Genomic DNA, 550,190 nt, shown 5'->3' with positions numbered 1-550,190 from the left:
GAAAAAGGAAAACCAAATACTCACAAAGAGAATCAGAAATTCAGTTTTGCACTTCGAAGAGGCTAACCTCACATTTCTTTTAAACATCAGATCTCAGGACTGTAAGAGCTGACTTTAACTTGTAGATAGTAGTGAATTTCGTAAGCTTGATTAACAATTTTTCAGACAATTTAAAGGTTACAAGTGTTAAAAACAAAAACAAAAACCACACTCTTCTTTCTCTGGCTTTGACAGCTGTTTTATTTCAGAATTGAACATTTATCTGTAATATTCCAAACTCTAAGATAATGACACTTAATTAACCTGGCAATAACTGTCGTCTGTTTTTCAGAGAATTAAGCATACACCATGAACCACGCACCAGACAAAACCTGGTCTTCGAACAGCAGTGTACCTAATGCTTCAAATCAAAATTAGATACAGGTTTTCTTTTTCAGGGAATGAATGAGAATTGGGCTATTTGAAATAAATTTTTCATTTATCTGATTGCTTTTTATTTATTTATTTATTTATTTATTTATTTATTTATTTATTTATTTTTAAAGATTTTATTTATTTATTTGAGACAGAGAGAATGAGATACAGAGAGCGTGAGAGGGAGGAGCGTCAGAGGGAGAAGCAGACTCCCCGCCGAGCAGGGAACCCGATGCGGGACTCGATCCCGGGACTCCAGGATCATGACCTGAGCCGAAGGCAGTCGCTTAACCAACTGAGCCACCCAGGCGCCCTATCTGATTGCTTTTTAAATTAAAATAACCTTTTTCTTTTAACCTCAACGTAATGTATGCTTACTACCGAAAATACAAAGAAGCGGAAAGAAAGAAATAAAGAATATTTCTCAGGTCCATCCACCCAGGGATAAACATGTTGACACAGTAGGAAGCCCTATGCTACAGGGTTGAAGAGCTCAGTACACTCTGCTAGGCTGTGTGTGTTCACGCCTAGCTCCACCACTCACCACCTCTGTGCTGAGCTAGTAATCTCATTTCTCCATCTCATCTTCCTCATTTGTAAAATAGAGGAGCAAGGATGTTGTGAAGATTAAATGAAATATATCCTGCAGTGTGTCTTGTATACAGCAAGGCTTCAATGAATGTTAATTATCAGTTCAACTTTCTAGATTCTTTTTGTCTTAGTGTTTTCAAATAAGGACAGCACTGTTGTTTTTTTTAAGATTTTATTTATTTATTTATTTATTTGAGAGAGTGCACACAGGAACGGGGTGGGGTAGGGGCAGGGGGAGAGGGAGAAGCAGACTCCACTGAGCAAGGAGCCCAGTGTGGGGCTCAATCCCAGGACCCTGGGATCATGATCTGAGCCAAAGGCAGACGCTTAACCAACTGAGCCACCGAGGTGCCTGGGTTTGCTTTACATTCAAAAAGGGCACTGAGAGTCTCAGAAGCTAGTCTCTTATAATCACAATTATCTTTTTCTTCATACTTTTTTTCAAAATTGTATAAGGGGAAAATTGCATATAAAATGATACTATTTTTAAAATCAAGGCTGGTGTTTTTAAAGCAAAAGCAATCTTTTATTTCAAAAGTCAAAACTAATTTATCATTTAGCAATTTTCCATGCAATAATGTTTCAAGCTCTTGCACACATATTGTCTTATTTAATGCTCACACAAAACTCTTTCGAAAGAACAAGACATTAGAATTATCTCCATTTTTTGAGCTAACTCTTCCCTTATACTAATAATAGACCATTGTCATTTGCATTTGCCCTTGAAGACTATATTTAGATTTGGGGAGAAATAAAATTACATGTCTATCTGCTCAATGCTTAAAGCTAAAAATTCCACCTGCTTCTTCTCCTATGTTCTCTATCTTATTTAGAGATACCACCATACAGAGAGTCAGCCAGATGACTCAGCTAAACCTGAGTCATGCTATGCCTCTTCACCCTCACATTCCATGAGTCCTGTTGGTTATATTTCTTTCTTTTTTTTTTTAAGATTTTATTTATTTAGGGGCGCCTGGGTGGCTCCGTCGGTTAAGCATCTGCCTTTAGCTCAGGTCATGATCCCAGGGTCCTGGGATGGAGCCCCACATCGGGCTCCCTGCTCATTGATGAGTCTGCTTCTCCCTCTCCCTCTCCCCCTGCTTGTGCTCCCTCTCTCTCTTTCTCTCTGTCAAATAAATAAAAACTTAAAAAGATTTTATTTACTTATTTATTTGAAAGAGAGAGCACTTGCGTGCAGGGGCGGTGGTGGAGGTGGGTGGGTTGGAGGGGCCAAGGGAGAGGGAGAGGGACAATCAGGCTCCATGCTGAGCAAGGAGTCCAATGTGGGGCTCGATCCCATGACCTTGAGATCATGACCTGAGTTGAAACCAAGAGTCAGATGCTCAACTGACTGAGCCATCCAGGTGCCCTGTTTATATTTCTTAAATACCTCTGGAAACAACCCCTTATTTCCATCCATCTTCATTGACACTGCCTTATTCCAGGTCTGTAGTGTTGCAATCGCCTTGGAGCTCACCTCCCTGCCTCCAGTCTTACTCCCTGATGTCTGCCAAAGAGAAGACTCTGGCCACCCATTACTTCCAGACCAATGGCATAAGGCTTTTCATGATCCGGCTCCTTCCAAATGAACAAGATACCTATTTATAAACCATATACCCAAGTATTAAAGTGATGTTGTGGAATATTCCTCTCCAGTGACTAAAATACAAAAGTCCACTCTTTAGAGCACTTTTGTTCCTGTTATCAAGGAAACCGGAAAGTTGAAGTGGCAATCATAAGGTAGTACCTAGTATTCAGAAGCACTGTATAATCACTAGGGAAATTTCATACTGGCTATAATTGATCCCAATAAACTTTCCCTTGTCCACAATAGAGTGTGCTTTTCTAGTGTTTGGAATACAGCATTTGCATCCACTGGATTATCTCTGCCTCTCAGACTTCATTAGGGAAACACTGACAAAAATTTATTTTCCAAGCTAATTCCCACCTCTTCATGAAGACTTCTCATATCTCCACCCAGTTAAAATTATTTACTGCCCTACCTGTCCTATCATAGTACTGTATTCTGTGTTGAATATTTCTACTATAGGACTTGTTAGTATTTTCAGCACTAAAATGATTTATGAAGGTTGCTTTCTGCTAGAAAGCTGCAAGTTTTAGTGACTAAAAGGACCAGCACTTGGGTCAACCAGATCTGGGTTTGAATTCTGATTCCTTCACTTACTCATTGAGTGGCCTTATTGAGAGTCCCTTATTGAGAGTCCCTTATTTCTCTGGACTATACAGTTGCCTTATCCATAAAATGTAGGCAAGATGATCCTAGCTTCATAGAGTTATTGAGAGGATTCAATGTCAAGCTACATAGAAAGTACTTTGCACAGTACTGGACACGTGGAAAACAATAAAGTAGATCTTACTGATCATCTGTGCATTCAGTGTGGCAGTGAGGAATCCTATGTCTAGGATAGGATCCATTATAAAGCCTTCTTAGTGGTTTATCCACTTTGGAAACCAAGAATATTTTACCTTTTAAAATACTTTGTCCAGGGCACTGGGTGGCTTAGTTGGTTAGATGTCTGCCTTCGGCTCGGGTCATGCTCCCAGGGCTCTGGGATCAATCTCCTCCCTCTGCCCCTCCCCACCCCCGCGCGTGCTCTCTCTCACTCTCTCAATTAAATAAATAAAATCTAAAAAAAAAAACCAAAATATAATATTTTGTCCATTATTTAGTGAGCAGACTTTCTCAGACAGCTAGAAATACGCATTTGGCTTACCTTGGTCCCCTCAAGGCGTGAGGTTTTAATTATTTTTGAATCCCCAGAACCTAGAAGATGCCTGGCAAACAGCAGGCACTTAAAGGAAATGCTTACTGAATGAATAAACTTCTAGAAATTATTTATGAGGCATTTCTGATTTTATCATCTAGACCAGTGGTTCTCAAAGTGTGATCCCTGGATCAGCAGCATGGACATCACATTGAGTTTGTTAGAAATGCACATGGAGTTCTATCTCTTGATTGGATATAAATTACAGGAGTGTATGCCTATGTCAAACTCATAAACCTGGGAGTGCCTGGGTGGTTCAGTGGGCTAAGCATCCGACTCTTGATCTCAGCTCAGGTCTTGATCTCAGGGTCGTGAGTTCAAACCTCATGTTGGAGCCTACTTAAAAAAACAAAACAAAACCTCATGAAACTGTATACTTAAGACTGGTGCATTTCACTCTATATAAATGAAATACCAACAAAAAAATTAAAATAAAGTATTGCCATTTTAATTCCTTCTGTATAAGTCTTATCAGCAGATTTTTTTGCATATCAATCTTTTATTTTTTTTTAAGATTTTATTTATTTATTTGAGAGAGAGAGAATGAGAGAGAGCGAGTACATGAGACGGGGGAGGGTCAGAGGGAGAAGCAGACTCCTTGCCGAGCAGGGAGCCCGATGCGGGACTCGATGTGGGACTCGATCCAGGGACTCCAGGATCATGACCTGAGCCGAAGGCAGTTGCTTAACCAACTGAGCCACCCAGGCGTCCTTGCATATCAATCTTAAGATGTCTACAAGGTCCTGTGTGATCTAATCTCCCACCTACTTTTCTAGACTTAACTGTTAACACTGCTCCTGTCACTTTTTCAGTCCTTCACCAACAATGACCTTTCAGTTCCCCAAAGGCATATATTCCTATCCTGCCCCAGGGCCTTTGCACATGCTGTTACCATTTCCCTAGGAATGTTTCTTTCTTCCCTTTCACCTGTTTAACTCCCATTCTTCTCTCAGCTCTCATTCTTCTGTCTGTTCCTCCAAGAAACCCTCATTTATTATTAAAATCTCATTTTATTATATGTGTCTGTGGAACCTTTTCTAGGGCTGCTGGGTACACTCCTGCAGGTTGTTCATATAAATAAGGGTTCCCAGCTGAAATGATAGTAGATGAAATCCAATTTGTGCTCCACTCACAAAGCCTTGCATATGGAGCAGGGCTGTGTCAGTCTGGAAGGCTGCTTTTTTCTAATTCATCAGAGGCATAGTCTGCTTGCTAAATTATGCCTGCTCTGGATTGTTTCTGTCTATGTGGACACCTTTTAAAAAATATCACACAAATACTATATGGGCTAGCAGCAGCCCTGACCTTATACTTCCCCTTTATAGTACTTACCACAGCTGTAATTTTACAATTATCTGTGTGGTTATTTGGTTAATGTCTGTTTCCCCCGCCTAGACAGTAAACTCTATGACAGTAGGAAAGTGTCTGGTTTTGCTTATTATCAGATATTCCCAACACTGAGAATAGTGACTGACACATAGCGGGTAATCTGTAAATGTCTATTAAATGCATGAGACATTTGGCAGGGAGGTTAGATAATGTTTATTTTTCATTTTTAATTATATACTTAAATTACAAAGTAATACAGGCTTATTATAAGGAATTAAAACAACAGAGAACCATATAAAGACAAAAATGAAACTCTCTTTCCCCATCAGTCCTATTTTTCAGGTATAACTGCGGTTAATGTTTGACATGCATTCTTTAAGATTTTCTTCTGAGCATATATAATCAAATTCATTCTTTTTTCTTATTTTTTTAAACTGAAAATGCAACCCCACTCTATTTATTGTTCTGTGACTTGCTTTTCTCACATTTTCATAAATAGTTGAATTTTTTAACATCATTTTAAAATTTATTTCATTATTATTTTTTAAAGTAGGCTCCACACCCAGCATGGAGCCCAATGTGGGGCTTGAACTCACAACCCTGAAATCAAGACCAGAGCTGAGATCAAGAGTCAGATGCTTAACCAACTGAGCCACCCAGGTGTCCCAGTAGCATCATTTTTTTTTTTTAACTAGAAAAACAATAAAGTTATTTTGTTTGGGGGAATAAAAATGATCAGCCAGGAGAGAACAAAATGCATGTATGATCTGAGTGGCCCAGTGAAGACAGGCACAGGGCAGAGACTTCCTATGTGTAGGTCACCATAGTGGCGATTACAGGTGGGAACCCAGACATGCCCAGTCACCTTAGGAAGGTGCAAGTTTTCAAACCCAAAGAGGGACTGCTAGAGCTCAGCCTGGGGCTAGGAAGGCCCAGACAGTGGGCTCTTGGCTGCCCCCAGAGATGCCTTCCCTGTGCCAATACAGTGGGTCAAGCAGGACAAGGCCATGAAAGGCTGCTGTTTGGGAGGCCACCTAGCTACATGCCCACAACTACCCTTCCCCTGGGCTTGCTGCAATCCTTCATGAAAAGCACCCAAGTTCCTTTTTCTTTCCCTCCCCTGCTTCTTTTAATTGTCATATTCCTGGAGCAGGGGCTCTGTGAGGCATCAGAAATGCTTCTGGAGCCTCATGAGAACCCTCAAGAAGGGCCAGCTGGTTCTCCTGCCCCTGAGTCCTGGAGAGAAGCCAAACAACAAACCTGTCATCGTGTCTGCCCAGCAAGGCAAGAAGATAGGTCTGGCTGCAGAGACCCATGCCCCAGGGAGCCAGAGCAGAGTCGTGCCTGCCTTGAGAAAGCCATGTATTTCCTACGGAGAGAACTATGAAGAAACAGCAAGAAAGTAGAGCCCCTTGCTCTGGCAGATCCCCACACAGTATTCCAAGCTGTCCCAGTCCCTGCACTGCAGAGTACACCCCGAGGTGGTGACTTGTCAGGTGGTTCTGGCCTGGGGCTGCTTCCACAGGCTCATTGCCCTGTCCTCTAGGAAGTTCTTTGAAAAATTTGGTCATGGTTAGCCTTTTGGTTTTTTCTTTTCTGATAATAAAACCCACGCTCTGTGCAGAAAATTGTAAAATGGCAGGAAGGTACAAAAAAAATCAATGACTCATAACCCCATTACCTTGAGATGGCTTCTCAGTATCTTCATGTATCTCTTCCATTGTCTATGTGTACATATATTTTTTAAATTTTTTATTGTTATGTTAATCATCATACATTACATCATTAGTTTTAGATGTAGTGTTCCATGATTCATTGTTTGTGCATAACACCCAGTGCTCCATGCAGAACGTGCCCTCTTTAATACCCATCACCAGGATAACCCATCCTCCCACCCCCTCGCCTCTAGAACTCTCAGTTTGTTTTTCAGAGTCCATCGTCTCTCATGTTTCATCTACCCTTCCGATTTCCCCCCCTTCATTCTTCCCCTCCTGCTATCTTCTTCTTCTTCTTTTTTTTTCTTAACATATATTGCATTATTTGTTTCAGAGGTACAGATCTGAGATTCAACAGTCTTGCACAATTCACAGCGCTTACCAGAGCACATACCCTCCCCAGTGTCTATCACCCAGTCACCCCATCCCTCCCACCCCACCCCCCACTCCAGCAACCCTCAGTTTATTTCCTGAGATTAAGAATTCCTCATATCAGTGAGGTCATATGATACATGTCTTTCTCTGTTTGACTTATTTCACTCAGCATAATACCCTCCAGTTCCAACCACGTCATTGCAAATGGCAAGATCTCATTCCTTTTGATGGCTGCATAATATTCCATTGTATATATATACCACTTCTTCTTTATCCATTCATCTGTCGATGGACATCTTGGCTCTTTCCACAGTTTGGCTATTGTGGACATTGCTGCTATAAACATCGGGGTGCACGTACCCCTTCGGATCCCTACATTTGTATCTTTGGGGTAAATACCCAGTAGTGCAATTGCTGGATCATATGGTAGCTTCATTTTAAACTTTTTGAGGAACCTCCATACTGTTTTCCAGAGTGGCTGCACCAGCTTGCATTTCCACCAACAGTGTAGGAGGGTTCCCCTTTCTCCGCATACCCGCCAACATCTGTCGTTTCCTGACTTGTTAATTTTAGCCATTCTGACTGGTGTGAGGTGGTATCTCATTGAGGTTTTGATTTGGATTTCCCTGATGCCAAGAGATGTTGAGCACTTTTTCATGTGTCTGTTGGCCATTTGGATGTCTTCTTTGGAAAAATGTCTGTTCATGTCTTCTGCCCATTTCTTGATTGGATTCTTTGTTCTTTGGGTGTTGAGTTTGATAAGTTCTTTTTTTTTTTTTTAATTTATTATTTTTTTTTAAGATTTTATTTATTTATTTGACAGACAGAGACACAGCGAGAGAGGGAACACAAGCAGGGGGAGTGGGAGAGGGAGAAGCAGGCTTCCCGCCGAGCAGGGAGCCCGATGCGGGGCTCGATCCCAGGAACCTGGGATCATGACCTGAGCCGAAGGCAGACGCTTAACGACTGAGCCACCCAGGCGCCCCGAGTTTGATAAGTTCTTTATAGATTTTGGATACTAGCCCTTTATCTGGTATGTCATTTGCAAATATCTTCTCCCATTCTGTCGGTTGTCTTTTGGTTTTGTTGACTGTTTCCTTTGCTTTGCAAAAGCTTTTTATCTTGATGAAGTCCCAATAGTTCATTTTTGCCCTTGCTTCCCTTGCCTTTGACGATGTTTCTAGGAAGAAGTTGCTGAGGCTGAGGTCGAAGAGGTTGCTGCCTGTGTTCTCCTTTAGGATTTTGATGGACTCCTGCCTCACATTTAGGTTTTTGGATGTGTACATATTTTTAACAGGACTTTAAAATCCTTCCCTCCCTCTCCTTTCTCTTTGCCACCCTTCAGCAGTCTAACCATGCTTATGGGTCAAATGTTTGATGGCCACCTGTTTTTGTAAATAATTTTATTTACAAAATAAATAAACTTTTGTAAGTTTATTTACAAAGGGCCAAAGTCTATACAGTGTTATACTATGCTTTTTTTTTTTTTTAAAGTCAGTTTCCTGTGGGGTATTTTTTTCAATATGCCTTTTAAATGACAACATAAATAATATTAAAAGATCCCATGTATTATGCCAGGTTTGTACTAGGGGCATTGAATATATTATGAAGTAGATATTACCATTATCTTATTTCAGAGATGAAGCAACCAAGTCTTGGAAATGTTCAGTTTCCATCCCAGGCCCCACGGGTCCCACAGGTGGGGGGCTGAGCTGGCAACTTGCCTCTTGGGCTACTGCTCCCATCTGCCCTCCCCTCCAGCCCTCTTCAGAGAACTCTCCTAGCTCTCCAGCAGCTCTGCTTTGCTTACTAGAGGCCTTTACTGCTCCCTTTAGGGAGCATCCCTGAAATGCAGGTGTTGGAGACAAAGGAGCCACATTCTGCTGGAAGAGCCAACGCGTGAAGACTGCGCAAGGGGCCAGAGATCAGAGAAATAGTCTGAGGGTGAATTATCCTAATCTGATGCCTGTATCGAATGATCCTTTCTACTCAAAGCATTTCATGCCTTTCTCCAAGACACAGACCCATGGAAGCTAGAAAAAATTGCCTCAAATCATGCAGCAGCTCAGCAGGAGATGCATTCACCCCTGCCCCAGCAAACCTCTAAGTACTGTGATCCCTCTGTCATGGGCTGGAGTGCAGGCCCCAGCTAAGGCAGTTCATTCATTTCACAGGGCCTCTGGAGATGTCACAGAGATTTAAAGATGGCCACCTCTCCACTTGGGTAGTATTCAGAAGTGCAAAACTCTGATGTCTGTGTAAGTCAGACGTCAGCAGACTTTCTCAGTGAAAGAGCAGGTATCAAATATTTCAGGCTTTGAGGACCATATAGCTTCTGTCAGCTCTGTTGTGGCACAAAAGAAGCCATAAATAATATGTAACAGGCATGGCTGTGTTCCGTCAAAATTTTATTTACAAAAACAGGTGGCCATCAAACATTTGACCCATAAGCATGGTAGACTGCTGAAGGGCGGCAAAAAGAAAGGAGAGGGAGGGAAGGATCCCTCCAAAGGGCAAGAGGGGAAATCCCTCACCCTTTTGGGCAACAGCAGTCCAGCTGGTTCCCCCTGGGGCTTCAGATCCTCAGATCCTTCAGATCCTCAGATCCTTCAGATCCTTCAGATCCTGAGGAGTAACCTCAGCCAGAGGTTGTCAATTCCCCAAGGAGTACTAGAATTGGTCCACAAAGGGAAAGTCCTGAGAAATTTCTGGAGACTCTGGAGCATGCCGGCTGGCAAAGGCTCCCCACCAAATGCAGGGTCCACCAAATGTGTGGTGACCCCAATAGTTGGAGGCCAGCGGCTCAGGTGGTGAAAGAATTCACCTGAACAAAGGACACAGAAGTTTATTGAATTCACTGCAAGGGGACAGCGGGCAGAACAGCAAAGGAGAGACTATCTGCCAGGTGGTGGGGGGCTGTAGTGAAGGGGGAAAGGTAAGAAGGTATGGGAACCTATGAATTTTCCTTTTTTGGTACCTGTGCCCAGGTGTAAGTAACCCATTGGTCAGCTAGGGTTTATGGTTATTTTGAGGTGATTTGGCTAATGGGCCTGTTTGTATTCAGCCTGGTGGTCAGTGTGGGCCCTTTTACCATACTCAGGTTTCCATTGCCCGAGTTGGTTGCCTAAAAGCAGCCTCTACAAGCTGTAATTTGTCAACCTCTTATTTTATGGCTTAAGTCTTCCCTAAAAGCATCTAGATATTGGATAGATTATAATTTACATGCAAATCACTTAAATTTTAGAGCAAAGTTCATTTCTGAGGGGTTGACCTGTTTTTCTTCAGTGGTATAGGCACACAATCTTTCAACTATTAATCTAAAGTCTTGGGGAAGTACAGGGAAATCAGAGAATGTTTTGCCTTATGTTGTAGTTGGTCAGTATTACTAACAGATGAAAGGGGAAATATTTTACAGATCCATAGCAACCAGAAAAGAGGATGAATCAGGCTGAAGGAAAGAAAACATTAGGAAAATCAAAAAGAGAGTGTGAAGAATCAAAAATGATATTAATATAACCAGGCAGCTCCATTTGGCTTCATTTAGCCAACTGAGGCAATGGGCAGCTTATCCAAATCAGAAAACAAGGGGACTTGACAGCTCTCATTGGTAATGATAGGACATCTCCTTTCAGAGGCTTTAACTGAGGCAAAGATATTAAGATCACATACATTTGGGCCATTTGGAGAGAAGAATGCCAGGTAAGCTATTGATGAGAAGTTGAATTACAGTCTAGGAATATCTCACACCTGGGGACATGCTCTACACTCCTCACTCAATCTTCCTGACTTCTTCATTCACCTGCAAAGCTGGGATGAGGTAGCAAAACCCTATCTACTCCTGGATCCGGAAAGAGCCGTGCAGTGTGCTGTTGGGCATGGGTATGCTGAGGCTGTTAACACCCCCAAGAGAGAAGAGGGGTCCCCTCCCTCAGCTGGAGAGCTTTAGAAGAAGCAGGTTGGGAACAGGATTACACTGAGTCAGGCAAGCTCCCAAGGATTAGAATGGCAGGACTAACACGAATCCATGACTATGATGGTTATACTCCAGCACCAGCACCTTCTTGGGAAGAGCTAGTCTGAAAAGGCAGGCACAAAGTCTACATGAGACATTTTTTAATGCTAGAAGAATATTAGGCTTTTTGAAGGCAGGGACTGTGTCCTATTTTTCCCTTTTTAATCCCCACACCCCCACGCAATTAGCATAATGCTTTGCACAGAAATGGCATTCAGTAAATTCCTCCTGATTGATTTTAAAGTGTTCAAAGAAGCCATATGATGTTCTGTTCATAGAAAACTGGATCTGCAAGCATATGATTACACAGTGCCTGAGTGATGATGAACAGCTGCTATTTATGAAGAGAAGAGACAAAAAAAATGTTGAATGAATGAGAAATAGACTTCAACTGAAATGGGAAGAATTTAATTTAGCTTTTGAAACTCATTTCCTGATTTGAAGCTTACATGATACTAGAAGACAATATGAAGGGAGGCTGTGAAGTTTCTTTTCTTTATAAATAAATGATCTTTGAAAGTTTTTCAAAATAAATGAACCCTTTATTTGAAGGCTAAGGGCTATTTCTACCTAGTGTCTTCCATAGTCTAATGAGATAGTTGTTTTTTTTTTTTAAATAGGGTTTTTGAAAAAAGAGAGGGAAGCAAACCATAAGAGACTCTTAATGATAGAGAACAAACTGAGGGTTGATGGAGGGAATTGGGTGGGGGATGAATAAACAGGTGATGGGCATTAGGAGGCATTTGTGATGAGCACTGGGTATTATTTTTAAGTGATGAATCACTAAATTCTGCTCCAGAAACCAGTATTACCCTATATGTTAACTAATTAGAATTTAAATAAAAATTTGAAAAAAAAATAGGATTTTTGGCATGTGGGGGATCATTTTACAGAAAGTTGCAAAGATAGTATAGAGACTTCCTGTATGCCCCTCACTCAGCTTCCCTCATTGTTAACATTTTTTATTACCATGGCACATTTGTCAAAAATTAAAAAACTAAAATATGCCCATAACTATTAACTGAACTCCAGGCTTCATTTGGATTCCCTTGTTTCTCTAGTTGTTTTCTTTCTGTCCCAAGTTAGGTAGCTTTTTAATGTTCTTTGATAGTATTACAGGATTTTTTCTCCATAGGTGCCCATGAGTCTTGGTCACCAGCTTCGAAGAAAGAGGTAGACCAGAGTGGTGGGCAGCAAAGCAAGGTTTATTGAGCCACAGCAAAGTGATAATACAAAGCTCCAGGAGGGGGAAGGGAGCCAAGAGGGTTGCTGCTGGCATTTCTAAGTCCTTGGGGTTTTTATGGGCTTGTTGGCAGGCTGTTTTAATCTGATTAACCCTCCCTGTGCCTATCATCCAATCAGGTTTTTCTCGTCTATCTATCATATGGGAAAGGGTGGAGGGCTCCTTCCAGGGTGGTGTAAAATCCTTTTAAGGGTGGTTTCCTCTTAGGGCTGGGGGGGGTAAGATGGGGGATTGTCCCCGCCTGCCTGCCTTCCAACTATCCTTCATCAATAGTGTATAAAAGATTATGTGGTCTGAAGACCAAGATCTGTAAATAGAATTACATAAATCTAGAGCTGCCTAGGTTTTTCATCCTGAGGCAAAAGCGCTTTGGCTTTCCAACCAATCAGATCTGAATATGATCCCCAGCTTTGCCACTTTGAAGAGCTGTGTGTCTTTGGGCAAATTGTTTAATTACGCTAAGTCATAATTTCCACATTTGTAAAAATGTGGGTGGTAAGACTTCTCCAACTGTAATGGTTCCTGAAATCCCTCACAGTAATTCAGTGTTGAGAAACTTATGATTTTTAGTTAACTAGTCTTTTGTATTTATGAAATTAATACCATGACGATAGCACTCCAAATAAGACACATGATATTTTATATATGTTAGATTAGTGACAAAGACTCTCCTCTTGACCAAACTGTAGTTAGGCTCCTTTGAGCCCTCTTCTCAAGTAGGCCTTGTCCTTCTGTCCTGTCTTTGGTCTCCCTAGTCCAGTTGTAGAAAGAATCCTAAAGAGAATCCCCACCCTTGATAGCTGATCAAATTCTTTTTTTTTTTTTAGATTTTATTTATTTATTTGACAGAGAGAGACACAGCGAGAGAGGGAACACAAGCAGGGGGAGTGGGAGAGGGAGAAGCAGGCTTCCTGTGGAGCAGGGAGCCTGATGTGGGACTCAATCCCAGGACCCTGGGATTATGACCTGAGCCGAAGGCAGACGCTTAACGACTGAGCCACCCAGGTGCCCCCCCCAAATGATTTTTTTGAAAAATGAATGGGCCCTTAAAATAGATGGGAAATCTGTTTGTGACAAAGTCTCTCTGGGTGTGGTGTGACTTCTAGTCTCCTCTTTTGTGGTTAATAGTCAATCTTCTCTGGTTGATGAGACTCCTGGGGAGGGGATTTATGACAGTTGAGCTCCTTTTGGAGGATCTGTCTTTAGGCAGATAAGAGGAGTTTAGAGAAAGCCTTTTGTTTAAGTGACTTCAGCTCAAAATAACCAATATACTAAAGAAGCATATTGTGGGTGGTATGTCTTAAACTCCTCCATCCTCAACTCTGCTCCTTGATTATAAATCCCCACTTGTCCTTGCTGCATTTCAGAGTTGAGCCCTATCTCTTTCCTATTGGCAATAGTGTTTTTTTGTTTTTTGGGGTTTTTTTGGCAATAGTCTTGATATCTATTACAATAGTCCTAAATAAAGCTCCTTACTATTTTAACAAGTGTCAGAATAATTTTTTAACATTGGTAATAATGAGCATTAACTAATTTCCATTATTATCCCTGTCTCATTAGAAAAAAAATTTTAAAATATGCCTCCAAGTTTTAATAATGCTCTTTGGGGCGCCTGGGTGGCTCAGTTGGTTAAGCGACTGCCTTCGGCTCAAGTCATGATCCTGGAGTCCCGGGATCGAGTCCCGCATCGGGCTCCCTGCTCGGCGGGGAGTCTGCTTCTCCCTCTGACCCTCCCCCCTCTCATGTGCTCTCTCTCATTCTCTCTCTCTCAAATAAATAAATAAAATCTTTAAAAAAAAAAAAAAGCTCTTTAAAAACATTTTTGCTTTGTTACAGACAACATGCATGCTTGGAGGCATTTTCCTTCTGTGTGTGTCCTTTATTCAAATGTTCAACAACTTTCCTAATTTTATGACCAGAATTTGGCTCCCACTTTCTAGCTCCCACTGATCCCAGACACACAGAGTAATTTGGGTTGGAAATGTTCTAGTTGACTATCCTTTCATTGTAGAGCAAAATTTCACAATCTTCTCAACAGACAGGGGTAGTTTGTCTCTGTGCATAAATATACCGTACTAAGCACATCTTAATTTCTCAGTGGCTGACTCCATACCAGTCTCATCTCTTTCTCACCAAATGAGGAATGCCTGGCACATTAGAAGAGTTCAATAAATAACAGCAATTATTAAGACCTGAACTTTAATTTTTTTAAGCTTCATTTTTCCTGAGTCTGCACTGCAAAGACCTCTTATTTTGCCCTGCCTTTGATTTACCTTCCTTTTTTTCATCCTCAACTGAGTTTTCTCCTGGTTTCCAAAGGAAAAGTGACTCGCAATCTGCAGATAATGAAACGGATATTCTCCCTCTTAAGGCATCATGCAGAAGTAACTCAAGTACACAAGAATTTTATGGATGGGACACTCTATACAGGTAATCCATTGGGTGATGAGGTCTAACAGAGAAAAAATTTATATTATCAAGTAGGTGCTCAAGAAATGTCAGGTCCCGGGCGCCTGGGTGGCTCAGTTGGTTAAGCGACTGCCTTCGGCTCAGGTCATGATCCTGGAATCCCTGGATCGAGTCCCACATCGGGCTCCCTGCTCGGCAGGGAGTCTGCTTCTCCCTCTGACCCTCCCCCCTTTCATGTGCTCTCTCTTTCTCTCTCTCAAATAAATAAATAAAATCTTAAAAAAAAAAAAAAAAAGAAAGAAATGTCAGGTCCCTTCCAATTTCCTCATTTTCACAGATGAGGACAATGAAGCCTAGGAAGATAAATAGTCACAACTAAGATCTACCAAAAAGGGGGTGAGGGTCTGGTTGTTATTTGTCATGGTTCTCCTTTTCCTGCTGCTTATTTGATTACGTGACTCAATGAACCATCTAACAAATCCACAAGGTTTGCGACTATTACTGGACACCTGTCAAGCCCACAGATATATTTAACACTTAACAGAAACAAACATTTTGGTGAAGTGTAACAGTTTTGTTGCCCTTCCCTAAAATTTTATTGTATCTGGTATGTCCCCAAATTCTGTCCCTTGTTTTAAGTCTCAGTCTTACACATAGTTGGAGATAACCACTGATTTTTAGGCCTTGGCATTGTTCAAGGCCTTGACAATTTTTTAAGTTACAAAGAGCACTTTAGGGGCGCCTGGATGCCTCAGTCGCTAAGCCTTCGGCTCAGGTCATGATTCCACGGTCCTGGGATCGAACCCGCATCGGGTTCTCTGCTCCACGGGAAGCCTGCTTCTCCCTCTCCCACTCTCCCTGCTTGTGTTCCCTCTCACCTTCTGTCAAATAAATAAATAAAATCTTTAAAAAAAAAAAAAAAGGCACTTTAGGCCGCAACTCATTGGGAGTCTAGAATAACTGCAGGATATTCCTAAGTTAAATGATACTCAATATTGGCACAATTGGGTGAGAATAATCATTGATTGAAATAAATATTCATCAGATTAAATATTCATCACGAATTTAAAACGCGTCCAGACACTATGACTAGGTCGTGCTTTGAAATCGATTCCCAGCTACGGAAACCGGTGGAAGACTACCTGGTTCAACAAACAAGATTTCAAGGAGGAGGGGCCCGGGGAAGGCGGGTCTGGACAACCCAGCGCGAGAATACGCCCCAGCGCATGCGCACGTTTTAGCTGGTAACTTCCATATCCTAGATGGGGGAGGCCAGTGAGAGGCACCGTACGGTTTTCAAACTCCTGTTCACAACGAAACACTAGGTCTTCAACAGTTCCATGATTAATGTGAGAGTGTTGGCCTCCGAGTTCAAGATTAAGGACACTTGGCATACGCCGCTAAAGCAAGAGGTGACTTCTCGTATCTTCCCCCATCCCCTGGAACATCGGTGGTCTAGTCCATTTCACAGACTTTCGAGTCCTGCAGCGGGTCGGGGATCGAAGGATTGGGCCGATTGCGGCTGAAACGTCTTTGGAAGGAGGAAGGGGGTGAGGGGACATCCCTTTGAGTTCCGCCTTTTTATCGAGACGGCAGTGGGGGAAGGGGACGTACGAAATACTGCTCTTGATAGCTAACGGATCTCACCTCTCCGTGCAAACTGCCGGGAGGGCGGCGGGAAAAGGGCAAGACGGGAGCAAGGAAAAGGAAAGAGCCAGGAAGCTGCGCGGGAGGGCGCGCACGCGCGCCCCTTTTTCAGCAGTGTGGCGGGGTCGCACGCACGCCCGCCTCGGCGGCTGGGCGCGGTTTGCGACAGTGGGGGGAGCGGTGGAGGTGGCGGCGGCAGCGGCAGCTTTGCGGCAGGCTCCGGCCGGGCTTGCTTGACGGCGGTGTGGCGGAGGCCCCGCCCTAGGCGGCAGGAACCTGGAGGGAGGCGGAGGAATATGTCCGAGAGGGAAGTGTCGACAGCGCCGGCGGGAACAGACATGCCTGCGGCCAAGAAGCAGAAGCTAAGCAGCGACGAGAACAGCAACCCAGACCTCTCTGGAGACGAAAATGTGAGTGCAGCCCAGAGCAGTGCGGACGGGACTCTGGAATGAAAGTTTTAAATTCTTTTTAAACTCGGCGTGGGGGTGGACGGGCTGCTGTGGGGGGAGGGAGAGGTGTCACCCTCAGGAAAACGCGGGCGTGGAAGAGAAAATCGAACTTGTCTCTATGGGGATTTTGAGCAGGGGCCGAGAGCAAGCAGAAACTTGGCGAAGGAGAGTGGTTTAAGAGAGAGCGTGGTGGGCGGAGGGTCTGAAGGGGTCTGCTCTGAGATCCTTTTGCGTGGTTGGGGAGTGTTTGGGCCTTTGGGAGATTTTGGGAGAGTGCGGATATGAGATTCCAGTAGTTTAAAAGGCAAGTTAGAGGTTTTTTTGAGAAAGTTGGAAGGAGGAGCACGCGTGAGTTAGCGACTCTTAAGGAATTTAGGGATTGTGTCACTTTTCGACCCTTACAGACCGTCCAGGATGGGAAGAGTAGTTAGATCTTCGACTTAAGGGGTTTGGTGACTCTTCTAAAGGTGGGATTTTATGTCTGCTCCTGTCCTGTGGGTGGAGATGGTTTGTGCCTGACAGTCGGCTTTTCTTCCGGAGGAGAATTGAAGAGGGTCGTCTTACGAATCGGAGGGGGAAACCACCTTTGATGTAATAAGAAGAGTCGGTAATTATTTATAAAGTTTTTACTCAAAGGGGATGACCTGAAAGATTTTAGGCAACAGTGGTAAAGACAGATGTCTTTAGGTGTGGACTCGTGGTTTCGCAAATGTAAGGTATTTTGGAATCAGATTAAAAAAAAAAAAACTCTGAAATGGATCTCGGTAATCATCTAGTGTTTAGGTAAGTCGCCAGTAATAACTGAAGTGACATTAATTTTCAGTTTTAAGTTTACATCGAATAAGGTTAAGCAGTGTCTTGACAATTCATTCAAAGTTACCCAAATGTGAACCTCCTAGGATATCTGAATATATTTTTTAAAAATCTTTATAAAGTGTTGTAGGAGGGTGATGTAAGTTGTTCATTTTCTCAGTTTGGCTAGTTTTAGGAATAAATGCCATCTTCACCCAGTTTCTAAATTCTACATCATTACTTCACTAACAAGCATATATATAGCATGGTGTCATGACCAAAATTTTCATTGAAGAGATGGGGAAGGATTTTTGTGGATAGAAGAAAGATATTTGGGGAATTATCAGTTTGTGGGATTTGGACTTGGAAGTTTCTGGGAAGTTTAGGTGTTGAATGTTACTTTAATCTTTTTCCGGTTTGTGCTTCTCAATCTCATATATTGCTTTCTAATAACATTTTTTTTTTTTTCTAAAATATTTATTTGTCAGAGAGAGCACAAGCAGGGGGAGCGGCAGGCAGAGGGAGAAGCAGACTCCCCGCTGAGCAGGGAGCCCGATGCGGGACTCCATCCCAGGACCCTGGGATCATGACCCGAGCCGAAGGCAGTCGCTTAACCGACTGAGCCACCCAGGCGTCCCTCTAATAACATTTTTGACCCACTTCATTTCAGTCCTTGGAGGCTGTTTTATTTCCGCTTTTTGAAAAATTTTTTCTGGGCAGATTAGGTTAGCGATTAGGAATACAGATTGGATCCACATGTTAGGTTAAAATTCCTAATCTTTTACTTACTTGAGCAAGGTACTTGATCTAGTTTCCTTAATTTCTTAGAAATGGGAATAATGGTCTTTATCTCAAAGAGTATTTGTGAGGACTATATGAGATAATACAGATAAAGTTCTTAAAAGGGTCTCTGCCCCAGAAGTACTATACAAGTGTTAATTACTGTGAAGACTTTTGCTTCTGGCCCTAGCACATACTAAATAATCAAGCAGAAATGTAATGAAAATATCAATAATCTCTTTAGACTGAGGAAAATTTCAGGGGACCAAATAAATTGAAAGCCTTTTCGGTGGACCCTTAAGAGGATATATTCTTTGCATTCTAAAGCAGTTCAGAACCAAACAGTGGATTATGCCTTTGAGTTTACTCATTTGTATAGGGACTTTAAACATTTTAGTTCCTTGGACACCTCAGTGAATCTCAGGTAGCCTTCTCAGAATGTTTTAAAACGTATAAAATACAGTATATAAGGTTACAAACAAAATAATAAAATTATGAAATATGTTATAAAAATGCTTTTTAGAACAAATTTAAGATTTGTTTTAATAAAGTGCTTTAATATAAAGTGTTTAAGTGGCTAATTTGTACACGCAGCATGGGGCTCCACCTCACAACCTGGAGATTGAGAGTTCCATGCTCCTTGGACTGAGCCAGCCAGATGCCCCAAGTGCTTCTGTATTAGCACATTAAGTAACTAGATCTAGCAGGGGGTCTGGTAGTAATGATGGGCATAAGACAGTTTTTTTTGAGATCTGCAACTACTAGAATATGATATGAAAATACTTGATTTCCCTGATGAGAAAGTCACAGCTACAGTAATATTCTCACGTATGTTACCTTCATTTAATGGAAGTGCTAAATTTCATTTAAAGATGGTGAAAATTAAGTGGGTTTGTTTGGCCATTTAAGTTCACAGGCCCTCTGAATTCCACCCAAGGACCCCAGATCTAGGACATAGGTTAGAGGGAAGCAGTGAGGAAAGACAGTAGAGAACTCTAGAAGAATGGGTTCAGAGAAAGGTAATGGGCAGTGGTCATACTCTTGAGGGAACTGAGTAGTGATGAGAAGGCCAAAAGCAAGTGAGGAAAGAATGTGGTGTTTGAGTTGGGAGTTAAGGTAATCTAAGCAATTACTACTATGAATGTGAATCAAAAAATTGAAAGGACATATGTTAAGTTCTTTGTATATGTATATGCCATTTTATTGAATTTTTAAAGGTCTAATGATTTGCAGGATATTTAGCTTCTTGAAGAGTATTAATGGTTGCCTAGTAGAGGGCTGAATCTGAAGACATACTTTGCTTAAGTAACCTATGGCAAAATTAAGGGACAAATTACTCTCCCTGTTTCCTTGTTGGGCAAATGAAGATGGTAGTGGGATATCATCATTGTATACCTTGAGAAGGGGCCAAGGTGGAAGTCAGCCTATACACAGATACTCAGCAAAGGTTTGATTTTAATTTAGAGGTAAAATTAAAGCATTGTGACTGTTGCATTTCCATTTGATTCTTTGGTGATTTTCCTTGGGAGGAGATGGGTAAGTAAGTGGTCAGAGTTAAAAAACAAAACAGTGTTTTGTGTGTTTTCTTGATTAGCAGTTGAATTTTGGGCCAGAATGTAAAGAAGCTGGTGAATAAATAACAGTTTTATTATTTTACTTCTCTAGTGTTAAAGGACAGTTTTCAGAAAAAGGTAAGTGAAACATGTTAAGTGTTTACTTTACACTCAATGAGGGAACGGGGCAAGTGTGAGTCAAACAATATACATTTATACGCTAAAGGAATGTAGAGGTGAAATTGCAGATGGAGACCACAAAGTTTTTTCCAGAGTGGGAGGGAAGACATTTTGAGCTTCTACCCTTGGAGACAGAATTTACACAACTATCAGTCATTCACAGTGTAAACTGAGTTGTAAGGTTGTTCAAAGGCAATGAAGAGGGTTGGAATCTGGTTATGTGGGAAGGTGTGCTATAGATAATGCATAGTTTTTCACTGAAATATAGTTATTTTCTACACTAGGTGTTAACTGTGTGAGACTGTGAATGAAGAGGGGGAGAAATAGAGATATAAACCACGATTTCAGCCCAGGAACTGAACTTTTAGAATTTCACATTACATTAAGTTACAGTTCAGATATTGAACACCTACTGTGTATTATCTATCCAGTTTTTTCATCCTAATTGATACATTCCAGAATAATTAGTGTATTTTTTTTTTAAAGGTAGGAACCATTTGAAACTTTGAAAACCACCCTCCAACAACAGCTATATAATACCATACTGTTTTTAGGTGAATTTATATGAATTTTTTATATGCTTTTTGACACTCCAGTTAACTTTTAATCTTCTGTAAATATAAAACTAGGAAGCAATCATTTAGAAATAGGCCCTAAGGTGGTGTTTCCTAGACTTGTTCTAATAGATATTAACAGGCATTCCATGAAAAAAGGCTTCCTCTGGAATGAATTTAGGAACTATTGCCCTAAGGCGTTAGGTTTAAATAAATCTCTTTATTCCAAAGAAGCACTGGAATATGTAATCAAAGGAGGTAGTTAAATCTTAGATTAGAGGGCCATGAATGTATCTTGTGGACTGGAGATAGCGTATAAACTAAGTGAATTTTCATGGTTTCCTGCCGTCATTTCTACATTTGGAAGGATTTTACTTTAATTTATAGACAGTTTCTGGAATTCTATATGAGTATCATTATTACATAAGAGCTGTGAGGCAAATGTCATTTGTAAATAGCACAGAATATGTAGGATTTTTAAAAAATTCTAAATGGTTTGTGTTCTAATTAAGTGGAATTTGAATAACAGGATTTTCAGAAACTACATCTAAAGAGGCACCAACATTCCGTCATCCTCAGAGGCCCATTAACCGCTGTACTCCAGACTGAGCAGCAGTCAAGTGAATTATGAAGACATGTAGTTCAGTCAGATTTAGGAGTCACAGCTTTGGTTTGAATCCCAGCAACCATAAGTAGCAAGAGACCACTTAAGCTCTCTAAACAACACTTCCTTATCTAACAGCACCTTCTGTGAGGAGCTGTAAAGATGAAATAAGCCAGTGTATTAAGGCGGCTGGCATAGGCCAGTGCTTTGTTATTAAAGGCAGTATTATTCTTACTATTATTCTGATTAGCTTTTCTGATTATATTATTGCTGAAATGTCAAAAATCTATAAATCCTAATGTGTAGTTGGTTTGCTTTTTATCCTTATTTGGAGACAGGAATATATTTTTCCATTTCTTGCAGAATTTATTAATTACTACTTTAAGGTCAATCAGCAGCTACCCAGCACAAAGTCATTTGCTGCTACATACAGTATTGTTGTTTCATGTAATTTTTCCTAATTTACTACTTACAGGATGATGCTGTCAGTATAGAAAGTGGTACAAACACTGAACGCCCTGATACACCTACAAATACACCAAATGCTCCTGGAAGGAAAAGTTGGGGGAAGGGAAAATGGAAGTCAAAGAAATGCAAATATTCTTTCAAGTGTGTAAATAGTCTCAAGGTATGTGCAGAAAGACAGATCCTATGGGCTGAATGCCAGGCTTCAGAATTAGTTCTCAGTGGTAAACATTTTTTGCTCAGATACTTTGTCAAGTTTAAAATATTTTAAAATTAGAGTACTTCGAAGGTTGTTTTGTTTTGTAGCATAGACTGCATAGTTACTACACTCCATTTGTTTTAGATTTTATTGTTTTGTTTTAATTTAAATGGGTAATACCTAGTAGTACATACTGGGTTTTCTTCCTTGTATTCAGAAAAAAAGATTTGGGATATGTTATTCTTCATATTTTGATAAAACTTTAAAAACAAAGCCACTTCCCGATACCTCTTAATAAAAAGAACTGAATGTGACCCATTAACTTTCAGTCAGCATAAATTGAAACCGATGTCTTTGTGCAGCTTTTAAATATTTAATTCTTATCATTTGTGTTACTTGAAATTGTTTTCAAAGGAAAAGGTGTACATTAACATTTTCTTAATATTCAGTATTTGGGGAAAACAAGGTTTTGGAGTTATTTAAATTACTGCTTCCTCAATAGCATTTTTATTTTAAAAAGGATTAGTGATATTTATTTAAAATGTTTTCCTTTACATATTATTCATTTTTTTTTAATTTGGGAGTATTTTTCTTATACTGAGTAAAAATATACATTGTATTATCTTACAGATATGTAAGTTAGAATCTTCTAAGTATCTGAATATACTTTTAGGTAAAGTATTCAGAAAGCATTAGAAGCTCTGGCTATATGGAAATTATTTTCCTGTCTGTAGCAAAATACATTGCTCAGTGTGTCAAATTTATATTCTCTTAAAAAGAGGGGAATTAATCTTAGTATATTAAAAAAAAAAAAGGCAAAGTGTCCATTATAGTTTTGTGTTAATATTTAGTTATGTTCACCTATTTTTAGATAGTATATTTGGGAGGTATTGGTTTTAACTGTTTAAATAATTCAATTAAATATTTCAAAAGCCTAAAGCTATGGCTTTTCAAAGGATAAAAAATGGAAGTTGTTACACTTTAAAAGTGAATATGAAAGTTAATGTTCAGTGCCAGGAGATTGCCAGTAAAATTTTAAGGCTAAAAAATAACTTTGAATAAAAAGTGAATACTGTTGACCCTTGAACAACTTGAGGGTGCTTCCGGCCCCACTCCTGTGCAGCTGAAAATCCAAGTTTAACTTTTGACTCCCCCAGAACTTAACTACTAATAACCTTCTGCTGATCAGAAGTCAGTACCATACCTTACCAGTAACATAAAGTAGATTAACACGTTTTGTGTGTCGTATGTATTATATACTGCATTCTTACAGGAAAAGTAAGGTAGAGCAAAGAAAACGTGAAGAAAATACATTTGCAGGGTCGCCTGGGTGGCTCAGGCGGTTAAGCATGTGCCCTCGCCTGAGGTTGTGATCCCAGGGTATGCTCAGCAGGGAGCCTGCTTCTCCCTCTCGCTCTGCCTACTCTGTCAAATAAATAAATAAATAAATTTTTTTTAAAAGGAAGAAAAGAAAAAAATATGTTTACAGTACTGTATCCAAAAAATCCGTGTTTAATTGGATCTGTGCAGTTCCAACCTGTTGTTCAAGGGTCACGTGTACTTGTTTTTTACGCACCTCCTTATAGCGGTCCTGGTAACTGAAGTAACTGAAGTTACAGTCCTTTACTTTCCCTGGTCCCCACTGCTCAGGTATTCTTATTCATTATAAAACTTACTGGGATTTTTTTTTTTTTTAAGGACCCAAATTCAAGATTATTTGAAATTGTTTCCATAGGAATAATAGAAAGTGGTGATTTGAATGGAGTCTGATATGCTTCACTTTACAAGGGAGAAATTAAACTGAATAAAGTTTGGTGTTAGAGGCGCTATATTAACTCTTGGTGTATTTGTTCATTTCCTGTTTGAGAAACATAAGTTATGTCCTTATGTCCTTATGTCCCAAGAGATTAAATGCATCTATAACAATTATCCAGTTTAATTTTGATCAGAAGAATATGATTGGGTTTAAGAAAACAGAAGGCAAATATCAGAGTGTTTTCTTAGATGAGTGCTTGTTACCTGATCTTGATTTAAATAGTGGCCTACATTTTGAAAAAAAATTTGTGAGGGGGAAATGGTCAGTTCATCATTCTTTTGTCTCTAAAGTATAGTAACTGTTCTATTTTATGATTATTTTACAGGAAGATCATAATCAACCATTGTTTGGAGTACAATTTAACTGGCACAGTAAAGAAGGAGATCCATTAGTGTTTGCAACTGTAGGAAGCAACAGAGTGAGTGTTCAGGGGTCTGTTTGGCATTTGGCTTGATTATTAGACTCGGGTGTTATACTATTGCAGTGTAATGATTTTGAAGTAAATTTGGCATAGCTGATTTAACAGTACTCCTTATGTAATATTCTAGAAATTGTCATTGTTAGAACCTGGTATTCACTACTGAAAGTACATCTTTAATTCATATAATACTTTCAGTTGTTTCTGTTTATATTTTGTCCTTACTTGTTTTGTGTGACTGAAAGAATTGACTCCTATTTTTGGAAGAGTTTTAATAGTTGTCTATCATTCAAATTAGGATATAAAGTCTGTAGTTTCTTAAAAATAATAAACTTGCTTAGTGGCTCTCTGTAAATGCAAAGCATAAATCCAGTGGCTTTATATATTAGTTATTGAAAATATTTTAACTATTTGTGATAAACATCTGTTAGATTTGTTTTTATTTAAGGAAGCCAAAAGTATCTTGAACTGAGAGAAGTGTAGGGAAGAAACATGCTGGCACATTTTAACATAAACCATTATTTAAGTTTTTAGTTAAGCCAGTGGCTGAACTGGTGGACTGCAAAGACTTATTATTCTATTCACTTCTAAATAAATGGAGAACAGGAAGAGTCCTTAGTGCTTTCCTGGGAGTCTTTGGAGTTAGTTATTAAATTGAAATCACCTCAGGGAAAAATTGTCCTCTTAATTTTGCATTAGCTAACATTTCTGGTTATCCATTAATACTGTACTAGGAGTTATGAGGAATAACGTAGAAATTTATTGTTGTATTTGGAAAAAGAAAAACAGAGGAGATAGACTAATTAGATACAGGTTGGCAACAAATAACAAGTCATTTCCTCTGCCTTTAGCCTCAGAGGTGAAGAGGAGTAAATCTGAGAGATGGTACATACGTTGTTACTTTGAGTAAAATAAAATTTTATGCTTCTTTATTAGTTGTACTAAGTTTCTTAGGCAATAAAAGAATGTGGTTTTTTGGGGTTTTTTGTTTGTTTTAAAGATTTTATTTATTTATTTGACAGAGAGAGACAGAGAGGGAACACAAGCAGGGGGGGTGGAGGAGGGAGAAGCAGGCCTCCCGCCGAGCAGGGAGCCCGATGTGGGCTTGATCACAGGACCCTGGGACCATGACCTGAGCTGAAGGCAGCCGCCTAATGACTGAGCCACCCAGGCGCCCACGAATGTGGTTTTAATGCACAGTGTTCTGTATTTTTGTTTCTCAGTGTTGGTATTCTGTTCTCAAAGTTAACTCCTAACAAGGGAGTTGTCAACTCAGTATTTTCAAGTCATAACAAGCACACATGCATCCATTCTGGGCTAGATCCTTTCTATTCCTGTTTTCTAAAAAAAGTAAAATTTGGCTTTAGGTAATTTCCTGTAAGGAAGGTTAAGGCTCTGGTGCCTTTACTAGGTCGTTGAAATCCTGAAAATTTGAAACTTGGGTACTGCAGTTGGTAACATGGGATAACAGCTTTTCTTGGTGTTTAGCCAAATGTGGCTTGTGACATGTAGTCTGGTTCTTAAATTCTTTGGGGAAAAAAATTCATGGGGAAAGTGATACAGGTTCAAGAAAATATTAGGTTATTTTTTCCTAGTTGGGAACAAAGTGCATTAATTAATTTGAATCTACTTTTAAGACATCACTGTAAACCCTAGATTATACTTCACTAACTTGGCCATGATAATATCAGAATTAGTTATAATTTGTGCTTCAGTGTCCTTATTTAAATTAAATGTTCAGTCATTGTAACAAAAAGTATCTGTAATTTCATTTAAAATGTCCTGGAAGGCCATTACATAGTTTATTGAATTATAAAAAGTTCTGTTTGGACTTTTTTTTTTAAGAAAAAATTATCTTCTAGGACATAACCTATTTTAGCAGTCATAAGGAATATTTTTTATTTATTTTTATTTAAGATTTTATGTATTTATTTGACAGATACACAGGGAAAGAAGGAACACAAGCAGGGGGAGTGTGAGAGGGAGAAGAAGGCTTCCTGCCAAGCAGGGAGCCTGATGCAGGGCTCAATCCCAGGACTCTGGGACCATGACCTGAGCTGAAGGCAGACGCTTAATGACTGAGCCACCCAGGCTCCCCGATAAGGAAAATTTTTTAACTATTAATGTAGCGATTTTATTAATTTAATAGGCAGTGATAATTTATAGGATCTTTATGGAGTTCTTATATACTTCAATTAAAATTAATAAGTTATTGCTAACATGACTATAAGCTATAAGAAAAATGGAAAGAAATTATTAAAGTTTAATTTACATAGTGTATATATTAACTTTAGAATATATGGCAAATAAAAAGGACCACCATACATCAGAAAGTTAATATTTGGGGCACCTGGGTGGCTCAATCATTAAGTGTCTGCCTTCGGCTCAGGTCATACCTGGGATCAAGCCCCGCGTTGGGCTCCCTGCTTGGTGGGAAGCCTGCTTCTCCCTCTCCCACTCTCCCTGCTTGTGTTCCTGCTCTCACTATCTCTCTGTGTCAAATAAATAAAATCTTAAAAAAAAAAAAAAAATGAGCTGTGTCCATGAGAAAAACATTATTTAGGCAAATTATAGGCTTTCTTATATGTAAATTAATATGTAAATATTCTTAAACTACCCAAAGACTTTAAGAACTTAATTAAAAAATGATAAACTGCAACTTTACCTTGAGGTATTCAGCTGTATTCACTTTGAACGGTTTGGTGCAATTACATGAATGAGATCTAAATTTAAAACATGGGAAATAGAAACCATTATTATTACTACAATATTTAATATACTCAGGAAATTATGTAATACATTAGGCTTTATAATGCTTCCTTAAGTTTAAAGAAGCTATTTAAAAGAATTTCTGTAGTATCTTTTTTTTTTTTTTTTTAAGATTTTATTTATTTATTTGAGAGAGAGAGAGAGCGCATGAGAGGGGGGAGGGTCAGAGGGAGAAGCAGACTCCCCGCTGAGCAGGGAGCCTGATGCGGGACTCAATCCTGGGACTCCAGGATCATGACCTGAGCCGAAGGCAGCTGCCCAACCAACTGAGCCACCCAGGCGCCCGAGTTTCTGTAGTATCTTTAAGACACATTTGTGACTAAAATATGTTGCAGAGGTGAAGAGAATGTGGTTTCTGTGTTTGAGATAAAACTTACTATATTTTTGTTTTCATTAGGTTACCTTATATGAATGTCACTCACAGGGAGAGATCCGGTTGTTGCAATCTTATGTGGATGCGGATGTATCCTTTCTTGAGTTTTTAATACCTTTGGCTGAAGAAATTGACTTTCAATAAGTACACCAAAACTTTTCTAAATTAATTAGTTCCCTTAAGTTATACTGTCCTTTAACCAGTGCTGTTCCTTTACTGTCCCCCAAGAGATTCCTCGTATCTAGTTTATCTAATTTTCCTGATCCCTAGAAATGCATTGTAAGGTGGATATGAGAGAGTGGGGAGAAGTGGCTAGAGATGAGCATTGGAAATCCAGTTATGGAAATGATAGCAAAGAGTAGCTAAAACCTCCTGTTTCTTTGACCTTGCTTAGAATTTTATCACTTCAGGGTAGCTAATAGTGAATTGGGGTTGATCAGAAGCTGTGACTGGCAGTCATACCGAGTATTTGAACAACAAAGCCTATAGGGAAAAAGTAAACACAGTTTGTGTAGGAAATAAAGTATTGCAAAACATAAGTACATAAAAAAAAGAAAGGTCTAAAAAGCCAAAAGGTTAGACAAAGGTTGGTGATAGTGCTTCTTTCAGATCATTTGAGAAACCTAGCGAACAAGGATATTCAGTCTTCAATAGTTTATATGGAAAGAAGTGACCTATAGCCATATTGGGCAAGTCTCATAGGAAAAGGTGGAAAACTAATAGTTAACTCTATCAAACTGAATAGAGATGCATAGTCAGACATACTGGGATAAAACAAGGGTCAGCAATTTATAGCCTGTGGGGCTAGCTACCTGTTGTTGTAAATAAAGTTTTACTGGGACACAACTATACCCATTCATTTACATATTGTCTGTGGTTGCTTTCAAATGACCGAGTTGAGTATTTATGCAAGCATCTAAATAGTAATCAAAATTGAATGGAAGGACTGGTTCTGTTTGACCATTTGGTGTAGATTGTAGACCTAAAATGTCCATTGTTTAAATATGGTAATATAAGGAGAAATGAGAACTTCTGTGTCAAAAACTTGAGCATTTCTTTATAGAGGTTTCCGTGTAGTATATACTATAATCATTGACATGTTTACTTTTCAAAAACAAATTATATTTCTTAACTGGCATTTCTTAGGCTGATGAAAACTTTTACACTTGTGCATGGACGTATGATAGCAATACAAGCCATCCTTTGCTGGCTGTGGCTGGATCTAGAGGCATAATTAGGATAATTAATCCCATAACAATGCAGTGCATAAAGGTGGGTTTTTGGTTAAATTGCAACTGCCCTATTTTGAATACACATTTGTGAAAACTTGTCATTTTTAATTTAAAACTAGTGGAATCTCAATATCTGTACAATTTCTAATTTGATTTGTACTTTGCTTTTTGCTTCCTTTAGACAAATCTTTTGAGACCTTTTTTACATTTGATAATACAAACTAAGGAATAAGCGGGAGGTTTTTATTATTTGCAATTTTTAAAAAAAGAATAATTTCCCTCCTGCTTTGCCTTATTCTGAGATGCTCTAATGAACTATAGGGGAAGAGTGAGTACTTTTTCCAAACATCCTAATTAGAGATAGAGAGTCAAGGACTTGTAAAGAACTGAAAGGTGAAGCCTGGGAATTTGATACTAAGATGTTTTGCAGATCACTTAATCAGAAGTTTTTAACCCTGGGGCACATTAGAATCACTTGAGGATCTTTTAAATCCTTGTCTGGGTCTCCGCTAATCCAGTCAAATCAAAATACCTGCATATAGGACTTGAGCTTTTTTTTTTTTCCTTTGACTTCGTTGGGTGATTTTAATATGCAGCCAGGGTTGGGAACTACTACTTTAAGTGAAACTGTATTTCCATTCTTTTAAGATTAATGAAAGAATTTACTGATTTTAAAATGAAAGTTGAATGTTATAAATTTATTGTAGCATTATGTTGGCCATGGAAATGCTATCAATGAGCTGAAATTCCACCCAAGAGATCCAAATCTTCTCCTGTCAGTAAGTAAAGGTAAGAAAAGCAAATGTTTCTTTAGTCCTATTTATTTGGGAATGATTTTTTTTTAAGGGACAAAGAGTTCTAAGGTATTAAAAAAAAAAAGCCAGACTTAGAATTTATAAAGTACGTTTTTAGTAGAAAAATCTCAGGCTACAGTAGCATCCCTAGACCAAGAATTAGGTAAAAGGACTGTGAAATGGACTGTTAATATCAGACATAAATAAAATAATTGGTACTGAAAATTAAGTATGTGTCACCCTTATTCACAATAGTGTATTATGATTGTTCATCCTCAATTGAATTACATTATTAAGCTTTATTAATTTTAAGTGGCAGATCCACCAAAGTTAGACATTTTTAAGAATTTTAAAAATAGTTTTGTAAATCTCCTTATCACTGACCAGTCATGTAATGAGAAATAATGCATCTGAAAATCTGTATTGCTTTTTCATATATAGTTTTTATTTTATTTTATAAAGTTTATATTTTATTCTATTTTTATAATAGAATTCCTTAAAATGCTAAGTTCTCCAGCATAAGGTCTCTGAAATACTTCCTGTATATATAAAGAAAGCCTTGCTTTCCTCTGTACGCTTATATTGGCATTATAAATTTATTCAGGGTTCAGACAAGCCTCTTAATTTCTGAGCTCTCTGAAATCATCTGTGTTGTTATTTCTACATTCTGTTCTTGATTGTTCTCTTTTTACTCTACATTATTATTCTAGTCAAGTTTATTCTTAAAGGCTTGTCAAACGTATAACCTTCCCTCCACAATCTGCTCATACTAAAAGATGTCCTCAAATCAAAACTTTTCCATGAAAATGCTTCAGTGTGATTTTTCTTTACCTACCAAGGCTTAAGTTTGGAAGTCAACACCTAAGAGCTGATAACTTTTTCTCTTTTCTTGATAATAGTAGCTGGGCCCAGGTATTTCTTTACAAGTGCTACAGGTCATAATGCCTTACTCTTTCTAAATACCACAACTCTAACCCTGCTCTTCCCACTTTGTGTCAGTTAAGTGCAGAGATAACCTATAGGATATAAGAAAATATTTGCAAATTATGTATCTAATAAGGGATTTGTATCAAGAGCTTTTACAATTCAACAATAAAGACAACCCTTTAAAAAATGGGCAAAGGTTTTGAATAGACTTTCTAAAGAATATACACTGATGTCCAGTGAACACATGAAAAGGTGCTCAGTATCATTTATCATTAGGGAAATACAAATCAAAAACACAATGAGACCACTTAATACCTACTAGAATGACTGTAATAAAAAAAAGACAGTAACCTGTGTTGCTGTGTAAAGTTGATTAGGATGTAGAGAAGTTTGAACCCCCACATACATTGCTGGTGGGAAAGTAAAATGTACACATTAAAAAACAGTCTAGCAGTTTCTCAAAAAGTTAAACATAGAAATACAGCTCCTGTGTGTGTATATGTAGTCAAGAGAAATGAAAACAGATGTCCACGTAAAAACTTGTACACAATTAGAATCAAGAAATAATTTTTATAACAATGTTAATTTCCACTAGTAAACCATTTATTACTGCCTCTTCTAGTGTATGGAATATGTTAATATTCATGTACAATATGGGCATTGTTGTATTTCAAGCTGTACCTTTTTATATTAATGTTGCTGTATATTTTTGTTGCTAATGTTTAGTGGAAAATGAGATTGTTCAAATTGTTATATTTCTAAGAGGTCTATAATACTATAGAAGTAAGTTGTACTGTATGTTTTTTATCCCTATTTTGGGGTTACTTTAGAAACCTTGTAGTCCCCTCAATTTGTAAATGAGCATAACTCCCATCAAATTAGGATGTTATTTAAAGGAAATTATTTGAGGCAAATAAGCTAAACATATTTTAAGACCACATAAATGCTTCTTTTTGATCTGGAAAGTTTGAGCTCATACTTAGTTAAGTCTACATGTTGATGTAAATATTTTCAGTTGTTATATAATGTAGATTCCATTCTTAATTCTCACTGTGCATTACTTAAGTCCAAACTTTTGTAGTTTTTACTTCTTTAAAGAGGTTTTGAGAGTCCAGAGTAAGTGAATGATAAAAGTCCATTTAAAAAAATTTTTTTTCATGTCTTTACTAGATCATGCATTACGATTGTGGAATATCCAAACAGACACTCTGGTGGCGATATTTGGAGGCGTAGAAGGGCACAGAGATGAAGTTCTAAGTGCTGTAAGTTGAAAGCTGCAGGGCAGTGACCTTCAGGTGTAGAGCTCTGAACAATCCCCATGGAACTCTTATAAGAAAGCATATGGTTTGTTTCATATAGCCTGCCAGGCACTCATTTACTTGTGACATAACAAGGTTTTTACTTTACAGATGAAGGAATAAAGCAAGTTAGGCTTTTTGTGCTTTATCTATACTCTTGCACTTTATACCAGCACCTTGATTCTCATGAAAGAATACCATGAACTTGTTAGTCAGAAATCACCAAGCCAACTTTCATTTTGCTGTTTCTCAGTTATTAAAGAAAAAGGTTAAGCTAGTTAGCAATTGAGATCAACTTTCATCTTTTATTTGAAGTTGAAATGTAAGATCCATTTTTAGGAAGTGTTTAATTGTGCTTAAACTAAGTTTTAGAGAACTCTTTGATGTCATGGTGTTATCTTTATATTTATGTATTATAATCTCTTGATCCATTTTAATGATATGATGTTGGTATTTTTAGTCAGCTAGTATTTTCACATTTTTACATTATTTTAGCTTTACTTATGTTCCATTTATAGCTTATCTAGTGGTTTTACAGTTCTTCAATATTTTATTAAACTGTGTAAAGGGGCACGTTGTTTTGAAGTCAGTAGCTTTTTATTTGGAAGTACTAAATATTTCTGTAGTTGGAGTTTGTATGCTTTTGTGAGAATCATACCTACCTACAGCTACCTTGTTGCCTTGGATTTTCTAAAAGTTGCAGAAGCATTCTTCCATCTGGTTTTATGTGTCCTAAGAGCCATGACTACCATCGTTTAAGAATTATAAATTAGAGCTACTGACTCTAAGGGTGTCTTGTTGCTATTGACAGTGAGATAATTAGAAGTAACAGCAACCAGACTTCTGAATTCAGTGAACACCAAACCTAAAGCCCTTAGGCTCTTGTAAAAACAGTGTTATTGATCAATTCAAAGGTTGGATTAACACAGAATAGCTAGATTAATAAGGAAAATCTCCTCCTCCTTAAATAGAACTCTACTGTTTTCTTCCCTTTTTTTTTTAAGATTTTATTTATTTATTTATTTATTTTAAAGATTTTATTTATTTGACAGAGCACAAGCCTGAAGGCTGAAGGCAGATGCTTAACTGACTGAGCCCCCCAGGTGCCTCTAAGATTTTATTTTTAAGTAATCTCTACACCCAGTGTGGAGCTTGAACTCACAACCCTGAGATCAAGAGTTGCATGCCCTATTGACTGAGCCAGCCAGGCCCCCTTCTACTGTTCTTTCTTTTAAAAGTGAACTTAAAACCAATATAATAAGCATTTGGACTACAGATAAAGTAAAATTTCAGTTCAAGGACCAACTGTATAGTTTACAGCTGTCGATTTCATTGTTTAATCAGGGTTGGACAAAGAATACTGACAAACTCAGGTCTTTGCGTCATAGAATAATTGTTTTACTTCATTCAGTTTACCTTCAAAATCAAGCAAAGGAAATATTTAAAGATAATTGAATAGATAAAACTAAATTCAAACAGTTTACTTTCTTGACTTACATATTGTATAAGCTCATATAGTGTGGTTATGACTAATCAGTTAAAACTAAATCTTGGGAAAAAAAAGTCTTGGAAGCAGTAACAACTGATTTATGGGCTACATGGATAAACTCAAAATGTGTGTGACTTGAAATAGAATTTTCATTATGCTGTACATCAGATGAAATTTGGATAGTCTAATTTGGGCAGTTTTGTATATTTTAAGCTTTTCTCTTTTACATACAGGATTATGATCTTTTGGGTGAAAAAATAATGTCCTGTGGTATGGATCACTCTCTTAAACTTTGGAGGATCAATTCAAAGAGAATGATGAATGCAATTAAGGAATCTTATGATTATAATCCAAATAAAACTAACAGGTAACAACTGTGCTATTGAAAACAGTTTGTTTTTTCATGCTATTGGATAGGTGCATTTTACTTTTTCCAAAATTTTTACATAATCCCCCAACATTGAGTTTAGAAGCCCTTCTTTGAATAAGTTTTAGGTACCCATTTATATGCCATAAGATTTTTTAAATCAAAGCCCTTTATTTTTAGTCTGTTTGTGGCTCATTTTTCAAAATCCCCTTTAAATTTTGTCTTCATCTTAATTTAGTAGCATGTTTCACTTATTTTTATTTAGGTATGCATGTGCTTGACTATTTACATTTTAACAATTTTAAGCTGCTTAAACCTGCTCCGTGGGATAGGATAAAGGACCCTTCAGAATAGTATTACTTGTATTATTTGTCAACACTTTAAATTCAAAGTCAAGACAGTAAATCATGATTTTTTTAAATGGGTTTCTTGGCTTTATTTCATGATAATGTAATGCTTTCCTTTAAATGATCCCTTTTTTAGATGGAGAAAGTTCAAAACCAGGAGCCTTGCTTTATGGGACTGACTATGAGTGGGAACTGTGCAGTTTTCCTAAAACATAAATATATATATAATTTCAATATTTTTAATATATATATATAAAGATTTTTATTTTCTAAGTAATCTCTACACCCAACGTGGGGCTCAGATTTTAAACCCCAAGATCAAGAGTTGCACATTCCACCGACTAAGCCATCTAGATACCCCCTTAATATATTTTTGAAATGCTTTGATTTTTAATTCAATAACTGTCTTTTCAGAATCTCATCAGGCTATTAACACTTTCACTGTCACTATGGTATGTCTGTGTATATTAACTTCGTTTGCACTTCTGTTTTAACAAAAAGCATTTATTTTCTGGTTATCAAACCAGATTATTAATAGGTTATCAGTTAAATTTATAACCATCAACAAATACTTCAATGCACTAACATATTTGGCTAAAAAGCAATTAATATAATTATAGCAGAATTAAGAATTTGTATTAGATCATTAATAACATTTTAATGTTTTAATAAAGAAAAGCTCCCAGAATCTGAACTGGAAAGAATGTTTGAGATGATTCAGCCCAACATCCTTTTTACATATGAGAGAAAAGTAAAGAGAGGACATGTGAGTTGCCCAAGACACAACTAATTCATGGCATCATGTCATTCTTCTACAGTTATTTCAGTATAAATCTGAATCACTAGATTAGAAATGTTAGGTATACTTTTAAGTAACTATAGAATTGGTAGTGACTTCTCTGCTTGGTGGTCTTCTCAAAAACATCTTTAAAGAAAAAATAGCACTATGTTTCACTTTCCTAAGTACAGGAAAATTCTTAATAAATGCCAAATTCCTTTTAGATACCATTTTTAGAAATTGTTGCTCAAGGGAGGACTCTCATCTAACCTTGTCTTTAGCAGCCTTTGGAATGATGTGTCATTGTTCCTAGAAAGGTGACCATCTTTTGAAATAATGTAGATATGTTGACTTTGATAGACTGTTAATGCTTAAATTTAAAGGTTTGAATAGTTTAATGTTTTCTATGAGAAACTTTTAGTGCTGTAATCAGATGATACTGCTTATCATTGGTTAGGATAGCCAGAATTTGAAGTGATTTATTTTGGTCTCCATAGTAAGATAAGAAGCTATAATTTTTGTAAATGAAATTTCATAAGAAAATTGAAATGAGAGCCGATAATGGAAAAAATACAGAAATATATGAAATGAGACTTTAGGTCTCAATAAACACATAAGAAGGTATGCAGTTTTCTAGGAACACAGAATTAATAGTCATATAAATATGAAAGTGAAAATTAGTGTGATTCTACTATTCTTTTTTCTTTTTAACTTTTGACATTTCCATTGCAGGCCATTTATTTCTCAGAAAATTCACTTTCCTGACTTTTCCACCAGAGACATACATAGGAATTATGTCGATTGTGTGCGATGGTTAGGTGATTTGATACTTTCCAAGGTATGCTAACTGCTGTTAAGCTGTACTTCTGTTGTTTGTTTGTGTGAGTTGGAACCTTGCAGGGAGCACAATTTTTTTATACAGTTTGGTAAATTGGATGGCAGATGGGAAATTCCTTTTTTTTCCCTTAAAGCCTCATAGATTTGGAAACTTGTTTTAGGCATATAACATCCTGATGATTATTATAACTTGTGCTGCAATAACAGGAAAAATGTTAACTTGTAAGATGATATTCTTCTCTGATACCCGATGTTACCTTAAAACAACCAATACCTAAAGCCAGTAATGGGTTTTTTGTTATGTTTGTGTCCATTTCAGTCAATTTGTATTTACCAAAACAGACAGCTGGAATTGGCTATGGCTGTAGTTTGCCAACCCCTTCTCTCTCATGTGTTGATGTGTATTTACATATTTTTTGCTGATAATTTAGAGTAGTTGTTGGTGATGTTATCTGAACATTTAGGATTGTCATATTTGGAAAAATTGCTATCCAATTTCTTTTCTTGATGTGGATTTCAGGGCATTTCATATTTTCTTGGACAGAGCCTGACTTATTTTTTTCTTGGCTTTACGGGTATAGTTTTACCTTTTTTTTTAAACTTTTGATCTTGAAATAATTAGATTCTCAGTAAGTTTCATAGAAAGTACAGAGAGGTCCCATATTGCCCTTCACCCAATCTCTCCCACATACATCTCACATAACTGTAATACAATATCAAATTTAGGAAATTGACATTGTACAATGTGTGTGTATAGTTCTATGTTGTCATTTTATCACATGTGAATTTTGTCATTTCAAGAATGTTACAGTATGGGACCTTTTAAGATTGGTTTTTCCACTCAGTATAATGCCATCCAAGTTGTTGTGTGTATCAATAGTTTTCCTTTTTTTTATTGCTGAGTAGTATTCCATGGTATGGATATACCACAGTTTATTTAACTATTCATCTGTTGTAGGACATTTTGGTCCTTTTGCAGTTTGGGGTATTACAAATAAAGCTGCTAATAAACAATCGTGTACAGGTTTTTGTGTGGACTTAAGTTTTCATTTCTCTGGGATAAATGCCTAGAATGGCAATTGCTGGGTCATGGTTAAGTTTGTTTAGTTTTTTAAGAAACTGCCAAACTATTTTCCAGAGTGGCCGTGCCATTTTACATTCCCACCAGCAATGTATGAAAGATCCAGTGTCTCCGAATCTTCACCGGCATTTGGTATTGTCACTATTTTTTATTTTAGCTGTTCTGATAGGTGTGTAGTGATATCTCATCATGGTCTTAATTTGCATTTCCCTGATGGCTAGTGATGAACATCTTTTTCATATGCTTATTTACCATCCATATATCCTTTTTGATGATGTCTCTTCATATCTTTTGCTCATTTTCTAATTGGATTGGTTTTGTGTTTTTTTTATTGAGTTTTGAGAGTTCTTAATATATTCTAAATATGAATCCTATGTCAGATATGTAGTTTGCAAATATTTTCTTCCAGTCTGTAGCTTGTCTTTTCATCCTCTTAACAGGGTCTTTTGCAGAGCAAATGTTTTAATTTTGATGAATTTCAATTTATTGATTTTTGAAAAAATTTTATGGATTGCACTTTTGATGTTATGTTTAAGAGCTCTTCACGCTCTGGATCCTAAAGATGTTTTCCTATGTTTTCTTCTAAAAGTTTTATAGTGTTATGTTTTATTAAATGTATGATCTATTTTGAGTTAATTTTTATATGAGGTTTAGGTAGTAGTTCATTTTTTGCCTATGGATATCCAGTTATTCAGCACCATTTGTTGAAAGACTTCTTTCTCCTTTGAATTGCTTTTGCACCTTGGTCAAAAATTGTTTGGCCTACTTGTGTGAGGCTCTTCTGGTTTTTCTGTTCTGTTCCCTATACCACTACTATATATACACAGTCTTGATTACTGTAGTTCTGTAATAAGTCTTGGAATTGGTTAAGTGTTTTCTTCCACTTTATTATTCTTTTTTGAAATTGTTTTTTAGCTATTTTGATTCCTTTGCCTTTCTGTTTAAATTTTAGAATAATCTTGTCTACATTTTATAAAAAAATCTTGCTGGGGGTTTTTTGGGCAGTGAAGAGTTTGGTATTTTGTTAAATTTGTGTATCAGTTTGATGGGGAATTAATATCTGCTCCGCTCTCCAGTTCATGAACATAGTATGTCTCTCCATTTAGATCTTGGATTTTTATTATCAGCATTTTGTAGCTTTTGTCATACAAGTCCTGTACATGCTTTGTTAGATTTATACCTAAGTACTGCCCTTTTTTGAATGATTATAAATGGTGTTCCTTACTTCTATGTGTTTATTGCTAGTATACAGGAATGCTGTATATTGACCTTGAATCCCGTGGTTTTTTGTCTAGTACTTGGGAATGTTTTCATAGACCATCATGTCATCTGCCTATAGAGACAGTTTTATATCTTCATTTCTGACCTTGCCTTATTTCACTGGCAAACTTTCCGGTTCTGTGTTGAATAGCGGTGTTAAGATCAGACATTCCTGACTTGTTTCTGATATTAAAAGGGAAAGAATTCTGTCTTTAACAATTACGTATATTAGCTGTATGTTTTTTATAGTTCTCTATCAGGTTGAGAACTATCCCCCTTACTAATTTTTTTGAGAATTTTATCATGAATAGGTGTTGAATTTTGTCAAATGCTTTTTCTATATCAGTTGATATGATCATGTGGCTTTTTCTTAGCCTGTTAATGGAGTGTATTTAATTGGTTTTTTTTGTTTTTTTTTTTTTGATCTGGTCCTGTATCCCTAGAATCAGTTTATTTGTTCATAGTGTAATTTTTTATAAGTGTTGTTAATAGCTGGTATTTTGTCAAAGATTTGTTTGTATTCATGAGGTTATGATACTAGTCTGAAGTTTTTTGTAATGTCTTTGTCTGGTTTTGGTATTGATAATTCTGGCTTCATAAAATGAATTGGCGAGTTTTCCCTCTTATTTTCTGGAAGAAATGATAAGAAATTCTTCATAAATGGTTATTAGAATTCTCTGGTTAAATCATCTGGGCCTAGAAATTTTTGAGAGTTTTAAAGATACAGATTCCATTTCCTTAATAGTTAAAAAAGCTGTTCAGGGGCGCCTGGGTGGCTCAGTCGTTGGCTCAGGTCATGATCCCAGGGTCCTGGAATCGAGCCCCTGCTCCGCGGGGAGCCTGCTTCTCCCTCTGCCACTCCCCCTGTTGTGTTCCCTCTCTCGCTGTGTCTCTCTGTCAAATAAATAAATAAAATCTTTAAAAAAAAAAAAAGGCTGTTCAAATTAACTATTTCATATTATGTGAGTTGTGGTAGTTTGTGTTGTATGAGGAATTGATCCATTACATCTAAGGTAAAATTTATGTGTAGAGTTGTTTGTTATATTCTCTTATTTTCCTTTTGACAACTGCAAGGTCTCTACTGATAGCCCTGCTTCATTCCTGAAATGGTAATTTGTCTTCTTTTTTTTTGTTGTTAAGTCTTGGTAGGGGCTACTCAATTTTTTCTCTCTTCTTCCTTTTGTTTGCCATGGGTGTATTTTGCTCTTTTAGTAGTTTCTTAAGGTGTGGGAGCTCAGATTATTGAGTTGAGACTTCTCTAAGATAAGTATTAGATGCTATAAATTTTCCTCTCTGCCTTTATTTAGCTGCATCTCACTAATTTTGGTAAGAAATGTGTTGTTCAGTTTCTAGGTATTGGAGATTTCTTGTTACCTTTCTTTTAATGATTTCTAATTTGATTTCATTGTGGTCAGAGCATACTCTTTGTAATTTGGGTTCTTTTAAACTTTTTTGAGATTTATTTTATGGCACTATCTTGGGTATGTTCTGTGGGAGCTTGAAAGGAATGTGTAATTCTATTTGTGGGGAGTGTTCCATAAGTGTCCGTTAGGTGCTATTGGTCGATGGTGTGGTTGAATTCTTTTATAGCTTCATTGACTTTTCTGTCTACTTATTTTATCGAATATTGAGAGATGGGGAAGTCTCCAGCTGTAATTGTGGATTTTTTTCCCTTTTTGCTTTCAGTTTTATGATGTTTTGCAGCTCTGTGTGTTGTTTGTTATTGCCGTGTCTTGGTGACTGGACCTTTTTAGTTTTTTTTTCTTTCTTCCTTTTTTTCTTCTATCTGGGCTTTTTCCCTGATTTCCTGTAGGTTATGTAAACATTTTTTTCAGCAGGCTCTATGCCCAATGTAGGGCTTGAACTCACAAGCCCTAGATCAAGGGTCCCATGTTCTACTGACTGAGCCAGCCAGGCACCCCTATGTGAATATTTTTTAGAATTACACTTTTTTTTTTTTTTTTTTTTAAGATTTTTTATTTGTTAGAGTGCACACCAGAGCATAAGTGAGAGCAGAGAGCCAGACTCGGGGCTCGATTCCAGGACCCCAAGATCATGACCTATGCAGAAGGCAGATGCTTAACCAACTGAACCACCCAGGTGCCCCTAGAATTCCATTTTGATTTATCTGTAATATTAAGTACATTTTTTTTTTAAGATTTTATTTTTTTGAGAGAGAGCATGAGCAGGGAGGAGAGGGAGAGGCAGGCTCCCCGCGAGCAGGGAGCCTGATGCGGGGGCTCAATCCCAGGATCCTGCACCTGAGCCGAAGGCAGGCGCTTAACTGACTGAGCCACCCAGGCGCCCCTAAGTACATTTCTTTATGCAGCTTTTTGGTGTTTCCTCTAGATACTATATATGTATATTTATTAACTGTTTTGTTACCTTTTGTTATAATTTATTTTTGTTAATGCTATCTATAAGAAAGTCACTTTAGGTATAAAATAGGTGTAGATTAAAAGTAAAAAATTGCCTAAAGATATGCCTACCAGGCAATAATAAATATAAAAACATATTTATGTAACCTGTCTATTGTGTATCAACATTTTACCACTTGACATGAAGTGTAGAAACCTTATTTTCCTTTGTTACTTTATCCACCGCTTATAGTTTGTCTTAAATATTCCCTTTATAATTGAGAAAAACATCAAAAAATGTTACCATTTTTGCTTCAACCATCAAACATAATTTAAAAACTCAAGAGGAAAAGGAGAGTACTTACTCATTTTGCTTTTTCCATTGTTCCTTCCTGATGTTCCAAGATTCCTTCTCATATTATTTCCTTTGTGTTTATAAAACTGCCTGTAACCATTCTTTTAGGGTAGTTCTTTTGGTGACAAATTCTTCGTTTTTCTTCATCTGAGAATGTCTTCATTTCTCCTTCATTCCTGAAAGGCATATTCACTTGATATAGGATTTTACCTAGACAGTTATTTTCTTTACACATTTGAAAAATGTTGTGTTCCCTCTTTCCAGGGTCTGTGGTTTCTGCTCAGACACCTGCCATCATTGGAATTGTTTTTCTTCTAAATATAAGGTGTTCTGTCTTACTTGCTTTTTTGTCTTTTTAGTTTTCAGAAGTTTGAATATGATGTACCTTGATTTCTTTGGATTTTATCTTTTAGAGTTCACTCACCTTCTTAAATTGTAGTAAATTTGTCTTTTGGAGATACAGTTGTGCCAGATCTGGAAACTTTTCAGCCACTATTCAGATTCTTTTTTTAGACCTGCTCTCTTCTTCCACTCCTTTTGAACTCTAATGATATGAATGTTAGATCTTTTATTTGACCCCTGGGACTATCTTTTTTCGTTTGTTTCCTTTTGTTTGGATTGGGTACTTTCTGTTTTTCTAACTTTAAATTTACTGACTCTTGTTGAACGTTTAGGTTGATTTTCTTATTTTGGTTATAGTATTTTTCAGTTCTAAATTTTCCATTTGATTCTTATTTCTTTGCTGAGACTTTTTGTCCTTGTTTTTAAGTGTGTTTATAATTGCTCATTGAAGCATTTTTTTCAGAGAAGCATTTTTATGATGGCTGCTTTAAAATCCTTGTCAGATAGTTCCAACACCTATGCTTCTCATTGTTGGCATTTAGTCTGTTAGCATTAAAGTTGAGATTTTTCTGATTCTTGGTATGACAAGTGAATTTTTGAGATCTAGATATTTTGAGTGTTATACTACAAGACTGTGTGTCTTATTTAGATGTTTTTTACATTCTTCCTCTGATAAATTTTCAGCTGGGGAAGGGGAGTACTACTTCATGATTGGTAGGTGGTGGGGAAGTCGAGATGGTGGTGTCTCATTACTGTTCCCCAAAGTGGTCTCCACTGACACGGGGGGGTCATGGATGATTGTAAACATGCTAACTTTGCTAGGCCTCCTCTGATACCACCCCAGGCAAAGAGGAGAAGGAGGAGAAAGTTACCTCCTTACGGGTGAGGGGTAGGGAGGGTCAGGTACGCATTTGAGGTGCAGAGTTACACCTGAGAAGTGCTCCCCACTGGGCCTTTGCTGGTTCATGCGAGCATGGGCCCACAGTTTTTTTCTGTGGTGTTTGGCAGGAGTAGAGTGTTAGAAAATTTTCTCTCCTGCTAGGTTGTCACTTTCCTGGTTCTTTGGTTATTAGAGAGAGCAGGCTTTTATTGGGGGTATTTTGGACTTAACCCATGGGTACTGCTGAGCTGCTGCCTTGTCTAGTATCCAGTCGGGTACATAAATGAGGCAGAAGAAAACCAAGGAACTCGGGCGCCTGGGTGGCTCAGATGGTTAAGCGTCTGCCTTCGGCTCAGGTCATGATCCCAGGGTCCTGGGATCGAGTCCCACATCGGGCTCCCGGCTCGGCGGAGAGCCTGCTTCTCCCTCTGACCCTCTCCCCTCTCATGCTGTTTCTCTCTCGCTCACTGTCTAAAAAATAAATAAAATCTTTAAAAAAAAAAAAAAAAAAGAAAAGAAAACCAAGGAACTCAACGTCCTGAAGTCCCAAGGTTCCAAACCAACCTGCCTTCTCTCTACCTTTCAAAATCTTATGTTTGCTTTATATTTGATACTCAGTCTTTTAAGCTATAGTGAGGATAAATAGGGGAAAGTACATCTACTTCATCGTTTTGGAAGTAGAAGTAAAAAGCCACTAGCTCTAAAATTTCTTTTCTTAGAACTTAATCAGATGAAAGGATTTCTGCATTTTAGGTTTCAGGAAGCTGACATGAATGAACTATATTGGTGGTCTCAAATCTTTCTGCATCAGAATCACTAGGAGAACATTGTAAAAATAGATTCCTAGGCCTCAGTCACAGAGTTTTCTAAATCTGGCACAAGGACCTGGGAATTCGTAATTTTAAAAAGCTCTCTAGATGATTTTTCAAGTGCAGTCATCAATTACAGCGAACAAATTCTCCTTACCTCCTTAAGTTTTAGTTCATGAGGGGACTCTACTAATTAAGGATCCTTTACCAGTGTAATCGGTGACAGGCACTTGAAGAACTATGTCATAATTGTTCTGCTTCAGCCTTACCTTGTAGAGAATTCTGATTCAGTGGGGTTGGGACCAAGATGAGTCTTTTGAGGGAAGTCTACAGGCTGTCAATCCAATTGTGCATTTAGTTAGGTCATCAAAGTAGGTGATCTCTAATCTAAGGTACTTTACAGTAAAGAACTTGTGTATCAGATATATAGCCCTGGGATTTTATATAATCTAAAAAGACAAGAGAAGAAAAACGGGGGGAGGGGTGTTTTCCCCTCCCTAATCTTCCTGTGGCCCTGCTGTTAAACTGTTCGTATGTCAGTGAACCGGATAGAGCTGCCCCACGGGACTATGTAGGCTGTGTCATGTAAACTCCAGAAGGCACTCTTCCCTACACAGGCGTTTCTCAGTCCAGGTTCTGTTGAGATACTGGGCTAGATCATTCTTTTTTTTTTTTTTTTTTAATTGGGAGGGGCCATCCAGCAGCATCTCTCGCCTCTAATCTACTAAAGGGCAGGGACATTGCAAAATGTCCCTCAGTTGGCACACCACTGACATATAATACGAATAGTGCCCACTGTGTTGCAGTTTTTCTTCCATTGTGTTCCTTATCACTTGCTGCTTAACTAGAATGTGTGCAAAGACAATGATACTAGAATAGGAAGGTGTAGTGTAACTTAGTCTAGTTCAGTCCTATCCCCATATCAATGTCTTGATGTTAAAACCCCTGAGTTTATTGCCTTCTATATAATCTGATCTCTTAAGGCCTCTAAGCAGGGGCCATATTGAAGAGCCATGCATTTGTATAGGGTTTTTGTAATTTACCTTTGTTATAAAACACTCCGGTTTCTGGGTGCCACAGTATCTAGAGATGGATTTGGTTTAGAAGAGAAATTGTGACTTCAAAATGAGATTCCAGATAATATAACGCTTTTGAATATTGTTAAATTCTGTTGTAATACGACTTCTTGTCCTCAAGTGTGGACATTGACTCTATAAATATAAATGATCTGTAATATAAATGAATGTATATCACTGTATTTAGTAGATGGATAACCAGGTTTTAAGACCGTTGATTCTAAAAATAATAAAAAAGAGCTTTGTTTTTAATATTTAAAATTCAGTTCTATATGTAACATTTCTTTTTTTCTCATTTCTCTCTCTTAAAGTCTTGTGAAAATGCCATTGTGTGCTGGAAACCTGGCAAAATGGAAGATGATATAGATAAAATTAAACCCAGTGAGTCTAATGTGACTATTCTTGGGCGATTCGATTACAGCCAGTGTGACATTTGGTACATGAGGTTTTCTATGGATTTCTGGCAAAAGGTAGCAACATATTTTTACATTTTAAACTTAAGACCATTGTAATTTCACTTTTCTCTGTTGTGCATCCATGTTCAGTTTCCTCTAAGAATCTGCCTTGATATTTTATATTGATTAATTTGGCCTGTGATGTTATTTATTCTACCTTTGTGGTTCTGCATACCATCTGCAATGCTTAGTATAAATGCAGTTGACAGGTGTCAATGGTGGCAGTGAGATGCTTGCTTTCCATAACATCTGTTATTAAGGTAGCTTTTTTTGTAGAAAAGCTTGGAGAAAAATCAACATGGAAGATGGGGCAAACTACTAGTTATCTAAAATTTGAAAGAGATTGGTGTTAGGAATTTGTAGTAACAAATTACCTGGGTATTTATTTCTATCAGAAAACTGTGGAGGAGCTGTCTGTAGCTTTTGCTATAATTCTTTAAGGCAGAATAGAATAAAGAGTACATGCTAACAATGTAAATTGTAAAGTCCTTTGTAAGTTTGCAGAATGCCTTCTAATTTACTCAGGATACCTCTGAAGTATTAGTTGCTGTTACCCCATTAAAAATCAGAAATATAAGATGCAAAGAACCAACCATGAGCATAGCCAAAGGCTGGAGCTGAGGTTTTTCTGAAATACGAATATGTCTTAGGAATGCTTGAAGGCTCTGTACCTATTTTAATAATTCGGTGTTTTTAAAAATATGTTTATACAGATGCTTGCATTGGGCAATCAGGTTGGCAAACTTTATGTTTGGGATTTAGAAGTAGAGGATCCTCATAAAGCCAAGTAAGTATTTAGAAATATTTATTGATTAGGGATGCCTGGGTGGTTCAGTCGGTTAAGCAGCTACCTTCGGCTCAGATCATAATCCCAGAGTCCTGGGATCAAGTCCTGCATCAGGCCCCCTGCTCTGTGGGGAGTCTTTGCTTCTCCTACGTGCCCCCCTCCCCTGCTTGTGTGCCTTCTCTCTCGTAAAAATAAATAAAATCTTTTTAAAGAAATTTTTATTGATAATTTCTGCCTTTTTCTCAAATGTTATGCCAATAGATAGAAGTAATTGATACTTGAACTACCATTCTTAAATCATTTTTAACATTTACATGGCTCAGTTATTTTAAAATACTTTTTATTCTCATAATGACTGTTTATCGTGAGTACTTTGACAGGTTGCTTCTTTTTTTAAAATATAAAATATACCCAAATTTTATGAAATTAGAAATTGAGCTCTCAGTGATGTTTTAAATGCTTTCCATATGACTTGGAACATCTGTTTGTTTTCTAATTCACTGGTTTAATTTGATACATTTTTTATGAATGGCATTTAACCTCTTGTCTTGTTTTTTCCTAGATGTACAACACTGACTCATCATAAATGTGGTGCTGCTATTCGACAAACCAGTTTTAGCAGAGATAGCAGTATTCTTATAGCTGTTTGTGATGATGCCAGTATTTGGCGCTGGGATCGACTTCGATAAAATACTTTTTCTTAATCAAAATTAGTGTGTGTTTTCTGTGTATAATAGAATTACTGTATCTTGCTAGTAAGGGCACATAGAGCATTTAGAGTTGTCTTTCAGCATTCAATCAGGCTGAGCTGAATGTAGTGTTTACATTGTTTACATTCTTTGTACTGTCTCCTGCTCAGACTCTACTGCTTTTAATAAAAATTTATTTTTGTAAAGCTGTGTGTTTATTTTCATTGTGATAAAAAGAAATGTTGAAAGTAATAAAAGTACGCCCTTTTTGTTAATGACCATTTTTGTAGTTCTTTTAACTGAAGAAAGCTATATAATGTAGTGATTAAGTGTAAGCTCTAGAACTAAGCTGAATTTAAGTCTTGGCTCTGCAACTATGAGCTGAGCTAAATAACTGAACATCTACCTCAGTTTCTTTGTATGTGAAACATGGATAAGAATACCTACCTCATAGGGTTATTAAGGATCAAATGATTAAACAAGTGAAGCAGCTGGAACAGTACTTGACATACACTAAACCCTAAATACATTGTTACTTTTTTTTATTGGAAATTGTATTAACTATGTCTTTGTATTTCTTCTGTAATAACTTGATAGTAATTATATTTAAAATTCTATAGTTGGCACATACAATGATTTAAGCTTTCCACACAGTTGAAAAAAAATGCTGCTATTTGGTTTGCAGCTAGACCATTAGCAATCTTTTTTTAAGATTTTATTTATTTGAGAGAGAGCATGAGAGGGGGGAGGGTTAGAGGGAGAAGCAGACTCACTGCTGAGCAGGGAGCCTGATGTGGGACTCGATCCTGGGATTCCAGGATCATGACCTGAGCTGAAGGCAGTCACTTAACCCACTGAGCCACCCAGGCACCCGACCATTAGAAATCTTAATGGAAATAATTACCATTAGAGCAAGTGAGAAGAGGACAGAGAAGCTTGAATGCAGGCAATTGAAAAATGAAAGAAATGGGGAGTATGTACAGTGTTATGTCTGCTTTTCTAGAAATGTATTGGTTAAGAGAAATAAGTAGATTGAGGGAATCAGACTTGAGAGTAGTTGGGTCTTTTTGTTCCAAACATAAGGTGCTTTGTATATATTTATGAACAAGAAACAGCAAGAATGAGACCGATAAAAAAGTCCAGAAAATTGGGGTACCTGGGTGGCTCAGATGGTTAAGCATCTGCCTTTGGTTCAGGTCATGATCCCAGGGTCCTGGGATCAAGTTCCATGTTGGGCTCCTGGCTCAGCGGGGAGTCTGCTTCTCCTCTCCCTCTCCCTCTGCTCATGCTCTCTCTCTCTGTCTCGAATAAATAAAATCTTTATTAAAAAAAAAAAGACCAGAAAATCCCCAAAGAGAACCAACATGACATGTGGAGGAGTTGACCTAAAGAAGAGGGAATAAGGAAAACACGAGTAAATCAGAAGGTAGGAAGTAAAATAAGGGGTGCTGGGTAGAATCTAAGACTGAATTTTATCAGATTGTGAGATTCATGAGCCTTGTGTTTATAAATCTTACGCATTTCCATGAACACACCAGTATTTAATACCTTTCTGGATGTGTTCATTGCTTCTGGTTTTTGCTATTATAAACAATATTTAGACTTCTAGCACAGGATACAAGTCTTTGTGTACCCCTCTGATTATTTCCACACTCATCTTTCAGAATTAGTCAATGAAACGGTATTTCTATTAAGGTTGTACCAGATTCACTTGCTCCAACAGTGTATGTTGGTACCCATTTTACTTTTGTTACTAATTCCTGTGTATATCTGTAGATAAGCAGTTGGCAAACTTTTTTGGTAAACAGCTAGGTAGTAAATATTTTAGGCTTTGGAGGCCATACATTCTCTGTCACATTCACTCTACTACTATAGTGTGAAAGCAACTATAGACGTTACGTAGATGAATGGGCCTGGCTGTGTTCAATAAAATTAACAAAAACACAGAGTGGGCCATATTTGCTTCATAAACTAGTTTTGCCCACTCTTGCTATGGATACTAGATATTGAAACTAAACACTTAAGGAGGCCCCTAAGGTGGTTGAAAATTTAGGTCAGCCAAATAGCTCACAAAGATCACCAGATAGGCAATGACACATGCTATGACTGATAGGTGAAACGGTACATAATAGACCACCAAGGACTTCAGATACTGGAGTTATCAGAAAATGTAAAAGAGCCACATTTAAAATTGCTGCTTTTTACCTATATTCCACCCTTTCCTGGCTTTCTTACTGAACATTTCAATGATCATCTAATATACTACATAATTTACTTTGGTTAGTTGTATTTCTACTCCCACTGGGGTGTAGTCTTTTATAAGAGTGGATTGTGGTTTGTTTATTTTGCTGGTATAACCACTTAGAACAGTGCCTTGCACATAGGTACTCAATAAATACTTGAATGAATGAAAATAAAAGTTGCAGTCACAAAAATAAGCAATTAGAGAATACTAAGACTAACCAGGAGGATTTATAAAAGAAACAACTAGAACTTTCAGAAGTGAAAAATGATTGAAGTAAAAGTGAATGTAAGATTAGACATAATAGAGATAAGTGAACTGGAAGAGAGCCTAAGAAATTACTTGGAATGTGTTAAAGAGAAGGAAATTGAGAATATGAGGAGTTACAAACTATAAAGCATAAAATGAAAAGGTCCAGTGGTAATTGCTTAATCAAAAAAAAGGAAGGCAAGGCAATACTTGAAGTAAATAAACCATGATACCTGAGTGTCAAGTGGGCAGGAAGAGAGATGGTGGTTCTGGCATGTTCTTTACCATTATGTCTACCACTTCCATTGCAGTCCTAGCCACTAATGTGCCAGTCTGTTTAGTCACCCCCCAGGCCAGAACTTTGCCCCAAACTATTAAGTCCTGAGAAAAATCCCCACCCCAGTTGATCTCAAGCTTGACAAGGGGCCTCAGCTGATGCCATATCCCTCTTGCAGCCTTTTGTGGTGACGTAGGGTGCTCACCAGGACAGCAAGTTCTTCCAAGCCCTTCTACAGAACAATTTGAATTATAATAGACTTGGAAGGCCTTGGGTAGGAACCAAAGACTGGCATCCCTATGGGTCTACCCAGAGCCTGGTGCTTGATCTAAACTCCCATCATTCACTACAAGTATTCATTCCAGTGCTAGGATGAGCCACAAATTCTCTATGTAACTCCACATCATGTAACCTATTTTCTTTCTGGATTAGAAAGTGCACTTTGAATAGTGAGGACACTTTAGAAAGTGCATACTTAGCTCACCTGGATCTCCAACCGAAAAGTGGGAAACAAATGTATGTGTTAACGTGGAGGTATTAAGCACTGTGACATTGTCCATGTAGGTCAAGATAATGCTCATTCCCTCCAAGAGAGCCAAAGTCATGATAGGCTCCAGAGCTTGGGTGAGTGTCACAGAATTCTTGTCTATGGATTTCAGAATGAAGTCTTCCTCGAGCCCCCTGTACTTCGATGGACCCCACACCCAGCTCTTTGGGAAAGAAATGTAGAATAATTCCAGAGGAACAGGGTGCTAGTGGTCGTTTGCAGGGCCCATTGAAAAATGAAATTGCAAGTCTCTTGTTTATTTATTTTATTATTATTAACATATAATGTATTATTTGTTTCAGGGGTACAGGTCTGTGATTCATCAGTCTTAAATACAATACACAACGCTCACCACAACACATACCCTCCCCACAGTCCATCACCCAATTACCCCATGCCCCTACCCACCTCCGCTCCAGCAACCCTGTTTGTTTCCTGAGATTAATAGTCTCTTATGGTTTGTCTCCCTCTCTGGTTTCTTCTTGTTTCATTTTTTTCCCTCTCTTCCCCTGTGATCCTCTGCCTTGTTTCTCAAATTCCACGTATCAGTGAGATCCTATGATAATTATCTTGCTCTGATTGACTTATTTCACTTAGCATAATAACCTCTAGTTCCATCCACGTTGTTGCAAATGGTAAGATTTCATTTTTTTTATGGCTGCATAATAGTATTCCATTGTATATATATACACCACCTCTTCTTTATCCATCTGTCAATGGACATCTGGGCTCTTTTCATAGTTTGGCTATTGTGGATATTGCTGCTGTGAACATTGGGGTGCAGATGCCCCTTCAGATCACTACATTTGTATCTTTGGGGTAAATACCTAGTAGTGCAATTGCTGGGTTGTAGGGTAGCTCTATTCTTAACTTTTTGAGGAACCTCCATGCTGTTTTCCAGAGTGGCTGCACCAGCTTGCATTCCGACCAACAGTGTAGGAGGGTTCCCCTTTCTCTGCATCCTTGCCAACATCTGTTGTTTCCTGACTTGTTAATTTTCACCATTCTGACTGGTGTGAGGTGGTATCTCATTGTGGGTTTGATTTGGATTTCCCTGATGCCAAGTGATGTTGAGCACTTTTTCATGTGTCTGCCATTTGGATGTCTTCTTTGCGGGAATGTCCGTTCATGTCTTCTGCCCATTTCTTGATTGGATTCTTTGTTCTTTGGGTGTTGAGTTTGATAAGTTCTTTATAGATTTTGGATACTAGCCCTTTATCTGATACCTCATTTGCAAATATCTTCTCCCATTCTGTTGGTTTTGTTGACTGTTCCCTTTGCTGTGCAAAAGCTTTTTATCTTGAAGTCCCAATAGTTCATTTTTGCCCTTGTTTCCCTTGCCTTTGGCGATGTGTCCTGGAAGAAGTTGCTGCCTGTGTTCTCCTCAAAGATTTTGATGGATTCCTTTCTCACATTTAGGTCTTTCATCCATTTTGAGTCTATTTTTGTGTGTGGTGTAAGGAAATGGTACAGTTTCATTCTTCTGCATGTGGCTGTCCAATTTTCCCAACACCATTTGTTGAAGAGACTGTCCTTTTTCCATTGTATATTTTTTCCTACTTTGTCGAAGATTAGTTGACCATAGAGTTGAGAATCCATTTCTGAGTTCTCTATTCTGTTCCATTGATATGTGCCTGTTTTTGTGCCAGTACCATACTGTCTTGATGATTACAGCTTTGTAATCACCAACTTTGCTTTTCTTTTTCAACATTCCTCTGGCTATTCAAGGTCTTTTCTGCTTCCATAAAAATTTTAGGATTATTTGTTCCATTTCTGTGAAAAAAGTTGATGGCATTTTGATGGGGATTGCATTGAATGTGTAGTTTGCTCTAGGTAGCATTGACATCTTCACAATATTTGTTCTTCCAATCCATGAGCATGGAACGTTTCTCCATTTCTTTGTGTCTTCCTCAATTTCTTTCATGAGTATTTTATAGTTTTCTGAGTACAGGTTCTTTGCCTCTTTGGTTAGATTTATTCCTAGGTATCTTATGGTTTTGGGTGCAACTGTAAAGGGGATCGACTCCTTAATTTCTCTTCTGTCTCGTTGCTGGTTTCTGTGCATTGATTTTTATATCCTGCCACTTTACTGAATTCCTGTATGAGTTCAAGCAGTTTTGGGGTGGAGTCTTTGGGGTTTTTCACATAAAGTATCATATCACCTGCAAAGAGTCAGAGTTTGACTACTTCTTTGCCGATTTGGATGCCTTTTATTTCTTTTTGTTGTCTGATTGCTGTGGCTAGGACTTCTAATACTATGTTGAATAGCAGTGGTGAGAGTGGATATCACTGCCGTGCTCCTGACCTTAGGGGGAAAGCTCTCAGTTTTTCCCCATTGAGAATGATATTTGCTGTGGGTTTTTCGTAGATGCAAGCCTCTTGTTTAAAAAGCAGGAGAAATGTGCCCTTAAAGGTACTGAAAAATACAAAAGCTTTTTTCTTTTTGTGATTTCTCAACTTATAATATTTTTATATTTGCTTTTAATGCTATTCTAACTAAAAACGCCATCCTAAGTTAAGATTGCATATTAGCATGAATTTTACCATTCATCTTCATATTGTATGATGACAGTTTCCAATGCAAACATAAAAGCATTTAACTCCTATTGAAATTTTGCAACTGGTATTTTGTAACTCATACTTTCATGTGTATTTAGTTCTTGCCAGCACAGTGAAAATGCAGGACAAAACTTTTATTTCACTTCTTGATATCACACATTCTACCAACATTCTCTGCATTTGACCTACTAATTTTAGGATAAAGGTAAACAACCATCCATTGCCTTATCTTTCCCTTTTCTTCTGTGTCATCGTCTGTATAAATGGTTGACTAACACAAGGAAGTAAAGAAGTAACATAATCAAGAATAGCGTTCCTTAGTTGTTTGAGTTTCTTAAAATGCTTTGTCTTCTTTGTTTAAATCAAGTTCTGGTTCAAACTGAAAGCATAGCCTCTTGGGGTTGTCAGACCCCTGCCCACTCAATTATAGATGAAACACACTTGCACTCATTTTGAATCTTATAATGGAATTCTTTGCTCGTGGAGAATCGAAAATGCTACATATGAATAGAGAGGCAAGGAACAGTAGACAGATACGCATATTGCACAAGTCCCCTCTTCACATACATGCTGCCTTGTCCCACTGGACTTACAAAATGCAAGTTCAAAAAAAAATTACCAAGAGGGTGCCTGGGTGGCTCAGTTGGTTAAGCGACTGCCTTCGGCTCAGGTCATGATCCTGGAGTCCCGGGATCGAGTACCACGTCGGGCTCCCTGCTCAGCAGGGAGTCTGCTTCTCTCTCTGACCCTCCCCCCTCTCATGCTCTCTCTCTATATCATTCTCTCTCAAATAAATAAATAAAATCTTTAAAAAAAAAAAAATTACCAAGAATGTCAAGATGGGAGTAGAGGAGGCTTTGAACTAAGCATGGGTTCTTTCTGAGCCCAGGGCCCCGTACTACTTAATGCATTGGTCACACACCTGTGAAGCTGATCCTGCCTGGGGCTGACCTGAGGTCCTGTGCCTCCCTTTTCTTAGAAGCTCCTTCTGGCACTGACAACTCTGTTGATAGGTTCTCATTTCTTTTCTAAACTATTTAGTCTTGTTATCAGTCTCTTTCTGGCTCTATCTTGGTCTTCTTTGGTCCTTTAAAATAAAATGAATAGAATGATTCTCCACCTTCTCCCCTTCTCTCCACATTTGCCCCCAAAAGAAAAATAACAATTTCAGCAATAGGAAATAAGGCAGAGGCTGGGAGCCATATTGTGCTCTGTGAGCAGGAACCTGAGTCTGAAGAAATCTATGAAGCAGAGTAGATGGTTTCTGTTGTAGAGATGACAAGTACAATGAAGCCTTGGGAAAACAAAATTGGCTAAGAAAAGATTGGGATGTGACTTTAATCCTACAGAATATTGGAAAGGGGCTGGATAGAAATTAAATGATTTTAAAGTTTTGTTTTTGTTTTTGTTTTTGTTTTAAGAAATGCCTGAGAAGGGCAGAGGTCTAAAGAACTGATGGTCAGATTGTCCAGAAGTGCTTTAAGAATTAAAACTCTCACCTGAGGCAAAGGAGATAGTCATTCTGCTTAATTGCATCATCTAGGACAGTAGTTTAAAAAAAATTTTTTTTAAAGATTTATTTATTTATTTGAAAGAGCGAGAATGAGAGAGAGAGAGTACATGAGGGGGGGAGGGTTAGAGGGAGAAGCAGGCTCCTCGCCGAGCAGGGAGCCCGATGCCGGACTCGATCCAGGGACTCCAGGATCATGACCTGAGCCGAAGGCAGTCGCTCAACCAATTGAGCCACCCAGGCGCCCTTAAAAAAAATTTTTTTTTAATGCCACCCATGGTAAGAAATAGACTATAATATCCCAATCACACGAACATATATATATATATAACCAAAACAAGAAGTTCCATGAAACAATATATTTACCATGTATAAAGTATTCTGACATTTTCTATTTCTTTTCTTTTTTTTTTTTTGGAATGCGGTTGTGACTCACTAAGTTGATTGCACAACCTAATAATCATCTCAACCTACAGTCTGAAACACACTGATCTAGGGGAAATTAGTCTAGAGGGTTTTTACCAAGGAGATTGAGAGCAAAACCCACATTAGGGGTTCCTGGCTGGCTCAGTCGGTAAAGCATGAACTCTTGATCTCAGGATCATGAGTTCAAGCCCCATGTTGGATGTAGAGCTTACTTTAAAAAAAAAGGGGGGGTGCCTGGGTGGCTCAGTTGTTAGGTGTCCAGGGTCCTGGGATCTAGCCCCACATTGGGTCTCTGCTCAGCGGGAAGCCTGCTTCTCCCTCTCCCTCTCCCCCTGCTTCTGTTCCTCTCTCGCTGTCTCTCTCTGTCAAAATAAATAAATAAAATCTTTTTAAAAAAAGTGCTAGGTGGTCTCTTTAACCATAAAATATAGCTCTAGGGGCGCCTGGGTGGCTCTGTCGTTGGGCTTCTGCCTTCGGCTCAGGTTATGATTCCAGGTCCTGGGATCGAGCCCCGCATCGGGCTCCCTGCTCGGCAGGAAGCCTGCTTCTCCCTCTCCCACTCCCCCTGCTTGTATTCCTTCTCTCGCTGTGTCTCTCTCTGTCAAATAAATAAATAAAATCTTAAAAAAAAAATATAGCTCTAACACTATAAAATTTGTAACTTCCCCTACTTTCATTTATTTCCTGGGGGTTTCCCCTGTTAGGTAGAAAATGACTATCATTTTGGTATTGAACTGATGGATTTCTAAAAAGATTCTTGGTATTTTGTGGTTCTTTTCTGATACAGAACAAAACTTTAGATGAATGAAAGCAGACTCATTTCACTTTCCCTGCTTCAGTTACCCCAGGCTCATGTGAAATTTAACAAGGTGGGTGATTTCTGTTATACTGTGTGCAACAAGTTGAGGGAGTGTGTATGTGTTTAATTCCAAAACCATTACATTGTAGGTTGTCAGAAAGTCATTGATTTTGAGTATTGGCCATTATTTGTTTTTTTTTATTTGAGGCAAAATTTAAAACTGCTAAAATTTTTAAAATTTAAAGTGCTAAAATTTTGTATAAAATTTTTTTGCCGGGTTGTTTTTGAAGTTCCAGGATGGTTGGTTGCTACAACTTCAGGTGTCACTTTCAGTTATGTCTATGTGCAGAAGGAAATCATCTCTTCATGTGATTTTCTTTCTTTTTTTTTTTTAAAGATTTTATTTATTTATTTATTTGAGAGAGAGAGAAAAACAGCATGAGAGGGGATAGGGTCAGAGGGAGAAGCAGGCTCTCCGCCGAGCCGGGAGCCCGATGTGGGACTCGATCCCAGAACTCCGGGATCATGACCTGAGCCCAAGGCAGTTGCTTAACCAACTGAGCCACCCAGGCGCCCCTCTTCATGTGATTTTCTTAAGACCGAGAAACCTATCCCAGCACCCCAGCAGATTTCCTTTCAGGTTTCACTGACCAGAATTGTGTTATGGGATCAATCCTAAACCAGTCACTGCAAAGGGACAGGAAAATTGTTAGTTAGATTAAGCAGGGCCTTCCTCTGGGGCTGGCTCTGAGCCTCCTGGAGGAGGGATGCATTCCTGAACAAAAATGGGGTTCTGTTAACAAAGAAGAAGGGGGGAATGGATGTTAAACAGAAAACTACCAGTAATTGTTACAGGGAAGGAAAATTAATGAATAAAATGCAATCACAAATTGTGGAGGAACTACATAGAAGTTAGCTTTTGCTGCATAACAAAACATTTCAAATTTTATTTAACTCATGGTTCTATTTTGGCTGAGCTTGGCTGAGAGGTTCTTCTGGTCTTGACTGGATTCACTCATGTCTGGTCAACTGCAAATCAGCTTGGTAGCTCTGTTCCTAAGGTTTGACTGGTTGTTGGCTGAGGCACAGGGGCCAGGTGTCTGTCATTATCCAGCAAGCAATCCTTGGCTTGTTCCTGTGGTAGACTGGCAAAGTTCCAAGAACTAGAACAGATGCTTGCAAATATTTTTGAGGCCTAGGCTTGGAACTGGCACATCACTTCTGCATTCTTTCCATCAAATCAGGTAAGAAGGCCAGGAGGGTGAAGAAATAGATTCCATCTCTTGATGTGAGAAGCTGCAAAGTCACACTGCAAAGTCATGGGCACAGGGAGAAGAAGAATTTGTGCTATTTTTGCAATCTGCTATAGGTGATAAGATAGGCAACGGGAAAGCCACTCAGATCTCCCTTCAAGAAAGAACTATCACTTGGAAAGTTTGAAATCACCAGTATGTCTCTTTCTGAGCTGACATTCTTATACCAGTGTGATTGTTACTGATGATTTCCTGATTGTGTCTGTTCTAGGCATCAAAGGTTCAGAGGCTGTGGTGCTGGTGTTTTAAAACAATAATGTTAAAGAGACATAAAATCATGGCATATTCAATGCAAGAAATTTTAGAGATTAGTCCAAGTCCTTCATTTTTTTTCACTTTTATAAAATTAGATTTTTTATTAAAATAATATAGGCACATAGTTTAAAAAGTGAAACAGGGTAAAAAGGCTTTAAAAGGAAAAAAACAAAAAACAAAAAACACAGTAGTTTTCTGCTCAATGTTCTATTCCACAGACGCAAGCACTATGTTTTTAGTTGTTTCTTCTTGTGTTTACCTTATCATTCTAATATGCAATTGCTGTTCTCTTTTGATTCGTTCATTCATTTTAATATATATTGAATATGAGGAAGATTTTAGCTGTCCATACCTCTTCTTCCTCTTCTCTCATCTTCTTAGTGTAGTTAAATAATAATTTTTATTTAATCCACATTTGGAGTTTTTATTAAGATAGTATAGTAGGCTGAATAATGCCCTCCCGAAATAGTCAGGTCCTCATCCCTGGGACCTGTGAATGTTACTTTATATGGAAAAAGAGGCTTTACAGGTATGATTGTTGAGGCTATTGAGATGGGGAGATTTTTCTGGATTATCCTGGTGGATCTTAAATGCAATCACAAATATCCATATAAGAGGAAGGCAGAGTGATATTTGACAGAGAAGAAGGCAATGTGAGGACTGGAGCAGGGTGCTACATTGTTGACTTTGAAGGTGGAAGAAGGGGGCTCTAAGCTAAGGAATGGAGCTCTAATATCTGAAAAAGACAAGGAAATGGAATTTATTCTAGAGCCTCTGGAAAAATTGTGGCCCTGTTGACATTTTGTTTATGGCCAGTTGAAACTGATGTCTGACTTCTGACCTCTACAACAGTAAAAGAATGTGTGTTCTTTTAAGCCACTAAATTTGTGGCAATTTCTTACAGCAGCCATAGGGAACAATACATTCATGTATATATTATTTTGTGCTATGTCACTTTATTGTACAATTTTATTTCTATTGGCCTAAATAATGGCCTCTGTTTCCATTTTAGTTTGACTATCTGACTGAGGCTGTCTTCATCCATCCACCACACCAGCTCTGTAAAACACCTCTCTGTATAATTTTTCATGTCAAAAGTATCAAATAGTAATCTATTCCATTTTTCCCCCTGGAAAAACAAATCCCTCTACAGGCTCACTGGATTATAGCTCTCTGCATATGTCCTGGGACTTCTTTTTGCCATCACCTTTGAAATTCTCTTTATCACTCCCCTTAGTTGACTATCCGGTACTCTGAATCTCATTTCATGTCTTCTTCTTTATTGTCTTTTTTTTAAAATTAAGTAGGCTCTATGCCCAGCATGGAGCCCAACATGGGGCTTGAACTCATGACCCTGAGATCAAGACCTGAGCTGAGATCAAGAGTCAGATGTCTAACCAACTGAGCCACCAGGTGCCCTCTTTATTGGTTTTTATTGGGAGGAGCACATCCAGTAATTTCCTGAGAATAAGGAGGTTTTTTGGTTTTTTTTTGAAACTTTGCAGGTCTGAAAATATCTATTCTCTCCTTTACTTCAGTGGAATTTTGACTGGATATTGAATTTGAGACAGGAAATAATTTATGCTCAGAAAATTTTGAAGGCATTTTTCCTTTGTCTTCTGGCTTTCACTGTTGCTGTACTGAGGTCAATTCACTTTGGCTCCCAATCCTTGTATGTAACTTTCTCTTTTAGCTTTATGGAATCTATTTAGTTTCAGTATTCTGAAAATTCATAAGGATGAGCCTTGGTGGGTATTGATTTGTATTGCTGGGCATTCAATGAGCCGCTTCTTTCTGGAGACCCATGTCCTTCAGTTCAGGAATTTTTTTTTTAAGTTTCTTTTTTTATTTATGTTTTTAGTAATTGTGATACCCAAGGTGGGGCTCGAACTCAGGATCCTGAGATCAAGAGTTGCATGTTCTTTCAACTGAGCCAGCCAGGCGCCCCAGGAAATTTTTAAAAATAGTATTTTTTTGACAATTTATTGTCCAGTGTTTTCTTTATTCTCCCAGGAATTCCCATATTGAACCTCCTGAATTGATCTTCTAATTGTATTCTCTCCTGATTTCCATTTCTTTCTTTTTGCTTTCTTCTCTGAGATAGTTCCTTAACATTATCTTACAACAAAACTAAAAATTGTCTCTTCAGTTCTCATATTTTTAAATTTCATGGGTTCTTTCTTGTTCTTTGATTTTCTACTTTTATAGTATTCTATTTTTATTTTAATGGTACAATCTCTCTATTTCTCTCTCTCTCTCTCTGTCTTTGGATAACACCATAGGGGTTTATTAATTTTTTTTCTGCATCTTGTATTGTTTTTGTATTTACTGAATTCCTCCCCTGATTCTTTACTTTGGTCACTCTCTTTTTTTTTTTTTTAAATTTAAATTAAATTAATTAACATATAATGTATTATTTGTTTCAGGGGTACAGGTCTGTGATTCATCAGTCTTATAATAATACCCAGTGCTCATTACAATACATACACTCCAGTGTCCATCACCCAGTTACCCCATCCCCCCACTCTTGTCCCCAGTCACTCTCTTTCTTGATAGTGGTTTTCCTCAAATGTCTGGTGATCCTTAGTGGCATGTTCTATTTATAAGCAAAAAATATGGGGAAAGCTCTTAAATGGAATGTTTCACTACAGTAGGATTAGGCAGCCTATCAGTTTTGTCAACAAAGATTTCAAGATAACGGTATCTCTGGAGTGTTCAGTTTTTCCTGAGAAGGATCTCCCAGTCTTCTACCTGGGGGATATGAGCCTTGAAGGCAGTATTGTGGAGCTAGGAGCGGGAAGGCTTTCATGTAATTCCTCTATCCCATTCCAGGATGGCCCACTTGCTCATAGGCACTTTTACATAAATTTTTTTGATGCTATTATAAACTGTACTGATTTTATTTTTTTATTTTTTCTATATATATATATATATATATATTTTTTTTTTTTTTTTTGGACAGAGAGTCACAGCAAGAGAGGGAACACAAGCAGGGGGAGTGGGAGAGGGAGAAGCAGACTTCCCGTGGAGCAGGGAGCCCGATGCGGGGCTCGATCCCAGGACCCTGGGACCATGACCTGAGCTGAAGGCAGACGCTTAACGACTGAGCCACCCAGGCGCCCCAAATGGTACTGATTTTAAAAACGGTTTTATTGAAATATAATTCACATACCATACAATTTACCTACTTAAGATATAATTCAATGGTTTTTAGTATATTCAATATACAAGCAACTATCACTACAGTCAATTTTAGATCACCTCCATCACCTCAAGAAGTCTGGGGGAGGGGAATACGGAAATTGTTTAACAGGCATAGAGTTTCAGTTTTGCAAGATAAAAAAATTCTAGAGATCTGTTCCAACAAGGTGCATATAGATAACACTACTGTCCTGTATACTTAAAAAATGGCTAAGTTGGTAAAAAAGAGAGAGAAACTGTATTCTTTAGTTATCTATCATCCCTATCTCCACATCCCCACCCACCCCAGTCCCAAGCAAACACTAATCTACTTTGAGTCTCTATAGATTTCTCTATCCTGAATATTTCATACAGATGGGTCATATAATATATGACCTTTGTGGCTTTTTTCACTTAATATAATGTTTTCAAGGTACATCCATATTGTAGCATATATCAGTACTTCACTTTTTCATGGCTGAATAATGTTCTGTTGTATGCATATACCACATTTGTTTATCCATTCATCCATTATTGGACATTCCACTGTTTCCACCTTTTGGCTATAATGAATAATGCTGCTATAAACATTTATGTACAAGTTTTTATATGAACATTTCTGCTGCTTTAAGCCACTTAGTTGTTGGTAATTTGTTTTGACAGCTCTAGGAAACTAATATAAGATCCTTTGTCCATTTTAAAATTGCTTTTTAAAAAAAATTTTTTAAAAATTTTTTGAGCTGAAAGAATTCCTTATGTATTTTAGATATGACTCCTTTATCAGATATATAATTTGCAAATATTTTCTCCCATTCTGTGAGTTGTCTTTTTTTTTTTTAAGATTTTATTTATTTATTTGAGAGAGAGAGAGAGCATAAGCTAGGGGAGGAGCCCCAGGAGAGGAACAAGCAGACTCCCCACTGAGTGGGGAGCCCAAAGCCGGCCTCCATCCCAGGACCCCAAGATCATGACCTGAGCCAAAGTCCGATGCTTAACCGACTGAGCCACCCAGGGGCCCTTAGTTCTGTCCTCTTTAGTTACAAAGAACTATTGTATGTAGAAATAATGGAGTTTGGTGAATAGAAGGCTGGCTTTTATAGTCTGGAGAAAAGATATTAAACCCACTGCTTCTAATTCTTTGTCCAATGTTAGAACTAGACTATTCACCAGCAAAATGGAGAAAAGTCTGAAATCCCACATAACAAAGACTGAGATAATTAATAAACAGCAACTTTAGTTCATAAAAAATAATTTCTAAGCTAGCCAGCTCTCAAACCATTAAATAAAATTGTTGTGTAAGATAATGTGTAACTAATTATCAGGTAGATCATGGAAAGATTCCTGAAGAAAATATTTTGGGGTGCCTGGGTGGCTTAGTTGGTTAAGCATCTGCCTTTGGCTCAGGTCATGATCCCAGGATTGAGCCCCGCATCAAGCTCCCTGCTCAGCATGGAGTCTGCTTCTCCCTCTCCCTCTGCACCTCCCTCCACTGATGCTCTCTCTCTCTCTCTCACTTGCTCACTTTCTCTCCCTCAAATAAATAAATAAAATCTTAAAAAAATATTTTGAGACAACTGGGAGGTTGTATAAGTTGCCAAGTGAATATTATAGGTAGGTAAAACAAGTTGTGTAAGCACAAAAAGATTGAAAAGTATGAGTTGTTCAGACAATCAAATGCATAGTAAGGGTATGTAAAAAAAACCAAACTTGGTGTTTCTTCTATGTTTCTCCTTCATTCTCACACTACTACCATACTCACAACACTTCTGACACCAAATGTGTGGGGCTTCCCCCCCCCACACACCAAACAATTCTGTGACACGAGCTGGGTGTCCTACAATTTAACTCAATCCTAATACTACCTGGAGATAGCATCAGATCCCACAGGTTAAGTCCCATGAGACTCAGTTCCATGAGATTGCCCCCCACTTCAGATGCCAATTGCAAGTAATACGTCCAGGTTACCCACAACTTCTGTCTGACATGGCTAAAACTGGAGGTTCCCATGACCTCCTCCCCCTTGGATTCAATTATTTGCTCACAGAAGTCTGGGAAACACTTACTTACGTTTACCAGTTTGTTAAAGGATATGATAAAGGATACAGATTAACAGCCAGATGGAGAGATACAAAGGACAAAGTCTGGGAGGGTCCCAGGTGCAGGAGCTTCTGTCCTTATGGAGTTGGGGTGCATCACCCTCCTTACTATTGGCGTTTTATGGAGGTTTCCTCACATAGGCATGATCCAGTATTAACTCCATTTCCAGTCCTTCTTCCTTCTCTGGAGAATGGGGGGTGGGGCTGAAAATTCCAAGCCTCTAATCATGGCTCGGTCTTTCTGGTGATCAGCCCCCAACTAGGAGTCTACCCAGAGCCACCTCATTAGAATAAAAGATGCTCCTAGTGCTCTTATCACTTGGTAATTTACAAGGGTTTCAGTGTCCTGTGTCAGGAACTAGGGGCAGAGACCAATATATTTATTTTTATTTCTATGAAGACAGAGGTAATAATGCTAAATGCCAACATTTTATTAAGCTATATTCTGGCTACTATTTAGTACTTTTCATGCAAGAGCCTTCATAACAACCATATGATGCAGATACTATTATTATCCCATTTTACAGATGGGCAAAATGAAAAATGGGAGTGTTAGGTTAACTAGCCTAAGATTATATAGTTAATAACTGACAGAGATGGGCTCTGAACCCAGGCAGTGTATCTGCCCCTCATGAAGTGATATTATCATAAATAGTCTTTCTATTTTGAAGGTTCTAGGACTCTTTAGGTAGAAAGTTGGAGACATCGATAGAAACATCTTCTATCTCTTCACCTTTGGCTTGGCTATCTAAAAGGAATATCTGAAATAATATAAATGGTCACAGTTTATGGAACCAGAGTGGAGGCCAGAGGATTGTTACAAACTTTTTGATCCTCCTTTGGAAGGACAGACCTGCTGATGACTGGTGCCCTAAACTCATATATTTCAATCAGGGCAGAGACTGTTGGGGAGGGGATATCCTACCTTTCTATCTAAGAAGATAATTAAAGCTGTGAAAGGAGAATGAGTATTGGTGTCAATCAGTAGTTGATGCCAGTTCTTTTGGCTATTGTTTTTTATTTCCTATTAACCTCTACTGCAAATGCATATAGAAAAAAAAAAAGACATTTAAAACCCCTATAATTAACTGCTGCCACTCTATTCTGTTTTATATACACTAATTCATTTTATCCTCTCAGCAACCCTATAAGATAGGTACAATTAATTATTATTCTTATTTTGCAAATGGAGACATTAAAGCACAAAGTTATAAAGTGATTATAATATCTTGCTTACAGTTTTACAGAAAATAAATGGGGGAGTTAAGTGAAGCCGAAAAGAACTACAATAAAGTTGTCAGTAAGTACTAAACGGCTGGTTAAAAATTAGTACTTTTGAGATACCACGTAGGAGAAAGAAGCCTGGATTTGGATCAGGACTTGGATTCGGGCTCCAACATTTTGTGCTGTGTAAAGATTGGGAGCTGGTCACTCTGGGCAATTTCCTCGCATACCTCCTAAGGGTTTTGCCAAGACCTAGTGAAGTGATTATTGTAAAGCGCACTGTAATCTCTAAAATGTTACACAAATGCGAGAAACAACTACTGGCACCGAATTTGAAAATCTGGGATCTGGACAGTCAATCCCGAAAGGTAAGTCCTCTTGACTCTCCTCCCGGAAGCCGGCGCAGGGCAGTCTGGGACTTGTAGTCTTGTACTGGCTCTGGCTTGACTTTCTCCCTTAGTTGGGGAGGCTGGTGTAAGCCCCGGAAGTACTCGCTACCTGAGAAGCGTGCTGGTTAGGAAGTGGGGTCAGAGGGCGCGGGGGCAGAAGGCGTTTCTGCCGCTGGCCTAGTCGCTATGTAGTGGAGGGGCTGGCGTCCTCCTGCATGTTCTGGAAGGTTCTTGTGCTCAACTAGGGCAGTAGCCGCAGGACTTTTAGTCGCCGGCTTCGGGTCCCTGCCGGCTGAGCGGAGTCGCCGCCATGTTTGGCTGCTTGGTGGCAGGGAGGCTGGTGAGGATGGGGCCGGGTGGTATCAGGAAGGGGGCAGGACACCCGAGGGCGAGGCCTCGGGAAGGGGAGGGTGCTCGGGTGCAGGAGATGTGGGGAACACCTCCCCAAGTGTACTTTCCAGCTAAATGTGAGGGTGGAGATTGGGTGCTGGGGTGTTCGTTCTCTGCCCTCGGCTCTTTCCAGTCATTTGAATAGTAGCCACGTTAGCTACTATTTATCGAGTGTGCATTATTTGTATGCCTGGCAGTGCACGCCTTTTGTCTATTTCAGATAATTTTCAGCCTTCTAGGTAGCTTTTATTTAGCACCTCAAATTTAACCCTCCTAACTCGTGAGGTGGTTATTTTAATTTTTATTTTGTAGTTGATGAACTTAAGCTCAGTCGTCAGTTTAAATACTTGCCTGAGCTCATATAGTAACTTAGAGGTAAACCTGGCATTTGAATCGAGTCTGTAACACACTATTTCTGAAAGGTTAAGGTGCTGGGGCAGTGTGTACCTTTGGGGTCCTTTTGGAAGGACCCCGGTAAAAAATATGCTTAAAGTAATTGGAAGTTGGCTGATAGAAACGCCTAAACTTAAGTGTGAGTCATGGCCGAGATACCCCAGAAGGGTATGAGCTGCGAAAATCTTTATTGGTCAAAAGAGATAATAACCTGGGCGCCTGGGTGGCTCAGTCGTTAAGCGTCTGCCTTCGGCTCAGGTCATGATCTCAGGGTCCTGGGATCGAGTCCCGCATCGGGCTCCCTCCTCCTTGGGAGCCTGCTTCTCCCTCTGCCTCTCTCTCTCTCTGTCTCTAATGAATAAATAAATAAAATCTTAAAAAAAAAAAAAAAAGAGATAATAACCTGCCTTGCCAGATATTAGAGTTAAATGAGATCAGCACCTGGAATTGTTCAGGAATAATTTAGAGGATGAATCTTGCTTGCCTCTTTAGAAACCACCCAGAAGTCCTTTTTAGACTTAACTCCTTTCACCCAGAGTTCTTTTTCTTTTATCTACTTGCTTTGTTAAATTTTGCAGCCCATTTGTTGAATTAAATTGTTAATCAACTTTTGGTAATGTATTCTGTACACAGTTGTAAGAAACCACAAAGACTGGGAGGCCACTTTGGTGATGGTGGTAATTGGTAATATTGGTGAGATAACTTTGAATTGCCCCTGCTGTTCGCAGGGAAAATGAAAGGACCAGCCTGGGCTAAAGTGTGGGACTCGGATGAGTGAGTGTCATTAATGAATGACATTTAAAATGTGTGTGTGTTTTATTTTATTTTTAGTTATTTATTTTTAAGTAATCTCTATGCCCAACGTGGGGATCGAACTCACCACCCCGAGATCAAGAGTCATACTTTACGACTGGGCCAGCCAGGTGCCCCTGTGTGTTTTTTAAAGAAAAGGCCACATGGATTCCATGTATCTCATGTTGTCAGCTAGCATGGAAATTTAATTATAACAATACCTGTGTCTACTTACCTAACATCTAACCTCTGTGATAGATATCTAGTAGAGTTTCTTAAAGATAAGACTTTTAGGAGGTGTCTGACTCTGTTAACCAGAGAACATGTTCATCAAAATGAAGGGCAAGTAGACCTGGAGACATCCAAAACTTCATTATTCTCTAACTAGAAAAGTCCACTTACCTAAAGTTATGAACTCAGTTTCACTCCTTGAAGGTTTTTTCTTAGTTATCTTTTTCCCTAAGGTTAAGGATTAGTGTGTCATAATACAGATTTATAAGATGTCTGGTGCTTGGTAGAGTTGATGTTTAACAGATATTTATTTGCCTTATGGTTGTTTCATGGCTTGTGAATACCATCATTTTAATATGTTTTTTAAGATTGGGCATGCCCAAAACTGGTGAAATTGAATTTAATACTAATACAGGCAGTTTGGTTTTATATTTATGTTTTTCTTTTGTTTTATTCTCTTTAAACTGGACAGTTTTTAATGAGGTTGGAAAACTTCAGAAGAGAGAATTAGAACTTGATTTTAAGAACATTCATTCTTGGTCTCTTGGGAATAAATTTAGGACAATTCATATACATAGCTATGAATTTTTTAAGTTTCTTTGTAGTAGTAGCTAGGATATTATAAAAGGAAAAAGTAAGCATTTTAGTAACAACAGCAACTATTAGCAAAGGAAAAGAAGTTGCATTCTAGGTAATAAGATTTGACCATTTAAAGTCTTAAAATACTGGTAGTAATTCAGATTTGGTGTTTTGGTGAATAGAGGGGCAATAGCAATTAAAAAGAAAACCAAAAAACAGTGCATCATGTAAACTCTTGACAGCCTTTTGACCTGAGTGCCCTCAGAATTAATACTTCTTTTTGCTAATGGATGTGATGTAGCAATTATCATTAATTTTCTGAAAGTGGATAAAAGGAATTTTCTCTTTGGAAGTCGATTTCTCAAACTTCTCAAACTTCAAAATAAGATAAGATCTCATTCTAGAAACTGACATTCAATTCTAGAACAGAAAATTAGATTATGAAATGAGTCAAGAGGAGACTTTTACAGGTTCCCACTTTGCACATTCAAGGTAGGATTTTTGCTTTTTATATACAGTTGATTCTCGTTATTCACAGTAGTTCGGATCTATGAAGTCAGTGTGAACACTCAATTCCTCAGTTGGTAAATACTGAATCATTGCCCTTAGGGGAAATACAGAGTTAGGTTTTTTCAAGCCTCTGATGACAGTTTTTATCAGTCTATCATTACATAACTGTGTTGTCTGTATGTTTCTGTTTAAAGACTCTTATTTAATTATGTGTTGTTGATTCATAAACATTGAACTTAACAGCCAGTAACACCGTAACTCATTTCTGAATGAAACTTATATTTTCTCAGTAAGGCACATAACAACCGTTTCAGACTTAGGAATATGAGCCAGCATTTCAGCTTGGCCATTTTAAACATCAGAATCACCAACAAAAAGCACAAAATACAAACAAACACGGCAATGAATTGACTGGGAAAAACACATTTGTGTACAGCATGACAGCTGAAAGAAAGAAGGCATAGCTAACTTTTCTCCACCTCAGCTGGGAACCTGTGCATTAGGCAACTCAAAATTTTTGCTGCTCTGCGCATGAACATGTCCATGAATGACCACCAGAGTGCAATGAATATTGATTTTGTGCTTACAAATAAATTTTAGTGACTAAGCAAATTAATAAATATGGAATCTGCAAACAATGAAGATTAATTCTTTCTGGACTGCTTACCCATTTTAATTTCCTCTACTTTGCATACTGAGGATAAGGCTTTAGTGGTGTGGTAGTTTGCACAACCTTTCATTTTTTTTAACATTCTGAAGCTGTAGTGATTTACTTATATAAGTAAATTCCTTTCAGGGCACTTCTGAAATAATTTAGTTCTATTTTTTTAAAGGTTGCATTCATTAAATGATCATTTTAAGGCTGAATATATATATATTTGGATTTTCTTTTTAAATTTAACACTGGTATATTTGGAAATTCCATATAGACTATCAGATTAACCCAAGGTTATACTGGGTATAATGAGTATAATTGACTATACTTGATAACAGCTTACAGGAATACGTAAGGGTTATAGAAACTCATCAAACTATTGAACTAAGTCGAGTTTCTTATTTTCTAGGTGCAAACAGCTGCACAGCAAGTGGCAGAGGATAAATTTGTTTTTGACTTGCCTGATTATGAAAGTATCAACCATGTTGTGGTTTTTATGCTGGGAACAGTCCCATTTCCTGAGGGAATGGGAGGATCTGTCTACTTTTCCTATCCTGATTCAAATGGAATGCCTGTATGGCAACTCCTAGGATTTGTCACAAATGGGAAACCAAGTGCCATCTTCAAAATTTCAGGTCTTAAATCTGGTAAGAAATAATATTAAAATGATTACATAATTAAGCTGTTTTCTTAATAGCATGACATAGGATATGGCTCTTTTTTTTTTTTTTTTTAACTTTCCATTATGTTTTGCTGGTTTCTAAAGTGATATATTATTAAAAAAATTCAGATGATAAACTGATACATTTGAAAAGTAATAAGCGAAAGATCTCCTCAGCTTCTCACATTTCCACCTTCTGTCCCTGGAAAGAGCCATTTACTTTTGTGTACAGATTTTGTATACTTTTATAAAGGGATTTTATTGGGTGTTCTAACAAATAGTGACAAGGAATCTTCTCAGAATTTGTAATATGCACTTCTGTGTATTAAATAAACAGATAAAGCAAGTAGATTTGTATAGGAATTAAAATGAGAGTCCTTTTTTTTTTTTAAATGAAGGTTTTTGAACTCTCAGATTTGATTACCCCTCCAGTGTTTTTGAACTCTTAGATTTGATTATCCCTCCGATGTTTTTTTCTTAGTTGTATTGACAGTGCAGGCATCAGACCTTACAGGGGCATAATCATTGCATTGATGGTTTCAAGTATTCTGTGGAGAAATGTGAGAATAAAACTAGATTAGGTGCCGTTTACTCCCATTGAATCTCTGGTTCCCTTGAAAATCTACATGAAAACAGACATAATAATGTATCTACTATGAGGATTTAAAAATAATGATTAAGTTCTTACTTAACTGGAGATAACTCATATTCTTATAAAGGATGATAGTTTGTAGACCACTGATTTGAAGGGTGAAATGTAATCGTGGATGTTTGTACAAGATGCTGAGAGAGAATAGAAAGGGGAGCAACTAACTCTCAAGTGGGTTGAGAAGGTTTCCTGAAGGAGGTGATATTGGACCTCTTGGGGAGTAGTTAATTAGGCCTGTGAGAGGCCTGTTGGGCATTCTATTCTGGGTGGAGGTAGTATGTGTACAATGAAGAAATTTTGAAAGCATGGTGTGCATAGGATGGTACAAGGGTAGGTTAGGCAGGCATGGATCAGGAAAAGCTTTATGTGCCATACTGACTCATTTGAATTTAAGTCAGCAATTTTTAATGTACTTATCTAAGTGATCTCACAGACCTCTTGGTGGTATTATAAAAAATAAGTGTAACATAATGTAAATACTCAAAAGTTTGCATGTACTTTAAAGCCCGTCCGTGTATCCCTCCCCATAAAGAACTGCTCTTATAGGTGTAGAAGAGCCAGTAAACAGTTTTGGGTAGGGGAGGTGATATGAACAAGCTTTGTTTTTAGCCTGAGGGCTGTGTGAAGAATGAACTGGAGCAGTTCTGGCTGGATGATGGACTGTTAGGCGCAGTTAATTGGAATTCTAGAAGAAGAAACGGGAGAGAATTTAAAGCTAAATTCTGTTTAGAATTGATGAGAAATACTAATCTCTAGATTTAAGAAGCAGGACAAATCCCTGTGGTCCTTATCAACTGGGGTTCCATGAGATAAATTATCCCAATCCCTAAGACAGTGACTCTTTTTTTTTTTCAAGATTTAATTTATTTATTTGAGAGAGAGAAAGTGAGCAAGAGAGAGTGAGCACAAGCCGGGGGAGTGTCGGGGAGAGGGAGAAGACTCCCCATTGAGCAGGGAGCCTGATATGGGGCTCCTAGGACTACGGGATCGTGACTTGAGCTGGATCATGACCTGAGCCGAGGACAGACACTCAACCAGCTGAGCCACCCAGGTGCCCCAAGACAGTGATTCTTTTTTTTTTAAAGATTTTATTTATTTATTAGAGAGCACAAGCAGGGAGAGTGGCAGGCACAGGGGGAAACAAGCTCCCTGCTGAGCAGGGAGCCCGATGCGGGACTTGATCCCAGGACCCTGGATTCATGACCTGTGCCGAAAGCAGACGCTTAACCATCTGAGCCACCCTGGCGCCCCCCAAGACAGTGATTCTTAAACCATGGGTAGAGTCCAGTTCCCTAGGTGTTTTGCATGCTCAAGTTTGAGAACCACTACCCTAGGTCATCCACTAAATGTAGTGAATTAATGTCTCATACCTTTAGCATGGAGTTAGTTTTGAATAATCTTTGGGAGAATTAAGAAAATAGTCCTTCTCAAATCACTTTTTTATGTGACCGTGCCTAAAAATAAATAATCTATAAGTAGAAGGAATATAAATGGACAATTCCGTACTAGTTAAATTTCTGGGCATTTAATGTAAAGAGAAAGTAGTAAAGGAACCAGAGAGAAAGACAAGTCAGTTATAACTGGATGGCAGTTAGTTTAGCATACTTACTATCATGAGGATGAATAGAGGCCAAAACCAATAGATTAATATCTAGTGCCAAGGAAAAATAAAATAACTCTCAAAACTGTTATTCTAAAGTGATGGAGAAATAAATATATTTTGCAGATGGAGATGGAAAGTTTACTACTACTCATAGACCATTACTGAAAGAACTACTGAAGGTAGCTGTACTTTATAAGAGGAAATTGAACCCAGGTTGTAGAAGAGCACACAAGATGCAAAGTTAAAGAATTGGTAAACATGGGACACCTGGATGGCTCAGTTGATTAAGCATCTTCCTTCAGCTCAGGTCATGATCCCAGGGTTCTGGGAGTGAGCCCCGCATCGGGCTCCCTGCTCCCCGGGGAGCCTGCTTTTCCCTCTCCCCCTTCTTGTGCTGTCTCTTGTCAAGTCAATCAATCAATCAATCAATCTTAAAAAAAAGAAAAGAATTGGTAAACATGTAGCCTAATCTGGCAACCTGATTGTATAAAACAATACAATAAATAACTTAAATGCACAAGAATTAAAGATTGTCCTAGAAAGTAATGCATAAGACAGGAGGGGTACTGATTAAAGCTTTCTGAGGTCTTATTCTTTAGAAAGAGAATAATAATACTAATTCTACTTTCAGGTAATCTTGTTAAAAGTTTAAGGAAAAGTTAAAGAGAGGAAAAGTAAAGTCATAGTATATAGGCATAGTATATTAAAAATAAAATAAGATGGTGAAAATAATTTCAACTCTATCAGTTATCAGGAGAAATGTAAACAGAGTACACTTGCCAGAGAAAACATGGAGACTCCAGGATAGGATTTCTTTTAAAGAGAGCAAATAAATAATTACATTGCTGCTAATGATTAATGGGTCTAAAACATTTTAACACAAGCAACCAAAACATAGCTGTCATACTTACTGGCAGGGGAGATACCAGGATCACGAAGGTGGTTTTCCCAGGGTGAGGCTTATCCATTGTACTCTGGATGTTCTGACCCCTGCGATTTCCCCAAATGTGGGAAACTCGACTGCATAATTTGTGGTAGGGGGGGACTGCATTTGCGCTTTCCCCTACCAAAAAAAAAAAAAAAAAAAAAGCTGTCATAGGTATATTAATTTTATGAAAATTTAGACTAAGACAAAAACATTATTAGGGATTAAGAAATTCATTCAGTAGGAATGAAATAATCCATTAGGAAAACTAAAATATTTCTAGGAAAAGATAAGTCATGAATTTGTGTGTATGTATAACTTCAATATATATTTAAAAATTGACATTTAGAATGATAAATGCTGTTAATATTTTAGTTACCTCTTGATAATATACTAAGTAAATATTAGTAAAATGGAAGATTCGAATAAAAGAGTTAACAAGTTTGAGCCAATGGACAGTTATAGAACCCTGCACCTAATTGTTAGATCATATACATTTTTAAAATTATTTTTTAAGATTTTTGTTTGTTTGACAGCGCACACAAGCAGGGGAAGCAGCAGGCAGAGGGAGAGGGAGAAGCAGGCTCCCCTGCTGAGCAGGGAACCCAGCACGGGACCCAGTCCAGGACCCTGGGATCATGACCTGAGCTGAACGTAGACGCTCAACCAACCGAGCCACCCAGGCGCCCTAGATCATATACATTTTTAAGTACATAGAACATTTATGAAATTTGACCACATATCAAGTGGTCATACCAAGGCTATGCAGCCTACAGTGCTATGTAATTACACATCAAAAGATAAAACACTGTTATGTGTAGGAATCCTCCCTTCAACATGTAGCTGTCAGGCCCAGAGGGTTTTACAAAATTCAACTAAACCTTTATGAAACAGACTGTTCATATCTTATATAAACTTTTAGAGAATAAAAGAAGATGGTTACCCAGTTTATATTTCTAACCAAAAAGGACAAGGACAACATAAGAAATGTGACCTATTTATTTAGGATTTTTATATCAATGTGCATAAAATAGTTACAAAGTAAATTCAACAAGGTATCTTATTTTTTATTTTCATTATACATAAAGTCCAAGTATACAAAGCAGACCAAATGGAATATTGGACTGCTCTCTACTCATCACCCAAAACGACCAACTCATGGATAATGTTATTTTTTAAGATTTTATTTATTCATTTTTAAAGATTTTATTTATTTGAGAGTGAGAGAGAAAGAGCAGAGGGTGGGGGTAAGGGCAGAGGGAGTGGGAGAAGGAGGGAGCCTGATGTGGGGCTCCATCCCAGGACCTTGAGATTATGACCTGAGCTGAAGGCAGAGGCTTAACTGACTGAGCCACCCAGGCACCTCTATTTATTTATTTTAGAGAGAGCGAGCGTATGCACAAGTGGGGGAAGGGGCAGAGGGAGAGAGAGAATCCCAAGGAGACTTTGAGCTATTGTGAGCCCAAGGCAGGGCTCGCGACCCTGAGATCATGACCTGAGCTGAAATCAAGAGTCAGGTGCTTAACCGACTGAGCCACCCAGGCGCCCCAGTGTTACTTCCTTTTTTTTTTTTTTTAAAGATTTTATTTTATTTATTTGACAGAGAGAGAGAGAGAGAGACAGCTAGAGAGGGAACACAAGCAGGGGGAGTGGGAGAGGGAGAAGCAGGCTCCCGGCCGAGCAGAGAGCCTGATGTGGGGCTCGATCCCAGGACTCTGGGATCATGACCTGAGCCGAAGGCAGACGCTTAACGGCTGAACCACCCAGGCGCCCCCCAGTGTTACTTTTTTTGTATTCCCACTCACTTCTCCGTTCTTGTATTATTTGGAAATAGATTCCAGAATCATAACATGTAATTTATAAATACATTAGTATGTGTTTTTAAAAGACGTCTTTTTTTTCTCTCTGCTTTTTTAAATGTAACTATAATGTTGTTATCACATCTAAAAACAAACAATAATTCCTTAGTAGGGAATTGAATGTCTAATTAGCGTTCAGATTTCCAGTGATCTGAGAAGTTTTTTGTTTATATATTTTATTTTATTTTTTTTATTTATTTTTTTGTTTATATATTTTAAAGTTATAAGTATTTTCAGTCAACATTGTACATTGCACCTGGTTGATGTCCCAAGTATCTTTCATAAAAATTAAAGGTAAAAATGTATTCTCTGTCCTCTAGTTCCAGTAAATTAGTTGGACTTAGAGATATGATCAGACTTCGTTTGAGTTTATTTTGAAAAAAAATTTGGTGGGATTATTATAGACAATGGTATGTTCTTTGATCAGGAAGTATATATATGGTTATCTCTTTTTGTGAAATTAGCAGCCGTATATATGCCATACCTACATTTGTTGATTCAGTAGGGGTTCAAATGATCACATTCTAATTGTTGTTTCATTTATTAGCTATAAAGAGACCCTCGAATACACTATTTGGTTACCCAGAGGTAGGGTCATAGGAAAGGCATAACAGTGCTTAATTGTTCCTCTTCATATACCAATGTTCAAAAAATGAGTTGATTCCCTAACATTCTCCTAAAGTCATAAATTTCTTTTAAAGGATTATAAAATCATGGTGGTGTGTGTGTATATATTTGTTTTATGTTTGATGTGTTCTAACCATTGGTATACCCTCAGAATCCATTGGACCTAATTAAAAAAATTTTTTTTAAGATTTTAATTTTTTTAAATTTTTAAAAGAATTGTATTTATTTGAGAGAGAGAAGGGGAGAACACAGAGGGAGAATGAGAGGGAGAAGCAGACTCCCTGCTAATCAGAGAGACCCACACGGAGCTCCATCCCAGGACTCTGAGATTGTGACCTGAGCCGAAGGCAGATGCTTAACTCATTGAGCCACCCAGGCGTCCCTGAGATTTTTTTTTTTTTTTTTAAGATTTTATTTATTTATTTGACAGAGCGAGAACACGAGAAGGGGGAGTGGCAGACAGAGGGAGAGGGAGAAGCAGGCTCTCTGCTGAGCAGGGAGCCCGATGCGGGACTCGATCCCGGGACTCCAGGATCATGACCTGAGCCGAAGGCAGTCGCTTAACCAACTGAGCCACCCAGGCGCCCCCTGAGATTTTTTTTTAAAGTAATCTCTGCATCCAACATGGGGCTTGAACTTACAACCCCAACATCAAGAGTCGCATGCTCCACCTACTGAGCCACCCAGGTGCCCCCTAATTTTAATTTTTCATTTTCTTTTTTAGGCAAGTGCTAATATTTCGTAGTTTTTATCCTTTCTTAAGAAATATTCTAAAGAACAGAGAAAATTTACTTTTTGTTAACAATTTTAATAATTTATTGAGATATAATTGACATACAATAAATTGCACATATTTAAAGGGTGCAGTTTGATGAATTTTGATACATGCATACACAGCTGTGAAATACCACACTGAACATTTTACCCCTGAAGTTTCCTAGTGCTCCTTTGTAATCCTTCCTCTTGTCTCCTAGTTTGTTTCACTAAAAAATAGTTTGCATTTCTAGAGTTTTATATAAATTAAAGCATGCAGTATGCTTTTTTGCCTAGCTTCTTTTATTCAGCTGAGTTATTTTTAGAGTCATCCATGTTGTAGTATATATCAGTAGTTTGTTCCTTTTTATTTCTGGGTAGTATTCCATTGTATGAATGTGCCACTATTTGTTCATCCATTCACCTGTTGATGGATATTTGGATTGTTTAAGGGTTTTCATTCATAAAAATAAAACTGATATATAAACATTTGTATATAAGTCTTTGTGTGGACACATGCCCTCCTTTCTCTTGGGTAAATGTCTAGGAGTGGAATGGCTGGATTATATGGTAGTTGTATGTTTAACTTTTTAAAAAATTGCCAATCTATTTTCCAACACGGTTGTTCCATTTTACATTCAGCCAGCCGTGTATGAATGTTCTAGTTTCTCCACATCCTTGCCAGCGCCTGGTTTGGTCAGTTTTAGGCAGTCTAATAGGTGTGTAGAGGTATACACTGTGTTTTAAATTTGCATTTCCCTAGTGACTATGGATGTTGAGCACTTTTTCATGTACTTATTTGCATATCTATATATGTTTCTTGTTGAAATGTCTGTTTAAGTCTTTTGTCTGTTTTTTTTACTGGGTGGTTTTATTACTGAGTTTCGAGAGTTCTGTATATCTATATTCTTTTTTTTTTTTTTTTTTAAGATTTTGTTTATTTGACAGAGAGACAGCCAGAGAGGGAACACAAGCAGGGGGAGCAGGAGAGGGAGAGGGAGAAGCAGGCTTCCCCGCAGAGCAGGGAGCCTGATGTGGGGCTCGATCAAGGACCCTGGGATCATGACCTGAGCTGAAGGCAGATGCTTAACGACTGAGCCACCTAGGTGCCCCGAGAGTTCTGTATATATTCTCGATACAAGTTCTTTATTAGATATGTGATTTGAAAATGTTTTTTCCCCAGTCTTTGACTTGTCTTTTCTCTTAACAGTGTCTTTGATAGAGCAGAAGGTTTTAATTTTGATAAAGTCCAGTTTTTCAATTTGTTCTTTTATGGATTGTGCTTTTGGTACTGAGCCTAAGAATAAGAAATCTTTGCCTAATCCAAGGTCAACAAGGTTTTCTCTTCGTATTTTAGTTTTAGATTTTATACTTCTATCTGGGATCCAGTTTGAATTAATTTTGTATTTTGTGCAAGGTATAGATTGAAGTTCAATTTTTTTTTCAAATGGATAGCCAACTGTTCTAGCACCATTTATTGAAAAGACAAAAATAATGGCACATTTTTCTGCATCCATTATCAAGCATGTTCACTTTGATATTCATTGGGGGCTCCCAAAGTGCTCCATTTTAAAATACGAACATACATAAATGAATATTTATATATTGATTTAAAAAGACAAAGAAATGGAAATAGATACTATTATTTTTTTTTAAACAATAAATTACTAGTTTGAAGACATGCTAGAAGATTAGATGGATACTGGTAAATATTTAACAATATAGGAAGAGGAGCAGCTAATTGAGGGGGAAGAGAGGTGATGTTTTTGGTTTGGGTTTGAGGAGCCTCTGGGACATGATAGCAGTGCCTCAAATATAAAGTGGTAGGTTTTGTTTGTATAGCAATAGGCTAGTAGCCAGCTAACTGTTAACCGTTTGCATAGTTGGAAAGTGCAGGTCTATTTTGTACGCAGACTCATATGCATTGATTAAGGTAAATATTAGCCAGCAGCCAGCAGGACCCATTGTTTGTTTTGGAGACATACCAATTATATTGTCAATTTAATGCCCACCTTTTCCTCTCTTCTCTTTGCCCCAACTTTGCCAACATTTTGTATTTCTTTTTATTTGTGATCATCACTGTATTCCTTGCAGGATATGGCTTTGGGAATAGTGAGGTGTGTTTTCTTTTATCCTTTTTGCATTGCCTTTGGCTGTCTTCCCTTTTCTCTTGTGTTAACCAACACGTTGGAGCTTGGGGTGAGGGTGGCATTTGGGGTCATAAGAACCCAGACATTTCCTTATTGTGTTATTTCATCGAATTTGGAGAATATTCAACAGTCAAAAATGGGTTAATCCAATTGCTATAACTGGGACAGTAATAACTCAGTGAGATATATTTTCTGTTTTGGAGTTAGGTAAAATAGTCTAAAACTCAATCCCAGAGTAATACCTGATTCAATACAAGAAAATGGATCCATTATGATAATAAGATTAGTCCTTTATTCTCCTGCCTTTTTAAAAATAAATGATCTGTCATCATTTCCATTATAACATGGCTATTGATAATTTTATCCATTAAAACATTTTCAGGGCAGTATTTATGATGGGTAAAGCACAACGTTTTACTAAAGAAAAATAAAGCAGCTTAAATGTTTAGAGATTTAGTGCATATCAACATTAAGCAAAAGATAAAATGCTGTTAAATATTTTTGTTTTTTTACTAGTAAGTTTGGAAAAGCACTTTTTGGATGTCTAAAGTATCAGGATTATTATTTTTTATTATTATTTTTTATATTAACATATAATGTATTTGTTTAACGGGTACAGGTCTGTGATTCATCAGTCTTACACAACACCCATTGCTCACCATAGCACATACCTTCCCCAGTGTCCATCACCCAGCCACCCCCATCCCCCCCACCCCCCACCACTCCAGCAACCCTCAGTTTGTTTCCTGAGATTGAGTCTCTTATGGTTCGTCTCCCTCTCTGGTTTCTTCTTGTTTCATTGTTTCCTCCCCTATGATCCTCTGTCTTGTTTCTTAAATTCCACATTATCATTATATATATACACACACACACACATATATATACCCCACATCTTCTTTATCCATTCATCTGTCGATGGACATCTGGGCTCTTTTCCATATTTTGAAAAGCCATGAATTCTATGTGCTGTATTCCCCTAGTGCTGGGGTTTTGCCATTCTCATTGATGGGTAAACATGGTCTTGGCTGGATGTTCTTGCTGATCTTCTGGGGGAGGGGCCTGTTGGGTTGATTCTCAAATGTCTTTGCCCCTGGTGGAATTACATCGCCCTTGCCAGGGGCCAGGCTAAGTAATCTGCTTGGGTTTGCTGTATGTGGCTTTTGTTCCCTGCAGGCTTTCCGAGCAGCTTTAAAGGATGAGAATGAAATTGGCAGCCTCCCAATCTCTGACCCTGGAGCCAAAAGCTTGGGGCCCCACTGCTCAGTGCTCCCTCAGAGAAAAGCAGTCAATCACTCCTGTCTCCCCGGTCTCTGGCCGCACTCCGTGTTCACCCGGCCTGTGACCGAGTGTTTCTATCTCAGGCACACGACCCCATTTGGAGTCTCAAACCCAGCAGATTCCTGTGGTGTGCTGCCATGCCTCCCGGGGGAGGAAGGGGAGTCTCCCTGGATCTGCTGCTTGTTGGGTCCCTGCTGGAAGAACAGTGGTCCGACTGTGCCACGGAATACGGGGTTTATGGCAACCCTCAGCTGAGAGCCCACTCCTCGGCTCCGTCTCTGCAGCCGGCTTCCCTGCTTCGATACGTGGGAGCTCTGCCGCACTGAGGCACCCCAGGTCTTTCTGTGACCCCGAGGGTCCTGAGACCACACTGTCCCAGTGAGGGTTCCACCCCCCACTTAGCCACTGGAGCGACGTCTCTCAGCAGAGCAGACTTCTGAAGTTCGGATTTTGTGCTCCGCCGCTCTATCAGTTGCTGGTAGCCGGCTGACTTCTTTGTAGATGTCTAGGTTTAAGATAGCTGCTGCTCCTTTTGTTGCCCGTTTCACACTGTGGCTCTCAGTTCCTTTTTCAGGGACTATCTTGTATTCTTCTTTTTATTGAATACTAGTTTTAGGTGTAAAACATAATTGATTTGACAATTCTACACACTACTCAGTACTCACCATGATAAGTGCAGTCACCATCTGTCACCATACAGTGTTACTACATTACTGACTATATTCCTTATGCTGTGCTTTTCATCTAGAAGCTTCTTATGGAAGCAACCCAAGTGTCCATCAATAGGTAAAGATGTGTGTGTATACACACACAATGGAATAATGCTCAGCTATAAAAAAATGATATCTTGCCATTTGCAAAACATGGATGAACCTAGAGGGTATTCTGCTAAGTGAAGTAAGACTGAGACAAATACCATATGATTTCACTAATATGTGGAATCTTAAAGCACACAACTGAACAAACAAAATGGATTCTTAAATATAGAGAACAAACTGGTGGTTACCAGAGAAGAAGTAGGTGAAGGGATGTGCAAAATGGATAAAAGGGATTAAGAGGTACAGAATTCCAGTTATAATAGGTCGCAGAGATGAAAAGGACAGGATGGGGAATATATAGTCAATAATTCTGTACCAGGATTTTCAAGTTGTCTATTTACATTGTGAAAGTTTGGGAAATACACCAGCAATTACTTTAGGCATTTCTGTTAAATAAATTACAGAAAAGTACCTGCTTGTGTAGTTTAGACTTTGTTGTATATCCTGTTCCTCAATTAATTATTAAAAATCTACTTCACTCTTAGCAGAGTGTCAAGTTGACGACTGTTCTGTTAGGTTGTGTGTGTGTGTGAATGTGTGAATATTCAAATCACTTCAAGTCAGTGTTCAAAGGAAACAGATTAGTAAACTGAGATACTTGAAATGGCTTTGTGGAAGATTAATCTGCAGTAGGTATTTGAAGTATGAATAGATTTGGATGGGATGGCAGTGGAAGGATGAGAATTGCATTTGGAAATGATCAGTCATAGGGCGCCTGGGTGGCTCAGTTGGTTAAGCGACTGCCTTCGGCTCAGGTCATGATCCTGGAGTCCCGGGATCGAGTCCCGCTTCGGGCTCCCCGCTCAGCGGGAGGTCTGCTTCTCCCTCTGACCGTCTTCCCTCTCATACTCTCTGTCTCTCATTCTCTCTCTCAAATAAATAAATAAAATCTTTAAAAAAAAAAAAAGAAATGATGAGAGTCATAAAGGTAATATGCACTGCATCTCCAAATGGCAGTGAGGAGGCAGACTTTTAAGGGTGGCATGATAAGCTCCTATTTGAGAGGTATGGAGGGGCTAAGGTTTTAAAAGTAAAGTAGAGCTGTTGTGTGGTGGTTAAGCTATATGGGGTTTAAATTTTTTCTGGTAGGCAAGTGTTTGAGCAAGAGAGTGATACTATTTAAAATGATATTTTAGGAAAATTATTGTCCAGAATGGCTTGGAGAATCTGTTGAGATTAGAGCCAGAGAATTCAGTTAGGAAGATTTTATAATGATTGAAGGATAAAGGAAAGAGTTACATATACTGAATATCTGCTTGTGCAGGGCATTGTACTAGGCTTTGATGTGTTTAAATAGTTAATACACATGAAAGCCTAGAAGGGGGTATTGTTAGTGTCCGGTTCTTAAGAGGCCGGATTTCAGAGAAGTTACAATATTTTGCTCAGAGAAGAGAGTCTGTTAACTTTTAGGTATTATGTGTAGATCAGCCTCTTGAAACAGTTGAATGTTGTATGGCAATACCATCATTTGTTTAATTCTCAATTGATAGAAATGTGGGTTGTTTCCATTGTTTTAAATTGTTTTATTACCAATGCTACAATAAATATTCTTACAGATATCTTTGTACATATTTTCTAGCACTGTATTTCTGTAGGAGAAACTCCTAGAAGTGGAACTGAATGCCTGGATTAAAATGGCCTTTAAAACAAATGGTATAGGAGGCCTGGAGAAAGGGTACTGAATGTGGATAATGGATCATGATTTTCATGGCAGTTTTTAGAGAGTCGTAATAAAGGTACAGTGTACTTGGTACTACATAAAGGAACTAATAGAACATATTCTTTCCAAGTATAGTAACAGAGTAAGCCATGGGGTATTAGAATGGAAGGCCCTAAAAATAATTTAATCTGGGACATTTAGGTGGCTCAGTCAGTTAAGCATCCGACTCTTGATCTCAGCTCAGGTCTTAATCTCAGGGTCATGAGTTCAAGCCCCTCATTGTGATCCACGCTGGGCATGGAGTCTGCTTAAAAAAAATTAATCTACTCCTTAGTTTTACTGTTGAGAATCTTGAGATTTAGAAATTTTATTGCGTTTCTAAAATAGAGGAGGAATTAGGATCTAGATACTCAGATTTTTAGTTCACTGTTCTAAGCATAGTAAGTCTTTTCTCCTCCCAAAGTAAATTTAAGGAGAAAAATAGATTCAAATTTCCATTGTCTTACATGTATATATATAGTTCCTATGCCTGTAACTACTGTTTTCTGCCATTTTTATTTAGTAGTATTTCATAATGGGTTATGAAATTTTGATGTGTTCCAAAAGTATGAAGTCTTTAGTTTTTCCTTCTTTTCCATCCTTTTTTCCCTAGTAACCAAATAAAGTGAGAAACAGACACATTCTGATCTTCAGATGGGCTGGACTGGTAATAGAAGATGAGCTTTTTATATTTCTTTAAAGGGATAAGGTGACATGAGTTAAAAGGCTCTCAGAAACACTGATGTAGAGGATATGGTTCTTTTTTTTTACTTGTTTTAAATGATAGTATAGTACTACATTTTGTTGATAAGTTATGGTTTGATTACTTATTCCTTGTTGGACATTTTGGCTTTTTTTTAAGATTTTATTTATTTGACAGGGAGAGATAGCAAGAGCAGGAACACAAGCAGGGGGGAGTGGGAGAGGGAGAAGCAGGCCTCCCACTGAGCAGGGAGCCCGATGCGGGGTTCGATCCCAGGACCCTGGGATCATGACCTGAGCTGAAGGAGACACTTAACGATTGAGCCACCCAGGCGCCCCTTGGCTTTTTTTTTTTTCATAAGTCTCTGAACATCCTGTAAATTTTCACTTGTTTTATTGCTAGTATATGGAAGTACAACTGATTTTTTTAAAAGACTTTATTTTTTTTTAGAGCAGTTTTAGGTTTACACAAAATTGAGAAAAGGTACACCGATTTCCCATATACCCCGTCCCCACCCAGGCATAGCCTCCCCCATTTTAACATCATTCACCAGAATGGTTTTTTGTTTTTTGTTTTACCAAGGATGAACTTAGACACATCATAATCACTCAAGGTCCAGTTTACTTTAGGGTTCGCTCTTGGTGTTGTACATTCTTTGGGTTTGGATAAATGTTTAGTGACCGATATCTATAGTTACACTTTCACACAGAATATTTCATTGCCTTAAAAATCTGCTTATTCATCTCCCCCATCTCACCATTCCCCCTAACCCCCGATCCTGGGCAGCCACTTAACTTATATTGTCTTTCTGATTTTGCCTTTCCTCAGTGTCATGTAGTTGGCATCATACAGTATGTAGCCTTTTCAGATTGGCTTCTTTCACTTGATAGCTCATTTCTTTGTAGTGCTGAATGATATTCCATTGTCTGGATATACCACAGTTTTATCCATTTACCTACTGAGGGACATCTTGGTTGCTTTCAATTTTTGGCAGTTATGAATAAAGCTGCTTTAAACATCCATGTGTAGGTTTTTGTGTGCACTGAAGTTTCCATGTCTTTTGCGTAAATACCAAGGAGCGTGATTGCTGGATCTTATGGTAAGAGTATGTTTAGTTTTGTAAGAAGCTGCTAAACTCTCTTCCAAAGTGGCTGTGTGTGTTTACAGTCCCACCAACAAGGAATGAGTTTCTGTTGCTCCTCATACTCAACAGCATTTCACGTTGTCACACAACTGATTTTTGTATATTGACTTTGTATCCTGAAGGATGAAGGAAAGGGTAACATATACTGACTATCTTGCTAAACTCCCTTATTCTAGTGCTGCCCAGGATTTTCTATATAGATGATGCCTTTGAAAAAGACTTTTTACTTCTTTCCTTCCAATTTTGATGCCTTTTATTGCTTTAATGCATTGCCCTTATTTCAAGCACCATGTTGAATACAGGTAGTAAAGAGTGCAGTGAGACAAGAAAAAGAAATAAAAGACATAACAGTTGTTCTCTCTTCCTGTTTTATGAGTGTATAAAATTGGTGAATTGGCCCTTTCATCTATATAAAATGCCCTTTATCTCTGGTAATGCTACTCTCTTGAAGTCTACTTTGTCTAAAATTTATATAACTTTTCTGGCTTTCTCACGGTTAGTGTTCACATGCTATATTTTTTTCTACATTTTTTACTTTCTGACATAAATCTGTGCGTCCCTTATAAAGAGTATATAGTTAGGTGCTGCTTTTTAAAAACTTGTTCTTACATTCTATGCCTTTAAAATGAGATGCGTAGTCCATTAATATTTAACGTTATAGATAATGCTAGGTTTAAATTTTTACCTTGCTCTTTGGAGTTTTTTTTTTTTTTTAATATTTCTTCTGTTAGTTTTTTGCAAAGGTGTATTGTTTTTCTTTTTTTTTTTTTTTTAAGATTTTATTTATTGGGGCACCTGGGTGGCTCAGTCGTTAAGCATCTGCCTTCGGCTCAGGTCATGATCCCAGGGTCCTGGGATCGAGCCCCACATTGGGCTTCTGGCTCGCCGGGAAGCCTGCTTCTCCCTCTCTCACTCCCCCTGCTTGTGTTCCTGCTCTTGCTGTCTCTCTCTCTGTCAAATAAATAAATAAAATCTTTAAAAAAAAAAAGATTTTATTTATTTATTGGTGGGGGAGAGAGCATGAGTGGTGGGGAGGGGCAAAGGAAGGGGGAGAAGCAGACTCCCCACTGAGCAAGGAGCCCGTTGTGGGGCTTGATCCTAGGACCCCAAGATCATGACCTGAGCCGAAGGCAGATGCTTAACCAACTGAGCCACCCAGGTGCCCCTAGGTGTATTAGTTTCTTAGTGCTTCCTCTAGGGATTATGATATGGATTGTTAACTTTTCATAGTGTACTGTAAATTAATATTAACAAAGTAAACATCTATAATTTGACAGCTATGAAACTGCCATTTTTATAGGGCTTCATCTCCAGTTTTCCTTGCTATATTGGTCTGATTAGTGAAATTCTGCATATAATGATAAAAACCGTATGGCAAAAATCACATTTTGGTGATTTTTTTTTTTAAAGGTTTTATTTACTTGGGGGGGGGGCAGGAAAGGGCAGAGGAAGAGAATATCCAAGAAGACTCCCGCTGAGCGGGGCTTGATCCCTCGACCCATGAGATCAGGACCTGAACCCAAGTCAGTTGTTTAACTGACTAAGCCACTCAGGTGCCCCTTGGTGATTTATTGTGAATTAAAGATATTTATCTCCCATTTTTATCATCTTCATACCACAGTTCAACATTGCAACTCTTTTTTTTTTTTTTTTAAGATTTGTTTATTTGTCAGAGAGAGAGAGAGCACGAACAGGGGAGAGCGGCAGGCAGAGGGAGAAGCAGGCTCCCCACTGAGCAAGGAGCCTGATATGGGACTCAGTCCTGGGACCCTGGGATCATGACCTGAGCCGAAGGCAGACGCTTAACCAACTGAGCCACCCAGGCGTCCCCAACATTGCAACTCTTAATAGCATGTGAGTCAGATCTGGATAATTGGAAGCCCAAAGGTCTGTTGTCAATACTCTGTATATTTTCCCCAGAGTTCAGAATTTTCACATTTTTCAGAGTTGAATAGAAGAGGCAAACAGGATTATTTACACACCTTTGCTTTGAATTAATCTGGTTGAGAAAAGTATTCCATGATCAAGTCCAGGTTGCAGTGGAATTTTTTCTTTTTTTGTTTTCCCTCCAAATTTTTTAAAAATTCTAGTTAGTTAACATATAGTGGAATATTGGAAATTTTTTCAGTAGACTGCATCTTTAATTTTCTCAATGAAGTCTTTTGTGAGATAGGCTATTTTTATGTTTTTGATGTGTGTCCATTTCATTGGAAATCCCATTTTCCACATATACTAAAGTATTTCTTTCTAGTTCTATATTGTCAGATTTTACAGTGCTTTTTGAATTTTTTTCTTAAATTGTCTTACTTGAATTCTGAAAGTGTTATCTAGTCTTAGTAGGATCATTAAACTGTAAGAATACTAAGAAAACTCAGCATTCATATAGTATGTGCTCGTGTCCATTTATAATGACTTAAACATCTGTTAAAACCTGTAATAAGTGTGAATAATGAGATGCCATGTAATGTTAACTTTAAGAAGTTTTGGTTCACAATATATAAGGAACATGAGTACACTATCTTTTAAATAAAGGTTTAAAATTTTAATTCTGCATTTGGAAGGTGGAAGCAGTTTTTCTTACCAAAAATATGTAACTGAAAGAATTTATATTATGCACATTTATGCATACTTATATACATGTCTGTCAAAGGTAAATATTTGCGGAGATCATATATTATTTGAAGAGTTTGTTTAAGCCACATCCACATACTCTCATACACACAGAGTTCAACTTAAAACCTTCCTTTTCTCTGTAGGTTAACTATTTGTAAAGTGTTTCACGAGACAATGAGGAGGTGGTTCAATGCCTCAGTCAGGGAGAATTCCAGTGACATCTGCAGTGGAGAATTATATGGAGAATGGGAAACAGAAGAGGCCAAAATTGGAATAGCAGGTGGGGGAGTAGGACGTTAGGTCAGATATAATAAAAACTTACGTGGAACTTGACAAGTATTTTTTATTGTGTCTGTAGCACTTCTAACGTGATTGTACTTAATAGAAGAATAAGAAATAGTTGTTCAAATCACCTGTGGTATAAAGAAGAGAGATCGTATATTTATATGAATAAAATAGAGTATTGACTGTAGTAGAGTTTTGTGGAATACTCTTGTTAGGAAAAAAGGTAATATTTTAATGATTTAGGCCTTCAGAGTATATTGGGCACCTTGTATATAGAGGGTTATAGAAAGGTTTTACCTTTTTTCTTTCCCCTTTCTCTTTTCTTCTTCTTTTTTTTTTTATCCTGGCCCTACTATGAGGTAGTATTAGTTTGGAATGAAATTCTAAAAGTATCCCCATTCAGATATTTAAAAATTCTCTTTTGCATTAGGGATTTAAAACAACTTTATTTTGAAATAATTTTATTTATTTATTTATTTATTTAGAAATAATTTTAAAATTAGAGGAAAATGACAAGAATAGTGTGAAGAATTCTTACATTCTCCCATATTCATCAATTTTGCTACATTTTATTTATCATTCCCTGAGATCTTTAAATGTGCATGTATGGATATATTTTTTTTTCCTGAAACTTTGAGAATAAGTTGTAGACATTATGTTCCTTGACTCCTAAATACATCAGAGTGTATTTCCTAGAACGAAGGTACTCTTATATAATCATAGTATAATTATCAAATTCAGCAAATTTAGTATTAATATAATACTCTTGTCCAAAATACAGTATACATAAAGTTTTGCCAATTTTCTTAATAATGCCATTAGTAACAGGCATTATTCCCTCCATCTAGGATTGTTAGGATATTTAATTGTCTTTTGTCTTTAATCTGGCACAATTGCTCAGCTTTTCTTTGTCTATTATGACAGTGTCATTAAAAATAACCATATAAAAAGGCTTAGCACCCAAGAGGAATTTTTTTTTAAATTTTTTTTTTTTTTAAGATTTTTTTATTTTTTATTTGCGAGAGAGACAATGAGAGACAGAGAGCATGAGAGGGAGGAGGGTCAGAGGGAGAAGCAGACTCCCTGCTGAGCAGGGAGCCTGATGTGGGACTCGATCCCGGGACTCCAGGATCATGACCTGAGCCGAAGGCAGACGCTTAACCAACTGAGCCACCCAGGCGCCCCCCAAGAGGAATTTTTAAGAAATGTTAAAATTAGAGTTTATTATAAATCATCATTTGATTTTCTTCTTTATAATTCTCTTCTTTTTGGGCTTGCTGCCATATTTTAATGTCATCACTTTGGCTTTCTCTGCACATGACATATATAGTCTCTTCCAATTTCATTTAACTCAGTTGCCAGGAAGAAGCTTTTAAACTTATTCTAGTTTTTGTTTTAAAACTGGGTTGAGCTTGTCAAGGGGATTAGGAAGGACAACAAGAGTTCAAGATGCTCCTCAGTCTATTCACATGAAACAGAGCTAGTGAGCCAGAATGGGAGGGAACCTTTTACTTCCTGACATTTCTTGGCTTGCTTTCTTGAATGGCTTATTGTGAAGTAAGTAATGCATAAAAATCAGTGAAGAGTTCATATCATGGAATTTGGTATAAACCGATAGGATAATGAACAGAATGAGTATCAGCTTTAGAGCTTGATAGACCTATTTTGAATCCCAGTTACTGCTGTGTAGTCTTGACCAAGTTATTTCACCTTAGAGGGGATTACAGGTAAAATGGATTTAATAATACCTATAGTGCAAGTGTTTTTGCAAGCATTAGAGATAACGAATGCAAAATGTATAATAGTGCCTGGCATATAGTTGGTACTCAAGGAATAGTATGTTTTTATTTTTTTTATTTTTATTTTTATTTATTTATTTTAAAGATTTTATTTATTTATTTGCGAGAGAGAATGAGACACAGAGAGCACAAGAGGGAGGAGGGTCAGAGGGAGAAGCAGACTCCCCGCCGAGCAGGGAGCCCGATGCGGGACTCGATCCCGGGACTCCAGGATCATGACCTGAGCCGAAGGCAGTCACTCAACCGACTGAGCCACCCAGGCGCCCCTGTTTTTATAAAATCATAGAAAGATTAGGAAAGATCTTATGAAGAAAGTGAAGCCTATTCAGAAAGGTTAAGTAACTGTTACTGTTACTTAACTGGAACTGGAACTGTTACTGTTCCCATTAGAATGTAAGCTCCTTGAGAGTAGGGGCTGTTTGTATCTTTTACTGTATGTTCTTTAGAATGTATAGAGCACAGTGATGGACTTTTAGGTACTTGGTAAATATTGCTTGTTTAAATACATTTTAGACATTCAAATTCAAGACATTGTAATGTCAGATACATTATCAACTTTATCTGGTTTAAAATATTTATTGTTGATAAACCTTTGGTAGTTCCATTGCTCTTGAACTATGCATGAGTAAAAAAATGTAATTTCAGGTTTATCAGGCTTTCAATAGAAATGAAGTAAAGAGGTTTTAGAAATATATATTTGATTTGTAATTCAATACCAAGAAGGCTTTTATGCAGGCCTAATTAAGCTGTTCTATGTAGCTTTTTAGCATATGTCATGTTTAAATGCCAATTTATGGTGGAATTACTTATTTTTGTCATAAGTGTTTTCTTTAGTCATCTCTGCCATGCACACATGCAATATCCTTACCAGTGGACTCACTTTTAGGTTTTTTAGTTTCTTTTGGGGGGGCATTCATAACTCTTAGAAAGACTGATATTTCATGAGTTTTATTCTTTTGTAGAAGTCTTCTAAAGAATAAAGAGAACATTTGCTTGTATATTTTTATTTTTATATTTTTATTATTAAGATTTTATTTATTTGACAGAGAGAGACACAGGGAGAGAGGGAACACAAGCAGGGGGATTGGGAGAGGGAGAAGCAGGCTTCCTGCTGAGAGGAAGCCCGATGCAGGGCTCGATCCCAGGACCCTGGGATCATGACCTGAGCTGAAGGCAGATGCTTAACAACTGAGCCACCCAGGTGCCCCTTGTATATTTTTAAAAGTCATTCTATCTTGCAATCAATTACCATATGGGTCTACTAGACCATCTTACAAATCTAAGATGCATTTGATGATACCAGTAATCTTATTTTTCCTATATTGTGAAACATTTTGCTATTTCATCCAAGGAATTATTTCATCATTAGTCATCAACTGCTGTCAACCTTGCAAAAAAAAAGTTTGAAATAATAAGAAAATGGAAGAATGACGAGCTTAGAGCAGAGGTTGGCAAACTTTTTTTTTTTTTTTTAAAGATTTTATTTATTCATTTGAGACACAGAGATACAGAGAGAGAGAGAGCATGAGCAGTGGGAGAGGCAGAGGGAGAAGGAGGAGCAGACTCCCGGCTGAGCCAGGAGCCCGATGTGGGGCTCGAACCCAGGACCCTGGGATCATGACCTGAGCTGAAGGCAGATGCTTAACCATCTGAGCCACCCAGGCGCCCCAGGGACGGCAAACTTTTTAAAAATATATATATTTTATATATTTGAGAGAGAGTGAGCATGAGCGGGGAGTGGGGGGGAGTGTCAAAAAGAGAGGGAGAAGCACACTTCCCACTGAGCAAGGGGCCTGATGGGGGGCTTGATCCTGGGATCATGACCTGAGCCGAAAGCAGACGCTTAACTAACTGAGCCACCTAGGTGCCCTTGGCATGGGTTTTTGTAAAGGGTAAGATAGTATATATTTTAAGCTTTGTGGGCCACATATGGTCTCTGTAGCATATTTTTTAAATAACCCTTTAAAAATGTAAAAACTATTCTTAGCTCGCAGGTCATATGAAAATAGGTTGTGGGCCAAATTTGGCCTGTGCACCTTAGTTACCATTGCATTATCCTAGAGTCTTCATATTGCATTGTTTTAAAAGATTATGTCATCTTTCAGGAAAGGTAAAAGGAGATTGGAGACACCATCTTTATGCTGGTATTCTTTCATGTTTTTGCTTTAAAATTGACTGGATACAGCTTCTAAGTGGACATTGCTGAAAATGGGTGTGTGTAAACAAAGGCGATTAGAAGGCAATAGGTGTAGAAATGAAACCGATTAATTGGATTGCTTATTCTAAATAATTTTATAAATCTAAAAATGACAGTGTTTTGCAAATTATGGATCAAAGAAGATGCCTGTCCAAATTATGAGCCATTAAAAGTTTTCAAAATTTCAGGGTTTGAAGTATTGAATTTTGATAATGCAGTTGCTAGAAAAAGAACCAGAAGTAATAAGTTAGAAGCTATTAGAAGATGTGTTAAAAAAAAATCAAGAGGCGGATTTATATGATGGATATATTCCACATTTATTCATGACAGTGAACAGTGGTATTCAGAGAATGTGGCTCATTTTGGTTCTTTGTAACTTAAAAACCTGGGAAATGTGCAATGAATATTTGGATTTATTGAACTTCAGTACTTACTAAAAATTCTAATAAAGTTGTTTTTCACTGTCTTCCTTCTCGTGAAATTTTTTTTCTGAAATGACTTAAAATGTATATATTTTTAAAAAGTCCATTAGACCCAGACAGTAAGTAATGAAGACTGCTTTTCCTTGTGTACTAGCAGTAAAAGACTAGTTTGTAGGATTTCTTCCTCTGAGGTGTGCCCTATGTTAGGTTCTTGACTTGCATTGAGGAGGGACCCTTTGAGGAACACCTTTGAAAGATTTTCTGCTTTTACTATTAGAATGATTATTGAGGAATTACTCTAATTTTGTTTCTTCAAGACCAGGTCAGATGTTTTACTTTCCCTGTTTTTGTTTAATTTTTTGACACTAAGACTCAATGTAATTGATCATGTTTTTCTTTCTTTTTTTTTTAAAGATTTTATTTATTTATTTGAGAGAGGTAGCAAAAGCAGGAACACAAGCGGGGGGTGGTGGGAGAGGGAGAAGCAGGCTTCTGGCCAAGCAGGGAGCCTGATGCGGGGCTTGATCCCAGGACCCTGGGATCATGACCTGAGCTGAAGGCAGATGCCCAACGACTGAGCCACCCAGGCGCCCCTGAACACTAAGTTTCTATATTATGTTCCAGGGTTTCTTCCCAGTATTTTATGGTTTACAAACAAGAAACTTTGTACTTGAAGGTTATCAACTACTATGTCAAGCCCATTTTGAGAATAAGAGTGACTGAAAGAATGATTTAATTGAACAGTGGATCCCTTTGAAATACGAAGATTGCTGAAGACTTTTGAGTCTTTTTTTTTTTTTCTTTTAAGTTGTCTTAGTCCCAGAGACCTTTAAAATGAAGTCAGAGTATTTCTGTAGTCCCATCTCTTAAAATGGGCCTTAGCCAGTTTTACTTAGTAATTTGCTGGGAGCTTGCATTTGATAAAAGAAGGGGTTAGAGATGCTTGGGGAGATCACTCCCTGAGTAGTTAAAACTAAGGCAATAAAAGGTATTGAACATTTTTCCTTGATTGAGGTCATTGAAGCCTGTTATACAGAAAAATAGCAGTACATTTTCTGGCCTTAGCATAATTCTAGGTTTAAAACAAAGTTTTAATGGAGTAAGGAACTTCACAAGTCCATCTCTTCATAAAAGCAACAACAGCAACAAAAACTGGCAAAAACGTCGGAATCTTTTTCAGGACTCTGGAAACTAACCAAAACTTTGTAGCAACCAGGGAAGCATTTAATTAAGAAAACCGCTAAATCTTGGTTAAGAACAGTGAGCTTTGTAACATTTTAACTTACCTTGGACCCATCCCCTGTTCCTTAGTTCAGTGGTAGCCTTGGAAATAATAGCTCATGTTCTTGGTACTGGTACCAGAGGGAGCAGAATGGACCTCATTCACAACAAATTATAATTACAGTTGACCCTTGAACAACATGGGGTTGAGGCACCAATCTCCTGTGCAGTTGAAAGTCTGCATATAACTTTTGACTCCCCAAAAACGTAACTGCTAATAGTCTACTGTTGACTGGAAGCCTTACTGAAGACATAAAAGTTATGTATGTAATGTGTATTTTGTATGTTAAATGTGTTACATATACCGTATGTATAATAAGAGACAAAATAAGCTCGAGAAAAAATATTATTAAAACCACAAGGAAAGACATTTACAGTATTGTACTATAAAAAAAAATGTGTATAAGTGGACTCACATAGTTCAAACCTGTGTTGTTAAAGGGTAGACACTAATTTGTTTTGGTTTCTCTGGTAGTTCCCTTGAAGATTAATTGAAAAGACTTTCCTTTATCTCAGTAAAGTGACAGCCTGGGAGTGTTTGTCAAAAATATTTACCTGTGAATGTATGTGTCACTGCTGCCTAATGCACTGACAATGATTGGGGCAAAAATTGACTACAAAGCCTGGGAGGGAAGGCTGGGAATAAGATACTTTGTGGGTTTTTTTTTTTTAAGATTATTTGAGAGGGAGAGAGAGAGTGCACGAGCAGGGGGTAGGGGCAGAGGGAGAAGCAGAGTCCCCTGCTGAGCAGGGAGCTCAATGCAGAACTCGATCCCAGGACCCTTAGATCATGACCCATGCCAAAGGCAGACACTTAACTGACTGAGCCACCCAGGAACCCCGGAATAAGATACTTTGGGGAATAAGGGCTTTGAGTTCTTGGACCTGGAAATTTTTGGAAACTCAAAGACAGTATACAGTCAGGGCTGTGTACATTGTCGGGAAAGACCTAAGAAGGTTCTAAGTTTTCACTTCTGGCTGACTTTGGGGCTCTGCGTAAGCAGGAAGTGAAGACTGCGTAAGCAGGAAGTGAAGACTAAGTTGAAAACTACCTGGCTAGTATTAAAGGGATATCCCAAACACAACCGACCTGCAAAGACTGGGAGAATTTTTGGGTTCCAGGCTTTTAAAGAAATGTTTTTCCAATCAGTAGCTGACCACTAAGCTAATAGAAATGTCACCGGTTGCACATGACAAAAAATACAGACTTCAAAGTATTGGTTCAGAAAAGTTATTAAGGAAACAACAAATACTAACAATAAACCCTGAGGAGGGAAAAACATCTGATTTCTAGATTTGCTGCATTATAATATTCAGCATCCAGTTTTCAATAAAAAGGAAGCGTGCAAAGAAATAAGAATGTAAGGCCCTTTCAGAGAAGAAATGAACAGAAACTGTCCCTAGGGTTAACATTGGATTTACTGAGAGTTAAAGGAAACCAGGAGAATGATGTGCCATCAAATAGAAAATATTAATAGAGAAATTATAAAAAGGAACTAAACAAATGATAGAGCTGAAAAGTACGGTAGCAAATGGAGTTCACTAGAGGGCTTCGATAGATTTGAGTAGGCTGAAGAAAGAATCTGTGAACTTGAAGAAAGGTCCATTGAAATACCTACTTTGAAAAGCTGAAAGAAGAAAAATGAACAATGTCTGAGATACTGCCAAGTATACCAACATGTGCACAGTAGGAGTCCCAGAAGGTGGAGAGAGATGGGGTGGACAGAATATTTGAAGAAATAATGCCCTAAAACTTTCTGAATTTGATGAAAAACATTACACACTTAAGTTCAGTAAACTCCACGTAGGATAAACTCCATACCAAGACATATCATAATCAAACTGTCAAAGAGAAAATGGCAAGAGAAGCAACTCCTCAAATAACAAGGATTCTTAGATTAACAGCTGGTTTCCATTAACAATGAAGTCCAAAGGCAGTGGGATGGTATAAAGCACTGGAAGGAAAACTGTCAATTCTCTATTGAAAGTATCCATCAGGAAGGAGAAGGGTGCCTGGGTGGCTCAGTCATTTAAACATCTGATTCTTGATTTCAGCTCAGGTTATGATCTCAGGGTCCTGAGATCCAGCCCTGCATTGAGCTCCACGCTTAGCTCAGAGTCTGCTTGAGAATCTCTTGCTCTGCCCTTCCCCCCACATGCGTGTACTCTCTCTCTCTCAAAATCTTAAAAAAAAAAAATGAAGACATTATCTCAGATAAACTGTGGGGGTCATTACTCAAAGACTTAGCCTACAAAAGATACTAAAGAGAGCCCTTCAGGCTGAAAAAAGAGGTCATGAGACAGTAATTTGAATTCCCATGAAGGAGAAAGGAACACAGGTAAAGGTAACTAGTTAATCATAAAAATCAGTATAGTACATTTTGTTTGTAACTCTTTCCCCCCCCATTTGATATAAAAGGCAACTTCATAAAATGGAAACTGTAGGGTGCCTGGGTGGCTCAGTCGGTTAAGCATCTTTGTCTTTGGCTCAAGTCATGATGATCCCAGGATCCTGGGACCAAGCTCTGCATTGGGCTCCCTGCTTGCTCAGTGGGGAGTCTGCTTCTCCCTCAGCTCCTCCCTCTTTCTCTCTCTCTCTCGCTCACTTGCTCTGCTCTCTCAAATAAAATCTTAAAAAAATGGAAACTGTAGAGGCGCCTGGGTGGCTCAGTTGGTTAAGCGACTGCCTTCGGCTCAGGTCATGATCCTGGAGTCCTGGGATCGAGTCCCGCATCGGGCTCCCTGCTCGGCAGGGAGTCTGCTTCTCCCTCTGACCCTCCCCCTCTCATGCTTGCGCTCTCTCTCTCTCATTCTCTCTCTCAAATAAATAAATAAAATCTTAAAAAAAAAAAAGGAAACTGTAAACCTATGTTTATGGGCATGCTATGTATAAAGAAATAATTCATGACAACACATAGGGAGAGAAATTACATAGCCAAGTTTTTATGTACTACTGACATTAAGTTGGCATTAATCCAAACTAGGTTGTTATAATTAAGATGTTTATGTTAATCCCTACTGCAACAATTAAGGGGATAACAAAAAATATATAGTAAAAGAAATGGTAAGAGAATTAAAATGGTACACTAGCAAGTATCTATTTAACACAAAATTAAATTCTCCAATTAAAAGGCAGAAACTTGCAGAATGGATTAAAAAAAAACATGATCCAACCATTGATTGAGACACAAAGTGGTTGAAAGTAAAGGATGAAAAAAGATACATGCAAACAGTAACTAAAAGTTTGAGTGGATGGACTAAAATCAGACTAAATAGATGTATGACAAAAATTATGAGCGATAAAGACATTATATAATGATAAAAGGGTCAATCTATCAGGAAGTTAATGACAGTTATAAACTTGTTTGCACCTACCAATAGAACCTCAAAATACATGAAGCAAAGCTTGGCAGAATTGAAGGGAGAAAATAGTTCAACAATAATTCTTGGAAACTTTGATATCCTACTTTCAGTAATGGATAGAATGACTGGACAGAAGGTCATCAAGGAAATAGAAGACTTGAACACTATAAACCACCTAGGCCTAACAGACTTAACACAGAACATTCTACCCAACAGCAGGATACGTTCTCATGTGCACATGGAGCATTTTCTTGGATAGACCATATTTAAAGACTGAAATCATACAAAGTATGTTCTCTGACTGCAATGATAGAAATAACAAATCTGGAAAATTTATTAATACGTGGAAATTTAATAAAACAGTTAATTTAAAAATATTAAAACTATTTAAGTTAGTCCTATTTAGTGAGAGGTGTGTGTGTGTATTTTTAAATCACAGAAAAATACATTGTAAGTTTTTATTCATATGCTTGAAAATTTAAGGAGAGTTTTGATATTTGTAAGGAGTATTCTAGTTATTAGGAATATGTGTTGCTCCAGATTTTTGTTCTTCAGTATTTGATTAAACATTTTATAGTCCTATGAAAACAGCAGATAACCAAAAATCTATTGTATGGTTTTTTTCCTTCAGACTAACTTTTCTGATTGTCTTATGTGGATTAAAGAAATTGGCCTCTATTTTCCCCATAGAAGTTAGATGGCATTTATAGGCTCGGGTGTATGCTTAATGACACATTGATTTTGAAAGGGACAAAGTTACTAAGTATTTCCTATGATAAGCTTTTTTTTTTTTTAAGATTTTTATTTATTTGACAGTGAGAGACAAAGCGAGAGAGGGAGCACAAGCAGGGGGAGTGGGAGAGGGAGAAGCAGGCTTCCCACTGAGCAGAGAGCCCATGGGGCTCAGTCCCAGGACCCTGAGATCATGACCTGAGCCGAAGGCAGGCCCTTAATGACTGAGCCATCCAGGCGCCCCTATGATAAGCTTCTTTATTGCCTGTTTGATGACATAACATCAAGTGTTATAAGGGGTGATCCGTGACATTTAGTAAAATATGCCATGTCATTTATCAGTAATAATGGTAATTTAAGATCTTTCTTTAGTGGAGTAATAAGAAAACGCTAAAACTAATTGTAAAGCTTAAAGAATATCCTTCCTTTGGAGCTAGCTTTGAGAATTTTTAAATGTAATTAATGCTTATTCATTTATTTTTCTCATTCTGTTACTTTCCGTTTCTACCCACAGTAATTTTAATGTTTGAGAAGTAACAGCTGTTTTTCTGGTAGGGAAAATTTTAGTTTTCTTACTCTTTGTTAATGTGGTAAAACCTAGCATTTTACATTTTTTTTTAAAAGAGACAAACGTTCATATAACAACTTTTTAGTGCGTGTAGATCAGAAGCTTTTCACATATTTACAAAGGAATTTGTATGGCTACAAGTTAAATTTGAAATTTGTGGTACATGTTAATTTTTTTCAGGAGAAGGAAGCCAACACCCTTTTGGAGCCATGAATATTGTCCGAACTCCATCTGTTGCTCAGATTGGAATTTCAGTGGAATTACTGGACAGTTTGGCTCAGCAGACTCCAGTAGGCAATGCTGCTGTATCCTCAGTTGACTCATTCACTCAGGTAATGCAATACACATTATTTTCTAAAAATATTTTAAAATCAAATTCTATACTTCATTTTTTTTTAAAGATTTTATTTATTTGAGAGAGCACACGAGCAGGGGGGAGGGGCGGAGGGAGAAGCAAGCTGCCAGCTGAGCAAGGAGCCAGATGTGGGGCTTGATCCCAGGACTCCGGGATCATGACCTGAGCTGAAGGGTAAGCGCCTTACCGACGTGGCACCTAGGCACCCTCCAGATTCTATACTTTAAAAAATTAGCCTGGTGGTAGAAAACCTGTAAAAATGAAGGTAAAAACATGTATGGCGTAAGTTACTAGCTTCCATGGATAATTTGGCTTGCCTGCTTTCTTCTATAGGTATTTTAAAATTTGTAAATGCTTTGATGAGACTTGTTTTTATAGTGATGAAATAGCTCAACGTGATTTAAAAATGAGATTAAATATTAGCTTTTTCTTTTTCCCTCCCACAGTTAGTATGCTAGGCTGTGGGTTTATAGTTGTTATCTGGATAAGCAAGATCCTTGTCTTCATGGAGCTTAAAGTGGCATAATTCCATGATGGTTGACTTTTAACCTCTGTATGGCAAAGGCCTGAAGAGGAGAATGATGGAGGCAGAGGTGTAACTAAAGCAAAGGCCCTGAGGTAGAAATCTGTTGTTTAAAGAATAATATGAAGGTCTTTGTGACTGGAGTAGAGTGAGCAAGGGTGAGAGATGGGAGATAATTGGGGAGGGGGCTATAGGATAAAATCATATGGTACCTCATTGGCTTTTATAAGGACTTTGATTAATTAGTTTATTTTTTTAAGATTTTATTTATTTACTAGAGAGAGAGCATGGGCACACGAGAGCACAAGCAGGAAGAAGGGCAAAGGGAGAGGGAGAAGCAGACTCCCCACTGAGCAGGGAGCCCAGTGCGGGGCTCAATCCCAGGACCCTGGGTTCATGACCTGAGCCGAAGGCAGATGCTTAACTGACTGAGCCACCCAGGCGGCCCTATAAGGACTTTGACTCAAATTCTGTTTGGAAAAGAAGAAATAAGAGAGTTTTGAGCAGGAGAGTAATAGGATCTAACTTATATTTTAAAAGGATCACTTTTGCATTTTTGGACAGACACTGTAGTGGGAAGGAAGAAGATCAGTTAGGAGGCTCTTGTGAACATCTAGATGACAGATGATAATGACTTGAACCAGGGATGTTTGGGAGGTGGAAGTGAAGGTGATTAAAAGTACTGGCATACCTCGTTTTATTGCGTTTCACTTTATTGAGTGTTGCAGGTATTGTGTTTTTACATACCAAAGGTTTGTGGCAACCCCAAATGGAGCAAATCTGTTGGCGCCATTTTTCCAGCAGCATTTTGCCACTTTGTGTTTCTGTGTCACATTTTGGTAATTCTTGGAACATTTCAAACTCTTTCATTATTGTATTTGTTATGGTGATCTGTTATCAGTGATCTTTAATGTTACTATTGTAATTGTTTTGGGACACCACAAACTGCGCCCATAAAAGATGAAGAACTTAACTGATAAGTGTGTTTTCTGATTGCTCCACCTACCAACTATTCCCGTGTCTTTTTCCCTCTCCTTGGGCCTCCCTATTTCCTGAAAAATATTGGTAACAACAATATTGAAATTAGGCCAGTTAATAACTCTACAGTGGCCTCTAAGGATTTAAGTGAAAGGAGGAGTCAATCCATGAGGCCAACTTCATTGTTGTCTTATTTTAAGAAATTGCCACAGCCACCCCAACCTTCAGAAACTACCACCCTCATCAGTCAGCAACCATCAACATCAAGGCAAGACCCTCCACCAGCAAAAAGATTACGACTCGTTGAAAGCACAGATGATGTTTAGCATTTTTTAGCAATAAAGTATTTTTAATGAAGGTATGTACATTTTTTAAAGACATAATGTTCTTTACCCACCTAATAGACTACAGTATAGTGTAAACAAAATTTTTATGTGCAGTAGGAAACCCAAAAATTCATTTGACTCACTTTATTGCAGTGGTTTGGAACTGAACTGCGTTATGTCCGAGGTATGCCTGTAGTTGATTTCTGGAGAAAATGTGAAGATGGAGTCGATAGTGTTTCATGATGTGGATCACATGAAAGGTCTGAGATTAAAGAGAGACATCAATTATAGCCCAGGGATGTTGGCTTGAGGAACTTGAACACAGGAATATTATGAAAAGAGCAAGTATGGGCTGGGAGTGGAATCAGGAGTTGGATTTTGGTTGTACTATGTTTGGGATACCTGTTAGACATCCAGCTGGAGATGACAAGTGTAGAGTTCAAGAGAGAGGTTTGGGATATGGATAAAAATGTGGGAGTCATCAGTGTAAAGACAGTATCTAAAGTTTTGAAGGGTGTATGATTACTAGAGAAGTAACTAAATGGAAAAATTGGCCAGTGACTGAGCTCGGGGCCATTTCAAATTTGAGAAGCTTAAGAGATGAAGAGAAAGAAAAAGAGCAGCCTGAAGTAGAAGGAGACCCAAAAAGTGGTGTTTTGGAAGCCAAGCAAAGACTGTTTTTTTTTTTTTTTAAAGATTTTATTTATTTATTTGACAGAGACACAGCGAGAGAGGGAACACAAGCAGGGGGAGTGGGAGAAGGAGAAGCAGAAGCAGACTCCCCGCAGAGCAGGGAGCCTGAAGTGGGACTTGATCCCAGGACCCTGGGATCATGACCTGAGCCGAAGGCAGTCGCTTAACGACTGAGCCACCCAGACGCCCCAAAGACTGGTTTTTAAGAAGGAGGAAGCCTCAGTAGTATCACACTGCTGATGTCAAGATGAGGGCTACGAAGTATCCACTGGATTCAGCAAGATGGAAGTCATTAAAAAGTTAGATAAGAGTTCAGAGAGTAGAAGGGGAATTTGGAGTGAGCTGGAGAGGAGGAAGTAGAAACTGAATATAGATGACTCTTGATGAATGTAGTTACAGAGGATAGCAGATAAATGGTTTGGTTGCTTGAGGCAGTGGGGACAAGGAATTTTTTTTGTTTTTACTATTTTTAATGGGAGATATTACATGTTTGATGAGAATGAAGCATTAAAGAAAAACTGATAATGCAGGAGAGTGGGGAGAATTGCTGAACCCCTTGAGTAGGAAATGAGAGCACAGTAGGTTGGATAATGGACAGTGTTCATAGTAATGGCTATATGGATACAGATGCAGGAGGTTGATAAATGTGATGAGAACTTATGCACGTTCTCTCTTGATACCTTCTCTTTGCTCAGTGAAACAGGAAACAAGGTCATCAGCTAAGATTGAGGGGAAAGGAGTATTGGAAATTTAAAGAAAAAAGATTATTAAATAAGTCCTCTGGGGGAGGAGGAGGGTGAATGGACTGGGAACCCCTTATGAGTTTGCTGGGCAGCATACTCATGAGGGTTGTGGCCATGAATTTAAAGTCAGACTTGTCACATGATCTCTTGAGAACAGGCTGAATTAAGAATGACAGAGTCTGGGTCTTAATGTTTTTTTTTTTCCCCCAGTAATTAAAAAACTGCTGTACTGAAAAAAGCAAATTGTAAAGCAGTAGTTAATAGTATCCCATAATGACTGTATTAGAAAATGTCTGAAAAATACATACCAAAGTGATGTTATCCCTGTAAAGGGGTAAGGAGACTTTATATATTTATAAATTATTTGAGCTTTTAAAATAAAGCATATGTATTTTTTATTAAACATTTTATTATGAAATATTTTACATATCTAGGAAAGTACATTCCACCAGTATTTATTGTATGCCTACTGTGTGCCAGGAGTTTTCTAAGCACAAATAAAAATAGGTAGACAAAATAATAGTTATCCTTGTGGAGCTCTCTTTATAGTGCAATATAAATGAAGACTTCTGAGTGTCTTCTGCCTAGATTTAACTGATATTTGCCATATTTGCTACTAATTAAAAAAAAAAAAAGTATTTCTGATACACCTTGCTGGCCTCACTGTTTCTCTTCTTCCAGTTCTTCTCCAGGTAGCTACTCTTCTAACTTCATGTATCTTTGCCATCCTATGTTAGTACTTTAATAAACCTTTTTTTTTTAAGATTTTATTTATTTATCTGACAGAGAGAGACAGCAAGAGAAGGAACACAAACAGGGGGAGTGGGAGAGGGAGAAGCAGGCTTCACGCTGAGCAGGGAGCCCAACGTGGGACTTGATCCCAGGACTCTGGGATCATGACCTGAGCTGAAGGCAGACACTTAAAGACTGCCACCCAGGCGCCCCCTATGTTAGTACTTTAAAAGAAACATTCATATATATCCACAACATATGTATGGCCTTATTTGTTTAAACATGTTTCTAATACATACTTGTAGTTACTCTTATTTCATTTCGTTTTTATTAATAGTATATGTACGTGGCTTAAACATCAGATGGTTTTACATGCAAAACAGTTGTCCTGTTATACTTCTTATATTCTGCTCTTATTCTGCTCCTCAAAAGCAGTCAATTTCAACCTCTCCCTCATTTTTTTTTCTTTACCTATTTCTTCCTGTATTTACTTCCATGTGTCAGAAAAAACTTGCTTAATCTTAACCAGTTTATTTGTTGTAGGTGTTTTCCATCAACTTTCCAATACCTAATGTGATTTAGCACTCTCACTCCTCTGCTTTCCAGCATACAGAGTTGTCTCTTCTTCCCACCTTTTGTTTTTAAGATTTTATTTATTTATTTTTTTAAAGATTTATGTATTTATTTTAGAGTGTGAGAGAGAGAGAGAGAGAGAGTATGTGCAGTGGAGAGGGGCAGAGGGAAAGGGAAAAGAGAGAGACAGAATCTCAAGCAGGCTGAGTGCAGAGCCTGATACAGAGCTCAATGTCATGACCCCGAGATCACAACCTGAGCCGAAACAAGAGTCGGACGCCTAACTGACTGCACCACCCAGTGCCCCTAAAAGATTTTATTTTTAAATCATCTCTACACCCCATCGTGAGGCTTGAACTCACAACCTGGAATTGCATGTTCTACTGACTGAGCCAGCCAGGCACCCCCACACCTTTTTATTATAGATTTTCACTAAATTAATATTCAGAGTTTTCAGTATTATGATCAGGTAAATATTTTTCAGAACTGAGCCAGGTGTATGTAGTACTATGATTACATTTCCTTTCTTGTATGACTTTTTATTTTTCTTGGTTAATAAATGCTTCATTTTTTCCTTTGCATGGATTTCTGTTTCCATGTCTAATTTATGCCCAAACTCTGCCAAGTATAAATTCCTATTCAGTATATTTTTAAAAAGCAATTTTAAATTTGTTTTGGAAACATCCCTCTTGAAATTCTTCTTTGTTCTTCGAAACTCTTTTTTGTTCTTCTGTGGACTGATTATTTTCTGGGTCTGTTGCATAACTGTAGTCAAGGTATTCTTTTCTTTAACCATTATTGTAGAAATTCCTTTTATTTCTCTTCTCTTTTCCATTCTTGTTGACTTACCCCTTTGTGTGTTTTTAAAATAATTATAAATGGTATACTGTACAAATTTCTACAACTTGGTGTTCACTCAGCATTATTTTTAAGACTTACTTGTGTTGATACATGGAATAAATCTAGTCTATTTTAATTGTTGTATAGTATGTCATTGTATGAATGAGACAGTTTTTTCATTTCCATATGGATAGATATTCTCACTAATATTTAAGACCTTAAATTTTTACCTAACTGTTGGATGAAATTTGAATATCACTATTATTTTGGTTTGTATTTCTTGGCCACTGGTGAAGTTGAACATCTTTTCTCATTTTGACCTCATGTGTATTTTTTTGTAATTGTTTATATATTTTGCCCAATTTTTTCCCAAAATGAATATGTTAGGAAATTAAAATTGTTAAAAACCACAGAAATTCTTTGAGATATGAAGAAAGTACTAAAGGCAGATTGTTAAGATTTTGTGTCACAGTGTCATTTTATGACTTTCTTTAACTTGCGGTATTAGACTGTTTTAGAACTCACAGTCCTTAAAACCAAGTATCCTGCAGGAACATTTTTAATTAAAAATGTTAAGGTCTAAGTGGAATATTCAGTATAATTCATTAATCTACTCATTATTAACTTTCCAGTTCACACAAAAGATGTTGGACAACTTCTACAATTTTGCTTCATCATTTGCTGTCTCTCAGGCCCAGATGACACCAAGTCCATCTGAAATGTTCATTCCAGCAAATGTGGTTCTGAAATGGTATGGGACATTTTGTATCTCTAATATTAAGGCTTTTAGTAACCATATATATTTTTTGCCGGTGAATGTATTTCTTCTTTGACATCTAAACATATTCTTTTATTGTGAACATCAGCATATGTTTACAGTGGCATGCCATTAAAAAGTATACTATGGAGTTCACATCAAGGAATGTTCTTACCCTCAATATTGTTATATAGTAGCCATTTTGAATTTATAAAGACAAGAAAATACAATTGCCTATGTGTAGGGACCACAATTAAGGCTGTAAATTTTTTAATATTTTTATTTATAAGTAACCATATATGAGTCTTGAAATACAAAGCAGTATTTTTTTGTAAGTTTAGAAAGCTTGGTCTAAAGTAGATATACATCAGGCATCAGGATGATATATACTGTACCTTGTACTTAAATGATTAGTAAAATTTATTTCCCTAGCTTTCCCATAATTCTGTTTTATAGGTATTCTTTTCACTTTGAATATCCCAGTGGTGGGGGATACATGATAATTTGTTGAGCAGTGGTAGCATGGTGTAGCATGGATAGCTCTGGAAGGTATTAGGTTTGAGCTTTTGTTAAAATGTAAGTATATGATCTTGAGCAAATTCCTCTCGTCTACTCATCTGTGAAATGAGGGAGGAGGAGTGAGATTTGATTTTTTTTTCTTAGGTCTAGCTGTCAGGCTTGCAGAAGGTAAAAAATTAATAAAATTTATTATGATTTGTGCTCTCTAGTACAAGCCAGTCATACTTAAATCACAATGCTTACTGTCCTTTTATAAGAATAATTAAACTTCCAGATTAACTTTTTAGCTTTTTTGGCTTTTTATCTTAGCTTTTTAGAAGTGACATTTAAGGTTGTATGCTTTTTGAGAAGTCATTTGGTAGATTATGAAAGATTTCATTTTCTTGTTAATATGTTTTTTCTTTTGTAGGTATGAAAACTTTCAAAGACGACTAGCACAGAACCCTCTCTTTTGGAAAACATAATTTGAATAAAATAATTTTTAATGGATTCTGAAATTTGTCATGTTTTGAAGAGAAATGCCTCCATTTAAAAGTATGAAGTCAAAAGGATCATGAAGCCTAAGTTTAAAAACTGCCTATTGACTGAAACTTAATGAAAATCTTTATAAAAAATTAAAAATATGGAAAAATGAAAATATGTTCCTTATTAATGAGTTTTTCTCTTAAACTTAAAATATTCAGAGGCAAAACACTTTGTTTCAGCTAGGATTCATTTTTTACTTAAAAATAAAACATATTCATAACAATAGTGTGCCACATGCCATTGCATTTATAATCTTTCATTTATTTTTATAGTGGTTTGCTAGAGTAGTTAACTTAAAATCAACTATATCAAAATTTGGGGGCCTTTTGGAAAACATATCAAATATACATTTTTATGTACAGAGAAATTATATTCAGTTAGTATTTCTTAAGATTACAAGTTTTTCCATTAACACAGGTTGGTTGTCAGTTATATATCTGCAAATTCATACATTATTATTTGTTTAACAAAATTGCCATGGTTAATACTGATAAGGTTTTATTTAATACTGGTAATGTTGTGAGGCATTTGTGTGTAGAATATAGGATTTAGTACCTTTGCCTATTAAGTTGAAGCCATTGTGTCTCATTCAGAAGGGAGCACTTGATTCATTTATACTAGTGACATCCATTGACCAAAAACCACCCAGTAATCAAAGCTAGGCTTATTAGCTTGCTGCACCAAGCAAGTACAAATACCAGAGGAACTGTGGGGTATCTCCAAAGGAAGGGTACATATAGGAGTTTGGGGCCTCAGGTTAGTTTTGAAACATTTTGGTAAGGATTGATGAAAATTTGGAAACTAGAGAGTTGCTGGTACAGTTAGTGTCATTAGGACACGTGAGCCTGTGCAGAATTACCATTATATCAGTTTGTGGTTTTATCTTGAAACATGTATCTGATTGAACTAGCAGTAAGAGTTTGAGCTTAGGCAATGTCTTTTTTTTTTTTTTTTTTTAAGATTTTATTTATTTGACAGAGACAGTGAGAGAGGGAACACAAGCAGGGGGAGTGGGAGAGGGAGAAGGAGGCTTCCCGCGTAGCAGGGAGCCCGATGCGGGGCTCGATCCCAGGACCCTGGGATCATGACCTGAGCCGAAGGCAGACGCTTAATGACTGAGCCACCCAGGTGCCCCGGGCTTAGGCAATTTCTTGTGTTGTCAAAGTTTGGTAGACTTAGGCGTTTTACAAGCTGTACATTTTTGCAAACTGTAGTTTCTCTTTCAATTCTCAATTCTCTTCTGGTCTTTCTTCAGCCTGTGTTGAAGGATAGACCATTATCTTCTGGAGTTGTGATCAAGACAGATTAGTATTGCTCTTTACTGGGTTAGAATTGAGTATCAAGTATCCAATGGTAGTTCTTACTTAGTCTCAGGTCTTCATGTTAATAATAGTTGATTGTTGTTAAATCATGTGACTTGGGAGTAGCTACACAACAGCATTTAAGGCTCAGAACAGAAAGCATCTGCCAACTGTAGTAAAATTATCAGAGGCAAAATAAGTATTCTACTAGAATGCAAAGCCAGGAGGCTAGGTTACAAAACCCAAGCTACAAAAACATATTCCAAAGTCCAGGTGGGTCTATTCTATAGAGTCAGGTAGCTTCTTTCTTTAGCTTAGTCAAAGACTATTGTACCTGTCTAATGATTTTTATAGACCTTTATATATAATAAATGAAACTGCCCTTTGGCTTGCCACAAGGAAATAGAAGACTATGTCATTGCCCATGACAATCCTGGGTAGTGAACTTAAACTGGTTTCTTGGGCTTCCATAGCATGAGTCGAAATTTGAACCACCTTTTCTAGTTGTATTCAAGAGAGTTAACACTTTTGAGAACTCTCCTGTGTATCCAATTCCTGCTTCATTTTGGAAGTCTTTGGTTATCCTTCCAAGGAAACATGCTACCGTGAATAGAAAAGGGCTTTAAATATCTGAAAACTTCTTAACAATTATTCTGTGCACAAGATAGGTTTGGGTTTAGGAGGTAGGCAAGAATCTGGTGTAGACCTAATTAATCCCTGGTGAGTTAGAGATAATATTAGGGATATAAATGATATTTATCACAACAGAAATGAGCCAATAATTGTTTCCTTGAGCTGAGCACATTGTGGAGTTTAGTTCCTGCATACAAGTTTGGAAAATCTTTGGAGAAAATGACTAGTGCAGTGAGAATAGCATTTGTTCCCTTCCCTGGTGAATCTGGTTCTGCTGACAATGCTGTTATGATTATGGTAGAAGCATTTTGTTGACTTGGAGTAAACTCAGTTTTTACAAGAATGAAGGCTGCGGCTACCGATTAAGAGGAAAATTCAAATATCAGAAGAGACCTTTGGGAAGAAACTGGTCTCAGGAGTTTAAAGGAAGAGATACTACATCTTTTACGGTGGAATTTGACAGTTTCAAAGAGTAGCTGTGGTCTAGAAAACGGAAAAGTTTTGCATTCTTAAGGTGGCCAAAAAAGACCACAGAGGATTAAGAATAAGATCCTTAAATATGTAAAATAAAATCCTTAAATACGTAAGAACATATTGAGAAACCTTTATCTCTAGGAGGTGCCAAACTATAGTAAGCAAAAGAGGGGAAAAGAGCAAAGGTATCAGAAAATTGATCATGTTTTTTGCCTTGGGCAGAAGCAGTTCATTTTCTGTTATCTGCTTGACTTGAGGGTTTGATTAGCAGTTTTCCTTCAAAGATAATGGCTTCTGTAAGGAAGACACTTGTTATGAGCACTGGGTGTTATATGTAAGTGATGAATCACTAAATTCTGCTCCTGAAACCAATGTTAAACTGTAGGTTAACTAACTACAATTTAAATTAAAAATTGGAAGAAAAAAAAATACAATGGCTTCTGGAGAATCCCTGAGAATCACTCACTGAAAGTCTCCTGATGGAGTGGTTGTCCAGCTGTTTGGAGAAGATACTTGTCATTTAGTTGGGAAACATGAATCCAGGAGTCATTGTCTTGGACTCTCACTGCCATGCTAGTTACAGTATCTGATAAGCTTATTTTTCATTGAAGGCAATTTTCATTTCTCTGATGTCTCTTCCAGAAGACTATATTTGCCGAAGATTGAGGATGTTACGAAAATTGATGTTTTTGTAGAATGGAGGAGAGTTGAATTCACTGTTGCGGTATAGCACAATTATAAGATTATTGTAAGTTATTATTATTAGACGACAAAGGTATTATGGACAGTGACAGTTTTCTAGGCCTGTAATTTATCCCATAAAGTATATGTTTTTTATAGACAGTTCTTGTATCAGTCTTTATGTAAGCATATTTCTTTTTACCTGAAATGTACACAGTCATTTGCTATGGTCTGAATGTGTATGTTCCCACAAAATTTATATGTTGAAATCCTAATGCCCAGTGTGATGGTACTAGGGCCTTTGGCAAATGATTAGGTCATAAGATTAATGCCCTTATAAAAGAGACCCTGAAGAGCTCCTTTGCCCCATCCACTGTGTGAGGATACATGGAAAAGTCCATGACTTGCAAGAGGGCCTTCACTTGACCACACTGGGCACCCTGATCTTGGGCTTCCAGCCTCCAGAACTGTGAGAAACAAATTTTTGTTGATAATAAGCTACCTAGACTCTGGTATTTTGCTACAGCAGCTAGAATGGATCAAAACACCCTGAAACATTTTTATTAACACATTTTACTTATGCATAATTTAATCTAGGAAGGTTGAACTCTTGATTTTCCAAGTTTTTTTTCTTTTGATTTTTAAAAACTTAACAATAGTTTTGAATTAATTAAAATTTGGAGAATGGGCACCTGGGTGGCTCAGTCGTTAAGCATCTGCCTTCAGCTCAGGTCATGATCCCAGGGTCCTGGGATCGAGTCCCACATCGGGCTCCCTGCTCGGCAGGAAGCTTGCTTCTCCCTCTCCCACTCCCCCTGCTTGTGTTTCTGTTCTCGCTATCTCTCTCTGTCAAATAAATAAATAAAAATCTTAAAAAAAAAAAAGAATTAAAAAAAATAAAATTTGGAGAATGTCAATTAAACTTAATTTTTCCTATTATTCTTTCTTCTATAAAGTGAAGGAAACCCAAAGAGTTCATGCAAAAAAGACATCTTAACAGTTTTATTATGCCTGAATTTGGGAAAGGCAAAATCATAAAGAGATGTCAGAGGAGACAAGATATGAACATGAGTCAAAAAATATCCAAAGGCAAGAAATAATCTCAGCCAATATCTATATTCAGTATACTAGGAAAAAGAGTAACACCATTTACCATCTGTGCCCCATAAATGCTTCTAAGTCACTTGAACAAGTAAAAGGATGGTAAACAACTTTATTAGAATTTTAAATAATGAGAAAGTAGCAAACTATGTTTCATATTTTCATAGATTTGATGCCATATGTACCTGATAAGGGCATTGTCTTCTAAATGTAACTCAGTTGTTATGTATGAACCTGAAACATGTCCATCTTGTAAATGTTGATTTTAGATTTCAAATACATCTCTAATAGGGTCTACCTTATCATTACTTTCTGGTTCTTGTATCAGCAAAATGCAAATACTTGAAGAATTAATTGAAAACTGACAGCAAATGATTTTGTTGAAAAGAGAGTGGCTGTCTTCTTAACTCCATAGTTATAAGACATTATCATTTTTAGATTTATAACTACATGTTAGAATGATCAAATTATTTTTCATTCTGTGTCTCCTATTTCTTTCCATAACTTTGTGTACACATCTATTTCAGCATTTGCCTATTTAAAAAAAGAGCTTTATTGAGATATAATTCACATACCATCACATTTGCTCAAAGTGTACAATTCCGTGTACATGTTTGTGCAACCACCATCAATCTAATTTTAGAACATTTTCATATTCCCTAGAAGTTCCATACCCATCATTAGATTCATCCATGTTACAGGATATCAGTACTTCTTTCCTTTTTATTGCTGATATTATTCCATTGTATAAATATATACATTTAATCTATACATTAGTCGATGGACATCCCCCCCTCCATTTTTTGGCTACTATGAACAATGCTGCTTTTAACATTCATCTACAAATTTTTTTCTTTTCTAAGATTTTGTTTATTTGAGAGAGAGAGCACACAAAGGGCAGAGGCAGAGGGAGAAGCAGGCTCCCCACTGAGTAGAGAGCCCAGCATGCGGCTCGATCCCAGGGTGCTGAGATTGGGACCTGAGCTGAAGGCAGATGCTTAACCAGTTGAGCCATGCAGGCGCCCTTGTCTACAAATTCTTATGTGGATTTATGCTTTCATTTCTCTTGGGTATAGAAGAGTGGAGTAAAAAAAAAAAAGTTACTGGATTATATGGTAACTGTTTAACTTTTTAAAGAGCTGCTGGACTGTTTTCCAGAGCATTTGTACCATTTTACATTCCCATGAGCAATGTATGAAGGTTTTGATTTCTCTACATCCTGTTAACACTAGTTATTGTCTCTTGATTGTGGCCATTCAAGTGGGTATGAAGTGATATCTCATTTTGGTTTTGATTTGCAATTTTCTAATGACTAATGATGTTGAGTATTTTTATGTGCTTATTGGCCATTTGTTTATGTTCTCTGAAAAAAATATTCAAATTCCTTGCCCATTTTTTAATTGGATTGTTTTCTTACTGTTATATATTCTAGACACAAATCCCTTATCAGATCTATGATTTGCAAATATCACCTCCCATTCTATGGATTGTCTTCATTTTCTCGATGATAATATTAGTTGCAGCACAGAAGTTTTTAGTTTTGATATAGACCAATTTATCTTTTTTTTTTTTGTCACTTATGCGTTTGGTGTCATATTGAAGAAACAAAGGACTTACCCACGGTTGTAATGATTTATTCCTACGTTTTCTTTTTTTTTTTTTATAAAGATTTTATTTATTTATTTGACAGAGAAAGACACAGTGAGAGAGAGAGCACAAGCAGGGGGAGTGGGAGAGGGAGAAGCGGGCTTCCCCATGGAGCAGGGAGCCCATGCGGGGCTTGATCCCAGGACCCTGGGATCATGACCTGAGCCGAAGGCAGACGCTTAACAACTGAGCCACCTAGGCGCCCCAATTCCTGCGTTTTCTTTTAAGAGTTGTATAGTTTCAGCTCTTCATTTAGGTCTTTGATCCATTTTGAGTTAATCTTTATGAACGGTGTTGGGTAGGGCTTCAAGTTCACTCTTTTGCAGGTGGATATCCAGTTGTCCTAATACCATTGTCTACTTTTGCTAATTTTGGTGCACAAGCATAAAAGATGAAAGAATAGGTGACTAGGATTATCAGGAACTTTTATCTTTTCAAAAGTGGGTAGCTTTTTTCAAAAATGATTTAACAGTGTATATCAAAGTGCTCATAGAATATTTAGTGTTAAAAGAAGCCTCATTGATCTCAGCACAGTGATAGCTTTCCTGTTTTACCAGAAAGAAAATCCAAATTATAGTATTACTCATTTTATTTTTTTTTTGTAACAACACCTAGTAACGGCTTCATGAGCCTGTCGTGAAGAATTTTTGTAAGGGGGATGCCTGGGTGGCTTGGTCAGTTGAGCATCTGCCTTCAGTTCAGGTCATGATCCCAGGGTCCTGGGATCAAGTCCCACATCAGGCTCCCTGCTCAGCGGGAAGCCTGCTTTCCCTCTGCCTGCCACTCCCTCTGCTTGTGCTCTCTCTCTGACAAATAAATAAATAAAATCTTTAAAAAAAACACAAGAATTTGTATAGGTAAGAGGATGTACATGTAGAGTAGTAATGAACACTTTTTCTACCTAGATAAAAAAATTATTTTGCCCTAAAAGGAGTCTGGTTGTGCGAGGTTATAAAAGAGTACTTTTTTGAAAGACAAATTTAAGAGTGTACAGAAAGTGTAGAAGGTTTGAGGGGTAAACTTTATTCATCTGGGTTTATAATGAGGTACAAGTAATAGTTCGGAAAGGATCAATGAATGTGTTAAAACTTTTGACAAAGTTGGTTAAATGTAATGAACGTATTCACAAGCCTGAGATTATGACCTGCGCATCCCCCCTACACAAATTCTTTTATATTCCTTCAAAATGAACATAATCTAAAGGCCTACTCCATTTATTAAATAAAAGCACATGTGGGGCACCTGGGTGGCTCAGTTGGTTGGGCATCTGACTCTTGGTTTTGGCTCAGGTCATGATCTCAAGTTCGTGGGATTGAGCCCTGCTTCCGACTCTGTGCTTTGTGCCGAATCTGCTTGATATTCTTTCCCTCTCCTTCTCCCTCCCCCTCTTCTCCTCCCCCCACCCCCATTGCTCGTGTACTCTCTCTCATATAAATAAATAAATTAATTAATTAATTAAATAAAATTTATAAATAAGCACGTTTGGCAAAATTATATTGCCTAGTTGTTAAAGATTATTTATTAAATATATATTTATATTCTTAAAGTTAACTAACACTCTGGAAATCACAAATTAAGCTGCTGGAGGAAGTCCTTTTGGTTGTAGCATAAGAATTCCATAAATTTAAAATCTCTAAAGACTTTTATTATATAATTTCATTTTGTTAGACACATTTTAGTTTTTTGTAATTTAAATGACTTGTGGAAACGATGTTAACCCATATAACCTGTATAATAAATTTATAAATAATATAAATGATATAAATGTATAAATAATAAACCTATATAATAAATATAATAGACACTTTAAACTATGGGAGGAAAAAACCCTAAGCTGTACCAACTAGAATATATTTCTTTAAGATTTTATTTATTTATTTGAGAGAGAGAACAAGCATGAGGGGGGAAGGGCAGAGGGAGAAGCAGACTCCCTGCTGAGGAGGGAGCTCAACGTGGGGCTCCATCCCAGGACCCTGAGACCATGACCTCAGCCCCTTAACCAACTGAGCCATCCTGGCACCCCCCAACTAGAATATTTTTACATTGTGGTAAAGTAAGGAAGAAAAGTGATATTAACTCAAGTTTGTACAGAAGCATCTATATTTCAAGAATATTAAATGAAAATTTTCTAATGTAATTTATAAACCTGTGTTCATAAATCAAATTTAAAAGACTTTAAATTATGGCTAAAAGCTCTGCTTTGCTTTTCTTTTTTCTCATAACTATTGGCTTAACTAATGACAGTTAAAATCTTTTTTTCAGAGCTGCAGATGTAACAGATGTTTTTCCTTAGAAGGACCAAAAATGTAAAGAATTAGGAGATTCCCCCCCCTTTTTGGAGTTTCTTGAATTATTTCTTTAAATTTATGTGGGTATTTAATATAAACCAATTAGCACAGGAGCTTCTGTAGATTTTTAAAAAATCCCTTATTATCTGATTCATTCCTCTTCTGATTTAGGGTGCTTCTCAAATAAACAATTTTGTTCATGTCAAAAATTTCCCTAAGTGGCCACTTGTAATTCCAAATTGCCTTTGGTGAATTTGTCATTGAGAAAGGTATGTGCAAAAATGAGAACATAGAGGCCAGAATTCTGCCAAGAGGTAGCTCAAGTGTTTTGCTGATGAGCCATAAGACAACCAGGCTGACTTAGGTTGAAAGGGAAAGTTTTGCTTGTGTGAGTCTCTAGGGTCATTGCTCAACAGCCTCCTGGCAAGTGGAATATTAAGAGAGTATCTTTCCTAAAGCCAGTATTTCACACAGACAAGACTAAAGAGCATTCTTATATGGTCTTAAAAAGGTTAAATTTTAAGAAGTTTGCCTAAATGATGCCAGATTATTAAGACCTCGTGAATTCATGAGTCCTTCAGAGGGAAGTTTGGAAGACAGATTTAATGGATCTTTAACTGTCCATGAACTTCTTTTTTGGACATGCAACAGTACTATAGACAATAGACAAGCAAAATGGCCAATGATAAATCAAAGATTTGTCAGACCTTTACCAAGGAAAATGATTAAATATCTAATTAGCTAGCCAAGGAATCCCAGGGGAATTTCTTCCCAGGACAAAACCCAAAACTCAACACTGAATAACTCATTGAAATAACTGGAATGTAATTTCAGCTCAAGATTGACCCTGAGCAAGGGGAAGCTAAAGGGGGTTCAGACGTGCATACTGCTACCAGTTGATGGTCCACACCATGATACCAAGGATCTCAGGGGAACCTAAAACCTATTAAGGTCTATAATACAAAGACCACTAGGCATAAACTCTTACTCAAAGTTAGGTTTATTAGGATGCTGTAGCAAGGGAGAGTGTACACTAAGAGAACAGTAGGGCATCTCAAATGGGAAGAATTGGGAGGGGGTTTTGGGAGCTAGAGTTAGTCTTGGATTATTTTGGCAGGGACACATTGTTGAAACAGTGGTCTTTAGAGTGTTGTATGTAAGTGATGAATCACAAAATTCTACACCTGAAACTAATATACTGTATGTTAACTAACTGGAATTTAAATACAAATTTGGAGGAAGGAAAAGTCAGTGGTCTTTAGAACACATGAACCCAGGTAAGGTTAATGTTACACCAGTTTGTTTGAGGTCTTAGAATATATAGGTCTGTATGAGTTTAGATGATTTGTTTTGCATGTTAAGGTTTGATACAGTTTCTCTCTTGAGAATCATGTATATATGTTTGGCCAGTTGGAGTTTCTGTTTGAATTCTCAGTACTCCCAAGAAAATATCCATAGTTCAAAAAGACAACATTTATAGACTAAGACATTTATTGCATAACTTAGAGTGGTGGTCTTTAGCATATTTTTTGGGGTGTTATTTTAGTCTTAGTTTAGATTTTCAGTGGTATCTTAATAATGCATCAGGTCATGGAATTATGAACATTTGTTGGTGACATTTGAGGATATCTCCTTTGGTTTCATTATGTGCATTTTCTCTTTATAGATTCTATTTTTTTTCTTTTTTAAGATTTTATTTATTTATTTATTTGAGAGAGAGACTGAGAGAGAGCATGAGCGGGGGAGGGTCAGAGGGAGAAGCAGACTCCCCGCCGAGCAGGGAGCCCGATGCGGGACTCGATCCTGGGACTCCAAGATCATGACCTGAGCCGAAGGCAGTCGCTTAACCAACTGAGCCACCCAGGCGCCCCTAGATTCTATTTTTCTTAACTGAGATTTGTTTTGTTATTGAAGCTAGTTTATATTGATTTCAGGGATTTTCCTATGATCATTACGATAGTCGTCAGGTATTAAATCTAGACTAAAAGCATGTGAAATTGGTTAGGCTTATGTACTTTATCTTCCTTACTTGATCTCTGGCCTGCATTAATGGAAATGGAGAGAAGGACTATTATTTCAGTGGTGGCTATGTTTAAAGAGCCTTATAATGTTGGCAGAATTGTCGTGTCTGCTGCTTACCAATTCTTGTATGATTTAAAAGATCCTTTCGTTACTTAAATATTGAAATCAATCTAATCTCTAATTAGTCTTTGGGAAAACCACAGAATGTTATCCTCCTTCACAATTTACCATGTATTGCATTCTTTCTTGCTCAACATTAAAAGGAAATAAAAAATTAATTTCACTAAAAATATTGTTTCTTGAAAGTATAGTGAGATAATATTTTGCATTACATTGTGGCCTGTAGAGTTAGATGTTTTCAGACATTTTTTTACTTCAACTGATTATTTGGCATATTCAGTATCTCAGTACCTTTGTCCCATTCCTTTTCTATCACCTTCTATCACCTATCAACCTGAATTTTGAATAAGTCCAATATATGTGCCTTTTTTTTTTTTTTGTAAAAGGCAGTGAATGTTGTATAAGAAAACCTGTAACCACAATCTCTAACTTATATTTTTTGATAAACTTTTATCTCATTCACCACAACCATTATTTTATCCTCTGGCTGCTTTTAAGGTTTTCCCTTGTCTTTTGTTTTCAACGGTTTGCAAATGATTTGCCTAAGTTGTTTTTTATTTTGTTTTTGTTTTTTTTAGTCCTGCTTAGTGTTTTCTGAGCTTCTTGGATCTGTGATTTGATGTCTGTAATTAATTTTGGAAAATTCTTGGTCATATTATCTTTCAATTTTTTGTCTCGTTCTTTTTTTTTTTTAAGATTTTATTTATTTGTCAGAGAGAGAGCACAGGCAGGAGTGGCAGGCAAGGGAGAAGTAGACTCCCTGCTGAGCAAGGAGCCCGATGTGGGACTCCATCCCAGGACCCTGGGACCATGACCTGAGCCAAAGGCAGATGCTTAACAACTGAGCCACCCAGGCATCCCTGTCTCGTTCTTTCTATGATTCTAGTTATGTGTGTGTTAGACCACTGATTTTGTCTCACAGCTCTTTTCTGTTTATTTTCACGTTTTTCTCTCTTTGTGTTTCAGTTTGGTAATTTTCTTTTTTTTTTTTTTAAGATTTTATTTCTTTATTCATGAGAGACACAGAGAGAGAGGCAGAGGGAGAAGCAGGCTCCCAAGGAGCAGAGAGCCCGATGCGGGACTTGATCCCAGGACCCTGGGATCATGACCTGAGCTGAAGGCAGACGCTTAACCATCTGAGCCACCCAGGCATCCTCAGTTTGGTAATTTTCAACAGACCTATATTCAAGTACACTAAATTTTTCCTTGGCTTGTTAAGTCTACTAATAAGCTGGTGGAGGCATTCTTCATCTCTATGACTGAGTTTTAAATTTCCAGTATTTTCTTTTTTTTAATTAATTAATTATTTTATTTTATTTTATTATGTTATGTTAGTCACCATATATTACATCATTAGTTTTTGATGTAGTGTCCCATGATTCATTGTTTGCGTATAACACCCAGTGCTCCATGCAATACGCACCCTCCTTAATACCCATCACCTGGCTAACCCATCCCCCCACCCCCTCCCCTCTAAAACCCTCAGTTTGTTTCTCAGAATCCATAGTCTCTCATGGTTTGTCTCCCTCTCCAATTTCTCCCCCGTCATTTCTCCCTTCCTACTATCCTTTTTTTTTTTAACATACAATGTATTATTTGTTTCTTTTTTAAAGATTTATTTATTTTAGGGAGAGAAAGCGTTTGCGTGAGCGGAGGGTGGGAGCAGAAGGAGAGGGAGAGAGAATCTCAAGCAGGCTCCCTGCTGAGCATGAAGCCCAATGTGCAGCTCAGTCTCACAACCCTGAGATCACAACCTGAGCCAAAGACAAGAGTTGGATGCTTAACCAACTGTGCCACTCAGGGCTCCTTTCTAGTATTTTCATTTATTTTTTTTTTCTATAGTTTCCATTCCTTTGTTGATATTATCTATCTGATCTTATATATTGTCCATCTCTTCCATTGGAGACTTAACATACTTATTTTTAATTCCCTATCAGTTCCAACATATATGTCATATCTGACTCTAGTTCTTTTTTTTAAAATTAACATATAATGTATTATTTGTTTCAGGGGTACAGGTCTGTGATTCTTCAGTCTTACATAATACCCAGTGCTCAATACAACACATACACTCCTCAGTGTCCATCACCCAGTTACCCCACCCATCCACCCCCCTCCCCTCCAGCAACCCTCAGTTTGTTTCCTAAGATTAAAATCTCTTATGGTTTGTCTTCCTCTCTGGTTTCATCTTGTTTCATTTTTTCATCTCTTCCCCTATGATCCTCTGCCTTGTTTCTTAAATTCCACGTATCAGTGAGATCCTATGATAATTATCTTTCTCTGATTGACTTATTTCACTTAGCATAATACCCTCTAGTTCTGTCCACATCATTGCAAGTGGCAAGATTTCTTTTTTGATGGCTGTGTAATATTCCATTATATATATATATATATATATATATATATATATATATATATCACATTTTCTTTATCCATTCATCTAACTCTAATTCTGATGATTACTTTGTCTCTTAGGAAGGTACTGTTGTAGGAAGGTATTGTTTTTTTTCTGGACCTTTTGTATTCTTTATCATTTTTTTGTTTTGTTTTTTTGAAAGCCAGACATCTACTGTAGCATAGAGACTGAGATAAATAATTTGTGTGCCTGGAAATAAGCACACCTGTCCTTCTACTAGGCCTTTAGTATAGAGTTAGTAATTGGGCTGGGTTTGAGATTACTGTCAGTGTACCACAGGCTTAAAATTCTGAACTGTACTTTGTATTTTGGGGTAGGGGTAGTCTACCAGAGGTTTACTTTTCTCCACTCTCACATTTAGATTTGAAGCTTTTATTGCACCTCAGAGAAAGTCTTACAAGTTAATTTTTGCTTGGTGCTAGTTAACTGACAGTGGGGATTGGGAGTTGGGGTGGAGATGTTCTCTGTTCTAATTAAGACTCACTCTTAGGCAGTCACCATCCCTGGCTCTTGGGGGTGTGGGTTTTCTCAGTGCTCCTGCCTCCACTAGCATAGTTCTAAGCCCAACACATTTTTCTGCCTCTGTACCTGGGATAGATTTTTTTTTTTCCCTCCTGTTCTCTTCTCTTGGCCCTCTCTTTACAAGTGCCCTAAGAGTGACAGGTTTTGTCTGCCTCAAATTAAGGCTTTTGTTCCCTCGAAGATAGGAGTGGAGAGTCCTAGCAAGCTATTGCAGCAAGTCCTCCAGCAAGGGCTACTGTTCCTCTCCCAAGTTTTGCTCAATAAAGAGACCTTCCCAGTATTCTCCAAACCTTTTGTGTGACCACCCAGTTGGTTCATGGAGGAAAAGCTCATAAGAGTGTTGAGACTCCCTATGTTTGCAGCTCCAGAGGCTTCACCCTTTCTAACCAATCATCTTAGCTGAACTTCTCTTCTTGTTCAGCTTTGTCTAGATAAGCCAGTGTCACATCTTGTCTCTCTGTTGGTTACTGGGCAACCTCAACGCTTGGATGGATTAAAGAAAGTTCTGAATTTGTTGTTTGTTTGTTTGCTCATGGTAAGTTTGGCAGCATCTCTTTGTCCAGGTTTGTGCATCCCTAAAAGGACACCAGAAGTCCCATGACAATTTTTAAAATTCTCCTGATCTCTTTATATATTTCCTACTCATTACATCCCTCTCACCAGCTGACAACTGGTCACTTTCTGAGAAAGAAGACATTATCAGATGGGAATGTTTGCCACTTTCTGCAGCCCAACATCTGTACCTATCCTTTTCTCCATTCTTCCTGTCACTGGGGATGGAGTGCTCTCTCTAGCTGTCCAAGGCTCATCTTCATTTCAAAGCCCATCCTGATTTAACTTCTCAGGGATTCTGCCTGTATCAATGTTCCCTTTATTTTTATTTTTATTTTTTTTTAAAGATTTTATTTATAGGGGTGCCTGGGTGGTTCAGTCGTTAAGCATTCTGCCTTTGGCTCAGGTCATGATCTCAGGGTCCTGGGATCGGGCCCCGCATCAGGCTCCCTGCTTGGCAGGAAGCCTGCTTCTCCCTCTCCCACTCCCCCTGCTTGTGTTCCCTCTCTTGCTGTGTCTCTCTGTCAAATAAAATCTTTTATTTTATTTTTGTTTTTAAAGATTTTTATTTATTTATTTGACAGAGAGGGGGAGAGGGAGAGTGGCAGGCAGAGGGAGAAGCAGACTCCCCACTGAACAAGGAGCCCGACTCGGGACTCGATCTCATGACCCTAAGATCATGACCTAAGCCAAAACCAAGAGTCGGTTGCTTAACCGACTGTGCCACCCAGGGGCCCCGACTTTTAAATTTAAATTAAAAATAAATAAAATTTTAAAATTCAGTTTCTCAGTCACAGTAATCCCATTTCATGTCCTCACATGAGGCTAGAGGCTACCATATTAGAAAGTGCAGCTCTAGAGTGATCTAATCTATTTCAACACATTCTGATGACTCCAGATCTCTTTTTTCAACTCCAGAGTTTTACTTCCAGCTGTTTCCTGAAAAGCTTCATGTCCTATAGGAACTTAAAAATATACTGATTTTTAGCTGACCCTTGAATAATGCAGGGGTTAGTGGCACCAAGTCCCCCTACCCCCAGTCAAATAAAAGTCGAAAACTTATAAATGTTGACTCTCCAAAAACTTAGCCACTAATAGCCTACTATTGACTGGGCACCATACTGTCAACAGTTGACTAACACATATTTTGTATGTTATGTGTATTATATACTATATTCTTAGAATAAAGTAAGCTAGAGTAAAGAAAATGTTATTAAGAAAATCATAAAAAATAATCAGGAAATTAGATTTGCAGCACTGTATTGTATTTATTTTTAAAAATCCATATATAAATGGATCTGCACAGTTAAAACCCATGTTGTTCAAGGATCAACTGTATACAAAACAGAACTCATCTCTTTCCTCTGTCTCTCTGTTCCCAGTGTCCCTTATCTTAGGAAATTGCATTAATTTCTATCAGGCTTCTTTACCTTACTGATTTCTCTTTTCTCCTTGCCCTACCCAATCAATGGTTATGCTAAGTACTATTATGTCTTCCTCCAAATAGTTCTTAAATGTGTTTACTTCTTTATTTTTACATCTACTGTGCAGTTTAGGCCAGTACCTCTCAAACTCTACTGTACCAACAAATCTTCCAGGGCCCTTATAAATGTAGACTCTGATTCAGTAGGCCTGGGATGGGCCGGCACTTCCGGGCTTCCAGGTGGTGCTGCCATTGTTGCACTGATGACATTTTGAATAGGAAGTAAACCCTTCCTGGAGAGAGTCTTTTAAAGAGTCTCTCTGCTGCTTTGAATCCTTCCTTCCTCTAACCTGTTTGCCACACTGCAGTTGGAGTGATCTGTATAATATGTAAATCTGATCATCTCAATTCCTAGCTTAATATACTTCAATTTCTTGATTTCAGAATGAAGTAGGGATTCATTAGAGATCCTCCTTACCTCTTCAGCTTTATTTCCTAATACTCATCTTCCCCACCCCAACTTGCTCATATTCTGTGTGTGTATGGTTTGAAGGGGTCTTTGCATGTGTTTTTCTGTTCAGCATGATATGCTCTTCTTCCATTCCCTTTGTTCCTATAATCCCTCCTTAGGTCTCAGCTTTGATATCACTCTCCCTGAGAAGCCTTCTTTAACTCCTCAAGACTAGATAATCTTTTCTTTTCTTTTTTTTCTTTTCTCCTATAGCATTCTGTGGCATCTAATCATGCTAAATTATTAGTGCCTATTTACTTGTCTTTTTAACCGGATAGACCGTCAACTTCTTGAGGTCAGGAACTATCTTTTTAATTGTTAGCAAATAGTAGATGCTCAATAGATTTTTTTTTTTTTTGAAAGGGTGAACAAGATATGAAGACAGTATGCTTTGTGGAGATGTGAGTGCTTCCCTGATTAAGCTTCCCTAGTAGCTTCCAACTTTAGAGTTTCAGAAGGATCCACAAAGGAAGAAATTGAGGTATGAGAGGTGTTTTGGGCTTTGTTTTCACTAGGGAATGATACTTTCCAAGACCTCAGTTTATTCCCAGTTTTTTGAATATGATATATGAGTATCATATGGAATATGAATTTATTGAATATGGCATAATATGTTTTTTAATATGCATACCATAAAACACTAAGTCTGCTAGATGCTGTGAAGAAAAGCTTCTATGATCAAATAGTTTAAGAAACACAGCATAATCTTCCCACCTCTTAAAATTCATGTTACTATGTAGTTACATACTAAAGTCTCTGCAAAACCCTCAGTAAAGAAACCTATTTAAATTTGTTTAACTTGATGTTTTTCTAGCTTATTTGACCAAAGAACTCCATTTTAATTTCCCTTTGGCAAATGCAGAGATGAAAGAGAAATTTAATTGCCTCTGTCAGACAATAAGTTTAAATGTGAAATAAAATTTACTTATACATGTTCTGGCTCAAACACTCACTGAAGCAGTTTCAGGACCTACTGTTCCTTTTTTTCCATTTAGAACCCATTGTGGACTAATATGTATTAGACATCTGAGCCATCACCAGATTCAACTTTATTTAATTGATAAAAACCTAATATTTTCCAACCAGGAGCCACAGTTTTCTTAGATCACAACAGCACTAGCAGTTTCTTTTCCCAAAGACACAAAGTTGTGTTTTTGTTTCTGTTTTCTGTTTTTTGTTTTGTTTTGTTTTGCTTTGCTTTTTGTTTTTGCAAGGATGCGTAGAGGACAATAAAACTGAATCATTTAAAGTGGTCAAGGTAATGGCCTCTAGAGCCACATAACTGGGGTTCAAAACCTGGCTTTACCATTTACTTCCTGATGTGATTTTATCAACTTACTTTGCCTCTCTGTGTCTTAGTTTTCTCATCCGTAAAATGAAGTGACAACGGTATCTACCTTAGAGGCACATTGTAAGGTACAAATGAGTTAATTTACATAAAACTCATATACTAAGTGTTCACTAAGTATCAGAAATCAAATTATTAAAATCTACCAGGTGGGATATCAGCCAGGGTCACTCATTGATGAAGTGACCTACCATCATATACCAGCTTCAAAGAACAATCAAATTGTCATAACTTTTGGCCTTCTTTTGAATGCTGAAATGACTGATAACTATTAGAATACTAGGTATGTATTGTATATTTAAAGGAAATTGCATAACTAATGAGGCTGCTTAGAACAACTATAATATATATTTCTTGTTTGGAATTTTATTTCCTTCATGTGGTATTTGTACTTGGGGTTTGAGAAAAATGGAAAAGATAGTGGTAGATAAAAGTCCTTCAAAACTTGGGAGTCAATTTGGAGAAAAACAAAAGGAAGAATAGACAATCTATATGGGTCTAAAGAAAGTAAATTATTAATAATCTTCCAAAATAGAAAGCACCAGGCCTACTGAGTTCACTGGTGAGGTCTGCAACAGAATTTTTTTAAAAAGATTTTATTTATTTATTTGACAGAGAGAGAGACAGCAAGAGAGGGAACACAAGCAGGGGGAGTGGGAGAGGGAGAAGCAGGCTTCCTGCCAAGCAGGGAGCCTGATGCGGGGCCCGATCCCAGGATCCCGGGATCATGACCTGAGCAGAAGGCACTTAATGACTGAGCCATCCAGGTGCCCTGCAATAGAATATTTAATGAAGAAATTATACTGATTATCTACAGTCTCTTCCAGAAAATAGAAGCAGGGGGAATACTTCCTAACTCATTTTAAGGCCAGCATCATCCTAACACCAGACAAAGACATTACAAGAAAAGAAACTACAGATCAACATCCCTCATGAACACAGATGCAAAAATCCTCAAAAAAATATTAGTGAATGAATTCAACAATGTATAAAAAGAATTATATGCCATGACCACGTGGGATTTAAGCCAGGTATTTAAGGCTGGTTCAATATTTGAAAATCAAATGATGTAATCCATCACATCAATAGGTTAAAGAAGAAAAATCACATAATCATTTCAATAGGTATAGAAAAAAATTTGACAAAATTCAACATCCATTCATAATAATAATTCTCAGCAAACTAGGAGTAAAGGGTAACATCCTCAACTTGATAAAGAACACCTACAAAAACCCTACAGTTAACATCATACTTAATGGTAAAAAACTAGAAGCTTTCCTGCTAAGATTAGGAACAAGACAAGGATGTCTCCTCTCACCACTCCTTTTCAATTGTACTGGAAGTCCTAGTTAATGCAGTAAGACAAGAAAAAAAATAGTATGAAAATAGGATGTTCACGGATAGGACGACACAATGTTGTCAAGATGTCAGTTCTTCCTAACTTGATTTATTGATTTAATGCAATCCCATTAAAATACCAGCAAGTAACTTTGTGGATATCAACAAACGGATTCTAAAGTCCATATGAAGAGGCAAAAGACCCAGAAGAGCCAATTCAATGTCAAAAAAGAACAAAGTTGGTGGACTGATAGTGTCCAACTCCAACACTTACTATAAAGCTATAGTAATCAAGACAGTGTGGTATTGGCAAAAGAATTGACAAATAGATAGTGAGGCAGAACAGAGAGCCCAGAAATAGACCCACAGAAATACAGTCAACTGATCTTTGGCAAAGGAGCAAAGGCAATACAAGGGAGCAAAGATAGTTTCTTCAACAAATGGTGCCAAAACAACTGCTCATTCACACACAAAAAAGAATCTAGACACAGACTTTATACCCATCACAAAAATTAACCTAAAATGGATAATAGACCTAAATACAAAGTATGAAACTGAAATTCCTAGAAGACAACATAGGAGAAAATCTTAATGACCTTAGGTGTGGCAATGACTTTTTAGATACGCCAAAGGCATGATCCATGAAAGAAAGACTTGATAAGCTGTCAGCAGTCATGGAGTAGAGTTCTGTTTCCCTATACCAAATGCAGTCTTCTCTCTGAGTACACATTAGACCTTTACAGAACTTTATGTTGTTCTTAACTAACAGGTCAACTTACTGTTTCAAAATCATATGGAGTCCATAGCCAGGGAGCAGGCATTAGGCTTTTGGTCTAGTTAACTCCCTTGCCGTGTACAAGAGCAGAGCTAGACCTAACTGCATAAGCCATAAAGGAACAGAATATCTCAGGAGAGATCCTCCTTGTTTCTTTGTCTTTTGAACAAGCCACTCTTTTTTTTTTTTTTTAAGATTTTATTTATTTATTTGAGACAGAGAGAATGAGAGAGACAGAGAGCACATGAGAGGGGGGAGGGTCAGAGGGAGAAGCAGGCTCCCTGCCGAGCAGGGAGCCCGATGCGGGACTCGATCCCAGGACTCCAGGATCATGACCTGAGCCGAAGGCAGTCGCTTAACCAACTGAGCCACCCAGGCGCCCTGAACAAGCCACTCTCCAATCCACAGAATAAAGAAGTTTTAACCCCTAGTTTCTTTTTTTTTTCTTTTTAAAGATTTTATTTATTTATTCATGAGAGACAGAGAGAGAGAGAGAGAGGCAGAGGGAGAAGCAGGCTCCCAGGGAGCAGGGAGCCTGATGCGGGACTCGATCCCAGGACCCTGGGACCATGACCTGAGCCGAAGGCAGACGCTTAACCATCTGAGCCACCCAGGCGCCCTAACCCCTAGTTTCTTTTGCGTCTCATAAATTCTCTTGCATAATCTACTCATTAGATGTATACACGTGGTCCTTCTTTTCTCCCCCATTTTTCTCTGCAGGCAGAGAGGTTCTGTAAAGTGGGGGAGAGCAAGGGGAATCCATTGAGTGGTTCCCAGCTGCAGGTGGTTTTCTCCTAAAATACCTCAAATTAGTATGCTTTTGTGAGGATTGATTTCTATTCTAGGACTACGCAATCTAATCTACATTAGAAATGTCTAATCTTCCTACTGGCATTTGCCCCTTTCTTTTTCTGGTTTTCATTTCAAAGGACCCTCACATTAAATGCACATGGCTCTGCTTAAGCCACCTGACTAACTAAAGCTAGGATTTAAGTGTTTCTCCTTAATGCTCAAGTTTATTCTCTGATAATGGGATGGGAAGATGTATAGCCTCATTGTATGCCACCACACTAGTCTGACTTTTAGTTGTTTTACAAAGTGGTAAGCAGACAAGACTACAGATATTGACTTGAGCTATCTTAAGGAGAAGGGAATTATTGGAAGATGGTTAGGAAGCATATGGAGTAATGGGAACTGGGAAACTAAGACTTGGAAATGGGTAGGAATCAAGGGGGTTGTGGAGCTGTTGTTCCTGTTCTGTGTCTTTCTTTTTTCATTTCTTAATGGTGTTTTTGAAGAGCAAAACTTTTAAATTTTGATAAAGTCCCATTTATCACATTTTTAACTTCAATAATTTATGCTTTTTATGTCCTAAGAAATATATGCTTAACCTGAATATCACAAGATTTCTCCCTTATGTTTGAAAACATGTTTTAAAAGCTTCTGGAGGCTTTATAGTTTTTACTTCTAGATTTAGTTCTACAATCCATTTTAAATTAATCTTTGTGTGAGGTGAGTTGGCTAACTACCTTATCACACATTGCCTAAAGTCATCTACATTTCAATTCTTTTCAGAATTTGCTTATTGATTAGTAGTCTTCATTTAAAAAAAATCAAGAAGTATTCCTTTGTCCATAGAATACACATTTTGTTTTGCCTATGTAGAATGGTATAATAGTGAAATTGGACAAGTAACGGCAAGTTTAGGATTTTTGGAAGCCAAAAAATCTTTCTTATGTTAGTTTTTCCCATTTTTTCTTTTAAAATATGGGAATTTCCTCTATTAGTATTTATCATTATTATTCCTATTTTTATCAATGAAAAATTGAAGCTCAGAAATATAGTTTTTTCAGCCATACAAATTATTTATGCTAATATTAGGTGTTAGCTCATGCCAAATTTTCCATTTTAGCACATGTGAAATAGAAAAAAGTCACAAAATATTTATAAGAGGGGCGGGGCAAATGATTATAGCATAAATATCAACTTTCTATTCACAAATAGATAATGTTATATACATGGGTATTATTATCATATTTATTATTCATTGAGGTCACATCTATTAAACATGGGAAGTCCTATTGTATGACTTTTATCTGTGGATAGTCCAGGCAGACTGGTGACAGTGTGCTATCTATTACTTGAAATGCTCTGTTTTCAAGTAGTCTGATTTGATGAGTTTTGCTATATTTCCTTTTTGGGTGATCATTTTATAACTAATTCTCAAAATATTCTCATTTGTCACAGTAGCTAATTTACCTTTTTTTCAATTGTATTGTATCTTTGCTGTTTCATCTCTCAGAAGTCTATAAACAGGTGTCATTGTCAGTGACATTAATCATCCTGTGGCCAGCCTTCCAGTGGCTAGCACTTATCCTTTTAATCTGGTAGATTTCCTCCATTTCCCTCAGAAATTTCTCTGATTTTAGTTGCCATCTGAAATACAGATTATTTATATCATGTGGTGAAATATGAACCTCATCCTAATACAGTACTGGAGAATATATACTCTGTGAGTTATCAGGTCGTCTTAGTCCAAGGCCTTTAGGAACCATCTACAACTTCCAAATAAAGCTCAAACCTCTTTGCTTAGCATTCAGACAAATCATCTCAGTTATAAGTAATATTTCTCTCCTTGTAATCCCATTCTATTGTCTTCATACCTCTAACCTGAGTGTTAATGTATCTTTATAATAGAGTTGCAGTGCACAATTTATATGACTTCGAGTCTAAGTAAAGCTGAAAAAGAATAATTTAATTCTCTAACAACTAACCACTAGTCCTGTATCAGTTAGAGTTTACTTAGGAAGCAGAATCAGAAGCCCTATGAATGATGAAGAATATGGGATTGCTATGGGTGTTAGCCTTTACATAATTGTAGGGGCTTCTGAAGCAGTCTATGTCTGGTGTTGGGCCTGAAGTCAGCAGGAACAACAGTCAGGAAGGAAAGATGGTCATGAAATGGGGGAGAATAAAAAATGACTGGGATTGGTGAGGATAAGCTGGAACCCATGAGGACAAACTAGAACCTGTAGGAACAAATTGGGACTTGTATTTGTCTCTCATTGTATCTAACTTCAGTGATACATGTGACCTATAGGATAAGGTGGTGCCTTTGGCCACACTGTTGAACATGCACCTACTTGAGGATTCAGAGGAGCTGAAGGAGGAGATCTGGTGGGAGCTGGAGAGTGCAGGCCAGGCTGCTGGCCCATGCCTACATGGTGAGCCAGCAGATCAGTGTCTGGCCCTACAATGATCTTCAGAACATAAAAATGTCTTCAGCTTTACTTCTGCCTTTCAAATCTCACACAAATTTCTCTTTTTACTAACCTTATCCTAGAGCCATACAGGGAAGGGAATTCTGGGAAATGCAGTTCCATCTTAGCTAAATTAATGTGGTAGAAATCCACCACAAGTCCATTTCTGCATAAGCCCTTGAGTAAGCAAGGGATTGGAGATATGCATCTGGTATATTTTCAGTCTATCTCAGTTCCCGAGTACCTATCATGGCATCTCACTGTGCTGAGTGCAATTCTACTATTTGGTTAAATTTTTCAGACAAGACTGCTTTCCTCATCATAAACCAATTGCTTAATTACATGCTCACAGGAAAATGATCTGATCCAAAACTGGAGAGAAAAACTGGCTGTATTGGGTCTATGAACCAAGTGATGCTATCTGGGTCTCTAACATGGTGCCTTCCTAAGAAGGTATTTCTAGAGTAATTTTGCTCATTTATTGAATTTTCAATTTACACATTGACTTAGGAACCCAATCCTGATTTTAGAACTTTCTTCAATAAATATTTGTTAAATGGCAAATGAATGGTGTAGGGATTTTCTTCTGCTGTATTCCTCTTACCAACTAGCAAAGTGCTTGACATATATTAGATACTTAATAGATGTGGGTTAAATTATTTATTGAAAACTTTTATTCTGTGTTGTATAATATTAAAAAGAATATTACAAGTGTTTTATTTTTTATTTTTATTTTTTTAAGATTTTATTTATTTATTTGACAGAGAGAGAGACAGCGAGAGAGGGAATACAAGCAGGGGGAGTGGGAGAGGGAGAAGCAGTCTTCCCGCTGAGCAGGGAGCCCGATGCGGGGCTCGATCCCAGGACCCTGGGATCATGACCCAAGCCGAAGGCAGATGCTTAACTACTGAGCCACCCAGGCACCCCACAAATGTTTTCTTTTTTAATAGGTTTCCAAGTTGCCTTTAATACAAGCCACTGAATATTGTGTATGCTTTGGGGTCTGGGTAAAAGTGACTGCCCATTCAATTGGGTTTTGCAAGGTGAATTGAAGCTTGCAGAAAAGTGTATGTATATTAAAGTACCTTGGAAAATTTTGGCCCTGTTTGTTTCCTTCAGTGTTTTCATAAATCCCAGCACTCTGCTTTTACCTCTCTCTGTCTTCTGTTTCTCTTTCTTTGGCAAATTATCTTTAAAATATTACTACTAAGATAATCCATGCTCTTGGTAAACAGTAAATAAAGGAGAAAAGTTAACCTAAAAGTTCTCTGAACTCCTCCCTCTCCATACACAACTCCACACTATCCAAAAATAACCACTATTAATATTTTTATATATCTTTCCTCAAATATTCTATGAATTTATAAACATGTATATATATACCTGAAACAATAGTATCATATTATTAATACTATTCTGCAACAAGTTTTCACTTAATACATCTTGAAACTTTTAAAATATCAGCACATAAATGAACAGCTTTCTTTTAAGCAAACTCTTCAACATGCATTCCAAAGTACAATTTATGATTTAACTAGTTCCTTGTGATGATTATCTTAGGTTAATTCTAATAATTAGCATTACAAACAATGTTTCATATATATATATATATATATCTGTCTGTATCATGGAGGTGTATCCAAAGAGCAAATTCTAAGCAGTGGAATTGCAATGTTTGCTTGAGCTTTGTTATCAACTAAAGGGTATTTTTTTTCAGGATACATGTTTATAGCTCATTCAAGTTGCTAGTAAACACTGGGTCATGTGTGTTTCCACAGCCTCTTTTGTCAAGATACCTTTGGTAAAAGGAAAAGATGTTGAAAGAATGGTCTTTGCCTTCATCATTTGTAGATCCTTCTTTGGTCATCTATAATTCCCTAATAATCAGCAGTCATTCATAACCATTTTTTGAAACTGAAGACAGCTTTTCTGGAGACTAGAAGTATCATCATCATGTTTAAGTCAATCCAATCTATTATTCTAAAAAATATATATTTTTTCAATTTCATTATCTTAAGATTGAATAATAATGCTGATATGACCACTAAAAATTAGCTTGCTCAGCAATTGTCAGGACAACTGTCACAAAAGAGCTTGCCTATTGTTTGCTGCTGCTCCATTCCTCCCTTATTTCCCCCAAAGAATTTAAGACAGCCTATTCTGCAAAGATAAGTGCTTGAAGACTAAACACCATCATAGACTAAGGACAGGAGACAGGTGGTAAAAGAGAGAGTGGGAGGAAATTATTTTTCCAAGAAACTAGCTTATGCAAGGCCTAAAACCTAGTTCTGAGCTTCTTAGTAGAAGGTAGAGAGAGAAAAGCTGAGTTATGGAGCTTGTCTTTTTTAGCACAGAGGTTCTCAGGCCTATTAGACACAATGATTCCTTTTTATAACAAATATTTTGCCTGAATGCCTTGTTACTATCCTGAAGTGAGGTTTATGGATAATTCAGCTTATTTACCCATACCATTTAAAAATGACTATAAAGGGGGCACCTGCGTCGCTTGGTAGGTTAAGCATCTAACTCTTGATCTCAGCTCAGTTCTCAACCTCAGGTTTGTGAGTTCAAGCCCTGCATTGGGTTCCATTCCCAGCATGGAGCCTACTTAAAAAAAAAGAATATAAAGTCGGAACTCTAGTATAATGTAAGTAATGTATATTTTAATATATACATGTCTAGGCATGACTATGCTGGAAGGCAAATGAAGTTGCCACATGCTTATACCAACAGGAAGAATCACTATGAATGCTACAGCTACAAATGCAGTCTGGCTCAAGTCTGTTGGCTACTCAACAGCCACCAGACTCATTGATCATAATGATTATAGTTTTCCTAAATAGTGAAGAATTCTTCTTAAATCCTGAAAAAAAGGCATAATCTTAAATCCTGAAAAAAAAGCCGTAATTCCCCGGTTTACTTGGATTTTGAGTTTCTAGGAAATTAAGTGATATTGAAATTAAGCAGAAACTTCTTTGTATTTGCACTTAAAGTGGGTTTTTTTCTAGGTTCATAAGCATCCTTTTTTTTTCTTATATGGAAGTCTGATGAGATATTTCAACATAGTGCAGAATATGGAACAGTCTTCATTGTATAGGACTGTCCTGTACATTGCAGGCCATCCAGCATCCCTAGTTTCTGTTCACATGAAGTGCCAGAAGTTTCTCCCTCCCACCACCATTGCAACAGTCACTTTGGAAATCTGCTTGGCATTATGTGTTAAAATCTGCATTTCCCATGACCCAGTAATCTACTCCTAATTGTATATACATAAGAAATGAGTATGTATGTACATCAAAAGTTTTGTTCAAGAATGTTTGCAGCAACATTGTTCCTATTGGCCCCCCAATGGAAATAACTCAAATGTTCCCTCTACAGTGGAATGGATAAATACATTGTGCCATATTCATGCACAGGAATAATATGCAACAGTGAAGATGAACAAATTGCTACTACAGAAGCCATGGAGAATCTCACAATTGAATGACAGAGCCACACACAAAAGAATACATACTATATGATTCCAAAAGTTCAAACACAGGCAAAACAAATTTATCATGTTTGTTGGAGTAATGCCTGGAGGAGGAATGAGGTGTTTCTGTGGTGATAGGGCTTCCTTCCTCTCCCTCCCTTCCTTTTTCCACTTATCATTTATTTATACCATAAGAAGTTAGTATTCTGTGGGACACACTCTGGGAAAACTCTTTGTGTGACTTTTGTTTTATTAACTCTCAGTTTTCGTAGAGAACCTCAGAGAGGTAGGGTAGCTTGCCTAATCTTGAGTAGTGAGTGATGGGTGCAAGAGTTCTATTTCTTGACCTGGGTGGGGCTTATGTGTGTGTTCACTTTGGGATAATTCATTATCAGCAGAGGGGAGAGTATTAAAACAAGTCTGTAGGATGACATTCGTGCAGTGTCCAGGGAATTAAAAAATGACTGTCATTAGAGAAACGTTAGTTTCTCTCCCCAGTCCTCCAGCTCTCCATTTCCTCGGAAGAGAGCCCAAGAAAACCAAATGCGAGAAACAAGGTCCAGTTCAAACTGCAACCCTCACACAGATCCGGGGACTCAAATGTCCACCGCTAGGGTTAAAAGGTATTCCCAAATTGGTCCAAGGTGGTTAAAAAGCGAGCAAGTCTCTTCGCTGCCCAGGGTAAGAAGGGAAAGAAAAAACAAAGATAAAAACGTGAAGTTACACCCCAACTCGCTGTTGGGAGCTCTGGAATCACCCGGGCAACGTGGGGCCCCGCCCGACCCATCGTAGGAGGCGGGGCCAAGGCCTTGCTTTGACACTCTAGCAACGTAGCAAGCCTTTGTCGCGTCCTAGCAACACACCTCGCCCTCCCTGCGGCTGGCCTTCCCTCCCTTAGTCCTCCTTGCCAGCTCTTAGCTCCCGCTCAACCTCTCACTGGGCCTCTGGGTGGCCCCAAGGGCTTGGATTTGCATACTGGTGCTGGACAGCTCTCAGGCTTCCTGCGGTGGGAGCCACTCAGGCAGAGCCAGCACATGGTGGGAGGGACAGCGAGAAAGAGCGTTTAAGAAAGAAAAAAAAAAAATCAAGATTTGGTAATTTTTGTTTTTAAGGTACATCCAAAGCTCTGAGGAGAGGGGATTGAAGGGTGGGAAAATCACTTTTGTACAAACTCCATATAAAGAAAGAAGAGACCCATCGAGGACTGAGCACCTAGCCAACTGGAGACCTGTGATGTTGGACACCATCGTCCCTTCCGTGCAAGATCTGGGCAGGCAGGTGCTGCCCACGCTGCTGTCGCTGAGCCAGGAGGGTAAGCGATGTGGGGCGAGGGCCCTGGGGGCTGGATCTTAACCCGCTTGTGGGGAGGTGGAAAATCTCTTTCCCTATCCTCTGGAGTGGCCATGTTGTCTTGGCAACGAGCTGGTAATCACAGCAGGCTCATATTGGATGCCCAGAGACAGTTTCTTTATTGACTGCCTTAATGAGGGAAAGGGGCCAGCTGAGGATTTTGATTAAAGGACTTAATGTATTAACTTGGGTACTAGCACAAAGTAAGTGCTCAATAAATGTTAGCTAAAAACAACCACCCCAAATGGCTCCTTCTTAGACTTCATGCAAAGAAAAGGCTACCTTGGTTGCCCTTGATGTTTTGGGGTTGTTTTAAGTGAGATGATCATAAAAGGAACTGGGTGGTTGGAAGAAGACTCGGCAGCTTCTTATAGAAATCTTACTAGACTTGATCAAAAGCGTAGTTTCTTAGAAGAGTCCCCCTAAAGTGACACTGAGATGTCTGTAAGCAATGGGAGCCCTTGGTTTTCCAGAAATGGAAACTATTGTTACTATCAAGTCATTGTAATTTAGGGACTTTGCCTATGCTTTAACCAAATGACTTAAGAAGACAAAAATAAATAGGAGTAGATGCCTCTTTTCTTTCCCCTGCATCACTCCTATTTTTTCCTGTTACAGTAATTCCAGAAGAAGCATTAATAGTTTTATGGATTAAAAAATATTTGCCATATTTATAAATTTATATTTTATTTATTTATGAGTGATTTTGAAAACCTTCTATGTGTTGGGTACCAGAGAACTGATGGTGAGCAAAAACCTTGGAATTTATAGTCTAGTGGGGGAGAGATACACATTAACCAAATAATCACAGAAATAAATATTAATTTACAATTAGTAAGTGCTACTAAGGAGGAGGTGCATGGTACACTGGGAACTTTTACTGAGGGCGAGGATGGGGATGTGTGTCAAGATTTGCTGAAGAAGAGATTTGAGCTAACGTGTGAAGAATGAGTTGCAGTTAAATAGATGAGATGGATCAGTATGGTAGGGAGTGGAGGGGAGGCAACAGTGTTCTTGGCAGAGGAAAAAACAAGAGTGTGTTGATGAGAGGGAGCAAGGGGTGACTTGAGGAATTGAAGGAAAGTAAAAATGGCTGCTTTGTAAGTGTAGGAGTGAGTGTGTTCTAAAGGAGGCTGGAGAAACAGGTCAGGTGATGCAGGGCCTTGTAAATCATATAAAGGATAGTGGCCTTTATTTTAAGCCTGATTGAAGGCTGTTAAGTGTTTTGCATGGAGCTAAAGGAGGAGTTGAATGACGTGATCAAGTCTGTGTTTTGAAAAAGATTGCTTTGTTTGCCAAGTGGAGAATGAATTGGAGGGTCAAGGATGCCTAGAACAGTAACTTAAGTGAGAGTGAATGGTAGCTTGGTCTAAATTGGTAGCAGTAAAAGTGGAGAGAAGTAGACAAACTGAAAGGCTATTTAGAGGTAAAATCTACAGATTGTGGTGGTGAACTGGATAGGAGGGTGGGAGAGAAAGAAGTCTTGAGGATGAATTGAGTTCCTGGCTTATATAATTGAATAGATGATGGTGGCAGTCATTGTGATTGAAACCCTGGATACAGGGCAAGATTTAAGGGGAAGAAAATGCTGGTTTTGAGCACGTGAAGAGTCTCTGTGAGATATCCAAAGAGGCAGTTGGATACATAGGTCCAGAACCTGAAAATGCGGAGGGCGTCTGGGCTTCTAAAAAAACACTTGGGAGTTATCAGCATTTTGGTGGTCATTAAAGCCCTGGGCATGGGTGTGACTGTTTAAGAAGAGTCTGGAGTGAAGAATGAAGGCCGAGAGCTGTACCTTTGAAAATTCCAACATTCATTTTATTTATTTATTTATTTAAAGATTTTATTTACCCATTTGAGAGAGAGAGAGCGAGAGAGAGAGCATGAACAGGGTGGGAGGGAAGAGAAGGGGCAGAGGGAGAAGCAGACTCCCTACTGAGCAGGGGGCCCCATGTGGGACTTGATCCCAGGACCCTGGGATTATGACCTGAGCTGATGGCAGATGCTTAACCAACTGAGCCAACCAGGTGCCCAAAAATTCCAACATTTAATGGCTGAGTTGAGGAAGATGAGCTTACAAATGAGAATGAGAAGAAATGGCTAGACAGGTAGGAAGAAAACCCAAGAGACTGTAGTTGTCACAAAAGCCAACAGGAGAGGTGTTTAAAGGAGGAGAGAGTGGTCATCAGTGTTAGATATGACTGAGGGGTCAGAGAGGTGAAAATTAAACATATCTATTGAATCTATTGACAAGGAGACCATTGGGGACCTCAGCAAGAACTTTATTGGTTGAAGGACAGAAACAGAAGTCAAGTAACTACTTATTAACGTTCACAAATGACCCATTGTGAAGGAGATGAGGATAAACTTCCAATCTCAGCAAAACACATAAATTAACTTTACATCATTGTATATATTGAGTCCTGTTACTTCCATATGTTTCACCGAAGTTAAGTATTATGTAGTTATGGTACTTAGAAGGTCCTGTCATCATTTTATGGATGTGAACTCGGTCAAACTTTTGAAGACTACATAGCTAGCAATCTTCGGAGGCAGGACGGCTGTAGGTCTTCAGTGCAATACACTGATCTTTTCATTGCACTATGCTCTGGGAATATGTTTCTTTGTTCAAATCATTCTTGAATATTTTGCTTTGTTTGTGTGTCGGTATTTTAATTTTAGAAGATGTCTTATGAAGTCAGGGAGCTTATCTTTTATATTTGGTATTAATATCTATTTCAAGCATGTATTATTCCATAATTCACATAATGGACACTTAGTTCTTTTTTATAGTGATCATATATAAAATACAGTATTCCTGCTACTTGGCGCTGTGTTTAAAAATATGGTTTTGAATGCATAAAATGTTTAGAATTTGAAGTCAAGTAATGGTTGAACTGAGTATAGAAGGTATGTCTAGGGATTATTTCTTCATAATAGTGATTCTTGGTATTACACCTTTCTCTAAAATGTAAAATTAGCATATTCTTTAACTTGCTTCTTAGACTGGATTACAATTCTTTGTGTTTTGAGATTTAGTGATACCCTCTCTGACTTTGGGATGTCAGAAAAATTAAAGTTAAAATCATAGTTTGTAAGATTTTCAAATCTGTCTATTCCAATTGAAGTGCAGGACCCTAAAGCTTCCTAAAGGGAATGATGTGCAGCTTTTCTTTTTTTCTTCAGTAAGAAATAGCAAATTTCGGTTTAGAATAATAAACTCTGCTCTTATATAACTTTGCCTGTTAGATTGTATAGAGTAAAACACCATGACTTGAATATATTATCCAAATGAAGAAAGATGATCCTCAAATTTCCAGTTAAGCTCAGTCAGGTCTTTTCATTAGGGTTTGGTTGCAAGCGATATAGTTTCTCCTGGCTCTAATTAAATAATTTCCTTTTGGTATAGATTGTTTTCCTGAAATTTGAGCTGCCTATCATGAGTCTAGGTGAAAGATTTAATAGTTTTGACTTAATTTGAAAGGTCTCCATGTAAATCTGGGTATGGAGATTCTGTATTATTAGTAAATTAATGACATTTTTGGTCATGATGAAAATTTTGACTCAGTATACAATTGGGATTGGTTGTAAGACCTTCTTAGTTCTTAGCAACCAGAAGTAGAATTCTTTTGTCTATGGTGGTGGGAAAGAGTGGGGAATACAGTAGGATGGAGCAGAGCAGAGGAAACACTTGGTTGTAATCTTGTCACTTGGCTCACTGTAGCATGCAACCCTAGTTTTCTTTGGTGGGTGAGTGAATTTCTATCACCCAACTTGTTCCCAGATGCCCATGAGAATCACTGCTACTTCTCATTGCCTACCTATTCCTTCTCTGGCATATTAATAAAAATATTTATAACCCTGATATAATGGAATTAAAAGATTGCAATTTCCCTGCCTTAAGTAGTGGTTTAAGCCATTAGAAATAAAAGTTATATATTATGCCAAATGAAATAAGTCAATCAGAGAGAGACAATTATATGATCTCACTGACATGTGGAATTTAAGAAACAAGGCAGAGGATCATAGGGGAAAGAGAGGAAAAAATGAAACAAGATGAAACCAGAGAGGGAGACAAACCATAGGAGACTTTTAATCATATGAAACAAACTGAGGGTTGCTGGAGGGGAGTGGAGGGATGGGGTAACTGGGAAGGGTATGTATTGTAATGAACACTGGGTATTATGTAAGACTGATGAATCACAGACCTATACCCCTGAAACAAATAATACATTATTTTTTGAACTGTAAAACTCAGTTTAACCACAGTGCCATTTTTTTGTTCAAACAATTTTAATTATTTAATTGAATTTAAATTTAAAAAAAAAGGAAAAAAAAGAAATAAAAGTTATACAAATAAATCAAGCAATTTCCAAAGTGGGGAGAGAATTTGTCTTTTGTCACCAACTGCATCCATATCCCAAAGTGGCAACCCGGTAAATGTCACTGTTCTTGATCTTTTATTTTGAGAATTAAAACATAACACTCTAGGGGCACCTGGTGGTTCAGTCAGTTAAGAGGCTGCCTTCGGCTCAGGTCATGATCCCAGGGTCCTGGGATCAAGCCCCACGTCGGGCTCCCTGCTCAGTGGAGAGTCTGCTTTTCCCTCTCCCTCTGCCTGCCTCTCTGCCTACTTGTGCTCTCTCTCTATCTCTCTGTCAAATAAGTAAATAAAATCTTTAAAAAAAAAAAAAACCATAACACTCTTGATTTGCAAAGAGTTCCTCAATGGAAAGTTGTTTTTTTTTAAGATTTTATTTATTTATTTGAGAGAGAGAACGAGAGCACGAGCTGGGTGAGGGGCAGAAGGAGAGAAAATCTCAAGCAGATTCGCCACTGAGCACAGAGCCCAACACGGGACTGGATCACACAACCGTGGGATCATGACCTGAGCTGAAATCAAGAGTCAGATGCTCAACTGACTGAGCCACACAGGTGCCCCTGGAAAGTATCTTTAATATATACACATCATTGGGTTTGGAATGGAGATGTCAACACAGACTTAATTTTCTGTGTTTGTTTTTTTTTTCCAGGTTTAAAAATTTTTTATTTGTATATTAATAATTGTGCATTCCAATAATTAAAATTGTTTGAATAAAAAAATGGCACTGTGGTTAAACTGCATTTTACAGCCTGCAGGACACTTTGGACCAGCTTCATTTTTCCTCTAGATTTCACTGTCCTCCCACCCAGCTTCTTCCTTTACCAACATGCCAGTTCTTTTCCTTCCCTGCCACACAGACAGGCAGATGGGCGAGGCAAGCGTGGTTTTCGTTGTCAGTAGTTCTGAATTCTTTGATGTGAAAAAGGGCAGCACAGCCATTTAAACTTGATCCAACTTCTTTGCATCTGACAAAGTTAAACAGCTAAAAGAAGTAAGAAGGCAATGCTTGTGGAATGTACCATGCATATTGGCTGCACACGCCTCATTAAGATTCACCTGCTTGCTTTTCCTGTTCAGTTGTTTCTTTGGAAGGCAGTGGATTTTTCTCCTGAGTTTCTGTCTTCTTCAATTTCAATTTATCAAATTTCTCACTCTAAGCCATATTGGGTTTGTCAGACTGAGTTGCAGAGGAAGGGGAGTGAGGTGCATGAGCCAGCGAAGTCCATTCTGCAGTGCCCACCGCCAAGTCTCTGTATTTCTAAATATTGGTTATACTTAGAGTATACCTTCATATCCCATATTTAACACTAGTTATTGGCAACTACTTATTTTTCTTCCACAGTTTTTTTTTGGGGGGGGGGGAAACACAGCTCAGAACAAGAAAAACATAGAAGACCTCTCTCTGATCATTCAGAGCAGATAGTGAGAAGTCTATGCACTGATTCAAGACCTTGCTTGGGTCCCTATCCTAAGGTCTGTGGTTAAATACTATTGTTTTAGAGATAATATTAGTACATCTGTTGAAATAAAAAACACAGCAAGTCAGAAGCAGTAAATTAGGATTAGGTAGGGGTTCTGTAGAGCACTAGCAGCAGAGAGTGGTGACAGCTGGTAGTCTAACATTAACAAATGAGAATGAAAAGCAAGTCAAAAATTAAGCAAAAATATGGTGATCATTTTGCAATATAGACAAATATCGAATCATGTACACCTGAAACTAATATAATATTGTGTCAATTGAATCTCAATTAGAAAAAGAATATATTGTTTTATAGATTTAGTAATGATGTTCTATGGACATAATACAGTTAAAAAATATTGAAGGCTATTACATGCTACTCACTGTTGATAGTACACAAAGATTCAGTGCACCAAACAACTTAGGTTCCTGCTGTCGTGGAGTTTATCATCTGGGCAGGGTTGTGGAGAAAGATCACACACACACACACACACACACACACACACACACACACACAAAATCTCTTATTAAAGAGCACCCCCCCAGCCAAGAAAAAAGAATTAAACAAAAACAGAAGTATGGAGACAGTTAATGTACAGACAACAGGCTTTCCTGCCTCCATGGTGCTTGACTTTATTCCTGTGTTATAGAATGGTATATGAATGAAGGTTTATATTTATCAGATGGCACAGAGTAGACACTCCATAAATGCTTTTTGAATGGGTCATTAAGAAAAGGCTAGGGTAGGGTGCCTGGGTGGCTCAGTTGGTTAAGCGACTGCCTTGGGCTCAGGTCATGATCCTAGAGTCCCGGGATCGAGTCCCGCATCGGGCTCCCTGCTCGGCAGGGAGTCTGCTTCTCCCTCTGACCCTCCTCCCTCTCATGCTCTCTATCTCATTCTCTCTCTCAAATAAATAAATAAAATCTTAAAAAAAAAAAAAAGAAAAAAGAAAAGGCTAGGGTAAGGCTATCATTGAAAATGGAGAGATAAAAAGCTTCCAGGACAAACAGAAACTAAAAGAATTTGCAATCACCAAACCAGCCCTACAAAAAATATTGAAAGGGGTGCTCTAAGCAAAGAGAGAGCCCAAAAGTAACATAGACCAGAAAGGAACGGAGACAATATACAGTAACAGTCACCTTACAGGCAAAACAATGGTACTAAATTCATATCTTTCAATAGTTACCCTGAATGTAAATTGGCTAAATGCCCCAATCAAAAGACACAGGATATCAAATTGGATAAAAAAGCAAGACCCATTGATATGCTGTCTGCAAGAGACTCATTTTAGACCCAAAGACACCTCCAGATTTAAAGTGGGGAGGTGGAAAACCATTTATCATGCTAATGGACATCAAAAGAAAGCTGGGGTGGCAATCCTTATATCAGACAAATTAGATATTAAGCCAAAGACTGTAATAAGAGATGAGGAAGGACACTATATCATACTTAAAGGGTCTATCCAACAAGATCTAAAAACTGTAAATATTTCTGCCCCTAATATAGGAGCAGCCAATTATATAAGCCAATTAATAACAAAATCAAAGAAACACATCAACAACAATACAATAATAGTAGGGGACTTTAACACCCCCCCCCCCATGGAAATGGGACAGATCATCTAAGCAAAAGATCAACAAGGAAATAAGGGCTTTAAATGACACACTGGACCAGATGGCCTTCACAGATATGTTCAGAACATTCCATCCCAAAGCTACAGAATACACATTCTTCTCTGGTGCACATGGAACATTCTCCAGAATAGATCACATCCTGGGTCACAAATCAGGTCTCAACCAGTACCAAAAGACTGCATATTTTCAGACCACAATGCTTTGAAACTTGAGCTCAATCACAAGAGGTAAGTCGGAAAGAACTCAAATACATGGAGGCTGAAGAGCATCCTACTAAAGAATGAATGGGTCAACCAGGAAATTAAAGAAGAATTTAAAAAATTCATGGAAAAAAATGAAAACACAACAAAATCTTTGGGAGGCAGCAAAGGCTGTCCTAAGAGGGAAGTATACAGTGATACAAGTCTTTCTCACGAAAAAAGAAAATTCTCAAATACACAACCTAACCTTACACCTAAAGGAGCTGGAGAAAGAACAACAAATAAAGCCTAAACCCAGTAAGAGAAGAGAAATAATAAAGAGTAGAGCAGAAATCAATGAAATAGAAACCAAAGGAACAGTAGAACAGTTCAATGAAACTAGGAGCTCATTCCTTGAAAGAATTAATATGATTGATAAACCTCTGGCCAGACTTATCAAAAAGAAAAGAGAAAGGACCCAAATAAATAAAATCATAATGAAAGAGGAGAGATCACAACACACAGAAGAAATACAATTATAAGAACATATTATGAGCAACGATATGCCAACGAATTAGACAATCTGGAAGAAATGGGTGTATTCCTAGAGACGTATAAACTACCAAAACTAAACCAGGAAGAAATAGAAAACCTGAACAGACCCATAACCAGCAAGGAAATTGAAGCAGTAATCAAAAATCTCCCAACAAACAAGAGCCCAGGGCCAGATGGCTTCCCAGGGGAATTCTACCACATTTAAAGATTCTGAAACTGGGCGCCTGGGTGGCTCAGTTGGTTAAGCGACTGCCTTCGGCTCAGGTCATGATCCCAGGGTCCTGGGATCGAGTCCCGCATCGGGCTCCCTGCTCTGCAGGGAGCCTGCTTCTCCCTCTCCCACTCCCCCTGCTTGTGTTCCCCCTCTCGCTGTGATCTCTCTGTCAAATAAATAAATAAAATCTTAAAAAAAAAAAAGATTCTGAAACTGTTCCAAAAAATAGAAACGGAAGGAAAACTTCCAAACCAATTTTATGAGGCCAGCCTTACCTTGATCCCAAAACCAGACACAGACCCCACCAAAAAGGGGAATTACAGACCAATATCCCTGATGAACATGGATGCAAAAATTCTCACCAAAATACTAGCCAATAGGATCCAACAGTACATTAAAAGGATTATTCACCATGACCAAGTGGGACTTATTCCTGAGCTACAAGTTTGGTTCAACATTTGCAAATCAATCAGTGTGATACACTACATTAATAAAAGAAAGGACAAGAACTATATGATACTCTCAATAGATACAGAAAAAGCATTTGACAAAGTACAGCATCCTTTCTTGATTAAAACTCCTCACAGTATAGGGTTAGAGGGTACATACCTCAATATCATAAAAGCCATCTATGAAAAACCCACAGCAAATATCATTCTCAACAGGGAAAAACTGAGAGCTTTTCCCCTAAGGTCAGGAACACGGCAGGGATGTCCACTATCACCACGGCTGTTCAACATAGTACTAGGCATCCTAGCCTCAGCAATCAGATAACAAAAAGAAAGAAAAGGCATCTGAATCAGCAAAGAAGTAGTCAAATTCTCACTCTTTGCAAATGATATGATACTTTATGTGGAAAACCCGAAGGACTCCATCCCAAAATTGCTAGAATTCATACAGGAATTCAGTAAAGTGGCAGGATATAAAATCAATGCACAGAAATCAGTTGCCTTTCTATACACCACCAACAAGACAGAAGAAAGAGAAATTAAGGAGTTGATCCCATTTACAATTGCACCAAAACCCATAAGATACCTAGGAATAAATCTAACCAAAGAGGCAAAGGATCTGTACTCAGATAACTATAGAATACTCATGAAAGAAATTGAGGAAGACACAAACAAATGGAAAAACATTCCATGCTCATGGATTGGAAGAACAAATATTGTGAAAATGTCTATGCTACCTAGAGCAATCTACACATTAAATGCGATCCCTATCAAAATACCATCAACTTTTCTCTCAGAGCTGGAACAAACAATTCTAAAATTTGAATGGAACCAGAAAAGACCCTGAATAGCCAGAGGAATGTTGAAAAAGAAAAGCAAAGCTGGTGGCATCACAATTCCGGACTTCAAGCTCTATTACAAAGCTGTCATCATCAAGACAGTATGGTACTGGCACAAAAAGAGACACATAGATCAATGGAACAGAATAGAGAACACAGAAATGGATTCTCAACTCTATGGTCAACTAATCTTTGACAAAGCAGGACAGAATATCCAATGGAAAAAAGACGGTCTCTTCAACAATGGTGTTGGGAAAATTGAACAGCCACATGCAGAAGAATGAAACTGGACCACTTCCTTACACCACACACAAAAATAGGCTCAAAATGGATGAAAGACCTAAATGTGAGACAGGAATCCATCAAAATCCTTGAGGAGGACAAAGGCAACAACCTCTTCGACCTTGGCCACAGCAACTTCTTCCTGGACACATCGCCAAAGGCAAGGGAAGCAAGGGCAAAAATGAACTATTGGGACTTCATCAAGATAAAACAGCAAAGGAAACTGTCAACAATACCAAAAGACAACAGACAGAATGGGAGTAGGTATTTGCAAATGACATATCAGATAAAGGGCTGGTATCCAAAATCAATAAAGAACTTATCAAACTCAACACCCAAAGAACAAATAATCCAATCAAGAAATAGGCAGAAGACATGAACAGACATTTCTGCAAAGAAGACATCCAAATGGCCAACAGACACATGAAAAGTGCTCAACATCACTCAGCATCAGGGAAATACAAATCAAAACCACAATGAGGTACCACCTCACACCAGTCAGAATGGCTAAAATTAATAAGTCAGGAAACAACAGATGTTGGCAAGGATGTGGAGAAAGGGGAACCCTCCTACACTGTTGGTGGGAATGCAATCTGGTGCAGCTACTCTGGAAAACAGTATGGAGGTTCTTCAAAAAGTTGAAAATAGAGCTACCATATGATCCAGCAATTGCTCTACTGGGTATTTACCCCAAAGATACAAATGTAGCAATCCTAAGGGGTACATGCACCCCAATGTTTATAGCAGCAATGTCCACAATAGCCAAACTATGGAAAGAGCCAAGATGTCCATCGACAGATGAATGGATAAAGAAGATGAATTCCTAGGGAAGAAACCAGAGAGGGAGACAAACCATAAGAGACTCTTAATCTTAGGAAACATACCGAGGGTTGCTGGAGTGGAGGGGGATGGGAGGGATGAAGTGGTTGGTGATTGACATTAGGGAGGGTATGTGTTTTGATGAGCGCTGTTTATTCTGTAAGACTGATGAATCACAGACCTGTACCCCTGAAACAAATAATACATTATATATTAATTAAAAAAAAAAAAGGAAAGGCTAGGGTGAAATAGGTGATGGGGATTAAGGGTCGAACTTGTGATGAGCACCGGGAGTTGTATGGAAGGGTTAATCACTAAACTGTACACCGGAAACTAACATTACACTGTATGTTAACTAACTGGAATTTAAGTAAAAACTTATAAAAAGTCTAGATTATACTTGGCTAGTTCTATTTATAGGATAAAAGGAACTCTGTCACACTTTTATATAATTTATAGAATTTCCTTTATAGAATAAAAGCAAATATGTGATAGAGTTCCTTTTATCCTAGAAAGATTTTATTCAAAAATTTATTGTTATAATTATTATTAAGTACATTTTTGGAACTTAAAAGGGTGAGCTTTAGTTACTAGGAAAATTAACTTTGGGGAATGACCTTACTTTCTGTTAATTCTTTTTTTTTTCTTTCTGTTAATTCTAATTAATTAGGAATTACTATTATTTGATTCTGCATTTAATACTTACTTTTTTATTTACTAGCACTAGATTCTGTCACATGAGTGCTTAAATAAATTATTTTTTATTTCCTTTGAATTTTAGAAGTCTCTACTATCTGGGCAAATGTGTCAGAATTTGTGGAACGGCAGCTATCCCTACACAAGGTAAGATTTATACTTTAAGTTTAATGCAAGAGTCCAAAGGACTTTTCCTCCTTAGTCTTGTATAAGTTTGCTGTGAGCAAGATAGCAGACTTTAGGGCCATCCAATTTAACTTTCAGTCCTGTGATTTTATGATGCTCCCACTTATGACTTATGGATAGTAGATTTAACAAACATGGATTTTATTTTTAGGTAATGAATTTGTAAAAGTTCTGCTCTTCTAGTTGATACCAAGAAGATCACTGACTAGCCTGGCTATGTGTAGAGGAACTAGATGAATTCTGTTTATCTGTGACCTGATAGTTCCTGGCATAGTTATAGAAGGATATACTGCTTCCTGTTTTGCCTCCTTGCAGGGAATGGGTTTTAACTTAAACACAAGAAGACAATCAGGGACTGAACTCATCTTGCCAAAAATGAGAAACTGTGCCCAGCCTTGATTTTGGATGCCATAGAACTGGACAGATATTTGAGGAATCTGGGGGGAGCTGGGAAACTGTGGAACTTATAAGATGCTCAGAGGTCCCAATATGACAGCCCTTCGGCCGAATTCATCCTTCAAACTTTTGTTTGGTCTGATAATTTGAATTAGTCATCACCACCTAAAGTTTGGAGAGTCTATATAAAGTTTTGCATCTCTCTCTCTCTTTTCTTGAAAAATCAGCAGATTTAACAATACCAGTTTTCCACTCCTGCATGATGACACTTGGCTGGAGCCAACAATGGGCTCTCGCCTTTGAATGGGATTTGTACTTTCTAGCCACTGCATTCTCTGGTTGGCTACCTTCACTCCTTTGCATTCTTTCATGGTGCCTGTAGGCATTTATAACCCTTGAGGTACGATATTTCCAGGGAGACAGAGACCCAGTTTGAGAGCCAAAAGCATTTGCTTTTACCCATCAGCCAAGATCACAACACTGCAGCATATGCCTTGGATGCTGGATTGTCTGATTTTAAATGAGAGATGAAACCTAAAAGACAGAATGAGAAAGCAGACATTCTTGTGGCCTCTTAAATTCCCTCTCTCTAATGGCAAATGATTAAAATTTAGAATTTCACACAATTTAGGACAAGAGGAATCTTTTTTTTTTTTAAAGGATTTTATTTATTTATTTGAGAGAGAGTGAGTGTGAGAGAGCATGAGGGGGGCGTTGGGGGGTGGAGAGGCAGATGGAGAGGGAGAGGCAGATGGAGAGGGAGAAGCAGATGAGCAGGGAGCCCAACGTGGGACTCCATCGGAGGACCCTGGGGTCATGACCTAAGCCAAAGACAGACACTTAACCAACTGAGCCACCCAGGTGCCCAGGACAGAGGAATCTTAAAAATAGATTAAAAGTAGCTATGGCACCTATACAAGTTTTCTTAGTCCTCACAGCCCTTGAATGATAATGAAGATGGACGATCTGATGTCAGAAGCATTGGAGATCAATATATTACATTTATATTTATATGGAAACTTAGAGCCATAATGTGCTATAGCTGTAGGAGATTGTAGGGATCATTGACTGTTTAATGCTTAATTCTTTCCATGTTTTTTGGATAATGGTACTAAGAGTTATTTTTCCTTATCCCTTCAGTGAATTTGGGTTGTTGCTCTTTTTTTTCCCCTCCTTTTTTCTTTCAGGGGGTTCAGATCCCAGGACTTGGAATTTTCACTTTCATGAGACAAAAACTTGAGGTGGGAAACAACAAGTTTATTCTGATTCAGAGGCCCATATTTATCATGGCGGAGAAGTTAGTACAGATTCATGGACTCAAGCAAAACAAAATATATATTCCTGGTAAATATCTTCAACATTTAAGACCTTCTCAGAAAGTAACTGGCCTGGGGATGAAAATGAAAGGGCAAAGTCTGTTCATTTGCTGCGTTACTGGTTTCTGATTTGAGGAGCTCTCTTTTCACGTGGTCCCTTTGGAAGAGTGGGGGGCCAATGCAGGAAATGATATACAGTCTTCCTGCAGGCCATTTTAAACCTCAGTGGCTTAAGAGGCAGGCGTGGGAAGACTTGATGTGACATCAAGGCAAATTTATATAAATGCCACATTACAGAGTTGTGCAGACTTTATTCATTTTTTTAGCCCTCAGAAGTTAAATGGCTATATTGAAAAAGTTAATTAGGGTTTCTGGTTAGAATTATAGTCCATATTAGCTATGAAAAAGATCACTAACTGTTTCTATCATGTGTAATCTAAATTATTAAAATTTAAAAGTGAGAAGGTTAGTAATTCCATAGACTTAATGAACACCTTGTATACCTCTCACACCCTCAAATCTTCTTTCCTCCTACCCTCCTTCCCCCTGCCTTCCTTTCTTCCCTCTTTCCACAAATATTTACTGAGGCCCAACTATGTGTCAGGCTTTGTTCCAGGAGTTTGAGATATAGTGGTAAACAAAACAGGCATGACACCTGACACAGGATGCTTTCTTACATTCCAGCTTTGGTGTGTGGACTTAGTGACACCTGCCCTGGTTGCTTAGGGGCCTTTGGGGGCTTCCTTCCCAATTTCTGGGCTGTGTTCCTTTTGACCTTCCTTATTATCCCCTACTGCATCAGACTCATACATGGATAAAGAGAGACAGTCTATCCCCAAAGTCAGCAGGTGAAAAGGCTAAAATTTGTCTTTATGTGAACTTCCCTGAAAGTTAATTTTCAGAGTAACTTCCCACCAAAAAATGAAAGATTGGAAAAACAAATACCAACAAATTAGAATTAGAATTCATTATGCATATAATCTGTATGGTAGATTTGATTGACTTTTCAGACATTTTTACCTACAGTTTTATGGACATATAATATCCTAATTCATCAAAAACCTACCAAAGTGAAAATATAGCCAACTTTTTTTTTTGACAAAAACATTTGCTCCTTAGAATTAGCTTTCCATCTTGAATCTCATAGTATACTCTAAAAAAGTAGTTTAGATCCATAGTTAATTTTTTTTACAAGGTTGAAGAATTAGTTATTTTTTTTATAAGTTTGAAGAAATTTCAGAATTAAATATATATGCTTGAGTTAATTCACAAGAACAATTCTGCCTAGAGTTTAGCTTTGGAGTTACGATTCTTCATCATTAATTAACTAGGTAACTAATTAAACATTACACAGTGATTCTTAAAGATTGTCAAGATATGATCCTTGCTTTGAAGAGCTCAGAATTTAGCATGGGAAATAAATATGTAAGCAAATGTTGCAACATGATTAAATGCTGTGAAAGCAGCATTGATCAGAACTGGATCAAGTGCTAGGGGAGCTGAGAGGAGAGCATGCCTAACTTTGCTCAAGGAGGGTTAGGAAGATGACATATACCAGGAGGTCTTAAAGGTCTTGATAGGACTTTGTTGGCAGAGAAGCTGAAAATATTTCAGGAACAGTATGAATAATTCAAGAATAAAAGAAAGAGTAAAACCTATTAAGGAAGTAACGAGTACTTCTGTATGACCAGGGCATATGATTGTGGAGGCGAGTGGAGGGAGGTAAGACAAAAATGGTAGCAGTCAAATTGTGAGGGGCCTTTGGCAGTATGATAAAGACTTTGGAGTTCATCCTACAGGCAATGGGGAGCCATTGAAAGTTTTTGAGCAGGGAATTGTATGTACTAGTCCAGTTTTTAGTTTAGGAAGATAGCTCTTTTAGTTATAGTAGTTTTGGGGTGCCTGGGTGGCTCAGTTGGTTAAGTGCCTTCAATTCAGGTCGTGATCCCAGGGCTCTGAAATCAAGCCCTGCATCAGGCCCCCTGCTCAGCAGGGAGTCTGCTTCTCCCTCTCCTTCTACACCTCCCCCGCTGCTTGTGCTTTCTCTTTATCTCTCAAATAAATAAATAAAATCTTTAATTTCAGTAGTTTGGTGAAATATGGTAGAAGCCTGAATGAAGGCATTGGTAATCAGGAGGACAATGGAGGAGTCAATTTATGACATATTTCATATGGAGAACTGATGGGATTTGGCTGCCAGTTGAGAGTGGTAGGTAGCAAGAAGAAGGGACTCAGATTTCTTGGAAAATAGATGTACGTTCTTGTCATCAATGCCATAGGGAAAGAAGGGGGAAGGCAGGTTGGGATGGCAGGTAAAATAATGAGTTCACTTTTGGACATGTTAAATTTGAAATTCCCATAGCGATACTTAGGTGGAGATAATCCAAAGCTCAGGAGAGGGATGGAGACTAGAGGTCAAGATTTGGATAAATTTACTTAGGAGAGGATATGAAGTAAGGGGAGGAGACAGACAAGGACAAAGTCTTGTTTACAAAAAAAAATGCAGCAATAAAACACCATCTTATCAGAAGTAGAAGAGGAAGGAAGTCAGCAAAGGAGACCAAGGAAGAGGAAATTGGAGAACCAAGAATAGTGCCATGGATACAAGAGCAAAGAGAGGGCATGTCCAAACAGGAGTTACAGAGAGGTCATGAGAGTAAGATTTACAATGTATCCATTCTCTTGTCCATCATGAGTTGATACTGTCCTTACTGAGATAAGTGGGCTGGAAGACAGATTGAAGAGATGCATTGGACGAATGGGAGGGGACAATCTAGAGGCAGGCAATAGAGCATTTTCTTTTAAGAAATTTACAAAAAATAATAAATAAAATGGAAGAAGGTGGTATAGAATCGCCATTAAATTGTGCAGAAGACTATGGACTGATATAGGGAAGTTTGTGTCTTGTAGAGATATTAATCCTCATCAGCTAGCACTATTGGACACTTGAAAAGCTGTAAAGTAATGCTTGCTGAATGAATGTTTAGAATGTTCTTATCTTCTTCCTATCCTGTTCCTCTATTAGTGGATCTTGTTTACTGCCTCTTTTTGGATTTATCCTCTTGATCATTTTTGTTATTTACCCCCTTTTCTGACTGGCGGTCTGTTCTAGTGGAATAGACCCTGTGCTTATTTTTATGTTAGGTATAACCATATTCCTCTGCAATATAATTTATGGACTTATTAGGGAGGAAAAGCAAGTTATCCAGTCTGATACCCTCCGTTAAGAAACACTTTCATTTGAAGGTAACTTCTATTGAAGATGACTCTTTTCAAAACTGTTGGCATTTATAGATATTTATAAACATTTAAAAACGGTTTGATAACTGGAGGAGATAGGCAAATATTGTGACAGTATGTCCTGAGAGATAAAGGGCTGAAAACTTCAGAAAACACTCTGATGAAGAGATGCAGTTATTTATTACTGTGTCTCCAAGATAAAACCAAAAGCTTGTCTGGAGTACTGCTTAGAAAGCTAATTGTTCTTATTTTGAGCAAAAAATATACTTTTAGGGAAAATTGTGCCTATTACTGTCTATTGATAGGGTATAACTAAGGGCACATGGACAATTCTATTTTTCAGTACTGAGAATTAAATAATTATTTGTGAGTCTATATGATATGTCTTTGTTGTAATTTCCACTTCTTTTCCCCCCACCCTGTCTTTTTCTCCTCTAGGTGATATCCCAGTTGTTCCACTTAATTTTGTCATGATATCCCTGGAGGGTCCATTTAGCAGGGATACAGTGGAAGGATGTGTGAAGGAGACATTGCTTGTTTTATCACGATCAATTTCCATCAAACAAAATGTAGAATTTACTTTCAAAGGAATCGGGGTCCTTGTGATTAGAGGCAACAAAGTGAAGATGAGATTTTATAAGGACTTCCTTTGTTCAATGGATGGAAGTGGGGCTTTGGCAAAAGCCCTAGCAAATGTAAATTAAGGTTTTCCTTCTCTAAACCCCTCTCCCAATCATAGCTTTGAATTAACTGTGTGTCATTAATTATTAAGAAAAATTCAGGTTGAGGTGTGCCTGGGTAGTTCAGTTGGTTAAGCGACCGACTCTTGATTTCAGCACAGGTCATAATCTCAGGGTCATGAGATCGAGCCCCACATTGGGCTCCATGCTCAATGGGGAGTCTGTTTGAGATTCTCTCTCTCCCTCTCCCTCTGCTCTTCCTCCTGCTCGCATGCACACTCTCTCTCTCTAAAATAAATAAATCTTTAAGGAAAAAAAAAAAAGAAAAATTCAGGTTGACATATTTTAAATGGCACTTACCCCAAGTGAAAAGAAGTGGTTTTTTATAGATGATTAACTCTTTGACAAAAAGGTTAGAAGGGCAAAGAAACTTTTTTTTAAAAAGATTTTATTTATTTATTTGAGAGAGAAAGAATGAGACAGAGAGAGCATGAGAGGGAGGAGGGTCAGAGGGAGAAGCAGACTTCCCACCGAGCGGGGAGCCCGATGCGGGACTCTATCCCAGGACTCCAGGATCATGACCTGAGCTGAAGGCAGTCGCTTAACCAACTGAGCCACCCAGGTGCCCGAAGGGCAAAGAAACTTTAGACTAAGTTTTGAGTCAATGCCAACTGAAAAATATAAATAGTAATAGAAACTCTCATAATTCTGAATATTTTATAGTACCTTATGGTTTAAAAATTCTTCCATATATATTGTTTCATTTGAGGGGCAAAACTTTATCAAACTGGCATTATTATCATCCTGATTTTATAAATGAGAAAAATGGGGGTCAGATTATGTGGGAAGACTGAAATCAGGGTGCTAATAAGTGGTAGAACCAGAATTTCTAGTCTTTTTTTTTTTTTTTTTTGCTGGTTATAGTATTTTAATGAAAGCCTACAATAAATTGAGTCATGGAAATGTATCTTTAACTTTTAATTTGCCATATTGTGGAACAAATTTCATAACTGACCCCATCATTGTTAACTATTCAGTAACTTGTATGACCTACATGCTAAGTTGGACATAACAGAATTTAAGGAGCTAGTGAACTAGTCAGTCAATGGGACTAACTGAATGCTTAATGTGCCCTAGGTACACATCTGGGAATGAACAAAGTTGGTATAAGTGAATTAGATTATCATAGAATGTTATGTAATCCTGTGTCCCATAGAGCAAAAGCCTGATTTTTAAGTGAAAAGGCTATAAAATGAAACTCTATAAATATGGTCAAATTTTACCCTCTAATTTCTTCTTTCATGGAGCTCTGGGGTGGGGACTTTAAGAGCTATGCATAATGAGGCATTTGGTTGTTTTCTCCACAATCTGGCTTCACACAAGATTTTAAAGAGGGGAACCGACCGTGTGTGTGTGTAAAGTGGAAACACACACAGGTATAACTCTCTCTTTTCCGTGAAAACCTACCAGAAGCAAGGTCAGAGCATTTGCCTGTCTCTAATCTTCAGTGATTCTATGGAACTTTGTAGCTTTAATAATGTGTTTATAAAAGAGGAGAGCATTTTAATTGGCCTGCTGTACTCTAAGACATAACTTTTAAGGAGCGTTTTCTGGAAGTAGTCTGGAGAGAGATCCTATGAAAAGAGGATGGAGGCCAAAGCAGATGGAGGACTTCTAACCTTTTTGTCAAAGAGTTAATCATCTATAAACAAGTATATCACCCTCATGGACAGAGGCACAAAGCACACAGGCCTGTTAAAGCGTCTGAGAATTCTGGCTACGAAGAAGCCACTTTAGCTGCCTGAATCATGAATCTGGGAACTTTAGGTTAATCCAATACTTGTTAACATCTATAAAACACATTTTAGGAAATTGCTGTTAAGTGGTGAGAGTGATTGTTTTTCCCCTAAATGTCCCATAACTTAAACCTGAGTGCTGTCCTGCAGAATGATTCTCTTGGGAAGCTGTGGGTTTATTTCAATGATGCTGCTTTTGCTGTAAACATATTTAAAACCTCTTTTTGGAAATTCCCTTCAAAGCCTTTTGTAAACCATGTCATTAATCCCAAAATAATTTTGTATGTTATTCTATACTAGTATAATGTAATATTGTGATTACTATATAATGTAGTAATAATTATAATAGCTACCATTTTTTGAGTGCTTATTCTGTGCCAGCCACTTACATACAGTACCTCATAAAAATCCCATGAATTAGATCCTATTGTTATCCCCATATGCCCAGGGTCTAAGGCTACATAAATGTTAACAGTAATGCGGATGTGAACATGAATCCATCTGACTTCAAGCCCTTCTCTTCACCACCCAATTTTAGAGTTATTTGAGTCAAGAGTGAAATTAGCGTGCTTGCTCATTTTCCTGATAGTTTCTATTAAGTTGGCTCTCCTCTTAAGGATATGTAAAGGAAGCCATAAACTCTGAAGGCAATTTCCAAAGAGGAAATGGTTTGAGAAAAGGCAGCATCAGTGGCATTGGTATGGGACTACCCAGGTGATAAATGAGATAATTCTTCATTGGATTTTAAGCTCTAGACTTTTAAGTATTCGAAAAAATAACAGTAGAGAGTACCATGGTATCCTTAGCTCTGAGACAGCCTATAGCTTAGATTTGTCTGTCCTGGACCACCGCCCCAGGTGTAACCCTTTTCTGTCTCTGTCCTTCAGAGGCCGGACACTGTGGACTCCGTGTTGTCTAGCAGAGAGATCTTAGGAAAGCGACCCAACAGTGTGCTTGCATTTCCAAGGTCAGTGCTTTGCTCCACAGTTTCCTCCAGGTACAGCAATTCTTGATGATTTACTAATGTGATTGGGCCGTGTTTCTCACCTCTTCTAGCTCATGCTCCTTTTAGAGTTCTCACTCTCTCTCTCTCAGTGCTCCAGCAAAGAAGAATTTAATGCATACTTTCCATAGTTGAGATAGAAAACAATGGGCAGTTAGACTATTCCTTTTTTATTTTATTTTTTTCTGATGATTCAACGATTCTAAACATCACTTGGTGCTCATCCTGATAACTGTACTCTTAATCCCCTTTATCTAACCATCCCCCCACCCACCTCCCCTCTGGAAACCACTAGTTTATTCTCTGTATTTAAGAGTCTGCTTTTTTGTTTGTCTCTTATTTTCTTTGTTTGTTTGTGGAACTCATAAGTTCCACATATGAGTGAAATGATATGGTATTTGTCTTTCTCTGTCTGACTTATTTTACTTAGCATTGTACCTTCTAGGTCCATCTAGACTATTCATTTTTTAAACTACTCTTAGTTCCCTGGAAATTCTGATACTACCTCCCATCAACTTTAGTCTCTGCAATATTAGTGCACTTCTTCTCATCTGCTAAGTTTTCTTCTACCTTCTATCACTTCTCTGACCTAGCTTCCTCTTTCTGCAGTCTAGCCCACCTCCTGTCTAAGCTCTGGTTTTTACCTCTCAAGAAGTTAGAGAGACAGGTGGAATAAAGGAACAACTTTATCTCAAGAGTGCCATGGGCGTTACTGGTGTCTGCTGCTAACAATGATTATAATAATGATAATGATAATAATAATATAATAATAATAGAACACTTACTACTGTAGATGTCAGATACTGTTAAGCACTTTCTCAATATTATTGTACTTAATTTTCACTACAACTATTTGAGATATGTATTATAATTTTATCCATTTTATAGAGGTCCAAAATTAATTATAATTTTAATTCTTTTTTTCCTTTTAACAAGTCAAACAACATGATACTGTATTAAGAGCACTGGAATAGGAGTCAAGATATTGGGTTTTATTTTCAGTGAGTGGCTATCACTCACTCATCGTATGCCCTTAATCATGTTCTTAATCTTAATTACTGTGCCTTTAACTACTATGCATTTCAGGTGGAGGAAGTTTGGGGAATACAACCAGCTTCCCAGAGTGTTATTTTCTCATGGTTTTTGAGTGTGGACATCCTCTTGTGTTCATCGGATTGTTGATGGAAGGACTGTATGACATATACCTCAGCAAAATCAGTGTGAGGACCAGAATAAGCATTAGAGATTAGTCCAACCCCTTCATCTTGTAGATGAAATGGCCAAACAACTGACTGGCCAAGTCAGAAATAAAACTATGGCTCCTCACTGCTCCACTGTTCTTTCCCTCGCACCACGTTGCCTTACTCATTAAAAAGAAATAAATGGATTCAAATAATTTTATTTTGATTGTATTTTGAAGGCAAATTTGGCTGCCCTGCTAGGACATATTTTGGCTTCAGCACTTCAGGAGGGAAATAACTGCAGTGAATCAAGACCAGAGATTGACAGGCTTTCCTGTCAATGAGAGAGTCTAGACATGGACATGAGGACTCAAATAGTCAAAACAGTTATAGATGCTTTATTTATGTGAAGTTTGGCCCCTGAATTCACTGGAAGTACCACTTCTCCCCCATTTTCCTCTCTCCTGCTTGTAACTCTAACCCAGCACTCCATACTTGAGACCACAGAAAATCTACAATTACACACACCAACTGAACAAACCCATTCCCCCATTGTGCCTTTGTAAGTCCCTCACTTTTGCCTGGGGAAGGGATGGGGATGTGGGGAGGAGAAAGAGGAGAGGAATGGTTATTTCCAGATATACTCTGCCTACCAGGCTATGAATCTTTGCCTTCAAGCCATCCAACAGCCACCTTTCACTGTATTACTCCTAATGGCATCTGGTTATAGAACTAGAAAAGACAGACAAATTCAAACTGAAACCAAACCCAAAAGCTTAAATCCCACAAGTTATCTGTATAAGAGCTGCTTTTGAGTCCCCAGTATTGAGGGGGAAAGTCTTGATCAGCTCTCAGACTTAGTCTCAAAGAGAGCCTTAGCAAATCAAAGCACTTGCCCACTTGAGGGAAATGGGCTTACTTCAGAATCAGAGAGCTAGTTGGGTTGCTTCTCAGGATTGAAAGTTCACATGGTCACCTATTCAGGTACAGTGCAGTAAACATCTTGCCTTATTTCTAGGATTGAGCTCAAGGAGATGGAGAACAAACCACCTATGGAGACCATTGTAGAAGAAGGTACAAAGAATAGACAAAAGAAGTACAAATTAAAAGACCAGCCAGACAAAGAAGAAGGCATCAGAGGTAGGTCAATGACTCTGGGTATCATCTGTCATGCTTTACTGCTTAAGAGTCCAGCCATATTGCTTAGTGACTTCTATGCCCCAAATAAAGTTAGATTCATGAATAATCACTGTATTATTCTTTCTAACAAATATCTTCTTTTTTTAGATCATGGTTTTTAAAGTTATTTATTTTTAATATATAAATCCTATAATCTCTTTCATAAACATTCATCGAGGAAAAACTACCTATGTTAATATAATTCCTAAAAAGTTATATTTCTTTATTCTAAAAATATATGAAAGTTCTAAAACAACATTACTAAAAAAATTACATAAGTATAATTGTACAAGGTAGCACATATGGTAAACATTTAAATATTTCTTAATCCAAAAGAAAGTAAATAATTATAGAATATCTGCTAAATACTATGACCATGCTGATATTTTATATATGTTAATTAAATCTCATAAGGCTCAGGATTTTTTCAAGTAGCAATTTTTTTTTTATGGTAGCCAAACAGGGTTTATTTTAGCAATGTAGAGATCATTTGGCATTAGGAAATGTATTAAAATTATACAGTTCATCAATAAGAAAAGTAAATCACCCAAATCTAGATTCTGAAAAGCATTTGCTAGAATTCCACATCTGTTTCTGTTTTTTTTTTAACCTTTAAAATTGTAGGAAGAGTAGGATAATCTCTTTTTAAATATTACTGTTATTATTTTATTTTTATTATTAACATATAATGTATTATTTGTTTCAGGGGTACAGGTCTGTGATTCATTAGTCTTACACAATACACAGCGCTCACCACAACACATACCCTCCCCACTGTCCATTACTCAGCCACCCCATCTCTCCCATCCCCCTCCACAACATCTAACAAATATCTTCTATTTCTGGAATCTTATATCTCATCTTGACCACTTTCTGACTCTCAGGCTTTTAGACTATGATCTCTCTGCTGGCTCCCCATTACTTAAAGAGGCCAAAATTCAGATGCCTATGGGGTCCAGGCAGATAATGTAAATGCATGAAGGGGGTTCTATAGGGCAATATGTTAGCATAGATAATAATTTTTATGAAAAATGGAGAATGGTAATTTTACATCTTTGATATTTGGCTTAATAGAAGATAGTTGGATTTTTATGTCTGTCTTTACTTAATCTGTTATGATGTGCTGACTTGGTTGAAGCGCATGATGAAAGTCCTAGGACTTCAAAGACTTTTTGAAAGGGTCCTAGAAATCCTTAGGAGTTTCCATTCTACCCTCTGAAGACTTCCTCTGAGGGACTGTTGCTTTGTGGGCAACACACTAATTGACAGTGAAGCAAAAAATGCTGATTGGGCCAAACAAAACATATCAGTGGGTAAACACTGGTTTGTGGATATTAGTTTTGCAACATGAGGTCTACACAACTACATATAAACTTTTAGCCTAATATTCACATGCTTTTGTGTTTTTAGCCTCATCTGTCACTATAGACTCCTTCTCTGAGCAAAACTGTTCATATTATTCTAACATGTCTTGCCCTTTCCTGCCTTCATGCTTTTGTTCTCTTTTTCTCCTGCCTACAATGTCCTTCCTTTTCTTACAGTCTCTCCCAATCCTACTCACTTCTCAGCATTGTTTTTACATCTCACTTCCTCCATGAACACTTCTCTCATCACTGGAATCTGAAGTGTCTTCTTTCTTCTCTGAACATGGCAGACCCTTAAAGATGGCACCATCATTTGGGATATAGACATTTTTCATCATTGTCCTGAGTTGCTATTTATGCAGTGTATGTAAAGCACTTAGCATGGTTGACATGTAATAAGACCTCCACAAATGAGAGCTCTCATGTTTTTTCTTTATATCTTATTTTTCTATCCAGCTATAGATCTTCCCCAGTTTAATGAGGTGGTTATGTCCAGATTAACCCATTATAAGTTGAAACTATCATATTAATACACATAACCTACTGAATAGTATAGCTAGCCTATCTTAAATGTGCCATCTAGCCTACAGTTGGGCAAAATCACCCAACACAAAGCCTATTTTATAAAGTATTGAATATCTCATGTAATTTATTGACCACTGAAAGTGAAAAACAGACTGGTTGTCTGGGTACAGAATAGTTGTAAATGCATTGCTTGTTTACTCTTGTGATCGTGTGGCTGACTAGCAGCTGCAGCTTGCTGTGTTGCCCAGCATCCCAAGGGAGTATTGTGCCACATATCACTAGTCTGGGAAAAAATCACAGTTCAAAATTCAAAGTACAGTTTCTATTGGATGCATATCACTTTTGCACCAACATAAAGTCAAAAAAATCATAACTCAAACCCCATCGTTAAGGGAACTGTCTGTATATCTATTGAAAGATCCTTAATGGCAAAGACTTGCCTCTTTGCATTTTCTAAAGTGACCAGCCAGTGCTTTGCATGTAAGAAGTACACAGCAAAAATAATTGTTTTAACTACACTAGGGCAAGGGACAATAATTTAAGATGTTTCTTATATAAAAATTTTTCCTGGTAAAATAATGAGTTTTAAAAATCAGTTAAGTATAAAACCACCCATTTAAAGTTGGAAGAAAACTTGGTTTCATTCATTCTACAGAGATCTTATCACCTAAGAGACTTCGAGATAAACAAGCTATCTCCTCTCCCAAAATGACAAGCATCAACTTGCTGAGTAAGTTAGAGCAGAATGGGAGTAGCTGGAAGATTATGAACCCTGAAAGGTAATGAATTGGTATTTTATCTGTTGTATGTTACTAAATGTATTTTTGAGTTATATCTTGATGCAGGGAATTTAAATGAGTGTCCATTCATTTCTTCTTCCGGTAGTCTTGATTACATTCTACCTGTTAGGTGATTGGGATAATAAATTCAGTCAGGGCTCACAATCTAGTGGGAAAGCCAGATATACATAGAGTGATGAACCATGATTCAGTAGGATACATGCTATGACAGAGGTGCAAACAAAATAGCACAGAGAAGGGAACATCTAAATCTCTGTGGTTTTGGGAAAACTTCCCTTGTTGTTTTCTCTTTCCTTTTCTTTTTTTTTTTAAAGATTTTATTTATTTATTTGTCAGAGTGGGAGAGCAAGAGAGAGAGAACACGAGAGAGTGCACAAGCCGGGGGAGAAGAGGGAGAGGGAGAAGCAGACTCCCCACTGAGCAAGGATGTAGGGCTCCATCCCAGGACCCTGGGATCATGGCCTGAGCTGAACGCAGACACTTAACCGACTGAGCCACCCAGGCAACCCCCTTCTTGTTTTCTGAGATCCCCTTTGTTGTTTTCTGAGATCCCCCTTGTTGTTTTTTGAGTGCTTGGATATTACAATATGACACAGTTTCATATTTAGATCAAATTAGCTTTGCTAAACATGGTTGGCACTTAATAAATGTTCTTTGAATGAATGGATATATTACACGTCATGGCCATGTCTTCTAACAATGTTGTGTCAAAAGATTTCTGTTTTCTTTTTTTCTCTTTGAGTAGGACACTTTTTAAGACCTCCAATCAGTCAACTGTATGCAAGTATTTATTGAGCATCTACTATGTACTTTGCACTGTGCTATCAACTTTGAATTTATTAATGTGTCACAATGTACCAGCTATCATATGTGTGATTTATGCACTTTCTGGGATACTAAGGTCATGTTCAAAACCCTAGGCACACTTGTTTTAAGTAATCTCACCATTATGAAAGAGAATTGAGAATTGAATGTCTTGTTCTTTGGAATTTAGTTTAGTCCGACAGACACTGAGCACCACTGCGTGTCCAGCATTATTCTAGACACTGAAGATACAGAACTCTACAACGTATAAAAGACATATAAACTTGCTTTCAAACAAGAGTCTTTTAGGGAGACTGATGCTAAAGAAGTAACACACATGACAAAGACAAAAGAAAGTACAGAAACTGCAAAGAGGAGGGAGTAATTAATTGTTAGGGATTATTAGTGAAGGCTTCCTATTGGTATGGACCAAAAAATGGTTTTTGTGCTGATTACTAAAGTAATACATGTTTATCACAGAAATTTTTTAAAAATGAGAAAAGCAAGAGATCAAAAAAATCAGTCATAACCCCATAGAGGAAACTTTCTGCTAACATTATGGTGTATATTCTTCGGTTTCATGCATATACAATATATACATGTACTTATATTTGAAACCTATACACACATTTTAAGTACAGCTGAGATCATATCATATGAAGCTTTGTTATACTCAACAATAAGTGGTAAATATTTTCCCATGGCTTTAAACATCTCAGGACATAAATAACTGCACATCATTTCATGAATTTAACTTTTTGTCTGACCAATCTGCTTGTGTATATTTAGATGATTTTTAGTTTTTTAAATATTATAAATGATACTGTTATACTGATACACATAAGTCTCTGCACACATTTGAATATTCTATAGGATAAAAACTTTAATGTAAAATTTTCAAGATAAGAGATGAGCCCATTTTTCATGTCTTTGATATATGTTACCAATTATTCTCAGGAAGGTTGTATCCAATTATCTTCCCAGTAGCAGGGATGTGAGGGAGTGCTATCTTCTCCAGAGTTTTGTTAATACTGGACATTGTACCCTCCGATGGATTCCCACTCTTATCCAGGGTAAAAGCCAAAATCCTTGCCATGGCCTTCAAGATCCTGCCTGATCTCTGATCTCTCTCCTGCTTTTTGTCCACGATCTCATCTCCCTCTGGCCACACTGAGCACAGGCACACTCCCACATCAAGGACTTTGCACTCATTCACTCTGCCGGGAATACTTTTCCCATCAGATAATCTGATTATTATTTCTCCCTCACCTTATTCAAATGTCACCTTCTTGGTGGAACTTTCCTGGGCATTCTGCTTATGGTTTAATACTCCATCCCTCCAGCACTGTAAGGCATTTATCACCATCACACATACTACTGAATTCATTCATTTATCTTGTTTATTAACTGGCTGTCAGATCCTATCAGAATGTTAATTTCATTAGGACCAGGATTTCTTTTTCTTTCTTTCTTTCTTTCTTTCTTTCTTTTTAAAGATTTTATTTATTTATTTGATAGAGAGAGACACAGCGAGAGAGGGAACACAAGCAGGGGGAGTGGAAGAGGGAGAGCAGGCTTCCCGCCGAGCAGGGAGCCTGATGCGGGGCTCGATCCCAGGATCCTGGGATCATGACCTGAGCCGAAGGCAGACGCTTAATGACTGAGCCACCCAGGCGCCCCAATTTCTTTCTTTTTTTGTATGTTTTGTTCTTCACTGCATCTCCCATGCCTAAAACAGTGCATGTAGTAAGCACAAAACATTTTATAGAATGAATAAATTTTATCCCAGTTTCACAGAATTGGTAACTGAGACTTTGCAAGATGACCCAGCTTGCCTAATGGCAGTCAGCTTGTAAGCAAAAAAGCTGGATTTCAAACCCAAGTTTATTTGATACGAAGCATCGTTCTTAACCTCTATACATATAGATTCTCTGGAAAGAAAAAAAAAATACCACTAAGATTTTTCTTTCTCTTATATTTATACCTGTCTGTAAAATTATCATTGCTCATGTCAGACTGTTTAAACATTAATTAATGTTGCACTGTTTTTATAGCTTATCATCTCCAGGTTGTTTGAAAAATGACAGTGAAATGAAGCCTAAACTTTCTCCAGTCCCCACTTGCCAGGATCATAATAAGGCAGGACAGGTACAGTGTCTTCAAACAAACAAAATCCAATCAGAATCTTCCTCTGACTTCTGTTTCTCAATGAGAGTTATGGGAATTGCTCTTTTTTCATTGTATAGATATGGCTTATGTACTCAGGACCCAAAATTGGACTGTGATAAATCTATCTACTAGTCAAAATCTGCTAGGGTTAACAGAAGTAGGGTTGGGATATCTTTCTAATTTTCAGTTGCTACAAATACTTCTGATCAAATGAGAATTCAGCAAATCCTCTTGAATATTTGTGGGGCCCACTCTACAAATCTCATTTTGCTAATTGTCATTAATACATCCTTCTATAAAGTATATTGCTTGACATACTCAATCTTTGGAGAGCTTGTGAAGGGATTGTGAAGGAAAAAAGTAAAAGGCAATAATTTGTCTTCAAACCTGGTGTTGTAGGAAATGTGTTATGTGTGTTTGCAACGAGCACAGCGCAATTCCCCATTGTACTACAGTGAGGAGAGGAAGAGGAGAGAGATAGAAGATGAGCAACTCATTCAGCAGTATGAAATCCTGAAGGATCAAGAGGCTCTCTTAAAACACCAGGTAGTTCAATACCTCGATTAAAGAGTGCTTAACATGGGACAGTAGAACATGATTATAAAGTGCCATTTAAAATGCTCCATTAGGCACCTGGGTGGCTCAGTTGATTGAGTGTCTGACTCTTGATTTCAGCTCAGGTCTTGATCTCAGCATTGTGAATTCAAGCCCCATATTGGGCTCCAAGCTGGGCATGGAGCCTACTTAAAAACAAACAAATGAACAAACAAACAAACAAATAAAAAAACCCTTAAATATGTCTGTACTGTAACATATTTAATCATTTACTTACTGCTGGATTAAAACTTAGGTTGTATCCAGTTTTCACTAATAATGAGCAACACTGGGATGAACATCCAAGCAGCTGAATGTTTGCACCTGTCGCTGATTTCTCCCTCTCCCCCACCCCCAAGGATTGTATTTTAAAGGTAGAATTCCTGGATTTATGTGGTTTTATTTGTGCTTTCTAATAAGATATAATCAAAAAAAAAATCAAAAAAAAAAAAAGATATAATCAAGGCTTTCCCTTTAAATTCATGACCTATCTAAGCAAGCAAAGAGAGAATGGTATGTTCACATTTGCTCTATCCAGATTTCTGTGGTCTCCAATAATTGACTCCACTGCTCTTTCTTGCGTTTGTGATATCGGGTAACTACTTATGAAATCTTCCATTGCCTCTTACGATTCCCATAGAGGTGCTGCCTAAAGCTCCAAAACAGGAAATAAAAAAACCTTCCCCAACCCACTTTTATAAATCTATGAAGACATCAGAGAGTACCATTGCCTCCAAAAGGCAAGTCTCTACCTTGGTTGGATTATTATAATGTAATAGAATTAAAATTTTAAAGGCTCTATGTCAATATGTGATTTTTTTTTCAAAGATGAGAAGTCTGGCTAATAGAGAACAAAATCAGAAAAATGCTGCCTACAATCTTGGAGTTGCTGAAGCTATAAGAATCCACAAGAATGAGAAACCTGAATTTTATGTGAGTCTTTCCAAAATTTCTATTGCCAATACCTGCCCCATCTGTGAATATATGGATCCATTCTCTGTACTGCAGGCTGTGCCATTGTTTAAGAGGTGAAATGTGGGTTGTATAAGGTTGAAGCCTTGTTCTGGGTCAGGAGTTGTCCAGCATCTGTGTCCAAAGTCTTCACATTTACAATACAATCCCTATTAGATACTATGGCACTTGTTAATGATAGTAACTCTCAGCCAGGTCCTGGGGTGGGTGGTGGGGGGCAGTGTACTAAAGTAATGCCCCAGGAACCACAGATCTGCAGAGCCATCATTACCTGGGAACTTGCTGGAAAGGCAGAATCTAGGGCCCCATCCCTCCAGAGTGGGAATCTACATTTGAGTAAGATCCTCCTGAGATTTGTAGGTGCACTGAAGTTTGAACAGCCCAGCTGCTTAGATAGAGGTGAGCCATCTGCTTCACCACGGATTTAATGTTTTCAGTCACTGTGTGCCTACCTTTAATTTGTCTGAACCTTTCTCCCTTCACACCACTATCTAGGTGGTCTGACACTCTGGACATAACTCTAATAAAATACACTTTCTTTCTTTATCACCAAACATCTATTGAAATCCTATGTGCTGGCCACCGTGTTCGTGGCTAGGAATACAAAGATGAATAAGGCAAGGTCCCTCTTGAAAGAAGTCTTAGGCTACTGGAGGAGACAGGTTTAAAATCCTGAGTGTGGTATAATGAATGTTATGATAAATCTTTGAAGAGGGCAGTGTCTGAGCAAAGAGTCACTTGACCAGACCAGAGATCTGGGGAGACTTCCTTGTATACACCAGTTAGGTAAAGGAGGGAATGGAAGGAGAACCTTCCAGGCAAGGGTGTCAGGGAGGGAGGGAGGAGACATGATACTTTTGAGATTTAGGCCTGATTCTTTTCTCTTCTTACATAAAAGTTCCAGACTATGTTTATTACTGCCTACTTTGTGTATCCTCTTTGATATATCTGCAGATATCTTAAAAAGACCAAAACAGAACTTTTGATCCCTCTCCTCACCTGTTCTTCTCTTAGCCTCCCCATTTCAGTAAGTGGCATCACCAGGCAGACAGTTGCACAAACCCAAACCAAGGAGTGATCCCAGATTGCTCCTCCTCTGTCTCCCCCATCCAACCATCCTCAAGCACAGTTGCCTTTACCGCCCAAATGTACCCAATCTTTTCACATCCCTTCATCTTCAATGCTACCACCCTAGAACAAACCATATCATAAAGCTCAGCTTCTGAAATACTTCCCTAATTAGGTTTGCTGCTTGCCTTCTTCCCCTTTACAGTCTATTCTCCACATCGCAGTCAAGTGATCTTTTAAAACTTAACCCAAACATATCATTCTCCTGTTTAACTGACTGAGCCACCCAGGTGCCCTATCATTCTCCTGTTTAAAACCTGTAATGGGGGGCGCCTGAGTTGCTTAGTCGTTAAGTGTCTGCCTTCGGCTCAGCTCATGATCCCAGGGTCCTGGGATCGAGCCCTGCATCGGGCTCCCTGCTCGGCGGGGAGCCTGCTTCTCCCTCACACTCCCCCTGCTTGTGTTCCCTCTCTTGCTGTCTCTCTCTCTCTCTGTCAAATAAATAAATAAAATCTTAAAAAAAAAAAAAACTAAAACCTCTAGTGGTCTCCCACTGAGTTAAAATAAAATCTAAACTCTTATCTTGACCTATGAGGTCTATATGGCCCTGCCTTCCTCTTTGAGCTTACCTGCTACTTTCCCCTTGCTCATTGTGCTTCAGCCATGTAGACCTTCTTTCTGCTCATTAAACATGCCTAACTTGTTTTCATTTAGTGCCTCTGCACTTTCTGTTCCTTCTGTACGGGACACAGATTACCTGATACTTGCAGTGGAGGTGATTCAGTCAACTTTACTGAAAAGCCTTCCCTAATAACCAACCACTTTAGCTCTGTTCCCACCCATTTGCTATGATAAAGACTTCATAGCACTTGATCACTACCTTAAATTATCTGATGTATGTTCACTTGTTCCCTGTCTCCTGTACCAGAAGGCAGGCTCCATGAACCAGGCTCTCTGCAGATCTCTGTCTGTGTCTAGAATGGCCAGGCCCAGAGTGGGTATTCAGTTCTCCCTCTTCCCACATCTGCTCAGTCCTTGCTCATGCTTTTGCACTCACTTAGAACTCCTTCCTTCCATCTGTGTGTGGTGCTAGCTCAGGACCTCCTCCATGACATTCTTTTTCATCTTTCTCTTAGATATGGGGTTTTGTCTGTTCTGCTCAGATTCATCCTTGAGCACACTCCCATTATTCCGTGGGTTGTCTCAACACTAGCTGGTCAGTGTGTTGAGGACTGGGCAAATACTATAAATTAATAATTGATTTTAGTGTTCTGAATTACCACTTTTATTCTTTGTTCTTTTTGGTATTTTAAAGTAAAATGCATTGCTTCTTCTTCCTTCCAGAAATCTTTCCTGTTTGATAAACGGCCACTCAGTCCTGAGATTAATGCTTTTAAACAAGAAGAATATTCCCAAAGTCTCCTGAAACAAATGGATAACAGACGGGAAAAGGAAATAAAGCAAAGACAAAACAGAGAGTTGATGGACCGCCTAGAACAAGTGCAACTCACAGAGGAGTGAGTCTAGCTGACAGGCCCTGAAAAATGGGTTCAGAATTTTCATGTGAAGCTTATTTCCATGTGGGATTGATTAGCACAGCTGTAACCAACTGAGCAAACCAACCCAGCTAGCCACCAGTACCACAGCATGACATTTCATTAGAAAAATGAAAAAGCTGTTATTATTATGACCGTTAGAGTAATGATTAGCAATCTATAATTAATGATAGAGTATCACTTTGTATTGTTTTGTGATCACTAATACTGGCAGATGGAGGAAGGGACTTGTCTTGAATAAGCAGCATTCTCAGCTATTCCCAGTTGATCTCAAAGCAAAGCTGGGGTTTTGTTGTAAGTAGGGGTGTCCCACGGAAGCCAGGGGCAGGAGTGTATGGGGGACAAAGAGGACTAGAACCAGGGACTAAAAAGTCATGTAAGAAATGCTTTCCTTCTGCTCACACCCACAGCTCCTTGGTTGACATCATTTTTTTTCCAGCTCAAACTTGGATGAATGTTAGTCTCAATTACAAATTTTCAAGAATGAGAATCTGATTGGTCTTGCTTGGGTTGTCTGAGGCCTGGGATAGGGTCAGAGTTCAAACATGCCTAAGGGGGTCACACTTCTACTATTGAGGTCAGGAGAGCAATTAAAGAGGCTACTGTAGTGGGAGAGAGACTCCTAAAACAAATAGTAAGCTAGTTTTTGTGACCAAAAGATTATTTTTCTATAAAATATATATGTTCCATTATACTTGCTTTATGGATCATGTGGGTTTCCTGTGGGTTGCAAATAGCAGAATCATAATTTATAATAGGAAAGATCACTTTTCTTAAAAAGGAATCTTATGGTGAATCATTTTATAGAATGAATAGACATTTCCTGCTTTCCTGTCTAGATTTTTTTTTTTTAAAACACGAGGGGTGGAGGAGTACCTGTTTTAGTTGTAGTGAATTTGGACAAAATGGTCAATCCCTTGCTCACATCTGTCCTGTCTGTCCTGTATTCAACACATTGTCCACTAGCCTATGGATCTGTTACTCCTTTCTTCATTTCTTTGCTCCTTCCTTTAAAATGAAAGCTCTAGAAGGAAGTATCACTTTTTATTTACCAGTATCTCACTCCTATTGATGCTTAGGAAATAGGTTTTAGTGATGTTATAGTCTCTATTACCAGAGACAGTAACATACTGTGCCCCCCCTTCTCTTATTCTTAACTGCCAGACTTGCTGCACAAAGAGCCCAGTATATAAAAGATAAGATGGAAGAAACACAGTGTTATAAGAGAGCTTTGGATGCGCAGGTAAGTGCATTTTTTTATTTTTAAAATTATGCAGTGCTTCATTAGCATTCTAAAAATATGTATAAGAACTGTCATGAGTAGCCTTATGTGTTACCCATTTGGCGGTTTGGGGGCCCTGTTCTTTCCTCGAAGGGATTGGTGTTTTACTGTGCTGCGGTGTCGTGCGTACTTTTTTGCCTGCTAGAATTCTGGTCTGCACGATGTGTGTCCCTGTTTCAGATGAAGAACAAACCCCTGCAACTGCCCATGTTTGAGCCAGACTCTTGTGAGCCCATCTTTGGTAAGGATGAGGGTGAGCTGATGGTGGAAAAGCACAAGCGAGAACAGAATTACATGAAGCACCAGCTGGAGGCCGCTGCCAGACACAAGAGGAGAACCATCCTGCAGCAGCTGGTGGAACAGAAGCGGGACTTGCAGATGCTTCGGAGGACACAAAAAGAGTAAGAGACCCCAGATCTTTCTTCCTCCTCCTCCTCTCCTCCTCTCTTGCTCCCCTCTCCAACTTCCCATTTTCTCTCTTTCTCCTACAACAGCACAGAAGCAATAATAATAGTGAGCACAGTGAGGAGTAACTGTGTGCAAAATATTGTTCTAAGCTTACCAAATCCTTCATCTTATTTTGTCCTTACAGTTCACCCTATGAAGAAAAGTTATTGATTAAAAAAAAACCCCAACCAACCAGACCTGATCCTACCTCTCCCTCCAGTTACCTCTCCATATTTTTCCTTCCCTTTACAGTACAACTTCTTAAAGAGGTGTCCAGATCCATACTATCCATTGGAAATACAGTGTGAGCCACAACTGTGGTGAGCCACAAGCCAGGGTGGGGGGGAGTGGGGAGGCAGAGGGAGAAGGAGAAGCAGGCTTCCCACTGAGCAGGGAGTCCGATGCAGGGCTCGAACCCAGGACCCTGGGATCATGACCTGAACTGAAGGCAGACACTTAACTGGCTGAGTCACCCAGGTGCCCCTCAATAGACACCGACATGAAACTTGAGCTCCTTCTCAACTTCCAATAAGCCCCCTTCCTTCAAAGAACTGTTAATGTAGTGAGCGGTACTTATCATGGCCGGCAAGGGGGTGGTGAAGGTGGCAGGGTGCAGGGCAGGACTGGATGCTATATCAGTGCAAATATCTTTAAATTCAAACACCAGACACCCAGTTTCTTTCTTTCTTTTTGATTTGATGAGTTTATACATTATACTATGTTCACCACAAGTGTAGCGACCATCTGTCCTGTTACATTGCTCTTACGGTATCATTGACCGTATTCCTTATGCTGTGCCTTATTGCCATGACTTATTCGTTCCATAACTGGAAGCCTATATGTCCCACTCCCCTTCACCCATTTTCCCTGACCCTCCATGCCCCTCCCTTCTGGCAACCTTTCAGTTTGTTCTCTGTTGATTCTGCTTTTTGTTTATTTGGTTTTTTTAAGATTCATGTGGTATTTGTCTTTCTCAATCTCACTTATTATTTCACTTAGCATAAAACCGTTTAGGTCCATCCATGTCTCAAATGACATGCTTTTGTCCTTTTTTATGGCACTGTAATATTCCATGGTGTGCATGCATGTGCGTGTGTGTGTGTGTATATGTTTGTGTGTATGTATATATACATATGGATATATATATACTACGTTTTTCTTATCCATTTGTCTATTGATAGATACTTAGATTGCTTCCATATCTTGGCTATTGTAAACAGTGCTGCAATAAATGTAGCAGTGCAGATATCTTTTTGAATTAGTGTTTTCATTTTCTTTGGGTAAATACCCAAAGGTAGAATTATTGGATCATATGGTAGTTCTATTTTTAATTTTTCGAGGAACCTCCATACTTTTTCCATAGTGGCTGCACAAATTTCCATTCTTACCTACACTGCACAAAGTGTTCCTTTTTATCCACATCCTCGCCAACACTTGTTTCTTGTCATTTTGATTTTAGTCATTCTAACTGGTGTAAAGTGATATCTCATTGTGGTTTGATTTTCATTTCTCTGATGATGAGTGATGTTAAACTCTGTCATTCCCAAGCTGTATGACCTGAGCCAAAACACACGTGGGGTCTTTGAGCCCTCATTTCCTCACATGAAAAGTAAGGATAACATACCCCCTTACCTATCCTTACTCTGAGAAGGATGTGAGAGTATGTATTTGAGAATACTTTTGGAAATTGCAGAGCTCTGAACAAATACGAACTGTGGTCTTGGTTATCTCTCTTGTTGAGCTCTGGTCACAGACCCCCCCTTTTCTGTATGGGTCAGATCCTTCTCTTCCATTTCTATATCCTTTCCTACTTATTCCAGATTCTCTTACTTATCTTCTCTCTCTTTTTTAAAAAAGATTTTATTTATTTGACAGAGAGATAGAGAGAGCCAGAGAGCACAAGTGGGGGGTGTTGGGAAGCAGAGGCAGAGGGAGAAGGAGAAGCAGGCTTCCTGCTAAGCAAAGAGCCCAATGTAGGGCTCCATCCCAGGATCCTGGGATCATGACCTAAGCCGAAGGCAGATGCTTAATGTGCTGAGCCACCCAGGCGCCCCTCTTACTGATCTTCTCTTTTCCAACTTCCCCGTCTCTAGTCCATCTCAAGATGTCATCTTAGGTCCTCCTGTGGCAAGTAGAGGGTCACTTTCAGAGGGGATAATTGGGTCAGTGTGATCTAAACAGGCCTGATAAAGTATTCTTTTTCTTTAAATTTTTCTGCTTTTGTTTATAAAAAATAGAACAATTCATGTTCATTGAAATAAGTCAATTGGTGGAGACATTAAAAAAAGGTTAATAATCTCCCCCAGCCTTCTATATTTTTTCCCACTTTTTACAAATATATTCAAACAATATCCACATATATATTTTCCTTCTACTTTTGTAAATGAAAATAAGACCTATGAGATCGTATACATTACTCTGCAGCCCAGTCTTTCTTTAACCTAATAATGCATCATTAATTTATATTTAGGTCAGTACATAGAAACAAAATTCATTCTTTAATGACAGCATAATATCTACAACATAGATTACTATAATTTAACTTTTGCACTATTGATAAAGATTCACTCTGTTTCCAGATGGTTTGCTATTACAACGATTTTTGCATTAAACATTTTTAATATATATCTTTATACTGGTTCTTTTGTTTCTGTTGGATAAAATCCTAAAAGTGGAGCTGCTGGATCAAGCGTATGACACATTTTAAATATTACCAGATACCAGCAGGTTGCTTCCTAAAAATGTATGGCAATTTGCTTCCACCAGCAGTCGTGTGAGAATCCTTGTGGTCTCCCCCGTAGCCCCAGTTCATTTTCTCACTTGCTTGGCATCTAAATTAAACTGACTTATAAAACTCCCCTTTTACAAAGAATACAACAGTAGCCAAAAAGCATTTGAAAAGGTGCTCAACATTACTAAGCATTAGGGAAATGCACATCAAAACCAGAGTGAGGGGGTGCCTGGGTGGCTCAGTTGTTGGGCATCTGCCTTTGGCTCAGGTCATGATCCCAGGGTCCTGGGATCGAGCCCCACATCTGGCTCCCTGCTCTGCGGGAAGCCTGCTTCTCCCTCTCCCTCTGCCCCTGCTTGTGTTCCCTCTCTCGCTGTGTCTCTCTCTCTGTCAAATAAATAAATAAAATCTTAAAAAAAAAAAAAAAAAAAACCAAACCAGAGTGAGGTAGCTCCAGGCTAACAAATGGCCTCCATACTCTGCAACGTGCTGTTTGGAATAGACGCCATTTAGCATTTAACTAGATTTTGTCTCTTCCAGGCAAGAAGTAGTTCATGTTTTATTTAATTTTGCTTATCTGAACCTAAGAGACAGGGATTCTCCACTCCAGTGAATAAAGGTAGCCAAGTAGGATGGCGAGATTGCAAATGTCTCTGTGGTTTATATCACACAATTTAATAACTTAACTCTAATCACATATCTATCCTGGAATGCCAAGTCTATGGCAGTCTGAATGAAGTAAGCAGTTAGCAAACTGTTCACTCTTCCCCCTGCAACTCATTTATATAGATGTAGGAAAACATCTTTTACTGTTTGAAATGTATATATCACTGTAACATAGACAGTTAAGATGGCTATCTTTTCTTCCCCATAGGGTTTTATGAAAAGAAAACATATGTTTGAGGAACAGTGCCATAAGGTTTCACAAGTGCAAAGATAAAATGTGCTCTCATTTATCTTGTATTATAATATCTGTGCAATGTCCAAATCAAGAATAATTAAAGATTTTTCTTATACCACATGTGCCATGAAACATTTAATAAGTACTTCTTTTAGACTATTCAAAAAATTAGAAAGGAAGAAAACCGTCTATTCACTGGTAGACAAAACCATTAAGATGCAATTATGTTGTAAAAGGGAAAGAGAAAGAAAAGCAAAAACAAAAAAAAAAAGAAGAAAAGAAAAAAGAGAGAAAGATACTACCTCATACCAGTTAGGATGGCTACTATCAAAAAACCAGAAAATAATAGGTGTTGGTGAGGATGTAGAGAAATAAAAATCCTGTGCACTGTTGGTAGGAATGTAAAATAGTGCGGCCACTGTGGAAAACAACATGGCAATTCATCAAAAAATTAAAAATAGAATTACCATATGATTCACTAATTCCACTTCTATGTATATATCCAAAAGATTTGAAAGCAGGATCTTTTTTTTTTTTAACTAAAAAGTTCTTACTTTATTTTATTTTATTGTCATTTCAGTGTAGTTAACATACAGTATTATATTAGTTTCAGGTGTACAATGTAGTGATTCAAGATTCTATGCATTACTCAGTGCTTATCAAGATACCCTTTACCTATTTCACTCATCCCCCACCTCCCTCCCTCTGGTAACCATCTGTTTGTTCTCTGTAGCTAAGAGTCTATTCTTAGTTTATTTTGGTTTGTCTTTTTTCCCCTCTTTGTTCATTTGTTTTGTTTCTTAAATTCCACATACGACTGAAATCATCTGGTATTTGTCTTTCTCTGACTGGCTTATTTTGCTTAGCATTATACTCTCTAGCTCCATCCATGTTGTTACAAAGGGCATGACTTCATTTTTTTTTATGGCTGAATAATATCCATTGTGAGGGTGTATATATATATATGAAAATGTGGTATCTTCTATATATATACCACATCTTCTTTATCCATTCATCTATCAATGGACACTTGGGGTGTTTCTATAATTTGGCTATTGTAATAACACTGCAGTAAACACAGGGGTGCATATATCCCTTCAAAGTAGTGTTTTTGTTTTCTTTGGGTAAATACCCAGTAATGCAATTACTGGATTGTAGGGTAGTTCTATTTTTAATTTTTTGAGGAACCTTCATATTGTTTTCCACAGTGGCTGCACCAGTTTGCATTCCCACCAACAGTGCACAAGGGTTCCTTTTTATCTACCTCCTCACCAACACTTGTTGTTTCTTGTGTTTTTGACTTTTAGCCATTCTGACAGGTGTGAGGTGATATCTCATTGTGATTTTGATTTGCATTTCCCTGATAATGAGTGATGTTGAGCATCTTTTCATGTGTCTGTTGGCCATCTGTATGTCTTCTTTGGAGAAATGTCTGTTCATGTCTTTTGCCCATTTTTTTACTTGGATTATTTGTTTTTTTGGTGTTGAGTTGTATAAGTTCTCTCTCTATATTTTATTTTGATGTAGTCCCAATAGTTTAATTTTGCTTTTGTTTCCCTTGCCTCAGGAGATATATCTAGAAAGATGTCATAGCCAATGTCAGACAATTACTGCCTGTGCTCTCTTCTAGAATTTTATGGTTTCAAGTCTCACATTTAGGTCTTTAATCCATTTGCAGTTTATTTTTGTGTATGGTATACAAAAGTGGTCCAGTTTCATTCTTTTGCATTTTGTTGTCCAGTTTTCCCAACACCATTTGTTGAAGAGACTATCTTTTTCCCATTGGATATTCTTTCCTGCTTTGTCAAAGATTAATTGACCATATAGTTATGGGTTTATTTCTAGGCTCTCTATTCTTTTTCACTGATCTATCTATGTGTCTATGCTTGTGCTAGTACCATACTGTTTTGATCACTACATCTTTGTAATATAACTTGAAGTCTAAAATTGTGACATCTCCAGCTTTGTTTTTCTTTTTCCAGATTGCTTTGGCCATTCAGAGTCTTTTGTGGTTTCCATACAAATTTTAGCATTGTTTGTTCTGGTTCTGTGAAAAATGCTGTTGGTATTTTGATAGGGATTGCATTAAATCTGTAGATTGATTTGCGTAGCATGGACATTTAAACAATGTTTGTTTTTCCAATCCATGAGCATGGACTATCTTTCCATTTGTTTGTGTTCAATCTCTTTCATTCTTTTTTTAAAAGATTTTATTTATTTGAGAGAGAGAGGGCATGAGTGGGAGGGGGCAAAGGGAGAGAGAGAAGCAGGCTCCCCACTAAGCAGGGTCCATGCCAGGACCCTAAAATCATGACCTGAGCTGAAGACAGACACTTAACCAACTGAGCCACCCTGGAGCCCCTGTGTTCAATGTCTTTCGTCAGTGTTTTATAGTTTTCATAGTACAGATCTTCCACCTCCTTCATTGTTTATTCCTAGGTATTTTATTCTTTTTGGTGCAATTGAAAATGGGATTGTTTCCGTTTTCTTTTTTTAAAGTAGGCTCGGGGCGCCTGGGTGGCTCAGTTGGTTAAGCGACTGCCTTCGGCTCAGGTCATGATCCTGGAGTCCCGGGATCGAGTCCCGCATCAGGCTCCCTGCTCGGCAGGGAGTCTGCTTCTCCCTCTGACCCTCCTCCCTCTCATGCTCTCTGTCTCTCATTCTCTCTCTCTCAAATAAATAAATAAAATCTTTAAAAAAAAAAAAAAGATTTAAAGTAGGCTCCATGCCCAGTGTGGAGCCCAACATGGGGCTTGAACTCATGACACTGAAATTAAGACCTGAGCTGAGAATAAAAGTGGGACCCTTAACTGACTGAGCCACCCAGGTGCCCCAGTGGGTCTGTTTTCTTAATTTCTCTTTCTGCTGTTTCATTATTAGTGTATAGAAATGGAACAGATTTCTGTACATTGATTTTGTATCCTGAGACCTTACTGAATTCATTGATCAGTTCAGGTAGGGTTTTTTTTTGTTTTGTCTTGTTTTTTTTGGTGGAGTTGAAAGCAGGATTTTGAGATATTTGCCTTCCCATGTTCATAACAGCATTCAGTAGCCAAGAAATGGAAGCTGTCACAGAGGGATGAATAAACAAAATGTGTTATACATATACAATGGAACATTACTCAGCTTTCAGAAAGAAGGAAATTACGACATGCTACAACATGGATGAACCTTGATGACATTATGCTAAGTAAAATAAGCCAGTCATAATAAGACAAATATTGTATGATTCCGTTTCTGTGAGGTATTCAGAGTGGTCAAATTCATGGAAACAAAGTAGAATGGTGACTGCCAGGGGCTAGGGAGAGGGAGGAATGGGGAGTTGTTTAATGAGTATAGAGTTTTAGTTTTGCAAGATGGAAAGAGTTCTAGATATTGGTTGCACAACAATGTAAATCTACTTAACACTATATATCTGTACACTTAGAAATGTTTAAGATGGTCAATTTTATGTTATGTGATTTTTACTTTTTTTTTTTTAGATTTTATTTATTTATTTACTTGAGAGAGAGAGTATGGCGGGGGGAGAGGGGAGGTGCAGAGGGACAAGCAGACTCCCTGCTGAGCAGGGAGCCTGACACTGGGCTCGATCTCAGGACCCTGAGATCATGACCTGAGCCCAAGTCAGGCACTTACCGGACTGAGCCATCCAGGCATCCCTATGTGGTTTTTACTATTAAAAAACACAATGAAAAGGAAAAAAAGGTTATAAGAGATATAGATAGATAGATAGATAGATAGATAGATAGATGTAACAGGTACCATTCAGTCATTGAGCTCCCATTGTGTGATAGGCATTGGCACTTTTTGTATATTATTTCATTTAAACTTTGTAATGACTATACAGTAGCTGAATTGCTGAATCAGTGCTCATTAGAGGAAAATGTGGCCATGCTCTTTTAGGACAAGTGAACCAGCACAGAGTACATTGCTGATTTTTATCAGAGCGTCCTGACACCTAGTGGAGGTTGCTGCCTATAACACAGAGCCCTGCAGAATGGGCTAAATCAATGGTCACATTTAGTGAAGTCCTTTCTAGACCTTAATGAGAACTGAAGGTAAGAGTTTCAGTCTGGCAAGAAATAGACACATATAAATAATTTGAACCAGGTTTAAGATGATTCACAACAGCGGTGGCTGAGCATCTGGAGACCAATAATAGAGACACTTACCATTGGGAATTCTGGGGCATGGTACTTGAGAGAGACACTGCAATCACTTCTTTGATATTGTGACCTTCACCAGTCTCTCTCTCTCTCCCTTTTTTTTAATCTTCTTCACAATGTTAAGTATTTTCTTGATTTCATTTTCCTTTGCCAGTCACTTCTGTTTCTTTTCCCCTCTCTAGCCATTCATTTGTATTCCTGTCTACTTTGTCTTGTACCATGCCTGTAGCAACTCGTGGGCTGATTACTGACAGCTGAGAGACTGGAATAAAAGGAAAGAAACCTAAAGTATAGGAAATCCATTTGAGATGATTCTTCAGTTTAGTTAAATTAGCCTCAAAGGAAGTTAATGGCTTTAAAGGCTGCATTTGTTAACTGGAAAAAGGTTTCAGTTCTGCTAATTTAAACCAGGATTGAAGATGAAAGGTCCTAGACCCATAAACTATTTGAGAGCTATAATGTTTTTAGTGTTTTTCTTTGTTCAGTGTTCATGCCTTTTAGTATATTTCAAAGAGCAGTGAACAAAACCAGAATGTTTCTGTTTAATCTACCATGAGGGGAATGGGGCTCCCAAGGTCGGTGCCTGCCCTTCCCTGTATTGTGAACAGAAGCAGACCATGCTCTTCTCTCCAGGCACTCGGCGGACAGAAATGCTGAGCGTAAGCGGTTGAACAGAGTCAACCAGAGCTTGCAGGAGGAGTGGAAAAGCAGTGCTGCAATGAAGAGGCAGCGGGACCTGGAGGAGAAGGCTTTCGAGCGGTAATTCCCAATTGGAACCTCCAGGGCTTTGCAGAGAAACTCCCTCTGCTCCTCGTGGACTTTCCTGAGATCCTGGCATGGCAGAGAGGTTTCCAGGGCCAACTTCAGGTCTTTGGTTGTGGCTGCCTAGCACTTCTGGTGGAGAAGAGAATTCTGGGTTCAGTAGGAGCTACTGCTGTGCTGTATTAGAAAAGCCTGTTACGGAGATGGGACTGGAGAATGCCTGCTGTATGTTACATACTTGCCATCTCTGCCCCGATCTTTGCCTTCGTGTAGGCTAGCTTTATTGTCATTTTGTGGAGGGTAGGGAGGCATGCGGTGGGAGTGGCAGGGAGGTAGGACTTCTCCTTGGAAATAACTAGTTGGAAATAGGGAGATGGACTTTCCATCTGAACACATCCAAGGCTGACAGAATGGTCATTTAAGGGGGTTGTGTGTAAGATCGGCAACTGGGAAACCGAGATGCCCACGATGGATCCAACCAAGAACATCTTCCTGACATGTATTTGATCCGTGCCCCTGTCCCCAGCTATTGATCAACAATCTAGCATTAGGGAATCTAGTCATGGCTTTGAGAATTAACACTAACTTTGGAGAGGCGGCTCATCTTTTTGTCTTACTTTCGTCATTTGTAAAATGAGGAAAGCAGACACCTGCCCAACTTAAGCTAACAGAGGAGTTTTTGTGATCAAATAAAGAGAGGTTTGGAAGCAGGAGATGCCCCCTTGGCTTGAGCTCTGGGGAGCAGTGTAGGGGGGGACGGCAGGTGGGCCATCGCAGGTCGGTGGTGAGCACCTGGAGGGCAGGGAGCAGGTGTGACTTCTCTTTCCGTCTCTTCTACTGTGCTGGTCTCTAAACTCGGCCCCCAGCGCGGCCTCAGGGAGCGCCTGATGATGACTGCTCGTCCTCCCCTCTCTGCAGGGCATCAGACAAGCTCTTCCTCCTGGACCAGTGTGAGAAGTATCGGCGCTGCAAGCAGTGCCAGAGGCGCACCTCCAGTGTGGGTGAGAGCAACCTGTGGCCCCTCAACAAGTACCTGCATGGCTCCCGGTTGTTCGTATAAAACCCAAAGTTTGGATCCGTGGTTTCCTGGGGAAAATTTGTATCATTTCAATGTTTAGGTACGATGGTGAAACTACCTATTTTTACTTTAAAGGGAAAAAGTTATTGCACTGTTTTGGTGCTTTCAGGAGAGGATTGCTTTTTCACCCCTTAATGCATTCATACAGGCAGGGTCTCCCCTCTGTCTTCCTTCTGCCCCCACAGAACCCTGCTGCCACTGGGGGCTGGGGATGGGGGACCCAGCCTCATTCTGGCTCCCGAGGTGCTGCTGACCCAGCCCTGCCACTCCATGATGTTGTGTAAGAAACTTGGTCTTCATCTGTAATGAACAGTGTCCTAATAAATATTTTCTACATACCTGACTGTGCATCATGGTAAATTTTGCCATCTCTCCCCAGAGAACTGTATATGTGAACATTCCAGAGGTAAATCAGGTTATTTGCCACAAGTGGTCAGAGCAATGCTTTCTGAGTTTTCTAGTTGAAGACACACCTGGGACTTTGTTGGGACCTCAGGGGATCATACTCCCTTGGTGCCCTTCTTTCTTTTTTAAAAGATTTTATTTATTTATTTGAGAGAGAGAGAGTATGAGTGGGGGTGGGGATGGGGGTCGGGTAGGGGTAGAGGGGCAGAGAAAGACGGAGAAGCAGGCTCCCCACTGAGCAGGGAGCCTGATGACAATGTGGGGCTGGATCCTGACCTGAGCCGAAGACAGATGCTTAACTGACTGAGCCCCCCAGCTTGGTGCCCTTCTGGCTAACCATTCCATTATAGGTTTATGTTGGGCTAAGTGTGTGCTGTGAGGGGAGTCTGGCTGGCCTGCCAGGTGCTGCCGTCTTCTCTCATTGCTTCACCAGCATTCATGCTTAAGCTGCATGTGCTGTGGAAGAGGAATAGGTTCCTGCTAAAGGACCGATGTTCAGTTAAGGCAGGAGTGTTCTAAACCAAAAACCTCACTCATTTATCTTCATCCTTTACCTTTCCTCCATCTGCCCTGTCCACTCAGGTAAACCAGTGAACAAAGCTGAGTGAAGTCTAGATTTCTGAAATACAAAAGCTAGGAATACAGTCCCTTAGACTATTCACTTTCTGTCTGCCACATCTTTCTTAGAAAATGGGGGAAAGTATATGTGGTGAGACATCCAAAACATCGTTTATACCACAGGTACAAAATAAGAATGTTTGGAGCCCTGAATAGTTAAGGGGAAGGTATTTAGTCAAATTGATATTAAGCAAATTTTGTTGCTAATGTTGTCTTTGTCTATGGAAACAAATATGCTTACTGGGGACTGGAATTGTCTGGAAACTCTCCCCACAAGCTTCCTACATTGCCACTTCCGTTTTCTCAGAAGATCACTGCGTGCAGGACCAGTCATCACCAACCAATATTTACATATAAATAATTATATGTATGTATTATATGTATTATATGTATTATGTATTATATGTATTACAATATTTACAAAGAAAGAAAGAAAGAAGAATTACTAACTAGTTGCTGCCTCTGTCTTAATTTACTAGTCTGTGGGTAGCCTTTCCCCCATACTTGCCTGACTTGCCTGAAGTCCATACCTGCTACAGCCTTGGAGTACTTCTCTGTCTCAAATATCTAACAAATTACTATAATAGTATTGTATTAATATATTTTAAAATGTATATACTGCCTTGTTAAAGAGAAGAAGACTTTAGGCAATTTTGATAAGTTTACGCTGTAGGAACTGAACTTCTAATTTGTTGCCACTGGTAGTGGGTACTGACTCTTACTGTGTGCCAAGCACGCAGCTAATTTTTGGTGACCTGGAGATTAAGATTCATCAGCCCCTGTCTGCCTTCAGAGCACTTACCGTGCAGTGCAGAGGTGGGATGTGACTTAGACAATCTCCATGTAACAAAGTAAGTACCTAATAGTGCTGTGCATTGGTTGCTATGGAAGAGCAAGGTGGAGCTCTTGTGTCAGTTGAGCCTGGCAAGGAGAGGGAACTCTTTTGGAGGAGATGAGGCCTAAAATGAATTTGTAAGGATAAATAGGAAATAGCTAGGTGAGGAGTGACAAGAGGTCATGGCAAGAGATGTCAAGGCTCTCTGTTCCTGTCTATCAAGACTAAGATGGAGACGTGGTTATATGAGTTAGGTCATGAAACCAAGTATGTTTTTCTATCAACCATTTTAAGAGTCAGCTTGTATTATAGCCCATCATTAACACAACTGATTTCATATAATAAAGACAAGACAGTCTCTTTTTAGAAAAAGTCTTCATAATTTGGTATCTTCTTTACTGATATCAACTGCTCATCTTGTATTAGTCCAACCCTGTTATTAGGCCTGACTCAATCAGAATGTCTTTTCCTAAATCAATTTGAATTACTATTATCAAGTTCTGCCATTCCCATAATTATGGCATTGCCAGACAAGATTAATGTATCAAAAGTTTGTGGACTCTTTTGGGTATCTTATGAAAAATATGAACCTTTTCCTAAAAATATGTCCATTTTCGTCTACAGCATTTTGCATACAATCAGAGGTTTCCTAGACCACCTGGACACAAGTTAAGAACTCTTACTCTGAATAGCTTTCCTTCAGTATCATTACAAGCTCAAGCTATCAAAAGTGAGTTAAGTGAGGACTTTGTTTATTGAAAATGCCCTTTCAGTTTTAGAGAACTATGTCCATTTTTGTCTTTCTCTTTGACTCGTCATGAGAACAGTAAGATGAGAGTTGGGATAGCTATTCGAAAGCACATATTCCAGTATTTTTCAAACCCTCTAAGACTCAGTAAAAGAAATATATTTCATATTGCAACACAGAACTCGTGCTCATATGTATAATTGAGACAAAGGTTTTATAGAGCTATGCTTACCCATCCATCTGCAATACATTCTGATAATTTCTCTTTTATTTCATTAAAAGTTCTGATTAGACTGAACAAAATTGATTTAAAAATCCATTAATGTAAATAGATCGTAATCAGTCTGATAAACACACCTTTAATATAATCCTTCTTCCACTGTGCTCTCATAGTAATGTGTAGTATGCTGGAATTCATTAGTGGTTAAGATGGTATTATAATGGCATTCAGCCTGGAGACTGAGGAATGTGTAGGCCCTATCTTGTCATCATAAGCCAACCTCCTTCTTCTGAGATACCCCAAGAAAAGCAGGTAGCTATTTGCCAGCCCCCCTCCAAAAACAAAAGCTTAGTCCCTGAACTTCTACTTCCAATGCATTTGAGGACCAGAGAGAAAGGAGCCAGAGATAGAACAAGTCAAAACATATGCCCCAATGCCTAGACTGCAGGCTGGGGGAGGCCTTAGAAATTTAAGAAAGAATTACTAACTAGTTGCTGCCTCTGTCTTAATTTACTAGTCTGTGGGTAGAAGAAGAAGTGGACTATACACAGGCAGTCTTGAAGAGCTGTGCAGATTGGACTGTGTACTAAGGTGCCTAGTTCCTGGTTTTCCATTGCTGCTGTAACAGATTACCACAAACCTAGTTGCTTAAAACAATATAAATTTATTCTCTTAACAGCTCTAGAGGTCAGAAATCTGCAGTCTCATTGGGCTAGTCAAAGTGTTGTCAGGGCTGGTTCCTCTGAAGCTCTGAGAGGAGAATCCTTTTCCTTCCTTGCCTTTTCTAGCTTCTAGAGCCCTTTTTTACATTCCTTAACTCACGGCCCTTCCTCATCCTCAAAGCTAGCAGTGTAGCATCTCCAAATCTCTTTCTGCTTCTGTTGTTACACTGCCTTCACTTCTCCTTCAGTCAAATCTCCCCCTGCCTCTCTCTTATCAACACAGTTTTGATTACCTTTAGGGCTTACCTGATACTACAGGATAACTTCCCCATCTCAAGATCCTTAATCACATTTGCAGAATCCTATTTGTCATAGAAGGTGACATGCACATGTTCCAGGGGTTAGGATATGGGTGTTTAGGGGGACCATTATTCAGCCTACCACAGGGTGAATGGGATCTAAAATTCAGCCCAAGCTCCACTCCATGCATCAAGCCCTGCATCAGAGGGCATGCAGTAAGACACTTGCAGCTACTGGTACTTTTCCCTTGGGTCAAGGCTGCATAACTGTGTCTGAGGGCTTTCTTAGGGGTTTGGTTGGGTGTGGTTTTGCAGGATTATGGAAGGATAGGAGGGGGAGAAGGAAGGATATTTTACAATTCATGTGTTAAAAGCTTATTACGGTTTTTGGTTTTTTTTTTTGTAATGTTCTAATCCTATTTTGTAATGTTGTTTTGGTTTTTGCATTTTGTAGAGTCTTAAGTTTTGATATCAGGGTAATGATGACCTTATAAAAAGAGGTGAGAAATGTTCCCTTTTCTTCTATCTTCTGAAAGATACTGTATATAATTGGTATTATTTCTTTTTTACATACTTGGTTGAATTGAGTAATGAAGCCATCCACACCTGGAGTCTTCTTTGCTGGGAGGGTTTAAATGATGAATTCAATTTTGGTAGGTTGCATCATGGACTCTCAGCTGTTGTTGAATTTATGGGCATACAGTTGTTAGTAGTGTTCCCTTATCCTTTTAATGTCTGTGGAGTCTTTAGTGAAATCCCCTCTTTGATTCTCAATATAAGTATTAATTTTTGTTTTTTTTTTCTTGGTCAGTCTGGCTAGAAGTTTTAAAAAATATATATTAGTCTTTCAAAGAACCAGCTTTTGGTTCCATTAATTTACCCTACTTCTTTTTTTTTTTAAAGATTTTATTTATGTGAGAGAGAAAATGAGAGAGAGAGCATGAGAAGGGGGAGGGTCAGAGGGAGAAGCAGACTCCCTGCAGAGCAGGGAGCCTGATGTGGGACTCGATCCTGGGACCCCAGGATCATGACCTGAGCCGAAGGCAGTCGCTTAACCAACTGAACCACCCAGGCGTCCCTACCCTACCTCCTTTTTCTTCTCAATGTGATTAATTTCTACTCTTTATTATTTTCTATCTTTTGCTTGCCTTTGAGTTTGTATCTGTGTCCTAATTTTTGCCTCTTATGAGGACATCAGTTCTACTGGATTAGGGCCCACTCTACTGCCCTCATTTTAACTTAACCTCTTTAAAGGCCCTATGTCTAAAATAGTCACATTCTGAAGCACTGGATGTTAGGACTTCAACATACAAATTTTGGGGAGTTATACTTCAGTCTATAACAGTGTCTATTTTAGTCTTCATTCATCTGAGAGTGTCTTTATTTTGTTATTACACCTGAAGGGCATTTTTGCTGGAAATAGCATTTTGAATGGACTTTATTCTACTGTTTCTGGTTCCATGATTTCTGATGAAAAATTTGGCCTTTTGAAAGAAGGCATCCAAATGGCCAACAGACACATGAAAAGTGCTCAACATCGCTTGGCATCAGGGAAATACGAATCAAACCCACAATGAGATACCACCTCACACCAGTCAGAATGGTGAAAATTAACAAGTTAGGAAACGACAGATGTTGGCGAGGATGTGGAGAAAAGGGAACCCTCCTACACTGTTGGTGGGAATGCAAGCTGGTGCAGCCACTCTGGAAAGCAATATGGAGGTTCCTCAAAAAGTTGAAAATAGAGTTACCCTACAACCCAGCAATTGTACTACTAGGTAATTATCTCAAAGATACAAATGTGGTGATCTGAAGGGGCACCTGCACCCCAATGTTTATAGCAGCAATGTCCACAATAGCCAAACTATGGAAAGAGCCCAGGTGTCTTTGTCAGATGAATGGATAAAGAAGATGTGGTGTATATATATATACAGTGGAATATTATGCAGCCATCTAAAAATGAAATCTTGCCATTTGCAAAAACATGGATGGAACCAGAGGGTATTATGCCAAGCGAAATAAGTCAATCAGAGAAAGACAATTATTATAGGATCTCACTGATAGGTGGAATTTGAGAAATAAGGCAGAGGATCATAGGGGAAGAGAGGAAAAAATGAAACAAGAAGAAACCAGAGAGGGAGACAAACCATAAGAGACTCTTAATCTCAGGAAACAAACTGAGGGTTGCTGGAGTGGAGGGGGATGGGAAGGATGGAGTGGCTGGGTGATTGACACTGGGGAGAGTATGTGTTGTGGTGAGCGCTGTGTATTGCGTAAGACTGATGAATCACAGACCTGTACCCCTGAAACAAATAATACCTTATATGTTAATAAAAAAAATTCAACCTTTTGAATCATTGTCCTTCTATATGTAATGTGTCTTTATCTGGCTGTTTCAAGATTTCTTTATTTTTGGTTTTCAGTAGTTTGATTATGATATATCTTTGGTGTGGTCTGTGGGGTTTACTATGTTTAGTGTTTATTAAATTTCTTGAATTTTAAATTTTGTCTTTTATGAAATTTGGGAAGGTTTTGTCCATTATTCACATATTTGTTCTGCACTTCTCTCCTTTTGAAAATCCAATGAAATGCATGTTAAACCTATTGATATATTCCCACAGGTCTCGAAGGCTTTATTCATTATTACTTTCACTTTTTTCTCTGTTTTTCAGATAGGATAATTTATGTTAATTTGTCTTCAAATTCACGGATTCTTTCCTCCATTGTCTATGTTCTGTTGTTGAACCCAATGAATTTTGCATTATATTTTTTCAGTTCCAAAATTTCCTTTTTTAAATAGTTTCTATTTCTCTCCTGAGAACATCTATCTTTTCATTCATTTCATAGTGTTTACTTTAATCTCAAGGACTATGGTTATATCTACTTTAAGGTCTTTATCTGAGAATTCCAATATTGAGGTGATCATGGGTTGTCATTTGTTGTCTTCTTCCTTGTAAAGAAGTTACATTTTCTTGGTTCTTTGTGTGTTGAATAATTTTGCATTGTATCTTGGACATTTTGAATATTATGTTTTGAAACTCTGGATACTCTTAAAATCCTTGGGAAAATTTTGATTTTGATTTTTTTTTTTTTTTGAGCAAGCAAAACCTTGAAGTTCAAGATCAAGTTCTATCTCACTTTTTTTTTCTTTCTTTCTTCTTTTTATTTTAGTTTCAGAGGTAGAATTTAGTGATTCATCAGTTGCATATAACACCCAGTTCTCATTATATCAAGGGACTTCCTTAATGCCCATCACCCAATTATCCCTTCCCCGCCCCCAACCTGCCCCCAGCAACCCTCAGTTTGTTTCCTGGAGTTCAACATCTCTTATGGTTTGCCTCCCTCTCAATTTTCATCTTGTTTTATTCTTCCTTCCCTTCCCCTATGTTCATCTGTTTTGTTTCTTAAATTCTACATATGAGTGAAATTATATGGTATTTGTTTTTCTCTGACTTATTTCACTTAGCATAATACCCTCTAGTTCCATTCACGTCATTGCAAATGGCAAGATTTCATTCTTTTGGATGGCTGAGTAATATTCCATTGTTTATATGTACCACATCTTCATTATCCATTCATCTGTCGATGGTCATCTGAGCTCTTTCCATAGTTTGGCTATTATGGACATTGCTGCTATAAACATTGGGGTGCATGTGCCTCTTCCATTCACTGTGTTTGTATCCTTTGGATAAATACCTAGTAGTGCAATTGCTGGGTCATAGGGTAGCTCTATTTTTAACTTCTTGAGGAACCTCCATACTGTTTTTCAGAGTGGCCGCACCAGTTTGCATTCCCAACAGTGTAAGAGGGTTCCCCTTTTTCTGCATCCTCACCAACATCTGTCGTTTCCTGAGTTGTTAATTTTAGCTATTCTGACTGGTGTGAGGTGGTATCCCATTGTGATTTTGATTTGCATTTCCCTGATGCTGATTGATGTTCAGCAATTTTTCATGTGTCTGTTGGTCATTTGTATACCTTTTTCAGAGAAATATCTGTTCATGTCTTCTGCCTATTTCTTGACTGGACTTTTTTTTGGGGGGGGTGTTGAGTTTGACAAGTTCTTTATAGATTTTGGATATTACCCTGTTATCTGATAAGACATTTGCAAATATCTTCTCCCATTCCTACGTTGCCTTTTAGTTTTGTCAACTGTGTCCTTTGCTGTTCAAAAGCTTTTTATCTTGATAAAGTCCCAGTAGTTCATCTTCACTTTTGTTTCCCTTGCCTTTGGAGATGTGTGTAGCAAGAAGTTGCTGTGGCTGAGGTTGAAGAGGTTGCTGCCTGTGTTTTCCTCTAGGATTTTGATGAATTCCTGTCTCACATTTAGGTCTTTCTTTTGAGTTTATTTTTGTGGATGGTATAAGAAAAAGGTCCAGTTTCATTCTTCTACATGTGGCTGTCCAATTTTCCCAGCACCATTTATTGAAAAGACTGTCTTTTTTCCATTGGATATTCTTTCCTGCTTTGTCGAAGATTAGTTGACCATAGAGTTGAGGGTCCATTTCTGGGTTCTCTATTCTGTTCTATTGATCTATGTGTCTATTTTTGTGCTAGTACCATACTGTCTTGATGATTACAGCTTTGAAGTCCGGAATTGTGACGCCACCAGCTTTTGTTTTCTTTTTCAACATTCCTCTGGCTATTCAGGGTCTTTTCTGGTTCCATACAAATTTTAGAATTGTTTGTTCCAGCTCTGTGAAAAGTGCTGATGGTGTTTTGATAGGAATTGCATTGAATGTGTAGATTGCTTTGGGTAGCATAGACATTTTAACAATATTTGTTCTTTCAGTCCACGAGCATGGAATGTTTTTCCATTTCTTTGTGTTTTCTTCAAGTTCTTTCATTAGTGTTCTATAGTTTTCAGAGTACAGATCCTTTACCTCTTTGGTTAGGTTTATTCCTAGGTATCTTATGGTTTCGGGTGCAATTGTAAATCGGATTGATTCCTTGATTTCTCTTCTGCTTCATTGTTGGTGTATAGAAATGCAACTGACTTCAGTGCATTGATTTTATATCCTGCCACTTTGCTGAATTCCTGTATCAGTTCTAGCAATTTTTGGGTAGAGTCCTTTGGGTTTTCTACATAGAGTATCATGTTGTTTGTGAAGAGTGAAAGTTTAACTTCTTCTTTGCTGATTCAGATTCCTTTTATTTCTTTTTGTTGTCTGATTGCTGAGGCTAGGACTTCCAGTACTATGTTGAACAGCAGTGGTGAGAGTGGACATCCCTCCCATGTTCCTGGCCTTAGGGGAAAAGTTCTCATTTTTTCTCCATTGGGGATGATATTCCCTGTGCATTTTTCATATATGACTTTTAAGATATTGAGGTATGTTCCTTCTATCCCTACTGTAAAGAGTTTTTATCAAGAAAGGACGCTGTATTTTGTCAAATGCTTTTTCTGCATCTATTGAGAAGATCATATGGTTCTTGTCCTTTCCTTTATTAATGTGGTGTATCACATTGATTGATTTGTGATGTGGAACCACACTTGCAGCCCAGGAAAAATCCCACTTGGTTGTGGTGAATAATCCGTTTGATGTATTGTTGGATCCTATTGGCTAGTATCTTGGTGAGAATTTTGGCATCCATGTTCCTCAGGGATTTTGGTCTGTAATTCTCTTTTTAGGTGGGGTCTTTGGTTTGGGGAACAAGGTAATGCTGGCATCATAGAAAGAGTTTGGAAGTTTTCCTTCCATTTCTATTTTTTGAAACAGTTTCAGAATAGGTATCAATTCTTCTTTACATGTTTGGTAGAATCCCGCTGGGAAGTCATCTGGTCCTGGACTCTTGTTTGTCAGGAGAGTTTTGATTACTGCTTCAATTTCCTTGCTGGTTATGTGTCTGTTCAGGTTTTCTATTTCTTCCTGTTTCAGTTTTGGTAGTTTAAAAGTTTCCAGAAATGCATCCATATCTTCCAGATTGCCTAATTTGTTGGCATATAATTGCTCATAATATTCTCTTATAAATGTTTTGTATTTCTTTGGTGTTGGTTGTGAACTCTCCTCTTTCATTCATGATTTTATTTATTTGGGTTCTTTCTCTTTTCTTTTTGATAAGTCTGGATAGAGGTTTATTGATCTTATTAATTCTTTCAAAGAACCAGCTCCTAGTTTCATTGATCTATTCTACTGTTTTTTTTTTTTTTCTATATCATTGATTTCTGCTCTACTCTTTATTATTTCTCTTCTCCTGCTGGGTTTAGGCTTTATTTGCTGTTCTTTTCCCAGCTCCTTTAGGTGTAAGGTTACGTTGTGTATTTGAGACTTTTCTTGTTTCTTGAGAAATGCCTGTATCGCTATCTACTTCCCTCTTAGGACCGCCTTTGCTGTATCCCAAAGGTTTTGAACAGTTTTGTTTTCATTTTCATTTGTTTCCATGTATTTTTAAAAATCTTCTTTAATTTCTTCATTGACCTATTCATTCTTTAGTAGGATCTTCTTTAACATCCAAGTATTTGTGTTCCTTCAATTTTTTTCTTGTGATTGAGTTCAAGTTTTAAAGCATTGTGGCCTGAAAATATGCATGGTATAATCTCAGTCTTTTTGTACCAGTTGAGACCTGATTTGTAACCAAGGATGTGATCCATTCTGGAGAATGTTCCATATGCACTCAATAAGAATGTGTACTCTGTTGCTTTAGGATGAAATACTCTGAGTATATTTGTGAAGTCCATCTGGTCCAATGTGTCATTCAAAGCCCTTGTTTCCTTGTTGATCTTCTACTTAGATGATCTGTCCATTGCTGTGAGTGTGGTGTTAAAGTCCTCTACTATGATTGTATTATTATCAATGTGTTGCTTTAATTTTGTTATTAATTGGTTTATATATTTGGGTGCTCCTAAGATAGCGGCAGATATATTTAAAATTGTTAGATCTTCTTGTTGGATAGACCCTTTAAGTATGATATAGTATCCTTCTTCATCTCTTATTAAGGTCTTTGGTTTAAAATGTAGTTTGTCTGATATAAGGATTGCTACTCCAGCTTTCTTTTAATGTCCATTAGCATGATAAATAGTTCTCCACCCTCTCACTTTCAATGTGGATATGTCTTTGTGTCTAAAATGAGTCTCTTATAGACAGCATATTGATGGGTCTTGTTTTTTTATCCAATCTGATACCCTATGTCTTTTGATTGGAGTATTTAGCCCATTTACATTCAGAGTAATTATTGAAAGATATGAATTTAGTGCCATTGTATTTCCTGTAACATCACTGTTTCTGTAGAATGTCTCTGTTCCTTTCTGATCTTTGTTACTTTTGGGCCCTCTCTTTGCTCAAAGGATCCTCTTTAATATTTCTTGCAGGGCTGGTTTACTGTTCATAAATTCCTTTAGTTTTTGTTTGTCCTCTTTATTGCTCTTTCTCTTCTGAATGACAGCCTTGCTGGATAGAGTATCCTTGGCTGCATATTTTTCCCATTTAGCATCTTGAATATATATTGCCAGTCCTTTCTGGCTTGCCAGGTCTTTGTGGACAGGTCTGCTGCCAGCCCTTTGTTTCTACCCTTGTAGGTTAAAGACCTCTTATCCTGAGCTGCTTTCAGGATTTTCTCTTTATCTCTGAAATTTTTAAGCTTCACAATTTTATGTTGGGGTGTTGACCTATTTTTATTGATTTTGAGGGGCATTCTCTGTGCCTCCTGGACTTGAATGCCTGTTTTCTTCCCCAGATTAGGGAAGTTTTCGACTATAAATTGTTCAAATAAACCTTCTGCCCCTCTCTCTCTCTTTCTCTTCTGGGATCCCTATTATCTAGATATTATTTTACTTTATGGAATCACTGAGTTGTTGAAGTCTCCCTTTGTGATCCAGCAGTTGTCTTTCTCTCTTCTTCTTAGCTTCCTTATTTTTCATCATTTTGTTTTCTATATCACTGACTCTTCTGTCTTGTTTATCCTTGCTGTTAGAGCCTCCATTTGTGACTGCATCTCAGTAAGAGCATTTTTAATTTTGACCTGATTAGATTTTAGTTCTTTTATATCTCCAGTAAGGGATTCTCTAGTGTCTTCTCTGCTTTTTACAAGCTCAGTAGTATCATTATAACCATTGTTTCAGATTCTAGTTCAGACATCTTACTTATATCTGTTTTGATTAAATCTCTGGCAGTGAATACTTCCTCCTGTTCCTTGTTTTGGGGTGAGTTTCTCTGTCTCATCATTATGTCCAGAAAAGAATAGAAGAAAGAGAGAAAAGATAACAACAACAACATAGAAAAAAAACCAAACCAAACAAACCAAAAGAAAACAAAAACAAAACTAAATAAGAAAAAATGAAACAAGAAATAAAACAGAACAAAACAATAAACTAGATCCTGGGTGTATTTTGGTCTGTTTGTTAAAGGAAACTAGATCCCAAAATAAGAAAGATATATATATATTTAAAATACAATACAATGAAAGGAAACCAAAAATTAAAAAACATATATAACATATATAAAAATAAAAATTTAAAAAGAATAAAAATTGAAAAAATAAAATAGCTGAAAAAAACCTGAAAGACTAAAAATTAAAACCCCCCCCAACAAATGTTATATACTGTTTTCCCCAAGAGTGGAAGATTTACAGCCCTCTGTGATAGGTTAACTTGGTGTGAGTGAGCTGTTTGTGCTGGTCTTCTGGGGGAGGGGCCTGTTAAACTGATTTTCAGATGCCCTCGCACTTGTGGAAACATGCCTCCCTTGCTAGGGAGCCCAGCTCCGTGTAAGCAGCTCTGGATTCCACTATGTGGCGCTGTTTTGTACCCTGAACGCTTTCAGCACGGATGGACAGGATGAAGATGGCGGCGCCCAGCTCTCCGGCCTCAGAACTGTAAGTTTGCACCCTCCACTGTTTAGTGAGTCCTCACAGAAAAGCAATCAATCCCTTTTGTCCCCCCGGTCTCTGTCTGCACTCAGCCTGTGACCGAGCATTTTTACTGGACTGAGTTTCAAGTCGCCAAATTTTACGGACTCAGGTGGTGTGGACCTGCACTGTTCCTCCCTGGGGGAGGGAGGGGGGGTTCCCGCCAGGCTTCTGCCTTTTGCTGGGCTGGTGCTCAGAGAGTGGCCGCCCAACTGTGCAGTGGTTCCTCGTTTATGGCAACACCGAGCAGAAAGCAGATGCTTAGACTCGCTGTCTGCAGCCGGTGTCCCGCTCCAATGCCTGAAAACCCTTTCGCACTCAGGCACTCCTGTTCTTGTGACCCCCGGGAGCCTGAGACAACGCTATGCCATTTGGGATTGCGCCCCTCTTCACCTCCTGAGCGCCTTTCAGATTTCACGTCCTCCATGGAGTAAACTTCTAAAAGTTGCAATTTTGCACTCCACTGCTTATAATACTTTGCAGTAGTCCCCTTAAACAGGCTCCCTCCTGCTGACATATCCTCTGATATATCACCCCAGTTGAAGGCTCCGCACCTCCTACCTTCCAAAAAGCAGTTGCTTTTCTATTTGTAGAATTGCAGCATTTCTTTTCTCAGATCTCTGATTGATTTCACAGGTGTTCAGAATGATTTGATAACTATCTAGCTGAATTACAGGGACAGACAAACTTCGGGTCCCCTACTCTTCACCATCTTAACTCCCCTCCCTCTATCTCACTTTCTGTAGATAATAGTTATGATGTCAGTTTAATTCTGAAAGCCGTGTTTTCACAGGTGCAACTGGGGCATAAACCTGAGACTTGTAGTACTCACGTATAGAATTAGAGGATTTCTTTCTCCGGCTCTCTGCTCACTGGAATTTCTCCCACATTCTCGAATCCCCTATTCCCAGTCCTCTGGCTATAAAGCCAGGGTTTTTCTCAGAGTTTTAGCTCCGTTTGTTCTCTCAAAGTTACACATGATGGGCTGACCTTGGGGCAAAGCAGTGAGGGACAAGACAGAGTAAAATAACAGAACTTACTCTCATTCTTCCGAACACAAGGGTCTCTTTTCCTGGTTTCTCTGGCCAGGAAGACAGGGTCCCTTAGGGTCTAGGTGCTTGCAATGTCACCACCACGCCTGCTGCCACCGCCACCCCTGTGCAGCTTCATGATGCTTCTGGCCTTGGAGCATGCCAGGGAGGAACAAAAGAGAAAACAAGGGCATTCTCTTCATACTCCCCAGTCCACAAGGAGCCTTTTTCCTGGTTCTTTGGCTGGAAAGGTTTGCTGTTAGGTCAAAGCAAGAGGAGGAATAAATTCACTGGTAAATTCATCACTATGCTAGTCATTCTTCAAATTTCGACTTATACAATCCCTCTGATACTGTTTACTTTTCAGTGTCATCAGGTAGCTGCTTTTTGTGTTCTCTTCAGTTAGAATCAGTTGGAGAGAAATACTGTAGAGGACTTAACTCCATCTTGGCCAGCACCGAAGTGTGTAGTTTTGAGTTTTTATTTTTCCTCCTTTCCCCCAAATCAGGTTGTACTTCGGTCCTTTTATCTAAATTTTGTTAGGAGAGTGCTTTAACAGAGATCAAATAACAGTGGCTTAATCAAGACAGAACTGTATTTTCCTCTCAAGGAAGAGGCTAGAGGTAAATAGTCTAAGAGAGTAGGATGGCTCTACTAGGTTCTCCTGTGGTTTCTACCACTGGGTAAAGGCATCTGCTCCATTTCTCATCATCTCCCAATTAGCAACTACGGAGAAAAGGGCAGGGGAACAAGTGTTGCATTTTTTTAAAGGAGTATAACCTGGAAGTGGCACCATTATTTCTGTCCATGTCCCATTGGCCAGAATTTAATCACATAGCCACACCATGCTGCAAGGGAACTTGGGACCTGAAGTCTCTAGCTTGGTGGTAATGTCTAGCGAAATACCCAGGGAATGCTAGTACTAAATATGGGGAAAATGGAACATAGTGGACAATGCCAGTCTTCCTTTTTCTTTTTTTTTTTTTAAGATTTTATTTATTTATTTGACAGAGAGAGACATAGCAAGAGCAGGAACACAAGCAGGGGGAGTGGGAGAGGGAGAAGCAGGCTTCCCACAGAGCAGGGAGCCTGATGTGGGACTCGATCCCAGGACCCTGGGATCATGACCTGAGCTGAAGGCAGACGCTTAATGACTGAGTCACCCAGGTGCCCAATGCCAGTCTTTCATAACCTGAAATTTTGGGGAGAGAGAGCTACAGAATAATTAACAACGCTAGCTAAAATATTTTAAAAACTTTTTAAAATGTAAAGCTTTAAAACTGTCTCCAGAGGCAAACACAAAGTGAGTACGAGAATCCAAGGGGCAAGCATCAGCTAATTACCTATGACCTAGGGCTTTTAAATTAATGCTTAAGATAGATTTTTATTTGAAATTATTTCAAACTTACAGAGAAGATTAAAGAATGGTAAAAATATCCTCCTACCCCCTTAACCCCCAGCCAGAACTAAGAGTGAGCAAGTTGCTGACATAGGTCTTATCACTTCTGAATAATTCAGGATGTAGTACCTTACAAATAGGGACATTCCCCTATAAAACCACAATATAATCACCAAAATCAGAAAATTAACATTGATTCATTAGTATTATATAATTCAAAGACTCAATTCAGATTTTTCTCGTTGTCCCAATAGTGTCCTTTTAAGCAAAAGGATCCAAATCTACATTCATGTGTTAGATTTAGTTGCCATTATCTCTTTAATCTCCTTCAACCTAGAACAGTCTTCAGCCTTCACTTGACTTTCATGGCTGGCACCTTTAAAGATTTCAGTCCTTCCATTTGGATTTGTCTGATTTTTCCTCATCATAAAATTCCAGCAATGATTTTTTTTTTTCCAGGAATATCACAGATGGGATGCTGTGTTCCTTGTGATCATCTTAACAGGTGGTTTACAATTCAATTTGTCCCATTACTGGTCATGTTAATTTTGATCATTTGATTAAGTGATGCCTGCAAGGTTTAGCACTATCTTTTTTAATGATTTTTTTTTTTTGTAGTAGGTACTTTGAATGCAAATAAATATCTCATTCCTCATCAACTTTCACCCACTAGTTTTAGCATCTGTTGATGTTTCTTTGCTGAATAATTGTGATGACAATTGCTAAATACAGATTTTGCTAATTCCACCATTCCTGTTACATTTATTAGTTGGCATTCTACTATAAGGCAAAGTGTTGGCTTCTCCATATTTATTTATTTGTACCAGTATAGATTTAAGGATTTCTCTTTTATTCAATGAGTTAATATAAAAATCATAACCAGTGGGGCTCTTCAAACTGGCTTCTCTGCTTTTGTTTTATTTTAAATAATTTTTAAAAATCTTAGAATGGTTTTAGAGACTTCCTTGTATGCTCCTCACCCAGTTTCTCCATTGCTAACATCTTTTATTTCTATGATACTTTTGTCATAACTGAGGAACCAACATTGGTATTTTACCATTAACTAAACTTCACACTTTTTATTCAATTTGCACTAGTTTTTCCCTACTGTCCTTTTTCTGTTTCAAGATCCCATCTGAGACACCACATTACTTTTAGGTGGCAGTTCTCTTTAGTCTCCCTTCGTTTGTGTTCTCTGTCCTTTTGTCATATTCCTGTCATTCTTTGAACATTTCCTTACTTTCTGTCATAATAAGATGTTCCAGGCTACTTTTGTCCTCTTGTACACACATCTATAGTTCCATAACTATCTTCTGTATATTGAAAATGAAGAGTTCACACAGATACAACCAATTCCAATCCAAAATCCTAGAGTTAATTCTACTTTCCACCCTTTCTATATTTGTAACTCCTATCTGACAGAATACGGATTCCCATTATCCTTGATGTTTTATTGTGATAAATACTTATGGAACACTTACGTATATGTCCTCTCCACTCTGCTTGGGCTCTGATAGTCTGTACCAGGCTGCTACTACCACCCCCCCTTGCTTAAAAGCCCTTCTCACTCACCCCTAGACTCCAGTATCCTCTGGATCCCTGCCTCCTGCAGACAACTACCTTGCTCCACTTCATCTAGTGCACTGAGTTATTACAGAAGAAATGAAGGAAGGAAAAAGGGAGAAAAGAGTGAAGAGGGAAGGAAGAGGAAAGAAGGAAGAACTAGAGCTTTATTGTATTGGGCCATGCATAGGCCAGGAAACAAAGCCTAGACATTTTATTTTATTTTTCTTGAAGTTTAGTTGACACACAGTTACACTGGTTTCAGGTTTACAACACAGTGATTTGACAACTCTGTATGTTATATAGCTCACCACAAACGTAGCTACCGTTTGTCAGTACACAATGCTATATGCTATACTTGACTATATTCCCTATGCTGAAACTTTCATCCCTGTGACTTACTCATTCCATAACTGGAATGAGTGGAAGCCTGTACCTCTCACTCTCCTTCACCCATTTTGCCCATCCCACCAGTCCCTTTCCCTCTGGCAACCACCAGTTTGTTCTCTGTATTTATGGGTCTGTTTCTGCCTTTAAAAAAAAAAAAAAAAAAATATATATATATATATATAATTAACATACATTGTTATATTGTTACATACATTGTTATATTAGTTTCAGATGTGCAACATATTGATTCAACATTTTTATACATTACTTAGTGCTCAAAGTGGTAAGTGTGGTCACCATACTATATTTCCTATACTGTACATCTCATCTTCATGACTTATTTATTCCATAACTGGAAGTTTATCTATTTCACCCATTCCCCAACCCACATCTCCTCTGGCAACCACCAGTTCTTTGTATTTAAGAGTCTTTTTTGTTTGTTCATTAGTTTTGTTTTTTAGATTCCACACATAGGTGAGATCACATGATGTTTGTCATTCTCCGACTTAAGTCACTTAGCATGATACCCTCTAGGTCCATCCATGTTATCACAAATGACAAGATCTCATTCTTTTTATGGCTGAGTAATACCCCATTGCATATATACCACTTCTTCCTTATCCATTCATCTGTCACTGGACACTTAGATTGCTTCCATATCTTGGCTATTGTAAATAATGCTGCAGTAAGCATACAGGAGCATATATCTTTTTGAATGGTAAGAGTGGACATTCTTTTTTTTTTTTATTAAAGATTTTTATTTTTATTTATTTGAGACAGAGAGAATGAGAGACAGAGAGCATGAGAGGGAGGAGGGTCAGAGGGAGAAGCAGACTCCCTGCCGAGCAGGGAGCCCGATGTGGGACTCGATCCCGGGACTCCAGGATCATGACCTGAGCCGAAGGCAGTTGCTTAACCGACTGAGCCACCCAGGTGCCCAAGAGTGGACATTCTTGTCTTATTCCTAATCTTAAAGGAAAAGTTTTTAAGCATTGAGGGTGATATTAGTGGTGGGTTTGTCGTATATGGCCTTTATTATATTGAGTATGTTCCCTCTAAATCCACTTTGTTTTGAGTTTTTATATGAACAAGGTTGAATTTTGATACTTTTTCTGCATGTGTTGAGATGATTATATGATTTTTATTCTTTATCTTGTTCATGTGGTCGATTGATTTGCAAGTATTGAACCATCCTTACATCCCCCAAATAAATTCTACTTGATCATAGTGAATGAGCCTTTAATGCATTGTTGAATATGGTTTGCTAATACTTTGTTGAAGATTTTTACATCTATGTTTGTTAGGGATATTGGCCTATAGTTTTCTTTTTTGTACTATCTGGTTTTGGTATCATGGTAATGCTCAAAGACTAGACATTTTAGAAAATTCTATAGCTAGTAGAGAGGAAACCTGAAGACAAGGAATGTCTTCAAAGGGCTAAGAAAATAAATGTCAATATAAAATTATATAACCAGCAAAACTATTAAGAATGAAACCCAAATAAGAGAATTTTAGAAATAAAGCTCATTAAAGAACCAAAGAAAAAACAAGTTACCAACAATAAAATGCATTTTTCAGTAGTGAGAGAATGCATATTTTTAAGATTATATAAAATATTGATCAAAGTTGATCATATACTAGGAACTAAGGGAACCTCCAGAAGATGCTCTTGGTTAAAAAATCTCAGAAGAAAGGGTGGAGATGCAAGAAGGAATAGTGAGCAAAGAAACTGATCACATATTGGGTACATTTAAACAAAGAGTGGTTTTTATAAACAGTGTAATATGTGGTGTTAAAACAATGCTGACCATGTTAATTTATAAAGCATGTTAAGTTACTTTAAGACATGGGAAAGTATTTTGAATGTTTGACTATTTCTAAGCTATTTAAGTAGTGAAAGAATAAAAGGGTATATGATAGGACATATATATGTAAGAGAGGTAGACTCCAGAGCCAGAATTTCAAGATTTAAATCTTAGCTCTGACATTTACTAGTTGTGTAACTTTGGGCAAATAACTTTTCTGTGCCTAGGTTTATTTATTTTTTTAAAATTAGAGCTATAGAAATAATACTAGTATCTAATTCATATGGTTGTACCAAGTGAATTTATGTAAAGTCAGTTAGATTTAGAACAGTGTCTAATCTGTCATAATTGCTAAGAACTTTAAATCACAGTCATAGCATTCCAGCACTGTAGAGGATTTAGAATATAGATTTAGAGAAAAACCATAATCCAAAAGAAATCAAGAAAGGATAAAAAAGATATAAAGAAATAAATAGCACAAAATGAGAGCAAATATAGCAATAATTAACATAATATAAAATAATAAAATAATGTGAATTAACTAAGATCTTCAGTTAAAAGACCAATATTATCAGACTGGATTAAAGAAAAAGTCTAGGAATGTGTTGTTCCCAAGAGACAGCTACAACATGAAACTGCTGGAAAAAGATTGATCAGTCAGAGCCAATGGATGGGAATGGTTGGGATTCTTCTTCCAATACCTTCCCCGCCCGTCGTAGTCCACTTCGGTGTCTCAGTCTCCACCACTCTTTCCTTCCTCAACCAGCCAGTAGTGACGTCTGCGTGCCATTGCTGGGTCTCTCGCTCATAGCTTCTCGGTGCGCCCCGTCGTGATTGGTGGAGAGGAGCCTACGTCATGCCAGCTGTGAAAGGGAGGGCTTGTGACGCAAGAACGCCTCAGCGCGCGGATTGGCTTCTTTGAGGCTGGAGCACAGTAGAGCCTGGTGTCCGGTCACTGCCGCCCCAGGGCCACCACTGCAGCTCCCTGCCCCGCAGCCGAGGCCTCCGCTGCCGTCTGTGTCACTGCCGTGGGACTGGTTGTATGATTAGGCCACAGTCTTTAATGAGTAAACAAGCTCCTTTCTGTGGTGTTCTTGGCCACGCATTTATGGAGTTTCTGAAGGGCCCCAGAAATTACTGCCAGGCACAGCACGACCTTTATGAGGACAAGTGAACTGTGGAGGTTCATTACTACTCTACTGGGAAGCCCCCATAAAATCGGTTGTCCTGGACACACAAGTGTAGAGTTGAAATCATTGGAGCATTTTACAAGAATTCTGACCTGGATGGGGTAAACCTCGGTGCACTTCCTTTCCATTGACTCAGTATTACTGAACTGAAGGATTGCTTCTTGTTAGGAGGTTCATTTCATTTCCTGTTATTCTCAATTACATTTTCAAAGCACTGAGAATTTCCAGTGGAGTACATTGGAGTATACTTCAGTTTCTTAACATCATTTCTGTATTCAAATATTCAAAACATTTTTTCATAACCGTATTGTTTCAACTAAATTAACATGGCTCCAGTAAACCGGCCAGCCCCTGTGGAAGTCACATACAGGAACATGAGATTTCTTATTACACACAGTCCAACCAGTGCAACCTTAAACAAATTTATAGAAGAACTTAAGAAATACGGAGTTACTACAATAGTAAGAGTATGTGAAGCCACCTACGACACTGCTCTTGTGGAGAAAGAAGGCATCCAGGTTCTGGATTGGCCTTTTGATGATGGGTCATCACCATCTAACCAGATTGTGGATGACTGGTTAACTCTTGTAAACATTAAATTTTGTGAAGAACCTGGTTGTTGTATTGCTGTTCATTGTGTTGCAGGTCTTGGGAGAACTCCAGTGCTTGTTGCCCTAGCACTAATTGAAGGTGGAATGAAAAATGAAGATGCAGTACAGTTTATAAGACAAAAGCGGCATGGAGCTTTTAACAGCAAGCAACTTTTGTATTTGGAGAAATATCGTTCTAAAATGCGGCTGCGCTACAAAGACTCCAGTGGTCATAGAAACAACTGTTGCATTCAATAAGACTTGGCTCCCTGATGTTGTTGCCTTGGAAATGGAACTTGAGACAGAACTTAATTATCATACATATTAGCCAGCATGTAGGCTTAATGAATGACAAGTCTAATGAAGCTTCCATAGGAATCATGAAAAAGCCACAAGCTTGACAGAATTGCAGCCTCTATGTTTGGCTTCATACTATTCCCATGCCAGAAAAAATATGTAAGAAATTGAGAGATTAGGTGCCAAAATATCCAGCACAATACTTGTATATTTTTAGTATCATATATAATTAAAATCCTAGAAATTATGGACAGCACTGTAAACCATATGTGGTTTATTCCTTTAGTCCTTTCAGACATTGCAAGTATGGCCTATGTGGTTATTTGTTCCTTCATGTTTACCATCCCACATGAGCACCAGTATACATCAGGTTTTAGCAAAAATTGATTTTTATTGGATTCTTACCAAGACTTAGGGAATTATTTAATGTATTTCTATTAAGCTCATTTTGTGCTGTTATAAAAACCTCCATTTTGAAAAATCACAAATCTGTGGTTAAAAGTTCATGTAAAATACACAGCGTACAGAAGCACATGTGTGATGTCTTCAGACAAAAAAGTCTTATAGTTACCTTAATGTTTACACTTGGGGTGCAACTTAGAGGGGGAGGGCCTGAAGACAGAGTGGGAGGAGGCTATGAAATATCTCTAGTAAAATGTTTCCTTTGTCTTGTGCAGGATGTATAGAATAGATCTTTAATTTAGCAAAAAAAAATTCTTTTTAAGGCAGAGATGCTTTATAGCCCAAACTTTTCTTATTTATAAAATTTCTGAAATCGAAATTCTTCACATGTCTATTGGAAGTTGTTTATTAACTATTTTTCTTTGAAGCATATTTTTTCTTGTCTTCCCAATCAAGAGAAGTGGGTTTCTACTAATGAAGTGAGTAGGCATCTAATATTTTATATGCTTTTTGAACTGTGCAACTTTGTATTTGGATACCTGATACTTTGTTTTATTATGTAATTGATAAAATGGTGACCTGTATTAATGCTAGTTTAACCATATATTCATACTGTCTGGGAATATAGTTCTTCAGGAGAAATAATTTCAGTGTTCACCATTCACCAGCTAGTACAAGAGCTTACCCATCTAAATAAATAATGAATTGCAGGAGGGAGAAAGAGGCAGGATGGTAGAAATGCGTTAATATTGGTAAAAGTGGAAGCAAAGGCATTACTAGAGATAAAGAAAATTTCAAAAGTTTCAATTCACCAGGAAGTTACAACAATTGTAAACTTTATGCATCAGACAACATTGGTCCAAAATCTATAAAGCAAATATGGAGAGAACTATAAGGAACATTAACAAATTTACAATAGTGGTGGGAAATTTTACTATCCTTCTTTCAGAAACAGATCAAGTAGACAAAAATCAGTAAAGATATAGATTTGAACAAAACAATTAAAAAGCTTGATTCCATGAACATATAAGGGGCATTGCAACTGACAGTGAGAATCCATATTATTTTTAGGAGTGCATGAAATATTTTATTACATTTGACCATAAAAATTTCAGCAAATTTAAAAATATTTAAGTAATACAAATAACTTCTTTGACTACAATTCAGCTAAGTTAGGAAGAAAGTTAATAATATCCATACATTTGGAATTTTGAAAATCTGTGTCTATAGACTTCCAGATAGGGTATAGTAGGTTGTGGCATTCCACCACCTACTTATAACAACCAGAAAAATAAAGAAAAATTTATAAAGTAGTATGTTTGAGGACATGTGAGAGCTGTGAAAGCAACAAGAACTAGGTGAAAAGGAGTTCCAGAGAGGGAGGAGCTCTCCTGAGGTGAGTGGCCATTCCCCACCTCCCCCCCACCCCGCCCCATTGGGGGCATTCACTGATTCTGGACGTGGACAAAGAATCAGACTTGGTCCAGGTAGAAGGTCTCTACTGAGGGAAAGAGAAACCCAGACAGGCTTTTGGTGGTCATGTGGGACTGGTACAGCAGATTGGAAAATTGAGAAGTTTGGCCATTTTCGTCCACATGTTGCAAGTTGAGTTCCTCAGGAAACCTATACTAAATCTGAGATTTGCATTTGGAGATTTACTGGGGAGTTGTTTCAACACCTGTGGGGGAGCAACAGAACCAGGAAATGGCGGAAGTTGTTGAATGGTGATACATACAGTTGTAAAACTGGCCTCAGCCAATCTTGCAAGGAGCTCTGAAGCTGGGATGACCACTTATGGATGTCCCCACTTGAGGTGAAGGGGTTGAATGTTTGGACTTGAATCAACCAGTCATTGGATGCAGGCTGTCCCTGGGGATAAGGGCATACCCTTGGATGAAGTACCTTCCTTCAGCCAAGTGCAATTCCCAGAGAGGGATGCAGCTGTGAACCTTCAGCTGATAATACTTCTGGCAGAGTGTTTCAGACCTGCAGAGGGATCTGGGTGGTGCAACCACAGCATCCACTATACTAAATGACACTTGCTGAATTCTGGGGCTATGTATGAGAGCCTGGGGAGTTAGAATGAAGATTTAAAAGACAGGGAAATCTCCCTTAATTTCATAGTGCTTAGGAGACCTATGCACTTAGAAGAGGGGTTCCAATCTTCTCCAACACTGTATTTTTTATTATAGCCATTCTGTTAAGTGTGAAGTGATATCCCATTGTGGTTTTAATTTTCAAATGACCAGTGATATTAAGCATCTTTTCATGTGCTTGTTAGCCATTCACATATCTTTTGTAGTAATATGTCAATTCAAACATTTTGTCCACCTTTTTAATTGGGTGGTTTTGTCATTTTCTTATTGAATTATAAAAGTTCTTCATATATTCTGGACCCAATGTCTTTATCAGATATCTAATTTGCAAGTATTTTCTCTCAGTCTGTTGCTTGTTGTTTTCTATCTTAATGGTATGTTTCAAGAGCAAAACTAAAAAAAATTGAATTACAATTTATCAATTTTTCTTTTATAAATCATGCTTTTGAATTTTATCTAAGAACTCTCCTCAATCAGAGTTTTCTGCTATATTTTCTTCTAGAAGTTTTATAGCTTTAGCTTACATTTGGGTCTGTGATCTATTTTAAATTAATTTCTGTGTATGGTGTGAAGTAAATCTCTTTTTGTAATTTTTTTATTTTTTGAATGTGGATATTCAGGTGTCACAGTATCACTGAAGTATTTTGGTAGCTTTTTGAAAGTCAGTTTACCATAAAAGTAAGGACTTAGTTGTGAATTCTCAGTTCTTTTCCCCTGATACATTTCCATTGATCTACATAACCACACAGTCTTGATTATCGTAGTTTTATAGTAAGTTTTGAAATTGGATAGTGTACTTTTTCTTTTCAAAAGATTTGGCTATTTTAGATCCTTTCCACTTCCATATAAATTTTAGGATCGGCCTGTCAATTTCTACAAAAAAAAAAAAAAAAGCCTGCAGGGATTTTGATATAGTATTGAATTTATAAATAATTTGTGGAGAAAATTGTAGCTTTAACAATATTGAGTTTTCAAATCCACGAATATGGAACATCTCTCCATTTATTTAGTTTTTTTTCAGATCTTCTTTGTCAACAGTAATTTGTGTAATTTTTGTAATTTTCAGTGTACAAGACTTGCACTTCTTAATTTTCTAAGTATTTTTTCTTTTTGATGCTGTTATGAATGGAAGTATTTTATTTCTAGATTGTTAATATTGCTAGTATATAAAAATACAGGTGATTTTTGTTTATTGACCTTGTATCCTATGACCTTGGTAAACTGATTAGGGGAGAGAGGGAGAGAGCGAGTGAGATAAGGGTTCTATTCTTTGGCATTTTCTACATATAGGATTATGTCATCTGTGAATATAGGCAGTTTTACTCTTCATTTCCAACTTGGATGCCTTTTCTTTTTCTTTTCTTTTTTTTTTTTTAAAGATTTTATTTATTTGACAGAGACACAGTGAGAGAGGGAACACAAGCAGGGGGAGTGGGAGAGGGAGAGGCAGGCTTCCCGCTGAGCAGGGAGCCCGATGCGGGGCTCGATCCCAGGACCCTGGGCAGACACTCAACGACTGAGCCACCCAGGTGCCCCTTCTCTTTCTTTTTTTATTGAACTGGCTAGATCCTCCATGTTGACCAGAAGTGATGACAACATCCTTGGCTTGTTCCAGATCTTAGGGAGAAAGTATTAATTCTTTCACCATTAAGTATGATGTAAGCTGTTGGTTCTTCATCAGGTTGAGGATGTTCTCTTCTATTATTGGTTTGTTGAAAGTTTTATCATAAATGGATGTTGGATTTTTTTCAAATAGTTTTATCACATCCATTGACTTGATCTTATGGTTTCTCTTCTTCAATTTATTAATATCATGCACTATGAGGATCCGTCTTTAAATGTTAAAACAACTTTGCATTCCTGGAATAAATCCCCCTTGTTCATTATGTGTAATTCTTTTATATTGATGGATTTGGTTTGCTAATATTTTAAGATTTTGCATCTATATTTGTGAAGGATATTGGTCTGTAGTTTTCTTGTGTTGCTTTATTTGGTTTTTATATCAGGGTGATACCAGTATCATAGAATGATTTGGGAAGTGTTCCCTCCTCTATTTTCTGAAAGAGGTTATGAAGGATGGGTATTATTTCTATTTTAAATATTTGATAAACTTCACCAAAGAAGGCATCTGGGCCTGCACTTTTCTTGGTGGGAAGATTTTTTTTTTTTTTTAAGATTTCTTTATTTATTTGACAGAGAGAGACACAGCAAGAGAGGGAACACAAGCAGGGGGAGTGGAAGAGGGAGAAGCAGGCTTCCTGCTGAGCAGGGAGTCCAATGTGGGGCTCCATCCCAGGAGCGTGGGATCATGACTTGAGCTGAAGGCAGATGCTTAACGACTGAGCCACCCAGGTGCCCCATGGTGGGAAGATTTTTAATTACTAATTCAAATTTTTTACTTCTTATAGGTTTATTGATTTGTGCTCTAATCTTAACTTGCTTTGGATTTTGTTTCTAGAGGGAGTTTATGTTATTGCTTTGAGATTTTTCTTTTTTTCCTGATATAGGCATTTATTTAGAACTACAAAATTTTCCTCTAAGCACTGCTCTAGCTAAAACTCACTAATTTTGATATTTTTCATTCAATTCAACATATATATAATTTATGCTGCAATTTCTTCTTTGAACCATGGGTTATTTAGAAATGTATTATTTAATTTCCAAATGGTTAGAAATTTCCCATTTTTTTCTGTTGATTTCTTTTTTTTTTTAATAAAGATTATTTATTTGACAGAGAGAGACACAGTGAGAGAGGTAACACAAGCAGGGGAAGTGGGAGAGGGAGAAGCAGGCTTCCCGCAGAGCAGGATGCTTAACAACTGTGCCACCCAGGCGCTCCCTTTCTGTTGATTTCTAATCAAATTATTAACTCTGTCCAGGATGACTTCAGGAGCCAATTGCATTGGAACTCCGAGGATGAATGATGTCTCTAGCAGAAAGCTGGGGTGAGCTGCTATTTAATTGATAAAGGGCAAGGAATGGGAAGGAAGGACTTGACAGATGGAGACCAAGCATTTATAAAGGTACAGGCCTGAAAGTGCCTTGTTTAGTGTGGTTGAAACAAAGGAAACATAATTTGTATCTTCGTTATGTCTTGGTCAGTATAGCTACAGTTTATTTATTTAGTTGATCTTTTCAAAGAACCTGTTTTGTTTCATTGCTTTTCTCTACTATTTTTCTTTTCTATTACACTGAGTATAAAGGATGTGCAATTGGGGTACAGAAGTTGTGGGCCAGGACTTAGAAAAGATAGTGTAATGGTTCCCTGCTGTTGAGATTCCAGCTTCACTTCAAATCCTCTTCTGAAGACTTTCTCTTTCCCCATGAGCTCAGGGATTATAGAACAGGGCTGTTTTCTCAGGGTATGTTTGGCTGAGCACCAGCACCAAGGAAGCAGATGTTGGAAGAACAAGACCTGGGCAAGGGGTGACTGGTGTCTCTGCTAATTACTGTTCTAGGAGTCCAACAGTCCTGAGACTGTGAGGTGGCCACATAGGGCAGTGGGGCTCTTGAGGCTGAGCTGGCAACAAGGGTGGGTGGTGTTAGGTCCCTTAGTGTGATTTACTGTTTTCTATGTTATCCAATAAAATTAGAGGTTGGAAGCTGTCATCCCAATAGGTTCTAGAAATTTATCAGGGTCTTTGATTACAGGGGCTGTAGGCTTGTCCCCACCTCCCCATCCCATGGTGTGGGCTCTGCTAGACATGAAGGAGGTGAAAGCTGTGCTTGAACTTGTCTAAGAAATTCCCAGGACAGACTGAAGGCATTCTCTAAGAATAGTGCCCTGGTTTGCTGAATTCCTTCAGAGTGAAGTGTGGGAGAGAGAGAGAGTTCCAGAGTCAGGAAAATGACATCAAGTCTTCCCTAGGACTCCATGATTCTCTTCCCCTCACTGCCTCTCTTCCTCCTCACTCCTTGGCCTGCTGACCCTCCATACCCACATTTCTCTAGTTTTCCTTTTAGTAATAACCAAAAGGAATCCTAATATTCAATAGCCCACATGTCAGGGATAGTTTTTGACTAGTGAGTTGCCTTCAGTCACTCAGCCCTCATACCCATCTGAGTCTTGAAGGGTGTGTATTCTTCCAGCAGGGATTGAACTCCCTCATCGGTGGGCCATGCTCTCTGGTCAGTGGCTGCCCCTACCTTCCTCATTTTCCCATGCCTCCTACCCATCCTTTACTCTCGGGACTCTGTACACATTTCTCCCCCTGAAGCCTTCTCTTACTTCTCATACGAAGTATCTGCTCCCTTCTCTGAGTACCCTTGACCTTTATCTGTACTTCTTTCATGGACTTAACCACTTTCTCCCTTGTGGAAAAATGAATTGTGTCCATATCTCCTTCACTAGACTCTGAGCTCTGTAAAGACAGAGTTCTAGGAAGGATTCTAGATTTCCCACAAGATCTAGCTAATTGTTGGCAGTTAGATGAAGAAATTCTTGGGGAGGAAGTCAGGGTTATAGAAAAGTGAATTCTCAGGGCCTCAGGGACAAGGCTCTCATTCATTGTGTGCCTGGGTATCTCCCATCACACCAGAAAGTTCAAAGGAAAAACACAGGGACAAAGATGGCCATTTTAGAACCCATTTATATTGTCAGTGTTACTCTGGGCTTGTTCCAGCCTCACAGCAGCCTCTGAGACTGCATCACACTGTTTGAACATTCATGGCTTCCTTGGGCCAAGTATAGCTGTCCAGTGTAAAGGAATCATAGTCTGGAGTGTAGACCAGGGATCTTACAAAAGCCTCCTTGTCCTTGGGCTCCGGGTAGTAGGAGGCCAGGTTGTGTTTGTACGCGAAGTCAAGGACCTAGGGAAAAACATATTGGCTGAGGAACTGGAACTAAGGAGGAACCTGCCTAAAAGTTGCCTAAAGGTTGCTTGGGAGCCTGTGGAAGGGTAATAGCCCCTGCGGAACCATGAACTGTTGTCCCTGAAGCCACTCGATAGGAGGGATTTTGAGCTTTCGCCTGGGTAGGAAGCTGCGACGCAGTGGAATAAATACTAGGCTGGGATCGAGAGGCCTCTGCCTCTGCTTTCAAATGCCTGTGGGTCCTCAGAGGTGACATTATCCTTGCTGAGCCTCAGTTTCCTCATCTGTAAAGTGGGAATAATGAGACCTTTCTCTGGAGTAGTGTGAGGATAAAATTAGGTAACAGGCAAAATCAGGTGTCCAGTAGCTGGTATTTTTCCCCCACTAAATGTGGGTGGAATTGGGAGAAGAGCCTGGACATTGTTCTCTGGGTATTAGATAATGGTTTCACAAGAGCATTAATCTCAATATCCCAAAAAGGAAGGAAATGGATAGGGTGGAGTTGGGACTATGAGCTGGACTATTAGTCTTGAGGGCTGATTCTGGAGACTACAATGGGCAACTCATGGGGAGCACATGCTGTTGTGCAATGCATCTTCTGAAATTATTTTTAAAACTTATAGAAAATGTAAAATATATATGCTAATAAAAATGATAGTATAATAAACCCTAGTGCAACCATTATCTATATTCAACAGTTATCAATGTTGGGCCAGTCTTTATTGCACTGTGTTCTGATTCTCTGAAAACCCATCATCTCTGCAAAGTCTCTAGGAAGACATTTTTCCTTGGAATATTCCATGAACATGATCATCCTGTGGCCCAGCCTTTCTGAGAAAAAGGGGAGGAATGAGCATTTTCGCTACACTGAGTGTAGACCTTTCTCACTGTCCTCTTTAACCTTCAGAACTCTGGGAGAGAGGAATTACCATCCCCTTTGGAAAAGGAGGAAACTGAGGCTCAGGAAAGTGAAGCAATTGGCAGAGCTGGGACCTGATAGCCAGAGCTCTTCATGATGCTATGAAAATTGACCTTTCTGTATAAATGGGCATTTATGATTCAGTTTTAAAAAATTCCACCCACATTCTGGTCCACAAGACTATGGACTTTGTTGACCTTTTTGCCTGGTGTTTGAGGGGAAATCCAGGAGCTTTCCCAGAACTGGCCTGAGGGGGGTGTTGGGGGTGGGGCTTGAGCTGCAGGCAGGAGTTTCTCATCCAGCCTCTGGATGGGAGCTCAGGATGTCTCCACAGCTGCCATCCCCTTAGCTCTCCTAAACTCACAGAGAGAGGAAGTCGTTGAGCCTCACTAACCATATTACTGGGGGTAGGATGCTCCTTACTTTGATGGCGATTCTCAGAGACACATCTCGGATGGTGCTGAGTGGTGGGTATAGTCTCCCCTGGGACAAATGCTGCTCAGAGACCTCTTGGGCAATTTGCTGGGGAGAGAGAACCAAGGGGAATAAGCTGAGTTTCTGCCTTCCCAGAAAAAGCCCAAACCATTACTCCAGAGATTCACTTCGCCCCTCATAGGTGGCCAACCATTGCAGTTCCCATTGTAGTCTCTGCCCTCTCATGGCCCCAGGGCAGCTTAATGCGTGGGCTTTATTATTTTTTAAAGATTTATTTATTATTTTAGAGAGCAGGTGAAGGGCAAAGGGAGAGGGAGAGAGAGAAAATGGAGCCCGATGTGGGGCTACATCTCACGACCCTGAGATCATGACCTGAGCTGAAATCAAGAGTCGGACGCTTAACCAACAGAGCCACGCAGGTGCCCCAATGCTTGGGCTTTTAAGCAAAGACACATCCTTTTCTGTACTGTGAAATTGGCTGAGAGTTTAAACTACACGAGATCCTAAATTCTAAAGGAGAATCACTAAGACCAAGATGAATAAACTTGTGGCTTGTAAAGCAGACTCTGGGATCGCCCCATGGCTGGTCCAGCCTATTGCACAGAGATCCCTGAGACCCTCCCTTCCTGAGTTCCAGCCTCTCCCACATCCTGGGTGCCCACCTAGGTCATCTTGTCTCTCTGTATTCAGAGCTCCTTGAGCTCTACCTTCCAGTCCTGAGCAAAGGCTTCTTCTGCAGTGAGTGACACCATAAAGGGGCCTTAGGCTTTATCTGAATGAATGCCCTAGGCACAGCATCCTGGGAACAGCCCCTCCCACAACTTCCTTCCATGGTTCAGAGCTGGTCTCTGAGGCCCAGCTCTCCCCCTCAAGCCTCATCCTCCAGCCTCAGGCACTGGTGCTCAGCCAGCCTTGCGGAACAGCCTCTGTTATGTGCTGGCTCTGAATCCACTCCCACCTGATCTTTAAATTTGGGAAAAGCCATGGTGCTCTCTGAGAACTGTGTCCCAGAATGGATGAACCAAAGGAGTTGGTCTTGCCTCAGAGTTTGGCTGACTTTATGGATGTGGGCCTCCTCCTCTTCCGCTTCATTTTCATGCTCCTATTTCTCCTTTCCATCTATTCATTCCAACATTAACTGAGCTCTATGATATGCCAGGCTCTGTGCTAGTTGCTGAGGATCCCTGGCAGAGAAGCCTTTTTCCTCCTGTAGTCTGGAGTCAGTGGACAATTAACAAACAGGTACAACAATTACAACATAGAAGTGAGTGCAAGCAGAGGGGGCACAGAGGCATAGAAGAAGGCAGGGCCTGGTCTGCCATGTACGGGAAATCTTCCCAGGAGATGCGACAGCAGCTAAGACCTGAAGGACAAAGTAAATACTCGAAAAGGGAGAGGCAACATCACATGCGATTTCTTGGAGAGAGACAGCAGGAGGGAGCATGAGTTCTAGACTGTAAAAAGAACATTGGCTAGGTTGATGGGAGGGGGAGGCTAAAGGCTGGAGAGGAAAGGAGGGCCTGGTGATGACATGCCTTATATGGAAACCATGTGAAGGAGTTAGGGCTTTATCCTGTAAGCACTGAGGAACCATTCAAATGTCTGAAATGAGCAGAGACATGGACTGTTCTGGGTTTTCAAGGATTTTTTTGGGGGGGGTATAGAAGATGGGATCAGAGGGAAACAGGATTTCCATGGCTAGATCTGCATCTGGAAGAGTTATCCTGCAGAATGAAGAGATGTATCATGTATGGTGGTCACTTCTCAGATGTCGGGCCCTGGTAATGCTCTGCTGCAGCTTGGAGTAAATCATCAGGGGCCATCCTGGTGCTATTGCTCACAAACCCAGTGACCTTGGGCATGTAACTTAGACTCTCTGTGCCTCATTTTCCTTGTGTATCACATAGGAATAATCACTATATCTGTTTTACAGAGTTGTCAAGGTGGAATGAGATATATAAATCTCCTAAAAGTTATAGTAGTTTTTTCCATAGGAAAATCAGATTCAACTTAAATTGTCTTAACTTAAAAGTACCCTTTTCAGAAATATAACTTGCCAGCCCTTTAAAGACCAGACTGTCAGCTTCTAGAAGGGAGGGATCTTGTCCCAATTGCAGCAAGAGATTAATAGGTGGATTGAGGAGAGGTTCCTGTGTAGCTGATGGACACTTCATGAAGTGATGGAGCTGACCTATCCCAGGCATTAGGAGGTGGGGGTGTAGATGCCTCTTGGGGTTACAGAGGAAGGCTCTAGCAACCATCTTTCTGTGCAACAGGGGAGTTTGCTTTCAGGCTAATTTCAAGTAGGAAATGACTCTTCCCATCCAATGGGGGGGGGTGATTCAAACAAACAGCTTCACCCATAGCCACGGGACACCACCACCACTGAGAGAGCAATAAGAAGAAATACACAGAAGAGTCACACAAGATGGACAGAGGCCCATGGCACAAAGCCATAGCCAGCATGCACATGTCCTTGGGGGAGGCTGACAAACCTTTAGGAGACACTACTTGCATATTCTTGTGGAGCCAGTGCTCAAAGACCAAGAAGTAAGAAGGAACCTAGAACATGAGATAGTTCCTTGTGGGACTCATAGAAGACTGAAACAGGAAGAAATTGACAACCTAAATAGACCAATAACCAGTAACGAGATTGAAGCAGTGATTAAACACCTCCCAAAAAACAAGAGTCCAGGGCCTGATGGATTCCCTGGGGAATGCTACCAAACATTCAAAGAAGAAATAATACCTATTCTCCTGTAGCTGTTTAAAAAAATAGAAACAGAAGGAAAGCTACCAGACTCATTCTATGAGGCCAGCATTACCTTAATCCCCAAACCAGGCAAAGACCCCATCAAAATGGAGAATTTCAGACCGATATCCCTGATGAATATGGATTCCAAAATTCTCAACAAAATCCTAGCTAATAGGATCCAACAATACATTAAAAGGATCATCCACCACGACCAAGTGGGATTTATCCCTGGGATGCAAGGGTGGTTCAACATTCGCAAATCAATCAATGTTATAGAACATATTAATAAGAGGAGAGAGAAGAACCATATGGTCCTCTCAATTGATGCAGAAAAAGCATTTGACAAAACACAGCATCCTTTCCTAATTACAATTCTTCAGAATATAGGGATAGAGGGAACATTCCTCAAGTTCATAAAACCCATCTATGAAAAACCCACAGCGAATATCAGCCTCAATGGGGAAAAGCTGAGAGCCTTTCCCTTAAGATCAGGAACTTGTCAAGGATGCCCACTCTCACCACTATTGTTCAACATAGTACTAGAAGTCCTAGCAACAGCAATCAGAAAACAGAAAGAAATAAAAGGTATTCAAACTGGCAAAGAAGATGTCAAACTCTCTCTCTTTGCAGATGACATGATACTTTATGTGGAAAACCCAAAAGACTCCACCCCCAAACTACTAGAACTCATAACAGCAATTTAGTAATGTGGCAGGATAGAAGATCAATGCACAGAAATCAGTTGCTTTCTTATACACTAACAATGCAGCTGTAGAAAGAGAAATTAGAGAAACGATTCCATTTATAATAGCACCAAAAACCATAAGATACCTCGGAATAAACCTAACCAAAGAGGTAAAGGATCTATACTCTAGGAACAACAGAATACTCATGAAAGAAATTGAAGAAGACACAAAAAGATGGAAAAACATTCCATGCTCATGGATCAGAAGAATAAACATTGTTAAAATGTCTGTGCTGCCCAGAGCAATCTGTACTTTCAACGCCATCCCGATCAAAATTCCAATGACATTTTTCAAAGTGCTGGAACAAACAATCCTAAAATCTGTATGGAGTCAGAAAAGACCCCGAACCACCAAGGAAATGTTGAAAAAGAACAACAAAGCTGGGGGCATCATGTTGCCTGATTTCAAGCTATATTACAAGGCAGTGATCACCAAGACAGTATGGTACTGGCACAAAAACAGACATATAGACCAATGGAACAGAATAGAGAGCCCAGATATGGACCTTCAACTCTATGGTCAACTAACCTTCAACAAATCAGGAAAAAATATCCAATGGAAAAAAGATAGTCTCTTCAATAAATGGTGCTGGGAAAATTGGACAGCTATATACAGAAGAATGAAACTTGACCATTCTCTTACGCCATACACAAAGATAAACTCAAAATGGATGAAAGACCTCAATGTGAGACAGGAATCCATCAAAATCCTAGAGGAGAACATAGGCAGTAACCTCTTCAACATCAGCCACAGCAACTTCTTTCAAGACAAGTCTCCAAAGGCAAAGGAAACAAAAGCATGGGATTTCATCAAGATATAAAGCTTTCTGCACAGCAAAGAAACAGTCAACAAAACAAAGACGCAACCCACAGAATGGGAGAAGATATTTGCAAATGACACTACAAAGGGCTGATATCCAGGATATATAAAGAACTTCTCAAAAAACAAATAATCAAGTCATAAAATGGGCAGAAAGACATGAACAGACACTTCTCCAAAGAAGACATACAAATGGCTAACAGACACATGAAAAAATGTTCATCATCATTAGCCATCAGGGAAATTCAAATCAAAAACACATTGAGATACCACCTTACACCAGTTAGAATGGCAAAAATTGACAAGGCAAGAAACAACAAATGTTGGAGAGATTGTGAGGAAAGGGGAACCCTCTTACACTGTTGGTGGGGATGCAAGTTGGTACAGCCACTTTGGAAAACAGTGTGGAGGTTCCTCAAAAAGTTAAAAATAGAGATACCCTATGACCCAGGAATTGCACTCCTGGGTATTTACCCCGAAGATACAGATGTAGTGAAAAGAAGGGCCATATGCACCCCAATGTTCATAGCCGCAATGTCCGCAATAGCCAAACTGTGGAAAGAGCCGAGATGCCCTTCAACAGATGAATGGATAAAGAAGATGTGGCCCATATATACAATGGAATATTACTCAGCCATTAGAAAGGATGAATACCCAACATTTGCATCAACATGGATGGAAGTGGAGGAGATTGTGCTAAGTGCAATAGTTCAAGCAGAGAAAGTCAATTATCATATGGTTTCACTTACTTGTGGAACATAAGGAATAGCATGGAGGAAATTAGGAGAAGGAAGGGAAAAATGAAGAGGGGGAAATCAGAGGGAGATACGAACCATGAGAGACTATGGACTCTGGGAAACAAACTGAGGGTTTCAGAGGGGAGGGGGATGAGGGCATGGTTTAGCCCAGTGATGGCTATTAAGGTGGGCACATACTGCATGCAGCACTGGGTGTTATACGCAAAAAATGAATCATGGATCACTACATCAAAAACTAATGATGGCGTATGATGACAAACATAACAATTTAAAAAAAATGTGTGTGTTCTGAGAGAACTTTAAGCCTCAAGGTGATCTTGAGAGAAGCTTGAGGTTCAAGCATTGAGGATCTACTGCTGGCTTAAGGGGCAGGTAAGTAGAAGAGAGGAGAGAAGGAATATTTGGGGGCCCAGTGTAGGACCCGGTGTAGAAGACAGGCCCGACTGGGAGCATGCATGCAAGGGAGCAGGGACAGCGATACCTCTGCTGTCAGTAGGAAGATCTCATCTGGGATGTGCCGGACCCCGCCAGCAATGACTCCCAGAGCCACTCCAGGGAACACGTAGGCATTGTTTCCTTGCCCAGGAATGAAGGTCTTGCCAGCTTCCAGAGTCACACTCTTAAAAGGACTTCCACTGGCAAAGATCCCTCGGCCCTGGAGGCAGGAAGAAAAGCAGAGATGGAGCCTGGAGATGGGTTTCAGGCAGTAATGGTGGGCCTAGTTTTATCTCCCAAATGTCGAACCCTTCTTCATCCTCTCCCACACGCTCGGCATTGTGCTGAGCACACTGCAGGTGCTGAAAGCACACTTGTTCATTTGACCAGAAAGTTTAGCTCCCACTGAGTTACCTGGCAGCCAAGAAATCACTGAAAGGTGAAGGTTTTTAATCTGTCACCTCCCGAGAGGGCTAACCCAGGACACGACAGGAATGCAGGTAACCTAGAGTTTATGAATGCCTTGGGTTCTGGTCAAAGCTCTATGTTACTAGAGGAACCTTGAGCAGTATAACATGAGCGTGAGAGCTTGGGCTTTGGAGCGAGACCTGGGTTTGAGGGCCAGCTCCACTCCTTATTAGCTCTGTGACCTCGGGCAAGTTATTTCATCTTTCTGAACCTCAGTTTTCTCATCAGGGATGGGGGGATTTTTCTTCACCCTCATAGGGTTACTCATAATGTTACTATGTCCTCTCAGCCTGGGGAAGGAAGGACTCCCCGCTGACCTCAGTGACCCGGTAGCACTTCTCAGCCGTACACTCAGCCTTGCTGGTGGGGTTGCTCAGGGCAAAGATGATAGGGCGCTCGTGGAAGGAGGCCATGTCCCTCAGAATCTGCTCCGTGAAGGCTCCTGCGATGGCAGCAACACCTACAGGGAAAAGGGGGGTTGTAGGGATGCCTACTCTTTATAAACACCCCATTCCTCTCCTGGTGATGGTCATGGGGGGGACTTGGTACAACATGGAAGACTCAGGAATCTTGGAGATAGCATCCGCCATAGGGATGGATAGAGGGAGCTGAAGAGAAAAGGGTCTTCTTGCTTGAGCTGGGTAAGACCTCCTCTTAATCCCTGAGGGAACACTGGTCCCTTCAGGTCCCTGCCCGGATAAGATGTCCTGTGAAGGCATTCCTGGGCAAAGTCCTTTAGAGTGTGTGCCTCTCCCAATATAGGGAGAGATGCCAGGTTCCCCTCTTTGGGAGAGCAGTGCTCACTTCCTCTCAGAGAGACCAGCCCTGTGCTTTTCCACTGCACTGTATAATTCTGCATCACTAAGTCCCAACTTGGTGCCTTAGTTCTATGGTTTTTATATAGTAGTCACTCAGTGAAAGACTGTGGCACTGAGGTGGACATGGGATTGGTGAGACAGTGGTACTTCCATCAATTACTTATGCCTGCTGGCTGAGCCTTAGTTTCCACCTGCAAGTCAAGACGGTTAGCTGGGCTGGACAGTGGGACTCCTGCCTCCTACCTATGATGGCCGTGGGCTTCACCAGCCTCACCACCTCCTCCAGGCTGTTCACTTCAGGATGGTCCTGGGCAAACATCTCCTTCTCATGGTTCAGGTGGTTCCTTCCCTGCAGGGAAAGGAAAACATGATGCCTGGCAGTAAAAATTGCTTGGCTGGACATGGATGCCTCTGGAGATCCCGAAAGCATTTCCCGGAGAGCCCTGTGCTTCGGTCTGAGCTGTCAGAAGCCTTGTCGCTCATCCTCTTGATCAGATCTCCTGGTAAAACCTAAGATGGAACCTAAGGATTTTAATGTGTGTTTTGTCACAGTGTGGAGGTGTGTGGGGTTTCTTTAGCCCAGACCAAACATGGAGAATCCCTAAAGCCTTTCTTTGCACTTTTAGGGACATGGCTTCCTGGGCCAGGACAGAAAGGCTCTCATGAAATACCTGAGTCTGACCAAGACCATTGGCCCCAAGGCATCCAGCACTCAGGGCCAGTTGAGGGAAGGGGGCCTGAGCCATCAGGGTCAGAAAGCTAATTTGAATGTATTTTACAAGAGCCATTGACCTCCCTGTGAACAATAATAAGCTAAGCCCCAGGACAGGCTTGCAATGGCTGGCTGTTCCCACAAGCTCAGGATCCTTCCATTTCTTCAAATAGGAGTCAGAGTTTGACAGGCTGGTAAATGGTACAGATGTTCTGATGATTCCTTTGGGTCAGCTGGCCTTATGAGAATCAGAGTGAAGACATCAGCTTGGAGAGAGACTTGAGTAGGGGTAAGCTTACTGGGATAAGCAAAATGTTGAAAGGTGGCAAGAGTGGCTTGCCACTTGGCAGCCTCTGGTGGCTTTTACCTGTGCTGCATTATGCTCTGGAATGACCTGGGGTGGGAGGAGGATCTGGCTCTCTATGAGATAACAAGGTCAGTTTCTATTTCTTCTAGTCTTGGTCGAGAGCCCCATGTACTTCCCCCATTCCTATCTCTGTCATCTTTTTAAAAAGTCTCTCACTGACATTCTCTGTTAGTGGGATTTTGGGCATTAAAACTTGGAGCTCTCAGTGAAGTCCTAAGGGTGGAGGCCATCTAAATGTGCCCCTCACCATAGTCCAGTCAGAAGCTAGACTGTTTCTCATTCATTCTTGCACTCACACCTCAAACATTACACACTCATTACATGCCAGGCATTGATATGAAGACTATAAAGCCTAATGGGGAGAGAGACAATTAAAAGGGCAACTGTCCTACAGTGAGGCAAGTACAATGTATGGAGGGGGACAGCTACATGAGCATAAATGTAGGGAATGGACTGAGACCTAGATGCTCAGAGAAAGCATCTTGGAGGAGTTAACAGAAGACAAGGAGGAAGCAGATGGAGTTGAGGGTTGAGAGTGGGTGTGTGGCAAAAGAGAAGGGCATTTCAGGCAGAAGAACAAAATATGCAAGGATGTCGACAAGAAGAGCATGTTACATTTGGAAAACTATGATTTACTGTGGCTGGAGGTTACTACAAGGCAGGAAGTGGTGGGAGATAAAGCTGGAAGGGGCATGCATACACACACCTGCCCACATATTCAAAGCTTTTGGACAGAGCAGTTAAGGCTACATTGGGATGTGTCTTCTGCTTTGGAGGTTAGAACATTACCCCCCGTTGCTCCATTTTTTGTCTGAGCACTTTCTCCCATGGAGACGTCTTATAGTCCAGTTCCAATAGCTGTAGGTGTCAGGAAACCTCTAGGTCACCAGACTGACAGTACCTTGACAATGAGCCCCTTGGAGTCCACCATCCAGATCTTCTTTGTGGCCTCTGCCTTGGGTACACCTTCTTTCTCTAGGGCCATGACAAGGAGGTGGGCGATGCCCATGGCTGCCTGGGAGGTACCATAATGATGGATGTTCAGATACAAGGCAAACAGCTGCTCAGCATTTATCAGAAGCTTTACCAAGATCCTCTCTTCTCTGCACCTTTCCCCCTTCTCCTAGGAGGCCCAGGAGTCCTTGAGACACCCAAATGTTGGTGCCTAGACAGCTGCAATTATCACAATATACCTGTGCTGCTTCCTCTTCTCTGAACCCCTGAACACCTCCCTTCCTTCATGCTTCTCCACCCATCCTTGTTCTCCTGATGGCACCTACCTCACCCGCACCTTGGAAAACAAACACGTGGTTGGAGAGCTTGTTCTTGGTGATTCGCAGAGCAGCCAGGATCCCTGCCACAGCGACAGAGGCTGTGCCTGCAACAGAGTGCACTGAGATCAATCTCTGGCCACTGGCTCCCCATCCCTAAGGGAAGACTCTTGGCAGAGTTCCCCACACCTAGAATGTGCGGCAGAACAAGCAACTCTCCCTAGCCCTTACAGAGGTCAAGTCTGTAGGCATGCAGGTTTTGGAGCAAGTATATGCCCTGTTTATAGATAACTGTTCTTTTGAGAAACAGCTCCTGGATTGTGACTGGACCCTGGGAGAGAGGATCAGATAGTCAGGCGCTGCTACCACCATCATTCATAAATGAAATGACAAGGACAAATATAATAGAAGCTGAAAAGAAGTGTGAGCCTCACAGAATAAGGGATAAATGGATTAAAAGCAAATTAAAAGTGAGACCACAAACTAGCCATGAGACATTAAGTGACCATGTGATCTGAGCTGCCTGTCTTATCCACCAAGTCATAAGGTTGGTGTGCCCAGTAGCATACCATCATCAGTGGCTTGAGCCCGTCTGGAAGGTACAAGTAAGTTGCATAAGCAGGTGGCTCAGACTCATTTGACACCTTCTTCTGCTGCATGATTTCTTCTCCTTCAGTGCACACCTAGGGACTCACTAGGGATTCCTTATGACTAAGGAGAAAGAAGCTTGGGCTTGGTTTACTGATTCTTCTTTTTTTTTTTTTTTTAAAGCTTTTATTCATTTATTTGACAGAGAGAGACACAGTGAGAGAGGGAACACAAGCAGGGGGAGTGGGAGAGGGAGAAGCAGGCTTCCCGAAGAGCAGGGAGCCCGATGTGGGGCTTGATCCCAGAACCCTGGGATCATGACCTGAGCTGAAGGCAGACGCTTAATGACTGAGCCACCCAGGCGCCCCTTGGTTTACTGATTATTCTTAATGATATACTGGCATCAGTGAGAAGTTTCTGGTTGCAGCTACACAGCTCCAGTAAAAGATAGCCCTAAAGAGTGATAGCAAGAAAAATATTCCTAATGGATAGGACTTCAAGTTGTAAATTTGGTTGTCCATTTTGGTCTAAGAGATGGCTAGGTCTACATTGATTCATGGGCAGTTGCTAATGGTTTGGTTGATGGTCAGGGACTTAGAATAGAATAAATAGTAAGACTGATGATGAGGAAGTCTGGGGAAGGGGTGTGTGGATGGACCTCTTGGGATAGGTATAGAGTGCAAACATATTTGTGCCACATAGGAAAGTTCACCAAAGGGCATAATGAAATAGGTTCCCTCAATCAGGTGGACAAAATGGCATGTCCTGTGTATCTTAGTGTCCTTCTCCAGCCACCTAGGATTTACTCCATGAGTTTATGTACAAAGTAGCCATGGTGGCAAGGATGGAAGCTATGCATGGACTTCCTCTCACGAAGGCTGACCTACTATTCCTACTGTTAAATGACTAACCTGTCAATGGCAGAGACTAATATGGAGCTCCTGGTATGGCACCATTCCCTGGGAGGACTGTCTACCTGGCAGCAGGATTACATTGGACTCTTTCCATTATAGACAGGAAAGAGATTTATCCTCCCTGGAATAAACAAATATTCTGGATATAGATTTTCTTCCCCTGTATATAATACTTGGCCAGTGCCATAATCTGTGGATGTTTGGAATCTGTGGATGTCCTAGTCATCATCCTGGTATATTTCAGACAATAAGGCTCTAATCAAGGAATTCATTTTACAGTACTAGAAGTGAAGCACTGGGCTTATGCCCCCGGAATTCAGTGGTCTTAATATGTACTCTGCCACCCAGGAGCAGGGGGCCTAATAGATCAGTAGAATGGGCTACCGAAGACTTACCTAAGACTCAGTTGGTAACACTCTATGAAGCTGGTGAAGTTCTATCTTACAGGATGCAGTATAGGATTTGACTTAGCAAACAATACATTGTGCTCTTTCTCCCATAGCCAGAATACTTGGGTCTGGAAATCAAGGGGTTGAAGTGGAAGTGGTTCCTTTCACCATTTCACCTATTAAGTTACTAGCAGAAATTTTGCTTTCTGTCCCTTCAGTTCTGTGCTCTCTGGATTGGAGGTGTTGGTTCCCAAGAGACAAACGCTTCCATAAGAGTTCACAACATGGTTCTACCAAATGGAGAGTTGAGACTGCCACCTGGCCGTTTGGTTCTCTTTTTTTGCCATGAAACCAGTGGACAAAGAAAGACAGGTTACTTTACTGGCTGTCATCAGGCTATTTGATGACTGAGGGGCAATGGAGGACAGGTGGGATTAGATCTGAACCCAGGGGATCCTCTTAGTACTTGCATGCTCAATAGGAGATGTTAGTGAATACTGCTGCAAGAAAAGAGAGGCAGGACCACTGAGGATTCACATCCTTCAGAGAGAAAGGTTTGGATCATCCCACTAAAGAACCCTGGCCAACCGAGGTCCTCTCTGAGGACAAGAAAACATGGAATGGGAGGTTGAGGAAGAAATGTATAAGTATCAGCCATGGCCTCATGACTGATTACAGAAACAAGGAATATAGCAGCTATGCATAATTTCTTCCTTGATGATTATGTGATTTACGTAATGGTATATATTAGCTAATTTATTCTCCCTCTCCTTCCTCTTATTTTTTATATAAGTATTGTTGGAGTTTAGTTTAGTCTTTAGGTGACAGAATTTTCAAATGTGACTGTGACTGAGTTTAAAGAGTAGTTAATCTTGCCCAGAGATGGGTAGTGCGACTATTTTCCAGAGATGAATAAAATGACTGTAGAGACTTTGCCCCTCCCCATTTTGGGGAGAAGGTGAGAATGTCTTCATTTGTTGGAAAGATGTATTTTATTAGGTATTTTGTTAGAGTTGTTTTTGTTGTTGTCTGGAAGTACCAGTGTATAGAACCGTGTGTATGGATGCTGAACAGTTGAAAGGATGGAGTGTGCCAATTATCGGGTAATTGTTTCTCAGTTTCAAACCCACCCTTCACTTGGCTTTGTCTGCAAACCACTTCCCAGCTTTGCCAACTGGCTCTATGCTGGGCTCTGCCAATAACTGTCACCAGAGGGTGAGGGAAGGGCTAGGTGAGGGGGACAGAACGCTTTTTCCAGCATCATCCCTGCCTTGTAAGATTGACGGATAAAATGTAGGACACTTAACTTTGAATTTTTGATAAACAACAAATAACTTCTTATTTAGTGTACGTCCCATGCAATATTATTATAAATATTCTAAAAAGTTATTCATTATTTACCTGAAATTCAAATTTAAGTAGGCATGCTGCATTTTCATCTTGCTAAATCTGGAAACCCCACAGCCTAGGTTTTCCAATTCTACAGCAACAGAATATTCTAGAAGCAGCAGTTCAATTCAGTTTGCAGTTTGTCCATCACTTGCAGAACTAGCCTTGTAGCGCACCCCTCAGAGACACCAACACTAGTGGACTGCTGCCTGGTCTTCTCTATGTTCCCTAGCCTCAGGGCTGGGAGCAGGTCCTTAGGGCTTTTCATTTTTAAAATACATAATAAGCAATACTTTGTACTAAGTCTTCTCTGTTAAAGCAACTGGTGTAGACCCTGACTGACAGTTCACAATAAAGTAATCACATGGACACTGTTAGCTTCCATGATAGTCAAAGAAACGGAAGTTATAGTGGGACTACTTATGGGCTGTTAAAGTTGCACAAATCAAAGAATTTGATGTCATCCAAGGTTGGTGAGGGAGTAGTGAAAAGTAAAAAGTTCCAGCATAAATTGTATTTTAAAATGCTATGACCTTTTTTGGAAAATTATTTCCCAGTATAGACCAAAGGCATAAAATGTTTGTGCCCTTTAACCTTCTACTTCTACTTCTAGGAAGCTATGTATGGAAAAATCCACAACGCATGTCCTAGGATATTTATGACTGTGTTATTTATAATATGGAATGACTGGAAATAAGTTAAACATCTAACAAAGGAGTAAGAGTTAATTAAATTAGCTAGTGTGGACATATATTGCATCCATTAAAAATGATCATTTTGAAGATGATGTGGCAACATAGAAAATGCTATTAAGTTTTTAACTTATGTCAGATATTGTTCTAAGTGCTTCACATGTCTAACTGTAAAGATGTTTATTTATTTAATCCTAACTATTATCATCCTCATTTTACAGCCTGGGAAAATGAAGTACAGAGTAGTTTGCTGAGTTATCCAAGATCATATAACAGAGTGAAAATTTGAAGGGAATCAGGTTCTAGGCCTTGTGCTCTTAACCATTAGACTGTGCTTCACTGAATTAGTTGGAAGGAAGAGAACCTTAAAAGGTCTACATGTCATGATTCTATTTGTAATGAAACACACACATGGAATCTGGAAGGAATAACAAAATACTAAAGGTTGCAGGGTGGGAATATGAGTGAATTTTCTGTTTTCTCTTTCCAGTTATCTAAGGCATTTGTGTTTTGTAGCTCTGGGGAAGGGCCTTTTCCCAGAATATGGGCTAGATTTGTACCTGGCTTAGAGGGCATGTGTTGGGCTAAGACAGGGAACATAGAAAACAGCTGGAGCCTAATAAGTGCACATTCATCATTATGGACATCAGAAGGCAGGACCTGAGGTAAGAACACAGAAGGTGGAGTGCAGGCTCTCCAGCCTTCACACAGGAAGCCTGGAGGAACTGCTAAAGTGTCACAGGGTCCCACAGCCTGGGCTGAGGACTACTGGGGACTTTCCTAACACCCTTCTGAGGGTCTGTGCATGTACTGAGGGCCTGCCAGGTGACAGGCACCATGCTAGGCACTAGGGAAGGTGAATCACACATGGTCCCTGCCCTCAGGGAACTCCCTGTTTGCCAAGGCTTGAGCACCAATAACCGTAATGTAATCAGTAGTCAGAGATCATTTTGTGGAATTCATTGCCTTCATTTATTTATTAAGCATCAATTTTGTATCAGACTCTGAGGTACCAAGGATACCCTTGGTAACAAAATAGGTTCATTCCTGCTTTGTAAAGAAAGTATTAACTGAAAGTATAACTTTGTAAAGAAACTATAATTGGTATTAACTGATTGTGTCATCTAAGTGTGATGACAACTATAAAGAAGTTGTTCATAATACACTTTTTGTTAGTTCATGTATAGAAAAGTGTATTGTCAGCATCAGCCTATCTTTGCTTCATGCCTCCCCACATACTCTATGTACCAGGTGCATTATTGATCATTCCCTAACAGGTCATGTCTTCTTACAGTTCTGTGCTTTGCCTATGCTGTTTACCATCTATCTATAGGACCTTCTGCAGTTCGTTATTTATTCCTTAAGACTCAGTGCACAGGATCTCCTATGCCAGCCATCCTGTTTTCCCCAGCCAGGCATCCTTAGCCTCCCCTTCTTTTCCCAGATCTACTTTTTATCTAACCTGAATAAAGTGCGGCTGTATCATGGCCAGGCTCAGCACTGTACTGCATTCAAAAGGAACACCAAGCTGACACCCAAGAAAGCATCAAAAAGCAATTTAAGTCATTATTTAAATCACTTACACAAGTAGTGAGAATTGCATGGTATGACCCTCCTCCAAATTCCTAAATACCCTTGTCTGTGATTTTCTCATAGTCCACTTATTGTATCAGCTACTCCCCATTTCTGTTTTTCCACAAATACCTCCACCCATCCTATATCTGGCTCTCAAGAGCCACTTTTATTTTAGTTCTACTGAGTTAGAGTCTGTATTTCAGAACGTCTGTAGATGATTTACATGCCCATTTAAGCCTGAGATGCACTGAACTAGATGACTTCTCTAGGTGAAGTATTAGTTTCCTTCCATTGGACAGAGGGGTTTTCTGCTCATCTGATTATATTTCAGACCATCTTCTGCCTCCTGAAAGGAGATGTGCAAGACATGAGCCACCAGATGGCGCCAAAGATATTCCATCAGAGAGACTCCCAAAGGACCCCCCCCCCCCCCCCGCCCCACCCCATGCTTCATGGGTCCTTTCCTTCTCAGACGCCAAGTATCTATTGTGTTAGAACTGGCAAGCTTTACAACTGGGCTTACCTGCAGAAATCCAGTGCTGGATGTGGATTGGAGAGCATGACCTACAACAAGTGCGCAGAGGAAGAAACAGGCCCCAGCCAGTCACCCAGTCGGAAGCAGAGCAGGGAAACGGGGGCGGGGGGCGGGGTGCTACTTCCAGGGGGAGCTACTTCCATCCCTTCCTGGTCTCTGAAGCCCCACCAGCTTCTCCTGACTCTGGACTTGAAGGCAGCAGGAGGGGCGTGAAGGGCTTTCCTTGGGGGAGAACTGGAGGCAGGGGCAGTGGAGGTAGAAGGAAGAGAACTTAGGCAGATGTCAATGACTCCAGAAGGGGTAGAGAACACAAAACAATGGGAAATCTGATAGGAAAGGATGGAACATTTCCATGAAAGGATACAAGGGCAACTGCCATTTATTGATCACTCTCACCGTGACCTTGACTCTGTGCTGTGTGTGTGCTCAGCTTCATTTGCTCATTCAATCTTTACACAACTCTACCAAGCAGGTACTATGAGCCCCCACGTTTTTCCCCTCTCAGAAGCGGAAAGTGAGGTTCAAAGAAAACAGAAACAATCAGGAGAGAATTTCTGAATCCTCCTACCACTAAGTCTAGAGACCCTCTGCCTCCATGGCCATACACTTTGCCTTTTCTCCTGTCACCACAGGTCAGCTGTCCCTGCTCCTAGCCAAAGCCACCTCCATGTGTGTGCCAGATCCTGTTTTGCCTACTCAAGGAAATTTGTCTTGTAATTTTCTCTCCTTTTTTTTTTTTGCATCCTTGATTTCTCCTTGCTGGGTCACTGCCATCAGCATACAAATATGTCATGAAGCTCCCATCTTTAAAAGGCTTTCTGTTGGCTCTGTATAGTCCCACACTATTTCTTATTTGTAAAGAACTGAATATACTTGTTGCCTCTATTTCTTTTTTCCTCAGTCTCCCTGAAACCCAGTCCAATCAAGCACCTGTCCCCACCTCTGGACAAGGTCACCTGTCCCACCACCTTGCCAAATTCAGCAGTCAGTCCTCAGCTGCTGCTTCCCTTGATCTCTCAGCTGCATTGGATACTGCTGCTCATTTTCCCTTTGGGTAACTCTCTCTGCACTTGGCTCCTGGAGCCCCACACTCCTGCTTTCCTTTCTGGGATCCTCCTCTGGGGCCATCCTGTGAAGTGGCAAGTTACCCTAATTACAGACCAGAGCTCAAGAGGAAAAAGAGCAGTTCTTGAGCCCCATCTTATTAAGTTTGGCAAATAAAGTTATCTCCATCATTAACTTTCATTTGGACAGCTCTTGGGTAATGTGTTAGGGATTTGAAAGTGGAGAGGAAGGAAGCCGTTTAGCTTTCTGGAGGTAACCACCTGGAGAAGCCTAGGGGTGCAGGGCTGTTGCTGAACCTGGCTTGGGCCCATAAATGCCATGGGCTGCCCAAAGTGTGACTGTTTCCCATTCACAATGAAAGAAAAACAAGTTTTCCTTTTCAGAGGGAGCTTTCCATAATTACATTTCCTGTAAACGGAGTATTAGAGGTGGTACGGTCAGGAAATAGCACAAAAGGACAAGCTAAAAAGGTAGTTTCTAACAGTCACATTTGACAAAGTTAAAGGAACTTCCATGCTGAACAACAGATTGTGGAGAGAAGGGGAAGAACTAGCCATTTCTCAGGTGAGGCAAGGCTGCTGTCCCAGACGGGGACAGGGGCCGGGAGTTAGGCGTGGTCCGGGTCTGCTCGTGGGGCTTCAGAAGCCTGGGGCCATGCAGGGGCTGGGTGTTGTCCCCTGCAAGGCCAGGCCAGGCCTGCTTCTACCTTCCCACAGTAGCTGGCTACCTTCATGCATTCATTCATTCATTCATTCATTCATTCATTCGTGTCCTGAGGGCCTGTTCTGGGGCTTCACTGTGCTAGGCCTTGGATATAAAAGGATGAATAAAACCATCTGTTCATAGATAGTTAACAGCACATATGTTCAGAAAATTCAAGTTCCTTAATTGGATACCAAGCAAAGGACTTCTAGACCACTTCAGCCCTATCTCTGTGTCAGGAGGAGAATTTTCTGGAACGCCTGGACTTTCTAGAAGGCAGTTCTTGGCCCGTGCGTAAGATGGGGTAGACCTATTCTGACAGAATTTGGGAGGAACCAGAGGGAATAATTACCATCATCTTAGCTTCTTTGGGGTTTTACCTGATACAACAGGGCAGTAGGAGGTCACAGAGGAGCCAGGATCAGATGCAAGAGACCCATGGGAACCTCAGGGCTAGACACAGCCCTGTAAGTGAAGAACAGTCACAGAGCACAGAACTTCATGAAAAAAAGAAAGGCTCTGGAGAGAGAAGGTTGAGAAGGCCAGGGGAGGCTTCACTGTGAGGGAGAGAGATTGGAAAGGCCAGGAACTGCTGCTCCCTGTGTGTGGTGATGGTGTGGGGGAGGGGGCAGTAGACCCCTAAGAACTGGATATAGCTCCTGGTTTCTTGTAAGCAGGAAAACCAGCTGGACAGTCTTCAGGGCCATCTGCCCCTTTGGTATCATGACATCTGAGCTCTGGGGAACTTGGAGGCATTCTGCAAAGTGGGTGACTCCTGGGTTCTGGGGAAGGGTGCGGGTCAGCTAGACCCCTGTGGGACAAGCTTGGCCCTGGATGTGGTACCCTGGAGAAGGTGAGGCTTGAGCCTTTAAGGATACACAGAAGTTAGCCAAGAGCAGAAGAGAATTCTAGGCAGAGGGGCCAGCACATTCAAAACCACAGAGTTGAAAGAAAGTTCATAGAACAGTGAGAGGAACTCAGTGGGCTGGAAGAATAGGGTGTATGTGGAACGTGGATAAAGGTTCTGCCTCCCTTCTCCTCAGGTTTGCCCACTCCTGTGCTCACACCGATCTCTCTCCTCACCTCCAGCAGAGCCTCTCTGTATTTGGGTATCAACCCTTCTTCCTCCCCACCCCTATACCTATGTGTCAGGAGCCTACTAGGCTCGTACTAGAACTGAGCACTGTTACATGCTCATCCCCACCTACACATCACTCCTGTCCTTCTAACACCCTGGCGCCACAAACAGGGGTCACGATGGAAACACTTCACAGTAAATAAAGCAATGCTGGCTTTTTAAAAGCATCCTGGTTTATTCTATCGATACTGGCCGATTCTCCTTCCTGGCTGTTAATACTGTTATGTCCATTTTGCAGAGAAAGAAAAGAAGGCTGAGAGGATTTAAGACATGTGGCCAAAGCACAAAGCAGAAAAATGGAGATTCAGACTTGGGCGTGTCTCAATCCAAGGTCTGACTGTTAAGCTCTCTGACTCACAAATGAAAACTTGAAAGTGTGAGAGGGTGCTGATGGCCTGACCCACCACGGGGCACCCTGACAGGCCCCCTGGCCCCCGGGATGTGGTAGGACTCTGGAGCAGTGCAGGTCCGGGGCAGCCTGGTGGGGTAGGAGGATGCTCTGGAACGGATAAGCCAGCTAGACTTTCATGACCCTGACCGCACGGTGTGAGCAGCTCGCAGTGGGGGCTGGAGGGCCAAGGTTACTAGGCCGGCAGCATCCTGCTTCTGGCTCCTGGGTAAGGACACCACTGGCCTGTCCTCCAGCATGACCATTGCTATTGCTGTTCCCCTTCCAGGTCTCTTTCTCCTCCCCTAAGAGCGGGGATGCTTCTCTGGTCCTGGTTGAAACAAGTCACCTGAGCCCCTACCTTTTCCAAAATGCCTGCGGAGACTGCCGGCTGTAAGTCAGCGCATGCGCAGCCCGGCTCACAGACCCAGCCTGGGGCAGCGGAGGCTTTGTGTCAGCTGGCAGGGGTGGGGGCAGAGGCGACAGCCGGCAGCCCCGGGGAGCCCCGGACCCTTCCAGCCCTGGGGCTCCAGAGGCCCCAGCATGTGGACGGCCCTGTGGGGTCGGTGAATCCCAGGTGTGTGGGACAAGCAGGACTGGCCGGGAGACTGGCCGGGAAGGCATTACCCCTGCCTTCACGGAGCGCAGTCTGCGGGGAGCCTGAAGCCTTTGGTCAGATCTTCCGAGTTCCACCAAGGATGGGAGACCGGCCTGGTGTTCAGAGCAGGCAGCGTGGGCCCAGTCTCATTTTTATGTGGGCGGCCTGGTTCCTTGTGTGGGGTGCTGGGCAGATTCTGACGATGAGTCCTGCTGGGGTCCTGCTTGGGTGGGCTGGGCTTGGCCCCAGCAACCACATGTGACTTGTTTTTGGTGTCTGTTTGCCACTGTCATGCCTCCCTCTTTCTCTCTCTCTCTCAACCCTCTTCAAGTCTGCATGTGGATGTTCCTTTTCTATTTTTGAGCATGGCTATATTGTTTTATGTTTCATTTCTCTTTACTTTGTATTTGGAGGTAAAAGGGGCCAATTCTAGCATGAGCTTAATCTTCCATGTTGTCCCACGAGTCCTGGAATTCCTCACCCATCTCCTAATTGCCCACTTAGCACTGAGGACACACATCATAGGCTTCTGGTCCTGGACCCATCAGTAATCAGCTGGTGATGAAGACAAGCCCCTTCCCCTCTCTGGGCCTCCTCTTTGGTCTGTAAACTGGGGGAGTTGGAGGAAGGGATGGGGAAGATGGGAGCAGCAGGCTGCTGGAGACCAGTGACACCCCCACTTATGTGGGATCTGGAATTTAATCCTTAGCAAGGAGACTCACTGCACCGCCTCACGCACATGGGGGGAATAGGCAGCCTGATGTCATGGAGACAGAGAACTCTGAATCAGGAATAACTAGGTTCTAGTCCCACCTTGTGCCTGTCTGGCTATGTGACCTGGAGCAAAAGGTAATCCTTGAACTTCAGTTTCTTTACCTGTGACATAGGACAGCAATGTCTGTCCTCCCTGAAGGGAGAGGGGCTATTTCAAGGAAGTTGTGAAATAGTGTGTACGAAAAACACTTTTTACATCTTAAGTCCTGTGTGCATGCAAAATGTTATCACTTTGCAGCTTGGGCTCCCTGGGAAGCAGATTCTGAGACATGTGGAGTATTCCGGATGTTACCAAGAAATGCCCTTGGGATCAGCACCTATGGAAGGTGGGGGGGGGGGGGCGGGAGGTGTGTGGCAGGAAGCAGGATGGGGCAGAGGAGAAGCCGGGCTGTGTGTAGTCCTCAAAGCCTCAACCAACCTCGTGGGGAGCTCTGGAGTTAAAATGTCCCCTTTGTACTGTCCTCCATTGGGCCACAGTGGTTGGGCTTCTATATTCCCACATCACTGGGTAAGGGCGTCTCTGGCAGGGAGGACCATGGGCAAGGCGGCTCTCTGTAGCTGAGACTCTCTGTCTGATGCAGCTGACAGCCCTGTCAGCAGTTGGGACAAGTCTTTTCTTGAAGGAAGGTCTGGGGGGTCCACCTCCATGCCCATCTCTTTACTTTTGTTGCTTATGGTCGTACCTAATGGTCAGGCTGTCCTGATCAAAGACTTGATATTATAGGGATCCTGACATTCTGGTACTATTTGCTAGCTCTTTTTTTTTTTTTAAGATTTTATTTATTTATTTGACAGAGAGAGACACAGTGAGACAGGAAACACAAGCAGGGGGAGTAGGAGAGGGAGAAATAGGCTTCCTGCGGAAGCCTGAGGTGGGACCCGATCCCAGGACCCTGGGATCATGACCTGAGCCGAAGGTAGATGCCTAATGACTGAGCCACCCAGGTGCCCCACTATTTGCTAGCTCTTGTTACACATTTTAGATTCATGACTTTAGTCTTTAATTTCTGAGGAAAGAATGGGAAATTCCTTTGCTGTCTGCTGTGGGGCCCAGAAAACTATTCCATCTGGCTTTGCCTGGGAGCAAAACAGACTCTGCTGGAACTGGCTATTAACAGGAAACAAAAGCCAATGAACTGATTTAATTAAAAAATGCTACGTGTGTGTACATGAGGTGCACATGTGAAGATGTATATGCATCTGAACGTGCATGATGACCTGGACAAGAGAGAGGCTGCAGGGGCAGGTGTCCGAGGTAGACACGCCCCCAGGAATTGGTGGGTGTGCTTCTGAGAAGGTCATTGTGTGTGTGTGTGTGTGTGTATGTGTATGTCATTCATTCATTCATTCATTCATTCATTCTCCAGTTCCTTATGAAGCAGCTATAATGTGCTGGATGCCGTGCTGGGAACTGGAATGAGAACAGATCACACAGTCTCTGTCTCTGGAAGCTTATCGTCTCCTGGGGAGACAGATGATTCAGTGTAGGCATCTGGGGTACAGTGTGGTAAGAGGACTAACGGGGGCACCGTGGGAACTCCCAGTGGGTACCCAAATCAGACTGGGGGAGCAAAGGCCGATGTGAGGCTTTCCCTGGGACAGGAGAGCCTGAAGCGGAGTTGTGAAGGCTAAGCAGGAGTTCCTCAGGCAAAATGATGGGGAGGACTGAGGAGCAGCGCTTTCATGTGCAGAGAGAACTGACAGGCAAGGAGGTCAGAGGATAACAGTAAGGGCAGGTCAGAGGACAGAGTGGGAGTGCAAGGGGGGCAGAGATCGGCAGACCCCTGAAGCCTTATGCCTCCAGTGGGGGAGTGTGAACTTTCTCGTGAAGAGGGAGTTGACAGCCCTGGTTTCATCCTAGAGGTGCTCTCTGGTGGCGGTGGGGGGCAGTGGAGGCAGAGGATGGCAGCGCCCGGATGTGTCCCTGTGCCCGTGTTTATGAGGATGTATACACAGGACTGCGTGTGTGTGTGTGTGTGCACATGCGCACATCTGGAGTCTGCACCAGCTGTGCGGCCCCCGTGGACTTGTTTTCCACTCCCACCTTCTGGCCTTGGCAGCCCCGTGGGCCCAGGGGGATGGCTGTCTTGCCGCTGACTCAGAGTGAGGGCCGTGACGGGGGAGTCGGTCAGGGGCTAACCTGCAGGTGTTTCCTCGAGGGCCGTGGTCCCAGCCCTGCCCACTGGGCTAACAGTGGGGTGACCAGCAGGCGGGCAGGGAGTGCATGTGCTGCCTGGTCTGTGCAGAGCACCCCACTTCCCTGAGGCTGGGCCGGCAGCCAATGCCTGGCCCAGGCCCATACATCTGGGGGGACAGCATCCCCCGGGCTGGGGGAGGGGTTGCCATGGGTCATCTTGCCCTTACTGGGTCTCCCCTCTCTGGCTACCCACTCTTCAAGTGCTGAAGTCATATATTTTGATCTTAACTGTCTAATAATATGCTTAACTGTGCTATCCTGCCTCTTGAAAATTTATGACCAAAAATTTATCACATTTCTTTAGCCCTTAATGTGGGCCACAGGAAAGGAAGGGGCCTTTGGTTTTGTAATCGTGTAAGGTCTCAGAACTGTATGGTGAGTGATTATGAACTTAGAATTTAGAGTCCAAATTTCAGTGCTACACTTACTATATAAGCTTATTCTCTCTGTGCCTCAGTTTCTTCATTCCTAAGACAAAGATGATAAAATCTCATAGGATCAAAAGTGTAAAGTACTTAGAACAGTGCCTGATGTACAATAAATATGCAGCTCTAAACCTTAGCTATTATTACACGGGTTTGAATTCTCCTAAGTGTAACCCTAACTCATCTGATGAAAAGTTGTGACCTTTTTGGGTCTCATCTGCAAAAAGGAAGGGTTGGCCAATCTCTTACTCCCAAGGACCAACACCTGTCCCCCACCAACTTGTTCTTGTTCTGACATGCATTTTTGCTTTTGAAAGATTTTGCATGCCAAACTTCATTTGTTAAATAATAATCTGTATGTCCTCAGGTTTCTCCTGAGCTTATAAAATACTGGGAATGGTTCCCAATGCTCTTACTGAGAAGGCCTGGATCAGGAGAGATGATGTGTGAGGGACTCCCCCTCCCTTCCAGTTTCACATACTGGCATCTCCACAGCAAGAAGCAAGTGCCTTCAGATACTTCTGGGCCATAGAACAGGTAACCCAGTTGACCCTGAACTAGAAGATGCTCCCATTGGCTTTTGGAATGCCCTGGGGCCCTGGTGTCAATGTCTTTCATAGTTATCATTCTGAGTAGCATGCATTCCAGCCAAGTTATGGACTGGACAGGGCTACACCTAGTGTTTGGGAAATCCAAGAGTGAGTTACTAAGGCTGGGAAAAGCCATTTTTACGGTGACTGATGCTCTGGTCTGATGAGTCCTATATACTAGTACTTTCTATACATTAGCTCTTTATATTTTCATAATAATCTTCCAAGGCAGTTATTATCATCCCCAATGACTAGAGGATACAACTACAGCTCAGAGATTTGATTAGCCCAGGTTCAGGTGGCTAGAAAATGGCAGCATTGGTTAGTATTTCTCTCAGATATTAAATCCCATAATTCTTACTTCCTCTGAAGCAGTAATCGTGTCCACTTGATAGGTGAGGAAACTGAGGCCTAGCAAAGTTAAGGGACTTTTCCAAAGTCAGAGAGCTAAGAATCAGGCAAGTGGGAGTTGGCCCCAACACGAATGCTCTTTCTGCCCCAGCTGTGGGCAGCGGGCAAGCCGGGAGGCGCCCCCACTCCAGCATGCAGGGCAGCCTTTGGGAAGGCCTCAGTCCTCAGTGGCTTTGTCAGGAGGGGTGAGCCTTACCTTGGATGTCATCATTGAACATGCAGTATTTGTTGCGGTATTTGTTGAGCAGGCGGAAGGCATTGGCGTTGGCAAAGTCTTCAAACTGGATGAGGCAATTTATTCCAAACCTGTGGGCAGGGAAAGGGAAGCACTCATGATTGCCTCCCCATGGCCAGTCCCTGGCAGATCCCAGCCTGCCCTGGGGAGTGGAGAGGCACAGGATAGGAGGTAGTGGGGGCAGCATGGCCCCTGTGCTGGGGTTTTTGCCACCTGGTTGGCTCCTGGACTCCTGGGCTCTGCCTGCCCCCATGATGGATGAGGATGGGGAAGGGACAGAGTAGGAACACCTGGGTCTGGTGGTCTGCTGAGCCCATATCCCTGATCTAATGTAGGCTGGGGGCTGCCGTGGGCTATGGATGGCAGACCCTGGGGGTGATGGCAAGACCTGAGATGGGGCCTGCCCTCCTTGGGGCCTGCGGCCATCTGAAATCCCAGCAGCAAGCTCACTCCCACCCAAGTGCATGCAGAAACCCTGACTTCCCAACCACTGGGGCCTACAGAGCCTCTGTAGCCTGCACATATCTCCCTGGGTGGGTCCTGAGACCTGGAGATCCTCCACCAGACTCTTCTGGGTTCACGCATTGTGTCCTGCTCAGATGCAAGGAAGGCTGGCAAAGGCCACTATGTGAAGCCACTGTCATCTACCCACACTTTGATAAGGGTGTTCGCCAACTTGCAGGTACACAAGAATCAGTTCGGGAGCTTGTTCGAAATACAGAGCCCCAGGCTCATCTGCCAGAGATTCTCACTCTGAGTTTGGGGCAGGGCTTGGGAATGTACTTTTTTTCCCTCCAGGTTCATTGTGGTAGAATTCACAAAAATCATATATTTAAGACATACAGTGGGATACTGTGATATACATATACATTATGAAATGATGACCACCCCCAGATTGTTTGGATTCTGATAGTCCAGAAGCTCTGAGAAATACTGCCTTGGTGGATGAAGACAATGCCCATTAAGCTGCTTGATATGCCTTATTCAAAATCTATGCTACAATTGACTGTTAGATTTCAGGGTCAGGGAAAAGTTTGTATTTCCTACAAAGCCACTGTATTATTCGTAACCCATTTTTCCTGTTGACATTGTGAGAAAGCTGAGCACTCAGTTTTCTGCTTCTGTGCTGCAGGCAACCTCAGTCCCCCTTTCTGCACACACCCTTCCCCTTCCTCCATTCTTGCTTTTGATCCTCATTGTGATAGTTTGTTCTATTGTGCCTTTTATTGGAAACAAGCATGACACAAATTATTAAAAATTACCTAATACATAGACATACATACATGGGTCCATTTGTCTCTAACAGTATCTGAGTTCACATTCATTGAGAAAAAGTGCCCTGATTGATCAGCCAGGAGTGTTGGGGCAGGAGCTAGGGAGAAGGGGTCTGCCACTCCCAACCTGGTGTGAACCAGAGGCTTGGGACCAGCTATGGAAAGAAAGATTTATGCCCCCGTTAGAAAATGTGGGGGGGGGGCACACACCTGGTGGGCTCCCTGTGCTATTGGGGGCATTTTTACGATGAGGCTGGTGGCTATGAGGGATGAGTAGTACTGAATTAGCCCAGAAACTTCTTTTTCAACCTCATGATTTTGTGCCTGGCTTACCCTGCACAATAGAAATCCAGTGGCAGGTAAATATTTGCTCTTCTCATCGTCCTTCCAGAACCTTAGTGAGTTGAAGCTGTTGGTGGGAGGACCTGGAGGTGGGTTCATGTGACAGGGGCAGAAATGGAGAGATTGTGACTTCCACAGTCCAGTACTAGCAGTGCTGGGCATGGGTCAGCAGGTTTGTGCACCTGACCTGGCTTGGAGCAGTCTGACACCTGTCACTTCACTCCTCAATTCTGCCTCGGTTTTCCATCTGTCAGGGGGCACAGTCATGTGTGCCTGGCCAACTGCAGTGGGCTTTTGTGAGCGTGAAAAGCTGGGGTGATTTTTAAATTGTAAAGTGCAAAACACACGTGTCATCTTGGCCACAATTCTTATTTACAGTCACAGAGCTAGTGCTATTTGTGGTGAGGAGAGGGGCTCGCTGCATCTCCAGACCTACCATCCGGCCCCCTTCTCCTTATACAGTGAATAAAACTGAAAAGGAAAACCTCCTGTGCACAAATATAATGCTATTCTTGCCGAGCCAAAATTTACTGTGAATTTTTTCCCAGGGTGTGAATTTCATGTATTTGGATTGGGAGGGGGACAGAGTGTCTTTGGTTGTTGGTGACATTTTGCTATATATAAGCCTCACAAGATTCCCAGTGTTGCTCCATGACTGGCCTGGAGCTAAAATGCTGAAAAGGTCAGACAACAAAGGAATGGGATACATGTTCTTTCTCTCTTTCTTACACACACGCGCATGTGCGCACACACACACCCACACACCCCTCTCCTCCCCCCCACACTTGACCTTTAAGCAACACTACTCTGAGGTAAAAATAAGGTAAGAATTATAAATAAATACCTTTGTTCAGTGCACAATTACTCTTTCATATTAAATTGAGTTTTTTAATGAGTAAATTTTTATTTTACTTTACTTTTTACTTTTTACCTTTTAAATTTATTTTTTAAATCCGGTGTAGTTAACATGCAGTGTTATATTAGTTTCGGATGTACAATACAGTGATTCAACAATTCTATACATTACTCAGTGCTCATCAAGATAAGTGTACTCTTAATCCCCATCACCTGTTTCACCCATCCCCCACCCACCTCCCCTCTGCTAACCATCAGTTTGTTCTCTATAGTAGAGTCTGTTTTTTGGTTTGTTCCCCCCGCTTTTTTCATTTGTTTTGTTTCTTGAATTCCACATGAGTGAAATCATATGGTATAGGTCTTTTTCGGACTGGCTTACTTTGCTTAGCATAATACCCTCTAGTTCCATCCATGTTGTTGCAAATGGCAAGATTTCTTTTTTTATGGCGAATAATATTGTATTGTGTATATATACCACATCTTCTTTAGCCATTCATCTATTGACAGACACTTAGGCTGCTTCTATAATATGGCTATTATAAAGAACACTGCAATAAATATAGAGGTGCATATATCCTTTTGAATTAGTGTTTTCATATTCTTTGGGTAAATACTCAGTAGTGTGATTGCTGGGTCATAGGGTAGTTCTATTTTTAATTTTTTGAGTAACCTCCATACTATCTTCCACAGTAACTGGCTGCACCAATTTGCCTTCCTACCAACAGTGCACTAAGGTTCCTTTTTCTCTACATCCTTGCCAGCACTCGTTTCTTTCTTTCTTTCTTTTTTTTAAAGATTTTATTTGACAGAGAGAGACACAGCGAGAGAGGGAACACAAGCAGAGGGAGTGGGAGAGGGAGAAGCAGGCTCCCCGCAGAGCAGGGAGACGGATGCGGGCCTCGATACCAGGACTCTGGGACCATGACTTGAGCCAAAGGCAGACACTTAATGACTGAGCCACGCAGGCACCCTGACAGCACTTGTTTCTTGAGTTTTTAATTGTAATGATTCTGACAGGTGTGAGGTGATATCTCATTGTGGTTTTGATTTGCATTTCCCTGAAGATGAGTGATGTTGAACATCTTTTCATGTATCCGTTGGCATCTGTATGTCATCTTTGGAGAAATGTCGGTTCATGTCTTCTGCCCATTTTTTACTTGGATTATTTATTTTTATTTTGGTGTTAAGTTGTATAAGTTCTTTACATATTTTGGATACTAACCCTTTACCAGATATGTCATTTGCAGATATCTTCTCCCATTCTCCCATAGGTTGTCTTTTAGTTTTGTTGGTTGTTTCTTCTGCTGTGCAGAAGCTTTTTATTTTGATGTAGTTCCAATACTTTATTTTTGCTTTTGTTTCCCTTGTCTCAGACATATCTAGAAAGAAGTTGCTTTGCCTGATGTCAGAGAAATTACAGCCTCTGTTCTCTTCTAGGATTTTTATGGTTTCAAGTCTCACATTTAGGTCCTTAATCCATTTTAATTTTTCGTGTATGGTGTAAGAAAGTGGTCCAGTTTCATTCTTTTGCATGTAGCTGTTCAGTTTTCCCAATACCATATGTTGACGAGACTTTTTCCCACTAGATATTCTTTCCTGCTTTGTCGAAGATTAACTGACTATATAATTGTGGGTTTATTTCTGGTCTTTCTATTCTGTTTTATTGATGTGTCTGTTTCTTTGCCAGTACCATACTGTTTTGATTACTACAGCTTTGTAATATAACTTGAAGTCTGGAATTGTGATACCTTCAGTTTTTTTTTTTTTAAGATTGCTTTGGCTATTTGGGGTCTTTTGTGGTTCCCAGCAAATTTTAGGATTGTTTTTCCTAGTTCTGTAAAAAATGCTGTTGGTATTTTGATTGGGATTGTATCTGTAGATTGCTTTGGGTAATACAGACATTTTAACATTATTGTTCTTCCAGTCCATGAGCATGAAATGTCTTTCGATTTCTTTCTTCTGTCTTCATTTTCTTTCATCAGTGTTTTATAGTTTTCAGAGTACTGGTCCTTTACCTCTTTGGGTAAGTTTATTCTTAGGTATTTTATTCTTTTTGGTGCAGTTGTAAATGGGATTGTTTTCTTAATTTCTCTATCTGCTGCTTCATTAGCAGTGTATAGAAATGCTACAGATTTCTGTACATTGGTTTTGTATTTTACAACTTTACTGAATTCATTTATTAGTTCTGGTAGTTTCTTGGTGGAGTCTTAGGGTTTTCTACATATAGTATCATGTCATCTGCCAATAGTGGAAGTTTTACTTCTTCCTTACCAATTTGGTTGCCTTTTATTTCTTCTTGTTGTCTGATTGCTGTGGCTAGGACTATGTTGAATAAAAGTGGTGAGAGTGGAAATCCTTGTCTTGTACCTGACCTTAGGGGAAAAGTTCTGTTTTTCCCCATTGAGTATGCTGTTAGCTGTGGGTTTTTCATATCTGGCCTTTATTATGTTGAGGTATATTCCCTCTAAGCTTACTTTGTTGAGTATTTTTATCATAAATGGATGTTGTACTTCGTCAAATGCTTTTTCTGCGTAACTATTGAAATAATCATATGGTTTTTATCCTTTTTCTTATTGATGTGATGTATCATGTTGATTGATTTGCAAATATTGAACCATCCTTGCATCCCAGGAATAAATCCCACTTGACTGTGGTGAATGATTCTTTTAATGTGTGGTTGGATTCAGTTTGCCAATACTTTGTTGGGGATTTTTGCATCTATGTTCATCAAAAGTACTGGCCTATAGTTCTCTTTTTTGTGGTGTCTTTATCTGGCTTTTGTATCAGGGTATTGCTGGCCTCATAGAATGAATTCGGAAGTTTTTCTTCCTCTTCTATTTTTTTTTTGGAAAAATTTGAGAAGATTAGGTATTAATTCTTCTTTAAATGCTAGGTAGAATTCACCCGTGAAACTTCTGGTCCTGGACTTTTGTTTGTTGGGAGTTTTTTGATTATTGATTCAATTTCATTGCTGGTAATCAGTCTGTTCTATTTTTCTATTTCTTCCTGCTTCAGTTTTGGTATGTTGCATGTTTCTAGGAATGTTTCCATTTCTTCTAGGCTGTTCAATTTGTTGGCATATAATTTTTCATAATATTCTCTTACAATCCTTTGTATTTCTGTAGTGTCGGTTGTTATTTCTCTCTTTGATTTGTGATTTTATTTATTTGAGCTCTCTCTCTCTCTCTGAGTCTGGCTAGAGATTTACCAATTGTGTTAATCTTTTAAAGAATCATCTCCTGGTTTCAGTGATCTGTTCTACTGTTTTTTTTTTTTTTTTTAGTTTTCATATCATTTATTTCTGCTCTGATCTTTATTATTTTCTTCCTTCTGCTGGGTTTGGGTTTTCTTCTTCTTTTTCTAGCTCCCTTAGGTATAAGGTTAGGCTATTTATTGAGATTTTTCTTGCTTCTTGAGGTAGGCCTGTATTGCTATAAACTTCCCTCTTAGAATCGCTTTTGCTTCATCCCAGAGATTTTGTACTGTTATTTTTCATTTTCATTTTTTTTTATTCATTGTTTAGTACCATGTTATTTAACCTTCACATATTTGTGGTCTTTTCAGATTTTTTCTTGTGATTGATTTCTAGTTTCATAGCATTTTGATCAGAAAAGATGCATGGTATGACTTTGATCTTTTTGAATTTGTTGAGACTTGTTTTATGGCCTAATATGTGATCTATTCTGAAGAATGTTCCATGTGCATATGAAAAGAATGTGTATTCTGCTCCTTTTGGATTGAATGTTCTGAATATATCTGTTAAATTCATCTGGTTTGGTGTGTCTTTCAAAGTCACTCTTTCCTTGTTGATTCTCTATTTGGATGATCTGTCCACTGATGTAAGTGGGGTATTAAAATCCCCTACTATTATTGTATCACTATCAGTTCCTTTATGTTTGTTATTAACTGTTTTATGCATTTGGGTGCTTCCATTTTGGGTGCATAAATATTTACAATTGTTATATCTTCTTGTTGGATTGTCCCCTTTATTATTATATAGTGCCCCTCTTTGTCTATTTTTACAGTCTTAGTATGAAAGTCTATTTTGTCAGATATAAGTATTGCTACTCTGGTTTTCCATTTGCATGATAAATGTTTCTCCATACCCTCACTTTCAGTCTGCATGTGTCTTTAGGTCTCAAATGAGTCTCTTGTAGGCAGCATTTAGATGGATCTTGTTTTTATCCATGCCATCACCCTCTTTTTATTGGAGCATTTAATCCATTACATTCAAAGTAATTACTGATAAGTATGTATTTATTGCCATTTTGTTACTTGTTTTGTGGTTGTTTTTGTAGTTCCTCTCTGATCCTTTCTTCTCTTGTTCTCTTTTATAGTTTCCTGACTTTCTTTAGTGATATACTTGGATCCTTTTCTCTTTACTCTTTGCATATCTATTACTGATTTTTGATTTGTGGTTACCATTTGGTTTGTATATAACATCTTCTGCAGATAGCAGTCTATATTAGGTTGATGGCTGCTTACATTTGAGCCCTTTACTCAAATTCTTTACTCCTTTCCTCACCACATTTCTGATATATGGTATCATACTGTACATCCTTTTATTTTGTGAGTCCCTTGATGATTTTTACAGATATACTTATTTTTATTCCTTTTGTGCTTTCTGTTTTTTTTACTCTTATTTATGGTCTTTCCTTTCCACTCAAAGAATTCCCTTTGTAGGGCTGGTTTAGTTGTCATGAACTCTTTTAGCTTTTGTCTTGAAACTATTTCTCCTATTCTGAATGATAGCCTTGCTGAATAGAGTATTCTTGGCTGCAGATTTTTCCCTTTCAACACTTAGAATATATTATGCCACTCTCTTCTGGCTTGGAAAGTTTCTGCTTAAAAATCCCCGGATAGCCTTATAGGGTTTCCCTTGTATATAACTGTCTTCTTTTCTCTTGCCTTTTTTTTTTTTAAATTTATGTATTTATTTGAGAGAGAGAGGGCGAGTGGGGGAAGGGGCAGAGGGAGAGGGAGACAAGCAGACTCCCTGCTGAGCAAGGAACCTGACATGGGGCTCGATCCCAGGACTCTGAGATCATGACCTGAGCTGAAATCAAGAGTTGGCCACTCAACTGACTGAGCTACCCAGGGACCCCTTCTCTTGCTGCTTTCAGATTTTTCTGCAAGTTCAAAGTAGGGAGGTTTGACCCTTCTTGGTAAGAGCGACATGGGGCAGGAATATCTGAAGGCGGAGTAGTTTCAAGTCTCCTTGGAGTAGAGACACAGCAGACCAGCTGAGCAAGGAAGGCCGAGGCAGGCCCCCTCCAGGTAGGACAGCTGGTGCAGAGGAGCCCCTAGAAAGGGGACCTGCTCAGGTGCGCGACTCTGGGCTCAGGGCGGTTTCCTGATTTTAGTGCTGGCAGCATATTGCTGACCTTTCCTGCCAGAAGCTGCCCCCTCACTGTGGAGGCTCCTGCTGTTTTGTCCCCTTCTGCACGTCTGAACTCTTCACCCTGAAGCCCTGGCAGGCGCTCAGGATTGTCTGATGCTTCTCCAGTGGAGAATTGCTGCAATGGAGAAAGGCCCCTCCCCAAGCCACACACAGAGCTGCCCAGACTTTTCCACCCTGGAGACTCAGCTGGGAAATGGCCTTGGAGTTGCCAGGGAAGGCATTCCAAGGCCAGGGCTCACTTAAAGACACAGGGCTGACGGGTGGCTGGTTAGTTTGGTTTTTTTTCCCCCAGTGCTCAGGCACGAGGAAGCCTGCAAAAGGCGACCTATGTCTGGGAGCCTGAGCGAGCTGGGTATGACAGTGTGACAAGACCCAGTCCAGGACTAACAGAGCTGGGTACCAGCCACCTGGGATGCAGCTGCCCCAGGATGAGGAGATTCTAAGGTAGATGCTCTGCCCACCCCGCTAGCAAGCTGACTAAATGTTGCACGAGGGACGTGGTGTGAGCAAAACATTCCTGGCGCTGCAGACCTGCTTTCTCTGTTCCATAGGTCAGGACCTGCCTTTCTTTCAAACACCTGGGTCTAACCTCTTTCAGGCCTGAACAAACACAAGGGACCTGGGAGGAGCAGGTGAATTTGCTCAGCCTGTCTCCAAACCAGATGACTAAAAGCAACATTCATATTTCTATGGGAGGCCAGTCTGGTCCCCCAATAAAACCCCTCCACATAAGATTCTCACAGCAGAGTGCCCAGTGAGAACGCCAGTTGTCACCCAGTGGAAAGTGATTTCTTTGATTTATTTTTTCCTCCCAGGAACTAGAGCTGACAGAATCATGAAAGCTCTTGGTCTTTTTTTTTTTTTTTTTAATTTTATATACTCCATTAAACTCTAGTCCCTTGAGATGTTCTCAGAAAGTTTCTGTGGCTAAATATGTTTGAGAAACTCTGAATGTTACATGTAACATATACAATGTATATTGAAGGCTCTGAAAAGTCCTGAATTAAGAAACCTGTTTAAGCAAGCATTTTTAAAACTTCTTTGACCGGACTTTACCTTCTGTGTCCGCCGCCCCTCCCTCTCCCCCCCCCCCCCCCCATCTATGGCAGAGCACACTTTAACAGACACAGCTCTCCACAGAAAGAACTTTGTACCAGGTGGGGCTGGGTGAATTCAGGGCAAGGTCATCTCTCCCTGGGATTACTGCAACTGCCTCTTCTGGCCGGGATCCTACGATAACTAATCTCACTTCCTCCAGGTTTATTCCCCTTCTCCCAATCCATCCTCCTTGTCTTTGTAAACATAAATCTGTGCAGGCCACTTATTTTCTGAAAATCCATACAGGGCTCCCACTGCCTTTAGGATTATATCCAAACTCCTTGGCTGGTACTCACTTTGGCCCCAACCTTAATGCCTAACCTCTGCCTGTTTCTTCCCACATCCTGCTGTTTCCCAGTTATCGCGGGTCCTTGCACAGCTCCATGTTTTTGCTTAAGTGCCTAGAAGGCCCCCTTTCACCCAGGCCAACTCCTACCCAAACTGAAAGGCCTAGCTTAAATGTCACCTCTTCTAGGAAGGCTTCCCTGTTCCATTGCTTTCCCTACCCTCAGGGTAGTACTTTCTTCTCTGGACTGCCATGATATTCTGCATATATCTTTATCATAGCATAGATCACCTTGCATTACAATTATTTATTGACATTTTTGTTTCAATTATTTTTTTTTCTAGAGAGAGAGAGAGAACATGTGTGCACAGTGCAGGGGAGAAGGGCAGAGGGAGAGGGAGAGAGAGAATCTTAAGCAGGCTCCGTGCCCAGCGTGAAGCCCAATCCCACAACCCTGAGATCATGACCTGAGCTGAAATCAAGAGTCAGACGTTTAACCAACTGACCCACCCAGGCGCCCCTCAGTTTCAGTTATTAAAGAAATGTATTCAGCAGGGTATCCTCTTTGTGCCAGGAACTATCCTAGGTATGACATAAAAGTTCAATCCAGCAAACATGTCTAAGTATCTGCTGTGAACAAGGGACCACCTTACCTGCAAGATCAGAAAGGCAAATACAAGAATCTCAGAATGATGGGAACCAAAGAAAATAAAAAAGCCATTGTAACATACTGTGGCCAGTGTAATAATAAAGGTATGTGCTAGGTATGTGGGAGGCCTCCAAGGGAGCAGGCAGCTCTGCCCTGGGGGTGGGGGGATGGGGGTGGGAGGCAGTGAGGGTTTCACAGGTGTGGCCTGAAGGAAGAGCAGAGATTCACAGGAAGACTGTGCAGGTGGGGGAGGAAGAAGGGCGACTCAAGCAGAAGGAATAGCACATGCGTGTGGGATGAGAGTAGGGGGCCTTCCTGGAGCTGCAGGAAAATAAACAGAGCTGGAGCTTGGGTGGGGGGTGGGAAAAAGGGGGGCAGTCGGGGGAGACCAGCCTGGGTACAGGCTGTGTAAAGAGCCTAGATAGTCTGGAGGGCAGTGGGGCTCACTGAGGGGCTGTAGGCAGGAAAGTGCATTTGTTTTAGGGAGTTCTTTGTGGCAGCACAGTGGATGACAGGGTAGACAGCTGGCAGGACAAACTGGAGACAAGGAGGCAGGTCAACTCCAGTGAGAGACCATGAAGTCCTACTGGTACAAGGCATTGTAGACAGACTGGACAGAGCGGGAGAGAATGGGCTAGCTAAACGAGGTGAAGGAGGACGGGCAGAATGTCAGGGAGTGGAAAGAACTTTGGGATCATGCCCTTAGGCAAGTTATTTAATCCAAATTTCAGTCATCACTGATGATAGAGTGGGCTATCAATACCTCTTTTGCAGTCCTGGTGTTAGAATTAAATGAGATAATGTGTATAAAGCCTCCCATGCCATAGGCACGGAGTGCATGGAAGGGATGGTTTTTTTTTTTTTTTTTTAAGATTTTATTTATTTACTTGGGAGAGAGAGAGAGAGAGAGAGAGAGAGAGAGAGAGAATGCGTGCACACAGGCAGGGGGAGGGGTAGAGGGAGAAGGAGAAGCAGACTTCCCGCAGAGCAGGGAGCCCGACTCGGGACTCGATCCCAGTACCCTGGGACCATGACCTGAGCTGAAGGCAGACGCTCAATCGACTGAGCCACCCAGGTACCCGAGGGGATAGTTTTTAAGGGCAGGAATGCATTGACAGGCCAGATGTGGAAGATTAAGGAGAAGGAGCCCAGGATGGGGGACAGGGACGTCCACTGCTCACTGAGGTTGGGGATAGGGAAAGACCGGCAAACTTACTTGATAGGATAGGCTTGGCATGTGCAAAGTCTGAGGTGCTGGGATGTCCAGGTGGACGTGTTCTTAAAGCAGTAGGCTCTGCATGAGGCTCAGCAGACAGGAATGTGAAGTTCAGGGCATTGTGAACAGTCAAAGTCATGGGACTGGATGAGGGTCTTGGGCAGAGCATGTGCAGTGAGCAGGAAGCAGGGTCAAGGACAGAGTCCTGGTGCCCGCATACGTCCAAGGAGCAGAGGGAAGGAGAGTCAGCAGGGCAGCCAGCGAGGCAGAAGGGGATCAGCAGAGCAGGGGTCACAGGAGCCACGGGACGGGCTTTGGTCGGGAGTGTCAGATGCTGCTGGGATGTCAAGGCCAAGGGGATCTTGAAGTGTCTGTGGGGGCTGGTGTTTCGATGACCATTCATAACCTTTTCCAAACTACATTCAGTAGAGTGGTGGCGGGGGACCATACTGCAGGGGGTTAAAGGGTAAACAGAAGGGGAGGAAAGATCAGTGACGATCAGTTTCAAGAAGCTTGGCTGTGAAGTAGGGAAGGGGTGACAGCCATTGGGGGATGAGGGACTGAAGGATGGATTCATTTTAGAGATGGGGGTGTACCTCTAAGGTAAAGGAACTCTTGTGGAGGAGAGGTGAGAGAAGCAGTGATGGGGAGATCCTAGGGAAATGGGGGAGGTGGGAGCCAGAGTCCAGTTAGAGCGTGAGGAAGACATGTACCCTGCAGTCGTGGACGGGTGCATCCGAAGCCCTTACACCACTGCTCCACCACAGATGTGCACGAGGGAGTGACTCGTTCTGCTGGGGCAGGGGTTTGGAAGGGGATCACAAGCATGGTGGGGACACTATTCCGTAGGTGAGGAAACTGGAAACAATGGATTGCAGAAAGTGGGAATACTGAGCCTGCAAAAGAGAAAGCCAAGTGGAATGAGGCATCACGATTATCTTCAGAGACATGAAGGACTGATTTGTGGACAAGGAATAAAGTGGACTTACTTTATGTGGCCTGGGGGAAAAAAGCAGAGCCAACAGGTGGGAGTCAGAAGGATACCCATTTCAGCGCTCTCTATGGCAGAGATTTCAAACACTGGATGGAAAGAGGCTATCGGTCACTGGAAGGGATGCTGTGGTCACTGGAAGTTGGTGACTGGAAGGTGTGATCCCTTCCACTTGGTACGGAAGTTGCGGAAGGGAGTCCAGTCAGGGGGTGAGGGTGGACCTCTGAGGCCCTGCCCTTCCTAAGTCCAGCCCCGGGAGATCCCCCTGGTGTGCTGGGCTCTGGCAGCCAGACTGGCGGGCTCCTGTGGCTGGCGTTCTGGCTTGATGGGGAAAACTCCATTGAGTAACAAGATAGTCACAGGAAGCAGCAACTTCTAAGCAAAAGTACCAGAATAATGTGGCCGGTCCTCAGGCGCTGCTCTGACAGCCAGCCCTGGCCAGACAGAAAACTTCAGGAACAGTATGGATTTCCTCCTCAATTTCCTGGTTTGTCTGAGCTCCTGGGCAAGCATGCAAATGGCGCCAGAAATCCCAGTGCTGGGAAGAGGATGGTGGCCGACGTGCTGACCTTGTGGCCTCTCAAAGGGCAGAAGTCAGCACCAGGTTTCTCCTCTAGGGCACAACCTTCTGCTCCTAAAGCCCGTGCACTTTTCCCAGCCACCAACCTGCTGGCCGGCTGTGGGGTGTAGCATTCACACCAGCTCTGATCCGCCCAGAGGCTGTACATTTTAGCTGTCATAAAGCCACTGAGGGTGCCTGGGTGGCTCAGTCGGTTAAGCGACTGCCTTCGGCTCAGGTCATGATCCTGGAGTCCCCGGATGGAGTCCCACATCGGGCTCCCTGCTCAGCGGGGAGTCTGCTTCTCCCTCTGACCCTCCTCCCTCTCATGCTCTCTGTCTCTCATTCTCTCTCTCTCAAATAAATAAATAAAAAATCTTAAAAAAAAAATAAAAAAATAAAGCCACTGATGTTGCACAAACCTTCTCTGATCAGTGTGGCCTGTTCTGATCTCTCTCTTCAGGTGGACTACTGCCACATACATCACGTCTTCAACCTCCTCAGAGTCTCAACTGCCCCTCTCCCATAGACCTGACTACATTTTACCTTGAATTATGCTGGTCTGGGGCTGGAGGACAATAAGGTCTGAAATCCCGGTCCATGTGTGTGGGCTTTCAGGACAGAAGTGAGCCACAGTGGGGGAGGGGGAGAAAAGGAAACACTCAGCGAGGTTAGGGGACAGACTAGATCAAAGCAGCATGGGGCAGTGTCCTTGAGGGCAGGGAGGGGTCTTATTTGCCTCTGTATGACACAAAAGCTGAAGAAGGAGCTCTCACTGACCCCCTTTTCCGGCCTCCAGCTCTGGACAAACAAGCATGCCGCAGCATGCCCAGTGCCCTCAGCCTGCCTGGCCCAGTCAGTGCTGGGAACAAATGGAAGCATGAATGATGGAAGGCCGAGAACAGTCCCTCCCCCGAGTGCCCCACCGTACACATCCTCAGGGCGTCAGCTCCCCTTGGAGCCACACGCCCCCGTTCCAGAGGCCCCAGCAGCGAAGTGTCCTTGGGCCACCTCCATTCAGGCCGTTCCCTTTACCCCTGTGGCTTAGGTTAACACAGACGAGGCCAAGAGCCGGACGACCTTCCCAGCCAGGCGGGGAGAGCAGGCCACAGAGGGTTTGCAGTAAACCACCTCAGGTTTCGGAGTCACAAGGGTGTGGGGCAAGTCCAAACTCTTGTAATTTCTAGCTGGGTGATTTTGGACAAGTTACTTAACCTTTCTGAGCCTGAGTTTCTTTATCTCTAAGGGCGCTGTGATAATTAAAGGTAAAGCCCCCAGCACAGAGGGGGTGCTCTGTAAAAGTGAGTGGCTAGCTCTTTTCTGGGAAGAAGGCCTTTTAAATCTTTTAAATCTAACCCAATGTCCCAAGCCCTTTGACCGCTGTGTTCCCACCGGCCACCCTGATTGACACTGCAGGCAGGGCCCTTTGCCAGGTGTACGCTAAATCTACACAAACTCAGGGGTGAATATATACTTTTTTTCCCCTAGTCGATTATAAACTCCTGAGAGCAAAGTCTATTTCTGACTTACCACTATGTTCAATACATATCTGTCCTCTGAATGAATGCATATGTGGATAATTACATGAATGAAGAAATAAACAAATGCTGCCTTTAACGATTTTCTGATTATTTTATGTGTCCAGATTACAATGTCAGGAAGAATGACTCCTCCAGGACAGGTCTGCTCTTTGTATTGGCCACAGTCTGAGGCACAGAGAAAGCGCATGATAAATACCGGCTGAAAGGAAGCTTGGAAGCAATTTCAGGAATTACGTGAGTCAGAGCAAACAACTGGATAGGTTCCCCTTAATTTTCCGCTGCTTTTATCATTATCTGACCATGGGGAAATAATTTACTTCCTGGGTCTCAGTTTACCCACCTATAAAGGGACAGAATTGGGTCAAGTGAACAGGCTGTTTCTTGCTCTGGTATTCTAAGATTGTGAGATTACAGTCCTAGGGAGGGCCGGGTGGGAAAATGACGTTAAGACACAGATCGAACTGCAGGAGGCATTCCTAAAATTCAGTATATACTTGAAAATACTGAGTAGTGGCAGTCTCTGCTGAGAGGGACTCAGAATGGGAACACTCCATTGAAACATTATAATCAGGGCTGGGAGCTAACACTCATGCTCTTTACAATCCCTTAAAATTAAAAAAAAAATCTTGAAACTTTCTTTGTAGTCTCGATGCCATGAGCTTAAGGGTTTTCCTTTGTTTATACCATTTAAAAACCATCAGGAGTAGTTGGGAGCCAAAGAGCCTCAGCTTTTCCCATGGGGGTTGACTGCTAGAGGTGGGCTTGTAGTTTGCGAAAGGACCTGGAGGGGGCGCCCAGCTCTGGTGAGTAATGGGGCAACAGGACCACCCCCCGTTTGGTGATTAAAGAAGGAAGAACCAAGAAGAGCCAGCTAACTGACCCAGATGCTGGAGAATTTTCCCATCACAAAAAAGAAATGATAATTACATGATATGATAGAGGTGTTCGCTAACCCTGTGGTGGTCATCATATTGCAATATATTTATCAAATCAACAGGTCATACACCGTAAATTTACACAGTGTTCTATGTTAATTATATCTCAATAAAAATAAAAAGTAAAAAACAAAGATGGTGTTTCCCTCACTGTTGGTAGCTAGGGAGTTTTGAAAATGGGAGCTGATGGCTGATTCCTCCAGAGCCCCCCCTTACGGTGAGGATGGGCAGGGCACTAACCCTGCCCTAGAACAAGCTGGCAAGAGTATGCTAAGTAGGATAGCTTCCAAAAGACCTTCCCTCCATTTATCTTCTTTGCCTACTGTATCAAGAAGGTGTCTGGAGTATGTTGGACTGTCTTTCATGTAAAATAATAGAGATAGAAAGTATCCAAATTAGAGGGTGGGTTCTGGAGTGAGACTACCTCGGTTCACAGCTTGGCTTCACCATTAACCAGAGGCATGACCTTGGACAAGCTGCCTAACCTTTCTGTGCCTCAGTTTCCTTATCTGTAAATTGTGCATTCATTCAATAAGTGTTAATTGAAAATCCACAGTACACTTAGCATTGTTCTGGGTATTTGAGATGTAGCAGTGAACAGAAGAGTCAAAGATCCCTCCCTCCCTGCAACTTCTATTTTAGTGGGACAGGACAAAAATTACCTACTTAATAGGACTATTGTATTAAATGACAGAATGTATGTGAATTGCTTTGTTGTCTACAGGAGCCTAGGTTAGCCCACACTGAATTCACCAGAGGGAGAAGGGTGGGATGCTTGCCTGCTTCTTTCTTTCTTTAGTGGACTTTTTTTTTTTTTTAATACAAGGAACTATTTCTAGGAAAGAATTGATGCTTAACTCATTATTTAAAAAATTCATTATTTTTTCTAATCACAAAAGATGCCAGTGCACAAACAATCAAACGTTATAGAAATGAATGGCTTGGAAAGCGAAAATCCCTGGCAACCTCATCCTTTAACTACAGGCACTGTTAACAGCTTGGTGTAGATGCATCCAGATACTTTTTTCTGTATAGACCTTATCTTGACGGAATCTTTTGCTTTTCAGAGTTTTTTCCAGTTATCCAACTTTATTAAAAAACAATCTGGTTAAGCCTAATAAAATGAATGTGGTAGAATAACAAGAAACTCTGTGTGTGTGTGTGTGTGTGTGTGTGTGTGTGTGTGTGAATGAACAAAACACAGAGAAAGAGAGACAAAGAGAAAATGAGAGGAATGGACCACACTATGGGATTGTTTGGAATTGCTCTATCCCCTCTGGCACGACAAGAGGAGGCTTGGACTTGGGGGCTCCAGTCTTATCCACCCTTTCTTTCTCTTGAGAAATGCTCTGTGTCATCGGTAGCAGCTCAGAAAAATCTTTCCTGAGGGGCGCCTGGGTGGCTCAGTGGGTTAAGTGTCTGACTCTCGATTTCGGCTCAGGTCATGATCTCAGGGTCGTGAGATTAAGCCCCACATCAGGCTCCCTGCTCGGTACAGAGTCCGCTTGAGGATGCTTTCCCTCTGCCCCTCCCCCACCCCCCTCCTCTATCTCTCAAATAAATAAATCTTAAAAAAAAAAAATCTTTCCTGATAAAACACCCTGGTGTCCCATTTCCTTTCTGGATAATCAGGCATAGGAATGGAGAGTCTCTGAAATGCCCTCAGGCAGTATGTTTTGAGGACATGGGTTTTTTGATGGTGTCCTGACCTAATGCTCTGCTGGATTTCCAGGAGTCTGTTTTTCATTTTCAGAAAACTTTTTTTGTTGTTGTTGTTCTTTTTCAAATTTGCTTGCTGGCTTTTTTTCCAAATGTTTTGTACTTTCCTTATTACTTCATTCTTGTGAAAAATATTTCTTTAATAGATTTAAGCAGAGCTACTTTATAATCTTTCTGAGAATATTCCTTTTTCTGGGGTTCTAATTCTTCTATTAGTTGTATATCTGATTTTCCCACAGTGTGGATTGTTTCCATGTGGATTATTGTGAATCATGAATTTATTTTCACTGGGGAATTGTTTTTCCCCTCGAGGGATTCCACACAGCACAGCTTGTGGGAGTGTCCTCACAGAGAAGTTTGACTTTGCCTTCTGCCAGGAAGGTTCTCTAGCCGTATCGCTGGCAGGGGACAATATTTTACACTCATTTCTTAACTATGTGTATATTATAAATGCAGACTCTAAATATACATGTGGTGAAGGCTTAGTGTTTTGGTTTCTTCCAAGAGACATTCTTTCTCTCACAAGCCCCTTGTCTTTTGCCTGGCTTGCCCGGCAGAGCCTGTCTCTTCTTCCCTGAGGGTGTAGTAACCACTGAAGGCTCCTAGTTTCCTGCAGGACTCTCAGGGCCAACATCCTGCCTTGTACGACCCTGCTGCCTGGGTGTGGACCCATCTCCAAGCCTGAATGATGAGAAGGAAACATCCATGAAAATGGAAGGACATTCAAGACTGGGGAAATAAGCATGAAGGCTCTGCACGCGGCTCTCAAGGGAGACGGTGGTGGCAGATGCAGCCGTCAAAGGCTTCCTTCCGGCTCCAAGAGCAAAGTACAGAGGGGCTATATGGGTAGCCTCTTAACAAGTCAGTATCGGTGGGTGGATCTTGGAGCAATCTACTAATTTTTTATCCTTGGGCAAGTTTCCCTTTCTCATTTTTGTAGTAAGAAATGTCACATAAAAAGATGTTGGGTTTGCAAGGGGACAGTGCTGCCCCATGAACCATGCCTCCTGGTATTTTTGTCCTGTGTTCTCCCCTCTCTTGGAATCTGGTAGGATCTATGATTTGCTTTCACTAGTGGAATGTGGTGGAAATTTTATTGTGCCAGTCCCACTCTGATGTGAACCTCAGGTATCAAGTGTAGGATGGTATGTGCACGTGTGTGTGTGTGACAGAGGACAGAGAGAGATTGAGGGAGACTGAGAGACAGAGAAAGAGAGATGGAGAGACTCAAAAAGAACATTTTCCTGGTGCAAAAAAGCAGATGATTTTTTTTTTTTTTAAAGCAGTTATTTTTTTTTTTAAACTATCATTTACCTTTTTCTTTATCACTCCTCCCAGCACCTTAGGAACCTCTATTTTAGGGTTGGGAGCCAGAGGGAAAGGGGGTGGTTTCCCTCCCAAGCCCATGGAAAGGCGGAAGCTGCTGCTGACCTCAGAGTCAGTCCAGGCATCAGACGGGGCTAGGGCCACAGGTGCAAACGGAAAGCAGACCATTCCCATCCATTCTGCTGTAAGTAACCCAAATGAGAAAACACATGGAGATGGAAACGGCCAGGGAAAACGTGTGGCTCAGGCACCCGGCTCCGGGTCTGCAGGGCAGAGAGAGGGCAGGGAGGACGGAATGACTATGTTCGTCTCAACTCTGAGCAGCGCGCTCGCAGCCTTACGTGGCAATTATTTCTGCCGGGGTGGGTGCTCCCAGCGGCCAGACTCCAGGATAGTAACGGAGCTACAGTAACTCTTTTTCTGGGCCCAAAACCCTTAAGCTATATCCCCGTTAGTGGATAGGGGCAAAGAGGTGGAGCTTCTCAGTAGCAGGATGTTTGGAAAAAGACAAGGAAGTTGAAGGCAGGAGTCAACGTCTCCCAAAGTTCTTTCTTAAAATACATTGTATTTGGCTTCAAGGCTGCTGACTCACACCCTCCCCCGTCCGGGCATTCCATCCTGGAGCTACTCTAGTCCCCAGAGTGCCTGGGGAGACCAACTCATTTCCCACCTCCAGTATCCACCGAAACATCTGCTTTAGCTTATTAGAGAGTCAAAACAAGCAACTGTCAACCCATCATCATTTCCACTTGAGGACACATTCCTCTCGGCTGATGTGTGCCCCTCCCCAGGCCCCCCACTGCCTGCGTGTCTGTGAGACTGGGAGCTGATTCCGATGATAAATGGAAGCGCCTCTCACATCCTCGTTTATCTAACCTCCTCATGCGAATAGCAAGACTTCTCTTTGGGGAGTCGTGGAATGACTTCTGACTCACTGGATAAGCAGTGGGCCCCGGACACAGGGAGCAGAAACCCGGCTCTCCAAGCCCATTGCACCCCCTTCTCTTCCCCTGCAGGGAACCCAGCAGGGTGGAAAGCAGTCTGCCTGAGTGGCCAGCAGACCCACGCTCCCCCTGCACTCCTGGTTCCTTAGCCTCCCGGGGCCCCAGGGTCCTCTTCCACAAAATGGGTACAGTAATACCTATGTTGCCAGCCAGGCAGGGATCTTGCGTGGTCCGAATGGAATCCTGGGGTAGGAAGGCATCTTAAAGAGTCTCTGAGGTTTACATTTCCTCCTGTAATAGCACCACCAACAACCTACACTTGAACACTTTCTGTGACAGGGAACTCATTCCCACAGAGAGTCAGGTACGCTGTGAGATAGCTCTGATTTGTTTTCAGCTGAAAACTGCCTCTGCCATTCTACCAACTGGTTCTTCTCCATGTGGGTATACAGAAACAAGGTGAGCCCCTTTCTGGAAGAACAGCTTTCAGATATCTGGAGGTGTACTGCATCCCGATATGGACGGAGCAGTCCCTGAGTCCTCTCCCCACCAGGCTAAGCCTTTCCCCTCACTGTCATGATTACTGCTCTCCAAAGGCATGTCAGGGCATTTATGACCCTCACAGTATCCTTTCTGGACCCGAATGTGGTGTTCAGAATGGTCTGAAAGGGGGAGAGGGAACTGGGACATTTACCTCTCTTGTTCTAGATGCTATGCCTCTATTAATGCAGTTGACCCTCCATTAGCTGCCTTGGTGGTTATTTCTCGGTGGCAGCACCTCCTCTACGATCTCAGCTGTGAACACCTAACTTCCTGAGGACCGCCTCTCTCTGTCTAGCTCATTTTACCTTTTATCCAGCTCAGTCATTCTTGAGCCTCATTGATTGTGCATGTCACTGTCCCCTATCCTCCCCACAATGTCCTCATGTCCCTTCTCACTCAGCACAGACCTCAGGACACATCACCATCATCAGCCCCTTGAATATACTTGCAATTCTTTTTTTCTCTCTTGCCTATCAAAATCCCAACCCTGATTAAATCCTACTCTCTGCCTCTTCCTGTCCTGTATCCAGACAGTTGAAACTGGCTAGAGAAAAACATGGAAATTGGTTAAATTCATGCCCAGTGATCTGTGGGGGACCCATGGGGCCATCCAGCAATCATCCCCTAGCACCCTAGTTTGGACACTGCAGGTCATACCTTCTCCAGCCTTAAACCTCCACCACTTCCGCCCCTATCCTCACTCTTAGTGGATGACCTTGCCCTCAATCAGTGGGCCTTCCACACACCCCCACCTCAAGTACCCACCTGCCTGCACCTGTGCCCAGCGCTCCCCCCAACCCCCAGTCCCTGCGGCCAGGCCTTTGTGCTCCTATCTAAGGCTAAGCCCTCCAGGTGTGCACCAGACCCTCACCCTCTCACTTACTTAGGAACTTTGGCCCCCCTAGCCCATACTCCCTTACTAATTTCTTCTTTTATATAAGGTCCTTCCCATCCCATGTAACTACAGTATTATTTTCTTTCATCTTAAAAAACAACTACAACAATAAAATGCTTGCTTCTTATCCCCAGATAGGGAAACCAGATGAAGAGATTTACAAGCTCAGTGACCTGCTCCACAACATCACAGACCTAGAGGTGGTGGGGTCAAGAGTCAAGTCCAATTTTCCTGCCCCCAAAGCTGCATAGGTCAGAGCAGCGCTCTCCCCAGCCCACTGCTTTGGTTTGAGTGGCTGAGTGCAGGCAAAGGAGGCCTTTGCCAAGGACGCCCAGCCAACCCTGCCATGACCTGCGCAAGAAAGGCAGAAGGTTTTCAGGTGACTAGGGGACCTGCTGGGTCTGCAGGGGCCTGCTGAGTTGCCAGAACTCTGTCTTGATTGACTTGCCTGTCAGACTAAACATGGGTAGGGGGAAGGGCTGTTTCCAGAACTCCATCCCAGTCAGTACCATGCCAGCCACAGCAGGGTGTACGGGTGGCCATAATGGCAGACAGATGGGGCAGGTGAGGGGGGCAGAGCTGCCAATTATCACACACCCCAGTGCACAGATGACACCTCATAAATCTTGCAGGCCCACAGCCCGTGTGGCCTGCGCTGGTGGCTCATTAATGCCACCGGTCCTCAAGTACAGGTGGAAAATGACGGCTCATGTGGCAAGCTGCCTTCCCAAACCAGTTTGTCAGAAGGGTACACTTCTTTTCTCCACCACTCACCACATCCCTGTTCATGCCAAGAGCCCAGAGCAGCTCAGCCAAGGGGGGTTTCTTCCTGGGATATCAGACACTTAACCACCACCCAGTCACAGGCCTTCAGTCATCGACCCTCTTCTCTCCCCTCCCTGCTCTCAAAGATTCTCCCACAGAACAAACCCATTGGCTTTGCATCTGCCAGAGACATGGGGTCAAGTTGCAATTTTCAGACCACCAGAAAAGCATGCATCTCCAACCTCTTGTTTGTGTATCTGCTGAACCAGTGTTGACTTGAGCCATACTTCAAAAGGAACAGGCTGACCCACTTACTTGTCCGTCACAGCTTGCATGAACTCGTCCAGCAGGTCGTCGTATTCCTTCCCACGCACGCGCTGGTGTTTCAGCCCGATGTACAAAGGGTCTCTGAGCAGCTCCTGGAATAGACGGCATCCGTTTGCTCAATGGTCCTGGGTTAGTGGGAAGGACCAGGGAGAGGAAGGGAGGAGGGAGTCGGAAGTGGCCTGTGGACCCCGCCTCGTCAGCTGTCATCTCTGGAAGGGTCTGGAAGCTAAGCCATTGACTGAGCTGGGATTCTTAGGTGGTTCCAACTTCAGGAACCAAGGATGCTTTGATACAGAAAATCCTCTCAGACAGAGCCTTCCAAACCCTGGCTGTAGGCGCTCTGGGTTTATTTTAAGGTTTTTCAACAGTGGGGCTATTGACATTTGGGCTTGGAATTCTTGGATGGGAGGGCTGAACTGCATACTGCAGAATATTTAGCAGCATCTTTGGTCTCTAACCACTAGAAGTCAGTAGCACCCCCAGTCGTGACAAAAAAAAAAAGTCTCTAACCACTGCCAAATGTCTATTTGGGGGTTAGAACTGCCCCTGATTGAGAACCCCTCCAGGCAGCATCTAGATGGAGGTATTTATTGGATCTTGTCCAAAGCCACTGATCTGGACTCGAATGAGAAAACACTTTATTCAAAGAAAACTTACTGAATACCTACCATGTGCCTGGCACTGCGCTAGTCCTTGAAGGTACAAGGACAGAATATACAACCAGAGATTGCAGTTCGAGAGAGATGCCCACCTGAATACCAGCCTGTGTTAGGTAGCCCACCCCACTCCGCCTCCTGCAGCGCTGTCACAGTGCTCACACACACCTCCCCACCTCCTCTCTACCCCCTCACACATCCACCCTGCATAGAATCAGTGGACCCAGTCATACACGTTTATGGATCGTCCATTACTGCTGACATTGGGCCCCACTGGGGATTTGTAAATGAGTAGGAAATGGTTGTTGCCTTCCATGTGCCCACGGTCTATTGCAGGGGGCTAATGAGTAAACAAACTCTACTACAGTGCAGAATGATAGGCTTTGGCACGAAGTGTGGTGCATGGAAGGACAGAGAAGGAGTAAAGTAATTCCCATTGGGGGACAGGTGGTGATTGTCATGAGGAAATGACCGAGCATTAAAAGATGGGCAGATTCTGGGGGCGTCTGGGTTGCTCAGCTGGTTAAGCGTCCAACTCTTGATTTCTGCTCAGGTCATGGTCTCAGGGTGGTGAGATTGAGCCCTATGTGTTGGGCTCTGCGATGAGGAGTGGAGCCTGCTTGAGATTCTCTCTCTCTCCCTCTCCCTCTGCTCCCCGCCCCCACCATCACACACACACTCTCCCTCTTTCTCAAAAAAAAAAAAAAAAAAAGGCAGGTTTTGACAGGTGGGTTGGGCCCTTCAGGTGGGGAAGTCAGCACAAAGAAGGGCTGGGGGCTGGAGGCAGACAGAAGAAGATGTACCTGCTGTATTTAGGAAACAGGAAGTAATTCCATGTGTGAGGGTCTCCAGGAGTTATCTATTTGTGTCTATTTCATCAGAACAGGAGCTCCTTGAGGATAAGCGTCGGTGTTACCCTCATCTCTATCTGAACCGCAGGAGGTAAGGACCCCACAGCCCCACCCTCGAGTGGCTTCCATTCACTCTGACCCCCATCCCTGACCCTCCATGTGACCTCGGGCAAATCACAGGACCCCTGGGACCTGTCTTCTCATTCCTCAAATGGGGAGGAGAGGCCAGCTGCAGGGGGTGCTTGGGATGATGACATGGAATAATACGGGAAAGAGCTTTGTGCATTATAACACATGCTATACAGTAACGGCTGCAGCTGTAGCTTCCATGGCACTTCCTATGTGCCACATATTAAGGACTGTTCTAAGTACTCGTATCTCCCCTCTGGTGGGATAGCCATGGAGGTGTGCAGCTCAGAACTCCCTGAAGAGAACCTGCTGAGGGCAGGGAGACGGGCGGACAGCCTTCAGCCACCACCTCCCCCTGGGTGGCTCCTAGCCCTGGCTGAACATGGCAGGGTCAAGGGCGGCCCAGGGCTGCCCTGCCGGCCCTCCTGCAGGCGACCTTTGCTCGGGGCCTCCTGTCACCCTGCCCGAGGCTTTCCCAGGACCCCACTGCGGGCTGGGCTCTTGGGACTGAGGTCTCCGTCCTCCCGCCTCTCCTGTCACAGGTCTCGCACCTGCACTGGGGTCTGAAGGCCTTACCCACTTGCCGACTCCTCCTGCTCCCCCCTTTTTTCTTCACGGGGGTCCCCCAAGAAACCTTTCACACCTCTGTTTCTAGAGGGGCCCAAGCAGACACAAAGGTGGGTGTTGCAATTTCCCCCATCTGACAAATGAAGCAATGGGGCACAGAGAGGTGAAGCAAGCTGCCCAGCCCCCGAGCTGGTACGGGGAAGAGTCGGGAGTCACAGTGAGGCTGCCTGGCTCCAGGGCCCATGGTCGCTGCCACAGAACCCTACTGCGTGGGCGGCTCGTTTGCACATCAACCAGAATGGACTCCGTTTTTGTTAGACACTGCTCTAGATCCATACTCTCTTGACGGCGCTGTGGAGGTGGAGGTCATTGTGCAAAAGTGTAGGGGACAGAAAAGAATAGGCAGGATCTGCCTTCCTAAACCCTCAGCTCCAGTGCTCATGCGCATCACCTGAGGGACCGCGGGTCTATGTTTAGCAAGAGGCCTTTCGTTTCTCACTCCCTTCACCCATGGGCAATCCCTCCGTGAGACAGGTTAGGATTCTGCCCTGGCAGGTGTATGTATTTGTGAGACAGAAGGATGACAGGGGGCACATTTGTGTCCCCCTTCACATGCCACCTTCAAGGTGACCCTCTGAAAGCCACTTAGAGGCAGCAAACAGCCAGCCGAGGGCAAACCATAAATGTTGTGATGACTTGATAGAAAGCTAGGCAGTTAGGGATGCCTGGGTGGCTCAGTTGGTTGAGCATCTGCCTTCAGCTCAGGTCATGATCTCAGGGTCCTGGGATTGAGTCCCACATCAGGCTCCTTGCTCAGCAGGGAGCCTGCTTCTCCCTCTGCCTACCGCTCTCCCTGCTTGTGCTTTCTTTCTCTCTCTCTCTGACAAATAAATTAAATCTTTAAAAAAAAAAAAAAAAGCTAGGCAGTTATTAAAATTGGTGGTTTTTAAGACTATGCAGCCACCTGGACTGACATGTAGGAGATTATTGAAAGTGAGAAAAGCAGGATACAAAACTACACAGATGTAACTTCAACTCTCTGAAGCACACACATACAGCCCAGAGGGCACGCAGAGAAATGATAAAAACAGTATCACTGCTGGCACCTGCAGAAAAGATTCACATTTTTAGTTCTTGTAAGAGACTTACCCGGGGCCACAGTGAGTTGTAACTTGTAATGTTGCCAAGTGGCTGATTTGGATCACTGGTACATCAGGCAGCGAAAAGCGAATTTCTCAGTGTTCCATGTGCGGTTTGTGGGGCAAATCAGATTCTCCAGGAATACTGAGGAATTTTTGGATTTTCCAAAAATTTCTCAGTATATCTGCATTTAAAGTCAAAGGCCAACTATAAAGAGGTACTACTGAGATAGAAGGGTGGCTATGAAAGCTTTAGAACATTCCTTATATTTTGCTTTTATATTAAAATTATGCCTGAAATACTTCATACCTAAGCACACATACACAAATTGGAAAGAAAGTTTCTATATGGAGATAATACTAAAAAGAGCTTCTTCTCTTTATATAGAACTTTCAAATAATTCACTCCTGAATCAAAAGTAATGTGATCCTTCCACCTTACATATTGTCATCCCCATGCTATAGATGAGGAAGGTGAGCCAGAAAGTGGCTGAGCTGAAATTGAGCCTTGCTTTGCCTGGATCTCATGACAGTGTCCTTTCCCCCCAATATTCCATGTTGTGGGGACCAGGTGACCTGGGGGTGGCTCCTCACCCTCTGCCCAGTCCTCTGGAGGCACTCAGTCATAGCAGGGAAGGTGCAGGTTCTGATCCTGCAGAGGAGGCTGGGGAGCAGGGACAGCAGGACAGAAGCCGAGTCCCCATCGCCAGCCAGCTGGGCCTCCTCTGGCAGCAGCACAAGGTGGAGCACTCATGGCTGTCTTGGCACGATGCGAAACAAGAAGTCCCCATCCTGCTCACTGTCCCACTGAGTGACGTGGCCATCAGAATGGCCACCAGCAAGGTGTGGGACCCTTAGCTGGCCTGGACTCTCTCCTTGTGGCCCTCCTCTATCCTTGACTTCCTTACATAAATGCTTAGAAGTGTTTAGCAGCAAGTATTGCCAGATAAAATACAGAACGCCTGGTTAAATTTGAATTTCAGATAGGCAAGATTTTTTTTTAGCCTATGTCCTAAGTTTTGCATGGAGCATACATGGGACATATGCAAAAATGCAATTAGCTATTTATCTGAAATTTAAATTGAGCTGGCATCCTATAGTTTTCTTTGCTAAATCTGGTAGCCCTATCAGGAGAGGCAGACGGAACCTTGAAAGCTGGCAGGCAGTGTCTGCAGAGGAAAGAGCACTGCCTCGCTGGGTCGCCCTGCTCAGGATGCTTCCTCTGAGTGCCCGCAGTATGGTCTGGCTTTAGAATCAGAACGGGGTCTGGGCTTTGGAGATGGACAGACCTAGTTCGAATTTAGTCTCTGTCGCTTAGGTCTGTGACTTTAGGTTTTTCTTGGAGACAAAATGTCATGAAAAACAAAACTGGTTTCCTCCTCTTCACTTGCCCTCTCACTCCCTGAGCACTGGCTTTAAACTGGAAGATAGATGAAGCTTCTGGCTGGGAAAAGTATTTATCTCATGTAGCAACAGGCACACGAAGAAGTTACTTGGGGAGCATCTGGGGGTCTGGGGAGGTCCTGGGATTGGGTTCACGCTGTGGACACAGCCCACGTTCCCCCATCAGGGTGGCAGGTATGCCTACCGCGCATGTGTTTGGGGGCTCAGTTAAGCCCAGGGATCAGCTATGAAGATCCTAGGAGGGGCACCCTCAAAGGTCACGTGTATACAGAGCGAGTGCATCTGACGGCACCACAGGGTGAGTGCGGGCTGTTTATCAGCTGCAGTAACGATGCTCTTACGAGGTGGACACGGCCCTTCAAGCCCAGCTCTGTTGGCAGCCCCACGCTTCCCCGGGACTCCGGCAGCACCCCCAGGGATGGCCTGCTGGGCTCTGTGGACAGTCTGTTCCCATGTCTCCCCAAGAAGACATCCCTCCATTAGAATCCATTGAGGCTCAAGACTTCTGCTAGGAGAAGATTGTTAAGGCTCAGGGACCATTTTAAAGCCAAGCCCCGGGGTTGCCCTGCAGGACCTGTCGTGTGGAGTGGCATGAGCATTGGGCTTGGAGTCAAACCTGGAGCAAGCCATTTCTGCTCTGCGCCCCTTCTGGGTGAAATGAGGGGTCTCAATGAGAAGTACATTTGACCCTTGAACAACAGCTTTGAATGGCACAGGTCCACTTATCTGTGGATTTTTTTCAATAAATACAGTACAGTGCTCTAAATGTATTTTCTCTTGTGATTTCTTAATAACACTTGCTTTTCTCCAGCTTACTTCATTGTAAGGGTACAGTATATAATCCATACCACATACACAATACATGTTAATTGGCTATTTACATCATCGGTGAGGCTTCCAGTCAATAGTAGGCTATTAGTAGTTAAGTTTTGGGGACTGAAAAGTCCTGTGTGGATTTTCAACTGCGTGGGTGTCAGCACCCCTCACTCCTGGGTTGTTCAAGGGTCAACTGTAGCTCAGGTCCCTTCGACCGTGGACAGTCTGTGACACTGTCTGGCTGCATGTGGATGAAACAAAAGACACAAACCAATCCACGCACAGCCATGGAGGATCCCAGCAGGTGGGCCTATCGGGGCGGGGGGGCTCCCTGGCTTTGTCCCTTTGGAACTTAATCATGGGATATCACCTCTTCATGGGATCGCTGCCCCACATATTTATTTTTCCAAACCTCCTTGGGGTCAGCAGGTAACAGTGACTCAGAGTTTCAGGGCTGTCGACAGCAGATGTTTTCCTTCAACAGGAAAGGTGGAAGGGTGTTTTCCTTGACTCTGATTCGAGCTCCTGTTGCCCCAGGAGTTTTCACAGAGCACGCGCACGTACACACACACACACACACACACACAGTCTTGTTATCGCGACACTCCAGCTCCTCAAACAGCATGCTCCCTGCACGGACATGTAGATGAAAGTTGCAAGGTTAAGCCCCTCTCTCCTATTGCTCTGGCTTGCTCTGGGGGAGAGACGTGCCCCAAGACTTCCGGGGAGGTGGGAACCTTGCAATCTTTTTTTTTTTTTTTTTAAAGAACTGTAGTGTGGGAAATCACATAATGAATGCATTTGGAAGAGCGAAACCACCGTCTTCCCAATGTTGGCCACTTTGTAAGTCTGAATTTTTGTGTCTTGAATTTTGTGAAGAGGGTCTGGGGGGAGTTTGCCTTTCTTTGGGGCGGGAGGACCGTGCTCATGGCATCGATAACCCCTGGGCCTGGGCGTCCATGGGGCCCCCGCCTGCGTGAACCACCACCTTTCCCAGTCTTCATCACCCAGTCTGTAACACAAACGCCTGGCCCCTTGAAGCAGTGCACCACGGTGGACAAGGCAGCTCTGGAGCCAGAGAGACAGGTTCAAACCCTGGCTCTGACACTTAGCGCTGTGGGGCCTGAGGTGAGTAGTTCCCATGTGTGGGTCTCAGGTTCCTCATCTCACACAGCCTGGGGAGAGTGAAATGAAGTTCAAATCCACAGAGGCCTCAAGCTACGCCTGGCACACCGCAGTGCTCGGAGCTGCTTTCTCTTTGCCCGCCCGCATGGCGTGGCAGGGGCGGCACCTGCCCTCAGTGCGAGTTCCCTCCTCTGAGCTGGGGAGTACTCCGGTCCTTCCTGACGGGAGTGGGGGCAGACCCAAGGGACGCTCTCTTCCTTCCACAGCCAGGAGGGAGAAGTGATTCAGAGGCCTAAAGCCCCAGGCGGAGAAGCAGACACTTGGAGGAGAAGGACCACATTAGCCATTAAAAGTGATCAATTAGGTGACAGTGTTGAAATATAGTGTAGAATATTCCACTCAGGCTCTGGCTCTCATTTTTCTCCCTCATGCCTAGCAGAGTGCCTGACACCTACTAAACATTCAATAAACTTTTGCTAAATAAGTAGGGAGAAAGTGTTCATAAAATAACATTCATTGAGAAAATGAGAACAAAATTACATGCATGTTACTCCATCTATGTTGATGCATAGACGAATATTGGAAAGGAACATGGATGGAGCATGGTGGGAGAGATGCCATTTCCCTTTCCAAGATTTTGAATAGTGTGTTCAGGTTACTTTAGTAATAAAAACTCTAAAAAGAAATGACCTTTACTTCTAAAGCAGCTGGCACCCAGGCAGGCAGGGGTGGTGTGGGCAGACGGGGGCGGACAGAGATTAGGATCCCCGCCCTGCCACTCCTGGCAGATCTTCTTTTCGGGCAACTTAATTTCTCTGAGTTGTCAAGCTTACACAGGGTGGTCTGTGAAAAGTGCCTGGCCATGACTTACTCATAGCTTCCTGCCATCTCTTCTGGTGGGTTTATTATAAGTTGGGGCTAGCTCTAAGTTTCAGCACATCATTGCAGGGTGTCGATCTTCAATGACATGGGATCTTATGCAAATGCTAGAGGCAACCCACACCCTTCCAGGGGATATAGTGGCCTTAGAATCAGACCCAATCTTGCTTAAAGTCAGCTTTTAGGAGAGAATGAGTAAAGGTCTCAATGAAATCCTGTTGGAACACAGTAGGAGGAATTGGATGGGAAGAACAGCTAAAACAAAGTTCACTACACTCATCCTCGCCTTCATGATTCCATGCATGTTGGGACCAAAGAACCATTTCTGCAAGACCCAGGCATCTGGTCTGGGGAAGAGAACCACAGCATGCAGCAGACCTTGAAGACTGCTCTTGCCATCCTGCCTCCTGTCTTCTAGGCTGGAGGGGAGGCATATGGAGAAGAGCTTTGCAGGCAGAACACTCAAAAACCTTCTGGTCCAGTTCCTCATTGTACTGGAAGGGGCTCAAGTCTGAATAGGTGCGGGGACTCAGCTGGCTATCAGTGGTGTCAGGACCAGGGTCCCCACTTCCCAGGCCAGTCCTTCTCCCACTACCCTTGTCCTCCCTCACCCCACTCCCACACCCACAATTTCCCAGCTTTTAAGCGAGGTCTGCCTGGCTGTCCTCTCACCTGATGGCATCTGTGGCTGAAGCCTGAATAAGCATCATTCCTTGCAAGGAGCCACAGTGCTCGTTCTCGTTTAGAAATGGGGATGTATGGTGTCCAGGGAGGAGGATGGCCATGCAAAGAGTCATGGCAAGTATCTTGAGAAAGATCACTGTGGAATGCGAGTAAGATAACCTTTTCAACCATATGAATCAAGAATCTAGAAGACCACTCCCTTTGCCTCAACATTTCTGTTTCTAGGACATAATCACAAGTAGAAACAAAGACTGATCTGCAAAAAATGGGCTCAGAGTAAAACTTATATTTGCAAAAAGATGAGAAGCAACCTGAGTGTCCAGCTGTGGGAGGTTTCCTTTGTAAACTGTGACACCCCAGGGAGTGGACATTGTGCAAAATGGCTAATGACCTGGGAGAAAACTCACCATATATACTAAGTTTTAAAAGCAGGATACAAAACTATATATTCAAACCCAATTTTGGTTTTATAAATACTTTGTGGTGGGGCGGGGGGAGGGGGAAGGCTGGAAGGAAATATATCAAAATGGAAAGCATGATTAGTACTGATGTATAACTGATATTTTTAACCTCTCTGATTTTCTGGGGTTTTTTTCCATTTTAAAAAAAATGAATTTGCACAGATTTTAAACTCAGAGATGCATGCCATGAAGAAGGAATTCTTGGGTAGTTTTATGTCTTCTCTGACACAGGGACCCAGAATGGAGCCTGCAGATGCACACAAACCCCGTGTCCCAGGGAGGTACCCAGAGCAGCCAAACTCTTGCCTGTGGTTTGAGCTCCTTATATCCCAAACCATCTGGCATCTGCAGGTGGATCTCACCCACAGCTTGGAGCATGTTTTCTCCCTGGGCTTGCAGGACACTCATCTGGCTGATTCAGATATTTCATCCCCTGGCCCTGGTGCTTTGGGTTTTAATTCTTTCATTGAGGCAGCCTACCTCTACAATGCTGAAAAAATACCTCCCAGCAGCCTCTTCTGCCTGGATCAAGGGACCCTCCTCACTACTGAATCAGAGAGAGGCCTCGGAGGGCAGTCATGGAGTGGGGAAGCAAACAAGGCCCAAGCTGGGGTCATGGAGGGCACAGAGGGCCTTGAGGAGGAAGGGGAGCCAGGAATCCCCGTGGCTGGGGGGTGGGGGGGTGGGGAGGTGGGGAAGGGAATGGGCTGGGCAGGCAGGGAGAAGAAAGGTCCCCACTTCTTGGCCATGCAGGGGAAGTGCCCTGGCGAAGGGGACCCAGGAAAGAAATGTCCCAGTGCTTTACAGATATAATTGCCCCTTTCAAAGATGCCCCAGCCCCACTCCAGCCATCAGCTTCTGGCCCCAGGGCTCCAGGCCCAGGTGGTGCATTACCTCATTGTTGGTGCCGACATCCAGCAGGACGGGGAGGCACTGCTGCGGGCTGACCCCTCCGCACGCTGTGTACAGGGCCAGCTTGCCCACGGGGATGCCCATGCCGTAGCAGCCCAGATCTCCCAGGCCCAGGATGCGCTCCCCATCAGTCACCACCACGGCCTGGAAACAATCAGGAAAGAGCCTCTTGTGACAAAGTGCTCATTTTATCACCCCTCCTGCGTGGGGCTTGACAGGTGGATGCCCACCTCCTCTGCTGGGGGATGGAATCCTGGTCAGGGAAAAGGCCGAGGGATTCTTCCATTGCAGGTGGGAGTCCTTCTCCCTGTCCCCCATCTTGGCAGCTGGTGAGAAGCCCCACTGAGCTGGGCAGACACCTTACCCTCCATTCTGAGATTTGCGACAGGGGCTGCAGAAACAGCTGGAGGGAAACCACATCTGGTCACTCTCCCTCAAAGAAACTAAGCAGATATTCCCAGCTTGAGATCTGGGCATAGGACCATAATGAAAGGAGACCCTGAGGGACAAGTGTTCATGCTGCTGCCACAAGCCCACGGTTTTGAGGCTGATGGAAGTGCCCTCCGCCTGCTCCTGGGGTACAGTAAGTCCAACCTGCAAAGGGCAGGGCTCCCGTGACAGCGGCTGGGGTCACTACTTCCCAGGAACCCAGGAGGGTTCTCAAGCTGTACTGGGGTTACCACTGTGCTTTGGCAAATAATCACTGGTGGCATACTTCGTGCTAGTTCGGGGCTTGCTTGCTGTTAATTAACAGATGCTGAAGAAGCTGATGGTGATAGAAATTACTATGATTTTGATAGATATTCATTTATTCATTCTTTTACTACATATTTATGAAGCACCTACTTGGCAGACACTATGCCAGATTCTGGGAGAAGGAGCATCACTTTGCTCATTTGTAATAACAAGTCTGTATGGATTCAGGCCTTAAAGAACTAAGGGGCAATAAAAAGAGATGAAACATGTCTACTTATAATTAACAACTCTGGGAGGAAAGTGAGGATAGTGGAGCAGCACGAGGGTAGCCGAGACTGAGAAGGGAGAATTACATCCTGTAGGGTAACCCTTCGTAAGGGTGAGGGCACACAGGAGAAGACTGTCTGCAGGGGTCCAGCTGGGGAGAAAGGTACTTGATGCAAAAGGAAATTCGGATGCAGGACAGAGGTGGGGAGGGTGTGGGCTGTGTGTGGGGAACGAGGAGGTGCAGGTCGCATGAAAGGAGAGAACAGAATGTCAGGCAGGAGTCAGACGGTGAAGGGTCTTAAAAGTCAGGCCACAGAAATCCCCTCGGGTGACAGTGAAGTTGTTTATAGTCACCCTGACCTGCTCACCATCACTGCCTCCCTCCATCTTGAAATGAGTTACATTTATGGGGCTACCTATCCCTCCACTGGAGCCTGGCTTTGACCAGGGCTTAGGACCAGCTCTGAGTGATGGACATCCCAGTGCCCCAAGCGTGGTGCTCCTGGGTGGGCATCATGGGGCTCAGCTCAATCTATGCAGGCACACTAAGCCCTGGGGATAAAGAGATGAAGACCCATTCTTGCTCTGGAAGAGTTTATGATCCAGGACCCAAAGGGCCCATGGCATCTTATCATTTATATTCTCCAGCTCTCTAAGAGTAAGAGCACACAGAGGTGCTGCCTTTTGGTAGAAACAGGTATAGAGATTCTTAAAAACACTCCTCCACTTCTGGAAAGGGGACTTGGGGGGGCGGGCAGAGCAAGAGACCCATGACGATCATGATTTTCCCCCTCAGATTATCTACTGCCTCTATGGAGAGTGTTCTCAACCCACATGCCACCTGATTCTCCCCACAGCCCTGGCAGGTGGGTGAGTCTGAGATTGTTATCCCCATCTCACAGGTGAGCAAACAGAAGCTCTAAGACCTTCATGTTTTATATACATGTGTTAAGTATCAGCCAGAAGCCAGGCCCTGGATTGGATGTTTCCACATGAGGTATCTTAGAAAGATTAGATGGCCTACCAAAGTCACCTTGCTTGTGCACGTGGCAGGTCAGAATCCTAATCAGGCTTTGGGTTCCTGGCTCTGGGGTCCTTCTACCACCACTGCAACAGGGTTAAAGCACCTGTGTCTTGGTCAACTTCTGCCCTGCCTCTGACCTCCCCCTGGGGGAGCCTGTGCTTTCATGCTGCCCAGACTCAGGGCATTCCTCTACCATCTCTCCTGATCAAGGCTTCCTTATTCCAATTCCCAGTCTCTCAGAATTTCTCTCCATTGAGGGGCAGTGAGTTAACCAGAGGAGATCGGCTCCTACTCCAGGGTGTTATGCCTACAACTCTGGGGCCTTCCCAGATGGTGACAGGGCTCTCCAGGGCTGCCCTCCAAGCCTGAACCGTGCAAGGGCCCTCTCCTGCACGGCTGCCTCCTCACTTCCATCTGCCACCCTCTCTCCATCACTCAGTGCTATTGGTTGGATTATTACAACGCTTCATGACCAGACTCATCTTTCCTCCTTCCAGTCTCTCCACATGCACTGTGTCAGAAACCCATTTTCATCATGCCATTCCCAGGCTCAAAGACCTTGAATGACTTCAAACTGTCCATAGAATAGAGTCCAAAACATTTAACACCTTAATGATCTGAACCCAGTATATGTTCTGACTTAGCTCTTGCTACTCATTTGCACACAAGTGCCTACTCCAGCCAAACTGACCTCCTCACTCCTCCCAGACATCCTCTGAACTCACGTATGATCTCCTCCCTCTCAGCCCCCATGGTCCTCTCTCCTAGAAGGTCCTCCTCCAGCATGCAAACCCTGCTCCATTACAATCTAATGCGATTTCTCCTAGCACCTGTTAGGGCTACCACACAGCTAGCCTGCGCACCCTTCCTGCCTGCCTGCCTGCCACAAACATTGACTAAGTACCTACTGCTTGCCAACCCCTGCATAAGGTTCTGCTTACATATTTGGGTTCTTATTTAACATTTTTAAAAATGCACATTTTATCTCACCAAACAACCTAAAGATTAATGGCGGGGGTTCTGGAGTAATCTTGGGTAAACAGATAATTTTTCTGAGTTTTAACTTTCCATCAAGTGGGGGATAATCATACCTAACTCATCAGATGGTTGTAATGATGAAGTAATATCAGTCTCATTTTAACCAGGTGCCTTGGGTAAGTGATCAATAAACGGTTACTGCTCTTATGATTATGATGATGGTTATTATTTGGGGCAAAGATCCCATATTGGATTTTTAATTGTTTTATCTTCTCTCTAGTTCAGCATTATCACAGGAAGGCCATACAGTAAGCATCTGTTCAATGAGTGAATGAAATGGAACCAAGAGGAGACCGTGGTGGCCATTGGCCAAGAAAGTCGGTCATGCAAAGCTTGTGGCTCTTATGTCCTCTCTAAGCAGACATTGCCATTTGGATGTCCAATAGTCCCCCCAAATTCCCGAGTCCCTAACCAAATGAATCTGCTTTCCCTTTATTCTTCTAAACCTTTCACTTCTGCTGTCCTCCCTCCATTACCTTGGATTTCCCAAGCTCAAAACTGTCCTGTTACAACTCCTCTCTGTCGGTCGTCAACCACAGCCAACTGGTCACCAAGTTCTGCTGATTCCATCTGCTCCTTACTTTTCCATTTGTTCCATGATCTTCACTTGCATTGTTGCTGCCTTCGGGTGAGCCCATCCATCTCATCTGACCACTGCAGTGGTCTCTTCACAGGTCCCTCCACTCTTGGATTCCCCGTGCCCCATTTCATTTTTCCAAAGCACACCCAGCTTTGCGACTTCCTTACCCCAAACCTCCAATGTCTCTCAATGCCTGTGAAATAAAGCTCAAACATCTTTGGCGTTTAAGGCCTTCCATGGTCTAGGTCCTAACTGCTCTTTGAATTTCTTCTTTATCCAAATAAAATAATTCCAACCTTGTATAAGGTCTGTACTTTCCCGACTACATGCCATTTTACCCCTCAATCCCTATGATCTCCGTGATCCAAATCCTACCATCCTTGTATGCTTCAAGGAACAGTACAAAAGTCACCTTCCTCCATGATGTTCCCCTTCCAGAAGTCATACTCCTTCCTCTAAGTTCCCATGGCATTTTCCTCGTATTATGTTAGTTAGATGATAACTTCATCTTTCATAGTTCTAAGCTCTTTAGGGCAAGTAATGGGTCTTGTCATCTTTGATTCTTCAGGCACTTAGCTTGGTGCCCGCAATGTGATAGGAACTGGATAAATGGTGGCCAATATGATAGATCCAACCTAGAGAGCAGAGGCTTTCCACAGGACTGCTTCATATGTGGTGTGAATGAACAAGTTCAGGGAGAAGGTGCTGGATCTTATTTTTCATGACATCAATGGAGCTGGATGCCAAGGGCCACTAGTACGGTAGAAGTCAAAATCTGAGGACAAGCATGAGAAGCACTGTGGGGTTTTAGAGTCCAGCAGTAACTATCAGTGAACTACAGGATTGCAGCTTCCTTGTTTGGATGGCATCTGCAACTCATACCTCCTCTGTATTTCAGATGACGAAGGAGGAGGGTGGGCCACATTCTTCCTCTGTCCACCTAGTGTGGACCTACAGCCTTTTCTGCCTTACTGCCCATGTGCCTTAGCCTAGGTGGACCCAATGGGGCTGACCCCATTGCTCTAGCCTCAGTTTCCTTACTTGCTGTAGCCCCAGGTTCCTTGGATCTGTAGTTATGTCATGGGCTGCCCACAGCCCTCACCTCCTCCCTCTCTCTCATCCTTCCCTTTTTATTCCTCTTCCTCTCCTTCTCTCTCCACTACATAAATAACACACAGTCTGCAGTTGCAAATCTTGGTTCAACCCTTCACAGGCAAACAGCCACCTTCCTTGTCTATAAAATGGGGGTAATAATAATTCTCACCACTTATAGGTCATTAGAAGTCGATGAGGTCAGATGCTGCATGAGGTGGATACAGGGATGTGCTGCCCACATCTCCCTTTCAGGACTCAAGGAGTGATTCCCTCAGCTGTTCCCTCAGGTGTCAGCCCACTTGGAGAATTTCCTTGACTGAAGAGCCACCTTGCCCCAAGTCATACCCTGTTCCGAAGGGCAGCAGCCCACAACCAATGACTGATGGATGCAGGGGTATAAAGGCCCAGCTCCCCTGCCCCAACTCCGTTGGACTTGGAAGAGCCACCCCAGCTCCAGAGGCTCCTCATGGGCTCAGCTGAGGCTTCCTTGAGGCCTCACTCCGCCCAACCTCTTTCTAGCCTTTCTCCTGCTTCCTTCCCTTCTAGAGGTATTGATACCAAGAGCACTCCCTGAGAGGCTAATGTCCATCTCAGAGAATGTTTCCCAGGACACCCACCTTCGGACACCGAGGACAGAGTGGGTTTAACACGTGGCGGGCCTGTGCATAATGGGCAGGCACTTGGCGCCAGCACCTGGTCCAAGTTGAGACGCCCATGTGGTTGGTGCTCAGCAGCAGAGGCTGCCTCTGGGCCTCCCCTACCCAGCTGCCTCTCAGTACCTTCCCTCCTTCCCCCCAAAGATGCTGGGCCTGGGGTGAGGGAGAGATTTAGGAGCTTGGGAAAGCTGTGGGGAGGGGGGCTATTCTCAGGTGAGTTTTCCTCAGGCTCAAGGCAGTGGCCACTGTGGGAAAGAGTCAGAAAAGCAGTTCTCACTCCTTTTCATGATTTATAGCCGGACAGCTCTGGGCGACCTGGCCCACCCCCTCCTCCCTGAACAAGAGGGGCCCACAAAACTCCATGGTCCCCCCAACCCTGGGCTTTGGCCTCACCTCCCTGCCAGCCTGCTTCTTCTACACTGCAGTTTGCAGTTCTGCTTTCTGGCTGGGACACCAGGGAAAGTCATCCTTTATCTTGGGATGTGATTCAGAAGCTCCTCTGAACCACTTCTCCCCTCCAGCCAAGAGGCCACCAACATCAGGATCTAAAGATACCCGTGCCTTGGAAAACTGCCTCCTCGACTCAGCAGCTGGGGAGGAGGTGGCTCAGCGGCAGGGCTCTGGGGGCGTCGACACCTACTCATGGGTGACCATGGGCAAGTCACGGAACCTCAGCTTGCTCGCCTGAGAAACGACACACCCCTTTCTTCAGGACCCACTTTGGGGGCATCAGCCGCACCCCTTCCTTCTCCATTCTGATCACAGGGGCTGTGAGACCCAAAGGAAATAATGAGAGGGAATCCAGCTCCAAAATACCATGAAAGGGATTCCCTGCCTAGCGAAGGAGACCTTCATCTCCTCTTTTTAGGGCAACTGGAGAAAACACACGAGCAAACAAGAAAGACTAGGACTTAGAACATTCTGGACCTTTGAAAGGGCAGCCTTAGGGGTGGGGGGGGAAGGACCCTCCAGAAAAGGCTGGTGGACGGGGCAGGCGGGAGACCCGGGTAAGCTGGGAGCAGCCTGAGCAGCCCTAACTGCTCCTCTCTTTGGCAGCACAGACACAGTCTATGCAATTGTTTCCAGGTCAGTCTCTCCAACCAGGCCCAAAGTCTGGAAGCTACAGAGATGTTTACTCAATGAGCGTTGAGTGCAACAGAATTAGATGCACTGGTCCAGATGTCCCCATGGAACCTCTGTTTTCCTGAGAGGCTTTGGACGCCTCTCTCCTTCTGAGGCCCACTCCAGCCCCGCCCACTCTGGGGTGACCTAAAGCTGCATTCCTCTTCCTCTAAAATCACAAAAGTGGTTGTCTCCAGCTCTCTGGTAGTTAGCACTTAGTACGTAGGAAGGTTCTCAAACTATGTGTGTTGAAGTCAGTCAACGAGTATTTTATAAGTTGTGCCCTGACAAAAGGAGCAGCTAGAGCCTGAAATCCAGCCCATGAGCCCCTCACTGAGCCTCTGTGCCACCTCAGAGAAAGGAGCACCTTCTTCTTACTGGTTAAGATGCAATGGCTTTTTGTCGTTCTCTTTAATTCCTCGTAGCTTGCACAAAGGCAGGTGTATGTTGGTGAGGACTCCATTTCTCTGCTCCTGGATCAGTGCTTGGTACATGGGAGATGCTCATCATGTCTGCTGCCTGAGTTCACGCACCTCAAGCGTCTACTGCATGCCCAGTCTGCACAAGCTTTCACCGTGGGTGAAGTGCCCAGGATAGATCAGCTTGCAGTACCTCAGCAGCCTGTCTGCACAGGGCAGGCTGGAGTTCACTGCCCATCCAGTGAGCTGGCTTCCCTGAATGTGCTGAAGATTTTACTATAGCTTCATCTTAGACACGCCATAGAAACTCGCTTCTTCTGGGACTGAGACCAAAACCTGTAGGGCCCAGGCCTGCACGAAACCAGAGTCTAAGCAGACAAGCAGGGCAGAAATGCCCAGGGCAAAATCACACCCAGACAGAGATGTACGAAATGAGCCCTTCACTGTGGCCATAAAGTCCACAGACCCTGGCAGTGGTTTGGGCCTGGCTCCTAAGAGCCAAGCTCCTGCCTTCCTTGTTCTGGCTCAGAATGCTACCACTCCCCAGGGAGGGCCAGAAGTGGGCAGGACACAGAGAGAGGTGTGCAGAGGGAAGCTGTGCTTAGTGCCTAGTGGAGAGAGATGGGGTAACTGAGGGAACTGGCAGGAACAGGGAGGGCAGGCCTGAGGAGGAAGCCATGGTGGAGTGCCTCCCAGTCAGCTCCAATCCTTCCCCAGCTCGGGCGCCAGAAATGCCCTCGCGAAGCAGCTAGCAGGTGTTTCGCATTTTTGCTTCACCCATTTGCAGAAGCGACGATCATCTTAGACGGGAAAGCCCCTCATACTCTTCCACAGAAGTTCCCTAGCAGGAGGCGATCTGGGCATGTAGCCAGAGGCTAACAAGTTTCTACAAAGCTGCAGGTTTTATATTTCAAAACTAACATAAACTTTGCATATTATATTATATCCTGTTTATTATATAAAAATGTTTTTTCCTTAGATTATTTGAGTAAAGCTGATATTCCAGGCAAAAGAGGCAGGTTTCTTTCTTCACTCTGCATAGAATTACCACCTGTCTCCCTGCCCCTCCCCCCAAACTGTGTGCACACACATGAAAGTACTGTTTACCATAAACTTTGCCTCTTCTTGCAGAATGTCCCCACTCTATGTCCTACTGTCTCCAAGGCCTATCTGGCTAAACTCTACCCCTTAACTCAAGGCCCTGCTCCAATGTCACCTCTCCCATAAGTCTTCCTAGATTCCCCTCAGGCTAAAAGTAATCTCTGCCTTTGTGAACACCCTCAGCTCTCTCCGTGTGCTTCACTTACTTCTGACCAAGTTCCCTGTTAGTCTTTTGTGTCTCTGTCTTATTTTCCTCATGAAAGTCAGCTACTTGAGAAGTTCTGATTTTTCCCTGTATCCTCCATGGAAACTGGTGTTGTATATATAGTAGGTACTCAATACATGCTGAACAGATTTCAGAGCACTACTATTAATAATAATGATAAGGGCAATTTCACCTGGGTGTGGGTCACTGCAAACCTCTGCTCTGTGGTGCATTTATGCCTGGCGCTAACCGGGCTGGGCTCTGGGCCAGGGAAGACCTGCAGTGTCTCGCCCTCAGTGTTATAATGGCTCATTTTCTAGCTGGGGATGACTCTGGTCCAGGTTGAAAGGATTCACCCAACAACAGCAGTAACAAAGAAAACAGGATCATACCTTAATATTGTCTTCTGGCCAAGAGTTTAGCATGGTTGCAATGTGGCCCTTGTCATGAATGGTGATGAACAGCCCACTAGGAGAAAAAACATGTACACAGAGAGAAACCAGGCAGTCAGACTAGGAACAAAGACCACAGTCCTGTTTATCACTGCACCGTTTAATTTTTCCCACAGACATGGTCAAGGCGGGGCCTTGCCCCCAACATTTTGGAGGGCCCCAGCCCTGGCCTTCCTCCAATTTCTCCTCTCCACAAGGCAAGGAGTCCATGGGGCCGAGGGATGTGCCCACCTGGGGCCTATGCTCACCAGAGCCTGCACCCTCCCTTCTTCCTTCTAGACCAGGCACACAGGACCCCAGAATTCTCTGAGGGACCCCAAGGCTGCTTCAGGAAACCATGTCGGCATCTTCCTGGGTCCCCCCGTTTCTGAGTATAGACCACACTATGGTGGGCAGAGCCCTAGGCCTGGGGCTGTGACTGGAGCTTGGACGTTAGAGTTGTGGTACCAGACACAGGTACAGGAGGCCCCGGGGCAGTGGGGGACAAGGCTGGGGATGGGAAGAGGGGTGGGCTGCCAGCCAGGAGCCACTCTTCTTTGCAGTACTAGAGCATGTGACTTCTAAATTCAAACGTGGCCTTCCAGACCAGCAGGAAGGTACATCTGTAAAGGCGGTGGGGGGGGGGGGATGTATTTTATTTACCAGTGTATTCGCTTGATTTTAGAACTTTTATTTATGTTTAGACCTCCGTATGTGGACCTAAGTCTTCTGCCCTGGGATCAGGGGTATGAGAATATGTATACCTGGAGAATATCTGTGCCACTTCCTTCCTTTCCTTTGTTCCTCCAATGCATCCAGAAAGGCTCCTTTTCCTAACGAGGTACTCCCTCTGGTTCGCCAATGTGAGTAGGCTGGGGAGGTGTGGAAAGCAGCGTCCCCCACTCTCACTGCCCTGGCTAACTCAGAGAAGACTTCCAAACAGTACTTTACATGGCTTTGTGAGAGGCTTGGATTTTGGATCCGTTATTTAAATCATGCCCTAGTCAACACTGTAAAGGCCCTTGGCCCTGCTCTTTGGTCTCAGCAGTGTTGTAAAACTCCCAACCCTGGATACACCTACTGTCTGTTTCCTGTGGGCCCCACCCAGGCAGCCAAGGGCAGGGGGAGAAAGCCAGACCACAGGAAAGGCTGACGGGCACCACCACAAATTCTTCACCGGCAACCCACATGCACTCTCAACAACTGCTCAGTCTTTGTTCTTTCGGTGTTTCTCTGCTCAACTGTCACTCTTTCCACTCTTTGCAAAGACTATTTTAAACTTCTCTGTTCTCAAACCTCCAACGGCCTCACCGTCCCCCAACTCCCCTAGTGACCTTGCCTCTGATGTCATGTGAAGCCATGGGATGGCGTCTCTGTCAGCTTCCCACCACCAAGCCCACAAACTTCTGCATCCAGAGACAGTTCCTTTATTTCTTCCATTCCAATGAATATTATAAAGTCTTATACTTAATGATGCTCCTCTCTCCCCTAGATTTTCCATTAAGTTCCCATCAGCCACAAAATCTCCCCAAGTCTTTATCATCTTAAAGACTTCTGACTTTTGTTAGTGGTAGTCTCTTGAACAGAGTAAACTTTCTGTAGATAGCAATAATAAAACTGTTATCTTTTAAAAAATTAAAAAAAATTATTTGAGAGAGAGAGAGAATGCACAAACCAGGGGAGGGGTAGAGGGAGAGGACAAGCAGACTCCCTGCTGAGGGGAGCCCAATGCAGGGCTCGATCCCAAGATTCTGAGATCATGATGTGAGCCAAAGTGAGATGCTTAACTGACTGAGCCACTCAGGCACCCAAAACTGTTACTTTTTAAATTTTTATTTTATTTAAATTCAATTAGTTAACATATATTATTAGTTTTAAAGGTAGAGTTCAGTGATTCCTCAGATGCATATAACACCCAGTGCTCATTACATTAAGTGCCCTCCTTAACGTCCATCACCCAATTACCCGCCCCCCACCTCCCCTCCAGCAACCCTCAGTTTGTTTCTTATAGTTAAGGGTCTTTTATTGTTTGCCTCCCTCTCTGTTTTTATTTTATTTGTTCCTCCCTTCCCCTATGTTCATCTGTTTAATTTCTTAAATTCCACATGAGTGAAGTCATATAATTGTCTTTCTCTGATTGAGTTATTTTGCTCAGCATAATACCCTCAAGTTCTATCTATGTCATTGCAAATGGCAAGATTTCATTTTTTTTAACGGCTGAGTAATATTCCATTGTATAGATATAGCACATCTTCCTTATCCATTCATTTGTAGATGGACATCTGGCCTCTTTCCATTGTTTGGCTATTGTGGACATCACTGCTATAAACACTGGGGTGCAGGTGCCCCTTTGGATCACTGTGTTTGTATCCTTTGGGTAAATACCTAGTAGTGCAGGAGGCTGGGGAAAGATGGCAGAGTAGGGGACCCTATTTCAACTGGTCCCGGAATTGAGCTGGATATCTACCAGACCACTCTGAGCACCCATGAAACCAGCCTGAGTTGTAAGAAGATCTGGATCTCTACAAACAGAATATCGTAGGCGGTTGGTTTTGAGATACGAACAGGGAGCTGTGATTCCACGGGCAGATATCGGAGGATAAACAGCAGCGGGATGGTGCCTGGCCGTGGGGATCCTACACCGCCGGTGAGCGACAGCCTCGCGCGCTGTGGACAGGCACAGACTCGCAGACTGGTAGCAGCGGGGAAAGGACTCTAGGGCAGCGTCTGGGGCAGAAACCTGGAGCAGCGGGGTCACACCTGCAAACTGCAGCACCCCGGACAGAAACCCAGAGTGGTGGGGTCCCGTGTGTGCGAACTGGGAGCAGCTGGCAGTTTTAGAAGCACAAAGGGCAGAGAAGTGCCCTGACCTGGAGGCAGGACTGGGGGCGCTGCAGAGGGGCGCACAACCCAGGATGCTGCAGTTTATAGCAGCATGGACAGAAATGGAGACAGTGTGGCCTGGAGAGCTCACTGAAGAACAGACTGCGATCTCTCTGCTCTGAGGCAGAGGGTTGGAAACGGTCTCTTCTGCTCTGACTTGTGGAAGAGACGCAGAAAGCCGCCAGGGAAAGCTGCCAGAGAACAAAAGCCCCAAAAACTGATTCCCGCTGAGCCCATCCCCCGCCACAGGAGTGCAGGGCAACTCTGCCCAAACAGGGGTGCCTGAGTAACAGCGTGGCAGGCCCCTCCCACAGAAGACAGGCTGGGAAAACAAGAGGCCAGCAACCCTAAGGTCCCAAGAAAACAGGTGCATCTTGCTTGGGTTCTGGTCAATAATTTGGACTCTATACATTCCCTCAAACACCCATCAACAGAATGACTAGGAGGAGGAGCCCCCAAAACAGAAAAGACTCAGAGATTATGATTTATGCTGCAGATTTACAAATAGATGCAGATATAACCAAGATGTTGGAGATGGAATTCAGACTAGCAATTGTGAAGACAATGGCTAGAATGGAGAAATCAATTAATGGCAACATAGAGTCTCTAAGGGCAGAAATAAAAGGTGAACTGGCAGAACTTAAAAATGCTATCAATGAGATCCAATCCAATCTAGATAATCTAACAGCTAGGGTAACTGAGGCAGAAGAGCGAATAAGCGACCTGGAAGACAATATAATAGATAAAAAGGGAAAAGAGGAGGCCAGGGAAAAACAACTCAGAATCCATGAAAACAGAATCAGAGAAATAAGTGACACCATGAAGCGTTCCAATGTCAGAATAATTAGAATCCCGGAGGGAGTGGAGAAAGAGAGAGGACTAGAAGATGTATTTGAGCAAATCATAGCTGAGAACTTCCCTAATCTGGGGAATGAAACAAACATTCGGGTCCTAGAGGCAGAGAGGACCCCTCCCAAGATCAAGGAAAACAGGCCAACACCCTGGCATGTGATAGTAAAACTTGCAAATCTTAGAACCAAGGAAACCCTCTTAAGGGCAGTTAGGGGGAAGAGATTCCTTAGGTACAGAGGGAGGAACATCAGAATAACGTCAGACCTATCCACAGAGACCTGGCAAGCCAGAAAGGCCTGGCAAGACATATTCAGGGTACTAAATGAGAAGAACGTGCAGCCAAGGATACTTTATCCGGCAAGGCTTTCATTTAGAATGGATGGAGAGATGCAGAGCTTCCACGACTGGCAGAAACTGAAAGAATATGTGACCACTAAGCCGGCCCTGCAAGAAATATTAAGGGGGTTCTATAAAAGGAGAAAGACCCCAAGAGTGATATACAACAGAAATTTACAGGGACAATCTATAAAAACAACATCTTCACAGGCAACATGATGACAATTCATATCTTTCAATAATCACTCTCAATGTGAATGGCCTAAACGCTCTCATAAAATGGCACAGGGTTGCAGATTGGACAAAAAAAGACAGGACCCATCCATACGCTGTCTACAAGAGACTCATTTTGAACCTAAAGATACATCCAGACTGAAAGTGAAGGGTTGGAGATCCATCTTCCATGCCAGCGGACCTCAAAAGAAAGCTGGGGTAGCAATTCTTATATCAGACAAATTAGATTTTAAACTAAAGTCTGTAATAAGAGACACAGAAGGACACTATATCATTCTTAAAGGGTCTATCCAACAAGAAGATCTAACAATTGTAAATATCTATGCCCCCAACATGGGAGCAGCCATCTATATAAGCCAACTGTTTTCCAAAATAAAGAGTCATATTGATAACAATACGTTAATTGTAGGAGACCTCAATACTCCACTCTCAGCAATGGACAGATCATCTAAGCAGAAAATCAACAAGGAAACAAGAGCTTTGAATGATACATTGGACCAGATGGACCTCATAGATATTTACAGAACATTCCACCCTAAAACAACAGAATACTCATTCTTCTCAAGCACACATGGAACTTTCTCCAGAATAGACCATATACTGGGTCACAAATCAGGTCTCAACCGATACCAAAAGATTGAGATTATTCCCTGCATAGTCTCAGACCATAATGCTCTAAAACTGGAACTCAATCACAAGAAAAAATTTGGCAGAAATTCAAACACTTGGAAGCTAAAGACCACTCTGCTCAAGAATGTTTGGGTCAACGAGGAAATCAAAGAAGAACTTAAACAACTCATGGAAATCAATGAGAATGAAAACACATTGGTCCAAAACCTGTGGGATACTGCAAAGGCAGTCCTAAGGGGGAAATACATAGCCATCCAAGCCTCACTCAAAAAAATAGAAAAATCCCGAATTCACCAACTAACTCTACACCTTAAAGAACTAGAGAAAAAGCAACAAACGACACCTAAGCCACGCATTAGAAGAGAAATAATTAAAATTAGAGCAGAAATCAATGAATTAGAAACCAGAAACACAGTAGATCAGATCAACGAAAATAGAAGCTGGTTCTTTGAAAGAATTAATAAGATTGATAAACCACTGGCCAGACTTATCCAAAAGAAAAGAGGAAGGACCCAAATTAATAAAATTATGAATGAAAGGGGAGAGATCATGACTAACACTAAGGAAATAGAAACAATTATTAGAAATTATTATCAACAACTATATGCCAATAAACTGAGCAATCTGGATGAAATGGAGGCCTTCCTGGAAACCTATAAGCTGCCAAGACTGAAACAGGAAGAAATTGACAACCTGAATAGGCCAATAACCAGTAACAAGATTGAAGCAGTGATCAAAAACCTCCCAAAAAACAAGAGTCCAGGGCCTGATGGATTCTCTGGGGAATTCTACCAAACATTCAAAGAAGAAATAATACCTATTCTCCTGAAGCTGTTTCAAAAAATAGAAACAGAAGGAAAACTTCCAAACTCATTCTATGAGGCCAGCATTACCTTAATCCCCAAACCAGGCAAAGACCCCATCAAAATGGAGAATTTCAGACCGATATCCCTGATGAATATGGATTCCAAAATTCTCAACAAAATCCTAGCTAATAGGATCCAACAATACATTAAAAGGATCATCCACCATGACCAAATGGGATTTATCCCCAGGATGCAAGCGTGGTTCAACATTTGCAAATCAATCAATGTTATAGAACACATTAATAAGAGGAGGGAGAAGAACCATATGGTCCCCTCAATTGATGCAGAAAAGTATTTGACAAAATACAACATCACCCTCTTCAGAGTATAGGGATAGAGGGAACATTCCTCAAGTTCATAAAATCCATCTTTGAAAAACCTACAGCGAATATCAGCCTCAATGGGGAAAAGCTGAGAGCCTTTCCCTTAAGATCAGGAACTTGTCAAGGATGCCCACTCTCGCCACTATTGTTCAACATAGTACTAGAAGTCCTAGCAACAGCAATCAGACAACAAAAAGAAATAAAAGGTATTCAAATTGGCAAAGAAGAAGTCAAACTCTCTCTTTTCGCAGACGACATGATACTTTATGTGGAAAACCCAAAAGACTCCACCCCCAAATTACTAGAACTCATCCAGCAATTCAGTAATGTGGCAGGATACAAAATCAATGCACAGAAATCAGTTGCTTTCTTATACACTAACAATGCAACTGCAGAAAGAGAAATTAGAGAAATGATTCCATTTACAATAGCACCAAAAACCATAAGATACCTCGGAATAAACCTAACCAAAGAGGTAAAGGATCTATACTCTAGGAACTAAAAAACACTCATGAAAGAAATTGAAGAAGACACAAAAAGATGGAAAAATATTCCATGCTCATGGATTGGAAAAATAAACATTGTTAAAATGTCTATGCTACCCAGAGCAATCTATACCTTCAATGCCATCCCGATTAAAATTCCAATGACATTTTTCAAAGTGCTGGAGCAAACAATCCTAAAATTTGTATGGAATCAGAAAAGACCCCGAATCACCAAGGAAATGTTGAAAAAGAAAAACAAAGCTGAGGGCATCACGTTGCCCAATTTCAAGCTATATTACAAAGCCATGATCACCAAGACAGCATGGTACTGGCACAAAAACAGACATATAGACCAATGGAACAGAATAGAGAACCCAGGTATGGACCCTCAACTCTATGGTCAAATAATCTTTGACAAAGCAGGAAAAAATATGCAATGGAAAAAAGTCTCTTCAATAAATGGTGCTGGGAAAATTGGAAGCCACATGGAGAAGAATGAAACTCGACCATTCTCTAACACCATTCACAAAGATAAACTCAAAGTGGATGAAAGACCTCAATGTGAGACAGGAATCCATCCAAATCCTAGAGAACATAGGCAATAACTTCTTTGACATCACCCACAGCAACTTCTTTCAAGATACATCCCCAAAAGCTAGTGAAACAAAAGCAAAAATGAACTTTTGGGACTTCATCAAGATAAAAAGCTTCTGCACAGCAAAGGAAACAGTCAACGAAACAAAGAGGCAACCCACAGAATGGGAGAAGATATTTGCAAATGACACTACAGATAAAGGGCTGGTATCCAAGATCTATAAAGAACTTCTCAAACTCAACACCCAAAAAACAATCAAGTCAAAAAGTGGGCAGAAGATATGAAAAGACACTTCTCTGAAGAAGACATACAAATGGCTAACAGATACATGAAAAAATATTCATCATCATTAGCCATCAGGGAAATCCAAATCAAAACCACATTGAGATACCACCTTATACCAATTAGAATGGCGAAAATGGACAGGGAAAGAAACAACAAATGTTGGAGAGGTTGTGGAGAAAGGGGAACCCTCTTACACTGTTGGTGGGAATGCAAGTTGGTACAGCCACTTTGGAAAACAGTGTGGAAGTGCCTCAAAAAATTAAAAATAGAGCTACCCTATGACCCAGCAATTGCACTCCTGGGTATTTACCCCAAAGACACAGATGTAGTGAAAAGAAGGGCCATATGCACCCCAATGTTCATAGCAGCAATGTCCACAATAGCCAAACTGTGGAAAGAGCTGAGATGCCCTTCAACAGATGAATGGATAAAGAAGATGTGGTCCATATATACAAGGGAATATTACTCAGCCATCAGAAAGGATGAATACCCAACTTTTACATCAACATGGATGGGACTGGAGGAGATTATGCTAAGTGAAATAAGTCAAGCAGAGAAAGTCAATTATCATATGGTTTCACTTATTTGTGGACCATAAGGAATAACATGGAGGACATTAGGAGAAGGAAGGGAAAAATGGGGAGGGGGAATTGGAGGGAGAGATGAACCATGAGAGACTATGGACTCTGAGAAACAAACAGGGTTTTAGAGGGGAGGGGGGAGGGGGGATTGGTTAGCCGGGTGATGGGTATTAAGGATGGCACGTACTGCATGGAGCACTGGGTGTTATACGAAAACAATGGATCGTGGATCACCACATCAAAAACCAATGATGTATTGTATGGTGACTAACATAACATAATAAAATTAAAAAAAAAAAAACCTAGTAGTGCAATTGCTGGGTCATAGGGTAGCTCTATTTTTATTATTTTATTTTATATTTTATATTTTATTTTATATATTATATATTTTATATTTTATATTATCTTTTATATATTTTTATTCATTTAATTTAATTTTATTTTATTCTTGAGGAACCTCCATATTGTTTTCCAGACTGGCTGCACCAGTTTGCATTCCCAACAGTGTAAGAGGATTCCCATTTCTCTGCATCCTCTCTGCATCCTGAGTTGTTAGTTTTAGCTGTTCTGACTGGTGTGAGGTGGTATCTCATTGTGGTTTTGATTTGTATTTCCCTGATGCCAAGTGATGTTGAACATTTTTTTATGTGTCTGTTGGCCATTAGTATGTCTTCTTTGGAGGAATATTTGTTCATGTCTTCTGCCCATTTCTTGACTGGATTTTTGTTTGTTGTTTTGGGTGTTGAGTTTGAGAAGTTCTTTATAGATTTTGGATACAAGCTCTTTATCTGATAAGACATTTGCAAATATCTTCTCCCATTCTGTTGGCTGTCTTTTGGTTTTGTCAACACTTTCCTTTGCTGTGCAAAAGCTTTTATCTTGATGAAGTCCCAATAGTTCATTTTTGCCTTTGTTTCCCTTTCCTTTGGAAACATGTCTAGCAAGTAGTTGCTGTGGCCGAGGTCACAGAGATTGCTGCCTGTGATCTCCTCTAGGATTTTGATGGGATTCCTGTCTCACATTTAGATCTTTCATCCATTTTGAGTCTATTTTTGTGTATGTTGTAAGGAAATGGTCCAGTTTCAATCTTCTGCATGTGGCTGTCCAATTTTCCCAACACCATTCGTTGAAGAGACTGTCTTTTTTCCATTGGACATTCTTTCCTGCTTTGTCAAAGATTACTTGACCACAGAGTTAAGGGTCCATTTCTGGGTTCTTTATTCTGTTCCATTGATCTATGTGTCTGTTTTTGTGCCAGTACCATACTGTCTTGACGATTATAGCTTTGTAATACAGCTTGAAGTCCAGAATTGTGGTGCCACCAGCTTTGGTTTTCTTTTTCAACATTCCTCTGGCTATTCAGGGTCTTTTCTGGTTCCATACAAATTTTAGGATTATTTGTTCCAGCTCTGTGAAAGAAGTTGATGGTATTTTGATAATGATTGCATTGAATGTGTGGATTGCTCTGTGTAGCATAGACATTTTAACAATATTTGTTCTTCCAATCCATGAGCATGGAACATTTTTCCATTTCTTTGTGTCTTCCTCAATTTCTTTCATAAGTGTCCTATGGTTTTCAGAGTACCTTTACTTCTTTGGTTAGGTTTATTTCTAGGTATCTTATGGTTTGGGGTGCAATTGTAAATGGGATTGAGCCCTTGATTTCTTTCTTCTGCTTCATTGTTAGTGTATAGAAATGCAACTGACTGCTGTGCTTTGATTTTATATCCTGCCACTTCGCTGAATTCCTGTATGAGATCCAGCAATTTTTGGGTGGAGTCTTTTGGTTTTCCATATAGAGTATCATGTCATCTGCAAAGAGTGAGAGTTTGACTTCTTCTTTGCTGATTCAGATGCCTTTGATTTCTTTTTGTTGTCTGATTGCTGAGGCTAGGATTTCTAGTACTATGTTGAACAACAGTGGTGAGAGTGGACATGCCTGTTGTGTTCCTGACCTTAGGTGAAAAGCCCTCAGGTTTTCTCCATTGAAAATGATATTTGGGGTTGGCTTTTTGTATATGGCTTTTATGATACTGAGGTATGTTCCCTCTACCCTACACTGTGGAGACTTTTAATCAAGAAAGAATGCTGTCGTTTGTCAAATGCTTTTTCTGCATCAAGTGAGAGGATCATGTTTATCTCTCTTTTCCTCAGCTTCCTTATTTTCCATCATTTTGTCTTCTGTATCACCGACTCTCTCTTCTGCCTTGTTTATCCCAGCAGTTAGAGCCTCCATTTTTGATTGCATCTCAGAAATAGCCTTTTTGATTTCGATTAGATTTTAGTTCATTTATTTCTCCAGGAAGGGATTCTCTAGTGTCTTCTATGCTTTTTTCAAGGCCACCTAGTATCTTTATAATCATTGTTTTGAATTCCAGTTCTGACATCTTACTTATATCCATATTTATTAGATCCCTGGCTGTGAGTACTGCCTCTTGTTCTCTTTTTCTGGGGTGAGTTCTTCCGTCTTGTCATTATGTCCAGAAAAGAACAGATGAAAGAGGGAAAATACTAATATGGCAACAACAACACCAGAAAAATATATACTACACAGGTCAGAAGAGAACAGAAACCAAAAAGAAAAGGAAAAAAAAGAGAATAAAAATCAAACAAGTAGAACAGAACAAGAGCAATAAACTGGAGTCTGAGTGTATTTTGGTCTGTTTGTTAGAAGAAACTAGATCTCAAAATAGGCAAGAAAGAATACAATGAAAGGAAGCCAAAAATGAAAAATATATATAAACTGTAAGTGAAAAATGGAAAATTAAAAAAGACTTAAAAAGTAATTGATAAGAAAATAGCTGAAAAGGATAATAAAATATAAAACTGAAGGACTAAAGAATAAGAACTCTACCAGAAAAATATATACTACACTAATCAGAAGAGAACAGAAACCAAACAGAAATGAAAAGGAGAAAAAAATGGGAATAAAGTTAGACAAGAAGTTGAACAGAACAATAAACTAGATCCTGGATGTATTTTGGTCTGTTAGAGGAAACTAGATCCCAAAATAAGAAAGAAAAGCTTATATATATACACACAAATAGAGTTGAATAGAATGAAAAGGAAATCAAAAGTGAAAAAAATATAAACTGTAAGTGAAAAAATGAAAATTTAAAGACTTAAAAATTGATACAGTAGAAAAATAGCTGAAAAGGGTAATAAAATATAAAACCGAAGGACTAACGAATAATAAGAAAAAACCACGAATGCTACATTCTTCTTTCCCCGGGCTGGAGTTTTGCGGTTCTGTGTGATCGGTAACCTTGGTATTAGCTGGAAGTTCCCGCCACTCCTCTGGGGGAGGGCCCGTGGCTCTGATTCTCAGGTGTCCTTTCCCAGCAGAATCACACCGCCCTGGCCCCGCCCGGCTCAGTGTCAGCTGCTCCAGAGCTGGTAGGGGGGTGAAAATGGCGGCACCCTGCTCTCTAGCCCCGAACCTGAAATTTCACACCCCCCACTCCTCAGAGCCCTCAGGAAAAAGCAATCCATCACTCTTACCTCCCTGGTCTCCACCTGCTCTCTGTGCTCACCCAGCCTGTGACCAAGCTTTTTTTTATCTCAGACATGCAACCCGGTTTCGAGTCTCCAAACTTTATAGACTCTGGCGGCACGCACCCTGCGGGAGGGAGAGGGCTCTCACCAGGTTCTGCCTCTTGCTGGGCCCCTGCTCAGAGAGCGGTCACCCGACAGTGCCGAGGTTCACAATTTCTGGAAACACCTAGCCGAAAGCTGGTGCCTGGTCTCCCTGTTTGCAGCCAGCTTCCCCACTCCAGTGCCTGGGAGCTCTGCCGCACTCAGGCCCCCTGTTCTTTCTGTGACCCTGGGGATCCTGAGACCACACTCTCCCACCTGGGATTCCAGCCCTCTTCGCCTCCAGAGCACCTTTCAGGCAGAAACATCCCTCACCAGAGCAGACTTCTCAAAGTTCCGATTTTGTGCTCTGCACCAGCTTATGGAGGCTCCCTCCCACACCCTGCGGCTTATCTTCCCATATATCCCCTCAGACTCACTTCTCCCCACCTCCTACCGTGCAGAAAGTGGTCGCTTTTCTATCTGTAGAATGGTAGCAATTCTTTTCTCAGAGCTCTGGTTGATTTTGCAGGTTTTCAGAATGATTTGGTAACTAGCTGAATTCCAGGGACCAGACAAAACAGGATCCCCTACTCCTCTGCCATCTTACCTCAACTGAACTGTTATTTTAAAAAATGATTATATTATTGTTACAACTCTTAGAGTGTATAAAATACACATATATTTTAAGGCAATGGAGGTTGGCCAAAAGTAGGCAGAAACTGAAGGGGCATTTACCTCTGAAAGCAGGAATGATACCTCTCGAGATTTAAGAACTTGCAGCTCTTTGAGGGGAGTCTCATCTGCCAGCAACTTAGGGCAGCCGGGAGCCAAAGGCTTACTGGCTTGAGGGGCTGAAAGAACAGCTAGGAAGTGAAAGGGGGCATTCTGGAAGGGAAGGAGCCACGGAAAGAAGGAACTCCCCATCTGTGTATAAAAGCTGCCCACGTTATTTACCTGCCCACCATCACCTGTGCACACCGAGGGCCTGGCAAAGCGGCGGCACCTGGGAGCTGCAAAAACTCAACAGAAGTTTCAGCTACAGCTGATGGGGAGAGACAGGGTTTTACACAGAGGTCCTTTATAATACTCTGCTTACTTTATGCATGTTAGACATTTTCCATAATAAAAAAATTTAAACAAAATAAACCAACAAAAACCACCACAGAACCACAAATTATTCTTGGTTTCCACATTCCTTGCCAATACTGTTCCTTCTGTCTCCTCCCTTCCATGGCCAAACTTCTTAAAAGTGCTGTCTACACCAGCTGCCTCCAGTTCTCGACTCCCACAGCAGGACGTCTTCCCTCACAGTCACGCTGCCAAAGTGGTGCTTGTGAAGCCCCTACCACATGATGACTGCCACGGCCCAAATACAGTCGGGACCTTTAGTCTTCACTGCCTTTGGCTTGTCAGTAGCATCTGACACTTTTACCTACTCCCCCCCAACCCCCAACCTTTGGCCTCCATGACTCTGCTCTGAGTTTTCCTCTTCCCGCTGGCTGCTTGAAGTTCTTAGTCTTTCACGCAGGGTCATCCAGCTATTAGGTGTTACAGTTCCTCAAAAACTTGTACTTACTCCACTTTCCTTCTTAGTCTTATTCTTTCTCTCTGTGATCTCATCAGTGTCCCAGGCTTTGGGCCAGTAACTCTCAAAGATCTGCAGACCAGAGTTTCTCACCTTTGGTTCTCCTGACATCCGGTTGATTACTTTTTTGCTGTGGGAAGTGAGGACCTCTGCATTGTAGGATGTTTGGCAGTATCGCTGGTCTCTACCTACTATGCCAATAGCACCCCATTTTTGTGACAACCAAAAATATCTCCAGACGTCGGGGCTACTGGTAAATGTCTCCTGGGAGGCAATGTCACGGCTAGTTTGAGAGCCATTGTTCTCAATTTACCTGACATCTCCCTTTGCATGTCTCAACGGCACGTGAAACACAACAGGTCCAAAACCAAGTCTCTGATCCTAATCTTCCACCACTATGACTAAAAGACAAGACAAAACAAAGACCCAAGACAAACCTGATTCTCTTCCCTTCCTCTTTTTCTCAGTGAATGTTATCACTGTAACCCACTCCATACTAGGACATCTAGGACATACATCTAGTTTAACAATCCCAAAGCTCTGGAATCGGTCCTCTCCCCTTTAATATAACCCAATGCCAGGTCTTTCAATTCTACCCTCTTCTTCCTTTTTAAAGATTTTATTTATTTATTTGACAGAAAGAGAGCACGAGAGGGCATTAGCAGCGGGAGCTGCAGAGGAAAAAGAGAAGTAGGCTCCCCGCTAAGCAGGGAGCCTGATGCAGGGCTCTATCCCAGGACTCTGGGATCATGACCTGAGCCAAAGGCAGACACTTAACCAACTGAGCCACCCAGGCGCCCCTCAATACCTACTTTTTGAATAAGTGCAGGTGTGAGCACGTGAACTTGATGATGGCTGAAGACTGAGGGATGAGCATGAAAGGTGTTGAATAAAGTTTGAGTGAGGGAAACTGTCATGTGTGCTGTGTTGTAAATGCTCAAGGGATCGTCTAGGCTGGGTGGGGCTGGCCTGGGTTAGGCTGTGCCCTGAGGCTTAGACCAGGGAAATGCACATATGAAGGTGGTGGACAGGCCAGGGAAGAAAAAACTCCAGAGCCTAAGACTTGGGGGATGCAGGGCTCTTTCCATCATACTAGTGGAGGTCAATGTGGGTGTTTGAATTAACTTATTCATAAGGTTTGAGAGCAAGTTCCAGGCATTTACTGTGCCATTTGTATCGATCAAGATGAAAACAAAGCACTGGATTGGCTTCTTGGAACTTGTTTATAAGAATCATCTCTAGGAAATTTGAGTTTGGAAGATCGTACTATGTTGGTAATAATGAACTTCAAGGACTGCCCTAGATGAGAAAAGCAGCCACACACGGCTTCCGGCTTCCTGAAATTTAAACAGAGGTACTTGCCTTGGTGGCAGTAAGATAAATGGGTCAAGGTGAGCCTATAAGCCTGGAACTTTTAAAGAACCACCTTCTCCTCCACTCAAACCAGCCACTGCTCTGAGGCCTGGCCTAAGGAGGTCTTCTGTTAGGGGTGTATTTATGCCAGTTATTACTTTCCCACAGCTGCGATTCTAATGTCCATAAGTGATTTCCCACCGAGGTTGTCCAGAGCTAGTCACATGGAACAATAATGCCAACAGGATGCCAATTCTTCAAGCTGGAAGAACTGCGTCCCAGCCCCAGGCTCACTGATGACTCACCGAGTGACCTTGGGGAAGTCATTTACCCCAGTGACGCATTAATTAATTAATCGCAGTGACGCATTCCTTGGCCTCTTGAAGCTCGTAACTTGGTCCTGTTCTGGAAATGTCCCTCACCCAAACAACTCTGGTTCTCAACATTCCCCTGACAAGATTGAGGCTTAGTTCTTAACAAAAAGCTCACTACTAAGGGGTATGATCCCTATTCTAGATCTTAGCAAAGCTCTTACATGATTAATTCTAAACACAGGAAAACTATAATTACAGAAATTCTTTGATACATTAAAATAGTTCCTCTTTGTTGAAGATAAGGAGAGGGAGAAGGGACACTTAAAATGAAGGCTTTTACATTTAAATTTGAGCTACTAAAATTTCAACAGACCTTTTTACTCTCTTATTTTTTTGGCATATATAATTTTATGCTTGGCAGAGACCATGCCGCAAAAATAACACCTTTCGAAATGTATTAAGAGCTTTTAATCACTTCTCAAAGTGCTTTTCCATCTATTATCATAATTGTAGCTACAAATGATCCCAAATGGATTGACTGGATGGCGATTTTGAAATATCTAGTTCAAAGACCTCAATTTATAAAAGAGGACACTGACATCCAGAGGTAAAGTGATTTGTTCAAGGTCACACAGATCATAAGCAGCAGAACCTGGTTGAGCCCAGGTCCCGAGTCCAGGGCTCTCTCCATAGACTCAGACTTCCTGTTCCCACAAACAGCTAGAGGTATAGAGTGAAATGTACCAGAGATGCTCCTTGGGGCCAGTAATGGAACATTTTTCTTTGATGCATGTTGGTGAGGAAGTAAAATGTGCAGAGTGAGGGATTCTGATGATAAACAAATAGATTGCAGGTTCCAGCAGGACCCTGTGGGGTCTCTTGCCCATCCACTCATTTCCAGGCAGAACTGCTTCTAGACTGGCTCAGAAAGAAGACATCACCAGGGAAGAAAACTCTTCAATGCCTCAGCAACCTGTTTGCAGCTTCAGTCACTTCCACTCGGGGGACACTATCTTGCCCAGCAGTACCTGATGATGGGGTTGGTTGTTATCTCTGTTTCCCTGAGGTTCTGATCAAGTGAGAAATGCAGTCACTCCTCTGCATTCCTTCTTAGTGACTTCTGGAAGAATACGTAAGTGCCACGGGAGGTGCTCCAACCTATACCTGCTTAGTCTCATCTGGAAATCTCAGACCCTCAGGAGTCCTGAGGCTGGAATGCGGATTTTCACCTAACTTCCAATAATCCAAAGCACTGAAAATGATGGGGCTGCAAGCGACTCAAGTGAGGTTTTAGGGAAATGGCAGATGGAAGGTGGCACAAACTAGGGGTTAAATATAATAATAAATATAGCTTTACAACTATAGCACCTGGGTTCAAAGCCTGCCTCTGCTACCCACCAGCTATGTGGCCTATGGACAAGTTACTCCCCTTCCTCAAGCTTCAGTTCCTCATTTGTAACATGAGCACATGATACCAGCTGCTTCATACCTTTGCTATAAGGACTAAGGAAGACAATGTGCATTTAAAAGAGTTTATTATAGTATCTGCTGGCATATAGTAAGCCCTGAACAACAGACAGCTCTTAGTGTTGCTGGGCTAGTGTAGTGGTTGAGTCCAGACTCAGGAGTCACACTGCCTGGGTTCAAATGCTGGCAAAATGCCAGTGAAGCACCTGGCTCATAGTAAATGCTCAGTGGATGTTAGTAGCTAATTATGAATTTATATTTTAACTAGAATTATTCCAAGTCAGTGTGCATGTTTGTGAGGAGCCACAATTGGCGATTATATGTGTATTTGGTGAAACAGGAAGACAGTCATAAAGTTTGGTGGAAAATCTTTCATTATGTGGGTCACTGAGTGAGGGCAAAACACTGTGGTGATACAGTCGGGACTAAAAGTTTTCCATGTTCCCTGCAAGAGTTAGTATTCAATGAGATTGATATCAAGGGTAAACTGAAAGGAAAATCAGGGCACAAATGGGCAATATTCATTCATTCACTCGCTCATTTACCATTCGTTCACTCATTCACTTATCTGTCCATCCATCCATCCATCCATCCATCCATCTATCCAGTAGGCTTTTTTGAATATCTCTATTCCAGGAACCCTGTTAGGCCCTTTATGTATGTGACCTTAATTCTCATGCAAGACTATCAGATGGGCACCACCACCATTCCACAGAGGAAATTAAGAACTACAGATGTGAAAGTGGAGGTGAGATCAAAGCACAGGTATCATGGATCCCAGAAATGTGGCTCCTTTAGTGTGTTATTTGGGGCAAGTCACTTCAACTCTCTGTGCCTTAGTTTCCTCTTCACTGAAATGGGAACAATGGCTTCTCCATAATAGAGTGACTGAGGATGAAACAAGGCAAGTTCACAAAAACTCTGCACACTGGAAAGCCCTATGGACATGTGAATCTTGGTGATCGTCTGACTGTCCAGCAGGGAGCGTCTGAGAGGGGGCTAATGTGAAGCTCTCCAGGAGCAGGCCAGTCTCTCTGGTTTCCTGGTGGTCCTTGATGGATGAATGGGGCCATCACTTAGGTGTCAAGGAGCTGTCTGAGTCCACAGCTGGGTCTCCTTCAATCTTCTTTCCTTGAGAAGGAGCCAGAACCCCCCGAAATGAGTGATGCCCTGTAAATCATTGCCTTTGACAGCTGGTGTGATGTTATCATCCTGCTCCGAGGCATGACAGGAGGCAGGAAGGTGGGAAGCTCCAGGAAGCCTTGGGCTGAGACGCAGAGGCATTTCCAGCTTTTGAGTGAGTTATAGGCTGCCCTGGGGGATCCCAAGGCACTGAACATCCTGTGGTGAGCTAATGTAACCCGAACATTCATAAAGGCTAATGACTCCTCTGAGTAGTTGGAACGGAGTGTCCTTCACCATGCCTGGTGGGGCAAAGACAGAGGCACTAGGACAGAGGCACTCCGGGGACTCTCTCGCTGCTAATAGTCATTCAGTGGAACAGGAAAAAAACAGAAATAACTTTGGCTATTGATGACTTCCCCCAAGTTTTTCCTATTTACTTCAAGGAAACAATTTTGGAACTTGAGAGAAGAAAAAATACCTATAGTGAATATGGCCAGCTGCCAACCTCTGGAATCCGGGGCTTATCTGAATACATGCCCTGCTCTACATAACATGCAGCCTATTCTTGAAAAGTTATGAGTAAATAAAATATCTATACATAACATTGTATTATACATGGACTTGGGAGGTTTGCTATTTAAGGGGGACCCCTGCTGAGAACAGTTGGTGAACATTGATCACTGTCCCCCTGATTTATGACCTTCACCAATTTGGACTTTCTGACTTCAGTTTCTAGAAACAGAACCCAGATTTTCTCTTAGCTGATGCCAGGACAGCAGGACCCACTGGCCGAGCTAAGAAGGAGTGGCCAGAGAAGCGGGGCGACCCCCTCCTGCATGGAGCTTTAGGATAAATGTGCAGATGGGGAAGGGAATGGATTGATGCGTAACAAAACCGCATTGAACACCAGCTCTCTTTCCTGTACTTACAGCATGTGGCCTGATAGGCATATTTGTGACAGGCTGTTCACCCTGCAACAGAGTTTACATGACACCTTGGGGTGCAAATGTTTCAGGGCCAGGGTGTGAGTCACTATCTTCTCTTTCTCCTCACCACGCCAACCTGTACGGTTCCAGATGAGACCACTTCAGGAGCCCGGTCCCGGAGGGAGGAAGACAGAAAGAACAAGTCCCAGCTGACCCACAACGGACATGATGCAGCAGCACAGAATACGGTTTGCTTTAAGGGTTGAGATTTTTAGGGTTGTTTGTTCTGCAGTATAACCCAGTCAGGGTACATTCGTTCAACAAAACCTCTCCGAGATGCCCATGAGGTAAGACAAAATGTCGGAGCTCTGGTTGAGCAGAGGTGAGGGCCCTCCTGCTCTTCGGGACTTCTCAGTGCTCTTGGTCTCAGCAGTCCTGTTCCTACAATGGATCTCGGACAGTGACAGCAGAGAAAATTCCTGTCTGGAAACGGCGCTATGGCAGGGCGAGTTAGTACCTGTCATTTAGGAAATCATGTCTTTAATGTGTATCTCCTTTCACTGGACTGAATGTTCTCTGTGGTCAGGACAACATCTGTCTCACTCACTGCTATCCCCCACCCCCCACCCCCGCCCCAGGCCTAGCACAGCACCAGGCACCCAATAGGTACCCCAAAAGCAAGACAGTTGGGTATGCTGAGTGGCTCAGAATGTGGATGCCGGAATGAGGCAGCTCTCGGCCTTTATTTTCTCAGTTATAAACGGGGCAGATAGTAATACCTGCCTCAAAGTCCTTCTGTGAGGATTAAATGAAGTAATTTGTAAAGGTGAACTGCAGAGTGCTTGGCCTGTGAGAAGTACTCTGTCAGTGGCAGCTGATATTGATGACTTAGGCTAAAAGCTGAGAATATAGCCAGGTATTTTCCAGGTGAGAAAAACTCCAAGCCAATAGTTATAGGTTGACTTGTGTTTCCCCCACAAGATATATGGAAATCCTAAGCCACGGTACTTGTGACCTTATTTGGAAATAGGGTGCTGGCAGCCATCATTAAGTTGAGGTCACAGGAGGACCCTGATCCAACGTGACTAGTGTCCTCATAACAAGAGGTGGGACACCCAAGGAAAAAATGACCAGGGTGATCAAGGGGAGACCGCACTGATGCATCTATGAGCCGAGGGATGTCAAGGGTCGCTGGCAAACAACGGGAGATGGAAGAGCCTCCCCTACAGATTTCAGAGCATGCACAGCTCTGTCGACACCTTTATTTCACACTTCTGGCCTCCAGAACTGTGAGACAAGAAATTCCTGTTGTTCTAAGGCCCCCGTTGGTGCTATTTTATTACAGCAGCTTTAGGAAGCGAATGTACCGACACGCCAGCTTCCGCGCAGGAGCCACAAGCGGTGGCGACCAAGACTCCTTCCCTGGACAGCCCTGAGAGCTCGAGTCTGTTGGCATGCTGCAAGGGCAAGTGCAGGTGAAGTTTCCTCCATCCAACAAAGGCCTGTCAATTACATCACTATCTCCAGTTTCCATCAGGAACCAGAAAAATCCTCTGGAATGTTAGAATTCAGTGAGACAGAAGAGAAAGAAAAGCCAAGATAACGTTCACTTAGGAGAATGTTATTTCTTGAGAAAAAGACTCTTAACCCTTATCTCTGCCTGCAGAGGAGTGACCCTCAGAAGTTTCCTAAAATAGAACGGGGTGGGGGGGCCTAGCAAAGTCCACTCCAATAGACAACATTCATTTAGGTTTCTTGGCACCGAGTCCACCACAAAAGGAGGACTTAATTAAAAAGGGCTCGTGACATGAGGCAAACCACCAAGGCCGGGCTCAGGAGGAGGGGCGGACACGTTCACCTCTGGAACAAAGGCTCCTTGTTGCCACGAAACCATCAGTTTTTGCCAGGACAGACACGTTTTGGGCAGGAAGGAAAGCCATCCTCTGAAATAGAGCAAGAAGCTACAGGTAGGGTCCAGCAGCACAGCGGCAGAGGTAGGTCTGAGAAGTCCTGAGGCCTCTGCAGCCCAGCAGCAGCCCAGCCTGAGGCCAAGGTGAGGAAGCTGGCCCTGCCTGGGAGGAACTCAAAAATCATATTCTTCCCTGCTTCTGTCAATTGTCCTCAGGGAGTGTGGCTGAAGTAAGGGATCAGTTCATGGTAGGCTGCTCACGATCCTTCTTTGTTTTTATTTTCTATCTTGAGGAACATTTTGATTATTTTAACCCACTGACCAACCCTAGCTAATTTCCTATACCTTGAACAGCACATCCTGTTTGCATTCTGTCTCCCTCTAGGTGGGATGTTACAAAGCCCCGTGGAGGCCCCCTTTCCTCCTGATCCTCCCAGATGACAAGTGATGTGGAGTGTTCCTGTCCTTGGAGTTAGGCATAAAGGTGAGGACCGAGACACCTGTCCCTGTGACTCCTTCAGGGGGACCTCGGAGTGGGCTGGGCTTCCTGGATCTCTTGTGCTGGAGGTTAACAACTGCCTTGCCCCTTCACAGGCTCCATGCATTCTGCTTTTCACCACTCATTGTGCTGGGCACATGGGAAACAAGGATGGATGAGACCTTACCTCTGATCCAGTGGGGTTTTCTGATGGAGGCAGACCAGGAAAAAAAAGTACACTGGGGTATAACTGAGACATTGCTAGAAGATGGGAAGAACCACAGAACAAGCAGGCCTAGGATGGCTGAGAGAGGGAGCTGAGAGAGAGCTGCACGGCTGGGCCTGGAGCCCCCAGTCTAGGGCCCTTTGGTTCCACTGCCCCATTCTCCTCCCTCTTGCTGCTGTGGGATGATTTTCCCCAAGCAGACTTGAAGCCTCAGAAGGGCAGAGACCAAATCCACCATTTCCACTGATTTCCACGGGTCCCCTAATACAGCCCTATGGACACTTTATCCCCTTCAGAAAGGGATTTCCAAAAAGATGATCTCTTCCTTTTTCTCCTTCCCTGAAGGTGGGACTGGAGCGGCCAGGACAAGGGTGCTAGTGTTTCCACTACTCTATCTAGCTTTGTGAATTCGAGGAAATTACCAGACCTCTCTGAGTCTGTTTCCCCCTCTGAAAAATGTAGAAGGTAGATGAGATAACCTCTAAAAATCTAGAATTCCACAACATAATCTAGCAAGCTCTGCACTTTCCAAGTTGTTATCTGCAAGGACGCAAAAACATGAGAAAAGACAATGAATTGGTGACACCAATTCTGTAGTTCATAACAAGTAGGTACAAAAGGAGAAACTGAGTAATAAAAACACATGATAAAACCAAGATGGAGTTTTCATAAATTTTTATAGCATAAGAAAGGAGAAGAAGAAGAAGGAGGAGGAGGAGGAAGAAAGAAATCCATGGAATAGCAGCAAGAGCACAGATTTGGAGCTAGACAGACCCCAGTTCAAATCCCAGCTCTAACCAACCCTTACTTGCTGGGCAACTTTGGCAAATTACTTAACCTCAGTATTAGTTGCTTATTATTTAAACGGAACTCTAATTAATCATTAATTTAATAATTAAATCATCTTACTGAGTTTGTGTGCACATTAAATAAAATAATACGGTGCTGCTGGCAAAGTAGTCTCTCAAGTAAATCTTAAGTTGGAACCTAACAAATATTTACCAAAAGAATGAATATCAACTCCCCTCCAAGAGACGCTGAATTTTGAACCATGGTTCACAGACAGGTTGACTACATATTCTGGTTTGCCTGTGTCTTGGCACAATTATTATTTGTTTTCCTTTTCACTTTCAAAAACGTACTGATCTGCAGGTCCAGTCTATTAAATTCAATACTGAAAGACACTTGTGGGGTGTCTACTATGCAAAGTCAAGCTTATCTCTCTGGTGCCTTCATTTTGAATCCTTTCTCTGTGATGTCATTAATTTTAACCTGGTGAAAGACACAGAGCACCTGTGAAGTGGCTATAATCACCCAGTCTTTTGCTCTCTCAACCTTCAGGAAAGGTCGACAGCATCCTCTGTGCCACAGGCTGCAGAGATGGTGTTGAACCCAGACAAAAGATGAAGCTTTAACAGTGGTAGACCCACCAACCTCAGGCTGGTCTTGCCTCCTGGCAAGTCTGATCCTTGGCCTCAGGTAACTCATCATTTTTACCTCCGTCACCGTGTGTAGAAAGTAGGAAAGAAAGAAAGCCAAAATTTATTTAGCTCCTGCTATGCTCGGAATGTGTCCCCCCTCCCCTACATTCATATGTTGAAATCCTAGTGCCCATTGTATGGTATTAGGAGGTGGGACCTCTGGGAGGTGATGAGGTCATAAGGATGGAGCCCTCAGAAAAGGGATTAGTGTCTTAGAAGAGGTCCTGGAGAAGCCTCCCGGGCTCCTTTTGCCATGTGAGGATAAGGAGAAATCTGCCACCCAGGAGAGCCCTCACCCAGCTAGGCCAGCACTCTGATCTCACGCTTCCAGCCTCCAGCACCATGAGAAAGAAGTTTCTTCTGGGGCACCTGGGTGGCTCAGTTGGTTGGGCGACTGCCTTCGGCTCAGGTCATGATCCTGGAGTCCCGGGATCGAGTCCCACATCGGGCTCCCTGCTCGGTGGGGAGTCTGCTTCTCCCTCTGACCCTCTTCCCTCTCATGCTCTGTCTCTCATTCTCTCTCTCAAATAAATAAATAAAATCTTTAAAAAAAAAAAAGAAAAGAAAAGAAAGAAGTTTCTGTGGTTTACAGCCACCCAGTCTGTGGTATTTTGTGATAGCTGACTGAACGGACTCAGACACTCCCACTGGGCACATTTTACAGATGCTACAGCCTTTACTCATCGCCGCAGATCTGGGAGGCAGGTGTGGTCCCCATTCACACATGAGAATACTGAGGCTGGGTGAGACGAGGTAGGACCCCGGAGCCAAGTAGCCTAAGTAGTACAGGCAAGTGGGCGAGAAGGCACTGTGCCCTCAGGTCTCTCGTTGGTTTGAGGAGATATTTGTAAAACACAAATCCCCTTAGGATACAGGCTTCTATTAGCAGAAAAAAACAGGAGTAACTTTCTAATTATTTTTCTATATTTTCTTCCCAGAATTTGCAAATCTCAGATATTGCTCGGGTGTCATTGATTATGAATGCTTTTTGGCAGGAGAAAATTGTTCGAGTCACATTCCAAGGATTGGGGGAACTTCTCCATCTGGTTCTCTTTGAACCAAAAGGATCCTGATAAGATGTACAAATAGCTGAAGAAGAAAGTGTGGTTTTCATTTAAAAAGCACGCATACATGGAAAAGCTGATGAAGAGTGCCTCGTATCTCCATCACATCATTGGCTGACTAGACAATTTATAATCAGGAGGGAAAAATAAAACCATCCCATAGATGGAAATTTCAGCTGAAACGGACACCCCTGTCCAAATAGCAAATCAGTGCAGAATCAAAAAATTCTAATTTTACAATTCACAGATGCTTCCAATTAGAACAGGGAAGGTTAATGTGATTTCAGCTGTTACTTGAAAATACTAAAATGTGCCAAGAAAACTCAGAGTTGGTACAAAGGAGTTTCTTTTTCTACTGAAATATTTACTCCTCCAAAAATAATAATCACAGAGGTTTCAGGGCCCCTTTTTCCTGAGAAGTCACACTTAACACTCTTCACTTTCTTTTATGGTCGTGAACATGGCACAGACCCACACATGCCTCCACTTTACAAAACAAACAAACATCTTCCTGCCGTCTAGAAGCATGCTAGTTAATCTGGGTCTCTGGGCAGTATGCGTTTTGGAACATGACTCTGTTCTAACATGAACTTCTGATTTATCCAAGCAAATAATCATCAAACCTGAGAGTCTGAAATTGCTATTCCTCTGACTCAGAGGCCCTGCCAGTGGGCTGCTTGTTTATAGGTATGTGCAAGATAGGGAGGCAAAAAACATCCTATGTGTTTGTTTTTCCAAAGCAGGTTTGAGAAGTAGTCACACAAAGTTTTTCCCACTGAGTCAAACATTTCTGTGGCCTTTGAGAAATGGCCTAGGAGCTCAGAACCCCATCAAGATCCACTGAAACACATCAGCCCCTAGGCCAAGGATGAGCTGAAATTGCAAAAGCTCGCATCCATTTTATGCTAGCATTTACGAGACAATTCTATGAGCAGGCATCTGCATCCTATCTTGAAGCAATTTGTAAGCGGAAGACTCTGCCCACTTTCATTTATGATATAAACATTTCTAGAGCTATCAGCGCATATTAGTCATGAAAGCTGGAATTTAATAAAGGAGAACAGAATGCAGTTTTCAAGAGGACAAAAGTTCACTGGGAAAACATTTGTACAAACCTCAGGGACCCTGACCCCTGGAAGCACATGTAAGAGAAGTTTAAGTGCCTGGAACCAAATGTCTGAAAGGGCCACTCATCAGGAGTAATGGGATGGGGGTGGGGAGACATCTGACTTGACTTGTCCTACTGACCGAGTGTAGCCTCCCAACCATAAATGTCTTTAAAGGAAGAAGTCTCAGAAAAATCAAGATCATGAATGTTCAAGGACAAGAAAGTATTTACTTTGAAATGACTGGGGAAAGATGCATACTTCTCTGGTTAGAAGTAAGTCCCAGCTGGATCCCCTCAACTCAAAACACCAGTGTTACTGTGAAGCTCAAGAGCAGAGGCTCAGACAGACATAGACTCCAGTCTCAAGTCTTCTGGTTAGTAGCTCAGTGACCTTGACAAATGACTACCTTTGAGCCTCAGTTTCCTCATCTGTAAAATAGGGATAATGAAACGTTTCTAATAAAGTTATATATGACAATTAAAAGAAAAACTATACAGAAAAAAGTACAATGCCTAGCACATTTGGTCAGTGCTCAATACATGGAAGCTATTTTTCCTATTATTCCATGTAAACTAGCCTAGGGAATCCTTTGCATCCCAGGCTTACTATTAGTAGAAGAATGTAATGAGTAAGGCTAAGAAAAGCTGACTTGATCTGATTTATGTAGGTATGAGCTATATGCTTGCAATAAAACCCCAAACTATTAGATGACAGAAATATCTAATGGGGATCTTCATCTGTTCAGGAGACTGTGATAATATTGATGACACTATAAATAATTTTTACTGTTATGCTGAAAAACATAGCAGGTCCAGTCTGTCTGTCTTCCTTCCTTTCTTCCTTTCTTTCTTTTCCTTCCTTCCTTCAGATTTTGTCAGAGAGGGAGAGAAAGAGAGTGCACAAGCAGGGAGAGTGGCAGGCAGAGGGAGAAGCAGGCTTCCCGCTGAGCAGGGAGCCTGATGCGGGGCTTGATCCCAGGACCCTGAACCGAAGGCAGATGCTTAACAACTGAGCCATCCAGGCGTCCCCCAGTCTTTCTTTTCTATTGGCTTGTGTGAGGTGAAGCACTCATTCATGAACTATTTCAACAATTACTTATTAGACCCCCCTATGTAACAAGCACTGTTGTAGGCACTTGGGATATTTATTTCAATTAACAAAACAGGCAAAATTTCCTGCCTTTATGGGGCTCATATGCATTCATTCATTCAATATAGGGAACTGCCATGCCAGGAGTGACAGAAAGGGAAAGGACAAAGACACAGAGATGAGTTAAGACACATGGTCTGATAACCTCCCTGCCTGATAAAGCAGATCTGTAAATAACCACTGAATAATAATGTAATAAGTTCATTAACAGAGTATTAGCAGAAGCCACTGTGCACAGATGGAGGAGCAAAACATTCTGCAGTGAGGGAGGGAGGAGAGTGACAAAGGAGGTGGCAAGAGATGAAGATATCAGGGCTGGGTTTTAAAGGGTAGGTGGGAGTCAGGCCCGGGGTGAGGGCATCAGACAAAGGGAAAACTGCTGGTTTCTGTCAATTAATGAAGCATTTGGCAAAATGTAAGGTTAAAAGAAAGTGCACTATATTAACTAAAGTAGCTTATTATTGTTTTGTTTTTAAATTAGGACTAAGTAGGAAAGAGCCTTTATTTTCCCTAAGTTTTCCCATCAGGTGAGAACAGCTGAGTCTGCTCTAACTTGATTTCTGATGCTCTGTGTTTACCCAGAGCAGAGTTTATGAAAATAGGGTCCATAAGATGCCAGTGTACTTCATAATAAACTTCCTGGGGGGGACAATGAGCTGTGGGAAATTTCACAATGGAGATCCTTGGGCCCCACTCCTGACACAGTGAATCAGAATCTTGGGAAAGAAAGTTGGAGGCTGTAATTTGTAGTAAGTGGACTTTTATAGAAGTCTTAAACCACCGGCCTCCGTAGAGGTTTTACCTCCCAGTCTGATAATCAGAATAACTTAATTGCGTATTTATCTTAATTATTCTAGCCAGCACCTTACCTAAGTGTGTTCTCCTATTACTCAAATTCAAATTTCCTGCACCATCTTTGTCTAGAAAGAAAAAAGTTTCTCTGTTCCTCACCACTCTGTTCCTCCCACCCCCATTTGATTAAAGGAGGTTCACTCCGGCTGCATCTGTTCTTTGGGTCAGTAGAAACGTTACCATGACAACCTGACATCTCCATCCCTGCCCAGGCTGCACACAGGAAGTGCTGACTGGCTCCTGCAGGGGAGCCCGCATTGGCCAGAAAGTGAAACCTACTGTATTGCATTTGTGATGAGGACTGGACATGGTCATTAATCCTCTGGAACCCAAGATTCTGGAAATGTAGGTCATAATTGCATTCCATTCTTTTTTTTTTTTTTTAAGATTTTATTTATTTATTTGAGAGAGAGCATGCTAGAGAGAGAGTGTGCTAGAGTGTGCAAGCATGAAAAGGGGGGAGGGGCAGAAGGAGAAGCAGGCTGCCCCCTGAGCAGGGAGCCAGACACAGGGCTCCATCCTGGGACCCTCGGATCATGACCTGAGCCAAAGGCAGACATTTAGCCAACTGAGGCACCCAGGCGCCCCACATTCCACTCTAGCTTTTGATTTCTTCCCAACTGATAGGCCTAGATTGGTGGATAAAGTTATTTTGCAAAGAAGGGGATAAATTCTATTCTTTAATCATCCCAGTAACATAGAAACTCTGCAATTACTTTTATCTCCCCAGCTTAGCTTTTACATTCTATTAAATTCCAGAAACACTTAGCCTGGCACTTATTGAGCGCTACTCTGTCCCAGGTCCTGGAAGGCCTACCTGCTGAAGATTCTTAAAGGAATCAAATAATCTTTTACATTAATGTTAAATTTTAAGACACTAAGCATTTTAAACAAAATTAATAGAGTTAAAGATCTTTGTTTTTAAGGAGTCATTAGCAATAGAATCTCACTCATCTAGGATTCTTTTTTTTTTGAAGATTTATTTATTTTAGAGAGAAAGAGCATAGGGGGTGGGGCAGAGGGAGAGGGACAAGCAGACTCCCTGCTGAGTGGGGAGACCCATGATTGGGGGTTCGATCCCACAACCCTGAGATCATGACCTGAGCCAAAACCAAGAGTCAGATGCTTAGCTGACTGAGCCCCTCAGTCAGGCGCCCCTCATCTAGGATTCTATTAGAATGGGGCGCCTGGGTGGCTCAGTCGGTTAAGCGACTGCCTTCGGCTCAGGTCATGATCCTGGAGTCCCGGGGTCGAGTCCCGCATTGGGCTCCCTGCTCGGCGGGGAGTCTGCTTCTCCCTCTCCCGCTCCCCGCTCTTGTGCTCTGTCTCTAAAATAAATAAATAAAATCTTTAAAAAAAAAAAAAAAAGGATTCTATTAGAAGTCATCAGGAAAATGAGACTGCAAGTTTCTTCTATCACTGCTCCTATTCTGTTGATCCTCCATACACCTTCCTTCCATCCAACAAGGCCATATGCCAGGCTCTGTGCTGGGTGCTGGGTGTCTAATGGTGAGCTAAACACACATGGCTCCTGCCCATCACAAGCTTACCGTCCAGAAGTGGGAAGAGTCCTGGATGGCAAATAGAAACAGTTCAGTTCTACCTCTTACTATTTGTACAGCCTAGGGAGGTCAACCTTAGGAATCCCCCATTTCCTCAAGTGAAAGGGGCTGCCCTGTTTCACAGAGCAGCTGGTGGGACTGTATGTTAATTCATTCTAAAACTTTAAACTACTTTATACATATAAGTAATAATTATGAATTAAGCTTGATTCAAATGATGGGGGGACATCTATCTCTAGACCTGAGTTCTAGTCCTACCATTTCCCCTGACTTGTACCCCTGGGCCTTTGTTTGAGCTGGTTGATGTCCAGCTGCAGGACCCTCTCACTGTGTATAGCTGCACAGGGAGGTGAACCTACAGCATCGCAGACAGAGCCCAGGCTGGCTTCAGAGCTAATCAGTTCCGCCTCCTCACAGACAGGGCTCCAGCTGCGGCTTCCTGAAGAGATGGCAACTCTTTTCAAAGTCCTCTTAAGAGGCCAGTGCCTCCGCCTGTCTCGGAACCCAGAGTGGAGTGCTGGCTGGGATTTTTGGGGAATGGGCTGCCAGTGGCACACAGGTAACATCTGTGCTTCTAAAATTGGAGTCATCTACTATCCCGACACCAGCTCAAGAAGGGTCATGGGGGCAGGAGCCGTGAAGCGTTTGGCGTGTCCTTGCTGCCTGCCTAAAAGGCTCTGTCTGTGCAGGTGTGCAGGACCTGCCGAGGTGCAAGCTCTGGCTCTCTCCCTGCTGTGCTCTAACAGGGCACCGTGACACGGTACCGCCCAGCGGACTCAGGCCGAGCTGACGCACATGGGGCTCCTGCAGACACCTGCCTCGGACGCCACTCAGTCTATGGAACGTGTTGGCTTTGCCCCTGTTGTTTGGGGGCGGGGGGTGTGAATTATTTGTGGACCCGTGATTCAGAAATGCCAAGTTTCAGCAATGCAGGATGAGAAGGAGTTCCAATGAGGAAGGAGGGGGAGGCGTTGGAATAGGACGGACTTGGGTTTGAACCCTGCCACTCACTAGCCCGATGGCTCTAGGCAAGTCCCCCATGACCTCCGAACCTGTGTGACATGGGGACAATCATGGCTTCTGACCTCTCAGGGCTTGTGAGAGTCAGAGACAATAAAGGTACCATGATCGTCACCGTACTGGCCACTCAGTGAAAGGCAGCGGAGGTGGTGGTCGTCACCCAGCTTGAGCATCCATTTCTGGAGCCCATCTCAACTTTCCACGACGCCATTATGCCCCGACACCCTCGGATCCGACAGTTCTCCCTTCACCGCCCCATCCACCAGCGTCCGAGAGCTGCAGGGTCCTCTTCCTCACCTTCATCTCCACATCTAGGAGCCTCTCTGCCTCTGCTCTCCTGGTGCTTCCATAAAGACAACAGTGCCCTGTGGCCTCTCCTCTTGACTCCTCAAGAATTATCCTTTTAGGAAAACACTTTTGTTACAGTCCCCCACTCAGAAGTGCACCATGATCTTGGACTAATGGAATCCCAACCCCACCCTCTGCCTCACAGCAGCCCTACCTCCCCCAGCCTGTCGGCGGCGTGAGCTCCTCACACCCCCTGCACGGGCCGCGGGCCAAGCCTGGTGAGCCCTCCGGCCAGACATACTCAGTCACCAGAGGGAAGAGGCTTGTGAAGGACGCGCAGGCAGCAGTGAGGGTGTATGCTCTGGAGACTGAGCGGCTCTCCCGTGTACTAGACGTGTAACCTTTTGTAGTTACTTCAACGTGCAGTGCCTCAGTTTCCCTTTTCATGAAAATGGGCCTAATAGTATTACTTACCACAGAGAGATGCCGTGGGGCCTAAATGGGTGAAGCACCTAGAAGAGTGCCTGGTGCATCGGAAGTTCTGAATAAACCAATGTGAGCTGCTGCTATGTGACAGAGGTGACTCAAGCATCCCCTCAGGAAGAGACACTGCTTTCAGCGGCAGGCAACACAAAACTGACTCAACTGACTGGAAAGAGGAACTTCATTTCATATAACAAGAAGTCCAGGGGAAGGCAGCTCCAGGATTTGTTTATTTAGTGGCTCAACAATGTCACCAAGGACACAGGTTGCCTGCATTACCATTTGAGTCTGGCCTGGTCCCTGGGCTGTTTTCTTCACGACTGTAGGATGATCATCACAGTTCCATGCGTCCCACACAGACATGAAAATGTCCCGGGAAGAAGGAGCTCTCTTGGGACAAGAAACACCTTCCCAGAAGTCCTCGGGCAGACTACCATCCCCTCTCTTTGTCCAGAACTGTCACTGGCCAAAGGACTTTACTATGATTGGCCAGGATTATTTAGGACCCACTGCTTGGTGCTGGGAAAGACCAAGACTTCCTCAAAGCACATGGCCATTTGGGGAAAGAAAGATCACTGACAAAACAAAACAAAACAAAACAAAACAAAACATGACCAGGGTTTTGTGAAGGAGGAAGGGGCAACCTGGGGTGACTTCTGCATTCCCGATCCTGAGGGTCTGTGATTCCTGGCTTGTTCCAGACACGTGTCTTACTTATGCAGTTCTTCCTGCTTGGAGCTCATCCACTAAATCTTTGCATGCCAGGGACTGTACTGGGCCACCTTCCCAAGGGGAATCAAAATCCATTTTTTAAGGTTAAGATCAAGAACCAACAATTCAGTGGAGAGATTTCTCACCACAATGAATTACCAGCATACTTTCAGAGTAAACTAGACAATCCCCACCACACTTTACTAACTGGCTTATATTACTTTGGAGATGCTCTTCTCAGCTGTCTTGTGAACTCCTCAGGGTCAGAGACCTTGAATAAACTATCTTATTCCATTTGGATCTTCCATGTACTTGATGGTGGCCAACCATAAAGATGGTGCTTAATCAATGCTTGTTAAACCTAATCAGAAGACAGTCTTTAAGTGTTCTCTCTGGTTAAGTGCCTGCAGGTACTATGCTTAGCACCTTGGGAGACACAGAGAAGAACAAACCACAGTTCATTTCCCTCCTGAAGCTTGGGGTTTAGGAGAGGAGCTCATCTGATAAGTGCTGTCAAGCTGGAGAAGTCCGTCTTCCACCACCCACATTATTTTTTGTTCTTTTGGCTTTTTCACTTGTTCCCCTCCAGTAACCTCTGGACAATGTTGAGATAACACGGGGGCACCATGCCGGAGCTTTGTTTCCATCTGCAGCATCCCAGATGGAATCTTCTTGACCTATTCCTTCCCATCCCTCTCCCATTCACACAAAACCTATCCTTCCTAACTCCCAGTCTCTCTTTTTTTGTTTAAGATTTATTTATTTATTTATTTGAGAGAGAGAGAGCGGGGTGGGGGGATGGGCAGAGGAGGGAGAGGGAGAGAAATCCTCAAGCAGACTCTCTGCTGAGCTCAGAGCCAGATTCAGGGCTCTATCCCAGGACCCTGAGATCATGACCTGAGCCAAAATCAAGAGTCAGATGCTTAACCCTTTGAGCCACCCAGGTGCCCACAATCTCTACGGTTTTAGGAAATTCTGGTTTAATATTAGTCTCTAAGAAACCAGTTCATTGATAAAGTTTTCAATGTTACCCCTCCAGGGCACATGGAAAATTTGAGGGGACTCCTGTAGGTGCAATGAACCAATCCAAGGATCTGACTATAATAGTGGATTTTAGGAATCTACCAGCTGGTGATGGAGTTCTTTTCTGGCAAGGCAGAAATTCACTCTTCTTCAAGAAATTCTATGCCAATGATCCTTTATTCTTCGTCTAGTCCAGAGCCTTTCAAAATATTCGCACTGTTGGCAGCATCTCTTCAGAAGCCATTCCCTTTGGACTAAACTTAGCATAAGTAAACCCAAGGAAGTATCTGTCGTGCATTTTACAGGTTAATGAGAGATCAAGGTTATTTGAGGAAAGGTCTACTCAACTCCTGCCTGTATGTACGTATTTCCTTCTCAGTAAGGAAATTCTCCCACGCCTATTCTTTTGATCACCATGGCTGGGATTGCCAGGGACAAAGGAGGAAAAGGACAGCGTCAGATAAAAAAGAAACAAAAATCAGTTTGTTTAAATTGCCAGGGAAATCTGCTTTTGGCTAAAGGAAGTCAAACCCAGAACATCCTGTTCTAGTTAATAAAGCTCATTTTCTTCCAGCTTGAGCAGAAAAATAGAATCTCTGCATCTTTGCAGGGCGGCTCAACCTTTCCCACCTTCACTTGCAGCTCCTACACCCAAACTCATGGATGGCTGAGGGGTTCCTCGGAATGGTCCTCCCTAAACAGTAGGATGCTCCTTCTGGATGCTAAGGTCCCAGGCAGATCATAGGCAGTTAAGTACAAACTCACTTTTTTTTAAAATGTAAATCTTCAAACTTCCTCTACAAAAGAGAAAGCCAATTCCCTCAGGCAAGGAAAGCAGTGTAATTCAGACACAAGAGTAAATGATCCTTCTCTCTTCTGTATCTCTCTGTTCCAGAGTGTTTCACTGATGTGGGATCCAGACACATTTAACTTGCTTCATGTGACATTCGTGTCAAGTAAGTGCTGAACCACCTCATGCTTTGGAAGGACTCCTCGTGGCACTTCCTTAGCTCTCTTCCAGCATCAATTCCCAAGCACGGAAGAACCCATGATAGACCCTGGATGGCCCAGCTGGTCTGCCTGGGAAGGGCCTGTATGTGAGTCAGAGCTCTCAGCAAAATGACACTTCTGCAGATAAGCCTGCAAGCTTTTTCTTGTCAGAAAATGAAAAGTATGTGTTTTCATCTAATTTACATCTTCCTGCCTTCAATGCCAGACACTCAGAGACAAATGTATAGCCATAGTGCTCTAGTCTGCTCGACACTTACAGACTATAAGGGTTGGAACTGCAAGGAGCCCCTGAGATCCCCTCATAAAATTCTCTCGTTTTATAGATGAGCACATGGAGGCCCAGAGATGGGGAGTGATGTACTGACAGTCACACTGCTAAAACTCTAAAACTGGAATCAAAGCTTATGTCTCATGACTCCTAGCTTTTGCTACCAACGCCCAGCGGGGCCTGGAAGTATCTGCTCCTTCTGCTTCCTTCAGATGGTCTCCATTAAGTTTTCAGGGGGCAACTTGTCGCCAGCTTTTCATCCAGTGGCTTTCAAAGTGTGGTTCCTGCCCCAGCAACATCCGGGTCACCTCAAATCTGCGTCTTACTGAGACTCTGGGTGATTCTAAAGCACGTTTAACCTGTTCGCCCCACCCACCCAATTCACAAGGGGATCAGGGCACTAATCAGATCCATCTATTTCACAGCCCCTTTTCAGCTTGGCTCTTCGAGGGACCTAAGGTGGACGTTCACTTAAGTTACCTCTGGGGAAAGAGTTTATGGTAAGTTTGTGAACAGGAGCTGGAGTGGAAAGCTAGGGACCGGCACTCCCTCCATCTACATCTTCCTCTTGCTCCCACCTACCCTGTTCTCTCTCCACAGATCCGTTTATTTACTTCCTTTTCTTCTCTTCCTTCATAGCTGGCATCTGCTTTTGGTCTACCACGACCCGGCTCTAAAGTCGAAACCACAGCATCCTTTTTGCCTTAATTTCTCTTCCTAATTGCAAAATTCTCCCTACGGAACTTCTCCCATTTTTCCATCACATTCCTGACAAGGACTCCAACATTGAGCCAGGCCACGCTGGTCACGTGCTCACTCAAATGCTCGGTCATCTTCGGTCTGATGCATTTTCCTGTCTAATCAACTGCTGACATGGGAGGCGTGTGCAGTTTGGGAGAGGGAGGACTTCGGTGCAGTGACCGAGGCTTCGGGAGGAAACTGGGGGAGGAGGAAGGAAGCACCCGGGGGACTCCTTCCCACCTTCCCCTCCACTAATCCTGTGAATGAGACACGAAGGAACCTGGCAGCAGCTTCAACAGTTAGGCTTGCTGAGGGGTGAGCTGGAGATGGAGGTTCTGTTATATTATGACCTTAATCTTCGATATACTGCCAGGCTGAGGTGGCCTGGAAAATAGGGATGGCAGGTTATCCACCCCAAAAGTCACAGAAATTCCAAGCTGGAAAAACTGTAGGGATCACCCAGCTCAGTGGTTTGTGGCTCGGGCTGCCCATGAGAATCCCTGGCAAGCTTTTGAAAAGGAAAGCTGCCTGGGACCCACCGCGGGGATTCTGCCTTAAAGCTCCCCCATGCTTTTAATGCATGGCAGTCACTGAGAGCTACAGCTCTAACTTGACCCTCTTCGTTTTACAGGTGGGGAAACAGGCTCAGCTACATAATGTGACTGTGGCTCATTTAAAGATCTCCTTCCTAACTTGGTTATAGAGTTTGGTTTAATAGATCCTAAGTGGTTGGAGCTGGAAGAGATCACAGAAGCCATTCAGTCCAACCCCACACTTTGACTTGAGACTAAGGAGCTAAGTGACTTGCCTACAGAGTCAACCAGGAAGCGGGGGGTGAGGGCTCCAAACTACGTCTCCCGACTCCTCACCCAGTGCTCCATGCACCACACCAGGGCTGCCAGATGAGACGCTAAGCAGACCCAGCTGCAGACCGTGGCCTTGCTCTGCTCCAGGGAGCCTTTCCAGCGGCACAGCTAAAACAGGTTGGCAGAGAAACCTGGTGTAACTGGATGGGGCGCAGGCTTGGCCCAAGGAATCAGCACTTTGGTGCTCTGAGGATGGGGAGGAGGCAACTGGTCTGATGACACTAAGCCTTGCTTTCTGTCTGCCTCCCAATTACGCTGGGAGTGTGTGCATCTGGTCCCAATCAGCTGACCGCTGGGCTGGAGTCCACGTGATGATGGGCTCAAAGGCTGTCCCTGGGTGTCGGGGCTCTTCTGACGTTTGCTGATGTAAGGTTGTCTTTGTTTTCCAGAGGGGCTTTAAGTCAAGATGTTGGTGCCCACTAGTCCCATGTAGGGTTCAAAATGGCTTCAGTAAGCATTTGGGAAGCAGAGGCATGTGGGGATGTTTGTACGTGGGGAGAGGTGATGGAAGTGGGTAGAGAGGGTTGAAGATAAAAAGGTTCCAATGTAAAAACAAAACGGATAAAAGAGTAAATAAAAAGCATGTAGGGATTCAAAAACAAAAGCAGCTTAACAATAACCCACAACCCTCGGAACAAAAACAAAATGAGGCAATGGCTTAACAGACATAGTGACGGGGAAGCAGGAAGCCCAAGGAGGTATGAGCCTTAACCACTCCCTTTTTGGCAGTTGGGATGAAGGAGAAGAAGCAATGAAAAAGTCACATCCCTTGAAGCTTGGGAGGAACTGGGCAATGGAGAAAGCACATTCACACACATTTAGCTCATCTGACCTTTACGACATGCCCACGAGGTGGACAGTCCCTGTGATCTGGGCTTGGGGAGGGAGAGTAGCCAAGCTCCAAGGCCATGTGGTTAATGGGGGAGCTGACCCATTCCCTCTGGACTCCAGCCCCAGTGCTCTGTCCACCATGGGATAGAGTGTGTGTGTGTCCATCATGTGTGCAGTCCAGTCATGCAAGGGAACTTACATGAAGGCAGCCATGCAAATGTTTATCTCTGAGGTGTCACCTTGACCAGGGCTACAAACAGCTCAACTGTGAATGCAGGAGAAGCACAGGAAACGGGTGCTTGGTCAGCTGTGACGTCTTAGACAAGTTAGCCTTAGTTTTGCTCTGGGCTCAGGGATAAAGGACCTGAAGTACCTAGCTGAGGGCCTGCCACAAGCATCATAAGCATTCCATAGATGGTAGCCATTACTGTCCCGTAAACATATCACTGAGTTTGCAGATAAGGAACACAACAGCCTGGTTCAGGGCCCAGGGCTGCTTTGTCCAAATCCAAACGTGATTTCAGGTGTGTTCTACAGAGTCTCCGCCCAGTGAGGCCAAGGCCCACTTCCTACCCTCGATTCTCCCACTCACCACAGCCTCTAGGTCTGCCCCTGTCTCTGCCAACAGGTTTGCCCGGTGGGCACAAGTACAGATCATTTCAGGTCTGCGTCCAACAAGAGAGTATGGTGGCACTTTAGAGGACAGAGCTGCCTTCCGCCAGGTCACAGTTTAGACTCTTGGGGAGGGTGACTCAGAGTCAGATGACAGAGCCTAGGGCTGGTGGCTTGGGAAGGTCACAGCTGCGGATCTCTCAGGAGGGCTGGGCCCTTTACACATGGAATCTCCCTGAATCCTCACAAGCAGCCACATGAATGGGCATCACTCCCATTTCACACATGAGGAGACCGAGGGGGTGCTAAATCATCAAAAGTCATTGGAAACTGGGATTCAAGGCCAAGTCTGCCTGGCTTCAAAGTCCATGCTCCTACTACCCACAATGTAGCCCTCATCTCCCATACAGGTGGGACCCCCACACAGAGGCTGGGAAATGTTAGGGTTCCAGGGATGTGCACATCTCTCAGAGCCCAAGAGGATGAAAGTGAAGACAAGGTTTAAGCTTGGGAGGAAATGGACAATGGAGAAAGCACGTTCACACACATTTAGCTCACTTGACCTTTACGACATGCCCACAAGGTGGACAGTTCCTGTGATCCAGGGTTGACCAGGTTGGTCAAGATGGAGGTGCCTGGGGGAAGGGAGGGTATTCCCTCTCACTGGACAGCAGTCTACACCCCCGCAGCCCCTCCTTAGCTGAGTTGTATTTTGGACTCCTGCCTGGCCTTACTCGGGGCTTGCTCCTCTTCTGAGTCACATGTTAACAACATTCAAGGCCATTGCTTCAAGCCAGGCTATGCAGGGTTGATGGCCCATGGAGGCACATGCAGAGGGTGTGCCAAGGGAGAGGCAGGAAGGGGCAGGGGAGGCTCCACAGAGCCCAGAACCTTCTGCTGTTTGTCTGCCCGGGGATATTCAGGTGCCCCTGAGATAGTCAAGCATCTCCCTCAAGGTTGTGAGGTGATGCAGAGCCCCAGGCACGCTGGGAGTTTAATTTTAGCATCAGCTGGACCTAATTAGTTAGTTTGGAGGGGGGCAGGCCCTTTCACAGAGGACTCCATTGTTCCTGGGAACCTGGCAGGAGTGTTTATCATTTCAGAAACCCAGAAGGAGCTAGCATTCTCCCTCTTGGCCTTGGGGCTGTCCTCCTTTCAGATGCTAATCCATAAAGCCACTCCAAGCCAGGCCTCAGAGGAAGCTCAGGGCTGAGATGGAGCCCAAACTCTCAATTCATTCAAGAGCAAGGCAGGTGTGGAATCAACACCTGGAAAGCAGCCAAATGGAAACCTGGAGCAACAGCTCAGAATGTCATAGGTCAAATAGTTTAATTGGGTAATCATCTGAAGGAGGGTTTGTGCAAAACCTGCGGGAAGTCTGTACCAGGAGTGTGAGGGAAGAATCCAAGAATACAGTTCAGTCTGCCTACGCCTGCCTCAGCCCCACACAGCCCGGGGCCCAGGACCTGGCTGGATCATTCTCTCCCAAGAGAGGCTCAGGAAACAGGATCTAGTGATCCCCACCTTAAGAGCTCTGGGCAAGCAAGCATTCCTGGAGCTGCAAGGGCACCCAGCCCCAAATGCCCACCAAATGTGACCAGTCCCAGAACACAGCAGGCAGTGGAGTGCAGTGGTACCTGTCCACATTCTGGTTCATGCTGCATGGGTTTGAGTGCTGGCCTTGCTGGGGGTGAGCTGTGTGACTTTGGGCAAGTCATTTCTCTGTGCCTCAGTTTTCCCATCTACAAATGGGATGATAGTAGTACCCACCTCTTAGGGGGATTGTGATAATTAAATGAGCTCATACATATAAAGATCTTAGGATTGTACCTGGCCTTCAGCAAACAGTTATGCATCGTGATTATTACCCTTTTCTCCTGCTCTGGGTCAACTGCAGGTCTCCTGCTGGGATGATGGCATGCTTGTTTTCCATACTATGTGTCCAGCTTCTATACTACTCTGACTGTACCCACTCAGGGCTGACCTGGTTCTCTGGGCTTAAGTTGGTGGCAGGGCCCTGTTTCCACCTATATGAACCCCCCACTCGGCCACCACGTCCCTCTCCATTGCTGACCCATCGAAGAACTGCCAATGGGGCCTGAACCCAAATGACACGGCTCCCCATGACTCCAACCCCCTGGGCTGGTGGGAAGGATACCAAGCACTTTTCTCTTTTTGGGCAGAGCCACTGGCCAATTCTCCTGTCTCTCTATTCTCCCATTTCACCCACAACGAGGTCCCAGAGGCCTTATATTCTAGCAAGGGGAAAGGTGGGTGTGCCTGGATCAACAAATACTTTTGCCTCCATTCTTCACTTTCGTCTTTTATGGCCCAGCTCAAATGTCACGTCTTTGGTGTGGCTTTCCCTGATTCTCGTGGTCAGAATTCTAACATCACAGTTGCTCAACTATGCTCTTGGACAAGTTCCTTTCCTCTGGCTGGAGTTTCCCCATCTGTGAAATGGAGATACTGCTACCAAATGAACCTGACAGGACACTGGGAGGATCCATTATAAGCCAATGGATGTAAAAACCTACCTCCCCTCCCCTCACACTCCTTCCCAGGCACAGGAGATGGGGAGATACCCAAGTGAGCTCACCACACAGGTGTCTACAAAGCCTACAAAACCAAGCCCTTTCCTGGAATGGCCATTCCTCCTTCTTTACCCATGGAATTTCTAGTCAATCTTCCAGGACCAGCTCAAATATCATATCTTCTGTGAAGCATTCCTACTGCCCCGAGGGAAAATAAATTTCTCTCTCCCATGTACTCCTGTAATTCTTTGTCTCTATTAAATCTCTTATTTTTTTTAACTTCTATCATTATTGCCTGGCTCCTCACTGTGCTGGGGATTTGCTTGAGGTCAAGAACCAGCACGTAGTAGCTGCTCCATAGATGTTCATGAACTCAAGTTCTGTTTTGTGTGCTCCCTGGATTCTAGAGTAGGTTCTGGAGGCAAATCCTGCTGTATATACAGGATCCTGACCCTATTACTGGTTCATGTGGAAACCACAACTGAATCTATAATCTAGTCCATGGAGTCTATGGAGAAGGGCTCCCACACAGCCTGGGAGTGGGATGGCCTTGCATTCCCACTGGATCTCAGCTGCAAGCCGGTAGAGGCGGTGAGCTATGGCTAAAGGACTTCAGGAAACAGCGGGTTCTGGAAAAGCCAAATCGTGTCTATAGTTGAACGTGTGAGTTCATTAAGTGTTCAGTGACTCAATTTTCTTTTTAAAAATTTAATAGCGTCTATGTATAATATGACCCTACATTTAGCAATTCTTCCTTCCTCCTGTAATGGTCACTGAAGGCAATTTGACACTCACATTTATGCCAGGTCCCTTATCCATGCCTCACATTTTACCCCCGCAATGATATTTGAAGTAGGTAGTACTATTCCCTGCATTTCATAAATGTGGAAATTAAGGCTGAGAGAAGATAAGGAGCATGCCCAAGGTCAAGGAGACTAAAACTCAGGGCCGACGGCAAAGATCTAGTTCTTCCTAGTCAGTATGCAATGCTACTTTCTCATCAGTGTCAGGTGCTTGCCAAGTACTGCCCTAGTCCACACAAATGGATCTGACGTGTTTCCAGCCCCTCAAGAGATCTGCGTTCTGGTAGAGGAGGCTGGTATACACATAATTAAAAACCTGAAGCACAAAAAATATAACTATGGACTAGAAGTATGTGATGAATTGCAAGGGAGCCTGAGGGGGGTGTGAGCAGTTCAGCCTGGGGGGATCAGGGACAGCAGAGAAGCCTAGTCTTGGGTGACTTTATGGCTAGCCACCACTCTGATGGACAGAGAATGACGAGAGGAGAGCACACAGATGTGGGAGGCAGAGAGGACCACATGTGTGAAGGGGCGGAGGGCCAGAGTGCCAGGCGTCCTTGGGCATGGGGAACAGATCAGCATTAGCTAGGGCATGGGATTTCTGAGTAGGAGCTGGGCTGTGACAGGCTTGCTTTTGTCAAAATACTGGACTTGTTTCTTTAAGCCTTGGAGGCTGTGGACAGCCTCAGAGGAGGGAAATGAGCTGACCTGCACTGGGCAGGAGGGAGGGCCTGGGAGGATCATTTCTGAGTAGGAACTGGGAGTTAAATAGGGTCCTGCATCCTTCAGAAAGGTACTGTCAGCTCCCAAGGTCTCTGCCAGGACTGGTTTCCAAATGAGAGTAAGAGAAAAGGAGTCTCTTTCCTGTTGAAAGAGCTAGGTTGAAGACCAGAACTGCTCCCGGGCCCCGGTGCAGCGCCCCCCACAGGACTGCAGGAGCATGGCTATTCTGAGTGATGAGGCCGTGTCAGTGTCCACAGCTGCACATCCCCCGCCCCCAGAAGATGACATCTGACACACTGCCCTCTGCCAAGGGTGATGTGGGGCCAGAAAAGGAAGGAGGGGAACCGGCATCAGTCTCTGGGCTCAGCCTGCAAGGCTCAGCCCAAATGCTGGCTTCAGCACTGGAAGACTGCTTTTCCAAATTAACAAAAGATGTTCGAGATCCATGATTCCATGTTCATCATATAGCAAATGATTTATACACGGAGATTTATAAATTCTATGGAAACATAAATGACACATCTCTGCACAGTATACTGTATCTTTACATGTTCTAACACAGACTAAAACAATGTCCCATAACATATAATAAACACAAGCAACTTTTTTTTATTGTCAGCATTAGAAATACGTATTGATAATTACCAGGCACCTTGCACTGAGGATTTTTGGAAAATACTTCCATTTTTCCTTTTTATATATTTTTAAAAATATATCTTCTGAGCTCATCATGGAAAAAAAAACAAGCAATCTTTTTAGAAAACTGACCCCAAATTCTTTGGCTCTGAAAGAAAATGTAGTGCCAAATTTTTGCCTAATAAAATGACATTTTAAGTGGAATCTGAGTCAAGCCCCAATGAAGGAATGAATACTGGTTCTTTGAGTCAGCAAAAGAATTCAGTCTTTGGTATCCAACACTCCATTATTCATTGGCCTGAATTGGCAAAAGAGCTGTCAGCACTGTGGAGATGCCCAGAAAAGCAGGAGGTGGGAGGTAGGTGGATAATGAGAGAAAAACAATCTGAAATACCTCTCAGGCCAACTTTGAACAACATGTTGGGCATTTATCATCCGGAGGTGGAGGAGCTCCGCTCTCCCCTTGCTAGATACTCTTTCAGCTCATTTCTCTGTGCATGGGGTAATTTCCTGAGCAAGTGCTTAAAATCAAATGTCTTGTCGAGCCTTTGGCTCAGTCAGGCATAGCCTCCAGAGTCCCATTAAGCAAGGCCAGAGGAAAGAATTGGTTCCCCTTTATGAGATAGCCCCTCCCTGAGCCCATGCCCCTGGACGGCTCACCGGGGCCTGCGGAAGGTCAGGCCGTAGTGCTGACAGGCTAGCCCCACGGTGGGAGTGTACACGATGGGCATGAATTTCTCCACGTCTGATGTCAGCACTCGGTAGAACAGCTTCTCATTCCGGTCCTGGAGTGTCATGAGAATGATGTACCTTGGGAAGGGAGACAAGAACCAAGCTGGTCACAGGAGCCCCACAGGTGGCAACATTAAGGGCCCTTGATGCCCAGACCCAGGGCTCCCACTCAGCTGCTCACAATGGCACATTCATAGGCAAATCACCATCTCTCCTCAGCATGGGTCTCATTTTCTATGAAACGAGAATATCATCTGCCTTCTAGTACTTACTCTTACTCATGGCATAGGCACAATTCTAAATATTTTACATTAACTCATTTAAAACTCCCAGAGACGGGCGCCTGGGTGGCTCAGTTGGTTAAGCGACTGCCTTCGGCTCAGGTCATGATCCTGGAGTCCCGGGATCAAGTCCCACATCGGGCTCCCTGCTCAGCAGGGGGTCTGCTGCTCCCTCTGACCCTCTTCCCTCTCGTGCTCTCTGTCTCTCATTCTCTCTCTCAAATAAATAAATAAAATCTTTAAAATAAAATAAAATAAAATAAAACTCCCAGAGACTTGTGAGATAGGTGCTAAAATGCTGGCTATTTTAGAGATAAGCAGACTAAGGCACAGAGAGATGAAATCACTCACCCAGCTCTCATAGCAGAGTAAGGATTTGAACCTAAGCAATCTGACTCTAGAATCTCAACCATGGTGCCAGATGGCTAGTTATGTTATTACTATGTGGACATTGATGAATGACAACAGAATCATAACACGCTGGGGTGGAGTAGGGTCCAGGAAGATACCGAACACACCAGTGGTATATGAACTGGGCTTTCCCACCCCAAGGGGCCGGTTCCTATCACAACCACAGCTCACAAGTGGCTGAGTACTGCTTGGCATGCTCCAAAAAAATCTCTTTCTCACCTATTATTCCCTGAAGCCTAATATCACTAAGCCAGGAAAAGAGCCTTTCATTCACAGTCCTGAAAATGCAAAAACCCTGGGAGAAAAAAAACCCAGGGTCTGAAATTCATGATAGGGTGTAGATGACTACTGATATGACACCCTTTCTGGATAACAGTTTAGGAGAGCATGGAGGTACTTGAGCCCTGGCATGGAATGGGGTGGGAGAGTTGTTCCCGTAGGGGAATGATCCCTGGGTGTGGTACCAGGGTCCTGGATTTGAATCCCAGCTCTGTTGTTTCCTAGTTTTGTCACTTTGGGGAAGTCACATGACTTCTTGGGGCCTCAGTCTCTTCTTCCTCCCCAAAGGCACTGGTCCAGAACTAAAAATAGTGTTCAGAAGGAAGGGAGGGTTTCTGCTTAGAACAGACAGCATCTCAGCTCATTACTAGCATGAGCATTCTCTTACTCAGTAGCCATTTGTACACATCTCTTCCCAATTCTGCATTCAGTGATGTCAAATGGTAACCTGAAATCGGTCATGGTTGGGAGTATACGGGCAAATGCTACAAATCAGTGCTCCCTTGGTGTCCCAGAACCAGTTAGTAAACATTTACCAGCCTACCATGACCCTTATCCAAAAGAAGCTGGGGAGCCTCCTTAGCATTTCCCTGAGCACCTGCTGAAACAAGGGATTCTAGGAATGAGTGGGTTAGAGTAGTCAACAGAGCATCGGGAGCTAGCTCTCTGGAGTTCCCAGAATCAGGCATGACCCCCCCTGCTCCCTGGGCCTGCCACATCTTCCCTGGCATATAAGTAAGGTCTACCTAGCTGAAAAAAAAAAAAAACTGGAGAGGTAAGGATTTGGGACTTATAATTTTGAGGAAAGGGGATTTCACATTAGACTTTAATTCTTTGTAAATTTAACAAAAGAGGAAAGTTCAGGTTGTTCAAAGTTAGAGCAATGTGTAATGTTGTCAGTTGAATTCATTGTGTACTTTCTGGTTTGCTCTTCAGGGTACTAGACCTAGTATGAGTGGAATAAACAAGAGGGAAAGAGCATTTGACCTGGGCTGCAGTATGGCCTTGGAGTTAATGGGAGTGATATCCATAGTGTTCAGCCCTTCAGGAATAGAGGGCGGGGCGAATAGGCAGAGGTTTCCTTATCCCCTACCATTTAGAAGCAATGGCTACTGTGGGGGGAGCACAGGAAGGTGGGTGCAGGATCACCCTAACATGCTGCTGAGCTCTACCCCTAGGGGGCAGCCACACCTTCAACGACCCCAAGTCTTGGCCATTAAGCTCTATAGATAGGCAGGGAAACCCATATCCTCCCCCTAAATTTCTGCTGGAGCCCATAGCAAGGTGCCATATTTATTTTACAAGCTTTTGCATAGTGCCTTCTGTTATAAGTTACAGTTACTATGTAAGTGTTCTGAGCACGTTAAAATACTAATGCATTTAAGCCTAATCATAACCCTATGAGTTAGATGCCACTGATAAACTCATGGTACAAATGAGGAATGACCTAGAGAGGCTAAGTAATTTTTGCTATTAAGTGGTAGAATGAGGATTTGAACTTAGTCTGACACTAGAGTCTAGTTTTGTAGCCATTAAGCTCCAATGCCTCCAGCTATGGCAGAGCAGAGCAGTTAAAAGCAGACTCTGGAGTGAACTGTGTTCAAATACTGGCTGTACCAATTCATAGCCATGTGATCTGGGAGCTCACTACCTTCTTTAGTGAAACTGACAAAGCGGACCCTGTGATCCCTCAGTTGGCTCTTCATAGAATATCCCCCCCTGGGAGAACCCAGAGGGGCGGCAGGGTTCTTAACGGTTCCCATAAACCTCTAACATATGACATCCTAGGTCCTTTCCAAGGTGTTGGGGTGCATTTCCGCTTTGCTCCCCCCACATTCTCTTCATACCAGGGACCTGGGCCATGTACCACTTCCTCGACACACTTGTCCCACTCGCTCCCCTTCTTCCTGCTGAGCGAAATGCCTTCCATGAACCCCACCACTGTTTGCTGAAGCCTTATCAGTGCTTCTCGGGCTGACGTGGATACCACCATCTCCCAGAGGCCCAACCAGATTGCACCTGTTGGAAGCCAGTCTCCCTTCCCAGTTCTGACTGTGCCTCTGTCATAACAAGCCCCATGGCTCAGGGAGACCACCACCCTGTCGAAGGTGGGGCCGGGGCTGGGATCTCTCAGGGCTCTCAGCCTTTCCTACTGGAGAGTACCAGAAAACCCGTGTGCCACAGGAAACACCTGAGCCCTGGGCTTGGGGGGAGAGAGCAGACTCTAGGCACTGACTTGTCCAGGTCGCTCTGCTGCCGCTCGTAGTATCTCATGATCCGCAGGAGCTGGACATCCTGGCTCAGGAAGCAGGGGGGGATCAGGCCGTGGATTCCAAGCTGCAGCCTTTCTTCCAGTGTGAAGGCCATCCCCTGAGAGAACAAGAAAGAAACACACGCACATGAAGGGATATGCGTGAAACTGAGGAACAGAGAGGTCCGGTCAGCAGACAGGCAAAAGTCACTGATTCAACAGTGGGCTCTGCATTCAAATCCCACCTCTGCCAATTAAACAGCTGAGCAATCTTGTGCCAGCTACTTTGACTCTCCTGATCTTCAGCTTCTTCGTGGAAAAAAGTGGGGAAAATATCTGCATTGTCAGCTTTTGGCGGTTAGTTTTTGTTTTTTTAAGATGTGTTTTATTTTTTAGTACAATTTTTGATTTATAGCAAAAATGGGAAGATAGTACAGAGAGTTCCCCTATATCCCCTCATCTAATTTCCCCTATTATTAATATCTTATATTGGTTCAGTACATTTGTGAGAGCTAATGAACCTAGAGTGACACATTATTATTAAGTAAACGCCAGGGTTTATTCAGACTTCCTTAGTTTTTCCCTAAGGCCCTTTTTGTTGTTGTTTTTGCACGATCCCACATTACATTTAGTCACCATGTCTCCTTAGGTTCCTCTGTCCGACAGTTTCTCAGACTTTCCTTGTTTTTGATGACCCTGACAGTCTTGAGGAGTACCGCTCATGTATTTCATACAGTACCCTTCTATTGGCATTGGTCTCCTTTTTCTCATGACTCTACTGGGGTTATGGGTTTTTAGAAGGAAGACCACAGAGGTGAAGTGCCATTTTGATCACATCAGATCAAGATCCATACTCTCAACATGATTTATCACTGTTGATACCAACCTTGATCATGACTTTGAATACCGGGCTGGGTTATGCTTGTCAGGAATCTCTGCTGTAAAGTGACTTCTTTTTGTGGAACTCTTCCGCATGGGAGATTTGTCTCTTCTCCCCCATGTATTTTTATTCAATCACTTATTTATATTAGAATGGACTCATGGGTATTTATTTTATACTTTGGTTTATAAGCCAATACTCCTTTCTTTATTTTGTTACTCAAATTGTTTGTTACTCAGCTTTGGCCACTGGGAGCTCTTTCAGTTGGCTCCTGTATCCCTTTGACATATTCCCTTAATTCCTTCCTCCCTCCGCCTCTCCACTTCCCTCCTTCTACCTCCCTCCCTTCCTTCTCTCTCTCCCTCCCTCTCTCTTTTTTCTTTCTCTCTCTCCCTTCCTTCATTCCTCTTCCTTCCTTTTCTTTCTTCCTTTCTTCCTTCCTCCCTCCCTCCTTCCTTTCTTTCTTTCTTTCTTTCTTTCTTTCTTTCTTTCTTTCTTTCTTTCTTTCTTTCCTTCCTTCCTTCCTTCCTTCCTTCTCTTTCTTTCTTTCTTTCATTCTTTCTTTCATTCTTTCCATCTACTTCTTACTTTCTGGGACAGGATGCTCCAGGCTCACCTTGTATATTGCCTGCCCCAGTCCTAGAATCAGCCATTTTTCCCGATGAGGCCTGATTCCTTCTCTGAAGCATGGTATGAGAACCCAAGATCTGGGCCCTACTTAATACATGTGCTACTTACTACTGGGGTTTTATTGTTTCCAGTCCCTCTCAGCTGAAAGAGCAAGGAAATGAATCTATACTAAGGTAAACATAACTTCCTACTAATGTCGCTAATCCATTACCACATGGATCGTTTTAGCCTCATCACTTCACTAATCTGTAAATTCTCGGGGCACCTGGGTGGTTCAGTCGTTAAGCGTCTGCCTTCGGCTCAGGTCATGATTCCAGGGTCCTGGGATCGAGCCCCGCATCGGGCTCCCTGCTCAGCAGGAAGCCTGCTTCTCCCTCTCCCACTCCCCCTGCTTGTGTTCCCCTCTCTCGCTGTGTCTCTCTCTGTCAAATAAATAAAATCTTAAAAAAATAAAAAATAAAAAATAATCTGTAAATTCTCACTCCATCCGTGAGAGACTTAGCTCCCGCCACTGTCATCCATGTACTTAGTTGCTGGATTCCAGTATACATGTATCAGAATCGTTAATTTACGCCACAATGGGAAACAACTTAGTACATTGGAGTATACTGTTTACGAGCTGTTCCTCTTGCCTTCAGTCTTACAAACTCCACTTATTTCCTGAGTTACTTAGGTCAGCACTTTCCCTCCCACCCCCTTCACTGAGGTTGTATCGCACATTTATAAAACAGTTACATTCTCCTGTCACAATCTGCCTTCCTGCCTGGGATCCAACAGCCTATTAAATGACTTGAGAAATTCTGGATACATTAAGATCCATTCTTGTACTGTAAAGTTCTATGAGTTTTGACAAATGCATAATATCATGAATCCATCATTACAGCATCATACAAAATAGTTTCACTGCTCCAAATATCCCATGTGCTTTACCTATTAATCCCTCCCTTCCTTCCCCAGGACCTCTGGCAACTACTGATTTTTTTTTTTTTCACTATCTGGACAGTTTTGCCTTTTCCAGAATGTCAAACAATTGGAATCACACAGTATGTAGCCTTTTCAGACTAGCTTCTAACCATAAGCATGTAAGGTTCATCCATCCATTTTTGTGGCTTTATAACTCATTTCTTTTTTTGTTTTTTATAGATTTTATTTATTTATTTGAGAGAGAGAACATGAGCAGTGTGGGGGGAAGAGCAGAAGGAGAGGGAGAAGCAGACTCGTTTCTTTTTATCATGGGGTGACATTCCACAGTCTGTACTGTAGTTTGTTTCTCCATTTATCTATTCATCTTGGTTGCTTCCAGTTTTTGGTGACTATAAATAAAGTTGCTATAAATATTCATGCGCAGGTTTTTGTGTGGACATGAGTTTTCAAATCAGTTGAGTAAATACGTAGGAGTACAATTGCTAGATCATATGGTAGAACTATGTTTAGCTTTTTAAAGAAACTGCCAAATGGTTTTCTAAAGTGTCTGCACTGTTTTGCACTCTCACCAGCAGTGACTGAGTTTCTCTTGCCCCACACCGTCTCTAGCATTGGGTAGTGTCAGTTTTTTAAATTTTAGGTACTGTCATACTATTATTGTTTTAATTTGCAATTCCCTATTGGCATATTGATGTTGAGGATTTTTTCATATGCTTATTTTCCATCTGTATATCTTTTGGTAAGGTATCTGTTCAAATTTTTTGCCCATTTTTTGTTTTGTTTTCTTATCGTTGAGTTTTAAGAATTCTTTGATCAACAGTTTCAATGCAACCTGCATCAGAATTCAAATGGTCTCTTCTGTAGAAGTAGAAAAGTCGGTCCTCAAATTCATATGTAATAGCAAGGGGCCCTGAACAACCAAAACCATTTTTATTATTTAAAAAAAATTTTTTTAAGATTTTATTTATTTATTTATTTGGCAGAGAGAGAGAGAGTGAGAGAGGGAACACAAGCAGGTGGAGTGGGAGAGGAAGAAGTAGGCTTCCCGCTGAGCAGGGAGCCCGATGTGGGGCTCGATCCCAGGACCCTGGGATCAAGACCTGAGCCAAAGGCAGCCGCTTAACAACTGAGCCACCCAGGTGCCCCCAAAACCATTTTTAAAAAGAAGATTCTGAAATATAACACAAAGCTACAGTAATCAAAATAGTGTGGTACTGGCATAAGGACAGATAAATAGATTGACAGAATAGAATCAAGAGTTCAGAAGTAAACTCATACATCTATGGCAAATTGATTTTTGACAAGGACACCAAGTCTATTCAATGGGGAAAAGAACAGTTTCTTAAAGAGTTGGTGCTGGGACAACTGCATTTCCACATGCAAAAGAATAAAGTTGGACCCCTACCTCACACCCAATACAAAAATTAACTAAAAATGGATCAGTAACCTAAAATATAGAGCTAAAATCATAAAACTCTTGGAAGAAAACACAGGGGTAAGTCTTCATGACCTTGGATTTAGCAATGAATTCTTAGAGTGATACCAAAAGCACTAGTAACAAAGGAAAAATTAGGTAAATTGACTTCATTTAAAAATTTTCGTGCAAAAAGGGGACTATTAAGAAAGTGAACAGGGTGCCTGGGTGGCTCAGTCGGTTAAGCATCTGCCTTTGGCTCAGGTCATGATCCCAGGGTCCTGGGATCGAGTCCTGCATCGGGTTCCCTGCTCAGAGGGGAGCCTGCTTCTTCCTCTGCCTGCCACTCCCCCTGCTTGTGCTCTCTCTCTGACAAGTAAATAAATAAATAAATATCTTTCAAAATAAGTTAAAAAAAAAAAGAAAGTGAACAGACAACCTACAGAATGGGAGAAATATTTGGAAATAGCATAAGGCATCTAATACCTAGAATCTATAAACAATTGCTACAGCAGAACAATCAACAAAAAGGAACCCAACTGAAAAATGGGCAAATAAATAACTTGAAAGTACCTCTCTCCAAAGAAGATTTATAAATAGCCGATAGCACATGAAAAAAAAAATGTCAGCATCATTAATCAGCAGGAAAATGCAAATCAAAACTATAGTGAGGTACCATTTCACACCCACTAGGATGGCTGGAATAAAAGCAACAGTAAATAACAAGCGTTGATGAGGATGTGGAAAAAGTAAATACACTGCTGGTAGGAACAGAAAGTTTTGCAGCCTCTATGGAAAAATAGTTTAGCAGTCCCTCAAAAAACTAAACCTAGAACTACCATATGACCCCAGCAATTCCACACCCAAGTATATCCCCAAAGGAATTGAAAGCAAGGACCTGAACAGACACTTGTACATCAACATCCAATGCAGCATTATTCACAATAGTTTCAAGATGGAATCAACCCAACATATGAACAGATCAACAAGATGCATACGTGTATAGTGAAGATTTCTTCAAACATAAAAAGGAATGAAGTTCCGATACATGCTACTTCATGGATGAACCTTGAAAACATCATGCTAAGTGAAATAAGCCAGACATGAAAGGACAAATACATGATTCCACTTACATGAAATACCTAAAATAGGCAAATTCATAAAGACAGAAAGTAGAGATTTTTATTTTTATTTTTTTTAGTAATCTCTATACCCAGTGTGGGGTTCAAACTCACAACCCCAAGACTGTGACTCCCATGATCCACCATTGGAGCCAGCCAGGTACCCATAGAAAGTAGATTAGAGATCACTAAGGGCCAAGAGGGGCATTGTGAGTTATTGCTTAATGGATACAGAGTTTCTGTTTGGGATGATGACGTATTGGAATGATGATGGCAATAGTTGCACAACACTGTGAGTACACGTCTCACTTGATTGTACGTAATTGTACACTCAAAAATGGTTAAGATGGCACATTTTGTTCTACTTTCCCACAACTTTAAAAAATTAATAATATATCCCCAAACCATTGAGTTGTACACTTTAAATGGGTGAATTATAAGTCCATAAATCTGTCTTACAAGAATTCTTTGCATGTTATGGATACAAGTCTTGCATTGCACATGTATTCTGTAAATATTTCTCTGAGTATGTGGCTTGTCTTTTCATTCTCTCACCAGAATCTTTCACAAACAAGCCTCTCCTGGTTCGGGCACTGGCAGAGAGACGGGGAATCAGTGGGGCGTCATGGAATCTGCTCCCTGGCCCCGTTAAGCCCTATGGAGACAGTGTCTGCTGGCAGGAATTCAGGGACTGTTCTCCAAGGGACACTGGGAGGCATGGGGACCACAGCTGTTCCACCTTTATCCCAACAGGATAAGGTGCCACCCATGGTGTAACGGAGACCTTTTCTATGTAGAACTGAGGCAGCACAACCTCGAAGATCCTGGCTTCCTCAGCCCCCTGGCTTTCTCATGAAGGGTCCTGGCAGTGATGACAGTAGGGAGCCCCTGAGGGGCTGCCACGGGTGGAGGACATCAACAAGGAAGGAATAATTAATGAATATGGTTAAGACGACCCTCATTGTATCCAAGGCTGAAGATACCTGGGGCAACTCTGGTTAAGCCCTCTATTCATAATGAGCCCCAGGTAACACTAGGTTCCTCCTTGAAGTGCAGAAAGCTGTGTGGGTGATAATCCAGACCTAGATTGTTCGAAGGGCAGTCTAGCTTCCCCCAGACCCCTTGAGGAGTGAAAGCTTGAAAAGGTAAGGAGCATCAGAGCTCCCCACATTGCTCTGCCAGCTGAAAAAGACCTCATCTACTATAATTACTACAAGCTCTCCTATAGAGACTTCAATAATGACAGGGAGACGTAAACCCGTATGTTGATCATCCACACCTTAGGGTTGTTGTGATCGTCCGCTCCAGGAAAGGGACTCTAATAAATACCCAATCTTTCCGTATCCTTACAACCACGCTGTGAGGAGGTTTTACAACCTCCACTTTCTAGATGAGAAGGCTAATAAGCAAAAGAGGTTCTCTCATGCTTTGGAAGTTGCATAGCTATTCCCCATATTTTATTGCTTCTTAACCAGGGTGCCTCTTATAATCAGTAAGTCCATTTAGTGGGATCATTTTCCTGTGATGATTTCTTTGACTAGAGGCAAGTGACAGAACCAAGATCTGATCACAGGCTGCATTCTTGCCGCTACAGTGTTTCCCTGCCAGGACCTTGGTGACATGGATCTCAGAAAATGTGAGTTGGGGTGGGGGTGGTGAGAGAGGAATAGAAAGGGAGAAAAATAAAGAAAAGAAGCAAATCAAAGTTTAGACTCCTTAGTTATTCCTAATTTTCTGTTTGTTGTTGTTTTGTTTTGCTTTGTAATTTAGGAATCTCTGGAACTATGAATACTGGGCTCCTCTAGTGTTTTTAAAAAGCAATAATGACACCTCAGCTTAATGAAAATCCTAAAAAGCTGTCCCTCCTCTCAGAAGAAGTCCTGGATGTTGGGAAAATTGGATAGCCACATGCAGAAGAATGAAACTGGACCATTTCCTTACACCACACACAAAAATAGACTCCAAATGGTTGAAAGACCTCAATGTGAGACAGGAGTCCATCAAAATCCTAAAGGAGAACACAGGCAGCAACCTCTTTGACCTCAAAGCAACTTCTTCCTAGAAACATCGCCAAAGGCAAGGGAAGCAAGGGCAAAAATGAACTATTGGGACTTCATCAAGATAAAAAGCTTTTGCACAGCAAAAGAAACAGTCAACAAAACCAAAAGACAACTGACAGAATGGGAGAAGATATTTGCAAATGACATATCAGATAAAGGGCTAGTATCCAAAATCTATAAAGAACTCATCAAACTCAACACCCAAAGAACAAATAATCCAATCAAGAAATGGGCAGAAGACATGAACAGACATTTTTCCAAAGAAGACATGCAAATGGCCAACAGACACATGAAAAAGTGCTCAATATCGCTCGGCATCAGGGAAATCCAAACCAAAACCTCAATGAGATACCACCTCACACCAGTCAGAATGGCTAAAATTAACAAGTCAGGAAATGACAGATGTTGGCGGGGAGGCGGAGAAAGGGGAACCCTCCTACACTGTTGGTGGGAATGCAAGCTGGTGCAGGCACTCTGGAAAACAGTATGGAGGTTCCTCAAAACGTTGAAAATAGAGCTACCCTATGATCCAGTAATTGCACTACTGGGTATTTACCCCAAAGATACAAAAGTAGGGATCCGAAGGGGTACGTGCACCCCGATGTTTATAGCAGCAATGTCCACAATAGCCAAACTGTGGAAAGAGCCAAGATGTCCATCGACAGATGAATGGATAAAGAAGGTGTGGTATATATATACGATGGAATATTATGCAGCCATCAAAAGGAATGAGATCTTGCCATTTGCAACGACGTGGATGGAACTGGAGGGTATTATGTTGAGTGAAATAAGTCAAACAGAGAAAGACATGTATCATATCATCTCACTGATATGAGGAATTCTTAATTGCAGGAAACAAACTGAGGGGTGCTGGAGTGGGGGGTGGGGTGGGAGGGATGGGTGACTGGGTGATAGACACTGGGGAGGGTATGTGCTCTGGTAAGCGCTGTGAATTGTGCAAGACTGTTGAATCTCAGATCTGTACCTCTGAAACAAATAATGCAATATATGTTAAGGAAAAAAAAAGAAGAAGAAGAAGAAGGTAGCGAGAGGGGAAGAATGAAGCAGGGGAAATCGGAGGGGTAGACGAACCATGAGAGACGATGGACTCTGAAAAACAAACTGAGGGTTCTAGAGGGGAGGGGGGTGGGAGGATGGGTTAGCCTGGTGGTGGGTATTGAGGAAGGCACATTCTGCATGGAGCACTGGGTGTTATGCACAAACAATGAATCATGGAACACTTCATCTAAAACTAATGATGTAATGTATGGGGATTAACATAAGAATAAAAAAAAAAAAAAAGAAGAAGTCCTGGAACTGAAAGAAAGATCTACCCGAAGATAGGCTCCACTTTGAAAGTATGACTCACAGAGAATTCTCTACGTACTCTTCACACAAAGAATTCCAAACCTTTTCTTCATCAAAGCCCAAAGTCACCAGGTCATAAAACCCTGGTGCTGGCCACCAGCTTTGCAAGCTGGTGCAACACTGAGGTCCTTGATCATTTCGTAGGAAATTACCTGCCCTGGAGAGTGAGCACTTTCACCAAACACCATTAGGCAGGTGACTGTTCGCTGGCTTGGTAAAGACTGTGAATCGTCTCTTCTTGGCCCTGGGGGTCCCAGGGAGGCCCAGGCCCTGAATGATGACATCATCTTCGGTAATGACTGCTGTGGCATTTAATAACAGCCCGCTTCTCTCTACAGGCTAAGTGTTTCTTTTGGCTGACTGCCACCAACTTCTTTTGTATTTGAGGGAAAAATTATGACTGTTTAGCAACTGGTAATTTCATGGATCTTTAAAAAAAAAATACTTCTAGAAGCTTCTTTTCATCCTGAAGCTAATGTTAAGGCAACTTCAGATTTACAAGTTTGTAAAGCAGAAATGCACTTTGCAGGTACCACGGCCTCCAAAATAGGATTGGCACAAGATGATTCACTAGCCTGTGGGAGAGACGTATTAGAATTCATATTTCTCTACAAAAGAAATACGCTTTCTTAATTGATACTCAAGACTCTTGGTCTGTATGTCAAAAAGTCACATAATTCCCATAAGGTATACCAGGAACCCTAACATAGATGTCGGGCTTGTACAACACGGAGGAGCTGGCAGTGGGGCCCTTATTCATTCTTATCACATTGAGAAATTACAGTTTCTGTGTGCCTGGTTAAAGAAAAGTCACGCATTATATTATCTAGGGTTTTTTTTTTTTAAGATTTTATTTATTTATTTGACAGAGAGACACAGCGAGAGAGGGAACACAAGCAGAGGGAGTGAGAGAGGGAGAAGCAGGCTTCCCGCCGAGCAGGGAGCCCGATGCGGGGCCCTATCCCAGGACCCTGGGACCATGACCTGAGCTGAAAGCAGATGCTTAACGACTGAGCCACCCAGGCGCCCCTATATTATCTAGTTTTAACAAAGCTCTCAAAATAGAACAAGTGGCTTTTGAAAAATGGCCAACTCTTTTAGTCATAGGTCAACCTTATGGTATTGAGCACATACCAGTAGGCACCTACAGCTGTTATGTTGAAACAACTGAAATGTTTCAATTGTTACAGAGCCACTGCTCTGATCACTCCCTCAGCCAAGTGTACCTCCCAACCAGCTCTGGCTTCTCTCAGGGAACCTTTGGACCTCCCCAAGATCCAATGGCCAAGGGGTTAGAGTTGGGCAGAGTGGATGGTCTCCAGACCCTATTCTATAACTAAGGGCCTGGGACTGTTTTGATTGGTCAGTGCCTAGGCTGTACCAGTGTGAATCTTTTAACTGTCACCCCTGACTTTCCCTAGTTTATCATCTTCTCTGAATGATCATCTCTGGCCCAGCTGCTGAACTCTACCCATGGGCTCAGCATTGCCCAAGTTCCCCGGACAAAACTTTCTGACATCAGAGAGATTTTTGAACAGACCCTACCGTCCAATGGCAGGGCTCAGAGGCAGCAAGCCACATGAGGCTGTGCCCCTGACCCAGCCTCCTGCTGTTTAGAGATCCAAGCTGCCCAGGGCCTGGTTCCTTATGACTTAGCTTTTCCGAGGGGAGGCCTCCCCGCCCCACTTGGTGATCTGCCTAGTGCCTCTGGATCCAGAGCCTTGCTGTATACAGGACAGTCTCTTCTCATTCATTCCACAAGCATCGAAGAGTTCCTACTTTGTGCCAAGATGACCATGTTAGACACTGGGGAGTCCCAAAGGAAATGGCAGCTGCTCACTGCCCTTGTAAGTCTATCAGAGGTGTCACGTGGATTAACACATAATGGAGATTCTGGGCGTCTGCCTTCGGCAAGCCACATCTCTGATTTCTTTCATATGTAATGGGATTCAATGAAACAATGCACGTGAAATGCTCAGCGCAGACCTTGGCACAGAGGAAGTGCTCAATGATGAGTGCTAGGTGTTCTCCTGATAACCATGACTATTTTGTTCACGGGGCGGGGTGGCATTAGAGAGTTCATTCGCAGATACTGGAGATAAGCCCTGAGGGGGTGCTAAGAAGCAGATGCTTCAAAGCAGCTCACACAGGCCTGCAGCACAATAATATCATCATCAATAACAACAGCAACCATTACCTCTATTGAGAACCCACTGGGCTAGGTCAGGCACCGAGATAGGCACCTTACACTTGGCATCTCTAATCCTCACAGCAACCCTGGGTTAGGAATCCAGTGATTACTATCCCCACGTGTGGACTCAGAAACTGAGGCCAGAGGGGTAATTGCCCAAGGTCACACAGCGAGTTGATGGAAGAACCAGGAGCAGAACCCAGGTCCATATGTTCCCAGAGTTCACACTCTTTCCTCTGAGCTGACCAACTGCTCCTGAGAGTTCACAGATTAAACAGGTTTTTGATCAAATTGGCTTTTATTTGAGTAGGGATGAAGGTATTCTGCTTCTCCAAGTAGAGTCAGTGACCTTAACAGTGCAGCTACTGCCGAGTGATCCTCAGTCTCAGCCCTGGGCCAGTCAGCCCATTGGCAAACAGGTGTGCGTGTGCCTTGGAGATCACATGACACACATACAGCCAGGTTCCCTCTGACCCACATTACGATGGAAGGAAGGGGAGCAGACACGTGTGTAACTGTAAAGGCGCTCTGTTCCACCACCATTACATCAGGCTTGGAGCGGACTGCTTCTGCCATAACCCGCTTCCTCCATCAGTCAGCTGAGAGGAGCTACAGCTGCGACATCTGTGCGCCACCAGCCCCCCAGCTGTGCAGTGAAGGCTGATGAGCTGCTGCAGGACCAAAGGCACTTCCTCCGCCTTTTGCATAGTACTTCATGACTCCATCTGTTTGGATTTTGAGGAGTTAGGGGGACATGAACTCCTGGAGGTAGGAAGCGGGGTTACGGAGGAGGTTGCTGTTCTCTCACTGAACCTCCCCCCCCAGGTTTATGAGGGCCCCTGAGCACACTCCTGGGATGACTATTTGGGGGTCTTAGAAAATCATGCACTGGGAAGTCTTAGCAGACGCAGACCCAAAAATGGCCTCCCCCTGGGCCCCCCCGCCCCCACAGACATACTTCTGTGATCGGTGCAAAATGTAAATTCCCGAAAGTGGAGGATACACAGCTCATTAGTGCCCAGAACTAACCCTAACCCAGTTTGGGGCTCAAAGCCTGGGCTTTGGTTCTGTGGGCTGCAAATGCACAGAGGCTGCCTGTGACCTTTCCATCTGTGATGTACGGAGAAATTCTTGTTCTGGTGGGAAATACAATCCCATTTTCCTTCCATGGGATAAGGACTGGGACATGGAGGTGCTGTGAGTACACAGTCAGTATGGGGGAATGGGAAGGGAACTGCAGGCAAAAGTTCTACATTCGGTTCCTCCATTTTCAGGCTGTGTGATCCTGGGGAGGTTACCGCACCTCTCTCAGTCTGCTGCCTTCACTGGGTGGTGTGTGAGCCAAATGAGAATGTGGATGTTGAGATTTCCTAAATTCAAAAAAAGTGGCAGAAAGGCTAAAAAAAAAAAAATTGCAGTTTCAAATCCCTATGGGTTCAGGAATCTAAGCAATTTAGCAATTGCCCTTGATGATATTTATTCCCTTTCTTGTCTCTTTTCCCTTCAAGACAGTAACTTCCTTGAGGACAGGGATTATGACTATATGAGCCGGGTGCCCCTTCCGCCTAGTATGACTTGCATATTTTTATTGCTTTATTATCTCTGAAATGGTCTCAGAGGGTTCATGTCATTTGGTCCTAGACAGGGCAGGTGTTATTATGCCCATTTATGGAAGAGGAAATTGATTGTGGCTCAGATGGGTCAATGACACGCTAAGAACATGTGGCTAATATACACTGTTCAAAAGCATGTGAGAATAGTGGCTATTTCAATTGTTTGGCCATCGGAAGACTGGTGAATGCACAATTGCTGGATAAGGACCAACATGCAAGAGAAATGGAAGAAACCCACTCCTGAAATAATTGGCGACTTTAGGATTTTGTCCTAAGCGAACGAGGGGAGAGAGGTAGATAGTTGGAAGGCTTATGAATCATTCTCTTGGCAAACTCCCTGTGGCGGTTTGAAAGCATTATGACCCTTTCTTCCCAAGAGACTATTATTTAAAATTTAAATAATATTGTTCTTGGCACCTTGGTGGCCCTCTTACTCAGCTGGCCCCCCATAGGGTAACAGCAGAGGAAGGTGACAGACAGGGGAGCTACTGAGGGCAAGGGAGGACCGCTTCCTTCCTCCCACAACACAGGCCCAGCCTGAGAGGCCTGGGTCAAAAAGTGAACTATGACCAGGAAGAATCAAACAAACAGACCCATTTGGGAGGGTCTCTGAATAGGCATTGTACATGTATGCCTGATGGGTGCGGGTGAGTGGGTGGGGGTACCAGAACAGCACGTGAGACTGCCCAAGGACAAGTTCATCCAACAGGACAATGGTCCAGCAGGTCACTGTTAACCTGTTCCAGCCCTGATTTCAACCAAATCCTCCTCCTCTGCCTCAACTTTGCCACCTGATCACCTGATCAGGAAGGAGGGCATTTTGTCCTAGGACACACAGGAGACCAGTGTAACCAGCCTCCTTCTCTGTCATGACATCGGGAAGCAGGAGTTCAAGACCCGGAGTCATTCTGGACTAACTTTATAACAACTGTTTTTATTTAACTGCCTCTTTAGGTTTTACAGAGCAGGTTTATTTCCTTTGCTATGTTTGACAAGCCCCCAAAAGGAAAAGAATATGTGTATGACAGTGGTTCCAAACGTTGCTACCCATTAAGAACCACCTAGGGAGCTGTTAAACGCCCAGATCACATCCCACCCCATCAAGTCAGAATTCTGGGGACAGAAGCTTAGATGAGGAGTTTCTAAAGGTCCATGGGTTGCTCCAAGGTACAGTAAAGTTTGGGAACCACTGCCCTATAAGGCAGGCTATGGAAGTGTTATGCCCATTTTGCAGATGGTAACACTGAAGCTAAGGGAATTAAATGATTTGCCTAAAATCAAGGCCCTAGCAAGTTGTGGAAATGGGACTTGAACTTTGAATTCCATTTCAAATTGTTGGTTCATTAATTTTTTCAGTAACTTTTCATTTAATAAGTTTGTTTTGAGGATTAGCCACATAATAGGCACCTAATATACAGTGAGAGACCAAATATATATGACCTCTGTTTCCATGGAATTTCAGCCTAGTGATCTTTGCATTCAAACCAGTGTCCTTTATACCCCTTTGTATTTGGGAATTAATTTGGAATTATGCAGACTAGTTTAGTGCCTGGCAGGCTGGGGTGCTCAGCAAAATAGCACTAGTGGTATTTTTGCTGGAGTTCAAGTACAGATTGGCCCATGAGAGGCCACAAAGGAGGAGGGAGATGAGGCTTTGAAGTCACTGGCCCTGGATTCAAACTGTGGCTCTGCCCCCACCAGCTGTGTGATCCTGGACAACTATCTTAACCTCTCTGATCCTTAGTTTCCTCATTTGTGGAATGAAGATAATATAATTTCACAAGATTGCCGTTAGAACCAATTGAAACCCCCTGCATAGTGTGCCCAGCTAATGGCCGGCACATCTGAGGCACTCAGTCAACAGAGCTGTGACTGGGTCCTTACTAGATGCCGAGTGTGGTAAAGAAAGCAAGGATGCGTGAACGGCATGCTCCTGAGAGGCACAGCAGCCTAGAGTGTCCTTAGAATTTCCCCTCCTGTTTATTCTTCCCTCTCTAATCTCTATCCTCAATCCACTATATTCATCTTCCTCGGTGCTCACAGTTAGGGCCCCCAAATTTCAGGGTAAATCCTGGAATTTAAGAGAAAGTGCCCAATAAATTTTAATTAGTAATGAGGACTTGATGCAAATCTAAAATTAATGAGAGAAGCTCAAAAGGGACTGGATTGAAAGTTAAAAGTTCCAGTACCAGGAATGCTATCTGAACTGTATTTCCATTTTAAAATCAGATTTATATTAAAAGAAAAGTAAAGGAAGTGTAGAACCTCAAGCTCACATGGCTTGTTTCTGTTTGTTTCACAGCACTTCGTTTCTATAATCAGCACTGAACTGGTGCTTTATTCCTCCGTGAGATAGAATCTCATTTTTTGCACTTAATGAACTTGAAAGTCTTTTAAAAAAGTTCTCGCTTCATAAACATTATTAGCTCTGGGATCTGCATGTTTAGGGACAACATGTACACAATCAAATAGCTCTTTCCCACCGACGGCTTCTGGACAGGGTGGGGGGGATTCCTGCACAGGTGGCATGGCTGGTCTAGAGCAACCCGGTCTACTCTGAAGGAAGACCTGCAGATGGCTCGAAATAAACAACTCTATGCCTAAGGCCATATTTACTGACATTGAGCTACTGGCCTCTTCTAAGACCCACATCCTGTGCTAAGTGAAATCAATATTTAAAGTCTTCTTTAAATGACCTACTAATAGCTGGCTGACTCCATACATCATTGAATGACTGACTGGGTCATTATGGAATAGTCTGGAATATTCAATTTGTAAGTTAGTCTATATATTATAACTTAAATGAATAAAGATAGTAGTACTATTTCTTGGTGCCTACTAAGGGACAGGCTCGTGGTAGGTGTTGAATGAACCAACGTACCATTTCAATTTTCTCCTTCCACAGTACCATATGAAATAACACATGTGCCCAACGTGATGCAGTTAATAAGCTGTAGAGCTGGACTAGAAACCCAGGCCTGGGTGCCACTGAAGTTCATACTAGTGATTGCTATTTTGCTCACACTGCTTTGGACCGTGTTCTGTGCTGTGGTTTTGCACGTTCTGCACTAACCTTCATCAGCCCCATTAAAGGCGAGGTTTGATCCGTCTACTGAAGTGAGTGTTTCCTGGCTGGCCTCATCCCTTTTACCTTTAATGCCTTCTTGAGAGAGAAAAGTGGGACACATGTAGCAACACTCAATATATTCTCCCCAAAGGTAGGGGGAATGACAAGGCCTGGGAACAGAAATGAATTCTGCTCCCCAGAAGAACGAAATAGAGCAATGTTTGTCCAACTCAGCCAAACTCTGGCTGTGAAATCAATTTAGTAGGGAGTAACCACCATTTTAAAAGATGATAGGGGCACCTGGGTGGCTCAGTTGGTTAAGCGTCCAATTCTTGATCTCAGCTCAGGTCATGATCTCAGGGTCGTGAGTTCAAGCTCCATGCTGGGCTCCACATTGGGCGTGGAGCCTACTTAAAAAAAAAGATGATAAAGACTTGAATAGAAAATATCAGGTTGCATTAGTAGTAGTAGTAAGGGTAGGCACTGTTTTGCCCACTGTTTACATAGTTGCCTGTGTGAGTGTGTGGGCACATGTGTAACGTGCATCTGTGGGTGCTGGCCTGTGATGTAAAGTGTACTTTTAACTGCAAGTGTAGCTTTAACATTTGAGAAACACTGTAGCACAGGAGAGTGATTATCAGATTGCCGGTTTGAATCCCAGCTCTGACCCTTCCGAGGGGCATGGCCTAGGTACCTTACCTAACTTTTCAGGTTTCAGGTTCCTCCTCTGTAAAACGGATGGTAACAGTACCTATTTCATAACATGCGTCATGTGCAGCAGGGTGTCTGACACTTAGTAAGGACTCACTAACTAAATGCCAGCGATTATTATATTAAATACAGCAGTTTGGGTGATCAATTGGTGGCAGGCAAGGGCAATGCTTTGCATCATGTCCCAGAATCATTTAAATTCCAGATGCATATATCCATCTGCTCCCTGGGCATCCCCACCTACATATCTCATAAGCCCATCAAATACCACATGCACCAAATCAAACTCATCTCCCTTGCCAGACCTCCATCATGCATTCTCTCCTCAACATTAGAACCACTCATGAGCCCAGGCGAAACTTCAGAGGCATCCTGTGTTCCTCACAACTCAACCCATATAGGCAGTCATTGCTAAGTCCAGGTAGAGTTTTATTTCCTGAATGGTTCCAGTTCTTCCTCTCTTGTCCAGCTTGCTCATGCTCATCCTCCTATTCTCTTCAGTATCATCCCTGGTCTCTAATAAATGAATGGTTCTTCAATAGCTGGGCTCTGGGCTCAGCTACAGTCACCCAAGCTCTCATTGTCCTGCTCCTGGAATGCACCTTCTAGAACTTCTGCCAGACATTTTCCAAAAACAAATTAGACAATTTCACTTCCTAACCTAAAACATCTTTATCAAGAATGCTTTTCTCACTGCTGTCTCTGTGGAGATGTCCACTATCTGCCCATTCTTCTTAACCTACTCATCATTCATTCATTCATTCATTCATTCAACTAGCACATTTTGTGTGACATGCACAATTCTAGATACAGGTTTAAAGTGAGAGGAAAAAGCCCGAATCTCATGTTCCAGTAGGGGAAATTAACATAGAAGATAAAAGACAAAGTGATTTGTTATTCAAACAAAGTTACAAAACAAGGTGATGACATTCATTTGACAAAAATTTCTTGAGCACTTAATCTGGGCAAGGCAGTGTGCTAGGCTGGGGATACAGCTGTGAAAAAGAGAAGTTCCAATGCCAGCAAGGAAGATACTTATTAAATAAATGATTACCCAAGGAATCCTTTTATGATAAGAAACACTACAGAGCAGATGCAGAGGATGCTATTAAAGCATGGGAGGAACTGGGAGCCCTGATGTAGCTTCCCCTGGGGGGAAGGTGATTAGGAAAGCCTTTCCTAAGGAAGCAACACTGGAGATGAGATATGAAAGCTAAACAAAGAGTTAATTAGGCCAAGTGCCATGGCAGAGTTGAGCAGAGAAACACTCTTAAGTGGAGAAGGAACAGCATGTTCAAAGGCTTGGGAAGGGGAAAGGAACACAGGTAGGACCAAGATGGTGCAGCATGTGGGTGACTCTGCTAAGGACTTGGGTTTTCAGCCTCTGGGCAATGGGAAAACACAGAAAGGTTTGAAACAGAAAAGATATAATTAACTTCACAGCTTTTTGTTTATTTATTTTTGCAAATGATTGCTTTAGCTACAGTGAGGAGAATTTTTGGAGGGACTAAGAATGTGTTAATAACTTGGGAGATTCCTGCAATAGTCCCGGTAAAAGGTAACAGCAGTTTGGACTAGAACGGTGGGTGCAGATGGAGAGAACTAGAAGGATAAGAGATGTACAGAGGAGATAAGATGCACAGGAGCTGGTGATAGACGATGTTTGGGGTTGAGTGGGAGGGGAAGGTCAAGGATCACTGCCAATATAACCAGATAGATGACTGTGGGGACACCAAACAATGAGGACCAGGATATTTGGGGAAGGGGGTGGAAGGAGGGGAGCACATCTCAAATTCTACTTGATACACATTGAGTCTGACAGCCTGTGAGACAGCCACCTGAAGATGTCAAGTAGGCAGCTGGACATCTATACATCTGGGCTGTAGAGAGAGGACTAGAGAATGAATCTGAAAACTGTTAGCAAACAGGTAGTAACTGAGACTCCACGGAGAGAATTTAGAGTGGGGAAAGAGCCTAGGTCTGAGCCTGGAGAAAAATCCAGCATTTGAAGGCTGGATAAAGGAGGATAGGCTGCTGGAAGAAGCTGAGAAGGGACAGCTGAGAGGCAGAAGGGGAACCAGAAGTTGGGTTGTCACAAGATGGCCAAGGAGGAGCATTTCAAGAAGGAAGGAAGGAGTGGTTAACACTGCTGAATTTCTCTGAAAGGTCAAGTAACATGAGGACTGAAAACCATCCACTGGATTCAGCAAAGAGCTGATCCCCTGTAAGCCAGTGAAGGTGGGCTCCAGGAAGACTGGAGTGCTGGAAAAGAGAGCAGGAGGTGAGGAAACAAACAGCAAATGCACACAACTCTCCAAAACTAAAGGTGAGTGGTATCAGGCGCAGAGGCTTGAGCATGTTGAAAGGCTGATGGGGGGAATTCCTCAAGGAGGGAGAGAATGAGAGCCAGAGTCTGGGTGGAGAGGTTTGAGGAGGTCCCCTTAGTGGCTATAACAGGACGGAAGGAAGCACGGACACATGGAGGTGCTGTGCGCTTCCATACTCCATGCAGAAATCATCTGCAGGAGGGGAGGGTTGGTGATGTCAGAGTGGAGAAGTTTTGAAAGAGAGGTTGGGGAGAGTGTGAGAACAAGGTGATCAGAGAACCATGAGAGTTCTGAGCCCCAAGAAGGCCTCTGTTGATGCTTAAATGTATAGTTGTTCACTTTCTTCTGTTGCACATTTTCCTCTGGCACGGCTTGACTGCCTGCCACAGGCATGGAGAAAGCGAGCACTGGGTTTATCCAGGGTTGTGATTTTTCTCAAGAGTACAGTGAAAGATAAAGGCACACAAAATCTGGGGTACTGCCAGGAGGAGTGGGAATGGTGGACCATGGACTCCAACCTGGACTGGATTAGGTAGGTGGCCAGGAGCGATGACTGGGACAGGTAGGTGGGTGGGTAAGGCAGATTGTGCAGGAGATGGGAAACTGTGGGGAGCGCAGAGGGTTGGCCAACCACACAGTGTCTCTGGTCGGAGAGTGTCATTAGAATCACCGATTTCTATGATTCCAGGATTTCTGTGATTCACATGGAGGAATTTCACTCAATGCCAAGGTCCAGGGTGTGACTCTGGGAGCAGCTGCGGGGGGAATGCAGAGGAAACGTTTCCTGGTTGGGAGAGGCCAGGGTGTTGGAGGAGCCAGCCGTGCTGATGCTGAAATCGTCCAAGATGATGGCAGGACTGGGTGGAGAAAGTCTGTAAGCTGGTGCCAAAATCCTCAAGGAATGAAAGGTGGTAAGTGACGGTGATGAAAAGGAGAAAAGGTCAGTATCTCTAAATAGCACATCTCTTAGAGAAGGGAAGCAGACTGTGGAAGTTATTTGTTTGTTTAAATAGGAGGATGGGAGAAGGCAGTTCTAAAATAAGAGGAAATGAAAGGATGCTTACCTATATCCTGACTTGGAGGGCTGGGGAGTGTGAAAAGAGGTGTGAGAGCGGTTAACAAGAAGTCAACTCAGGGTGAGGGTTATAGATGTTAATAGATGGAGTTGGAGAGCATGTTCTGGAAGGGACTGAAGATATAAGGGAGGTTGTTTTTCCTGTAACCCAAGTGGAAGTGTATGAGGCAGGGAATGGAAGGCTGGGCCAGGGGCAAGGATATATAGACATGAAGTCTGATTGAGAAATAGATGCAAACAGAGCAGGAGTTGGGGGTGTGAAGAAGGGGAAAACAAAAACAAAAGGGGTCACAAATATGGTGACTGCAAAGGCAGTTAAATCTAAGCTAAGATTAGGCAATCTGGAAGAAATGGATGCATTCCTAGAGATGTATAAACTACCAAAACTGAACCAGGAAGAAACAGAAAACCTGAAGAGACTCATAGCCAGCAAAGAAATTGAAACCATAATCAAAAATCTTCCAACAAACAAGAGTCCAGGGCCGATGGCTTCCTAGAGGAATTCTACCAAACATTTAAAGAAGAATTAATACCTATTCTTCTGAAGCTCTTTCAAAAAATAGAAGGGGAAGGAAAACTTCCAGACTCTTTCTATGAGGCCAGCATTACCTTGATCCCCAAACCAGACAAAGACCCCAACAAAAAGGAGAGTTACAGACCACTATTTTGGATGAACATGGATGCCAAAATTCTCACCAAGATACTGGCCAGTAGGATCCAACCATATATTAAAAGGATTATTCACCATGACCAAGTGGGATTTATTCCTGGGCTGCAAGAGGTGGTTCCATATCCACCAGTCAATGTGATACATCACATTAATAAAAGAAAGGACAAGAGCCATATGATCCTCTCAATAGATGCAGAAAAAGCATTTCACAAAGTACAGCACCCTTTCTTGATCAAAACTCTTCACAGTGTAGGGATAGAAGGTACATACCTCAATATCCTAAAAACCATCTATGAAAAACCCACCGTAAATATCATGCTCAATGGGGAAAAACTGAGAGCTTTCCCCCTAAAGTCAGGAACACATCAGGCATGTCCACTCTCACCACTGTTGTTCAACATAGTACTAGAAGTCCTAGCCTCAGCAATCAGACAACAAAAAGAAATCAAAGGCATCAAAATCAGCAAAGATGATGTCAAACTCTCACTCTTTGTAGATGACATGATACTCTATGTGGAGAACTCGAAAGACTCCACCCAAAAACTGCTAGAACTCATACAGGAATTCATCAAAGTGGCAGGATATAAAATCAATGCACAGAAGTCATTTGCATTTCTATACACTAACAACAAGGCAGAAGAAAGAGAAATCAAGGAATCAATCCCATTTACAATTGCACCAAAAACCGTAAGATACCTAGCAATAAATCTAACCAAAGAGGCAAAGAATCTATACTCAGAAAACTATAGAACACTCATGAAAAAAATTGAGGAAGACACAAAGAAATGGAAAAACATCCCATGCTCACGGAAGAACAAATATTGTTAAACAAATACTGTTAAAATGTTGATGCTGCTTAGAGCAGTCTATACATTCAATGCAATCCCTATTAAATATCATCAACTTTATTCATAGAACTGGAACAAATAATCCTAAAATTTGTATGGAACCAGAAAAGATCCTGAATAGCCAGGGGAATGTTGAAAAAGAAAACCAAAGCTGGTGGCATCACAATCCTGGGCTTCAAGCTGTATGACAAAGCTGTAATCATCAAGACAGTATTGTACTGGCACAAAAACAGACACAGAGATCAATGGAACAGAATAGAGAGCCCAGAAATGGACCCTCAACTCTATGGTCAACTAGTCGTCGAAAGCAGGAAAGAATGTCCAATGGAAAAAAGACAGTCTCTTCAACAAATGGTGTTGGGAAAATTGGACAGCCACACATAGAGCAATGAAACTGGACCATTTCCTTATACCATACACAAAAATAGACTCAAAATGGTTGAAAGACCTAAATGTGAGACAGGAATCCATCAAAATCCTATAGGAGAACACAGGCAGCAACATTGGCCGCAGCAACTTCTTGCTAGACAGGTCTCCAAAGGAAAGGGAAACAAAGGCAAAAATGAACTATTGGGACTTCATCAAGATAAAAAGCTTTTGCATAGCAAAGAAAACAGTCAACAAAACCAAAAGACAACGACAGAATGGGAGAAGATATTTGCAAATGACATATCAGATAAAGGGCTAGTATCCAAAATCTATAAAGAACTTATCAAACTCAACACCTAAGGAACAAATAATCCGATCAAGAAATGGGCAGAAGACATGAACAGACATTTCTGCAAAGAAGATATACAAATGGCCAACAGACACATGAAAAAGTGCTCAACATCACTTGGCATCAGGGAAATCCAAATCAAAACCACAATGAGATATCACCTCACACCAGTCAGAATGGCTAAAATTAACAAGTCAGGAAATGACAGATATTGGCAAGGATGTGGAGAAAGGGGAACCCTCTTACACTGTTGGTGGGAATGCAAGCTGGTGCAGCCACTCTGGAAAGCAGTATGGAGGTTCCTCAAAAAGTTGAAAATAGAGCTACCTTAAGACCCAGCAATGCACTACAGGGTATTTACCCCAAAGATACAAATGCAATGATCCAAAGGGGTACGTGCACCCCAATGTTTATAGCAGCAATGTCCACAATAGCCAAACTATGGAAAGAGCCTAGATATCCATCGACAGATGAATGGAAAAGAAGATGTGGTGTGTACATAGTGGAATACTACTCAGCCATTAAAAAAATGAAATCTTGCCATTTGCAGTGACGTGGATGGAAATATTGGGTATTATGCTAAGCAAAATAAGTCAATCAGAGAAAGAAAATTATCATATGATCTCACTCCCATGTGGAATTTAAGAAACAAAACAGAGGATCATAGGGGAAGAGAGGAAAAAATAAAACAAGACAAAACCAGAGAGGGAGGCAAACCGTAAGAGACTCTTAATCTCAGGAAACAAACTGAGGGTTGCTGGAGGGGAGGAGGTGGGGGGATGGGGAAACTGGGTGATGGACATTAAGGAGGGCACGTGATGTAATGAGCACTGGGTGTTATAGAAGATTGATGAATCACTGACTTCTACCTCTGAATTCCTCACTGCCCCTTCCATGCTTTGGCTCCCACTGTCCTGGAGTGTCCAGCCTCAATCCTCTGGTAAATCTTACTCATCCCAAGCCTAACTCACGTCTTAGCCCTGGGATAAAGCCCTTTAGCTACTCTTGTCCACCCCTTCCTCCATTTCCCAAAATGTTTTCCATTCTTAAAGTCAGAATCACACCCCAAAAGAAAGACAGTGGAAAAGGCCATCCTTCAGCCTTTGTGTTCGCAAGTACCCTCCTCCACTACCAGAGACCTGGTAGGACATAAAATTGTAATTATGAGAAAGTAAACTGTGGCTCATCTAAAAAGAAGGCAGAACAATAGTTGTTCCTAGAACATTGGAAAAAAGGATTCCTTCTCTTTTCTTTTTAACTTTCGGGTTCAAGTATAAGCAAGGGTTCAGCTGGAAAGCTGTGGGTTAATACTGTTGTAGTTAATGACTGGCCATGTAGCCATAGGCAAGTTACTCAACTTCTCAGAGCCTCAATTTATTAATCTGTAAATGGGCTAATAATACCAATTCCACAAGGTCATCAGAAGGTCGTTTAAATCATTTGTGTATTCATTCAACATATTTATTGCGTGCCTTACTGTGTGTCAGGCACTCTGCTAGGGGCCGGGCTATGGCAGTGCACAAGACAGGTAGAAACCTTGCCTTCCTGGAGCCTGCAGATCAGAGGGAGAGATATTACAGAAATAATATCACAGTAATTGCCTGTGTAATAATCTAGGGAGCCAGGCACCAAGCTTGGCGTCTGGTTCAGATGCATTCCCAATACACACTAAGTTAGTTCTCTCACTTTCTTAACTTCACGCAGAGGGAGGTAACACGTCCTGTTTGCAAGTCCATGCGAGTTCCTTATTTCCGAAGTGGTCAGGGCTCTCGCTGTAAACAGGTGCCATGTCAGGCCCTCACAAACACAGATGGGGCACTGAGAAGACCACTGCAAGGTGACTAAATTCATGTTCTCTCCAGGCTCCTGAGTCAAAGGAGACTCAGTAGAAAATGACCACATCAAGTCACATACCTCAACCTCCAAAAACCTGTGGCTCACTAGAGAAGAAAGGGCAAACACTAACCGATGGGGTAAGGCATTGTTCCAGGCCCTGGGCCATGAGGGGGCAAAAATGGCAGCCTCCAGTGGGGCCTGGGAACACTGTGACTGCCCTCTCCACGGCCCGTCCATCCACTGGAATATGAAGGGTGGGGGAGGGCCCTTGACTAATGTGCTCAATCCATTTCTGGTGAAAGAAAGCCTGGGTTTCCCTCAAGTTCCCTCATGAGTGACAATGGAAATTAAAGACCTCTGGGCACAAAGGCTTTCTTAACTCCCTAGTGCCCTAGGACAAAAGAATCAGGCCCAGGCGCTGTCCCTGCTCTCTGTGGGGTGGTGGCTATGTGTCCTGAGCCGCTGGAGAGAGATGTCCTCCCCTGCCCTTTGTCACCTCCCAGGACCTGCTCTGTGTCCTTGGCACCTGCACCGCTGGGGAGACCACCTGAGCCGGGAGGTCCGAACACAAAAGCTCCTTCTTTTATTCCTTTAGCAGCAGATGGTAGGGAATAAATCTTGCTGGCCTGAGATTAGCAGCATCCTTATTTTGGACACTGGCTAGAGAATCAGTTGCTCTCTCCTCTCTTGGTGCTGACTTCTCTGTCACCGACACAGCCCTAGAGCTCTAAAAATATCTGTCAGATTTACTGCAAGTGTTTGTTTACAAAAGTCTGACTCCCCATTTAGACTCTTAGGTTTCCTTATGGCAGGTACTGTGTCTTACTTATTTTTACCTTAGTGCTTGTGTTGTAGTAGGAGCTTAATAAAATATTGGTCTTTAGGGCTGGACAACAGGATTAGGAGATGCCAATGTGGACTTGAAGGACTCTGCTGGGTCCTCAGAGTTTCCACAGAGGTGTGAAGCAGGGAGTGTCATGGGAATAGGGGTCTGTCTTGCTTCGGGTGTGCTGCCCCCCAGCACGGTGACAGGGTGAGGGGCTATGGCACTCTTGCACATGGCCCCAAACCGGGAGGGGGCTCAGCCCACACAGGACCTCAGTGTTACTGTGGGCAGAAGGGTCATGGACACTATCAAAGAAGAGCTTGTTGTTCAAGTTTGAAAAGTACATCATCCGACAACCTGGCAACCTCCCAGCACAGACCATCAACAACGCGATGGAGAGACTCTTGTGACTTCAACTCTTTACCCACCTAGAGCCTGTCTATTAAGCACCTCCTATGCACGGGGCTGTGTGGGGCAGTGGGGATATAGAGATGAAGTAGAGAAAGTCCCTTCGTTAAGGACCTCACATCCCAGGGATGGAGACAAAGTTAAGAATAGGAAATAATTCAAGATGTTAAGCACACAGAGAAATGTATCAAGCGCTCTGGGGTAGAGGGTAGGGAGAGAATGATTCTTCTTGAGGGCTGGGGCGAGCAGTGGGGAAGGCTTCACAGAGAAGCGACATTTGAATTAGACCTTGGCTTTGTTCATTTCTTCAAGCCTAGAGGCAGGAGAGGGAAAGCAGGGCAGGCTTTCTGAGGGAATAGGAAGAGATCTGGGGAGGGGGATGATACTGGGGGCGGGCAGGGCTGAGGGGCAGTGGTATGACAGGCAGCAGGATTTGGGGGGTGGGAACAGGTCTGACCAGATTGAAATGCAGGTCTTAGCCTGCAAGCTTTGCTAATTATAGTACTCTGGAGGCAGCAGGGTGCTCCTAAAAGGTTTCAAAGCATAGTCTCCATGTGCCATGCTAAGGAATGTTAACTGTCCTGTAGGCAACGGGGAGGGCAATCAAGCACACAGGTGCAGGTACGGATCCAATCTTCACATTAAAGAGCCCTCTGGCAGCCGACTGGAGGACCAGGGAGGGGAGGTGCCTGGAGGCCACAAGGCAGTGATAGGCTCCTGCCACTGTCCAGGTGAAGGAGGAAGATGCTTTATACCAGGGCAGAGCAAACAGAGTGGAAGGAAAGGGTTAGCTTCAAGGTACATTTCAGAGGGAGGGAAAGCAAGATATGCTGCCTCCTTATGTACTGAGCTATTTGGGGGAAGGTAGAAACCATGCAGACCTTGGATGTCTCAAGCCAGGGAGACTGAGGCCAGTCCCCATTTCTATTTCTCAGCACTGCTTAGGTATCTGTGCTGGAGTCCTCACAGTCTCCCTGACACTTTTCCTTTCCTGGGATCTGATTAGCCACGCCAGCATTGGAGGAGTTGCCTGACATCAGCCTTCATGGTTTGGAATGTGGCAAATGACTGTTCTATTCTGATTCCGAGTCTCTACAGATCTCCTGTTATGGGCTGAATTGTCTCCCTTCTCCGACAACGCCCCCCCCTTCCCCACCCCCGCTGAATTCATGTGCTGCAGTCCTAACCCCTAGTTCCGCAGAACATGACCGTATTTGGAGCTAAGGCTTTTTTAGAAGAGGTAATTAAGTTAAAATTGGGTTGTTCCGGTGGATCCTAATCCACTATGACTGGTGTCCTTAAAGAAGAAGAGATTAGGACACAGACAACACAGACAGAGGGAAGACCACATGAAGACACAGGGAGAACACAGCCATGTGCGACCAAGGAAAGAGGCCTCAGAAGAATCCCAACCTGCTAACACCTTGATCTTGGACTTTTAGCCTTCAGAATTCTAAGAAAATTAAGTTCTTTTGTTTAAGCCACATGGTCTGTGGTATTTTGTTATGGGAGCCCCAGCACAGTAATACACTTCCTGTATACAAAATCTCACCCAGAGCCCAAGCCTGCCTGAAATCAGAATAAGCAAGGGCTGGGAACTGGGGCCGTGTTCCCTCCTGTTATTTCTCCAGCCAGTCCAGCTTCTCCACTGGCCACTTTTGTTATTGTAGTCACAGCATCATGACAACAGACAGGCAGGTAAGTCCAAAGAATTCCATCACTGGAATGAGAATGGCACTGGGTTGTTAACAGCAGTGGACTGGTGCTTTTCTCTAGAGTCCCTCAAATGGTTCACAAAGCTGACAACAACCCAGCTCTCAGCACAGGGTTATGATAAGGATTCAGTGTGACCATGAATGAGAAGATAACAGAGAAGGGGCATGGAGATGGAGTCTGTGGATTAGGCTCACTGCGGGGAAAATGACTCCCCTCTGTGCACCCACGTTGTGGTTCACTGGAACCCTGACAAATAAACGCAGTAGACCAGCTATATGCCGGCCCTGTGCTACATAGAACAGACAGGGTCCCACTCCAGGAACTGACAAGGTCACTCCCAAACTGTCAGGAATTCCACCCTTCATCACAAAAGGACCTCACAATGCTCTGGACAGCTTTCTCAAAAGGTGCCACTTTGCTACCCCAGGAGTAAGAATAGTATCAACAGCAATCGGCACATGCTTTGGTTTTATGCGTAATATTTTGTGAAACATACAAGTTTCACAGACCTCACATGAGCTACACAAAGTCTCTGGAACATCAACACACACCCGGCAAGTTGCAAAGAGGGGTCACAAGCCTCAGCTCCAATGGACTCTGAGTTCAATAGGGATTTTGTAACATATATCTTTCCCTAAATTTAAAAGTAATATATGCTTATTATACACTGAAAACTTAAGAAAATTAAATAAAAATTACACCTAGTCTCATCACTCAGAGATAAATACCGAGTCATTTGGCCTGTTTTCTTCTAATATCTTTTCTGTGCTTAAGAAAAAAACTTGTTTAAACAAAGTTGAGATCGTACTATACATAAAATTTCCAATTTTTTTTCCACTTAAAATTATATAAGCATTTTCCCATATACTAAAACTTCAACTTAAAACATTACTATACAACTGAAAAAGAGCTCCAACTGATTATCTAATAATTCCTATTTTGTCGAATTGTTTCCCAACTTTCCCTATTATAAATTATGCTTTGATGAGCACACACTTGGTTTGTATTTCTGTTTTTTTCTTCTTATTTATTTTATTTTTTTTCTGTTTTTTAGATTAAACTACTATGGGCCTTTAGAGACTGGTAACTCTCATTCATGCATTCAACAAATATTTAATGAGTACCTGCTAGGTGCTGGACAACATTCTAAAAAAATTTTCAAAACAGACAAAATATCCCTGCCTTCATGAAACTTACATTCTAAATTTTAAGTCTCTTTAGGTATATTGCCAAATCAGTACATAAGTAGCCGTCCCACTGCATTTTCACTAGCACTGAGGATTATGGTTTAAATTTTTTTTGACAATTTCATTACAGTTAATGGCAGTGTTGCATTCTTTAAGGACTTTCCCCCTTTCCTCTCTGCCTCCGTGCATTTACCAACTCATAAAATACAAGTAGATAAAGAGACGTCAGGGTCAAATCGGTTCTTTCACTAATGCACTTGGTAGGCTATAAGGCACTGGATATTAGAAGGGAGACCTTTGGAGGATGTTGAAGACTTTGAGAGGGTCTTATATGTATGGAAATATATTTTAAAAAGTGAATAAAACAAAATAAAAAATAAGGAAAATGACAATATTATATATAATATATATAATACTTGGGGAGTGTTTTATCATGTGTTAGAAACTTTCAGAATACTCTTTTTACAATACATACATAATAGTGGTTATAATGTATCAGGCGCTGCTTTGAGCACTGTTGACCCATATAATCATTATAACCTGCTTATGATATAGACCCTACCATCTTCATTTGATAGATGAAGAAACACAGTTTAGGTCAGGAGGGATTTACTGAGTATCCTCTATGAACGAGGCATTGTGTTGGCCCAGGATCACAAAGCTCATGGGTGGGAGGGCTGGGAGTCTGGATCTGGCTCAAGATCTGTCTGAATCCAGGCTCTCATTCTTTCTACTATGTCTTGCTTAAAGGAAAATGTTGTCTTGTTTGGGTTGATGTCTAAGAGGCAACGCTGGACCAGGGCACAGTGCTCTTGGAACAAAATGCCAGAGTTAGAAGAACAGAGGCTCGCAGCTGTGCTGTGCTTTGCGGGTGCGGGGGGGGGGTGCAGTTGTGCTCCCAGGCGCACCTGGGGGGCCCCTCTCTACCCCTTCAAGCCCTTGTCACGTTAACACGGTCCAGGTGATTCAGAATATATCTTTTTGGTTCAGATTCCTCCATGCAATGAACAATAGTCTCTAGGAATTCCAAGAAGTGCTGTAACAATCCTTGGCCTTGGCATTAAAATTAGTTGAACCTTCAGTTATTGAAAATTCTCTTATATTTTTCCCCTGACAACTCTCCCTGTACCTCAGACTGCTTTGATAGCTCCCTTCATGGTTGCCTTCATATTTCAAAACCTATAAAATTACATATTTGAAGGGATTATTCAATTTCTTCCTATGGAAACACACACACCCCATAATGCTTTAATAATGATAACCAGATGGATGGAGGGGTCTTTGACAAGGGGTTTCTTCAGCTAATTTGAGAACATACTGAATTTCAGCTTTTGTGACTAGTGCAAAAATGAGCAGAATGTAAAGTGCCCTGTAAATTTCCTACTTGTGCAATTTTAATACTTTCATCATAGTCAGATGAAATATATTTAAAGCCAACTCTCCCCCTCCTCCATTTTTGAAGGCACAGGTTTCGGGTTTTCCTCAGTCAAATCCAGGAAAATGTTTAACCAGAAGGACTGGATACTCCTAAGTAGTTCCCACTCAGAATTCAGCCCGTAACACCCCCAGTCAGTGCGTATGCTCTGGCCTCCTTCCTTGCTCTCAGAAGAGTCCAAGAGATTCTCACAAGGCTTCTTACCTACATGTAGAATCAGAAAATACTGGCCAGAAGGGACCCTAACAATCATCTGGTCTACCTCTCTCAAGCTGTAACAGAGGAAAGCAGTTTTAGAAAGGTTCTGGACGTGGCTAAGGTCAAGTGCATGGTAAGTGGCAGAGTGTAGACTTGAACCACTTTCTACATTTAATGTTCATTCATTATGTCACCTTGCCTCTCTCTTCTGCTTTCCTTTCCTGTACTTTCTCTCCTTTTTTTGTTACTGCTTTCCATTTCCCCTGTGAGAACCAGGTCTTGGATGATGAGGAGGTGAGTCAAACTACAGTGGGTCGGGTTGTGAAGAACAGCCACAACGAGGTGCAACAGGAAACTGAGGAAAGGTTCTGGCAGAGGCAGCCAGAAAAAGTTTGGCTGACAGGTTCAGCATAAGGTAGAGGCTCAGGTAGATAGGTGGAGAGCTGGGAATTCAACATCAGATAACACACAGAAATGTATAAGCAGATTAGATGAGCAGCAGGGAGCAGGGACCCAGACTCAGGAATGGCCTTTCAGTGATAAGGATTTGCATTCATAAGACCTGAGGTGCGGTACCAAGGGATGTGACCACAGGGGTCCTGGTACTGGGACCTGGAACCAGAAACTGGAATACAGTCTCAAGGAACATGTTTACAAGGTCAGGTCAGAACCAGCAGTGAACTGCTGCCCAGAGTTCCTTAAATTCTTCCAAACCAGTGTGGCAGAGACAGTTAGTAGTTGAACAAAGAGGCCATGTACCTCCACAAATCTAGCCTCCCTTGCAGCTGGACGGGGACCATGGACTGTTTTTAGCCTGTGAGGGCAAGTGGAGATCATGGAAGCCACACATCTTGTTGCTGCTGAGGGGAGGCCCACTAGATACCTACTGAGAACAGGCTTGTTGTGGCTCCTTGTCCCCTCATCCAATTCAGTGAAGTACTGGACACAGCATGACCTTCTGACATGAGGACTTAATGTCTACCTGGGAAATGCCTTGGAGCACAAGGGTATACCTTGCTGCAAAGGGGCTGTCTCCTAGAAGAAAAAAAGAGCAAAGAATTGTCTCCTCATAAAACCAACGCTCTCTGCACATTATAACTTCTTGTTTTGTTGAGAAACACCTGAGAACTGGATAAAAGTAGGGAATTTCTATAGGATATAAATGTAAACATATATAAATATATCAAAATTACATAATGTAAATAGATTAATGTGGATGTTAGCAGATTTACATAGGTATAGATTTACATTGCCTAACCCATTTCGTCCTCTCAACAACTAACTGAGGCAGGTGCAATTATGATGCTCATTTTACAGATGAGGAAACTGTGGCACAGTTTCTGTAAGTAACCTGGGAGACAGTTAACCCTGGAGTAGAAAATCCAATATGTTAAGAGGAAGCTAAGGCCATGCTGGGGTGAGGCCCTCACTTCATCCGGCGACTACACTGTGCCCAGCAGCGCCAGCCCAACACTCGCACGCCCTTCTCGGAGCTCGCCTGTATCTACTCGGCCCTCATCCTGCTCCAGGATGAGGTGATGGTCACACGGAGGATAAGAGCAACGCCCTCATTACTTTAATTTACTTTGGAGCCGGGGTAAGTGTTGAACCTTTCGGGCCGGGCTTGTTTGCAAAGGCCCCGGCCAATGTCAACATCGGGAGCCCCATCTGCAATGTAGGGGCTGGTGGACCTGCCCCAGCAGCTGGACCTGGTCCCCTCCCCTTCCCCCACAGCACAGCTGCCCCAGGCGAGGAGAAGGAGGTGGAAGCAAAGAAGAATCAGAGGAGGCTGATGATGACATGGGCTTTGGTCTTTCCAACTAAACCTCTTCTGTAACCTGTTCAATAAAAAGCTGAACTCTTAAAAAAAAAGATAAAGAAAAACCACTACATTAGAAATGACATTTTAATAGATAGTTAAGAAACTATTTAATTTAGTAATTTAAGAAAAATTACTATTGAATATTAATATACCTATTACCATAATTTAAACATATTAAATGTTTGAATACAGTCTCAAGGAACATGTTTACAAGGTCAGGTCACATTTTTTTTTTTAATGTAGGTTCACGCTCAGCACAGAGCCCAGTGTGGGGCTTGAACCCATGACCCTAAGATCAAGACCTGAGCTGAAATCAAGAGTTGGACACTTACCTGACTAAGCCACCCAGGTGACCCTGTATTTTATATATTTTTAAAATTAAAATTAACCATTTAAAAATGCATTTAGGGGGCACCTGGGTGGTTCAGTCTGTTAAGCGTCTGCTTTTGGCTCGAGTGATGATCTCAGGGTCCTGGGATCAAGTCCCACAACAGGCTTCCTGCTTAGTGGGGAGTCTGCTTCTCCCTCTGCCCCTCCCCTGCTCATGCTCTCTCTCTCAAATAAATAAATAAAATCTTTAAAAATAAATTAATTTTTAAAAATGCATTTAGTACATTCACAAGTTGTGCAACCAACACTTTTATGTATGTAGTTTTAAAATATTTTTATCACCCCAAAAAGAAACATCCTTGCCATTAAGCAGCTGCTCTCCATATTCCCAGTCCTCCATCCCCCAGTCCTAAGCAACCACTCAGCTACTTTCTGTCTCTATAGATCTCACTATTTTGATATATTTATTCTAGATACTTCATCTAAATGGAATCGTATAATCGGTGACCTTTTGGGTCTGCCTTCTTTCACATTAGCGTGTTTCTGAGGTTCATCTTGTAGCATGTATCAATGCTTCATTCCCTGGAATGGCTGACTCATCTCCATTGTAAATATACATTACTATCTGTTCATCCTTTCATCTATTGGTGGACATCTGTGCTCCTTCACCTTTTCGCTGCTGTGAAGAGTGCTGCTAGGGATACTCTTACACATGCATTTGTTGGAGTGTCTCTTTTCCACTCTTTCAGGTATCTACCTAGGAGAGGACTTACTGGGTCATACAGTGATTCTATGTTTAACTTTTACAGGAACCCCCACAATGAATTCCACAGTGGCTGAATCACAGCAAATTCCACAGTGGTTGAATCATTTTATATTCTCACTAGCAATGTACAAAGGTTCCAATTTCTCCATATCTTAACCAACTCTTGTTATTCCTGGTGTGGTTTTTTGGTTTTTTGGTTTTTTGGTTTTTAGTACTGCCATCTTGGTGGATGTGAAGTGGCATCTCATTGTGATTTTGATATGCGTTTCTCTAATGATAAATGATGTGGAGTATCTTTTCCTGGGCCACTGGCTATTTGTATATCTTCTTTGAAGAAATGTCTATTCAAGTAACTTTACTCATTTTAAAGTTTCTTTGTCTTTTGTTGTTGTTGTTGTTATAAGAGTTCTTTATATACTTGCAAACATTTTCTCCCATTCTGTAGGTTATTTTGTTATATTAAAGCTGAGTTTCTAAGTCTCTTACTCAAAGAGACTTCCTAGGATATTAAAAAGTTTGCTTTAATATTTATAAATACTGTTATACCCTTGACACTATAGATGTTTGCTATGGAAATATTTGTTATTGAAATTTGTTATTAAACTTTGTAGTTTGTAGTAGAAAAAATTAACAAGTATTTACTAAGCATCTGCTATGTCTATGTCTCTTGTCCTCAATGTATTTTAATTTACTTTGGAGCAAAAGACTTTTACTATGGACATGGCTACAGCATGCACAATCCAGTGTGGTGTAAAGTGCTGGAATGAGAGTCAGCTTCATGGCCTGTCGAGCCCAGACAAGGGCTTTACTTCTGCGTCTTGGTTTTCCCCATCTGTAGCACAGGGCTGGTAGTAACTGCTTTGACTTTCTCCTAGGGCTGTGAGGATCAGATAAGTGAGAATCTGCACCAAGGAATTCGAGAGCTCTTTGGGATCCCCCTGTTCACCCCAACACACACATGCACACACACAAAAGCGCTTCGTAAACTTCATCCACTGTACTGATGTTGTCCTGGGCAAACCAGGTCGGATGGTGTCCTCCTCACAGCATTCCTGGAGTGTTTTCTAAAACACAAGTCTGACTGTGTTACTCTGTCCGCTAAAGCCCTACAGTGGCTCCCTCTCTTCAAAGAGAGACTTGGTGATGTGACTCTTCAGCCTCTCCTCTGACTGACGCCCAGGGCCCCAGGCCGGGCTGTGCCAACCTGGGTTTCCGGTCTGCACCACCCTCCGTGACTCCTCAGAACACCTGTACATGCTGTTCCACCAGCATTCAGAAGGCTGGATGTGCTTCTGAGTCATGGGATCTGACAACCGTAAGCAGGCGTGGGTCCTGCGAAGGCCTCCATCTCAGAGGCGTGATGGAGAGGAGATCACTCTGCTTCTGAAGACTAGTGTGGATGGCGCAACTCTGCCCCCAGTAGCCGTGTGACCTTGGGCCAGCCTCCCTGGGCCTCAGCTTTCTCATCTGTGATTCAGGGGAGCTCAGAGTCCCTTTCAGTCTAGGACTTGGCATTTCCTCTATGAACAAGTACTTATTTTTAGCTTTACTGAGGTATAATTGACAAAATGGTAATATATTTAAAGTATACAGCATGATGATTCCACACATGTACACCCTGTGTCGAGGTAATTAATGTAACCATCTCACATATTTATCCTTTTTGTGTGTGTGAGAATACTTCAGTTCTACTCTCTTAGCAATTTCAGTTACACAGTACAGTCACCATGTTATGCATTAGATCAGATCCTTATAACTGAAAGTTCGTACCCTTTTACTGACTTTTCCCTATTTCCCGCACTCCTAGGCAACCACCATTCTACTTTGTTTCTGTGTGTTCACCTTCTTTTTATTTTAAGATTCCACATGTAAGTTTGCCACATGTAGCATTTGTATGAATAAGTATTTTTTGTTGAATTACAGCTGACCCTTCTTGAACAGCACAGGTTTGAACTGCGCAAGTCCACTTCTATGTGAATTAAAAAAAAAAATACAATACTGTAAATGTGTTTTCTCTTCCTTATGATTTTCTTTTCTTTTTTTTTTTTTAAAGATTTTATTCATTCGACAGAGAGAGACACAGCGAGAGAGGGAACACAAGCAGGGGGAGTGGGAGAGGGAGAAGCAAGCTTCCCGCGGAGCAGGGAGCCCGATGCGGGGCTCGATCCCAGAACCCTGGGATCATGACCTGCGCCGAAGGCAGACGCTTAACGACTGAGCCACCCAGGTGCCCCCCCCTTATGATTTTCTTAATAACCTTTTTTTCTCTAGTTTATTGTAATAACACAGTGAATATATATAGCATACAAAATATGTGTTAATCAACTGTTCCTATTATCGGTAAGGCTTCCAGTCAACAGTAGGCTATTTTGGTAGTCAAGTTTCTGGGAAGTGAAAAGTATACAAGGATTTTTAACTGCTTGGGGGTCGGTGCCCCTAACCACCACCTTGTTCCTTCAAGGGCTAGCTGTACATTGAAATCAGTGGTACTTAACAATAGTCATTATTCATTGATATTTACTATTTCAGGCTCTATTCAACTACATTATTTTTTTAAAAGATTTATTTATTTATTTTAGAGAGAGAGAGTGCGGGGGGTGGGGGGACAGAAGGAGAGAGAGAGAATCTCAAGCAGACTACCCCCTGAGCACAGAGCCTGACATAGGGCTTGATCTCATGACCCTGAGATCGTGACCTGAGCCAAAATCAAGAGTTGGACACTCAGCCACCTGTGCCAACAGATGCCCCTCAACTATGTTATTTGGAATCTTTGTAACAAGCAGCCTCCCTGGGTCATACAGCCAGAGATGGGGGAGGTGGCTAGGCTTCAAACCCAGACAGTCCGACTCCAAAGCTCAAAGTTTTTCCCTTCAAGTATCTTCCTCCAGGACAATTTCAATGATTTTCTCCTCCCTGAGTCTGTCTCCACGCCCCAACTTATTGGCCCAGAAACAATGGACTATTTCTCCACTCCAGCTTTCTAAGAGCTTCCAGAGCCTATTGTGTGTCCCTCCCAGAGAAGGATCTGGGAGTCCCCTGCACGTTGCCACCGAGAAAAGACTCCACCTCCCCATCCCCCCACTCCCACAGCTGTCTGAGCTCATCTGAGAAGAGCAATAACAATATCATATGACACTTACATAACAATGAGCAATTGATCCCAGCAATCCCATAAGTCAAGTGAGGATTGATTTTATGGATGAGGAGACTGAGGCTCAGGAGTTCCCCTGCCCATGACCACATACTTGGCTCCAAGTACATTGCTTCCCCCCTGAGCCTTTGACACACCATGTTGAACTAGAGTTTGGGGAAATCTCTCAGGGACACACCTTCCTAAGTTTCTCCTTGTGGTCAGTGAAGAGAAAGGGGTATCTCAGGCCACTTTGAGCTACACACACAAGTGCCACCCAAATGGAAACCTGTCTTGACCCTAAAGAATCAATCGGTGGTCCACCTTTGGTGAAGCTATTTTCGGGTCCCCATCAGGGTTCTCAGATTCTGTTACACAGGCTTCCTCCTGTGCCCCCTGAGCTTGACAGTACCTTAGAATACCCCTGACACCCTCAGTGACTGATGTTCACCAGATGCTGCTCGGGCCTCGTGTTCTTACACGGGGATGACAGAAAAAAATACACCATTACCCACTGGGAACTGACTGATAGTTCACAGTGCTGATTACTCTTCCCCATACGGGGGAGAGGAGGAATTTCAGTGGAGCGGTGTGGAGACTTTGGTTGGTTGACTGGTTTTGATTTGTTGGTCACTTGTCTGGCTTTGGATTATCTGATGCTTACCCTTCCTGTCTTAATCACCCCTATTTCTTTTTCTAATCCATGCGTCCCCCAGAGAAAGAAGTGTAAACATGTGAGGTTGTGGTTTTCAGCAAATTTGTCAGGAATCCATGCCAAACCAGGTTTCGCCTGAAAACCAGTCTGGCACGGAGAACAACTGAAGGAGATAGGGTTACATTTCTTGTAAACCAACAGCTTGATTTTCATTTTGGCACATTGCGGATTTTGTTGTTATCGTTATTGTTGTTGTTGTGGGCTGAGGAATAGGCTTATTTTCCATAGCTGGATTTATGGCTTAATGTAGCTTCTTGAAGCTTGCTGAATAAATTCTATTCAATTTACACTCACAGCCATTAAGAATTTGAGCAATCCATTCTCCTCTCAGAGTGATCTTTCTAAATTGCAAATGTGATTGTGATACTCCTTGTTTGGGATATTCTGGTCAAAAATTACTTTGCAGACTTATTGATTGGGCTGATATTATCTGGTATTCCTACAGCACTAAGACATAGCTGGCCACTGTTTTGACTGGTTTAGATCCAAACCATACAGGTCATTAAATATTTTGAGTATCATACCTCCTTATTAACCTTTACTTCTCCCCTTACCCTGATGGCATTAAGTCAAGCCATTCCAGAAAATACCTCATGCCTTGAATAAACCAAGATCTCTCATCTTCTCATAATTTTGCCTTGGAGACCCCTAGCCTTCCCTAATTCCTCTCATCCTTCAGTGACCTCAGGTCTGTGAGCCCTTCCCTCACCTGTCCTCTCTCCCTTTTCCACCACACACACTGCCATTCTGTCCTCTCCAATTCCATAACACCAATGCCACTAATATATATAATGCCAGTGACTGTATAACACCAATGACTTAAGAGACACAGTTTTTTCACTACAGGGGAAAAATATGCCAAGAGGCAAGTTAATACCACCATCAAGAGGCAAATAGGACAGTAGGTCCTTCCCATAAGAGAGTCACAGAATCTCAGAGTTGGAAGGGATCTAAGGGCCCTCCCCACCCCCTTGGGCAGTATCCTTGATAGATGTTTTTTCAGCTTCCAATCAAGTACTTCCAGAGATGGAGCAGTCAGTGGTTTTTAGAAAGTTTTTCTTTACATTGAGCGAAAGTTGACCTCACACTCAACACTACTTGTATGCCCTTGGTCTGCCTTCTGGAGATGCAGAATAAGTGTACTCCCCAGTCTGCTTGATGGCCCTTCGGATACTTGAGGAGGGCACTCCTCTGCTCTCTCTCCTTCAGAAAAAGACTGGGGTTCCGGAATCATTCTTTCAGGCATGCTTGCAAGAAAATCATGCCTTGACCGCCCCATAAGCCAAATGTACCCATTATGTTATTTTCCAAGTGCTTGTCACCAGGCTGTTGTTTGGGGGAACAGAAATACATTTTATCCCAGAGTTGATTAATTTAAGCATAGCGGTACACTCCCTTAAATATAAGGTTACAAATGAAGAAAATAAAAACCAAAAATAACAGGAGGTATTTCTTAGAGACAGGAAAAGCTCCATACATTCTGTGATAAATCTAGCAGATTAAGTTTAGCGGCAGCTCCTTATTTGTGAAATTCTATGCCTGCTTCTAGAAAAGAGACAAAGAGGCAGCCAAAAGATAAGGCCCGCACATCTCTCGGAGTTCACGCATGCACACTTGCTTAATTTAGGAAAATTCCTAGGAGGGGCCACTGTGGGGAGCTGGAGACCACTCTGAAAGGAAACCTAATTCCAGTAAAATTAAGTATGCATGTGATGGAAGCAGGCTGGGGACTCTCTGAATCTGTTTTGGAAAATGATCCTGGAATTTTTCTCTAAGAATCTACTCACGATAACGATGTTTTCAAGTATAGTTTAAATGCAGTTTTGCCCAGAGGCAAAGCAATGTATTCAAACACCCTGCAAGCTCCCTCTAGAGGTTCAAGTGTGCAGCCGCCAGCAGAGCTCCTGGGCCTAGAAGCCTGCCCCAGTGTGCAGAGAGGAATCAAGAGACTTACAAGAAGTTACTGTTTTTTTCTGTTAATTAGAGCCAAATCTGTTGGCTGAAAAAAATAAATTAGAGAACACAACAAAACATCACCATTCTCCAAATAAAGCAAGGCTGGGATCAAATATGTCGTGAATATACATTCACATAGAAGAGGTAGTAACTGGTAATATCCTAAAATTTCAAATCAGGTAATAGGCTGATGATTGACGGTGCAATGAAGAAAGTAAAAGTTCTTGATGCCTCCTAGCTGTGCTAACTTCTAAAAAGGCATGCATCTTCTGGGGAATGGATGCCATAATCAACATGATCATCATTATAGCTACCAGTTGTTGAGCACTTTTTATGTGCTAGGCACCATGCTAAAAACTTTACTCACATTTTCTCATGTAATCTTTGCAAGCCCCCTTTTAGATACATACTATATGAGCACCATTTACAGATCAGGAAGCAGGGACTTACAGGAGTTCAATCCTTTCTACAAGTGCATGCAGTTCATATGTGATGTTAGGACTCAAACTCTGATCTGTGCTTTTAAACATAATAAAACAGTGTTTTCTCATCAGAGGAAACTGGACTCTGCAAGATGAATGACTAGTTCTGAACACCCAACAAGCAAATGGTGCCATTAATGAGAGGTATGTTTTTTTGTTGTTTTTTTTTTTAAGATTTTTTATTTACTTATTTGAGAGAGAGAGAATGAGAGACAGAGAGCACGAGAGGGAAGAGGGCAAGGGAGAAGCAGACCCCCTGCTGAGCAGGGAGCCCGATGTGGGAGCTGAAGGCAGTTGCTTAACCAACTGAGCCACCCAGGCGCCCGAGAGGTATGTTTGAGAGTGTACATATGATGCCTGGTCCATCCTGGATTTTCAGTGAAAACCTTCGCCTTTAAAATGACCGCCAATCTGACTACCTGTGTCCTGAGTGTGTCCTTCCAGAACACAGAGACCCCTGGGAGGCAGTCCATGCAATTTGATTTTTATATCCTGTCACCTAGACTGGTATGCTCCTTATACTGGGTGCATGAGTCGAAGAATGATTGAATGACACTGGCTGTCTTCTAAGAGCTTACAATCTGCTAGCAATGTTCAAGATCTGCACACACACAGACACACACACAGCCCAGTATAATTATTAGTAGAAGTAAGTTAAAATATGTTAAAGTTATATACCAGCAATTTCACATTCTTTGTTTTACATGTAGCCAGAAAAACTTGCCCACGTACAAGGAGACATGTACCAGAATGTTGACTGCAAAATTGTTTCTAATAGAAAAAATTGGGAACAACTAAATAGTTCTCAACAGAGGCCTGGAGAAGTACATTTCAGTTTACTGATATAATGGAATGTTATACTTAGTGATTAAAATAAATGGTCTGAAACTGTATTACATGGATAACTCTTGAAGCACAATAAGTAGAAAATATAATGATAATAATAGCTAACATTTATTTAACACTTAAGTGCCAGGTAGAACTTTATGGGCTTTGCATGTATTAACTCATTTCATCCTCACAACAAACTTTTGAAAGGTAGATATTATCACCAAACCCATCTTAGAAATGAGGAAGTTGAAAGATACCTACTTCGACATAATTGCAAAGATGTTTAAAGATATGCAAAAGACTATAATTTAAGAATACATCCAGGGGCACCTGGGTGGCTCAGTCGGTTAAGGGGCTGCCTTCAGCTCAGGTCATGATCCCAGGGTCCTGGGATGGAGCCCCACTCGGGCTCCTTCCTCAGCGGGGAGCCTGCTTCTCCCTCTCCCTCTGCTTGGCACTCCACCTGCTTGTGCTCTCCCTCTCTCTATCTCTATCAAATAAATAAATAAAATCTTTAAAAAAAAAAAAGAATACATCCATATGTATTAAAAGTATTAAAACATGCATGGGAATCATTAAATACCAAAATTATGATGGTGATTACCTTAGGGGTGGTGACAGGGAGAGGGCCATGATCCAGGAGGGAATTAGAGAGGACATCAAATGTATTTATAATGTTTCATGTAATGACTGCCACATATTCTTTATATTTATACTTTTACTATGTCTAAAATATTTCATAATAAAAAAATGACCAATAAGCAGAAACGAAATACCTAAATATTAAATAGGCTCAAGGTAAAGAAACATTGTTCCTGATTTTGCACAAAGAAATAAGCATTTATTTATTCATATATATTTTAAGATTTATTTATTTGAGAGAGAGAGAGAAGGGGGGAGGGGCAGAGGGAGACGGAGAGAGAGTCTTAAGCAGACTCCACTCTGAGCATGGAGCCTGACGTGGGGGCTGGGATGCGGAAGTCTGTGTTGACGGGCATGAATAACTACTGACCGAGTGTCTGCTTTTGACTTTGGGAAGAGGTGATGGGGACTCAACCGCAACTCAAAACCCAGACAGTGACAACAGGGCCTAAGTGCTTCGCTGACCATAACTGAACCTACCGTTGGGCAGAAAGGCCAGGGCACAATGGAAGACTTCAGGCAGTCCAGTTTTAAGGCAGCTGTGGCTCTGGGTCCAGACAGCCCCCAAGTCCAGTATCGCCCTAGGCCAGATGACACTGTCCTGAACTTGGGCCGCAGACTCTTCACTCCCCACCCCCACCCCTACCCCTGCCTCCACCCATCCCTCTACCTCCTGTACCTATGGGGACTCCCCCTTGCTCACCTATTCTCACTGGCTGTTCAACTGCTTGGGTTCTGGATCAGAAAATCTGGGACAGCATAACTTACAGCCTTAGGCCACTTTGCCAGAGTCTCTGGGGACAAAAGCTGGTTTCCCAAGTGCACAAAGAGAAGTAGTTGCTCCAAAAACACTTGTTTGACTGATAGAAATGAGTATTTGGTTGGTGCTGCATTAAAAGGAAGGCATTGCCTTGTCATGCAATGGAAAGCTAGAAGTTAAGTCTGAAGATGGAGCCGTGAATGTTGGCTCTTCCTCTGCTTCTACGTGTCTGATCTCAGACAAGTACTCAGCTTCTCCTAACCTCAATTTTCTCCTCTGCAAAACAGGGGCCACACAACCATCACCTAAAGGGTCATTGTGAGGAGCAAAGACGACCCTTTAGGTGATGGTTGTGGTGGCCGCTGGGTGTTCACTATGTACCTAGCTCTGTGCTTGGGACTTTGATACAGAATCTCATCTAAACTTCTCAGCACCTCTGAGAAGGAACTGGGGAACAGAGAGCTTAAGTAATTTGCCCCAGTCTTATAGCTCATAAATTGTGGATCTGGGATTCAAACTCAGATCTGCCTGGCTCTGAAGACTTAGAGCACTAGAGGCTGCAAAGTGCTTTGAAAATGTTATTTCTACTACCCGTGTAGAAGTTGCAAACTCATTTCAATCAAGTTAAAACATCCTCTCTTAAACTGGCCTGATTGGGGATTAATTTAGATCCAAAACACACAGGCTGGATTACATCCTTGCCATGAGTCTAAGACCCCTTTTGCTCCACACGAGCAGACTAGAGACCTGTGTTCCTTTCTGTCTGGACACTCAGTGAGCCAGGCTGGACATGAAGGGGTCCCCAAAGCGAGAACAACCTTCCCTGGGGAACCCAGGTCTCCCAATCCCCAAGGTGGTGCTCTTACACTGGACCTCAATTCTTTGTCTTCACAGCTTCTTGGCAATGGTCACCAATGAGGTGCCTAAGGATTTATTTTGTAGTCTCTAAAAGCTAGGTCCTCAAACCCAAACATTCACTTCACTTGCCAACCCTGAATTAAGTGCTCTGGAAATTAAGGTTTTCAATAGCTTCTCTGTATCCCCTAACCTAGGAACAGTTCAAGCTGCTTCTTTTATACTGGCATTATCCTTAATATTGTATTAAATACTAAGTGTTTGGTGTTCCCAATTCTGTAGCATTTACCACTTCAAATAAATTAATGAGCTACTTCTTCATATAATGTCCAAAATCTTAAATCATGTCACATGTGGCCACAAGAGAACTTTTAGGATTTTTGGCTGTAAGAATACATCCACTCTGGCAGAAGCACATTCTTTTTTTTTATGTGATCCAGCTTGAAAAACCAAGAGCTATAGCCTTCAGCTGGAGGTCCTTTTGGGACACGTTTTTCTGACCTTCATAAATCTAAGCTGGAATTTATATACTCTTCTCCCACACGAATAGACATTAGTGAGCTTCTGGCCACCTTTAGACCCCACACATAATTTTCAGAGTCACAGTTTCAGAAGCTATAGCCTCTGGATAATCGGAATCACCATGTTTTAGAGTTGAAGGTTGCTCTAGCATTCTCAGATTCCTGGTGAATAAAAATTAACAGTTCAATCACAAGCCATTATATTAAAGACCATTCATTGGGTACCTACTATGTGCCATGCACTGTTCTTCATTTTCTTTTTAATTTTTTAAGAAAGATTTTATTTATTTATTTGTCAGAGAGTGAGCGAGCACAAGCAGGGGGAGCGGCAGGCAGAGGGAGAAGCAGGCTCCCCACTGAGCAGGGAGTCCGATGTGGGACTCCATCGCAGGACTCTGGGATCATGACCTGAGCCGAAGGCAGATGCTCAACCGACTGAGCCACCCAGGTGTCCCTTTTTTTAATTTAATAAAAAATTTTAAAGTAATCTCTACACCCAATGTGGGGCTTAACTCATGACCCCAAGATCAAGAGTCGCACGTTCTTCGCCCTGAGCCAGCCAGACGCCCCATGCTCTGCACTATTCTAAGCACTTTATAGGTATAACTTATTTTGTCCTCTCCCAAATCTCATAAGGTAGATAGATACTGTTATTATTCCCACTTTATAGATGATGAAACAGAGGCAGAGATTAAAATCATCTGCCAAGGTTCAAATCTAAGCTGTGGGACTCCCCCTGACCACTCCTTTATCTCTTGACTCAAGATCACAGAGCTCGTAAGTGTTCACCTCTGTCTCAGTCTAATTTCAGGTGACTACAGGGATGCACTTTGCCTCTGGAGGGCTGTCAAGATATAGGAGTGCGTGTATAGGGTGCTGACAGTGGTGTGAGGTGGGTGGGGGCAGAGCACCTCCTGCTTCTTCCCAACTCCCCATCCTCAGAGAATGTTAGCATTCCAACCTTGGGCGTTCGGTGGCTCGGGGGTTAGAGACAGTACGAGGCCTAACTCATGCATCTGGTTCTCAAGGATTCTTCCTTTAAATAAATAAATAAATAAATAAATAAATAAATAAATAAATAAATAAATAAATATTTTAACAAAGGAAAATGTAAACATCCTAATTGCATGGAATGTATGGAAAAGTAGAAGGAAGTAAAACTTACTCATGATCCTACCACCCAACAACCACTGTTGACATTTTGGTCTATTTTCCTGCAGTCATTTTTGGACAATGCGTACATCATTAGCTGTGACAGTGATAAATATACAATATTGTGTCTAGCTTTTTCCGCTATATTCTGTCTATAGTAATATTTACCTTTTAGAAACATCATTTTAAAATATATATATATGTATAAAATGTATGTTATACCATTGTGGGGATATGCTACAATTTACATAAATATTCCTGTTGTCAGGAATTTATGTTATTTTTTTTTAAGATTTTATTTATTTACTGGACAGAGAAAGAAACACAGCAAGAGAGGGACACAAGCAGAGGGAGTGGGAGAGAGAGAACCAGGCTTCCCGTCGAGCAGGGAGCCTGATGTGGGGCTCGATCCCAGGACCTTGGGATCATGACCTGAGCCGAAGGCAGACACTTAACGACTAAGCTACCCAGGCGCCCTCATTTATGTTATTTTTTAAACATTTTATTATCGTAAGTAGCACTAAAGAAACTTCTTTTTTTTTTTAAATAAAATGTTTGCCATATTTAGGCATACTTCTCTTGGAAGAATTTCCAACATGAAAATATTGGAACGTCTCTTCACCTGAACATTAGGAGTTCATTAGGAATTTCTCCACACTGACATTAATTATCAAGCTGTCAACTGTCAATATGGAAATAAGTAAGTCATCATGTGATTTCTCATTATGTTACAAACTTAAATGAACCTCTGCCTTTTTGTGTTTTTCCAAACCATGCTACGGTTGTAGTTGATTCTCAGGTAGAATGGCAAACAGAAATATTCTGCTCATCTATAACATAGGCATGACTGAAAGTGATACAAGATCAGGAAATGCTTAAAAACAAGGATTCTACCTCTGCGATATTCTTTAAGAAAACTGATAACCCCAGTCTAATCATGAGAAAACATTAAACAAACCCAGTTTGGGGGGCTGGGTATTCTACAGGATACCTGGCTAGTATTTCTCAGGACTGCCAAGGTCGTAAAAACAAAGACTGAGAAACTATCCAGACCAGGCAGATTAGGGGGACATGGCAACCCAATGCAACGTGGTTCCCTGGGCTTGGATCCTGGAATAAAAAAAGGGCCTTAGTGGAAAAACTGATGAAATCCGAATACAATCTGGAGTTTAGTTAATAGCAATGTACCAACATCCGTTTCTTATTTTTAACAAATGATCTTGGAAATGTACATGCCAGCCTGGGGAAAACTGGGTGAGGGGTATACATGAACTCTCTGTATTTTCTTTGTAACTTTTTTGTATATCTAAAATATTTCAAAATAACAGTCTGGGTTTTTGCTTTGTTTTGTTTTGTTTTTTAGAGAGATGAAGACAAGGGTTTTGGAGCCAGCCTGATTTGGTTTTGAGTCCTGGATCTGGCATTTGTGCCAGCTGAGTGACCTTGAAAAATTATTTCTTTGAGTGTTAGTACATCTACTTTATATGAAGAAAATTATCTACCGCAGGGGGTTGTAGGTCTTAGCTACAGTAGATAAAGCATTTAGCATTATTCCAGGTACGAGGTAAGTGCTTGATAAATGTAAGCCATAGGATTATTTTGATTAGTTCGAGGGTTCTTCATTCCAATTCTTAGTTCCCTTTAAGGTAAGAAGGAATTTTTATGCATAGCTATGTAAAAAGTGGGAAATTAAATAGCCTCATTAAAATTTCAAACTCAACACGAAGGAGACAAACTGTTATGTGAATCTGGAAACAGTAACTGGTGTGGGCTTTTGGATCATTGCTCTTGTTTTCTATGTACCTATTGGGTCGTTTCCTAAGGATAGGTGTAGTGAGAAGATGCAAGGTTTTGAAATGAGACTACATTCTAGCACTGATTGCCCAAAATAACCAACTTACAAATGCCCATTGTAAGACATGGGAATTCTTTCATTTGAATTGCTTAGAAAAACAATCTTGTAGAGAATTGAAAATGGTCTGTGCTTGGCCTCTACCCAAAGGCAAATTATTTTAGTATGAAAGTCTAAGAAAATAATTTAACCACAAGCTATGTGAGTAGGAAAGGAAAAATAACCAAAGGATAAAGAAAAATACACTCTGGCTCTATCATATATAAAATTTCTTTTTTGGGTGCTAAACTGCAACACAGATGTGAAACTTGATCTACAAGTAGGGTCCAAACAACAGAAAGAAAATAAATAATCCAAGACCTAAAAAATATTCTGAGATGACATTAAACTTCAGTGAAAGACTAAGTATGGGCATAACCAAAGCTTGTTATTCAACACCACTGGTCCTAGACTTCAGGCTAGGACCTGAATTCAAATCCACTTACAAGAGGTAGGGTCATAAATAACCTAACTAGCTTCAGGTTCCTCACTCTAGAAATTGTGATAAGAATATCTACATCACAAGATTCTTTATGAAACAATATAAGGGGTGAGATAGCGTGAAAAATGCTTTGCACAGAGCTTACATATAAGAGACAAAGAATAAATATTAGCCAGATCTAAATTTGAACATACACAACACTGACCTGATCACATTTTTGACCTTGTTTCTAATGTGAAGGAATCTGCAACCTTGTTGGTGAAAAAACTATTTATATGAAAAATTATAGAATACTGAAACTGCATAATAGAGTGTTAAATTGAGTGTTAAAAATATGGTACCAACTAATGTCAGCTTTCTTTTAGTTGCCAAATTTGACCTTACTTTTCAACATGGTATCTTTGGGAAGTGGAGAGAAGTTAAGAGCTTGGATCAAATACTGTACATTAATTAGGGCAGCAAATGTATCCCTTTGGTGTAAGCCTGATTGGCTGACTAATACTCTACCAACTTTGAGATTCACAATAATTCATAACAGCATATCCAGGGAATGAGCTCTTTCATTTAAGTAAATTTTCCAGTATAATTAATTACGCCTTCTTAAATGCTAAAACTTCAATATCTCTGAACAAAATTAAAATTATTTACATTATCCGTTTCACACTCCAGACTACAAGCACATATCTTCCTTTAAATCTCTAGCAGTAAGCACAGTGCCCAGCACCTACTAGGCGTTCACTAAACGTCCTACTGAACTGCAGTGTATGATACATATTCTTATCTTCTTAAGTAGTGTTTGATGAATATGAGTCAACCTTATCTTTACAACTCCAATCATTATTCTCAATGCAATAAATGCATAACATTTCATGTGAGTGAAGTCCTCTGGGGCTATTTGCCTTCATAAAATGGTCTCAGACATGTGATCTAATTTTTCCAGCTTATTTTTAAGTTTTCCATCTCCTCTCTTGGTATCAAGGGGTCAGTGATCACTGCTAGCTCATCTCACATTGCCACCTTTTAGGATCTTCCCTTTTCTAAAATGTTGTAAGCTGGGAAACCAGAGAGCTTGTTTGTCGAGATGCTATCAAAACTAAGGGCCAACAGGGCTCTATGCAAGGGACTCTAGGGCCGCCCTCAGAATAAATCATGTGTTGTGTTGTATGGACTCTTTGGTTGCTTGGAGACTTAGCTTGCATTTATTCATTAAAAAAAAAATGTATTTAGTGTCTTTTTCTGTGCCAGTCACTCTTTTAGGTGCAACATCAATGAAAAAAATTGATACAAAAGTCTCTACCCCTTTTAAAGGATATTTCAGTTGGGAGACATATAATAAACAATAAACATAATAAGTTAACAAAGAGGTATTTCTTAGCAATGAGTGCTAAGAAAAAAAGTCAAATGTGATATGGAAGATCTAGAGTGAGACATGACAGGTAGAGCAGGTCACTGTCTTAAAAAGGTTTGTCAAAGTTGGCCTGTGAGGAGGACCTGAAGGGGGGGGAGGGGGTTTGCCAAGCAAACTGAAGGAACCAGGTTCCACGCTGAGGACAAAGCCCAGCAAAGCCCATAAAGCCAGAATAGAGAAGAGCCAGGAGGCCGGGTGACCAGGTGGCATGAGCAAGAGAAAGGCCAGGAGGAGATGAGACTGCCCTGCTGAGAGGACAACCAGGTAGGCCCTCATGAGCCATTGGATTTTCCTTGTGAGGCAGAGGCCACAGCTCCATTTTACAGATGAGCCAATTCAAGATCAGAGAGTTGAAGCATCAGTTTATGGCATCAGTGACCACCGTTAGCTGTCATCATATTGTCTCCTTATAGGGTCTTCTCCTTTCTAGTGTATTAGAATATACATCTTCTCCTTTCTAATACGTCAGGCTTTATGCAAGAGAATTCAGAGCTAGTGTATGAACTCTGACCACTGGATTACAGAGGCACTCCTCTTTCCATCATGCCATACAGTTGCAGGGGGAACTTCAATCAGGTGTAAGTGAACAATCATTTAAGGAGGTTGATCACACGCTTCATTTGCGTATTTACTCTCCTGATTACAAAGGAAGAGGTCACCTTCTAGGCATCTCTACCAGGTAATTCACATTGAGGAGTTAGTTTCAGCTACTTCTGTGTCTTCACATAATACATTTTTTTTCTGGTCAAATATTTTATAATTCAGACATTTGACTAATTCAGCCAATCTCTCTGCCCTCCAGGGCCTTAGTCCAATTTCCTGAGGCTTTACATAATGGGCTCCATCTGACCCAGGGCCACTTGTCTTAGTACATTTTCCCATCAGAGTGTGAGGTTTCTCAGGCCTTGCAATTGGTTAAATAATGGAACACAGCCCAAGCTCCGGACTAGGCCTCCTCAGAAATAAGGTCTGGGTTGGGATCCAGGACATAGTTGATGTCAAGGGAACCCTTCCAGACCTCACAAAGAAGTGTCCAGAACCAAAATGTTTCTGTTTTGAGTCCAGATCAGAATATCAAAACCTACCTACTCATGCCAATTCCAAATTTCTCCAAAATAGCTTTGGGAAGATTGTTTGCCTGCTTAAAATATTCATTTCCCATCCTGACACAATGTTCCTTGAGGTTAATAAAAGGAGCAAAATCACTATTTTCAACAAGTTCAACCCAGTGCCAATGGGGGGAAAAAAACCAATGTTTTTATTGGCACAGAATTCATGGAACTTAAAACAATAAAGGTCAACTGTACCATATTTTTAAAACTTTTTTTCTCCTTAGACTTGCTAATTTGTAAGATCGGCCTTAGAATTCTTAAACAAAAACGTAAAACTTTGAATTATTTACAACTGGTCTAAGAATTTCTCTTAAGTAATCAACAGGCGAGGCCTGGTTTCAACACTTAAGAAAGTTTTTATTTATATTTTTTCCCTAAAATACTTTAAAATTCAGGGTTTTCCTTTTTCAAAAAAACATTTACTTAAAGATTTTTATTTATTTATTTGAGAGAGAGAGAGTGCGCACGAGCAGGCGGAGGGGCAGAGGGAGAGGGAGAAGCAGGGAAGCCTGATGATCATGACCTGAGCAGAAGGCAGATGCTTAACCAACTGAGCCACCCAGGCACCCCTCCTTTTTTTTTTTTAAATAGTAAATCCTCAAACTTTAAACTTGTCTTTATAAATAAAGCTGTATCCAAATTTAAGCTGGCCTAAAACATAAGTTAAAGGTCAAGTTAGTCCAACCTCTTAGCATAACTGAATAATGAAGATTTACAGGGTTTTTAGAACGAACAACATTCAAATCATAATTACAATCTAAATTGGAATAATTGGGAGTGAGAACATCTGCTGGAGACTTAAAATCAAAATATGAAAATATTTGTTGGATGAATTTTTATATAAATGAAAATGAATCCTTTAAGGCAAAAAAAATGAAATTACTTTTTTTTTCCTTGAAGAGAGCTATGAATTTTCAGAGTTTACAGGAACTTTGTGGATCATCTATTCTAGAGATAAATTAGTTTCAACTGCAGGCCAACTTTAAGCAATTGTTAGTGGGTGCCTGGGGCATTGTGATTAATCCTGGGAGGTAAGCTCAGTGAGGAGTGTCTGACTGATTAATGTCTGCCATGGCCAGAGGAGGATGTGAAAGGCTGCAGGACAGACGGAAAGACATGTGTGGAAGGACATATTCCAGATACTGTTCATTGATCCAGTCTAACCTATATATAACCTTGACAAAAGAAACCTTAAACTGCAGAGAAATTAAGTGTCTGCCAATGGTCACGTGGCTAGTTTGTGACAGAGCTAGAATGAAAGCTTAAGCAGTCTCGGTTCTCCTTTGAGATCCTCCTATCCACAGAAGTCATTAAAAATGTACTACACACTTCCCTGCCCCAGGAGCTAGTTTAAGGAAGACACTGGCATAGGCAGTGATGCCTACAGGGTCCTGGGGGCGCACAAGGCTGCGCGCTGCTCACTCAGTGCAATCATGAAATGAGAGTGCCTAACAGTGTCTGCTAAACCATGTGGCCTTCTGGTGGATCCGATAGACTTCTGTTGCCGTCCAGAGCGGGGGCTAGGCAACTGCGTTCTTTTCAAGAGCTTTTAGGTCTATGGACCAAAATTTGAACAACATTGGGATGGTGTTTCTCTGCTTTCTGCCAGTTCTGTTCTATGGTTTTCCGACTTCACAGTACCTCAGAGCACCTCTTTTGCCTAGTCTCTTTCTCCTTCCATCCATATTTTTGTGATGGTTTCTTGCCTCTTCACTTTTTGGTGCAGCTTCTCTTGTTCCCGGCTCTAGCTACCATCGTCGGCCAGTGAGAGAGTCCCTCTTGGTTATTTGGTGAACTGATCCAACATGGAATGTCTTTCCAGCTTTGTCTTTGGAGCCTTCCAGCCATTCCCAACTGTTCCCCTTGGGAGTATAGACTCTGGCTCCACGTCTTACTGACAGTGTGACCTTGAGCAAATGACTTCACCTCTCTGTGCCTCAGTTACCTCATCTTTAAAATAGAAATCATAATCGTATCTACCTGATGCCATTGTTGTGAGGATTAATTTAGATGAACTAACAAAGAGCAAAGCGCTTAGAACAGTCTGGTTTATTAAGGTACAATGTAAGTCTTTGCTATTATTATTATTACTATTACTACTACTACTATTATTATTTTCTTTCATACTGTTTGAAGCTACCAGACAGTCAAGAGCCAAATAACCAAGACACTTATAGAAGTAACAGCTTAATCCACAGCTCAATCAATAGATAAGTTCAACAGCAAGCAGCTATCAAACACTGGGTATCCACATGTTTCTTTATGGTGATTACAAATGCTTTTTCCTTAACACAGTGGATATCCCCACCACCACCCCACACACCCTCCAGCAGCCATGATGTACAGCCGGTGACTGGACTGGGGGTGGCCACCTGACTCAGGCTGGACCAGTCCATTCTCTCTCTCACAATTTAGTATTGGGACTAAGAGACGGTCGAGTTAGTATCTCTTTGAAACTGGCATTTTAATGTAAACTTGGGAGCTGTGGAGCAGCCATATTTCCCACAATGAGAAACTGAGAAGTAGAAGAAATTAGCTTGTTGGCAATAAGAGAAGAGAGAAGCTGGAACATTCTAAGGGTCTCCCAGTCCCTGGTTCTAGCATCCCCCCAGGCCTGCCTGAATTCCATTGACTGGGTCTGTCCAACACCCTTATAACTTATAGCCTTTGATTCTCTCTTTTACTTAATCTAGATCAAGCGTGTTTTAGCCAGAAGAGATCTAGTACCTACTTTCACTAGCAGTGGCTTTGAAATTTGTGAATTCTCTGACAGATCTCTCCAACCTAATAAACACAGAATCAACTAAAAACAATATGCTTACCATACAAATATAGTTTTGCAACCACTCCCCTATTTCCCCCCTCCCAATGCCCCATCCAATGAGATTATTGCCCTAGGTCACACCTAATACAGAGTTTCTGGAGCTGCTACTGTTCATAGGAATATCTGAAACAACCAGCACAGGGAACTAAGATCGATTTCATTGGTCTTAAAATAGCCCATGCAGAAAACTGGACCATTATACTGACTGTATTTTATTAGTTAGCTGGAAGGTTAACAATGAACGAAGGTTGGTAAAACCTACCGCTCTCTGCCTTTCTCTGTTTTTTCTCTCCAGTTTCTCTGAGCTTCTACTCTGGCATCAGACCGAGGAAAAGAGTCATGGCAAATGGGCTGCTCTGAGGGCCAGATCACAGAGTGCCTCGTATACGGTTGATGTTGGCTTTTCTCTGAGTAGAACGGTATTGCAAAAGGTTGCAAGAAAAGAGAAAATGCAGCATGCGGAGCCCAGCAAGTATTTGAGCTCTTTCAGGTAGAGAGAAGGGGAGACCAGGGAGGTAGACGTGAACTAGCAGATGACATGCTAATGGGCAAGGATGCGGTCCTGAAGTCACAAGCACCATTTAATTCTGTTCCAATTTGCTAAAAGAACACGATTTTTCCAATATTTTAAATGAAAGATTTTCTTTAGTATGCTCATTGAAAACAAAGTCCAAATATTTTATGCCATATACTGTATATGGAATAAAAAGGACAAGAATCCCTGCTCCCATCGCTAAGCTCCTCATCAGACACAACTACGGTCAGTTAATGCAGTGTGTGTCTGAGACAGCTTTGCTGGAAGGCCCTGCTCCCTGGGTTTGGTGACTGTGTTTACAGAGCACAGTGATTTCTCTCATGCGGCATGATTAGGGAATGCAGAATTATAGCTGGTCACACATTCTGGATAACCTGAAGACCCCAAGGAACACTATCATTTGTTCAAAATACAGAGAACAGTGGGGAATTTGCAGTGCCTCAAGGCCATCCTCAGGACCTTCATGCATCACTGTCTGGCAAGCCCTCATGTGCCAGCTCATGGCTGGGAAGAACGTGGGCTCCACCATCCAATGGACCTGTGTGGGAATTCCAGCTCCGACAGTTAACCGTTGACTTCACTTTTCTGGGACTCCCGTTCCTCATCCATATATGCATCCATTCAACAAATATTTATTGACAGCCTTCTGTGTGCCAGATCTTGTGAGGGGCACAGGGGACCCAATGGTCAGCCGTAAGAGATCCGATGTCCGGGGTGCCTGGGTGGCTCAGTAGTTAAGCATCTGCCTTCGGCCCAGGTCATGATCCTGGGGTCCTGGGATGGAGCCCCACATGGGGCTCCCTGCTCAGTGGGAAGCTGGCTTCTCCCTCTCCCACTCCCCCTGCTTGTGTTCCCTCTCTCGCTGTGTCTCTCTCTGTCAAATAAATAAATAAAATCTTTAAAAAAAAAAAAAAGATCCGATGTCCACCCTCATGAAGCCAGTCTCATGAAGGAAACACATGCTGAACCAAGATTCACAAACATAAAATTGAAACTGAGGGGCAGCAGAGGGTGTGTTGAGAACACAGACCCCCGAAGCAAAAGCATCTTAAGTTCAAAGGCTGGTTCTTCCACCTGCCAGCTGAGTCAAACCTTGAGTAAGTTATTTCATGTCTGTATGCCTCTGTTTCAGTATCTGTAAAATGGGGATGACAGAGTATCCGTCTCTGGTTGTTGTGAAGATTTAATCTTGGAAAGTACTTGGAACTGTGCTGGTGCACAGTGAGCACTGTGAAGTGCTTGCTATGGTCACTCGTTCTCGGTAGGAGGAGCTGTGGAGAAAAGATACACAGTGGAATAAAGATAGGAGAGAGGGCACTGAGCACATGGTGAAGTTCAGGGAAGGCTTCCTGTGCCAAAGTATAGCAGGACTGTGCCCCAAATCTGTTCCCGATGGTCTGTGCTGTGATCTGGGGGCTGGGATGCTGCACACATTCTGTCTTGCAAACTGCCCTCCTGCGGGCTCTACCAAGAGGGGGCAATGGAGGGAGACTGAAAGCCTGGAATGGAGAGAAGGCACCTGCTCCTTCCTGCCCGCTTCCTGGGGCGCTCCTGTGGGCTTTCCGTCGCCACGCATGGCACGTGTCCCCGCAGTGCCTCTTTGCCTGGCAGCACCGGTCCTTCCCGAAGCAGCGGCTCGGGGGACTGGGCGGTCTGCTGCTCCTTGGGACACCAGCGTCACCACACCCACCTCAGAGACAGCAGCCGGTCTGGGTCGGAGGTCATCGGGCCCCCCCTTTAAGTTTCTGAGTTTTAATAATTCCCACTTTCGTTCCCGCAGACCTAGGGGTGGCGGCCGTGTCTGCTGGCTGTCCCCTCTGTGACGCCTCTGAGCACGGGCTGTCAGAGAGCGAGCGCTGCCAACTTTGTGGGCCCTGGACTGTCTTTGCTGTATGTTCTGCTTCTAACAGCTTTTTACAAACGTGAAAACCATTCATAGCTCACAGGTCATACAAAGCCCGACATGAGCTGGATTTAGCCCCTGGGCCATAGTTTCCCAGCCCCACCTTGGAGCCTTCTTTTTATTCTTTTTAATTATCTAGTTAATAATTTTGCCCTTATTCAATGGTTTGTTATGGGATATCCCCTCGGTTCAGATAACTGGTGTGGTTTCAGTCTCCTCCTAGATCCTCACTGATACACTTCCCTTGGGATCTTTTTTTTAAAAGATTTTATTTATTTTTTTAAATTTTTTAAATTAACATATAATGTATTATTTGTTTCAGGGGTAGAGGTCTGTGATTCATCAGTCTTATACAATTCACAGTGATCCGAAGGGGCACACGCATCCCATGTTTATAGCAGCAATGTCCACAATAGCCAAACTGTGGAAAGAGCCTAGATGTCCATCGACAGATGAATGGATAAAGAAGATGTGGTATATATATACAATGGAATATTATGCAGCCATCAAAAAATTTGAAATCTTGCCATTTGAACGACGTGGATGAAACTAGAGGGTATTATGCTAAGCGAAATAAGTCAATCAGAGAAAGACAAGTATCATATGATCTCACTGATATGAGGAATTTGAGAAACAAGACAGAGGATCATAGGGGAAGGGAAGGGGAAAATGAAACAAGACAAAACCATAGAGGGAGTTGGAGATTTTATTTATTTGAGAGAGACTGAGGGAGCGTGAGTGGTGGGGGTTGGGGGAGGGAGAGAGACAGGGAGCAGGGAGCCCGATGCGGGACTTGATCCCAGGACCCTGAGATCATGACCTGAGCCAAAGTCAGACACTTAGCGGACTGAGCCACCCAGGCACCCAGCCATTCCTCTGATCAAAATTCCCTTGGGATCTGAAGGAAGGGTTGGAACTGACAAGGTGAAGGGCGACTAGAGGCTTTGGTGTGGGTCATGTGAGAGAGAAGCATGCCTGTAGGTGCCCTGCAGTGGGAAGGATCAGACAGACAATGGGTAGTGTGGGACCAGCCCAGCAAGACCCTGTAGGCCATGTCACAGATTGGTTATATGTTCCAAAAAGTTCTGGAAAGCCACTGAAGGGCTTTAAGCAGATGGGTTATAGTCTTGTATTTGTATTTGAAAATATCTTCATGGGTAACATGGTGTGTGGCAAGTACCGAACGATCTACCTTTACAAAACAACTTGTAAATCAAATAGTTGCTCAACAAATTTCAATTTCCTTCTTCTAGCCCCTTCTGTATCATGGCTACTAGGACTGTTGCTGGACTTCTGACAAAATTCTAACCAAATTTGCTTGTCCCTTGTGATTTTCGACTTTGGAAGAACAACTTTTTCAAACTAAAAGTTTCTCAGCCCAGAAGCATACAAACATTAAGTATGTTATTTCTTTTATTCTTGCCTTGCCGAGACCACAAATATAATTTTTCAATCAGACACACAGTGAAATTACCAAGGCTCTGAGAATCATGTACACAGCCATTTGGCAAGCACATTCTTGGCAGCTTTTTTGCTGACTTGTGAAGTCTGCCCCTTTCTCCTCACTCTGAAGGATTCAGTATCAACCTCAAAATCACAACCCGCTGGACCCGGTGAATCTCTTACAGCTTCTCTACCAAGGCCCTCCTCACCAGCAGATTTGCTGTGCTGCAGAAGCCTATGTACCTGCACCAAAGGAAAAGCAGGGAGGCTAACCTTCTGGCAAGAGACCCATGAACTTGCCAGAAAAGGATGGCTTCAGTTACAGCGTACATAAACACTGTGCCCATTTCAGAAACAAAAGCAGAATGGCTTCTGGAATAAATTAACGTGAAAATATTACCCTTCCCAGGGATGACCATGCATCTAGCTGAAGATGCCCCCATCCTCCCCACATTCAGGCACCATGTGCTAAGCCCTGTGCTTTGCAGCCTGGGAGATTAAGAAAAGTTAACTATAGGTCCTACCCTCCCGATCACAGAGTTTGGGGATGATGGCAAAGATGGTAGACATCTTTTGGGTACTGACATCTCAAACTCTGAGGGGGCTTCTAATTCATTTGGAGAGTCAAGATTTAAGTATGCAAAATAATAACAAGCTTGATATAAGAGTCAACCTTTTGGCATTCACAATGATCACCACAGGTAGTTAGTATGACAGTCTGGTTCGCAGCCTTGGCTGAGCTCTGTTGCCTGCCCTGTGTCCAGCCTCCTCCCAAGTACTGCAGGGACTGCTAGAACCCCTTCCGGGTCCTATCCTTGGTGCAGCAGATATTCAAATAGCTCCAGCCTTTCCTTCTAAGATACCATTTCTGTTTTTCCTAAGCAGTGGTTCTCAATTTTGGCTGCACATCTGAATCACCTGGGGAGCTTTTAAAAATGTCTGATGCCCAGGCCATATCCCAGACAAATTTTATCAAAATCTCTGGAGGTAGGACCTATCATTAGTATTATTTAAAATTCCTCAAATAATTCAATGTGGGGGCGCCTGGGTGGCTCAGTCGGTTAAGCGTCTGCCTTCAGCTCAGGTCATGATCTCAGGGTCCTGGGATCGAGCCCTGCATCAGGATCCCTGCTCAGTGAGAAGCCTGCTTCTCCCTCTCCCTCTGCCTGCCTCTCTGCCTACTTGGCTCACTCTCTCTCTGTCGAATAAATAAATGAAATCTTAAAAAAATAATTTAAAAAATAATAATAATTCACTGTGGTCAAGGTTGAGAACCAGTGTCCTACAGTGTGTCTGCCCTTGACCTTGTAGATGATTTGATAACTAACAACTTGATCCAGATATTAGTCCCCCCTGGAAACTTTAACATTTCTGTTTTGGTCACCTGCCCAGGATCCCAGCTCCTTTTTAGGTAATGGATTAGGTAACTAAGACAGGAGGTAGAAATGCAGACTCTGGATTTACGTAGATCAGTGTTCCAACCCCTCCACTATGTAGGCCTTGACTAAATTATGGGCTTCTGTGCCTCCAGTTTCTCAGTCTCACCGGCAGAAAAGTCTACAGAGGTATAGAAAAAACTTCACATGGAGAGAAGCCTCTAAATCTAGTATTTCCCATTGGCAAATATGGGATGAAAAAATCAAACAAGGAAGGTGACTATGGCTGTCATCTGATTAGCCCAAGCATGGAGCCAGTCCACTCTTCCTCCCTGATGTTCTCATGGACACATTCCACCGTCCCCGCAGACAGAAACCTGTGAGCCCCATGCACGCCCCTTGCTCCTACAAAAGCTGGCTGGATATACAGAGAATTCAATGGGCCTGAGTGATGATTTGTCTTTTGGGGAAAGAAAACCCAGGCCTGGGAACTGAAGCCCTACTATCTCTCTCACAGGGGTCATGAGAATGTCTAACATTTCAGGTTCATGTCCCTGAACTTGTATTTCTTTGTTATAACATTTAGAGCACCTGGACTATTCCCAGAGGCACGGCTCTGTCTACGGGGCTTCAAAACACATTGCAAGAGAAAGTTGCAGTGTTTGTAATCATTTGTTTTCTTAAGGAAGCCCTGAGCTTTAGAAAACAGTTTGTGGTTTTTTGTTTTTTTTTTTTAAACTTAGGAACAGTCTCCTAAGCTGAAGAAAGAAGGTTGACCAAATGTCCACCTCAGACTTCCTATTATCTCTCAGGAACAGGTATGCTTAGACTGGTTCCAAGTTCCTTCATCACTGGGAGCCATAAGCACTGTATGAACACCAACCATTTAAGCTTTGGTTTTCCTCTCTGATAGAAACAGTGTTGGCCAGTCTATGCTGTCTTCCCATCCTAAGGTCAGTTCTGACAGTCCTGGGTATCTGCCGAGCCCTAGGTTTCTGATGTGGCTTCCAGAGGTCAAACACAGCCCACCTGACACAGGTCAGGGGTGCCTGAGGTTTCGGGCAAAGCGATCATTCTTACCTAATAAGGCAGCTTCCAGAAATTATCCTGCTGGCTGAGTTTCCCACCTACCCATTTCTGCCAGGCACCTTCTTAGTCAGCTTTGATGGGCGAGGAACTATGATTGAAGTTGGATGTGAATAATAAAATGTGAACTGTTGAGGTTTAAGGCTAACCCAGCACCGTGACAAGGAAGCTAGCTGTACGAAGCACACAGAAGAGGACACTGTGTCTGAACCATGCCTACACTGGTACATGTCTCTGAGCTCCAGAACCCAGGGAGCTGCAGGGGTTCTGCAAACAATGACTTACTTGTCATTTACTCACTCTAAATCCTCCGGCAAACCTTTCCTTGCGGTTATCTGTTTTCTGTGCACGGTTTCCCAACAGAGTTCTAGGAAGAGAGCTCAAGGTCACGTTAACAGCGTATGAGCCACCTTGACTCAGCACTGGTATTAATAAAGGAAAAAAGAGCGAGCAGCACAAATAGGGATTTCTGATCACAAGACCCTGACTGAGAGCACTTACTGGAAAAGTTTTATCAATGCAGATGGACTCTGCAGGCTTGGGCCTCCCACCCCAGGGGCCTGAGCTGGATACCTCATTGGCTTTTGTCCCCAGTGACACTCCTGTGTCCCTCATCATGCTATGTATTGCACCGCTTCTGGGTTTCCATGAAAAAGACCACTAGGAATGTGTTTCTGGCCTTTTCTTTGCTATGGAGGTTAAACAGCAACTTGGTGCTTTATACACGAGCTTCCAAGCCCAAAAGCAACATTACAATTTTAGGTAAAAAGAAACAAACCTCCCACAGTATTTACCTCAAACATGTCCAAATGCCAAGAAAAACCGACAGGATGAAACCGATTTGATCAAATGAGGCCTCTGGCCTGGAGAAAGCACGATTCTTGGCATCTTCTCAGAATGCCAAGCTCCAGCATTTCTCCTCAGAAACTGATTATTTCTTGAATAATCATGTTAATAAGTGTGAGTGAGCTGTTAGAGGCCTGAGTCAGGATTTTCAAAGGGCTTTTCAGGCTGAGGTTGATGCTTGTATAGCGCTGGGTCTGTCAGCAGTAGGGAGGCAGTGGGGGGGCTGAGAGGAAGTGATGGTTCACCAGGAGCCCCTGGTGGGGACAGGTCTGGGGCCATGCAGACCCTGGAAAGGGGGAAGGCAAGGCTGACAGGAAGGGTGTGAATGGAAAAGATGCTGGAGTGGATGCACCAACCAGGTCACCGACGAGCCCAGGTCACTGCGCGGGGGGGTGGGGGGTCTGGGGGGGTAGGAGGAAAATAGGGGGGTTCTCCAGCCTCCTGCCCTGTGGGGGGCAGATGCTATGCACTGGATTGTAGGTGCTGAGTAGAACAAAATGCATAATAAGCACTTCAAAAATGGGGGTCCTGCGGCTTGCCTGGGGAGATAAAGGAACTTGCCAGTAAATGACATACCTTGGATTTGAACACAGGGATTTCTAATCCTGACGCCGGCGTGTTCAATCCCTGTGCTCTCCTGCCTCCCGAGAGGACAGAGGCCCCTTCGCTGCACATCCATGTCTTGGTGGGACGTAGCTCATTAAGATGGATACAAATTAGAGGCTTCAGTCAGAATTTTCCAAAGCTAAGGCCAGCCCACCCACAAAACTGCCTTTCATTTGTAGAGAATGAAGAAATGTGAAAGAACCAGAGCCACACTCATGATGGGAAAACAATGGGCACGGAGGGGGCTTTGTGTTCCCAAATCCAAACGCACAGCAAAATCTCCTTGAAAACTTGAAAGAACATTTCCGACCCCATCCCAGACCTACTAAATCAGGCTGTATCATCTACAGAGCTCCTCGGGCGATCCTGATGCATCTGGAACCACTGGCATAATAAAGGCAACCCGAGAGAAGGTCTTAAAATGAACAGGTAATAATAAATAATAAGTACTACCCAGTAGGTGCCTTCTCTGTCCCAGACACTGTGCTCAGGAATGGCTATAATCATCTCAGTTAATTTAGCATAGAAGATTGCAGAAGAAGAAACGGAGGCTCCCAGAGGCTAAGCACCTTGTCCATAGCCCCACAGTGGCCTGCCTGATGCCACGGTCATGGTGGTGTGGACTGGGTACCTGGAACCGAGGTGTGTTCGAGAGAGGCTGGGAGCCGGAGTGGGCAGCCCAAGTAGAGCCTCTTTCCGGGAGGGCTGCTTCCCCAGCCTCAGAGCTTGCTGGGGAGAGAGTAAGTAAACAGAGGAGCTAAGAAGCAAAACCAGACAGCTGGGTAGAGCCAGGTAGCATGGGCTCTGCTAAGCTGTGTACTTGGGACTTGCTCACCTATACTTGATTCTGCCTACTCTTTACACCACGGCCAAACAGATTCGTTCTTTTACTTTCACAGGGTTTCCGGGAAAGAACACAGACCTGGGGATCAGTTCTTCGGGTTCCAGTCCTGACCCTGCTTCCCCTGGGACATCGGTCTTCACAACTGCAAAATGGGGAGCTGCCCCATGCCCCATTCCCAAGGCTCTTCCCAATCCAGTGTGCATCGATTCTCTGTGACAACGTGCTGGGGAGACCAAGGGCAGGACTGCCCTCTCAGGGCCACGGGTGGGCACAGAAGGTGTGAGTGGTGGTCCAGTCAGGTGGTTTCCTTCAGGGAAACGTGGGGTGTGCTGCAGTTACATGGAAGCCCCAGGCGATGGAGCAGGGCTGCACTGACAGGAAACACACAAAGAGGCGTGGGCTGGCAGAGTCCCCACCATTCAACCCTCTCATTCATGAGTCAGTCACCACGGCCAAATGGCTGCTCTTAGTCACTCTCCTCCCCAGCACCACACGAGCCCCAGCGCCCAGGGACACAGAGTCAGGATGTTGAGGGTTCCCACAGAAAAACGCTGTGGATCTCCAATATGCATTCCAACAGTGACCACTGAGTCACCATCGAGCACTGTGTGGCCTGGCTGGGGCTTTGGTTTCTTAATCTCTGGCCACAGAAACTCCTCTTTGCAGAGTATAAAGTGGCTTTATGGTTTCCAGTCAGCTTGTTGACACACAGGAGAGATGGGACTAAGGACAGATTGACATTTAGTCACTGACTGTGTAGCAGATACAGTGCTGAGAGCTTCGTGGTATTAGCTCATTTCATTTTCGTTAACGAGAACAGGAGGGGTCCTATTGCTAATAACCCTATTTTATAGATCAGGAACCTGAGCACAGTATGCTTAGACAATTCGCCCAGAGTCACATAGTTAGGAGAGGCAAAGCCAGAATTTGAACCCATGTTATGCTTGTTCTACAGTCTTTCTTGTTAAATGCTGTGTTCCATTATCTACATTGAATAACTAGAAAATCAGGGCATGGCGGAGAAATATAATAAGAGAAATAAAAGGGAACCAGATAGGACATTGGGACTCCATTGTTATGGGAAAGTGGAAGTGAGGAAGAGAAATGTATCTGTTATAGGCATCTGGGATACAAATCCAGGTTGATCTGAAATCCAAAAGCTTGTTCTTCCTCAGGCCAGAAGGCAATAGAGATCAGAGCTAGAAAGACTCTGAGGAGGAAGAGAGCATCATGAAAGTTTTCATAAGAAGTATCTGCCATGGGGGTGCCTGGGTGGCTCAGTTGGTTAAGCGTCCGACTCTTAATTTTGGCTCAGGTCATGATCTTGGGGTGGTGAGAATGAGCCCCACATCAGGCTCCGTGCACAGTGGGGAGTTGGCTTGAGATTCTCTCCCTCTGCCCCTCCGCTGCTCTCTCTCTCTCAAATAAATTAATTAATGAAAAAAAAAAAGAAGTATCTGCTATGGGCATTAGGGTTTCTTAGGCACAAATGAAGGTGGCATGGTGGTGGTCTGGGGAGGTCCTTTCAGGTGGTAGAATAGCTTGAGCAAAAGCCAAGAGGCAGGGAAGTCAAGGCACTTTCAGGAAGAAAGTGTTGTGTTTTCCTGGATCACAGTATATTTGAAGGGAAGAGTTGTGTTTTCCTGGATCACAGTATATTTGAAGGGAAATAATGGAGGGAGCCAGTTTGGAGAGGTCTCATCACAGGAGACCTGAAGCAACAGGCTAAGCAGGTTGGGTTTATTTGTCAGGCAAGAGTAGCTGAGTCTTTCCAAACAGGGCAGTCCACAAAAGAGCAAAGCCCTTGGAAGCTGTCTTGGGGCAGGATGTCTGGTCAACTGAAGCCAGAGCAGAGCAGCAAGCCGTTAAGAGGGTGCTGTGACAGGCAGCACACAGTGAGACTTGGCTTGGGACAGTGGCACCAAGAATCCAAGTTGAGAGACACTTTGGGAAGGAAGAATTAATAGGACTTCAGGACAGGAGACATGTGGGGGTGGGGAAAAGGTATAGAAGAATTCAACAGCCCAGAGGTGCCTACACTGAGTATCTGGTGGAATAGGGAGGAAGGAGGTGAATTTCATCAGAGACAGTTTAGAATCTTGGAGGAAGAGCAGACCTAGTGAGGTGGCAGGCAAGATGGGCTGCACAGAGGATGGTGGCTCCCAGTAGAGGGGACTGAGGCCACTGGACCAAGGGAAGCCAGGGAATAGTGTGGACATCTACTCTACCAAGACTCATGCACCTTTTTCCTTGCAAGACTACAGCTCATGTTTATAGAAGAGTGGCTAACAGCACAGACTCTGGAGCTAGAGTGCCCTGATTTGAATCCGAGCTCCACCACTCACTAGCTGTGTGATCCGGAGCAAGTTACTTAATTCTGTGCCTCAGTTTCAAATTCTGTAAAATGGGCATAATAATAATAGCACCTACCTCTGAAGGTTATTGAGATATAAAAAATATATAAAAAATGCTTAGTTCAGTACTTGCCCAATGGAAAGTGCTATGACAGATAGTTAATGTTATAGTTAATGCAAGTATTAACATAAATAGCACTTTATGCCTTTCAAGCCATGTTTACATTTGCTATCTCATTGGGTTATCATGGCGATGCTGTAAGGCTACATCTCACCATCTAGATGGGGAACCCGGGACTCAGAGCAGTTAAATGGTTGGCCCACCTTTAGCAGCTGAGCTGACATGAAAGCAAGGCCACCAACTCACAGCACTGAGCTGACTCTGCCACCATGGTGCCTTTGGACTCCAGACAAGAGAATGACAAGGAACCAGAATTTTCTTCTTACACTTATTCTCCATTGACCCTGATGTTCCATTAATTCAGTCCCCAGTTCCTACCCCAAATAAACCCCTCTCCTTCCACTCCAACACACAGCCATTTGGGGGCATGAGAAAGGGAAGGAGGAGGGAGAGGGAGGAAAAGGGTAGGAGACCTGAGAGAGGTGTTCAAGGAAGTCTCTCCCTGGTCAGTCAGAAGTAGAGGCCCTGATTTAAATCCCCCTCCCCCGCAAAAAAAAAAAAAAAATCCTTCTCCCCAAATGAACCAGGGAGCATGGGGGCCACAGCCTCTATATGTGAGCTACGTTCACCCCTGCCTGAGCTTACTCTTGAGCCCCAGCAGCCTGAGCAGCTGAGGCTCCACACCTGCATCCCGACGGTGCTGGCTGGTCCTGTGGGCTAAATGGCAGGCAGCATGACCTCTGGGAGAGCATCTTTTTTTTTTTAAGATTTTATGTATTTATTTGACAGAGAAAGAGGGAACACAAGCAAGGGGAGTGGGAGAGGGAGAAGCAGGGCTCCCCGCTGAGCAGGGAGTCCGATGTGGGGCTCAATCCAAGGACTCTGGGATCATTACCTGAACCGAAGGCAGACGCTTAATGATGGAGCCACCCAGGTGCCCCTCTGGGAAAGCATCTTAAACACTGGACTTCCCAGTGCTCTTAGCTTACAATCAGATCCGCTGCTTACCCCTCTTTCAGAAAAGCTGTGGCTTTTGGTTTGAAATACCCAAACAACAAAGAGTGGCTGGTAGGATGTTAGTCCCACACCTGAGGCATCGTTTACTGTGCATGAAGGCTCAGGTAAGAGAGAAGGTCACATTTAAGGGCTGGAAAATGCTTGTGGGTTTTGCATTTGTTGTGTTTTTGTTTTTTATTCTAAAAAAATAAAGAAGTCATAGATAGCAGTGGGTGTGTCCACTGTTGTCTTTCTCGGAAACTTTCTGGCAGGTCCCTTTGAACAATAGCCTTGGCTTGCTCCCCGGGAACAAACTGAAATTCTAATCGATGATAAGGAACAATGCAAGTTAATTTAGACAGAACTCTCCATGGCAATTCTTCAAGGGTGAGACTGTATCTTTGCTCCGTTCTGGATGTCACCGGACACTGTTAAAGAATTAGGAACTGCCCGTGGACTTGAGGCATGAGAGCTCTGCAGGTGACCTTAAGATGTCCCCCAAACTAGAAGGTCTTGGTGGCTGGTCCTGCAGTCCCCTTCTTTCTCCTTATTAACATCATGATGACAAATATTGCAGGTTGAGGGCTATTACAGACTGAACATTTGTGCTCCCCCCGCTCCAATTCCTATGTTGAAACCTAATCCCCAGTGTGATTGGAGGTGGGCCTTTGGCAGGTAATTAGGTTCAGATGGAGTTGTGAGGGTAGGGTTCTCCTGCTGGAGGAAGAGACACAGGAGCTTTCTCTCGCCACAGGGGCATGCACACAGGAAAGGCCTTGTGAGCATACAGTGAGAAGGCCACCGACTGCAAGCTAGGAAGATGGCTCTCGCCAGAGCCCTGCCATGCAAGCACCCTGACCTCAGACTTCCAGCCTCCAGGACTGAGAAGTAAATGTCGTTTAAGCCACTCGGTCGATGGTATTTTGTTAAGACAGCTCAAGCTAAGCAAGGGTTTTATAAATATCAGAGAACCTATGTCATTTCCCAGAACAACTCAGTGATGTTATCCTCATTTCACAAAGAAACAGACTCACGGAGGTTGAGGGACCAGCACAAGCTGGTGAAAGAGCAGAGGCAGGATTGCAACTCTGATCTTTTGACTTGGTTATTTCCCTTCCAGCTTCTCCTGGGGCTACTTTGTTTAACCTAGTCCCCAGGTCTCAGGAAGGCTCAGGGCTAAAGTTCCCACAGTGTCAGGCAGAGGGGGCAGAGACTGTTTATCAGCCGTTAGGGTCATAGAGGGGAAACCTGATGCTTCTGATGGGGGGAACAGGAGGCTGTTCTGTGGAGTGATTAGGTGTTGGGAGGCAGGGTGAAGGACATCTGGCTTCAGTCTTTCTAGGTTTAATTCCCTGGAAGGCCTTAGTGATGCCTATTATACTCTCTGTGCCTCAGTTTTTCTTACCTATAAAATGGAACTAATTATCGTATTCTGGTATTTACCTCTTAGAGTAAACAGTCATAAAGAGAGGGATCAAGGTCATGGTCTGGGCTGGAGAGCAGTGCCTGACCACTGCAGCCAGCGCTGGTTCCGGAGAAGCATCGTCCAGTAGAGAGACCAGAGGGGCAACACTCCCCACACCAGGAAACATGGGCCACCAGTTCTCCCCTCCTCCCCCCGACAGCCTGGGAGGCTACAGATGGGGAAACTGAGATTCAGAGAGGAGAAAGCAGTCGGGTAGAACAGGTGCAAGTTTGGGAATCAGAGCGGCATGTACTCTAGCTTTGGTTTGCTATGTATGTGATCTTGGGCAAGTGACTTAACTTCTCCAATTCTCACTCTCTTTATCCAAAAAAAAAAAAAAAAAGACTTAATAAATGGCTGCCTCCAAGGGTGTTGTGGGGGTTGAATGAGAAAGGCGTGTCACAGTGTTCCCTAAAAATGTTAGGGATGGTTTCACCTTCAGTGCCTTGCTTATAGTTACACAGCAGCTGGTAAGCAGCAGAGTGGGGTCTAAACTCTAGGCTTTCAGAGGCCGTGAGGCCACCGGAGTGGATCTATGAAGGAAATGAGAAGCTAACGATTTGTGTGGCAAGGATTTGCCATTTGCCCACCACTATTCTGGCATCTCCACAAGGAATAAAAGTATAAAATGGAATCCAAAATGAGAAAATCATTAGAGAGGTCTGTATCCAGAATCCCCAAAGGGTTTCAAGACCAACAATGGCTGGTCTTACCCACAGCTGTCTACCCACACACACTTAGTGGAGGAATTCACGAGCTCACACGGTCACCAAACACTGAAGCATCTGCTATGTGTGTGATTCACCAAAGCAGGCTCTTGGGGCCACTAAAACCAATAGAACAGTCACTGCTGTAAGGGACCCCAGCACAGTGGGTAAGAGAAAAACAAAATCCTCACAGGAGTGTGGTAAGAGCCACAGCAGTGGCGTAACATGGAGATACACAGAGGGGAAGGCCTGTATTTGGTCTGGAGCTGCCAGGGAGGATTTCCAGAGGAAGGGGCACTGGGCCTGTCAGAACTAAGAGGAGCCAGGGACCAGCAGGCACAAAGACCTGAAGGAGAGGCAGCCTGGTGTGCACTTAAGAACATTCGCGAGTCTCGTGTGGGCAGGCACAGAGCACATGGTGAGGATGAGAGATGAGGAGGCTGGATTGGGAGACCCGTCAAGAAAGGCCTTGGACATTGTGCTTCGGAGTTTGAACGCTGTGGTTATGGGTGGGAAGATGCCACAGAAAGTTTTAAGAAGGGGAATGTCCATGTTTTAAAAATCTCATCTGGTGGAGGCTAAAGTAGAAGCTGGACTGAGGGTAGGAGAAACTGGAGATGAGGCAATAAATAAGGAAGCCACAGACACATCCGGATGAGAAAAGATGAGATCCTGAACTATGTGTGTGCACACACACACACACACACAGTGGGTTCTGCCTTTACTAAAACACCTTAGCATGAATCCTACCTGGCTTCCAGCTCCCACAGAGCCCCCCAGGCCTGGCTCTGCCTCCCAGGGGTTCCCCTTAGCTACAGTAGTACCCTATCCTCCTACTTCCCCTCAGTGGTAAGCCCAAATGGCTTTTCCCTTCCAGACTAACCTCAAGCCCAGAGTCTGAGGTGATTCAATAGTGCCTATGAGGTTGCGGTACTGGAAACCTCCTCCTGAGTGATGAAAGTACCAGGAGCGCCGCGGGGCTTGACACCCACAGCACCCCCGGGGCCGTGCAGATGGAGAATACAACAGCTGCATTCGTTTCTGCAATCAGACCTTTAAATGAACATGGCAATTACAGCTACCAAGGGAAAGGGAAATTGGCATTTACTACTGATTTTTATAAACAAATGCAAAAAAAAAGAAAAAAAATTGCAACCCACAGCATGCACTGAAGGAAATAGGCAATATTTACTGTGCCTTCGTTAACCGAGAAGCTCTTATTGGAAAGAAGGTGAAAGCTCCTGTGGAGTGCAGGATGTGGGTGGAGGATACATGATCTTTCAAATTTCTGGAACTTACATATAATAGGATGTCAACATTAGTAAAAGGGTCAGGGAGCTAAGTAGCATATGCTGGGTACCTACAATGCATCAGATGCTGGGTTAAGCAAGCACTTTAGATATATGTTACTTTTTTTTTTTTTTTAAATCCTGAAAACGACCGTGCGAGGTTGGAATTGTTAGCTCGGTCTGCATACAGGAAAGGTGGGGAGAGAAAGATCAAGTAGCCTATCTAAGATCATACAGCAGGTAAGTGGCAAGGGTGGGATGCAAACCCATGTCCCTCCAGGAACTCCAAAGCCTGAGTTCCTCCCGTGGCACCTCCTCACAGAAATGTGAATGGTTCTGCCACCCGCCCCGGCTGGAAAGCCCCTGAGGAAATCACCCTCATGGTACCATTTCCTAGCTCTACAGAATGTCAGCCTGGAAAGAGCCTTGGAAACAATCAACTCCCGACCTCCGGAAACAGAAGCTGGGAGATGGGTGTGGATCATTTCCCCCGGGGCCCCAAGGCCAAGAAGGAGGGCCCCTCAGTCTATAACTTGAGACACTTCTCTCCCTAACGAGTGTTCACCTCGCTGTATCAGCCTGAAGTTTTCCATCTCAGGAGTCAGGACTTTCCAACAAAGGCTTGTTATTCTTGGTTTTTTTTGGGGTTTTTTTTGTTGTTGTTTGTTTGTTTTCTTCTTTAATAAGATTTGTATTCTCATCTGAATCTAAAAAGGAGATGGGGAGGGAATAATGACTTTTCCTCTAGCAGATCTACTCAATGGGAAAGCATGACCTGAGTTTCCCCAATATACATAATCTCCTTCCACATGATCCTCCAAGAGAATGATTAAGAAGTGATTAAATCACAGCAAAATGATTTTATTTACAATTAGCGCTCAGTGTCTTGAAACACAAACCTCCCACCCAAATATTTGTCCCAAGGAGAAACATCTCCCCCACATGTTGTCATAACCGATTCCTGCTGGCACATAAGCATACATCTGAGCACCCATATCCAGGACATAAATGATCACTTCCATAAAAAGGACTCAGAGGACACCCTTGTGTAGTGTTCAAATCCTAGAATCATAGACTTGAGCTTTTCTATTGTGTCTGGATTCAAAGCTGATCTTTCCTCAAAGGAAAAAAAGAATTCATAAACTCAGTCATGCTGATCTCAATGATGTTGTGGACAGAAATCCCCTCTGTTTTCTACAGACTAAAATGATCAAGGGCATGAAAATGAAGCTCCACATTAAAGCAGGAAATCTCAAGGTGAAAGAAACACGAATATTCTTTCAAATTAAGCTAGAAACACAGCTTTGCTCTAAGAGTCATGTGATTCAAAGTCTGCAAGATGGGCAGAGTGGCGAGACACAGTCCTCTAACCATGCTTGGTTTGGGTGGGTGACTGGAGGTGAGTGTGGTTAGTTGGAGGTGGAAGAGAATGAAGTGAGTGGAGCTGATGGGAATCAGAACCCACCTCTGGCCATGTGATCTGAACATCGACCACTGGGCAGAGAGAGTGGATGTGAGGCCAGAACTGACCTCTGGCCTCAAGGTCAAACCATAGCCACCTACAGGTTTCTGCCCTAACTTCTACTATTCCCTCACTATTAAGAAGGGGGTATAGTTAAAAGATAACAATTTGAGAGGTCCCTGATATAGGAAGAAGAGACAACAGAAACAAGACAGTGGGACAGCCTTCTGGTGCTTAGACAAGACTCTTGCAAGGACATCTCTGGCACACTGGCTCCTGCAATAGGGGAATTCAGGCTTGGTGGAGATCCACAGAGCACATTAGCTTCTGGCACTAAAGGCTACCACAGCATGGAAACAAAAGAGAGTAGAGTATGGGGTTTCCCAAAGCTTGAGGGCTTCTGGGTCTTATTTCCTTGAACCTTGGGGGCCCTGACGTCCTTCAAGCTGCAGCTGCGCAAGGAAACTCCCATAGTATGCAGAGGTGAGTGGCTGTGAACCCAGTGCTGAGGCAACAGCTTTAGCCTGTGACCACTGTGTGCTCAAATGACACCACCTGGGACCTCAGGCCTCCTGCACTCATGGGGCCATCTGCAGCCGTCCAGCCCAGTTTGGCTTTCTTAAGAAGCTGCCTTACCTCTTCAGAGGTTCCCAGACCCACCAAAACAGTAATGCTCCACAGGCAGCCACAGCCACTCATTCCGACCTTGAACTATCCCACCTCACCTATCATGGACCTTGCTCCTCACTCTTCCCTCTTCACCTCTCTTCCTGTCATGTTCTTCCTTCAATTATGGTCTCCAACAAGACACAGGACTCAATTCTTCTTGTTCTCCACCACTGGCCCACTTCCCCACTCGGGTTCTCTTCTCTCCTTCCTGGTTTGATGTCTCCCCTATTGCTACTTGGGGATACATCCCTCCCTTTCACCTTAGCCCCAGGATCTCATCTCCAGACTTGAGCACTTAATTCTGATGGGAAGAAATGGGGAAGAGAGGGTGTCTGACCCCCAGAGGCTAACATCATCATGCTCAACAACCTGGGAGTCAATCAAACACACATAATCTGATCTGTTTCATTGAGATCAGTGAGAGACACACATTAGTACATCTCAAGAGAATGAATGCATAATATATATCTAAATTAAGTATAATTTTTAGTAACCCCTATGCAACTCCAGTGGGCTAAATACCACATCCCGACACTAAGAAGAAAAGAAGAAAGTAGGAGAAAAGTCTCACTCCCTTGGTACAGAAAACAAGAAAGCAACAGTAAAATTAATAAAATGGTTTAAGGCAGAAGTAGAATTATACCACCAACACCAGAGGCAAGTACATCAGAAGACGTTATTCTACCAAAGATGCTAACGTAGCACTTCCTCTCTGAGTGGGTTGATGGGAACTCCACTTCAGAGGCAAAACCAATGAAATAAATGCTTCCCCTGTGGAACGCAGAGAATGAAGAGTCCCTCAGATCTATAAACCATCGGCTAAGTGGATGCAAATGTGTTTACAGCCTTCCTTCTTTGAAGCTACAATATTATGAAATGTTTACAGGGTTAGGCCCCATTATAAAAATTCACTCCTTTGAAGAAGAAGTGAATTAAAGATGACCACTGCAGTGATCGGACACAGTGAGTTTCCCAAGATCAAAGTCTTGGGAAACCCATGGTGTAAAACCAAAGATCTTTTACAATTCTGCAAGAACTGTAAGACTATTAGCCTCCCAAGAATTCTCATTCTTGAAAGCTTGTTTTCATCATTGGATTTTCTATGATGTTCATAGTTTCGTGATTATAGTCATAGCATGTGACAGATGGCTTTGCCCAGATGACACCAAAGAATGTAAAAAAAAAAAACAAGAGTTTGTTCACTGTGGTATTCATGCTGCTGATTCTTTTAAAACTTCACCTCTTTAAAAATCTTTAAATAGCTTTTTACCTAGACGAGTGACTGATACTGGGTGGAATTAGAAAAAAATAATAATAATTCCTATAAACTTCTGACCTTCTATTTTCCTTCTCCAGGAATCACGGTCCATAAAGACAAACCAGGACTCAGCAAAGGGAAAGACGAGCTAAAATTCAATCCAATGGAGAAAGTGACAACACTTTGTCCACGGAGGGCCAAATTTGTGAAAGGTTCATATTGCATGAACTTCAAATCCTTGTTTCTAGTCCACCTAAGTTTTCTCAAAAACAAAACACAGGAAGGAAATTCTCACCTAGAAAATACACTTTCCAAACGATGAATATTCTTTCCATTTTCAATGTAAGGAGTTATTGTTTTTCCAGGGGACTGAAGGAAAACATGGAAGAAAAACAAAGGCCCTTGGACTCCTACAGGTGTTAAAATAGGGTCTGCCCAGTCTTTGTGATAGGGGGAGGGCAGAAATGCCAGTTACCGCATGGGAGGCTGGGCGATGTCCCCATAATGACAAAAATGCTGGCTAAGGTGACCATGTTTAGCTAGATAAAGGCCAGTCACACCAATATGCAGAGTAAAACACTTAAAATAAAGCCACCCCAAGTTAGTAATTCCTTGTGTTTCCCCCAGTGCCAAAGTACTCCTTACGGAATTGCATGTTTTGAGAATTCCTGCACTTAACAATAATTCTCCAATGTTTAAGACATACAATGTGTAAACCAAGCAGAATTTCTGATCCTGGTATAAGATAACCAGTATTAATAGTTTTAATCTGTTTAATTCTAGGCAAAGACAAAGGAATATAATATCCTGATTAAGCTGTGTAAATTCCCAATGGATAAATATTAGGTTTCCATTTGTTTTTCTGGGATACTGACAATAAATCTTGGACTCCTACTGCTATGATGGAACTTAAGGAATTCTAGAACGGATGCAGACTTCTGCTTCCTTGGCACCTCTCACGTCTGTGTCCACCTCACCATCACCATATCAGGCCCTCCTCATCTCCTGTTTGGGAATGAATTCCTTCTTAACTAGTCTGCCTGACTCTGCTCTTGTGCCCTCCACAGGCCAGAGTGAACTGCCTACTGCTCGAATCCCCTAGTGTCACATTCGAGTGTCCCCCTCCCTTCAGGACAAAGGTCAAACTCTTCAGGCAGGCAAGAATCAGCCCCAGACCCCCACCCAGCTGTGTCCCCTGCCTTGCTCTCCAACCTCAACACCCCACACACTCTGTCCTTCAGGATCACCACACTTCCTCACATGCCATGCCGTTTTGCCATATTTGCTTGGGACACCTTTCCCCCACCATGTCCACCCAGGGAACCCCTTTGTATCTTTTAGATATTTGCACTGACACACCAAAAAAATTAAGTAGTTACCTCAGGAGAGAGGTCAGAGCAAATTTCCCCTTTTACTTTATGGAACACATTATTATAAGGATCAAAGGTCATCCACTTTAAGAAACTTCACCCTTCTTTCTCCCCACTAAGGTAAAAATTACTTGGACATTACTAATAGCATATTTTTAATGTACTATAAAACCTATCATACTGCATTACATTTATGAGGTTTTAAGTCTGAACCCTAAGTTCCTTGAGGGTAAGGATTGTGACTGATGCATCTCATTATTTTTCAAACCCAACACTCACTTGGGCTCTCTGGGCCCCGGTCTCCCCCCCCCCCAGAAAACAAATGCCTGCCTCACAAGGTTTTTGTGGGGATCCAATGAGATCACCCATCAGGAAGCACTTCATAAGCTCCAAAGGTAAGACACCAACCTCCTTCTTCCTTATTATTATGAGATGTGCTGAGGAAGGGTAGGAGGTGTTGCAGTAAACGGGGGGCAGCTGCATGGAGGGTAGGCAGCATGACAGGGAAAGTTGCAGGATGGAGTCCTGGCGAAGCTGAAGGAGAAGGACATAGAGTCCTGTCCCATCCATTCCACCTTCAAACTCCATTTCCAATCCAGCCACTTCTCTCCTCTGCCCTGCCACCCCCCACGTGCCAGCCCCATCTTTTCTTGCTCCCATGGCTTCCGAAGCCCCTTCTGATCTTCCTGCTTCTACTCTTGCCCTCCAAGCTGTTCTCCACCGAGAGATCTTTCATTAACGTAAATCCAGTCACATCACTTCCTTGCTTAGAACCATTTAAGAGGGTCCTGCTGTACTGGGAACGAAACCCGGCCCACAGACTCCATGGCCCTGATACTCTGGCCCCCAAGTCCTCTCCATCCTGATTTTAGGCAGCCCCCCACCACCCCCACCCTTGCTCATCACACTCCCACTGGAATGCGTGTTGTCGGCGCTCAGAACCTTCCAGGACAAGCGGCTTGCTGCCTCCAGACTGAATGCGCTGTTCCCTCTGCCCAAAACACTCTTACCCTGGTTTTCTCTCCAGCTGCCTCCTCTTACGTTAAGGACCTTCGCAAATATCATCTCCTTAAGAGGTCTTCCCTCCACTGAAGTCAACCCTCTGTTGTTTCCTCACACTGGACCCTGCTCAATTCCTCTCCACCAACACCACCACCAACACCAACAGTTTTTAAAACCACACACCAGAGTGTGAGAGAGCTACAGGAAAAGCTTACTTTCTTCACAATTTTTTCTCTTCTTGGCAAGAACATATGTAAAGCATCTATAAGAGTACCTGGCTGGGTAGGCATTATGTGTTTATTCTTATTATTTCTAATATTATCATTCCAGCAATTATGAGTTCCAGAGGAGGCAGCTGACTCTGTGTCCAGTTGACTGGTAGAAGGTCACAGAACACCGAGCAGCTCAGTCAACAAAGGAACAGCTGAGGATGCTCAACCCTCCAGGCCAGGTGGGTTCCTGAAGGCAGGGCAGTCCCTCTGCTCTGCAGGCCCTCCCTCCCAGTGCCTCCTGGCAGGCGAGCCCCCCGCCCCCGCACCCATGATCATCTCCCCCAGACATGGCCAGGCGGCTCCCGAGGCTCCTGAGATGCGAGGAGAAGCTGCTGCCAGCTCCTGGAGCATGAGAACAGTGGAAATCTTTCAGCTCTGATGGGCAGATTTCAAAGCCTGTTTCTAAAAATGGCTGTTAATAGGTTGGGGTTTTTTTTTTCCACACCTACTATATCTGTGCCTGCTTTATCAGGTGGCAACAGCATTGCTATTCACTGTCCTGTGACCTGAAGAGATCTTACTAGTCAAAACAAATAATCATGGGGTGGAAAAGACCAAAAATAAAAGAGATAAGAAGGGAGAGCATGATGGGAGGGTAAGCTTCCTGTCAAATGCTTTGTCTTCATGATCGTGTTACTGCAGAGGAAAACACAAAACCTGAAATGAAGGTGGGAGTCAGGAGCAGGTCTATTCTTCAGAAATGGACATCCAAGGAGTGACAGCAGGAACTGTGACAGCAGATGGTTAGATTTGCAACAAATGACAATGTTCAATATTAAAACAACTCCTTTCGGGGCGCCTGGGTGGCTCAGTCGGTTAAGCATCTGCCTTCGGCTCAGGTCATGATCCCAGGGTCCTGGGATTGAGCCCCGCGGTCAGGCTCCCTGCTCAGTGGAGAGTCTGCTTCTCCCTCTCCCTCTGCCTGCCTCTCTGCCTACTTGTGCTCTCTATTCACTTCATCACTCTTTCTGTCAAATAAATAAATAAAAATCTTTAAAAAAATAATAATAATAAAAAATAAAATAAATAAAACATCTCCTTTCTATGGAGAGACTGGAAGGTATGCCATGTAAGTCGATGAGGCTGATGTAGGCACTATTTTAGGAGGGCAGGCAAAGTGCTACCTTTCAATGGCAGCAGATCTAGGACACAGACACCATCCAAGAAGGGCCAGGATCACCCTCCTCAACTCACTTCCTGAGCAGGCCGTCTGGGCCTCTGAAACCTTACCTGTAAAATCATTGTAATGTGTTAGGATATTGTCTGCTCAAAGACAGAGGACTGGACAAGATGACCTATTAATAGTCTTTGGAGGAATGCTCATCCTGAGTTCCAACAGAGGGAGGATGCTCATTTAAAATATTTTCATGCATGTATTTATTAATTACCCACAGCAGAGTGTATGGAGACAGTGGGACTCTCACGCTCCCTGCCCAATCTGGCCGCTGGCTCGGTGAAGTGCGCCATGCCCGATTTAGCTGGATTTGAAGCAACATTTTAACTTTTATGCTAAACGCCCATAGCCGACGTTCTCTTGTCTTGCTGTCTTGATACCATAATCTCATGAGACTGAGAGTGCTATAGTGACAGATAGAAAGACAGAGACATGATACATAGACACACTGGCAGATAAACAGATCAGCTAAATTTGGATTTTTCAGTCAGTTTTTAAAACCTTGGTTAGGATGTGCCGAAATTTGGGACAAAGTCCCAGGATTCCTGCAGGGTATGACGGTAGCCCCTCCCTTCGACCCTAGTTTCAACTTCCAGAAGTACCAGCTCTTCCAATGAGTTTTCTGCTGCTGCAGACATTTTTATTCAAGTTTCTTTCAGACAAACATCTAGAACATCCAGCTTAAGCTCTATCGAGTACAGAGAAATTATCATTTCTCTACCCAACATGCCTCTTCCCTGACTTATTCCTCTTGTACCGAACCTCTGCCAAAATCGGATGTATCCATGCCGATGGAAAATGAGTTTGGATCCCTTGCTCTTCCCTTCTCCTTGGGACTGGATGCTCTAAGAGGGCAGGTCCACACCCTACAGTCTGATGCCTTGTGTTAGGAGTGGAGCAGAAGCTTCAGAAACATGGATTGACTGAGAACTAACCGAGCACTTACAATGTGCTTGACATACATTATTTCATTTAATCATTAGAGCACACTTGTGAGGTAGGTATATTTTATTATCATCCCCATTCCCGGATGAGAAACTGAGGCTTAAAAATGAAGGGGCCTTTCCAAGGTCCCAAATCTAGTGAATGACCGAGCTGGAGCTGGAACCTTGGGTTTCTCTGAGTTCGAATACCTAGCTGGTAGCCTGAGTGCTCTGCTGCATCCCACCTGGTCACAGTCCATGCCCCTGGGAGGCCACACGCAATTGATTTGAGCTGACTACACTCCTTCAACTTCCAAAACCCTTTAACCTGCTGTTAGTTACAGCAGGCCTGAATCTGACGTCTTTTTTTTTTAAGATTTTATTTATTTATTTATTTATTTATTTATTTATTTATTTATTTATTTATTTGAGAGCGAGTGAGAGAGAAACAGCATGAGAGGGGAGAGGGTCAGAGAGAGAAGCAGACTCCCTGCTGAGCTGGGAGCCCGATGTGGGACTCGATCCCAGGACTCCGGGATCATGACCTGAGCCAAAGGCAGTCGCTTAACCGACTGAGCCACCCAGGCGCCCTGAATCTGATGTCTTTAAAGCTGTCTCAAGGACGAGAATAAAGAATCTCACAATAAAGGTGCTGTTCTTTAGATGAAGTACATCTGGCCCAGCATCAGAGCAGGAGACTCTCTTAAAGCAATGGATTCCCGAAACTTCTATGACCAGAATAAAAGATCTCTCTTGGCTTCCAAAATCCTCCAAGTCCCATGGAGAATCTAAATATAATTTATATTGTCACCATCTTTTTAGAAGAGATGGCCAATGGGGTTGTATGTTATCCGTCTTCACCATAGTGGTTTCTGATCAGTCCAGGAGGGAAGGTGAAAGGGATTCATGTAACTAATTGTTATTGGGGGTACACTTTGAAGAAGCCATTGTGGCTGGCCATGCAATGCCTGAGACGTGGTTCTGGCTCTGAAGATGACATCAAGATGGAGACAATCATGCATACCATGAATGTCTACTGAGACCAAATGTGGAAGAGAGCCATGACTACATAAGCAAAATGCCCAAGGAGTGGAAAGAATGAATGAGTCACTTCCATGCGGCTCATCAAGGAAGGTGGTGTGGCAAAGGTGGCCCTGGAAAGCACAAGTACCTGTGTGCCTCCCATTACACAGACCTCCTGAACTGAACTTCCTGCTTACTAACCGGTTCCACCATCACCCCTCTTACACTATAGGCTCCTTGAAGGCCAAAGAAGTGTATTTACCACTGGGTTTCCACTGCCTAAAAAAGAATAGATAATGGAGCAAATGTCGATTGAATAACTTTGATAAACAAACGAGTCTTGGGAGAATTACACACACTTAAAGGGTGAAGAGAAGGCATCCAGTGATCCTTAAAATTCTCTCCAACTCCCAGAGTCTGATCTAACAGAGCCGGTGGAAGTGCTAACAGTCTGTCAGAGGCCCATGACAGGGAATGGCCCAGAGCATCAGACTCCATGTGCCAACTCAAGCGTGAGGGCACCTGTAGTCCAGAAGTGGCTGTGCATCATAGTGGGGGAGGACGTGGACCTACAACCAGATTGCCTGGGTTCAAGATCCAGCTCTGCCATTATGACTGTGGGCGAGTTAGCTAACCTAGCCAACCTCCTGTGCCTCAGTTTCCTCATCTGTAAAATAACAGTGTACTGCACAACATTGTGGTATTATATGAAATGAGTTAATGCATCGAAAATGTGTAGAACAATTCTGGGCACATTGCATGTCCTAAAAAAATGCTAGCTCATATCATTATTACTTAAGTTTCCTCCACAAGGCATTCCCCTAGGGAAGGAAATTCGGTATGGTAGGAATCTGGCTTGGAAAATTCACCACCTCCTTCAGAAACCAGAGAAAGAGGTAATAGAGGCTGTCTACTGTGAGTGGAGACCCAGCTCCACTTTAGACGTGAAGGCACTTGGCTTCCTTTCTCCTTATTGGGAAAGCCATGGGACACTTCAGTAACTTAGGAGGGATGCAAACTCGTGCAGACAGTAGCTTCCTCCTTCTATTTTCGGAAAGAACAAAGCAAAACAAAACAAAGGAACTCACAGGGTCTGCTCCCTCCAGAGTTCCACACCTCCAGGGAGTATGTTTCAGGATCACTTGTGCAATGGGCATCATGTAGCTCTACTACCCAACAACAGTGCAGAATCCAGACACGATGCTTTAAAAAAAAAATAATATTCTCAAGTTGCTAATCATTCAGTTCAATTCTATAGTCCCTCCAGCTTTCAATAAAACTTCTAAAAGCAAATGCAGCTTTGATTTTCTCTTATTCAAGTTCCTCAAAGCTGATGATCTTTCCATCAAAAAATCCCTCTCCTCAAGTGACTGGGTGCATTTTACTCTTTACTTTGGTCGGAACTGTGTTGTAAGCAGGCTGCCGGGCAACCATTTGGGTACAGAATGAATGCATGCTTTTAACCACTGACCTCAGCACCCCAAAAGGAGGGTATCCCTCAGATTTTCATCACACCATCATAGAGCATCTTTTGTGCTCTGCATCAGAGAGGCAGTCAGACACCACCCCCAAAGGATTTCCCAATGTACTTTCTACACATCAAAGTGAAGGTCTGGAAGCAGACTATAGTTCATGTCTTTGCAAACAAAAGTGCTGCACATTAGTGATCCCTTTGCAAGGGAATAAATGAAAATGTAAATGAAAGGCCTTTTTCTCCCCTCTCACTACAAAACTGGCATTTGGAAAGAAGAGGGTAAATGATAAAAGAAACCTTTTGTAGAAATGACAAAAATTTAAAGTAAAATAAAGCCATAACCCCAGAGCTTACAAAGATCCAAGAGGACCAAGAGAAGCTAGAAACAGGGAGACTGGGGATGAGCCCGAGAAAGTATCCACAGACATTCCACCTTGAAAGCCCAGAGTAGATTGGCTTAGATGCCAGCTGGCCCAAGTCTGAGCCAGACAACATGTATTTCTGTATGGGATGTGCCCTCCAGCGTCGCTATTTCCATGATCTAGATTTTGCTGTTTACAATCATTTTTAGAACAGGTGGCAGGGTTCCTGTGTTAACATTTTATTACATGAAAATAAACACACTGCCTCTAGAAGATAACTAATGGTATGCAGGCAAACCTTAAAATAAGACTATTTTATGGGGTTTCCACAGAATACAAATGTCACCCGTGTGAGATGAGTGAACTTCTAAAAGTTGGTCTGAATGTTATTTACTTGGCCCTAGTGATCTGCAATCCAGATAGAGGTGATCCTGGGCATACCAACACTGCATAGGGGGGCTCTGGGGGAGGAGAGGCACCAGGGTGAAAGACGGGGGCTTTGGTGAAAAGGGAGGTGAAAGGAAGGGATGAGAGGAAGGAGCCTTAGCAGATGTGTCTCTGAATGACTCACTCATCCAATAACTGTTTATTGAGCGCCAAATACGGGCCAGGCACTGTTCTGAGTACCTTGGATACATCAATGAACAAATAAGTCAAAAATGCCTGCCCAAATGGAGCTTACATTATAGTGGGGAAACGCAAACAATAAATAAGAGATATATTCGGTAAGGTAATTAAATAATATACTAGGAAGTATCAAATACCTGGGCGGGGGGGAAGTAGACCACATTAAGGAGGACCAAGAAAATTGCAGGACATTCACAAGTGCATCTGGTGGGGCAGAGTGGGTCTCACTGAGAAAGGGAGAAGCCTTGAAGAAGGTGAGGGAGTTAACCATGTGGCTATTGAGGGGATGTGTGTTCAAGGAAGGGGGAATAGCCCATGCAAAGACTTGAGGCAGGAGCATGATTAGAGTGTGTGAGGAACAGCAAGGAGGCCAGCTGGCAGCGAGTGAGGCTGAAGAGCAGCAAAGATGAGGTCAGAGGGGGTCCAATCAGGCAAGGTATTCTAAGGACTCTGACTTAGTGGGGTTTGAGCCGAAGAGTGACGTGGTCAAACAGTTTTAAAAGGATCACGCTGGCTGTTGTGCGCAGAATAAACAAGAGGAGCTCAGCGGGGAGCAAGGACAGCAGCTAGGAGGCCCCTGCAGTTACCCAGCCAAGAAACGTCAGTGGCTTAGGTCAGGGTGGGACCCATGGTGAGCAGGGGCTGGATTCCAGACCTAGTCCAAAAATAGAGCAACAGAACTATTTGGGGGACTGGATATGGGGTCTGAAGGAAAGAGAGTAGTTGAGGATGTGTACCAGGTTTTAGCCTCCCAAGAGGTGGTTATGAGAATCAGAAGGAAGATGACAGGAAGGTGGTAGACCAATGAGGAGGCTCCTGCAAAATCTAGACATAAGATGATGAAGGAGTGAATAGGGCTGGTGGTAGAAGGGATGTAGAGAAACAGGTGGATTTTATTTTTTATTTTTTTTTTTAAAGATTTTATTTATCTATTTGAGAGAGAGACAGAAATAGTGACAGAGCATGAGTGGGGAGGAGAGGGAGAAGCAGGCTCCCCACTGAGCAGGGAGCCCCACGTGGTGCCTGATCCCAGAACCCTGGGATCATGACCTGAGCCGAAGGCAGATGCTTAACTGACTGAGCCACCCAGGTGCCCCGAAACGGATGGATTTTAAAGTTTGGGATAAAATTGACAGTAAAAACATTAAAGTTTCAGAGAAGCATTTTGTGGCAGTTTCCCCAATATCCAGTCTCTCTTTCCTTAGTAGGTATAGGAATGTTAGCTGTGCATATGGATCCCTGGCAAAAGATTACATTTCCCAGGTTCTCTTGCAGCTAGCTGTAGCCTATGACCAAGTCCTGGCCAGTTGACTGTGGGTGGAAATGATATCAGCAATGTTCAAATTGTGCCCTCCCAAGGCATTTCCCCTTTCTTCTGGGTTCTGTGTGGAATCGACGGCAGAGGCTAGGGCAGCCATCTTGGACCATGAAACGTAAGATGCACACTGAGGATTGAGAGCAACAACATCAAGCCACACACTGACCTGCAGTTGTCTACCCAGGCTTGTTGATAAGAGAGAAACGCACTTCTAGCTTGTTTAAGCCTCCGTATTGGGGTTTGCTTCCTTACAGCTGCCTAAACTTTGGACAAACTAATACAAGTTCTGTCAGCCATTCTAAGTACAAAGCCCTGACACCAAATGCTATCAATCCCATGAAGTCAGAACTGTAGTCAACAAGGTAGGATTTAATTCCAACCTGCCTCTCCTTGTTTGCTCTTAAAATATTGGAGCAATGTTTGAGCTTCAATGCCCTGAGTCACTGCACAAGAGACTCCAGTGTAGAGTGAACTCATGCTTCATGGAAATAGTGTTGACTTAGTAACCCATTGCTTCTCTGTCAGTCAGGGGGGCCCAATTCAACATCCTGTCCGAAGCAGAGGTCTCATGAAGACACCTTATGCTGTCTACTTTGGGGGGCAGAAAACAGCATCACCAACAGACTTCTAAATCTCCGTACCACCCAGCCACCATCTCCTGATTGATCGATGAGCCAAGTGTGGGACAGACTCCCCTCATGCAAAGGAGGCAAGATCAAGTTCTAAGCCGGCACCAAATAAAAACACATACTTTAACCAAAGTCATGTCCTCGCTGTGTAAGGATCTAATGACTCACCACTGCATACAGAAGAGATGGAGCTGAAACCCGTGCCACCTCAGATGTGCGGCCAATGCTGCAGCACTGGCCACTGGACCTTTACACGTTCAGTAACCTCCAGGCACCAGATCCACGTAGGAAGGCGGTGTTCTACAGGGTCCTGCAGTTCTGAGGCCCCCTGCATGAAACGCACTGGCGCATAATCATGGTGATCTGACGTAGCACTGTTCTCACTCGTTCTTTCCCTGACTATCAAGCTCAAGAGAAAAAACTGCAGAGAAACAAGTAGAGGGGTGGTGGAAGGCAAAAATCATTGTTGGCATGTGGGTCAAAGGAGGAAGTTGATGCGCTCTGAGAGATAACAGACTCCTTCAGTGAAATGCCCCTTAAGGGGCATTATCTGGGGATAAGGGCCAAGTAGGTATAATCCCTCCAAACAGACCATTGGTAGGTATTTTTCTAGACAACGAGGGCATCAGGCTAACTGTAAAGTAGTGGCACTAATATTAATAAAGTTGAGAGCAAAGGGGTCATGACTCGATTGAGGTCATTTAAAGAGCAAATATTCATTAGAGAATTCAATAGAGAATATCATGTGTCAAAACTGTCTGCATGGTGCTCAGGGTCTAATGTGGAAGACACACCATCCAGCCCTTATAACAGGGTGCTCAGGGCCAAAAGGAAACAAACACAGAGCAATAAGACAAGGATGCGTGTGGGGGGGGGGACTCAAATCTTGTTTCAGGAGCAGGGAATAGGACAGCCCTTCCCAAGAGAGGCTATAGGTAAGTTGAGGCCAGAAATGGTTTGAAGACCCATTTGCTACCTGAATAGAATGGGGATGATACCTGCCTATGAAGATACCCCAATGAAATGGGGTTCATCATTGCCTATTTAATGTAAGTAAAATATGGCTGATATCTTGTAATACATAATCAAAGATCTGCTCTGTTGCCACAGTCAACATGAATAATAGAAGACGTCCTATACTTTACATCCCCGTACTTACTTTATAACTGGAAGTTTGCACCTCTTAATCTCCTTCACCTATTTCACCCATCCCCCCACCTTCCTCGCCTTTGGCAACAACCACACCTGAAACTAATATATTATATGTCAACTCTATGTCAATTTAAAAAAATAGTTAAAGATTAAAATTAAAAAGAATCTAGTAAACACATTCCCAGAATGTAATGCTAATTTTCATGTTCATAGCCTTGCTAGATCCTTCAAGAACTACCCTATGCCAGCCACAAACACATGAAACTCAGCCCCTGCCCTGGAGGCGCTCACAGTCTAGCAGAAAAAAATCCACCTACAGACCCGCACTCTAAGTACAGTTACCTTCCAAGCGGCCGTTCTCTTACTTCCTCAGGGATAACCTCAGTTGTTCTGTTTAACTCAGCAATTCTCCCCAGCTGGCTGATGGAAAGAGCCAACCTTCAAGCCTTCCCTGGAGACTCTCAGAGTGCTGGAGGTCAGTGGGACAGCAAGAGGGGGACGCTCCAGAGGGAAGTGAAGGGCGTCCTCAACAGCTCCCTACCCTCCTGCTCCCTCCACTGCTTCTCCCCCTGCTCTCCCCAGGGGTGAACAGGGATGCCATCAGGCTCCCTCTGCATCACCCCAGATACTCACCTCACTCCAGACCAGCATCAACTGACTTCAGGGACATACCAAAACAATCTTGAGCATTACGAAAGGGTCAGGTCCCCTAGATTTATGGACAACGTCCCATTTATACTATTTAGAAGGAAAAAAATTATATCAGGGACAAGGGAAGAGTGCTTTTAAGGAGCCATAAACCTAGGGCTAAAAAAAACATTCAAGCCCCCCCTTTATTTTTTTTTAACTGGTCACAAAGCAATAAAGTGCTGATTGATAATATGCCAGTACTTCTAAGGCAAGTATTGTCAAAACGACTAGAGTTTGTAGTGGGAGTTTATTGTTTTGCTTTCCAGCACCAATCCCTTCTTCATCTGAGGACAGGACACAGATTTGCTGTGGAGGAGCCACATCCCCTTATTCCAAACCAGTTGGAGTGGCCCTACCTTAAACTTTATCTTTAATTCCAGGGGTGAGCCCTGACTGGCTTAAATTACGGTAATTGGTTTGAGAATAGGAAGGGAATTTAATCAGAGTTGATGAGACAGAAGGACTCTTTCTCTGAGGCTTCAGAGAAAGTATCCTCCCCTCCCAAAGAAAGTGTCTTTCTATCCTTGCACAGTGTGGTGTGAGAAAAGGAGATAGGAGATTATACCAGCATTGAAGTGAAAGACTCCACTGGCTGGAGCCTGACATTGTAGAAGCAGAACAGAGCCAGAGAGAACCTGCATCCCTAGAGATGCCATCTGGACTGCTGGGTCAAGACTTGCCTGCAACAACCCTTCCTCTAGATATTTAAAGAAGGTTTTTGTTGGTTAAGCCAGTTTGAGTTGAGTTTTCTAACATTTGCTACCAAAGCAATTACAATTCATAAAACACCTTAAGTATCCCAAAGTAGTAATATACAAAGGACTTAGAGTCTCTTTGGGGGGAGCAAGGAGTAGTGCGATAAGCAGAGTGAAAGATTTTTTTTCTTAGCTTCTTCTATTAATTCTGTAGAAAATAATCCCAATACTTAGCATCTGTATAATTGTTCCTATTTCTCAAAAATACATTTTCCACATGTATTTCCTCACTTAAATTTCACAATTCTGAGTCAAAGAAATTATTAAAAATTTTTATTTTGTCGTAATTACCTATTTATCAAGCACTCTATATAGTTTAAAATACTATTTCAAGTTCAGTAATTCATTTGATTGTCATAATAACCAGATGAGGTAGGAATGGCGGTTCTGTCATAATATCCATTTTAGGCGGGAGAAAGTTGAACCTGAATATCTACCTGAAAGTAGATATTAAATGAGATGCCCAAGTTAATTTGAGAAGGTATCAGGAGACAGGCCTTAAATCCAGGTCTCTTGCTTCCAGGGTTTTAACTCCAGTAATACTAAACTCTACTCCCAGAATCTTAAGCACCACGTTCTGGATTCCAGTGGCAGGGCCAGAACTAACTAGTTGGTGACCTTGAGCTAATCCCCTTTGTTTTGTTTTCTCATCTGTAAAAGGAGAGACTTGAATTAGGATCTTTGATGCCCTATCAAGGTCTAAACGTTCTGTAATTCTAGCCTTTCTTTTTCCCCCCAGCTCTCAAAAATAATCTTTTTCTCAAAATAGTAATTACAGCCTTAGCTGACGTTTGTTCTCACTGGGTGTCAGGTACTGTGCTAAGAACTCTGCCTCCATTTTCTCTTTAAATTTCACAACACACCAGGGACAACTGTCTCTCATTTACAGATAAGAAAACGTGGACTTGACAGAGACTAAATGAACTACCCACGACCAACAGAATTAGTAAGCCTCAGGGGAGCGTACTGGCCAAGAAGACCTTGACCCAGTCTTTATTATTCTTGTGGAAGAAATAAGGCTCCCTGCATTACTCGTCATCTTTTTCCACGCGGAAGAGGGGTGGGGAGGGGAGGGAAAAAAAAAAAAAAAAGCCAAACCAACTCACATCAAGCCTCTGCAAGGCAAAACTGAAAGGGCGCCTGGGAGGATCCAGCCCAGACCCAGGGGGCGGGGCGCCCCTCCCCGCCAGCCACAGGACAGCGGCGTGGGCCACCCTACCCCCGTTACCTTGTTGAGATGCGGGTTCCTGGTGACATCGTATCCGCGCTTCTTCAGAGGCACCGGGCGAGCAGGGCCTGATTTGGAGTGGCAGCCTCGGGCGGGCGCGGAGGGCGTCCAGCGCGGGACTCCGCCACAAGCCCGGCCCTGCTGGAGCGCCAGCCGCGCGCGCGTGCCCAGCGCGGCGCCCATGGTCCTTGAGCAGACCTGGCACCGGGGAGAAACCAAGGTCAGGGGCGCCTGACGGCCAACAAGGAGCCACGCGCGCCGCAGAGCACCGGGTCTAAGCCCGGAGTGCGTCCTCGGGGAGAGGGCAGGGGGGCCTGAAGGGTGAAAGGCACCAGTTCGCCGCCCCTCCTCGGCTGCCACCTGCGCGGCTCTCCCGGCTAGCTTGCGGTGCGCAGGCCTAGCCAAGCCCCCGGCAAAGCGAAAGCAAGCCCAGGAGCCCAGGAAGCAGATCGGGTGCGGGTGACCGCTCGCGCCACCACCGCCCCCATCCCCGCGAGGAAGAGGCCACTACGTGGCGAGAGGCCCCCGAGCCTCCAACCTCGCTCGGTGGCTCGCCTGGATCCCTCCTTCCCCAGCCCACCTGTGCTGCGCCCAGAGCTGATGTCGCAGGCGGGGCGAGGCGCTGCGGTCCGCTGTTCCCCTCCTGCCAATGGCTGCACCGCACCCGCTGCCGCGGGAGCGCAGGGCTTAAGCGTTCTGGAAAGAGAGGTCCCCAAACCCTTTTTCGCAGTGCGGGACTTCCCCTGAAGACGCGCGTGGAGCGCCTCATAACCGTGTGCACGTGCCTCCCCAGTGACAAAATGAAGCTCAGAATGCCTCCTGAGCGTCTCCATCTTGACCAGCTGAAAGCACGGAGGGTGTTAGAGTTTAGGGAGTAACATGCCCTCCACTCACTCACCTTTGTGGGAAGGCCCTGGCTTTCGGATTCAAAGTTGAAATCCTCAGACACCCAGTGCTCAGTGTTGCTTTGCACTGCACAGTACAATAGTCATTAGGCACATGTGGCTCTATAAATTTAAATAAATTAATTTAAATGGAATAAGATAAAAAATCCAGTTCCTCAGTCACACCTAACCTCATTTCAAGTGCTCAAGAGCCACTGGCACATAGCAGCTTGGCATTGGATAGCACAGATACGGAACATTTACATCTTTGCGGTAAGTTATAGGGGACATCACTGGTACAGGGTCCACAGTTGCCAAAAGGGCTCCTGGGCACCCTTTGGAGCCAGGCATGGATTGCTGTGGACAGACAAGGACCTGAGGTCCATCTAGTCCTGAATTTAACTTTACACTTGACCCACATAGTAGCCAGGAGATTCCTTTTAAAGCAAACATTTCATTGTGTGTAGAATAAAATCCAAACTCTTTTTGATGCCTATGGGTTATCCCACAGCCTGGCTTCTGCCAACTTCTTCAGGTTCATCCTACTCCAGTCTCCCTCTCACTGCACTGTGGCCACAGTTGCTCCTTCCTGTGTTTCCACCCCATCCAATTCCTTCCCACCCCAGGGCCTTTGTACATGCTATCACCTCTTACAGTGTTCATTCTCTCCAATCTCCACAAAATTATCAACTGAAGGCCTTTCTTCCACTTCATCTAATGTCAGCCTCCACTAGGGACTATAGAGTGAATGGTTTTTCCCTTCACAGAACTTGCCACAGCCAGTAATTACCTCCTTTCTCTAATTGTTTATCGTCTGTCTCCACTCGGAATGTAAGCTTCATGTGGAAAGGCTCTTTGCCTGTAAACCCCTGTATCTTCACTTCTCAACTCAGGGTGTGGTACAAAATTGCACAATAAATAGTTGGGTGAATGAAGGAAAGGGACAGCCACTTTCATCAAGATTGGACTGGAAAGGAGACTGAAGGAGGAGATTCTTCCTGAGAGGAGAGGATCCTGAATCTAGGCAGGGGCAACAGCAGACACGGTGAACTCTTGAACTGCACATTTACATAAGCCCATGCATGATTTTTTAAAAACAAACCAGTTTGAGTCAGATTTTTGGTTGCTTACAACCAAGAGCATTAACTGATACTTTCCTCTTAATACTGTTTTTATATTTGTATGTCTTCCCAACAGTCAAGAAACATCTTGAGGGGGGAGATTGTGTATCTGGGTGTATTTCTGTCTTTGGTTCCTGACACATAGCAAATCGTCAAAACCTGTTTGTTGAATGAGCCTGCCCTTGCTTGATACAATGACCTTTCTCTCACCTGGAGGACATTTAATAGATAAACCTCAGTCATTCAAAACTGTGCTGGAAGCCAGGACAGAAACAACAAAGGTTTCCAAACAAGCCAATATAATTTTTTTTCACTAAAGCATGCACAGTTTACATCTGAGAGTCTCTCACATGTCCCCATCTGTGGGGCCTCTCCTTTCTTAACTCAGACGTAATTCTAGTAATATTGTTTTTCTTGTGTGTGTTTGATCTTTGGCCACAGGAAAGGAGAAGTGCTAGCAGCAGAAGGCCGTAGCAAGAAGAGGTGAGGGCTCTGCTCCACAGAGCTGTTCAGGGGCCCAGGTTCTTTCTCCAGGGGTTGTCCTACTCTGCCCAGAAGCACTGATACCACATGGGCTTCCCAGCCAGTGGAAAGGGAAAAAGAGGAAGCGAAGGGCCCTCCTTTAGGGAAGTAACGTGTAAGTTGCCCACATTACTTCTACTCACACTCTATTGATGAAAACTAAGTCACAGTCACATTAAGCTACAGGGAAGCCTGGAAAATATTGTCTGTAGTGGGAAAGGCACATATTCTACTACAAGGAAGAAGGGGAAAATGGGTTCCTGGGGACTAAAAACTACATGTCTAGATATAATACTCATTTTATATTACAGTGCTTGGCATGGAGTGGATACTCAGAAACTGTTAGCTCTTATTATTGGCATGCATGGTTTCCATCTCTGGTTTCAGGACAACTTCTTTACTTTTACAGCTGAACATAGGATTATAGAGACCAGGTGCAGAGCCATAGAAACTTTCCAGAACTTCTTCCAACTCCCTACAACTCTGACTTCCTTAGCTAGTCAATGCTGTGATCTGGTCCAGCACTAGATAAAACTAACGAGTCTCCATAATTTGTCTTGGCCTCTCTCCCTGCACGTTCCATTTACTGGCTTCTGCCATGGTTGTGATGCTGCTTCCTGGGGTGGCTGGAAAGGAATTGCATTCCCATCCTCTCTGGCCAGTTTCCATATTTCCAGTGCACTTAGTACCTTTGCTTTTCCATTTTGATTACCAAGATTTGCATAGCTATCCATTACCCTACCAGATTGAGCTCCTTGAGGGCTGGAACCACCATTTGCAATTCTTCGCATGTCCAATACCTGAGACAGTGCCTGGCATCAATAATGCATTCAGTTTGTTGAATTAAATAAAACTGATGTGAATCAAATGTGTGCATAACCTTCCAAGGAGTGGACTTGATTGAAACCAAATTTGGTGCATTGTTAAAAGGGCATCATAATAGCTTCAAATTAGCGTTTTAGCTCAGTCAGCTATCTTGAAACAAGACCATTTGTCTTTTGTAAGCAGATTTTAATGTCTTGATGTATGGGTTTAAAAAAATGAAGGTGCATTAAAAATTCATTAATTTTTGACTAATCCCATTGTTTCACAAATGTGTAGTATTCTACACAACATTTCATGTTCATGATTGCCCTAAAAGAACTCTTTAATTCACATTGCTGCTAGTAATATTTGGAGATACTTCAACTCTACTGTTTATGCCAAAGGAGAATGGTGAGGAACATTTATGTCCTTGTCCTCAGGCTTGGCACACATGCCCTGCACTCTGGGACTTAGCTCAAGTAGTTTCCTCTGCTTCCGGCACTTGCCAGTTAGACCCCATCCTTCCTCCCCAGCTCCGCTCAAATACCACGTCCTCCAGCAGGTAAGTCATCCCAGATTCCCCAGCCCGCAGCAGCTTGCCCTGCCTCCTGCATGGTCCTCAAACTGTTTTTTGCATCTGTCCTATTGCACTTTTATAGTCTGTCTCTCTGTGAAGTAATTGACTCACGTGCTGGTCTTTTCTGATCCTCAAAGGGGCTCATAGAAGTAAAAGCAACAGCTTTGCATTCAGACAGTCTTGACTTCACCAGTGACAAACTTCTATAACCTTGGGCACTTTATGTGACCTCCATTAGCCCCATTATCTTCATGAATAAAACTGGGATTCTAATATTACTTCCTACATTGGTTTTTGGTGGGTTAATGTATTTATTTGTTTTTTAAAAGCACATTATAATGAACTTCCCACATGCCAGGCACTGTTCTAGTGGTTTATAAATATCAACTCATGTAATGTCATAATATTTTTATGAAATACTGAGCTTGTTATTAAACTATTACTCTCAGCTCCAGATCTACCTTTGTATCCTCTGGTTTATCGCTGGTGCTAGGACTCTGCAAACGAGTTCTTCCTTGGCAGCAAGTTTCCTATTAATTTCTGCCAATAGGGGCCACTCAAGAGAGATGGAAGGCCAGAGGGGAGGCATTTCCTCCTTTTCGCTGGGCTTGCTTTTTTTTCCTTTCAGTAACCCCCACGCCCCACCCGCCACCCCCCCAACCACCCAGCATCAGCGGCTGATCCAGCCTCCACTGTCCTCCCACATTCTGAAACAAAGCCTCACAGGCCCCCACAAACTTAGCAGGTCTTTTCCTCCACCGGTCTAGTTTCTTGGTTGTTCAGGCCTCTTCCCTTTGGTCCTCCAGCCTTAGAGGTGGGAGCTGCTCGATCTCTGGTTACCCCTCTGTGATTGCCTCAAAACTCCCTTCCCTCTCATTCAGCCCTGGAGCACCTGTGAAACCAGTTCTTTCTGTTAAATTTCTTTTGTTGAGCGACACTTAACTGGAATCTGGTCTTCCTGACTGGACCCTGCCTGATACTAGCACCATTATTATCTCCATTTTACAGATGACAAAATAAAACCTGGAGAAGTCAAATAACTCACTGAAGTGGACCAGGATTTAACCCAGGCTCCAGAGGTCCTGGCGCTCATCAGGACACTAAAGGCTTACGTTTGGGAAGCGCTCAGCGAGGCCTGGTACAGGTGAGCACTAAATGTACTGTGGCCATCTGATCCCCAGTTATCATCTTCATTGTTAACTCAGCAGCCTTGTATCTTACACCACACCTAACACAGGGTTGTTTGCGACAAATGCCTGCCGGACCGAATTTGATTCACCTGAATAGGGAAGGCCAAAGTGGCGCAGAGGGCCCGAGTTAGAAACTCCTCCTTTGGAGTTGTTTTCAGGGTGACTGACTCTTCCTCTCTTCTTTTTCCTCTCTTCACCTCCCTGCCACCCTCCACTTGCTTCATCAAGCGGGAATAAACAGTTCCTGGACATTCTGAAAATGCCACAAGGGGAAATGAGACGGTAATTTGGTTGGGTAAGAGAAGAAAACATGTTTCTTATTTTTCTATTTCATTGCATTCTGTTGCCCTATTCTATTGCACTGCCCTCATTTTTAATACCTAATTTTCACAAGAAAAGGATATCTTTGAAGTACCCACATTTCTCATAGAGGTGGCCACCAGACTCCATTATCCCTGCATCCTGTTATCACAAAAACACTTTGAAATCCTTGTTTATAAACCCATTCAGGCTTCTACTTAAGTAGGTGTGGTACCACATGTAATTTTGCTTCCAGAGAGAAGGGTACAGCATACTGCATTTCCTTCTCATCAGACTCCCTGCCTGATTCTCGTTTACTTCCACACTAACCCTCAACAAGTTTGCTCCCCTTCCTGGCCTGGCCTCTGGGCCAGCTCTTATTTTCATGGCTGGTTTAGGTACAAACAACCTATTATCCATTCGCACATACCCACCACTTCTGCCCTGCAACAGAAATCCCAAGAAGAAAATGCCCTTGATCAGAGTGACCGGGGAGAAAATGAATAACCAGCACTTCATATGTGTTTTCTAGGCCTCCAGATTTCCCAGAGGTTGTTTTTAAAAAAAAATCTATTTTCTGCCCCTCTTGAAACCCTCCATTCAAGCCCTCAGTTTTCTGAACAGCGACCACACCATCTCTCCATTCTGCTCCTGGCCCCTCGGCCTCCTCCCTCCTCACACAAAAGTTAGACAAAAAGGCAACTGTTGGGAAAAAGGCAAGACACGGAAACAGAAATTCATGGCAGCAGCTGCTGAGTTAAGCAGCTGATAAGGGGGAACAAATTTGTGCCCTGGATGTTTGTGTGGAGGTCAGGGCAGTGGCCCAGCAGTCGAAGGGGAGAGTTCTTTGTCCATGGTGTGATTTGCCCGTCTGGCCCATTCAGCATCCCCTGCACCTGCTGACCCCTGCTTCTTCGGCTCCACTCTTGTTAAACTGTAATGAGCATGTCCTGCCTCTTCCTCATTGACTTCGCAACAGTCCCAACCCACTTCCATCATGGGGGAAAAAAAAGTTATCCTCTGTTGACTGTTTTATTCCTCTGTGGGACCAAAATCATTAGCTTTCTGGAGGAGTCTTGAGGACTGCACTAGAGTTTGGGATATTTTTTGTTTCCAGGTGAAGGTACGTTTTCTATAATTGCTGAGATTGACATGCTCTTCCCAGTGAACCTGGGTTCTCTTTAGCTCCTTATCACTTCAGGTGGTTTTTGTTTTCCCCTTCTCACAAAATTTCACTGCTCCACCCCTCCCCGCAGCTCAAATTCAGCCTCCAATACCCCCTGCCCGATTCACTGAGCCTTGTCCCCGAAGAGGTGTAATTTGTTTCCTTTGTGGATCCAGCGGTTAGAGCTGCTGGCTTGCACAGTTTATTATTGCACTGGACTTATCTGTGTCATCGGGCAGCCCACAGAACAAGAATTCACTGGGCTGGGAAACTGAATGTGGACTCTGACCCAAAGGTCAGTGTTCCTCCATCCAGGTCCCACCAATTTCTCCCTGCAGGTTGCTCATGTTCAGGAATTTGCACTTCTCCAAGCAGGTAGATTTAATTCTCCTTAGTTTGAACTTGGGGCTTGGTTTCATATCTAAAAGACTGGCTTACAAAGGGTAAAAGTGGAGACCGATCAAGCAGCATTCAGGTGATACGGACTGGAAAGACGCCCTTTTGCTCCTCAGGCATCAGAATTAGCTACGCGCCTTTTTATTTTTTTACAGGCTTGACCCTGATGTTCAAAGCAGGTTTTCAAACTGAGCTGCACTAACATGTTATTTAACACCTTACTCTGCACAATAAAATAAGGGATAGAAACCAAGGCCACCATTTGGGGTTTTCATCTTAGAGTTTTGCTAATATAAGTTTCAAGTTCTTTGTATAGGAGCTGAGAGCTTTCTCTTTGCAGTCAGATACATCGGGGTTTGGATCCCTGCTCTGCCAGTAATTAGCTGTGTGATTCTGGGGGATTTGCTTGGTCTTCCTGAACCTCGGTTTTCTTATCTATAAAATTAGGATGATAATAATAGTACTTAATTCATAAGGTGGTCGTGAGGATGCAGTATCTGGTACATAGTAAATCTTCAATAAATATTAACTATTACTATTTCAATACTTCCTCTGTATTCCCACAGAACAATTCTGGGCACATAATAATTGCTGAATAAACACTGGTTAAATTGCATTTAACTGAATTTTCGAAGGTTCAATTTGCAAAGGTTCAGTGTGAAATACTGGTATAGCTCTAAAGAAAGGTAACCGTAGAAGCTGAATGTTCAGTAAATTTTAGTTATGTTTTAATGATCATAGAACAAACACACACACACACACACGAGTGTGAACCTTTTAGATATTGTCAGGTTCTTTTTTTTTTTTAAAGATTTTATTTATTTGACAGAGAGAGACACAGCGAGAGAGGGAACACAAGTAGGGGGAGTGGGAGAGGGAGAAGCAGGCTTCCTGTGGAGCAGGGAGCCTGATGTGGGACTCAATCCCAGGACCCTGGGATCATGACCTGAGCCGAAGGGAGACGCTTAACGACTGAGCCGCCCAGGCACCCCGATACTGTCAGGTTCTATTAAAATGGGAGTCATGTGAATGTCTCCCAGGCCTCCCCTGTCTCGTGTTGCAGGGAAGTTCACTTGCAGCCTGGCCTTTAGTTGGCAAAATCTGTCTCCCTGCACCTGTCAAATGCCAGGATCTAAGCTCACTCAAACTTTGTGTGTATCTAGGAGCCTGACCAGAAGAGACGTAGGTTTTATAATCTGAACTATGTCCATGACTCTTCTGCTCCCCTGTGCCCCCTGGGGCTGTGGCCTCCTGTTCCAGTCACCAGCACAGGTGAAACTCTGCTCAGATTCCCACTTAGTGGCATTGACCCCTACAACTTTGGAAGTCCTCAGGGTGGCTGCCTTCTCCAGCAGGGCAGTCTGAAAAATCTCGATAATTCTTCCTGTCTCTGAATTTCCGTGGTTCCCCCCTTTTGCTCTCTTGCCAGACTCTCAAAGAGTTTAGCTCTCTTGGTGGTGGCAGGTGAAGGTAGAGAAGAAGGTCTAGGACTCCTCTCAGCATGGTCCTTTCACATTTACCTGGCAGAATGGCATGGGCCTCTCTGGACTCATTTATTACATCTCTCCCCTTCTCAGAGCACACAAGTGTTCCTGGGGAAAGACAGGGCCCCAGAGGATTCCAGAACAACCCAATGGATTCCAGAACAACTCTGAACACCTTTGTATAAGGTGTTGGAGACTCATGAAGAGAAACTTGGGCCTCATTGTAGTTGACTGATACATATGTCTATTGAACCTGGTAGGCCAAGTGAAGCTTGAATTTAGACAGGGAAAATGCCTCTCCTTCGGAAAAACCATATCGGACAAAGAATGTTTGCAGGGTAGGCAAAATTAGAAGCCGTGACGGGAGGAAGCCAGCGAAATTAGAAGCCAAGCAGGAGGCAGATGCTTAACCAACTGAGCCACCAGGCACCCCTCTCACTTTCTTCCTGTAAAGGAAAAAATGCTTTTCTGCAACATGAGGCTTGATGAAAGCTGAACAATGGGGGAGGGGAGAATAAGGCAGCTGAGTGTGATCATTTTTTAATCACAAGGAATGGTTTTCTTCCTCAAAGGAGAGGATTTCCTTCATTTCATTAGAAACTCCACTCCTGCGGGGTGCCTGGGTGGCTCAGTCGGTTAAGCGTCTGCTTTCTGCTTGGGTCATGATCCCAGGGTCCTGAGATCGAGCCCCATATCCAGCTCTCTGCTCAGTGGGCAGCCTGCTTCTCCCTCACGCTCTGCCCCTTCTCCCACCCCAGCTCATGTGCACTCTCTCTCTCAAATAAATAGAGATCTTTAAAAAAAGAAGAGGAAAGTCAGAGACTGGATAGATAAATGATCTACATGCTGAGCACTGGAGCTAGCATAGAGAGAAAGTTCATGGCAATTAATGAACTCTAAGTTCTTGGCTCTTACCAAGCCAAGATGAAAATCCTGGACAGTATAAGAAGTAACTTATAATAGATTAGAATTTGTAGAGAGGCTATCAAATTGGAACAACATATTTGCATTTCTTAAATCTTGCTTACTGATCTATATACCATATGAAAAGATATTGAATGGGATTTTTCTTATTATCTCAGGATTTCATCTACATCCCCAAGCTAAGGACAATAAGTGGTACCCCACATTCTATAAAGGAAGGAAGGAGCCATCAGGCATGGCCTTCAGGGTTGCTCTCACCCCCAAGGGCAGAAGACTGGAGCCCACGGCTCTTTGTTGTTGGTAGACAAAGAAAGAAGCCTCCAAGGGACCACATAGGATAAGGGGTAAGAGGAGGCGAGCAACAGACTAAACATACCCTTTTCTCCCCCAAACATTTCCCATTGGTGTAAAACAGGCCTAGCTTGGAGAAGAATCTTTGAAATGAACGTGAGATTGAAATTTTCAATCGAACCCACTAAACTTATATCACCTCAAAGTTAACTCTAAAGTTTTGAGATCTGCCTGATATTTTCTCGAGTCATGAGGGGGAGACCTGACCAAGCATAACCCAAGGCCATAATGGAAAGGGATAAATGGGCATTTCCTGTTGTATTACACTGGTTCAGTACATTCAATAAACTAGTTACACTAATAAATAGTTAATGGTTTATGCTTTTCTAACATAAGAGTTTTTGTTTTTTGTTAGTTTTTTAATTTAATTTTATTATGTTAATTACCATACATTACATCATTGTTTTTTTTTAAGATTTTATTTATTTATTTGACAGAGAGAGACACAGTGAGAGAGGGAACACAAGCAGGGGGGAGTGGGAGAGGGAGAAGCTGGTTTCCTGCTGAGCAGGGAGCCCGATGTGGGACTCGATCCCAGGACCCTGGGACCATGACCTGAGCAGAAGGCAGACGCTTAACGACTGAGCCACCCAGGCGCCCACATCATTAGTTTTTGATGTAGTGTTCCATGATTCATTGTTTGCGTATAACACCCAGTGCTCCATTCAATACATGCCCTCTTTAATACCCATCACCAGGCTAACCCATCCCCCCACCCCCCTCCCTTCTAGAACCCTGTTTGTTTCTCAGAGTCCATAGTCTCTCATGGTTCATCTCCCTCTCCGATTTCCCCCTCTTCATTTTTCCCTTCCGACTACCTTTTTTTTTTTTTTAACATATAATGTATTATTTGTTTCAGAGGTACAGGTCTGTGATTCATCAGTCTTACACAATTCACAGAGCTCACCATAGTTTCTTTTTTTAATAAGAAAAGCACAAATTTGAGGTAAAGCATGATATTATGTGTTTTCAGGGACCATTATATGAGGAAGGGACTAGCTGTTTGGACAAATACCCATTGGAAATCCAAACTATAAAATTGTATTAAATGTTAATCACTAAAGCAGAAAGAGTGAAAATAAGCAGTTTTCTTAATAGCAGATTTCTCACACACCTCCCTCACCCCCAACTCCAGATATGGAGTGATAAGGAAAGTCCAGTGGGACCATTACCTACCCTAATCCTTCAAAATTCCAATAATGCAGCCTCAGATCACTTGAAATGTGTAAGAGCTCTGTCATACTGCTGGATAGATTGAGCTGTTATTAATGGAAGTCCTAAGGTCAAATGAACTGCTGAAGAGATAATGGTCTACTTAAACAATTGATTTTTTTGAGATTACAGAAAATTTCAAACCTAAATAACTCTTTGTTCTTTCATGCCTTTTAATTGTAATTTTGTTCATGTTTGTTCATGTTCAGATCTTGTTTCTACTTGTTGCCAACTTCATAGTGTTGACTTCTCTTTCTGATGTATTATCTCTTGCTCAGAGTTTTGTATCATCCACACATTTGGTAAATTGGCATTCTGAGACTGCATTAACAGGAACTTTGGGATGGAACTGAGCTCTGTGGTGAGCCAGCAGAGGCCACTGATCTTGTATTTGGTCTGTTAAAAAATCAACACTCAGAAACTCTTATTTATTTTTTGCAGGATTGGGGTTTTTAGAGAAACATCAACAAAATGAAAGAATATCAAAGTCAGTAAAATTTAAAAATTACACGGTAAGGTTAGACTCAATCTTATTTTGCCCAATAGCCTTTCCCTTCTACCCCTTTAGTTACAGGGCTTCAAAGTGAGAATTCGTGTTGCGTTTTAAAACTTTCCATAATTTCAAGGCCAAGACAACCAAAAAAGTGGATTAATTAACTTTCAGCAAGATGTGAAAACAAAAAAGATCCATTTAATTCTGTGTTAACTGGAAAAATCTGTTGTCCAGTTACTACCATTCTCTGGTTTTTGGTATAAGTCTCCTATTCTCCTTTTCTTTACCTTAAATGATAGTGGGGGGTATAATGAGAAAGGGGTTAGAGGGATAATTTAGTAAGAGGGAGAATTGACAAGAGACATGAGTGATACGTGAAGTTCAGAGATGAAGTGACTCTGGGGCACAGGCATTTAGCTTGTAGCTCATGGACCAAATACCATTACTCTGATGGAGAATTTTAGTGGGGAAAAAAAAGAACTAGAAGGCCAGAGTTCCATAACCACCTGTCTGACTCCCATTGTGTAGAGGTAGAGGTGTCACCCAGCAGACTTGGACCAATTTATTAATCACTAGGAAGAAAATGAATCAATGCTATTATCACATTTTGAGGTGTTTGAGCTTAATTACATGGACTATATCACAGTACCAGAGCATTAAGGATTACTGAGTATGCGAAACTTAGATTTACATTAAGTAAATATGACTCATATTTAAATCTCATTCAGTAATCCATGCCAGGCATGGATCCTCTTGACTCACTATTGTTATTAGTGAAACGTCACGCAGACACATGAAAACCTCTGGGTGTCTCTGCCCTGGATGTCCTGACAGTGTCTGGGATCCTATACCACATAGCTTTTTCCAGACAGTCTTGGTTCCTTGGGGACTCCGAAGCAGATTTGCTCATAACCCTCTCTGACTCACAGGGAAGTACATGGTGAGTCCCAATAGGCAAAACCACCCCAATGCCAAAATTGGTAAAGCAGAAAAGATGAGCCCATAATGACTCTCAACTCTAAACTCTTTGGTTGCCACAATGGATCACAGTGCATGTTCTATACTTAAAAACTGTGGACAACAGTGATCTTTTTTATAAGATTAAAACAGCTACTTGGTTGTTAGGATATTATAAAAGCTTAGGAAGAAAGACTAAAACCAAATCTTTTTTTTAATTTTTTAAAATTTTTTATTTTATTTATTTTTTGTTAACATATCATGTATTATTTGTTTCAGGGGTACAGGTCTGTGATTCAACAGTCTTACACAATTCACAGTGCTCACCATAGCACATACCCACCCCAGTGTCCATCACCCAGCCACCCCATCCCTCCCACCCCTCTCCACTCCAGCAACCCTCAGTTTGTTTCCTGAGACTGAGTCTCTTATGGTTTGTCTCCTTCTCTGGTTTTGTCTTGTTTCATTTTTCCCTCCCTTCCCCCATGATCCTCTGCCTTGTTTCTCAAATTCCACATATCAGTGAGATCATATAATTTGTCTTTCTCTGATTGACTTATTTAGCCTAACATAATACCCTCTAGTTCCATTCACGTCGTTACAAATGGCAAGATTTCATTTTTTTTTTGATGGCTGCATAATATCCCATTGTAAATATATACCACATCTTCTTTATCCATTCATCTGTTGATGAACATCTAGGCTCTTTCCATAGTTTGGCTATTGTGGACATTGCTGCTATAAACATTGGAGTGCATGTCCCCTTCAGATCACTACATTTGTATCTTTGGGGTAAATACCCAGTAGTGCAATTGCTCTATTTTCAACTTTTTGTAGGGTAGCTCTATTTTCAACTTTTTGAGGAATCTCCATACTGCTAAAACCAAATCTTAACACTGAATGTATTTAACCCAAATTTATGGAACTGCTTGGGGATTATATCTTGTGTATTTCTGGAACAAATATAAACATCAGTGTTTTGGTGACAAAGTTTTAATCAAGTTTTAATTAAGTGTGTGTGTGTAATATGTACAATATATACAAATAAATGACATATCAACACGTTGCATATTATTTTTGTTCCTTTTTTTATTGATTTTATTGTAGCTTTATAGCTTCTATTATTAACAGCCAAAGGTAATAGATGCTGTACAAATAAGTATAAGATACAGAATGGGAAATACAATACACTCCTTTACTTGCCTTGGCTTTAACAGTCTCACAGTTATCTTTCAAGATGTCTGCAATTTCAGTTCATCAAGAAAGGGTATGTTCAAAATATATTTCATGGACTTTCTTCTCTGAGACAGGAAGACCAGGAATGCATTGATGCTGGCCTCCCCAACTTGGTACCTGAGGATGCTGCTCTCACCTTGCTCCCCCTACTTCTGTTTTAGCAGCTACCTCCTTCTGGAGTACTCTTTACTCAGCAACATCTAAATCATAGGTATTCCCCACTGCCTAGTTCATATGCCACCTCCGAGCTTTCTTAACACATCTTAACTCTTAGAACCACCACCACTCAAAGTCTTGGTCTGTGCTTCAAGTAGGTCATTTCCCAAATCTTGATACCCGAGACCTATTCTCCCTTCTATGAATTCCATGTTTTGAAAAGGTGCATCTCCCAAGTAAACAAAATTTATTAAGAAAATGTTTAGCCATTCAATTAGTGATTTTCCTTGGGCAGTTATTGTATAACTATCAATAATGTCATTTCTATTTAGCATGATGAATTGTGTAATCACATGAGTCATTGCCATGGTTATGGCACTAATTATAATAGGGGAAAGTTAAGTCAGCAGTTACTGGCCTAACACCAGCTGTTGTGCTATAATACTTGTGTCCAATGCCATGCCTGTTCCAGACATGTTCCATTGGGATACTGAAACCACCAAATGTGTGTCTGTAAAAACATGTTACCCACCGATTGCATCCTAGAAATTCCAGTGTCATCAACAAGCCATCAAAGCTATTGACCAACATGAGCTAAGCAGTGTTAACACAGAATTGGTGTATTTCAGCCTGAATAAAGTTGTCCTTTTATTTTAGCTGGTGTGACAAGCTTTTGGTTTCTGCAAAGCTTTATTTAATGCTGAAAATAGCTTCTGAACCTTCAGCTTTACTTTCTAAAGCCCCTAAGTTTCTGGGGAGGCTGGACTGAGAATGAGGAGTCTTTATTCTAATCCTCTCTGATTCTTTCACCAACCCTCAGGTGAACTCAACACTACTGTAACCTCAAAGGTCTGTTTCCAGAAAAACACTGATCATAGATGACTGTCCAAAATGTCAAATAGTAGCTATTAAAGGTAAACCTTGAGAGTCAACTATAGTGTCCTGCCTTTCCAAACACATACTTGGCTGAGCTTGGAATAAACACTTCTTCTCTTCAGTCTCAATGAGACAATTTTTATTTTTATTTTTTTTAAAAGATTTTATTTATTTATTTGACAGAGAGATAGAGAGCACAAGTAAGCAGAGAGGCAGGCAGAGGGAGAGCGAGAAGCAGACTCTCCACTGAGCAGGGAGCCTGACGTGGGGCTCGATCCCAGGACCCTGGGATCATGACCTGAGCCGAAGGCAGCCACTTATGGGACTGAGCCATCCAGGCGCCCCGCAATGAGATAATTTTTAAAGAGTGAATCATAAGAGTGGTAAGAGTTATAATGTATTGCAGTCCTACTGTGTGCTAGACACTGATTTAGACAGTTCACATTCATTATTTCTATTCCAGCAGCTTTACACATTAGGTTTTATCATCTCCATCAAACACATATGAATTTATATTTTTGTGCAATTAATTTTTTCCTCTTTAAAACTGGTGCCTTACTCTTTCCAAGTCACCTTTGACACTGGTTATCCACAAGTTATTACAACAGAAATGAAGAGAGAACCAAAAGAATATGGTTTTGTCTATCAAGTTTGAACAACAGACTTGGAAGAACACTTTCAAAGTAAATTTTGAATGCAGCAGAAAAGATACAAACTCTTTGGGTTGAGGGTCTTTGAAGAGGGTCACAAAGACAAGGAATTCCTAATTTCACCCTATGTCTGGAGTATAGTCACATATACCCTATGTTTAGAGTATAGCCCTTTGGGAGTCCACTGAGGATCTGGATTATCTACTAGTGTCTCTTCTCCTTAGAAAGCCCTGAACTCTAATTTTTGTCTTTCAAGTATAAGATAGTGGGGCAACTCAATGAGGCTTCTCAGTCTCCTATTAGCTGCTTTTGTTTGAGGCTGCTTAGGACCTTGCAAATGCCTCAAGGACTCACTTCTCTGCACTTTCCTTCCCTCAAGTTTCTCAGCCCCTCAAGTCCTGCATGCCTTGATGTTTTTGTTCAGGCTGTTACAACAAATATCCCATAGATTGGGTGGTTGAAAGAACAAACATTTATTTCTCACAGTTCTGGAGGCTAGAAGTCCAAGATCAGGGATCTGGCATGGTTGGGTTCTTGGTGAAGGCCCTTTTTCGGGTTTACAGATGGCTGTCTTCTCATTGTATCCCCTCATGGTGGGGAGGAAAAGGAGCACACTCTCTCAGCCCTTCCTTTTTTTTTTTTTTTTTTAAAGATTTTAATTATTTATTTATTTCACAGAGAGAGAGACAGAGCGAGAGAGGGAACACAGCAGGGGGAGTGGGAGAGGAAGAAGCAGGCTTCCCACCGAGCAGAGAGCCGGATGTGGGGCTCCAGATAGCTGGATGTGGGGCTCCAGATAGCTGGATGTGGGGCTCCAGATAGCTGGATGTGGGGCTCCAGGGAGCCGGATGTGGGGCTCCAGGGAGCCGGATGTGGGGCTCGATCCCAGGACCCTGGGATCCTGACCTGAGCCGAAGGCAGACGCTTAACGACTGAGCCACCCAGGTGCCCCTCTCAGTCTCCTCTTAAAAGGGTATTAACCCCTTCAGAAGGGCTCTTCCCTCATGACCTAATTACCTTCCCAAAGCCCCAACTCCAAATATCATCACATTGGAGATGAGGATTTCAACATATGAATTTTGGGGGATACAAACATGCAGTCTATAGCATTTGGTAACCTTAGATTCTTGCATGCTGTCTCTGTAAGACTGTCCAGGCTCTGCTCAGGGGCTGCTTTCTGCTTGTTTTCTGTTTACCCCCTTTTTCACGCCTCACTGCTTTTGAATGAGTAAATATCTCAAAGGAAAAGCAGTGTAGAATAGGACTGTGGCATGCATGCAGTCTTTATGGCCCTCAGGGTTCCTCAGGGAGCAACAGAATGTTTTCCCTTGTGCTGTGATCTGTAATCAACTGGGTGACACCAGTTGCTGGCAGACCCAAGGGACCTGACAGTCTAGAGGGAAGGACCAACTGCCTGATGCCTGCCCAACTCACATACTTCAGGGCTTGTGTCTCCTTAAACCCTCCCTTACCTCCAGGGAAAAGAGAGAAGGAGGAGGAGATAGAAATCTCACATTGGCTAGGACTCAGTTTTCATCATTAGGCAGAACAGGGACTCAAGATAGAACTTAAGTTCAGCCATAGAAAAATAAAGACAACTATTATATATTTTTTGCACATCTGAGTTTGTGGCCCATGAAGGTCATTCCTGCTAACAGGATCATATCATAAATATTGCTCTGTGACTTGCTTAGCAATATAGCATATGAAATTCCCCAGACAATACATATAGACCTACTTCTTTCCTTTCATAGTTGCACAGTATTCCCTAATAAAGTTGGACAAAATTTATTCCTCCATTGTACCATTAATGGGTGACTAGGAGAGTTTTCATTGTTTTATTATAAACTACATTACCATGTTCTTATGCTTTTATTGATGAAAGACAGAAGGCCTAGAAGTAGATGTCAATTTAAAATATGTCCACATTTAAAATTTTAATAAATAGTGGCCAATTCCTTTTCTCAAAGTTATAGCAATTTACATTCTCATCACAGTATACAAAAATGTCCCTCTTTCCACACTTAAAAACACTGATGCTATCAGTCTCATTAGTTTTGTTAATCAGTTGGGAAACAATACTTCATTATAATTATAATTTTTACTTTTCTGACCATTAATAAGGGTGAGAATCTTTTCATATTTTTATCGTCTGGTTATAATTTCTACAAAGTGACTATTTGTTTCATTGATCCATATTTCAACTGAATAATCCTTTTCCTAATAATTTATAGACATTCTTGGGGCACCTTGGTCGCTCAGTCAGTTAAATGTCTGACTCTTTTGATTGTGACTCGGGTCAAGATCTCAGGGCCGTGAGATCAAGCCCTATGTTGGCCCGTGCACTGGGTGTGGAACCTGCTTAAGATTTTCTCTCTGCCCCTCCCCCACCTCTCTCTCTCTCTCAAAAAAAGTTATAGACATTCTTTTTATTGCCTGCTTATTAATCTCTTTTCTGCTACCTGGTAATTCTGATAGCTAATATTTATTAAGTGCTTAAGTTGCCAGATACTAGACTAAGTGCTTTAAAATATTATCTCATTCAATCTTTATAAAAACCCCATGTTATTACCATACTCACTAGAGTGGCTAAAATAAAAAACACTGACAATATCAAGTGTTGGAGAAGAAATGGAACAACTGGAACTCACGCATTGCTGGTGGGACTATAAAATGTACAACCACTCTGGAAAACAGTTTGACAGTTATAAAGTGAACCATACTCTTATCATATGACCTAGCAACTCCACTCTGTATTTGCCCATGATATATAAAAACATACGTCTATAAAAAATGTATTTACTTGAAAGTTCATAGCAGATTTATTTATAATAACCAAATAGCCCCAAATTGGAAAGAACCAATATGGTTTTGATTGTGGTTTTATCAAATTCTCCTTCTATTTCTAAGAGTTTTTGTCATATGCAGTTCACTCCTATTTTGGTTGGTACATCAGCCTTTGTGGAAGTTATATTTTCTTTTTATCATTCCAAATACCCTTTTCTGTCTTATTGAAACTTTTGCTCTAAATTCTACTTAATTTGATATTAGTTTTATCTTCTTGCTATAGTTTGGTTTCATATGTCTTGTACACTTTTTGATGTTCCTCTGACAGGGCTAGCAGGAAGCTGGTATTCACTGACACACCACTGTCAGCTTTTTATAACACAAGTCTCTTCTGACTGGTTAGCTCCCATGCCGTTATTAGTTAACTATTTTAAAAATCATTTTCGGGGCATTTTTATTTTCTTTATTTTGATTTTTATCCCAATTGGTGACCCTTTGTCATTTGATGGGATAACTTAATTTATTACATTTATGATTATTGTTGATATGCTTATTTTTATTCCTTCCATCATATTTTACACATCTATTTATTACCTTTTATTGTAAATTATTTGTTTTCTTCTTTTTGCTAGTTTGATCAAGTTTTTAAAATTTCTTCTTTCTTCTGTTATTTAGTAGGAGGGCTACACTGTTTTTTGCTGATAATGGAGTCATAGTAAACCTATATTTCTCTTGGGACACCTGGGTGGCTCAGTCAGTTAAGCATCTGCCTTTGGTTCAGGTCATGATCCCAGAGTTCTGGGATCGAGTCCCACGTTGGGCTCCTTGCTCAGTGAGGAGCCTACTTCTCCCTCTGCCTGCCACTTCCCCTGCTTGTGCTCTCTCTCTCTGACAAATAAATAAATAAAATCTTTTTAAAAAACCCCTTTATTTCTTTATTGATATGAAAATATATTACAGTCCCAACCAAAAGTAGATGTTTCTATGCATTAGCTTCTTTACTTTCACTCTCCTTACCCTAACTAAAATGAAACCTAGACTATGATTTTTATTTCCTCATCTCATGAGCTCTCTATCCTACAAGAGTTCAATTTTCTCAAAATAAATGACAATTTGTTTCAAGGTTACAAGTAGGTTTTTCCTTAGAGATGCCTCTTTTTTTGTCAAGGATCCTTCTGTCAGTTCTCAGAGTTTACCATAACCTACTTCGGATTAACTATACATTTTTAATAAATGAATTTTGTATTGCCATTCTTAACAACTGATACAAACAGATGACTTGCCACAGTAGGTAACGAGTGTCTGGACAGGTGAGGAGAGCAAGTATTACCTATAGACATTAAGGAAAGTTCTGTGGAGAAGTTGAGGTTTGAGTTGAGATGGATGAGACCTCAATAAACAGAAATAGTTAGAATATTCCAGTTAGAGATAAAAGCATGAGCAGAGCAATCAAGTGCAAACACTGAAGAGTGTGTAGAAGATAGAAAGGAGGCTATTAGAGTTGACTGAAGAGTGATGAGAAATAACGTTAGAAAATATTCTGGGACCAGGTCTTAAATGGTCAGAATGCCAAGTTGAGTGGTCTGAGGTTTATTTGTTCCGTGGGGGGCAAGCTTGGGAAGGTCTGCGGCAGTGGAGTGAGAAGAGGATAAGCATGGGAACCATTTCTCTGACCCAAGAGAAATACAGTGATGTCCCGTACGTGGCAGTGGCAGTGGGATTGAAATCTATGTTATACCCTGTACCATGTTAGCCAAATAGTGTTCAGCATAGGGTTTGGAGGAATTTCAACTTCTCCATGCTGGCATGGAAGATTGGAGAAATAAACATGGTGGTAAAGACTACCTCTGGGCAGGAACTTGCAATTCCATGATAGGTTGGAAACCAGAGAATGAATTGTTTTTATAAAACCTCCGTCTGCTCGACCCATTGCACATCAAATCAGATGAGTTAGGAACAATAATTTCCTATTGTAATATGCTTATTTGCTCTTCCATAAATTCTTTCAAAGCTCAGATGTAGAATTTGGCAAGCCTGAATACCTACATTAGGGTTCAAAATCCTTATTATTTTCATTGTTTATGCATAACAACTTCAGGTTTTCAGGATTGCAGCATGAAAAGTGTAGTTGCATAAAACTGAAACCCAATCGCCTTTATATCAGAGCTTCTACCTATTTAATCAAATTTATCCCTTAATGCTTGCAGCCTCTGATAAAAGGAGTGATGTATTGTTACTTTACATCCATCCATTCATTCATTATTTATTGAATAACTTCTTTGTGCAAGGTACAACACAAGCCTTTGTATACAGTATGTCATTTAATACTCAGAATAACCCTTTGGGTTGGCTGGTATTATCTCCATTTTATAGATGAGAAATCTGAGGCTCAGAAATAAGACATCTGTTAGCAGAGTCTCTCTCTCTTTCTCTCTCCCTCCCCCGCACTACCAAGAAACTGAGCCTCCATCTACAGGACCTGGCCTGTGGAAGTTATTTTTGGACAGAACCTTGCTTCCCTTGTCATTATTGATTGGAAACACCTAGAACATGTGATCCAAGCTGAACCAATCAGGTTCTTTCTCCTAGAAATTTGAAATTGGAAGACTGCGAGTCCCTGCTTGTGGCTGGAACACATTGACTAGACAGCCTTGGGGAGGCAGATTGCAATAATATGGTGAAAAAAGGATAGGAGGCAGAGAAAATGAGGATAAAGCTGCTGCAAAGAAAGAAGCAGAGATGAGGAACAGAGTCATGATAGCCTTCTTCCATCCCTTCTTGAGCTCTAGCTGTATTCCTACTCTTGATTTCCAGAAGATACCCCTATCCTTATGACAATACCCCTTATCAGCATAAACTAGCTCGTTTGTCTCTGTTCCTTGTAATTAAGGAGTCTTAATGAATAAAGCAAGTCTATGACAGAATTTGAACCCAGGAATAATTCCAGGCCATGTTTATAGCCACTACACTATATTGCCTCTCTAGGCAAAGAATTGCTTAACTCTTGGACAATGTATTAATTTTGGGTGAAGATATGAGGATCATGCTAGTGACTTTTTACCATTAATTTATTTCAATGGCAAAGGAAGGATTTCACCAATTTATATACTCACTCATATACAGATTTAAAGAAACAAAACAACTGAACAAGTTTTGGTGGTGAGCTCACTGGCTTGTCAGGAATTTTGATGCATCAACTGCCCTACTGTCATCATCATCATCATCATCATCACCATCATGTTCAGCAAGTTAGGCTATATGGGACCATATGCCCTGGAAAATCTCCAAATCATTGCAAATTACTTGGCTCTAGATCACTAATGTGCAGTGACTTCAGGGACTATGGCAGACACTATGGCAGGTTCACTAAACCTGTTTCTTCTTCCTCCTGGACAGTTTTATTACATTTCCCAGGCACCCTTGAAGTTAGTATGTCCATAAGACCAGGTTCTAGGCAATGGAATATGAGCAGAAATGATCTGAGCAACTTGCAGGCTTGGTCCATGAAATCACCTAATGGCCATCTTCTGTGCTCCTTCTCCCAAGCCAAGGATCTTAGAACCCACATATTGAGAATGAAGGAACTCTAAGATGAAAGGAGCATGGATTCCTTAATTATTACTTGGAACAAAACCAACCACTAAGTAGGAAAATCCATTTGAACTTTAAATGAGCAAGAAGCATATTTCTATTTTGTTAAGCTACTAATATTTTGGAGTTTATGTGTTTTAGCCACTAGCATTAACTAAAAAGGGATTATCTCTTTGGTTAAGAACATATCCCAAGACAGGAGGACCTCATTAATGAATAGATCTTATAAAATGGGAAGGTTCCTTACTACTAACAGGTCATGCTTAGAATTTTTCCTTTTAAAACTTGACTACATACCAGGTCTGCTATGGAAATAGGATGACTCTGGTTGATTAGCATCCTGGGCATTTGAGTGATGAAAAAGTCCAGTGTTTCCAGCCCTTAATTGATTAAGCACATTTCCAGCAAGAAAAAATTAACCCTCAATTTTAGCAGTCACTGTGGCCATAGGAGAAAATTCCCCCATGCCAAGACCCCTACTAGTTGTTATTGCAAGGATGAGTTTTCTTCAAAGACTTTGATTCACAGTTTAGGCCATAAATAGTTAAGCAGAGATAACTAAATATGATAAGTGCCAAACAAATCCTCTAATGGGAGGAGTGGAGCAATTCTGTGGCTAATCTTTTTAACCACAGAGATCAACACTCCAGACAGTTTGGGCCACACAGTGGGTTATTGTTGTTGTTGTTATTATAGCTACCAACTTATTTTTTACACATTGCAGGCCAATGAGCTCAAGTCAAGTAGGCTGTCATTCTAGCAAGAAATGCCTCTTTCTTCTCTCTGCCCACCATCTCCTTAACCTGGAGTCAGAGTGCACCTGACTGGTTGTCTGAACAGTGCCAGTTCACAGAGAATGCACAGCTCTCTGCTTTACTCTCTCCTGATATCCTTGGTCTGGGTGGGCAACCTCAAACAAAATTGGGGAGAAACAATGAGTTTCATACTTGGGAATACAGCATCTCAGGTGATATTTGATGGCCAAGACTGAAGTAGACCTAGAATGAGTCTAGTCAATTTGCTAGGGGAGCAAGCGGAGATCTGGGGTGAAAACCCTAGAGAATAGTTCAGGGGTCACTGTTCCAATGTAGCTGGTTATACCTCACTATTCTCATCCAGGAAGGTCTGTATGTGGAGGGCTGGGTCCCCGGCACTTAGCCACAGAAGGGTGGGGATGCAGGGAGATGGAGAGGAAGCCAGGAACTGAGACACAGCTCCTTGCTTCCCCAGACTCCTGTGCACACCCCTGTTCCAGCTTTTCTCTTAGGCTGCTATGATTATTGCTGTTTCCCTCTGGAGATTGTCACCTCCATGAGGACATGGTCCATAGCTCTCATGAAAGTCAATTTTAAAAAGATGTCCATTGCTGGTGCAAAACAACTCAATGGAGGAAGAAGGTTAATTTCTTCAGCGAATTGTTCAGGAACAACTTGTTATCCCAAGGCAAAAAAAAAAAAAGAAACTTGACCTAAACCTTCACATCATATATAACCATTCAAAAATAGATCATAGATTTAAATGTAAAATATAAAACTATAAAACTTTCACAAAAAAAAAAATAGAACAACTTCAAGACCTGGAATTAGGTGACAAGTTATAAGACATGATACCAAAAGCATAATCCATGAAAGAAAATGCTACTAAATTGGACTTCATCAAAATTAAAAACTTCATTCTGCGAAAGAACTTCCCAACAGAAGATCAAAAGGCTGAAGACTGGAAAAGAATATTGCAAAACACTTATCTGACAGAGGTCTTACATTTGCAAGATATTAAAAAAAAAAAACCCTTAAAACTCAACAATAAAAAAAATAAACAACCCTCAAACAATCCAATTATACAGTGGGAAAAGAAATAAACAGGTATTTCATTACAGGGGGGATACAGATGGCAAAAGAAGCACATGAAGACATTTTCAACATCATTAGCCATTGATGAAATGCAAATTAAACCACTAGGAGATATTACAACAAACCTACAAGAACAACTAAAATAAAAAGTGGTGGATGCAGAGAAACTGGATCTCTCATACATTGATGGGAATGTAAAATGGTACAGCCACTCTGGAAAATAGTCCTGGAGTTTTTCACAAAATTAAACCTGTACTTGTCATACAACCTAGTGATCATACTCTTGGGCATTTTATCCTAGAGAAAGAGAAACTTACACTCACACAAAAGCCTGTACACAAATGTTCATAGCAGCTTTATTCATAATAGCAAAAAACTGAAAACAACCCAAATGTCTTTCAAGGACTGAATGGTTGAACAACTTCTGGGACATTCATACCACGCAGTACTACTCAGCAATAAAAAAGAACAACTCCTGATACATGGGCAACTTGGGCAGACTTCAAGAGGGATACAGGAACCATGGGTCTCTGCAGTGAGGGATTGAGTAATGTGGCCTTCCTGAGAGAGTGATGTTTAAGCTGAGACTTTCCTTTGCACCCCAAAGTGCCTAACAAAGTGCTTAGCTTCTCTGATGAATGAATGAATGAGGGTCCAGGCAAGCGAACCAAGGTAACTTCAAGACAAGTACCAGGAGTGACATGTTACTGAGAGAGCCACTGCCATGGCGTCTTATGTTTCCCCAAACCAGGGGGAATTGATGGCAGTGCTTGGAGCTACATGCAAACAAGGGTTCAAGGGTTATGGGATTCACCTGTAAAAGTCAGGCCTGAATGAACAGTGGGGCTGGGAGCCAGGCAAAGAATGCAGGATTACCATCTTTCATACTACGTTTAGCAGTTTCTGATAATACACTATTATTTCTAACAGCCTGTTCCAAATACTTGCTAATATTGACATAGATATTCAAATTCTTGTTCATAAATTGTTTGACTGGTGTTGTTATACACACACACACACACACACACACACACACACACGGAGAGTTCCCATCTAGCTAACAAGAGAAGATCTATTTTCTCTTCAGCTAGATGGGAACTCTTATGTGGGCAGAGGTGGGTTTTGCTTTGCTTTGTTTTGTTCATGTTTCTTTACAGGGCTTCTGTCAGTATTTACTTTGTAAAAACCGGCACATGCATTTAAGCAGGACTACCCTTCAGGAGATTATTTTGCTTTCCCTGCTCTGCGCCAGTTCTTTTACAAATGAGGAACCCAAGGCCCAGAACCAAAAGTGTCTTTATTGTTCACTATCTTACGTGGTTTCACGTGTACATTGCTTTCAAATCATGAATTATGAAGGTGCTCATATCAGAGAATATTAGACCTGGAAGACATTCTCAAGGCCAAAATCATACAAGTAATCGGTGAAAGAGCCAGGAAAGGAGCTGTCTCTCAATGCCCAGTCTGATGCTTCCTTCGTAACCCGAGGCTCTTTCTGTGGGTGCCCCACATCGCATTGACTGATTGATTGTGGATTTCTTTTTTTTTTTTTTAAGATTTTATTTATTTATTTGAGAGAGAGAGAATGAGAGACAGAGAGCATGAGAGGGAGAAGCAGACTCCCTGCCGAGCAGGGAGCCCGATGCGGGACTCGATCCCGGGACTCCAGCATCATGACCTGAGCCGAAGGCAGTCGCTTAACCAACTGAGCCACCCAGGCGCCCCTGATTGTGGATTTCTTTATGATGGGTGACAATGGTTTCAGGTGAGGTAAACTTCCTGCTCCAAATGGGAAATGTGTAACGCAGTGCCCCAATGCCACTTGTTGACTTCTTGAGTTCACGTTGTTTTTACTACTACTGGAAATTTTCAGAGGGCTATTTGCAGGTTTGATGGTCCTGTGCTATCCCTGCTTTTGAAACCCAGGCAGATTTCAGCGGCAATCATTCCTGGTATTACTGGCTTCTGGGATTCGGGCCTGGCACATTCTGAAATCCATGTGTGGGTACAGCCTCACATCAGGTGGTATTTAGGGCTCCCTTGCCATGGGAACGAAGATGAAAGACTCCTTAAACTTAGAGTTACCAATGTGCCTTACTCCACAAGTCCCATCATGACCTTTTCCCCGGAGGTTTGTTTTGCAGGTTTTAATGGTTAAAGCAAAGAGAGGTTAAGTACTTACAGCATTTAGAATGTGCCAGACTTTCACTGGTGCAAAGCCGCTTTTATGCAAATTTGTTTTCCATTTGCCTGGAGCTTAAAGCTCTTCCTTCCTGGACCAGCGCCCTTAGAGTGAAAGATTGGTTCAATTAAATGAAAAGCTAAACAAGAGAAGGGTGATGGGGTGTGTGTTCATGCCTGTGCGTGCGTGTGCCTGTGTTACATAAGCAGAATGAAATCACTGAGGATAAAGAGCAACTCTGTATGGGCTAATGCCTATAAACAGTTCCTCTTATCAAATTAATCAGGTGTGAACAGTTTAATTAGACAAGTTAATTAAGATAGATACGATCCCAAATTGAAGTTATGTTTAGGTCTCAAATGAGTGTGGTGGTTTTTTTTACATTGGTGTCAGAGATAAATGATTCAAGTTGCAGTAGCAATTCATCTTCTCTCCTTTCTGCCCCTATCCTCCAGAAAAGACCTTGCTTGCTGGATCAGCTTTTTGGGGGAGGGAGCAAGGAGGAAGAATTGGGGTTGTGACAAACAGGCAAAAGAAAGAAACCAAAAAAGATCAAGCTGTTCTACAGAACACTGGATTAAGATGGTGAGAGGAAGAGTGATGTTCAAACTTAAAGGCACTGAATTGGGGGAGATTTTGGAGAGCATGCAGTGGGAGAGGAGAAATACTTGGAGCAGACACTATGCACAAGCAATGATACGAGAACATGAGATAGGAAAAGAGGATATCAAATATTTTTATTTCTCATTATTTTGCATTTTAGTGCTGTCTGAGAAACTTTAATGAAAAATTAAACTTCTCTTCAGTTGTGTGGGAAGCAGGGCCAAATTTCTTTCAACATGAAACCATGCAAAGATGGAGTCACCAGGCTGTTAAAACCTACATGGGTTACACACTAAATGTTAAAAGAGCAGGCATTTTTTCAACATTAGCTGTCATGTATACACCGATGTGCTTTCCTGTACACACACAGTATTCAGCCTGATCAACTAGCTAATAAATGCTTTCTGATATTCCAGGGGAACTGACAAGTGAGAGAGTATGTTGGAGCAAGACCATGCTCTCTACTAAAAGAAAAAAATCAAAATACCACCTCTACACCGTATCTCCGCAACAGCAGACAGCATTCTCAAACAATATCAAGGGCATAGACAGAATACTGATGACAAAGGGCTGGACCTAGAGAACCCCAGAGAGAGAAAAACATGGGGATCATGAATGTGAACCATAACTATTTCATACTCGATTGCAACACTGTATTTACATAAAATTACTACAATACATCCAGTTCTAAAGAGTCTCTATTATTCCACCTATTTAGTTAGTTATACCTCTAGAAAGTTGTACAACAGTGATCTTAATCTTTGGTAAGCTGAGGAACATCTCTGAGATTCAGATAAAAGCTATAGGCCCATCCTAGAAAAATGCACATACCTGACAAATACATATCACTTGCTGCTTTATGGGCTCATGGATCCTCCTAGAGGCTGGCTTAAAAACTCCTACATTTTTCTAGAACTTAAGCTGGCAAAGCAATGGGACTCTTCTTTCCTTAACATAATGCTGTCCTATACAAAACAGGGGAAAGTTCTCTGGCAGAAATACTGCTCACCCAGTTCTCACAAATGTTAACTAAAATAGGAACCAGTTTTTCAGTGGTGTGACATATTGAGTCAAAGAAAGACTCATTATCACTCTTAAGTAATTGAAAAAGGAAAACATACTGTCCTTCCCTACCCCACACACGAAGAAGAAGCTGGCCCCAAATCATGAAATAACATTTGTGCATCTTTGGGGTTGCAACTAATTATTTCACTGAAGCTTTCAAATGCATATTTCTTTGTTCCATAGCCTTTAGGACCATTTAAGCAAATTCTAAGGTTATTGATCAAACTACAAATCAGCAGGAGGATTAGATTTTGCCAACTGAATTTAAACACAGAAGTTTTTTTAATGGAAAAATTTTGTCTTCATAAAGTTGCAATTTTCAGTCCTCCATTTAGAATATACCTATTGGGTTCAATCATGGAGTCATAACTATAATTTGATGTGTATCTATTGGCTTGGCCACCAGAAAATGTTTGTTACAGCGTTTGAAGGAAAGCAGATTTTGCCACCCCCAAATTGGCCTCTTTGACATATTATTTTACATTGGTTATTTTGAGAAACAAACACAGGTGAAGCTCTGAAAACTGAGAAGTTACCCATCCTTTCATAAGAGACGTTTGCATTTATAAGGGAAATCCTCATTTGTAAGGATGTCTTCCTTGCCTTACTTAAAGAGGAGGATGACCAAATCTCTAGAAACTTGTATGAGAGAAGACAGGAACTTAAATCTGCATAACGATCCTACTGTTGTTTACCATGCCTTTCCTGGTAACCTCCCATAACTGGCTCCCCACCCCCAAATCTTATGTCTTTAGCTGAAGATGGTATTTAAAGTGATGGCTTTGGACATTTCAGAGAGTTACTCCAGTTTCCTGGGTCTCTCCCGTGTATACAAGGAGTATACATGTTATTAAACTTCTGCTTGTTTTTCTCCTGTTAATCTGTCTTACGTTAATTCAGTTATTAGATCAGCCAAAGAACCTAGAAGGAAAGAAGGGAAAACCTTTCCACCCTTACAGATTTACATGGGATACTATATATAAAGTTTTTAGCAAGGCTTTGCCGTGCAGAAGGGCTTGAAATAGAGCCATGTTAGCAAGCTCTTCTAAGGCAGTGGGGCCCTTTATTGCTGCTGCTCTGTAGGTGTGGCTACCACAGCAGAGGATTTTTGGTGACCTGGCTGCCCAATACAGCTACTGAACCATGGCTGACACAAATAAATCCTTAAATGCCAATGCCTGGTTTATTCACACCTCTTGGTGTCTGGTCATAGTAGGAAATACACAAAATGGCAGCAGGGCCCTCTAGCTCCTCATGCCTAGTCAAGAGAACAGGTTTATATAGCTGAAGGGAATACTATTTCTCTACTCACACACAATACTTCTGACACCAAATGTGTGGGTTTTTCCCATGCCTGCAGCCAATTCTCCAACTCTATGGACACTGACAGTGGGTGTCCAGTGATTCCATTTAATTTTGACACTACCTACCAGGAGTTAGTGCAGACCCCACAGATTAAGGGCTCAGTCTCACAGGACTGCCCCCCCCACTTCACATGCCAATCACAAGGCTAGGATTCCCGTACTTCTGACCAACTGGCCATAAATTGGGGGTTCCCACAACGCCTGCCTCAGTTTCAATAATTTCCTAGAATGACCTCACAGAATTCAGGGAAACTGTTTACTTACTATCACCAGTTTATTATAAAAGATACAATTTAGGAACTGCCCTAATGAAACAGATGCATAGGGCAAAGTATGTGGAAAGAGTTACAGAGCTTTCAATGCCCTCTCTGAGCGGGCTACCCTCCCGCACTTCTGTGTGTTCACCACAAACTCTCCAAACCTCTTCATTCAGAGTTTTTCTGGAATTTCCATACATAGGCAGGGATGACTAAGTCATTGGCCATTGGTGAGGCCAGGGGAGGGGGTGAGGGGTGAGGGCTGAAAGTTCCTCTGGCAACCCATCCCATCCTCCAGTCATCTCATTAGCATAAACTCATCCTCCAGAGTCATCTCATTAGCATCAACTCAGGTAAGGTTGAAAGGGGCTTAACAAGGAACAACAAAAGATGCTCTTCTTACCGCTGTCACTTTTCAAGGTTTTGATGAGCTCTATACTTAGAACCAGAGAAGAAGACCAAATACATATTTCTCATTATAGCACAATGTCACAATACTCCCTTAAGATCACCTATTGTGTGTTTTTACATGACTAATTCCACATTCAGTTCCCTCCAAGCAGGAAATAGATTGTGCAAAGTCTGTGTGGTCACTGTGTCATCTTCCCCTGTTGCCCCTTTCCTTTTCCTTTCAGGGGACTCAGCGGAGGGGAGTTGGGAAGTACGTAGGCATCCGGGAAGTCTCATGCTTGAGTATGCCATCTCTGAAGGCCCCCAGGCTTAGGCACTTATTCCCAATGCTAAGTGCTGACTCTCATATGTTCTCTGGTCCAGCAGGTAAGTTAGTTATAGTTATCATCCTCATCCTCATCACCATGAAGCCACAGAATGTATCTTTCTTTTCAAAATCCTTTAGCATGTTGTCCCCAACCTGCCTTTCCAGCCCTATCTTCTAGTGCTACTGTCCTCACACTTTAGAGTTCAGCTAAATGAAATATCTGTTGTTAAAAAGAAAACCAAAGGCCCAAAATGGTGTTACTTGGATCAGGCCAAGTCACCAAATCAGGGCTTAATAGCTAACCTAATGGCAGTTTCAACCTCCCCCAGAAATGGAAGTCTTAACCTACTAATCAAGAATTTTCTGATAAGCACCAGTGAGGTAATCTGTCACAAAGGAAGATGAGGTAATCTGCCTGGTAAGATTCCCTGACCTTCCCCCCTCTGGGAAGGTGATCTAGCCTGGAAAAATGCTTTCTTTTCTTTTGCTTATAACTTTCTTACCCCATCCGCCCTCCTATAAAAACCTTCTGTTTTGTACAGCTCCTGGGAGCACCCCTCTATTGCTAGATGGGAGGCTGCCTGATTGATGAATCATTTAAGAAAGCCAATTATATCTTCAAATTTATTCAGTTGAATTTTGTTTTTCATACTATCATCTCAAATCCAGGCTTGACTTCTCTCCTGAACTGTACATCCAACTGCCTACTTTAATAATACCACCTGGATGGAGAACTGGTGATCTCAAACTCATCATGTCCAAAGTAAACTCTGATTTTTCTTTAGTTTTCTGTGAGGCTCAGCTTATATTCTGGAAGAATGAAGCATCTGTCATGTTTTACTCCTTTCCTGTGCAACCTTAGGATTGCTGTGGGTTTGTTCAAGATGAGTTTCCTCCACTTGGAGCAATGTGTACTGGTCTCTGCTGTGTATCACTTATCTGGAATGTACTTCCTTCATTGCCTGGCCAAATCTGGCTTGTTGAAATATCTTGATGTAATATCATTCACTCATTCCTTAAATACTTATTTCGGTGCCTACTCTGCTCCAAGGACTGTGAGAAGCTGGACTGTTTCTGTGCGCTAGACAAGCAAAGTCCTGGTCCTCATAAACTGTATACACTAGAGTAGGGAGACTTTTCCTGTAAAAAGTAGAGGTAAATAAAATCATTCCAGACCATGAAAAGCAGTAAGAAGAAATGGTCAGTACAATGCATCCAGGTGTTTCTGGAGATAAAACTGTTGCTGGGTAAACTGAGGAGACCTCAGGCCCTGGACCCTTGACCACCTCATCCCAAAGAAGCTGCAGAAGGTTCGAGGTCTCTTCTAGAGAAGGAATTCAAGGACAGACAGATGAGTGACACAAGTGGGAAAGTTTATTAAAGTGAAAACTATACTCTTGAGATGTGAGAAAGAGAGACGGGTTGGGGGTGCACACAGAGAGAGCTGCCTGCCCTGGGGGCTTGGGTTTCCATCTTTCATTGACAGCTGTTAACTAGGGGGTGGAATATCATTACTTGGGGTGGAGATTTCTTGGAAGCAGGATTTTGTGCTTTTTCTTCCTTATTTGTTCAGGGGTTTCCTGTCTTGGCATCCGCCATCTTGGGCCTGCCTGGTTTGATCCCACTTTTTGTGGAGTGCTGCCAGGGCAGGCCTCTGACTTCCCCAAGAGCTGGCCATGACTTCCTCTTTGCTGGCCTCCAGGCATCCTGTTAGAACTTAACCAACTGCCTCCTCTAACAAAACCACTATTCTCTTCTCTGAGTAAGGTCCATCTTCCATCTCGGGGCCATACTTGGTCAAATTTAACAAACTTCCTATGCCCCTCTCCAACTGTACGATTGAATATCTCTTATTTTTATTTTATTTTTTTATTTTGAGGAGTCTAAGTGAGAATAGTAAGAGAACACTTATGTAAAGTATCTTCACTATTTGTGATTTGCCACAGATTAGGGAAACCAGAGGTTTAGGTACCTCTGTTTCCATTTAAATGAGACCACTTAATAATCCTTTTTGGGTTCTAGTGCAAACTCTTGCCCATCTCTATCCTCTAGCATATTGTTTAATTATTTGTTGAGTTTGTTGTGTCCATTTCTCAGATATTAAATTGTTGTGTCAGGCTGTATCCCTTCCCTTCCTCCTGGGAAAACACCCCTTGTGTAAGTCTTTTTCTTCATTGTGTCTTTCTTCACTGTAAGTGCATTTGGCTTGTCCTAGGGCCTTGAGGCTAGTGTCTGCTTTTACCACGTCCTCCCTGAAAGTATATAGGCCAGTGTGGGCTCTTCCACCATACACATTGCTGTCATTGTCTGTGTGCAATTTGGAAGTGTATTTTCTATCTAGAAATGTTGATTCCCCCAAGATAAAGTTATATGAGTGTAAGTCACTCCATTAGGAGTATCTCAGTCTGAGTGTGCCAAAGAACTTCCTATAGCTACCCTTAGCAAATGCCAGGGATTTCATAGGTGAGTATATGATCCCACCATGTTATTCCTGGCCTCATGTTACTCTTGATTTCCTACTAAGAACTGCCATGGTTGAATTCTGCCAGCCTATTTCTTCCACAGCACCCGGTACTTCTCCTTCATAGCACTTTGGCAACTTGAAATCATTGAATTTGTTACTGTATGGGTAATAATTTGTTTAATTACTATATTATTAATTACTGTCACCACTGGTAGACTCTAATCCCGGTGAGGATAGAGACTGTGTTTTTCTCATTCATAACTGCTTCTCCAGGGTCAAGCAAAGTGCCTGAGGCAAAGTTAATGCCCAACAAATATAGATGAATGTCTCCAGATAGTGAAGAGAGCTGGTGGCATTGGCCATCTCAAGAGTACATTGTCATTCTGTAGATCACTTCTGTAAACTCCACAGTGATCTTTCATTAATAAAAGTCTTTCTAGGAGTACCTGGGTGGCTCAGTCGGTTAAGCATCTGCCTTCAGCCCAGGTCATGATCCTGGGGTCCTGGGATCGAGCCCCACATCGGGCTCCCTGCTCAGCAGGGAGTCTGCTTGTCCCTCTGCCTCTGCCCTTCCCCCCCCCCGTTTGTGCTCTTTCTCTCACTCTCAAATAAATAAATTAAAAATTTAATAAATAAATAAAATTCTTTCTAAAATCCAGTTCCTTGGAAGACTAGGCACACACATAGGTTTCTAACAAGGAAGGTTTATAGGTCTCTGCCTAGATACCACAATTTTGTCCCTGTCAGGTTTTTGGCTACTTCACTCAAATTCTCTTTTGAAAAGAAGGCTGTTCCTGTCTTTTCCTCATGTATTTACAAGAGTGCCCATCATCTGCTGTAATTAGTTCCAAGCTTTGGGGATTTTTTTTGGAATCCCTCCAAACTAGCAGAACACAAAGAACAAATTTATACTCCTCTGCCTTGGGCAAAACTGTGAAGTGGAAAAACTTCACTGTTGATGCTGCCTCCTGACCCCACCCTGTAAGCCACCTCTCTTTTCTGGGCTCTCTCCTCACTTGGGTCTTCTTCTCTACAGTCACCCCCACTCTGAACCCCACCTCCTTCCTCTCTCTTCATCCTCTATTTTAAGGTTTCATCTAGAGCTCACTACTCCAGAGGGTGCTGGAGTAGTGTCATGGTCACTGTCATGGTCACTAAGCACTGAGTTGTTGCCCATCCTGGGTGATGAGTTTGCACTTCAGCAAGGCCTCAGATGGACACAGTTTTACCTAAGTAACTGACTCTCCTGATGGGAGTGTGGAGGTTCCAGCATGGAGAAGGAGAGACATAGGGACAGTGGGAGCCCTACAGGAGTTAGGAGGGAAGAGGGGCTGCATCAGCAGGGCCATTAGAGCCTGACAGACCAGCAGAGGTGAGACCCTAGCATATTTGAAACATGGAACAGATAACTTTTCAATACCCTCTTCTATAGGAAAAATTATTTGTAGTAATTAGCTTTAAATTGGCCCATTTTTATTCCTTATTCTTTAATAAACATTTTATCCACATGGAAGTTAATTCTGATAACTCCCTATAGTTTCCTAATAGTTCACAGTCATGTGAGCACACTTCGCGTGCAGGTGAGGTTTCCAGTCTTATGAAAGTACATACTCCCTTACTGAAACAATGGATTCAGACTACGCAATGAGAGCCCAGTGCTTGAAACATGAAGAAAGAGAATTTGAGTCACTTCACTTCTGTCACCCTGAGTGATCATTTGGAATGTTTATCTGCCTAAAATGTAAAAGGGGGAAACAAAGCAGCTAGAGTGATCATTTGAAAATTATGCTCCACTGAATGAGATCCAGGAGAAGCTCTTTAGTTGACAATGTATGTTGGAGGACACTGGTTTTCAGATATATCCTTAAACTCAACAGTAATCACGCAGCAATTTTTAGAAATTCTTAAATCAACAAAACATATGGGAGGGAGAGGAGTATTTTATCACTAACGATGTTTGGAATTTTCTATGCTTGACAACAATAAAAAGCAGACTAACGTTTATTCAGTTTTATTACAGTTTTAAATTCTCTACTGAGCTTGTTCCCCTTCTTGCTGGCCCCCAAGGCAGGTCACTCCCATTGTCTTCTTGGGTGTTCCCTGCAGATGGTGTCAGATCCACACTCTGCCATTTACTGTGAGATCTTGAGCAAATGTATATATGTTTTTTAAATTACTGTCTATCATTACTGAGTGCTTACAGTGTGCTGAGGCCACATGAAGGGCTTTGTACACACTGCCTCATTCAGTCCTCACAACACCCCCATTAGGTGGGTACTGTCATTCTTTCTAGCTTGCAGGTGAGGAAACTGGGACCCAGAAGTTAAACAACTTGCTAGATGCTCACTTAAGGAGTAAGTTACAGATCTGACATTTGAATTTAGGACTGGCTGGCTTCAAATCATAGGCATTTGATCTAACTTCTTGAAACATCCCTTCTGTGCTCTGTGGATGGGTGTAGAGGTGTCTCTTTCACACACACTTCTTTGGCTTCATTTCCACATCCTTCCCAGCTCCCAGTTCAGGATCTGGCAAGACTGCGGTATGGTGCCCTCACCTCCCCATCTCCACTTGCCCCTCTCCTAACTCACTCTTTAAGACTCAGCTCAGACATCATTCCCAGGAAACACTTCACCTCTTCCCTTGCCTGCACCCAAGCCTGGGTTAAGCAGTCCCCTGCATTGTGCTCCCATAGTGCCCTGCACAGAACTCTGGTCCAGCACCTACATGTCCAATGGAGGTAGTCTGTCTATGTGTCTGTGTCCCCAGCTATCCTGCATGCCTCTGATGAGACTCAGTCTTCATTTTTATGCCACCAGCACCCAGCACCATGCCTGGAATATAGAGGAAGCTCAAGAAATGTCTCAAAACAATTTAGGAACACCGAATCTCAGTTTTCCTGACTGGCAGGGTGCCTAAAACCTCATTGCAGGCTTGGCTACTTCTACAATGTGCTGCTCCCCCCCTTCTGGAAGACTCATTACTTCTCAAGACAGGCAAACAGACAGAACCGAGAAAGTGCTTTGTGTTTTGATCTTCACCTTGTCTCTTCATAACCTACAGAGTTAGCCTCCTTGTACTACTGGCCATTCACCTGAAGGGGTTCCAGACTTGCCAACAAATGTATTTGACCAATCCATGGGTGATGTCATTTTCTATTTTAGTGAATGGAAAACCATAAGGATTGAGGGTTCTATCTCTTAAAAATCAACTGGCTACCCTCAAAATTTTAGTGTCAATCAATCAATAATCACTGAAGAAGCATATTAAAAGATTTATTAGTTTGGGTAGATGTGAAGATCATGGGAATAGTGTGTGTTGGTGAATGGCAGGGAAGGATTTCCTCCTCCTAACTCATAGAGCCCCGAATGGAGGCAGCCTTTACCTAAGGAAGTACCATAGAGTTCCCCCTGGGAAGGGTCCCCAAATTTCCATTTGCCAGGTTTCATTAGTCTGAGTTTTCATTAGTCTAGAGTGAGCCTGTGAACTTCAACAGCTGGGAGCACCTTGATTTGATATTTGTCCTTTTTTTTTTTTTTAATTCATCTGGGATGAATGTCAATATTCGAGATGTTTTCATCTTGGATGCCAAATTATGATGTGGCCAAACAAAGGCCTCTCCAAATGGCTTTTGTTGCTCAATATGTAAGCTAGGCCAAAATCAGGGCAGCAAGTGTTTGAAGGAGGCAAATTGGGGCCACCCAGGTCCTTCCTTATACCCCTCCAGGGAACCAGATGTTCAGGCAGATAATGTCTGGATGTGATCAGCTGACTTTCCCCAGCCCTGTTCCCCTTTTCTCGTCTCAATGCCATGTTTGCTTTGCTGTGTTTGCCATTAGAGCTCTGTGTATTGAGCAAACTTTCCAGCCTGTGTATGCCTGAGGATGTGTTTGCCCTGCTCTGTTTCATGCTGAAGGACTATTTACATTCTAATCTTCAGCACTTTTGGGGAACTAGAAATGGTTATGAGCCCTGGGCCTCTGGGCTGTAGAAGCCAGTGTTTTCTGTGGTCAAGGAAATGCAGCAATCTCTATGGTTGAGAGCCAGAATGAGAATATCTCAGAGTTCCTGGATTCACAATATTGTCTTATTCTAAAGGGCAGCAAGGAATCTTGAAAAATGGCATAAAATCATAAAGCACTTTTTTTCAAAATAATCATAATGAATGGGCCACACAAATCCAAAGGCCAAGAGCCAATCTGTGTTCATATAACTTGCTACCATGCAAGCTAGACTCCTAGCTGTGCTGCTTACTTGCTGTGATTCTTGGGAGAGTTCCTGAACCTCTCTGTGCTTCAGTTTTCCTGCCTCCAAAATGGAGTCAATAATACCCACTTTTTGGCAGGATATAAAATCAATGCACAGAAGTCAGTGGCATTCCTATACACCAACAACAAGACAGAAGAAAGAGAAATTAAGGAGTCGATCCCATTTACAATTGCACCCCAAACCATAAGATACCTAGGAATAAATCTAACCAAAGAGACAAAGGATCTGTACTCAGAAAACTATAAAATACTCATGAAAGAAATTGAGGAAGACACAAAGAAATGGAAGAACGTTCCATGCTCATGGATTGGAAGAACAAATATTGTGAAGATGTCAATGCTACCTAGAGCAATCTACACATTCAATGCAATCCCCATCAAAATACCATCCACTTTTTTCAAAGAAATGGAACAAATAATCCTAAAATTTGTATGGAACCAGAAAAGACCCCGAATAGCCAGAGGAATGTTGAAAAAGAAAAGCAAAGCCGGCGGCATCACAATTCCGGACTTCAAGCTCTATTACAAAGTTGTCATCATCAAGACAGCATGGTACTGGCACAAAAACAGACACATAGATCAATGGAACAGAATAGAGAGCCCAGAAATGGACCCTCAACTCTATGGTCAACTCATCTTTGACAAAGCAGGAAAGAATGTCCAATGGAACAAAGACAGTCTCTTCAACAAATGGTGTTGGGAAAATTGGATAGCTACATGCAGAAGAATGAAACTGGACCATTTCCTTACACCACACACAAAAATAGACTCCAAGTGGTTGAAAGACCTCAATGTGAGACAGGAGTCCATCAAAATCCTAAAGGAGAACACAGGCAGCAAACTCTTCGACCTCAGCTGAAGCAACTTCTTCCTAGAAACATCACCAAAGGCAAGGGAAGCAAGGGCAAAAATGAACTATTGGGACTTCATCAAGATAAAAAGCTTTCGCAAAGCAAAGGAAACAGTCAACAAAACCAAAAGACAACCGACAGAATGGGAGAAGATATTTGCAAATGACATATCAGATAAAGGGCTAGTATCCAAAATCTATAAAGAACTCATCAAACTCAACACCCAAAGAACAAAGAATCCAATCAAGAAATGGGCAGAAGACATGAACAGACATTTTTCCAAAGAAGACATCCAAATGGCCAACAGACACATGATAAAGTGCTCAATATCGCTCAGCATCAGGGAAATCCAAATCAAAACCTCAATGAGATACTACCTCACACCAGTCAGAATGGCTAAAATTAACAAGTCAGGAAACGACAGATGTTGGTGGGGATGCGGAGAAAGGGGAACCCTCCTACACTGTTGGTGGGAATGCAAGCTGGTGCAGCCACTCTGGAAAACTGTATGGATGTTCCTCAAAAAGTTGAAAATAGAGCTACCCTATGATCCAGCAATTGCACTACTGGGTATTTACCCCAAAGATACAAAAGTAGGGATCCGAAGGGGTACGTGCACCCCGATGTTTATAGCAGCAATGTCCACAATAGCCAAACTGTGGAAAGAGCCAAGATGTCCATCAACAGATGAATGGATAAAGAAGCAGTGGTATATATATACAATGGAATATTATGCAGCCATCAAAAGGAATGAGATCTTGCCATTTGCAACGACGTGGATGGAACTGGAGGGTATTATGTTGAGCGAAATAAGTCAAACAGAGAAAGACATGTATCATATGATCTCACCGATACGAGGAATTCTTAATCACAGGAAACAAACTGAGTGTTGTTTGAGTGGGGGTTGGGGCGGGAGGGATGGGGTGACTGGGTGATAGACACTGGGGAGGGTATGTGCTCTGGTAAGCGCTGTGAATTGTGCAAGACTGTTGAATCTCAGATCTGTACCTCTGAAACAAATAATGCAATATATGTTAAGAAAAAAAAAAGAAGAAGAAGAAGGTAGCGGGAGGGGAAGAATGAAGCGGGAAAATTGGAGGGGTGGACGAACCATGAGAGACGATGGACTCTGAAAAACAAACTGAGGGTTCTAGAGGAGACGGGGGTGGGAGGATGGGTTAGCCTGGTGGTGGGTATTGAGGAGGGCACATTCTGCATGGAGCACCGGGTGTTATGCACAAACAATGAATCATGGAACACTTCATCTAGAACTAATGATGTAATGTATGGGGATTAACATAAGAATAAAAAAAAAAACTAAAAAAAAAAATAATAATACCCACTTTGGGGGTTGTGTGACTAGCAAATAAACCAGTAAAGGTAAAGCATCTAGCAGAGCACCTAGTACTTAGTAAATACTTAATAAAGTAGTAATCATTGTTATATTGTTATTGGCTATTTTTTTCTAATTTCAAGTTCTTCCTTAGTACTAAATTTATGTTCCTTTTTCTTTCTGATATTCTTCTGCTACAGCAGTACTCTTTTGGCTATTGAGAATACAAAAGCTTCTTTACTGTAATATAAAAAGTTATCGATCTTACAATTTTGGCTATGCAGCAGCACTGTTAAACAAGTCTTCCTGTAGCATTATTGCTGGCAATCATCTTTATAGTGCCATAGATAATAAATGCAACCTCAGACACAATAGAAAGGTTAACAGTTTTAATATTCTGATTTCTTCCTTTTTGTTTCAAATAATTTGTGTTCTACCCAGAGGCCTCCATTCCATTTAGATGCAACAATATTGACTCTGAAGTTTATAATTCAGAGAGGCGTATATAAAGTTATCTCACCTCTCTGAGCCGCAACTTCTTCATCGGTGAAATGGAGATAATATGAGTTTTTATCCATAAGGGTGTGGTTAAGGTCTTATAAGATAAAGCAGATGAAGTGCTTACCAATGGTCTAGCATATAGTATGCATTCAGTGAGTATTAGCTATAATCATTACTAATGAAACTTTTGCTTTGATCAATTGATCTAATTCACTTTTTCTTTTTCTCAGACTAAGACTAGTCCATTACTTTATAACTGTGCATGCATTTGACTAATGATGCATGAGAAAGGTTTCTGAACATTTCTGGGACTCATTTATGTATTTACTTATTTTTTTATTAGTAATAAGCTTAGGATATGTCATGTGAATCAGAGGAGCAGAGAGAGAAAGTCCTCAAAGTGGGAAGGATGAAGCTGAGGAGTAAGGAGAGTTTGGTGGTTTGTGATTCCAATTCCTTCCAGAAGCTGGGATACATGTCTCATGTCTGATCTTGGGATCAGTGCTAGCTGCCTAAGCTAGCTCAACTTACTTTCTGTTACTTGCAACTAAACAATTCTAACATGGTTAGACCATTAAATGGTTAATAACTATGTAAAATGTGTTATTTAAGTTATTTTCTTCCTAATATTCATGTCAGCCCTGATATCAAAAAAATTACATTAAAAAATCTAAAAATCAACACTCTTCATGAACATAGATAAAAACATTTCTAACAAAATATTTCCAAATAAAATGCAGCACTATATAAAAGGATAATACATTATGGCCAATTAAGACTTACCTCAAAAGTGCAAGGATAGTTCAGTATTCAAATATCAGTCATTGTAATTAACTATATTAGGAAAATAAAGGAGGAAAACCATGGGTCCTTGAAATAGATGGCAAAAACAGCTGACAAAATTCAGCACCCATTTATTTTTAATTAGCAATAATTGCGCCTTGGATAAACCTTATTGGTTACGATACTGCCACTGAGCAAAGCTAGCACCCATTTATTTTTAAAATCCTTAGCAAAATAGGAAGGAAAAGGAAATACCTCAGTCTGATAAGGGGCTATGAAAAAACCTACACTTAACCTAATCCTTAATGGTAAAATGCTGAATGCTTTTTCCCTACAATGAAAGACAGAATAAGGATGTCTGTTCTTACCACTTCTATTCTGCACTATTCAGAAGATTTTAGCCAGTGCCATAAGGCAAGAATAAGAAATACAATGCATAAAGATAGGAAAGAACAAAGCAAGACTGTCTTTATTCACAGACAACATGACTGTCTACATAGAAAATGCTAAGGATTCATCCCTTCTTATTGTGCTTGGTGTTGTGCTGGATACAGGGATAACCAGTGACCATACCAGACACAAGGTGTTCTTAGTCTTGCAGTAGATGGGGGATTATTATATATTTCTACTTATGAGCAATAACCAATTGGAAGATAAAATTCAAACAAACATTTTACAATCTACATGAGGGAGAACAATAGATGCTGTAGAGGGGAAAGTATAATAGTGAAAGATCAAAAACCATGCAAGGCATAAAGAAGACCAGCTTTTTTATGTAGGTGAACAATTAAAATTCATGAAAGTCCTGAACATACTTTCATATCTTAAAAGAAACAATGTTGTGAATATGTATGTATAGCATTTAGATTACTTTATTTTCCTATTACTGAGCAATGAAGACAGTTGAAATGCTGTGGGGTCAAACAAAAATGGCTGCTTTACTATTGTGATCACCATCTATTGTGATTTTCTATGTAACAGCTTTTAGACTTTCATCCCTACCCCACCCACATAACTGATGTAAAAGGTCAAGTTGGAAACCAAGTCACTGGACTTCTGCAGCTTGGAGGTTTAATAGTTTGCACAGTAAGTCCCAGGAGTTTGTTTCTGCCGAGGCCAGATCCTTTGTTTATCTCAATTCCCAGCCACCGAAATCACTCTTTCCATGACACCCTTCCCTTCCATGACTAATGGAGGGTGTAGCATGGTGCTGAAAAGTGGGTGGGCCAGAGAGTATACCCTGGCCAGCTCCAGAGGCTGAGAGGGAGTGTGGGAGAAGCTGAACACCAAACGAGAGGTGAAGACCCAGCTGGCAGCCATCATGGTGCAGAGTCCTGAGGGCAAGAAGCAGCATTTCAGACTGGCAAGGGGCAAGGACAGGCGCTCAGAGGAGGAGCAGCTAGAGCTTGGGCAAGCTCTAGAAGAGAAATGTGAACACATCAGAACTCAAACTAGCTGGTAATGCACTGGTTTTCATTAGTTCTTGAGTGATGGGAGTAGAATTGTCTTTCAAAACTCAATATATACTATCTTAAGTTGTGTATTTAAGGATTTCTAAGTGAGCTATATAGTAAAATTCATTCAGTTCTAAAAAAAAGAAAGAAAAAACACAAAAGCTGAGAGGTCTGCAAAAACCTACTAGAACTAAGAAGTGAATTTAGCAAGGCCACAGAGTCAATATACAAAAATCAACTATATTTCTACTTATGAGCAATAACCAATTGGAAGATAAAATTCAAACAAACATTTTACAATCTACATTTACTATAGTATCAAAAAATACAAAATACTTGGGAATAAATGGAAATTTATTGGAATTTAATGGATACTGTACAATATGATACACTGAAAACTACAAAATATGGTAGAGAAATACAGCTGCCATTATCCTCCTATAAATAAACTTTGTCTTTTCTCCTCTTAATCTGCCTGTTGTCAATTAATTTGCGGACCCCAAGCACAGGACCCAAACTGGAAAAGTTTGTCCTTCTCAACAGACACTTAGATTTTATTTTTCTTCTTTACAAATTATCACTTAAAGAGGTGAACAAAATGATTAAAATTCAGAACAGAAACCCTAACGGAAGAAATGGTATTGTAAATACTTAAAACCTTGTGTAACCCAAATGTCCTCAAGTCCCACCAACCTGAGAGAATGAATAAGGTCTATTAGTACCCAAATTTTGCAAGCTCACAGCCCCACCTGCAGGATCTCAACTCTTCCTCAAAGATGCCCTCAATTATTTGGTGGAGTCCCTAGGTCTCATTGGAAGAACAAGTCCGAACCCTCCTACTGCCTCAGCCTCCTTGTTGGTGTTCACTGCCCACAGCACCTGACTGTTTCCACCAATGTTAATGCCTTCCTTGACTATCCTGTTTCCCTGCCTGGCTCTCTCTCCCTAAACTCCAAAACCCTGGTGTATTGATAATTCACTGTGCCAGAATCACACATCGTGGATTGTGCAGAAATGTAAAGAAAGAGAGTCCCTCACACCAATGCTTTGTCACACCCTGCCCATCCTATGAATGACATGAGAGCCACTAGGACATGCAAACAGCTTCTGCTGAGGCCAGATAGAACAAAAGATCCTCGGCTAACCCTCTTCCATGCCACAGTTACCCTATTGCCAATTCATCCATCCATCCATCCCATCCATCCACTGATCCATCCATCCATCCTCCCATCAGTCCTCCCATACATCCTCATATCCACCCTAAGTTACATCCTGGTCCTCAACTATTCAAATGCAAAACTTCCTTCTCTTCCATTTCGCTGTGCTCCTTAAGCCCTTGTAAATCCTTTGCAACTCAAAATGTTCTTGTGCTCAGGCATCTTACTAAGTGATTTACTTATATTATCTCTTGTAATTTTACACCACTCTGAGGTAAGTACTAGCCTTTATTTCATTGGACAGATGAGGGAATTGGCACATAGATACTAAGCAGTTTGCTCAAGGTCACAGTGGTGATTATTGACATAGCTAGGATTTGAGCCTGGATTTCAGACCAATCTCTCTAAATCTAGAGCCCTTAATGTCTATATAACCCTGCATTTCTAAGGGAGAAAAAGTTGCTACATTGTAGGATAATTACTTTTTTTTACTCTTTATTCTCCCCCAAACTATGAGCACATTTAACTTAATTCAATTCTATTCATTTCAATAAATATTTACAAAGCACCTCTTGGGGTCAGATTCTCTGCTGGTCATTCCTTATAAGGCAAGGCCTTCTTAGGTTTCTTTGTAGCCCCACCTCCTGTCTTTGCTTGGATCTGTAGAGTCTGACTGATGCATGACAAAATGACTAAGCACATACAATGCCAAACAAAACTCCTGGACAAGAAGGAAATCAAATAGAAATAAGGATACTAAGCAAATTAGCAAATCACTATTCCCCCCAGACATTCCTCCCCTGCCAGTCATTGTAGGTCTCTATTTTGTTTGGTTGGAGAAACATCCTTCTTACATGTGAATTTTTTTGCCCTCTAAATTCAACAGTGTTGGATTCCAAGTTGGCCATTTAAACTCCTGCAGGCACCAACAGCACAGTCTGTCCTCAAGATGATCCACTGCCTTTAAACCAGAACTCAAGTTGATTAACATAGGAATACATGAAGGAACATGCCTGACACCCCAGAGCAAAGCAGCTTACTTACTCTGCCTGAGGGACTGCCCTGGTGGCTCTGAAGGCTCTTGGTTCACAGCCCTCATAGGCCCAGAAAGGAATGATGATGCTTGTTCCTCTGAGGACTAACAACCACCCCAGAGAAAAGACTAGCATCCTGAGATTTCTGTCATACTCAACAAACACACTCTTCTTGATTAATTGTATGGATTTAGGGTTCCAAAAACTTTGGTACCCAATAGGGTTAAGTAAAATTGATACTCAAGGATATGTCATGAAGATACCTGGGTGAGCTACATCCTATGAAGCATGCTGAAAAACAAGTCCTAGTGACTTCATGGCCCAGACATGCCTGAAGAACCCAAATGTTTCCCTCCTGCCATGGATGAAACTCTGGTCAGAGATAGATTTGCCAGGAATCTAATGAGAGACAAGCTTTGGGGCCCCTCCATTGCATGGGCCTTTTCCAAGGCTCTGCATCTACTTTTGGATTTGTAGTTGTAACCATGTTTGTAAAGATCCACCCTCCTTCCTGCACCCCAATTGTATAATAATCACCAGGCCCCACAGAACTTGGATTTGCCCCAACTCCAGACAGGATTTTACTGCATAGAAAAGCAATTCCCTACAATCAGGCCTAAGAGAATTATGGCTTAATCTCACCAGGTAATCCAGGAGTTAATGATTTAACTTAAAGGTTATCTTCATCCCTTGCCTCTTTTGTCTTCACCCTCTTTGGGACTTCTGACACTAATTTCAGGTCGCATCTACCAGTGTCCCCAAAGGTGGAAATGAATCCCAGGCAAAAGGGCTCTTTCACATACTGAAAAGTCATGTGACAGAGGAATTTCCTGTAATTTTCTTAGTAAAGAGGCTTTCCTGGTCTCTATTTGTCATCCCAAAGTACCCCAAAGTCATCTCAGACATATTAGAACAGAACCATGGAGAGAGAAGAATTCTGTACATAATTTTCACTCTGCCTAGAATTCCCATGTGTATAAAATTCCTACCATTCATCCTCTAAGAACCAGTTTCTATGCTTTGAAGGGAAAGAAGTAGCTTTTGTTCAACTTTGTATCATTAACATCTACCATTTTTATAGGCATCTGGTCAATTTTGACTCCATAAATGAACAAATGAAATAATCAATGAAATGTGACAGATGAAACATTAGAACAGGAGAATAAACTGGATGTCAGCAGAGAAGAAAAGGAGAAGTAAAAAGCCAGGACATGTAAACAAGATTTTGAGCTGTGTGAACAAAACCTGAAGCTACTGTTAAACAGATACAATTCCCTCTTTTGGTTTATAGGAAATTACACAGATTTATCATGGATCTTGGTTAGAAAAGGTACTTTGAGCTCTTGAATGAGGCAGCTCTACTGTGTTCTTTATCTTACCTTGTAGCTTTTTATCTGCTCAAAGGCCTTCAGTGTAGAAAGAAAATTTTGCCAACAGGGAAAAGTTAGTATTGACCTAGAGTCAGACTTACGTATTTTCTTGTGCCTGAAATTCATCCAATCCCTTTTAACTAATAAGTAAGGCTAAGGCGTTGAGAATTAGTTCAATAACTTGCTTAAATTGTGCTATAACTAGCTTAACATAAACACTGACAGAACAGAACTGGCTTTCATTTCCCTTTTTATCGCCTTATCCTCTTGTGACACAGGGAGAACAGATAGGATGATTACCTCCATTTTATATGCAGTAAGAACTTTCCATAAACTTGGTGCACAAATATGATTATATCCCTTTTATTTTTACAATTAATACTTTGAATATCCACCTGCCTTAAAAACTACTGGAAAATTACTTAAAAATAGAAAAATTACTGGAACTGGTAGATGAATTCAATAAGGTCACAAGATACAAAATTGATATACAGAAATCTGTTGCATTTCTATACACTAATAATGAAGAAGCAGAAAGAGAAATTAAGAAATTTACACCTACAATAGCACCAAAAAGAAAAAATACCTAGGAATAAACCAAGAAAGTAAAAGACCTGCATTCTGAAAACTATAAAACACTGATGAAAGAAATTGAACATGACACAAATGGAAAGATATTCCATGCTCATGGATTGGAAGAACAAATATTGTTAAATTGTCCATGCTACCCAAAGTAATCAACAGATTTAGTACAATCCCTATCAAAATATCAATAACATTTTCACAGAGCTAGAACAAATAATCCTAAAACCTGTATGGAAACACAAAAGATCCTGAATAGACAAAACAATCTTGAGAAAGAAAAACAAAACTGGAGGTCTCATAATTCCAGATTTCAAGATATACCACAAAGCTGTCATAAACAAAATATGGTACTGGCACAAAAATAGACACATAGATCAACAGAAAAGAACAGAGAAGCCAGAAATAAACCCACAATTAAATAGTCAATTAATCTATGACAAAGGAGGCAAGAATATACAATGGGGGAACAGACAATCTTTTCAATAAATGGTATTGGGAAAACTGCACAGCCACATGCACAAGAACAAAACTGGACCACTTTCTTACACTATACACAGAAATTAACTCAAAATGTATTAAAGACTTAAATGTGAGACCTGAAACCATAAAAATCCTAGAAGAAAACAGGCAGTAATTTCTTGGACACTGGTTGTGGAAACATTTTTTCAGATATGCCCCCTTGGGCAAGGGAAACAAAGGCAAAATTAAACTATTGGGACTATATCAAAATAAAAAAGCTTCGGGGGGGGCGGAGCAAGATGGCGGAGGAGTAGGAGACCTGGATTTTGTCTCCTCTCAGGAATTCAGCTGGATAGGGATCAAACCATTCTGAACACCTACAAACTCAACAGGAGATCGAAGAAAAGAATGGCAACAACTCTCTGAACAGAAAAGCGACCACTTTCTGGAAGGTAGGACGTGCGGAGAAGTGAATCCAAGGCGATATTCAGGAGGATAGATGGCGGAGGAGGGGCCTCCATCAGCCGCTTCTGGCAAGTGATAGAGCCGCGGAGCACAAAATCGGAACTTTTAAAAGTCTGCTCCGCTGAGGGATGTCACTCCAGTGGCTAAGCGGGGGGTGGAACCCTTGCGGGACAGTGTGGTCTTGGACCCTGGGGGTCACAGAAAGACCGGGGGTGCCTGAGTGTGGCAGAGCTCCCAGGTAACGGAGCAGGGAAGCTGGCTGCAGAGGCGGAGCCAAGGCGTGGGCTCTCAGCTCAGGGTTGTCATAAACAGTGATCCGCGGCACAGTCGGGCCACTGCTCCTCCAGCAGGGACCCAACAAGCGGCAGATCTGGGGAGACTCCCCTTCCTCCCCTGGGAGGAGCGGCGTGGGAGCTCACCGCAGGGATCTTCTGGGTTTGGAGACTCCACCCAGGGTCGGGTGCCAGAGATAGAAACACACGGTCACAGGCCGGGTGAGCACGGAGTACAGCCGGAGACCGGGGAGCCGGGAGTGACTGACTGCTTTTCTCTGGGGGCTCACTGAGGAGCGGGGCCCCGAGTTCTCGGCTCCACCGGGGCGGAGATTGGGAGGCCGCCATTTTCACTCTCCGCCTCCAAAGCTGTACAGAAAGCTCGCAGGGAACAAAAGCTCTGGAGAGCAACCCGAGCAGATTACTTAGCCTGGACCGGGCAAGGGCAGGGCAATTCCGCCTCTGGCAAAGACATTTGGAAACCACGGCAACAGGCCCCTCTCCCAGAAGATCAGCGAGAACAGCCAGCCAAGACCAAGTTTACTGATCAATGAGAACGGCAGAACTCCAGCGCTAGGGGAATACTACACATAGAATCCATGGCTTTTTTACCATGATTCTTTAGCCTTTCAAAGTTAATTTTTTTTAAACTGTCTTTTTTTCTTTTTTTTTTTTGAATATTTTTTTCCCTTTTTCAACCAACATCTTATCAATCCCTTTTTTAAAAAACATTTTTATTTTTCATTATTAGAGTCATATTCTATCCCTTCATAGTAGTTGCCCTTATTTTTGGCATATATATATAAGTTCTCTCTTTAAAATTTTGAGATAGTTTCTTCTAACAGATCAAAATATACCCTAAATCCCTAGTATATGGTTTTTTTCTACTCCCCTGCCTGATCACATTCTCTCCCTTTTTTTTTCTTTTTTCTTTTTTTAAATCCTCTTCTTTCTTTTTTCAAACAACTTCTTATCAATTCCTTTTATAAAATTTTTTATAATTTCCATCTTTACAGCCATATTCCATCCCTTCATCATATCAACCCTTATTTTTGTACATATATAAGTTTTTCTTTCTTTAAAATTTTGGGAGGCACTTTCTCCTAACAGACCAAAATACACCCGAAATCTAGTGTGTGGCACTGATCTATATACCAGCCTGATCATATTTGATCACATTCTGGTTTTGTTGTTGTTGTTGTTTTGTTTTGTTCTGTTTTTGTTTGTTTTTATCTTTATCTTTTTCTTTTTTTTCTTTTTCTTTTTTCTCTCTTTCCCTTTCTTTTCCCACTGCTTCAGGTCTTTTCTGATTTGTTTAGAGTATATTTTCTGGGGACGTTGTTACTCTGCTAGCATTTTGTTCTCTCATTAATCTATTCTCCTCTGCACAAAATGATAAGATGGAAAATATCACCTCAACAAAAAGAACAAGAGGTAGTACCGACTGCCAGGGACCTACTCAATACGGACATTAGTACGATGTCAGATCTAGAGTTCAGAATCATCACTTTAAAGATACTAGCTGGGTTTGAGAAAAGCATGGAAGTTATTAGAGAAACCCTTTCTGGAGAAGTAAAAGAACTAAAATCTAACCAAGTTGAAATCAAAAAGGCTATTAATGAGGTGCAATCAAATATGGGGGCACTAACTGCTAGGATAAATGAGGCAGAAGAGAGAATCAGTGATATAGAAGACCAAATGATGGAAAATAAAGAAGCTGAGAAAAAGAGAGATAAACAACTACTGGATCACGAGGGCAGAATTCGAGAGATAAGCGATACCATAAGAAGAAACAACATTAGAATAATTGGGATCCCAGAAGAAGAAGAAAGAGAGAGAGGGGCAGAAGGTATAATGGAGCAAATTATAGCAGAGAATTTCCCTAATTTGGGGAAGGAAACAGGCATGAAAATCCAGGAAGCACAGAGAACCCCTCTCAAAATCAATAAAAATAGGTCAACACCCCGACATCTAATAGTAAAACTTATGAGTCTCATTGACAAAGAGAAAATCGTGACAGCAGCTCGGGAGAAGAGATTACAGACCAATATCCCTGATGAACATGGATGCAAAAATTCTCACCAAAATACTAGCCAATAGGATCCAACAGTACATTAAAAGGATTATTCACCACGACCAAGTGGGATTTATCCCTGGGCTGCAAGGTTGGTTCAACATCCGCAAATCAATCAACGTGATACAATACATTAACAAAAGAAAGAACAAGAATCATATGATCCTCTCAATAGATGCAGAAAAAGCATTTGACAAAGTACAGCATCCTTTCTTGATCAAAACTGTTCAGAGTATAGGCATAGAGGGTACATACCTCAATATCATAAAAGCCATCTATGAAAAACCTACAGCGAATATCATTCTCAATGGGGAAAAACTGAGAGCTTTCCCCCTAAGGTCAGGAACACGGCAGGGATGTCCACTATCACCACTGCTATTCAACATAGTATTGGAAGTCCTAGCCACAGCAATGAGACAACAAAAAGAAATCAAAGGCATCCAAATCGGCAAAGAAGAAGTCAAACTCTCACTCTTTGCAGATGATATGATATGATACTTTATGTGGAAAACCCCAAAGACTCCACCCCAAAACTGCTAGAACTCATACAGGAATTCAGTAAAGTGGCAGGATATAAAATCAATGCACAGAAGTCAGTGGCATTCCTATACACCAACAACAAGACAGAAGAAAGAGAAATTAAGGAGTCGATCCCATTTACAATTGCACCCAAAACCATAAGATACCTAGGAATAAATCTAACCAAAGAGGCAAAGGATCTGTACTCAGAAAACTATAAAATACTCATGAAAGAAATTGAGGAAGACACAAAGAAATGGAAAAACGTTCCATGCTCATGGATTGGAAGAACAAATATTGTGAAGATGTCAATGCTACCTAGAGCAATCTACACATTCAATGCAATCCCCATCAAAATACCATCCACTTTTTTCAAAGAAATGGAACAAATAATCCTAAAATTTGTATGGAACCAGAAAAGACCCCGAATAGCCAGAGGAATGTTGAAAAAGAAAAGCAAAGCCGGCGGCATCACAATTCCGGACTTCAAGCTCTATTACAAAGCTGTCATCATCAAGACAGTATGGTACTGGCACAAAAACAGACACATAGATCAATGGAACAGGATAGAGAGCCCAGAAATGGACCCTCAACTCTATGGTCAACTCATCTTTGACAAAGCAGGAAAGAATGTCCAATGGAACAAAGACAGTCTCTTCAACAAATGGTGTTGGGAAAATTGGACAGCCACATGCAGAAAAATGAAACTGGACCATTTCCTTACACCACACACAAAAATAGACTCCAAGTGGTTGAAAGACCTCAATGTGAGACAGGAGTCCATCAAAATCCTAAAGGAGAACACAGGCAGCAAACTCTTCGACCTCAGCTGAAGCAACTTCTTCCTAGAAACATCGCCAAAGGCAAGGGAAGCAAGGGCAAAAATGAACTATTGGGACTTCATCAAGATAAAAAACTTTTGCACAGCAAAAGAAACAGTCAACAAAACCAAAAGACAACTGATAGAATGGGAGAAGATATTTGCAAATGACATATCAGATAAAGGGCTAGTATCCAAAATCTATAAAGAACTCATCAAACTCAACACCAAAGAACAAAGAATCCAATCAAGAAATGGGCAGAAGACATGAACAGACATTTTTCCAAAGAAGACATCCAAATGGCCAACAGACACATGATAAAGTGCTCAATATCGCTCAGCATCAGGGAAATCCAAATCAAAACCTCAATGAGATACCACCTCACACCGGTCAGAATGGCTAAAATTAACAAGTCAGGAAACGACAGATGTTGGCGGGGATGCGGAGAAAGGGGAACCCTCCTACACTGTTGGTGAGAATGCAAGCTGGTGCAGCCACTCTGGAAAACAGTGTGGAGGTTCCTCAAAAAGTTGAAAATAGAGCTACCCTATGATCCAGCAATTGCACTACTGGGTATTTACCCCAAAGATACAAAAGTAGGGATCCGAAGGGGTACGTGCACCCCGATGTTTATAGCAGCAATGTCCACAATAGCCAAACTGTGGAAAGAGCCAAGATGTCCATCGACAGATGAATGGATAAAGAAGGTGTGGTATATATATACAATGGAATATTATGCAGCCATCAAAAGGAATGAGATCTTGCCATTTGCAACGACATGGATGGAACTGGAGGGTATTATGTTGAGTGAAATAAGTCAAACAGAGAAAGACATGTATCATATGACCTCCCTGATATGAGGAATTCTTAATTTCAGGAAACAAAGTGAGGGTTGCTGGAGTGGGGAGTGGGGTGGGTGGGAGGGGGTGACTGGGTGATAGACACTGGGGAGGGTATGTGCTCTGGTAAGCGCTGTGAATTGTGCAAGACTGTTGAATCTCAGATCTGTACCTCTGAAACAAATAATGCAATATATGTTAAGGAAAAAAAAGAGAAGAAGAAGAAGGTAGCAGGAGCAGAAGAATGAAGGGGGGGAAATCGGAGGGGTAGACGAACCATGAGAGACGATGGATTCTGAAAAACAAACTGAGGGTTCTAGAGGGGAGGGGGGTGGGAGGATGGGTTAGCCTGGTGGTGGGTATTGAGGAGGGCACATTCTGCATGGAGCACTGGGTGTTATGCACAAACAATGAATCATGGAACACTACATCTAAAACTAATGATGTAATGTAAAAAAAAAAAAAAAAAGCTTCTGCACAGTAAAGGAAACCATCACTAAAACAAAAAGGTGACCTACTAAATGGAAGAAGATATATGCAAATAACATATCCCATAAGGGCTTAATATCCAAAATATATAAAGAACTTATATAACCCAACACCAAAAAAATAAATAATCTGATTAAAAATTAAGCAGAGGACCTGAAGAGACATTTCTCCAAAGAAGACATAGAGTTGGCTAACAGACACATGACATCACTCATCATCAGGGAAATGCAAATAAAAATCACAGTGAGATATCACCTCACATGTGTCAGAATGGCTAGTATCAAAAAGACAAGAAATAACATGTTTGACAAGGATGTGGAGAAAAAGGAACCCTCGTGCACTGTTGGTGGGAATGTAAACTGGTGCAGCCACTGTGGAAAACAGTATGGAGACTCCTCAAAAAATTAAAAATAGACTGATCCAGTAATTGCACTACTAGGTATTTACCCAAAGAAAAGAAAATCACTAATTCCAAAAGATTTATGCAGGACCATGAGTGAGGAGGGGCAGAAGGAGAGGGAGAAAGAATCCGAAGTAGACTCCTCATCAAACGCTGAGCCCAACAATGGGCTCAACCCCACAACCATAAGATCATGACCTGAGCTGAAACCAAGAGTTGGATGCTTAACCGACTGAGCCAGCCAGGCTCCCCTTGCAGCATTATTTACAACCGTCAAGATATGGAAGCAACACAAGTGTCCATCCATAGACAAATGGATAAAGTGAATGTGGTGTGTGTGTGTGTATGTAATGGAACATTACTCAGCCATAAAAAATAATAAGATCTTGTCACCTGAAACAACATGGATTAGGTGAAATAAGTTAGTCAGAGAACGACAAATACCATATGATTTCACTCATATGGGAAATTTAAGAAACAAAACAAATGAATAAACAAAGGAAAAAAGAGACAAACAAAAATATGGACTCTAAAATACAGAGAAGAAACTGTTGGTTGCCAAGGGGAGGTGGGTGGGTGGGTGGGGAATGGGTGAAATAAAGGGGATTAAGTGTACACTTACTGTGATGAGCACTAAGTAATGTACAGAATTACTGAATCACTATATTGTACACCTGAAACTAATATAACATGTATGTTAATTATATACTTCAATTAAAAAAAAAGAAAAAAGTGTGTGTCATTCTAATTTCCATAGAACTGAAGGAATCATATCTAATCTAAAACCTAGAAGAAAAAAAGAAAGAAAGAAATGAAGAAACTTCAATAAACCAATTAAAAGCAGAAAAGGGAAACAAAAAAAATGATTTAAATAGAAAACAAATGAAAATACAAAAAAATAAATCCAAACATATTTGTAGTGACAAGTATGACTGTATTAACTCTCACTATTCAAAGACAGAGACTCTCAGCTTGGTCTAAAAAGAGATCCAAGAGCACTTCTAAAACAAGCAATAACTAGACAAACTTAAAAGCTGAGAATGTTGAGACACAGGCAAATGCTAACCAAATGAAAGCAGATGTAGAAGTATTAATGCCAGACAAAGCATATTCAAGGGAACAAAGAAAGATGTTCCAAATTCATTAAAGGTACAATTCACCAAGAAAATTCAAGAGGCAGCCACATTTATATACATAGGACCATAGCTTCAAAATACATAAACAAAATATGATGGACATAAATTAGACATTGACAAATTCATAATTATAAAGGAATAATTTAACATTATCTCAGAAATAGGCAAATCAAAAAGCCAAACACAAGTATGGATGAAAAAGATCTGAATAACACCATTAACTATCTTGATCACAACTATAAAAGGAGAAAACAAGAGAGAGACAGAGAAAGAACTGACCATCTAACAAAGAAAAATACACATTCCTTTCAAATATATGTAGATCACTTATAAACATAGGCTATGTATTTGGCCACAAAGAAATGCAATAAATTCCAACAACAGAATTTAATATGCCACATTCTTTGACTATAATGTAATAGTATTTTTTTAAAATTTTTTTTAAAGATTTTATTTATTTGACAGAAAGAGCACAAGCAGAGGGAGAGAGAGGGAGAAGCAGGTTCCCTGCTGAGCAAGGAGCCCGATGTGGGACTCGATCCCAGGACCCTGGGATCATGACCTGGGCCGAAGGCAGCCGCTTAACCGACTGAGCCACCTAGGCGTCCCTGTAATAGTATTTATTAGCGACGAAAGGCTAGTATCCTTAAAAAACAAATTGTAATTTTTAAAATAACTCAGATGAAAAAGAGAATTAAAATAAATTATAAACTATTTAGAAATGAATGATCATTATTATACCACATATCAAAGTTTGTGGAATGTTGCAAAAGCAAAATTCCAAAGAAAAATTAAGCCTCAAATATATTGCATTAATAAGAATTGTGTAGGTCAGGTTTTGGCAAGTTTTCTATAAAGGACCAGATAGTGTATATGTTAGGATTTGCAGACCAGGTGGTCTCTGTCACAACTATTCAGCTCTGCCATTATAGTTCAGAAGCAGCCATAGGCAATAGGCAAATGAATGAACATGGTTATATTCTAATAAAACTTTATTTACAGAAATAGTGGCAGGCAGGATTTGGCCCAAGAAGCAGTTTGCCTACCCTTCATCTACTTATGCTGAGGTAATAATGAACCTTCAAATCTTAATGGCTTGTAAAAATAAAGATTTACGTTTTACTCCCATTCTGGGTCCTGTTACTGATAGCTGTCCTCACTCTGGGACCCAGGCCGATGGAGCAGGAGTCCCCAGAAACAAGGCCAGCAGTAGTGGCATGACAAAGCAAAAACCACTGCTGCCCAGAGTATCATTTCTGCTGGCATTTTATTGGTCCCAACAAATTACCCAGCCAAGACTAATTTCAAGGGGCAAGGGAACTTAATTTTCCCAGAGGAAAAAAACAGATCCTAGTGAATAGTAAAAGAATCTGCCATATATTTTTATTAGTTCTTTTTCAGAGATTCAAATGTTAATTCCGTTCTGTAATGGGTTGGATTGTGTCCCCCCCAAATTCATATGTTGAAGTCCTAACCTCCAGCACTGCAGAATAGGACCTTATTTGGAAAGAGGGTCTTTATAGAGGTTATCGAGTTAAAGTGAAGTCATTAGGGTGGGACCCAGGACAGCATGATTAGTGCCCTCATAAAAACAGGGAACATTTGGACACAAAGACACACACAGAGGGAAGATACGATGTGAAGAGCCCCAGGAAGAGTGCCATCTACAGCCAAGGAGTGATCCTGGACCAGATCCTCCCTCCCAGTCCTCAGGAGGAATAGATCCTGCCAACACCTTGATCTTGGACTTCTAGCCTCCAGAACTGTGAGACAATGAATTTCTGTTGTTTAAGCCATCCAGTTTGAGGTACTTTGTTATGGCAGCCCTAGCAAATGAATACAGCTTCTAAGGGAGACCCACAGAGTGCCCTCCACCTTCCTCTCTATTGGAGGCTACTCTCTGGGAGTTCAGAATGGCTTTCTTACAGTTTCTTTGCTGAAGAATAGGGGACACATAGATCTATGATTTCTTATGGAGCATCCTGCAATCTAGAAATGAGTAAACGTAAATGCCGGAACATTAAGTCCCTGGGCTGGGGTAACATGGCTAGTGGAAACAGGGCTAGAGCTGGAAGCCCTCGACCTCTAATAATTCACAAACCCTTTACTGAGCACTAATGAGTCAGCCACTCTTCTAACTGCTCAACAGATGTTATTTAATTTAATCCACACAGCAGTCCTATGCAGTAGATACTCTCATTCGTTACGCCCCCTACCATTTTAATGTAAAACTAACAGACCGAGAACTGCTAAGTAGCTTTCTAAAGGTCCAGAGCTAGGAAGTCAGAAACAGAATTCAAACCAAGTACAGGTGCAGCCCTCACCAGAATGATTCCCTCCTCTGGGATCCCATGTGTACTTCACTGGTGTCCTTATTCTGGCTCTCAGCACGCTGTTGAGGGTAGGTGACCATATGCCATCCTGACAGTGATGTTCTATTTAGGCATCTAGTGCCTCATGCCTGTCACTTTGCCTGACACAGACCAGACATCAATGAATGTGTTGAATGAATGAATGAATGAATGAATGAATGAATGAATGAATGAATGAATGAGTGACATCTTCACTGCAGTGCTAGTGCAGTTGGTGGATTGTCAGATGATATCAGGTTGGAGGGCATGGGCCCATGAAGCTTAATCCCAAACCAGTGAGTCCCCACATGCCTTCCGGCAAATCTCTTAACTTCTGCATGAAGATTTTCCCCTTGGCTTGAGGGAACCTATTTTAGGTTCCCAGATGCTTTCTGGATTGATTTGTGAAGTGCTGATGTGATAAACACTGTAATTGCTTAGAGTGACTTTGACTTCCAGGCTCCCTCTGCGGTCTCCAGATCACTTTGAAATGCATTGGAAGGTATTCAAGAGTTAATAAAAACATTGAAATAGGTACCCAAAGTCCTTTGCTATCTGTGCTTCAGTTATTGTTTTCTTTTTCTTAGATTTTCCTTGACAAGCTTAAAGAACAAAAGGCTGAGAGCCACATGGATAAGCAAGGCTTCTGGCCTGGGAGCAGGGTCTTGGTTCTGATCCTGTCTGTGTGTGACTTGATGTGTGACTGTAAGCAACATGGTCTCCTCCTCTAGACTTCTCTTTCCTTAATCTAGAAAATTATGAAATTCTTCTGGATTTCTGAAGTCTCTTTTGGCTCTAATATTCTTGGATCTAACACTCAGCAAACAAGACTCTCTGAGAGGAGCTCTGTGTTGGAAGCTGTGGATACAGCAGTGAATGGGGGATGGGAGTCTGGGTGTTCATGGCTTGGGTGTTCAAGGTCCCAGGCTTGAAGGGCCCCAACACAGTGTGGAGAGGAGGAGGGGCACGAGTGGCCCAGTGCGACATGAGATGAAGGGCAGGAAATGAGGCCAGAAGTGTACCTGGATGAGGAAGTTACATTCCATCTCCTATTCTTCTGTTTCCCAAACTGCTCCTTTCTGTGCCACCATCACAGCTTTGAACTACTCTGGATGTGATGGTTAAGAGCAAGAGCACTAGGTTGCCAGTCTGATGTTTATCTTAGCTTTGCCATGTACTGGCAGTGTGACCTTGGGCAAATTATCTACCATTCTGTGCTTCAGTTTCTTCATTGCAGAACTGAGATTCTACCTCATGGTATTGTTATACCTCCTACGATGTGTTAGTCATGCCAAGGGCCTATGACAGTGCCTGGCACCTGGAAAGAACTAAAAAATGTTTGGTTGTTACTGTTATATTTGTGTACCATTAGAAATAGCATTTTGATGTATGGCTGAAAAATTTATAGCACTGAACACGGAAATTCAGGGTGTGAGGGTCCATATTTAGCAAACCATGTTATATATACAATGTGTACTTCTGAACTGTATACTTTCTAAACTATAGAGGCAGAAGTTTGGCTACTGATGTTTTAAAAGATCAATAGGCATGGCTGAAAAATGCACCTGTAATTCATGCCAACTGTCTACGGTACATTATAGTGGGATTAACTACTTAAGCTTCCCCCTAGGAAGAAATATAATGAAATTACTCGTGCAATTTCTGCTACACCTTAAAATACATGTACTACCATTGAAATTAAAATTGTTCAATCCTCCACTACCTAAAAGCAGAACAATCTTGTGGCACGCAGGGAAGAGGTGGAGAAATTTTTAAAGCAGGGACTGACATGAACAGATTTGTATTTAGAAAACTGTAGTAATATCACTTCTTTTTTTTTTGCTCTTTTCTCTATCCTCTGATGTGAATGCTTATAAGCAGAGAGATAGATAATTTGGTCTTTGAAGAAGTTAGGATTAACCTGCCTTTTTCATACACTTGCACTGTTTTACTGTTCACTTGTGGTGTATCATACTGGTTTTGACTACAATGTTTTAAATGAAGTACACAAAACCCTTAGGTTTCTCAAAGAGCTGAAGCTATCACAGGACATTTACACAGACTGTTATTTCTGTATGGAATGCTCTTTACTTGCTCTTCACTTGGCTCCTATTAACTTCAGATCTCAGTGAAGTAGTACTCCCTAGGGAAGTCTTACATGACCTAGCTTACCAGTCAGATCACCTCATTATTTACTCATCATGCTGAGTCTACCTTCTAACATTTATGACAGTTGCAATTATACATGTATTTGTGTGGACCATTTGATTAATATCTGTCTATTCCCAAGTAAAAGGACAATGTCTAATTTGGCTCACCACTTATCGTAAGTATTTTGTACAATGCCTGACACATAAAACAGAGGCTCAATATTTTTGAAATAAGTAAATGAATGAATGAAACATTATTTTTAAAGTACTTCATTTCACCTACTCCATTTTTATCATAGCACCATATGTGGAACAGAAAGAGCACAAAATGTGGACTCAGGCACCTGGTTTTATGCCTATAATCCACCTATTATTAGTGCTCTGATTCGGCCACATACTAACATGTCTGAGTTTCTGGGGCCAGGAATATCACCCATCTATACACTTTTGCTGAAATTAAAATAACACAATAGATGAGAAAAAACATCGAGTAGATTCTCTTACAAATACAAACATTAAACTATTTTGCATTCTGAGTGCTACAGATACAGAAGTTCATAGAATACTTTCTGCCTTCAAAAAAATGTGTTTTTCTTGAGCTTTCAAAACATACACACACCCACACACACACACACACTGATTACATAAGCTGTCAAAACACACACATGCATGCACAATGGTTACAATAATTACAGAATCACATAAGACAGTGTGACACAAAATGTGAGCTAGAATTCTCTGGGAATATTTTAATGCTTCTACAAGCAATGTGGCAGAGAAGAAAAGTATGGTGACTTTGAATCTAATCCCTCATTTCCCACTTAGAGGATTGAAATTTTAATTCCAACTTTGCCACTGACTGGCTGTATAGTCTTAAATAAGTCATTTAGCCTCTTTAACTTTCAGATTCCATGTTGTAAATGGGTATAATCCTACACCCCTGCAAGGTTGCTGCTAGAATTTGTGAAGGTCATGAATAACTACATGAAAAAAGGAAGAAAGACCTCAGGTCAGTAGTCTAAACTTCTACCTTAAGAAGCTAGAAAAAGAAGAGCAAGTTAAACCTAAAGCAAGTAGAGGAAGGAAATAATAAAGATCACAATGGAAACAAATTAGAGAATAGAAAACCAATAGAGAAAACCAGCCAAACCAGAAGTTGTTTCTTTGAAATGATTAACAAAGTTGACAAGACTTTGGCTAGACTGACCAAGAAAACAGAGAGAAAGAGAGAGAGAGAAGATCCAAATTACTAAAATCAGGAATGAAAGGGGATATCACTACCAACCTTACAGAAATACAAAGGATTATAAGGAAACACTATGAACAACTGTATACTAACAAATTAGAAAACCTGGATGAAACTAACAAATTCTTAGAATGCAACCAACTACCGAAACTAAATCAAAATGACACAGAAGATCTGAGTAGGCCCATATCAAGTAAAGAGAGTGAATTAGTAATCAAAAACTTCCCTCAAAGAAAAGTCCAAAACAAGGTTGATTCATTGGTGGCAAAACTTCTTTAAAGAAGAATTCACACAAATCCTTCACAAGCTTTTCCAAAAAATAGAAGAGGAAACCCCTCTTGATTCATTTTATGATGCCAATATTACCCTGAAATCAAAACCAAAGATGTCACAAGAAGACAGTCACCAATCAATATCTCTTGTAAACGTAGATGCAAGAATCCTCAACAAACTACTAGCAAACCAAATCCAACAATATATAAAGAGGTCATCATACACATGACCTATTGGAATTTATCCCAAGAATTAATGTTTGGTTCAACATACAAAAATTAAACAATATAATATACCATTAATAAAGATCAAAAACAGCATACTCATTTCATAGATGCAGCAAAAGCATTTGACAAAACCCAATACCATTTCATGAAAAAAATATTCAGCATACTGGGAATAGAAGGCAACTTCCCTAAACTGATGAAGGACATTTATGAAAAACCCATAGCTACCATCATACTTAATAGTAAAAAACTGAAATCTTTCTCTCTAAGAACAGGAACAAGACAAGGTTGTCCACTCTTACTCAATATTGTACTAGAGAGTCTAGCCATGAGAATTAAGCAAGGAAAACAAATAAAAAGCATCCAAGTTAGAAAGAAAAAAAGGTAAAAGTATCTTCATTCACAGTTTAAATGAACTTGCATATAGAGAATTCTAAGGAATCTATTACAAAAAACCTATTAGAGACAATAAACAAGAGCAACAAGGTGGCAGTTTATAAGATCAACGTACAAAATCAATTTTATTTTCATATACTAGCAGTGAATGATCTGAAGGTTAAATTATGAAAAAAATCCGTTTATGATAGTATCAAAAAGAATAAAATACTTATGAATAAATTTAATTTAAAAAGTGAAAGAAATACACACTAAAAACTATCAAACATTGCTGAAAGAATTTTTTAAGATTTTATTTACTTATTTGAGAGAGAGAGAAAGAGATCACAAGCAGGAAGAGGAGCAGAGGGAGAGGAAGAAGTAGACTCCCTGCTGAGCAGGGGGATCGATCCCAGGACTCTGGGATCATCATGACCTGAGCTGAAGGCAGATGCTTAACTGACTGAGCCACCCAGGCGCTCCTGTTGAAAAAAATTTAAAGAAAATCTAAATAAACAGAAAGACATCCCATGTTTATGTATTTGAAGACAATATTGGTAAAATGGCAATACTCTCCAAATTGATCTATACAGTCAACACAATACTAATAAAATTCTAGCTGCCTTTTTAATTTTTTACAGATATTGATAAAGCTGATCCTAATATTCAAATAGAAATGCAAGGACCCAGGAAAGGCAAAGCAGTCTCGAAAAAAACAAAGTTGAAGAGCTCACACTTCCTGAATTCAGAACTTACTACAAAGCTATAGCAATCAAGACGGCATGGTACTGGCAGAAGGTAGACATACAGATCAAGAGAATAGAAGTGAAAGTCCAGAAATAAACCCTGATCAACTGACTTTGACAAAGGTGCCAAAATATTCAATAAGGAAAAGAATAATCTTTCCAACAAATGGTGTTGATACAACTGGATAGCCACAGGCAAAATAAACTTGGACTCCTACCTCATATCATATGTAAAAAAGAACTCAAATGGTTCAAAATTCAAAATGGAAAAGTTAAAACTATGAAAGTCTTAGAAGAAAATGTACATAACCTTGAATGAGACAATGGTTTCTTAGCTATTGCACCAAAAGCAGCAAAAGAAAAAATAGAAAAATTGTACTTCATCAGTTAAAAACTTTGTGCTTCATAGGATACTATCAAGAAGGTGTGAAGACAATTTACAAAATGGGAGAAAATATTTGCAAACCATACATGTATGTGATAGAGGGCTAGTAACCAGAATATATAAATAACTATTACAACTCAATAAGAAAAAGACAAACAATCCAAATAATCATAGGCCAAGGATTTGTATTCCTATTTCTCCAAAGAAGACATGAACACATCACTTCCACTAATGTTCCATTGTTGAGAATTTATCTATACAATCACACTTAATGCTAGAAGCCTGGGAAATTTAGCACTTGGTTGAGAAGCCACAACTTTATACAGTGGAGGAAGGAGCACAGATTTTTGGTAGAGATTTAGCCAGCTTGGTCTTCTAGCAATTGTTAACCATATCCCAATTCCATCATTCAAGACTCAGAAAATTCAGAAAGTAGGTAATGCCTCAAGAATCCATTCAAGCTCAAGGTCACTCCAGTTTGGTGAAGCTCACCTTTGACCGCTCATTGTTCAGATTGTTATTTTATCCTTGAAGTCCGGAAATCTTCTCATCCAAGGCGGTTGGTATGGTGGTGACATTGGGTTTCCTTTTATCCCATATGGGATATGTAAACTCAGAGCAAGAAAAATATGTGCTTTATGTCATTTGTACATAAGTCATTTCCCCTTTTGACATCTCAGAGGCTATGAATGAAACATTTTTTTTTTCTCTTTAAATACTCTTCATGCTTCATGAGCTATAATGAAAAGAAATGACATGCTCTAAATCCATTTGATGTAGGCTCATGCAGATTGAATGTCTTGTCATTAATTATACTTTTTGATTTGTGGTAAGCCATGTGATAATAGCATTTCCCTTTTATTCTGGAAAGAAAAACTTAGAAGGAAAAAAGCAATGAAAAGACTCCCAGCCCAGTTTGGTTACATTTGGATTAGTTAGCTATGTGCTGATGCCAGTAACAAAAGTTTGACCAAATGCCCAACCAGGCAAGCACTCAGAAAGTTATTTTATTTTCAGAATGAGGTGATCCCAAACAGATTTGATCCCTACCCCCCAAAAGTAGTAAGTCTGATTCTTTGACATCAACAAAAAAGATAATATAGTTAAAAAGCCCTTTGTAGCTTTGAAAATAGCTCTCATATTCCTTATCACAGTAAGGCAGGACACACACCTTCATTCATTCACTTAGTAGTATAGATTTAGTGAGTACCTGCTAAGTGCAAGGCACTGTCTTAGGCATGGGGTTTTTTTTTTATTTCTCCATTACTTATGAGGAAACTGACAGGTAAAGCAGTTTGCCCAAGGTCATGTCAGTGGGATTAGAATTTACTCTTCTTAATTCTGGTTCTCCTGAATCAATCGTAGGCTATAATAGAAACTTCTGATTATTTGCATGTGCCACACAAAGTGACAGGAATTTTATACACTGCATCTCATCTAATCTTCTGATGAATCTTGTGAATAGATATTGTTTCCCTCACTTTACAGATGAAGAAACTAAGTCTCAGATAAGTAAGAAGACTTGCTGGAAGGCACAACACCTGTAAGGGGCAAAGCTGGCCTCTGTATCTATGTCTGTCTATGGAGAACTCCCTTGTACCTGTACTTTGCCTGTATTCCTCTCCCTCCCTGTTGATTGGCTGTGGCCATGAGGCCCTGCTGTGATTGGATAAGGACTGACACCTGATACCCGGCCAGGTTTCCTGATTAAGACCAGTGCCCTGTGCGCCATAACCCCAGGCACACTTCAAGGCACATCCCTACAGGCTGTCAGTTGCTGCCACAGTCCTTGCCTATTCAAGCTGGATCACTGACCTCTGCCTGGTTCTACTAGGTTCTAAAATCACTTGATGGCTGCCCCTAGACCTCGCCCCCATAACCAGGAGAGGTCACTCCTTCATCCTTCCCTTGTTCTTCCTATTAGCTGTATTTCTGGAAATGAGTCTTTGGTTCAATCTTCCTGGGTCAGGACTAGCAACATAATTTTCAAGGCCCAGTGCAAAAATTAACATGTAGGGTCTTTTGTTAAAAAATGTTTAAGAATTTTAGTACATTGGGGCTCCTGGGTGGCTCAATTGGTTAAGCATCTGCTTTCAGCTCAGGTCATGATCCCAGGGTCTGGGATCGAGTCCCACTTCAGGCTCCCTGTTCAGCCAGGAGCCTGCTTCTCTGTCTCCCTCTGCAGCTCCCCCTGCTTGTGCTCTCTCTCTCTTTGGGTCAAATAAATAAATAAAATCTTTAAACAAAATTTTTAGTACATCAACCACAGAACATTAAAGCAAGCATGGGACCCTTCTGAGTGTGGGAACCTGTGCAACTGCTCAGGTTACATGCCCATGAAGTTAGCCCAGAACCTGGAAGATTTTACTGAAACTTTTGCAATGACCTGGAATTTTATCATAGATTATCCCTCTGTTTTTGCATCATATCTCCTTGCTCTAACCTGGAATAGGCCTGCCTTTGCCATGGCTATTAGGACTTTGTCTCTATCTGTGAACCCTTTCCCCAGTTTGTAACTCTGGCCCTAAGTTCCCAAAGCTCTAGTAACCTACCTCCCCCAAGACCAGTGCTCACACCCCGACATTCTCATGTACACAGCTCACCTGTGCAGTTTTCCAAGCAATGACTTTGCAGGGTGTATAATTAAGGGACTGATAGGGAGAGAGAGAAGGCTGTGTATGTTTGGCAAAATATTTATAACAATTTCTGGCAGCTAGAGTAATTTTTGCTTTTTATTAAATATATCTCTGCATTCTGTAGCTGGCTCTTAACTTGGCCTGAACTTCTTGAGGGAAATTTTGGGATTTTTGCCAAACAACAACACAGAACTTCAAATTTATGTTATAAAAGCCAGCAGTGCCATCACAGACAACTTCCTTCCTTTGTTGGAGCAGTTTCAAAAAAGCAGATCACAGCATTATTCAGTAGAGTAAACCACACCCTCCACCCCTTCAATGTTACTGACAACAGCAAGGCAGAGCATGTAAGTCATATCCAAATGGAAAACATTGGCTTCAGTGCATCCTGTTGTGAAATCCTCAAGCATTGGGTTATAGCACTGACAACAAGGGAAAAATGAAGAAACATCAAGAGGGGAAAGAAAAAAATTCCAAATGCAGAAAGACAAAAGAAGGAGAAGTTCAAAAGGCCTGTGGACACTCTCTGGCCTGTGCTATGTATGCCCAAGACTCCGGTTCTCTTAAATCAATGCTAGTTGATAATAGCAACTATTTATTGAATATTTGCCATGTGGATGGCATGGGTTGATGACATATTATATTTATCTGGTCTTCTCTACAACCTTGTGGAGTATTATTCCCCTCATTTAGATGAAGAAACTAAGGTTTGGAGAAGTAAGGAGCGTTGTCCAAAGCCCCAAGTCACGGAAGTGGCAAAGCGGAATATATAGCTAGATACTCTGTGTGTCAATCCTCCATAGGATGCCCACTCCCTGTCGACTGTCTGTGGCCTGGAGATCCTGCCCCTATGGCCACAGCTGACTGGACCCAAGGGCAGCTAATCCATGAGGTGGCCAGCAGCCTATGACTTGTGTGGCCCATCTGGCTCCTCTTATGATTTTAGAATCTGGACAAATCACAGCCACTTAGCTCTGGAAGCTGAGCTTGGCACTGGTTGATGAGTTGCACTTAACAGAGGGGCAGCCATTCTGGGGCCATGTGTGAAGTGAAGTAAGGAGAACTGCAGGCAGAGAGAGAGGAAGACAGAGTAGATGCACAGAGAGAAGTGGAGATGTCAAGAGAAAGGGAGTGTAAAATCAGAGAGACACAGATAGAAAGAGAGGGTGGAGGATAAGGAGTAGGGACACAGAGCCAAAGAGAATGAAGCCTGGAACCATCCTCCATGGAACTGAAGGGTTTCATGATAGAGCCCTGATCTTGGATCCGAGACCTGGCTGAACCACAGCACCTATCCTTACAGCAATCCTTCCTACCTGAGCTTATATGAGTGGGCCTCTGTTACAACCCCCCTAAAATTCTAACTTCAACAGCCTGATGCCAAAGCTATTCTTAGTATACCTGGCTACACCCCCCCTCATGTTCTCATTCACAAGGGGACACCATGTGCTCCAAGGACAGCTGAGATGCCAGAGTTTCTGTTTCGATTGCTTTGGTTAACTTTCCACTACCACCATCCCTGAGTAAAAACTGGGTCACTGCTTCCAAGCCACTCGCTAGCAGCCCCACCTTCCCTTCCACGGCCTATCTCCAAGCTCCCGTGGTGGGAGGAGTGGCCATAACCTGCCACCATGACTATGGCAACCATCTTCTCAGGTGCTGACCTAAAGCTCGAGGGACTCCAAGGAGCGGGCAGTCAGCCTGGAACATTGCCTCTTCCCTCTTTCCTATAGGACCTCTCACCCCCCACCCCATATCAGGATGTAGGTTATGTAGAATCCAGGGATCAATCTGGACATAGAGTAAATAAAAGCAGGGGCAGTTTAGTCAAGAGATTAAGATGTTAGCAACCCCTGGCTTCTTGTCTAGATTCATCTCCTATCTTGCTATGTTACCTTGGGTAAATTGGTTGACATCTCTGAGATATGGATTACTTACCTATATAATGACAGGGATGGTGGATGACAAGAGCCAACGCCCCTCCCAGCTCTGACTTCCTAGGATGCAAGTTTAAATGCCATTCCCTTTGATTGGCATTTAGAGAAGGGGGGCCTGGGCCCTTTCTGGAATTTGTGCTTTATCATCACACCTGTTCCACCTGCAAGTATCCAAAAAGCACCTATGGCAATGCTGACTATATTGTGGAAAAAGCACTAAATCAGCAGGGAAACTATGGAAACATACTAACTGAAAGTTCAAGCAAAAGGAAGGGGAATCTTGTGTTGAGGAGAAGACTTCGTACCAGCAGCCCCATAAAAAGTGGGCAACTGCAAGGCAGAGGTTCAGGGGCATGTGCATTGCTGAAGTAGCAAATTCCAAACACATCTTTCACAGCAGGCCCGGCTTGCAGGCTTTATTTAGGTAAAACTCCCATTGAGCCTCAGCTCTCAGGGCCCAGTCTGACTCAGAGCTTCAGAATCTTGGCCTGCAGTGAGATGAGTCATGGTGATGAAATTTCAAGAGAAAGGGACATTCTTAAAATTAGCTTTGAGGCAGCAACTGGCTCTGTAAGTGCCTTTTCCAGGTTATTTTAGTTGGTGTCCCCTTCAAGGGAACCCAGAATGGGTGGGTGAATTCTACCTTTCTGTTCCCCAGCCATCAGCCCCTTGGATTCCCAATGCTCCAGGACTTGCTCCTTTCAAGGACTGAGGTACTGACACTCGGGCCTGGTCTGACCTCTTCTGCTGTGATCTTGTTGTGGTTGCAAGAGGGGATGGGGTTCTCAGAGGAGCCTAAGTCTAGCACTGGGCTGGGCTGGGTTGACCACCCCAGCACTAGAAGTCCCACCACAGAACAAAGATGGAGTGTGAGAGGGTCTCCTCTTATCCAACCTCACAGCCCCTCTGACTCCGCCAAGGCCCACTTTGTGCCTTTTGACCAAGCCTCCTCCCAGGGCAGGAAATCAAAGCTGACACTGACTTTGCAGTCGGAATATTTCCATGAGCAATGAGATGTGGATGAACAATTTCTCCACTGTTCCCTGCACAATAGTGGGTTCTGTTGAAACCAGGCAGGCGTGGCTCAGCTCCCATTTTTTATTTATCCTGATCGAGAGCTTATTCTCTTCAATGTCTCCATCCCTCCTCAGGGACATGTGTCTCATGGGTATAATTGGGGTTTCCCTCAACAATCCACATGGGCAAAGAGCTACCCAGGTCTTCAGGGAACATGACTAGAGCTACATGGAAAAACAATAGGTACAGCCCAGCTGGTAAGATGTGAGAAGGTCCAAAAGATCAAGATAAATCCATCTCCCTTTTGCTAAGTCCTTCCTATCAACGTGCATACATTATGTCATTAATTTAGTAAGAATTGACTGCATACCAACCATACCCCATCACTATGCTGGTTATGGAAAAATATTATCATGAATAAGATATAGTTGCTGCCCACAAGGAACTCATCTTTTAATACAGCGAATGCTGGTAAACAGTCAGGATACAAGCTAGCATGCTATCATAGAGGCCTATAATAATATTATGAGACACAGAGAGAAGGAATGAAAAGGTAGGGATGTGGTCAGGCTCCAAGGGAAAGGCGAAGGCATTTATCAGTAATTAAGAAAATAAACAGACAAAAAAAAATAGGCAATACCATTCTGGTTTGTGTAGCTAGTATGTCGAACAAGCATGACTCATGGCATAATAGAAATGCAGCTTTATAGTTGACTCCTCCTGTCTTGATTCTTCCCCATCCTACTCTTGCTCTCTGTTGTTTTAAGGGAAAGCCATGGGCAGAAGGAATGTAAGGGGTAGGACAGCTTGGACTTGAGTTGGCCTTTGACCACAGAAAGCATCCCTGGTGGGCCAGAGCAGGACTCTTCTCATGGGGTCATGCCATGGGTTCTTCCAAGGTCCCCTCCTGGGACCTCTGTCCTATACTTCCCTTGACCCTGACAGATGTGACTCCATTCCTGGTGCTGCCTGAGTCAATGCAGAGTAGCACATCTTGTCTTCCTGCCAAAATCCCTTCGCTCCTCTAGCAGGCATTTTCATACAAGATCTTAGATGACCCAAACCACATGATTATTCTCTCTCTGGTATGGCCCACATCTCATGCACAGGAAACGACTGCATCCCCTACTCTGAAGAACTCTGGGAGTGCATCCAAACCCACCCAGCCCTCTCTCCTGTTACTATACCTAAAGAGCAAGTCTCATCCCTTACCCCTTGGGGGCAGGAGCCAGGCACCAGTCACCAAGCATGACCAGGGCACTAGTCCCTCCATGTCCCTACTGCAAGAAGTAGCTTTCAATGTTCTCCCGCAGTGCCTCCACCCCTCCCCCAAAGGGAGAGATCAGGAGCAGCTCTTTCCAGAGGAATCTCTTCTCTAACATCCTCCTGCTCCACTCTTTCTGAGCCTTTCCTTGTCTTTGATTTGGATAAGGGTCCAGAGTCAAGGTTCCATGAGCCCTTTCCCTTGACACACAGCATCATCCAAAATGGAGGCTGACTTCACTGGTGAGACCATCAGAGTTTCCAGTCTTGGCCGACCTATGAACACCTCTGACAGGTTAACAGATGCTCCCACAAGCCAAAGGAGATAAAGATAGATCCCGGGTTCACTAGCGCATCACTAACCTAATGTCACCTCCATAAAATCTGTCCCCAGGATCCCAACAGCCAAACTCTGAGCCCTGCGTAGGATGTGAAACTGAGTCATAGATTGGTGACTCACCAGTGAGAGACCACACAATGAGTCAGGCAGAGGAGGCCGGGAACAAGCTTTTAAAATCTGAATTCTCTGGACTGCCTCTAGAGAACCCACCCTTGAAGGAGACAAGGCTTCAGGGTAAATGGGTGGGAAGGCAGGTCAAGACACCAAACTCTACATCAGAGAATGGTGATGCGCTTTGGCTTTCTGCATGGCTCACTGAGAGCCTGGGGTTTTGTGCAGTAGGTCCTAATGCGGTTTTGTAATGCCTGACCCCACTTACTGATAACAAATTCATCAGTCACCTCAGGTCTGCTGCCTGCCCTCCGTGACTCATCACTGCTCATTTCATTATCTGGCAACTGTGCCTCAGCGTTATGCGAGCCTAGATGCAGGATGACTAGGTATGGGGCGGTGACACAGAGCAGCAGTTAAAGACACAGCCTTGCCTATTACACAAACCTGGCATCACATTTGATGGGATCTTAGGCAAGTCACTTGCTTCATTTTCTCCCTCATTGAAACAGAAAGAAGAGTGCATTTGAAGGGTTGCATTGAGGAGTAAATAAGATGCTGTTTATAAATGGTCCAGAATGTAGCAAGTGCTCTAAAATTAGATAAGTATTATACTATTCATTAAGGATTTTGTTTCCATTGATGATTGTTCTTCACAATTTTGCTATTTGCTTACAAACTTAGATAATTACTTACCATTTATTTGAGCGCAGAGAAAATTAAATTTGTGCCAATATTTTAAAAAACCCAAAGAGCACATAAATTTCTTGAGAGAAGGGCTACATTTGGTCTGTTTTGTATCTGCAGGGCCTGGCAAAAAGTGCTTGGAGAGTAGGGTTATAAAGAAATAAAAGGCTGAATGGGGTGTATGTCCACACTAAACATTTTTGGAGTTGGTGTCATGCATATTTGGACACATTCATTCAAGCAAGCACCCCCATGCACAGCTCTGCACCAGACATTATGTGAGACACAAACAAAAACAGCATCGAAACCAGTACACGCACAGGTGTACTGGCCAAACTGAGGCAAAACTTGGAGCTGGGACTTGAGAGAATTGGTGACACCTACCAATAACAGGATGAGGGAGGGCGTCAGGAAGCGAGAACCTCGGAAAGAGAACTGTTTCACCCAGGGCAGCAGTGTCATGCCGCCATGCTGAGGCTATGTGGTCTTAGTCAGCTGGACCCTTCCTGGGAGCTTGCTTGGCCCCTTACTGGGCCTGAGAAGGACAAGACACAGACAGGATAGATGAGGTTCTATTGGTTCTACTGATGAAGAATTTATGACCTTGGCCCTGTCACGTCCCCTCTGAGCCTGAATTCTCTTGCCCATAAAATAAGTTGGTGGACCTGAGCTGAAGTTCTCACACTTTAGTATGCAGGTGAATTGTTGGGAGAATGTGCCTAAAATGCAGATTCCTGGGCCCTACTGCCAGATATGGATTCCCAGATCTGGGGTGCATTTTACAAGCAGCCCAGGTGATTCTAGGAAATATGGGTCTACAGGAAAGTATCACATGAGGATGCCCTTTTTTGATCAAAAAATTTCATAAGCTCTCTCCCTATAAATGTAGGTGGATTTTTATGTTGGTTGTTTGAAGAAATACATAAAATTAAAAGCTGTCATGAATTCACAGGTTGACACGCATTTGTAGTTCATCTCAATATTGGCATATATATTTGAAAAATAGTATTATATGTAGAGAAGGGAATATGTATGTACTATTTATTTAGGATCTGGACAACGTTTGGCATCCTCTGGATTAAAATGTTATGATCCACAGACACCTAAGTATATAACTTACAAACTGAAAACCACTGATCTAAGTTATCTGTAAATTCCCTCTTCAAAGCTAGTAATCTATGATTCTAATTAGAGGTCTTATGGCTAACTGGCTGAATACTGGTTCTTTTTCCTATATTTGAAATCTAATAAGGAATCTTGGCTGAGCAACCACTTCAGGTAATCCTGGCAAAAGAAAGAAAAAGTGACACTGCTCCTTTTCAAATACATCTGGTTTTATCCACTGATTTGCAAGAGGGCTGGAGAGTTTACTAAAAGAGGAACGGGGGACTTGAATTCTATTTGCCAGTGATGTTTAAATATAATGCATATGAACTGTCCGATAAGAGCCACTTTTGCCAAGAGGAACTATGGATTCTCCTGAATTGAATCATCCGTCAGAGAAAGAGGGGTTCCTAACACACCCAGGGTTAGAGGGCAATCATTTTTCCAGATCTCCATTATTAGTTGATATTGGCTACCCCATCGCAATGCACAGCTGGAAGGGGAATATATGTATGAACTTCTGCTAAACTCACCAATTCTACGTGGCTGAAGCTGTGGACCCCTGGCTGAGGGTGATATATGAGGAGCTTCCTCTTCCTTCTTGGCAGCATCCAGCCTTGGGTGGCGGCTGTCATGTTTGTCAAGCAACCACCAGCACTGATTCTTGGACACGTGTAAACATCCCTGGAGCTTCGCAGACATGTTTCAGAGGAGTTTCTGTCAAAGAGTGGTCTTCTTACAGCCAAGTAGGTAGAGGCTCAGTTCCCTCGAGACTTGGGTACACATGTAAATGTGATTGCCTCGGTGAGGTCTGGAATGTGCAGATCATAGAAATATAAGGTCAGAAACAATGTTCCCGGGGCGCCTGGGTGGCTCAGTCGGTTGAGCGGTTGAGTGTCTGCCTTCCCCTCGGGTCATGATCTCAGGGTCCTGGGGTAGAGCCCCACATTGGGCTCCCTGCTCAGCAGGGAGCCTGCTTCTTCCTCTCTCTCTCTATCTCTCAAATGAAATCTTTAAAAAAGGAAAGAAAGAAAAAGAAAGAAAGAAGAAAGAAAGAAAAAGAAAGAAAGAAAGAAAGAAAGAAAGAAAGAAAGAAAGAAAGAAAGAAAGAAAGAAAGAAAGAAAGAAAGAGAGAGAGAGGAAGGAAGGAAGGAAGGAAGGAAGGAAGGAAGGAAGGAAGGAAGGAAGGAAGGAAGGAAGGAAGGAAGGAAGGAAGGAAGGAAGAAACAATGCTCAGCAAGTAGGTGCTCTCCAGTGGTTGCTTTTTCCTTATGTGTCTTGGTTTACGGGCATTCACTACAGTGGTAACCGTTCTCAAATACAAAAGCCTGGTTCTCATGCCAGACATTAAGGCACTCACAGCTGCCCTCGCTTTTTGTGTCACTCAGTCACAGGGTGGCGGGAGGTGTACCTGAGTGAACCTTCCCTCTACAGTGTCGCTGCCCTTTGCAGATGGCGTCTACTTTCCCCGGTAACTGCTGGCCTGTAGCTTCCAAGCGGCAGGAGAGACCCTGAGGATAGTTTGCAGTGGGTTCCACCGGGCTCAGAGGCATTCTCCCTCCCGCTCTGCCAACTGGGGTCCACCCAGGCCTTGGGGAAGGCAGCTGCAAAATAGGTGGTGCGGCTGCACAGCATATTCTTAAACTTCTGCCACCACGTCAGGGAGGCAGCGCAGAATCGGTGAAACCCGGCTGTCTCCGTTCCCCGCTGGGTGGGGCGGGTACGCGGTCAGAGACCCCGGATAGTACCTAACCCTGTTTATACTGTTTCTTCCCACACATATATACTTATGAGAAAGTTTAATTTACAAATTAGGCACAGTAAGAGATTAACAATAGCTAATAATAAAATAGAGCAATTATAACAATATACTGTGATAAAAGTTACGTGAATGTGATCTCCCTCTCTCTCAAAATACCTTTCGTCACCATACTCACCCTTGTTGTGACGTGAGATGACACGGAGCCGTGTGAGGACGAGCCGTGAGGTGAAGGAGGCCCAGGCGCTGACGCAGCGCGCCGGGGCTACTGCGCACTGGCGTCTGACCAGGAGGAGGATCCCCTTCCGGGTCTCCCCATCTCTGTTGACCGCGGGTAACTGAGGCCCCCGAAAGTGAAACCACAGGTAAGAGCGGCTACTGTCATGAAGTTTTTGTAAGCTGAGGGATGTGGCTTTGGATCCCAATTCTGACACGGACCAGCGGTGCAGCCTCGGGCGGATCCCGCAGCCTCTCTGAGCCTGGGTTGCATCATCTGAAAACTGGACTTGATAGCCGTGCCTCACAGGGCTGTGGTGAGGATTAGCAGCGGTGCGTGTAGGGTGCCTGGCACAGTCATAGCTCAGGTGATGCGGTGGTATTAGGAGAGCAGAGAGGGAGGCTTACTTCAGAGTCTGCATCTCGGGACTGCGTTTGCGCTCCTTCATTCCCAATGTGCCAGGCACCATCCGGGCACTTGATTACAAAGATGCGTGAACCTCACCTCTTGTCCCCCCTCCCTTGTGCCAGGAGCTCATCCAGTGACTGTCCAGTCTCCTTCCCAGGGGCACAGACCGTGTTGACCTCTTTCTGCTTCTGGGTGGGATGGGTTCTGGATGGCCTCTGACTTGGGTTTTACTGGGAATGAAAGTAAGATGGCCACGGGACATAAACAACAGATTGGTGTGGCCCTGCAAAGCTGTCAGCAGGAATGTGAAAACAAGATCTTGGTTGAATAGCTGTGGCAAAAATTCTTGAAACATTGTTCCTCTGTTCTTAGGGTGAGGAGGAGGAGCTCTCACCCCAGATTGTGGGGGTGGAAAAATCCGTTCATTAGGGGGACTCTGTGTGCAGAGGGACCAGCCCTCCCAGGCCATCCAGCGGTTACAGCCTGGGTGCTGGGAGGCTGGGCCTGCTCTTCCCAGTAGGTGGACCCAGGCTCCAGGGCACTGGAGGAAGTTATCAACTGTCAGCAGAAAGCATTAGATTTTCTACCCTTCTGTTCCAGTCATGAGCATGTTTCCCATTATACTCTCCGTAAACAGAAAGGGAACAATCCTCCTGTCATGGCCACATTTGTTGAGCACCTATTGTAGACATTGGGTTAAGAAACCCCAACGTCGATAACCAGTCTTCTCCATAGTAAGCTCTACTACCCTCCTTTCACTTGATATCTTGCCTAATCATTCACTGAGAAAATAGATCCCATTGGGCAAGCACATTTCAATCACCACAGTAGTCAGAGTCCAACCAGAAAATAGAACTTCCCCAAGGATTCAAAACAGAGAGAATCTAAGACCAGATAATGGCTATGGAGAAGACACAAGATGGGAAAAACCAAGCAGGAGGGGATGAGGCAGCTCAGAGGTCAGCCTCAGCAGGAAGTGGCTGGCATCTTTGTCTAAAGGGGAGAAGGGTGTTCCTGGGGCCAGAATGCTGGCCTCACTCACTGAAACCAGACCACCTCCTGCAGGAGGCTGAAGCCAAGGAGGAGAAGCAGCTACTCTAGAGATTCACCCAAAGAGGGAAGGAGGAGGAGCACCCCTGCCTCTGTGTTCCTCCCACCCTATAATCTTCTATCAGCATGTCCCACTGATCACACCTGAGGGAAGCCAGCTGATATGGGAGTCGGGAATATAGGCTGCAGCCCAAGCTGTGCATAGTCAAGCAGGGAAAGGGTATGGAACATTGTCAAGGGCAAGCACACTAGGGACAGGATCATTCATGTTATAGTATTCTGTCCGCATAAACAGTCACACTCACAAGTAGGAATTATTGGTAACCCAAATGGAGGCTTAGAAGGGTTCAAAAAAATTGCCCATGGGCCCTTAAAGCTTTTATATTCTTGCATCCACCTTAATCTAAGTTCTGCCTGAGAATTAAACTCTCAAATATTGTTGGGACAGCTGGGTAAGCTTAAAGAAAGTTAGCTAGATCTATCTTTAGACTAAATCAAAAGCTTTAAATTTTTTGAAAACCACAATTAATGAGAAACATATTCATTCCAAAGAGCAAACAACTAAATAAAACAAGGCTGTGGCCTGCTGGAGCATGACAACCAGCAGGCCTTGGAGAACAAGTGTGGGGTCTCCAGGGAGGGTCAGCTCTGTGTCTGGTCAAGGCTGCCAGAGGTCTCCCCAAGTCACACGGTCATTAATGCAAGTGTCCCTGCCTGTTAACATTGCTCAGGATTTTCTACCACTATGTTAGGGATCCTTGAAGGAACCTGCAGAGGGGACTATTCCATGCCACCCTGAGCCCCTTTCTCCTGGAAGCCTTCTCTGACGCCCATGTTGGGTTACTTGATGTTCCTCTTCACTGTCCCCTCTGTATCCTATGCCAGCCTCCATCATGGGACTTGATGTACTGCTTTGTAATGGTACATTTTCTCATTTATCTGCCCTAGTGGATTGTGAGCTCCACCAGGTCAAGGCCCTAAATGGGCCCTGTGCTTAGCACAGCTCTGCACACATGGTAGATATGCAACTGAATTTTGAGGAATGAGTGTAAGGACATATAGGAACCCAGGAAATTCTTAACAGCTTGGTTCAGTGGAAAGAATGTGCAGTCAGGTGTCCATTAGACCTAGAATTACATGATAGGTGTGCTAGTCACAAACTGTGTTATCTTGGATAATCACTTGGGGTCTAAACTTAAGTTTTCTCTATTATAAAGTGGGATTAATATTGTCTTCCTTAAAGAATTGTTGTGGCTATTCAAAGAAATAGCATTGCTCAATTATAATCATTTCCCTTTTCCCTTAACAGTTTGAAAGGAAGCTACTCTGTTCTCCTCTAAAATGTTTTGGGTCACCAACAGAATTAAATATTGGGATAGATGGGCCATGGCTTTGAAGCAAGGTGATTCAGTGCAGGAAGCAGAAATCACTTTCAATAATTCAAGAAGAAAGTGATTTAATGCAGGCAGTTAGGGAAATACAAAATTACCAGAAGTGCTGAAAGAGTGAATGTCAAGGGCCAGGCCTGGACCACTGAGTTCAAGGGCATTCAGTCCACTGTAGCTGCCACGCCCACCTTCAGTCTCTATAATCCTGTGTGTTAGTTTTGTATTGCTGCATGACAATTTCACCACAAACCTAGTGGCTGAAAACAGGCATTTATTATCTCACAGTTTCTGCAGTCAGGAATCCAGGCACAGCTTAGATGGATACTCTGAGTCATGCCTCATGAAGCCACCATCACGGTGTTGACTGGGGCTGCAGTCTCATCTGGCTCCTGACTGGGGAAGGATCTTTTCCCAAGCTCACCTGATTGTGGCAGTATTTAGTTCTTTCCAGGATGTCAGAGGAAGGGCCCCAGTTTCCTGCTGGTTATTAGATAGAAGCCATTCTTAACCCCTTGCTACATGACCATTTGCTTCTTCAAAGCAAGCAGGAGAGTGTCTCCTGGGAAGATGGATGCTGCAGTCTTATACAACATAATCATATAGACATAATCCCATCACTTTGCCATATTCTGTTGGTTGGAAGGTCCCACCACCCATACTCCAGGGAAGGGGGGTCATGGGGTTACCTGAGAGTCTGCCCACTACACCTTATTTGCCAGCAGCCTTAGCAGCAGGATGATGGCTTCCCTCATTTGCCTTCCATGTTATTCACAAATGCATCTAATTGTAAAGCAGAATTTATATCTATAACCCAAGCTGCAAAGGATTCTGGAAAAATGTCATGTATAGTTTTCCAATCTCTCTAATTAGGTAAAAGGTAGAGTTGTAGTTGAGAGTCAATTCAGAATATCAATAGCAGTGGCATTTACTTAGCATGTGATATTGAATATCTGCTCTTGTGGGCAATCTAATTAATATGTTACTGCAACATGTATTGAGTACTAACTGTGTAAGAGTTAGTGTTGCAAAATGGTTAAGAACATGGGCTTGTAGTGAGGTTGCCTGGGCTTGAATTCTGGTTCTGTCTTAAAATCGTCATCTGTAAAATGGGGACCAATAATCATACTTATATAATTGTATAATCAGAGAGTGCCAGGTAGAGTCAGCATTTGATAAAGGTTAGGTATCACCATTCTTATGGGCCAAGCAATTTCCCGAGTGTTTTCCACACATTATCTCATTTGATCTTCATGATAGTGCTATAAAAATAGCTACTGTTATCCCCATTTTACAGATGAGAAAAAATCTTAGGAAGGTTACACACTGACCCCTAACAAAGGTTGGCAAAGTCAATTACTGGCAAAGTTGACAGTTCTTGGTCCTTAGGTTAAACTGCCTCCTCTTTACCCTTGGAAGATAGGTTTAATTTCTTTTTTAAGATTTTATTTATTTATTTGAAAGAGAGAGAGAGAACACAAGCAGGGAGAGCAGCAGAGTCAGAGGGAGAAGCAGGCTCCCCACTCAGCTGGGAGCCCAACATGGGACTCGATCCCAGGACCCTGGGATCATGACCTGAGCTGAAGGCAGATGCTTAACTGACTGAGCCACCCAGACGCCCCCAATTTTTTTTAATAGTCATAATGGTAATAAGGAAGAATAATGATCCCTTAAAATTGTATAGGACTTTGCAGTGTACAAAGTGCTTTCTCGCTAGAGCCTTCCAATAGAATGCTATAATGTGTATTTGTTGTTTTGCTTGAAAATATCCAATTCTGCAAAAGAGAAAAAGAAAAAAAAATTAGATAAATAAAATTCATAAAATATGTAGAAACTATGGCATGTGTATATTTAACACAGATTGAAAGGGCCAAGAGATACCTCATATTATGAGGCACGAAATAGTCATGAAACACCTGTGCACTAAATATCAGTGATATTAAAGTACGCATGAGACCTGAGGCACTAAATGTTCCAGGTACACAAAATATACACAAGCAAACAATATTTACGAGGCTGTAATTCAGCCACATAGTTAATGACACCCATTCTGACTCCATGTATCCTCTGCCACCTCCAGGCCACGACTCATAGCTTTTCAGTAGACGAGTTGGCAAGCTACAGCTAGTGGCCTGGTGTACTTGTCCCTGCATCTCTGCAAGTACAGCAAGTGTGTGTTCTCAGCTGGGGCCCTTTCCATCTGCGGGCCCCTTAGCCCAAACTTCAACTCTGGTCCTGTAACCAAACCATCAGTGGGGAAGGCTGATGTGGCAGGGAGAGAGAGAGAGATGGGATAGATGAACACAGTCTATCCCAGGATTTGGATGGTGTTCATACCCTATCTTAGAGCGCTAATCTTCCCCCCACACCCTTGCTTCTCACTGTGTGTTTTAAACTTATTTTATAATATGTGTGATTTGAGTGTCTTAATTTGGTTAGTGAGTGACTCTGTTCCATGGCCTCTGGTAGGAAGTACCAGTTAGCCTGGTAGTGACCCTGGAGGTGGCCATGGCATAAAGGTAATTTCCCACATGATATATGATGGAAGTAAGTAAGAATCGGGATCCTCTATAGATAAGGGAATTAAGAAATTTGGAGAGTGTGTGCCTTAACCAAGGTCACACAGCTATGAAGTAGATAAATTGGAATTCATACACAGATTTGTCCAACTCCAAGCCTAGTTTTTTTTGAATTCTAAATAAGATCTTCATGGCAATATCTATCTATATATATATCTCAGGGGGTACTATAAAAAAATGAATTGGATTTTTCTTGTGGGCCTCTAAAGAAAGTTTGCAAAGAAGAATTCCAAGGCTGTTCTGAGCAGTGGTGTCCAAGTAGAACAAGACAGCACTCGGCCCAGGCCTTATTTTGAAGGAGCCACACTCACTCAGCATGCCCGTGCTGGGAGAGTCCTTAAAATGGGCCTCTGGTTGAGATTGTCAGTTGCCTTTCCTCTCATCGATTCTGCAAACACAGTCTCCTTATGAGCAAGGCCTCCAGCCCACAGACACGTGGAGATTCTAGTGCTGTGAGGAATTAAGTCCAGTAAAAGGGGAGGCTTGAGCCAGAAAATGTTCTTCATGTCCTTCCCAAAGCTAGATTCCCTGACAGACAATGGCACCCTGGCAGACTTGGTCTGCATGTTTGCTCTGGCTCTTTTAACGGTTGACTTTGGGAACAACTCTAGATTGGCTTGGATATGAAACTTGCTTTCTCCAAATAAATCGTCAACTTAAATAAGCACTTTTGGGTTTTCCTTCCATCCTCTTCCTTCCTACCTTTGAAACCATGTTCAAATAAACACTGCTGGCCCAAAGGATTTTTGAGCTGTGACCAAGGCCTCTTTAGAAGAGGGAAGTCTCTTTAGTAAGGGCCGACCAGACATCCTCAAGTCATCTGTGTCAATTTCCAAACTCTTGTGGAAAACGTCAGTCTTTCAGAGGAGGAAATAGTAGGCTTCCGTGGAACCTTGCAAATAGTTTTCAGCAATCATTAGGCACTCACAATGTGTCATTTTTTGCAAATTTGCATTGGCTTTGCTCTTGTTTTCATTTCATCCTAGTCATTTTACCTCCTTCAATTGCTCACCAAATCACTAGGTTAGAAAAACATCACAAGGGGCACCTGGGTGGCTCAGTCGTTAGGTGTCTGCCTTCGGCTCAGGTCATGATCCCAGGGTCCTGGGATCGAGCCCCATGTTGGGCTCCATGCTCCGTAGGAAGGCTGCTTCTCCCTCTCTCACTCCCACTGCTTGTGTTTCCTCTCTCACTGTGTCTCTCTCTGTCAAATAAATAAATAAAATCTTAAAAAAAAAAAAAAAGAAAAACATCACAATAGTTACAAGCTCATGTTTATGAAAAGCCATAGTTATTAACATGGAAAATGAACATAATACAATTCTACATGTTTTTTATTGTGTTTTTGAGCATGTGTGTTTGCATCTGTGCAGGCACACGTGTAGACAATAAGGACAAAAATCTGGAAGGAGAAACGACAAAATGCATAAATGTGATTATGGAGGAATTATAAGTAATTTATATCTGATTTTTTTTTTATAACTCCATTACTTAAATTTATATAGTCACCTTTCATTGCCTTACCATTTTTTTAAAAGCCTATTTCTGGAGGCGGAGCAAGATGGCGGAGGAGTAGGAGACCTGGATTTCTTCTGGTCTCAGGAATTCAGCTGGATAGGGATCAAACCATTCTGAACACCTACGAACTCAACGGGAGATCGAAGAAAAGAATGGCAACAACTCTCTGAACAGAAAAGCGACCACTTTCTGGAAGGTAGGACGTGCGGAGAAGTGAATCCGAGGCGATATTCGGGAGGATAGACGGCGGGGGCGGGGCCTCCATCAGCCGCTTCTGGCAAGTGATAGAGCCGCGGAGCACAAAATCGGAACTTTTAAAAGTCTGCTCCGCCGAGGGATGTCACTCTGGTGGCTAAGCGGGGGTGGAACCCTCCGGGACAGTGTGGTCTCAGGACCCTCGGGGTCACAGAAAGACCGGGGTGCCTGAGTGCGGCAGAGCTCCCAGGTATCAGAGCGGGGAAGCCGGCTGCAGAGGCGGAGCCCAGGCGCGGGCTCTCAGCTCGGGGTTGCCATAAACCGTGATCCGCGGCACAGTCAGGCCACTGCTCTTCCAGCAGGGTCCCAAGAAGCGGCAGATCCGGGGAGACTCCCCTTCCTCCCCTGGGAGGAGCGGCGCAGGAGCTCACCGCAGGGATCTGCTGGGTTTGGAGACTCCATACCAAGTCGGGTGCCAGAGATAGAAATGCTCGGTCACAGGCCGGGTGAGCATGGGGTGCAGCTGGAGACCCGGGAGATGGGAGTGACTGACTGCTTTTCTCTGGGGGCTCACTGAGGAGCGGGGCCCCGAGTTCTCGGCTCCTCCGGGGCGGAGATTGGGAGGCCGCCATTTTCACTCTTGTCCTCCAAAGCTATACGGAAAGCTTGCAGGGAACAAAAGCTCCTGAGAGCAAACCCGAGCAGATTACTTAGCCCAGACCGGGCAAGGGCAGGGCAATTCCGCCTCTGGCAAAGACATTTGGGAACCATGGCAACAGGCCCCTCTCCCAGAAGATCAGCGAGAACAGCCAGCCAAGACCAAGTTTACCGATCAATGAGAACGGCAGAACTCCAGCGCTAGGGGAATAATGCACTTAGAATCCATGGCTTTTTTACCATGATTCTTTAGTCTTTCAAAGCTAAATTTTTTTTAACTGTCTTTTTTTTTTTTTAATTTTTCTTTTTCCCTTTTTCAACCAACATCTTATCAATCCTTTTTTTAAAAAACATTTTTATTTTTCATTTTTAGAGTCATATTCTATCCCTTCATAGTAGTTACCCTTATTTTTGGCATATATATATAAGTTGTTCTCTCTTTAAAATTTTGAGATAGTTTCTTCTAACAGATAAAAATATACCCTAAATCTCTAGTGTATGGTTTTGTTCTACTCTCCTGCCTGATCACATTCTCTCCCTTTTTTTTTCCTTTTTTTTAAAATCCTCTTCTTTCTTTTTTCAAACAACTTCTTATCAATTCCTTTTATAAAATTTTTTATAATTTCCATCTTTACAGTCATATCCCATCCCTTCATCATATCAGCCCTTATTTTTGTATGTATTTAAGTTTTTCTTTCTTTAAAATTTTGGCAGGCACTTTCTCCTAACAGACCAAAATACACCCAAAATCTAGTATGTGGCACTGATCTATGCACTAGCCTGATCATATTTGATCATATTCTGGTTTTTTCTGTTTTGTTCTGTTTTTGTTTGTTTTTATCTTTTTTTTTTTCTTTTTTCTTCTTTTTCTTTTTTCTTTCTTTTCCCCCAGCTTCAGGTCTTTTCTGATTTGTTTAGAGTATATTTTCTGGGGACATTGTTACCCTGTTAGCATTTTGTTCTCTCATTCATCTGTTCTTCTCTGGACAAAATGACAAGACGGAAAAAATCACCTCAACAAAAAGAACAAGAGGTAGTACCGACTGCCAGGGACCTACTCAATACGGACATTAGTACGATGTCAGATCTAGAGTTCAGAATCATCACTTTAAAGATACTAGCTGGGCTTGAAAAAAGCATGGAAGTTATTAGAGAAACCCTTTCTGGAGAAATAAAAGAACTAAAATCTAACCAAGTCCAAATCAAAAAGGCTATTAATGAGGTGCAATCAAAAATGGGGGCCCTAACTGCTAGAATAAATGAGGCAGAAGAGAGAATCAGTGAGATAGAAGACCAAATGATGGAAAATAAAGAAGCTGAGAAACAGAGAGATAAACAACTACTGGATCACGAGGGCAGAATTCGAGAGATAAGCGATACCATAAGACGAAACAACATTAGAATAATTGGGATCCCAGAAGAAGAAGAAAGAGAGAGAGGGCCAGAAGGTATAATGGAGCAAATTATAGCAGAGAACTTCCCTAATTTGGGGAAAGAAACAGGCATGAAAATCCAAGAAGCACAGAGAACCCCTCTCAAAATCAATAAAAATAGGTCAACTCCCCGACATCTAATAGTAAAACTTACGAGTCTCATAGACAAAGAAAAAATCCTGAAAGCAGCTCAGGAGAAGAGATATGTAACCTACAATGGTAGAAACATTAGATTGGCAACAGACCTATCCACAGAGACCTGGCAGGCCAGAAAGGACTGGCATGATATATCCAGAACACTAAATGAGAAAAATATGCAGCCAAGAACACTATATCCAGCTAGGCTGTCATTAAAAATAGAAGGAGAGATAAAAAGCTTCCAGGACAAACAAAAACTAAAGGAATTTGCAAACACAAAACCAACCCTACAAGAAATCTTGAAAGGGGTCCTCTAAGCAAAGAGAGAGCCTAAAAGCAACATAAACCGGAAAGGAACACAGACAATATACAGTAACAGTCACCTTACAGGCAATATGGTGGCACTAAATTCCTATCTTTCAATAGTTACCCTGAATGTAAATGGGCTAAATGCCCCAATCAAAACACACAGGCTATCAGATCGGATAAAAAAACAAGACCCATTGATATGCTGTCTGCAAGAGACTCATTTTAGACTCAAAGACACCCCCAGATTGAAAGTGAAAGGGTGGAAAACCATTTACCATGCTAATGAACACCAAAAGAAAGTTGGGGTGGCAATCCTTATATCAGACTAATTAGATTTTAAACCAAAGACTGTAATAAGAGATGAGGAAGGACACTATATCCTACTTAAAGGGTCTATCCAACAAGAAGATCTAACAATTATAAATATGCCCCTAACATGGGAGCAGCCAATTATATAAGCCAATTAATAACAAAAGCAAAGAAACACATCGACAACAATACAATAATAGTGGGGGATTTTAACACCCCCTCACTGAAATGGACAGATCATCTAAGCAGAAGATCAACAAGGAAATAAAGACTTTAAATGACACACTAGACCAAATGGACTTCACAAATATATGCAGAACATTCCATCCCAAAGCAACAGAATACACATTCTTCTCTAGTGCCCATGAAACATTCTCCAGAATAGATCACATCCTAGGTCATAAATCAGGTCTCAACTGGAACCAAAAGATTGGGATCATTCCCTGCCTATTTTCAGACCACAATGCTTTGAAACTAGAACTCAATCACAAGAGGAAAGTTGGAAAGAACTCAAATACATGGAGGCTAAAGAGCATCCTACTGAAGAATGAATGGGTCAACCAGGAAATTAAAGAAGAATTAAAAAAATTCGTGGAAACCAATGAAAATGAAAACACAACTATTCAAAATCTTTGGGATGCAGCAAAGGCAGTCCTAAGAGGAAAGTATATAGCAATACAAGCCTTTCTCAAGAAACAAGAAAGGTCTCAAGTACACAACCTAACCCTACACCTAAAGGAGCTGGAGAAAGAACAGCAAATAAAGCCTAACCCAGCAGGAGAAGAGAAATAATAAAGATCAGAGCAGAAATCAATGAAATAGAAACCAGAAGAACAGTAGAACAGATCAACGAAACTAGGAGCTGGTTCTTTGAAAGAATTAACAAGATTGATAAACCCCTGGCCAGACTTCTCAAAAAGAAAAGAGAAAGGACCCAAATCAACAAAATCATGAATGAAAGAGGAGAGATCACAACCAACACCAAAGAAATACAAACAATTCTAAGAACATATTATGAGCAACTCTATGCCAGCAAATTAGATAACCTGGAAGAAATGGATGCATTCCTAGAGGTGTATCAACTACCAAAACTGAACCAGGAAAAAATAGAAAACCTAAACAGACTTATAACCACTAAGGAAATTGAAGCAGTCATCAAAAATCTCCCAACAAACAAAAGCCCAGGGCCAGATGGCTTCCCAGGGAAATTCTACCAAACATTTAAAGAAGTATTAATACCTATTCTTCTGAAACTGTTCCAAAAAATAGAAATGGAAGGAAAACTTCCAAACTCGTTTTATGAGGCCACCATTACCTTGATCCCCAAACCAGACAAAGACCCCATCAAAAAGGAGAATGACAGACCAATATCCTTGATGAACATGGATGCAAAAATTCTCACCAAAATACTAGCCAATAGGATCCAACAGTACATTAAAAGGATTCTTCACCACGACCAAGTGGGATTTATCCCTGGGCTGCAAGGTTGGTTCAACATCCACAAATCAATCAACATTCTACAATACATTAATAACAGTAAGAACAAGAATCATATGATCCTCTCAATAGATGCAGAAAAAGCATTTGACAAAGTACAGCATCCTTTCTTGATCAATACTCTTCAGAGTATAGGGATAGAGGGTACATACCTCAATATCATAAAAGCCATCTATGAAAAACCCACAGCGAATATCATTCTCAATGGGGAAAAACTGAGAGCTTCCCCGTAAGGTCAGGAACGCAGCAGGGATATCCACTATCACCACTGCTATTCAACAAAGTATTAGAAATCCTAGCCACAGCAATCAGACAACAAAAAGAAATCAAAGGCATCTGAATCGGCAAAGAAGAAGTCAAACTCTCACTCTTTGTAGATGATATGATACTTTATGTGGAAAACCCCAAAGACTCCACCCCAAAACTGCTAGAACTCATACAGGAATTCAGTAAAGTGGCAGGACATAAAATCAATGCACAGAAATCAGTGGCATTCCTATACACCAACAACAAGACAGAAGAAAGAAATTAAGGAGTCGATCCCATTTACAATTGCACCCAAAACCATAAGATACCTAGGAATAAATTTAACCAAAGAGGCAAAGGATCTGTACTCAGAAAACTATAAAATACTCATGAAAGAAATTGAGGAAGACACAAAGAAATGGAAAAACATTCCATGCTCATGGATTGGAAGAACAAATATTGTGAAGATGTCAATGCTACCTAGAACAATCTACACATTCAATGCAATCCCCATCAAAATACCATCCACATTTTTTAAAGAAATGGAACAAATAAATCTAAAATTTGTATGGAACCAGAAAAGACCCTGAATAGCCAGAGGAATGTTGAAAAAGAAAAGCAAAGCCGGCGGCATCACAATTCCGGACTTCAAGCTCTATTACAAAGCTGTCATCATCAAGACAGTATGGTACTGGCACAAAAACAGACACATAGATCAATGGAACAGAATAGAGAGCCCAGAAATGGACTCTCAACTCTATGGTCAACTCATCTTCGACAAAGCAGGAAGGAATGTCCAATGGAAAAAAGACAGTCTCTTCAACAAATGGTGTTGGGAAAATTGGATAGCCACATGCAGAAGAATGAAACTGGACCATTTCCTTACACCATACACAAAAATAGACTCCAAATGGTTGAAAGACCTCAATGTGAGACAGGAGTCCATCAAAATCCTAAAGGAGAACACAGGCAGCAGTCTCTTCGACCTCAGCCGCAGCAACTTCTTCCTAGAAACATCACCAAAGGCAAGGGAAGTGAGGGCAAAAATGAACTATTGGGACCTCAACAAGATAAAAAGCTTTTGCAAAGCAAAGGAAATAGTCAACAAAACCAAAAGACAACCGACAAAATGGGAGAAGATATTTGCAAATGAAATATCAGATAAAGGGCTAGTATCCAAAATCTATAAAGAACGTCTTAAACTCAACACCCAAAGAACAAAGAATCCAATCAAGAAATGGGCAGAAGACATGAACAGACATTTTTCCAAAGAAGACATCCAAATGGCCAACAGACACATGAAAAAGTGCTCAACATGGCTCGGCATCAGGGAAATCCAAATCAAAACCTCAATGAGATGTCACCTCACACCAGTCAGAATGGCTAAAATTAACATATCAGGAATCAACAGATGTTGGTGGGGATGTGGAGAAAGGGGAGCCCTCCTACACTGTTGGTGGGAATGCAAGCTAGTGCAACCACTCTGGAAAACAGTGTGGAGGTTCCTCAAAAAGTTGAAAATAGAGCTACCATACGATCCAGCAATTGCACGACTGGGTATTTACTCCAAAGATACAAATGTAGGGATCTGAAGGGGTATGTGCACCCCGATGTTTATAGCAGCAATGTCCACAATAGCCAAACTGTGGAAAGAGCCAAGATGTCCATCGACAGATGAATGGATAAAGAAGATGTGGTATATTTATACAATGGAATGTTATGCAGCCATCAAAAGAAATGAAATCTTGCCATTTGCAACAACGTGCATGGAACTGGAGAGTGTTATGCTGAGTGAAATAAGACAATCAGAGAAAGACATATATCATATGACCTCACTGATATGAGGAATTCTTAATCTCAGGAAACAAACTGAGAGTTGCTGGAGTTGTGGGGGGTGGGAGGGATGGGGTAGCTGGGTGATAGATATTGGGGAGGGTATGTGCTATGGTGAGCGCTATGAATTGTGCAAGACTGTTGAATCACAGATCTGTACCTCTGAAACAAATAATACATTATATGTTAGAAGAGGAAGAAGAAGAAGATAGCAGGAGGGGAAGAATGAAGGGGGGGAAGTCAGAGGGGGAGATGAACCATGAGAGACGATGGACTCTGAAAAACAAACTGAGGGTTCTAGAGGGGAGGGGGGTGGGAGGATGGGTTAGCCTGGTGGTGGGTATTGAGGAGGGCACGTTCTGCATGGAGCACTGGGTGTTATACGCAAACAATGAATCATGGAACACTACATCAAAAACTAATAATGGAATGTACGGTGATTAACATAACATAATAATTAGAAAAAATTGAAAAAAAAATAAATTAAAAAAAAAGATAGGATACCGAAACAGTATTACTAAGTATAATTTAATTCATTTACTTTAGCTTCTTATTTTTATAAGCTGCAGAGAGGCTATATACATTTGGGCTATTAATGAATATGTTCTCTTTTGCCACCATGAGAAGTTGTACTATAAGGAATGTGTAATGTGTAGTGAAATTCGCAGAAAGCTCCTAAAAGGGGATTTTACTGTGGTCAGAGCTGGATACGTTTGATGAGTTTATTTATGAGATTTTTATTGTCTTTGAGGTATTTTCTGCCTCTTTGTAAATTATAGGTGATTGATATGCAAACTCAGTCTTGTGTGGGAGAGATTAATTGACTTCTTTCCTCCCTATGGAAAAACCAGTTTTGATACTTACCTGCAAATTGGACTGGATCCTGTTACCTTGCCCAAACTGTCAATATTTCCCAAATTTTCGATTATTCCAGATTCCTTCAATATCTGGCTGCAATCTTCCAAACTAACTTTTCTAATCTCTCTCCCTCCCACCTAATGGCATTACTGAGAACTATAACCTGACTGTCCAGATCCGTATTGGGACTCTAGGTTGCCTTGCAGCTGGCTATTCTTCCCAGGATCTGAAAAAGCCCTATAAAATGATATAAATCTCACAGTAACTTGTATGTAAATCTCGAAGGACTCACCATTGCAGCAGACCATGGGTGAGTCAGGACAAGTCTGGACCACTAAGGAAGTCTGACAAAATGCTTGGGTCATTCGTGCATTTATATGAGAGCTAACCTAGATTGTGGACAACATCACCAAGAGCATCAACATCCTAGCTCAAGAGTTTTGAGACACTCAATGAGTGATCCTGCATAACTGGATGATTCACCTCCACTGGCCTGTTGGAATCCACTGGATTGGTTACACTCAGTGTTCAACTCTTGGTTCTTTACTTTAATACAAACCTAATTAATAGTTTCCTTTTGCACTTTAAACATCCTTCTTTTAAGATGCCTGATTTCCAGGATTGTAAAATAATCAACTTTTGCTACCATCTCTTTGCGGATGGCTCAACTGGTTTTGCAGGAGTAGAGGCAACTGAAAGTCCTAGAAAGGCTACTTCTTAGACCCTGCTTTACTCCACTTGGAGAGTTCATGATCACCCTTGAGTTGTTCAGTGACAAGCAATATTCATTCATTTTGAACAAAAGGGCAGACTGATAGTATTGAACTTTACCTGAGCCCTGTGCTCACAGAAAACAGAGATAGGTAAGAAATTTCCCCACACTTTTGTTCTCTGAAATCCTTTCACTCTTATGTCCCAAGAAACAGCTACCTCAAAGCTTTTCCGTATACTGAAGACCGATCTCCATCCTTCTTCATGACCTTATGAGACGGTGGATGACCCTCTTGTTGACCTGCCTCTATTGAAATTCCAGGCCCCGTACCTTTTCTTGGAGAACTTTCTCATTCATGAACACTCTTCCTATTGCAATATCTTGAATAAAATCATTTTCTTATTAGACAGTCTGTTTCGTCTTTCACATTCTTCAGTTTAAAAAATAAAGATATGGGGAAAAAATTAAAAATAAAAAAAAATAAAGATATGGGAGGCTTTTTTCCCCTGCCTTTGGAATGGCTGTGCGAGAAGGTAATGTCTGAGACAGTGACAGCCATCTCCAACCATGTGGAAAAAGCCTCAGGATAACTGTCCACATGCTGAGAGTGGCACAGAGAGATGTGGGAAGTACATGGGTCCTCGATGACATTGTTATGTTGCTGAAATGTTACGAGAGACTAAAAGTCAGTCTTCTTATTACCCCTGACTTCTAGACTTCTTGCCATGGAGGATAATAGGTAACCTTATGCTCTAAGTCACTTCCTGTTGGGTGTTCTGCCCAAAGCACCCCCAATAGGATGTTGGTAGGCTTTAAGTGTAAAGAAAACTTGTGTCTGGAAAGCTGGAAAGTTGTTCAAGAAGAAATGATTGCCTTTGTGTAGGCAGGTGGAGTTTTAGACAGTCAGAGAATGCCCTGTGTCCTGATGTGGCACTGGAGTTGCAGAATCATTCGAGAGGCCAAGACTGTCACAAACCCCAAAGGGGCTTTCAGGTCCAAGTGAAGACTAACTCAAAAGCACCCCATGTGGATAGATGATTGAGGACCCAAAAGGTTGTTGGACATCTCAGCAGATACCAGCACAGGCACATAGCCTCACAGATCCAATGCACTCTGTACCTCCATGTACCACTTAGAAGCATCTCCAGGGAAAAAAAGTGGGCATGCTCAAACAGACTGAGATTAACTTTCTACCACCCGATAGAAGAATAGCACAAAATAGAAATCACATACAGTTTAAGAGAAGTTATTTTGTAGATTTTTGAACCCATTATAAATATATATATGTGGCTACCTTTCAGATAGATGCACAAACAAAACACCACATGAACCCGAATCTTACAATGATCAAGGCCAGGAGATGTAAGTGGTGCAGTAATTAGCGGGCAGAGTGAAAGTAGAATTGTCTGGGCTTGAGGTTCTACTGACCACCCAGCCCCCAAACTCCCATGCACTAGGGAGAGAAATTATTGCTGGAACTACATGCCCACTGCCACTGCTATTGCTACTGTGTGCTTGGGTTGGCAGGGTCCCGCTGGCCACTGCTCTCATGGGCCCTGGGCCTGCTGATGAGTGGCCAGCCCTGGCCTTCACCCTTACTGATAACTTGACCTGTCATATCAGTGTTCTGGCTGGGAAACAGAAAAGTGAAACAAGGCTGTACTGGTGTAATGTTTTTCATGGAATGTGGGAATGGAGCAAGAATATGGGAAAGGTCTAGTCACTCATGGCTTATTTGCTGTAGATGAGACCAAATTGCCTCAGAGTGAAGGCTTCTGATTTCTTCCTGTATCTTTGAACCCATCCATTTCCTTCTGCTGTGAAATAATTTTGGATAATATTCTAGAAGCTCGTGGTGTCATTTGCAATGTAATCCCCACCCTCCACCCCCATTCTCTTTTGTCTGAGAGAACTGGGTTAGGTGAGGGATGGGGACACAGCTGGTTGCAGGCCAAGTTTAAACACAAAATTTCTGGGCGCCTGGGTAGCTCAGTCATTAAGCGTCTGCCATCAGCTCGGGTCGTGATCCCCACATCGGGCTCCCTGCTCGGTGGGAAGCCTGCTTCTCCCTCTCCACTCCCCCTGCTTGTGTTCCTGCTCTCGCTATCTCGCTCTCTTGCTGTCAAATAAATAAATAAATAAATAAATAAATAAATAAATAAATAAATAAATAAATAAATAAATCTTTAAAAAAAATATTCAAAAAAATAAAAAATAAACACAAAATTTCTACCAGTGAGGTTCTGACCAGCCACCAGCTCTTCAGGCTGTGCTCCTGGTGTCAGTACCAGGGATTCTTCCTGAGGGCAGCAAAACTCTGATGGGTTGGTGTGATTGCCTCTGACTCCCATGGATCTTGCATATCTGATCTGAAGCCAGAGCAAGACCTATGTCATTCAGGACTCACAGAGGTGCAAGAGACCCTGTCTGTCCCCTCCTCTTCCTCTCCCTTCAACAACCCCACACCATGCTCCATTTAAAAGAAAAGACATACCAGATAACCGGGGTATAAAAAAGAGATCTTAGCTTATCAGAGAAGGTAACTGAGCCTTGTACCACTTAGAGAATGTCTACAGAAAGCCTGACAAGGAGAAAGAATTAAAAAGGGCAGAGAAGATACTCTAATGGATTCTGCTTTCTGCATGGTGGCCTGATGGAGAGAGAGAGGAGAGACATTTTCTTCCCTCAGCCTTACCCATGGATTTCAAAAAAGGTACCTCATCAGACCACTTTGTACACCAGTCAAAATAAACAAGTAAGATGCAAAATCCTCTTCTGGCCCTTGAGGTCCCTTAGACGTAGAATCTGTACCAAAATTCCCCACAACCCAGACAGACCTCCCATCATCTTTCCCAGGGTCCTCTACTCTTACCACCAAAGGATGTTTCAAATAAAGTTCATTCCTTTACCATCTCCAGACTCAAGAGGTGAGGGATTCAAAGCATAGGCTCTGACTCCACCTAAGCTGAATTGTTCTCAGGATTTCTCCTCTTCCGGTATCAGAAAGGATCCATGAATGGCAATGAGCTAACTACCCGAATGAGCTGACATCACTTCCCAGAGCCTTTGCCTAGACCCTCACTTTAAAGCTCCCATCCCGGGGCGCCTGGGTGGCTCAGTCGGTTAAGCCTCTGCCTTTAGTTCAGGTCATGATCTCTGGGTCCTGGGATCAAGCCCTGCATTGGGCTTCCTGATCAGCAGGGAGTCTGCTTCTCTCTCTCTCTCCCTCCCTCTGCCCCTCCCCATTGCTTGTTTTTCTCTCTCTCTCAAATAAATAAATAAAATATTAAAAAAAAATTAAAGCTCCCATCCCATTGTTGCATGGGTGATGCCATATTGACACCCCACCACCTAGGATCTTCTTTTAATCACCTTGACTCTTTCCATTGACAAGACTGAAAACGAATCCCCTCTCCTGACTATCTAAAGTTGGTTCTGACACATTTTTCCCCCAGGGATTAAAGAGGGGGATTTTATTCTTGTAGGGAGGTCATCCACTACAAACATTGTTATGGCTTTACTCTTTTTTTTTTTTTTTAAGATTGTATTTATTTATTTGACAGAGAGAGAGACAGCAAGAGAGGGAACCCAAGCAGGGAGAGTGGAAGAAGGAGAAGCAGGCCTCCCGCTGAGCAGGGAGCCCGATGTGGGGCTCGACCCCAGGACCCTGAGATCATGACCTGAGCCAAAGGCAGACACTTAACGACTGAGCCACCCAAGCGCCCGGCTTTACTCTTTTCTAAGATTTTATTTATTTGTCAGAGTGAGAGAGCATAAGCAGGGGGAGTGGCAGGCAGAAGGAAAGGGAGGAGTAGGCTCCCTGCTGAGCAGGACTCAATCCTAGGACCCTGGGATCATGACCTGAGCCAAAGACAGATGCTTAACCGACTGAGCCACCCAGGGGTCCCTGGATCTTTTGGATCAAAAGCCTACTCTTATCTTAATTCTTTAATAACCAGATAGGGAAAATTATGCACCAGGATTCCTCTTATGAAGAATGTATTTTGGCCTGAAAGTTGTGGGAGATGGACTGAACAAGCTTTTATAAGTGTTTAAGGCTTGAAGTTGATCTTTTTTTTTTTAAAGATTTTATTTATTTATTTGAGAGAGAGACTGAGATAGAGAGAGCATGAGAGGGGGGAGGGTCGGGAGGGTCAGAGGGAGAAGCAGACTCCCTGCCGAGCAGGGAGCCCGATGTGGGACTCGATCCAGGGACTCCAGGATCATGACCTGAGCCGAAGGCAGTCGCTTAACCAACTGAGCCACCCAGGCGCCCTTGAAGTTGATCTTAATCCTTGGGCCCTAGTCCAGATCTGTTCCTGGGTCTGGGAAATGGATGAATTTTTCAGTAATTGAGAGAAGAATTTGATGTTCCAACAGATAATCCAGGAAATGAGGAAAGGTGCTTTGGGCTGGATACTGCATGAAAGACCAATTTGCAGAGAATAGGATTGTCTAAAAGTGGAGCTTCATGTGACTGCTGTAAAATCTCCTGACGCCTCTAAGAAATCTTTAGTCAAATCTACAATGCTCACTTGTGCTTTTATGTGAGTGAATTCTTTTGGACATTGACTTTCATGTCTGGTTGGGGTCATCCTTGGTGCAACACAAAGACGGCACTGGAGGAAGACAAAATCTACAGACAAATGAGCCATGAGAGAATCAGTCTTCGGGAAACAAATACTGGGGGAGACACAGGGCTTCCCCAGGCTGTGAAATTGGAGCTGGGAGGCCGGTTTAGCTGGATCTTGTGGGTCAAGGAGGCCCTACTTGACTTCAGAGCTACAGTATGATAAATTAGCATTATAATCCTTCACTGGCTCCCCACTGTCTAAAGTCCATACACCTTGGTGGGAGGGGGGCTACTCCTCCAAATACCTTTCTATCTTTCTTCAGACATCTTTCCATTTTCCTCCTAAAATGGCAACAAATCTCTTCCACAGATTCTTTAGGTAAGGCTGGAATTTTCAAAACAACTGAATATTAGAGGAGAGTGAACAGGGGGAGAAAAAGTGTAAGTCAGTTAAATGATGCAATTCTCAGACTCCAGGGTTCTATGTCTTTGCATGGATGACATACAAAGCCTGATAAACTCTGGCTTCCTCACTCTCCATTGTCCTCTTTCCCAACATTCCTCTTTGTCACTGCGCCCTGTAGCATCACCACCTGTAAGAAGCCTAAATGACCACTCTCTCACCCCATCACTTGGAACTCACCACTCTTCGCTCCATGTTTCATTGGAGCATAGCATTCCAAAACACTTGCGTAAATATTTATTCACATGCCTTTCTATTCCAATAGATTGTGAGTTTCTAATCCCAGAATCTAACAAGAGCTTAGAAAGTAGTAGAATCTTAATAAATGTTTATTGAATTGAAAGAATTCCAGAGCAAGATGTACAAGTGGAAAGGGAGCAGACAGACTAGGTTGCAATGCCAATTCTAACACTTACTAGCTGAATTACTTTAGATGGGTTCCTTCATCTTTCAGAGTATCAGCTGCCTCTTCCATTAGTAAGCTACCTTGTAGAGAGAAGTTTAAAGTATATAAAGTATCCGGCCCATAGCAGATGTATGATAAATGGATGCTATTAATCAGTAGGCTGGTGGCTTTCAAGATTTTTCTTTTCTAGCAATGTAACCCTTTAAAAAATGAAGTACTGGGATGCCTGGATGGCTCAGTCAGTTAAGCATCTGCCTTTAGCTCAGGGCATGATCCCAGGGTCCTGGGATGGAGTCCCATGTCCTTGGGCTCCCTGCTCAGCTGGGAGCCTACTTCTCCCTCTCTCTCCCTCTTGCCCCTCCTCCCTGCTAATGCTCTCTTTCTCTCTCTCAAATAAATAAATTTTTAAAAAATTTAATGAAGTAGTTCACATAACTGAATAAGAGCAGAGCTGCTCTAACTTAGGGGTACAGCCTCAGAGCCCCTCCTGCTTAGCCACTTCCCCATCTTGACACGGCTCACTCTCCACCTTAGAAGAGCTTTTGAAATGAGGAGTAAAATGGACTGCCTTAGACCAGCATGGGACACATACAACTGGGAGTACTTGAGCTGATTTGAAGTGGCATACAGACACAGCATTAAATAACACTGATACCTATAATAAGAAAGTTATTCCCTTTTCAATTCTTTTTTAATTTTTCTGATTCTTCAGGGGGGAAAAGTCTCAGTTTGGGGCTAATAGGTTTTTAATTTCTCTCTTATTCCTCCTCTGACTCCAGTATTCAAAGAGAGCAGTCTGGAACACCTCTAGCTAAGGAGAGGCTGTGCTTTTCTCTCCTTAGGACACTAATGCTACTAATGAGACCCACTTAGCTGCTTTTGTTTGAAGGCATTCTGTCTGAATGGCATCTCTTTGTCATCCACAGAGCTCAGCAAATTGTGATATTGTAAAAACAACATGGCCGCCCTATCTTCTGGGACCTCATCTGACTGTGGCTCATGGATCAGTGAAACAACTTAGCAGGTGAAAGGACATTAAAAAGCCGAGAATGAGTTCTAGGAAAGCCAGGCTACTCATAATATTAAGGACTAACATTTACTGACCACTTTCCATCTGCAAGGCAAAAGTGCTAAGTGCTGTATATGCATTACCTCATTGAATGCTCACAGGGACCTTTGGAAATAGATGCTGATATCATCCACATTTTACAGATGACAGAACTGTGGCTTGGAGGGTGATGGGACTCTTTGAGTGGGGCTGGTGGGATCGACCCCGGTGAGTGCAACAGCAGAGCTGCTCCTCTGAACCTGCTCCCCGGGGCGTGGCGGGCGTGGCGCCACCAGCAAGTAAAAGGACTGGCGTGTTTGCACACACTGCCTGCACCTGCCTGAGAAATCCAGCTTAACTAGGGACACGCTCACAAAGCCTTGTTTTTGTCGACTTTGCTGACTCATTCGAAGACTGAATAAGATAACATCCTGAGGTAGATCTAGCCATTCAACGTACCTGAGCAACAGGATCGGGTTTTTTCCCCTCTATGTTGAACCACATCACCTCAGGCTGCAGTGTGATGTCCCCTTTATCAATTTAATCTTTCTGGATTTGGAGTCTCTGAGGTTAGTCAGTCCCTAACAGGAGAGACTGAGTTTGGAGTTGTTTCTGCCTATGGAATTACAACATGGCTCCTGAATTTGCAATTTTTCTTTGTTTTAGAGAACTGGGCTCTTCCTTCCAAATCTGAACACCCAGATGCTAGAAAGCAATGTTTTCAAACTACTAAAAAAAAAAAAATCATTCCTTTAGACATCTGCCTTCAAGTCTCCACATGTGATTGGCCTTCAGACCCATCACTGCCCCCACCTGGGACTTTGTCCCTTTGAGGTTTGTTAGGCCCTCAGGATTCTTCTTGCCTGGGGATAATTTCTCCCATTTACTGGGGGCCTTTATTTGCCTGGCTCTGATCTGTGCACTTTCCACACTTGACCTCGTGTACTTCCTGCAGCCTGAACAGGTCCCGTGCTCTCCAACGGCCCTCTCATGGGGACTTGCTAGATGGGCCTTCTCTTTCTAACTCCTCTGTTTTCCTCACTTCCTCACTTTTAGGGGATCACCATGCTGCCTACTTAATAAGGGAAATGGAGGCAGTCAGACAAGAACAGCTCTGCTCCCTCCTCATCAACATAGCTACACCTGTATGTATGCTGATACCCCTCCTTTAAACTCAGAGAAAGAGGCATCCCTCCTCCTGTTGAAACTCACCCCTTCCCATCCCAAGGGTTCCGTGCTATTCATTCCACCTCTCCTGCGCCTTCCTGACAGCCTCTGCTAGAATCTCTCCTATCCTTAAACGCATACATCCTCTCTTAAAATTCCAATTCCTTCTCACTTCTATTTCCCTTGTCTACTCTGCTGAGCCAGACTTCTCAGATGATTTCCACTTGTTCTTTTTATTTTCACCCCTACCTGCCACCATTCCTTGTGGTCTTCAGTGCCCACTACTCCATCAAAACTCATTTGGCAAAGGTCATATGTGATCTAATTGCCAAGTCTGTTGATAAGATTTTTGAAATGTTTTCCTTGGGCATCTTTAGGACACTTCGGACTGTCAATCATTTCTTCCTAATTACCTCTTGACTAACTTGATTTCGGAGACCATACTCTCTTTTTTTCCTCTTTTTATTCCTCTGATCTTGTTCTCTCAAGTTCCTTCATAGGACCCTTTTCCTCTGCCCTTCGGGGTGAGTCTGACAGCCCCCTCCAGCCCTGTCTCCCACCATGCTCTCCCCTTTACTTCACCCTGTAATGACACTCAGTTGTGTGTGGCTATCTATATACAACACGCATCTTCATGCCTCCTCCTTTGCTCATGTGCTTCCCCTCCAGGGGTGCCCTCCCCACTTACCTGGCCTGGTTAACTCTTACTCATCCTTTGAAGGTCAGCCTCGGCTTTATCTCTGCTTTGAAAACTACCCTAGCCCCTTCCACTTTTCTCCTGGGTCCTCCCAGTAGCACAATAGCACCATTTGCTTATATCCTTTGTCTCCCTGCATTATTTTGGCTTTTGCTTTTTGTTTTTGGCTTCTCAAACACTCTCACTGGCAAGCTCCTGGATTCATCTCAGCAAGGCCTGAACGATACCCAGCAACCATCACGTACAGCACAGGGAAGAGCAGTGTCATGGGCTCCATATCAAAGAACTGAATCAGGAAGCTCAGTGGGAGTCACTGAGGTCCAATGAGGAGCCCCTCGCTCAGAATCCAAAGTCTTGGTGCATGCAGCTAGGCACGCTGGTTTCTCCCTGCTGGCTTTGCTTCTGTTCCCAAGCTGCTCAGTGTCACTGGAAAAAGTCATGCCTCTGCTATGATTAGCACGATGACAAATCCCTATTATCTAATCTCAGCTGGGCCCTCAGTGCTGCTCAGAAAGCCCCACTGATCCTGATGGATCCCCACCATTCCCCACAGCACAATTTCCAACTGTTTCCACTTTTCTGAAGTCCCCAGCCCACTCTAGCCCCCTCGCCCACATGCTTCTTTGCTTAGAAGACTTAGGTTGTTGACTACCTTCCCCTTCCGTTAGAAGCTGCTTCATTTCTTCCCAGCTTTTCCTCTCTCCTTCCTGCCCCCTCAAGGGGCCCATTCTCAGTCCTGATGAGGTCCTCCCTCAACCCCTAGTCCTAGAGATGCTACTCCCTGTCTCATTTCCTTGTTTGTGCATCTTCTCCTTCTTCAGAATCCCCAGGCCTGTTGCCTCAGCTGATAAACAGGTGTTCCCGGTGCAAATAAATACAAAAATGAATAAGCAAATAACTTTTTTTTTCCAACATGCTTCCCATTCACAATACCATCCCACCTTTCTCCTTAATGGCTGCTTCCTCTTCTTCACCTCTTGGGCTTATAGATGTGAATTATGTAAGTCATCAATGCTCATGGTAGAAGAGTTAGAAACTGCATACAAGCAAAAGGGAAAAAAATCTACTATCACAACCCCTCAGAAATAACTCTGTTATCATCTTGGAGTACATTTCCTAAACTTTTTTCCATGCATATATGTACATAAATAGTTAAACAGATTTAAAGATAAAGATAAAATTATTTTCTACATTGTGTTCAGTAACTTGCTTTTCTTACTTCACAGTGTAAATGGAGCATCTTTCCATGGGTCATCTCCTAGCTCAAGATTCTTAACTTAATTCCATCTGCAAAGTCCCATTTGCCAAGTAAGGCAACACATTCACAGGCTCCAGGGATTTGTGCGTGAACATCTTTAGAGAAGGGAGGCATTATTGTGCCCGCCCCATGTAGTCATTAGTCTAGAGAAGTAGAAGGGATAGGAGTGTCAGGTGGGGGTTCCAGGCACAAGAATTCCAGGCAGAGCTGTGATGGGACCTCAATCTCTCCCCATCTCCCAAAGCCTCTGTGCTCATAAAATAGATCTACATTATGTTAAAAAAAATAAGTTTGCCATTATGATGGACAGTTTTTGGGGGGCGTCATCGTTCTTCCGTTGGAGGATGCCTTTTCCTCACATAACATTACTCTGATGGGTTTGTCAAGGAAGGCACATGCGCTCCAGCTGACCAATTGCAGTACTCCACCTCTTTGGACACAGCAGTTGGTTGAAGGATGGGCAAGTGACCCAAACAGGACCAATATTCTTGGGCCAGTGTGCTGGCCTAGAAGGTGAGACAGGAAGTTTTCTCTGTTGTGGAGACAGTGAGCTCTAGAAATGCTGGAACCATGGAGGCCATCCTTTCCACCATGTAGAGAAATCTCTAAAAATGAATCTATCTCAGAGGAGATGGGAGAGGGAGGGGGAGGGGATGGAAGCAGGGAAGGGAGGGGAGAGAGAGATTTCAAGATCAGAGGACATCATCTCAGCATTTGCTTAAATCCAGACAATTTCTGCACTCTTCATTGCATTAGCTAACAAGTTCCTTTTCTCTGTCTTTGCTTGAACTAGTTTGATTCAAGTTTCTGTTACTTAAAGAGGTCTTACTAATATAATATTATTCCATAGTATGGATGCATTAGAATCAAATTAACCAAATTCTCTAATATTTGACTTTTAGACTGTTTTCAATTTGTACTAGTACTATTTTAATAATACCATAGTAAACATCCTTGTATGTTTGTCACTATGCATACAACCCGATTATTTAGAATACCTTCAAGTGGACCCATCAATTTAGCCTAGTGCAATCTGGCTGCAACCCATAGTTCTGCTTAAAGTGCCCTCTTCTAAGTTCCCAAGCATCTAATTGACTATTCCAATAATCCTTTTCTCCATCCTCATCCTATTCAGCCTTTTCCCATTCCTTCCACCTAGAAAATTTCCTTTGACTTGAATGAGTCTTTCTCCTAGCTTCTCTTGCTACTCTCAGGATTGAAGTTGGTGCCAGTTTTGAAGTGTTGGTAGGACTACTTGGCAGAGTACTGTGTTAAGGTAGATTTTTGAAACCATAACCAGGCTCAGCAGGAAAATGTTTACCAATGCACGGAGGCATGTGGTGGGGGGCGCTGAGGTAGGGAGTGGTGAAGATTGTAACAAGAGAGTTGAGCATTTGCTATTGCTGTAACAATGAGGTTATTAACCTGGAGGAACTAGACCAGAGGATTCCCTCTGGGTTGGAGGGGCTTCATGAATCCTCTAGACTTGTATACAAATATTTTTGTGATTGTGCCTTTATTTTTCTAGGGAAAAAAATACCTATAGTTTTATCAAAATTTTAAAGGGATCTTGGACCCAAAAAAAGATTTAAAGCCACCTTGTGGACAGCCTCCTAACCTGTTTTCCTCAAATGGCTTTAAGGAGCCTCAGTTTAGAGAAGGGGAGAGTCAAGAAAGCCAGTAGTTACCAACCAATCGGACTCATACAGTGACATCATGAAGATGGAGGAGGTTCCTGAGAGATTCTTCAGGGAGAAGCACAGCCCCTGTGGGCCAGTCCCAAAGACTTTAACTGAGTGGGGAGGGCAGGTGGGCAAGGTGAGAGGAGGTGCAGCTGCTCTCCATAACATGCATTTCATACTTGACCCTGTTCTCCAACCCTCTCTGTGCTGCTCTGCCTCAGCTTCCCCCCAAACTACTCCTACTCCCTGGTACTCCGGAAGCCAGCCCAGGGCGTGACCAGGGGCCTCCTTCCAGCTGTGCCCCAAAGCACATAAGTTTGTGACATCTGGAAATTTGCACATCCGGGAACCAGTGCTCAGGCTAGCTACCACATTTCACTTTCATGATTTTCTCTCTGTCTTTTCTGTTTATTGCAGGACTCTTAAATCATGATGGCTCTGTTCAGACTCCTTATCTTAGTGACTATCTGTGTTTTGAATTCCTTCCTCCCCCCCCAACCAAGTTGAATGGGAAATATTTCCTGCCAACATTTCTTCTGTCCTCTTTGATGACTGTAACTTGAGCCATTTGTTATCTTCATGAATTTCGTTTAAAAAGATGAAGATTCCGTGTTCCAAGATCACTTGTGAAGATATTAAATAAACCAATAATGACCTTCATTCAGGCTCCATCACAGCCTATGGAGACCTCCCAGAAGGTAGGCTAATAATTTTGTATTTTTATCTATTCCATGGTCATATCTGTACCTTGACAGACCACGTCGGATTTTTTCCAAGAATATAATTTCTTGAGACTAATTCAGTGTTTCCTGAAAATTGTAGTCTGCCTTCCGTCTCCCAGGAATGTGTCTAACCCATGCTTTCCAAATACCATTCAGTCTTCCACAGAATGTCTGTGTTTTAAGTGTTTTCTCCCCACATGATGACATGGGGTGTTGCTGCACACAAAAAAAGGGCCCATGCATCTCACTCTGGCATTCAAGGCTTTCCAATTTGGTGACTTTTCCTTCTAGATATTATACTCTATAAGGATATGAGCTCTAGACTCAGATGACCTACCCTCAAATTCTGGCTTTCATGCTTCCTAACTGTATGACTCTGGACAGGCTGATTAACATCTCTGAATCCCAGTTTCCTCTGTCATAGAGTAACCAAAAGAATTGAATTGCATGGAGTTACTGAGGCAATTAAATGAGATAACACATAGAACACATTTAGCAAAGTGCCTGGCCCATATAAAGACCTGTGGTAGGGACAATGGCCCCCCAAAATGTCCACACCCTTATCCCTAGAACCTGAGAAAGAAATAGCACAGATATAATTTAGATTAAGGACCTTCAAATGGGGAGATTATCCTGGATTTTGTGGGTGAGCCAAATCTAATTACATGAGCGCTTTCTCTGGCTAGAGGTGGAAGAGATGCAGCAGTACATGGAAGTGAGTGCTCAGCGGTGCTGGCAGCTTAGACAGCACACCCGGGGGTGGGTTCCAAGGCCAAGAAGAGAGTGGTGCTGACAACTGGCTCAGGGCCTCCCACGGTGGAGCAGATCCTGGAGGATGTGTGGGAGGCACCCACAAAGGACCCCATTTTCACCATCCTGGTCCCAGAAGACTCTCCAGACTTCCCTGGGAGGGCGGAGGACATAGGTCCAGCTGGAGCAGCCCTACCACCAGAGCCTGGCCTACATAGCCATGAATCAGCAGCTGCAGCTGAATTATGAGGAGCTAGAGCAGGATGTTCACCATGTAGAGTAGGTGGCCCTGCCAGGGGCCATGGCTGCCTCCTTGGGCTGACTTGGCTCACCTGCTTGCCTGAACATGTGCCCCCTGGGCAGGGTGTACCACAGGCTTGCTGGAACCTTCAGTCCTTCCCACCACACCTGAGCTGGCACACGTCAGATGTGGGCCCCCGGGTCCCAGAAACAGGTTCCAGGCTCTCTGTTCCATGGCCTAGGCATGGCCCGGTACCTGGAGCTAACTCTGGAGCCAGGGAGCCCAGACTGGACTCCATGTGGGGTCCCTAGCACTTGCAGGCCAGTCCATCCATCCTTCCCTCCCTTCCTCTGATGACCAAGCTTCACCACATTATCCCAATAGACTGAGCTGGCAAAACTCATCCTGCTTTCTCTGCCCATCTCTGTGCGAACTGTGGGCCCCCAGAAGTTCCAGAAGAGCATGGGGGTTCTATCGCCTCTTCCACAACAGTGGCCATGGCTGTATGAGGAGCAATTGCCCAGCAGGGCCCAGATCTGAGATAGGGCTTCTGGCAGGTGCCACCCATTAGCACCCTGATCTAAGGCATGGGTACTCTTCTAGCAGGCACTTTCTGGTTCATGGTTGGATGCAGGACCGACCTGTTAGCTGAGAGATCTGATTACAGAGGGGCATCATGTCTGGGCTCCCGTGAGAGGATGAGCTGGTCAGTCACCCAGCGTCCTCACTGGGCTGCCTTGGTCCTGGCAAGCTTTGCCTGTGGGCAGGTGTACGGGCATGGAGCAGGACAGGATCTTGGAAAGGGCTTTTCACCCTAGAAGACAAACCATGAGAAGACCAGAGAAGTGATGACCTACAAGAGGTGGCCCAAAGGCCAGGCTGCTCATGGGTGTCCCTACTGAGTCCCTCAGATAAGATCCCCTCTGCAGCTGGCGGCCTGCCAGTGACTCCGTGAGCTGCGGTCCCTGGAAGTTCAGAGAAGCATGGGGACCCACCACAGCAGGGCCCTAACACGGGTGACACTGAGCATCCCAGGAAGTGTTTTTCTTTCCTTGAAGAAGGGGAGCCTTGTTTAAGCCTGAAAGACCCCCAAAACTGGAAACCAGAAACTGGGCCATGGGGGACAGATGTGTGCAGGAAATGTGGCCGTGGCTCCAGTTGCAGCAATGGATGCCAAAGCTAGCCTGTCCAGGGGCCCCCTGGCCCCCAGTGCACCCTTCCCCAGCTGCTAACAGCTTGCCTTTGGTGCAACGTACTTCACGCCTCCCTGCTTGGCCCTGGCTTCCAGGGCCCGCCTGCCCCTGGGGCGCTGTGTACCTTTCAGAGCCCCCTGAGGTCAGGCAGAGACACTCCCACTGCCCTCCCTTCCTTGCCATGGTGGATCCTGCGTCCACACCTGGGCTCTGCCTCCAGACACCTGCCCGAAGGCGTCTCCTCAAGCATGTCACAGTTTGCTTGCTCCTGGTGGAAGCCAGGCTCTGCAGTCAGCTCATGGACCCAGGATGGAGGTGAGCAGGACAGAAGGGCCACAAAGCCCCCCTCCAGCCTCCACCCTGTCCTCACCCACGGAAATGGAGCCACGGGCAGCGCTGAGTATGATTGGATAGCTGGGTTTATTAAAGGTGCATGTCAGAAAACAGATGCCGCAGAAGAAATCAGAGCTCTTCGAAACAAGACCAAGACCCACCACTATGGGTTGAAGAATGGAGTAGGCCACAGATGAAGACAACAGAGAGGCTTCTAGGAGCTAAAGTGGCCCTCAGCTGACAGACAGCAAGGAAACAAGGACCTCAGTCCTAACCACAAAGAACTGACGTCCACACCCTGAATGAACTTGGAAGTGAATTCTTGCCCAAGAGCCTCCAGGAGGGAGCATGGGTTTGATTTCTAGCTAGGTGAGATGGATGTCGGAACTTTGTCCCACAGAAACTGCGAGATATAAAATTTATATTGTTTTAGCCGCTAAAGGTGTGGTAATTTGTGACAGCAGCAATAGAAAACTAATAGGTTGCTCAATAATATTGGCCATTATTTGCCAATGACGCCAGCCTACTAGGAGGATTCTCCAACTCACCTACACTAATCTTCTAGTCCCTAGAAATTTCCTTCCCTCAAGCAGCCACCTTCAAATTCACCTCCTCCTTGGTGCCTTTCAAGATCCTTCCAAGAGAATCAATCACCCTTGAGCTTCCAGAGCAAAATAAATGCTTTACTCCTTCCAATATATGGGATAGATACCTTTAAAAAAAAAAAGAGAGAGAGAGAGTAAGACAAACTTGCCCAAAGTCCAACCATCACTAAGAAGAGAAGCTATGATTTGACTTCCAGTGAATTCAGGTCTGCTTGATTCTAAATTTGACATTCTTTCTATTGTTTTGTGGTATTTTGAATAAATATTACCTTTGCTGTCATCACTACAGCCCCTTGGAACAATCCCTATGAACATCCCTGTGGTGCTTTAGAAAACTATTTTATTTTCTAATTAAAGATGAGAAAAATGAAGGGGCCCCTGGGTGGCTCAGTCAGTTAAGCGTCTGACTCTTGGTTTCAGCTCAGGTCATGATCTCAGAGTTGAGATTGAGCCCAACGTTGGGCTCCACACTAGATGTGGAGCCTGCTTAAGATTCTCTCTCTCCCTCTCCCTCTGCCCCTCCCCTGCCTCTGTCTCTCTTTTTCTCTCTCTCTCTCTCTAAAGTAAATAAATAAGTCTTTAAAAAAAAAAAAAGATGAGAAAATTGAAGCCCGGGGAGTTTAAAGGATCTGCCCAAGTGTACACCGTCCCTGAGAGACCCAGTGGGGGCTTGAGCTCCAGATTTCCGACTGCAAAAACACCGCAGTATCCTTTCTGCTGTTCCAGAGCAAGTTCCAGTCAGGGCTGACGAATTAAATGTTGTGTAGTGCCAGCCTTGCTCTCTTTCTCTTTTCTAAAATTACTGTGAGGTAGTATTTCTAGCGTCTCTGAGTCAGATTTCAGTGGTTTTGCTGTCTTGAATATACGAGCCACACCTCTCAATGCTGGGTCAGCTGCAAATTACATTTGTGTCACCCTGACTTCTTCCAGACTACACACCCAGATAGGGAAGGGAGAGGATTCTGACGCCAGCTTCTGAGGCCACGGGGCCCCATCTTCTTCTCCCCTAACACTGGCAAACCAGCTCCAGTTCTCCTCAGTTTAGGGTCTTTTGGTCAATTTTTAATCAATGTGACTTTTTATAAGTAAATTTAAAAAATTTTTTATTTCAAAATAACACATCATCTGTGAAAAAAGAAATTAAACATCACATTTAATCCCACCACCCTGAAAACCTAAAGGACGTTACTTTGAAATTGAAATGTTCTGGGGCACCTGGGTGGCTCAGTCATTAAGCGTCTGCCTTTGGCTCAGGTCATGATCCCAGGGTTCTGGGATTGAGCCCCGCATCAGGCTCCTGGCTCAGCGGGGAGCCTGCTTCTCCTTCTCCCACTCCCCCTGCTTGTGTTCCCTCTCTCGCTGTCTCTGTCAAATAAATAAATAAAATCTTTAAAAAAAAAAAAAAAGAAATGTTCCTATAGGTAGCTTATGGATTCTATATCTAATACTGTAAAAATGAAAACGTTAAATGCATAATTCTTCCTTGCCTATTTAGGGACCTAGTATTTGAAAAGCAATTTGGGTTGATTACATTTTCTTTCAAAAAAGAGAAAAACCTTTATTGAATTTTGTTTATCATGTTTTTTTTTAAAGTCTCTAGGCTTACTTTTTAAATTTCTTTTTGTTTCATAATTTTACTACCGATGAAACAAGATCTACATCTGTCCTTGAATGTAAATCACCTTTTTGATTTTGACCTCTAGACCTATCTTAGTTTTTCTTTAACACGTTAATGCAAATACCCCCTTCTTTACCCCTGAGGAACATTCGTGTAGCTCTGAGGATTCTGCGAAGTTCCTATTTGCAAAGCGCTCCCCAGCCTGCTTTTCATCAAAAGTTACAATAGTGTTTTCATTACCTCCTGCTTCTCTATACTCCTGGGCTCTGGATTCCTTGTGAACGGAAACAAATAATAATCCCTGCAATGGTATTTTCTGTTTTTTTCTGCTCTTTCTTCATCTCTGGAGTTTGACTGAATGTAGCATTTTCTGTTTCCCTAATTGTATATAGCAAACATTTTCTCAAAACCCTCAGCCTCATGCTATGACCTCTCATTTTTTGGCAGTCCCTGTCTTTATTTCAGGATGCCTCAACTTAAGTTACTAGGTTTTTCTCATGTTTCTCCTTTTTATAAAGGGGAGGCATTGCTTTTTCGATGCTAACTTCACCAATCTGGTCCTGTTTTAATTACCTGAGAAGTGAAACATTTAATAGTATTTTATTTGTAGAGGGTGTGCCTAACTGTTCCGACACAATACAGTCTCTTGAACAGACCAATGGGCATTCATTGGTGATCTGCCTTGAGTTTTTTATCATTTATTAAAGTATTCCATGAACATGTAATTACACACATTAATTTATTCATTAAAACAAATTTGTGATAACTTAACTGGCTTCATTTTACAGACAACGACACTGAGGTACAGAAACATTAAGGATCTTGCCCAAGGTCACACAGCAAGTAAGGGACACAGCCACAGTCTTTACCCAGGCAGTCTGGGTGCCAGGTCAGGTGTTGGTTCATGGGACCTGTCAGTGGCTATCTAGGAATACATATGAATTTTCAAAATAAGTATTTATTATTTCAAGAATTAATTCGAGAGTATATTAATTTTTTTTCAAAAAGCAACTAGTAAATATTAGCTCTCTGCCTTCACTACAGTAGACACTGTGGAGAAGAGAATCAGCAAACCACTATCTACCATGGAGGGTATTTAAGTCTAGCTGAGGAGACCCGAGATACAGATAGGGACACAACTAAATAACAATAGAATTAATATTTGAGTAAAAGATTATATAGAACAGTTTATTGGTGATACTGAAAATTATAAAATGGGAAAATAATTGTGGGATCTATTTTGTCACAGTAGTACAACAGACAAGCACCACAGCATGAGTAAACTAAAGGAGAAAGAAAAGGAAAGTCTTCACACCATAAATGCATTCAATTAACTCAACCAAACTTATTAGGCGCCTACTATATGTCAGGCAGTGTTCTTGGTACTGATTGTTAAACTATGGAATGCATTATCAAGAGAAATTATAAAATCACTTTCTCTGGGAGACCTGAAAGTAGGACGATCTATATTTAGTTATGTCCTGAGGCAGGGAGATGAGCTGGGTGATGATAATTGTACCTAATAATACCAGGCTGACCTAGGTGACCCTCTCTCTTGCTGTCCCATCAAGGTTGACAAGGAGGAGAGTCAACAGATCATCTCAAGAGCTCACAGATGTTCAAGGCTAGTACTGTGTATTTTTTTCATCATCCAACCCAATCCTTCACCCCTAACATTCCTCTCAAGCCCTTTTCTAGAGCCCTCCAGAGCTGGATCTGTGATCCACAAACTTCCCCATGTCCTCATTGCTCCTACCACTCCCTCTTCTCCTGGCCTTCCGGAAACCCAGCTTTCCCCTGAGACCACACTTTGACTACAGCCTCTCAAGGCCCTGTTCCCTCTCACACCAGGTTATCTTGGGGCTAGGAGGTGGGGTAAGTATCCTCTTTGCACCTCTTGCACCTATTAAACCATTTCTCCCAGCTTCCTCTCTCTAAAACTGCAGCTCCTTTGAAGCTCCTGTCTTCAGATTACACACACATGCCTTGTGGTTGTCAAATATCTGCCCCTCCATTCACCAGGTACTCATCCTCCTTCTTTCACTGAAGGCTTTGCTTTCCGGCCTCAGGTCTACCTGTCATCTTCCGGGTGCCTTCAACAAACACATGAATGGACTACCCAAATTCCTTGCCTTTCTCACCTTCCCCAATCACAAACATCCACTCCCATGGTCCCACCTTAGACCTTGCTGTTGACCACAGCTCCGCCCTGATTTCAAACATTCCACTCCCTGACAACCACCTTATCAAAACTTCCAGGCTACCTACCCCCTCCCTTTCCTACTGTCCTTGACCCCCATCCTCAGATTCTTCTTACCCAGTTTAAACAATCCCTCCCTTGTAGTCACCCTCAATGCATTTGCTCAACCGATTTTTTTTCTCTCTCTCCATTGTATTCATTTAGAAAAACTTCAGCAGTCATTGAACCAAGTTATGTGCCTTTTCTGTGCCTATACCCAAGCAGCTGAATATTCCCAGGAAAAAGAAGCATAAAACTCAGCCATAAGGTTTCTCTTTAATTTCATGCCCACAAACATCAAATGAGCACTGCCTGAAAAATTTACTATGCTTCTCCAGCAAATTCATTTCCCACTTGCCAAGCCAACCAGTTCACACCTTTTTCTTTCTCCTTAAATTTCCCCAATCCATTCTTACCATTTTCCTTCTTAATTGAAGATCTTGACTTGGACTCCACTGAGAAAATACATGCTAACAGGGAGGAATGGCCTGAAATCACCTCAAAGAAAATGTGTACCAACTTTCTTGCCTCTCACTTATTAAAACAGAAGAACTGTCACTTCTGTATCAATGCTCCGCCCCCTTATTTGCGCTCTCCACCTCGTCTCTTCTAACCTCTTGAGGACTACACTCCTGTTATTCCCTAGATTAGCAGTTCTCCAAGTGTGATCTGCAAACCTCTGCAGGTCCCTCAGATTCTCCCACCTGTTCTTTCCCAGCTTCCCTAATCCTGTCTCTCATCCGTGGTCAGTTAACAGTGCCAAGTGAAATCCGGGGAGTCATCTTGACTCTCCCTTCCCCTCAGCCCCTTCAAATCTAGCACTAACCCTTGTTGTTCTTCTGCCATCCTAATCAACACCTGAGCTCTCCACCCCACCTCTATCTCAGCCACTATCTTCCTTCCCCAAACTGGCGTGAAGGTCACCTAACACGGTTCCCTGCTTCTGCTCACATCCCCCAAATCCATTCTCCACACAACAGCCAGTCAGGTCTTACAACCCCATAGCAGACCATATCATCCGCCCCACCCCAAAGAGTCAGTTGATAGCTGTCCGTTGCTCATAGAATACACCCCACCAGGAGCAGCAAATTCTGGCTCCTTCCTCCCTCTCCCATCTCATGCATTCCATTCAGAGTGTCCACTCTCCTCTCCTGTGAAGTGCTCCAAGCCCCTTCCACCTCCTGGCTTTGGCACCTGTTCACTCTGCCTGGAATGCCTGTTCACCAGCTCCTCAGATGATCAATTGGCACATTCCCATTCTTTGGGTCCCTGACTCAAATATCTTCCTCAGAGAGACCTTACTTTACAACACTTGGCAGATGACTTTCTCTCATTTACCTGATTATTTCCTTCAGGACATTTATTATAACCCACAATAATTTGTTTCCTTATTTATCATCTGCCTCCCCAGCTAGACGGCAAACTCCATCTTATTTTTCATAGTTATCCCTGGATTTCCTGTACCCAGAACAATGCTTGGCCAGAAAGCAGGTACTTGATCAACATGTGTTAAATAAAGAGGGTGAATGAATAAGTTTTTTACATTTGCATGCTGGTCTTTTGGCTATATTCTTTGAATGCATTACCTCACTTAATCACTGTAACAATCTCCTGAAGTATGATTACTATTATCTGCATTTGACCATTGAGGAAATGGCGGTTGAGAAGACTTCTTGCTCAGTCACAGAGCTCGTACTGACTGTCTTTGCCAGCTCAATCTGCCATAATCAAACACTCTATATGGGGTGGATTAACCGATGAAATTAATTTTCTCACAGTTCTGGAGGCTGGAAGCCCAAGCTCAAAGTTTCAGCTGATTTGGTTTCTGGTGAGCCCTCTCTTCCTGGCTCTCAGCTAACTACCTTCTGGTTCTGTCTTCAAATGACTTTTCCTCAATGCATGCACATGGAGATCAAGAGAGCTCTCCAGTGTCTCTTCTTCTAAGGACACTAATCCTATTAGATCAGGACCCCACTCTTATGACTGACCTCATTTAGCCTCATATATTTCCTTAGAGGCTCCATCTCCAAATATAGCCACAATGGAGGTTAGGGCTTCAACATATGAATTGGACGGTGGGGTGCAGGGGGGCGGGGGGAGACACAAACTTTCAAGCCCTAATACTGACCGAACCAGGATTCAAATCCAGACCTGTCCAATCCAAAACTCTTCTCTGAATCATTTTGCCATATTGTATCTGAGCCCCTAGCTCTGCCCATCCTGAACCTTTCCACATCAGGCTTCATACATTGCCAGGAGTTGCTTATCTGTCTCTCTCATGAGGCACACCTTCTTTGGAGTTAGGGGGCAAGGATGCAAAGCCTGGCTTTTCTCTTTATACCTTTGTGACAAGGAGCCAATAGCTTGCCCACCTTGGATGTGCCTCCATTTCCCCATCAATGAAAAACAAACAGTAACAGAAGATACTTCTGCGAGTTTCCTTCAAGTGGTGAGGAAGAGAAGAAAGCTGTCCTTATATGAGGCCACTGAACGTTTTGGAGCAAACACTGCATGATTCCCATCTCTTGTTGTTATGAATATTTCCCTGAGTAATGTTAACAGCTGCATGGATGGGGTGCAAGAAAGCTGCCTCCACCCCAGCATGGGGAGACAGCCTGTGGGAAGGGCATTTATATGGCTGTGACTGATATTTTTCTCTTCCTCCTCCTGTTGAATCATCAAGCTTTTGTTTTGTTTGAATTAAGCATTTTTTATTTGGCTCATTTGCTTACAAGCTGGGAAGAATTGCCTCAAGGGGATCATTCCGGTAGGTGGCCTGATCCCACCAAGATGGGTGTCACCCTGTCTGAAAGTTCTCAGGAATGTAATTAATCCACTCAAGGTCAGTGGACATCTGACAATAGACTAACTAACAATAATAATAACAACAGTCATGACAGCTAACACTTATGCAGCACTAACTGTATACCAGGCACTGTCATGAGCACTATATGGATAGCAGTCCACTCACCCTAGTATCCATACCTAGAAGTAAATGATACTAATGGGTAGGTACTATAGTAATCATTCCCACAGTGACGAAGCAAATGAGCTGGGATGTGAACTGAGGGACCTTGGCTCTAGAGCCTGTGCTCTCAACCATAACAATGTGAGACCCCTCTTGACACATGTTTTCTCCCTGACTCTCCTGCAGTCCCAAGTGCAGGGAGATGAGGCCATCCCTGAGGACGGGAAAGGAAGTGCAGTCCTCCATGGGAGGGGAGAATGTCAGGCCATGCCATTCTAGGATTCAAAGCAGAAGCCATAAGTCTGTGTGATCTGCAGTCACCACCTACAAGAGTTATGACTGGTGGTTCTCCCAAGGCTCCCAGATCACCCTGTGCTTTCCCTCCCTCAGCACTAAGCGGCCTGCATCAGGATGCTTAGCTCATCATCTCCTCCTGGAAGCAGGGAGCTCCCTCAGGGCAGGGATGTTCCCTCAACAGCAGGAGGGCCAGGACCTAGTCTGTCACCCTAGACCCTACAACAGTAGTAAATAGACATTCGTGAATGAGTAGATGAAAAAGGCCAGGAAACACAATTCACGAGCACTAGTACAATGGTCTTTGAATATTTGTGATTTCTTTATCTTTTGTTTATTTTCTTCTAGCACCAAGGCCCTCAGACTTGAATCATTTGAGGAGTTTAGTAAGAATGCATATTCTCAGGCCCTAGACCCCTGAGATTCTGATTTGGTTTGGGTGGTTTTTTGAAGCATTTTACTGGAATATAATGTGCATCCAGAAAAGTATATATATTGTAAGTGAATAGCTTGTTGAATTTTCACAGTCTGAATATACCTATACACGCAGCAACTAGATCAAGGAACAGAATATTATTAGAACAGTTTTGAGAGTTTCAAACAAACAATTCCCATAATTTTCATGAAGGTCCCCTGAGCACTGAGAAACTCTGTCAGAGTGACTAACAGTAAGTAACACACTTAAAACTCTGCATGAGCTCCTGTCTACCTCTTTGAGGACAATAAGGACAAGAGGACTGGGAAGGCATCTTCAGGGACTCAGTGGGAGGCATTGGTCTTGGGGTGGGGGGGTCTAAAAGGCCAACTGAGTCACCAACTGGCCTTCAAGAAATAAGAAAAGCAGAGCTCATAAGCTCCTAATACCTGAAGAGGGGCCCTGAACACTCCGTGAGAAAAAAGTCCATGAATGCCAAGTGCGGGCCTCCAGGTTATTAAACTGCTAAAGCAAACAAGCTTTCAAGGCAAAGAGACATAGGAGCCTCGTGGACTTTCATCATTGAGCCATCTGTTCCCAAAAGGATGTGTGTACCTCCTACAGTTCCATCTGAACCCGACTGGAAAGAGGCCTTCAGAAATACATTCCCAATCTCATTCTCTCTCCCTCTGCCTTTCTCCCTCTTCTTCTCCCTCCACCCTCTCACATACACACACCTAAGACTTGCTTTGGAATGTTCTTTCCCATGCTCTAATTAAGGTCTTTCAGTATGGGTCAGACTCATTTTGATTCTTGAAATACCTCTGCCTTTTTCCTCCCATTTTTCCTTTCTTCAAAATTTTTAGATTCCCAATGTTCAGACCTAATGACAAAACTAGAAGTTGTGAACCTGACCATCCACAAAAATAAAAATATTGAGTGGTGGGACAGAGAAGAGAAAATGTTATCCTGATTAGTTCTTCATGGCCCATCTGCAGATTCAGAGAAGTCTGAGGTCAGCCCAAACATTCCAAGGCGTCAGGAAGGTTCCCTCCTGCAATTCACATCCTCCTTACCTTTTAGATTGGGGGGGGGGGGGGCATCATTTTGGCATTGGACCTCAAACAGTTTCTCTGATTTTCTACTGTTAAATCTTTAACAATTTCTCCAACTTTAAGATGAGTGAAATGTTGTATATTCAACAGAGGGTTGGACTTTTGCTTCTGTTTATGGACTGTGGCTCCTGAATTCCTTTTCCCAGAATTTGTTTTCTGTGGGAAAAGAGTTTGAGGCATTTCAAAATAAGTCTGGAAAGGAGTTACCCGGGCCTTGTAAGATTCAAGATGATTAAGATGAGTAAGTTTTCTGCATAATTCCTTGTCTCTCAGCCAATCAGGAGCCAGAATGACAGTCTCCATCCTGTGATCCTATGGAAAGCTCTACTATACGCCACTCCCAGAAAAATCACACCGAGAGCACTTTTCACAACCCACCTTCTAATCACCCAATCACTCAGTCATTCACTCATTTATTCAACAGATTGTTACTGATTGTGTACTATGTGTCAGGCATTATGCTAAGTACAGATGGCCAAATGCAAGCTCTTTCTCTGGTCCCTTCTTTTATTTCTTGGGGTATGGCACTTAAATAAAACAAGGGAATAGAGATCACTGAAATCATCTTTTCCCCCCTCCAGCTGCCTTAGTCTTCCCAGGCTCCAGTTGGAAAGCTGCAAAATTGAGGAAAAAGTGATTGATTCTCTCCCATCCAGGGTCTTCTTTCAGCATTCTTGTTAACACCCATGCTTCTTTCAGGAAGATCCTTAACAGCTAAATGAGGGCCACGAGGCTCCTGGGCTTTGCAAATCAAGCTGACATATTGCTGCAAGCCTACAGCCTCTCAGGGCCTGCTGGGGGTTAGAGGAGTGACAGGCTCTGGCCAGACCAGGGCACAGGTCTGCTTTGCAGAATCAAAAATCAAGTGTTCTGCCAGGATTGTCTTTTCTCATTTTCAAACTTTTGATCTCGTTCCAAATTACATGTTATCATCATCCTGCTGATGCAAATCATTCTGGAAAGCTGAAAGAGCAGCTTTGCCATATGTTTAAAAATGTGCAGTGTGGGGTTTTTTTCGTTTTGGTTTTTTATTTTGGGGTTTTTGTTTATTTTTTGGTTTTTGGTTTTTGTTTTTGTTTTTGTTTGCTTTTTTGGGTTTTTTTTTTTTCCTAACAACTTGATTCAGGCTGCATTTGTGCCTTTAACACTTTTCAAATTGACGTTTTCTATGTCCTAAAAACAGCCCCTGAATTTAAAAGTCTCATAACGGGATTCATCATTTTTTCATAATGCAATGCAGGTGTACATACCTGACTTTCAAGGAAATCCGCTATGTGAAAATGGAGGTACATCCCTCAAAGCAGGGGGGAGAGATTCACTTTACAGATGGATGGGTTCACTTTACACAATGAGCCTTTTTTTTTTTTTACCAAAAGAATGTCCATGGGGGTTTCCTGAAAGGGGTATGCTTTCCTAGTGTACTTAAACACTTTGTAAAATTTTAATTTAAAAACACTGCTTAGACATCACCTGTACTATGTAAAGCGAAAACTGCTCAGTTCAGGCAGATGGCCCCATGTTATTTTTAGAGCCATTACCCCACTTCAAATGGAATACAAATGACTTGTCAACATCTGGCTGGCATTCAATGCTCTGCCTAGATGGTTCTGAAGCAAAGCTTATACTTACTTCAAGACTTAGGTCAATGGTTTGTCCTCTGTCCAGCCCTCTCAGACAACTCTCTTTCCCAGACTTGAAATCCCTTTGGCACTTATGTAGCGTTTCTACTGCCCAGTTTGAATACTGCCCTAGAAATGGTCTTGGTTTTATTCATTTTGATGAACTCAGCTATGTGCCAGATTCTTGAGCAGCTTGCCTGCAAAAATTATTGCATTTGATGAAATGGAATGAGGAGCCATCACTGTTCTGAATCAGTATTTTTTTTTTTAAGATTTTATTTATTTGACAGAGAGAGAGACAGCGAGAGAGGGAACACAAGCAGGGTGAGTGGGAGAGGGAGAAGCAGGCTTCCTGCTCAACGGGAAGCCCGATGTGGGGCTTGATCCCAGAACCCTGGGATCATGACCTGAGCCGAAGGCAGACGCTTAACGACTGAGCCACCCAGGCGCCCTTGAATCAGTATCTTTTAAAGTTAGCAAGAATTCATCAGAATGAGATCTGACTTTGGTCACAGGGCAATGTTTTACATTGGCCTACAGTTAGGCTGTCTTCATGAACAAATTATTAAAAACACTAATAGAAAATAAAAGACCAGATAAGATATGGGTCTAAGCCAACCTGCAACGATCTCTTAGAGCAGAGGGATTGCTTTAGGAATGTGCAACAGGAGGCAGGTCTGGAATGTTTGTTGGGACGGATGGGGAAGACAAGCTCTCCCCTCCACCACATTTAATCATCAGAAAATATAAATTAGTAGCTTCTGGGGGTCACCATAAAGTGAAATCAGCACAGAAGAAAAACTGAAGGGTAAAGAGGCCAAAGTCCTGATGATGTCATTGGAGCCCTTGGGATCCAAGAGTTCCTGAGGGTACACCTATTTTCAGTATGTTTCAGTTAAGTGAATGGGTAAACTCATTTCTTCACTTAGGCAAGTTTGGGTGGACCTTTTGTCATTTGTAAATGAAAGACTCCTGACTCTCCCCTTCCCAACTGGTCTTTATTTCAGTTACCAAGAATTATGATTTCTCCATCCAAAAGATCTCATATTCATTGGCTTATCCCCATCCTGATGTTCATCATCAAGTTCAGGTTCTCATGACCTTTTACTTGAACATGCAAACTCTTAGTCTGTCCCTCAGCTTCTGCTTTCTCTCCTTCTATCTTCCCAGAAGCTGCCTAATTTATCCTCAACAAGCAGTTTTAATGAAGACACTCACTCCACTGTCAGAAAACCTTTACTGACTCTCCACGGCCTACTGAACTAAAAACAACAACAACAACAAAACCAAACCTAGTCTTACCCCGCTGTGTGTCTCCTTTACTACTCACACAGAACAATTTGCTTCTCAGACTTCTGACCACCAAATGTAGGGGGAGAAGTTTCCCCACACCAAGCAGTTTTCCACGACACCAGCTGTGTGTCCTACAATTTAACACAATTCTGACACTATCTACCTGGATATAGTGTCAGATCCCACAGGTTAAGGGCTCAGTCCTACAAAACGACCATTCCCATTTTGATGCCGATTGCAAGTAGTAGGTCCCCAAAGTTTCCTTGACCTCCTTCTCGAGGTTGATTAATTTGCTAGAGTGGTTCACAGAACTCAGGATAACATTTACTCTTACTAGTGCATTAAAAGATATAATAAAGGACACAGATGAACAGCCATACATAGGGCAAGGTCTGGGAGGGTCCTGAGTACAGTAGCTTCTGTACCCGTGGAGTTGGGGTGTGCCATTCTCCAGGTTTATGGATGTGTTCACCAATCTGAAAGCTCTCTTGAACCCCATACTTCTGGGATTTTATGGAGGCTTCATCATGTCAGCATGACCAATTATGAACTCTGTTTCCAGCCCTTCTCCTTTCTCATGAGAATGGGGGTCTAAAAAATGCCAAACTTCTAATCATGGCTTGGTCTTTCTGGCTGCCAGCCCTCATCCAGGAGCCATTCCAAAGCTCACCCAGAGTCACCTCATTAGAACAAAAGACACTCCTATCACCCAGGAAATTATAAGGGTTTCAGGAGCCCTGTGTCAGGAACTGAGGTCCAAGACCAAAAAGAACAAAAGATGCTCCTAATATTCTTATTACTTAGGAAATTACAAGTGGTTAGGAGCTCTGTTCCAGGAACTGGGGGCAGAGGCCAATATATATTTTTTCTGTTATCTCACACCTACTGAATAAAGGTTAGATTCCTCAGTCTGACATTTCCAACCCCTCTATAATCTAGCTGCAATGTCCACCTTTCCAACTTTTTTTTTCATGTTTTCCAGTTTATTAAAGGACATGATAAAGGATATAAGTGAGCAGTGAGATGAAGAGAGACACAGGAGGTCTGGGAGGGTCCCGAACACAGGAGCTTCTGTCCCCATGGAGTTGGGTCACGTCACCCTGCTGGTGTAGATGTGTTCATCAACCCAAAAGCTCTCTGAACCTTATAATTTGGGGATCTTATGGGGGCTTCCTCACGTAGTACCTTTCCAACTTTTATTTCTACTATAGTTCTATGCTATTGATACTCAAGGATTATGCATTCTGGTTGGATATTGAAGTCCTCAGAGCAAGTTTGAGGTAGAGCCAAGGTGAACTTGCTAATCCCATGTCCAAAACTCCCAACTTCCTCGTCAAATGACACCTTGTCCTAAGCCTTCCCTAACCCCACGGCTGGGAACCATGTCAATCCTCTTATCTCTTCACTCCTTAGGACTTTACCTCTCACTCCCTCTTATCTTTCTACATATTATAGCCACCAGTGATATGTTCTGTCTAGTCTTCTCTCTAGAATTTTTCCATCCTAGATAGCTACCCTATTTCAGATAGGGTCGGCTTGGGATTCACTTTTGTGTGCATCCTCATCCCCTCCCCCCATAGTAACATTCCACATGTTTATTGAATTGGTATAAATAAATAAAGGAATGAGAAAGGTTATTTAATAGATTCTTAGGAAGCTTGCTTTTTGGTGAATATAAAAATAACCTATAAATAACCTACCCATATATAAATAGATCCTATTGGAGTTCATGGAGTTCACTTGGTTTTCAGTTACTAAATTTCACACTTTTGCCTATTTTTGCACTATTAATTTTCCAGCACCAAAGTAAAATTTAGGTAAATCTTTGGCAAAGCCTTAAAAATTCTAAATTATCATCTTGATGATGATCAAGCCCCACATATGAGTGTAATTGAGAAAGTGTATTATGGCCAACAGTTCTCTTTGAACCATGTTAATAGACACAATACTATGCATCTAAGTTGTGTGTTACAGTTTGCAAAATGCTTCTGTGGACATTACTCCATTCCTGTTTCACAACCTATAAGATTAATAGGATAAGAATCATCAGCCCTGTTTACCAACAAGAAAAAGGTAAGTTCTAAGAGAGGCTAAGTAACCAGGAACTTCTGTAACTAAGTAGATGATAGAACCAGGACCAAAACCCCACATCTCTGACCCCTCGTCTAGCACTCTTGTGATTATTCCATGTTGCTTACCTCGGGCTAACTAAGGCAACTCATTCCCCCGAGAGTGGTTGATTTTATAAAGACCTTATGGCCATTGCTTCTGACCATTGCCATATGAGGAGAGGCCCAGAGAGTGCATAAATTTCCTGCTCCCAAAAAGGAGACATAGGAAGAGAAGGCCCCCTTTTTTTGTTCTCCTGAATGTAATTATATATGGTGTCTGCTTGTTATTTCTCCCCCCATCTTGCCACAAGCCTGAGGACAGAGACAATGGAGAAGAAGGTCGAGCCGAGAGAAGCAGAGCACCACTCACCTGGAGCCATCCTATGCTTGAACTTCTTGATATGTGAGATAATCAGTTTCCTAATTGTATAAGCCAGTGTGAGTTAGGATTTTCTGTTATTTGTACCTGAAATCATCCCAACACAAACAATATGGGATTATGATATATGGATTTGGGATAGAGAGTCCTGGGTTTGAATTTCCTTTCCAACACTTCGAAGTAGGAATATTACTTAACTATTTATAACTTGAGGGTTATTTGGTCAGATGTATTAAATAGTGGCAAGTGTCTGGTATATGGTAGATAATAAATAACCATTATTGTTAAGATGAACTCTAACCATACCAATGTCATAAGCCCAGCATGGAGCCTGACGTGGGACTTGATCTCACAACTTTGAGATCATGACCTGAGCCGAAATCAAGAGTCAGATGCTTAACCAACTGAACCACTTAGGTGCCCCCCAAAAAATATATATATACATATTTTTAGAGAGAGAGAGAGAGTGAGCAGGGAGGAGCAGAGGGAAAAGAAGAAAAGAGAATCTTAAGTAGGCTCCACACTTGATGCGGGACTCAGTCTCATGACCCCAAGGTCATGACCTGAGCTGAAACCAAGAGTTGAACACTCAGCCGACTGAGCCACCCAGGTGCCCTCTGAAAAATATTTTTAAGCCATAATTTTACACAAAACAACTTTATTGGTTCACTCATCCTTTCTCCTCTAGTCAGGCAGGCATTAGAGTAAGTACAAAGGTTGATTCCTATCAAGCTTAGATCAAGAAAACCCAACCTCTAAGTGAACTTCATTTCCCTGAAGCTTTGAGATCACTGGGCAGGGGATGAAAGCGTTGATAATAAAATCACTATTGGAGCTGAGGTTGGGGGGCTGCTACCAAGATCGGAATTTGCCTTGAAGTCAGCAATCAACTCTTCAAAGAGTAGTCTAACAAATCAAAGACTTGTCATTTATTTGTTTTTAATTTTCCTGCAGAAAGGGTTTTAAGGATTTAATAGTTAAATTTTATGGCACTTAAAAAAAGAGAGAGAGGGAGAGACCTTGCCATCTCTTGTCCTGAATGGGAAGGTAGCTAGAGTCACCTCACTTTACCGATATGCTATTTATACAACTGTGAGGTCACAGTAGTTTAGGATTGGGCTGGGCCTTCCCGGGTCTTCCTGCATTAGAGCCAAGTGCCTTTTTCATTTCAACATTAAAACAAAAAATATCACAGCATCTTGGAATGACAGTATCACCTGGCGTGGTAAGAGCTAATTTTTATTGGCAAAATAATCCCCAAACTACTCTGTTTCCTAAGATCCTTCTGTTTGATGGAGTGGCCCCACTTTTCCGGAGCGTCTGCCCTTGCTCTAACTGTACACAGCTGTCCAATTAGGGCCTCTGCCAGCCTTGCGTCCAGATACAAAACATCTGTGTGCCCCAGGAAAAGCCAGAGGACCCATGCTCAGGTCCACGAGGAGAGTGTGAGGTTCAGGGGCATGGTGACTTCAAAGATGCTTATTAGTAGTGTCGGTTCATGTCTTGATTTTTCAGGGACTGGGACGGTAATGTGAACAACTACTTACAGATGCTGCAGGATCTAGGGGCTCAGTGCTCTTCTCACTAATTTTAGTCGGCCGGAAACCCGGATAAAAAGTCACTCCTCCTTGAAGGAAGTCCCTACCTGAAGCTGCTGCTGTCAGTACGGGAATCTCCTCCCAGTGTGCCCTTCATTGCTCTGTCAGGGTGACGGGCTCTGGAGAGCCCGTCACCCTCCTAACTTGCACTTCCTCCAAGAGCACAAGCTGCTGCAGAGGGCACCTGTGCGGCCACCGGCTCCGATCATCCACCTGCCTTCGTGTGGGTAAGTTCCCCACCCCACCCCCAGGCTCTGATGAAACGGCCTTCTCTGGAATCAGCCTCCCTGGTTCAGGTGGAGAGCTAGCCCTTCTCGGCCTTCTGCAGGCTTTGAAGTGAAAAGAACAAGGGCGCTGATTCTTGTGGTTTCGCTAATCTATGTACCAAGGGCAGCAGGAGCTAGGTGACCCTGTGTTTGAAATAAAACAGGTTACTGATCTGAAAGAACAGGATGCAAATTGCTCTAGAGACACAAACCCTCCTGCTTTACCCTCAGGCTGGCCATCCTGACTTTGCTCTTAAAACATGAGAACTCGCTGCCCTGCCCAGGCATGGCTGGGGGGTGCTGGTGCTGGGCAACTGGCCTGATTTGTAGTAACTCCCCTTTCCGCTGAGGGGAATGAAACCAGAGGCCTAAGACTGTGTCTAAGAAGTGCCAAACAATCTGCCGAAAACTAAAAATAAGTCTCAAATTTAGCTCTTTGTTGTCTGTTTTCAAGGTCAGATCAGATTGGCTGATGATGTCAGTCAGAACAGCCCAACTAGCTTCCCTCTTGTCTCCATTCAAAAGGGCTCCCCATCACCTATACAATACCATCCATTTGGGGCCTTGCTACAATAAGTGGGGTTTTGTTCTGGATGTGTAAGGGCTACAAAGTAACCAACACGTGATATCTTCCTCAACTAGCTTTTATAGTAGTAGCTATCCATAGAGTTGTTTGGGTGAATAATAGTAATAATGCCAAGTAGCTAACCTGACTAGAGAACCAGGCACCATACAACATGTTACTATTTTGACACGTTTCCTAATTTAATCCTCACTATGATCCTGTGAGGAAAGGATTGTCACTATTTTATTTTGCAAATGAGGAAACAGAAGCTTTCCCAATGTGCTGGCTATTCTCTGCCTCCCCCCAACCCCGGCAATTCTGCACCCTCCGCTGCCCTGCTCGGTGCCCGTGAGGCTGAGCCTTGCCCACACCCCAGCCCAGCTCCCCTGTGAGCTGACTTTGGCAGGCTCCAGAGATCAGAGGGTAGGAGGAGAAGAGGTCAGGGTGTTTCTATCTCACTCCATCCCTTCCTTGTGTCGGATTCCTTGCAGTGGCTGCGACCTCCCTGGACCATGCAGCTCTGGCAACAGGCCCCTTCAAGGTGTTCCCCTCCTGGGGTTACACCCTTGGGGCTACAGCATTTCCTCCTGTCCACTTCCCAACTGAACAGCAGTGATGGCTTCTCCCGGTTGCTAGACCTTGAGTGCTCTCTGTCCTTGTCTCTTCGCTCAACCCTGTTCTCACCTCTGCAAGTAGCTGCTTCATGAAGTCTCTTCATTTGAACCAATCAAGGGCAAATTGTGTTCCTGTCAAGACTCCAACGGATATATCCAGCAAAAGGAGTGCAGACCTGAGATTCAAACCCAAAATATTCAGTAGTTGGGGAGAGAAAAGGTAAACAGTAAAAGAAATAAAATTGGGACGCCTGGGTGGCTCAGTCGGTTAAGCGTCTGCCTTCGGCTCAGGTCATGATCCCAGGGTCTTGGGATCCCTGCTCAGAGGGGAACCTGCTTCTCTCTCTCTCCTCCCTGCTTGTGCTATCTCGGTCTCTCTCTCTCAAATAAATAAATAAAATCTTTAAAAAAATTAAATTAAAAGAGCCATAAGAAAGTTGTAGAAAATGTTATGGAAAATCGAAGACCAATAAAAATACTCTGTAGGGGATGAGCCATTATGTTAGACTTTTAATATATGAGTGGAATTGAGACAAGTGGATATGAAAAATAGTGTTTCAAATGCAAACAAAAGCACTGATGCAAAAAAAAACACAAACCACATTTTGAGAACCGAAGTGGTTTAGTACCAGAAATGGAGCAAACTGTTTCTCAAACTGTATCTTAGAGAACTCTACTGTTCCGTGAATGTTCTACCATATTGAAAAAAAAGAGTGCACAGTTAAATAAGATCAGATAACTTTGCTATAAAGGAGCTTAACCAGGTTTCTCTACTTAGGACTTCTCAGAGCATTTGAAAGGCCAATACAATGTTCAACTTTTTTTTTTTCCCATGGACAACCTATTTTAACATTTTCTAGAAGTGTGTGAGGAAATAGGGTTTGGGAAACACATATTGTCCACTAAGATTATACAATCCCGTAGGACTCCCTGGCATACCAATTCAGAACGCACTGTGGCAGCCAGAATTCAGAGCATATTCCAAAGTGTTCTGCAGAAAGTCAACGGGGATATTACAAACTGTGAGCAAATATACTAGAACACCATCATGTAGCCATAAAATGAGTTGTGAAATGTAACAAGCAGCCCAAGTGGAAATTGAATTTGTTGTCCTGACATGCCCTGTAAGGTAAGAATGGTGGAAGGGCATCAAACAGAAATTCAGATTTATATCCTGGAAAACACTGGAGCCCTAGTGGTAAAATGGTACATACAATGTGTCCTGCTCTTAGTGACAGGCAATACAAATTATCTCAGACCGGATATTTTAAGCAGATTAGAATTTCACTTATTAATTCATTCAATCATTTGTTAATAAAAATCAGTTGAGCCTTTACTAGGAGCCAGGCTCTCTGCTAGACTATCGAGGAAAACCACAAAGATGAGAAAGAAAAACACGATAGAGTTTCTGCTGATAAGGAGCTTAGGACCACTTGAGGTTGAACACGTAAATATGTACAGTTGACCCTTGAACAATGCCAGGGTAATGGGTGGCTGTGTCACAGTACTGTACTGTATTTATTGAAAAAAAATCAGCATTTAAGTGGATCCACACAGTTCAAACCAGTGTTGTTTAAAGGTCAGTTGTAGTTACAAGTTAAGATATGTCAATACAATTCTCTAAAAGCATAGAGGATGAACTTACATATCTAGCAATGAAGGATTTGGAAAACTTCAGAAAAGAGTTGATATTTGTGTTTGAAGGACAAGTAACATTTGCCAGAGGAAAAAAGAGAAAACTCTTGAAAGACATTGATATTTAGTATCCAGACCCCATATTTAACCACATAAAAGTTTGCTCCTTATAAGACAGAAAAGAGAAAACTCAGTATTTATGGATAAATATGAACATAAAAACAAAAGAATTCACCCCCAAAATGCCTTTTAAAGTTACAGAAATTTGGGAGAAAATTTTATCACATGAATGTAAAGAGAATATCAAAAGATTATTAATGTCTATTTTGAGGCCAATGGCTCTGCTGCTTCTCCTTGAATTAAAGGAGGAAAAAAACCCTTTATTTTCCCTTTTGTTCTTGCTCATGAGATCCAGTAGGCAAGTTAGAGGACATCAGAGAAGTCCAGGGCTGGCCTCTGGAGACTTTCTGAATTGGACCAGAGAAAATGAGAAACACATAGTTATTTCAAAATGTTTCTAATTTTTCAGTTTAGAATCATGCCCACAGTTTACAGGAAATTGCTGGTGCCAAAGCCTGTTTTTCTTCCTGATAATTTTAAATTGCTATATTCTTTTAAGTAGGATTAGAGTAAAGCTTTTCTTTGCTGTGCAGCATTTTTTTAAGGGCACCATGTGTACCAATGTGGCAGATTAACTCTATAACTACTTTATATATTAATCTTTTACATATTATACCTCCCCATATTTATATTCAGAGTGTGCCTATATTTCTAAACACTTAAAATGAATAATCTAGGGGCACCTGGGTAGCTCAGTCGTTAAGCATCTGCCTTCGGCTCAGGTCATGATCCCAGAGTCCTGGGATCGAGCCCCACATCGGGCTCCCTGTTTGGCGGGAAGCCTGCTTCTCCCTTTCCCACTCCCCCTGCTTGTGTTCCTGCTCTCTCTATCTCTCTCTCTGTCAAATAAATAAATAAAATCTTAAAAAAAAACAATAAACTTAACAAAAACAGGAATTTTTAAAAAGTTTTAAGTGCGATACAAATACATTTGTTTGATTAAATGCTATAAAGATTTTTTTATAAAGATTTTATTTATTTATTTATTTGAGAGAGAGAGAGAAACAGCATGAGAGGGGATAGGGTCAGAGGGAGAAGCAGGCTCCCTGCTGAGCCGGGAGCCCGATGTGGGACTCGATCCCAGGACTCCGGGATCATGACCTGAGCCAAAGGCAGTCGCTTAACCAATTGAGCCACCCAGGCACCCAAAGATTTTTTTTTTTAGTGGTTCTTTTTGCTGGCTTTTCAAAAAATTATGGTCAATTACAGGAGTTTGTTGTGGTTTTACTTTTTTACCATGTAAGATTTTCAATTCACCATCATAAGAAAAAATCTGGTTTTGCCCTCAAAAACACTGACAAACATACAGACCTGGTAATATCAGGGGTTCAACAGATATTTGTGGAATATATAACTGATGGTACCACAGGGGGGCTTGGAAGAGGAGACAAAAAAAAATACAACCCTGGCTCTCATTTAAATCTATAATTTCTCCTAAATTCAGTTCTAAGAAATTCTTTGTTGCTACAGACCAGAGTTATGACAGAAAGCCTTGAGAGTGGTTAAATAGGAGTCCTGATCATTTCTCCTTAGAAAACCTGCATTAAACTTTTTAGCATTGATGCTATACCAGTGTGATTGATTGATTGATTGATTCATTCATTCATTCAACAAATTTTAAAACATTTATTGAGCATTCACAATCCTAGTAGTAGTAATTATAATAGTAATAATACTAGGTAAGTTCAGTTTAGAATTTATTTTATGCTGAGCTCTGTACCATATGCTTTGTACTGATTAAATGTTTACAATAGTCTTAAATTAGCCCCAAAGCCCAGATGAGAAAAATGAGGCACAGAAAGTCACATACTTATCTATGGTCATCCAGAGACTAAATGAATTCTAAACTGGATCCAAGAGAGTCTGACTCCAGAGTTCCACATTCTTTGCTATGCGAGGATCCCATGGTGCCTGACAGATCACAAGATACATGCATCATCCCTCCTGTAAGGAGTACAGTGTCATGGACTCAAAGGCTGCAAGAGCAGGTGATCTAAGCTCTCTTTTTACAGATGAGAAATAAGGCTGGTAAGTGAGGTGATTTACCCAAGGTCACATAGACAGGTTTAGAATACTCCCCCTCCACCCACAGCCTCCGCCGCCAATCTCTTATGTCATCTCTCATTTCAACTCTCTTTACTCACTACATGGAGCTGGAAAGCCCTACTTATCTGAGTAAACTTCTAGATCCATATTATCCACCACAGAAGAAGCCATGTTATCACCAAAGAAACCACATGGAAATTATTTTTTAAGTATGTAAATGTATCTCCTTAGAAATAATCCTCATTGATAACTTTTGAACTGACTTAAATTGTTGAAGCTGCATACAGATCTCAAACTCATGAAAAATTAGCCCTAAAAATTGCATTTAGCAGTTTAGATTTAGAGTTGGTGTTGGGTCTCTAACCTATCTGCTATCCTAAGTTTCCAATCATCTTTCAGTTCCATCTTGTCTGCTGCTCTAAGGCCATTTAATAGGACATTATTTAGTGATTGCACAATTGGAACAAAAGGAAGATAGAATCGAAAGGATGTTTAGAGCTGGAGTGACATCAGCAGCTGATTCAACCTCCTTATCATAAGCTCGAGAAAAGGCAGGTCGGGGAAGCAACACAACACCATGAGAAAAGAGTTGACCAGTTCACTGGAGACCAGATTCTTACTAGCAGATACCCTGTATTCCAAAGCTTCAGTTCCTCCTACCGATAAAGTGTGTCTGTGGTTGGGGGCTAATGTAATGCCTAAATATGAATTGATGAAGCTCAGGCATTGTTGAAAAGGAATTTATTGACTGCCATGAAGAATCATGATTCTCTTGCAGAAGACCTTGACTTTCTTTGAGATCAGTTTACTACCACAGAAGTCAATATGGCCAGGGGTTATAACTGAGATATAATAAACAGAAGGAAAAAAAAAAAAGGTGATTCTACCAAGAACAAAGCATACTGCTGGCAATTAGAAATGTGGTTCAGTTTTCCAAACATGTTATTTTAAATACCCCAAAGTTTATCCCTAAACGTTGACATGACTGATTTTTAACAGCAAGAATTAAAACTTTCTAAAAAGATTTTTTAAAAATGATGAGTGAAAAAGTTGATGAAAGAGTGGGACAGATTGGGCAGAAGTCACAGCCGCATTACTCAGTAGTGTAACCCTGGGTATCTTACTGAACCTCTCTGGACCTCAGTCTCCTCATCTGCAAAATGGGGATAATTCTCATCTCTATTTTTTTGTTTGTCTTGAAGATTACGTGCAATAAAGTATATTTCACACTACTTGGCACATAATACGCATTCAAGAAGCAATAGCTATAATTATTACAATGCAGTACTAGTTCTGCCCCCTTCGTTCACCCACTGATTTGCTCATTTACACAGGAGGAACTCAATGAGATGAAGTTTGTTAAGGCCTTGATCAGATCTTCATCTTTTGAGCTCCACCTCAAACTCCATCACTTCTTGGAAGCCAGAGTGGGAATTAATGATTTCCTCTTCCATGTTCTCTAGCTGGAGCTAGATCCAGTCTATATCTCACTTGTTCCTGTATTTGATTTGTTTGTTTGTTTGTTTAGATCCACAGCATACATTCCTTGAGCTGAGGGAGATCTGCTCTCTCTCACAGTCACCTTATACAGAGTGCGCACTCAGGAAATGTGGGGGCCTTGCCCTGAATGCATTTTTAACCACTGAATTGTTTATGCACATGAAAAGTATTTGAGAATTATGATCATAGATTTGAACTGAGGTCTGAAGAAGCGGTGAGGGTTTTGATTTTTCTGGTTTTGTTTTTGTTTTGGGGGCTGGAGAATGGGGCAAATATATAAAGAAAAGTATCTAGGCTCAGCAGGAGGACATCTTCTATTTGCACAAGACATTTCTCTTAGAGGTCAAGGTACTCTAAAGATCTGTTGCTCGTGTTCCTGTGGCAATTGCCATGATAACCTAAGAGCCATGTAGTATCGTCTCATTTCACTCTTGACAGCCTCAGGAAACAATAGGAGTGGGGTAGTGCCTGTTTATGCCCTGAATTCCCGGGGAACATCTGTAGTCAGAGCTTCTTTAGGTAGGGAGCATCGGACCTGAGACTAGTTGTGGGAGTGGTGATGGGGAAGGGATGTGCTCCTGGGTCCTTCCATGCCTCAGTTTCTCTCTCTGAATGATGGGAATAATTATCTTATTTTCCACCATCCTATCTCCCCAAATTGGTTACAATGTAACTTTTTAAACCATCAGGACAAAGGAACCATGAATGTCAGTGTGGGCTGAGGTCCTGCTGAAAGAGCCTGCTCCAAAGCAAAGCTAACTCATGTTCTTTTCATATAACAGATGTAACAGTGGGTAGTATTTATTAAGGGCTTACTATATGTCAGGCAGTGTGCTAAGTGTTGTATGTGTATTAATTCATTCAATTCCATGAGGTAGTCTCCATTTTACAGAGGAGGAAACGGAGGCACAGGAATGTTAAGCCAAAAGCTACACAGGTAATAAGTAAGTGACAGAGCCCAGAATAGTACTCACATAGTTGAATGCCTCTGGTGCACTCTTAATTATGTTGCTGTACTGTCTTCCTGTGGCCATCTCTTTGATTTAGTGCCTACCACCATGGTTAGCATGTAACAGGTGCTCAATAAATAGTTGTAGGATTTTGATGGATTCCTGTCTCACATTGAGGTCTTTCATCCATTTTGAGTTTATCTTTGTGTATGGTGTAAGAGAATGGTTGAGTTTCATTCTTCTGCATGTGGTTGTCCAATTTTCCCAGCACCATTTATTGAAGAGACTATCTTTTTTCCATTGCATATTTTTTCCTGCTTTGTCAAAGATTATTTGACCATAGAGTTGAGGGTCCATATCTGGGCTCTCTATTCGTTCCATCGGTCTATATGTCTGTTTTTGTACCAGTACCATGCTGTCTTGGTGATCACAGCTTTGTAATATAGCTTGAAATCGGGCAATGTGATGCCCCCAGCTTTGTTTTTCTTTTTCAACATTTCCTTGGTGATTCAGGGTCTTTTCTGATTCCATACAAATTTTGGGATTGTTTGTTCCAGCACTTTGAAAAATGTCATTGGAATTTTGATCAGGATGGCATTGAAGGTATAGATTGCTTGGGGCAGCATAGACATTTTAACAATGTTTATTCTTCCAATCCATGAGCATAGAATGTTTTTCCATCTTTTTGTGTCTTCTTCAATTTCTTTCATTATTGTTCTGTAGTTCCTAGAGGATAGATCCTTTACCTCTTTGGTTAGGTTTATTTCAAGGTATCTTATGGTTTTTGGTGCTATTGTAAATGGAATCATTTCTCTAATTTCTCTTTCTACAGTTGCATTGTTAGTGTATAAGAAAGCAACTGATTTCTGTGCATTGATTTTTATATCCTGCCACATTACTGAATTGCTGTATGAGTTCTAGTAATTTGGGGGTGGAGTCTTTTGGGTTTTCCACATAAAGTATCATGTCGTCTGCGAAAAGAGAGAGTTTGACTTCTTCTTTGCCAATTTGAATACCATTTATTTCTTTTTGTTGTCTGATTGCTGTTGCTAGGACTTCTAGTACTATGTTGAACAATAGTGGCGAGAGTGGGCATCCTTGACAAGTTCCTGATCTTAAGGGAAAGGCTCTCAGCTTTTCCCCATTGAGGATGATATTTGCTGTGGGTTTTTCAAAGATGGATTTTATGAACTTGAGGAATGTTCCATCTCTATACTCTGAAGAGTTTTAATCAGGAAAGGATGCTGTATTTTGTCAAATGCTTTTTCTGCATCAATTGAGAGGCCCATACAGTTCCTCTCACCCCTCTTATTAATGTGTTCTATAACATTGATTGATTTGCGAATGTTGAACCACCCTTGCATCCCAGGGATAAATCCCACTTGGTTGTGTTGGATGATCCTTTTAATGTATTGTTGTAATGTAATGTATTATCCTATTAGCTAGGATTTTATTGAGGATTTTGGAATCCATATTCATCAGGGATATTGGTCTGAAATTCTCCTTTTTGATGGGGTCTTTGCCTGGTTTGGGGATTAAGGTAATGCTGGCCTCATAGAGATCACGACTAACAAAAGAAACCATTATTAGAAATTATTATCAACAACTATATGCCAATAAACTGAGCAATCTGGATGAAATGGATGCCTTCCTGGAAACCTATAAGCTGCCAAGACTGAAACAGGAAGAAATTGACAACCTGAATAGGCCAATAACCAGTAACGAGATTGAAGCAGTGATCAAAAACCTCCCAAAAAACAAGAGTCCAGGGCCTGATGGATTCCCTGGGGAATTCTACCAAACATTCAAAGAAGAAATAATACCTATTCTCCTGAAGCTGTTTCAAAAAATAGAAACAGTAGGAAAGCTTCCAGACTCATTCTGTGAGGTCTAGCACTAGATTCTTAAATGGCACAATCACCAGGCCTGGCTAGGGGGAGACCGGAACTACGGGCTCCCAGGAGTGAACTCAAGGAAAGCAGGCCCGCTGGGCGAGGAGGTGGCTCCACCAGCTGGTGCCCCTATGGAAAGCTGAGGCGGTGGGCTCAGCAGCCCGCCCGCCACTCTGAGGCCCCCAAGGCCTGCCGGGCTCGGGGCCCCACGCACCCCGCGTGTTCAGAAAGGGATGCAAAGCCTTGGCAGTCCTGCCACCCAGCGCAGCTTTGCGTTCCTCGGAGGCACCTGAGAAACTGGGTGAAGCGGGAAGGACTTCGGTCGCCCCTAAAAACTCAAGTGCACAGATTTTTTGCAACTCTTCAATTTGTGGAGGGGCTCCCCATGCCCCAGGTGTAGCCCGCGTCCCCAGTTCTAGGCTGGGGTTGGGGGGCGACCCTGGGCAGCACTCGGTCTTCACGGGCAGGCAGCTGAGCGCCGGCGGCGAAGGCCAGAAGCTCGCTCTGGACGCTGCGGCCGAGCCCCGGGGTGCGCGGTGCCGGAAGGGTGAAGGCGCACGGCTCCTGGGCCGGGGGGCCCTCCGCGGGACCGGCGCGGACTGGCGCGGAGAGGCCCGGACCGGAGAGAGCCGCTGCGCCGCTGGGGCCCACCTGCCCAAACCGAACGGCGGCGGAACGCCCGGGCTGGCGGCTCCCGCTCGGGCCGGAGGCTGGCGGCGAGGGGGTGGGGGCGGCCGCGCGGGCCGGGTGCGGGGGTGGGGGGCGGGCGGCGGCCGCGCGGCTTCCCCGAGGCCGGAGGCGGGGCGGGCGGGCCTCGGGAGGCGCGGGGGGCGGACCCGCCCGCTGCCGGCGCTGCTCGCCCGCCCGCCAGCTCGCACTAGGTCGCGCCGCGGGGCAGGCATGGGAGTCGCACGCGCCCTCCCGGCGCCCACACCTGTTGGAGCGGCGCAGTGAGCGGCTGCCCCGGCGGACTGCTCGGAGCGGGTGAGTGCGGGCGCGGGCTGGGGACACCGCCGAGGGCGTGGGGAGCGCGGCGCCGAGAGCAGCGGGACAAAGGGCCTGTGCGCGCGGCGTGGGGTGACTGCGGGCTGCGGGGGGCACCGGGACTTCGCCGGGCCGCCCTCGGGGCTGGAGGGCTGGGACCCGCGGCCTGAAGGAGCTCCGCGGAGAGTCAGGGGCTGCAGGGCGCCTGCATTCACACAGTGTCACCGTGCAGCGGATGGGAAAGATGGGTTTGAACGTGCTATCTTGGATGCTGGTTGGGAGTAGAGAAAGAGCCGGCTCTGGGCAAGCTCTCCCCCAGCTGGGCGATGACAACACCCCCATCTCCTCCGCGAGCGCGCTCTCACACCCGCCACCACTTATTTTCTTGGGGTTTTGCATATATGTATTCCAACATGAGCTGAACATTAATTTTTAACTCTGGGCACGTGATTTTGAACACATCTTAGCAAGAAAGTGCAGCAAACACAGGTTGGGGAATAGGATCTTTTCTCTGGAGCCTTAATTGATGACCGTGTGCTTCCTTCTAAACTACCTGTGAACTATCACCCTCGTTGGAAGCAAATATTTCTTCGGCCTGTGGACGTTCACTACGAGTTAGCTTTTAAATAAAAGTTTGAAAAGTTTAAAAATTGTTTTAGAAGAGGAGGGAGAAGAATTATTTTGGTGAAGGAAAACCACCATTCCCTTCCAGAATACAAATTAGGGTTGCTTTCCAACATCTCACGAAAAAGCAGCTGATAAAAATCCGGTGTGTTTTCGGGCGACACCCAAGAGACTTCTGAAAGAGAAACAGCCCCAGGCTGGTGGAAAGCTCCAGGTTGTTCAGGTTCAGTGTGGGGATGGGCTGGCTTCCCTCAGCTCCCGAAACTGGACTTAAGGAGTCCCTCCCTGTGTGCGCCTCAGGAGCAGATAGGCCAATGCCAGAGTTATCTTCACGTGGCCACAGGGGAAGGAGTTGAGTTTATAGTTTGAAGTCAGCTGTGGCCAAAGCCTAATGCCAGTTAATGTGAGGATATTTATTGCACTTGTTTCAGGGTCCTCCTTGTGCATAAGAGCATTGAAAATAGGCCTTAGGACTGTATCTCTCAAGAAGGCTGACAGTGAATTGGAGGTGGGGGGGAGGGATTTAGGAGTAATGCTACAAAAGCCACTATGTTTACTTGCGAAAGTTTGATCATATGCACACCTTCTGCATTCGAATAAATTGTTTCACTTGTGTTCTTCCCACGTAAATGGTCAGGAGATAACTTGTCATGCTTTCCTGTACCTGAGCGGGAAAGGAAGCATTCTTCTAATACGGATCTCATTTTTGTAACACCCACACCTTATTCAGGTAGATGGTGAATTTGGGTGCACTTTTCTGTCTGTAGTATCAGTGCCAAAGTGCCCATTAGTGGGTCTGAGAACATTGCTGGCCGCAGTCTGCAGTGTTTAATAGGCTCAGGTTCTCCCACATAGTTCTTCTCATAGATCCCTGAGGATTCAGTCCACCGGCGTTATTCATGCATAACTCCCACTGGCCCTGGAGAATTCCTTCCTCCTGGGCTCACCATTGACAGTGTTCTTGTTCTGCCACCAGGTTTGTCCCAAGCTCACTAGGGTAGTTCATTTTGCCTAAAAGCTGATACAGAAGAAGTTAAACTTGGTTTGACCATAAGATTATGTTTAGGGTGGCTGGGCTTGTAAACTCCCTGTATTTCTTTCCTGTCCGGGCTGTAATTCCTAAACCATTATATGATTAGGTCTGTTTTCCTTTAATAAGTTCTGTGACTCAGGAAAATGAGAGCAAGAGGGTTCACAGAGCTTTGTTCATGTTTAGGTATTTGCTTTAGGAATTAGCATGGTTTCACTGCTCAGTATTCCTGGCCACAGATTCCATGGAAAACCCTTTGTTAGTCTTCCAGATGGTGTCCAAAACTTTTATCTCCACAGACTTGCCCACTGTTTGTTTCGACATTACTGTTTATAGCGGTCACAGGAATTCATCTGTTGTACAATAGAGAATGTATGTCCTGAGGATTAGATTTTTTTTTTCTCCCAGTACTTGTTTGCTAGAGGAGTTCAGTCATTCTCCCAAACACTTGCCCTCTTGAGGAGAGCTGTGTTGTTGCAGTGTTGAAGACTAAGGTGCAGATCTGGGGCAGAGAAGTTTCAGTGCCCAGCCTCCAAGCAGATGGTGGGTATTTGTATGTCTCTGATAATGTGCACGGTCCCTTCGCCATTAGATTATTAGTGGATTTGTGAAGTAGCAGCATCCTCATAAAGTATAAATATTTTTAGACCGTGGACAGCAGGAGAGTAGCTCATATTGAGTGATGGAGCCCGGTATGTGTAACTCTTGTGAGTCAGATATACAAAATTGGAAAAGGAATAGTTTCTGTATTACTAAGCATGGTAAAAAAAAAATACTTGCTTACCTTAGTTTTTCGTTCTGCTTTGTCATTCAGGTGAAGCGATACGTGAGAATACTTGGTTGAGAACTTTACAAGATAATTATGTATGTGAGGAATCTTTATTCAGTAAAGGCTTTTTCCTAGAAATGAAACATTATAGACCTGAATTTTCTTCATCTGGATTTAGATATAATAAGGATAAGATTTGGAAGATAAGGTTTGGAAATCTTTATTTATTTTTTTAAGGGGTGAATATTTCAGACAGTTCTATAAGGATAAGGTGATTCATTTGTGAAGGCAAGAGAGCATTTCAAGTTAATGGAATCCATTAGTTACCTTTCCAACAGTGAGATTATGAATGTTATTATATCTGTTTCCATCCTAGAGTGTTTAAGTAAACTTAAATGGGCATAGTGCAGGCTTACTTAGTGTTTATAAAAATGGAAACAATAATTGTCTCCTGGGAAATTATTCGGGAAATTATCATCAGGCGAGTTGAGAAATTAATGCAAAGCCACCAACCTAATTTTAAAGCATCACGGTTATCATTGGTGTCTTATTAATGGGAAAGGAGTCAGGGTAGGGTGTGAATGCCTTGGGAAAGGGCCTTGGTGGGTAAGATTTCCCCTCACACTTTTCTTTTCTTTTTTTTTTTTTTTTTTTTAAGATTTTATCTGTTTATCTGACAGAGAGAGACACAGCGAGGGAGGGAACATAAGCAGGGGGAGAAGGAGGGGAGAAGCAGGCTTCCCCGCGGAGCAGGGAGCCCGATGTGGGGCTCGATCCAGGACCCTGGGATCACGACCTGAGCCGAAGGCAGACGCTCAACGACTGAGCCACCCAGGTACCCCTTCCTCACACTTTTCTAAGAGCCAGCACACCCAACCATCCTTCTGCTCCATTCTTGAAAGCCGCCCTCTGCTGGAGGCCTTTGTTTCCTTGGCGAACTGATGAGGGAAATCTTGTCTCCCAGATAGGGAAGAAGAGATTAGCAAGGTAAATTTTCCTTTTCCCTTCTGCCTCCGGCCTCCTCAATTCTGTGAGTGTAGGCTGCCAAACAGTAAACGGTGGTGCAGACCCTGTTTGTGCACAGCATAGTGTTTGCCTTGGACTTTTGTGACCCTGGAAAATTACAAAATTAGAAAATCCTGGGCCTGAAAAGACCAGCACTAAAAAGACTAAAGAGATCATCCAGTTCAGGTTGCTATACAGAATAGTTTCTAAACTACCCTAAACACACATTTGGTAAAGGGGTGAGCAGTTTATGAAGTTCGTAACCTTAATACAGATGTCACCTTAAACCCATTTGGGAGCCTGAGAACAGACAACTTTATCTCCCAATTTACAGTTAAAAACCATTACCTTGCATACCTCAAACTAATATAATTATACTTCAATAAAATTTTTAAAATAATAAAAAATTTAATCAGTTTGGAGTAATTTGACCTGCGTTAGTCTGCATTAATTTCTCAATCTGAATTAAAGTCTTTTTAAAGCAGTTTTATAGCCTTCAGAGTTACAAAGAAAATTTAATCAAGATATAAACCATCAGAACACGATCTTATCACAAGTTAATGAGTTCAGTTTAAGCAATAACATAGGGAACTTGCAGGCAGTGTTTCAGACTAATGGAAGTTCGTGTTTTTGAGGTATCCAAAAAGTTTATTCCTAAAGGATTAAATCTTTACCCTACCCTGTTGGCTTAGTAGTCCTTTACTTGTAGATGGCTAACTTCTGCTTCACTGGCTAAATGATCAGAATTTAAGTTGTAAGGACCCTGAATTAGGAATATTATTGAATGAATGTTAGATATTGATTAGATAATATTCTATCTAGAATATTGATATTCCTTAGAGAATATTAATATCCTAATAATAATCTACAGTAGACTCTTAGCATTCTCTACCAGCATCCCGTGATTTGTAAATGATCCCAGGGGTTCTTGGCACAGTTGTTTGTCCTCTCTCTGAGAAACAAATTCGATCCTGTATGTTGGGAGGCTGGAGTGAAGCCATGGCCAGTGAGGGAGCCTCGCTAACTGCCCAGCCCTCATGCCCGCAAAAAGACTTGTCTCCATTTCTCCAGACCCACAAACTCTCAGGAACTGTTTCCAAAACATTTTTTGAAAGACAGACATTGAAGGAAAAAAAAAAATCTGTAACCTCACTATGAGATAAGACATGTTTCAAGGACTTTGAAAATATTTTTAAAATAGGTTTGCTGTAGAGGCAAAGCACTTGGGAAAGTGCAATTAGTTAATTTTGCCTAAGAGGAGGTTAATTCATTAAGACCCAGTTCCTAGTTAACTGTTTCAGACTCTTGCCTGCCATCCTCTTCCCTGGCACCCTTGCCAATGGACTATTTCAGTGTTTGGATAAAGACAGGTGCCACTGGGGGACTTCTGCTACAGTAGATAATTCAGGCTCTGCACTCCCAGGATCCAATTCACATATAAATTTCCAACTTGAGATTTGAAGGTGCACGCTCAAGATGATGACCCATGTGAGCACGACCTAACTACCCTGTTCTTCAAGCACCTGAAAAGATGACCTACAGCTTGCGATACCTCATAGCAGAACACCATCTCCTCTCCTCCTCTCTCTCCCCTAAGAATCACATTTTGAGAACGGGAATACTTGGCAGCTTGGGCCTCTGGATCCTGTTTTCTTTCTCAGATAAGCTGAAGTCAGACTTGGCCTAGCACATCTGCTGGTCAGTGTTAGCAGGCATCAGCATTCTCCACAGTAATCCCAGGAGGAGAAGAAGGTGTGTAGGGGTCCAAGACAAGCCCTGTGGGCGACGCAGGATTCCTCCTAGTACATATCACACTTGGCAGAGATTCTGGTGTGGGGGGCATTTAGTTACCTAGACAGCAACTTACATAGAGAAGAACGCTGTCCAGGACCTAGATATGTTTAAGGACTGGGTCCTGAGCCAGGAGACAAGAATAATCAGACACAGAGCCATCTCCTGAAGTTTCCTAAAGGTCTGTCCTCACCACACCTAGCCCACCCCTGAAGTCCCCATTGGGGAGGAAGGCTTTCCTAGCATTAGCATCCCCTCCCTCATCCACTTAGAGCCTTTAGTCATGACAGTATCCACTCTTCCCACCAACAAGCACATGCAAACACGTGTGTGCACATACACACATACCCCATGGTTTCAAGGACTTAGAGAAACCACTAGATGTATTATCTCCCCACAGAAGGGCCCAGGGATGACTCCTATTTGAAAAAAGGGAAAGAAACAATTTCAAAGAGTCAGGAAGTCCCAAGGAATTACCTTTTCCAGGACCTCATTCTTTTTTTATCCCATCCCTGTTTTCTCTGACAGAAGTAGAATCAGAGAGAAAGAGTCAAGCAAAAAGATCCCAGAGTTGGGGGACGCCTGGGTGGCTCAGTTGGTTAAGCGACTGCCTTCGGCTCAGGTCATGATCCTGGAGTCCCGGGATCGAGTCCCGCATCAGGCTCCCTGCTCAGCAGGAAGTCTGCTTCTCCCTCTGACCCTCCTCCCACTCATGCTCTCTGTCTCTCATATAAATAAATAAAATCTAAAAAAAAAAAAAAAAAAAAGATCCCAGAGTTGGGGCGGCGGGGGCGGGGGGGTGTGGGCAAGCACACTTCTTAGTAATATCATGTGTGGATATGGGAATGTGGGTTGGTATGGTCAGCTGGACTAGAGCCTATCAATGGGATTTTCCAGTTTTATGTAAAAGAAAGCTGAAGGGGCACCCCAAAGCAACCGGCAGGTCTGTACTCTCAAGAGGAAGAGAATGGGAACAAGGACATGGTTTCTTCCTGACTCCTGCTAGGTTCCAAAGCCTGGGAGACCTAACCCTTCCCTGTCCTCCTTTCGGGAACACTCCACCATGAACACATTACCTTACCTGCCACGTCAGCTTCTCCTGAACAGAAGATCCACAGCCAGTCAGAAGCAACTGGTGCTTGAATGTTTATGAAAGTACTTCCCACACTCGTTTTTCATTGTTGTTTTTCTTGTGGGATGATTGAGCCAGCTCTTTTAACATACATTTCAGGAGAAAATCCAAACTTCTTAGGTTAGTGTACACAGCCTCACATAATACGGCTCTTGCCCCCTGCGTCCACCACCTGCTGTCTTCCACCCTTGTTGAGCAGTTTCTGAAATGCCTTGCATGGTTACATGTCTCTGTGTCCTTGTATACTACTGTCCCCCCTCTCAAAGTGTCCCCTTCACTCTCTCTTAGGTTATCTAATTTCTCCTCACCTTCACCACCCACCTCAAGCATCACCACCCCTGGAATGGCTCCCCTGTTCTTGTTACTCCCCACACCTGGATCTCTCTCTTTTTTTTTTTTTTAAGATTTTATTTATTTATTTGACAAAGAGATAGCAAGAGCAGGAACACAAGTAGGGGGAGCGGGAGAGGGAGAAGCAGGCCTCCCACTGAGCAGGGAGCCTGATGTGGGGCTCGATCCCAGAACCCTAGCTAGGATCATGACCTGAGCTGAAGGCAGACGCTTAACTACTGAGCCACCCAGGCGCCCCTACCACACCTGGATTTCATGGGCATGGGATTTCCTTGAGCCACCCCATCATCCACATACATCTCTGTCATTAGCACTCAGCATGCATCATTCCAAAAATGTGGTTTTTATAGCTACACTAATCACTCACTCTCCGATGAATACAGGTACTCATTCAATAAATCCATTCAAGAAATCTTTGTTGAACGCTAGCATGGGGCCAAATTCAAGGCATTCAGCTGAGCCAGGAACATAGATACAAAGACCTGAAAAGTAACCAGCAGTAAAGCTCATAATGTGATACCTGATGCTACATTAGAGCTTCAGATCTTTGACAGAGATCCTGTTAGCATGCCACAAAATCCAAAGGAAGAAGGACTGTCTTGTTAGAGGCCTGACGACTCTGGAACTAAATTCATAATAGTTAAGGTTGTTTTAAATTCCAAGAAGAAAAAGGGGGATCTCATGCCCTCTTTGGAATCACTCTGCATTTAGAAACTATAAGAATCCCAGTGAGCTGATGCTGTGAAGCTATCCCTCCTTGAGGCCTTAAGCCCTCAGCTGTGTAAATTTACATGAGCAAGTTGCTCTGAAGATTTTCCAAGCACAGGCTATATTGAAAATGAGCAGAAAGAAGGGTGGGTGGACCGGGGAGGTAGGAAAGGACAAAAGCTTAGAACCAAGCACAAAGAAGGCCCGAAATCACACAGAACCCAGGGCTGCCAGAGCAGCTCCTCTGGGGATGAGTGACTGTTTGCACGCCGCCTTGCACTGGGCCATCATTAGGGGCATCTTAAACGTGGAAGGGAATGAACACCCCATTTCATTTTGAGCACGGAAAAGTTCCCAGGTCAAGCCTTGTATTGTAAGTGAGACCAATATCTCGGGATTCCTCTCCACACCCTGATTCCTGAGGAGGGTTCGCAGACTTAGAAACAATGACAGGCATGCTGGCGGGCTGTTTCCTCAGCCAGCCAGTGCTCAGCCCCTTGCCCTCCTGACCTGCTTATCTTTGTTCCTACAGAGTGGTGCTCAGCATGGCGGGGATCCCAGGGCTTCTCTTTCTTCTCCTCCTCCTCCTCCTCTGTGCTGTCGGGCAGGTGAGCCCCTATGGTGCCCACTGGAAACCCACCTGGCCCACTTACCACCTCCCCGTGGTCTTGCCCCAGTCCACCCTCAACCTAGGCAAGCCAGACTTTGGGGCCGAAGCCAAATTGGAAGTGTCCTCCTCGTGCGGACCCCAGTGTCATAAGGGAATGCCACTGCCTACTTACGAAGAGGCCAAGCAGTACCTGTCTTACGAAACACTTTATGCCAATGGCAGCCGCACAGAGACGCAGGTGGGCATTTATGTCCTCAGCAAGGGTGGGGGACAAGAGTCTTCGGGAAAGTCTCGGAGGAAGCGGCAGATTTATGGCTATGACAGCAGATTCAGCATTTTTGGGAAGGACTTCTTGCTCAACTACCCCTTCTCAACATCAGTGAAGTTATCTACCGGCTGCACGGGCACCCTCGTGGCAGAGAAGCATGTCCTCACGGCTGCCCATTGCATCCATGATGGGAAAACCTATGTGAAGGGAACCCAGAAACTTCGAGTGGGCTTCCTGAAGCCCAAGTTTAAAGATGGCGGTCGAGGAGCCAACAGCTCAAGCTCTGCCGTGCCAGAGAAGATGAAGTTTCAGTGGATCCGGGTGAAGCGCACCCACGTGCCCAAGGGTTGGATCAAAGGCAATGCCAACGACATTGGTATGGATTATGACTACGCCCTCCTAGAACTCAAAAAACCCCACAAGAGAAAGTTCATGAAGATTGGGGTGAGCCCTCCTGCCAAGCAGCTGCCAGGGGGCAGAATCCACTTCTCCGGTTATGACAATGATCGGCCAGGCAACTTGGTATACCGCTTCTGTGACGTCAAAGAGGAGACCTATGACCTGCTGTACCAGCAGTGTGACGCCCAGCCTGGGGCCAGCGGCTCCGGGGTCTACGTCAGGATGTGGAAGAGGCAGCCACGGAAGTGGGAGCGGAAAATTATTGGCATTTTTTCAGGGCACCAGTGGGTTGACATGAATGGTTCTCCACAGGATTTCAACGTGGCCGTTAGAATCACCCCTCTCAAATATGCCCAGATCTGCTATTGGATTAAAGGAAACTACCTGGACTGTAGGGAGGGGTGACACAGTCTTCCTTCCTCACGGCACCTGGTGGTCTTCATGTACTTATTTTAGGAGAGGCCAAATGTTGTCATTGGGGTGGGTGGGTGTGTGAGATGATAAATCTTTTACCTAATTTTTTAAAACTGCAAGATGCCTGGCTTTATTATTTGAAAACTGGTTTGTGTATCATATATCATTTAAGGACTTTAAAGGCATACTTTTGCATAGGAATCAAAAAAACACCATACTGATGTTTGGGATGATAGGGAATATTTAGCAAGTAAGTTAATATTTCACTTTTTGAGAACTTTGATTTTTATTTCATCTGAACTTGTTTCAAAGGTTTATATTAAATATGTCGCATATGGGAGATATAAATTCTTATGTGTGTATATATGTGTATTTTCTCCTGAGATTCATCTTGGGGTTTTTGTTGTTGTTGTTGTTGTTTTTAATGCCTAATCATTAACATTTGCAGTGGCAGTGTTCCCTACCGCATAAAACTCTTAGGAACCTTCACGATACTTCTTAGACAGGCAGATATAATATTTTGGATTTGGAGGTGTTTACACAGTAGTCCTTGATGAGTAAAAGATTTGTTGACTATATTGGTACACATGTTAAACTATATCTTACAGTAAGTCAGTATCCCAAGCTGCTTGCAGTTTTGAAATAGTTTCTCTCCCGAAGACTGTTACTCTACTTTTGGGGAAGACCCAACCTATGGCCCTGGCAGCTTAGTGACACACCAGAGTGGGCAAGACCCTTTATGCCCATCCTTCCACTTAACAGGATTTTACTCATGTTTCTTGAACTCGCTCTTTTCCAGAAAACAATAATCAGGGCCTAATTAGAAGAGGCTGTATCCCTTCCCACTGAACAGTTGTGGTCCCACTAAAAATAATCATTTCATTTTACCCCGGAGGATAGCACATCTCATGTTTTATCATTTGGATGGAGTAATTTCAAATGAATTAAATTCCAGAGAACAATGGACGCATTGCTTGGCAGATGTTACAACAGAATAAGCACTTGTTTGGAGCCTGGCACGATCCTACAACCTAATCAAAATTATTCTGCAGAGTTTTCAGTGTGCTTTCAGGGAGCAATGGACTTGTGCAATTTGGAAACCTCTCTACTTTACTTATTTTATAGTAAAAATATTTGGATGGTGCTTTAAGAAAAACCAAGAGGACACCTCCCCCGGCTTTAAAAGGGCCTCTTTTACTGGGGATACTTGAGGCTACAGGCACATATAATCAAGTACAGTAGTAAAAATGGAAATCGGGAGAATGCAAAGTGGATCAGAATTCCCACTCCAGGAAAGGTCTCTATGAATGTTTTATCCATATGATAATCACAGTTTGTAAAGAAAAGAATGTGACTTATTTTATGTCTTCATTTTATGCCTCTTAGCCTGAACGCGTCTTCCTAAATGTATCAGTGTGGGGAGAAAAAAAGAGCAAAAGGATTATAGGACAGATGTTTGCTGGGTTTGTACCTTAGGGAATATCAGCCTGAATTGTAACTCTCTGCGAGGACATTTAGATATGGCACTGAAGCTTAAATTTTCTCCGGGTGGCTTTTTGCTTGTGTTTCTTGAGCTTTTCAGAAGAATAATCCTGATAAGACACTCAAGAAATGTACAGCCACAGTGCTTTCTTCAGATCACGTAAGAAATACTATGCATAGCAAAGAGATGTAAGGCCGCCAGGATTCTTCTGAATTCCAGTACAATTTGCTTTGAAATCTAGCAGGAATCTAGCGTGAGAAAGAAGAGTGGTCTGCATCCCCGTGTTTGGTATTTGGGGGCTTTTGTTTTTGCTCTTGCTTGATAGGAAAAGAAGTTCACTGAACACCTAGACAGGACTGATTAAAAAAAAAATGCTCCTTTTGCGAAGCACCTGATTTCCTGATTTTGATTTTTTGCAAAGTTGAAATTTCCCTCTGCAAAGGTAGGCAATGACACAAAGTCAAAATAATATCAATATTTAGTTCACAAATAGGTGTCATTTGCTCAAGAATAATACCCACATGCTGTGTACGACAGAACTCATAGACGGTAAAATAACATGTCCATCTCTTCAGTGGTAATAAAAGGAAGCATGGTATGTGGAATTTGTCGTGGAATTTGAAATAAAGAATGGACTCATGATATTAATATAATTAGTGTTTTACATGTATTAGTTATACATCGTAAGGATATGTTTCTAGTAAGGCTAGTAGAACAACATTCCTAAAGTGTGTGCCATAAACACTCATCCCTCCAGATTTTCTACGAAGAACAAAAAGGGCACCATCATCGAGGAGGAGGGAGATGCCTCCCTGTACTCCCTTTCCTTATCAGGGATTCATTTGCCCGTTTGCACTTTGAAAGCTCTAAGAAGTCCTGTAGTAAAGAGACATGGTAATGTTTTAAAATCTGCACTTCAATAAAGATCTTTGATCACTGAACCCTTGTTTTGTCATATAATGCCTATGAGCAATTTAGTGTTCTAAGAAATACATTTGGGGGATCTCTGTAGCAGCCCTTGGTCAAGGCGATCGTGCGGAAAGTATGACGAGCCCTTAGTGGCATCAGGTGTTGGTGCCTTTGGGGTTTAACCAGAACACGGGATGCAGATTCAGAAAGGTTCAGAGGGTAAAATGGGAGAGAATAAACTTGCAAATCATTTGTCGCTGAGAGTCAGAAAGTTGTGGCAGAATCTGGGACATTGTTTTCCCCCATAGACTTTATTCAGAATTTTGAATTTTAGAAAGGAGCTAGTCCAAACAAATGGAAAAATAGAGGTAAAGATACGTGAGCCAGCCAGTAGTGAAGTTGTAGATGTATTTTTTCTTTACTTTTTGGGGACCAAAAATGGATTTAAAATGACTGGAAAGCAAGTTGGAACATCGAGATCATGCTCTTCTCTTTGTGTGACCCCATGCCCTGCTCAGTACGAGGGCAAGTCCCCAGGGACACCGGGTCAGTATTTAAGGTAGTGATCTCTAACACCTACCAGAGTCTCTGGTCCAGAGCTTGTCGAGGATGACAGGTGTGTACTAGAATAAACACCTTCTGTTCTACGGACTACGTGCTACTGGGAAGTAGACAGCCACCCAGGGGGCTCCGGGCGAGTTCTGATGGCAGTCCTCGGCACTTGCTCTTGAGGGGCTGGTCACAGTCCTGGGCCAGGGAGGCTAGTAGACGGTCCCTGCACTGGCCTGGCTCTCCTTCTTGCATTGTCTGAGTTCTCCTTTTCATGGCTGGCCCTCTTCTCAGTCCTTGTTATGAACCAGCTCAAGGATACCTTGAAGTTGCCACCGTCAGTTGATTTCTATGGCTATTTGGTAGAACGGCTATTTAATTTATCATCCAGAATGGAGTTCTTTTGAGCCTGAATGGGAAGTTTGTGAATAATGAGGTTAGGACAACAGGCATGTACCAGGTAGGTCCCAGGAAATCCAGCATGTCTGCTCAACCCTAACTGGTAAGCCCTTCAAAGTGCTGTCTGGAATGCAGCCCGACAGCCAGCCTTGGTAAGCTCGGAGCAATGGTGGGGCTGCAAGCCTCCTGCCTGTCTCATCTCTGGGCTGCCACAGTGGTTCCTACTGCAAGCCTTCTTTGCCTGGAGCATTGGAAGAGGGCTTCCAATGGGGAAAGGGCATTTAAAAATCCTTTTGATGGGGTGGCATCTAGAGCAGATAGGTGATAAACATGGACCATTTCTAGCAGATAACGTATCTGTTTTTAGTCTGCTGTTGGCCCAGAAAAAGAAAGAAAACAGCTTCCAGGATTAGAATAAATAAGGCTAAGGGCTTGGACAGCAGACTGGTATGGGAACATGATGGCCTTGGAGCTGGGCAGACTGATTCCAGAGTTGCCTGGTTCCTTTTGGTGAATAAATCTCAATGCAGTTTAATTTAAAACTTAAAACCCTCCTATCTGATTCAAAGATCCTCTCTCTTCTAGGTCCAGCTCCTCCAGTGGGCTGGCATGGAGCAGAGAAAGAGGGAAAGGGGAAACGTCTGTGTCCTCTCCTCAGTGATTGCTGCTTCTCAGGTAACACCAGCTCTTCCATCCTCCTTAGCACATACCTCTGGTGATGCAACCCTCTGCCTCCTGCGGTTGGGACATACTTAACTGGCAGACAGCCCCCTCCGGTGGTGAACCAGCAAAATACCCCAAGCCCAGGCTTGTCACACATAATTGGCTTATTGAAGATTGGGGTATGGGGAGAGAATGTTCCAGGCTGAGGGAACTGGAGTGTGAAGGCCCTTGAGGGTCTGCTCAAGAGGTGAAATGAATGAAGGGGATTAAAAAGTACAAACTGCCAGCTATAAAATAAGTAAATCATGGGGATGTAATTACAACATGGTGACTATAATTAAAAATACTGCATTGCATATTTGAAAGTTGCTGAGAAAGTAGATCTTAAAAGTTCTCATCACAGGAAAAAGAAATTTGTTGTCACCATGTATGGTGACAGACATTAACTAGACTCGTGATCATTTCACAACAAATACAAATATACAGTTATTATGTTGTATACCTGAAACTAATATCATATGTCAATTATGCCTCAATGAAAAAAAGAATGACACGTAGGTTTGGGGGCTGAGCTTCCAGACAGATTCCAGGTACCATCTGCTGAGAAGGGAAGGACTGGGGAAGGGACTAAGTTTGGGATCAGGGGAATGAAAATCAAGAATTTTTGTTGGTGATGTTAGGTTTGAAAGAATAGACACCTAAGTGGAGAGGTGCCTGGGTGGCTCTGTCGGTTAAGTGTCTGACTCTTGATTTCAGCTCAGGTCATGATCTCAGGGTGGTGGGATCAAGCCCCGCGTTGGAGCTCCGCGCTCAGCAAGGAGTCTGCTTCTCTCCTTCTCCCTCTGCCCTTCCCACTGTGTTCTCTCTCTCAAATAATAAATAAATCTGTGAAAGAAAAAAAAGGAAGGAAGGAAAGAAAGAAAAGAAAGGAAGAAAAAAGGAAGGAAGGAAGAAAAGAGGAAGAAAGGAAGGAAAGGAAGGAAGGAAAGAAAGAAAAGGGAAGAAAAAAGGAAGGAAGAAAGAAAAGAGGAAGAAAGTAAGGAAGGAAAGTAAGGAAGGAAGGGAAGGAAGGAGGGAAGGGAAGGAAGAGAAGGGAAGGAAGGAAGGAGAAAGACTAGACACCCAAGTGGAGATGTCAGATAAGCACTCCAAATGTCAGGTAAGCTATTGCTCAGTAAGGATCTCCGCTTGTGGAGTTCAGCAGAAGGATCTTGAATCAGCATGTGGGATTTAAAACCACAGAGCGAGATAACATCACCAGGGGAGAGAATGGGAACATGAGGCTTGAGAAGAGGACTGAGGACAGAATCCTGGTCCACCAGTGTTTAGAGGTTGGGTTCATGGAGGAGGAGAAAGAGGCAGCCCATGAGGTCAAAGGAAAACCACGAAAATGTGGTCTCACAGAAGCCAAGAGAAAAGGTCTAAAGTCAAGTGGGTGAGGAGGGAGGGCCAAGGACCAGGTTGCATTTAGGAATGCATTTAGTCCCTCTGGCTGCAGTGGGCAAGGCAGCAGGCTGGAGAGCAGGAGACCTGGGAGGGGCCACACGGTCCTGCATGCAGAACATGGCCTTGTGTATCTCTGGGCTCTGCACTGCAAGAGCGCGTGCTGTGTGAACGGAACCCTCCCGGGGAGCCTTGGGACAGCTCTGCCGGTAGGAGGTGCAAGGATCCAGGGTCACACCCTCCCTGGGGGAATCTGCACTTGGAAGGGCCAGGAAAACATGGGTTTAGGGAGGCCCAGGGGCGGCTGTCCCCTCCTGCCCAGCCTGGTGTTTTCTGAGGGCGGAAGGTGCAAGATGACTCTTCAGTGTGGTGTGTGTGTGTATCAAGTGTGTCAAAATCCTAAGTGTCCCTTGGTCTTGATTTATCACTGCCCCTTGTCTTCAGACTTTAAAAGGACCCAGGCAAGGGCCCCTGGCTGGCTCAATCCATAGAGCACGTGACTCTTGATCCTGGAGTCATGAGTTCGAGCCCCATGTTAAATGGCGATGACTAAAAAAACAAAAAAAATAGGACTAAGGCACTGTCTCTTCCATAAACAGCCAGGACAGTTTTGAGAAGCGTCGAGTTTCAATCCAGTGAAGCAAGACTGAAGTGTTGTTTGCACTGGAGAGAAAGAGGAGAGCTCAGAAAATGAAATAAACAGAGCTAGTGGCCCAGCCTGGCTCTGCAGAGTTGTCTCTTCCCTGGCCATCTTCTCGAAAAGCCCCACCCTCCCTAGCCCCTGCCTCGGACGCCCTTCTTCCCTTCCCTGCCTCATTGTCTCTGCTGGGCACTATCTCACATGCTCTGCTGTGTTTTTTTCTCTTCTTTGTCCTTCTCTGCCCCTAGAATGTAATTTCGTGAAGGCGGGGATTTGTGTCTGACTTACCCCCACACTTAGACCGATGCCTTGCACACAGGTTCTCCATACATCTTGTTTTTCAAATGAATGATTGAATGAGCAAGCCCAGTAGCTTTATATAACCTGGAATGCCCTGACTTGGGATTATGTGGGTGTGGATATTCCTTGCATCCACATATATTCCAGAATAAAACTCTGGTGACGTCTTGTACATGTTCTGTTCTAGCGTGCATTACATTGCTATTATGTATGCGTTTGTCTCTCCTATGAAACTGTAAGTCTTATAAAAGCAGGGGCTGAACCCTGATCTTTCCTATATCTTCCATTGGTCCCTGGTCCTGCACAGGAAATATCTGATGAGAAAATTAATGGATGTCTGTTATAACTTAGCCTGTGGCCCAGAGACTCCTTCCCCTCACACATCTCCTAAATAATCAGGCAACATGTCCCTTAGATGTCTGTGCTACCCATGTCCTTCTCTCCGGCTCCTCTGCCATGACCCCGATTCTGGCCCCTTGCCCTCTCTTCTTTATACCATTATAGCCGACTCTGAACTGGATCTTGAGCTCAGTCACAGCTGCCCAAGGCATGTTCTCAGGGGAAGACCTGATCAGGTCCCTCACTTGTGTATCCTATTGACTAGCTTCTGGCCACTAGAGGCTAGCACTTAGTTTTCTAAGCCTCAGATCGACCACCTAATCCAAGATGGTGGTCAGGTTTAGCCTCCATTGCTCCCCAGTCCTACAACCTGCTGTCAAGCAATTTATACCAAATGCATCTGTGCTTTCAAGCCTCTCGTTGTCCAAGCTCTCTTCCTCTGCCTAGATAGCCCTTCCCCCGCCTCTTCAATTATTTCATCATTCAGTTATTCATTCAAAAATAAGCCCTTTTTGGTGCTGCTCTGTGTTCACCCTGGAGCTGCAGAGACAAATGAGACACACCCCTGTGCTCAAGATGTTCATGTGTCACGTCTTCTTTAGAGGTCACTGTGGTTGTGGCTCTTGCTTTGCCTCTGCGAGTGGTAAGCTCAGTAACTACCTTCTCTCTAAGACTATCTTAGTGTCAGTGAAATGGAGTTGCTACCTTGTAAATTAAATTAATTGAATGTTCTCCTCACATTTTATAAATCATTGAGTTAGGTTGTCCTGTCTGGCTAGTACCTTTCTTTCCTGGGACTTACTAATATATGCTTTACACCCAGTTTCCTGATGTAGAAAATGCCATGTTTGGTAAACCAGTATAGCTCAAGCATGACTAATATCCTCCATGGATAAGCCGTTCTTAGACATAAGGACATGTCCTTTAAAAGTGACACATGTAAGCACCCCAGGATATTTAGCAGACTGGCCAAACACAGAGTTAGAAGATCCCATGGAAATGCAACCACCTTTTTCCTATCCTCAAGGGAAAAATGTGTTTGTTGGTTGACTGTATCATAATATCAAGAAGAATTCATTCAGTTCCTTTATTACATTTTTATTGATCTGCTTCTTAGTCCTCATTATGTTATTCAAGCTGTTTAATAACCATATTCTCTTCATTTTCATTCATCTACAATTTTAAAAATGGTAAAATGTTATGGAGATTCATCTGGAAAATAATTTGACTTGAATATCCAATTATTTATAACACTGTGTGAGAGGATAAAACATATAATCGCATTTGACATTAACATTTGTGATCAGTTTTCTTTTTAGTCCATATTTTTTTCAAATGGCCCATTTTTGCTTGAAAGTTTAGCTTTTTAGAGTAAGAAAGAGCCTTTGATTTGATTTTTTAAATTATCTTCTTACTGTGAGCTGCTTTTTCCCTTGACATTTTCTATTTCATTGATAGTGTGCCTCGGATCATGTTTTTCTTGACTCTGGAGCTCTGTAACCCCTTTATATAGTGTTTCTTTAAGAGGCCGTTTTAAAAAAAACTTTTCTTTTGGAAAGTTTTCTTTCTTTATCAGTCTGTCCAAAGAATCAAGTTAGTGATTTCACTTTTTAAAGCTCTTTAGATGGTTACAACTGAAAAGATGAAAAACAAAGCAAGAAATTTCTGTGAGTGCAGATAGAACTATAGAGCTTATCTAAGTGGCTAGCAGGCATTTTTGAGACAAAACTCTATACTTTTATTGAAGTGCCAATATTTCTGGCTCACTGATTGTTACCATATTCTAGAGGTGAGACAAAGAGGCTTGCCTGTTAGACCTGAACTCCAATTAGAGTTCCTTTTTGTAGAGGATCTCACTATTCAACTCTCCTGTCTGCCACAGGTCCATTGACTCTTTATAGCCAGTGAACACACATCCAAGGATCCTGCAATTTCCTCATGAATTTGTCCTTATACTGAACTTATACTGAGTCAGGGCAAGTATTAAGTCACTCATTCATGGAATCAACAAGCATTTATCGACTAACTGCTATGTGCCAGATACTTTTCAAAGTGGTTTACATACAACAATTTGTTTACTTCTCTCTACAAAAGTCGGCATTGATTTTTTCTCCATTTCAGAGAAGGGGAGATTGAAGCATATAGAACTTAAGTCACTTGACAAACATTACACAGTTAAAATTGGGATTCATATGCTACCAGTCTGCCTCCAGAGTTTATGATCTTTTTCTACTTATAGCAAGTAGAACTACTGAGAATTTAGCAACTAACCATGCTTCCCAGTTGGGGGACGGGGCATCAGGCAATGCAGCACAGAGCAAGAGATGTTCGAGCCTTGATGAAGCCTTTATTTAATCCCTGGGAGCAACTGGTTAGCATATACTGAGTTATCTGGAAAGAAGATGCACTAGGAAAAAAAATGCACATACTCGCAAAGCCACGTTACACAGCTAAGAACTTGGAACATCACTTCAAGCATAATACAATTCATGTATGATTCTATTCATTTCATGTGTTAATGAAGTATTCTTAGATTTCTTTTACACTGTCACATCCTATGTATATTAATTAAGATCTTGGGACACCTGGGTGGCCCAGTCAGTTAAGCATCTGCCTTCAGCTCAGGTCTTGATCCTGGGATCCTGGGATGGGGCCCACCTCCGGCTCCTTGCTCAGCGGGGAGTCTGCTTCTCCCTCTCCCTCTGCCTGCCACTCCCCCTGCTTGTGCTCGCTCACGCGCACGTGCGCATTCTCGCTGTCAAATAAATAAATAAAATCTTTTAAAAAATCTATTTAAAATGGCCAACACTCGAAAGTTTCTCAAGTGTCTTGGAGAAGGAATCTAAAATTTTAATATACACTGTTGTTCTAATCTATCGTTTGTCATGATAGCATAATTCTACACAACTCTATTTAATACACGTTCCTGACCATTTAAGGAAGACCTTTCCTCTCTAAGTCAAAATAACCCCGCCCCGAATGACAGTTTGAAATGTCACCTTGCTCTATACGCTCAGGCTAATAACCTCAGATTTCTTCAAGCTTCTGAAAAATACCCTAAAAACAGCCTCTCTCCCCACGAGAACTTTCCTTTGCCACCTGGGCTGACCGTTTGCGCATTCTTCGATCGCCCCCTAGTGGTTTACTTGACATGACTATTTCTCAGATACTACTAGGTAACTCTGGGTTGCTTGGGATGTTTTTAGTTTTGTTCCTTCTACACCTTCTCACATTTGCCCAAAGACAACATCTTGAAATAAAAAGTGAACAATGAGCAAAGTGACCCAGACATGGTGGTGATCGAGACACGCTGCTGCTGATGGTGGGGATTAATCCTTCCCTCAAGTCTGTGCTCTTGTTTTTCCTCTTTGTATCATGGCACCACGTTTTACTTGCCCACCCTCACTCTCTTCCCTTTGTCAACATCCTACTGGACTGGTGCCAGGTAATCGAAGGATGAAACAAGGACTTATAGGCAGTGTTGTGCCTTGAAAATGCCAATGAAGCCCGTTGAATGCTGCTGGGTGGGAGCCCCATACCCTCACCCACATAAACAAGTCACCATTTTAGAGGCCTCAGTCAGTCCCAGACTTCTCGGCTCCTTCTGGGCAGCCAGGGCTGTGACACACTGGCCCAGCTACTTGAGTATCATCCAAATAACACAAGACACCTCTGTGGTTCTGCCAGCTCAGGGTGGGGCCCTGCCAGCGTGATGGACCCGACCCTCTGCAGAATGTGGGTCCCAGTCTCCTGCACCAAGTAGACCAGAACCGGGACCCTCAATGCAACAGTCATCACTCTGAACAACCTTCTTTAATAAGCAGAAAGCCAGTAGTTGGCTTGATTTAGTAGGTAAGAATACCAATAAAGTTTTTAAGTATTTTTTTAAGATTTTATTTATTTATTTGAGAGAGAGACAGCAAGAGAGCACTAGCAAGGGCAGAGGGAGAAGCAGGCTCCGTACTGAGATGGGAGCCTGATGCAGGACTGGATCTCAGGACCCCGGGATCATGACCTGAGCTGAAGGCAGACACTTACCCGACGAGCCACCCAGGCACCCCTTAAGGTATTTTTAAGAAAAAACAAACAAACTTGCTTTTGTCTGAATCCTAAAAGAAGGATTGAAATCACAGATGAAATGATTGAAAAAAAGTGAATCCTTAATATATGAAAAAATATCTATAAAATGGGACTAGTAATTTCTTCCCAGCACAGTTGTGAGAATTAGAGATAGAGAATGTAAAGGGTCCAGTGAGTAGTACAGCACTTTAAAGAGGGCCATTCATTCATTCATTTATTCATTCATTCAGAAAATATTGAGTACCTATTATGTGTAAAGCACCATTGAGGTAAAACTGAAAAGATGTGTGTGCTTGTGAAGCTTACCTCAAAAAGACAGCGGGGAAATGACCACCATCTTTTAGGGACTTGTGGTGTCATGATGGAGAGGGGCTGCCGCGTTCTGTGTGGTTGTAGAAAGCAGAACTAGGACCAGTGGATGGACTTTCAAGGTGGCTGTTTTCACTCAATGTAAGGAAGACCCTGGTTGTAATCACAGCTCATCAGAAATGGGATGGGTCTGCCTCTGGAAGTAGAGGGTAGGTGGGCTAGGGGATGTTCTGTCAGTGAAATTTGGGACCTAGTATCAGGGATCTCTGCAGTGTGGGAAAGATGGGAATACATGAAATCCATGTTGCCTTGTACCTTTTAGTTCCAAGATGCCGGGACTGGGATGGAAAGCCTCGGTCATTGGCCAGAGAATCAAGGAGTGTAAATGCAGATACCAGTTGGCTATAGATGAGCTGAAGTCATAATTCCTGTCATCTTTGGTCTCCAGGAATCAGGCACCTTGAGTCTGGGTCACTCTGGGTCTGGTGACAGGGCTGAGCATGGGAAAGACCCTATCAGGAGATGGGGCAATTTACTGTGGTAAGGGAGTCGGGAGGCCGTATGGAGCAGCTGGGCGCGCGCATACAAAGGTGGATGGCAATAATCATCACACCTTCAATTTCTTCAGAGCCTATTACTTCAGTATTTCTAATCTTTTTTTTTTTTTTAAAGATTTTATTTATTTATTTGACAGAGACAGAGATAGCGAGAGCAGGAACACAAGCAGCGGGAGTGGGAGAGGGAGAAGCAGGCTTCCTGCCGAGCAGGGAGCCCGATGTGGGACTCGATCCCAGGACCCCGGGATCATGACCTGAGCCGAAGGCAGACGCTTAACGACTGAGCCACCCAGGCGCCCAGTATTTCTAATCTTTAAAAGCACCCTGAAAAGTAGGTGTAATTAATCCCATTTTGCAGAACTGAGGGTCTGCGAAGTTCACTAATTAGCCTAAGGCTGCACAGCTAATTAGTAGTGACGCCAGGACTTGCACTTACTGTCTCTGTCCTTCCTGCCCTCCACGGTGCCTCCTTAGTGAGTGGAATGAGCTCTCGACTGAAACAGGATGCCTGGGTTCCACTCCTGCTCTGGGCCTCATCTTCCACCCCTGCTCTGGGCCTCATCTTCCACCCCTCAATGGGAGGGTGGGCTCAAGAATTTCTAATCCAGTTCAAGAATCACCTCCTAGGTACATACGAGTTTGGAGAACCTGGCTAGAAGCAGAGGTACCAGGAGAAAGAAGATGGTGGCCTCCCCTCATGGAGTTCACCGAAGAATAAAGGAGGCAGGTTCATACATAGGTCATTGCAAAGAGAGTGCAATTCGCTTTAAAGGAGCAAAGCTCGCTCATAAAGGTGACATGGAGAATTCAGAGCAGGGGGCTTTGGGGAAGAGAAGTTGAAGCCAAGAGAAGGCCCTGCCCAGAAGGAGGGATTGAGAACAGTGAAGCAGAGCCTTTGAGTTCTGAAGTTGTGGTAGAACCCACTGTCTTCTCTGGAGTTCCTAATCCCGCAAAACCCAGTGAATAATGGCAAAGGACCACGTGTGACTATCTGATCCTATTTTCAAGGTGCCTAGATGATTTCCTTCATTGTGATTTAAATCTCACCTGTTTCTACCACATCTCTCCTCTCAACTCTTACATTGAGCTAGTGGGCACTCAGTATGAGCCATGAACTGAGACCAAGGCTTGGGTGCCCGTCCTGCCAGATTGTTGATTTAAATGCATACGGCCCCTTGACCTTGTCTGTGATAGAAAGTATCATTAATCCAATAAACCCAGAAAGGAGCCTTTGCAGAGTGGGATAGTGGGAAGCCATGGCCTCCCTCCCTCTGTGGACAGAGGCAAACGGGGCCGAGATTACAGTTAGGTAGCGATGTGAACAGAACAACTCTGCAAATAGATCAGCATAACCAACAAGTTTCCAAAACAGGAGAAAGTGCAAGCCTCTCTCCAGTCCTTGTGGATTGTGGCCCACATTCTTGTAGGGAGGAACAGTTCCATGGCATCACTGAGTCTAGAATCTAAATATTTACTCTAGGAGATTATAGAAAGGCTGTTAAGTCATGAATGATGTCCTGATTTTGTGCTCTCATGTACAGGTCAGTCTTTATGTTTATTGAAATGCAGGAGCATGTGTCTTGATCACTCTTTATTCCTTCAGGTGTTTCTTCTAGCCTTTCCTCTCTTTGTGTCTGTTCATCATTTTTTCTTAATTTGGTCTCTGTGTTTTATAGACTACTTTATCATTTGACACCCCTCTTGCTACCCTCTCATAACAGCCCTGGTCATCACCTTCATAATCAAATTTTCTTACAACGATGTTTTGTTCTTCACAGCTCATAAAACACAGATTCATGATCTCAAGAATCCCCCAAAGGCTCCCTGAGGTCGATAATATAACAGTTGCTCTTATACACATTTACAGGTGATAAAACTCCAGGCTAAAGAAGTTAAATCATTTGCTCCAGGTTGCTAAGCTCAGTGTTTGAGCTTCAAATTGAGTCCAACTCCCCTACTGCTTAACTCTCTGTTTTAGCTACTCCCCAACATCAACAAAATCCCAACATTTGGGCTGTGGCAAACCTTATTCAAGACTTGGATTCTTCATTGATAAAACTTTAAAAATTTTATAAATGAATTAATCATGTGATTTATAAGTCAAAGTGTGTATATTAAAGTCACTTATTTGGACTCTCAGTAAACTTTTTATGGTGCAAAATGCCCCCCTCAACACATACATACACATACAATTCCCAAGATGGATTACCATTATGTAGTAGATGCTCAAACTTTTTGTTGAAGGGATGGATGGATGGATAGATGGATGGATGGATGGTTAAATGGGTAGGTAGATGGATGGATATGGGGCTGGCCATATTCTGGGTCCTGCCCCACATCACTCACATAATAACATAATAATTTCAAAAACAGGGCGCCTGGGTGGCTCAGATGGTTAAGCGTCTGCCTTCGGCTCAGGTCGTGATCCCAGGGTCCCGGGATCAAGTCCCGCATCGGGCTCCCTGCTCCTTGGGAGCCTGCTTCTCCCTCTGCCTTTCTCTCTCGCTCTGTCTCTCATGAATAAAAAAAAAAAATCTTTAAAAAAACATAATAATTTCAAAAACATAATGATAAAAAGACTTTAAAAACACAGCCCTCATATGTGGCTTTTAATATGTCTGATAGCAGCCGCCAAAAGCAAGAGTGCCCAGGTTCTGCCATCATTTAAAACAACTTCTGCCTGGTGGAACCACTCTAATTTCGGGCTTCTCATTCCAAAGAACCATGGGTGTTATTATTATTCAAATGATAAGATATTTATGAGATGACCTTTGAGCTGAGATAACTAAAAGAAGGGAGAGATGAAAGGAGGAAAGAGGGGGAGAAAAGGAGAGAGAGAGAGGAAAAAACATTTTTAAAAGCTTTGGCATGGCTGCTGCCCTCAGGAACACAATGTATCTTTGCCAAGTCAAAAGAAATGAACTGCTAAGATGTGGGTTTGTTCTCAAATAGGTATGGCAAATACATAATTTACTTTTCTTAGCTCCAGTGCAGGACGCCCTGGCCATTCAGACACCTCATAGGCACTGGCATTAATCCAGTACCTAAATAGCAGCCCTACTGCAATCCCCAGGAGGGTTTTGCACAGGATGATTTAGTTTGCTCAGTTTTTTCTCCGTGACTGGGAGCAGGGAAGCAAGGCTGTAGTGGAAAGGACAACGGGACTGATCAGCTCCGTGCAAACTCCAGATTAAAGGAGACTAGCAAAGTGACAGCTAAATGCTATGCAGAATCCTGGATTGGCTCCTCATCATGGAGGGAGGGGGCAGGAATCATAATGGACGTGATCAGGACAATAGGCAAAATTGGAATAGGACTGTAATGTATAGTACTGTAGTAAGGTCACTACTAATTTTGGTAGAGAAAATCCTCAGTCCTAGGAAAAATGCTCTAAAGCATTCAAGGGGGAATTGGGACTGTTTGTTATGGTAGTGATAATCATGATGACAATAATGGTTCTTGTAAGAGAGTGGGCCCCCTCTTGCTGGAGACTGGGGATATGGTGAGCATCTCTCTTTATGTGTAGGGATTCTACCCCCAGAGCCTTCTATATCCACAATTGCCAGAGAGCAAAGTCTCAGCAAATTCTAAGTCCTGTCATGATAGAACTTGCTGATGAGGAGAGTGGGTGGGGAAGTTCCAGAATTTGAGGAGTGGTGGCCAGAAATTCAGACATACAGGGTAGTGAAAGTGGGTCACCTGGTCCTGCCGAGGCAGGATCTGTCAGTGGTAGGGACTTTTCTGGGAGTAGAGGGGCAGGACAGGTCATCTTAGGTAGTATCCTTTGTAAGGAGACAACAATCTCACTCTGCTTAAAGGAGCGGGGCATAAGGCACCTAACCTTCAACATCACCGATGGCCAATGTGATGGTTAATTCTATGGGTCAACTTGACTGGGCTGCGGGATGCCCAGATAGCTGGTAAAACACTGTTTCTGGTGTGTCTATGAGGGCGGCTCTAGAAGAGATTCGCATTTGAACTGGTAGACTGAGTAAGGAAGATCTTCCTCATCAATGTGGAAGGTCATTGTCCCATCTCTTGAGGGGGAGGAAGGGTGAATTTGATCCCTGCTTGAACTGCAACATCCATCTTCTCCTGCCCTCAAATCTCAGTGCTTATGGTTCTGGGGATTTCGGGCTTGTACTAGAACGACACCACGGGCTGCCCTGGGCCTCCAGCTTGCCAATGGCAGATCATGGCACTTCTCTCTCTTTCTATATATTTATAGACATCCTATCGGCTCACTTTCTCTGGAGAACCCTGACTAATATAGCCAGGCATTGAGCTAAGCACGTCACACACATATCACATATCTTTACAACCCCCATTTTACAGATGAGGGGACAGAGGCTCAGAGCACTTAAGTAACTCAACCAAGTTCACACAGCCAAGTGGTAGCAGAATAGTGTTCGAACCCAGCGATGTCAACTCATACCTTTAGCAGCTCTAAGTGCAGTGAAAAGCAAGAAGCAGTCAAATGTATATTTGAGAAATGGTCTCCAACTACCATGACAGGGACCCAGAAAGTTCTTGGTATAAAAACAGCTGGGATTTTCCTTGCAACTTTGAAGACTGTCTGGAACTGAAGCTAGCAAACTAGATCCACCACATCTGTGTCCCTTTGGGAGAAAACCAACCCCAAATACTGGCTGAGACTCCTGCGTGGTCACTGCTTGGAGGACATTGAAGACAATAGAGTAAACAAGAGCTCGGGTGAGCCCTTCTGCTGTGAAAGAGAATGAGGTCTCACTCTCCCACCCCACCTGCCCTCTGAGAGCTGATGAGGTTCACCCATCTGCAGGACCCCAGCCAGAGCCCCAAGGATATCAACCATGAGAAAGTGCTGCATAGTCTTACTGTCTGGCCAGCCCCTAATTCACTCAGTCCATCTGTTCATTAATATATGCACCAAGCATTTATGAAGTGCCCATTCTGTGCCAGACAATGAGATAGATGCTGGCATGGAAAATAGCAGTACCTAAATCAGGGCCTTTGGGTATATTTAATGGTGGGGTGTAGTCATTATAGAGCCACTAAGTAAGAGTCAGATTTAATCCCCATGGGACCTGTGATAATAATAACCGCACTTTATTAAGGGCACACTGTTGGCAAGTATTTTGCTAATAATAGAAATAGATATAGATCATTGTATAATGCTATAATTATACAAATATATATATGATATAATTTAAACCTCTTTACAATACTCTAAGTTAGATGCTATTATCATCTCTATAAATGCAGAACTTAAAGCTTGCAGAGTGAGCCTAAGTCATTTGCTTAAGGTCACATAACTGCTAGACAGCAAAACTAAGATTTAAAAGCCCCATTTCCCTCCAAAGCCCAGGGCCTCACTCTATATATGGGGCTGAGACAGTGTAGAGATGTTTGAGAGCATGAGTTTTGGAGAGAAATGACCTGGGTTTGAATGTCAGCTTTGCCAGTTTCGGATTGTGTGATCGTAGGCAAATTACCAACCCCTGTGCCTCAGTTTTCTCATGGAGAAGTTGAGGGCAACAGCAATTATCTGCCCCATGAGCCTGTTATAAGGTTGAAATGAGTTAATAAATGCAAGACGCTTAAAACGTGCTATATAAGGATTCCCTTTGTATGGAAAACCCATAATCTGAAAAAGAGACTTCAGAAGTTTAGCCGGGCAGCAACCAGAGCTAAAAGAGAAATGAGAATAAATAGGACAGTAAAATCAGAAGGCATCAGGAAATGGGGACATAGGCCACGAACACTGGGCAGTTAAATTCAGATCGGGAAGGACAAGGCAAGTAAGGATAAGGGTTTGGGGCCAACACTGGTTTTAAGGCGATGAGTTATATTAAAGTCAGAGAATAAGTGCATGTTTTTAGACATTTGTGTCAGCATTCTGGCTATGTTCAAAAAGAGCTTGTTTGGAAGAAAGGAACCCCATTTGGTTGAGCAAAAGGAAGTCATTCTTTTCTGTATGCAGAGTTTCTTCCTAGGCATGTTCTCCAGGATGGGTTAACCGAGCACGGACTCGCACTCCCACCATTAACCACTGGAAACCCGGACACAGTGTATCAAACAGTCGTTTGAAGACATTCAGTAATTGTCAGCACAGGAGTGTGACCCCTCTAAAGGGAAATGGATGAGATGAGCTCCGGGGTCACACCACTTTCAGCCCGGAGGTACTCTCTGGACCGTTGTGCCTGATGGCAACACCCAAGCAGAGCAGGGCCGTCTTGTCGAGTTGAGGGGACAGAGGCCATGGAATCCGAGGAGGCTGGAATTGTGGAGTAGATACCAGAATGCTGGGTGATGTGCAGAGAGCCATTGAAGTTTTCTGTAACCCGATAGGGCATCATTTCCATCTTTCATTGTTAAGTGAAAAAGCCAAGAGCAAAAGAATATATATAGTATGCTACTTTTTGTGTAAGAAATAAGAAGAAATAAAGCATATG

At 42.0% G+C, this 550,190-nt stretch overlaps 6 protein-coding genes, 4 long non-coding RNA genes, 1 other non-coding gene and 4 pseudogenes across 27 annotated transcripts; 10 read left to right on the top strand and 5 right to left on the bottom strand.

Moving 5' to 3' along the window:
- The first annotated feature begins 16,150 nt into the window (after positions 1-16,150).
- EED (embryonic ectoderm development) lies at positions 16,151-45,839 on the top strand. Of its 5 annotated transcripts, XM_045894570.3 has the most exons (13): positions 16,161-16,931; positions 21,909-22,061; positions 24,239-24,331; positions 27,498-27,563; positions 28,620-28,745; positions 29,413-29,494; positions 31,597-31,688; positions 33,447-33,580; positions 35,438-35,543; positions 36,681-36,755; positions 44,014-44,172; positions 44,871-44,944; positions 45,507-45,839. In XM_045894570.3, the coding sequence occupies exons 1-13, from the start codon at positions 16,818-16,820 to the stop codon at positions 45,631-45,633; spliced, it is 1,401 nt and encodes a 466-aa protein (XP_045750526.1). In that variant the 5' UTR covers positions 16,161-16,817; the 3' UTR covers positions 45,634-45,839. The 5 variants fall into 5 exon arrangements, with proteins under 5 accessions (XP_045750525.1, XP_064432880.1, XP_045750526.1 ...); XM_045894569.3 differs by lacking the exon at positions 21,909-22,061 and having other exon boundaries at positions 16,151-16,931; XM_064576810.1 differs by lacking the exon at positions 24,239-24,331 and having other exon boundaries at positions 16,156-16,931.
- Positions 45,840-62,824: 16,985 nt separating this feature from the next.
- Positions 62,825-102,054, top strand: HIKESHI (heat shock protein nuclear import factor hikeshi). 3 transcript variants are annotated; one of them, XM_045894572.2, is made up of 5 exons: positions 62,825-63,039; positions 66,659-66,896; positions 94,559-94,710; positions 100,774-100,892; positions 101,827-102,054. In XM_045894572.2, exons 1-5 carry the CDS (start codon positions 63,010-63,012, stop codon positions 101,879-101,881), a joined length of 594 nt encoding a protein of 197 aa, XP_045750528.1. In that variant the 5' UTR covers positions 62,825-63,009; the 3' UTR covers positions 101,882-102,054. The 3 variants fall into 3 exon arrangements, with proteins under 3 accessions (XP_045750528.1, XP_064432879.1, XP_045750529.1); XM_064576809.1 differs by lacking the exon at positions 101,827-102,054 and adding an exon at positions 96,435-96,592 and having other exon boundaries at positions 100,774-100,897; XM_045894573.3 differs by lacking the exons at positions 100,774-100,892; positions 101,827-102,054 and adding exons at positions 96,435-96,592; positions 96,714-96,815.
- On the top strand, positions 70,066-70,228 carry LOC123858079 (U1 spliceosomal RNA). Its single transcript, XR_006794041.1, has one exon. It is a non-coding gene; the product is annotated as a U1 spliceosomal RNA (small nuclear RNA).
- A 976-nt stretch (positions 102,055-103,030) lies between the features above and the next one.
- On the top strand, positions 103,031-173,221 carry CCDC81 (coiled-coil domain containing 81). Of its 2 annotated transcripts, XM_054512164.1 has the most exons (18): positions 103,031-105,098; positions 113,206-113,372; positions 117,997-118,114; positions 128,939-129,138; positions 140,773-140,834; positions 142,457-142,613; positions 146,264-146,520; positions 149,189-149,268; positions 151,504-151,625; positions 154,209-154,332; positions 157,212-157,305; positions 157,726-157,872; positions 158,749-158,853; positions 161,305-161,477; positions 162,681-162,759; positions 162,979-163,199; positions 171,677-171,802; positions 172,724-173,221. In XM_054512164.1, exons 4-18 carry the CDS (start codon positions 129,060-129,062, stop codon positions 172,863-172,865), a joined length of 1,968 nt encoding a protein of 655 aa, XP_054368139.1. In that variant the 5' UTR covers positions 103,031-105,098; positions 113,206-113,372; positions 117,997-118,114; positions 128,939-129,059; the 3' UTR covers positions 172,866-173,221. The 2 variants fall into 2 exon arrangements, with proteins under 2 accessions (XP_054368139.1, XP_064432878.1); XM_064576808.1 differs by lacking the exon at positions 113,206-113,372 and having other exon boundaries at positions 162,892-163,199.
- On the bottom strand, positions 134,606-135,641 carry LOC123857901 (thymosin beta-4-like; annotated as a pseudogene).
- Positions 173,222-193,206: 19,985 nt separating the features above from the next.
- Positions 193,207-197,164, top strand: LOC129045334 (protein tyrosine phosphatase type IVA 1-like). The gene has a single exon (XM_064576807.1). The coding sequence runs from the start codon at positions 193,213-193,215 to the stop codon at positions 193,732-193,734; it is 522 nt and encodes a 173-aa protein (XP_064432877.1). The 5' UTR covers positions 193,207-193,212; the 3' UTR covers positions 193,735-197,164.
- A 1,767-nt stretch (positions 197,165-198,931) lies between these two features.
- Positions 198,932-395,420, bottom strand: ME3 (malic enzyme 3). Of its 5 annotated transcripts, none has more exons than XM_064576806.1 (15): positions 395,266-395,420; positions 394,686-394,883; positions 310,850-310,983; positions 307,571-307,720; positions 266,076-266,151; positions 257,463-257,624; positions 247,846-247,949; positions 226,153-226,262; positions 211,596-211,693; positions 211,217-211,330; positions 209,480-209,585; positions 208,736-208,878; positions 207,997-208,170; positions 202,397-202,524; positions 198,935-201,080 (listed from the first exon to the last, which is right to left on the bottom strand). In XM_064576806.1, exons 2-15 carry the CDS (start codon positions 394,866-394,868, stop codon positions 201,008-201,010), a joined length of 1,755 nt encoding a protein of 584 aa, XP_064432876.1. In that variant the 5' UTR covers positions 394,869-394,883; positions 395,266-395,420; the 3' UTR covers positions 198,935-201,007. The 5 variants fall into 5 exon arrangements, with proteins under 5 accessions (XP_045750533.1, XP_064432876.1, XP_045750535.1 ...); XM_045894579.3 differs by lacking the exon at positions 395,266-395,420 and adding an exon at positions 340,975-341,122 and having other exon boundaries at positions 200,443-201,080; positions 202,426-202,524; positions 394,686-394,788; XM_045894576.3 differs by having other exon boundaries at positions 200,447-201,080; positions 202,426-202,524.
- LOC135362359 (uncharacterized) lies at positions 328,103-333,229 on the top strand. The gene is made up of 3 exons (XR_010406938.1): positions 328,103-328,168; positions 329,010-329,169; positions 329,859-333,229. It is a non-coding gene; the product is annotated as an uncharacterized LOC135362359 (long non-coding RNA).
- On the top strand, positions 341,387-341,940 carry LOC123857902 (large ribosomal subunit protein P1-like; annotated as a pseudogene).
- On the top strand, positions 345,080-357,647 carry LOC123857590 (uncharacterized). Of its 2 annotated transcripts, XR_010406939.1 has the most exons (4): positions 345,080-345,232; positions 349,361-349,432; positions 354,618-354,749; positions 355,413-357,647. It is a non-coding gene; the product is annotated as an uncharacterized LOC123857590 (long non-coding RNA). The 2 variants fall into 2 exon arrangements; XR_006793899.3 differs by lacking the exon at positions 345,080-345,232 and having other exon boundaries at positions 349,299-349,432.
- A 39,231-nt stretch (positions 395,421-434,651) lies between the features above and the next one.
- Positions 434,652-434,802, bottom strand: LOC129045723 (U4 spliceosomal RNA; annotated as a pseudogene).
- Positions 434,803-454,120: 19,318 nt separating this feature from the next.
- Positions 454,121-471,107, bottom strand: LOC123857595 (uncharacterized). 2 transcript variants are annotated; one of them, XR_010406937.1, is made up of 3 exons: positions 466,460-471,107; positions 463,803-465,333; positions 454,121-456,163 (listed from the first exon to the last, which is right to left on the bottom strand). It is a non-coding gene; the product is annotated as an uncharacterized LOC123857595 (long non-coding RNA). The 2 variants fall into 2 exon arrangements; XR_006793906.3 differs by having other exon boundaries at positions 465,056-465,333.
- A 15,210-nt stretch (positions 471,108-486,317) lies between these two features.
- LOC135362358 (uncharacterized) lies at positions 486,318-495,693 on the bottom strand. The gene is made up of 2 exons (XR_010406936.1): positions 495,274-495,693; positions 486,318-491,854 (listed from the first exon to the last, which is right to left on the bottom strand). It is a non-coding gene; the product is annotated as an uncharacterized LOC135362358 (long non-coding RNA).
- LOC123856527 (UPF0449 protein C19orf25 homolog) lies at positions 493,570-494,713 on the top strand (annotated as a pseudogene).
- A 27,134-nt stretch (positions 495,694-522,827) lies between the features above and the next one.
- PRSS23 (serine protease 23) lies at positions 522,828-534,509 on the top strand. Of its 4 annotated transcripts, XM_064576805.1 has the most exons (4): positions 522,878-522,984; positions 525,453-525,502; positions 526,066-526,242; positions 530,927-534,509. In XM_064576805.1, the coding sequence occupies exon 4, from the start codon at positions 530,940-530,942 to the stop codon at positions 532,074-532,076; it is 1,137 nt and encodes a 378-aa protein (XP_064432875.1). In that variant the 5' UTR covers positions 522,878-522,984; positions 525,453-525,502; positions 526,066-526,242; positions 530,927-530,939; the 3' UTR covers positions 532,077-534,509. The 4 variants fall into 4 exon arrangements, with proteins under 4 accessions (XP_045750539.1, XP_054368141.1, XP_054368142.1 ...); XM_054512166.2 differs by lacking the exon at positions 525,453-525,502 and having other exon boundaries at positions 522,839-522,984; XM_054512167.2 differs by lacking the exon at positions 525,453-525,502 and having other exon boundaries at positions 522,851-522,984; positions 526,088-526,242.
- The last annotated feature ends 15,681 nt before the right edge of the window (positions 534,510-550,190 follow it).

Source organism: Mirounga angustirostris, unplaced genomic scaffold (assembly GCF_029215605.1).
Source record: "Mirounga angustirostris isolate CCGP_5_RB_7025 unplaced genomic scaffold, mMirAng1.0.hap1 SCAF_13, whole genome shotgun sequence".
NCBI classification, from domain to species: Eukaryota; Metazoa; Chordata; class Mammalia; order Carnivora; family Phocidae; genus Mirounga; species Mirounga angustirostris.
This window is presented reverse-complemented; position numbering and strand designations above follow the sequence as displayed.

Excerpts from the sequence above, each read along its gene's own strand:
- EED (XM_045894570.3), top strand. The coding sequence starts at position 16,818 with ATGTCCGAGAGGGAAGTGTCGACAGCGCCGGCGGGAACAGACATGCCT. Across the intron at positions 31,689-33,446 it reads GAGATGAAGTTCTAAGTGCT|GATTATGATCTTTTGGGTGA; the intron begins GTAAGTTGAAAG and ends TTTTACATACAG. Across the intron at positions 35,544-36,680 it reads GTGATTTGATACTTTCCAAG|AGTGGCCGTGCCATTTTACA; the intron begins GTATGCTAACTG and ends ACTATTTTCCAG.
- HIKESHI (XM_045894572.2), top strand. The coding sequence starts at position 63,010 with ATGTTTGGCTGCTTGGTGGCAGGGAGGCTG. Across the intron at positions 94,711-100,773 it reads CAGTTGACTCATTCACTCAG|TTCACACAAAAGATGTTGGA; the intron begins GTAATGCAATAC and ends TTAACTTTCCAG. Across the intron at positions 100,893-101,826 it reads GCAAATGTGGTTCTGAAATG|GTATGAAAACTTTCAAAGAC; the intron begins GTATGGGACATT and ends TTTCTTTTGTAG.
- CCDC81 (XM_064576808.1), top strand. The coding sequence starts at position 129,060 with ATGTTGGACACCATCGTCCCTTCCGTGCAAGATCTGGGCAGGCAGGTG. Across the intron at positions 154,333-157,211 it reads AAGATTATGAACCCTGAAAG|CTTATCATCTCCAGGTTGTT; the intron begins GTAATGAATTGG and ends CTGTTTTTATAG. Across the intron at positions 162,760-162,891 it reads AGAGAGCTTTGGATGCGCAG|GGATTGGTGTTTTACTGTGC; the intron begins GTAAGTGCATTT and ends CTTTCCTCGAAG.
- LOC129045334 (XM_064576807.1), top strand. The coding sequence starts at position 193,213 with ATGGCTCCAGTAAACCGGCCAGCCCCTGTGGAAGTCACATACAGGAAC.
- ME3 (XM_045894576.3), bottom strand. The coding sequence starts at position 394,868 with ATGGGCGCCGCGCTGGGCACGCGCGCGCGGCTGGCGCTCCAGCAGGGC. Across the intron at positions 307,721-310,849 it reads CAGCAGAGCGACCTGGACAA|GTACATCATTCTCATGACAC; the intron begins GTCAGTGCCTAG and ends TCCCTTCCCAAG. Across the intron at positions 202,525-207,996 it reads TCTTCCTACTGACAGCAGAG|CAAATTGCCCAAGAGGTCTC; the intron begins GTATCGCTGTCC and ends CTCTCTCCCCAG.
- PRSS23 (XM_045894583.2), top strand. The coding sequence starts at position 530,940 with ATGGCGGGGATCCCAGGGCTTCTCTTTCTTCTCCTCCTCCTCCTCCTC.